The sequence below is a fragment of the Myodes glareolus genome, chromosome 16 (genome assembly GCF_982192425.1).
Source record: "Myodes glareolus chromosome 16, mMyoGla1.1, whole genome shotgun sequence".
In the NCBI taxonomy this organism is placed as follows: domain Eukaryota; kingdom Metazoa; phylum Chordata; class Mammalia; order Rodentia; family Cricetidae; genus Myodes; species Myodes glareolus.
Window position 1 is genome coordinate 673,730 of NC_142041.1, and position 576,716 is coordinate 1,250,445.

Consider the following 576,716-nt stretch of genomic DNA (forward strand, 5'->3'; position numbering starts at 1 on the left):
ATGAAGAAAGAAAATGTGACTCTGGGGGTCAGCACCAGTGTATGTGGAATACTATGTTGCAATTTTAGTTTTATGATTAATTATGATTAAGTGTTACAAACATGTTATTTTTCTTTTTAATTCCATAATTGAATTTCTTTATAACTGTTTTATACATATTCATCATTGTATTTGTCCTTTGTAACCAAAATATATTAATTTTTAAAGTTTGATGAGCTTTTTAAAATTGTAACTATTTATTTGGATGAATGCTAGTAATTTTGAAAGCTTTTTAAAAAAGGAATTTCTAAATAAAATTAGGGTTGAGAATCTGTCGTTTCAGGGTGTTGATTGAACATTGCTTTCAGTACCTGACTATATTTATAGGCAGTGTGCTTGTAACTTGGCCGTGCATTTTTCTACCAAGTCCAGACAGAATGAAAGAAAAGTAGGGAACAATCTACATGCATAAGCTTCCTAGCCTGGCATAGGATGAGAAGTAGGGCAAGGGCTAATTTTGTATATCCCTAAAATATGAAAGAAATTATTCTTAATAAGTGAGAGTGTTGAGTTTCCGAGACATGTGCCAGATGGCCTGATGGAAATTCAGCACCATTTCTTTGCTCCTATGTTTTCTCCTGGATTCCTGGTAATAACATTTCCCAGTCTGAGCCAGCAGGGTTCTGGATTAGATTCTACCCATGAGAGGCTCTTCTGCAAGATTTGGAAAGCAGGAGAGCAACAGAAGCCATTATTGCCCCTGTAGGCAGGTTCATGGGCTTCAACAGATGGGGCTATGTGAAATCCTGCCAGGAGCTTCCCAGCATCCTCTACACCAACCATTTGGAGGCTTCAGGCAATTGCAGGCCCACTGGTAGCAGAGGTCTGTGAGCATGCCCAGTTTCACTTCCTGAACATCAATAGGGACTTTCTCTGTGCTCTATTGTTCCAACCCTGTAACTGGCTTTCACTGGTTTTGTAAACTGCTAAATCATTTTATTAAATTTGTTTTGACCTCAGCTCATTAAACTATGTATTTACTACTCAGAATCAGGTTTTAACATATCACTTTCTTGAGGAATACTTTAGCTGATGTGTGATTTACACTTGTTTCCCCTTCCAAGATATTAAATATTTTTTAATGATAATGAATGGAATCATTGACATTACTTAATAATTAATTTTTTCCCACTTGACTTTTAAGGTTTTTGTATTTATTTATTGTGGGTTTTTTGTGGGTGTGCATCAGAGAATAACTTTTATGGGTCAGTTCTCTTCTTCTGCCATGTGCATCCTGGTTTGGAATCCAGTTGTCAGTCTTGGTGGCAACTACATGCTGATCTATTTTGCTGCCCCCTATCCAAATTTTTAAAGTGGACAAATCATATTCAATTGTTTGAAATTTGGATCTAATGCTAATACTGCTTCCTTAATCCTCATTTAATTTCAGAAATAAAATTGAGGTAGGATTCTTAGGCAAATAAATATAAGAAGATTACCCAGCATAGAAAGTGGAAAGCTTCTCAATAATTTGTTCTTCAAAGTAAGACACCTGCATGTCTCCCAGTCTTTCCAGCCACCCACATTTCTGTTCTATGTCATTAGACAGAGGATAGAACAACAACTCATATTTGTATAGGAGTTTAATTCATAAACACATCCTAAACAGCAAATCACTAAATTTCTACAGTTTTAAAGCTCAGGTCTTCTAGGATTCCACAATTTTCTGTGTGCCTCCTCTTGCTACACCGATGTATTGCTGCATTTACATTTTAATGTCTTATCTATCATCTCTAGATTTCAAATTCTCTGAGGACAAGAACTGTATCCTAAAGATCATTGTTTGCCTGATGATTAATCTGGGTCAAAACTCTTAGAAGACGGTTATAATAAAGATTTTTGTTATTTTGTTTTACAACTAACTGTACTTCTAATTCAAAATAAACTTTTGATACAAAAGGATCAGATGAAGTAGTGGACAAAAACAAGTAAACAACTAACTGTGAAATGTATTCACTGTGTGTTATAGTCAATGCAAGTGGAAGGGGGAATCCCTTCTTAGAAGGCTAAAATAAGCTAATGCAGTCTTTCTGTTCTTATGTGTGTAAGAGTGGATATATATGAAGATATGATTCTTTTACCTTCTTAATGTTTTTAAGCTTCATATTCCATAATTATTCAATATTACTGTCCCCCCCAAAACTGCAAGTGATATGGAAATAGTTAAACAATTCATGCTCTTTACCTGGAGGACTTCTCAAATACCTGTATTAGATTGCTTCTGTGAGAAATTCAGAGAAACAGTGCAAAGCAGCAGATGGGATGCTTTATTAAGAGCCAAGTTTTAATCAGTCTTGTGCTGGTGAAGAAGAGTTATTTATTGTAGAATACTGCTGAATGAAAAGAGCTGTATTGGTATCGAGGACACCAACATGTCATAGATGTGGCTTGTATCTCCAGCGCTTGATGGTAAGTGTGGATATCAAAACAAATGATGGAACCTAACAGCCAATGATGCTCTTGATACCCACATTGTGGTGAGGTAGAAAACCCCTTGTTGCCAAGGCAACAAGCATAAGGTCCAAGACTAGAAGGGATTGTGTGGCCTTCACCAATTACCTGTTTCTAAGTATGAAATGCATCTCATTCCAGAGTTCATTTCCCTCAGAGTTGGTTTAGAGTTATTGTTATTATTTTAAGCAATAAAAATACATTACTAAATCTGTGTAGCTATGTTTTAAGGCTAAGATAAGTTAATGAAATCTTTCTGTCCTTATTGTGGATAAGAATGGATACAAATGAAGTAACGAAGCTATGAGTCTTTTACTAAAATATTTAGTTTGTATGCAAAAGAATGAAAAATAATAAAACAAGTGTTGGGGGGAGTAGGGAATAAAATAAAGTAAAGGTGAACTTGGATTCAAGAAGGTAGTTTCTCTATGAAAAATATGCAAAATTGATGGGGAATCTTTGCCAACCAATTATCTTTAAGAGGTGGGAACAAGTTAGGGTGTGCCTTTCTAGAACCCGGAGAAAAATGGCACAAAGCCCAGGTGCTCTCTTTCTGTGTGGTTCCCTCGCAGCACAGCTGAGCTTGGACTTCTCGATCCTGTTTCATGAGTTTTCCCCTTATAATAAAAAAATATTTTTTTTTATCTTTTAGCTAGCTTCCTCACAAAGTAATTCTATATTCCTATTTTGCATGCACTAAATTTATATATACACTAACACACTAACATTATGTATTTTGGCATGTAAATCTGTAGTTTGGAAATTAAAAAAATTAAATATCATCTTAATTATGCCAGTCAAAATTTATCTTATTTAATACACTTTTTCCCCTTAAAGCATAGTGTCTTTCTTTGGTAGATGTTTCTTACTAGATAAATCACACGTTCATCAAGAATTTGCTTTGATTGCCTAAGAAAAAGAGAGAGGGAAAAAAACTTACCCTAAATTAAAAATAAGACCCATCTAGTTTAATTATAAAATGGGAATGATTACTACTGCTTACTGATTACTTAAATATTCATGAGATTGAGTTTCCAAATTTAGATGCCTGTATAGTCAAAGATAAAGGATGTGTTTATATTTTTATAGGGTGCTAGTGTTAATCCACATCCCCCTGGAGGAGCTCTTGGAAGATTCATCTACCGGTGTCTGCGCACTTAACAGCTAGTAAGCCAATCGCCCTCCTGAGGAAGATGATCTGGCTCAGCATGATTTGCTTCAGATACACAAAAAATATCTTATTAGTTTTGATGGGACACAATACTTCTATTATTGAATATATGAAGTGACATGTCTATTTAGACTTTTTAAGTATTCTAATAAAGTGTAGTGGGGCATTTCCAGGTTTTATATTATTCTTATGCCTGAACAATAGAGATAGAATGGACTCTGGAAAAAGTTTGAATATGAGTTGAAGTCTCAGGTAAATGGTAAACAAAAAAAGTCAGAGATACGAAAAGAAGTGAGATAAAATTTGGAATTTTAGAATTCAAGTTTAATGGCAGTTCTGATATTTTGAAGTCTATATTTTCTCATACTAAATGGACATCTGGATTGTCTCACAGGCAAGATGATCAACTAAGAGAAATGGCTTAGATCACAGACATCCAGTCCAAAGACTTTCTATGGGATAGTTTTGTTTTATCTCATGGAATTATTCTCCTTCCACTGGAAAAAACTCAGTGATTGCACTAAAATCTTCTTGTGGAGACTGTCAACTGCATTGCTACTCAGAAGATGGGAAGGACAAATGAGGGGGCGAGGTTTACTCAGCCTTTCACTGGGGTGGGCTACTTTGGTTCTTGTTTATTACCCATATTACGCCTTTTTCCTATGCTACATTTTTGTTGTTGTTTGTTTGTTTTTTTCCACCTGAAGAATGATATCAAAGGCATTTTCCCTTTTCCTGTGGTTCAATAAGAAATGCTGTAAGAATAGTAAATATAAATATAACTTTTGTAGAGTAGTACCTTTTGTGGGACAGCAAACGGAAATTGTAACTCAAGGAAATAAGCACAGTAAGACTCAGGTGTAACATGAAGGCCGGCTTGTTGGGGTTTCCGTCCCGCCTGGTACCCCACAACCGGCAAATCCCACAGTTGGCAAGCAACAAAGAGAATCACACAGAGTCTACATTAGGTTATAAACTGATTGGCCCATTAGGTCAGGCTACTTATTAGCTCTTATAACTTATGTTACCCCATTATCCTTATCTATACTAGCCACACGGCTCAGTACCTTTCTCAGCTGGGCAGTTTACATGCTGCCTCTTCGGTGGTCTGCACAGGAGTGGCAGAGGAAGCTTCCTGCTTCACCAGAATACTCCCAGTCTCTTTGCTCCACCCCTACTTCCTGTCTGGCTTTCCCGTCTATATTGCCTGCCTGGCCAATCAGCGTTTTATTAAAATATGATTGACAGAATATAGACAATTCTCCCGCATCACTCAGGGCTTAACCAAGTCAGCATCCAAGGACACACACCCAGTAACTTGTCTTCCAGTGGATAAAATCTGTCCAGAAGATGTTAGTTGAAAACCTACAGCATGCATCATGCAATGTTTTGTTAGGAACACAATAAAAACCAATGAATGTAGATTAAACACTTAAAATAACAAGAATCAGTGTAGGCAGTTAAAAATTTAGGATGCCAGTGGCAAGACTAAAGGAACAAAAGATATTTTTTCCTTGTATTTTTAGGTGTTCTAGTATTCAGAATGGCTCTGAAGTCTTAAGATTCCGTGACCATGTTCATATTTGCCTCTAGAACAGAGTTAATGTGACTCCTAGGAAACCACCCAGAAGCTTATGCAAAACATCCAGTTTCACTAACTAAAGCCCACTAGGTTTTCATTTATTTGTTCCCTGCAAAGGAGAAACAATATCATTAGTGCTTAAATCTGCCTCTGTAGTCGTATGCAAGCATTGTTGACCAGTACTTTTTTACTTGAAAGATGTTGAAAGGGATTCTGAAGAACATCTATGATTCTAGGTCCAGAGGATGGAGGAAAGATGCTTTCGTTTTTGAAGACCATCCATTGTAAAACTTCCCATTGCTTATAGTTACTCTGTTTTCACCAGTTATGTTTTCTTCTAATAAAAAATCCTGATGATCACTTTGTATATTATTAATTTAAAGATTTCAATATGTATTTCAGATATGTATAATACAGTTCTGGATCTCCTAAGATGTGAGCTTCAGGAATTATTAATTAGCATGTCCTAAAGGAGTGGACATGAAAGTTGGGTCCTGGAAATATGCTTCAGAAAAAAATCACATAACTATATTATGGTAAAAAATTACCTCAAGGATGTGTTTCAGTTGAAGTTTTATTTTTTGAATGGAAAGTATGAAGAATAAAAATTTGCTTGTGATAGAGAATATGAGACCTTAGAACCAGGGCTTTGAAAAAGCTTATAAATATTCCTTTCTCGTCTGTGAGGTTACTTTCTCTGTAGTGATGAGAGTTCTTAAACTATGACACATATCTATAAAATCCTTCTGATGACCAATAAAGAACTTCTGATCCTTGAGGGAAAAGAAAAGTTCCTTTGGTAGGAACAATGTTTTCTTGCTATTAATTCTTATCTTTCTTTGCACATACTACAGACTTACTCACTCCCACATTATAGACACATAGATGCTAAACACACTTTATTTCCCAGACAAAATATCATTTCCCAAGGGATTTAGAAGGAGTCATAAATTTGTAAGCATATTTTTGAATAACAGTTATAACTACGAGGAGAAAAGAATAAATTTTCATACTATTGTTCTTGTAGGTAAATTTGCATATGGGTAAAAATGACAGGCTAATGTTTATTGATCACAACCCACGCTCTTACCTTACTGGTAATTCTCAGTAATAGTGAAGACAGTAGTATTTGAAAACATTGCTAGGTAGTAGAATAACCCACTACTGGAAACAAGAAGTTTATTAAGAAATTTGGTCTGCATTTTAATGCGTTTTGAGGGTACATCAGTACAAACAAATATTCATTAACTAATATTAATGCTACTTGTCTATTAGGACAATTCTTTTGGTGAGATCTTTGTATGAAATGGAACCACATATGTTCCATTTACTCTACAGTTTGCATGAGACTTGAACCTGGGGTATCAATAAGGACAGGAGTGAGAGTGGAAAAAAAAAATTCAGGTTTTATTCCAAAGAGCAAAGACCCAGATATGCTGATCTCAGTCCTAAGTTGCAAAGTATCTGTTTTTCTTTTCTTTGTATTTAATAACTAAAGAAAGATTTACTTAAACTCTTGTAAATCTTAGGCACTCATTTTCATTAAAAATGATAATACACAATTTTGAAGATTATAAATCTTTTTTTCAAAGTTTATTAAATTATAAAAGTTTCCATTTCCGCCCCTCCTCCCAACACCCTCCCACTCCCCCCACTCCCTCTCCTCCTCTCTCTCCATCCCTAAGAGCAGTCAGGGTTTCCTGCCCTGTGGGAAGTTCAAGTTCCTCCCCCCTCCCTCCAGGTCCAGGAAGGTGAGCATCCAAACAGACTGGATCCCAAAATTCCAGTATATGCAGAGGAAACAAGTCCCAGTATCATTGTCAATGGCTTTTCAGAAAGACACCGGGCCAGCCACATTCAGAGAATCTGGCCACATTCAGAGAATCTGGTTGGATCATGTGCTCGTTCAGTCCCAGTCCAACTGGCCTTGGTGAACTCTCATTAGATCAGTCCCCTTGTATCAGTGGGTGATCGTACCCCTCGCAGTCCTGATTTCCTTTTTCATGTTCTTCCTCCTTCTGCTCCTCATTTGGACCTTGGGGGGCTCAGTCCGGTGCTCCAATGTGGGTCTCCGTCTGTATCGCCATCCATCGTCGGATGAAGGTTCCCTCTGGTCTTGCCTTCTTTGCTCACGTTCTCTTTCCTTCTGCTTCTCGTTTGGACCTAGGGAGTTAAGTCCAGTGTTCCAATGTGGGTCTCTGTCTCTATCTCCATCCATCGCCAGATGAAGGTTCTATGGTGATATGCAAAATATTCATCAGTATGGTTATGGGCCAAGGCGGTTCAGGCACCCTCTCCTCTGTCCAGAGAACAATCTGGGGATCTCTCCTTGGACCTAGGATCCCATTTATAATCAAATATTTACATACAATATTATATAAATCTTATATTTACATATAAATTGAATGAGACATATACTCTTTAGTGCGTAATAAGTGTTTAGTAAATGATCACTGTCATCATCATCACCTTTATCATCATATTTTAAAACCAAAATAGCTTTTAATATTTTGAAACTAAAAGAGAAGACTGGTCTTGTACTGCTTTATTATAGTCCTGTGGCTTTATATGGCACAGAGAATGGTTTGATCACAATAGAAAAGACAGTAGAGCCATATACCCAGGAGATTATGTGGGCAGAATCATATCATTTGTTGCTACAAAAGTCTTGCGATGTAGTTGTGTTTTTCTATTCACTGAAACTGTATTAGAGACGACTGCCTGAGGACAGGCATTTGTAGGCTACTCTGTCCTGTCAAAGAACCAAGTGGCTTCCTACCAATGGGTTGGAAGTGGTCCAAAATTTGTAGTCACAGAAATTGAAAACATAACAGTACCCTATACATTTATCATTAAATCATTCATTAAAGTGAGTAGCTGCTAATGGTTTTAATTTAATTTTGTAAAACTTAGAGGCCAAGCCTCAGTGACTCCTGAATATTTTCATGAAATTTACAAATAGCTCATTCAAATCTCTGTAACTGGAGTGTGCAGTTTCAAAGTCTGGGATTTTTCAAACTGTGAAACATAGATTTCTTTTAATTCATCTCTTTTATGAAACCCACTGTGGAATTCTTACTTCCTGAATCTTAGGAAATACTTTATGAAAATGTGAAGTACAAAGTTTAAAAATATGTACACACTCTTGGCTTATCTATTTATGCTTCTTTCAACTTTTTATACTTTTGATCAAATGGTGTGATTCATTCCCCCAACAGTAGCAACAGTGACCAATAATTTAGAAAGCAAATACATTTAGAGAGAATATTTCTAATATGTGATAAGAATTACTAATTCACTATTAACAGTTTCACATAGCATAGACTTCTTCATGAGATGAAAGCTTCAGTAAACAGTTTATTTTGAAAAAGCTTAACACTCCTGCTCTATCATTTATAAATCAGGGAGAATGATAGTTCACTAAATTTGTGATATCTCTAAGAGCTAAATGCAGGAGAAATGACAGCATGTAACAAAACTCACCATAATAGGACCAGAGGGAAATTATGGAAGAACGATATTATATTGTATTTTTGTTACTCTACTCTCTACATGGCTACTTGTAGCACCCACCAGCCTTGATTGGATGCACTTTTTCTTTTCTATTGCTATTACAATAGTTTTGTAATTGTAATTTTGTATTTAGGGATTGGCAGTACTTCCCACCTGACCTCCCAGTTATCAACGTCTTCCTTTGTCTCCATGGGGAAATATTTACCAACTTCTATTAATGTATTTAGCTATTATTGTCATAATTTACTAAGACTTACAAATAAACAAAAATAAAACAAAAATTAGCAGTGGTGAGTTGTCAAGAATAGTTGTAACATATGGGAATGGTTGCCATAGCAAATACAAGCTAAATATATTAAGTAAGTATGTTGATGAAGGATTTACAATGAGTGACTTTCTATATTAGTCTGTATATAATTCTTGCTTATTTATTTGTTTCTAAGACAGGGTTTCTGTGTAGTCCTGGCTGCCTTAGAACTCACTTGTACACCAGGCTTGCCTCAAACTCAGGAATCTGCCTGCTTCTGCCTTCTGAGTGCTGTAGTTAAAGGTGTGCACCACCTCCAACTGGCCTACATCTATACATAAATATATAAAAGTGGGCTTTACCATGAACAAAAGCACAAGATACTGCCTCTCAGTGTTGGCTGTTGTTCGGGTGTTATGCTGTTAAATCAAGATGTAAAGTGAGAAAGCAATGTATAATTTAAGGGTTGGAAGGACAGCGTAAGAAGAAACATGCCAAAGAATTATAGGGACTGATCCGGTAGCAGAAGATACAATGGAGGGGTAAGTGTATTCCTGACCACCACACAAGTTCGGTAAGGGAACACACAAACTTCCCGCCATCCTTATCTCCCTGGCTACTCCAAAGGGGTGGCTTCCTCCAGCTAAACCCTCTCTCCTCCTACCCCATCCCGGCTTTCTGCCTGGAACCCCTACCCTTCCTCTCTCCCTTTTTCGGGACTTAAAATCCTTCAACTCAGCCTGTGTGGGTGCTGCTGGGATGGGGCGGTGAGTGCAAACGGGAGGGAGTTCCTTTGTTTTAATAGCCTGCCTGCAGCAAGGTAGGACTGCAGGCAAAGTGATTCCTGGATATCAAGGGGCACTAATCCGGTAGCAGAAGACCTAGCAGAGGGAAGAGCCATTGGAGAGCATCTGAAGGAAGAGATGGGCAGGTGCCAAGGCAAGAATTCCTCCAACAATCTGAAAAACAACATGAAAACACCAGATCCCAGCGATCTTACCACAGAAGGACTTGAACACGCTTTTCTGGAAGAAGTGGAAAAAAGTGTCATTATGAAAGCAATAGAGTCTCTTAAACAGGGTATGAATAACTCACTTAAAGAAATAGAAGAGAAATATAACAAAAAGATGGAAGAAATGAGTAAAGAAATGGAAGAAAAATATAACAAAAACTTTGAAGAAATGAGTAAATTCGTAAATGAAACCCTGGGAAACCAAGAAAAAACAATCAAACAGGTAATGGAATCAGTTCAAGAATTGAAAACTGAAATGGAGGCAATGAAGAAAACACAAACTGAGGGCCAGCTGGATATGGAAAATCTAGGTAAACAAACAGAGACTTCAGGAACAAGCATAACCAATAGAATACAAGAGATAGAAGAATGAATCTCAGATTATGAAGACACCATAGAGAAAATAAACGCTCTGACCAAAGAAAACAGCAAATCCAACAAATTCTCATCACAAAACATTCAGAAAATATGGGACATAATAAAAAAATCAAATCTAAGAATAATAGGAGTAGAAGGAGAAGAATTGTAGATCAAAGTTCCAGAAAATATATTCAACAAAATTATAGAAGAAAACTTTCCCAACCTAAAGAACAATATTCCTATGAAGGTTCAAGAAGCATACAGAACACCGAATAGACTGGATCCGAAAAAAAACATCCCCTCGCCATATAATAATCAAAACACAAAGCATTCAGATTAAAGAAAGGATATTAAGAGCTGCAAAGGAAAAAGGTCAAGTAACTTATAAAGGTAAACCTATCAGACTTACACCAGACTTCTCTATGGAAACCATGAAAGCCAGAAGGTCCTGGATAGAGGTACTGCAGAAACTAAGAGACCATGGATGCAAGCCCAGACTACTATACCCAGCCAAGCTATTGTTCACTATCAACGGAGAAAATAAAATATTCCAGGATAAAAACAAATTTAAATAATACGTAGCTACTAATCTAGCCTTACAGAGAATATTAGAAGGAAAATCACAACCCAAGGAATCCAACATTCCCAACACTGCCTACAATAACTCAGACATCTAGTGACCCTTCACAAGCACAACTCAAAGAAGGAAAACACATACACTCTACTACCCAAAAAAATGACAGGAGTCAACAACCACTGGTCATTAATATTACTTAATATCAATGGACTCAATTCACCTATAAAGAGGCACAGACTTAGAGACTGGATACGAAAACAGGGTCCAACATTCTGCTGTTTACAAGAAACACACCTCAACCACAAAGACAGACACCTACTCAGAGTAAAGGGTTGGGAAAAGGTTTTCCAAGCAAATGGACCTAAGAAACAAGTGGGTGTGGCCATTCTAATATCTAACAAAATCGACTTCAAACTAAAATCAATCAGAAGAGATGGAGATGGACATTTCATACTCATAACAGGAATTCATCAAGAAGAAGTCTCAATCCTGAATATCTATGCCCCTAACATAAAGGCACCCACATATGTAAAAGAAACTCTTCTAGAACTCAAGGCAGTCATCAAACCACACACACTAATAGTAGGAGACTTCAACACTCCTCTCTCACCAATGGACAGGTCAATCAGACAGAAACCTAAGCGAGAAATAAGAGAATCATTGGAGGTAATGAATCAAATGGACTTAACAGACATCTATAGAACACTCCACCCAAATTGGAAAGAATATACCTTCTTCTCTACAGCTCATGGAACCTTCTCGAAAATTGACCACATACTCGGTAACAAAGCAAACTTCCACAGATACAAAAAAATATTAGTAACCACCTGTGTCTTGTCAGATCACCATGGATTAAAATTAGAATTCAACAACAATGCTACCCCCAGGAAGCCAACAAACTCATGGAAGTTGAACAGTCAACTATTAAATCACCCCTGGGTCAAAGAAGAAATAAAGAAAGAAATTAAAGTCTTCCTTGAATTTAATGAAAACAAAGACACAACAAACCTATGGGACACTATGAAAGCAGTGCTAAGAGGAAAGTTCATAGCACTAAGTGCCCAATTAAAGAAAACGGAAAAAGCACACAATGGAGACTTAACAGCACACTTGAAAGCTCTAGAAAAAAAAGAAGCTGATTCACCCAGGTGGAGTAGAAGACTGGAAATAATCAAACTGAGGGCTGAAATCAACAAAATAGAAACACAGAAAACAATCCAAAGAATCAATGAAACAAAAAGCTGGTTCTTGGAGAAAATCAACAAGATCGACAAACCCCTATCCAAACTACTCAAACGGCAGAGAGAGAACATGCAAATTAATAGAATCAGAAATGAAAAGGGGAACATAACTACTGACACAGAGGAAATTCAGAGAATCATTAGATCTTACTACGAAAGTTTATATGCCACAAACTTGGAAAATGTGAAAGAAATGGACATTTTTTTTAGATAAGTACCATATACCAAAGTTGAACCAAGAACAGGTGAACAATCTAAATAGACCTGTTAGTCGCGAAGAATTAGAAGCTGTTATCAAAAATCTCCCTACCAAAAAAAGCCCAGGACCAGATGGTTTCAATGCAGAATTCTACCAGAACTTCCAGGAAGAGCTAATACCTATACTTCTTAATGTACTCCACAATATAGAAACAGAAGAGTTATTGCCAAACTCCTTTTATGAAGCTACAGTTACCCTAATACCAAAACTACACAAAGACACAACCAAGAAAGAGAATTACAGGCCAATCTCACTCATGAAGATCGACGCAAAAATTCTCAACAAAATCCTGCAAACCGAATCCAAGAACACAATAGAAAAATCATCCATTATGATCAGGTGGGCTTCATTCCAGAGATGCAGGGCTGGTTCAACATATGCAAATCTATCAATGTAATCCATCATATAAATAAACTGGAAGACAAAAAACACATGATCATTTCATTGGATGCTGAAAAGCATTTGACAAAATTCAACACCCCTTTATGATAAAGGTGTTGGAGAGATTGGGGATACAAGGATCATACCTAAATATAATAAAAGCAATATACAGCAAGCTGACAGCTAACATCAAAGTGAACGGAGAGAAACTCAAAGCCATTCCACTAAAATCAGGAACACGACAAGGCTGTCACTCTCTCCATATCTCTTCAATATAGTGCTTGAAGTTCTACCAATAGCAATAAGACAACATAAGGGGATCAAGGGGATTCAAATTGGAAAGGATGTAGTTAAACTTTCGTATTTGCAGATGATATGATAGTATACATAAGTGACCCCAAAAACTCTACCAAAGAACTCCTACAGCTGATAAACACCTTTAGTAATGTGGCAGGATACAAGATCAACTCCAAAAAATCGGTTGTCCTCCTATACACAAAGAATAAAGAAGCAGAGAGGGAAATCAGAGAAACATCACCTTTTATGATAGCCACAAATAGAATAAAATATCTTGGGGTAACTCTAACCAAGGAAGTGAAAGACATATTTGACAAGAACTTTAAGTCTTTGAAGAAAGAAATTGAGGAGGACACAAGAAAATGGAAAGACCTCCCCTGTTCTTGGATTGGGAGAATCAACATAGTAAAAATGGCAATTCTACCAAAAGCAATCTATAGATTCAATGTAATCCCCATCAAAATCCCACCAAACTTCTTCACAGACCTTGAGAGAACAATAATCAAGTTTATATGGCAAAACAAAAAACCCAGGATAGCAAAAACAATCTTATACAATAAAGGAACTTCTTGAGGCATTACCATCCCTAACTTCAAACTCTATTACAGAGCGACAATATTGAAAACAGCTTGGTATTGGCATAACAACAGAGAAGTCGACCTATGGAATCGAATAGAAGACCTGAATATTAACCCACAAACCTATGAACACCTGATTTTTGACAAGGGAGCTAAAGGTATACAATGGAACAAGGAAAGCATCTTTAACAAATGGTGCTGGCATAACTGGATGTCAACCTGTAGAAGAATGAAAGTAGATCCATAACTATCACCATTCACAAAACTCAAGTCCAAATTCATTAAAGACCTCAACATTAATCTGATCACTTTGAACCTGATAGAAGAGAAAGTGGGAAGTAGTCTACAAGATATAGGCACAGGAGATCACTTCCTAAGTAGAACCCTAGTAGCACAGACAATAAAAGAATCATTCAATAAAGGGGACCTCCTGAAACTGAGAAGCTTCTGTAAAGCAAAGGACACTGTAGTAAGACAAAAAGGCTACCTTCGGACTGGGAGAAGATCTTCACCAACCCCTCAACAGACAAAGGTCTGATCTCCAAAATATACAACGAACTCAAGAAGCTAGATACTAAAACTCTAATTAACCCAATTAAAAAATGGGGTACTGAACTGAACAGAGAATTCACAAGAGATGAACTTCGAATGGCCAAAAGACACTTCAGGTCATGCTCAACCTCCTTAGCGATCAGGGAAATGCAAATCAAAACAACTTTGAGATACCATCTTACACCTGTCAGAATAGCCAAACTCAAAAACACCAATGATAGCCTATGCTGGAGAGGATGCGGAGTGAGGGGAACACTCATCCATTGTTGGTGGGAATGCAAACTTGTGCAGCCAGTGTGGAAATCAGTGTGGCAATTTCTCAGGAAACTGGGAGTCAACTTCCCTAAGGACCCAGCAATTCCACTCTTGGGAATATACCCAAGAGATGCCCTATCATACTACTAAAGCATTTGTTCAACTATGTTCATAGCTGTGCTATTTGTAATAGCCAGAACATGGAAACAACCTACGTGCCCCTCAATAGAAGAATAATTAAAGAAGGTGTGGAACATATACATATTAGAGTTTTACTCAGCGGTAAAAAAACAATGACATCTTGAATTTTGCATGCAAATGGATAGAAATAGAAAATGCTTTACTGAGTGAGGTAACCCAGACCCAAAAAGAGGAATATGGTATGTACTCACTCATAAGTGGATTCTAGCCATAGTTAAAGGTCTTTGAGCCTATAATTCGTGATCCTAGAGAAGCTAAATAAGAAGGTGAACCTGAAGAAAATCATATAATTATCCTCCTGGATATAGGGAGTAGTGAAGATTGCAAGGCAAACTTGGGTGCAGGGGGGGGAGGGGGGTGGGGGGTGGAAGTAAGGGGAGATGGTTAGTGAGAAGGGAGAGCGGGAGGATTGGGGATGGCGTGGGGAATGAGATGGGGGGGAGGAAGGATGGATATGGGAGCAGGCAAGTATATATCTCAACTAAGGGAGCCATTTTAGGGTTGGCAAGAGACTTGATTCTGGAGGGGTTCTCAGGTCCAGGGAGAGGTCCCCAGATTCTTCCCTGGGCAGCAGGGGAGAGGGTGCCTGAACTGGCCTTTGCCCATAACCATACTGATGAATATTTTGCATATCACCATAGAACCTTCATCTGGCCATGGATGGAGATAGAGACAGAGACACATATTGGAACACTGGACTTAATTCCCTAGATCCAAATGAGAAGCAGAAGGAGGGAAAACGTGAGCAAGATAGGCAGGACCAGAGGGAACCTTCATCTGACGATGGATGGCGATACAGACGGAGACCCACATTGGAGCACCGGACTGAGCCCCCCAAGGTCTAAATGAGGAGCAGAAGGAGGGAGAACATAAACAAGGAAGTCAGGACCGCGAGGGTTGCGATCACCCACTGATACAAGGGGACTGATCTAATGAGAGCTTACCAAGGCCAGCTGGACTGGGACTGAACGAGCATGTGATCAAACTGGATTCTCTGAATGTGGCTGACATGGGGGTTGACTGAGAAGCCATTGACAATGGAGCTGGGTCTTTTTTCCGTCTGCATGTACTGGCTGTTTGGGATCCTAGTCTGTTTGGATGCTCACCTCCCTAGGCCTGGAGGGAGGGGGGGAAGGAACTTGAACTTCCCACAGGGCAGGAAACCCTGACCGCTCTTTGGACTGGAGAGGGAGGAGGAGAGGGAGTGGGGGCGAGGAGAGGGAGTGGGGGGAATGGGAGGGTATGGGGAGGAGGGGAGGAAGTGGAAATTTTTATAAACAAACCAATAAAAAAAAGAAAGAAAGAAAGAAAATGCCCACTAGACTGGCCTCTGAACAAGTCTGTGGTGCATTTTGTTGAAAGACGATTGATGTGGGAGGGCCCAGTTCACTAAGAGTGGTGCCACCCCTAGACCGGTGGTCCTGGGTGCTATAGGAAGGCCAGCTCAGCAAGCCAAATAGTAAACCAGCAAGTAGCATTCCCGGAGATTTGTTTCAGTTTCTGCGTACAGGTTCCTTCCTGAAGTTCCTGCCCTAATATCCTTCAAAGGTCGACTGTTATAAGGAATTATAAGCAAAATAAACTCTTTCCTCTCAAAAAAAAAAAAAAATTGCCTCTAGTTCGATAATTTTTGAAACTTAATTTAAAACATTTATATTTATTTATGTATATCTGCTTGTCTGTGTATTTGCATCTACATATGTATATGTGGGTGTGCATGTGAGAAAGCCAGCATGTCAGAGAGCAACTTGCAGGAACTGGGTCTCTCCCTTCACCATGTAGGTTCTAGTGATTGAATTCAGGTATGAGGAACAATGGCAGGCTTACCTATGGAGTTATCTTCTTGGCCCCCCAAAACAGTGTTCTTCTATATTTCTCCATTTGTGTTTGTCTGTACGTGGATTCAATTAAAAATTATTAGTCTCGCTTTTTATATTTCCATAATTTATATGCAGCAATAATACAAAAAAGAGCAATACTCTTTTTTTATGAGCTACTGATGAAAATAGAAACAATTCTGAAGTTGAATTAGAGAGCTCATGTTTTATGATCTGTTCTTATTTGGAAACAAGTAAGTTGGCGTGTACGAACTTCTTTTCATTATTTTTGTCTCTGGCTTGATTCATTTTATGAGTTTCTGTGAAACAAACCAACAGGTCAATTTAGCACTCACTGTAAAATATTTATCTGTATTATATATTCTATCATATTATTGAATTCTTTATTCTTTTATTTTTGAAATTTTTCCATATGGTTTTAATTTTTAGCTGCATACTTATCTGGTAAAATCTATATATTTATGATTATTCATTTTTAATTATCATTTTAAACTAATGACTGTATTTGTAATTATGTATTTACATAGTGCATTTATTCTCTGTTTTCTAACAGTATCCACTGAGTTTGTATTCTAGTAGTAAAATAAACACATTTCTATACTTTCTTTTCTATACCAGTTCCATTTTGTTGCACTGCTTCCCAAGTTTTGAGTATTTTCAAACTTCAAATTAAAGTACTTGACTTATCAACTTTATTTTTTAATGTTTTAAAATATATTTATTTATTAAAAATTTCCCCCTCCTTCCATCCTTCCATTTCTCTCCCCTTCCCCCGCCCCCTCCCTCTCCAGTACTAAGAGAAGTCAGGGTGCCCTGCCCTGTGGGAAGTTCAAGGCCCTTCCCCCTCCATCCAGGTCAAGGAAGGTGTGTATTCAAACAGACCAAGTTCCTCAAAAGCTAGTACATGCAGTAGAATTAAAACCCAGTGTCATTATCATTGGCTTCTCAGTCTGCCCTCATTGTCAGACACATTCAGAGAGTCCAGTTTGATCACATGCTCGTTCAGTCCCAGTCCAGCTGGCTTTGGTGAGCTCCCATTAGATCAGTCCCACCATCTCCGTGGGTGGACGCACCTCTCACGGTCCTGACTTCTTTGCTCATGTTCTCCCTCCTTCTGCTCCTCATTTGGATCTTGGGAGCTCAGACCAGTGCTCCAATGTGGGTCTCTGTCTCTATCTCCATCCATTGCCAGAGGCAGGTTCTTTGGTGGTATGCAAGATATTCATCAGTGTGGCTATGGGATAAGGCCAGTTCAGGCACCCTCTCCTCAGCTACCCAAGGACCTAGCTGGGGACATCTCCTTGGACATCTGGGAAGCCCTCTAGAGCCAAGTCTCTTGTCAACCCTAAAATGGCTCTTTTGACAAAAATTCACTGAAGTTCCTTTGTTTAGTTCTAATGTTCAGACACTTAATTGTGACAGTGGCTATATGTGTTCTTTTCATTGCTTTATTAGTTGAATTATGCCAGCTGTATTAGAGCGTTGCTTTTCTCTGACTTTTGGAATCTCTGCTGTGTTGTGTTTCCTCTTTCTTGGGGTTCTAACTACCTTTCCCAAGACTTCATGCTTTTCTATTTTGAGTTTTTAGTGTTCGAGATTATTTATTTCATTTATCTAATTCATGGTCACACAGTCAGATTTTTCACTTTTTCCTTAGTCACCATTTTTTCTTCACATTGCTCACTTTTCCTGTTTATTCACACATTCACTTTTCTTCCTTCTTTCCTCACTCTCTCTCTCTCTCTCTCTCTCTCTCTCTCTCTCTCTCTTTCTTTCTTTTTAAAGAAAATGTCTAGTACCTGTGAAGTTCAGGAGAGGGTATGGAGTCTTTTAGAACTAGAGTTATTGATGGTTTCGAGCAACTATGTGGGTGCTGAGAATTGAACCTGGATCTTCTGCATGAGCAATAAGTTTTCTTAACTGCTAAGTCATCTCTCAGGGCACTCATTCCTTTTATTTTAGTATGTTATTAAAGGCCTTGTGTGGAGATCTTCATATTAGTCCTCATTTTGTTTTGAGAGAAGAGTTTCATCTAGACTACATGAATTCATATGAGAGGAACCAAAGTAGTCTTTTGGTTTCATATTTTCTCTCGCTTGTAGTTATCAGTCTTGAATCTTCAGATATGTGTTCCATTTGAGAGCCTATAAAGGACAGTAAATTAATAAAGGGCCATTTGGGGAGGGTTCCAAGAGAAGAAGACAGAACTCATCGATAAAAAGAGTGAACGGGAAAATAATGGAACAACACGCATTAAGTTAGGGTAGGGATGCGAAAGCAGGGTAGTGAAGTGAATATGGGAAGAATAAATAACACTAAGGCCATTTGGAAAAAGTCATAAGGAAATCTAATACTGCAGAAGCTTCATAACTCTTACCCCCACACACACACAAAGAGCTATACACAGATATACATACAAAGAGTTAAAATAAAGTTACCCTATATTGGGCTGACAATACCACTACTAGTTACAATAGACTATATATAAAGTGCTTACCTTTTAGGAGCTGTTGGTCAGTGCGTTTCCACAGACCCCCAAACATTACAGGCTATTACCTGCTATTGGTTATTCTCCCCACTGAATTTGCCCCTAAGACTCTGTTGTTAAAGATGCCGCATACTTGAGTTACAGGCCTACAGAAACACTCACAGTAGGATGTGTCTGTTAACTAAGCATTTTACTCTTTGCTTCCTTCTAGACATCTAAGATTGGCAGCTCCGGGGCTGTCGTGATTCAGCCTCTGCTCTCATCCTGTGGCACCAATTGATAGCCTCCTAAAAGTCCAGTCTGCCTCTGAGACTCCTGAGATTCCAATTTGCTCTTAGCTTGTCCTTAGTGACAAGTCATTTTGTCACTTCACAGCTGTCGTGGAGACACTTCACAACTGTCGTGTGCTCTGTGCTTATTGGTTTCTGCTTGCTTCCTACTTTGAACAAAAGGTCTGTCTTTCAGGTTTACTTCCTCTTAAGGAGTTCTCTGTCGCCTTGAGAGGGGAGAAAGCCTCTGTGCTCACTCTGAATCTTCCTTACTGGAAGGTCTTGGTACCTTTTGCGATGGTGATACCATGAGTAGTTGTGGTTATTAGTTCACCAGAATACAGATGTGTGGTGTTTTAAAATGGTGTTCTTTTATCACAGCAGGATGAAGGAGTCATCTCTTTTCTTGTAGACAGGAGTGGAACCTAGAAAAATTATGAATGATGCATGACTCTGAGTGTATGCTTTGGAATCCTGTAAAAGTATCATGATGTGCCATACCATCCCTGCACAGAGGTCAGGCTGTATATGGACAATTGGATATAAGTCTGGAAACAAGAAGTTTTCCTCCATGGTAAGTGCCTGCTTCCTGACTTCCTCCTACTTGAGTGCCTGTCCTCACTTCCATGTGTGATGGGCTGTGATTAGGAAATGTAAGGTACCCCTCTTCCCTCCACTGCTTTAGGTCCTGGTGGGTATCGCAGCAATAGAAAGCAAGCTAACACATAATGTGCCTCTATTTTCTTATCTGTATGATGACAAACAGAACATTTCCACTAGAATTGGGGTGGAATGAAGTTACCCAATACATGTACACTGTTATAACTGTGCCTGCAACACGCTGGATAGTTGATAAGTGAGCTTGTTATCTCCATCACTACCTCACCTCCAAAATTTTTCTTATTCTTATGTATGCTTGCTTTATGAAATTAAATCATAATGGGAAGTTAAGAAGGGCACAATAAGATTACAAAACTTTCAAATCTGAAATGGTGAACATTTATGAATTTTCTTACTATCTCAAATCTTTGCAACTATAGTTAGAATAAGCAGAAGGCCTGCTACCACAATATTCACCTAGCTTTATTTTGTGCTTATATCTTTGACAACTAATGAATCCTTATTATTTTCTATATGTTGTTTTTGAAAAGTAATCAGTATACTTAGAAATTTAAGGTGACAAGTGAAAGGAAAGTAATCAAAAAAGAAAACAAATTATATAAAAGTGTCTTGTTTGAGGGAGATATTTCATAACTGCAATAGAAGTTAATCTAAAGCTAATCCTTCCTAGGAACTTTACTTCCTTTAAATTAGCTCAAAGGAGTAGTGCGAGATATAATTGAGAAGTAATTAAAATCAAGTCTTAATTTAAGATTTTGAAAAAATGATGATGAATAGTAATTTGATGCAGAATATGTTGAACATTTGAAAGATGCTTAAGAAAGTCAAATGTTTTAAATTTTCCTTGAATTGATAAATATGAACGTGGAATAAATCAACAAAGGAGTTTCTAAGTACAGATTATTGGAAGATGATAGACGTAAAATGATGAAAGGAAAGACAGTGGTGTGTATCTGCTCAAGCCAATAACGAGTTTTATACACATCTCTGTGGAGGGATCATCAATGTTTACTGTTAGTTTCATAATCACATTGCCTATATAAATCATGAATTAAATCCCTGACATTTGAAAGGAATTTTGTAGATTATCCACTGCAATCCTTACAATAAATACCCCAGGAAGGTAGTAATTCAGTTCTTGATTAAATTTCTATCTGAAAAGCAGGTCAATCATATTTTGTACATTTGAAAAAAGATTATGGAAATTAACTGGGCTTAAATTTGTATCCCTAAATTACTTAAATTCTTGAGATTGATATTTTCCTTCTCTGACATAATAAGTATAGACATTTTCCATTTCCACATGTGACATTGCAGAGTAGTGGAACTGAAATTTGAGTCACTCTGTCTTGACTTGATATGTATTCTGTGTTTGCTAGTGATGTGACAGTTTATTAATATTCTGTAGTCATATCAGAATCTGTGGTATCTTTGACTAAAATCTGCTGTCCTTCATATCCAGCATTGTGGAAGCATTGCTATTTTTTATTCACAATTGTATCCCAAGTGCTAAGTGCAGTATTTGGCAAAACATTAGGGTGCTCATATGGTATCTACCTATAGCTGAAGAATAGTTGCCTATTATTAACTATGAGTCATTTGAGGTTGTCTGAGGCAGAAATTGGCTGCACATTCTGTAGCCTTAGCTTAGAGACAATTTCCAATTTCTCTGGATTCAGGTTCACAAGGAGACAACCTTATTCTTACCATTTCCCAACTTGAAATAAACTCTACCTTCTCACTTCTCTGAGATACTGAGTATGCCTCAAGCCCAGTTTACACCCCATCATTTTCTTAAGAAATCCTTGAACATATCATCCATGGAGCTCTCTAGAATTTGATAGCCGTTTTCTGGATTATGAAATCTTCCTAAACTGTTTGCCGATAATTTATATCATCAGGTATATCTGTTTTCTCCTTCCATTTTTCAAAGAAGATGTTTTTGTACACAGTGCTGCTTATGTTGCTACAGTGAAATTGAAGTCAGCATAGATTTGGAGCAGGTTAAATTACCTGTGGTACAGCATGGTTTTCTAGTATCGGCTTAATAAGGAGTATTTGAAGAATGGCCAATCTAATTTTTATTTATTTATGTGTAAAGGTATGGCAACACTGACGATATCCCACTTTATTGTTGAATTTTTTGAGTTGGGACCATCTTGGTACCTCTCTGAAGATTAATTACCTTTGGATCCAACAGTTGTCAGGGTACTATGAGGACTGGGCATGAGACATAACTAGACCCGATGATTTGATGACCTGCATGCACAGCGCTACTCTGTAAGTGAGGCACTGCATGCAAGCAGAGTGAGGTCTGTGTTAGAATTGTGACTGGGTCACTCTGTCTAGCCTGGGAGGGTGATGCAGGAGGTGCCGAGCCAGTGAACTGCAAGGAGACATCCAGTAAGGACTGAACAATGGCAGCTGAGAAACTGTTTCTTTGCTCACCAATTAGGTAGTTGTTTGGTTTTTGCAAAGGTGACTTTGGCAAGAGTTATCTGGGAAGAGGACCCTCAACTGAGAAAATGCCTCATTTATATTGACTTGTAGGCAAGTCTCTAGGAGCATTTTCCTGATTAGTGATTGATGTGGGAGGGTCCAGCCCACTGTGGGTTGTTCTATCCCTGGACAGGAAGTCCTGCTTTGAATAAGGAAAAAGGATGAGCAAGCCCTGTGGAGCAAGGCCATAAGCAACCTTTTCTATGGAAGGCCTCTATTTCAGTTCTTGCCTCCAACTTCTTGCCTTGAGTTCCTGCTTTAACTTCTCTCAACCATAGAGTATGACCTGGGAGTTGGAAGCGGAAATAAATCATTTCTCCCCCAAGTTTTTTCTGTCATGTTTTATCACAGCAATAGAAACCATAAGACAGAGACCTTTTGGTCTCATGTACCTTTCTTTTTTTGAACATCTGTTTTAGCATGAGTTCTGTAGTTACAGGGAACTATGCCACAAATCTCAATAATTGCTCATTCACCCTTCAGATTTTACCTTTCAGATTAACTCTATCTTTCTATTTTCACCAAATTCCTCCATCATCCTATTCTTCTTTTGTCTTCTCATAGATAAACAAAATTCATTAAGCTTAAATTACTGCTAGCACATGAAAACTCGTTGTCAAGGTGACATACACTTCCAACTCTATCAAGAGCTGGGGCATTTGGTAAGTGAAAAATTATTTCCTTAATAAAACATGTTGATAATATCCTGATATATCCTTGTTAAAACATTTTTAAAAACTGAATTCATAAATATTAAAATTTATACCATCTATCATCTATCATTATTATCATCTAATCTATCTGATTCTTGTATGCAATATATAGGACTATCTTCAACTCTTCTTAGGTAGCCTCTTGTGACTAAAAAGGCAGTTTATGACACTTAATATATATTCGTAGGTGATTAAAAATATCAGTTTATGTCATAGGTAAATTTTAGTAGCATATTTTCTTCCTTCTTTTAACCAGATATTTTGAGAAATTTGAATTAGGAAAATATCTTAAATATTTTAAAATAATTTATTTATTATTAGAAAACTTCACACATTTATACAATATATGTTGATCATATTCATCCTCCACTACCCCCTTTCAACTTCCCTAGGACTCCACACAAATCTCACATCCACTTTATGCCCTCTTTTGTTAAAGCTATTTTTTATAACCACCAAACCCAATTAGTGGTTGCTCATATGAACATGGATGTGTGATCATCACTGGTGTATGGACAGCCTACCAGAGGAGATGTCCTCAGAGGAAAATGCTCTTCACTTAGGGTGGTACCCTCAGCATTCCTTCCCAGTCATCCTGGAGTTTTGGTTGGTTTGATCTTATAGAAGTCTTTTGTAGATTAGCATAAGCTTCTGTGAGTGGATGTGGGCAACATTCATTTCACGCCCAGGAATTAGCATTTCACAGCTCTTCTCCCTATTCTTTCACCCACTTCTTCTGCCTAGCCTTTATCTTTAAGTGGTGGGGGTTAATGTAGGTGACCCATTCACATCTGAGCACTCAGAGTTGTTTATCCTCAGCACTTGGACTAGTTATGAGTCTCTGCACTGACCATTGTTCAGTGCCCAAAGAAGCTTCTTAGATCAAAGTTGAAAGCAGCACAAACTTATGGGTGTAGACATAAATATGTAAAATGATCAATACCCCAATCATTCAATGAAATATTAGGTTCCCTTCTCTAGCCTCATATGTACTCAGGCCTGGGTTTTTGAGCATGTTTACAGCACCAGGCATGAAATTCCTCACGTGGAGCAGGCATTGTAATGAAGCATACTGAAATATATATTCAAGAGCTATTTTTTAACCATTTTTATTATTTTAATTATATAAATGTGTGTCTATGAGAAGGTGTGAGTGTATGAGTACAGATACCCATAGGGTCCTGGAACTAAAGATGATTATGAGCGAAATGACCTGTGAGTGCTGAGAACCAAACTCAGGTCTTCTGCAATAGCAGTATGTACTCAACTGCTGGCCAATTTTTCCAGCACAACATTAAAACGTTTTAAATATACAGTTTATATTGGTAACAATTGTTCTTATAGGTCATATAGAATGATTTTGATCTTTTGTATATAACTGTATGAAACAAACATTGTTTTAAAGAATAAGTTCTGTTTAGATCTTCTTGGATCATTAAAAATCTATGAGGCTTTATAAATGTGACCTAAACTATATTTATCTGTATTTATGGCAAGCACATTTTGAACTCCTAAAGAACTGCTGCAGATAACACAAACTATCTATCTATCTATCTATCTATCTATCTATCTATCTATCTATCTATCATCTACCCATCCACCTTCATAATCTATTATCTTTTGGGTCATTTTAATCTTGACTGATTAAAATTGTGTTATTCTGGAGAATCATATTTTTCTAAATTATTTAAAACTTTTTACATGTTTTAATTACTGTATTAAAAATTAAGCTTGGGGGTGGTGAGATATCTCAGTGATGAGTGATTGCTGTTTATGAGTGAGGACTTGGGTTTGTTTCCCAGTACCTAAGTAAAAGTTGGATATGGTCCCAGAATGCCTCAAATGTCAGTGTTGGGAGGTAGAGACAGGAAGATCCAAGGGCAGCATTGGCCAGCTAGTCTATCTGAAATAGCAAGTTCTCAGGTGAAAGGCCTTTTATCAAGAGAATAAGACAAATATTGACTGAGAAGAATATGAGCTGTAGGCAAATTCTTGTGTAGGTGCACACACACATACATAAATGCACACACACATCAATGAGGTTGATAGTTATGTTTAATCAATAGCTTTGATACAAGCTGGTGGGATGGCTCAGTGGGTAAATGTGCTTGTTACCACGAGGGATGAGCTGATTTTAATCCCCAGGACACACATGTGTAATGAGATAACTCACTTGCCCAAGTTCTCCTTCTTTTCTCCACATACGTGCTATGGAGGTCCATGCACAGACACACAAAAAATGTTTTGAAACGCATTTCTAATATTCTACATGTAATAAATGAATAACTGAGCCTAGTTCTTACATTTCTAGAGAAACTTTATATAACAATACATGACACTAAAATACTTGGGAAAAGCCAGTAATAACTTCTCAAAGAATGTTTTCTTTTTTTGCCTTTTACAATTGAGGCCAGGTTTTATTACATAAGTTTGATGGGTTTTTGAAGCACAGGACTTAAGAACTTTTTTTAGGTAGGGATCAAAGGGCTCGATTGTTCTGACAACATCAAACTCTAAGAGAGGATTTACAATGCCTCAGCAGAATACTTTCCCCCAGAATGTGAACTTACATACTTTGTCGTGCAGCAAATCTCCAAGTGTCTCCTAATGCTCATTGACACACCGGTTCTCTACATTCTGAGCATATCAATCATGTTTCTGAGTAAAACCTTGTTTTGGTAATGTATCTAAAACGAAATATATGTCCTATGACAGCTTGCAGTGGCTTTGGTTTAATGGTTGCAATTTCCTTGTGGAATATATTCTCTGAATCTTTAGTATTTATGTTCTGTGTTAGCTCTTATTCTTCAAGTCTGATGCACATTTATAGACAAGAATATTTCACAATTTCCTTAGAGTTAATAGTGAGCACATTTCCAAGGTGCACATCTAAAAGATTTGATATTACAGTATATTTAAAATCTATTTCAATAGGAATCTAGGGATAAAATCTGTTTTAGTAATATTTTTCTTGGTTTCAGTCTTTAAAGTTATGAAATAAGCTGGGCACACAAATAAATAAAAAGTTTTTTTGGTACTTAACAAAGAGTGAACAGATTTGTTAAATAAACAGGGAGGGTCTATTCTGGCTTTTTATATCACTATGAAAAAGCATTTTATTTTTTCAAACAGAACAAATCCTCCGTCTTTCACTCCAATATCATCAATTTTCTTGACTCTCTTTTCACTGATTCTGTTTTTTTCCATGGTATCTTTGCAAATTCTGTGAGTCATCAAAAGCTTGCCAGGAATTATAGTCATTGTCCTCTGTCATCAATATCATTTGCCATCAAAAGAATATCTTTTAGCTTAATTACTAAGATTTGCTAGTTTCCCAAGAATAATGCCTCCACCTTTTTGTTTCCTAGTTTCTTTAAAATATTCACATTGAAGATGCAGAGGCGACTCTAGGGTTAAGAACACTGGCTATTTTTGACAAATTCAGTGCCCATCATCTGTATGGTGGTTCACAACAGGTGCTATGTGTAACTCCAGGTCCAAGAGATCCAGTGCCCTCTTTTGGTCTCCACCAAAACCATATTACACATGATGCACATACATAATGTAGGTAAAAATTTACATGCACAACAAAAAAAATAATATTAAAATATTTAAAATACCTTGGTTGTCAAACTGTTTTGGAGTCCCTACACATTGAATATTCCATCTATATGAATAGAGATTAACGGAGGGTATGGCAGTGTGAGGAAATTGCAAATTAGAGAAGGAAAATTTTCTTTTTCATTCATCTCTCATGGTAATGGGAAGAAAAGGATAAGTCAATGACTGCCATGTATTACAATGGAATGATGCTGGGAAAACAGTATGGTTAAAAGTGACCTTCGCCTGGGAAATGGGGCTAGTATGAAAGTCAACAAAGCTGCTTTAAAAAATATATCATTGTCCAGTTGTGAGTCTCTATGTTAACCACCGTCTGCTGCAAGAAGAAGCTTCTCTGATGAGGGTTGAGTCACATATTCATCTAAATGGGATGTCTTTATCAAATGTTCTTTCTTGAGGCTCAGAGATCTATGCAGAGGTGAAAAGTATAGATAGTATACAAAATGTCCAGAGACAACAAAACCCTTTCTAGGGATAGATGGCATATTTATACACTTCTGGCATGTCAGCAAGAAATTCTGATAGCCTGGGTGATTGGATAATGGTGAAGAATCAGTTTTGGCAAGATCTAGCTTATTGTCAAGACGAGTACCAATAAAAATATTTTCAAAGATTATAAAGCATTTTCTTATAAAATTCATACATTTTAACAGGTTGTTGGAACATACAGAGATATGGCATTCACTACTATAATTTACATTTACACATTTCAATGCAGATTTGCCTTGACTAAAAAACAACCAAAATACCAAAACCAAAACACCAAAACCAAAACCCACTTCAATGGCTCAAATCAGTTTCTCGTCTGTTCATTTTATCTCTCTTAAACTTGATTTGACTTAGTCAATTAAAAGACATCAGGTATGAAGAGTATTGTAGCCAATTCTTTTGCAAGATTTCTTCTTCAAAATTTTTATTCATAAAATCAATGATCTCTTGTTGCCAAATATGTCTCTTTCTTTCATTATGAAGTTGTCGCTTACTGAAACAGAACAGTGAATTATGTATTGCATCTGTTCAAGGAAACAGGGTAACATTTAAACATCTGTTTGGTATAGTCGCACATGTTTGTATCTGCACAGAAACTTCCTCTTCCTTTAATCCTGTGCCCTCACTATAATGGAGTTAATTAAAAGGTTTTTTGGTTTTTTTTGTTTTTTTTTTTCCAGTGCCAGTTCAGCACATATTTCTCCACACACGACACTGATTATGGTCTCCGAGCCAATCTAATCCAAGCATTCTCTAACCAATGGTGCAGACATTCCTGGATTTACGATAGAGATAAACCCACTAAGTTAGAAATGAATGTAATACAGCAAACAGCAATTCTTTAAAGCATTCTTTCCTTTCCTTTGTGGTCAGGTGATGGTTAGAGCTGCAGCTCGTCCAGTATTATGAAAGAGTATTATTTAGCATATTGCTAAGATTCATACTCAATGACTGTTTGCTCTTTATTTTGTTTTGCTTTTGTACCATCATAAACTAAAATAAAAACTGAGCCACTATAAATCATGGCTCATCTGAGTTTGAATTATTAAGAAAATTGAGGGAACAGATTCTTTTTTGTTTTTATTACTTTATAAATAATACTACTCAAAATTTCCACTTCCTCCCTTCCTCCCATTCCCCTCCTGCTTCCTCACTCACCCTCCCCCTCCAGTCTTAAGAGTCTTCCCTGTGGGAAGTCCAAGGTCCTCCCCCCTCTATCCAGGCTTAGGTAGGTATGCATCCATATAGACTAGGATCTCAAAAAGCCAATACATGCAGTAGAGACAAATCCCAGTGCCATTATCATTGTCTTCTTAGTCTGCTCCAATTGTCAGCCACATTCAGAGGGTCCAGTCTGATCCTATGCTCATTCAGTCCCAGTCCAACTGGCTTTGGTGAGTTCCTGTAGGTACCAAGGTCTTTTTCCCTTCTCCTTGGCTATTCGCCGGGTCATTTGACCTCCGGCTCCCTGGAGATTCTGCACTACCACTGGCTTGAGAGATAGTTTAGGAAGAACCTGGCTCTCTTTGTTATGGTGATTCTACCTGTAATCAAGGTTCTAGCAGTGGGCCCATAGCCTGCCCCTCCCAGCTGATTCTGCCTGAGGCACCACCTGGGCCTTTAATCTCCTTCTCCTGCTCCTGATGGGAGGAGGCCTTGCCCTTTTGATCCCCCTTGCCCACTGGTATAAATACCCGACTTGAGTTTAATAAAGTGGCCATTTACTCTTGGTAAGTGAGCAGGTCTCTTTTGTGTGTGTCTGTTTTAAACCCTCAGGACAATTGTCCATTCTCGTGGGCCCGAGTTCGGGAAAGCGCGCGCTTGGATTGGGTGTGGGTATCCACAGGAAGGCGGGGTCCTACAAGCTCCCATTAGATCAGGCACACTGTCTCAGTGGGTGAACCAACCCCTCGCATTCCTGACTTCCTTGCTCATATTCTCCCTCCTTCAGCTCTTCATCTGGACCTTGGGAGCTCAGTCCAATGCTCCAATGTGGGTCTCTGTCTCTATCTCCATCTGTCGCCCGACAAAGGTTCTATGGTGATATTCAAAATAGTCATCAGTCTGACTATGGGAGAAGGCCAGTTCAGGCACCCTCTCCTCCACTGCCTAGGGTCCTAACTGGGGACGTGACCGTGGACACCTGGGAACCCCTCTAGAGCCAAGCTTTTTGCCAACCACGAAATGGCTCCCTTAATTAAGATATCTTCTTCTCTGCTCTCATATCCATCCTTCCTCTATCTTAACCATCTCACTCCCTCAAGCTCTCCCCAACCCTCCTCTTCTCCTTTCTCTCTCCCCCTCACCCCTTCCTCCCACCCACCCCCGCACCCATGCTCCCAACTTTGCCTGGCGATCTTGTCTGCTTCCAGTTTCCAGGAGGATCTTTGTATGTTTTTTTTTTTTTTTGAGGGGGGTTCACCTCATTACTTGGCTTTTCTAGGATTATGAACTATAGGCTCAATGTCCTTTGCTTATGGCTAGAATCTACTAATGAGTGAGTACATACCATATTCATATTTTTGGGTCTGGGTTATCTCACTCAGGATAGTGTTTTCTATTTCCATCCATTTGCATGCAAAATTCGAGATGTCATTGTTTTTTACCACTGAGTAGTACTCTAAAGTGTAGATGTGCCACACTTTCTTTATCCATTCTCCAATTGAGGGGCATCTAGGTTGTTTCCAGGTTCTGGTTATTACAAATAATGCTGCTATGAACATAGTTAAACAAATGCTTTTGTAGTATGATTTGGCATCTCTTGGGTATATTTCCAAGGATGGTATTGCTGGATCCTGATGTAGGTTGACTCCCAATTTTCTGAGAAACTACCACACTGATTTCCAAAGTGGCTGCACAAGTTTTCATTCCCACCAGCAATGGATTTTTATTCTATGTGTATGATCATTTTTTCTACATGTATGTGTACGTATCATGTCACAATTAAACAATTAAGGAGGCCAGAACAGTTTGTGGGGTTCCTAGAATTGGAGTTACAGATGGTTATAAGACACTGTGAGGATTCAGGGAATTGAACCTATGTCCCCCAGAAGACTGGTCAGTATACTTAGCTGTTGAATCATGTCACCATCACTGTAGAAAATCCTTAAACATTAAAAAGATTATAATGGTTACAGTTCGTGTTGTGCTCAACTGGAGCATGTGGTCTCCACACTGGTTGATATCTTCCTTTAGCCCTCTCCAGTTCACTGCCTGTGGTGTAGTGCCGCACAATAGCACATTGATAGTGCATTTTACTCTGGTTCTCCCTCTTAAAGATAATTTGATTTGGGGATTCTGTCTTAAGGCATCCCTCAATCATAATTAAACTGGCCCATATTTTCTTGGGGAAAAAAACCCTCAAATTATTTTCACTCCTTTTTTTCTGGATCACACTCTAGGCACTGGTGTCTAGAAAAACACATTTTATTCCAATATCTGATGTCTTGGTCATTCTGCAAAGATGTACTTAAAGTAAGTCCTTAGCACATGTCATAAAGAGTTTTGTTTCTGCACTGATTGATACTGTGGAGGCTTTCTCTTCTATTTTTATAAAATAAGACTTTTAAACAGAAATACTATGTGACTTAAGACATAGAGTTGTTTTTATCTTGCTAAGATCATTCAATGCACACTTTATCTCTGGTCCAAATCTTTGAAGGAGTTGTGTTTCACGAAAACATTTTTCTATAGTGAGTGGTTATTAATAGCTCCCTTATATACAGTGCTATAAGCATTTGCACATTATTCTGGTGTTATGCAGAGCTTAGTAGACTCAGACCACATGAGAAACTGACTTGGATGTACTGACTAGTTTTCTTGGTCTTATTCTGACTCACACATGTAACATTAACATTCATCAACCTTGTTTCATTTTGAAAATAAAAATGATCCAATTCTAAAAGCTAGCAATGATGAAATTAAAACTGGGTTTGCATACAATAGAAAAAAGCTATGTATAGGATTTTCATATATACATTTTTCTTGACAATAAACTACAAAGAATCTTCAATTTTGGACTTAATAATTTCTAACAGTTCCTTATTATATAGATTAAAATGAGCACATTGTTAAAAGGCAATAATAACTAGACTATAAAACCATCAAATATTTCTGTCACTCAAAGTTCTGCATACTTTGAGTAGACTAATGTTAGAACCTTCTTAATCTCAAAGGTGTGAATTCCAAGCAGATAGGGGATTAATGAATACAGAATCAGAGAGAGGACATGTAGCCGCTGCAGGAGACAGATGACGGGTGCCAGACAGAACCTTAACAGTAGACCATAACCACATGGTAATGGGGTTAATTTTAGATATAGGAGCCAGCCAATAAGAAGCATGAGCTAATAGGCCTAGCAGTGTTGTAGTAGTTCAGTTTCTGTGTGATTATTTTGGGTCTAGGGGGGCTGGGAAAAAAAACAAGATTCTGACTACACTCAACTTTTCTGATGGGTGTAGAATATACTTTTATTTTTGGCAGTCATCCATTGCCTCAACCCCTTATAATCTGTTCATTCCCATTTTGTGGTGACTCTTTTAGCCATTACTGCTCTTATGAAAAAGGGCAAAGACTTCATTTTGGATTTTTATCAATGGTTTTAGATAAATGGGTAAATGTCTTTTACTATACATAATGCATTTCTACATCGATGGATACAGATAGATGCAGTCTACTGGGGACATTGGAAGAATAAAGGGAGAAGGGACTTGAGGTCACCAGGTTGGTGTTGTGAGGAGATAATACCTGTGTTGTTTTAGGTGAGTGAAAACTGTCATGCATATTGCATAATAATTTTTTCTTTACACATACCTACTTTATTTTTTCTTTTTCCTTATTTCCTTATGTTATTCAGATTTATTTCTATAACAAGTATTAGTGAGAAATAATTTGAAAGGAGAAGAAAGAAATGAAAAAACAGGAGAAAGATTTTTAAAATTGTGTTTATGTATGTGTATAAGGTGTGTGTGTGTGTGTGTGTGTGTGTGTGTGTGTGTGTGTGTGTCTTTGACTGTGTCTGTATACAGAAATGCAGGTATGGGTATGGAGGCCAGAGAACAACCTCATAATAATGTTAGTCATTATTTTATGCCCTTTTTGGGGCAGGGTTTCTTATTGTTCTTCTAATGTGTACTACAAGAAAATGGCCTGAGTACATCAAGGATACTCCAGTGTCTGCCTTTCATCTCTGTATACAGATTATTCTTTGTGCTACATGTCTTCCTTTTATATGGGTTCTTGGGGTTCAAATTCAGGTTCTCATTCTTGTGTCCAAGCACTTTCATGAAGCTCTCTCCCCAGATTAGAAGGTCTTATTTTGGTTAAGAGTTCTGGTCATTTTTTGTTGACTCCCCTATTTTGTCCCTGAGGTGAAGAAGAACAAAACAGTAAAATGGAGGTAGTGTGGCAGAAGTACTGATGTGGAAACAGAAAACTGGAAGAGTAAGGGGAAGGGACCAGAGTCAAGAAACAGCTTCCAAAGACATGCTCCATGTCTTACTTCCTCTAGCTCTGTTCTACTTTCCATAGTTCATTACATTCTATTAATCTGTTCAAAATTTGAATCCATTAATGAGTTTAACCATTGGTTATACCAGAACTTCACAATCTAATCATTTCCGGAAATGTTCACATATTTAGAGAGTTGCTACTACTCTCTCAGGCTTCTCTCAATGAAATCCAGTTGATCAGCAAGTTTAACGATCATATCTACGTACAACTCCTCTTTCAGTACAGAACAGGGCGTGAATACAGTCTTGCCTCTTTATTGACGTTTGCTTAATTTCTAATTTCCCCTCAATCTATCTTGATTCCTACGATAGCTTGTTGCCCATTTCTTCTATGGTCAGGTTAAATGACTGGTCAAAGGTAGTTATTTACTTTAATCTCCCTGGAAGAGAATTGTGTAAGTATTTTTTGGGGTCAGATATAGGAGAAGGCTGCTCAGACATGGGTTTAAGCCAACAGAAAATCTTCATAAGCTGGCTGGCCACCACAGTGGTGTGTTTGGAATTTCAGTGTAGTACAGAACCTTCCTTGGGGTGAGCTTTTAAGCACAAAAGCACATTCTGGGTCAACATACTTCAGTTAGCAAGAACAGTTAGCCAGAAACAGAACAACAGGAACCAAAAAGCAAGGTTAATACATTTAAACACTTTCCCAGAACGATGGACTTTGATGGATTAGGCCTTTGTTTTCATTTTAGCAGACAGTGCTGTCTACTCGCTGAGGTTTACAGCCTGAATGGCACTTCCATCATGGAGTCAGCTGTGCTAAGGTCTGGAGCCTATTACGGTATAAACTGGGTGCTGCCACTTAGCCAGGAATCATTTCCGGCTCAAGTACAGACACATTCAGACCATGTGCTTGGAATGTCTGTCACGACAATTAAAACATCTCAATTGGTTACTTTTTTTCTAACACATAGTAAGCGTTCTGATATTTTAGTCTCTGTCTTGAAATATAGTCCTTCAGAGCTGATGTTTCATGCTAAGTTGCTGATATCATAGTAGGTCATCAGACAGTCCCTCATCATTTACGTATTTGAATGTAAATATACACATGGAACTACAATGATGAATTCCTGTGTTCCAGGTGAGGAATGTAAATGTCTGTTTTCAAAAAAATAGTACATCTACATTTAGTATTTGACCAGTTGGTAGCTTTGTGTCTTGGTAAGTCACTATTAGTTCATCTTAGGAAGACATAAAATCACAATAAGGATCTCAACGGCAACTTAATGGAACACACATGGGTTTAAGGAAGGTTTGGGGGACTTTATTTGACAATATTCAAAGATACCTGGGAAAGTATGGTTCAGGGGAAGTGTGTGGAACCAATGCAAGTAGGTTAATATGTCTGTGCTTCCATGTGTGCATGAGTGTGATAAACATGGACTAGTGTTTCTGGAGCTGACTAAGATATCTATCTTCAAATATTTGCAAACTTGAGTCTAGATGAGGGATTGTATTATTGGCATAGCCATAAAGAAAGACAATAACAAAAAAAGAAAGAACATTTCTTACTAAGTGGTATTAATTGAGAGCTCATTAGTTTTTGTTGTTACACAATGTAAAGAAAAGCTGACAGGCTTATCATGATCACAGGATGGAATACTTAAATGTAGTTAAACAGCCATATGAATGGATGATGATGGGGGCATGTAAAGGCATAGGCCTTGATATCAAGCAACTCTTGAATACTAGTCCTTCTGTTTGCTAGCTTTATGATTTTTGCTAATTAGCAATGCTTAGCTTCATTCTCCAATTCTAAAATATGGGGATAATGTGCACTGACCAAAGAACTGTGAGCTATAGAAGAAGTAAATGTGAAATTACTCAGCACAATAAGTTTTATATTTAAGGTGTAAAATGTGGAAAGTAGCCAGTTTCACCTTTTATATACTTCTTGCCACTATGAAACACTTGAGAGTATTGTTAGAATTGTTATTTATTTATTTATTTACAATTTATGTGTATAAGGGTTTTGCCTGAATGTATGTGCATCATACACATGCCTGGTGTCTGGAGATGTCATAAAAGGATGTCGGATCATTGGAACTGGAGTTGCAGATGGCCGTGAGCCACAATGTATGTTCTGAAAAACTCAACCTGAGTCCTCTGCAAAAGCAAGTACTAACAACCACTGTTCCATTTCTCCAGCCTAAAAGTTGTTAGGCATAAGGCTATGCTCTACAGAATGGTTTTGGCTATGTAGTCACTAATTTGTGACTTTCCAAATGATACTTAAGTTCAAGCACAGAAAGTATAGGATGTTGTGGGAAGGACTATTCATTTAAAGTCAAAATCATTTAAATACTAAAGGGAATTTTCCAGTGTCTAGAAATAAATTACTTGTATGAAAAAGCACAATTTTAAATAAGAAGTATAATCCATAAAGCTTTTAATATTATCAGGGCCTGAGCTCTGAATTTTTAGGATTCTTGGCCCAAGAAGATTTTGATCAATTGAATTAGTAAAGAAATTTCCTGCTGGATTTTACACAGCACTCAGAATTTTAAAGGGAAGAGCTGAGGAGACTTGGGAGTCTTTCACCCATGACTGTCCAGTCATATTTGGCGACTTTGGCAGGAAGAGGTCATTTCTGTAGCTGATCCCTGCAAGGGACAGTTGGAACTGGTCAAGAGAAGCTCTAATTTTGATTATCTTCCAACCGAATGCCTTCACTGCCTCATATGCCAGGAGATAAATGCCCTAATGTGCTTCTGGCCACAACATCTTTCAGTTGCAAACTTAACTCTTCATGGTACACACGATTGGAAACTTAAGGCCACATGGCTGTGCCTTAGATTAAAAAAGTTTGAAAATGCAGAAGATTGGGTTTAAAACAGAAGATAACCAAGAACAAAAACAGAAACACAGATATGTGAAGAACTGTAAAAGCATTTTAGCTGTCGTATGTGATTCACTTCAGCCTCCATCCAGTCTCTTCCTCTTTGCTGTTAAGTTTTATGTGTCTGTTGGAAGCACAGGTGTATATTGCACACATAGCTGCTGGGAAAAAGTAAAAATTTCTTGCACATTATTGGAGGCATAAAGTCCTTTCAGGGATGTCTTGTATTTTTAATCAGAAGGCAAGAGGGAAATCGGATGTTTCTGTAGGCTTTGCCTCTAGTGCTCTGAGTGAGGCAAACAGGATTCGGAGCAGAGAATTTAAAGCTGTGTAAGATGCCTTTGGTTGCATTTCTTTACAAGTCAGTATGAGGAGAGTTAACCATAAATGATTTTGTGATTTTCACCCAACACTAAATATTTGAAAATTGGATCCAATTTAATATACCCTTGTTGGATATATAAGTGAGGCACTATGCTGTTCTCCACATTATTTACTGACACTGAGAGAACACATTGCAGTGCTGCAATCAAATTCCAAGCTGTGTAATTTATTATTCAGGAAAAAGATGGAAAAATGCAATTGTCGATATTAAACCCATATAATTTTGACAAAAGTTTGATGATCTTTTGAATCAAAGTATATTTATTTTTGACAAAAAATAATGGAACAGTCACAAAAGAAAACATGAAATAGATATGAATAATCTCATCAATCACCCTACTTACATATTGAATAAAAATGCACTGACAGCATGTATACAATTCTAAACTACACTTTGTACAAATTTGTAGAGATATTGGGTATGAAGATTTTGGAAATTTTTAAGCCTTGCCAAGCCATATATATATATATATGCATATATATATATTCTTATATATGCATATATATGTATATATGCTCTACCTTGTATTTAATATTCCATTACTTTTCTGTAAACATTAATGGCTTCTTAAGAGTGTCACATCAAGGTACTTGGAAACAAAAACCATCTTAGTGAAATGAGAAGCTCTCATTACTGTTTTTGATTTTCATGAAAACTATTTTTGAATTCAATAACTTTTGATTAACAGTAATTCTAATCAACTATTATCAATGTTAATGTAGAGTTGTTTCAAAGTGGATGAATTAAAACAGAAATTGAATTTCCTTTTCAATTTCCAGGAATATCTATTTGGTGTGGGAGAAATATGTGGAGTATATACTCATCATTCCTGTGATTGTGATCATGGGGTAAGGTGGCAAAGGTGGAAAGATTTCTATTTTTCCACCACTATTGCAGCAGTGGCTTTGTAATTTGTTGTGGGTGTCCTTATTTCTAGTGGGCTTTGGTGGAAGTGTCTATGTTACCAGGCCAGAACCTATTTGGAAACAACTGAGGATGGAGAAAAAGAGTCTGCACATCCACAATACAACAGTTGTAGAAATAGACTTGAAATATGTAGGTTTATATTAGACTCCATTGCATAACTTCCTGATTCTTCCTGATTTGTTGAAAGCATTTTATAGAAAGTCATGTTTCAAAACCTTGGTTCCAAATTTATATATTAATAAGACCTAAAGAAAAGTCCTTTGGGAAGTAGTGAGTTAGATGAGACATTAAGATGTGATCCTTGCTATGTGATGCTGTGCATGTGTGAGTACTATGGGTATGTATTTATGCAAGTTTACATGTGTATATGAGGTGAATATGAATATATATGTGCATATGTGTAGAGGCCTGAAGTTGATTGTATCTTGTCCATTGTTCTTGACTGAAGCATGGTCTCTCTAAAAAAGCAGATCTTAATGATTCTGGCCTGTGTGGTTAGCCAGCTTCCTGAATGGATTCTCTTTCTCTGTGTTGAATGCTGGGATTACATGTGGCCACCATACAATGTAAGCAGAAACTGTGCTTTCATTTCCTGGCCAACCAGATTCAAATAATCACACAGAAATTATATTAATTATAACACTGTTTGGCCAATGACTCAGGCATATTCCTACCCAACTCTTAAATTAATATCTTAAGTTAAATTAACATCTTAGATTAACCCATTTCTATTAATCTGTGTGTCGCCACCTGACTATGGCTTACTGGTAAGGTTCTGGTGTCTTTTTCCTTCACTAACCACATGGTATTTGCTTGACTCACCTTCTTTTCCCCTGCATTTACTTTAGTTTTCCCAGCTGGCTATATTTGCTTCTTTATTAACCAATGGTAATAAAACATACTCACAGCATATAGACGGGAATCCCACAACATTTCTTATTTTCTGTCTAAATTAAAAGGAAGATTTTAACTTTAACATAGTAAAATTACATATAACAAAACAGGTTTCAAGCAGGAATTACAGTTACAATAGTTAGTCTGTTTGTCTCTGGATAAATTTAAAAACTATTCTATTATCCATTTTATCTTTGTGAGTTTAAAGTTTTATATCTAATTTATTTTTTAACATTACTAAGGAAAACTATAACTATCTGTCTTCAACTCCATCAAAGACCACGGAATGATATAATATTACCTAAGTAAATAGGAAGAGCTTTGTAAGCAACTTCCAAAGCTCTAGAATTGGCAGAGACATCTCACTGTGTGGACAGTCACCCAAAATTCTTCTGTAACATTGGGACATCCATCTTCAGTCTACAGACTAATAGTGTCCAATAGACTTTTGCATGAAGCAGGAAATTTGAAAGATTGTTTCACCTATATTGGCAGTTTGTTAGTCACTTTCCTCTATAGCCTGCAGAATATTTGGCAGACTCTTTCATAAAGCAGGAACCCTGAAGGACCATCTTACCTTCTTTTGGCAATTTCAACTGTCATTTTTTCCTGTGGGCTCTGCATGTCCAGTTTGTACAGCGTACCATTAACAGTCTAGGCAAGAGCAGCTCCTTGTCCAAATGGCTGACTTTGTCCAACTGAAGGCAAATTCCATAGCAAGTTTCTTTAAAGCCTGTCAACCTCACTGAAGTAATTGGTGCTGTCAGAAGTAGACATGTCTCACTGTTGACAAAAGTCTAAGTTCTAAAAACATTTCAAATGCCATATTCTTAGTGTTTTTGAAGTGTTGAAGATTACCTATCTAACTTAAACATATTTCTGTGTATCTAGAAGACTAAATAATATAATTAAAAGTTTGATTATTATAGATGACTATCTAATAATCTGTATTTAATTATACATTACATTTTTGAATGAGCTGCACAAACACAATGCCTTAAGCAAGAGCAGAATTACACATACTCAAATGTAACAATATCCACTTTCAATTTGTATTAATAGACTAACATCCATACCAATGCAAAGTATTCATCTCTATATCATATCTCCCTTATTTTTAAGGAATTAACTATGATCATTAATCATTTATAACCAACCCTTTTAAAATAAATATAAACATTTATAAACAGTTGTTTTGGGAACTTGGGTGTAGTTTTCTCAAAACTGCTTCCTGCCATTTATTGGCTAAAGTATTTTTAAGGTTCACAGAGACCTTTAAGGGCTTTTGTCCCATCAAACAATATTAGCCTGGAAGGAATCCACAGCTTCTCATCTTCTGTAGAAACAAAAGCAGAATCTCTTTTCTAATGTAACATATTCTTAGACTCAAATTTTGAAGCCAAGATACCTTTAAATTATATATGTTGGCTTAGCTTAACAGCCCCCAGAATCAAATGTTTTTCAGCAGTTAACAGATTAAGAGTCAAAAAGTCCAAAGAAAACATAATGATTTACATAATCGAGACTCTCTCTATATATTCCATCTTTATGTGGCTGATGTTTTTTGCTCTATTACCTTTCAATATTTGTTTTCTCAACTTTACTCCTTTAATTCATTACTGTCTGTACTTTTTATATTACTTTTACAGTCTCTTTGAAGACTTTGTATTTTTTTAAAACTCTTTCTATAACTGCCTATACAGTTTTTTTTTGTCTTAAGCCTACATGCATTTTTAAACACACTGTGACCTGTTCAAAGGTTTATTTTTGTCTGAATCCATCTTTATTGCATATCTGTCAATGTTTTTTGATCGCTGATGTAAACTCTTAAGTAGGCATGGCTAGGACCAGGGCAACCTCTTTGGCTGTTGGTTCCATGCTGCTCAGCTTTCTAAGACGGATGAGGTCCGTTTACCACCAGCTCTGGAAATCGTGTTTCTCACCCTAATTCTTGGAAGCGGTTGCCCCGTGCCACCACCGAGTAACTTGCAGAACACGGCCCACAAACCCCATTCACGTACTTTGTAGCAGGACCTCTAGAATGAGCCAGAGCCATTTGTTCCACCAGCATGAACCAGGAAACCATCTCTTAAAGGAGTCTTGCAGATTTTGCTGCTAGTGCTGAGTCAGGCAGCCTTCTCTTAAAGGAGCCTATCTGAAAAAATGTGGCTATCAAGAAGCTCCAATTTATTTCTCTTTTTGTAGGTCTGGAAGCTCTTATAAAAAAAGTTTTCTTAGGCTTTATGTGGATAATCTTGCCAAATGTTTGGGCATCATTTGTAAGCGGAATTTCCTAGCTTACATATTCCCAAAGCTGCTTATGAAACAATCACTCTGAAACTTAATATTAATTACATATTCTTTGGCCTATTAGTTCAGGCTTCACATTAACTAACTCTTATATCTTAAATTAATCCATTTCTATTAATCTGCGTGCCTCCACAAGACTATGACTTACTGGTAATGTTCTGGCATCTTTCTCCTTCATCAGCTAAATGTGTCTGCCTGACTCTGCATTCTTTCTCCCTGCATTCAGTTTTGTTTTCTTGACTAGCTATATTCTTCCTTGCCATAGCCCAAAGCAGCCTCTTTATTAAACAATGGCAATAAACATATTCACAGCACAGAGGGAAATTCCACATCAACACAATGCAGCATTTTGCATGGTTTCTGGAGATGGAGGTTAGTCCTTAGGCTTGTGTCAGAAGCACTTTGTGCATTGAGCTGTTCCTTCAATCTCCTCTGTAATGTTTTGATATAGTAAGATGACCTAATATGTGAGGCAGATGCTGGTACCATGCTGTTAGACTTCCCAGATTCTAGAACCATGTATTAAATAATCCTTCCTTATAAGTTGTCATGATTCATGTTAGTTAATCACATTATGAGTATCCTACCTCTGTCACAATACTGATAAACTTCTGATATACAGATTTTTGAGGATCATATCTAGAAAGGAAGCAGAGCCATTGTTCATCCAGAACTCTAGGTCCAAATCACAGAACTCCTTACTCTTTCCGTGCATTCTTTCATGAGACAAATGCATTGCCAATTATAACCCTATGCAATAGGGACAGGAAATCAAGGACTGGCTTTTCTAAATAAGACAAATCTAGTGCTCAGTTCATTTTGCCAACATTTGCTGAACATGCAATATATGCAGATTCTTTGTATAAGATGCTCCTCAGATGTAGTATAGAGACATAAAACTAATCAGTAGGATTGAATGCCATAAATGCTTTAATGCGAATCTGATTAGATGAGGAAAAATGATGAAGTGGAGAGTGGTTATATGTGTTAAAATGGAAATAGTATTTGTAGGGAAGGGATTTTGAAAAGAAATCTTCATGTGATAGAAGCTTGAAGTGAAACTAAATACTTACTTTACTTTTATAGGTATCACTAGCTCAAAAATTGGTTGATCGTTCTTTTGTTCATATATTTGATAAATTTTCAGGTACTTTTTTGTCACTTAAGCTGGTTTTAAATTTAGGAACTTTCTGCCTTATCATTTTTTTAGACAGGAACTCAAGCAGGGAAGGAACTTGGAGGCAGGAAGTGAAGAAAAGATCATGGGGGAACACTCCTTACTGGCTTGTTCCCAAAGGCATGCACAATCTGATTTCTTTTAGAAGGCAGGACCACCTGCTTAGTGGTGTTACCGCCCGCAAAGAGTTAAACTTTCATTCATCAATCTTAAATCAAGAAAATGCACCACAGACTTGCCAGTCTTATAAAGGCATTTTTTCAAAGGTAGTTCACCTTCCCAGATGACTGTAGCTTTTGTCATGTTGACAAAAACTAATGAGCACAACCCTTCAGAGACACCCACTGTTTGTAGTTTGACAAGTTGGGAGTTTCCGAATTATCAGCTATCCACTGAACAAAGCTGAACCTTTTAAAAGGGTTTTACTAGACAACCCTGGCTTGAAATTTACTCTATAGATCATACTAGCATTGAAGGAATTTGTGGCAATCCTCCTGGCTCTGCTGCCTGAGAGCTGGGATTATAGGCACATGACAGTATGTCTACCTTGAAATGATTCTTGAAAAGCACTTAGATATTTTCCAGAATCTGATGGACTCAGATATTGGTAATACTTACTATTCAGGGACACAAGTAAGGCTGAAGGAAAGTTCTGACCAAAAAAGTTTACACAGAGTACGGAGAAACACAGAGAGCCTTAAAATCTGGGAACTGGGTGTTTTGAACTGTAGAAAGGATAAAAAGAATTAGTTAAAGATAAACTGGGTTTGAAAACCAAGTTTTGACTTTAATCTGTGGTGTGGGAGAATTGTCTGTATTTTGTCAATCATGTTTTAAATAAAACGCTGATTGGCCAGGCAGGAGGTGTAGGCAGAAAAACCAGACAGGAAGTGGAAATGATGCAAGGAGAGCAGGAGAATTCTGGGGAGGAGGAAGTTGATTCCTCCCACTCCTGCCCAGATCACGAAAGCAGCAGGATGTGAGCTGCCCCACTGAAAAAGATACTGAGCCACATGGCTAACATATATCAGAAAAATGGGTTAATCAAGATGAGAGAGTTAGCTAATAAGTAGCCTGACCTAACGGGCCAGTCAGCATTATAACTTACAGAGTTCTCTGTGGTTGATTTTCTCTGGGACTAAACAGCTGGGGAGCCGGGCAGGACAGAAAACACAAACAAGCCGCCTCCCCCTCATGTTACAGAATGGCGCCCACGTGGATAACTGAATCCACAGAAAGCCTGGGAATGCTTGAGAAAGACTAGAGTAAAGCATGTCGGTTTTCAGCAGTAGCAGGAAAGTAGCAGGAAAAAAGCTGCGCTGTTTTAAAATGCTGGCTTTCTGGGCAGTCCTGCCAGGGAAAACTCTTGACTTTCAAGCAGGCAGTCCGGACTATGAATACAATGTTGCGGCTTGCTTCCTGGCAAGGACCTTGAAAAGCCATAGGAGCTTTAGAGTGTTGTTGTCTCCATATTCCTTAGCAAATTAAAGACCCATGTGGTCAGAAAAAGAGAGATATACAGTAAAGAGAGATTCAAAGAGTAAGAAAACCTCTAAATGGTTTACAATGTGTCAAAAATATATGCAAGCTTGAAAAAAAAAGGTTTAAAGCCTTAAAATAAAAAAGAAAAAGAGTAGTTGGGTGTGGTGGAACACACCTTTAATCTCAGCACTGGGGAGGCAGAGACAGACGGATCTCTGGGAGTTCAAGGATAGCCTGGTCTACAGAGGGAGTTCCAGGACAAAGATATGCAGAGAACCTGTCTCAAAAAGCCAAAAGTTAAAAGTAAAAATAAAAGAAATAGAGGTTAAAATAAAGCCACGTAAAGATGGAAAATACACAGAGAATCTTGATACTGTTTGCTCTCTTTGAATTGTTTGAATGCTGAGGAAGGAGAAACAGCTGCTAAAAGGTATTTACTTATAAATGCTGCAGAATTAATCCAAGATAGGCATTTTGAAAATACCTTGGCTTCAAAATTGAAGTCAAAAGGTATGTTACTTTGGAGAAGAGATTTTGCTTTTGTTTCCACAGAAAATGAGAGGCTCTGGATTTATTCAGAGTTAAGAAAAATCGTCTTTGACCAAGGGAGACCACCTGAGCAATCTCCGGTAGGAACAGATGGCCCGGATGTCTGAGTTCTTCATCCAGAACAGGTTCAAGACCGTTGCCTGAGATGATCAAGACTCACAGGATACTTCAGTCAGGACTTGATCATAACTCTAAATTTTCTTTAGGTCCCCATAAGATTTTCAGTGCCCCCAACCAGCAGGAAGTAGCCTGAAATACTACGCCCACACTCCCAAAAACTGGACTATGGAAATTTTCCTTTGTTTGCTTGTTTATTTGTTTTAAAAAAAGAGGGGGAAATGGTGCGGGAGAATTGTCTGTATTCTGTCAATCATGTTTTAAATAAAATGCTGATTGGCCAGGCAGGAGGTGTAGGCAGAAAAACTAGACAGGAAGTGGAAATGATGCAAGGAGAGCAGGAGAATTCTGGGGAGGAGGAAGTTGATTCCTCACACTCCTGCCCAGACCATGGAAGCCGCAGGATGTGAGCTGCCCCACTGAAAAAGGTACTGAGCCACATGGCTAAAATAGATCAGAAAAATGGGTTAATCAAGATGTGAGAGTTAGCCAGTAAGAAGCCTGACCTAATGGGTCAATCAGCATTATAACTTATAGAGATCTCTTGTGTGGTGGATTTTCTCTGGGACCTGCCGGTTGTGGGGTACCAGGCGGGGACAGAAAACACAAACAAGCAGGCCCAACATGTTACAAATCTGAATGATAAATAAAGCCGGCAATAAGTTTAAACTCTGAAAAAAGTATGGTTAAACTTATCTTCTAGAATTTCATTGATATACCAAGGATCAGTTTGAATTGCAGGTAATCAGTATGGAAATTTGGACAACAAAGGAGAAGATATACAGTAAAAAAAATCCTTCAAGTATGAAGACAGGTTGGTCTTCTGAGCTCCACCCCTACCCCTGAAACAAGCCATTGCACCATTTCTTAGCTACAGAACCTTAACTGAGTCTACCAAATATTATACATTAGATTTGTCTCAGAATTGTGTACTTGGGAGTAATTTGTAGGACATAAGTACTTGTTTTGTGGAATGAGTTTCAGAATGATATTTAGGGAATAGTGTAAATGTTAATGCATTAATGTGAACGATCTTTGTTACAAATGCAGAAAAAACTTTCCATTAAGGTGAAGAATTACATAACAAACAAATTACATTGACTTCCTAAATGTCAGAAGAGTATAAAGGCCCAATAAGAATCAATACAAAGAAATTGAGAATAATCTATTTTTGATTTTGCTTTTAAAAAATTCCATTTAATGTTGCTTTTTAGTAAATTATTGCCTTTTATTATCAACCTTTGGGAAATACTGTTTTCTATTATAAAATTTCTTTTGAGTCTGAAAGAACAGATTTAATGTACCTTAGAATTATACTGTTAGTAATGTTATCAAGATATATCCCCATGGGCCTGGAGGGATGGCTAACCCTTTCAAGCACCTACATGGTGACTCATGACCATCTATAGCTCCATTTCAAGAATATCTAACATACATACACACATACACATGTTGTACACATACCTGTATACTGGCAAAATATTCATATACATAAAGTCAAATAGATAAATTTTAAAAAATCCCCAGTTATATCAAGTAATTTTCTCTAAGAATAAAAAATCGTTAGGATTTATAATAGCAAATTTCATTAGTTCCCCATTTTTAAAATCTGGGTGTCTATTCTTAAACTGTAATCACTAGGTAGGGTGATATTATTTTGTAGAAAAAGTATTTCTGGTTGCTTAATGAGTTAAGAATATTTGATATATTTAATTGATATAAAACTCTAATTCTGCGAGTGAGTGATCATTGCTTGACTGCAACAATTCTCTTAGAATTTAAGTACTGTAGTCTTTCAATACCAAAGAAGGTGCTCTTAGCTCTTCCTGATGTACATCAGACAAGCAAAACTTTATCTGCTCAGGATTCCCAAATTTACTTATAAATTTTGAGAATTCACATCTTGAACTAATGGAGTGTTTAAGTTGTTACATAATTTTAGAGTTGCAAAGGGATTAAAATTTTTCATTCTAAGACCCAGCAATATTTCCAGAGAAAAACAATCAATCTCACTCATATTCTTTACAGTCATCTAACTAGGTTATAATACATCCTGATGCTTTTCCACATCAGGTTTTCCTTTGCTTTTCCTTTACAGTCTTCTGGTAAAATATTTTCATCTTCAATTTTCATCTTTATTCCTTCTTTTCTGATGTACAAACAGGTTCCTTGTGTGTGGTTGCTGGCCCTCAGAGAGTCACAGCAGTTAAGACTCAGCTAACTACCCTGCAAGCAAGCTAACCCAGGTGTTGGTAGAGCAGGTAAGGGGACCTAACAATCTACTCTAGTAATTACACCACGAAGAGCAGGAGAATGACCTAAAATTCATCTTCAAATGCTCACAGTAATCTTGTCATATGAGACAGTGAAACACTAGCTAAGACGAGGAGTTTTCAAGTTAGCACTCTAGGTCACCTCGGTCTGTTCATTATCTGGAATCACTACATCAGACTGTTATCTTAGGATCTGTCATGTTGAGCTTTTTTGATGCCAAGATTGCTGTTTCTTGGAGGTTAATTTTGGTCTTTTGGTCCTAAGACATCAGTTAGGATTGTTGTTACTGAGATCTCAGATAGTTATTGCAGAGAAATTCTCAGAGGAAAATCAAGACAGAATTGGAAAGAAAATGGGCTCTGCTGTGTGAGTGATTGGAGTTTCTCTATCAGCCTTCAGTCCTGATGGTCCAGGTGGGATGGCACAGATTCCCAAATCTGCAGAAATAGGCTTATATCCTTAGGACTTAGTCACAAAAAATGTAGCCTTGACAGTATGATGAAAGAAATGAGTAAATAAGCAAGCCCTTGGGAGGTGGTTTCTCTTTCAGCAGCATTGCAGAATTGGTACACATATTTTATTGAAAATAACCCAATTAATAACCTAATAACTTCAGTAGATTATAGGAAATGTTATCTCTAACAGTTTTTACTATTTACTTAGCTAAAACTACTAGTATTTAATAAGAGATAAATTTTATGTAACAATTATCAACTTGCATGTCACTTTTTCTGTTGAGTTTACTAACTTCTGTTAATTTTCATGTGTTTGCTTCTTAAATGGATGATTGATTTACAAAATAATATAGAAAATTAATAATAGTTGTAGAAAAATTAGATGGTTTCTGTTTTATGAAGAACCAGAAGCAGATCTTGAACAAGAAAGGGTTAACTGAACAAGTCAAGAAGATCCATAGTGCACATTACCAAGAAAAGTTTGTCATGCCTGGCTCTGAGTTAGTTATTGAGACATGAGCTTTGAGTCCTAGGAATACTCTTCATGATAAGAATTTTCTTGTGTGCTCGAGGACTCCAGCCACAAGACACCAGTGTTATTAGATAATTCATACCTCATATGGTTTTCTCCTTTCAGGTACTAGAGTCTAGATACCTGAGGTCATTCATGCAAGTATTCACATTACTGATTTGTATAAAATCCCAGAATACCAAGACCTAGGAGAAATTCCCTGCTTAAAAACAGCAAGGACAAATTGTCATGTGTTCCGGCCAGAAGAACTCCTTACATTTGCTGGTAAAAGGGTAAGCATTTAGAATACCGTTAGAAATTATATTGGCAGTAGTAGGTTGTCTTCTAGGGTCTATGCCCTGTCTGGTCACAATTGGCTATGTTTACAGTACCAGACATGAATTCCCTCCTATTTGAGTGGGACTTCATTCCAATTAGACAACTGTTGGTCACCACTAAGATAAAGGTACCACTATTGCACTATTGAGAATACATTCCCTGACGAGTAATTGTTATGATTTGTAGCCTTTATAGTTGGATAGAAGTATTCATTGATCACCTTCCTTGGCATCTTGCATACCAGCATCTAATACTATGAGGTGGTCCTCAGTATAAAGCTTCTAGGTCAGTTTCAGCTTCATTGTCCTTAGTCATAAGTATGTGGTGTCTTCAGCAATCCTACTTTCAATTTCTAGTAAGCAACCTATAACTATCACCTGTATGATTTGGGGAGAAATCTCTTGAACTCCTCTGACCAACAGTTGAAGAATTTTTTTTTATGCTTGACACTGGGTTTTAGCTAGATAGTCTATGGCTCCTGGTGTACATTATCACATCATGTGACATAACACAATTAATAAATGTATATGTAGGCATGTATTATATATTTTAAGTAAGTTTATAAAATAATGTTTTTCTGTAGCTTTTTCAACTGTCATTAGTGTAATTGATCTCTACTTTCACTTTTTTATGTCGGTGTTGAGATTTGAACTTCAAGCACGTTACTAAGAGAGACATCATCTTTCCAGTTCAGCAACTTGTTTTTAAGGGATCTTTCCTTCCCTACTGTCAATCCACATGGTTGAATAGGGAGTTTGAGCTCAGGAATCACTTGGTTATGTTACAGAAAGAGCAATGAAAACGTGTGCAATGTAAATAAATACTGTAATGGAAACAAATCCTGGTAACTTTAGGTTCTTTGGAGAAACCTATACTTTCATTTAATGTGAAATTTTGTAGGAGCACGGGCCCTTTTTTCCAGCCACCCTGCTAGCTTACACCCAAATAATCACACAGAAACTATAATAAACAGAAACTATAAATAAACACTGCCTAGCCCATTATCTCTATTCTTTTATTGACTAACTCTCACATATTAGTTCAAGTATCTCTATTAATGTGTATCACCACTTGACTGTGGCTTACCGGCATGAGTATAACCAGCATCTGTATTGGGCAGGAGAACCATGGCATCTGCCACACTACCCTTCTTCCCAGCATTCTGTTCTATCTACTTTGCCTATCTAAGTTCTTCCCTGTCAAAGACCAAGGCAGTTTCTTTATTCAACCAATGAAAGCAACACATAGACAGAAGAACCTCCTATACCAGTGAAAATGAAAAATTATTTGCTAGAAATGATTTTGAATTTAAACATTGAATATATCATGTTCTTTTAAGTTTTTAAGGTAGATAAAATAGTTTTTTAATTTTGTCAGTTTTATCTGTTTTTTTTTTTTTCATTTATCCCTCTCCAACCCAACTTCACAGGAAAAAAATGTATGGTTAATTTTTCTGTACTCAACTTTGAGTACTTGTGGTTTTGAAGTGTGAAAAATGGAATTAGAAAGCATTGATTGGCAGCTGTTGTTATATTGTCTTCATTCTGCTAACTTTTCAATTTAGCATGTTCCCAAACAATCAGAAATCTTTTTCCTTAAATGTTTGACTTCTCCTTTATTCATCTCTCATAATTTTTTAAGAATCCTAATGTGACTCTGCATGAGCACATACAACCTCGAGCCTCTTTCTTTACCCTGTTTCCTCTTTTATTTGATATGAGGGCTTTTTCCAGATTAAATTGCTTGTTTCACTGACATTTGAACACACATGTAAAATACTTCCACATTTAATGAAAAGACCATAAGGTGTTTTTTTTTTTCAGAAAGAACTGGAGACTTTGGTTATTATAACTACATGGAGTATAGCTCCTTATTTGAGGAATGGGGGAATTAGATGAGGTAAGGATGAGAGGGACAACCCATTTCAGAGTTTTTCAGATTGCTTGTATTTGCACTCTAAGGCTATGGAGTGATTATCTACTTAATGATAGAAAGCATTGAAATAAAGTTCGACATTTTAGCACCAGAGTCACTTCTGGAGTAAGTTGGCAGCTAACTGTGAGTTTTAAAGTACTTTTTCTCTAGTCTGGTCTAGGATGTAATCCTTGATCCACAAATGTTTACCATGAGGACAAAGTGGAATGAGTTACACCAAGAGTTAGGAGTTAAGGAGAAGAAAACACATTGAGGAGTGGCCACTATAAAAGGTATTGATTATATAAGAAGAAGCTATAGCTCGGCCAGATTCATCAGTTATATTTGGTTAACTTCAGTAGTCTTAGATTATGTTGTTCTGCCTAAGCTATGGAAAAGATTTGCTGTCAATGTGAAGAGCAGTGCTGCAGATTAGCTTTTCTGTGGAAATAGGAGCAGCAGAGCCTAAGAGATGCAAACCACCTGAGAAGGTGTTTGACTATCACATTCCTTCCACAGAGGAGTTTTGTCCATATATGCTTGCCCAAATTAGTTCCCACAGAGTTTATGGGATTCAAGAAGGAGTGTTGGAAGAACAAGAAAGAGAAAAGTGACTTCATTTCTAGTAGAAATACTTCTCACTCTTCTTCCTCCTAGAATTATGTAACATATTTTCATCAAACATCTTATACTGGTAGAGAAAACTAACTTGAAATGGCAAGTTTTGTTGATATCCATAGGAGGCATGCCCCTTTCTAAACAGGCCAAGCAAGAGTGGATCGGGGAACAGAGGGAATTTGGAGGGAAAGTTATGGGAGGAGAAACTGCGGTCAGGGTGTCAAATAAGTAAAAAAAAAATATTTAATTAATAAAAATTGTAAAAATTATTTAAAATCAGAACTATGACTTTAAGACATCTTTCAAACAAGTCTTTGGAAGCTTTAAATTGGTTCTGATATTTAGATAACTGATTCAATTTGTTTTAAAATTTAGATGATAGTCTTTACATTTTGTTAATAAAAAGTGGGAAAGAAAAAAATGCAAATATTTTAAAACTTCCCAAAGCAAATAGTGATTTGGATGCCCCTCTGTATGTTGTGAATGTGTTTTATTACCATTGGTTAATAAAAAAGCTAATTTGGCCTAAGGCAGGCAGAATATAGCTAGGTGAGAGATCCAAACAGATACGGGGGAAAAAGAAGGTCGAGTCAGGGAGATGCCAGCAATTGCGAATAAGCAAGATGTGCAGTAGGTAACAAGTCAAGAGCCTTGTGGTAAATTATAGAGTAATAGAAATGGGTTAATTTAAGATATAAAAGCTAGTTTGTAATAAGCCTGAGCCATCAGCCAGTTTGTAATTAATATTAAGCCTCAGACTGGATATTCAGGATCTGGGGGGTGGGAAAGAAACCTTAAGTTACTAAATAAAATTTGCATTTTCACTTCCGTCCCAATTAGTTAAAAGATCATCCCTGAATCTCTTCTGCCTGTGTCCTAATGGAATGGGCGTCTGAAACTCAGGAATTCACCTCCTCATCACATCCACCACCTAGGGATGTGTTACCTGAATTTTAGACCAGCAAATAAATGACTCCTTGTTTCCCTCTCATGCTTTTCTGGAAAACATGTTGTCTTGATCTGATACAGCCGGTGTTATTAAAACATTATAGACTGGATTGCTTAAGTCAAAGCTTCATAAAATTTTACAGCTCATAACCCCCTTTTGCACAAGGAATTTTTAAGTGACTGGAGTATGTAAGCATGTATAATAGGTATATAAACTGCATGCTTACTGATACCTTATAAAGAAAAGGTCAATTATTCGGCATATGTTTATAATTTCATCACTTAATAAAATGAAAGCAGATTTTCATCCTAATGGTGTGGTTGTACTTATTTTTACCTACTTATATCTTGGCTGAACATTTCATACTACAGGATGTTGAACACCTTCAGCTCTTTTCAGAATTGATTGCTGTTTTGATTTTTATTATAATTGTCAATGTTGAAAATGCCACTCTACAAAAACATGTATTACAAAATGTCAGAATAATGTTTTGGGCCATTTCAGAAATTGTTAGAAATTTTGTCCTAATTCTAAGCCAAAATTTATTTAATGAGGTTTTCTAATGGCATACCAAGTCGTTAAATCAGAGCAATTTTAAAAATCAAACATAATGTTCTAGCTCCATGTCATGGAAAGCTGTACTAATTTGAAACTTACATGATAAGAATGATTGTAGGAAAATATTAAAAGCCTGTGTTTTCCATAATTAAACTGATTTTTCTGTGAGAGCATAAAACTTTGTAAGCATAGTAAAAACACTGCAATTCATAATGTATAATAGTCTCAAAGCTGAGCAAAGATGTTTTAGGCAGTGTTCACTGATGTTGCAGAGCATGTCAGAAATGCACAATGCCCAGTGGTCATGTTGTATTTTCAGAAATTAGGTTTGGTGAATTCGTGCAATACAGCACAGGTAAATACTGCTGCAAACATAGGTGTTCCTTATATGTTTGTATTAATTCAGGTAAGCAATGCTACTTGGGGTCATGACCCACAGTTTAACAAATAATGACTTAAACAACAGCAATAGTTGTGGAGGCTGAAAATGCAAGAGCAAGTCTAGCAGGATCTACTTTACTGAAGGTCTTGCTTCTTGTTTCTCAACATGTTCTGGCTTGCAGATGGGTGAAGGAGAAGAGGGTAAGCTTCCATACTGTCTGCATGAAGATTTGGGCCACATACTTATAACTCATTTAACTTTAATTGTATTCCTATCCCAAATATAGCCAACAATGACTTCAGTAGAGGAATTTGAGCATGTGCAAACTGTATACACATGAAAATTTTAAGAAGTAATCTATCTTCATGTCTTACTCTTACATAGTTTAAATCTTAATTTCTGATGCTTTTGTACAATATCCCTTTATTTTGAAATTCAGATATATATTTTACTCTTTCTCTTCACTCAACAGACCAATATTTCTCTACCTTTTTGGACATTAGACTGAAAGTGTCCTTTATGCTACAAAGAAAGTAGTATCTGTTGAGTGATGATTTTAATTAATGTTTACTGCAAAATGTCAGTAAATATACAGTGGAATAATGTGGAGGTTCCTTATAAATCATAAAGTGCTACATCAGCAGAAAACCAGGACTGCTGTGTTATTTACCAAAGGCTGATTGACAGTTTTGAGCATATAAGGTCATAGATGACTGACATCTACATGTAAATTAAATGAAAATATCAAGTACTTATGTGTTAAATATTATTTTATGGACTAAATATGCATCAAGGAAAGTGATTATCATCAAAGAATTTAAGCAGCATGGACTTCACACTGAACGTAAGGGGTTGAAATTATTTTGTTGCTCCACAGGCAATCTCAGAAAAAGACTAAACCAGTTCACATAGGTGAAAGCTTCTCGTGATAGGGCTGTACTCTGTCCTCATGTTTTCAGAACAAATACTTTTTCTGGAGAGCAAACTAACATCAAACATTTTTTTGAAAGTAATTTTATTAAATTATAAAAGTTTCCATTTATGCCCCTCTTCCCAACACCCTCCCACTCCCCCCACTCCCTCTCCTCCTCCCTCTTCGTCCCTAAGGGCAGTCAGGGTTTCCTACCCTGTGGGAAGTTCAAGTTCCTCCCCCCTCCCTGCAGGTCTAGGAAGGTGAGTATCCAAACAGATTGGATCTCCAAAATCCAGTATATGCAGAGGAAACAAGTCCCTGTGTCATTGTCAATGGCTTTTCAGAAAGACTCCGGGCCAGCCACATTCAGAGAATCCGGCCATATTCAGAGAATCTGGTTGGATCACTTCCTCGTTCAGTTGCAGTCCAATTGGCCTTGGTAAACTCTCATTAGATCCTTCCCCTTGTATCAGTGGGTGATTGCATCCCTCGCAGTCCTTATTTCCTTTTTCATTTTCTTTGTCCTTCTGCTCCTAATTTGGACCTTGGGGGGCTCAGTCCGGTGCTCCAATGTGGGTCTCCGTCTGTATTGCCATCCATCGCCAGATGAATGATCTATGGTGATAAGCAAAATATTCATCAGTATGGTTATGGGCCAAGGCCGGTTCAGGCACCCTCTCCTCTGTCCAGAGAACAATCTGGGGATCTCACCTTGGACCTGGGATCCCATATATAATCAAGTTTCCTGTAAACCCTAAAATGATTCCCTTAGTTGAAATATATTCTTCCCTGATCCCATATTCATCCTTCCTCCATCCCCCCCATCCCGGTCAACCGAGCTTTCCCCATTCCTCCCCTACTCCCTTCTCTCTAACCCTCTCCCCTCCTAACAACCCCCCCCCCCCCATGCACCCGAGGTTACCTGGGACTCTTGACTATTTCCTACCTCCTGGCGGATAGGTAAATAATCTTCATCAGGTTCATCTTCTTATTTAGCTTCTCTAGGATCACGAATAATAGGCTCAAAGACCTTTAATTATGGTTAGAATCCACTTATGAGTGAATACATACCGTGTTCCTCTTTTCGGGTCTGGCTTACTTCACTCAGTAAAGCGTTTTCTATTTCCATCCATTTGCATGTAAAATTCAAGATGTCATTGTTTTTTACCGCTGAGTAAAACTCTAATGTGTATTATGTTCCACACCTTTTTTAACCATTCTTCTATTGAGGGGCACCTAGGTTGTTTCCAGGTTCTGGCTATTACAAATGGTGCTGCTATGAACATAGTAGAACAAATGCTTTTGTAGTATGTTAGGGAATCTCTAGGGTATATTCCCAAGAGTGGAATTGCTGGGTCCTGAGGGAGGTTGACTCCCAGTTTCCTGAGAAACCGCCACACTGATTTCCACAGTGGCTGCACAAGTTTGCATTCCCACCAACAATTCTCCACATCCTCTCCAGCATAGGATATCATTGGTGTTTTTGACTTTAGCTATTCTGACAGGTGTAAGATGGTATCTCAAAGGGGTTTTGATTTGCATTTCCCTGATCGCTAAGGAGGTTGAGCATGACCTTAAGTGTCTTCTGGCCATTCGAAGTTCATCTGTTGTGAATTCTCTGTTCAGTTCAGTACCCCCATTTTTAAATTGGGTTAATTAGAGTTTTAGTGTCTAGTTTCTTAAGTTCTTTGTATATTTTGGAGATCAGACCTTTGTCTGATGAGGGGTTGGTGAAGATCTTCTCCCAGTCAGAAGGCAGCCTTTTTGTCTTACTGACAGTGTCCTTTGCTTTACAGAAGCTTCTCAGTTTCAGTAGATCCCATTTATTCATTGTTTCTCTTATTGTCTGTGCTACTGGGGTCCTACTTAGGAAGAGGCCTCCTGTGCCTATATCTTGTAGATTACTTCCCACTTTCTCTTCTTTCAGGTTCAAAGTGGATGGATTAATGTTGATGTCTTTAATCCATTTGGACCTGAGTTTTGTGCATGGTGATAGATATGGATCTACTTTCATCCTTCTACAGGTTGACATTCAGTTATGCCAGCACCATTTGTTAAAGATGCTTTCCTTCTTCCATTGTATACCTTTAGCTCCCTTGTCAAAAATTAGGTGTTCATAGGTTTGTGGGTTAATATCTGGGTCTTCTATTCGATTCCAAAGGTCGATTTCTCTGTTCTTATGCCAATACCAAGCTGTTTTCAATACTGTAGCTCTGTAATAGAGTTTGAAGTCAGGGATGGTAATGCCTCCTGAAGTTCCTTTATTGTATAAGATTGTTTTGGCTATCCTGGGTTTTGTTCTCTCAAGGTCTGTGAAGAAGTTCATCAAACATTTTATTGTTCTCCTCTTCCTGTACCTGACTTCAGTTTCTGGGAGTCAGTGAAAGCTCATTTTGAGTTTAAAAAACAGCTTTTTCACCATATCTCACTAGAGTTTTATTCTGACTCAGACGTTTGATTTTTGCAAATATGTCCCATCACATTTATATGAGGATCTCTCTTAGCTCCAACCTTTTCTTTTTTAGTCACTGTTATATCCACATTTTTGATGAAATTTTTGCAATGGTCTCAACTCTCTTGATATTGCCATGCTTCGGGGTAAATGAAAGTAATGATAATTCTTACTTCCCAGGATTGTTATGAGTATTAAATGCCCCATCAATGCTGTTGTTGATAATGGAGCCCCAGTCCACAATCATAATTAACTAAATAGAAAACACCAGTCTCAAAGCCAGTTATCTAAATGCAGAGAAATTGCAGGAGGATATTTCACAAGAGATTTGGGAAAAATTTAGTTCTCAAAATAAGAAGCTAATGAATGAAGCCTCACTATACTGATTACCCCCACCTTCCTTCTGTGTGGACATGCACTGATCAAAATATTAGAACTTTTATTATATATCAACTCACATGCACATTCAATTTTTTCACTTAGCATTTATTGTATTTTAACAAGTCTTCAACATCACATATTAGTAGTCAGATAATGTAGCTTTTGTTTATTGAAAGAGAGGGAGAAATTAAAGTTCATTAGGTGGAATTTATTTGTTATTATTGTTTGTTTGTTTGGTCGGTGGGTGAGTTTTGGTTCAGATTTTTGCTTTTTCTCTCTACCTCCTGTTTTTAAAAATGTGATTTTAGTTGGGAACCACATCCTGAACAGCTTCTTCCTTCCTCCCTTCCTTCCTTCCTTCATTTCTTCCTTCCTTCCTTCCTTCCTTCCTTCCTTCCTTCCTTCCTTCCTTCCTTCCTTTCTTTTCCTTCCTTCTTTCTTACTTTCTTTCCTCTATTTTCTTTTATTGTGGAAAACATTGATTTTTTTGTTGCTGTTTTTGAAAATAGATTTCTTTTGCCATACAATTTATTCTAGCTATAGTTTTTTCCCCTCCTCTTCTCAGTTCCTCTCCACCTTCTTTTTCTTCCACTCCAGATTCACTTCCTTTCTGTCCCTCATTTCAAAAGAACAGGATCCTGAGAGATAACAACCAAACATGACAAAATAAAATATAAGATAAAGAAAAACTTTCATATTGAAATTGGACACAGCAATCCAACAAGAGGAAAAGAATCCTAAGAGCAGACACAAGTGTCAGTTACTCACTCGTTCCCATAGTCAGGAGTCTCTTATAAATACTATATTAATAGTTACAATATATATACAAAGGACCTGGTATTGACTCATGTAAGTCCTGTGCTTGCTGCTTCAGTCTCTGTCAGCTCATATATGCCTTGTTTAGTTGCTTCAGCAAAGAATTGTGAAGACAGTCTTTAAAAAAAACCCTGCAATCCACCAAGTTAGAAAGTCTAAAAGAAATGGTAATTTTCATCTCTCCTGCAAGCTCAGTGGAACTCTGAAACACAGGCTGAAAATTCATAGACAGGGCCAAGAGGTGAGTGACCAGCCACTCGGTAGGACACCCCACACTTTAGGCCTTCCATACCAGGGCAAAACCCAGGTCTCCTCCCTACCTGCATCAGTTTCTCTAGCCAGTCAGCAGCAAGCTTCTTGCAGGTAGTCTGCTTCAATGCCCCAGCACCATCCATTGGACCCTGAAAGCTACAAGTCCCACTGTGCCCCCAAACTCCACTATCCTCCCTGCTGCAACCTCAGTGGAACTCTGAAGCACAAGCTATGACTAAACAGAGAGGACCAAGAGAGCAATTCAATAGAGCAGGCCAAGAGAGACATCAGTGGCTCCCTGGGATGCAGACAGCAAGAACAGACCAAGAAGAGTTCCCAAAGACACAGACAGCCCTTGCAAAGATTGGACCAAGAGGCAAAGACACTGTAGGCACCGAGTGAATGAAGAGATAGGTAGACACCAATTCAACAATTCATTTAACAACTTAAATAGCAACATGGTAACCCAGAACCCAGTGGTTATATAACAGGAAGACTTAATCATGCTAACCCAGAAGAAACAGAAGGAAATGATTTTAAATGTAACTTTATGAGGATGATGGGGACCTTTAAAGAGAAAATGAAAAATTCCCTTAAAGAAATGGAGGGAAAGACAAACAAAAATTGGAAAAAAATCAAAAAATCTCTCAATGAAACTCAAGGGAAAAAAAAGAAAAAAAACCAAACAGGTGAAACAAACAGTTCAAACAGTACAAGACTTGAAGACTGAAATAGAGGTAATGAGAAAACACAAACCATGGGAATTCTGGATATGGAAATCTGGGAAAATGAACAGAAACTACAGAGTCAAGCATTAAAAAAAAACAGAATACAAGAGATGGAAGAGAGAATCTCAGGTGTTGAAGATACTGTGGAGGAAATAGATTGATTGGTCAAAGAAAATGATAAGTTCAACAAATTCTTAACACAAAATATCCAGGAAATCTGGGACACCATGAAAAGTCCAAACTTTAGGGTAATCGGCATAGAAGAAGGAGAAGAAATCAAGCTCAAAGGCACAGAAAATATAATATAGTCAACAGAATCATAGAAAAAAACTTTCCCAAGCTAAAGAAATATATCCCTATGAAGGCAAAAGAAGGTTACAGAGCACCAAATAGACTGGGCCAAAAATGAATTCCCCTCACCACATAATAATCAAAACACAAAACATGCAGAATAAAGAAAGAATATTAAGAGCTACAAAGAAAAAAGGCCAAGTAACATATAAAGGCAGACCTATTAGAATTACACCAGACTTCTCAATGGAAACCATGAAAGCCAGAAAGTCCTAGACAGATATGCTGCAGACACTAACAGACTATGGATATAAGCCCAGAATACTATACCCAGCAAAGATTTTAATCACCATAGATGGAGAAAACAAGATACTCTATTACAAAACCAGATTTAAACTATACCTATCCACAAATCGAGCCCCACAAAAAGTATTAGAAGGAAAACTCCAACCCAAGAAAGCTAACTGCATCCATACAAACACAGACAACAGATAACCTCACACCAGCAACCCCCAAATCAGGGAAACACAAACACTACCACAGAAAATAACAGGAATTAACAATCACTGATCATTAATATATCAAGATTAGTGGACTTTATTCACCTATAAAAAGACAGGTTAAGAGAATGAATAAAAAGCAGGATTCATCCTTTTGCTCTATACAAGAAACATACCTCAACCTCAAAAATAGACATAAACCTCAGAATAAAAGATTGGGAAAAGAGTTTTCAGTCAAATGGACCTAAGAAACAACCAGGTGTAGCTATCTTAATATCTAAGAAAATAGACTTCAAACTAAAATCAACCAGAAGAGATGGAGAAGGATACTTTATGCCCATAACAAAAACAATCCTTCAAGATGAAGTCTCAATCCTGAACATCTATGCCCCAAATACAAGAGCACCCACATATGTAAAAGAAACATTACTAAAGTGTAATTTTACAACAAACTCCACACACTAGTAGTAGGTGATTTCAACACTCCACTCTCTACAATGGACAGGTCAACCAGACAGAAATTTAACAAAGAAATAAGAGGATTAATAGATGTCTTGATTCAAATGGACTTTGCAGATATCTATAGAACATTTTATCCAATATACCTTCTTCCCAGCACCTCATGGAACCATCTCTAAATTTGACCACATACTTGGTAACAAAGCAAACTTCAACAGATACAGAAAAAAGGAATAACCCCTGTATCTTATTGACTCACTGTGGTTTAACGTCAGAATTTAACAACACTAAATTACAGAAAGCTTACAAACACATGGAAATTCAATAGTGCTCCATTGAACCATCCTGGGTCAAGGAAGAAATAAAGAAAGTAACTAAAGACTTCCTAGAATTCAATGAAAATGAGGGTACAACATGCCCAAACCTATGGGACACTATGAAAGCAGTGCTAAGAGGAAAGTTCATACACAGCACTAAGTGCTAAGTATGTAAGCACTAAGTGCCTACATAAAGAAAGTGGAGAAATCTCACACTAGAGATTTAAGAGCACACCTGAAAGCTCTAGAACAAAAGGAAGCAGACTCACCCAGGAGGAGTAGAAGACAGGAAATAAATTGAGGACTGAAATCAGTTAAATAGGAAAAAAAACAATACAAAGAATCAATGAAACAAAGAAATGGTTCTTTCAGAAAATCAACAGAATAGACAAACATTTATCCAAACTAATCAAAAGGTAAAGAGAGAACAATTAAGAAAATCAGAAATGAAAAGGGGGCATAACAACAGTCACTGAGGAAATCAAGAGAATCATTTGGTCATTCTACAAAAACCTGTACTCCACAAAAGTTAAAAGAAATGGACAATTTTCTGGATAGGGCCCACACACTGTAATTAAATCAAGAACAGGAAAACAATTTCAATAGACCTGTAACATGCAAGGAAATAGGAGCAGTCATCAAAAGCCTCTCAACCAAAAAAACAACAACCAACAAACAAAAAATACAGGGTCAGATGGTTTTGTTGTAGAATTCTACAAGAACTTTAGAGAAGAACTAATACCTATACTCCTCAAAGTGTTCCGCATACTAGAAACAGAAGAAACATTGCCGAACTCTTTTTAAGAGGCTGCTGTTATCCTGATACCAAAACCACACAAAGATTCAACCAAGAAAGAGAATTACAGAGTGATATTGGCTCACTCAAGAACATGGATGTAAAAATGCTTAATGAAATACTAGCAAACTGAATCAAAAATGCATAAAAAAATCATCCACCATGATCAAGTCAGCTTCATTCCAGAGATGCAGGGATAGTTTGACATGTGAAAATCTATCAATGTAATCCATCATATAAATAAACTGAAAGAGAAAAAAACATATGATCATCTCACTAGATGCTGAAAAAGCATTTGGCAAAATCCAACACTGAAAAAGGACGCTAAAAAAGAAATCCCTCATGGATCAGTGGCATAAACACTAAAATGGCCATATTACCAAAAGCAATCTATAAATTTAATACACCCCCCATCTAAATTCCAACACAATTCTTTACAGACCTTGACCTTCAAAAACAACAAAAAAACTTTATAGGAAAAACAAACAAACAAATAAACAAAAAACATAATAATTAAAAACATTTATGAACAAGAAAAGAACTGCTAGAGGTATCACTATCCCTGATTTCAAATTGCAATACAGAACTATAATAATAAAATCACATGGTATTGGCATAAAAACAGTGACATTGATCAATGATCCAAACATTTATGTACCCCTGAAATTTGATATAGAAGGCAGAAAATGATACTGGAAAAAAGGACAGAATCTTCAGCAAATGGTGCTGGTTACATTGGATGATTACCTGTAGAAGATTGAACAAGATCAGTGTTTACCACACTGAACAAAATTCAAGTCCAGGAGATCAGAGACTCCAACCTTAGTCAGGTGTTGGTGGCACACACCTTTAATCCCAGCATTAGGGAAGCAGAGACAGCTCGAAGTCTGTGAGTTCAAGGCCAACCTGGTCTACTCTAAGGCTTGAGTTCTAAGACAGCCAAAGTTACACACAGATAAACCCTGTCTTGACCAACACACAGACAAAAGACTTTAATATTTTGGTTTTTTTCTTTGTTTTTGGAGACAGGGTTTCTCTGTGTAGTCCTGGTCATCTTAGAACTCTGTTTACCAGGCTGGTCTTGAACTCAGAGATCTACCTGCCTCTTCCTTCCAAGTGCTGGGATTAAGGGTTTGTGCTTCCACTACCAGGCAGATCCAAATCTTTATCCAAAAGGAGGTTTGAGATTCACTGCCACTTTTTCTGTAGAAAAAGCAGTTAAATATTGAGTTTAAGTACTATAGTTTCCAATCACCTAGGGACAATTTCAGCACTAAAGGTAATAATATGTGTATTTAGGAGGAGATTTTTTTGAATACCTACTAAACATTTGGTTTTCCCATTTTGCTATAAATAAGATGTATTGTTGTTTTTAAGTCATTAATTATTAGCAACAAAGTATTATTTTTGAGAAAATGCTGTTTTACTTTCTTTTATTCAATTGTATCATAAGCAGCTTAAATGTTTTCTTATATTAATGTTCAGTTGAAAGCAACCTTGTAAGATTTGACTTGAGAAATACTTCCATGGTCCCTTGAAGAATAAAACATACCAAAGCAACACATCATGCTGCTGGCTTCCAAATGTTCAAGTTTGTCTCAGAATGTGAAATGCATTTAATCCATCTATGAGCATTCTCACAGTCTTTAAACTCCCAAAGATGTTAAAAAGTTTATGTTTAAAGTTTCCTGTGAGATTCAAGGCAAGCTCTTAGCTGTGAGATCTCCAAATAAAAACGTAAATTCAAAATTCTAACATACAATGGTAGAATAATGTCTAACTTCATATGTAAAAGGGGCGGGGGGAGGAACTGAGCCAAAGCAATACAAGAAACAGCTAATAAATTCTGTAGCTTCACATCCCTCATTCAAGTTACAAATAATTTGGGCAGTACTGCCTCTTAAACCTTCCTAGGTGCAGCAGTCATAGTCTCTCTACTGTTGCCCAAAGCATTCTTTGATAGACGTTTTATGTTACTGAAATTTCTAATTGGGGGAAGGTCTCCACCACATCCTTATGCCCACTCTCACAACTTGACACACATTGCCTTTTTTAAGAGTTTCTCTTAGGGAATTTGATCCTAGTATACATTATCTGATCTTCTAAGCTTTCCTCTGAAATATTGCTGGAAGCCTCCATGCAATGCTTGCATTCTGTTCCTGTGAAATTGACATCATACAGGAGATACCAAGTTCTGCAGCTATTTTAAGCAGTAGTAGGAATGTTTGGATCATGACCACAGTGGGCTCTGAGTGCTGTGATTAATGCTGTTTCCCACCTTTCTTGGTTTATTCCATTGTAAAGGTACAGTTCAGTTAAGAAAGAGATAGCAATATTTTTAACGATGCAATCTATTCTATCTTGCCTAAGGGAGAAGTACACACAGTTAAAGATATGTTCCATAACTTTTGTTAACAACTGAATACAGCAGAGCAGACAATTATTTATATCAAACTTGATTCAATTAGAAAAAAAAATACCCCAAACAAATGTCAACTATTTTTTCACAAAATAGTCCAACATATTTAAGTTTAATTAATTTTTATTTAATCAAGAATTATACGTACACAGTTGTGTTGGCATTACAGTTTTGTCTCGTCATGCTTTAGGTTGTTCGTTATTTTTAAACTCTGCCTCCGTAAGAGTCTAAGAAAACAGATAGAATAATGTTCTTTGCAATAGTCCGACATAAATGGACTCCAGTCTAATTTGCAATAGAGACCTTATTCCCATTTTGTAGGTTATAAACCCAGTGTTTATTAGTCTCATTCTTGTCTAGATTCCGGTCTCCTGAGCAGAAGCATCCAGAAAACTCTGCTTACAGTATTCTAGATATTTTCTAGCCTGATTCTCCAAACCTTTGTAGGAGATAGGGAGAAGACCCCAGAATCCTGTCAATGGTAGTCAAAGCAAAGACATCATTCTTGGAACCGATTTTCTGCCTTAGGTAGGATTTTATTGTTGTCATCAGGAAACATTTTACTGTTGTGAGCTAATGTCTGACAAATCACTGAATGGCACCACATCCCATTAGAGATGATTGTGAGACACCATATTGTTGCTAGGAATTGAACTCAGGACCCCTGGAAGAAAAGACAGTGCTCTCAACCTCTGAGGCATATCTCTAGCCCAAGTAGAAAGTTTGTAATCTAGGTTCACGATTTCGTAGACTGTAATTCAGTGTGAGTTAGTTTATAAGTTAGTCCTGAAATGATGTAAAGAAACTATATAATGTGCCCTTCTAAGGTGTGTGCCTTACTGCCTTCAACAGGCCTGATCCCCTAGTTTTCACAACTTTCCAATAATGCTGTCAAATTATTAGTCCACCAATGAATTATGCCATTGTTTAGGTTATAAATCTCAAGATTCAATAACCTTCCATCATTTGGGGTACTCATTGCCAAGGAACCAAGCCTTCAGCACATGGTATTTTCATGAACATTTAATGCAAAAATCATAACACTATTTTCTGACATTTTCAGCTCATTCTGAATTTTGCTTCTATTGCAATGAGTATAATTCAAGCAGCTCACTAAAGAGGTAAATGCTTTTAGTAAAGAGAAAATGTGCAAAATGGCTTTTCTTTGATGAGCAAATTCAAAGGCTGAAGTTTATTGGTAGCTTTTTGCTTTTTAAGTTTTCATGAATAGACAGATATAGCTGAGATGTAGCAGTAAATACAGACAAATTTGACAATTTCCAGGAGACTGAAGAATGACTTTGATGCTTTTGAAAATATAGCTAAGAAGAGCAGACGTCTCAACTAGGGTCATCATCAGTCAACCGCTCAGCTTGACAGTCCTTTTTAATGTTTTGTCACGATGTTATTGAAGTATATTTTTCCTTTCAAGAACTTTTATGGTATTTTCCCAAGAGTCCCTGCTTTTAGAATTTCAAAATATGCATGGCATTCTAAATTTGGCACTCTAAATATGTTGTAGACTTGATTTCATGCCAATAAGTATAATATAATATGAAACAAGTACAACTTTGAGAATATGTATAAGGTATTTAAATGATTCATATAGTTTTAATGCATTCTGAAACAGAGTCTCTTGTCCAAGTCCATTTATCACCTCCTTACTATGTGACTCTCAAAATAATTATGTTCATCTTCATCATCAAGAAATGTTAATACCCTAGTTACATGCAACTTTATGCAGAAATTATAAAAGTGATTTCTTTTCTTTGAAGAGTTGAAAATTATAGAAATTGCCATTGTACATTTTTTGTAATGTATTTTATTGCAATAGGATACCATGATTGTATTTTTGGTGTTGGGAATTGAACCCTTTGCTATGATTAATGCTACTTCCCACATTTCTTGGTTTATTTCATTGTGAAGCTACAGCTTGGTTAAGAAAGAGGTAGTACTGTTTTTTTTACTATGCAAATTTTTCTCTCTTGTCTTAGGGAGAAGTATACTCAGTTAAAGATACATTCCACAACTTTTGTTAACAACTGAATATGACAGAGCAGATAATTATTTAAATCAACTCAACTCAATTATAAAAACGCACCCAAAACAAATGTCAACTAATTTTTCACAAAACAGTCCATTACATTTAAGTTTAATTAATTTTTATTTAATCAAGATTTATACAGACACAGTTGTAAAAAATAGATTGCTTGTAAGTAAAACTTAAAACCTATAAGGTAGTTCTTCAAGATTTTAGAGCAACAACAGATTATATACCTGCTCTATCAACTACAGCACATCCCAACCACTTGTTTCATCTTTTAAAAAAGCTTGGATGATGTGGGAATCCCCTCTGTATCCTGTAATTACTATCAACGAGTAAAGAAACTGTTTTGAACCTATAGCAAGGCAGAACTTAGGTAGGTGGGGAAAACTGGATTAAATACTGGGAGAAGAAGGCAGAGTCAGAGAGATGCCATGGAGCCACCACCAGAGATAGACGTGCTAAAACTTTGCTGGTAGGCTATGACCTTATGGTGATACACAGATTAATAGAAATGGGTTAAATTAATATGTAAGGGTTAGCAAATAAGATGGTAGAGCTAATGGTTCAAGCAGTGATTTAACTAATACTGTATCTGTGTGGTTGTTTTGGGTCTAAGCTAGCCAGGTGGCTGGGAAGAACAAGCGACCCTTCTTCCAATGCATTGGCACACCAATGTGGTAGACTAAATCCATGTAAAACCTGAGAAAGCTTAAAACGGAATTCTAGATAAAAAAAAAAATACAGAGTTTGATACACCTTCTTGCTGTTTTCTGGCAGCATGCCACAACTCCTTTAAAAGAAGTTTTCCTGACTCAGCCTTCGTGGGAAAAAAGCCACACTGTTTTGAAACGCTGGCTTTCTGGGCCATCCTGCCAGTGCAAACTCTGACTCTTTATGGCAGGAAGTCCAGCTATAGAGCATTTCAGTTGGGTTTGTGAGCAGACTGCTGCGGCTTGCTTAATGGCAACATGGACTGGCTGAGTGCCTGAAAGTGGGCACTATGGGTGACTCTCAGAGGCACAGGCAGCTGTGGGTGGGACAAGTAGAAAGTAGCGTGTTTGACCTAGTAATGCCACAGCTTAAGTTTTTAAGAAGTGCTTCTGGTCAGAAAATAGTTACAGACATACAATAAAGACAGATAAAAAATATATAATAAAGACCTATAAATGGATCACAGTGTTGGATAAATGTATGTAGGCTTGGGAGAGAGAAGAAAAAGAGTATAGAGTGTTATAAAAAGAAGAATATGCTTAAAAAAGGGTAAAGTCTTTAAAAAAAGACAGAGTACAGATAGTCACAGATTAAAAGGAGTAAAGAAAAATAAGCCTCATAAAAATGGAAAATTCACAGAGAATCTGGATTATGTATATTATTGTGTTATCTTTGAATTTTTGTCTGTGAAGGAGCTAAGTACAGAGAGACATTTCATTGTATGTGCTGCTAATAAAAACCAGCATGTATATTATAAAGATATCATGACTTCCAAAATTTGGGTCTAAAGATATCTTGTTTTGGAAATGTGTTTCTTCTCTTGCTTCCACAGATGATGAGAACTTGTGGATTGCTTCGAGACTGGTGTGATTTGATGGAACAAGATCCCCCCCCTGAAAGATTGCTGTAAACACCCCCACAAAGAAAATTACTTCATCAAACCACATTAGTCTGGAAGCAATCCACAGGTTCTCATTCTCTGTGGAAACAAAAGAAGAACCTCTATTCTAAAGCAACAAATCCTTAGACTCAAATTTTGAAGCCAAGATTCCTTTAAAAATATATATGTTTGCTTAGCTTAGCAACTACTACAATGAAATATCTATCTGTACTTAGCTCTTTCACAGTCGAAAAATTCAAAGAAAGCATAATAATATACATAATCCAGACTTTCTGTGTATATTCCATCTTTATGTGGCTTATTTTTCTTTACTCCTTTTAATTTATTACTGTCTGTACTCTGTCTCTTTAAAGACTTTGTTTTATTTTTTTAAAAAATGATTTACTTCTTTTTATAACTCTCTATACATTTTTTCCTCTCTCCCAAGTCCACGTACATTTATCCATTTATATACCATTTATAGACCCATTTAGTGGTCTATATTTGTCTGAATTTGCTTTTATTGCATATCTGTTATTATTTTCTAACCAGAAGTGCCTCCCCGTTTTTTAATGCTAAGTGGACATGTCTAGGGCCAACACGTTCCTGCTTGCTTGCACCACCCAGTCCAATGTCAGAGGTCTGTTCACTGCCTCTGAGAGCCACATACAATGCCCAGTTTTAGGCATACAGCTGGTCTATGTTGCCATTAAGCAAGTTGTAGCACTCTTCTCACAGACCCCATTTAAATGCTCCATAGGGGAACCTCCTGGAAGAGTCAGAGCCATTCACACTGGCAAACCAGGAAGCCTTGTTAAAGGAGCCGTGCAGGTGTTGCTGCTACTGCTGAGTCAGGAAGCCTTCTCTTAAAAGAATCATGCCTCTGCTCGCTTCTAGAAAACAGAGTCCACCCAAGAAAATGCTGCTACCAAAAAGCCATGTTTACCTCTGTCCTTTAGTGTCTAGAATTTCTTTTTAAGGTTTCTCATGTTTATTGTGGATATAGTTGACCATGTTGGTGCACCAATTGAGTGCACTGTGTAAATTGAAATCTCAATAGTAAAATCTCCATTACATATATTTTCTAATGCTTTTGTTTATCTTGATTAAGTGTAACTAATACCATTGATAGGAGGAGCAGGAAAACAACTAGAGATTTTGTCTAGGATGGTATGTGGTTTCTATTCTATAGAAAACAGGTGAAGAATCAGAATACATATGATTCAACCTGAGTTTCAGTCATATTTTTCCAGACAGCTGCATCTCTCTTATTGTTTATGTAATGAAGTCATTTCACTGTTTCAGCTAAGGCATTTTCCCATTACTTGCACAAGTATTATATATTTGTTTCAGAAATCATGTAATACAATAGTGATTAATGAAAAATATCTAAGGGATTATCAACTATGTGTTACATATAAACATATGTGCATACATTTTGTTCAAATTCATTGAATATAATAGGTATGAAATAGTTTGAAAGAGAAGATACCATCAAAAAGGATGGAAGGAAGGAGGGAGGGAAGAAAACAAGAAAAGTAAGAAATAACAGGAATAAAGAAAGAAAAAATTATTAACAGAAAATTGTGACCTCTAGCTTTATTATGAGCAATAAAATGCGACTGGTAGCTCTCTGGAGGAGAAGCGCACAACAGTGGATATTTACCTAAAGAACATTTTTTTTTTACTAAAATAGCATAATAATTTATAACATTACAGACTGTTCAGTAGTTGCTATAGGATACCTTGAACAGAGAGTATCCTATGTGGCACAAATTATAGTGATTTGTGGAAGTGTAGTGTGGGAAGACTAGAGCAATAAAAAAAGAAGAAGAATGTTCTTCCTTAAATCTTGGGGGAAAACAGAGCTCAGCACATATCTCTAAGCAACTTCAAAATTGTATAATGCAGCAAAGTTGCAGTCTTCAAAATATCAAATCTAAATGGCAATGGTATTGTGCTAGGAAAACAATCAGGGGGACCTGACTGGTACCTTCTTAAAAAGTTTTTTTATGGTTTTGCAGTATATGGTACAAAACCCCACAACAAGTCAGTCACCTGTATGGAGAATTGATACAGTGCTCAACTCTAAATAGGGTATCTATATCACAGTCTCTCCCCACAGTCTGAGATATCACAAGAGGGCGTAGAAAGATTGCAAGAGGCAGAAGGAGTTTATGTCTGTAGCTCACTATTTGCTGAACAAGAGCTCACAAGGAAGGAATTACACACAATAAAACTTGCACAGAGTCAAGCCAGCCATGGTCCCAGCGTGGATGGGAGATGGGCTTATCTAAAAAAATGTGTGAGGAGATATTGGCAACTGTAGTTGCTGGGGGGAAATCAGTTCCTTCAGCGATGCAGTCCTTGAGAGGTTGCCTCTGCTCCAGTAGATGGCCCCCTACCCATTCACATACAGGCAGCAAAGTAGACGTGGTTAAAATAAGAGAGCTTGTGAAGTTGGGAGTACATATTGTAAGTGGGAGAGGGAATAATTGGAGGGGATGGAATAGGAATGGGTTCATCCAAATAAATTTTATTCACCTATGAATATTTAATAAAATATTAAGAGATAATAATAAAGAAAACTCCCTTAAGGTACAACATTGGAAGTACTGCAAGAGATCTGGTGAAAATCATATTCACTCATGAAATATGTGTGAAAAGAGACAACAGCTAGGAGCTAGGAAACATGGTTTTTGACTGAGGTTCTCTTATGATTTGAATAAAAAATATTGTCTTCTAGGTGCTATTGTGTTAAACAAAGAATTAATTGTTAGTGTTTGGATCAAGACTGCTCAATTTTATCACTAGAGTAATCCTCTGATAAAGATTAGGTTGACTAATTGGAAATGGGACCTCTTAGAGGAAGCAGGGACATGCCTTTGTAGGTATATATACATGCCTTGTAGGTTGTTCAAGGACCCTCCCTCTCTGCCTCTCTCTGCTTCCTAGATATCATATAGTGAATGTAAGAGTCTGCACTTTCCAATGGATACCCACACCCGGTTCGGGCTGCGCGCTTTCCCGAACTTGAGCCCACGAGAATGGACGATTGTCCTGAGGGTTGAAAAAGAGACAGACACAAAGAGACCTTTGCTCATTTACCAGAGTAAATGGCAACTTTATTAAACTCAAGTCAGGTATTTATATCAGTGGGCTAGAAGGATCGAAAATGCAAGGCCTCCTCCCAACCAGAAGCAGGAGGAGAAGATTAAAGCTTCCCGGCGCCTCGGGCAGGGTCAGCTAGTAGAGGCAGGCTATGGGCCCACTGCTAAGACTTTGAATACAAGTGGAATCACCATAACAAAGAGAACCAGGTTCTTGCTAAGTTATCCCCTCAAGCCAGAGCTAGTGCAGAGTCTCCAGGGAGCCGGAGGTCACAAGGCCCTGCGAATTGCCAGGAGAGAAGGGAAGAAACCTTGGTAGCTACAAGTGAACAACTTTCTTGCATTTTTGCCATGATGTTACTGCCTTGTAACAACATAAAAGCACTAGCCATTCCTATCTGGATGACTCTTTCAAGGTACCGCTGCAGGTAGTTGTGAATATGACCAATTGAATCTTCAGGAACATCTTAGTCATAGTAAAGAAAATGTAAGAGGACATGAGAAATAAGATAATGAACTTTTTTTTCTCTAATGCCAAGAGATATATCTCATGGGTTTTTTTAAAATTTTACTTTTAAATTTACTTTGTGCTTTTAAATTTAAATGATTGTGAGCACCTGCAGAGCATTTTTTTTTTTAATTTAAAGGATCTTAAGAAAGAAAACAGATTGTGAATCTGAAGATTCAGTGAGAGCCAGTATCTGCAGCATGGTGGAATAACCAGGTATTGTTTTACCCTATGAACAGTTGCTTGCTTAAGTAGGGATTTCCTTCCAACTGGGGACGTTACCATTCAAAACACATCTAAGAAAAGGGTTCTCTAACATGTTTTTCTTCGCATGAATCAATGCTGAACCAACAGGCTGTGGAGTGAGCCTGGGTTTCAATAATGGAACCGTGGAAAATTTAGAATTTTATTCAATGTAATCCAGACATTATTCAATTGACAAAATAGGGACAGTATCAATTTCTGCTGAAGACTCTATAATTGATCAAATTAGACAGCAGATGATGGTTGGAAGTCACTTGTCCTAGCAAGTGGAATACAGCCCACAGATGTTTTTGGCCACTCTATTATTTCCCTGAGAACAAACATTCCTACAGAAATGCTTTAAATTAGTCTCCTCTTGCAATGTTAGAAAGGCCAGTTTTGATCAAATAAATCGAGAGAGGTTGGTTGTATGTAGAGTACAAATGGGTTTATGACTTTCATAGTAAATTTTGAACAGACTTTAGTTTAGGACCCTGGCATCTAGTGAAACATGATTTAACGTGAAATTCCTTTTAAAACCCCTACATAATTTAAACATTTAGAGTCTTTATTTTGTTTAGCACAGAGCCAACTTCAATAAGGAGCCTCCATCTGCCTGTGAGTACTTATAAAGAAAAAGAATTTAAAAGTCAGTCAGAGAAGATCCTTTAAAAGTTTTGTGATATAATGTAGTAAATGTGCTTCAGATAGTTTTATCAGAAAGCTGGCAAGGAGCTGCCGTCCTAGCAAATCTGAGCACTTTCTGAGCTTAGTAGCTTTTTGCAACACTCATTTCATTATTCTACTGAGCAGCTATTGTCATGTGGGTATGATTTTTTCCCTTTACAATCATCTGTCATTGGTAACAGTTGGGTTATTTAGAACAGTCATTTCCCATCATTAAAACACTTTGCTTTTCCCACTCTATAGTTATGTTTCTTATAAAAAGAGTTGGTGTAAAGTATTGTTTTGATGTTGTTGGTCAAGGCTGCTAAGAATCATTTAAAAATACAGATTTTAAGAGAGCAGCTGTTGAAATGGAGAGATGGCTCAGTGTTAGAGGATGCACAGAAGTCTCAGTGGCTAAGAGTACACACTGCTCTTTCTGAGGACCAAAGATTGGATCCAAGCGCTGACATTAGATGGCTCACAGCTGCTCGTAACTCTAGTTTTAGGGGAGCAAACACCCTCTTCTGGCGTATGAGAGAACATCACCTTCTCTCATACCTACACACAGACACACATACACATAACTAAAAAATAATCTTAAAAATGAAAAAGTTGCCTAGTGGTATATCTTTTGAAAATTAAATTTAGTTTTATAAAATGATGTATCTGGTTTATCTTCAAGGAGATTTTTTTTCTTTTTTTTATTAAATTATAAAAGTTTTCATTTCAGCCCCTCCTCCCAACACCCTCTCACTCCCCCCACTTCCTCTCCTCCTCCCTCTCCATCCCCTAGAGCAGTCAGGGTTTCCTGCCCTGTAGGAAGTTCAAGTTCCTCGCCCCTCCCTCCAGGTCCAGGGAAGGTGAGAGTCCAAACAGACTGGAGCGCCAAAATCCAGTATATGCAGAGGAAGCAAGTCCCAGTGTCATTGTCAATGGCTTTTCAAAAAGGCTCCGGGCCAGCCACATTCAGAGAATCTGGTTGGATCACGTCCTCGTTCAGTCCCAGTCCAACAGGCCTTGGTGAGCTCTCATTAGATAGGTCCCCTTGTATCAGTGGGTGCTCGCATCCCTCGCAGTCCTGATTACTTTTTTTATTTTCTTCATCCTTCTGTTCCTCATTTGGACCGTGGAGTGCTCAGTTCGGTGTTCCAATATGGGTCTCCATCTGTATCGCCATCCAACGTCGGATGAAGGTTTCCTCTGTCCTTGCCTTCTTTGCTCACGTTCTCTTTCCTTCTGCCTCTCATTTGGACCTAGGGAGCTAGGTCCAGTGTTCCAACGTGGTTCTCCGCCTCCATCTCCATCCATCGCCAGATGAGGGTTCTATGGTGACATGCAAAATATTCATCAGTATGGTTGTGGGCCAAGGCCGGTTCAGGCACCCTCTCCTCTGTCCAGAGAACCATCTGGGGATCTCTCCTTGGACCGGGGATCCCCTTTATAATCAAGTCTCTTGTAAACCCTAAAATGATTCCCTTAGTTGAGGTATATACTTGCCTGATCCCATATCCATCCTTCCTCCCTCCCCCCATCCCAGTCCCCCGATCTTTCCCCAATCCTCCCCTACTCCCTTCTCTCTAACCCTCTCCCTTTCCAACAACCCTCCCACCCCCCCATGCACCCGAGGTTACCTGGGACTCTTGTCTATTTCCTACCTCCTGGCGGATAGCTAAATAATCTTCATCAGGTTCATCTTCTTATTTAGCTTCTCTAGGATCACGAATAGTAGGCTCAAAGACCTTTAATTATGGTTAGAATCCACTTATGAGTGAATACATACCGTGTTCCTCTTTTTGGGTCTGGGTTACCTCACTCAGTAAAGCGTTTTCTATTTCCATCCATTTGCATGCAAAATTCAAGATGTCATTGTTTTTAACCACTGAGTAAAACTCTAATGTGTAAATGTTCCACACCTTTTTAACCATTCTTCTATTGAGGGGCACCTAGGCTGTTTCCAGGTTCTGGCTATTACAAATAGTGCTGCTATGAACATAGTAGAACAAATGCTTTTGTAGTATGTTAGGGAATCTCTAGGGTATATTCCCAAGAGTGGAATCGCTGGGTCCTGAGGGAGGTTGACTCCCAGTTTCCTGAGAAACCGCCACACTGATTTCCACAGTGGCTGCACAAGTTTGCATTCCCACCAACAATGGATGAGTGTTCCCCTCATTCCACATCCTCTCCAGCATAGTCTATCATTGGTGTTTTTGAGTTTGGCTATTCTGACAGATGTAAGATGATATCTCAAAGTTGTTTTGATTTGCATTTCCCTGATCGCTAAGGAGGTTGAGCATGACCTTAAGTGCTTTTTAGCCATTCGAAGTTCATCTGTTGTGAATTCTCTGTTCAGTTCAGTACCCCATTTTTTAATTGGGTTAATTAGAGTTTTAGTGTCTAGTTTCTTAAGTTCTTTGTATATTTTGGAGATCAGACCTTTATCTGTTGAAGGGTTTGTGAAGATCTTTTCCCAGTCAGAAGGTAGCCTTTTTGTCTTACTGACAGTGTCCTTTGCTTTACAGAAGCTTCTCAGTTTCAGTAGGTCCCATTTATTTATTGTTTCTCTTATTGTCTGTGCTCCTGGGGTTCTGCTTAGGAAGTGGTCTCCTGTGCCTATATCTTGTAGACTCCTTCCCACTTTCTCTTCTATCAGGTTCAAAGTGGTCGGATTAATGTTGATGTCTTTTATCCATTTGGACCTGAGTTTTGTGCATGGTGATAGATATGGATCTATTTTCATTCTTCTACAGGTTGACATCCAGTTATGCCAGCACCATTTGTTAAAGATGCTATCTTTCTTCCATTGTATAGCTTTAGCTCCCTTGTCAAAAATCAGGTGTTCATAAGTTTGTGGGTTAATACCCGGGTCTTCTATTCGATTCCATAGGTCGACTTCTCTATTGGTATGCCAATACCAAGCTGTTTTCAATACTGTTGCTCTGTAATAGAGTTTGAAGTCAGGGATGGTAATGCCTCTAGAGGTTCCTTTATTGTATAAGATTGTTTTGGCTATCCTGGGTTTTTTGTTTTGCCATATAAACTTGATTATTGTTCTCTCAAGGCCTGTGAAGAAGTTTGATGGGATTTTGATGGGAATTGCATTGAATCTATAGATTGCTTTTGGTAGAATTGCCATTTTTACTATGTTGATTCTCCCAATCCAAGAGCAGGGAAGGTTTTTCCATTTTCTGGTATCCTCCTCAATTTCTTTCTTCAAAGACTTAAAGTTCTTGTCAAATAGGTCTTTCACTTCCTTGGTTAGAGTAACCCCAAGATATTTTATGCTATTTGTGGCTATCATGAAAGGTGATGTTTCTCTGATTTCCCTCTCTGCTTCTTTATCCTCTGTGTATAGGAGGGCTACCGATTTTTTGGAGTTGATCTTGTATCCTGCCACATTACTAAAGTTGTTTATCAACTGTAGGAGTTCTTTGGTAGAGTTTTTGGGGTCGCTGATGTACACTATCATATCGTCTGCAAATAACGAAAGTTTAACTTCATCTTTTCCAATTCGAATCCCCTTGATCCCCTTATGTTGTCTTATTGCTATTGCTAGAACTTCAAGCACTATATTGAAGAGGAATGGTGAGAGTGGACAGCCTTGTCGTGTTCCTGATTTTAGTGGAAAGGCTTTGAGTTTCTCTCCATTCAATTTGATATTAGCTGACGGCTTGCTGTATATTGCTTTTATTATATTTAGGTATGATCCTTGTATCCCTAGTCTCTCCAACACCTTTATAATAAATGGGTGTTGAATTTTGGCATCCAATGCAATGATCATATGGTTTTTATCTTTCAGTTTATTTATATGATGGATTACATTGATAGATTTGCATATGTTGAACCAACCCTGCATCTCTGGGATGAAGCCCACTTGATCATAATGGATAATTTTTCTAATGTATTCTTGGATTCGGTTTGCCAGTATTTTATTGAGTATTTTTGCGTCAATGTTCATGAGTGATATTGGTCTGTAATTCTCTTTCCTGGTTGTGTCTTTGTGTGGTTTTGGTATCAGGGTAACTGTAGCTTCATAAAAAGAGTTTGGCAGTGATTCTTCTGTTTCTATATTGTGAAATACATTAAGGAGTATAGGTATTAGCTCTTCCTGGAAGTTCCGGTTGAATTCTGCATTGAAACCATCTGGTCCTGGGCTTTTTTTGGTAGGGAGATTTTTAATAACAGCTTCTAATTCTTCACGACTGACAGGTCTATTTAGATTGTTCATCTGTTCTTGGTTCAACTTTAATATATGGTACTTATCTAAAAAAATGTCCATTTCTTTTACATTTTCCAACTTTGTGGCATATAAATTTTCGTAGTAAGATCTAATGATTCTCTGAATTTCCTCTGTGTCTGTGGTTATGTCCCCCTTTTCATTTATGATCTTATTAATTTGCATGTTCTCTCTCTGCCGTTTGATTAATTTGGATAGGGGTTTGTCGATCTTGTTGATTTTCTCCAAGAACCAGCTTTTTGATTCTTTGGATTGTTTTCTGTGTTTCTATTTTGTTGATTTCAGCCCTCAGTTTGATTATTTCCAGTCTTCTACTCTTCCTGGGTGAATCAGCTTCTTTTTTTTCGAGAGCTTTCAGGTGTGCTGTTAAGTCTCCAATGTGTGCTTTCTCTGTTTTCTTTAATTGGGCACTTAGTGCTATGAACTTTCCTCTTAGCACTGCTTTCATAGTGTCCCATAGGTTTGAGTATGTTGTGTCTTTATTTTCATTAAATTCAAGGAAGACTTTAATTTCTTTCTTTATTTCTTCCTTGACCCAGGGGTGATTCAGTAGTTGACTGTTCAACTTCCATGAATTTGTTGGCTTCCTGGGGGTAGCACTGTTCTTGAATTCTAACTTTAATCCATGGTGGTCTGACAAGACACAGGTGGTTACTAATATTTTTTTGTATCTGTGGAAGTTTGCTTTGTTACCCAGTATGTGGTCAATTTTTGAGAAGGTTCCATGAGCTGCAGAGAAGAAGGTATATTCTTTCCTATTTGGGTGGAATGTTCTATAGATGTCTGTTAAGTCCATTTGATTCAATAACTCCAATAATTCTCTTAATTCTCTGTTAGGTTTCTGTCTGATTGACCTGTTCATTGGTGAGAGAGGAGTGTTGAAGTCTCCTACTATTAGTGTGTGTGGTTTGATGATTGCCTTGAGTTCTAGAAGTATTTCTTTTAAATAAGTAGGAGGCTTTATATTAGGGGCGTAGATATTCAGGATTGAGACTTCCTCCTGATGAATTGTTCCTGTTATGAGTATAAAATGTCTGTCTCCATCTCTTCTGATTGATTTTAGTTTGAAGTCAATTTTGTTGGAAATTAGAATGGCTATACCTGCTTGTTTCTTAGGTCCGTTTGCTTGGAAAACCTTTTCCCAACCCTTTACTCTGAGTAGATGTCTGTCTTTGTGGTTGAGGTGTCTTTCTTGTAAACAGCAGAATATTGGATCCTTTTTTCATATCCAATCTCTTAGTCTGTGCCTTTTTATAGGTGAATTGAGTCCATTAATATTAAGTGATATTAATGACCAGTGGTTGTTGACTCCGGTTATTATTATTTTTTGTTTGTTTGTTTAATAAAGTTTGTATGTGTCCCTTCTTTGAGTTAAGCTCGTGAAGGGTCGCTAGATGTCTGGGTTATTGTAGGCAGTGTTGGCAATGTTGGATTCCTTGGGTTGTGATTTTCCTTCTATTACTTTCTGTAAGGCTGGGTTTGTGGCTACAAATTGTTTAAATTTGTTCTTATCCTGGAATATTTTGTTTTCTCCATTGATAGTAAATGATAGCTTGGCTGGGGATAGTAGTCTGGGTTTGCATCCATGGTCTCTTAGTTTCTGCAGTACCTCTATCCAGAACCTTCTGGCTTTCATGGTTTCCATAGAGAAGTCCGGTGTAAGTCTGATAGGTTTACCTTTATAAGTTACTTGCCCTTTTTCCTTTGCAGCTCTTAATATTCTTTCTTTAATCTGTATGTTTTGTGTTTTGATTATTATATGGCGAGGGGATGTTTTTTTTTTGATCAAGCCTATTCGGTGTTCTGTATGCTTCTTGAACCTTCATAGGAATATCATTCTTTAGATTGGGAAAGTTTTCGTCTATAATTTTGTTGAATATATTTTCTGGTCCTTTGATCTGCAGTTCTTCTCCTTCTTCAATCCCTATTATTCTTAGATTTGGTTTTTTTTATTGTGTCCCAGATTTCTTGAATGTTTTGTGATGAGAATTTGTTGGATTTGCTGTTTTCTTTGATCAGAGCATTTATTTTCTCTATGGTATCTTCAGACTCTGAGATTCGTTCTTCCATCTCTTGTATCCTATTGGTTATGCTTGATTCTGTAGTCTCTGTTCGTTTACCTAGATTTTCCATATCCGGCCGGCCCTCGTTTTGTGTTTTCTTCATTGTCTCCATTTCAGTTTTCAATTCTTGAACTGTTTCCATTACCTGTTTGATTGTTTTTTCTTGGTTTCCCAGTATATCATTCATGGATTTACTCATTTCTTCGATGTTTTTTTTAATATTTTTCATCCATTTCTTTACTCATTTCTTCAATCTTTTTGTTATACTTCTCCTCCAGTTCTTTAAGGGAGTTATTCATATCCTGTTTAAGGGACTCTACTGCTTTCATAATGGCATTTTTTTCCGCTTCTTCTGAATTAAGAGGTTCAAGTCCTTCTATTGTAGGGTCATTGGGTTCTGGTGTTTTCATGTTGTTTTTTAGATTGTTGGAGGAGTTCTTGCCTTGGCGTCTGCCCATCTCTTCCTTCAAATGCTCTCTACTGGATCTTCTAGTACCAGGTCAGGTTCCCTTGTTGGGCAGGGAATTCACTGACAGAAGGCCTACCTTTCCTCAGGCAGTCTATTGAAACACAGGCACTCCCTACTACCGGGTTGCACTCAAAACCCAGGCCCAGCGAGCAAGGGAGTTGCTCTGGGGAGATCTTGTGGCCCCAGTGGGAAGGGGGGAAGAGAGGAAGGTGTACCTGGATAAAGGCTGGGAAGGGATCGGGAGAGCTCCGCAGGGAGGAGTCGCCTCTGCCTGGTGACCAGATTGTCGAGGGGGCTGGGGAAAGACTGAATTCCTCCTAGCGGAAGCCCTCTGGCCAGGAGAAAACTCACCCCTCCTCCAATGGAAGTCTGCTAGAAGTTCACTCTCTCTTGCTGGGCAGGAATATGATTGAGCTGAGACAGGGCTTGCCTGTCCTCAGGCAGGCTCTCAAAGCACCGGAGCTACCCCTGCAGGACTGAGCCCACAGTCCAGGCCCAGCGAGCAAGGGAGCAGCTCTGGGGAGATCTTGTGTCTCTAGAGGGGAGGGGAGGAAGCTTCAAGGAGATTTTTATAACAAAATGAGACTCCTATCTATACAAACTAGAGTTCAAAATTTATATGTATTTCCTGAGGAATATTATATTGGTTATATTTCTATTGCTGTGATAAAACACCATAACCAATGCAAGCTATAGAAGGAATGACTTATTTGGGTTTTACAGATTCAGAAAGATGAGTCAATCACAACCATGGTCTGGAGAATAGCAGTAGGCTGTTAGGTATAATATCAGATCAGTACCTGGTAGCTCACATCTTCATCTACAAAGAGGAAGCATGAAGCCAACTAGAAATGGCTGAGTCTTTTTAAATCTCAGAGTCTGTCTACATGACATACTTCATTTAACAATATTCCATGAAAGGTTACCAACTTGGGACCAGGTATTCAAATGCTTGAGACTTATGGGGGAGATATCATTCAAATACTACAAATATAGACAGAGGAAATAATTGTTGGGAGTTGTGAACAAAATAGTTCAACTGTTTCGAGGAATGGGAGGAGAAATACAACATATACCATCTTTTATTAAACCACTCCTAATCTCTTTTCAGGCCCAACCCTTTCCTGTCTTTTCACTAGAGGTCAAACAAATGAGTAAAAACACAAACAACAACAAAGACCATTTCTGTTTTGTACAATCTCATTCTAATTACCAGTATGAACCTTGGTTTCTCAACTATAAAATAAAGCTACTGTATTATACCCATCTCTTTGGGTATTGTAGATAAGTTTGTGTAAAGTTTCTAAACAAGTGCATTGCCAAAAAGGGAGCCAATACATATTGACTTTGTCCCACCACCATGACCACCACCACAACCACCACCACCACCATGACTACCAACGGTAGTACCACCACTACTATCACCACCACCATCAGCACTTTTAAATATCTATTAATTGAATAACTCAAAACATTTCATTGTGACATTTCCACACAGGGATGCATAATGCCTAGATTATATCTGTCCTCCTTCAACCTTCTCTTTTCTACTCTCCTTCTCTCCCTCTATCCTCTGTCCAGATTATTTTTTAAATTTATTTTTTTAGCATCCCAGCTGCAGTTTCTATTTCTTCCTCTCCTCCAAGTCCCTCTTCTCCATCCTCCCTCTGTTCCCATCCCTCAATCCTCTTTTCAGTTTCTGTTTAGGAAAGGGCAGGTCTCCCATGAGCATCAACAAAACATGGCGTATCTACTTGCAATAAAACTAAGCACATCCCCATGTATTAAGGCTGGGCAAGGTGACCCAGTATGAGGAGTGGGGTCCCAAATATGCACAGACTCTCAAATGTCTCTTTTTCTGTATTTCAGCTTTTGTTTATTTATTTTTAAAATTTCTACATAGGAGAGGAAATGTAGTACTTCTTTGTTTCAGGCATATGTTGCGTAAATTGAGTTACTTTACTTCAATTCATTTTCCTTTGAATAATGTGGCTTTATTCTTTTTACACTTGAGCAATAAGCCATTTTTTATATTAACCATATTTCCACTTGTATTTATATGTTCATGGTACCCTCATTGGTTCCATATTTAGTGTGAATAATGCCACAATAAACATGGACATCTAAGTATCTCCTTTGTACACTGACTTCATTTACTTTGGTTATTTACCTAGCTGCTTATTTTAGTCTCATTATGGTAGTTATATCTTATAATGTTTAATTAGTGCCTGGAATAAATGACTTTGAAAAGTATATGAGTATGTACATAAATAAGTTTTGAATTCTGAAAATCCTTTTTTTAAATTTCCATGAATGCTTAACACTCCTCCTTTTCCTTCTTCAGCACCATGATTTTCTCACAACCTTTGCCATTGCTTCATGAGCGACTCTATCAGCTCCTTAGTTTGTTCCTCTTTTACCTTCCCTTTTTTCATCTTTACTTCACTCAGTTTCAGAGGACAAGCTCTACAGATAAATGATAACACCATCAAATCTCAGACAGGCACCTTCTCTTTGTGTGTGTGTAGGCATCTCCATCTTAGGCCTGGCCTTCTAATCTGCTAAGTCTGCAATTATGAAAAGTTACATTTCAGTGAGTGAATCCATTGCTGAAAAATCCTGCTGTACTCTTATTACTGGGATGATCAAGGAAATTATAGACTGAAGAATCAATAGCTTTAGAGTGATAAAAAGGACAGTGATATTTTACTTTGCAAAATTTCTACAAATCCTTTCAAGATAATTTCTACTCCTCCCCCAAATTTATGTCTCTTTTTATAAGTGTTCATATTTTGTGTCACTTTGATCTTGTTCATACCCATAGGGATCTCTCAAGATTTTCCTCAGTATAGTATTCTTAGCATGAATTTAAAGATGAGTCACACATCCAGAGACTGTGTGTCAAACCCTTATCTCTACTCTTTTATTTAATCATTGTATCATTTGTGTGAGATACATTATCCCTATTTTATGGACAAGGTTATTAAGATAAAGTCAGATTAAATGATTTGGCCAAGGTAATTTTGCAAATAACTGTCTGAGAAATGTATAGATTTATGAGGAATACCCAGGAAATACCAACCTTGTAATTTAATGCATCTGTCTATCAAATATAAACCACATGATTAGGTTATTGTCCTTAGAATACATTTGAAAATGTATTCTTTGAATACACTAGAAGGACTAATGAGAAACATTTGGAAAAATTTGGGTTTGTGAACTGATGGTGTTTTCAAAATAAACATGAAATATCATTATGAAGATATATAGATTTGTATAAAACTAATAAATTACTTTATTTTCATTTTCTCCTTAAAATGCTTTGTTTACTTGTATTTTCATTAAGCATATTTGCTTTTCAATTATTTTTCAGGATGAGGAAATGGTTCACTGTATTTCCTGTGTAAGTCAAGGAACTGAGTTCAGATCCCCTGCACCCACACAAAAGTTGGGAGTGTCAGTGAGTTCTTCAAAGCTGGAAAATGAAGACAGAAGTCTTAAGGGCCTACTGGTCAAGCAGTCTGGACAGTCAGTGAGCTTCAGGTTCAGAGAGTGATCTTGTCTTTAAAAAGTAAAGTGGAGTCAGTCAGGGGTGTTGGACGCTTTTATTCCCAGCACTCAGGAGGCAAAGACCAGTGAATCTCGGAGTTCAAGGCAAGCCTGGTCTACAGAGAGGGTTCTAGGACAGTCAGGGCTACATAAAGAAACACTGTCTTGAAAATGAACAAATAATTCTCTCCATACCTCTTCAATATAGTGCTTGAAGTTCTAGCAATAGCAATAAGACAACATAAGGGGATCAAGGGAATTCGAATTGGAAAGGATGAAGTTAAACTTTCGTTATTTGCAGACGATATGATAGTGTACATAAGTGACCCCAAAAACTCTACCAAAGAACTCCTACAGTTGATAAACAACTTTAGTAATGTGGCAGGATACAAGATCAACTCCAAAAAATCGGTTGCCCTCCTATACACAAAGGATAAAGAAGCAGAGAGGGAAATCAGAGAAACATCACCTTTCATGATAGCCACAAATAGCATAAAGTATCTTGGGGTAACTCTAACCAAGGAAGTGAAAGACCTATTTGACAAGAACTTTAAGTCCTTGAAGAAAGAAATTGAGGAGGATACCAGAAAATGGAAAGACCTTCCCTGCTCTTGGATTGGGAGAATCAACATAGTAAAAATGGCAATTCTACCAAAAGCAATCTATAGATTCAATGCAATTCCCATCAAAATCCCATCAAACTTCTTCACAGGCCTTGAGAGAACAATAATCAAGTTTATATGGCAAAACAAAAAACCCAGGATAGCCAAAACAATCTTATACAATAAAGGAACCTCTGGAGGCATTACCATCCCTGACTTCAAACTCTATTACAGAGCAACAGTATTGAAAACAGCTTGGTATTGGCATAACAACAGAGAAGTCGACCTATGAAATCGAATAGAAGACCCAGGTATTAACCCACAAACGTATGAACACCTGATATTTGACAAGGGAGCTAAAGGTATACAATGGAACAAGGAAAGCATCTTTAACAAATGGTGCTGGCATAACTGGATGTCAACCTGTAGAAGAATGAAAATAGATCCATATCTATCACCACGCACAAAACTCAGGTCCAAATGGATTAAAGACATCAACATTAATTCGACCACTTTGAACCTGATAGACGAGAAAGTGGGAAGGAGTCTACAAGATATAGGCACAGGAGACCACTTCCTAAGCAGAACCCCAAGAGTGCAGACAATAAGAGAAACAATGAATAAATGGGACCTACTGAAACTGAGAAGCTTCTGTAAAGCAAAGGACACTGTCAGTAAGACCAAAAGGCTACCTTCCGACTGGGAGAAGATCTTCACCAACCCCTCATCAGACAAAGGTCTGATCTCCAAAATATACAAAGAACTCAAGAAACTAGACACTAAAACTCTAATTAACCCAATTAAAAAATGGGGTACTGAACTGAACAGAGAATTCACAACAGATGAACTTCGAATGGCCAAAAGGCACTTAAGGTCATGCTCAACCTCCTTAGCGATCAGGGAAATGCAAATCAAAACAACTTTGAGATACCATCTTACACCTGTCAGAATAGCCAAACTCAAAAACACCAATGATAGACTATGCTGGAGAGGATGTGGAGTGAGGGGAACACTCATCCATTGTTGGTGGGAATGCAAACTTGTGCAGCCACTGTGGAAATCAGTGTGGCGGTTTCTCAGGAAACTGGGAGTCAACCTCCCTCAGGACCCAGCAATTCCACTCTTGGGAATATACCCAAGAGATGCCCTAACATACTACAAAAGCATTTGTTCTACTATGTTCATAGCAGCACTATTTGTAATAGCCAGAACCTGGAAACAGCCTAGGTGCCCCTCAATAGAAGAATGGTTAAAAAAGGTGTGGAACATATACACATTAGAGTTTTACTCAGCGGTAAAAAACAATGACATCTTGAATTTTGCATGCAAATGGATGGAAATAGAAAACGCTTTACTGAGTGAGGTAAGCCAGACCCCAAAAGAGGAATATGGTATGTATTCACTCATAAGTGGATTCTAACCATAATTAAAGGTCTTTGAGCCTATTATTCGTGATCCTAGAGAAGCTAAATAAGAAGGTGAACCTGATGAAAATCATGTAGCTATCCTCCTGGAGATTGGAAATAGACAAGAGTGTCTAACCTCGGGTGCTTGGGGGGGGGGTGGGAGGGTTGTTGGAAGGGGAGAGGATTAGAGAGAAGGGAGTAGGGGAGGAATGGGGAAAGCTCAATGGACTGGGATGGGGGGGAGGGAAGCAGGATGGATATGGGATCAGGGAAGAATATATTTCAACTAAGGGAGTCATTTTAGGGTTTACAGGAGACTTGATTATAAATGGGATCCCAGGTCCAAGGAGAGATCTCCAGATTGTTCTCTGGACAGAGGAGAGGGTGCCTGAACCGGCTTTGGCCCATAACCATACTGATGAATATTTTGCTTATCACCATAGAATCTTCATCTGGCGATGGATGGAGATAGAGACAGAGACCCACATCGGAACACTGGACTTAACTCCCTAGGTCCAAACGAGAAGCAGAAGGAAAGAGAACGTGAGCAAAGAAGGCAAGATCAGAGAGAACCTTCATCCGACGATGGATGGCGATACAGACGGAGACCCACATTGGAGCACCGGACTGAGCCCCCCAAGTTCCAAATGAGGAGCAGAAGGAGGAAGAAAATGAAAAAGGAAATAAGGACTGCGAGGGATGCGATCACCCACTGATACAAGGGGACAGATCTAATGAGAGTTTACTAAGGCCAGTTGAACTGGGACTGAACGAGGAAGTGATCCAACCAGATTCTCTGAATGTGGCCGGATTCTCTGAATGTGGCTGGTATGGAGTCTTTCTGAAAAGCCATTGACAATGGCACTGGGACTTGTTTCCTCTGCATATACTGGATTTTGGGGATCCAGTCTGTCTGGACACTCACCTTCCTGGACCTGGAGGGAGGGGGGAGGAATTTGAACTTCCCACAGGGCAGGAAACCCTGACTGCTCTTAGGGATGGAGAGGGAGGGGGAGAGGGAGTCGGGGGAGTGGGAGGCTGTTGGGAGGAGGGGCGGAAATGGAAACTTTTATAATTTAATAAAATTACTTAAAAAAAGAAAGAAAATGAACAAACAAACAAATAAATAAATAAATAGACAAACAAGTAAATAAATAAATAAATATTTAGTAAAGGGAGACACCTGGTATTGTTCCTGACCTTTACACATTCATGTATAGGTGTAGGTATTTGCATATACATATACACCACACTCACAATACACATAGAATATTAACTAAATAAGTAAATGTTTCAAGAAAGATATAGTTAATGTAAAATTTCTATGATCTTATACGTCTTTCAATATATGTGATTTGTTATGTATGAAATAGAGATAAGGTGAAAGTTTGCTAGATAGCTCAAGCAAGAAAAGGCTCCAACCGATAAGCCTGATAATGTGGGTTTAATCCTTGGGACCCACCCGAGAGAGACAACTCAAATTCTTTATACATATTACCTAGGGTAGATGCCACAGTCATATTTCAGGACCCAAAAGATGATTCACAGAATTTAATTCACTAATACAATTGTATACCCCTCAAGTAACATCTGACCAGCTGTTTTGGAGCTGTCAAGATGCTTTCTCTTCCAGTAGTTGGTCTTATATGACAACTATCAACAATAGTTGATAAGTACCTCCTTATACCTTGATTGTGTAAGTACCTCCTACACTTCTCAACACACACCAGCATCCAAATTAGCTTCGGTCACTGTGATTAAGAGAAAGCAACTGAAATTCATGCCACAAAACCATGCAATTTGGTCACGTGTATGCAGGGGTGATTATGGGTCTTTGATAAATAGGATACTGGTTTACCCTTTGTTATAGACAGAGAGTGGATTAATCCTACTTTTTCTGTTTCTGGGCCTACAAAATGTCTTTTGTTTTGTTATGTCCAAGTGGGAAAGAAAAAAATTCTAAATTATGGAAGACAGAATAAAACTCGACTTAAAACTTAAGAGTACTTTGATTAGATTGTGTCTGCCCTGTGACTTACAGTGTCATTCTTCATTTTCCTTAGCCCTGTAGTTAGTTCACTTTTTCATTCATCCACTGACCTAGACTAGAGTTCTTCCTGATCTAGACCCCATTCTTACATCAGAACTGTGAGCAAGAAGATTCTGTGGACTTGGCCTATCAGAGAGGCCTGGAAGGTTCTGCTTTATGATGTTCAGAAGATAAGGATGGTCCTCTACCAGTCAAGCAGTCTCTGTCTGTTTCCCTCATAAGCTACCAAAATGCCTATGAACTCTCTTCCAACGGCTATTCTGGCTCACATGGTAGCCATTAACAATGTGCCTCCTCCTCCGCTTCGCAACATACCAGGCAAGTGACATGTTTATAAAAGTCCCGTATTTTGTTACTGTGTTCAGTGGTGCTTGCTTCGTTATGAGAAATCGGGATTTGAAAGTCAGTAGAAATAGAGACTTGCTTTTACAGTCTAGTAGTGGAAGAGCATAGTTGTATAGGTCTGGTTTATCTATTTGTGGCTATTTCAATAATTTAGGTCTGGAATACTGTTTGTATTTTTGTTTTTTGTTTTTTTCTAAAATGACGGTTTTGATGAGATTTTAGAAAATCAACAATGTGCCCCTTCTATATAAATATAAAAATACTTTTAAGGAAGAGAGAAAAATGGAATCCATTTGAGATTACAGGAAACTACAGGCATCTGCTTATGGAAAACCTTGTGTTCTCTACACTGAGTTCTGCTGTTCTGAGTACATTTTTCCTAGAGAATTCTCATTTTAAGTTTATAAGGTGAGAAAGGTAATTTCCATTCTTCTGGGTGAAATATATGTCTATTTTACCTTTTGGTTTATCTATGTCATAGAATTTATAAATACAGAATTAAATGTTTTGAAATTTAGGCTTTGAACAGTATTTATTGTATGTAGTCAATGTATGCTCAGGATGTTGTTCTAAGGTAGTTTGTCAGGCTATAGCTACACAACTCTTGGATCTGTTAGACACCAGTGTACTTAATAGTAACAGGCAATAATGTCTGCATTGAAATTACAAACTACCTTAGATAACGTAGGAAATACTTATGACTCAAAGCTCAATGAGGAATTACTTCTAGTATTTTCTTCTGTCTTCCTGTGAGAGTTAACTTCTAGATAAAGTTTAAGATTTCAGTGTCATCATTTCCAGAGAAAAGATATAAAAACAGAGGCTTATAACTTTTGAAGGAGTTTAATATATATATATATATGTGTGTGCATATATATGTGTGTATACATATCAATGCATGTAAAAATATTAAATATATTATACAAAATTCTTACAATTAATTATATAAATTAATAAATATATTTGTTATTTTATATATTTATTCCTAGAGTAAAAGTATTCATAGATGGATTCAATATTTCCTGTGTCTATTTAAGTGGAAGTATTATTCAAGCAATTTTGTCCCTATCAGGTTTTATTTGTGAAAAAATAAATTGCCCTAAGACAAAAAAGTTTTTTAGCAGCCCCGAAAGCATGATAGTTGTGAGTTAAAAGATCAAATTAATTTAGAATCAAATGGGATGAGATGTTGCTGCCCTCTGCAGTCTCTTCCAAGGACACTTGACTTCTGTGAAGTGATTAAAAGATGAGAAATTGGCAGTAATTTAGATCTCAGAGCTGAATGGAGCATAATGGAGAGCAGCAGACAGCGGCACTCCTGAGTTTCTCGGTAGAGGTCCTTAGTGGATGCTCTGCGCCTGGGTCTGCCCTTTAGAGATGTGTCCTGCTTGCTTAATGGCTCAGGCTTTGTGGGAACTCCAGCAAGTCTACAGCTTTCCTTGTCACCGCTGAAACAATAATCTCGTGAAACCCGAGAGTGGCAATCCTTTGTCTGTGGAGTGACTTAACCTGTTTCACATGGGAGCTGTAAAAGCACAATGTACATAAATTGAGATGCTTGGTTAAATACGTACAACACCTAGCCACTATACACACCTTTCTTTGTTTGCTTTGAATTTGGTCAGTAATATTAGACTCAGGGGTGCACATTTGCTTTCTTTTTAAATATGTTCATGTGAATAACATTTACTGAACACTTTCTACAGACAATGTGTAAATACTTTCCATGTTGTGTTGTTTCATTTATTTCTCACAAAAACCTTGTGACGTCTGTAGTAGGCAGAGCAATACCCAGGTTTGATATCCACACCCCGAATTCCAGAAACGTTGAATGTGCTAAGATGCTGACAAAGCAAGGGAGTTGTTATGTCTACAGGTAGACTTAAGGCAGTTAAATCAGCTGCTGCTGATTGGAGAGAACCTCAGACGCCACAGTGCATATTGAAATCACAAAGACTTATCAGAGAAAGGAGACGTAAAAAAGACTTGACTAGCCATTAGCTTTGAAGATGAGGGAAGACATGAGACAGGGAGGTATCTGGACAGTGTCAAGAAGCTAGAAAAGAGTCGTGAGTTCTCTCCTATGGTCTCAGGAGCACCATCATCCTGCTGATAACTTGACGCTAGCTCAATGACATCATTTCAGACTTGTGATTTCCAGAATTTCAACACAACACATCTATGTTTCAAAGCTGTTTCTGGTAATCACTTGTAAGGGAAAGGAAAAAGGAATACAAGCTCTCTCTCATAATCAAAGGTAAAGAGACTTACATATCATACAGCCTGAGTCACAGATGGGAAGGGGTGGGGTCTCCTCAGAATATCCCCCACGTAAATAAAAGAACACTACTCATAAAAACAACAGCAGCATAGCCTTTAGAGCTATCAATTTCATTTTGTCATTTTGTCTGCTAACCTTCTGAGGCAAGAGACTCCACATATCACTGCTCTGGTTGTCGTTGCTTCTGAAATTAGGATTTCCAGACAGTGTACACAGGTCAGGCTCCTGAGTCAGTTTCTGGTTTTGGACTCAGGATTCTTTACAGCTTGGTAACCCCAGGAACGTGATTGATTTTTTTTTTTCAGAAACAGAAGAGTAATTTTCACATTTTACTCTACATGAGAGTTATTTCAAAGACCTTGCAGTAAGAAGAGCTTAGAGTGGTTTTCCCACATGAGCGTAATAATGGATGTTGGGAGGACTCTCACTGACCCACTATTATAATTTGATTTCTTCAAACAACGGAAGGAAGGGAAAGAGTGTTAGTGGAATGTAGAGTCTACCTTCCCCCTTGTCCTTAGAAGTATTATCTAGTGAGCTTTGTTTCATTAATATGATGTTCCTCTACTTTCCTCACATTTTTTAGGTTTATCTCTCTGAAAAAAATTTAAAAATAGATTGTACACTTTAACTATTAGAACGTCCTGGGGGTATTATTGCGTGGCACTGAGCTTTTCCAGGTTGCAAAGCACTTAAAGTTTGAAAGACATTAGCAGGTGTGTATTACTGGTTCTCACTTCTTAGGATATAAAAGAAAAATAAAAGAGTTCAAGAATGCAGACCCTATAGGGAATTCGGAAGTACGGTAGAACTCTTAAGTGAATGGTTTTGTGTGTCCCTTTCCATCTTAGAGTTATTTTTATCGCTGAAAGGCTGGAAATAACATGCTGCCATTTCTAAGACTTGAAGGGCATTTTCTGCATTTGAGAGTTCTCTAGCAGTTAAATATGAACGGGTTTTAAAAACATGTATTTAGAAAAGTGAATGTGGCACCATTTTAATGTCTTAAACTAGTCAAACCTCTGGAGACACTGGTGGAGAGGGGAGCAAGTGCAATAGAGGAGAAAATCATAGAAGTCTATTGTAATACCTAAAGAAACATCAAAAAGATAATTGAATATGAAAGAAGCCAGAATAAGAACAGAAGTTCCAAGAAAATAGAAAAAGAAAAGACATTGAATATTTGTGTGTTTCTCTAAACTTGTAGAAACAGTAAGTATGGATAATTCCAGGAAAAAACTCAGAGAACAAGGCATTGAAAGATTTTAGAAATTATTTTTCAGAGTAAAAGTCACTTTTTGTTGTTAATACCATGGAGAAAAATTGGATGTTTCCTTGGAAAACAAAAGCAAAACAAAAAAGGAAGCAGGGCAATGTGGCACAGGCCTCTAATCTCAGCTCTGTAGAATTATAGGAAAAAGGCAAAATGATTTGTCTGGACTATACTTCAAGGCCTTGTTAAAAAATATTTTTTTAAAATTACAATTCTCACAGCTATCTCAATATATACATACCTTGGTTAGACAAATTTGAGTGGATTTTTTAATATAGAATTTTAATTATTTTTTGAGAATTTTATATTGAAATACTATATTTCTATCCTTCCTTGAACTCCTCATATCGTCTCCCTTTTTCCTAAATTTATGATCTCCTAATGATTAATATTGTTTTACACACACACACACACACACACACACACACATACACACACACACACACACACGAAGACCAAAAGCAATTAAATAACCAAAAAACCCAGTGAATCCATTTAGTGTTGTTCCTTTGTATTTGTGTTTTAGGGTTGAACACTTGGATTGGTTACCCTATCCCAGTGCTCATCCCCTGGGTTGGACACATGAGCTTATGAAGTAAACTATAAAATTTACTATCAAAAAATGAATTAAACTGTAGTTAATAGAGGAGAGTCTACCACCACTAATTTACTAAACTAGCATAACCCCTAAAGCAGCCTATAAACATGAGTTTATGTCCAGACAAGCACAGTTTTCACCTCTCACCATAGAAATTTCTGTTTGGAACAAAGACCACTGTGGAAAATCACAACCAAAATGCAGAGTTTAGAGCCCAGTTCCAACGGACTCATCTGCAAATATTTTTACACCTTAGGTTTAGGGAACAGAAAGGTTGTAAAAACTTGACAATCCAGGAGTTTGCTGTGAGATTGAGTTGATTCCCTGTACATCTTCATGTCGAGGTGGGGCCTTGTGAAATTGCTTCCTCCAGCTTGGCATGTCAATAATGTGTTGTGATTATGCAGGTCATTTTTAGGCACCCATATTGCTGAGATTTCTTCGATAAAACTTCTCTGTCATATATAGAGGATGCTCTCTTGCAGCAGACATCTCTGTCCTATCACTCTTAGAACCTTTAGGTATGCACTTTCTTGATTTTTCACCGAGTCGTGGGTTTATGGGTTGCACTGGAAATATATCATTAGGTATTGGGCACCCAGTGAGCCCTTATTTTCTGCCTTCGATCAGTTGTGGATCTGTAGCAGTCTCCACCTGCTTCTAAGACCAAGAAGATTCTATGATGAGTGAGACCTACTCTTACCTTTGGTATATAGAAGAGTGAGTGGCTTTTATAAATTAAATTCTGTGGATTCAGGTTGAGCACAGTTATGCCTGAACAGGAAGTGGTGAAGTAAATGAAAATCTTCGCAAATCAAATTTGTTTACTATGTGTCAGCCTGGTTCTCCCTGAGGAATGCTACTGTTCTGTCCTCAGTCTACTTCATAAATCAGAATTCCGTTATCAGTACTACTGTAATATCAGCCACTCATCCGGGTAGGTACAGCCTCTGACTGTCACAGAACCAGATACTTAACAGGAACCAGATAGTTATTTGGGGGAATGATGAAAGAAATTTAGTCACATTAATTTCTACTCTGAAGCTAAGGGTTCTGCTGTTCTCCAAATCGTAGGTTACAATTCATTGTCTATAATCTGGTATGTACAGCTTTCATGATGTGGCCAAAAATCTGTAATTGTGTCATATTGTTTACATTTTCAATAATATAAATAATAAAAGGATAATTTCGTTATTATTTATAAGTATAAAATGATTCTATAGTTAAAATGATGATTACCATCCCTTGAATCTATCAATACTGATCTTTGGGAACTGATGATGGTGGGTCAAGCATAAGGAGAATTCTTAGCCTTAATTAGACATTCAAATGCTCATAAGAGTGGTATATGGGTACAGGAGAATGGAGAAGCACTCCAGTACACAGACTCCTTAGACAATGGCTTCTCAAGATGATGAACTTGAACCTATAAGCGAAAATAAATGTTTTCCCCATTCCCAATGTTTGTTTTTGTTTTGTTTGTTTTTGTTTTGGTCAGTGTTTTATCACACCAAGAATTCAAATTTGGGCACAACTATTGAACTGGAGAAGTTGACAATCAGGCATCTCTTGATAGGTATTATCCAATTTTTCTAGATGTTGGTGTTTTCCCAGAAAAATCCACATGCAATGTCTTACATACATGGCTTACCAGCATTCCTGCTCATTCTGTACCCGTCTCTGCAGTGTTAAATGATTCTTTTACTGCTCAGTGGAATTTTAGATGCATACATTTAATTTTTCTCTTTTGCTTTTGCTACCTATGGCTTTTTGGTGTTGCATACAAGAAAATATTTCTCTGACCCTTGCTATTGCAGCATTTTCCCTATCTACCTACCCTAGAATTTTACAATTTCAGGATTTGTAGTTAAATCTTTAATTCATTTGAGCTGATTTTTTTTATGTCATGTGCAAAAGAACCAACATTTTCTCTTTTTTTATTCTTCATATTGATATCCAATTTTTTTTCAGTATCAGTTCTTGAAGAGATTATCTTTTCTGCATTTGTGTTTTCAGGATCATCACTGAAAATTAGCTGAAAATCTGGTTCTATTTTGTTTATAATTTTTTATAAGATTTTTCTTTTGAATGAGCTCTGATCTTTTCTGAAAAGATTGTTTTGATTGTGAAGTCCTTTGCTTTTGTTCTTTATGAGTTTTAAGACTGAATTTCTATACTGGTAAAAAATAACATTGAGATTATTGTGGGGTTTTTCTGAATCTGTAAATAATAAGGGATAGTATGGGCATTTAAAAAGTATTGATGCTTTCATTGAACATGGGCTATCTTTTTCAAGGTATGTGTAGTTTTTTTTTTTTTTAGTTTTGTTTTTTGTTTTTTTGAGACAGGGTTTCTCTGTAGTTTTGGAGACTGTCCTGGAACTAACTCTTGTAGACCAGACTGGCTTCAAACTCACAGAAATCTGCCTGCCTCTGCCTCCTGAGTGCTGGAATTGAAGGCGTGTGCCACCATAGCCCAGCTTCAAGATATGTGCTTTAAGATATTTTGTTTTCTTATACAGCATTGTTTTTACTTGTGATACTTCAACGATATAATTATAAAGAGGAGCATCTTTTTAACATGCATGTATATAATTATAAAGAGGAGCATCTTTTTAACATGCATGTATATAATTTATTCATTTTAGTTGTTGTATTATATTTAATATTTTTGATGTAATGAGAATCAGTCTGATTGTGTATACTTTATTAAACTCTTATCTATTTAAACCCAAGGCTCTGCTCACTGTTCGAATTCATTCATAGTGCTACTAGAGAAATAGTGGAAGACAGGTAGGTGAAGCGAAGGCTAAGGAACCTGTTCAGTGTTCCTTTGTTGTTGTTGTTCTGTTCCTTGGCATTGTTTCTCATTTCCTACCCAAGCAATAAGTATTCAGCAGCCAGAGTTGAATAATTCACCCACTCCTCTCTGCTTCACCAGGGTGAGTGTGGCAGCTGGTTCCTGGGTGTCAATTGATGCTTCTCCTTTGCCTTGTCCATCTGGAACACCTGTCTGACATCTCTCTGCATCTGTTTTTGTTTTTTGTTTCTTGTTTTATGTTTTTGGTGTTGTTGTTTTACATTAAAATAACTGCTGTTTTTCCTATCTCATGATCACTGGATACCGAACCATAAAATGCAAATTTGCTTCTAGGTAATTTTGTTGTTTAAAATCAGACAAACATACCATGCATAATTTAAATCACATTAGTAATTCAAAATTACTATTGACGGAATGAGTTCATTGTGATGTTTTGGTACATACTATTTTTTTTAATCTTCTTTCTTCACTTTTCTTCCCCTGTTCACCTTGGTTAGATTCTTTTTTCCATATTAGCCTTTTGCTTCCTTAGACCCTCTTTTTCTCCCCATCCTTCCCTAAAGACTATTCTTTTTCTTCGCATGTCCCTCTGTAGTTTCCTGAATTTTATACTTACACTCAACTATGCAAAATATACACATTAAAATCTGGAATCCACATTTAAGAGTATAAGGAAAAGTATTCAGTGTTTGTCTTTCTATTTTATTGGTTTATTTTGTTTATCATGAGACTTTCTAGATACATCAACTTTCCTAGAGTCGTAGTAACTTCACAGTTTTTTTATGGATGAATAAAATTCCATTGTGTATATGTAGCTTACATTATCCATTCATCTGTTGATGGACATCTCACTATTGTTAATAATGCATCAATAACATGGACATGCAGTTGCCTTTGTGGTGGGGCTTTGAGTCCTTTGAGAGAAGATTTTCAGGAGTGATTAAATCAGCAGTGTTGTGACTGAGACATAGCACCACCCTGCCAGCCTTGGGAGCTTAAAGAGCTATCCTAGACTTTTAGGAACCCCAATTCAGGCAAAGTAGAGATTTATGATTTGACAATGAAAAAAATTATCAGAATTAGATAGTATAGCTAATTAGAGTGGGAATTATATTAAAGCTATTTTAACATAGCCTTAAGCATGAAGGTTAACAGAAAGTTACTCAGAAGAGTGTATGGTACACCTAAGTGTGGTACAGGACTCTAAGGAGAGCACACAATTGCCTTGGTGTTTGTTGTATATACCATTCTGGAGGCTACATATCAAAAGTTGCTAAGAAACTGTTTTTTTTTTTCCTCTTCCTTTTTCTCGTAAGAGAAGCATGTTAGGTAGCTGCAGAGATGCACCAGCTGAAATTACAATCTGATAATGTGAAGCCAGAAGCCACTAAATTTGCACCAGGGGTTCAATACATATTCTCTCCACATGAGGTTTCTTGTGACACTATAGAAGATAACAGGTCTACAGTGGTGAAGGGGAAAGGACCCAGGCAGGTGTTAATTGTGCAGCAGGTCTTGCTCTACTGATGAAAAGGCTTCTCCTAGATTACTGGGTAGCCGCCTTCTCTCCCTTCTCATGTTCAAATGTCCTCTGCTTTTCTCTCGTGACTCACTCATAGAAGGGATGTATGATTTAGGGTTTTAAGAAATCTACATGCTGATTTTCAGCATGGCTACACCAGTTCATACATCAGGGGAGGTTACAGCTTCCTGTTTTTCCAGATAAACATGCTCACCCAGCAGTTGCTGGTGTTTGCGTTTTGTTTTCTTCCTTTTCTTCTCTATTTCTTTAGGGTTTTAAATTTTATTCTTACTTTAAAAATAGTAAAAATTTGTTCTTTGGTGCATACTTCTAAATAGACAAATGTATAACCACCACTTTATTTTATTACCACCACTGTAATCAAGATATGGAACAATCACATTACTTTCTCAAATACCCACTACCCTCTTCTGTGTCATCAAATATTCTTCCCCCATCCTCAGACTACGTCACTGACTGATTTGGCCTCTATCATTAGAGTTCCACCTGTTTCAGAAAGTCATCTATTTAGGATCTTTTGAATTTGTTTCTTTTACTCAACATAATTCATTTGGGATTCATGGACACGTAATTGAATTTGTAAATAGTTCCTTCCTTTTAATATGCTTTTAGTTGAAATACAATTTTATCAGTTTCTTCCTCCCCCTCCCTTTTAAGTGTCCCTATTGATGAGACTGCTTTTTTGCTTCTTCTATGTAGAATATTCCTTTAAATATTTTATTCACATCTAACTTGGTTGGCATGAATTTGCATAAATCAGTGCTTAAGTTGAAAGTTATTTCTCTATCAATGTTCAGATAGCTTTGCTTAATTTTTGCCTTTTAGTTAATTACTTCTAAGAATTGAAATATATCATTTCATGGGTGCTTGGTTGTTTTTTGTTTTGTTTTGTTTTGTTTTTGTCAGTTTGGCATAAGCCAGGCTCATCTGGGAAGAGATAACTTCAACTTAGAGAAATTATTTCATCAGATTGACTTATAAACAACTTTGTGAGGTATTTTCTTGATAATGGGTGGTACCACTACTGGACTGCTGAGCCTGGGTTATATAAAAAAGTAGGAAGCAGTGGTGGAGCAAGCTAGAAAGCAGCATTACTCCACAGTCTTTGCTTTAGTTTCTGTCTTTTGCTTCCTGTCATGACTTCCCTTCGTGACAGATTTTAATCAGTAAACAGAAATTCAACATATCCTCGCCAAGTTGTTTTCAGTCACGGTGTTTTATTATAGGAATAGAATCTAACTAAGACACCATGATTTCCTGGTTTTTAGTATTACAGATATAAGATTTATTGTTATTCCAATCTTTCTACCTTTGTAGGAAAATTAATATCCTCCCTATACAATGTTTAATATTGCTTTTTGTTTTGTACTTTCAACATCTTGATTACATTATCTCATTGAGAGATTCTTTTCTGACCATGTCCACTTGAAGTTTAAATAGCTCATGTTTGGATTGTCTTTGAATTTCTTTATTTATGTTTCAGGAATTATCTGCTATAATTTCATTAAGTAAATTGTATATACCTCTAGTTTTTATTTCAACATATTATTATACCCCATAAAATCATAGATTTACTTTTTTAAAAACTTATCCCCAGTGTTGTTGGAAGGTTGGGATGTATTCTTTAATCTTTCTTTCCTCTCTCTCTCTCTCTCTCTCTCTCTCTCTCTCTCTCTCTTCTCTCAAATATAAATATACACTATATATATACACATATATATTACATACACCTTATATATCATGTGTGTCTATGGTGTGTGAGAGGGTATGTATATATTTGTGTATGGTTTCTATTTTTATGTTTGTGTGTATTTATGCATGTCTATGTGTGTCTGGTATGTGTATTATGTATGTGTTTGTGTGTATATGGTGTATGTTTTTGTGATATGTGTGTGCATATATTATTTCCTTGCCCTTGGTCACTGAACCTAAATTTTTTTTTGTTTGTTCATGTCTGTTGATGATGCTTTCTTATTTGATTGTTTATAGAATTTCTTTTTCTTATTTTGCTTTCTTTCTGAACAATTACTTCTCATTTCACAATTATTTATCTATTTTCTGACTGTCTAATTCGATAACATTTTTGTGTAGGTCCTGACCTTACTTGTCTCATTTGCTTATTTGAGTTTTCTGTATGGTCACTGGTAGTTCTTTTTGAAAATATGATGGAAATGTTTGTCTGATAGTTCAACTGAATCACTGTCTTTGCCTTCTAGTAATAAATTGTGAGCTTATGGAGTTCTCATAATGGGTTATTATGTCACACTTCTGTGTATCCCTTTGCTGTGTTGTGTTGTATGTTGGCGTCTAGGTATTTTACAGCTTTTATTTTCCCTCTTTACCTCCACTCTGCATTGTTTTATTGCATGTGACTCCTTCTTATGACTTGTCTTCATTTGTTTTGATGTTCTTAGATGATACTTGTTAGGAAATTCAAATGGAGTAACAACTGTAATTATGTGACCACACCATAGCTGGAAACTTGCACTAGAAGACCCTTGTGCACTTTGTTTGAATTTTCAATAAGCCTTGGAAACAATGGCAGTAGGGTGATCTATGTAAAGTGTAGTTTATGGAGTCTCTCTTAGAGCTAATATTTCAATAGTTAAGCAGCAAAATGAAGATAGAATTTTTAAATGAGAATGAGAAAGAAAGTGTTTGAGTTAGAGATATGAGAAGTTGTATAGAAAATCTTAAAGTAGGTTTAGGTAACTGACTGTTTATAAAGAATAAAATGTAAACTTGAAACAACTACATAACAAACTGTAAATGCTAATAAATATATAGCTAGGTTTTTAAAAACCACTGTGGTTGAACTTGCAACCTGTTCCACAAAGGCAGTTGAGGTCATACTGTAACCTGGTCCAACACCCTGGTCATAGCCTCTAGTGGGAATTTACGGCTGCTGTTTTGCTAAGTGGACATAATGCGCATATCAAATCACTTCCTAAGCAATTAAGTTTATATCCACAGCTTAGTTGTACTATCAGCTTTGTTCAGAGAAACTTTTGGCCGTGAGCAGCAGTAATTGTAGGGACTCATAACTGGTCATAATTCTGAGAATAAGGGACTGCTTAGTGAAATTTTCTTCTATGCCACTGACCTCAAATTCTTTTTCCTTTTTATGCCTAAAACTCAAAGAATTGTTATTTTCATGGTATCCTAGTTTCTGTGTTCTATTCACATTCTTGAAGAAACAATTTCTTTGCTGTTTGATCTCAGTCTTTTTATATCTGAATTCTGTTGGACTTTATTCTACAGGATTTGTTTTACTCATATCCCTTGCCCTTGAGTTTTCTCATTGGGTTATTGAGATTTTTAGTTATATTTTCATTATAGCTGAGTTCTTATTAATATTTCCAACTCTTTATTCAATTCTGACTTTAAATTTCAAGTATTCTTTGTCATTTTGCTTCACCATATATTTTTATTTTCTCAGGTACGCATTGTTATTCTCTTGAAGTTCATTGGAGTGTTCATGTCTTTTTATAAAACTCCTTGAATTCTTTGAAAACAATATATATTGTTCATTCCGTGACCTCAGTTCATGTAGGTAAATTTCTCTTAATAACATTCCTACAGGACTAGTGGATTTGGTGATAATCTATCTTGGTCATTCATGTTTTTGTTTTTGCATCTCACTTGTGCAAGTGAGCTTGTTTTCAATGGTTGTATTTCTCATGTAAGAATCTGGCCTGCGTTAGTGCTGGAGCAAGGCCAGGTAAAGCTGGAGCATTAGCTGTTTAATTCCACCATTAAAAATGGCTCCTGAAACACAGACAGGTTGGAGGTAGACTAGTGGGTGAGGAGAATGAAGCAGGCAGAGGTGGAAATAGGTGACAAAGATGGTATTTATTTGACAAAGGTGACTTGTCAACAAAACTGTGCCTCTAGGTGTGGAGATGAAAGGAAGCAGAGAAAGAAATAGGAGGGGAACAAAGCTATTTTCCAGGCAAAGGAGGCTCAGAAACAAAGCTGACTTGCAGACCATTCTGGAGCTAGTTTCAACGAAGGTGGGTGGCTAACAAACATAGTTCAAGGTCCATGGTTTCAAAGCAGGCATGTCGTAATGGTTTATTTAGTTGTATCAAGTGCTATGTTTATTCAATATTATTTGAAAGAAGATTAAGTTCAGAAATTTATGAAACAATAAAAATCAGATAAAAAGATGTAAATAAGTTTCTTATTGACCATTAGCACAAGTAGTCTGAATGAACTCTTAACATATATAGACTTTTCCTAGATTTGGACCACTTATCCAAGTATATAAAAATACTAAGTCATGCTTACAATCCTTTAATTTTCTTCTGTTTAGCTTCTTCTTAATACTCCAGTCTTGTGCTAGAGTTCAACATTTTCTTATTACAATATAAAGGTAACAACAAGTTTGTTGTTAACTTTATGTTAGTATGGCTACCAAACTCATTTCTGTGCACTGGTAATTATAGAAAGGTTCTCCTTACTGTTGGTTTAATTATTAGTGTGCACAGAAGCCCTTTGAAGAGGTCTCAGCCTTCTGTATTTCAAATGACTGTACTTGGACATTTCCATGGGGTCATTGTGACATTTCTTCAACAGCTATACTGTTCTGGGAATTCTTTTTATTGAGAGTTAAAGATTTGATTAAAATTGCTCTTAAGATAAGAAACAAAATTAGTAGTTGTATTTTGTTAGAGATTTTGTTAAATGTGTATATGTTGACTTCTCTATTGGCAAAATAAAAGTATGTTCAGAATGTCAACTTCACCATGATAGCCTTTTCACTGCCTACCTGTCTGGTAGCATCATGCGGTGATTCAAAACAATAAAATTGTTTAATAATTTTTAAATATAAACTATTTTTCTGAAAATTTTTATTTGAGTGTTGGGTAAAAATCCTTTTGAATAATAAAAAATGGAGAGAAAGCAATTAAATATGTGAAGCTTGAGAAATACTGTGTGTGTCTGAGCACTTTTTATTAAGAGAACAATCCATGGATAGTTACTTTACTATATGACATAAAAATGAAAATAAATGAGCTTGAAACAAATATAACATACAACACTAGAATTTTTCCATTTTAATAATATTCACTAGGCTTATACTCAATATGACTATATACAGTTGAATTTTTAATTGCGTAGTGGGTTTCTAATGTAGGATTAATTTATAGTCATGAGCTTCAAAGTCTTTTTCACACATTCTCAGGCTAAAAGCCTTGGTTTTAACCCTGTTCTAAGGTTAAGCCCCTGTTGCTGGGCCAAAGCATTTCATAAGTGAAAAATAAGTCTAAGAAAAAAGAAATGTAAACTTTGAAGCTTTGGAAAGTAAGTTTTATCCCTGTAATAAATTTGATCAGTAGGAAAGATCAACATCTGGTCCTTCCATAGTTGTAATTTCACATTGAAAGTTTAGTCTTTTCATTTTTAAACAATCTGCTTTCAAAGACAACATCTATTACATGGATAAAACTTCATATAAGAACCCTTGTAACACACACCTTTGAGAGCAGAGTTTCAATGATGAAGACATATTTTGATGAATTAAGTTTTCTACAAGCCTGTAAGTGCTGCATAATCCTTGCTGTTTAGCTTATTGGTTTATTCTCCTGTTAGCTTTTTTTTTCAAGAAAGTATTTTTGTAAAACATAAAATAAACAAGTGGAATTTTAATTTCTTTATTCTTTGCTAGCAATTCTTAGTCTTAAAATCTTTATTCTATACTTATTTTGTGGATTGTCCTAACTGAAGGATAATAGATCCTAGTTTTCTGAGTCTGCTTTTCGTGGTCAGAATTTCTCAGATTAAAGCTCTCCCCCAAATCTCTAGGATGTTCTGTTCCTTTCCATACCATTCACTGGAGTTATCACTGAGCCTAAGAATATGAATTAATATGAGGAATATGAATTAATAGGTATTTCATACAGGTCTCTTTCTAAGCCATGTGCTTAAAAGTCTAGTTTATTAGGATCAACATTTTATGTAGATCACACCAGAAATAATAGGTTGTCAAACATTTATGTATATAAAAGCTATAAACTGATTCATTTAAAATGAATATAATTCTATATGACACTAAAACTAAATCATACAGTCTTTTTGTTAGGGTTTTTGTAGTGATGGGAGGGCCAAGGAAGGCTGTGGGTGATGGTGGGGCAGATGGGATTGTAGGAGGGGAGTACAAAACGATGCCTCTGAAGGAAGAAGGAAAAGAAAGAGCAGTCTGAAGGCACAGGCTTTAAAGGGCCTTTATAAAGGTTATGTTTTGCATTTGACTGCTGGCACTGAGTAGTTGAAGGAGGGCTGGGGGAAGCAACTGGTTCTGGGATGTGAGTGGTTCTCTGTTTACCAAATACTTCCTTGGCTGAGGTTTACCTGAGAAATGGGTGGGGAAATACCTAAATCATGTGAATAGTAGTTCCAGATTTTTTAAAGCTATGCTGTTAGGGTAATAATGAGTTTTCTGCCTGAATTCCTTTTATTTTAGTTTCATACTTAGAAAAGAGTATTGTCATGATGTTTAATTTTGAAGTCATCCAGGGTCCATACAAAACCTTATTTTACGTCTCTGGAACTCTGAATTTGAATGGATAAATTTGTACATCCCAAATTCCAATTCTGCATGAATAGAATGTAGAATTTGAATGACTCTTTAAAAGTTTGAAAGAGGGGTTGGAGAGATGGCTCAGAGGTTAAGAGCACTGAGTGCTTTTTCATAGGTCCTGAGTTCAAGTCTCAGCAATCACATGGTGGCTCACAGCTATCTGTAATGAAATCTGGTGCCCTCTTCTGGCCAGCAAGCATACAGACAGAACACTGTATACATAATAAATAAATAAATAAATCTTAAAAAAAACAAGTTTGAAAGAAAACTGTAAAAAAAAGAATATGTATAAATTGGTATTTATTATGTTATGGCATGTCATTATATATTATAATAACATTTCTAATAAAGTTGATTGCACTAGAGTAATCAGAGGGCTTGTGATGTGAATGCCCATCACCATGAAGACATGTATCACATTTCTTACTCCATCTTTCCATCTCATTTGACAGATGTCTCTTTATCATGACCCTGAAGGAGAATCACAGTTAATCTTCTTTGCTATAAGCAGAACTTTTCTTTCTTAGGGATTTCGCTGTGATTTCCTCACATTTGAAATCCTTAAGAAATTGTAAATTGACTCTACATACTGGTATTCCAAGAAATAAACATTCAGTGATGAGTACCTGCATGATCTTGGCTAGGGTCTCCACAAGACTGGCTAAAAATTGTAAGATACAAAAATGGACAGGGCAAGAGAGAAGATGAAAGGAGAAATATCAAGTACCAAGAGAACTTTCCTGTGAACTGTGTCTAAAGTAGCTTTAGTACCAGAATGCAAAGTAGCTTTGGTACCAGATTTTGGAAAGGAATTCTGAAAGTCTTTTTTTCCCTTAGAGAAATTAATAATTTATATCAATTTTACTATTTGCTGCAAGTAGAAATTGCCAGACCAGATTCTAGATTAACAAAAAAATTAAGCTCTGTTTGAAAAAAACCTTGTATCCATCTACTGACTATAAGCTTCCATGTACTTATTAAGTTCTTAAAGAATTTAATTAACATTACTTTATAAAGGGGTATAATGCTTCTTCCAAAATTTGGAAGACCAAAATCCCAGTGCTTCCTTCTGAGTTGTTAGTTAGACATGTGCAGAGACAACCCCACCAAAATTAAAAAAAAAAAATACAGGCTATTGACATTGCCAGTTGTCTCCAGAACTTAATGGTAAGACTCTATTGCTGAAAACATTAAACACTTCTATCACAGGTCATTGTAAAACACAGCTGGTACCACCCTAGAAGGGCTTGCTGGCTAGCTTTAATAGGGACAGAAATTTCATGTAAGCAGTTTGAAGAGAAACATCAATAATCTTCTCTAACTGTGTACTCTGTGAGCTATAATAACCACTGATAAAGGAAGATGTGTTCAGTACAACAGTGGTATGAAGGTCATTGGTATGACCAATGACTTTTCAATTGGAATTAAAGCCTACTTTATTGGAGGAAACTCATGCATGGCATGGTAAGCCTGGCTGTAGAACTGGTCATAGACCCTAGAGGAAAATTGATTGTTACTGTTTTGTTAAATAGACATAGTATCAAAATGTCTTCTAAATACTTATACTAAAAGATTAGAGCTGTTCACACACTTCACAAGAGCAAATTTTCTTTTTTATTTTTCTTTGTTGGTGGACAGTGCTTAATCAGAGACCCTATAACTGGTCAATATGTAACTATGGGATACTTATCCCTAAATGGCACAGTTATATCACACAAAGGCTTGGGATTCATTGCATAAGAGGTGCCAGAAAGATTGGCAGGGCCAGAGGACAAGGAACACTGGTAGAAAATAGTGTTTTATGGACATTACTGGACAACTGCACTCATGAACTCAAAGCAGCTATGGCTGCCTACATAAGGCCTGTACAAAATCAAGTCAAACAACATGGAACAGAGAGAGGTTACCCCTGTCTTGAGAGCTATAAGCAATTGATAGCTTATAGGAGAGAGAAACTCCATTTTTTTCAAGGGTGTGGCCTTTGGTAGTTGCTCATTTCTAGTAAATGGTCTGATATCCATGCTTAAATGTACACTAATTGGACTCCATGGATTATAAAGAAAATATAAGTATATTTGAAGTTCACTGGGGAATGAATGATAGATGGAGGAGATCAGGAGGAGAAAGAGGAAGATGTCAGGAGTAGATATGCCCAAAACACATCTTAAAAGAGAATTATATACTCACCTTCATCCTCATATTGAATTTTGTTTGTTTATTCAAGACTGTGAATACAATATCTTACTTCATAATCACGGAATAGTTTTTAGTATGATGAATGTTTACAATTAAGTTCTATTTACACACTTGCTTAATAAGATAACAGAAAATTACTCAAACTTTAATTGATTTCTTTTTGCAGGCCTGAAACTAAACAAGAACATTAATTATGGCCAGTTGAATGCTTTATGCCACATTAGAGGACTACAGAGCAGGTAAGGTACTCATGAATTTCCTTTTCTGTCAAATAGAAAGTGGTATCTCTGCTTTTTTATGGCTAAAATAAAATAAGAAAATGTGCTAACTCTCACAGGTACCTGATTTACTACATGGATAAATACATTTGAAACCTGTGGGGTTTATTTCTATATATTGAAAAGGTGGACTATATATATACATACATACACACACACACACACACACACACATACATATATTCCTATTTTAAGGAAACCAATTTACTATGGAATAAACATAACTCATTTTAAACTTGGTCCTTTTTAGCATTCAAAAAGCAATCATAAGGAGAAAGGTGTAAGTGGTTGAAATGAAAGCACAAATATTGAGTGAGGCAAGCACTTGAGATGGGCAGAGGGATGTCTGTTTGCAGTGCTCTGGAGAAAGCGAAGTAGAAACTAGTTCTTTTCAGAGCTTATCATTTCATTTTTGTTTTATTTTAAAACAACCTTTCTCATTTTGCATACCAATCCCAGTTCCCTCTTCCTTCCCTTTCCCTGCTCCCCTCTATCTCCCACCCTCTCCACACCCATCTACTCCTTAAAGAGGGTAGCCTTCCCCTGGGGAGTCAACAAAGCCTGGCACATTGTTTTGAGGCAGGACCAAGGCCTTCCCTCCTATATCTAGACTGAGCAAGGTATCCCTCCAAAGAGAATGGTCTTCAAAAAGTCAATTCAAGCACTAGGGATAAATCCTGGTTCCATTGCCAGTGGTCTCACAAACTGCTCCAAGCCACACAACTTTTACCATATTTAACAACCCAAGTTTAGGTCTATGTAGGTTTTCCAGCTGCTAGTTAGAGTCAGTGAGCTCCCTCTAGCTCAGGTAAACTGTTTGTGTGGTTATTTCCAGTATGTTCTTGATCCCTTTCTCATATTATTGCTCCTTCCTCTCTTCGACTGGACTCTGAGAGCTCAGCCCAGTCCAAGCTGTGGATCTCTGCATCTGCTTCCATCAGCTTCTGGATAAATTTTCTTTGATGACAATTAAGGTACTCATCAATCTGATTGTTGATGATTATTGGGGAAGGTCAGTTCAAGTACCCTCTTCACTATTGCTTAGGGTCTTAGCTGGGGTCATCCTTCTGGATTTCTGGGAATTTTCCTAGTACCAGGTTTATTTCTAGCCCCATAACAGCTCCCTCAATCAAGATATCTTTTTTCTTGCTCTCCCTCTCTGTCCTTGTGGTATGAGTGTGCATCCTCTGGGTATATGCCCAAGAATGGTATTGTTAGGTCTTGAGGTGGATTAATTTCCAATCAGAGCTTAGAATTTCTAAGAGGCAAGAAAATTGAAAACAGACCTTTAAAATATGTTTTGCTGCTGTTTTAATTATTGTTCTATTTCTCTGAAAAGACCATGACCAAGACATCTCTTATAAAAAGAAGCATTTAGTTGGGAGTTTGGTTACAGTTTTAGAGGGTTAGACCATTATAGTCATGGGGGAAGCAGACAGGCACGGCACAGAAGCAGTAGTTGGGAGCTTCACAACCTGATCTGCAGGCGGCTGGTCTCTAGAAAGAGATGATGAATGGGCTCCTAAGACCTCAAAGCCTATGCCCAGTGTCACACTTCCTCCAACAAGACCACATCTACTCCAAAATGTCTATCTCCCAATCCTTCCCAAACAGTTCCACTAACTGGGCACCAAGCAGTCAAATGATGAGCATATGGAACTATTGCTCAAACTACCACATTTCCACTCACTGGGTGCTATAGGCTTTTAGCCATACCATAATACAAAATGCTTTCAGTCTAGCTTCAAAAGTTCCCAGTCTGAATTCTAAGTCTCTTCATAGACTCAAGACAGTCTCTTAACTGTAACCCCATGTACAAACAAAAGCAAAAAGAAGATCATGTATTTCCAACCTACAGTGTCACAGAATACCCATTGCCAGTCCAAAAGAGAGAAAATACTAGAACAAAGCAAGACCATCCAGCAGGGGTTATTACACATTCTGCAGCTCCATGTCTGCTGTTAAAAGGTTTATTAGATAGCTCTTTCCTTCCAGATTTGCTGACTACAGCACACTTCTTTCTCTTTGGCTGGTTCTACAGTCTGTTAAAAACTTTCTTTGCCAAGTACCCCATGGCTCTGCATCTCCAGCATCTTGGGGTCTCCAATGCAATCCAGACTTCACCTTCACATATTCACCCAATGACCCCTTGTATTGCCCTACACAAGCCTGGACTAAGCAGTCATTCTTAACAATAAAGGTAGAGTCTGTTGGAGGAGGCTGCTTGCTTGTTTTCCAGCCACCCAGACTCCCAAAATAATCATGCAGAAACTGTATTAATTAGATCACTGCTTGGCCTATGAGCTCTAATTTCTTATTAGCTACATCTTACAACTTAATTTAACTCATTTTTATTAATCTGTGTATCGCCATGTGGCAGTGGCTTACCCGGTAAAGTTCCATCCTGCATCTGTCTCTGGCAGGGGCTACACGACTTTTCCTCTCTCTGCCTTCCTTTTCTCAGCATTAAGTCCAGTTTTCCTCACCTACCTAAGTTCTGCCCTAACAACAGGACAAGGCAGTTTCTTTATTCATTAACAAATAAAAGCAACACATAAACAGAATGTCCTCACACATCAAGAGTCCACAAACACTTTCCTATATTCTTCTTGATTCTAAATCCAAAATCACCTTGCCTAAACTGCATAGTTATTCTGCTTGCTAGTGCTGGAGAACCTGGCATCCTCCTTGAATTATATTTGCATAAGCTTTCTCCTAATGATAGTTTGCTTTGCTACTTAAGCTCTCCTTTAATTCCTTTTCCCAAGTTGGAAGCTTAGCTGGTTGGGGTCTTGCCCTGAGGGCATCACTCTCTTTATTCCATTTTGTGTAAGTCCTTGTTTTAAACCTTTTATGTCCTTGAGCTATGATTTTGGCTAGTGTTACATTTCTTGGTGCTCTTTTTCTCTTTAAACTGAGTCCTGGTTTGTTCCCTGGCTGCTTTCGCATTGTAGATCTTCATAAGAATGATCAGTGCATAATACTGTCCCAGCTAGGCTGTCTCAAAATCTCTGCCAATAACATTAATCCAAATTTCTTCAATTTAACCTCAGATAGATCTTAGGACAAGGACATAGAGCAGCCATATTCTTTGCCAAAACATCACAAGAATGTTCTGTAGGTCACTTACCAATCATTTTTTTCCTCTGAAACCTCTGGAGCCAGGCTTCTATAGTCCAAATTTCCCTCTATTCTATTATCTCCTATGCTATTCCTAGGATGAGTCAGTAAGTCCCTCTTTAAGTACTCAACTACTTTTTTATTCCAAAGCCTCAAAATCTTTCATAGTTTTCCAATAAATAGTATTGTCAGACCTATCGTAGCAATGACACCTGTACCTGTCTCAATTACTGTTCTATTGCTGTGACGAGGCATCACGACCAAGGAAACTCTTCTAAAACGAAGTATCTAATTGGCTTGGTTACCATTTTAGAGGGTTAGTCCGTGTTCATTGTGGTGGGAAGCAGACAATCGTGGCACTGGAACAATAGCTGAGAGCTTTACTTAATGAAGGGCGGGCAGAAAGAGAGAGAGACAGAAATAGAGACAGAGAGAGAAAGTGGGCTTGATTGGGCTTTTGAAACATCAAAGTCTACCCCCAGTGATATACTTTCTCTAACAAGGGCATACAAGACAACATGTAATTGTTCCCAAACAGTTAATCAACTGGGGACCAAATATTCACACATATGATTCTTATTCAAATCACCACAGCTGTAACACCTTTCCTTCAGGTGCACCTTTGAAATTATAAAACCATAACCACTGTCCTCCTACACCCCCATCTTTCTTCACTCATGTTTATGTTAACAAAATGCCTTGAGTTTACAGATTTTTTCTGTCTTCTTCTTGAACATATTCTTTGCTTTACAGAAACTTCTCAGTTTCAGGAAGTCCATTATTAATTATTTCTCTCAATGTCTGTGCCACTGGGGTTAGAAAGTGGTTTCCTATGCCAATGCATTCAAGTGTACTTCTCAATTTCTCTTCTATGAGGTTCAGTGTGGTTGGCTTTATGGTTAGGTCTTTGATCCATTTGGACTTGAGTTTTGTACATGGTGATAGATATGGATCTATTCTCATTTTTCTGCATGTTGATATTCATTACACCAGCACTATTTGTTGAATATGCTTTTGTTTTTCCATTATATATTTTTTTGTTTCTTTGTCAAAAATCAGGTGTATGGATCAATATCTGGGTGTTTGATTTGATTCATTTCACCCTCCTGTCTGTTTTTATGCCAGATTATTTCATTGCTGTAGCTCTGTAGTACAGTTTGAAGTCAGGAATTGTGATACCTCCAGAAGTTCCTTAGATGTACAGGATTGTTTTAGCTATCCTGTTTTAGCTATTTTGCTTTTCCATACAGAGTTGAGTATTGTTTTTTCAAGGTCTGTGAAGAATTTTGCTGGGCATTGATTTGAATCTGTAAATTGTATTTGATAAGATTGTCATTTTTACTATGATAATTCTACCTACCCAGAAGCATAGGATGTCTTTCCATTTTCTGGTATCTTCAATTTATTTCTTCCAAGTTTTAAAGTTCTTGTTAAACAGGTCATACACTTGCCATTCACTTGTTTGGTTTCAGTTACTCAAAGATATTTTGTTACTTTTAATGAATGGGCCATGGATTCCCTTTCTGAGAGCATGCTTGCTTCAGTTTATCAGCTTTTGCCTTATTGTACCTTCTTCTGTATTTTAATCATTTAGTGTCATAGTTTTGAATATAGAAGATACAGAGGTAGGAATATGCTACCAGTGTAATTTTTATGGCATAGAACACATAGCATCAATATCATAAGGATTGTGGATTTGCTGAGAATTATGTCATCCCTAGACATAGCACTTGATGCTTTCATTCCACTGCTTGGACACATTGTTTTCAAATGCTCAAATGATTAAAAACTGGATTCATGTATACCATCCAATTTATGTTAGAAATTCCCAATTAGGTTAAGGAGGTGTCTGTCACACCTGTAGAAGGTGGTAGACAAAAGTAAATTGGGTCTTTATATTTTGGGGAAAAATGTTTTTAATCCATTCCTAAGGTGATCAATCCAATTCACAGTTCAGATAATGTTCTAAGACATACACCATGGTCTACATGTAAATAAAGAAGAAACACTATTATATTTCTTTGAATCTCAAATTCTACATGTATGAAATGTCGATAGGAGTATTGAAACATACAGATATGTAGAAATTAAATGTTGTGCTATATGTAATTTGGTTAAAATATGGCCTGACATAATAAGAAATAATTTGCATTTTTACTTGGGTCACCATGTCTTAGAAGTTAAGAAAATGGGATTTCGAGTCAGTTAAATTTTAATTTTTATTATATATCTTTCACATCCTAGTTATATGGTGTGAGTAACTATTAAAGTAATGGTATTTTAAATCAATATATATATATATATATATCAACATCAGTAGGTTATACAAATATGCAATGAAAACTTACTACAGTATATTATATAGAACAAGTGCTTAAGAAAATTAACAAATGATCATTGAATGTGAGTTTCCAAATACACATATGGGAGATCTTTGGAAATCCTCTACAGATATGAGTGCACAGATTTAAAAACCGAGTAAATCCTTGATCAGTAAATATCCATTGTGTGAGAAAAGAAATAAAATGTACAATGTATTAAATCACATTTACATTCTACTGTTTGAATCAAGGTAAATGAAATAAGATTTTAAGTTATACATAATTTATTTTCTGTGAAATATCAATACAATGTTTTAGAAAATATAGCCCAGAGAAAAAGAAATTGTCGCAATTATTTCAATGTGTCACTGTTTGCATTGACAAGAAAACAAGAAAAAGACATTAATTGAGGGATTTTCTTATTTGTTACCATGAAGCAAATATTGACCAAGATTTTGTCAATGTTCAATCTGAAGATGGCCATTTTTACTAATTATTGAAATGAACTATCAAGATGAATGTTTAGCATTTCAGATATTGACAATATTTTAGATGGTTGTCACTTGAAAATTGAATGGGGCAGATTTTCTAGAAACAACAGCTATTATCCAACATTTTATGACAATTTGCCCTATTTTTGTAGCTCTTTTTTATTGGTATGTTTACAGTGGAAGAATCACGTAGAGGAGGGTATTTAAAGTAGAAAAGTCTACCTTATCCACAAAAGGAGTTTATGATTTATCAGTAAAAGAAAACTGAACTTCCACTTATCAAACCTATCCTACATTATTCCAGAGTGGGAAATGCTGAGATTTTTCACACAACACTTCTTTACTACAGACTTAAATAATAGTATATGATGTTTTCATTAATTATTGCAAAGATTTAGAAAACTGCAGTCCCAGGTTACAAGTATGTAGGACAATTCAGAATCATTTTGGAGTAACTTTCATTATGCTATATTAAATAACAGCTTTATCCAATTGCAGTAATAAAAAGCTTGACATAAAAACGATACAGAATTAATATATAGTATTAAAGCTCTTTTAAAACAATTATTGTGTGTTATTCTTACACTTATTTTTTCTCTTTTTCTTAAGCCGACATTCTTCCCTTAATCTGACAGCTCACAATACATTCATCAAGCAATATCCTCAAATATTCTTGCATGAAAAAACAGTACTTCCTAAAATTTTCCAGAAGGATGAAAAAAGGTAACATGTCTTCTTTTGAAAATAAAATTTATGTGTGAATGTTTGTGTGCTTTTTAGGACTGGCTTATATTCATATTGCATAGGGATGCTGAGTTTCATAATGACAATTTTATCCAAGTATATCATGTCCTGTGACATATTCACCTCCCCATACCCCATTCTCTGTGCTCTCTTCTGGTATTTATTCCCCTAGTCTCCTTTCTAATACCAGGCCACACATGCATATTATATATTTAAGTGATTTTATGTATCTATGTAAAATATAAGACCTATAAAAGAAACAAAAAAATACTTGTTTTGTTTTTATGTGTTTGCCCATCTTACTATTTTATCATAGCAGAATAACAGTAACTATTACAGTGTATAAAATATACAACACATCAGGAAAGCACACATTGATTTGTTTATGTGCCTGAACATACAATCAAATTAGTTTAACAAGCCTGGGGATTTTAGGATATATTTCTGGTATGTTTGGGAGGAAAGCCAGTCTCAGGCTTAAACTATAATCTTGATAGCTACTTTCCGTCTATGGATCTGCCTTACCTTTTTGGATTCTTTTCATTTTCATACTTCTTGTGGTAGATGCGGACAGACTGTATTCTTGTACTTAAGTTTTAGGAGAGGAATGAAGTAGTCTTTAAAAAGAACCTGAACAGAAACTCACCATACTCTCTCTAGTTGATTAAATTATACCATGGATTTTCACTGTGCTCTGATTTGCTAGTCCTAAACCACATGCATACAGCACTTAGTGGGAAATACTGCTGATACGCTAAATAGAAACCATTTTGGGATAGGTGTGAGCACAAGCAGAATCTGTGAAGAAAACTAAAGTGCTATCAACTGGAAAATTGTCGATGAATATATAAAAGTTGAAGAATTGTTTGAAGACACAAAATTCAATAGGAGGTTAGAAAACTTTTCTTTTTGAAAAAAGGTAGAGCATTGAAAGATGGTATCTTAGTTAGGCTTCTATTGTGATAAAATACTGTAACCTAAAACAACTTGGCAAGGACATGTTTTATTTGGGTTGCGGGGTATAGTTCATCATCAGGGGGAAGCTAAGGCAGCAATTCAAGACAGGAAATGAAACAGAGATAGATTATAGAGTAACACTGGTTTCTGGATTGTTTCCCATGGTTTGCTCAGCCTGCCCACTTATACAATTCAGGACTCCTTCCCCCATGTTGGCACTTCCTACAATAGGCTGTTCCCCACATCAACTGTTAATCAAGAAAATGCTCCCACAGACTTACTTATAACTTAACCAGATTCAGGAAATTCCTCAATTGAGATTTGTTTTTCCAAACTATAACCAGGTTTGTGTCAAACTGTCAAAAACCAACAAGCAGGAAAGCCTAATGAACTTTGAAACTTTATGTACAGTGAGAGAGATTGTACATAATCCTTAACTAACATAGTGCCTTAAAATAAAATAATTTGAGGATTAGAAGTGAAGTAATAGCCTAAACTCAAACCTGAAAAGATTCCCACAAAATTTTAGGCAAAAGAAGTCAAAACTATGTTACATATATTAGATACATATCAAAAAGCAGAGCAAGAAAATAAAAATATACAAGTGTCTTTTGTTAAACTAAGACACATTTCAAAGACAAGGAAAGAGAGTGAGAACACATCAATGGTCTAGCTGAAAATCTTTGCATTTTGCAAGTCCACACTTGACATGCACAATTGATATCCAAAATATGGGAGGAATTTAAATCAGTAGCAAGAAAACAAAATGAGTAAATAATGGACAAAAACTCTGAAAGCAACTTCTCAAAAGAGGATATTAAAGACATTTGATAGAATTCAGTGAATGTCTCATGGTAAAAGTAAAATCACACTTTCCCATTTTATTACTGAACATTAATCTATATTCTTGAGGTTAAACAAGCAATGTACCTCAGAAGAACAATAAATACTTTCAAATTGAGTTGAAATCCACAGTGTATTATAAAATTTGAACTCAGTTACTGCTCTTACAAATGTGTATATGCACATACATACAAATCACATAGATCAGCCATTGGAAATAATTTAATAATGTAAGTATTTAACTTCTGTTGAGAAATGTTTCCTCATGAGATTTTCTCCTTGAAAACATTGCTTAACCTGTGGTTTTATTGATCTATGTGATATGTGACCAAGACTATTATGATTTTTTTGCCCTCTTCCTCCTTGGACAGCTTTGATCTCCTTGTCCTAAAGGTGGTGATCCTAACAGCACTTGATCTTAGATCTGAAAGCCAATGGTTTCCTGCTGGTCTTGTCTGACTCCAGTTTGTGATAGTGTTACGTTGGGTCCTCTAATATAAGTTTTCAACCATGAAAATGCATCATCAATTTGCCTACAGGCTAATCTAGTGGGGGACATTTTCTCAGTTGAGATCCTCTCTTCCAAAATGACTGTACCTTGTCTAGTTGAGATAAAATTAGTCTGTTTATGTTGGCAGAGACTGCTTGTTTATTTCCCAGATTCCGAGACCCAAAATATCACACAAAAACTGTATTGATTACAATACTGTTTGACCAATAGCTTAAGCATCTGTTTAGCTAGCTCTACAACTTAAATTAACCCATTTCTATTAATCTGTGCATCACTACAAGATTGTGGTTTACCAGCAAGGTTCCAGTGGGCTCCCACAGATGTCTTTCTCCTTGGGCAGCTACATGGCTTCTCTCTGACTCCACTTTCTTTCCTTCCTTATCTACTTGGAATTCCTGCCTTGCCCTATTCTGTGCTGCAGTAGGCCCAAAGCAGCTTCCTTATTAACCAATAGTATTCACAGAATACAGAGGTGAATCCCATATCAAGCTTAGGGACAGTGGTGGATAGTAGATGAAAGCCTCCTCTGAGCCTGAGCATAGCCCTGGCTGTGGCCTAAGCAGTGACACTGGGTGTTATTAAAGCTGTAGACCAACACCAATGTCTACTATTATTGTTATAGTCATCCCTGCATAATTCATCTAACATACATAGAAGGTGACTCTGATGCAAAGTCAGAAAACTGCTTGACTGAGCTGGAAAGAGGAATGATGCCAGAGCATTTGCTGAAGACTGGAGGAACTCTGTCATGTGCAGTGTCTCTCAGAAGTAGTGAAGCTCCTTGGAGCAGTTTCTCGTTAATCAAAATAGAGGACCTGACGGAGACGTTGAAAATCATTTCTGCTTGAACTTTGAAAAACAGGTCATGGATGATGTCAAAATGCTTTGCAATTGTTGTCACTCTCTGAACTTTATTTTATTTGGGAATATATGAGAAGGAAGATTTCTAGAATATTTTAGGATGCAAGAAATCAAGTACAAAAGCAGCTGTATTTTGTTTTGCTTTCAAAGAACACTGAATTTTGACCCTGAAGTCTGGAGTTATTTGGATTTTCATTTTGCCAAAAAGTATCAACATAGCTTTAAAGATTTCTTAATGACTTTCAGTTTTTATTCAGAAAAAGAGTACAAGTTTAATAAGGTAGTTCACTGTTCTATCTTGAAAGAGCTTTTAAACCATACTAGCCCTTACTACTACAATTTTTTAGGGATGGTATTGGTGTTTTATGTAATTATACAGTCTATCCTAGTTTTATTTTTGTTGCTATGAGAAAATATTATAAAAGGCAATATAGGAAGATGAAAATGATAGCACATGCCTTAATCCCAGTGCTTGGGAGGAAGAGACAAGTAGATCTCTGTGAGTTCAAGGCCAACCAGCTTTACATAACAAGTTCCAGGACAGCCAGACTGCTAGGCTGCTTAACAGAAAGACACTGTGTCACAAAAACAAACAAAACAAGCAATGTAGTAAGGGGATTAGTTGGTTTGCAATTCCTGGTTACAATGAATCATTGCAGAGTTTAAAGGGTGGAATTTAGAGCATCAAATCCCATCAACAGCCCCAAAAGAACAAACACATGGATCCTTGCTTGTTAACTTTCAGCTGCCTGTCTTCTTTCATGTATTGCTCAGAGACACCTGCCTAAGGAATGATACTTCCCACAGTGGTCTGGGTCTTCTCACTTAAGTTATCAATAAGACAGTGGCTCACAGACATTCCCAAAGGCCACTCTGTTGCTTTTCCTGGGTGATTCTTGGCTGTGTCGAGTTGACAGTTAACACTAACCAGCATAGCATCTGTAAAGGATTTCTTTTTCCCCCTAAAAGTTTAAATAGCAACATAAAGGGAAAAAAAGATCCAAGAAGGGCCTATATACAATATCCTTACATTTAAGGAGGCTGTTCAATTTAATTACTTCCATGTTAAAATCAGAAGACAAAATTTACAGTGCCAGGGTTTTCTCTACATTGTTGTGTTGTTGCTCTACGTCAACACATTTATCTAGTCCTAGGAATCATAATGATAATTACTTTTAAAATAAGTGAGTACAATAGCCATAGTCAGTGTTTTAAATATCTTTAATACATTCAAGTGGGCATACTTGCAGTACTATACCTATATTCTGTACCAATAAGACATTGTTGTTATGAATAAATTAAAAGAAAATGCTAATGTTTATGTTAATAGGTAAGGATTCTGTTTTAAGTAATCTTATGGTAATTTTATAATATTTTTGATCACCAGTTAGAACTTTAGTATCTCTACTGACAGTTTAATTTCTTTTAAATAATGTTTCAGCGTCTTGGATATAGTTTCCTGAGAACTATATCTATAAATGTGAAGAAGCAATTCACTTATCACAGTGAACTAGACTAATAGTTTACATTTTTAAGTGTAAATGTATAAATCAATACACAGACAGTATTTATTCAGAATATGCAAATTGAAGCTCAATCCATGTCTTTGAGCTTTATTCAAATTCACATTCTTTGAACTTGGAGGGCACTTTGGTCTATAATAATAAATATTAAAATATGAGAAAAATATGAGAAATTTGAATTATAGTACAAGGTTATAATGCTTATGAATTAAATGTATAGTGAAATATGTCAAGAAATGCTAAATTTTGTGCTAGACACTATAAGCACAATTGTTTGTATTAATTCTGTTTTTCACTAATTAATTTAACTAACAGTAACCTAATATCTATTGTGTATTAGGTCCCCTGCTAGTACAGAGTAAACTAAGCATGGCCTTCAGCTGTAAGCACCGATCCCTTTACTGTGATTAATATTTATGAACAGTCATTAGTCCAGACGTTTGGGTATAAGAATAGAAATCCTGTTCAAAGGAATAAATAAAATAAAATAAAATAAAATAAAATAAAATAGGGGTTGTCTACTGGCCCATCTATGTCACTAGAGGAAGGAGGAAGCTGGCCACAGAGAAGATTAAATAAAATATCTAGATATGTGTGGACGTCAAATTTCTAATCCTTGTCTGTACAGGGGCATAACTGATATGATTTTGCACTTTTAACAGCGCTGGAACAGGAGAGAAGAAGAAAGTGATTTTTTTTCTAGCTGGAATAATTGTGGAAAAGACTCAGATGGATTTAGTGTGGGACAAATGGTAGCACGTACAGTGAGGACGGGGCTGGGAGACATGTCACATAAAGAGAGCGGAGACTATGGCCATGACTCTTTTTTCTAAGCCTGATATAAAATTAATATGTATAATAGTAACAGTGGTTTTAAAATACTTCATATTTTATCCAACAAGTTTAATGCCCACACTTTTTAAAACATTATGACAGATTATTTAACAAATGCATATTTTCAGCTTATTTCAAGAGTGAAAATAAGTTTTTTTTTTTTTCAATTTTGATAGCTTCTTTTTTTTTTTTTATAGTAAATTTTATTAAATTATAAAAGTTTCCAATTCCGCCCCCCCTCCCAACACCCTCCCACTCCCCCCACTCCCCCCCTCCTTCCCCTCCGTCCCCCAGGGCAGTCAGGGTTTCCTGCCCTGTGGGAAGCTCCAGCTCCCTCCCCCTCCCTCCAGGTCCAGGAAGGCTAGCATCCAAACAGACTGGATCCCCAAAATCCAGCATATGCAGAGGAAACAGGTCCCAGTGTCATAGTCAATGGCTTTTCAGAAAGACCCCGGGCCAGCCACAGTCAGAGAATCCGGCCAAATTCCGAGAATCTGGCTAGATCACGTCCTCGTTCAGTCCCAGTCCGGCTGGCCCTGGTAAACTCTCATCAGATCCATTCCCTTGTATCAGTGGGTGATAGCATCCCTCGCAGTACTGATTTCGTTTTTCATGTTCCTCCTCCTTCCGCTCCCCCTCCGGACCTCGGGGGGCTCAATCCGGTCCTCCAATGTGGGCCTCCGACTGCATAGCCGTCCTTCGCCAGAGGAAGGATCTATGGTGATAAGCAAAATATACATCAGTATGGTCATGGGCCACGGCCGATTCAGGCACCCTCTCCTCTGTCCAGAGAGCAATCTGGGGGATTTCTCCTTGGACCTGGGATCCCATATATAATCAAGTCTCCTGTAAACCCTAAAATGGCTCCCTTAGTTGAAATATATTGTTCCCTGATCCCATATTCATCCTACCTCCCTCCCCCCCCCATCCCCGGCCACCAAGCTTTCCCCGTTCCTCCCCTACTCCCTTCTCTCTAGTCCTCTCCCCCTCCATCGACCCTCCCACCCCCCCATGCACCCGAGGTTACCTGGGACTCATGTATATTTCCTACCTCCTGGTGGATAGCTAAATAATCTTCATCAGGTTCATCTTCTTATTTAGCTTCACTAGGATCACGAATAATAGGCTCAAAGACCTTTAATTATGGTTAGAATCCACTTATGAGTGAATACATACCGTGTTCCTCTTTTTGGGTCTGGCTTACCTCACTCAGTAAAGCGTTTTCTATTTCCATCCATTTGCATGCAAAATTCAAGATGTCATTGTTTTTTACCGCCGAGTAAAACTCTAATGTATATATGTTCCACACCTTTTTTAACCATTCTTCTATTGAGGGGCACCTAGGTTGTTTCCATGATCTGGCTATTACAAATAGTGCAGCTATGAACATAGTTGAACAAATGCTTTTGTAGTATGTTAGGGAATCTTTAGGGTATATTCCCAAGAGTGGTATTGCTGGGTCCTGAGGGAGGTTGACTCCCAGTTTCCTGAGAAACCGCCACACTGATTTCCACAGTGGCTGCACGAGTTTGCATTCCCACCAACAATGGATGAGTGTTCCCCTCACCCCACATCCTCTCCAGCATAGGCTATCGTTGGTGTTTTTGACTTTAGCTATTCTGACAGGTGTAAGATGGTATCTCAAAGTGGTTTTGATTTGCATTTCCCTGATCGCTAGGGAGGTTGAGCATGACCTTAAGTGTCTTCTGGCCATTCGAAGTTCATCTGTTGTGAATTCTCTGTTAAGTTCAGTACCCCATTTTTTAATTGGGTTAATTAGAGTTTTAGTGCCTAGTTTCTTGAGTTCTTTGTATATTTTGGAGATCAGACCTTTGTCTGATGAGGGGTTGGTGAAGATCTTCTCCCAGTCAGAAGGCAGCCTTTTTGTCCTACTGACAGTGTCCTTTGCTTTACAGAAGCTTCCCAGTTTCAGTAGATCCCATTTATTCATTGTTTCTCTTATTGTCTGTGCTGCTGGGGTCCTACTTAGGAAGAGGCCTCCTGTGCCTAAATCTTGTAGACTACTTCCCACTTTCTCTTCTATCAGGTTCAAAGTGGACGAATTAATGTTGATGTCTTTAATCCATTTGGACTTGATTTTTGTGCATGGTGATAGATATGGATCTACTTTCATTTTTTTACAGGTTGACATCCAGTTATGCCAGCACCATTTGTTAAAGATGCTTTCCTTCTTCCATTGTATACCTTTAGCTCCCTTGTCGAAAATTAGGTGTTCATAAGTTTGTGGGTTAATATCTGGGTCTTCTATTCGATTCCATAAGTCGACTTCTCTGTTCTTATGCCAATACCAAGCTGTTTTCAATACTGTAGCTCTATAATAGAGTTTGAAGTCAGGGATGGTAATGCCTCCAGAAGTTCTTTTATTGTATAAGATTGTTTTGGCTATCCTGGGTTTTTTGTTTTGCCATATAAACTTGATTATTGTTCTCTCAAGGTCTGTGAAGAAGTTTGATGGGATTTTGATGGGGATTGCATTGAATCTATAGATTGCTTTTGGTAGAATTGCCATTTTTACTATGTTGATTCTCCCAATCCAAGAGCAGGGGAGGTCTTTCCATTTTCTGGTATCCTCCTCAATTTCTTTCTTCAAAGACTTAAAGTTTTTGTCAAATAGGTCTTTCACTTCCTTGGTTAGAGTAACCCCAAGATATTTTATGCTATTTGTGGCTATCATGAAGGGTGATGCTTCTCTGATTTCCCTCTCTGCTTCTTTATCCTTTGTGTATAGGAGGGCCACTGATTTTTTGGAGTTGATCTTGTATCCTGCCACGTTACTAAAGGTGTTTATCAGCTGTAGGAGTTCTTTGGTAGAGTTTTTGGGGTCGCTTATGTACACTATCATATCGTCAGCAAATAGCGAAAGTTTAACTTCATCCTTTCCAATTCGAATCCCCGTGATCCCCTTATGTTGTCTTATTGCTATTGCTAGAACTTCAAGCACTATATTGAAGAGGTATGGAGAGAGTGGACAGCCTTGTCGCGTTCCTGATTTTAGTGGAAAGGCTTTGAGTTTCTCTCCATTCAGTTTGATGTTAGCTGTCGGCTTGCTGTATATTGCTTTTATTATATTTAGGTATGATCCTTGTATCCCCAGTCTCTCCAACACCTTTATCATAAATGGGTGTTGAATTTTGTCAAATGCTTTTTCAGCATCTAGTGAGATGATCATATGGTTTTTTTCTTTCAGTTTATTTATATGATGGATTACATTGATAGATTTGCGTATGTTGAACCAGCCCTGCATCTCTGGAATGAAGCCGACTTGATCATAATGGATAATTTTTCTAATGTGCTCTTGGATTCGGTTTGCCAGTATTTTATTGAGAATTTTCGCGTCGATGTTCATGAGTGAGATTGGCCTGTAATTCTCTTTCTTGGTTGTGTCTTTGTGTGGTTTTGGTATTAGGGTAACTGTAGCTTCATAAAAGGAGTTAGGCAGTGACTCTTCTGTTTCTATATTGTGGAATACATTAAGGAGTATAGGTATTAGCTCTTCCTGAAAGTTCTGGTAGAATTCTGCATTGAAACCATCTGGTCCTGGGCTTTTTTTGGTAGGAAGATTTTTGATAACAGCTTCTAGTTCTTCACGACTAACAGGTCTATTTAGATTGTTCACCTGGTCTTGGTTCAACTTTGGTATATGGTACTTATCTAAAAAAATGTCCATTTCTTTTACATTTTCCAACTTTGTGGCATATAAACTTTCGTAGTAAGATCTAATGATTCTCTGAATTTCCTCTGTGTCTGTGGTTATGTCCCCCTTTTCATTTCTGATCCTATTAATTTGCAAGTTCTCTCTCTGCCGTTTGATTAGTTTGGATAGGGGTTTGTCAATCTTGTTAATTTTCTCCAAGAACCAGCTTTTTGATTCATTGATTCTTTGGATTGTTTTCTCTGTTTCTATTTTGTTGATTTCAGCCCTCAGTTTGATTATTTCCAGTCTTCTACTCCTCCTGGGTAAATCAGCTTCTTTTTTTTCTAGAGCTTTCAAGTGTGTTGTTAAGTCTCCAATGTGTGTTTTCTCTGTTTTCTTTAGGTGGGCACTTAGTGCTATGAACTTTCCTCTTAGCACTGCTTTCATAGTGTCCCATAGGTTTGAATACGTTGTGTCTTTGTTTTCTTTATATTCAAGGAAGACTTTAATTTCTTTCTTTATTTCTTCCTTGACCCAGGGGTGATTTAGTAGTTGACTGTTCAACTTCCATGAGTTTGTTGGCTTCCTGGGGGTACCATTGTTGTTGAATTCTAATTTTAATCCATGGTGATCTGACAAGACACAGGTGGTCACTAATATTTTTTTGTATCTGTGGAAGTTTGCTTTGTTACCAAGTATGTGGTCAATTTTCGAGAAGGTTCCATGAGCTGCAGAGAAGAAGGTATACTCTTTCCTATTTGGGTGGAGTGTTCTATAGATGTCTGTTAAGTCCATTTGATTCAGTACCTCCAGTAAATCTCTTATTTCTCTGTTAGGTTTCTGTCTGTTTGACCTGTCCATTGGTGAGAGAGGAGTGTTGAAGTCTCCTACTATTAGTGTGTGTGGTTTGATGACTGCCTTGAGTTCTAGAAGAGTTTCTTTTACATATGTGGGTGCCTTTATATTAGGGGCATAGATATTCAAGATTGAGACTTCTTCCTGATGAATTGTTCCTGTTATGAGTATGAAATGTCCATCTCCATCTCTTCTGATTGATTTTAGTTTGAAGTCGATTTTGTTAGATATTAGAATGGCCACACCCGCTTGTTTCTTAGGTCCATTTGCTTGGAAAACCTTTTCCCAACCCTTTACTCTGAGTAGGTGTCTGTCTTTGTGGTTGAGGTGTGTTTCTTGTAGACAGCAGAATGTTGGATCCTGTTTTCGTATCCAATCTCTAAGTCTGTGCCTCTTTATAGGTGAGTTGAGACCATTGATATTAAGTGATATTAATGACCAGTGATCGATGACTCCGGTCATTTTTTTGGGTAGTAGCGTGTATGTGTTTTCCTTCTTTGAGTTGTGCTTGTGAAGGGTCGCTAGATGTCTGAGTTAATGTAGGCAGTGTTGGGAATGTTGGATTCCTTGGGTTGTGATTTTCCTTCTAGTATTCTCTGTAAGGCTGGATTAGTAGCTACGTATTGTTTAAATTTGTTTTTATCCTGGAATATTTTGTGTTCTCCGTTGATAGTGAACAATAGCTTGGCTGGGTAAAGTAGTCTGGGTTTGCATCCATTGTCTCTTAGTTTCTGCAGTACCTCTATCCAGGACCTTCTGGCTTTCATGGTTTCCATCGAGAAGTCTGGTGTAAGTCTGATAGGTTTACCTTTATAAGTTACTTGACCTTTTTCCTTTGCAGCTCTCAATATCCTTTCTTTAGTCTGAATGCTTTGTGTTTTGATTATTATATGACGAGGGGATGTTTTTTTCTGATCCAGTCTATTCGGTGTTCTGTATGCTTCTTGAACCTTCATAGGAATATCGTTCTTTAGGATGGGAAAGTTTTCTTCTATAATTTTGTTGAGTATATTTTCTGGACCTTTGAAATGCAATTCTTCTCCTTCTTCTACTCCTATTATTCTTAGATTTGGTTTTTTTATTGTGTCCCACAGTTCCTGAATGTTTTGTGATGAGAATTTGTTGGATTTGCTGTTTTCTTTGGACAGAGTGTTTAATTTCTCTATGGTGTCCTCAGAGTCTGAGATTCTTTCTTCTATCTCTTGTATTCTATTGGTTAAGCTTGTTTCTGAAGTCTCTGTTCGTTTACCCAGATTTTCCATAGCCAGCCGGCCCTCGGTTTGTGATTTCTTCATTGACTCCATTTCAGTTTTCAAATCTTGAACTGTTTCTATTACCTGTTTGATTGTTTTTTCTTGGTTTCCCAGAATTTCATTTACGGATTTACTCATTTCTTCAAACTTTTTGGTATATTTCTCTTCCAATTCTTTACTCATTTCCTCAATTTTTTTGTTATACTTATCTTCCATTTCTTTACGGCAGATTTTCACCTCCTGTTTAAGTTCCTCTATTATTTTCATAAAGAAGCGCTTAGAGTCGATTTCTTCTATTTCTTCTGGAGTAGGGTGTTCAATTCTTCTAGTTTCGAGCTCCCTGGATTCTGGCGATGTCATGTTGCCTTTCAGGTTGTTGGAGGAATTCTTGCATTGGCGCCTGCCCATCTCTCCCACTCTGGATGAAACTCCTCAGCACTTTCTGGATAGAACTCCTCAGCACTCTCTGGGTAGGACTTCACAGCACTCTCTGGATAGAGCACCTCAGCCCTCTCTGGGAAGAACTCCTCAGCAGGGCAACAGGGCTAGCTGGTCTTCCCAGGACCCAGGAGACAAAGGGCCCGCAGCAGTGGGGGGAGGGGAGGGGTCCCTTGGAACACCGAAGACCCTGCTGCAGAAGCTGAGGGGGGAAGGGCTGTGCTCCCTTCCCGGAGAGGCAGGCAGGCTGCCCAGGCTAGCACCCACTCACCTCTCTGGGAAGAACGGCTCAGCAGGGCAACAGGGCTAGCTGGTCTTCCCAGGACTCAGGAGACAAAGGGCCCGCAGCAGTGGGGGGAGGGGAGGGGTCTGAAAATAAGTTTTAAAGAAATGATAGCCATTGAGGAGAACAGTAATGATATACAGAATTGTGGAACCACCATTACTGATAAATTTATTTAAAATGTAACTTATTTTAAAAGTAGAAATTAAGGTATATTTACAATCATGAATATTTATAATTTTATTTGATTTATATAAAATGTTATTGCAGTTTTACTATTTTAGTGCCAGAAAAATTGTTAAGCATAAAACAAAAACTAAACGGTTATTTTAACTAAAAATTCAAATGAAGTTTAAGAATTTATTTGTAGTGGATTTAGATTCTTCTTGTCAATAAGGGTAACTATTTCCATTGTACTGCAGACTAAAATTAATGTGGTTAAGTTGAGGGGGAACCATTAATACTGCTGAATGATTAGCTGTAACATTTCTTTCTGTGCCTTCATAACTACGAAGTTAAGAAATGCAGAATTTAGATTATTTTGAAGGAAATATTAAATTAAATGTCAGATATATTCTATTTTACAAAACATCTTAATCAAAAAATTCAATAATTGGGTAATTTCTAAAAATAAGTATTCCTTAAATTGCCTATTAAAAACATTATTTTCTTTAATGTAACCATTAGAAAGAAAGAAATATATAATAATTTTTAAATTTATGATTTGAATGAGCAATGAACAAGTGTATAACAGCAGTAATGAAAATAGATAATAGTTGAAAATATGTATTACAGGGAAAATGAAATTATAACTATATAAAGTGCCATTAATTCCCAGAACAAGACATTTAAGATACATTATTGCTAAAAAAAAATTCTACTCAGTACTAGAATTTAGGTAATAATAAAAAAATGCATTAGATTGACCACCTAGTCCTCCAACTTAAAGTATTATTTATTGATATAAGCTATAATATTTCAAAGATTTTAATTATTTCAAACATCAATTTATCTTATATCTTTAAAAAATGGTCTTCAAGATCCCTTTAGGTTTGTCTAAGCTGTTACTATTGTCTTGATGTTAGAGGTACTACAAGGAGAAAGATATTAGAGGAAGATGGTATGTCTCTGGTGGTATGACCTTGCTTCTATACTCCTAGTATCATAGCTTCCTAAAAGAAAACACAGACCATCTTCCTTTGAGAAGGAGGAAGATACTTTAAATGGATTCTCATAGGCAATGGTAATACAGACAGAGGAAGGAGCTAAGCTCTGGGATCAGGGCATACAAATAGCTGAATGGCTATTGAGGAAATCACAACTTTTAGGATGATGATAATCAGCTTAGAAGACACAGTGGAATCACCTGGAAGGTGATTTTTTAAAATCCTCATCATTGATCTTTGCCCTCTCTATAAATTTAGGTCTTTGTTTTGAAACCAGTGTTTTAATACACTGAAAACTATTCTACAGTTGCTCCTGAGACTATTTCAATAGAATAAGGCTTAAACTCCATTAAGTACAACATTTACTGTGAAGTGAGAACAATATTACAGATTGTGTGGAGGGAGATGCTGAGAGATAGCCTGAAGGGATGGTGTCTGCTTTTCTTGGCCTGCAGCTAGCAGAGGATCCACTATGAACAATAGTGAGAAAGGAATGAGACACTGATGTGGCAACTTTAGGCTACAGGACCTGGATACAATCAGGGGAAAGGAGTCTCCTGAAATGAAGTAGCAGAAAGATGTGCAATCTTCCTAGTTCAGGGGACAAAGCAGACCTTCCAGCCACATTGCAATAGGAATGTCATTAGCTGAGAGTTTGAAGGTGAGGAGCCCTCCTCTACCTGACCTCTGCACAACAGCCTCAGATAGTTATCTGTCAATTGGCAAATTCATGGGGCACAATGTGCTTTGTTATTGCATTTTAACAATTGGAAATTTAATTAGGAGTCTGAAAAAAGAAATTTCATAGATCTCTAAGAGCGAAAAATAATCTTCAAACCTCAGCAGAGTTGACCCTGACTGTATTACAAAACAAATCAATATAAACAAAAACATGCAGGTATGATTCATGTGTACTGTGATCTAAAAAGACACATTGTGAAAAATAGGAGTTTAAACTTTCTGCATGTTTGAAAAGCATTGGCTAGAGAGGTGGCTCAGGAGTTAAGACCACTTGCTTATTTTGCAGAGTACCTGGTTTCAATTCCTAGCACCCACACTGAGCAGTTCATAATTGCCTATAGTATTATCTTCTGTCCTCTGTGGATAGCTGCAGCATGTGATGTACACACAGACAAGCAGTCACACACATGAACATATACATATAATAATAAGTTAAAACAAAGAAAAACCACTCTGCAAATAAAGTTCAATAGCTATGATAGTGTTAATTATCAATTTGACTGTCTAGAATCACTTAGCAAATGGGAGTCTGGATATACCTTATTAATTGATTGGGAAGATACATTGCAACTGTTATCTGGACCATTCTCTAGTTGGGGGTTCTATTAATTCTAAGATAAAGAAAAACTAGTTCCATGATTTTGAGTCAAATTTAAAGCAAGCTTTAATACCGACCAGGATAGACTCTGATTAGGTCCTCCCTGGAATTCCAGGGAGTAGCTTCAATTCAGTTTTACAGGGGTTTGAAAAGACAAAACCTACAGTTCTTCACATTTCCTGGAGGAGGAGGCTGCTCATTTGTTTCCCAGCCACCCGGACCTGAAATAATCACAAAGAAACTGTGTCAATTACAATACTGCTTGGCCTATTAGCTTAGGCATATTTCTGGCTAACTCTTATATCTTAAAATAACCCATTTCTATTAATCTGTGTATCGCCACATGACTGTGGCTTACTGGGTAAAGTTCTGGCATCTTTGTCATTTGGGGGCTATATGGTGTCTCTCTGACTCCATCTTCTTTTCTCTTCTATCTCTGCTTGGAACTCCCACCATGCTATATTATGCCCTGTCATAGGCCCAAGAAGATTCTTTATTCATTAACCAATAAAAGCAATACATATACAGAAGGACTTCCCACACCATTTCTCCTTTTCTGTCTAAATAAAAAGGAAAGTTTTAATTTTAACATAGTAAAATTACATACAACAAAACAGTTATCAAGCAAAAATTATACTTACAATACTTAGTCCATTCACATTTGGCAAATTAAGGAAAATACTCTGATCTATCTTTTTGAGTCTAAAGCTTTACATCTAATTTGTCTTTTAAAATTTTAATTATCTTTCTTCAATTCCATCAAAGACTCCAGAAAGATATAATATTACCTAAGTAAACAGGAAGTGCATTGCAAGCAACTTCCAAAACTCTAGATTTGACAGAGACATTTTGCTGCCTGGACAGTCACCCAAAGTTCTCTGTACTATTGGGGCACCCATCTTCAGCCTACAGGCTCATAGTATTTGGCAAACTTCCATAAAGCAGAAAATTTCAAAGACAGTTCTGCCTAAATTGGCAGTTTTTCAGTCACTTTCTTCTGTGTCCTATAGAATGTATGGCAGACTCTTTTATGAAGCAGGAACCCTGAAGTTCTGTCTCTCCTCCTTTAGACAAGTTCAGCCATCATTTTTTTGTGGGTCCTGCATGTCCAGTTCATACAGCATACCAAATATATCTCTTTCTCTCTCCTTATTTCTAGTCACCACACCCATTTCAGAATTCAGGGGACAACATAATAAGCTTTGATTTTAAAAAAATTAACAAAATTTTGCAGCAACCAATACTAAATTGAACAATTCCAATATCAACCTAATTGTCTTGCCAATATTGGATAATCAACAATATGAATAATATCACCTGTGCTTTTTGATATGTTCCCCATCTCTTGCCCAACTACTTGTTTTCCTGAAACCTGAGTATTTCTTGAGGTAAGATTTACCTAAGGTTCCTGTACACTCTTTGATCTAATGCAATGCCATCTTTCTGTCAGCTCCCTTGACATGCTATTCCTACAATTATCAGTCCATACTCAGAACTTGTCAACACTGTCAAGTTCCTATGTAGGGACTCTGGCTGGGTAGCATTTAGCACAGTTACTGCTCAGTATGCATTATTCAAATGAATAGATAAATTATAAGGTATTGCTGTGTGATCTATTATCAGGTAGTGCGATTTTTATTTTTAGAACATGATAGCATAATTACTGTGGCCCTAGTTTTTTAAATACAAAAGGGATATTCCATTTAATAAACTTCAGAACTTCAGAAAAAAATAGTTTCTCTGATCACAAACCGGTAGTATCAATTATGCTAATATATATGTATATATACAATATACATATATATATGACTTTCAACTATCCCATGATTTAAACATTTATTAATGATTCTGAAGAGAGATGAAAGGTATCATGAAATAACAGTCCTTGGAAGTAACTTTAGCATATAGGTAATTTTAACAAAATGGAGGTGATGGGATGCATTAAAAAAAAACTAAGCTTGTAAAGCAATTATACAAACATTTAAATCTTCCAGTCTATCAGGAATTATTTGCTTCAGGCTTCCCTTGCTTCATTTCCAAATATTTGTCTTTATTTTCTAACATTCTTGACAAGTCACACATTTAGAAAAAAATGTATAATACGTCAAGGCTATAAGTTCACTAAGCAAAATGATTGTATTCAAATGCTTTTAGGAAACATACATAGTATATATTAATATATTATGCCCAATAAATTAACATAATATATAAGTACAGGTAATGTATTTCAGATAAGTCATTCGCCATTTTAATTCACATGAAAGCTACACGTTTACTGATATTACACCACGTAGAATTCTGAGTCTCAATTCAAATAACTGTGTTATTCTAGCCATTTAATGCCTTTAGTTCAAGCCTCAGTGACTATTCTATGTTTTGACATAGTTGGACAGCTTGGAAGTGATGGATAACATGGCTGACTAAACATTCAGAATTGTAAGGCCAGGAGACATGTTCCCAAAAGATCTCTCTGAAGGCTGCAATTGTCATTTGAGGGAACTGTAGAAGTGATCTGGGTTGCTAAAAGCAAAGCAAATTGCCAAGAAGCCCTTTGTTCTTTCCCAAAATTATATAATTAAAATATAGCACAGAGTAAGAAAATTATTTCACAAAATAGCGCTACTTATGGGTAAGTTGTAAACCTGGAAACTGTTGTGGAATATTACTTTAACTAGGCAAAGATGTGTTGTTTATGCTGCATTTGTTTAACAAAGTAAAGATGTGTTGTTTTGCCTCTCACCTAAGGCACCTGGTTGGTCTAATAAAAAGATGAATGGCAAATAGCTAAGCTATAGAGAAATATTTGGGTCTAACAGCAGAGAGAACAAGTAGGAGGGGGAATCTACATTTGAGAAGAGAGAGTGGAGAGAAAACAAGGGGAAAAAAAAGGGAAATTACCAGGACTAGTCAGTCTGGTAGCCACCAGTCCGCCAGACATGGAAGTAGGACATACAGACTGAAAGATCTGCCTGCCTCTGCCTCCCAAGTGCTGGGATTAAAAGTGTGCGCCACCTCATAGGGCTTCTTAGGTAGAGTTTTTCCAGGGAGAAGATTTTCGCAAAAGGAATTGGTCCTCTTAAGTTTGGACAAGCTTAGATTGACTAGATTTTGTTCTCAGGGATGGTTGGCTTTCTGATCAGGAACTGGTTGGGTTTCCTACTCAGGGATTGGTTGATTTCATGTTCAATTGGTTAGGGACAGAGTTGACTCTGGTTTCAGGGCCAAAGTGTGTTTCTTCACTTCACCTTTTTAGCCTTTTCCTTTTAGTTTCAGAGCCAGGGTGTGTTTCTTTCATTGACTTTGGTTTCAGACACAAAGTGTTTTTCTTTAACTCTGCACTCAGGGCCAGGGTATGTTTCTTTGGATCTGGTTTCAGGGCTAAAATGTTTCTTTGGATGAAGCAAAAGGATGAATCCTGTTTTCACATTCACCATGTTCATCTGTATATTTTTATTAGAGAATTGAGACCACTGATAATTGAGAATTTTTAATGAGCAGTGATGGTTGATTCCTGTTTAGTTTTGTGTGTGTTGCTTTGTTTTTGTTGTTGTGTGGTGGTAGTTATGGTAGCATTGGTGGTTGAAGTAGTGGTGGTTGTGGTGGTATGTGTGTTTATGTGTGTGTTTGTGTGTAGGTTGTTTTTTCCTTTAAAGTGTCTTTTATAATCTATAACACTGGATTTGCAGTAGATATTTGCTTAATTTGATTTTATCATGGACTGTTTTAATTTTTCCATCTATTGTGATTGAAAATTTTGCTTGATATTGTAGTCAGGGATGTCTTCTATGGTCTCTGAGAGTCTTTAACACATTTGTTTAGACCCTTAGGTCTTTAGAGTCTTCATTGAGATTTCAGATGTAATTCTTATAAGTCTGCCTTTATCTGCTTCTTGGTCTTTTCCCCTTGCATCCTTTAATTTTTTTTTTTTTGCTTTGTACATTTAGCGTTTTGATTACAAGAGGACTTTTCTTCATTCAATCCATTTAATATTCTGTATGCTTTTTGTACTGTGATATGAATTTCCTTCTTTAGGTTAGGGAAAATTTCTTCTATAATTTGACTGAAATATTTATTTTATCTATTGTGTCTTCAATGCCTGCAGATTTTTCTTCCATCACTTGAATTCTTTTACTAAAGCTTGCCTCTGAGGTTCTTGTATTTTTCATTTCTAGATTTCTCTCAGTTTGGGTTGTCTTTATTTGTTCTGTTTTTCCTTAAAGGTCTTGCACCATTTTATTTATTTCCTTGCACTTTTTATTTGTGTTTTCATTGATTTCTTTAAGGGTTTACTTAGTCCCTCTTTCAGCTTCACTGAAATATTCATAAAACTATTTGAATGTTTTTTTTCTCTTGTGGTTCAGCTATGTTGCAATAATTATGGCCTGCATGTGCTCAGGTTACTGGGATATAGTAAACATTTTGTCCTGTCTGCTATTGTGTTGTTTTTATACTGGCATCTAGGAATCTCTGGCTTGAAAGATTGTAATTTTAGGTGATAGAGTTAGCTTACACGCTTTCCTGGCCAGAGCGACCTCTAGGTCCCCAGGAAGTGTCTGCTGGAGTTGGGGTCTCAACAAGTCAATGAGTAGGGGAAGAGATATTAAGAGAGGGAGATCTGTGAAATCCACTGGAGATGGGGGCAAGGGAGGAAAGCGACTGGATTTGTTCTACTGAAGGACCTGTAATGAGAAACAAATCTGGAAACAAAACCCCAATTTGCAAATATTTTGCAAAAATGCAAAAATAAAGGAAAACAAACTTTTTGAGTAGATAATGTACATTGAAATCTCCTACAGTAGCAAAATGTTTAAACTATAGCCATTAATCTCATGAAAACACTGTTGAAAAGTTAATTTAGGCGTCGCCTACCGGCTTCAGCCAGACGATCATGGCAGCTCGGACCGGTCAGAGGGCTCTGGCCAGGGTGGCGTCGGGGTGCCGTCCGAAGTCGACCACCGTGGCGGAAGCCCCGGCGCGGGGACCTGCGCGCAATGTCAGACACTTGGCTTCCTGTGGTATACTGATGAACAGAACGCTTCCACCGCATGCCTCAGCTCGGCCTAAAGAGATCCACGCAAGAACATTCTTCAAGATGACTGTGCCACTAGTAAATAAACGGAAAGAGTATTCAGAGAGAAGGATTATCGGATACTCAATGCAAGAAATGTATGATGTGGTAGCAGGAATGGAAGATTATAAGCATTTCGTCCCTTGGTGTAAAAAATCAGACATACTATCTAGGAGAGCTGGGTATTGTAAAACTCAATTAGAAATTGGGTTTCCACCTGTTTTGGAGCGATACACATCAGTCGTAACCTTGGTCAAACCACACTTAGTAAAGGCATCTTGTACCGATGGGAAACTTTTCAATCATTTGGAGACGATTTGGCGTTTTAGCCCAGGTCTTCCTGGCTATCCGAGAACTTGTACCTTGGATTTTTCAATTTCTTTTGAATTCCGCTCACTTCTGCATTCCCAGCTTGCTACATTGTTCTTTGATGAAGTTGTGAAACAAATGGTAGCCGCTTTTGAAAGAAGAGCGTGTAAATTGTACGGTTCAGAAACAAGTATACCTCGGGAGCTGATGCTTCATGAAATCCACCATACCTAAAATGAAATACGAACCGGCACCACCTCCTTTGACTCGTTTGTTCAGTTTAGGAAGTCCCTTTACTGTCTGTTCCGAAGTCAGAAAGCATCTGTTAAACCTGCCTGGATCTTAAGCCTGTTCCACTGAAAATTTGTACATTGAATACGGACCCACCTGTACATAGAATTATTTCTTCAATCAAGTGCAACTCAAAGTAATGTGTACATTTGCAGGTTCTGCCTTTGTATTAATGGTGCCATCACTGTTGCTAGGATACCACATCCCTCACTTGAGGGCAGTGAAACAACCCCTTACATGAAAGGTTAGCTGAGGTAGAATGTGTTACATTAACCACATCATGTTTAAGTTATTAGGTTCAGAGGATTTGTAACTTATTGTTTTGGGGCCGGCTATACGGCTTAGGATATTTGAGTGATCATATATTTAATGTTAAAGCTTTGATTTAAAGAACCGCTAATGAAGTCTTAGCGCTTTGGGTAGTTTAAGTTGTTCTGCGAATAGCAGTGGATAATTCAGTGTTGTTGGGAAGCTGCTTCCCAGAGACATGGAGTCGCTTTTCGTTTTGTTTTTTATGTTTTTGGTGAGTGGTCCAGAGCGCCAAGCTACTTCCCAGACATTCGAAACCTCCCCTTGGTGCTCGCCTGCACTTTGAGAATGCTGATGGCCCGTCAGCATCTGGTCTGCCACGGTAGGCAGCAGTCGCCAGTCCCCCAGCACTGCACACACCCCGTTTTCTATTTATTGTGCGTGTTCACTTGCAATGATATTCTAAACTGATATTTTTTTTTTTTTACTTTTTTTTAGTAAATTTTATTAAATTATAAAAGTTTCCATTTCCACCCCCCCTCCCAACACCCTCCCACTCCCCCTACTCCCCCTCCTCCTCCCTCTTCGTCCCCCAGGGCGGTCAGGGTTTCCTGCCCTGTGGGAAGTTCCAGTTCCTTCCCCCTCCCTCCAGGTCCAGGAAGGTGAGTGTCCAAACAGACTGGATCCCCAAAATCCATTATATGTAGAGGAAACAGGTCCCAGTGTCATAGTCAATGGCTTTTCAGAAAGACTTCGGGTCAGCCACAGTCAGAGAATCCGGCCAAATTCGGAGAGTCTGGTTAGATCACATCCTCTTTCAGTCCCAGTCCAACTGGCCTTGGTAAACTCTCATCAGATCCGTTCCCTTGTATCAGTGGGTGATGGCATCCCTCGCAGTACTGACTTCGTTTTTCATGTTCTTCCTCCTTCTGCTCCTCATTTGGACCTCGGGGGGCTCAGTCCCGTGCTGCAATGTGGGTTTCCGACTGTATCGCCATCCTTCGTCAGATGCAGGATCTATGGTGATAAGCAAAATATACATCAGTATGGACATGGGCCACGGCCGATTCAGGCACCCACTCTGTACAGAGAGCAATCTGGGGGATCTCTCCTTGGACCTGGGATCCCATATATACTCAAGTCTCCTGTAAACCCTAAAATGGGTCCCTTAGTTGAAATATAATCTTCCCTGATCCCTTATTCATCCTTCCTCCCTCCCCCCCCATCCCAGGCCACCAAGCTTTCCCCTTTCTTCCCCTACTCCCTTCTCTCTAACCTTCTCCCCTTCCATCGACCCTCCCTCCCCCCCATGCACCCGAGGTTACCTGGGACTCTTGTCTATTTCCTACCTCCTGGTGGATAGCTAAATAATCTTCATCAGGTTCATCTTCTTATTTAGCTTCTCTAGGATCACGAATAATAGGCTCAAAGACCTTTAATTATGGTTAGAATCCACTTATGAGTGAATACATACCGTGTTCCTCTTTTTGGGACTGGCTTACCTCACTCAGTAAAGCGTTTTCTATTTCCATCCATTTGCATGCAAAATTCAAGATGTCATTGTTTTTTACCGCTGAGTAAAACTCTAATGTGTATATGTTCCACACCTTTTTTAACCATTCTTCTATTGAGGGGCACCTAGGCTGTTTCCAGGTTCTGGCTATTACAAATAGTGCTGCTATGAACATAGTAGAACAAATGCTTTTGTAGTATGATCGGGAATCTTTAGGGTATATTCCCAAGAGTGGAATTGCTGGGTCCTGAGGGAGGTTGACTCCCAGTTTCCTGAGAAACCGCCACACTGATTTCCACAGTGGCTGCACGAGTTTGCATTCCCACCAACAATGGATGAGTGTTCCCCTCACCCCACATCCTCTCCAGCATAGGATATCATTGGTGTTTTTGACTTTAGCTATTCTGACAGGTGTAAGATGGTATCTCAAAGTTGTTTTGATTTGCATTTCCCTGATCGCTAAGGAGGTTGAGCATGACCTTAAGTGTCTTCTGGCCATTCGAAGTTCATCTGTTGTGAATTCTCTGTTAAGTTCAGTACCCCATTTTTTAATTGGGTTAATTAGAGTTTTAGTGCCTAGTTTCTTGAGTTCTTTGTATATTTTGGAGATCAGACCTTTGTCTGATGAGGGGTTGGTGAAGATCTTCTCCCAGTCAGAAGGCAGCCTTTTGGGAAATCAGAGAAGCATCACCTTTCATGATAGCCACAAATAGCATAAAATATCTTGGGGTTACTCTAACCAAGGAAGTGAAAGACCTATTTGACAAAAACTTTAAGTCTTTGAAGAAAGAAATTGAGGAGGATACCAGAAAATGGAAAGACCTCCCCTGCTCTTGGATTGGGAGAATCAACATAGTAAAAATGGCAATTCTACCAAAAGCAATCTATAGATTCAATGCAATCCCCATCAAAATCCCATCAAACTTCTTCACAGACCTTGAGAGAACAATAATCAAGTTTATATGGCAAAACAAAAAACCCAGGATAGCCAAAACAATCTTATATAATAAAAGAACTTCTGGAGGCATTACCATCCCTGACTTCAAACTCTATTATAGAGCTACAGTATTGAAAACAGCTTGGTATTGGCATAAGAACAGAGAAGTCGACCTATGGAATCGAATAGAAGACCCAGATATTAACCCACAAACTTATGAACACCTAATTTTCGACAAGGGAGCTAAAGGTATACAATGGAAGAAGGACAGCATCTTTAACAAATTTTGCTGGCATAACTGGATGTCAACCTGTAAAAAAATGAAAGTAGATCCATATCTATCACCATGCACAAAAATCAAGTCCAAATGGATTAAAGACATCAACATTAATCCGTCCACTTTGAACCTGATAGAAGAGAAAGTGGGAAGTAGTCTACAAGATTTAGGCACAGGAGGCCTCTTCCTAAGCAGGACCCCAGCAGCACAGACAATAAGAGAAACAATGAATAAATGGGATCTACTGAAACTGGGAAGCTTCTGTAAACTGATATTTTTTTAAGCAAATCAATGTAAGTACTGAAGCCATGGCTTAATAAAGTTAATTTGTTTATTTTTGTAAAAAAAAAAAAAAGAAAGAAAGAAAAGTTAATTTAAAAAAGTCAAGCCGTAAAAGCCACCAGAATAAGAAATTTAAGATGTGCAAAAAATTTTATTTTCATAGAATTTATATAATTTTTAATAAATCTTACTGGAAACAAGGGCAATTAATGCAAACAAAATGTAGGCTGTAGTTATGTCTGGAGACAAGTTCTTTGCACAAATAAAGTAGCTGTGCTTCACTGTACATACTGGTAATGCTCCACTTCTAAAATCTGCCTCAGGCTCTTGTAATTAGTTTTTTTCTGGTCTTCTTTTCTTCTGTTGTATTATAAATATTCTTTTTAAAATATATTTTTATTTTATAATTAGAAACAATGTCCAAAATGTACAAGGTTAACAATAGAGGATAAAATAGATTCCTTCTATAAGTAATTCTATTTGATAACAATCCCATAAGTAATTTCATGCATTTCTGTCACAGAATGAAAATTAACATATAAATAATTGGATACAGAGTTACCAAAAAAGCACAAATGGTCAACTGAAGCTATTTATAATTTTGACCACTGAAGAGCCAAAATTATTTTTGAACAGAATTTCACCATTTTTAGAATTTTTAAAGGTTTTTCTTTTCCTCTAGAAAAAGTTCTAGTATGATCTCCTTGGGTTAGTTTGTCTCCTTTGCATCTGATACATCTCTGCTTACATGTCTTTGTTTCTCTGTGCTTATCTCTTCCTTTGTTGTGTATCTATCTCTATGTCTCTTTCTTTAAAGAAATGATAAACTTCCTGAAATTTCCTTAATTTATAAATGAGAGAGAATTGTTGGTCCTAATGTTTTGCAGTAATGAATATATTAATGTATAGCATAGGAAACAACACACTTAGCAAGGCAGTAAATGTTAGATGCTAATGTGTTAATTTACTTTTATTGTTCTACATACCTTCAACTTAACTTTTAATTTCTTTCCAAGCATGTCAATGACCTGATCTATCATCAGGACTTAATTTGTGGTTGTTTAGATTATTTTATTGCCAATTTTCTTTTTAAAGATAGATATTGTGGTTTACTTTTCTGTTCCTTAAATTTTCAAAGACTTAACAGAATATCTTGAGAAAATGAACTAAAAACAAATTATAATTTATTTATACATTTATTGGAAGACTGAAAAGCACAAGCTTATGAATGTGGTTGTGATAATTATGGTAAAGACATTTGTAGTTTGTAATTGGGAAACAACTAAAAACTCTCCTAGTGGCAAAACTACTGATATATAAATCTGTTGTATGGAAAGGGAAATATGGTTGTTAATTCATAAAACTTCCTTGAATTATATAATATTTAAAATGCTACATGTTATAACATATAATAAAATTGTACATGATGAAAATATTTTATATATGCTAATTTAGGCTTAGGGTACAATGGAGTACAAATATAACTACAGTAGTGTCTGAAAAAAAGCGCTAAGAAGGAATTCTATTCAAATGTTTGATTTATTATCATGTCATTTATTTCTAGTGTTGACAGTCAGTAGAACTCCATGTAAAATTTTTATTTATTGTGAAATATTATTAATATTGTTTCCTCATTCAGAAAATGTAATGAAAAGACAGAGGGAAAAAAACTCCAACTTGACAACTCACACAACATATCTGTGTATGTCAGACAAGCACGTGGTGGCCCTGGTCTTCCTGACAAAGAAAGAGCTACATTGAAGTTTATGCAGTTCTTAGCTATCTTAAAGAAACTGTAAGTATCTTAATGGTACTGTTTATGTCCTTGAGGTCTATTGTGACTAGCTTTTTTTTTTTTTTAGTTAGTTGATTGCAAATGCATGTGCATTATTCATGACTTAATATGACAGGGGAGTTCAAAAGAAGTGGATAGTCTGGAGACTGTCGTGAGATGCCAACAACCTTCATGAACTGAGTCTTCATGACATGCAATGGATATACAGCTAAGCTTGTGGATCCTCATTTTAATTTTGCATTGCAAGAAAAAAAATGTGCTGTGAACTGATGTTAAGTAAAAAAATTATGTTTGTGATTTGATTAGATTTAATTTCTGAATGACTTTCCTCAGAATTTAAACTGTCTTTTCCATCACAGAACTTTTAAACACACTTAACTTTTATTACATTTTTTTTTTCCTTTGAGCACGTTGTCTTGCATTTGGAACACAACTGCTAAGTGGTTAAAAGAAGAGAAATGGAAAGAAGAGGAAAACACACACAGGAAAGCAAATGAGATTATAATCACATCACTTACCAGTTTTTTTCTTTCTCTGAATCTTCCCATGTGCCTCTCCTAGCCCTCTCTCAAATTCATTGCCTCCTTCTTATTAATTATTGTTACATACATATATTTCTATGCATATGTATGGAATTTCTAAATAGTTCTCATGGCAGTTCTTTGAGACAGCTGTGATGAGTCATTAGAAAAATATGTGTGCTGAAATCTGTCTTACCTCTTCCAGAGAATGCACATTTTTTCTTTGCCTGCCAGATACTAGGAGCTTTGTTTTGCTGTTGCTCTTGTGTATTAAATTATTATAAACTCAGTGGTTTAAATAATGTGTCTTTTAGTATTTTTTTTGCGTGTGTTTCGTTTTCATGTTGATATCTTTAGGCATAGTATTTGAATTTCTTAACATTATCAAAGTTTTAACCAAGGCTTGCCATGAACTGTTTATTTCTAAAGCAAGAAGCTCTCCTCCATGGTAATGTTGTTGATGGCAGGATTTTAAATTTCTTACAATTGAAGAGCTGATTCCTTCTCTTTCTTGCTAGCTCTCAGCAGGGACAACAGTCTTTGACATCTGCCCCTACCCCTGTATCTCCACCCCTCACCCCTGTATTCTCATTATGTGGTTTTCTCTTATTCTGTCACCTAACATGAATGCTTACCTTTTCAAATCCAGAAAGGAAGAGTTTGTGTTTCTTTCTTAAATTTTAAATTAATTAATTAATTATTGTTGTTGTGGAGGGCTACTTGCCATGTAAAGAACAGAGGACATCTTTGTAGAGTTGATTCACTGCATCGACCTTTACATGGGTTGTACTTGTACATGGAACTCTGCTTGTCAGACTTGCACAACAGCTGCATTTACCTGCTGAGCCATCTCATGGGCCTGAGTCTGTGGTTCTTTTATTCTGCATAAAAAGGAAAAATTGTATGGCCTTATCTCATAATTGTTGCTATATTCTAACAGTTAAGCATAAGCCTCTGATCGTAAATCTAAACTCAAGAGAAGTGGGTATATAGTTCATTTAATGGTGTTGGCTACATTTAGGAACACTGACATTTTAAGAGGGCATGGAAGTATACAAGAGATGACAATTAATAACCTAATAAAGCAAGGCTTACGGGGACACAGATTCTAAAAATTGATTGCTTCTGTCTGTAAGTTTTCTCAAATGCCACTATATTCCTTCCCTAAAAACAGCCATGAGTATTTAAGCTGTCCGTTTATCTTGTATATATGTTGTCTGTGAGTTTATCTTCTACACACACACACACACTCACACACTCACACACACACACACACACACACACACACACATGTACGTATATATACTGGGCACATATATAGCCATAGCCATGGATGATCAGGAAGATGATTTCTGCTCAATTTTTATGAATAGAAATAATACTTGGATTTTTTCATAGTTCGGATTAGCAGGAAAATTGTAATATTCTCAGTTATAAAGACTTTTTTTACACACATTTAGCTGATTTGCTTAGACTTCAAAATAGACTCAAAATAGACTAGTCGCCCCTGCAAAATATGCACAATGGCAAGTTCCCAGATGCCTGTTTGTTGGGTCAAAGTCAGGCTGATAACATTAATAATTAACTCCCTGCAACAACTGACATTTTCCACGTACTCCTGGCCTCGGTTTGTGATGCAGGACTCAAGGTCTAGCCAACTAGCAGGAAGCAGCTTGCTGTTTGCTTATGTATCTATTTCTTAGAAAAACCTTAAAGGGACAGTACATTCTGATGAGGACTTTTATTGAGTTTATGCATAATTTGCAAAGGGAAACTCTTCAAAAGAAAATACATTTCAAAAGAAGTAAAGTATTAAATTAAAACAAATACAATTAGAATCTGTGAACAATTGTGTTCTAAATAACTTTAGAAATTGTGGAAAAATATATTTTCATCCATTTGTGAGTGAATTCTGCATAAGCTTTTGAGCTTTTATTTAGTAATTTTCTGGTATTAGAATTTCAAGAAAATACTATGTTTTACGTTTGTGGCTCTTATATTCTTAAATATAAGTGATAATGTGTACTGTACACCATGGCACTCTGTGATGAGGCTTAGAAGAAAGTTTATGCAGTCCCAGGAGATAGAGCTTGGTGGAAACATTTGGTGATAATCCCTGTGATGGGTGACAGGATGAGATATTTTATGATATAAGAAGGCAGTAGTTAACTTAATGTTTCAGATAAATGTACTCTGTGCAAAGGAAACAGGTGTGAGAGAATGGGTCTACAGCCTAGTCTGTAACACAATGACCTACAAGAAGATTGCTTTTCTGAGAAGAGCTCAAGTAAGGAGGTCTGGAGAGAGACTCAGGAACCCGACTGTCAAGAAGTAGGTCACAGGCAGCGATGAGATTTTGATGTTGGTGGGATGTCAACTGTTCATGGATTCTTGTCAATGTGGTTTCTGTGAGGAGATTCGAGGGGGCTGTCCAGATGTTCTAGACAGGAAATGACAGAAACCTCTTTTTTTATGGAGAATGCAGGGAAATTATCTCATTCTGTCCAATGCTTATCTACTATGGCATTGACTGTAACATTGCCCGCTTTCAAAATGCAATTATGAAATGCTTTGTAGAAAACAACTTATTTACGATCTGCCGACTCTTTAAAAAAGTGACTTATGTGGGTTTGGGGATGATGTGAAGAATGGGAAATGCAAAGAATAAAAAATGATTGTGGAAGCAGCCTGAGGCCCTTAGAGAAAATTCGGCCCCGTTGCTTGCTTTCTTGACTACTTTCTCCAATTAAAGATGCTTCCTTCGAGGAAATGAAGCATCTGAAGATCATTACATTTCGGCAGAGCAGTGAAGCAGAGCCACTTCTCAAGAAGTACTCAGAGGACTCAGTCCCTGAAAGAAATTAGTGTATTTGCCTTTTAGAATCAGGCTGTGAAAAAGTCCAAATGCAGCCTGCTTCTCCCACTGTCCTCCAGTGAAGTGGCTGATAAGATGAGAAACTGCAGTCTGGGCCGACACTCCAGGCTGTGTGCCAATCAGAGGGAAGTGCTATGCAGCTCTCAGTTTTGTGTAAATGCCTCATTTGGAGTAAATTTGCTTGGAAACAGGAGAAAATAGGATCTTCCTTTGAAGCTATGTTAGTAAAGAATGGTGTAAATACAGATACTTATATTTATGACAGGATCCATGATCATAGATACTACAGGAATGTGATTTAAGGAAGACAGTTCCTTTTGATGAGGCAACAAAGAACAAAAATGTTAACGCTTTGACATCATATAGATATTATGAAGATATGCTGAAGAACAGCACTGGTCCCTGGCCTGTTTGTGGCAGGAGGAACCATAGTTCCACTTGGGATGTATTCAGTTTAGTCAACTTGACCTGTGATCAGAAGAATCCAGTCATGCGCCAGACTACACTGAGCATGACTGTGCAAACTTTGGGAAAGTTCTACCTCTTAATATTCAGTTTACTAATCTATAAAATCCATATTCCTGCTATTATTATTGTTAGACCCAGAGGAGCCAAAGCTGACTTGTACATAATTTTCATCAATGACTTATAAAGGGTTTGCTACCATCTCAAGTTAATTCTTCTCTCAAGACAGAATATATAAATTTCTGTTATGATAGATGGACAAATGTAAGCTCTTAGTTATTTTTCATGTATTTATATAGTTTACAAAGTCAACCATGGTATTTTCATACTGTAGTTCAAAATGTTGCATATTATACTTCTTCACACATGAATGAGTAATTAAAAACTCATCTTTGTAACAATCTTCAGTAGTTTAGAAATAAACAGGTCTTCTATTATAACATTTCTAATAACACACTTTAACTCTATTAATAATTTATTTTAGAATATATTTTAAAGAACAGCTTAATTTTTTGTTTCAGTTACTCATTTTTTTACGTTTCAAGGTAGAGTTTTTTTTTTTGGAGAGATGTTTTAATAGTATTAATACAAAATAAAGAACACATTAGATACTATGACATCAGATTTTATGGTCTCACTGAAAGATTTTAATATGTATTTTATTATAGATTTAATAACACACCGAGACACAAAATCATGTGTGTAGATTATTTGTAACAATTACCTGTAAGTTATCACAAACATAATTTCTTAAAAACATGGCTGACAAAATATTTTAATTGCCTTCTTTTTGTATTTACTTATTATTACAAATATTTTAAGCTATCTTATGAGCCAGCCCTACCTTTTCAAATTGTTTTAGTTTACATACAAACAGCTGAATTTAAAAATATGAGCATGCTGTTGTACTATATTTTTTGTATATTTTTATATTCAAAATGAATTTAAAAAGACTTAGAAAATCATATTAAATCTACAAAATCATTTGCCATGTGGTTCTTTCTAGTAGACTATGGGTGTATATGGTCATTTTGAGGTCAGTCTCTAGAATTATCTGCAGAGAGGTGTCAAACTATTTAATTGCCTTTGTTAACTTACAGAACAACCCTTATTTGTCATTCTATCCTCTATCTACTAAATATCTATTCTTTGAGGACTATGTACTCAAGGGTTACTTGCCCTAAAAATCTTAGTTTGCATAAAAGATGAGACTACAATTTGTAGTTCCTAATGTGTTTCCAGTATGTATTTACAATTCATAACTTGGCTATTGTGAATAGTGCTGCCACAAATATGGATGTTCTAGTGCTTCTGTGGAATGTTATCTTAGAGTCTTTTAATTACATATGATAAAGGTAAAGCAAGGATTTTTTGAGAAAACCCCATACTGATTTGCCTGTTGTCTGTTTTGGTGTACTTTGCCAGCAGTGTATAAGGTCTCATTTTCCCTCATGTTCTTACCAGCATTTGCTGTTGCTAGTGAATGAGAGACATTATGACAAGTGTGGAACTTAGTCCGTTTCTCCGACGACTCTGGATGTTGAACATTTTTTCATATGTTTATTGGCTATTTGCCTTTTATTCCAGGGATGTAAGGATAGTTCAGCATACAAAAATTCATAGTCATGATGAATCACATTAACTAGAATCAAGGACAGAAACTACATGTCCCAATCCATAGATCCAGGAAAAACTGTGATAAAGTAAAATGCCTTTTCGCGAAGAAAGTTGTGAAGAAACTAGGAGTAGGAAAAACATACTTCCACACAGAGAAGATATCCATGGTAAACCTATAGGCAGTTTTAGAACATATTGGAGAATAACTAAAAACGTTTTAAATAAGTCTGAAATAAGACAAGGTTGTCTACTCTTTCTTCTCCGTAGTACTATATACAATCTTAGATAGAGCTATAAGAGCAAGAAATAAAGGGATACAAATGAAAAAGGATAAACTCAAATGATTCCTATTTGCAGATGATATGATATATATGAAACACTCTATACACCCCACTTAAAAACTTTTAGAACCAATAAACACCTTCAACAAAGGGGGTGGGCAGGCTGAAAAGTCAAATCTATAGGACATATACTAGAAAAGAAATGAGGAAAACAATTCTGTTCACAATAATTTCTAAAATTACTTTGGATTATGCCTCACCAAGGAAATGCAGAACTCCTACAGTATGAGTTCTAAGCTTTAGAATATGAATTGAAAAAGACAGTGGGAAACAAAAACGCCCCTTCCAAGTCAGCTGAGTGTCAGAAATAATATAATGAAGATGCAAAAAGTGATCTAAAGATTTAATGCAGTACTCGTCAAAATCCCAATGTCATATAAATGTGGAAACATATGAAGGAGAGGACAGGTAATACAGAGGATAGGGAGAAAATAAGTCAAAAACAATAATCAGAGTGTACCCTGTGTATGCATGCAGTTTTCAAGGAATAAACATAAGATTTTTTAACTGTGTGTACTTTTTATTTAATGTTTATTTTTTGTTTTTACCTCTGTTGGGTTGTATATGCAGAAAATGTCTTAAAAACAAAGAGCACAGTCTATAAACAAGAAGTCCCAAAGCTATAAAAATATTTTTTCCTCTTTTTTAATTTTTTCCATTCAAAAATTTACACTTCCTCTCTTTCTATTCCCCAACCGCTCCCCCACCCCCCTCCTCCCTTCCCCTCCCTCCTTAAAAGAGGGCAGGGAACCCTGTCCTGTGAGAAGTCCAAGGCCCTCCCCACTACATTCATGCCTAGGCAGTTTTGCATCCAAATAGACTAGGGTCCCCAAAAGCCAGTACATGCAGTAGAATCAAAACCCAGTGCCTTTATCAATGGCTTCCAGTCAGCTCCCATTGTCAGCCACATTCAGAGAGTTCGGTTTGATAGCACGCTCATTCAGTCCCAGTCCAGCTGGATTTGGTGAGCTCCCATTAGAACAGGCACACAAACATCTTTTAGAAAAAAGTAAAGAATGTTCAAGTTATGTAGCACCATAACCGATTTTAGTTATACTGTTTCAGAGCCATAGTAATGAAAAAAAGCATGCCACTTGCACAAAAACAGACACATCAATCAATAGAGTGGAATCAAGAATGCAAATATAAATACATGCAATCACAGTCAACTCAATGCTGAAAACATGCCACAAATGCACATTGCAGAAATGATGGCTTCTTCACCAAACTGTGTTAAAAAAAAAAAAAAACTAGAAAGAAACCTGCAGAGAAAAGCTAGACCCCCATCATGATTTGAATGCCTCTTATAGGCTTATTGGTCTCCAGTTGATCAAATTATTGGGAAGTAATGAATGCATGGTCTTGTTGAAGGAGGTGTCACACTAGGCATGGACTTTGAGGTTTCAAGACTCCTGTTTATTTACCAGTGTCTCACTCTTTGGCTTCTGGTTGTGTCTCAAGATGTGACCCCTCAATTATTGCTCCAACTCCATGCCGGTTTCCATGCTCCCACCACGATGGATATGAACTCTAACCATCTGAAAATTTAAGCTCCATATAAACTCCTTTTATAAATTGTCTTCATCATGGTGATTATAATAGCAATAGAAACTTATTAAGACAATCTTTGCCATTTGGCCTGTATAAAAAGCAGTTCTAAATGGATCAATTATCTCAGCCTAAGACCTGAAAGTGCATAGGCATGAAATAAAACACAGATAAAGACTTTGATATATTGTCATAGGAAGGATTTTCTGAAAAGAAAGGCAATAATTTTGGGAATAAAATGTATATTTAACAAATGAGGTTGAATAAAAGTTCTTCCCAGGAAAGAAAACAATCAAGTGAAGAAACAGGCTGCAGAATGAAAACCAAGTCACTATCAAAACTTTAGCAGAGAATTAATATTCAGAACACATGAAGAACTGAAAATCCCTGAAAACAAAATACTCAGTCAACACAAAGTTTAATTAAATAAACATAATTTTCAAAAGATGAAGTACAAATGGCAGTAAACTTATATATAAAATGATTGGTGCTTGGCTCTTCTTCAGCAGAGAAGTTATGCTGAGTGCAGATTCCTAACAGGAAGTAATTTTCTTTCACATTTTTTATGGCTTTCTATCAACTCTAAAGTCAGATACTTGATTTGGATTTTTGAAAATAATAACTTTTGTTAGATACTTTTATAATTTTATGCTTGTTTTGCTTTCTAAAAAAATATATACTCTGGATTTTAAATTCTTGAAGTCTAGAATTGATGTCTTTATTCAGTTTTGGTGAATGTTGTTTTACCACTAGCCTGTCACATTTTTCTTGTGGTAAATTCCTCTTCTTTGAGAATTTGGTTTGCTTCATACTAGAGCCTCTGTCTTATTTTTCTTCATTATTTGCCACATCATTTGGTCTCATTACACTTGATATGTGTCCTCTTGTTCCCTATTTCTTGTTGACTAATTTTCCTTTTCGCTAGGTCTTATCTGAAATGTTAATCTCATTCACTGGATTCCTCAATTATGCATCTTCATTTTCAAAAATGCACTAATAACAAATTATTTATTTAACCTGTTTAACCTATTAACAAATAATTTATTGGCCTCAAATGTTCATAAATATGCTTTATTCCTTTAGACCTTCCACTCATAATTATTGATTTATGATACAATTTATTACATTTTAACTGTGTTATACATTTTGATGAACATTCTGTTTTATTGAATTTTATAATAACTTCATATGGATTTAAGAATAATTTTAGTTTATGTTGTGTTTTGTCACTTGGTGGGATAATTTCTTTTTTAAATGTGTTAAAAAAATGAAGAGCAACTTTCATATTCAGGAACATGATAGGGATTTATATTTATTTTAAACATCTTTAGTAGACCTTAGTCAATTTTCATATAGGTTTTATAATTTTTAATTTTTGATACAGAGTTTCTCTGTTCAGGCCTGATTATCATGGAACTTGCTCTGTAGATCAGGCCAACCTGGAACTCAGAGATCTACCTTCTTCTGCCTCCCAAATGCTGGGATTAACCGCATTTACCACCACTGCTGGGTGGCTTTTCATTTTTAAAAGAACACAATTCTCCTTTATAACTGTGAATATTATGATGAATTAGCTACCTTTCTTGTTTCTGTGATAAAATACTTCACAAAGCAACTTAAGGGAGAAATGGTTTATTTCAAGTTATAGTTCAAAGGTAAATTACATAGTTTCAAGAAAGGTATGGCATCGAAATCTTGAGAGAACTCCTTCTGTTACATCCACAGTCAGGAGGCAAAAGTGGAAGGTACATGTGCTCATTTTGCTTCCTCATTGTTATTTAGGATTGGATAACAGCCTCGTGAGTTAGATCACCCACATTTGGGTGGCTCTTCCTACTCCAGTTAGCCTAATCAAGATAATCCTTCACAGATACGTTCAAATAATTTTCTTCAAGTGATTCTAGAGTCTGTTCAGTTTGAAATCAATATAAGCCTTTAGCTAAGAATAAGATTATTTTATTATATTCTTTAAGTATCTTTAATATATGTAAGATATATTTAACTTGGTTTCTGTGTATTTGTAAAAGCTGCCTTGATGAGCACACATTATCATAATATATTTACATATATCTTCTTGTAATCATTTATAATAATGATAATGAAGTCTGGGAATAATGGTAATTTTGTCATATATATTATATATCTTCATTACTTATGACTATTTATTCATTGGAATGTTGAAGAAATTAAGCAGTTGTAGTGATAAAATGGTTTTCATGTTTTTTTTTTTTAACAGTTTGCTTCTCACAATTCTCCATACCTTGTAATGTTGGCTCTTTGTAGAACTGTGATAGAAATATTATATCTTGCCTCAGTTTTATCATCTAAAAGTATGTTAAATATATCTGAGTGTTTTATAAGACTTCAAGAACATTCACAGGAAGTACCTAAATGCATAGAACTATATACACAGTAACACACACACACACACACACACACACACACACACAGCTCTTGACTTTTTCTATCCTGAGTTATACCCCAACAGGATGGCTTATGTTAGCCGTCTCAGCTATTCTTCCTTGCTACTTACTGTCAATTGAATTCATATAATGGAAACAGTAGAGGTTAACAAGGGATGGGGGGTCCTAAGGTCCGAGTCATTCACCTGGCTGTTTCTTTTCACTCAGGCACAGTTGGGTGTAAACTTTTATAAAATGCCCATATTGGGTGCTTTTGTGTGGCTAGGACCAAAAAGCAACAGGAGAACAAGCATTCACAGCATGAGCCTATTGAAGACATTTCAGATTCAAACCACAGTCTCTCACTTTCTCCCCCTAGTGCTTTCCCTGAATATCAGTGGCCCTTATCCCTTATCTTTCCCCTTATCCCTTCAGGCCTATACTGGTCATATCTTACTGTTGTCTACTGTCCCTGGTTCCAGCTGCTGGTCTTTTATCCCCTTTCCTCACTATCTTTCCTCAGTCCTGTGTAGTTGTCTGTATAGTCTCTTTTTAAACAATCCTTTCTCAGGGTGTTATTCTTTTGACTGATATGTACTTCTATATTATTCTGACACATTCTCAGCACCCCAGAGTGCTGTACTGATCCACACTGTCTGGTTTCTAGTAGAAGGCAGATGTGAGCCTCCTATTATAAGTGCTGGGAACAGAAGTTTCAGTCGCTAGAAAAGGAGCAAGAGTTTTTAACCACTGAGTCATCCGGGTTTTGTTTGTTTATTGTTAATGAAAGTTCTCTTGTTGTTTTGTATAATCATTACACAAATTTACATCCTCAGTACACAGAGATTTCTTTATCTCTGCATGCTTGTCTACACTTATAATTTTTCATCTCTGACAATAGCTATTGTAACAGGAATTTTTCATTTGATTTGAATTTAAAGCTCCTTATTCATTAGTTATGCTTAGCATTTTAAATAAACTCATAGACTGCTTCTAAGCCTGTGTTAGTATTAGTCCATAATCTGTTATCCAAAGGATGCTCAATCATGCCACAAAGACATGTGCTCAACTGTGTTCATAGCAGCATTGTTTGTCATAGCCAGAACCTGTTACTACAGAAAAATACTACAATCAGAATGGCAGTCACCAAGAAAACAAATAGCAAATGAAAGGATGTAGACAAAAAAAAAAGCCCCATACACTACTGGTGGAGATACATACATGTCTATCCACTATGAAAACCAATACGGAATTTCCTCAAAATGCAATAAATAGATAGATAGATAGATAGATAAATAAATAAATACCATCTGGTGGTCATCTTTATTTATGTGAAACATTGGAATTTGTAAAAGTTGTAAAGTTATCAGTCTAAGAATGCAGGATGCCATACAATAAAACAAATAAATTACTTTCTCCTGTAGTGAGTAACGTGGGGGATGTGTCTCGTGCCTTGTCTCTCTGGGCTCTACTATCCCTGCAGGGATGTGTACTGCCTCCTCCTGCCTTTTACCTCCCAACCCAGAGCAAGAAAAAAATTCAGTCAAGCTTGTGCAAAACGTTGCTGTCACCCAGAAACTCGACAGAGAGTGAAAGGTGTCCATGCTCTGTTTATTTTCCATATTTCCCCACTTTCCTCATGAGGATCTGGCTCACTGCCCAAGATTCATGTCTTAATGTGGTTTTATTTCTTTCTTTTAAATGTAATTTGAGACAGCATAAACATTCACCAACTGATGCTCAGTCAATTAAAATTAATAAATAGCAGAGTTCACTTTCAACACAAAATTTACTTTAATAGCTTTGTAAATTATGCTATGAAGAGTCTAAGGAGACTACTTACAGTTTTGGTTACGGTCGACTGTGTTATGGAATAAATTATTTGTATATTGGTGTTAAGAGATTTGTAAACTCTCAGAATGTACACCAGCAATAAACATTGACATTTATTGAGCTTTTCATTTATTGCTTTAACATTCATAATAATCTATCTAGTCCTCTTTCAACAGATGAGGAAACTATGTTTATTAGCACTGACACTTAGATTGATTGAGTCTTCACATCAATGCTGTGTGACAACAAGGGCTCTGTGCCTCAGTCACCAGTGTATGCCACAGAGTCTGCAGACTCATTGCACATGTGCCTGGACCTTTCCTCAGGCTTGTGCACAGGGTCATGCACAGGGTCCTCCAGAATGTATGTATGAATGTATTTTCATTACAACAATTGATTAGGACATGGGGCATGATCTGGAAGCTTTACATAAAATTAAGAACATCAATATTCTAATAGAAAAGTAGAATACGAACTGGGTATGGTACAGATGAGCAACTAGAGAGTACACTAGTGTGTACACACTAGTACACTAGTGTGTGTGTGTCTTGTGTACTCATACCTGAGAGTTTCTGAAGGATGTGGCAATGACTTACTTATATGCCTTAGAATCCACTGCAGCACCCATGCCTCTGTACTCCAGGGGATCTCTGGGTTCTGGTGGGCATTCAGTTTCCGCCTGATTTCTGTCTCTGCTTCATCAGACTACCTTGTGGTACCACTTTACTCTTATTCAGAGTCTGCCTTTTTTTCTTAAAAAATGTATTCTTTATTGAGTTACAATTTATATAAAATAAACTCTTTCCTTTAAACTGTCCAGGTTGATGAATCTTGGCAATCATATTCAATCTTGTTACCATGACTACAGTGAAAAATTCTAAACATGCATTTTTATGCCTTTCCACCGCTCCTCTTCCCCCATTGATCTGCTTGTGGTCTTTAAACATGCACCTTCACTAGAATTTCATGCTAACAGAATCCTATAATGCAGAGGTATTTATTCACCTTGCTGCATTGATCAACATCATGTTCTTCTTCATTATAGAATACTAGTCTGTAGTAAAGACTTACCACTTGTAGGCTGGGTCACTCCAACTAAAGAAACAATTGCACTTACCTCTGGCTAAAAGTAGAGTTAGTTGGGATTATTTACAGAAGTATGATAGGGGATTATTTTTAGGAGTATGAATATTTCAAATGGGTCTATATCACACACACACACACACACACACACACACACACACACACACACACACAGAAACCACACTTCCTAAACGATAACTTAGAAAAGCTGGGCATGAATGCATGACTTGCTGGAGGCTGAGAAGTGCAGGCCCATTTCCCACCTTATCTGACTGTCAGAGAATTTGGGGAATAACAATGCTTAATCACCTCTTTGTGAAGTTAAGATAGGTAGGCACTATCCTGACAGGTGGTCGGGATATGGAAATGTACCTCTGTTCCTTCCATGGTAGCAATGAGGTCTCCTGGGGAAGGGCTGTTTTGCTTACATGATTCAGTGTACCTGAGTGTAGTGATTTGGGTCATCTCGCTACCTAGGCAACAGAACGCTGATGATGGGAAGTCTCAGAGGGACTGTGTGAGTTACTCTTGCTGTATCATGTTAATAAAGTCTTTGCTACCTTCTCCCCCAGTTTACATTGGGTATAAAAGCTGTGGAAAAATAAACACAAGGGGTTTTCAGGGTCTGAGTAATCCCTGAAACTCCCTCCGGATACTATCTTTGGTTTCTGTCTTCAATTCCCACGCCCTACACTGGTGAGAGGTGAGTTTGTTGAGGCCAGTCCTCCGCAGGTCACTCTACTAGTTGGGAGTCTCTTGCAGGCAGCTCAGCTGGGTGGAGTATTTCCTCACAGCTGCAATCCTTTGTATAACCCTGGGGGAGGCATGTGAATTCTGCAAATTTGAGTGGTTTTCTCAGACTTGGGTATTTGGTTACTTCCAGATTCTTAACAAGCCTCTCTCCAGGAATGAATGCTTGACTTTGAGGACCTAGCTCCAATCTGCTTCTAGTAATGTGACTGTGCACTTTCTTTAGACATCTGCTTCTATTTATCTGGGTTGAACCTGAAGAAACCAGATTGTTGAGCCACTTAAGAGCCCCTGACTGTTTTCTGACAGCTTGTGTGCTGCATTACTGTCAGCAAAGGACAGTTCAGGAGCTTGAGCAGCACCCACGATTGACAGTCAGAAGTTCTAGCCTTTCTAGGGGGTGGGTATGGCATTTAAAAGTTATATTGTTGTGGATTTAACTTTCATATAGTTAGTAGTTATCAACGTTGAATGTGCCTTTAAGAGCTTACTGCCATTTGTAAGTGTTAATTTAAAATGGAGGATATTTTGTCCCTATGCTCTTTAATAAATTCGTTATATATTCAGGGAAAAAGCAATCAGCCAGATGTACTTTCTGCACATGTTTTCCCTAGGTTTGTCACTTGATGTTTATTTTCTTAGTTATTCCTTTAAAATTACCAAAGCTTCAAATATGTCAGACTAAAGTTTCCAAGTTTTGTCCTAGGATTAGGGAGTCATCACTTTTTGTGCCAGTCTGAGATTGGTTTTCTAACTGTGGGCTTTGAGGTTAAGAGATATACGAGCACGTGATCCAGCCAGATTCTCTGAATGTAGCCGGATTCTCTGAACGTGGTTGGCCCGGAGTCTTTCTGAAAAGCCATTGACAATGAAACTGAGACTTGTTTCCTCTGCATATACTGGATTTTTGGGATCCAGTCTGTTTGGATACTCACCTTCCTGGACCTGGAAGGAGGGGGGAGGAACTTGAACTTCCCACAGGGCATGAAGCCCTGACTGCTCTTAGGGATGGAGAGGGAGGAGGAGAGGGAGTGGAGGGAGTGGGAGGGTGTTGGGAGGAGGGGCGGAAATGGAAACTTTTATAATTTAATAAACTTTGAAAAAAAAAGATATATACGGACTAGGTAGCATCTGTTGTTGTAAAGACTGTTTTTCTGCTAAATTACACCTGTAAGTTTATTAAAAGTTCATTAAATAAAAGCATAGTTTCTTTCTAATCCTTTTTATGTTTTTTGATTTATATTATATATTCTTAATGCCAGCAAGGCATGTCTTGATCACAGTAGTTTTATTAAAATTTGAAACCAAAGCTTACTAATTCTCACATTTCCCGCTTTTTTTTTTTTTTGGTCTATCTTTTTTTTTTTCTTCAAAATTCTCTTGTCTATTCAAAACTATTCCCAAGGCATGGTTCTATATGTATAAGGAATATGATCACTATGATTATAAAACAGTTCTTATTGAATCTATAAATAGTAACTGCAATTAAAAATAGTTATCATGATCAAAACATTCAAAGTCAATTACAAGAATAAAACTCATTATTTAATAATATGGTAACAAATTAGCAATAAATAGGTTAAAACTTAAAATTTAACATTTTATTTCTAATAGCATCAGTGAAATAATAAATGCAAAATTATTTAAGGTATATGAAGTTCTCAGTGAAAACTATAAAAATCTGATGAAAAAATTAAATAAGATCAAAATAAATGGATGAAGACACTCTGTTGAATTAAAGTGCTAAACCCACGCTGAAATCTACTTGCTAATTCTAAATGATGTTAAGAATTTTAAATTTTGCTTGTTTTGTAATCATTTATTTTTTTCTGCTACTTTTAATAGGTGAGTCTTATCATGTGAGTGAGAATTTTCTTGTTCAACTTTTTTGTTTTGTTTTTCAAGGCAGGATTTTTCTGTGAAGTTCTGGCTGACCTCTAATTTGCTTTGTAGCTCAGTCTGTCCTCAATCTTGGAGATCCTCCTGTCTCTGCCTCCCAAGTGCAGCAATTTAAAGCATGGGGCACAATGCCTAGTCTTCCTGATTTTTGACAGTTTTTGTAGAATATTTTCAATGTTGGGTTAAATTTGCTAATGAAGACTCTTGTAGATAAGTTTTATTCATAATTTCTGATTACAGTTTCAAAAAGTAACTCAAAATCCCCATTGTTTCTTTGTTATGTTTATTATTTTGTGATTTATAAGGCAAAATTCCTTAAAATCTAAATTGTCAAATTCACAGACAAAACATTGTTTTATCTTTTTTTATTTCAGTATCTGTACGATCTGAAATTGTACCACATCTTCCTTTTCTGAATTATTAATCTGATTTCATTTTCTTGAGTAGGCTAGTTGTGGATCTGTTAGTTTCAGAACCAGAACTGCCCTATGTGATGATATGATTAGTAGGTCAGTGGAGGCTGCTGTGTTGAAAAACACCTATTTCTATTTCTGTGGAAAGAGCAGTTCCATGAAGCAGTTTAGCAATAAAGTGAATGTGCTAACACAGGTTAGGTTCTGGTAAATGTAGTGAGTGAAATAAACGGGGTATTTGATAGAGAAGGATGCTCTGATTGGAGGACAAAGGTTGTGACCTATGCACAGAAACCAGCAAAAGATCTACAAGAGACTGTAAAATAAAAAGTCACCTAAAATCTGAGAGTATCAATTAGCCCATCCCTGATTGATTGACAGAGGGAACAGTTGCCAGAGACAACAATTTGTATGAAACTGTGAGACTCGGATGCTTCTAGAGGAGTCAAGTAACATACGGGGCAGGATGGAATGTAGACCAAAACAAGACTGAAGAACAAGGCAGAGTGAAGTAATAGTGATTTGTGAACCATTGTAGGACACACAGTTCTTAACTTAAATGGTGGTGAGATGAGCCAGCAAATATTTATGAGATGGTATATTGAGTTCTATGCTTGAGGCACAAACCATAGTTTTAAACATTGCGATATTAAATATGTTTACTAAAACGATTATATTATTTTGCATTATAGTGCAAAATTACATAAGAAGCCACCCAGTGAGGTTGTGCTCCACAAATGCTACCTAAGGAGACAGAGAGTAGCCTGCCTTCATTGGTAACACTTGCTTAATTCCTGACATGGACCAAGACTATCAGTCTGTAATCCTGTGAAAATTGCAGTGCGAGAACTTATTTTGTTAATAAATAAATACAATCTTAAGAGGTGTCACTCTACCAGTAATAATAAGGATGCATGTGGGATATGGTAATGCTGAAACAACATGCAGTGGAGGTATTATACAGTAGGGAGTCTGTGGGTGGCTTGTGTATGATACAGAGGAAATAGGATGACCAAACTTGTAAGATGAAGGCCTAAGAAACAAACACACTAAAGTATTTGCACTTACCGAAAGTACAGTTTTAGATTATTTAACTAGCCTGCAAAAATGTTTAGATGTCAAAGGACATTTGTCTGAACAATGAATTGAGGTGAACAAAAGCAAAAGTAAGTTCCTCGTTGAAAACCCTCCACAGCTTCTTACTTTTTACCAAATAAACCCAAACTTTAGCGCTATTGAGGAACTATATAATCTCCACCCAGGAACCCAGGCTGAATTTATTTGTTCTCATTTCTCTGGGAATACAGCTCTCCTCCAAGATTGATTTCCATCTGGAAATTTGACTTCTTCTATCTGAAGAATCAGCTACTCCCCACATTTTTTTTTTTTTTAAATACAGGAAGCATTTCTAGATGTTTCCTAAGGCTTTTTTTCTCTTTTGACTGTGACACATAGTTTGGGTAACTTTTTTGCCAGTTCTTGTTTGTGATTCTGTTGTATTTGTGCTGTTTTTGTCTTGCCAGGATTATAAACTTCAGAGGGGTAATTATAGCTTCCTGCAAAATGCTTGATTATGCAGAGAATGCTCTATAGTTGAGTAAACACATTGATTAATTGATACAAATGTCAGTAACATTGAAATTTCTACCTGCATACAAGCTAATGTAATAACAAGTTCATAAATCTGGTGAATGTTTTTGTTAGAATTTCTAAAACACTCTTCACATTATTTAATATGCATGCATAAAATTCTCTACCTTAAAGCATTATTATAGTATTTTGAATATTTTAAACCTTTATATGTCTGTGTTAAATTTCTAAAACTAACATGTTTCCTGTCTTGGGGTAGAAATTAGTGTTCTAGGAATCAGTTATGAAACTGTTCTAGGACAGTACACTAAGGAAATCATGAATGTCACAAAGTAGATACAACCAAACTCAGTGAGTTTAGAGTATAAACAACTATGCATTCTTGGCTTTGGGCAGATTAACAAAGTGCAATAGAGTAAGTTTTATAAGCAATACAGACTTATTTTTCCACTAGTTGAGGCAGGAAGGTTGAAGATGAAGGCATTGGATTTCAGGTGAGAGCTGTTTTTTTCTGGTCTTCAGCCAACATCCCATGGCAGAGGGGACAGAACAGCTGCTGAGGGCCTCTTTTAACGAGGTCCTAGTTACCTTCTGCAACCTCATCTTCTAATACTATCACATTTGGGACTTATTTCCAACATATAAAATTTGAAGAAATTAACATTCAAATCACAATAAAATTCTAGCAGAAAATCCTAAAATTGTAAGTTTCTTGATATCTTTAATACGGAGTGTATGATGAGCATTCGTTTTTTTCTATGAGGGATATAAAAATGACACAATTAAGCGAGGCAGCTTGCTTTAATCACCCAAGAGAATTTCTCTCAGAAAACGATATCTAAAAGCAAATTCAAATAATCCCAGTAGGAAAAGTGGAGTTTCTTGGGTGTTGCTAGTTCTGCCCTCCCTGCTGTGCCCCAGGAGGAAGTTGTCTTTTCTTGTTATAGCTCAAGTCTGATTGGGCCATCATCACATTGTCAGTACAGCTGACATTTCATGAGTATTTCATGGTTTCAGGCCTTATGCCAATGAGAGTGCCTTTGTCTGTGAAACAAGAATAAAGAAGAATCACCTCTGAGACTGTTTCACTGCAGTGATTGGAACAGTCACTGACCCCAGGGCCCTCCATGAGCCCAGAGTGGTGGGCATTGAGTATGGTAATAGATGCAGGAAAAGGTATCTAATATGATCTGTATTCAGTGGTATTAATAACCCTAAACAGAAGTGAGGGTTAGCAGCTTTATTCTGACTTACTTGACATCATGACACACAGTGTTCCTTCAGATTAGAGCTGGCTGCCCTCCTAGTGCATTAAATAAATGTTCTTGATGGTAAGGCAATTCTGGCCTCTAAATATGGCTCCTTCACTACAGGAACTCTGGTCATTAATGGCAGTGGAGAATCAAATTCAGGTAACAGATCCATTTACCTGGCTAAGTACATTCCTCAATTTAGGTGCTGAGATGTTGTGGGTACAGAAGTGCTTGTACTCACAGAGAAGCACTAAAAGAACCAGGAATGTGAACCATGCAGAGGCAGTTCCTGAATGGAGGAGATAAAACCAAATACCTACATTCCATCCAGAAAGCTGAGAGTAGAGGCTCTTAACAACCTGACAACCTTTCTGCCATCTGAAGAAGCAGATCTCAACTTAATTCCCCAGAATGATTATTCCAGAGTCTTTCCTTGCTAGATTATTACCCATACTTAAGGGAAATATCACAAGTATTTAATGGCCTGCTGACCTCTATGCTATTGGTCAGAGATCACCCTAGATTTTAGGCCTTTTAGCTATGGAACCCACCTTCATTGTCACACATACTTTGTAAATCATCTGACTCCTTAAGTGTCATTGTACACCTGTAACTGGACTTATTGGACTGATTGCTGCCTGCAAACCTTTCCCCAAATTGTACTGTGTTTTAAATATATTGACAACAAACCACCTGGTGTTAGAATCCCCAAAGTTTGACTCAGGTTGATGAAGTAAATGTGCACTGGATTTTCATTATTTGTCATGGGTTTTGCTTCCCTGTATGACACCTGCAGGGACCCCTCACTGAGGATGATTCTTGGGTATTCCCAGGATTTCTTTTCACATGCGTATATTGCAACAGCTATGTACATATATCCCACAGACTACTGCAAAGATGCCGCTGACAGTGGTTTTTCTGTGGATTTGCTACTGATTCTGACCATTGCATTTAGAACTGGAATTGGTTTGGAAAGATTCTAGATACAACATCTCCAGCAGGTTTTATTCTATGCACATCTCTATGTAGACATCTTATCTAGCTGGTATTGTTGGATTCTTTAACATCACACTCATAGACAAATGCACAAATTGCTCATGCCTGAGTAGAGGTTTTCTGTACCACACACATAATTCCCTTTAAGTACATCCCAAGATTATTGGTCTTACCAATATTGGATTGCAAATGAGCTTTTATGTTGAAGATCATTTTATACAGTGAAATTGCCAACGAGTACAAACATGTACTAGACCATGGCAAGAATACCTAGTTATAGTATACGGAAAGGGAAGGCAGAACTTTGGTGTCTCAAAATTAGCTTACATTCCACTCATTGGGTTACGCAAATTGATTGCCATTCTTCACATGTGCACTCATCAAATGAGACACCTGATGTTGACTTGACAGTACAAATACACTTTAGTTAGCTGGGGGAATTAATGTAGAATCTGCAAGTAATGAGTCTGAATGATGTATAAAGATACCAGACTTGGCTTTTTTTTCAGAACATTCTAAACTCTGAATGTGTGAGAAATGTTCATTTCTGGAACAACTTGTTGTAGGAATAGATAAAGCAAAATGAGATTACTGTCTTTCCCAGGTTTTATTTCCTTGCACCACTTTTCCCAGAAAACTAGATTTATATTTAAGAATGAATCTCGTCCTTTGCTGGGTTTGCAAAGCTTCCTGTACCTTATCTCTGTGCAAATTTCTTATTTATTCAATCTATTTTAAGATGGAAAAGAAGCTTCCATCCCAGCCTTGTTCTTATGCCTTCAGTCTCCATCGAATGTAGTCACCTGAAGACACAAACTACCTGTGTTAATAATGAAATACCCAGGTCATTGAAACAATCAGCTCTCTAAACCTTTTTTTGAAGTAGTATCACTGTAAGAATACTTGGCAGAGAAATGAGAAGACATGGCTATTCTAGGTTTCTGGATGCTCATTTTTCTGTTCTCTCTCATCCAGTAGCTAAAGTTCCTTCTGTTCCTGGCTCTCAGGAAAAGAGGGAATAGGAGAGAATAAAGATTTTTGTGACTTGTATTTTGTTCCCTCGTGTATAGCTGTCTAGGGTACCAGTCTTCTGCAGCTCAGAGCTTTGACAGGAATCCACGGAGTTAAGGAGTCAACAAGGCTAAACTTTTCCATCAGAGGGGGTTAGGAAAAAAGGCACTCACAAACTCTCTTGGTGGTTTTCTTCTTTATTCTTATTCTTCTTTATTCTCTCCCCTATCTCTCGTTATTTTATAGCTTTTATACCCCAATAGACTCTTCCAGGCAGCACAAGAGTCAAAACAGTTGCATTACATTTTTCAAGTGAATGATTATAGGTAAAAACATGTTTTTCATCTCCTTATGTGATTAAACATTTTATGTATTATAGGTAAAAAACAAATTATCCCAAGAACCCACATACGTTCATACCCATGCAATTTGTTATAGATTAACCATGTGGCAAGCAAGGAGTTTTTGTCAGGTCTTTTACCAGCAGGCTGCATTTACAGTTACAAAGAAAGGGCCAATTACTTTATTACTTATCATGAAAGGTAATATTATGAGTAATCTTAAAGGGTCACAAACCTAAACTTTTATATATGAAAAAAAAATCAGTTAGCTCTACTTTAAATCTTTAGGGTACATATCCATTCATTAATAGTTTTTTATATCAGGAGACTGAAGACATAAATGGTATAAGGAATTAAACATCATCTTTGGTCATCAACCAAACCTAGCAAGAAGAGTACATCAGCCAATAATAATTGGGCTGCTTTGTTCTTGTTCCCTGACCTTAAAGAGTTCCACATTCAACTATGTGCCTTTCTTAAATTTTAGATTGCCCTCTTGGGTTATTTAACGAAAATATCTTAGTTTAACTTTATTATTTTCAAAGTTTTGTTTCAACTGTGATGTGCTCTTAGACCTGTGAACATATCTCCAAACATTATGTTTAAAAGAATTTAAACTAACTGGGCTATTGGGACTCAATTATTAGTCTTTAACTTGAGCTACAGTCCATACAGTTCCTTAGGTGAGATCCACAGACCCTGGGTATGAAACACATCTTTGCATTTATTTTTATTCATCAAAACACTGTAAAAACTGTCATTATCATTATCATTACCAAATTAAGCAGTACAGTTTAAGGAGGGGTTGTTGTAAGGAAGTCGCTTGTTTGTTCCCAGCTGCCTGGCAGCTTAGACATGCAATAATCACACAGAAACTATATTATTTAAGTCACTGCTTGGCCCATTAGCTCTAACTTATTATTGGCTAACTTTTACATATTAATTTAACCCATTTCTATTAATTTGTGTATTGCCATGTGGTTGTGGCCTACCAGCTGAAGTTCTGGCATCTGTCTCGGGTGGGGCTACATGGTTTTTCCCTGTCTGTCTCCTTTCTCCCAGCATTCAGTTTAGTTTTCCATGCATTGCTAAGTTCTTCCCTGCTATAGGCCCAAAGCAGTCCTTTATTAGCCAGTAGTATTCAGAGCATACAGAACGCCCAGTAGAACAGGATGTTTTCAAGAGATAAACACACTGAACTACAGGCAGTGGAAATCTCCCCATGTCCACTCATACCATGTTAGATACCAGAGAAAGAGAGCCACAGCAAACATGTAAAGACACAGAAGAAGTAAAAGACATTCCCGGGTCTGTAGTTCCATGACCTTGCCTAAATGAGATCAGCCCATCAGAGGGTTCCCTTCTGGTGTGCAACACCTGGAACTTCAATTGCAACTCGCTGCTCCTCTGGCCTGGCCCACGGCACTCACTGGGGTAGTTTCTGCGGTGACATTCCTACTCTACTCATTTCCAGCTGGAGCTTTGTAAATTTTTAGGATGTTTCATTACTGAGAACTTTCATTCACTGTTATGATTATGAGAATAGTACTTCTCTCAGCTGTCGGTCATGACTTCTAAAACTTTAATCTCATCTCTTGGCTCCTGAATGATTTTCTCTGTAAGGTCCACTCAGTCTCAGGAGGGGACATTAGGTATCTTTATGTATGTGTTAGTTTAACTACTGATGGAAGGTAGACCAGATTGCATGATTTCTTTTTCTCTGTAGATAATACCATCATTATTTATGCTTCATTATAAGTTTAAATATGTTTCTTTTGAGACAGGATCTCATTCTTTAGCCTTTAGGTCTCCACCATCGTTTTCTGCCTATTAGTGCAGGGATTAGAGGCATGCATCACTAAATATAATTACTTTAAATATAAATATTCATTATTGACATTCTCAGCAAAGATTTTTGTCCCCACTAATTCTGGTTTTTTGGAAATTATTATCTTATGAAATCATATAAGTTAGTTTTCAAATCACAAAACACAAATATCTGGGTGTTACCAAATGTAACTGAAAATCCAACATCGAAGTCTCATCGCCCACTCTCCAAACAAGCTAGTCCACAGGGCACAAGGGACACCTAGTAGTTTTTTCTGGCAGTAGTGAAATACCATATGCCACATGAAGGGGTGAGAAGAAACCTGAGACTAAGGCCATACCAGTTTTAATTTGAACAATATGATATATTATCTTCTCTGGTATTTAAGCAGGGGGCTGTTCTTTGTAATTCATACCATCCTCAAGATTAAGTCTTTTGAAATTCAAAACATGATTCCTGAGCTTTAATATTTTTAAATGAAATTGAGTTCTTTTTCTAATGGGTGGTGATAAAATAAAATAATCGGATACATTTGGACAAAAATTACAAAATTTGCCTCGAACAAGCTAAGCCAGGGCAGATGTTGAAATAAACTAGTTATGAATTACGGCATGTTCCAGCAAGATACTTGTGGAAATATTTTAAAGGATTACAACGTTTATGAAAAGAAAAAGATGTTCTAGGTCACTAACATTATGCTTCATGATAATAAGTAGGGTTTGAAATAATGACTTGATGTTTTTCTGAGCTAGCATACAGCAGAAATTCTGTGTGATAATATTTATATGGTTACTACTCACAGAACAGTTAGTTACATATGTTTCATCCTTTTTGATGTTTTCATTTATACTTGTCTGCTTATTCAGAAACCTATATGCAGCTCTTCCAACCTGGATATTGAGTATCAACCACAATGTCAAAGAAAATGTGTGCTGGACATATTATATAGGCATGGAACATTCTTTCTGAGACTGTTGTATGGAGAAATAAACTGAACTTAGCTCCACTGAAACAAAATGTAGTCAGGTTTATGATGATGAGCCAGTGGGAAGGTACAGAAGGTCTTTAGGTTGCTGTATGTTTAGGCCATTTCTGTGTGTTTATCAGTGTTGGGAAATCAGCTGTTGATCTTAATGATCTGATGAGCACAGTTCAAAGGGTTTGTCTCATGTGTGTGTATGAGAAGGTCATCACTGTAAAGCTGGATACTGGGAGAGGATTTATAAAAGAACTTATGATGGCTTCTTTTCTAGGGGAAAATTAAAGATTGTATTAAATTCAGAAAAGAGAAAGTCTACTTAGTTTAGCCAAGACGACAGGAATCTTGTCAACAGATGTCACAGGCAACATCTTAGAGTTAAGATTCTGGCTTTAGACAAATCTGGCAAAGTTTTATATGGGTCTTTTTCTTTTAACTCTATTTGGACAATTTCACATATATATGCATGTATACTGGCCACTCTTACCCCACTCCCCTCCGACCTTCCGTTCACCCTTATCTTTCTTTCCTTCTCCTAGCAAATCTTTCTCACATTTTTTTTACCTATTTGTTAACCTGTGAGGTTAACCAGGGCCTTCTGTGTTACTATGGGTTTGGAACTATCTGTTAGAACTTGTTGGATTCAGCAGTGCTGATTTCTCAGAACCTATCAATAGCCAATAGTTCAGATGCAAAGCTAGGGCCCTGTGAATCTTTCCTCCTTCCTTGCTCACTGTTGATAGGGCTGTTTTTGTGCAGCATTAATGTAGGTGAGAACAGTTGTTAGGAGTTAATGATTGCAAGGCTTGTACTGCGTCTAGAGAATAGCATTTCAATGCCCTTTTCCCTACTGCTTGACTCTGACATATCTTCTACCCCTTCTTCCTCAATGATTTGCTCAGGTCTAGATCCATTGTCACTTACTCTTTTAATCCAGATAAGCTATAAATCTTTGTGTTGCTTTGTGGTCCTGATGTAGGAAACGGTGTACTTTTGACTTGCATTTCTCAGATGTAGGATGTTGATTTTTTTTCTTTTCATCTATTGGCCACATGTACTTCATCTTTTGAAAAGAAATGTTCATTGCTTTTGCCCAGCTATGAACTGGGTTATTCATTTTAAGGTTTAACAGTTTTGTATTCTTTGCCTATTCCAAATATTAATCTCCCTTTCGAAATATAGTTGACTAAGATTTTCTCTCATTCTTTAGGCTCCCAATTCTATTTATTGTTTCTCTTGCTGTAAAGAAACTTCTTGTATTTTTGGAATTCTTTTAATTATTTCCTAAGCTCTTTGAGTTCTTCATAGAATGTCTTGGCTCTGTGTACATCTTTAAGTGTCTTAAAGGATTTGTTCGTGTAGTTTTTGAGTTTCACATATGACATTAAGATCTTTGATCTTTCTTGTATTGATTTTTGTACACAGTAAGAAATATAGATCTTTCTGAATAAATTGGAAGCTTGGGGACCATGGGAGAGGATAGGAGGGGAGGGGAGAAAAAGAGAGGAAAGTGGATAAAAATATATAGCTCAATAAAAGTAATTAAAAATGTACTAAAATCATAAAAATAAAAATAATAAAGGAAAAAGTAAATAACTTCAAAAAAGAAATATAGATCTATTTTCATTTCTACATTCAAATCTATTCTATACTTCTACATGTGGAAATTCAGTTTCTCAGGATTAATTTAATTTTTGATGAGTTTTTTATGTATGTGATATGTATGTGTATATGTACAATGTTTATATTTGTGTAGGTATACTTGTGTGTATGTGTGTGTAGGCCAAAGATTGATACTGAATTCTTTCTTGATTCCTCTTCTTATTTACTGAGACAGGATCTCTCATCTGAACCCAGAACTTGCCCATATGACTTGAGTAGCTAGACAGCTTGCTCTGGGGATCATCTGTCTACACTTTCAGACTCCTAAAATTACAGACAGGCTACCCTGGAACTTCAGGCAGGATGCCAATCCCACCTAGCATTTGCCTGGGTTCTAGGAATGCAAGGTCTGGTCCTCATTCTTTGAACTTGCAGTGCAAGTACTTTCTTCACTGAGCAATCATTCCAGTCACTTCCCAGAATATTTGTTGAAAAAAAATTGTTCGATATTCTGTGTATGTTTTGCACACCTTTCCCAAAAATTAGTGTCTGTGGGGATTTCTTTTTGGATGCTGCATTCTTTTCTATTCTTCTGTGTCTACTTTTTGTCTTAGTACTATGCTAATTTTCTTCTACTGTTCTATACTATAACTAGTCAGCAGGTATTGCTGTATCTCCAACACTGATATTTTACTTAAAATTGCTTTGGGTAGTTTTGGTGTTTCCTATGTTTGTAAAGAGTGTCATTGGGATTTTAATGACTTTTTAAAAAGTTCTTTATTTTTTTGTAGTATAGCTATTTTAGGAACATTAATTATGCCAATCCACGAGCATAGGAAGTCTTCACTTCTAATATTTTCTTTCCTCAGAAATCTGAAGTTTTCACTAAAGAAATTGTTCAGTTATTTAAGTTAGAGCAAAGTAGAATAATAACCTTACTATGAACTTGATCCCAAGAAAAACAAAAAATAATTTCTTCAAAACCCAACAGACTCTTGTTCTTTTTAATATTTTTAACTAGCAAATGCTTTTGCACTATCTTATTTAACATTCCATTGATTTATAAATTGTACTGCTTGCTTATACTTTGTGAGTTTTCAGTGTAGTGTTTTTTTTTTCTTTAGAAAAGTCTTGCTTTCCTAAATGGTATACTGATATTTTTATCCAGCTGTTACATTTGTTTCTCTTCTGTCTTGATTCTAATCTTCTCTTAGCAAATCAAATCTAGCCTTTTGCTGTACTTTAGTGTATTTAAAATACTTTATTACTAAAAATATATAATTTGGATGGTGGGCTGGTTAGGTGTTGCCAACTTGACACAAACTACAATCATCTGGGAGGAGGGAACCTCAATTGATGAATAGCCTCCATCAGATTCAACTGTCATGTCTGTTGGACACTTGTCTTGATTAATGCTTGATGTGGGAGGGCATGGTCGCTGTGGGCAGTACAACCTTTGGGCAAAAGGTCCTGAGTATATAAATAGTCAGCCGAGTAAGCCACAGAGAGCAAGCCAGTAAGCAACACTCCTCTGTGGTTTTGCTTCAATTATATTTTCTGCCATGGATTTCCTAGATAATGGACTGTAACCTGTAGGCTGAAATAAATAATTTTTGGCTCCAAGTGTTTTGTTTTGTTTTTTATTTTTGTCAGTGTTTTATCACAGAAAACAAAAAGCAAACTACAACAAATAGCATCTTTTATTTTTAAGATAATGTTTAAATATTCCTCTTGAATGATTGTGATCAATTAGAACAAAAGATCATTACTATTTAGGCAAAATGTTAACTTGTTTAGTAATCTTGATCATTTGTAGGACATTGATCCTCTAATCATTAGATGTCTGTGAAAACATGGCTGTGTACAGATTTTTTCCAAATGGAATACTTCTGGCAAGGAACATTTAATTGTTTTCATTCAGAATTGAAAATATGGCTGACATTTTATATAAGCTTGTGGAATTTGTTTTGTGTGGATGATATCTATGAGATGTGCGAAGCTCTTTGACCTGCTGTAAATCTCTAGTGCACACCATTAATGTCCTTGCTGTGATAATGACAAATCAGGGCTGATGCAATGGTACAGGTAGGAACTAAATGAACTCGTGAGTTCTCCAGTTACCAGCACTGAACCATTTTAGACTTGGAGGTGAGCAGCAGGGTCTGTCATTTTTCCTACAGTTCACACGGAAATCACTTTCTTTAATTATAACCTTTTCATATTTTTGTCTTCAAAATTCTTAATTAGAATTTATTCAGGAAATGTCAGTTTTCAGACATGCTGGAACTTTTTAAAAGGTAAATTGAAGTCTCAGAGCTGACACATCAAATGTATCCCTGCCTGGAAATGCCTGCTGAGAGAAATGTTTCACTTCAGTTAAATGTCTGGGAAGAAAAACAGAAAGCATCAGGGAGTAAGCTGGATGCATGAAAGTCAGTCCCACAGGAGGCAAAATTGAGTAAATGTTAGTCAATAGTAACTGTTAGGAGAGAATGGGCTTGTGTCAAATAATCCCACAAGTTTATTTGAGAAACCGTGTTTCTTTTTTTAACCAAACAACCTTATTCATCTTCCTTAGAAGCAAAATGTCCATTCATATTACCCAAAGTGGTTTGGTTAGATGCAAAATCCAGCTTTTTGTTCTTGTTGTTTAGCGTTTGAATCAATCTGGATTTGTATTTAAGCCTAGTGTTCTTTGTCTCTTAATCGTGGCAAATATGTTGCTGTATAATACAGTCATGGATCAGATTGTTTTTTCCACTTGAATTACCTGTTTGTGTAATTTCTTCTTTTTTTTTTGAACATCATGAGGCTAGATATACATTCCTTCATTTTCCCTGGAGACTGCAAAATAGATCCTTAATTTACTGGGCTCTATGAAAAATTTATTCACTGCACTACCGGAGAATTTGTTTATAGAACAACTCATGCCATTAAAATCCCCCTACTTTTAAAGGTTTTGTGGGGGCCTGGTATCATACAGCCCAGTCTGGCCTCAAGCTCCTTACATATCTGAGGGTGACCTTGACTTACAATCCACCTGTCTTTCTCCCAAGTGCTGGAATTAGAGCACACACTACCACAGCTAGTTTTAAATACTAGTGGGGACTGAATTGAGGGCTTCTTGTAGTTATGCAAACACTCCACCAATTAAGCTTCATTCTTAGACCACCTCTTTTGTCTTTTTTGTGCTTTAATTCTACATACATTTACAAATGGACAACATTGTTACTATTATCTTAAGCGGTTCACTGTTCATTCACCTTCACCTGTAATTTACTTTTTCTGGTACTTTTCATATCTTCCTATATTTCTGTGTTGTAATATACGATCAATTGTCTTCAGAAAGAACACTCTGTTAGTCCTTGGTAACATATGTCTTCTGATAAAGAGTTTTCATATGTTTTATTTTAATATTAGTTTTTGCTTTTTAGAGAGTTCTAAGCTGCAAACACTTTAAGGACTTGATGCTGTCCTTCCCCTGTTATTTAAATTGAGAGGGTCTGAACCAGCTGTCCCCACCTCTCTCTTTCCTCCTTGTTCTCCTCTTATATAACAATTATTTGAACTACAATACACATGTGACTGTACTATCTCAGGTAGTGCTAGCTACTGCAATCACTTGTCTTTCCTTCAGTTTTCAAAATAAAATTACCTCTTTTTTTTTTTGAAAGGAGTAGTTTCTCCTTTTTATCTCTGAATGATGTTGTTTTCTCTGGATGATGTTATTTTTCCCCTTAATTTTAACTTTTGGGTTTTTTCTCTAATATTTAGTTTCGTGTTATTTCATGCTGATCAAATGCAATGAAATTGTAGTTTTTTGCTCTTTATTGATTTTAGTAAAAATAGCCCATTTGTTTCTGATACTAATTTCCTTTCTTTTTGAAACTATAATATAATCACACTTGTCCCTTTGTTTCTCTGCCTCCAAATTTTCCCATTTACCTTTCCCTGCTCTCCTTCAAATTCACATCTTATTTTTTTTCACTAATTGATATTATTGATTTCTTTTTTTCCCTGTTCATACTGTAAAGTTTCCCTCTGATATTGGTCTACCTTCTAACTCTCAAACAATCTTTGTGTCTAATTTGTTTACAAATCCACTAACTTTCGCTTTTTCTGTTACAATATTTTCATTACTGGAAGTCGCTTCATTTTCCCTGCTTCCATTTCTGCAATAAGATGCATTACGTTGTCACTGAAAGACCACCCTGAGGGTCTTAACCACATGGAGACCCTCGCCCAAGAACCACTGGATGCAAAAGCAAGAGGCAATTTTTTTTTATTCACATAGGGCCTATGGGTGCTGCAGTCACCTGGAGAATTGAGCACCCCGGGCTAGGTTTTGGGGCAGATTATATAGGGAAGGGGCAGGCAGAAGCGAGCATACAGAAGCAAATGCATGGTTACAGGGGTCTCATTGGTCAATTTTAATGAAGCCATGAGGTCATGTCTAAGACAGGTGTCAGCGTTCCGCTGGGTGCCTGACAGTTTGGGAACTCTCCATTCCTCCCCCTTAATCTTGTTCTTGCGAGTGGCATAGCTCTTGGTGTCAAACCACAGGCATCCTGTTATGCAGACTTGACAATAACATCTGTGCCTTTGTTATGAGCCCCAAGACCTTGTTATGAGCCCCCAGTTTTTGGTTCAAGCCTTGCTTATAATGGCGTTACAGCAGCTAAACAGCCAGGCGGGGGTCTTTCAATCACAAGTTGTCTCGAATACTTAGAATACATTCTGTAGGAATTCATGTCAGAACCCTCCATTGTTTGGAATTCTCATAAGTCTATTTCTAGTATCTTTTTTCCCCTTCTTGTCTCCAATTTTTGTTCACCCCATTTGTTCTCTTGATAGCCCTAGTTATGTTTCTCCCTCCTGTGAAGATATGATTCCTTTGTAATACAGAACACAGAACTGATCTCCTTGCTGTGGTCATTTTTTAACTCACGACTGTGGGGAAATTAAATTCATTTTATCACTATTTCTTTTTTTTTTTTATTGGTGAAAAAGTGTATATTTAGAATTAGCCGGCTGGGCTCAGTTTAGATGATTCCAATTTTGTTGGCAACATCCAGAGCATCATAATCGGGAGCCAACCGAACATATGCCTTCTTCTCTCCGTCAGGCCTTATGAGGGTGTTGACTTTGGCCACATCAATGTCGTAGAGTTTCTTCACAGCCTGTTTGATCTGGTGCTTGTTGGCCTTGACGTCCACAATGAACACCAGTGTGTTGTTGTCTTCTTTCTTCTTCATGGCTGACTCGGTGGTCAGGGGTAATTTGATGATGGCATAGTGGTCAAGCTTGTTCCTCCTGGCGCGCTCTTCCGGGGGTATTTAGGCTGCCTTCGTAGCCGCAGAGTCTTGGGCCGCCGAGAAGTGGGCGATGTGCGGATCTTCTTCTTTTTGTGGCTGTGGAGCCTTTCAGCACTGCCTTCCTGGCTTTCAAGGCCTTCGCTTTAACTTCGGCTTTCGGAGGGGCAGGAGCTTCCTTCTTCTCTTTAGGCGCCATCTTTTTTGTCTCTATTTCTAAAATACAGTTTTAAAGGTTATCTGTCAAGATTTTTCGAAGTTTACTATAGGCTTTTCTCTTCTGGGAGAGTCCCTGATTTCAATATTTAATCCTCCAACACTGAGCTAGAAGAAAGGTTTGCTCAGATTTTAGGACTCTTTTGCTTTCTAATTTCGTGACTTCTAGCTCTGTGGAGCATCAAATGCCTGGAGGGGTGAGGAAGCTAATTAATTGGTTGTGCCTCTTTCAGGGCCATCTCCAGCAGTTTGCTCCTTGCCTGCATGGAGTGTCACTGATAGATTTACATTCTGTTCCATTCTGTTCCATTATTATGTTTCAAATTGCTTAAAATTTACTTTCTCCTTTTTTATTCTTGGTGGGCAGTTGGAGTTTTTCTGAAATACAAAGTTAAATTATGAAGCAAAATGTGCTTCTTAAAATTTCATATAAGTCTGGGCGGTGGTGGCGCACGCCTTTAATCCCAGACTCGGGAGGCAGAGACAGGTGAATCTTGGTGAGTTCGAGGTCAGCCTGGTCTACAGACTGAGTTCCAGGACAGGCTCCAAAGCTACAGAGAAACCCTGTCTCGAAAAACTAACATACATACATACATACATACATACATGCATACATACATACATACATACATAAATAAATAAATAAATAAATAAATAAATAAAATTTCATGCAATATTTCCCATGTAAAGAAAAAAAAAACCAAAACCTTGCTCTCCTGAGTGTATTCTCATTAAGAGGAAACTGTTGCCTGACTTAAGTGGAGACAATTGGGTTTAGGGACATTGGTCATTTTGTTAGTTCTTGTTGTTGATTTGGTGGTGTGCATAGATTATGAAGCACTTTGTAAACGCTGGTCTGGTGAGGTTCTTGTCGTTTGGGAAGCCTTGCAGGGAACCCTACTTCCTCGTGCATTCCAACTGTGCTGTACAAAAGTGAGGTAGGAACACTGACAAAGGGAATGCAAGTTCAGTCACATTTCCTACACTTTGGTTTCCATTTGAATTACAACTTTTAAAAAGTTTTAAAGAATACTTTACAATGAGAAGTTAATTTCTAGCATTCTTAGAGTTCCGTTTTTCTATCAAGGACTATAGTTTAAGTTCAATGACTTACACCAGTGAGTCTCAAAGACTGTCTGGCCCCTTCGGCAGTGCTTGGAAACATGTGTGATCTTCCCCCAGGCAAAGTCCTCAGAAGGTTTTGTAAGTCAGCGGCAGATGCTGAGTGGCACCCCGCAGTGCACAGGGTACCTGACTAAAATGGAGCAGTGGTTATGTATACCAGAACAGTGTCAGGATCCAGAATATCTAAATTAAGCATGAAGTTAATTTGAACAAAAACAACAAAAAAAATGAATTCTAACATTAATTGATACTTAAATTAGCAAGTGTTATGAATTTTAAATATTTACCAGGCACAATTCATAATTATTCAAAGAAGAATAAACATAGGTAAAAGTGAAAAAATTAACATTACACATTCTCATTTTAAATAAATGGATATCAGTATTTTTATAAAACATAATTATAAAAAATGTCAATAAAAAGGGAAAAACACCCCCTCAGGGCTTAGAGAGCTTTGCAAAAGAAGAACCAGAAAGAGAGTATGAACTAGAGATGGTAAAGACACCACAGAATTGATGCACATATGAATTCACAGAGGTGGTGGTAGTGGACACACGGCCTGCGCAGGTGAGAGCCAGCCTGGGTCTCAGTGTTGAGAGGAGGAAATGGGCAGATCACCCATTCCCAATCAAAGATCCATCTACCATTGAAGCTGCCTTGCAATGAAAAAATTAATTTTTTTCCATGGAGTCTCACTGGGTATAGAAACCACCTGTAAGGGTAGGCCTCGTGCCCAGCAGTAGATAGCCAACATACAATGGACTCAATCGTGATTTTGCAAACTATTTTGGTCTCATATTGCTTTGTTTTGACATTTTTTTATTTTAGTAGTATTTTGCTTTTATTTGCTGATTTCTGATTTTGTATTTCTGTAGTTTTTGTTTGATAGAGTGTGTGTGAGTCATTGTGTGTATGTTTCTTGCAGTTTTCTTTCTTTTTTAAATTCTGGTTTCTTTTATTTACCTGCTTGTTTTTTAATCAAGTGCCTTAGACCACTCGGCCACACTACCTCAATCCTGCCTGTCTTCTAAAGAGAGGAAGAAGGCATAGAGTTAATGGGTGTGAGGAACAATCTGGGAGGAGATGGGAGAAAACGGTGTGATCAGAATATAGTGTATGAATTTTCAATAAAAAATTACCCATCATAGCTGAGCTTTTCCATTAAAACTAGCTGACCAGTTAGTTAAACTTTCCCCCATGCAGCAGTTAGATAACATTTTAAAAAGAGAAGACAAAATAGCTTTTGTGAATGAAGTTCTATAATTTGATAAATATTGTTGAATATTTCTGACTTCCTAGAATTTACAGAATGAAGTAATTTCATGAATAATCCTGACAACCCATCAGGATTACAAAAGTTACTAGTATTTTTCAGACTGAGAGAGTTGGATGCTGACTCCAAATGCTATTTCATACATTAAAATCTTGCGCATATCATAAGGGAAAAAAAGGGTTGTGCATGTCAGTCATATGCCTTGTTTTGACTTACAGACTGATTGATTGAAATGTTCAGTTGTAATCTGGGAGATACGTTGTTGAAAATGTGAACTGTAAACGTTATTATATTTTCTTGCTGGTGAGCAGAGGTGCAATGGATGCAGGTGAGAACTGATGAGGCAAATGCACTGAGAAAAGTTAATCATCTCAGGTGACCCTGGGGAGGAGTCCACTGTGAGAAAGAGGAAGTACTAGAAGTTGTGTGGTTTGCTTGCTTGATGGATGCTTCAGGTGACCTTCGTTCCACCTTGTTTCTCTTGGTGTTCTATTCACTCTTCCTGGGACATATCTGCTGTTCTTGTTTGAACGTGAAATGTTCCTTATAAGCTCTTAGCTTGAACTCTTGTTCTCAGCTGGTGACCCCACTTAGGGAAGTTGCTGAGAAACAAGTGTGCAAATATAGGAGTCTGTACGGGAACATTTCACACTCAATCCATGAATGTAACACCAAGTTAATTTTTTTCCTTAAAGTTTATCAATTCCCATTCCTTTCATGTGTATATGTGTGTACTGGCAGGTTATGTGTATGCAGTGCTTATGGAGGCTAGAAAGGAGGGACACATCTCTTGGAACCAGACTTACAGGTGGCCGTGAGCCACCCAGTGTAGATACAAAGAACTGAACCTGACCTTCTGCAAAGCAGGAGGTGTTCTTCACTGCTGAGCCATCTCACCAGTCCTCTACATTAATTTGTGATAAATATCAGGTGGTAATACTTGCTGAAAATACTTAAATGCTTTATGAGAAAGATAATTTAAAATTTGCCGAAAACTTGATCTTGCTTGCTTAAGTCACAAAATTTGCTTCTGAATTTAAAAATACAAAGATAAGAAAGCCAGCAGTTTGGGAGGAACATAATATTTCTAACTCAGACATTTTCCATTATTTTTTTGGGGAGGAGGGAGGCAGGTTTCTTTGTGTAGCTCTGGCTGTCCTGGAACTTGCTCTGTAGACCAAATTGGCCGTGAACTCAGATATCTGCCTGCCTCTACTTACTAGTTAAAGGGGGAATTAAAGGAGTTTAATGAGATTTAAGGTATTAAATCTCTACTGGGATTAAAGGCATGTGCCACCACACAGACAAATATTAATGACGTACCAATTCAAGTACCAAAGTGTGAGGGAAGAAAGGAAAGGCATTGATTCACACAGCTTTTGCAGGGAGGTCTATGCAGAGCCACTCTGTAAACAAGGTCAGGCACCTGAGCTTAGACTCACTCTACAAATGACTTAGGTGGAGAAGGGGAGTCCTCATGAGAAAGGAAGTTCTCCATTTTGCATCAATCTCAAAGAGTTCTATGGACGTGGTGAACTGCAACCCTAAATGCAGGGTTACCCAACACTTTCTATTCTTCTTTTCCTCATAATGTCACTCTGTTAAAACAGCAAAATTTGAGCAAAGAACTGTATTTCAGATCTTTCAAAAAAGAATATGTCAGCAAACAAAACCTATTCTAAATTCTGCCCCATCTCCAGAACATGGCTTTACATTTTAAAAGGAAATATAGGACCGAAGAGACTATTCTGTGATTTCAGAGGTTTAACTGGTTTTGACCTAGAAACAATATCAGAAATCTCAATATAACACTAGAGTATTAAATACCAACCCAATATACATAGATCTGGAATAAACATACATACATACATACAGGATACAGTTGTCAGGATACTAAATTGTTCCTAGAGTCAGATGGATAAATAAAATATCTTCATACTTAAAGCATGTAATATTCTGATAGTCATAAAAATTCTGTGTTTGACATAATAAAGCAGAGATAACATATGCTTAGCCCCACCAAGTAAATACTTTTCTTTCATTATCTTGAGATGTACATGTTTAGAGAATTTCAAATATGTAATATTAAGATTTGTTTCCAAGCTGTAAATTAGGTCTCATGAACTTGAACAATAGCTCTTCTCCCTCTGTCCAGTCAGCCTTTGGCAAGCACTATTCGGATCTATGCTGTGATAAATTTGATATTTATTTTTAGGTTTCATAAGTGAGCAAAATCATGCAGTATTTATCTTTCTGTGTCTGCCATATGTCACTTAGAGTATGTCCTCCAGGCTTCATGTTGTAATAAATGCTGGAATTTCAATTTTTAAGACTGAATATTTCATTTGTATTTATAGGTCTTTTCTTATCCGTTCATCTGTGGAGTATATATTTCTGTCAGATAAGGTGATTTCATATCCTTTGGGCGGTGGTTTGGCTGGAACAAATGGTGATTCTATTTCTAATTTTTTGAGCAATTTCCATACTGTTCCCGTCATGGCTATGTTAATTTTAATTTTCTACCTCTCAAACTCTTTCAAACCTCTCTTTTCTCTACATTTTCACCAAAACTTCTTACCTTTTGCCTTCTTTAAAAGGAACCATTCTAATTGGTGAGTTGGTATCTTATTGTAATTTGATTGACTTTAAAAAATTCTTTTTCACACATACTGATTTAAAACATTAACAAATTCCGTGATTTTTGTGATGGTCTGAATAATAACAATGGCCTCCATAGGATCCCAGTTGGTGGAACTGTTTGGGAAAGACTGGGAGGTGTGGCCTTACTGAAAAGGTGTGTCATTGGGGCAGGCTTTGAGGTATCAGAAACCTCATATCTTTCCCAGTGAACCCTCTCTCTGCCTCCTATATGCAGATCAAGATGTAAGATCTCAGCTGTTTTGTTACCAAACTTCTGCTTTGCCACCATGGATTCTAACCTTCTGCAGCCATAAATTGTTAATTAATTTTTTTATAAGTTACGTGATATTTTATCATAATCTTGTAAAAGTAACTAGTTCGGAAAGCTGGCTAATACTGTGACAGAACTGACCACACTTGTCTTTGGAGGAATGTGGAAGACCTTGGGACTTTAGGAAAGAGGTTAAACGCTGTAAACGGAACTTAATGAGCTATCCCAGTAGGAACTTGGGATCAAATATTACTGAGAGCTCTGTAGACTGTGGAGGTATGGCTTATGAGGTTTCAGAGGGGCACAATATTAGCAGCTGGGCTCAAAATTATTTTTGTGATGTTTTGGCAAAGAATGTGATTGCCATCTTCCATTGTTTTAAGAATTTCCCTAAGGTTAAATTGAAAAATAATGGACTAGATTCTTTGATGGAGATTTTAAGATAGCCTAATATTGACTGTATTGTATGGTTATTGGTAATAATTCTTATGCAAGTCAATAATGAAAAAGAGCAAGTGGGATAATATATTTTTAGAATGTGAAGAGACAAAAAGCACCAGGAAACAGTACTGGAGTCAAGTGTTGTCTTAAAAATTTAAGAGATTAAGGAAAGACTTTAACCAAGTATAGGGGGGGAAATCTCAGGGTAAGACTCACTCAGATAAGCTTCCAAACTTGTGAAAAGAAAAGACTAATTAATTTTCTGCTTGTAAAAAGTAACAACAAATGAAGCGGACTTCAAATGTGATTCAAGGAAACCTGAGGCTGGCTCCTTCCCAAGTAGGCAGCTAACCATGTTGTCCACATGGTTTTGGCTATAGTGTCAAGAAGTGAGCTAAGATTCCTCAACAATGGAGCTGTTGAGGCAAGGTATGCAGCAGTGCAGTTCCCTGAGAGGAGAGGCTATTGGGTGAAGCTATGAAAGTGAAACATGTTTTGTGTTAGAAACAGAAAGACATTAGAGGTGCCAGAGCCATGAGTAATCTGCCACTAGGAACTGCCGAAGCCGGGTGGAACCAGTCTAAGAGAGAAAAGTGTGTTACAGGAAGCAAAGATGGGACGGTGGAGCCATCTAACACCTTGAAATCAGACCTGAAGCTATAGGACTTGTAGTTTACCTTGCTTAGTTTCAGTCTTGCTTTGGTCCAGTATTTTTCTATTGTGCCCTGATTTCCCCTTTTAGGAATAGTAATGTACACTCTGTGCCTGTGCCACTATATACTGGAAGTGTATAATCTGTTTTTGTTTTTGTTGTTGTTGTTGTTTTATAGGGCTACACTTAACAGTTTGCCTTGAGTCTTAAGGAGACTTTGAACATTAGACTTTTAAACTGTGTTGGGAGATGTAAGACAATGAGGACTTTTGAAATTGGGCTAAATATATTTGTGTTTATGATATGATCATAAGCTTATGGGGGCCAGGGAGGAGAACATGGTGCTTTGAGAATGTCTTTCCCTTAGACTCAGGTTTAAATACTTGATCCCCGTTTGGTAGAACTGTTTGGAAAAGATTAGTTCTGGCTTTGTTGGGAGAGGTGTGTCATTGGTGACGCTTGGAAATTTCAAAAGACTGACTTACACCATTCCCAGTGTGCCCTTTCTCTGCCTCCTGCGTGGGGACTGAGAAGTCACGCTTTTCATGCCTTTGCTCTACCATCATGGACTCAGACCCCCTAAAACAGAAATCCCAATTAAATTAATTCTTTTATAAGTTGCCTTGGTGATGATTTTTATCACAGCAATAGAAAAGTAACTAAGACAATCTTAAATAGAAAGAGTGTATGCTTTTGTGTGTGTGTGTGTGGGGGGGTATGCTTGTTTGTCCTGAAAATTTCTTCTTGGTTATGTGGACTGAGATCTATTTACCTAGTATCGTTTTCTACTTCATTTTGGAATATAGATTCTAATTAAATATATTAATTTATTAAATTAAATAAATCAGTTCTAGACTGATTTATACAGCATAGAAGACAGTGCAGAGTTACTCAGGGAAGCAGATTAGTCAGCAAAATGACAAGTAGGTAATCATACTGATGATACTCTTCATCACTTAATTGAGAACAGTTTTCTAATCATATTAATAATGTAAACACAGAAATAAAATCAAGTGAAATTATTAAAATTTTTGTGTAGGCACAAATTTTTATAGGTTATAATACATAAGTGTGTCTGAAAATGGGGAGGCAAAGCAGTGCAAAAATTAAAACCATGATGCGCTCTGAAAGGAAGGTGATAAAACCCAATCGGTTTTCTTTAAAACAACAACAGACTTTTCATATTATTTTAAAATTTGATGGCATTTGAGTGCCAGAGAAAAGATAAAGAAGAATAAAAGGAAATCAAAACAAAGTCAGTTAAAGTTTTTGGAAGTTGGTGTCCTGTGTGAGGAAGACCAGGGAAAGCATGAGAATAATTGTGAAATGTTTTATTAGAAATCTTTAATATTACTCAGAAAAGAGAGGGTCATTAAAAGAAAAATTTCTTGTTAAAAATATTTAATATTACTTTATATCTTAATTTAATCATTTCTTGGCATAATTATATTGTAAAGGTTAAAATATATGGTATTTATATTTTTACATTTATTTGTCTATCCAACATATCTCTCTATCTATCTATCTATCTATCTATCTATCTATCTATCTATCTATCTATCTATCATCTATCAATCTATCATCTTTTTATATTTGTCTATCTGTCTGTCTGTCGTTCTGTCTGTCTGTCTGTCTATGTGTAGGATCTGTAGATGTGAGCAAGCCATAGCATACTTGTGGAGGTAAGAAAACAACTTATGGGAAGTCAATTCTCTCCCTGACCATGTACGTCCCTAGGATCACATTCATGGAGTAAGACTTCGTATTGGTCACTGAGTCATCTGACCAGTCCCAAAGTTCTACTTTTAATGTGTACTTTTATTTTGAGAAATTAACATCTTAAACACAGGAATTCTGGATCCTTTACAGAGTGAAATGACTATAATCTGCCAACGAAGAACTCTTCTATTCTGGGTTCTGATTTTTAATGTCTTATGACAGGCATATACGCATGTGCTCAGCATTTTATTCAGAAATTGGAACCATAAACACAAGCAACTGAAAATAAAAGTGAGGTGAATTTTGATATTCCTTTCCAATGCACCCTGGACATCATTTTTTAGCTTGCACACATCTTCTGGAGTCTGAGTATTACTATTACACAGCAAAGTCAGTCCAGGTAGTCAATACAAATGTTCTTAAAAATTGTAAAAGAAATGCCTAATGGCACTATTTTTTTTAAAGCTGCCTACTAAATATTTTATGGCTGCTGCACTTAATACTAGTAACCATGGAAACTCACAAAGCTTTGTGATTGAATGGGGTTTAAAATATCCATGTTTAAGCAAAAGCACTCTGGCAGCTGTAAGAGCATTTACGTTGGTTCAAGTGTTGATTTGATTTTACTGATTGGAGAATGTGACACAGAGACATCAAAACTGAAGACTCTTTAGTACTGGCAAGATGGCTCAGCAGCAAATGTGCTGGCTGTGCAAGTCTAGATACCTGTGCTCTCTTCCTGGAACCAGAATAAACAAAATTAAAAACATAACCCCCACAGAAAAACGTATTTAAGTAGCTTTGAAATTATTATTTTTTCCATGCATACTTGTGCTAGTGTGTGTGTGTGTGTGTGTGTGTGTGTGTGTGTGTGTGTTGAGGGGGGGATGAGGGTGTGCTTACCCATGTATATGCACGCTGAGGCCTGATATGGAGTATCTTTTTCTATTGCTTTCTGTCTTATATTTTTCTTTTGAGCCTTTCACTGAACATCAAAATAACCATTTCAGCTATATGGAATGGCTAGGGAGTCCTTGAAGCCCACCTGGCTCTAAGTACTCATTGTTCTGGGGTTACAGGCATGTGTTGCCATGCTTGATTTTTATGTGGTTATACATGCTTGCCCAGCAAACATTTTGTTCATTGAGTCACTTTCCTAGTTGGTTCTAAAGTTCTTTTAAAAAACCACACACACACACAGAACTTTATAGATTTATAAGTCTTGGTTGATTTAATGAAGGCTTGGGAAAAATATAAAATTCCAGATATCTCAAAAAGTACATGTAAATCACATGTTCCTTTTGATTTTATACAATATATCATTTCCTTTTCCTCTTCTTAAACTAGCAAATGGTTTATGTCTTTTATTTTGATTCTTTTCTCAAATTAATCATGGATACAGCTTTTTGTTAGTACTTCTTATAGAAATGCATGTGCTTGACATGATACCTGAAGTGATAGGTCTATTTTTTATGTATCACAGGATTTTATTTAGCAGTATGTTATTTATAATTTAAACTTGAATTCATATGATCTAACTATAAAGTTTCATAATTTTTAATGCTTGCAGATAGTTAAAATTTAATGTTTTCTTAAATTTTACAATTAAATTTTCATTTTTATTACAATTTTATGAAGTCATAGTGTTCATGGTCTAAAATTATAGGATGGAGTTTGAAACAGGAAGAGAAGTCCCTTGGTGCTCCCTAGACTCTTCTGCTCTTTATATCTTCATGTCTAAGTGAAAACCTCGGGTTTGTCTGTAGCAGTTTTGATGAACTGTGACTTAACATATGATTCAAATCATGGTGGCTTATGGAAATTAGAACCTATTTCTCTCTCCTGGAAATGGATGACGAGTACCTCAGATAAGCAGGTCATTAACAGCTAATGATCATGCACACTTGAAGTTTACAGAAAGGAAAATGGAATGGAGGGAAGTGCCCTGACTATGTCTACTCAGGAAACTAGCACAAGTCACATTCGAGCTTAGTCAGGTGGTCACACCTAGGAGTAAGGGAAATAGGGCAGTATGTCTGTAACAACATAGTTCACCATGGCTGTAGAAACAGTGGGTGAGAAATTACACAGGAAGGTCTAATAGTCTGGCAATTTTTATACTTAGCTTTGCTAGGGCAGATATTCTCTGTTGCTCTATTTTAAAAATTTAGACTAAAAATATCTATACCCCCTAAGTCTTGTGTTTTGCTTCCTCTCCCCTTTTAGGCTTCTTCTTTATTGCTTGAGTTAATATGCATTCAATAGTTTCTTCTAATTTTTACAGAGAAAATACTGGTTACAGCTATTTTAGTCAGTTTACATTTCTCTTTTTATAAGAGTTTTGTTTTTGCTAGAGATAAAACTATCCTTGACTTTTTTGTTCACTTATTTCCCCATATAGAAATAATTTATCTCAAAACTCTTCATACAAAGAGTTAAAGTGTTTCAGGAATATCAAGCATGTCCAAATATGTGTCTCTATTTCTCCTAAGTCCCCACTAAAATCAGTCTTTGTCTCAAGCTTTAGACTTTCCTCTGTGCTCTTTGCTCTTCAGGCTTGCTTAGCAACCATCTCCTGGGTATGCCTGTCTCTTTCCTGTGAAGGGTCCCTCAATTTTTCTTGGGAAGATCATCAAACTCTGGCAAATGCCTTCTACTCCTTCCTACCAGTTAATCATGGGGGAAGAAGGAAGTTTTCAACAGCTTTTTCCTTTCATCAAAACCAGAAGGAGGTGAGCAGTGGTTGAACATAGTGTAGACTCTGGGAAAGCTAGAAGAAGGTGAGCCATGGTCAGACAGTGTAGGCCCTGGGGAAGGTTGGGTCTCCACATTTCTTGCCTTCATCTCATATAAAAATCTATTGAAATTCAGATTTCTCTTGTAGTGAGAAATTCCTTTTCAAATGCCAAGTACATGCTTGTGAAACTTACCGTCAGATGTTCTGGGGCTGCTCACATGAGCAAGGTCTCTGTTTCTCCTAATCCCCTGGAAGAGGTTCTTTGTTTCACATTTTAGTTGCTGCTGGCTCAAGGGAACTGTGGCCAAACAGATGAGAAGTAGAACTCACTGAGATAATAGGTGTCTAAATGGGATTGCTAAATGTACTTCACTAGGCCTAATCAATCATTTCATGTGGGAAACTCATTTAGATTTGACTGACTAGAACTACACTGACAGCAGTTTACCCAATAATACTACAAATAGTTTTATTTTTGAGGGGCAGTACAGCGGTCACAAGTGACTAATATTTTTGTATGTATTTCCTTTCTTAATCATAAAGGCTTCACTCTCTGGATTTCCGTCCCCATAGGCCTTTTAGAAGGACCCTTGCTCTCACACTGACCTTATCCTTAATATTTTTAATGGAGTTTCTTTTACAACTTGAAATAACTACTTAGTGTGAGTTTATCATGCCTAAAGATGTTATACTGGTTTTATTTTTAGGTTTGTATAGAATGAAGTGGTGTCATTTCAAGTGGCTGTGTTTTGTATGTTCTAAGCAAGGGTAACTCAAATGGAGCATGTGAAAATACTCTATGAAAATATGATTTTATTGTAAAATATTCAGGTAAAATTTCCTGAAATAGTTAAAACCAAACAAAACAACAACAAACTTCTGAGAGAGGACTACACAACCCTGCTAATGACTTCACTATGGGTACCTCTGTAATTATCTTACACAGCAGAGTGACCTGTCAGCACAGCAGGATTTGACACCAAGAATGCAGTGATCAATGTTATTTAGAATCTGCTTTTAGCTGAGCACTGATTGCTATGTACGGAAGCCACTTGTCCACTGGTGAGCATTCTCATTAATGACAGGAAGACTGTGATAGCAGTAGAAAGAAATGCAGGAAGAAGGTTGCTAAGCAGCAAGCCAACTCCCAGCAAGTGGCAGCATCTTTTCAAAAATTTTAAGGCAACCACAGATGCCTGCAAGGACAGTTAGAGTCAATTTCGATTCTGTCACTTCTATTTTTGTTAGTTATTCAAGATAATATTTCAGTTACAAGTTTGAAATACTATGTATGTTGTAATCATTTGCGATGTAAATTTAATACAATCATTGGGGCTTAGTTTAAAGTGTAATGCATCTTCACAATTCAAAGTGAAGAAGATGGGTAATAATAGTGAATGTGGGAATGGTGGCATTAATGCAAGCTAGTCATTTGTAGCTTCTGACAAAACACTCGTATCTGCAACAGTGACAATGGAAGCCCAAGAACTGCAGAGAAGGCTAGATGCACATAAAATATACTGTGTGTCCAAAGGACTGACAAATCATTGCTCACTCTGGTGAAGATAAGTGTTCCACTATATAATAAACCTTCTAAACAAATATGCTACTTAACCAAAGAGCAAAATGCACAGGAGTTCCATGACAAGGGACAATTTGTTCCTATTCAGTGTAGTAACCGTGTTTTCGGAAGGAGGCGTGTTGACTCAATCCCATCTGAGGCTTGTGAAAATGTAATAACCTTATCCTAGGGAGACCGAAGGACAGCCAGTTGCACCAGTTCCATGTATGGAAAAGTTCTGAATTCTCCATTGCTCTGCAGTGCCATCTTTGCTTTCCATAAATGTTTGATAACCACGCGCCTGGTTCTAAGACTTAGTCTCTTATTCCATTTTCACATTATGATGCTGAGATTGTAAAATTATAATCACCTGACTGTAGATTTTGATATTCAGTAAGATCCCTAAACCTTCAACATTAACTTCTAAAGTTAGAGCTCTTCCTGACCCTCAGTCTCCATATACTTTAGCATCAGAGGGTTTTCAGAAAGAAAGATTTGAAATTTTGATCCAGGTTTTATTAATTATATGCCAAATTTAGGAAAACGACTATTTTCAGTACTGAATCTACTGATCTGTGTATAAAACTTGCACCTACATTTATTTAAATACTTTAAACTTCTCTCCATAGAGTGAGCAGTTTTCTAAAAGGATGATTTTCACATCTTTATTGGAATTCTAGGATTTTAATCCACCAATGTTACTACAGATGGTATCATTATATATAGTATTTTTACTTATAATTGCTGCATTACAGAAATGGAATAAATGTCTTCTAGAAAAGTCATATCTAATATTTGATAAGCTCAGTCAGTAACTCAAGTAATGTTGAATTATCTAGGTTTTTGCTAGACATATTTTTTATCTATTATGTTGAAAGTTTTATTCTTTCCAACTCTTATACCCCTTCCTCCTAGCATTACTAATATGTGGGAATTTAATGTTGGTAAAATGATGCTCTCCCAAAGAGAACAGAGATAAGTAGCTTCCTGACTATACATTTTATTTCCTATCATCTACAAATTAAAAAAAATTAATGTAAAATTTTAATTATAACTTTCTTAGATAGCTAGACCCTCTAAAATACATTTGTAAGGATAAATCTTTGGGTTAGATGTCAGAGTATTTTTTAGTTCTGGAATTTCATACATACATTAGTGTATATTAAGGAAACCATTCTTCTACCAGTTGCATTTCAACTCATGTACAGTGGGACTGAGCGTTACTGTTCCTGGGCTGGTGTCTGCACATATGCTTCACTTTTTCTATGTGATGTGCACTTGAGTTGAGCCCAACTATAATAAATAAAATACTAGGCATACCTGAACATGCTGCTTACAGGCATCTCAAGTCGCTAAACTGTGATAATTTGATTTCACGCTAGTGAACATGCTTTTATATAAAATGGTGTGAGTCTAACTGGGTGTCAGCATGTAGATAAATGAAAATAGATCCATATCTGTTCTCATGCACAAAACTCAAGTCGAAGTGAATAATAAAACCAGATATACTGAACCTGGATAGAAAAGGAAATGGGGAATAGTCATGAATACATTGGCACGGGAGACAACTTCTTGAATAGGATATCAGTCTTGCAGACACTAATCAACAATTAATAAATAGGACCTCATGAAACTGAAAAGCTTCCATAAGGCAAATGACAAAATGGAAGCCTACAGAATAGGAAAACATCTTCACCAACCCCACATCTGTCAGGGGGCTGATTTCTAAATATATAAAGAACTCAAGAAATTAGATGTCAATAAACCAAATAATCCAATTAAAAATGAGGGTATAGATCTAAACAGAATTCTCAATAGAAGAATCTCAAATGGTCAAGACACACTTAAAGAAATGTTCATCATCTTTATCCATCAGGGAGATACAAATTAAAACAACTCTAAGATTCTATCTTATACCTGTAAGAAAGCCTAAGATCAAAATCACAAGTGAAGGCATTGTCAGTAAAGATGAACACTTCTTCTTTTCTGGTAGGAGTGCAAACTTGTATAGCCACCTTGGAAATCAATATGGCATTTTCTCAGAAAATTTGGAATCAATCTACCTCAAGATCCAGCTACACTACTGCTAGGTATATACCCAAAGAGAGTGCAGTATACCTTAAGGACACTTGCTCAAGTACGTTCACAGCAGATTTATTCATAATAGCCAGAAACTGGAAACAAATTAGATGTCCATCAATCAAATAATAGATAAAGAAAATATGGTAGATTTACATAGTGGAGTATTAATCAGTTGTTAAAAACAATAACATCATGAAATTTCCTGAAAATGGGTAGAACTAGGAGAGATCACTACGAGTTAGGTAACTCAAACCCAGAAAACAAGCACATATAGGTGGGTATTAGCTGTAAAATAAAGCTCAATCATGCTACAATCCACAGACCCAAAAAGCCAAGTAACAAGAAAGGCTGAAGGGGAGTGTAGGGAAGCACACGTGAATCTCGCTGTGAAGAGGAAACAGAATAGTTATCACAGGTGGATGATTGGGAAGTCTGGAAGGAGAGGTGGCCATGGAAACAGGATGGATCAGGTTGGGGGAGGATGTAGGAAGAGATTACTAGGAAAGACAACTGGAATCGTGGCACTTTCCGAGCTAGAAAACTATTGTAATGGAAACTCCCAAGAATCTATGACCCCAGCTAAGACGCCAAGATCTTTTTTCCAATGGGAAATACAGAGCTTGAATCAGCCATCTCCTGTAACCAGGCAATATGTTCGATAGAAGTATTGGTACATCAGTCCAGCTACAAAGCATCTGACCTACAATATGTCCTGTTTACAAGATATGCTGGGACAAAAGTTGTGCAAAAATTATTGAAGTGAACAACCAATGACTGGTACATTTTGAGATCTATAATATGAGAGGGAGCTTGTTGTCCAGGATTTCTGTCCTGCCTGGTTCCCACAGTCATTAAGTCCCAAAGAAATCACACAGAGGCCTACATTAACTATAAACCGATTGGCTCATTAGCTCAGGTTTTTTTTAATTATCTCTCATAACTTGTATTAGCCCATTATTCTTGTTTATGTTAGCCATGTGGCTTTGTACCTTTTTCAGTGAGGCAGTTTCATCTTGCTTGCTCTGTGGTCAGGTCAGGACTGCACACTAGGACTCCCTTCTATCCAGAATACTCCTGTTCTCATTGATCTCCCTCTACTTCCTGTCTGGTTGTCCTGCCTATACTTCCTGCCTGGCTACTGGCCAATCAGCATTTATTTAAAATATGATTGACAGACTACAGACCATTCTCCCACACCAATTCTCTTCATTGTGTTGGGCCTGCTAGTCAGGTTCCAAGTACCCAAACTAGGACTTTTACAATGGCAGTAGCCCTAACCTAAAGGCAGAGTATCTCTAATTACATGGCTATAAGATATAATATCTATATACTTACCCAAATATGTGTATATCTCTAACAATTGTGATATATCTCCTACTAGGGGTAGAAGGTTTTATCTTCTTGCTTTGTGTTCAGTGGTCATGAGTTCTCATAGCTTCCTTCCTCCTGGAAGTTATAGGGCTTCTTGCCTTTCCTCGAGTGGACTAATGTTTATCTCATGGTAGAGATTAGCCAGCAGGATCCAGGCATGACTTCCTGCATTTTTCCCAGTTGTTTTTCCTTCCTTTTCTAGGTGTACCAGTGAGAAAGAACTTTGTCATTCTGTCCACCATTTAGTTTCTCTCTTAAGATCTTAATAAGATCAGAGGGGAAGAGTTCAGAATGACTGTGAGTGAGTGATTTTTCAGTAGATTTTCTTCTGCTACCTTTAGCCTATACTCCTGTTTCTTTGAGACAGAAGGTACCAGACTTTTCTCAGATGCCTCTGTAACCTTAACGTTCTAATATATAAAAGCAATGTTATACTTTTGAAGACTGTTCAGCTCTTTCTGGTTGTTAGATGGTAGGTGATATTCTTTCCAACTTCTTACTTGTTTAGTAGAATGAAAATAAGTTGTCAGTAGAAAAAGAGAAAGTATGAGCAAAAAGAACTGAGCTCAAAGAATAAATTTTAATGAAATAAAATGGAGATAATACTGAAGTGAAGTTATGGGTAGTTGGCTGATGATCTTCTGAAATATGATCTGTTGAAAATTGTAAATATTCCAAACCTGTTTGCTGTTAAAAACCACAGCATTGTGCATTTACAAATAATGCTTTAATGAAATGTGAAGGAATTTGTTAAATTATGAGGTATTTACTAAAACAGCAAATTACTGTATTAATATTAGTTCAGAAAACAAATTGCTATAATTCTCCTGATATTTGTTTTGTAAATGATTTCAAAGGAAATGTAAATCACATCCTATACAAAGACATTAATTATCACCTGATTTGAATGTTCTAATTGCATTGAACAAAAATTATTTTTAAATTACCTTAAATAGAAAAATAAATGAAGCAAAATAAAAACAGTGAAAGTTTCACAGTGTTTATACCTTCAGGGACTATCTCCTGGTTGAATCATTGTTGCCAAGGGGGGGGATACAAGATGCTTCCTTAATTTGAATTAAATTTTGGAATCTGTCCTGCAAGTGTCAGTGAGTTTAGACTTTCTTAGATTAAAATTAATCTGCAAATAACTTTTAGAGATATTTTGGAAGCAGAGAAATGGATTAGTGAAGCAATTCTCAAAATTCATTCTACACAGTTCTGAATACTCAGTAAATATAAAGTACCAAACTAGACACACCAGAGATTTAAACTGCATGAATATTCTGTTTCTACTTCCAAAGATAGAGTAAAACTTGGCAATATATGACAAAATAGAAGAAAGAACGGTTTTTTTGTTGTTGTTGCTTGTTTTGTTTCATATGTGTTGTAAAACTCTTGAAGGTTCTTTAGAAAACACAAATTATGAGTTGTTATTCGCACATGTAAAAGGTGGTTCAAGATTTAGGATGTTGTCTGAGATCCACACCCTTTGTGCCTTTCTTTAAGCTTCCCTGTTATTTGTTCTATTGTTGAAACTATATTATTTTCTCGTACACTATATCCTGATTCCCCTCCTTCCCTCCTCCCAGTTTCTTCCCACCTCCCTTCCCTTCAGGGTGCCCTCTTTTTCTGTCTCTCATTAAAAGGGAACAGGTTTCTATGAGACAACAACCAAATATGACAAAAGAAAATATAAAATATCAAAGTTGAACAATCCAACTGGATAAAGGGGGCCCAAGAGTAGGCAATAGTCAGAAAATCACTCACTCTCAAGCTCAAGATTCCCATAAAAATACTAAGTTAATAGCTATAGTATATATTAAGAGGACCTGGTGCAGGCACATCTTTGCCTTATACTTGCTGCTTTAGTCTCTGTGTGCTCATATGCTCCTTGCTTAGGGATTCAGAAGGGTGTGTTCTCCTGGGGTTCTACATTTCCTTCGAATCTTACAATCTTTCTACCTGTGGGATTCTCTTACCTTTGAGAAAAGGGATTTATGGAGAACTTGCATTTAGAGACTCTGTTTAATGTCTGGCTATGGGAGTCTATAGCTCTTCCTGTCTGCTGCTAGGAGAAGCCTCTGTGTAGATAACAAGGTAAGGCACTGATCCATGAGTAAAACAGAAAAGCATTAGGAATTATTTTATTTATTTACTAATTTACCATTTGTTTGTTTTGATTTTTACTTTTGAACAGTTGTTTCAATTTTACCCTAGAACTCAGAACTGTCTAATCTCTGGTTCTTGATCATATAAGCAGTGTCATGTATGGGTTCATTCTCATGGATTAGGACATAATTCAAATCAGACATTGCTTGGTTATTTTTGTAAGTTCTGTGCCACCATCACCCTAACATATTTTTCAGGCAAGACAGATTGTAGGTCAAAGGCTTTGTGCTTGGGTTGGTGTTTCCTTTTTCTCTTTCAGTAGCTTACAGGGTACCTTCGTTCACATACCAAAGAGACAAGAATGTAGGGATGAAGGCTCCATGTTGTCACTAGCTCAACTTCCATGTTTAATGAGTTGTGTAGATGTTGTCCTGGGCAAAGGAACCCCATGGTCAGTTTGAGGAGAGTAATCTTTTGTCTTAGCATCAGCCTGTAATGTTTAGAGATTTCTAAAGAACAACCTTGGCCAACAACTCAATTGAAGACAACACAAAATCACCACTAGAAGGCTTTCCAGAGTGCAAAAAATGGCTAGCTAAGATTCTGTGTAACCCATTCTACAAGTTTTGGTTAAGAAAACTTTTATAGGTTCCAAGATGTTTCCACAGCACTAAAACCCCAAAATATCTCCCCAATTCTCTCCAACTCTCTCCCTCCATTCCACCTACCCTCACACATGCCCACCAGTCTCCAGTCCAACCATAAAATCTAATTTCCTCTACCTGCGAGATCCATATGTCATTCCCAGTATTCTCCTCCTCTTTACCTAACCACTCTGAAACTATAGATTATAACTTGGTTATTTATTTAACAGTTAATATCCACATATAAGTGATTACATAGCACAGCTGTATTTCTATGTCTGGGTTTTTTTCACTCAGTATGATCTTTACAAGTTCTATCCATTTATATGCAAATTTCATAATTTTTAACAGCTGTGTAAATATATCACATTTTTAAAATCTTTTCTTCTGTTGACAAACATCAAGTTTCTAGCTACTATAAATAAGGCTGTTATGAACATGGTTGAACAAGTATCCTTGTGGTAGAACAGAACATCCATTGGGTATATGCCCCAAAATAGTACAGCTGGATCTTAAGGTAGATTTATTCCCAGTTTCTTGAAGAACCACCACACTGATTTCCATAGTGGCAGTTCAAGTTTCCACTGTTACCAGCAATTGATGAGTATTCCCCTTGTTCCACATCCTTTTCAGCATGAACTGTCCCTTATGCTATTGATCTTAACCATTCTGACAAGTGTAAGATGGAATTTCAAAGTAGTTTCAATTTGTATTTCCATGATGCTAAAAATGTGCATTTATTTACAAATCTCTCAAACATTTGAGTTTCTTCTAAGAATTATTTGTTTAGATCTGTACCTATTTTTTAAATTATATTATCTGTCTTTGCTATCTAGTTACTTGAGTTCTTTATATATTTTGGATATTTGTTTTCAATCAGATATGGGGTTACTAAAAATCTTTTCCTATTCTGCAGCCTGACATTTTTGTCTGATTGATGGTGTCTTTTGCTTTACAAAAGCTTTTCATTTTCATGAGGTCCAATTTATTAATTCTTGATCTTAGTGACTCCATGATAGGTGGTTTTTTTTTTAGGAAAGTCATCTCCTATGCCAATGCGTTCAAGGCTATTTCCCTCTTTCTTTTATGTCAGGTTCAGTGTATCTCATTTTATGTTGAGATATTTGATCTATTTGGTCATGAGTTTGTTTGGGGAGATTGGTATGGATCTATTTCTACTCTTCTGTACGCAGAAACTCGGTTTGATCAACACCATTTGTTGAAGATGCCTTTTTTCAGTATGTTTTTCTCGCTTCTTTATTAGAGATCAAATATCCATATATGTTTGAGTTTGTGCCTGAATCTTCAGTTTGATTCCATTGATCAATGTTTTTGACAGAAGTTTCTGTCTTCCCTGGTCCCACAGCTGTTTTTTTCCAAGGAAACACACATAGGCCTATATTAACTATAAATTGGTTGGCATATTAGCTCAGGCTTCTTATTAACTAACCCTTATATCTTAAATTAACCCATAATTCTTGTCTGTGTTAACCACATGGTTTGGTACCTTTTATCAGTGAGGCATTCTCATCTTGCTTACTCTGCATCTGGGTGACAACTGCAGACTGAGCCTTTCCTCTTCCCAGAAATCTCCTACTCTGATTGCCCCAACTATACTTTCTTCCTGGTTACTGGCTAATCAGCACTTTATTAAACCAATACAAGTGACAAACCTTTACAGGATACAAGACCATTGTCCCACAGAACAATGTTTCTGTTTTTATGCCAGTATCATGTGCTTTTTATTACTTTAACTCTGTAGTACATCTTGAAATTGGGTATGGTGATACTTCCAGCATTTTTTTTTAAATTCATGATTGTTTTAGTTATCCTGAGTTTTTTGTTTTTTCATATGAAGATGAGAATTGTCTTTTCAAGGCCTGTAAAGGATTGTTTGTTTTTTGGTTGGGATTACACTGAGTATGTAGATTGCTCTTGGTAGGATGGCTTTTTTATTATGTTAATGTCCCACCAGTACATGATTAGTGAGCTCTCTCTGTCTTCTGATTTTTTATTTCTTTCTTCAAGGACTTGAAGTTTTCAGTCATAAAAGTTTTCACTTGTTTGGATAGTTATTCCATGACATTTTATATTATTTGAGGCTATTATGAAAGGTATTGTTTCCCTGAATTTCTTCTCAGTCCCTTTGTCCTTTGCATATAGGAACACTACAGATTATTTTCAGTTAATCTTATTCCAAGTCTTTTGCTGAAAAGGTATATCAGCTGTAGGAGATTCCTGGTGGATTTTTTTCTGAGACTTAGTGTACTATCATACCATCGGGAAATAATTATACTTTAATCTCTTCCTTTCCAATTTGTGTCCCCTTGATCTTTTTTGGCTCTCTCATTACTCTAGCTAAGACTTTAAGTATTATGTTGAATAGATATTGAGAGCATGTACAACTTTGCCTTGTTCCTTATTTCCATGGAGTTGAATGGTGTTTCTCTCCATTCAAATTGATGCTGGCTATAGACTTGCTGTATATTGCCTTTATTATGTCCCTTGTATCCCTAGTACCTCCAGGACTTTTATCATGAAGGAGTATTGGAAATTTTCAAAGACCTTTTCTGTGTCTAATGATATAATATTGTGTTCTTTTTCTTCCAGCTTGTTTATATGGTAGGTTACATTTACTGGTTTTCATTTATTTAACCATCACTGCATCTCTTGGATGAAGTCTACTTGATCATTTTGGATAATCATTTGATGTGTTCCTAAATTTAGTTTTCAAGAATTTTATTGAGTATTTTAGCATCTATGTTAATAAGAGAATTGGTCTATAAATCTCTTTTTTTGTTGAGGCTTTATGTGGTTTGGGCATCAGTATATCTGTAGTCTCTTAAAATTTATTAGGCAATGTTCCCTCTGTTTCTATGGTGTGGAATAACTTGAGGAGTATTGGTGTTAGCTCTTCTGTGAAAGTCTGAAAGAATTCTGAAGTAAAACCATCTGGCCCTGTACTTTTTTTGGTTGGGAGATGCTTAATTACTGCTTCTATTTCACTAGGGATTATAGGTTTATTTAAATGGTTTATCTGATCTTGATTTAACTTTAATAAGTGATATCTATTAAGAAGATTATCCATTTATATTAGTTTTTTTCCAATTTGATTTTTAAAGTATGTACCTTTTATTCTCTTATTTTCTATCTGTTGTTATATTCCCCTTTTCATTTATAATTTTATTTTCACATGCTATATATTTTAGTTAAGTTGGACAGGGATTTATTATCTTATTAATTTCTTTAAGAACCAACTCTTTGTCTCATTGATAAGTTGTATTGTTCTCTTTGCTTATACTTCATAGTCTCAGCCGTTAGTTCCTTTCTTGCCATCTGCTCTTCTTGGACATGCTTCTTTCTTTGTGCTCTAGAGATTTCAGGTGTTCTATTAAGTTGCTAGTATGAGATCTCTGCTTTGTTCTTTTGTAGCTACTTTGTGCTATGGATGTTCCTCTTATCAGCATGTTCATTGTGTCCTATAAATTCAGGTATGCTGAGTATTCGTTTTCATTGGATTCTACTCCTTAATACTTCTTTTTTTTCCTGTCTTGACTCATGTTTCATTCAGTAGACAACTGTTCAGTTTCTATGAATTTATAAACTTTTTGTTGTTGTTGATATCTAGTTTTAAAACATGGTGTTCTGTTAAGATGCAGAGTGTTATTTTAATTTTTGTTGAACTCTTGAGACTTGCTTTGTGTCCAACTATGTGGTTAATGTTGGATAAAGTTCCATGAGGTGCAGAGATTAAATTATATTTTTGTGTGTCATTGGGTGTATTCTGTAAATATCTATTACATCCATTTGGTTTCTAACATCTGTTAACTTCAGTCTTTCTTGGATTAGATTTTGTTGAAAATATTTTCTGGACTTTTGAGCTGGGATTCTTCTCCTTCCTTTATTACTATTATGCATAGATTTAATCTTTACATAGTGTCCCATATTTCCTGGATGTTTTGTGTCAAGAATCTTTTAGATTTAACATTTATTAGACTAAATGCATCCCTTTCTTCTATTGTATATTTAATGCCTGTTATTCTTTCTTCCATTTTGTTTTGTATTTTATTGGTGACGCTTACTGTTCATCTTCATACATTTTTCTTTTCCAAATTTTCTTGGTGTGTGTTTGCTTTATTGCTTTTGGTTTCTTCACTGATTTACATTTTATTTAAGATTTTTTTATATACATACTAGGCCTGGTTTCCCACTTCCTACCCTTCTCCCAGCCCTCCTTCCCCATCCCACCCCTCCATCCTTTCCTCAGAGGAGGCATACTAAGTTGAGGCAGGACCAAGCCCCTCCTGACTGTATCAAGCTTGAACAAGATATCCCACCATAGACAACAGGTCCAAAAAGCCAGTTCATGCACCCAGGATAATTGCTGTATCCACCTCCAGCCTCTTCCTCCCTACCCCAACAAGTCAAGCCACATAACTATCACCCACATCCAGAAGGCTTTGTTTGGTCTCATGCAGGATCCCCAGCTGTCAGTCCAGAGTCTGTGAGCTCCCACTAGCTCAGGTCAAGTGTCTCTGTGATTTTCCCAGTGCTTCTGTTTTTATTTTCAGGTCTTGGAGCATTTTTATTTTCTTCTTTCAGCAGATTGCATTTTCCAGTGTTTTTTAAAAAAGAGATTTATTAATTTTCTCCAATTGTTTGTGTTTTCCTGGATTTTTATAAAGGACCTATTCATTTTCTCTTTAAGGACATCTATTATCTTCATGTAGTTGGTTTTCAGATCCTTTTTTTGTGCTTTAGCTATGTTAGAATATTCAGAGCCTGATCTGGTAGCACAGTTAGGCTCTAGTGGAAGATGTTATCATGGCTGTTATTATGTTCTTTCCCTGGCATCTAGACATCTGCATTTGAGGATCACCATAGGTCTAGGTGCTGATTTCTGGCTTTGTCTTTATGGGTGAGTGTTTTGTTCCTTGGTTTCTGTTTCTTCTGTGGACTTTGGGAGAGTGTGATGGTTGTGTGTTGCCTATTTTACTGACATGTTCTGCTGATGTGTTAACAGGGAATACCTGTTGCAGTTGGATACTGGGTATTAGAAGAAGGTGTGATCACTAGGAAAGGCAGTTTGAAGCTCATATTCTGTTTCTGTGCTTGGGACAAGACTGAGGGGTTGGAACTGGGGGAAACAGAGAAAGCAGAGAATGTCTGCAAGTGGCCTACTTTTATGCGGCAGGTGTGTTGACCAGGGGTTGTCTGCTTGAGTTGTGGGCTGGACTGGGCTGGGATATGGTGATGACTGTGGACAAGGAGGTTAGGAGAGGAAGTTCTGTGGTATCCACAAGAGATATGGGCAGGGATGAAGGTAGGCTACAGGCACTGATCTGTTGCAGTGCTAGTGATGAGACTAAGGGATTCGTCTGGGGAACTAAGATAGTGCAGGTCTGTAGGTAGCTTGCCTTCTGTTTTTTTTTTTTTTTGAAGGTTCTATTGGTTTTCTTGGAAGGTTCTCAGAATTTTACTAACTCAGAGCTCTGAATTATTTTCAAGGTCATTGAGTTCAATTTTCACATTTTACTGTTTAGGTAAATGATCAGAGATGGAAAGGAAGTTGACCAAGGCACAATGCAGTCAACAGATGGGGAAATCTGGAAGAGCACACAGTTTCTGTGACTTTGAGTCTATATTTTTCCCATTATTCTATGTTTATTCTTTAAAAAGGAAATAATTTTGACAATGTTATGTGCACGTGAGGTTGTTTATCCACATAGACATTTGTCCACATAAACTGGATGCAATAAACTCTCTGGTAATGTTCCATAGTTATTTTCAAAGGCATAGATTGTGGGTATATACATCTGTTTGTGAATGTAACTGTCAAAGTGTATGCTAGAGTTTTTCTTTATCCTCAAAGACATTTTGCAAATGCTTCATCTTTGACACTGCCACCTACCCACACTTATGAATATTAAGTAATGTTAGAGGTTAATGCACTACTAATGGTAGATTGTTGACTCTCAATTGACCCCTTTTGGCTTAAAATGGCCAATAAAATGTTCTTCTCTAGTAAAATTAGATAGTCTTTTTATGTTTTGCCTGAGGAGTGATAGAATTTAATACATATTCACATGGCATAACTTTTTCAGGATACTGTGAAGAATCTGTGATTTTTGTAAATTATTTCAGAAACATTTGATGACTTTACTACATTTTGTATGCTTTCACTCACAGTCATTTCTCAGAATAAAGTTTGTTTATAAAACCTTATTCAAAACAATTTAACACTTAATTGAATAATTTTGAAATCCCATTTGAGGTATTTTGTTATATTAGTAGCAATATAAACAATAGAGGTGAAGATAGTTAGGGAGGTTATAAATTGAGCACTGGCTTCATTCCTGTTCTGTCAGCAAAATCATTTTTCAACTTGAATTCTCTTTATATTAAAGATAAAGGAGTATTTTATGTTTAAGAAATTCATTTATAAACTAAGTCTTCTTGAAAACAAATTGAAATGCTTAAATGAATATAACAAAAACTCAAATATTATTAACTTCCTTGAAATTTTGCTATAAGTAGTATGAATAAAAGGCAATTTTTATTTTTGTTGTCAATATTGTAAATGAAATATGGTACGGTCACAATTAAATATAGTGTCTCTTATCATCTCTGAGGGGGAATGTGCATAGCATACTTCATCACTGTACAAAAATTTGAGTGCGGACTGAGCCCCCAAGGTCCAAATGAGGAGCAGAAGGAGGAAGAACATGAACAAGGAAGTCAGGACCGCGAGGGGAGCGCTCACCCACTGATACAAGGGGACTGATCTAATGAGAGCACACCAAGGCCAGCTGGACTGGGACTGAACGAGCATGTGATCAAACCGGATTCTCTGAATGTGGCTGACATGGGGGCTGACTGAGAGGCCATTGATAATGGCACTGGGTCTTGTTTCATCTGCACGTACTGGCTTTTTGGGATCCTAGTCTGTTTGGATGCTCACCTTCCTAGACCTGGAGGGAAGGGGGAGGAACTTGAACTTCCCACAGGGCAGGAAACCCTGACTGCTCTTAGGACTGGAGAGGAAGGAAGAGAGGGAGTGGGGGGAGTGGGAGGGTATTGGAAGAAGGGGAGGAAATGGAAATTTTTATAAATAAATAAATAAGTAAATTTAAAGAAAAAAAGAAAAAAATTGAGTGCTAAAGCCTTCTGTGTAACATAGCATAGAATTATATAAACTGTGCTAACTCTTCCACATTCTTTTTGTCTGTTTGTTTGTTTGTTTTGAGACAAGGTTTCTCTTTGTAGCTTTAGAGACTGTCCTGGAATTTTCTCTGCAGACCAGGATGGCCTCGAACTCACAGAGATCCGCCTGCCTCTGCCTCCCAAATGCTGGGATTAAAAGTATGCGCCACCACCACTCGACTCTCTCCCACATTCTTTAAACTATCTGTAAATTAGTCAAAATACCTGAGATGTAATAGTTATTAGTTTTTCTACTGCATTAGTTAGAGAATTATGACAAGGAAAATGCTTGTATATGTTCAATATAGACATCATTTAAGGTGTTTTTATCTTGATGATCTTGAGAATTGCATTGTAAATTTCTGCATATACTTAAAGAATATTATTCTGCAACTGTGTAGAAGATCAAGTCAAATATGTGAATGACAGGGCCTGAAAAGGGAATCATGAAAATATGTGGGAAAATTATTATTGAGCATTCTAAACACTATATAATTAACTCATTTCTAACTGTAGAGATAGTATTAAGAACTTAAACATAATTACCATGATAGGTCTTGATTGGACAGAAAACAGTGATGAGCTAAATGAAAGCTTGGATTTGTCAGAGATTGATGGAGACATTTGAGAAGAATAGACTGTTAGAAACTTTATAGAAAATTGGAAGAATGAAAGTTGACATAAATTGTTGTTTTCTTGATTAAAGATACCTCTTTCTATACAGATAAAACTCATATATTAATAGGAGTGGAATTACATTATGAAGGGTTGGAAAATTGGGAAGAGGTAGGAAAATGACTCCAGGAATATATAATAAGAACTTAGGTTGGATAGGTTTCTTTATTTCTCCTCTTGTCTTATCTTATATTTTGTATAAGTACAATTACATAGAAGAATAGATTATAACATTTTCATTTTTAATCACATAGTTCTATTTCATTTTCAAAAGTGTGATATTTCCTTTTATTCAGCTGCTAGTTGATTAGTGTACAGTAGTGAGTCAGGGGATGAACATTTCACAATCAATAAGTAAATGGAACTTCTGTTTCTTCATGTCCCTCAGACTAAGATTTAAAAATGGGCAGAACAGCTAATGTTTTAGTGATACTTGTCATCCTTTAATATAAATATCTCATATGACTGACTCACGCAAAAAAATAAAACAACCTAATAACTTAAGTTATCAGAACATGATGGCTGACTGATGATTGTGCGGCATTCAATATCCTGTGAGAAACAAGGATATTCATATTCAAGAAAAGATATTCATCCTCTGGTGACATCATTTATTGAGATCTTATTGATTTTGTAGTCGATAAGCTTTTTAATGGAATAAATTTATATGTGAATGCAGTGGATATAACTTATAGGATTTTATGTTGACAATCTCTGGAGTTAATTTTCTTTAATGTAATTAATTAATTATTACTTTTATGTAAGAGGATCTCATGTAGCCTGTCCTGACCTGGCACTTATATATAACTGCAGATAAAATAATTGCAGATGACTTTGGACTTCCTGGTCCTTCTAATTCTGTCACACAAGTGCTGGAATTTCAGGGATGGACAAGAGCACCCAGAAGGCAAAATGAATTTTAATAGAAACTATCCCCAAGGTGGGATTTATCTGTATATCATGAAAAGGAATTCATGTAGTTTATTGACTGGTTAGACTTAAATTATTATTTTTTCCATAAATTGTCTTCCAAATCAGATATTTAAATAGATTAAGTTTGGAAGATGCTAAAAAAAGTTAAATAGAAAATTATGATTGCCATAGTTAATTTATTTCTTTAAAAAAATTAAAATTTTGCCAGTACCAGTTTCCATGGAATTTTGGGAAACATGTCTGGCTTGTACATGTCTTCGTTAATATTATATATTTTAAGTCAGTGATACCTCTTCTATATTACTTAAGAGGCCACCGTGTGTTTGTGTTGTGTATGTGTGTATGGTATATTTGTATGTCCTTGTCTTTGTATGCCATGTGTGAGTGCACAAGGATACAGAAGAAGGCATGAGATCCCTTGAAGATGGATTTATAGATAGTTGTAACCTGCTTGATGTGCATTCTGGGAACTGTACTCTTGTCATCTGGAAAAGCAGCAATGTTTTGAAACACTGAGCCATCTCTCTAGCTCCAATTTCCTTTCTTTCTAAAATCCTACAGAGCTTTCTTAAAAAGGACAAACAAAAAAGAAAAACAAACAGAAAAATCAGTTTCAGCACCTTCATAGAACACAATCACTGTGCACATTATATGAGCACAGGTAAAGGGAAATCTATTCAAGGCAGAGAAATGGAGGCATCTGATATAAAAAGGATATTTGTCAAACTCTCTGAACTCTTGCTCTCTATTGGACCTGTCTTTGTTTTTGTCTTAGGGAATGAGATTTTTCTACTTGCTTTTAGTTCAATTTGTCTCCTTCAATTCAGGTTTAATAGTTCAGCAAAGGAATGTTTAGAATTTTGTAGATCTTAAATGTCAGCTGAGATGGAAGCTAAAGGGCATCCCCCGTTCAGAAGGTACGGGTTGACTAAGCGTAAATGTTCACGAACTCTTCCCTTGCTTATTTTCAGTAACATCGTGACCCCAGAGCCTTCATCACTTATAACTGAGGCAGACAGTGTTTATACCAAGTCTCTTTAGATTAATGAGGTTGTGTTCTCTATTAAAGTACGTGTGTGTATGTGTGTAAGTATACATGTAAGTATGGGATGGACAAGAGTGAAGAAAAAAGGGCTTTTGTGTTAAATCATTTATAGTTCAGGAACTCTTTTCTTGCTTGCTTTCTTCTGATTATGTTAAGTATAACTCTTTGGTATAGCAATCACAGATAAATAGTTATATTCCTTTCACTTGGCTGAAGATATAGAATTAAGATATGTAGGATCAAAAACATAACAGAACAAAATAAGCAGGACAGTGATTTAGCCATTCTGATTATATTTCTAACCCCACCTGCCTTCTGTCAGAAGGAACAGCCTTATTTGCTGATTCTTCCAAGCAGAGTACATCCTGTTGGTCTCAAATCTTTAGTGCTTAGGAGCTCAATAACACACCCATGTGTAGTGTTCCTTCTTTCTAGTTAATGGTTTGCTTGTATTTTCTGTGCTGGGATTACTCCTTGTACCTGCCTGGCAAACACTAGTGTTTTCAGGACTTGTTCTCTGAAGTTGGTCTATTCTTATGCCATTCAGCTATTTTTGTCCTCTGAGGGCATACAGGGGCATCTGCATGGTATCGTCTCATGGATTTCTATCTTCAACTGCTAACTTCTTTTGCAAGCTTCAGATCCATCTATCAAATCTGAAATTAGATTACTCACAGATTCATATATTCAACACCTGCAAAACCCTATTCATAGATTTTTCAAAACCTCTCTGGATTCAAGGCTGATTCATTTTCAGCTGACAAACTTGAAATCTACAATCATCCCTCTTTGGTCTGTTCCTTTAACAAGTACCTATGCAGTTAACAACTGAATCTTTAGCTTTTGTCCCCTGAATATCTGGAACAAGAAATAAAGTTTCTTAACCTATTGAATAACACCATCTCATTCTCTTTCTGGCTTTAGGAATTGTGCATTCTCATTTTTCTTTGTGGACCCTTGGAAACTCCTTTGTCAAATTTAGAAATAGCTAATTAAAAAAGTAATTGTACATTTTATTTATTTGTGTATATTTGTACACAAACACTATTAAGAGTGATCCAGTTCATGCAGAATTTACTGCTTCCTGATTTAATAATTAAAAATATAGTTAGTATTCTGTCTGGTGAAACAGGGCTTGTCTTACTGAATAAATATAACTATTGAAGAGAGGAACTATTCAATTCTGGCCATACTCAGGTCTAGAAACTTTCTTTTCCTATATTACATCCTTCAAGGTCTCACAGTTCTTTTCTCCTCTGCTCCAAATAATTTCCTCCCACATTTGCAAGAAATCTTCATTTTCTTAGTTCTTTGCTTGTATCTTGCTAGTTCACTGGAACTCACAAAGGATGATATTACTTCCCTGTTGCATGCTTCCAAAGATCAAGCTATTCATTTAGCTAATCGATGGTCCTTTCTTGTCACAGAACTGCACCACCTGCGGTCATATGGCCTACAGAACAGGATCTGCCCTAGAAGGCACTTGACTTACAAGTCAGCTCGGACAGATGTTCTGCATTTCTGAGGGGTTTGCTTGAGCCCCCTTAATTCCTCTTCACCTTTAATTACAGGTGAGGTAATCTACTGCAGAAAGGGGTGACCTTCGGAAAGGTGTTAGATAGTGGGAAGCTCAAGGTGACCAACGTCTTATGATTTTTCATGAGTAGGTGCTTGGAAGTCAAGTTCAATTTCTTCTTCTTTATTCCTCATGTAGCTTTGGGACATGTAGGAGGGCCTCATAGAAAGGGCTCAAGTTTGCCTAAGATATATGGTAAAACATTCTCAGTGTAGGAGGGAATATCTGGATGTATTTCTTTAATCATAATACAAAGGAGACTGAGGCAGGAGGATTTTAAGCCAAAATCAGGTTGAAAAATTTAGTATGATCTTTCCTCATGTGAAACTGATAAAGAGCAACAAAAAACCCTAAATAGACAAACAAAAGACAAAAATCCTTAAAATAATAACAAAAATGAAGCTTTTTGCAGGCTGTAGAGAACATATAAAGGCAGTTTCTTTCTTTTGTTTGATTTTTTTTTTCTCTTTAACGTTTTACTTTCTACTGAGATCAACTTTGATATGCTGGCAAAAAACGGGAGTGGGGTCAGTGTTGCATTTTACAAATTTATTCATTTTATAGCTGAATGCTAATTTCTTAAAGGTTTTTGAATCGCTGTCTTGCCTTCTGGGATTCTAGATGACCCTGAGATCCTCTGACTACTAACCATGTGCTCCAGAGGATCCTGTGTGCAGAGAATGAGGGGTTTAGCCCAGAAGCCAGGTTAGAAGGGCCCTCTGGATATCCAGACTTCTGCTAATGCAGCAGGAGTGATTCCTCCGTTCAGAGAAGATGTGCATAACCCACCCAAAGAGCGAAATCCCAGGAGCATTCCCATCTTACCTTGACTGTGAATTCTTCAGCTGAGAGCAAGGTTAATTATGTTTCCTGCTGTGTTATGTTCTCACTAAGTGCACAATGTAGCTCAAAATAATTCAGAGGCCTAGAATGGAAATGAGTTACTTCTTTAGGAACTAGGAAATTGTTTAGTGCTTTCTTAAGGTGATAAACTTGGCAGCCTTTACTGAACATACTAAAGTAACTCCTGAGAAACCTACCCTCTTATTTTTTCACTCTCACTTCATTAGTTGTCTTTCTACTTGCTAACAAAATAATTGATAAATAGTAATTGCTCATTATAGGGCTGAAAAGAAGGCCCAGTAATTAAGACAACTTACTGCTCTTACCAAGGACCAAGGTTCAGTTCCTAGCATATACATCAAAACCATCTCTAAGTCCAGTTCCAGAGTGTCCAATGCCTTCTTCTGGCTTCCAACAGGACTAGACATGTACAGAATGCACAAACATGCATATAAGTACACACTCATACTCAAAAATAAAATAGATATTTAAAATATATCATAATTATAGGATTGTGTGTGTATCCTCTGCTGAAATGTTTGTTAGCAGCTGACTGTTACTTCTTCCTCATCTCTGTATAAGGACTGCACTCAGCTGTTATCATGCGAGAAAAGAAAGATAACAGAGCATGGTTTTGAAATGTTCTTGTCTCCTCCTTGATTAAACTTACCCATTAAGAATTTTAAGTGAGACTGTTGGACATTTGTCTTCTCTTATCTTGGAGTCTTCTCATACTCCAGGGCAGTTTATGCAATTTTAGAAATGATTTTTCTCTAGGGAAGACAAACTTTTGCAGATTTATTTGCCTGCCTCCCTTCCTCCCTGTCTTTTTTCTTTTTATAAAACTTTCCTGTCTTTCAGATGAGAATATAATGTGAAGAACACAATGTGCCTTCCATCAAGTTCTACAAATTAACTGTTGAGTTTTAGTAAGAAGAATCAGGAGGAAGAAAAATTCACAGACCTTTCAGAGCTGCCAGGGCAGCAGTTACTTTGTCTTTGCTCTCTGCTTTGAGTTTCTTTCCTCTTGTTGTTTGTAGGGTCTTGTTAGTTTGTTTTTTGTTGTTGCTCTTTGTTCTTTTAAAACTATTCTTCCTTTGTTTTTATCCTGAAAATGTGTACATAATGACACTAGCAGATTGAAAGGAAATTTGAAGAAAGACTCATATAAGTACAACAAAGCAAGACCTAGCCTGGAGTGGTTGAGAATTTGTAAACTCAGTAGTCAGGAGGCTGATGCAGGAAGTTTACCAGGAGTTGAAGACCATCCAGGATTAAACATAAGGTTGATGTTAGTCTTGGCTGTCTACATAGTAAAATCTCTTAAAAAAACATTACAAACAAAAACAGTGGTGAAGTGGAAGTCAATATAAAACAAGGACCGTGAGTCCTACAGGACATTACTCTCTAATCACACCGTGTTTTCTTGTTTCCTGTTTCTTTGTGTTGAAGAGTCTCTGAGTTAATTGTTTTCTTTCAGTGAGAAGACGACTTTGAAGTATTTTTGTCTGTAAAGAAAAACACAAGCTTTTCTGTGTATGATGACGGAAGATACAAAATAATCCCACACTTGTTCAGAATTGTGTATAATAAAGGGTTATTTATTTAGCGGAGATTTACAGCTCACTGTCCTAGATTACAATCTTCTGCACGAATTGGGAAGAGGAAGAGTCTAGCAGCCAGAAGTGAGAGCAGAAGCAAGATAGCGAGCACAGGCTTTTCAGCCACATTTATAGTAAAGAGACCACACTCAAGTGTACTGGTTTCTTAAAGGTTCTTGGCTGAAGAAGCGGAAGCAGCACCCACAGCATGTGTATCTCAGTGTTCCTTGTGAATCAGCGATAGTACAAGATACTGTACTTTTAAAAAAAATTCTATGCTTTTAGAGTTTAGAGATGTTACTATTTGTTTCAAAACTACATTTGAGTTTCTCTGCAATTTACAAAAGCAGAAAGGCTCTTTGTTAGGAAATACATAGGAGGCCACATACCCTACAAGAGATCAAATATGATTAATGTCCAGGGATGCCTGGGACCAAAAACTGTTTCCTTTTACATGATGATGGAGGAGGGTTATCTGTCTATTGTGTTATTTTCATTGGTCAATAAAGAGACTGCCTTGGCCCCTTGATAGGACAGAAAATTAGGTAGGCGGAGTAAACAGAACAGAATGCTGGGAAGAGGGCTATGAGGCAGACGCCATGGAGTCAGCCACCAGGTCAGACATGCTGAATCTTTCCTGGTAAGTCACACCTCATGGTGCTATACAGATTATTAGAAATGGGTTAATCAAGATGTGAGAGTTAGCCAGTAACTAACTCTCTAGAGATAATGGGCCAGGCAGTGCTTAAATGAATACAATTTGTGTGTTGTTATTTCTGGGACTAAGCTAGCCGTGCGGGAGCCAGGTGAGGTGAAAAGCAGGCCTGCCCGCAGCCCCTCACTACAACATGAAACACTTCAGTGTGCACGGAGATAAAGTAAAACATATATCTTTCCTTGACAAGCACAAGCCTGGTATTTATAAGCTATTATTAGATATAATTATTGTCCTCACAGTGGGTCAGAGAGCCATCTTCTGCATTGATGCATGTCTTGTAGTCAAGAACAATATTCAGCTCTGATTTTTAATTTTCTTGGCTCATGTCTAGTTTTTCTCTTATTGGTTTCTCATATTGAACAGTGCAATGAATAACACCTGAGTACACTTTGATCAATGTCCTTGGCTTGTAGACTGGATCAAACTCCTTATCTTGCTTTCCCAGGTAAACTTTTAAGTTTTCTTTAAGGATCAGATTTGCACCCTGATTGTGGTGGTCTGAATGAAAATGGTCCCCATACATTCATAGAGAGTGGCATTGTTGAAGCTACAGTCCTGTTGGAGTAGGTGTGGCCTTGTTGGAGTGAGCCAGGCCAAGTGGCTGTCTCTTGCTGCTGCCTGTGGATTCATATGTAGACCTCTCAGCTACCTCTCCAGCACCATGTCTATCTATATGCTGCAATACTTCTCACCATAACAATAATGGACTAAACCTTGAAACTGTAAGCCAGCTCTAACTAAATATTTTCCTTTATAAGAGTTGCCACAGTCATGATGTCTTTTCACAGCAATAAAATGCTAATTAAGAAACTTATTCTTACAAATTCTCATAGGAAAGGATAATATAATGTGGAAAGTGGTGAGTTACATTTGTAGCAAGAATATCAGTGCTATTGGATGAAAAGGGTTTGCAGAAAGGTTAAGAGATTATTTTTCTGAAAATAAAAAAAAAAACAATCCCGAATGCCTGCTGAGAAGTCAAGACTGCTTGAATGACTGAGTAGAGAAGAAGTGGCAAGAAAGCGTTTCAAACTAGTCACAGGGTCAGCATCACATGGGATTCTAGGTCACTATAAAGATCAATGTTTCTCCAGGTTCTGGCTATTACAAATGCTGCCACGAACAAATGTTTTTGTGGTATGATTGGTCCTTGACCGAAGAATGGATAAGAAAAATGTGATACATATACACAATTGAGTACTAAACAGCAGAAAAAATAACATCTTAAAATTTTCAGGCTAATGGATGGATCTAGAAAACATCATATTGAGTGAGGTAACCCAGAGCCAGAAATACAAGCATCATATGCAATCACTCATAAGTGACTCTTAGACATAAAGCAAAGAAAAACTAGCCTATGATTCACAATCCCCGAGAACCTAGACAACAAAGAGGACCCAAAGAGATAGATACATGGATCTAATCTACGTGGGAAGTAGAAAAGACAAGATATCCTGAATAAATTGGGAGCATGGGAACCTTGGGAAAGGGTTGAAGAAGGGAGGGGAGAGAAACAGAGGGGAGCAGAGATAAATGTATAGCTCAATCAATAAAATCAATTAAAAATTTTTGAAAATCAATGTTTTTACCATAATAGGTAAAACAGTAAGCCTTTGGATAATATTTGACAGAGATCACAAGTTACCTATTTACATTATAAATGAATAACTTAGCTTTAAATTGGAAACTTAGTGGTATGTCAATATTGGAAGGTAAAATATTGATTGGGAAGCCAATAAAACTATCAACACAAGTGATGACTAGGAAAGACCTGAGTAGAACATTTCAGGGTAGAACATTCAATATTTCATGACATATTGGTTGTGAGAGTTACAAGCTACACAATTAAAGGAAAAACATTTAAATTTTGGTTATCTGAGCAGCTGGACATTTACGCTTATTAATAATAAAACAAAATAAAGCAGCTTAAACACATCTGAATAACACAATCAAGAGGCTGAGTTCATGCGACCACATTTGAGATGTTTAACAGATTTTCAAGGTGGGATGCTAAACAAACATTTGGAATCATGGAAAATAACTATAAATTTGGGAAATTTTGAAACAGCTGGACTAGATATAATTACCACCATAAACCGTTTTTGTTTTTCTAAACGTGTAAGTAGAGAAACAAGAAATTGCAAACCCTCATTTGTGGTACATGCCTAATGTTAAGAGATTTAGAAGACAAGGAGGTCCTGGGAAAAAGCCTATAAAGAAACAGCTAAAATCAGGTAAGAGAAACTGGGATCAAATGTATTCTTGGAAGTCAAGTGAAGCACAAAAAAGAAAATGACTTTTGAAAGCCCTAAAGAGTAACCAAAAATAGAGAGAAAATGAAGGAAAATTGAGCATTGAAAAGTGGATCATAGTAGACAAAATGTGCATAAGCATTGTGTTCATGATCCCATAAGTTACGTGTAGTTGAAAACCCAAGGTTTAAAGATTTATACTGTCCTAAGACACAGTTCAGAGTCCGAGGAGAAACCTGAAAATTTAAGTGTGAGTACATAGAGAAAGTTAGCTTCAAAGTCCATAAACTAGCTTTATCAAATTACTATTTCATAAAATATACATACACAGAGAATTTCATTGCTAGTAAAGTCAGTAGCTAAAACCAAAGAAACAAGTAGAGATTTCAGTTTCCAAACACTGTAGGAAAGATATCAGAGCTATAATCTATCTGACCCCAAATTAAAAGGGTTAATGCCTTTAAAATAAAATTTACTACATCTGTAGTACTGATAGTGCATCAGATACAAGAGCATGAGCATTCTGCAGGAGCATGAAATATTATGAGGCGTAAATTATCACAAAAATAGTTACTCAAGAAAATATTAGTCAGTAGAAACCCTGAGTTGATGCAGACGGTGAAAAAAATAGTAGGTAAGGCCTTTTAAGTGTGAATTTTAACAAGAGCAAGACTTAAAAAAATCTGTGAAATTTTATCCAGAAAGAAAAAGAAAATTAAAAGCAAGTATTATACATAAAGAGATATAAATATTAGAGTGTCTATATTTTATTCAAGAAGGTACAATTACAAATAGATGTGTATCTATAAGATAATTTAAAACATATGAAGAAAACTCACTCATGATAATTTAAAATATATGAAGAAAACTCACTGAACTGAACAAATAAATGAAAAATATAATCATAGTTGTAGAATTTGTACATTTCAGAAAGCTACTGAAGGACCTGACAAAGTCCCCCTCACAACATTGATTATATAAATGCCTTTACCTACCCATCTTCATCTTCCTCATAGTCACATAACCTGACAACTGCAGGATCAACTGTTTTTAAGTGTAAGATGAATTTTCTATCAGGTGTTTTCTTTTGGACCACAAACCAGCCCCAAATAATGACATAGAGAATTAATATTAGTTATAAATGCTTGGGCTTAGGTTATGCTCATTTCTGCTTAGCTTTTTCTCCTTTAATTTAAATTTGCTGGTTTCTCTTCATCTATGTTTTGCCTTGTTTCCTTTACCTTTCTTTTTGTATGTCTTATCTGTGTCTCCTGGCTGGCGACTGACCGGCTGGCCCCACCTCTTCTTTCTCTGTCTAGCTATTGCCCATTCAGCTCTTTATTAGCTCAGTCAGGTGTCTGAGGCAGGCAAGGTGGAACAAATGAAACACATCTTTACATTATTTAAAAAATGCAGCACAAACAAATGTAACTAGCTTTTAATATCTTAAACTAACCCATTTCTATTCATCTATGTATCACCTTGAAACTGTGACCTACCAGTAAGGATTCAGCTGCATCTTTTTCCTTTGGCAATTGCATGGCGTCTCCTTGACTCTGCCTACTCTCTCTCTCTCTCTCTCTCTCTCTCTCTCTCTCTCTCTCTCTCTCTCTCCCAGTCTGAATATATTCTGCCCTGCCATAGGCCAAAGCAGCTTTACTTATTAACCAAAAAGAGCAACACATGTATAGAAGGAAATCTAACATATTAAAATCATAATTAATATTCCATTTATGCAAAGAACTCTCTTTTCTTCTCATTATCATGGTAATGTTGAATGCTGGTAGTTCCTCATAACTAAATACCAAGAGTTTTCTTAGTATAATGAAACTTTTGTTTTTAATTGAAAATAATTTCTTTTCCATACAATAGATTCTGCTTATTTGTTCCTGGCTGCTCAGCCCTGAAATAACCACACAGAAACTGTATTAATTAAATCACTGGCTATTAGCTCTAGCTTCCTATTGGCTAACTCTTACATCTTAATTTAACCCATTTCAATTATTTTATAACCACATGGCTCATGACCTACTTGCAAGGTTCCATCTGGCAACTCACATTTTTCCCCTCTGGTGGCTACATGGCATCTCCTTGACTCTGCCTTCTTTCTTCCAGCGTTCAGTTTAGTTTTCCCCACCTAGTTCTGTTCTGTCCTGCTATAGGCGCAAAACAGTTCTTTATTAATCAATGATAACCACAGCATACAGAGAGGAATCCCACATCAAGGGCGGAGAGAGGAAATGGCCTTCCAGAGTCCTGGTCAGCTGTGACCACTGGAGGTCACAGGTAAAATTTATTCTAGGTATTAACAGATGACACAAATATGTGTGGTGGGGCTTGGGAAGCACGGGTCACTGCAAGGTTTAGTGTTCCCACGTAATGGAAGGATAGAGGGAGGAGAAACCAGGAAGCCAGCTATAGAACTGAGGATAAATAAGACTGAAAAGATTGTAGTGGGGGACAGGAAGGAGATAGAAATAACTTATCTGCGTCTACATCCAGTGTGACTATTGAGGATCTCAGGTAAAAAGTAATATAGTGACATCTTAATCAAACTTTGTCATAAAAATTACATATGGACTCGGCCGCGGAAGACATCAGTAACTCGCCAACATGACAAACACAAAGGGAAAGAGGAGGGGCACTCGCTATATGTTCTCCAGGCCCTTTAGGAAACACAGAGTTGTTCCTTTGGCCACGTACATGCGAATTTACAAGAAGGGTGATAGTGTAGACATCAAGGGAATAGGCACTGATCAGAAAGAATGCCCCATAAATGCTACCATGGCAAAACCGGAAGAGTCTACAATGTCACTCAGCATGCTGTGGGCATCATTGTAAACAAGCAAGTTAAGGGCAAGATTCTTGCCAAGAGAATTAACGTGCAGATTGAACACATCAAGCACTCAAAGAGCAGATACAGCTTCCTAAAGCGGGTGAAGGAGAACGACCAGAAGAAAATGACAAAGAGAAGGGCACCTGGGTTCAGCTGAAGTGCCAGCCGGCTCCATCCAGAGAAGCACACTTTGTGAGGACTAACAGAAAGGAGCCTGAACTGCTGGAGTCCATTCCCTACAAATTCATGGCCTGATGTACAAAAAGAAATAAAAGACCTGGGCTGTAAAGGGTTTTTCTTCAATTGAAGTGTGGTCTTCTTCCTGAAAGAAAATGCTGTTCACTGTGTCTTTCCTATTCAGATTTTACTAAATTTTTCCTGCTAATTGAAAAAAATTATATATTGAGTATTCCTTCATAAAAATCCTAATGCAATAATTTCAAATAAGACATTAGTTATAACGACTTGTGTGGTGTAAAAATAGAGAGCCTTAATATAAAATTTGATACATGACTGTTTACAGTTGTTCAAGCAATTAGTAGTTCTCTAACAGAAGTATATAATAGCATTGCTTACAAAAGATTTAAAGTTATACAAAAAGAAAATTTCCCAGTCTGGAATGCTACAAATTATAGATGGCATGACATGCTGCTCTTTGCACAAAAACTTCACAGGTGATTCTGATGCATTCAATTAGAGCCAGTTCTAAGGGATGTACCCTCCAAAGTTCTCAATAAAGAAATTAGTGGAGGTTAAGAAGGCACGTAGGATAAAAGGGCTAAGAATTTTCATTATATAGTAAGAATATCACAAATCAAAGGGTGGAATTTTTTTCTTTTACTAATTATAAATGTAGAATTTTGGTACTTTTTCATATATAATATCACATCATTAATATATCAACCTCTCTTTAACTGGAATCTATTCCTTTATTTCTGATAATAATTTTCCTTGTCACGTATTGGGATGTTTTATATTTGTTATAATACAAATTTTTGTGTCTCACTTCCTTGAGCTTGTACTATAGTCAGAAAACTCTTACTGCCTCTGCTAGATCAAATGCTTGTTTACACACAACAGCAAAGTACTTGATTACAGTTCCATCCATACATACACATATATACAGTTTTTACATATATATAGTCCCACATATATATGTCTATATATTATCTAATTTTCCATTGTCCTTTTCTCTTTCTACAAATTGTTTGTAACTGACTGAAGAAGTTAATATGATCTTTGTGTTTTCATGTATATGAGTGTTTTTCCCTGAGTGTATTTCTGCGCATCATTATATGTCTAATATCTGCAGAGGCTAGAAGAAGGTATTAGTTGTCTTGGAACGGGACTTACAGATGGTTGTAAGCTGCCACATGGTGCTATGAACTAAACCTGGGTCCTCTGGAAAAGCAGAAAGTGCTCTTATTCTTTGAGACATTTTTCTAGCCATTTGCTTTAACATTAATATTACTATCTGTGCACCAGAGATTAATGTCTATTGCTTCTGTGAGATGATTTTTCTGCCTAGTACGACTAATACATAGACACATACTTGTTAATTAATCTTTGATACAGTAAAATTTTTGACATAGTCAACCCACAAACTGGTGAAAAAATAAAAAGCAAGCAAAAAATATCAAGGTTTGATTTACACAGGTTTCTGAGAAAAACTAGATCATTATTTGACAGTGAAATGAACAACAATATTATTTCCTAACAATTTATTTATAAATGCCTCTTTTCCAAGCCTTTTTGTCCCCAATATTGCAATTGTGCCTCCGCCAGACCTGTGATCAAACATCCAAAAAGTTTGTTCCAATCTTAAAAAAGTTTGCATAATCTTACCTTGGGTTAATGTTTCTCTATGTTGATGTCATGTGATGCCCAGATGAATTCTTCAAAGCTCTGCTCACTGCGGCATTTTCCCTGACCAATGTCATCTGAGTCATCACCAGTGGGTCTAGCGTAAAGTTACATTATGTTCAAGAAGGGAATAGCTCTCAATCACAGATGCACACACATGCTCTATAATTATTGTGCTCTTCTCTGTGGGTATCTCAGTGGGGCTTGCTGCAGATTTCTCTCTTAAACTTTGTGATGTGGGATGTCTGTCTGTATATGTGATACTTTATTGGATGATGAATAAAACTGTTTTGGCCAATGGCTTAGCAAAGTGAAGCCAGGCAGGAAATTCGGACAGATAGTGGGTGGAGTCAGGGAGATGCCATGTAGCTGCCAATGGATACAGACACTTATCAGTAAGCCACAGCCTAATGCCAATACACAGATTAATAGAAATAGGTTAATTTAAGATGTAAGAGTTAGTTCATAAGAATCCTGAGCTAATAGGCCAAGTAGTGTTATAATTAATATAGATTCTGTGTGATTATTCAGGTCTGGGTGGCTGGGAACGAATGAGCAATTTTCTACTACAACTTTGTCTGTTATTGATGTCTGTACGCTGACCTGCTGGCATGTGTCCTAAGCATATGAGCTCTTTTCTTGCTCCAGATCCTATGAAAAGTGATTTGAATCCCCTAATGAGTCAGACTAACAATATTTCTTAAAAACTCTGCAAATGCCTACCCAATGCTGTGCCTGTTTCTTTGTGAAGGGCAACACACAGTTGAAAATACTTGCTGTTTACAGTGGAGAGCTTGTCTCCATAGGCCCCACATCAAGGACTTGCTGGAACTGTATTGGTTTGGCAGGTTATCAGCTGTCCTGTGGAGCATGAAATGGCCAGTGTGTCCAGAGTACTTGTCACTTTCTGCTTACCCAGTGAAGTTTTACTCTGTCAGCAATTTTAGAATGCAACTTATGTTCTTTCCAGTACACAGATGATTCAGGTCATTTGGACTGTTAGGGCAGAATGTTGAAATTATTCCCAGGGGAAGTAAAAGCAAAACCGAATTGTGTATATTTTCTATCGTGTGCAAACATGAACTGTTTATGACCTTTTTCTAATGGATATGTAAAAGACGAAGAGGATGTACTTTATAGATCAATGGCATAACATATATACTATAAGTGTTGTTTTTAGTTAAAGGTCTAAAGCTACTACATCATCTGCTTCAGGATGGCCATGTGGTAGCATTTCCAGGGAGTACTCTCATCTGCCATGAGCTCCCTGTGTATATGAACTTGTACCTAAGTGTGTTTGTGTGGGGGGTACAGACTGGTTAAGCAAATAATACATTTAAATACAATGGAAACCATAATCTTGGTAGCTCAGAGGGTAAAAATCTCTGTGCGGTTAGCCCTCACACGCTATACTTTTTTTTTTTAACTTATTAACATGCTGTTTATCATTGACTTCTAGGCCTTTCTCATAAAAATAATCCTTTAGAAGTACATTTTTTTACAGATGCTAAGCATATTTTTTCCAATTGTATATTCATGGGCTAGAGAAATGATAAAGAAATTAGTACATGTACAAACTGGAAAGCTGAAAAGCCTTGGAAATATGTCAAATCCAAGGCAAAATCTGTGGCCTGGTTCTGTTTATGGTGTCACCTAATAGTGTGACATCATTACCATCTTAGAATCTAACTCCAAGCTGTGCCCAACAGCTTACAATGTACATAGGTTACCCCTCCACCAAAGTACTTGGATGCATGACCTATGGTGAATTACGTCTTTTCTTCCACTATGTATAACTTGAGGTTGAAACGTGCTTATTATGTTTGATAGAAAATGACTAGTGATTTTTCTAGTTCAGCCATCTTGCCAGCCTGGGAATCACATACATGTACAGCTGATGAATAGTCAGAGTTCTCATTCCTCAAGCAGATCTGACTTTTCTTTGTGATGCAGACTTAGCCCAAGAACTGATTCAGGCTGGAGAATTGGGAAGGAAGGGCTTGCCAATAGAGAACTGATACATCCAGTTCTTGATATCTTTTGGTTTCACAGTAAGCAGCACTTTTATGAACCATTTATGATCATTTCTCAAGAGCCCAGTGCTCCATGGCCATGCCAATAGACTCCTGAAGTCAGGATCCATCTCACCATTACAATTTTCTGCTATAAGGGACTTTTCTGCATGTTTAAGTAGTTATTTTCACATTGCTTCTGGCTAATAAGAGCTGCCATATGTCTTCTGATACTTTAGGAAGCCACCTTGCCTATTGCTATCAAAGATTACTATTCCAAACCTGTATCCTTTGCTTACAAAGCTCTGATACTGTAGTTTATAAGGATATTCATATCTGCTTTCACTCATGGAGACATTAATTATGGCTTTCCCTGTATAGAACAGAGTATGGTGGAGATTCTTTCAGACTTTTAAATTTTTCCACAAAGATAAAATGTGAGTCCAAAAACTCTGGTATTAAAGAATGAAATTGAAAAGAAGAGGAAGCAATTAAAAGGCTTTAATTAATTCCCCAGTGGATGGTGAAGAGTGCAGAAACTGAAAATTTACAAACCATTTAAAACATGCAGTTGCTAACAAAACTGCACAGATGGATCATGGATGTGTTGTTAAACATCAGACAGAGAGCACTGTTGAATCAGCAATGTGTTGGTTACTATCATGTGACCCATATCCAAGGAAAGTTGGATATTGATTAGCTACTGAGCTGGGCTAATGCTGCCAGCAAAGTCAGCCGCTGCCTGTCTTCTGATCTGCTGATCCTTCCTCCAGGTTCACAATTTTGATTTTCACTCCAGATATCTGTCAGATTTCATTGATTTTGGCACTCTGATACCAAATTATTTAGCCCATGAAATTATTTCAAACTGTGTTGCTGAGAAGTCATCTGAGCAGATGGATCTAAACCTGTGCAATATCTTTTAACCTGTGAAGAGCTGAGTTCAGTGCTGATGGTGTGATGCTCCGATGTGCTGGGAAAATAAGGTTCATTTTACCAATTGGTGCAGTTTGACCAAATCTGGCTGTGGAATGACATATATTGCTTGAACGATAGATACTATAGAGGTGGCTCCTCTAGGTCAAGTTTGAGAAACACAGATGTGATCAGTTCTGACCAGCTAGCTGCAAAGGTGACTGGAGACTTTGAGAGTTTGGGCCAATAAAGGATGGTCACACCTTTGGGGAAATGGGGTGCTGGGAGTGACCCTGCATGGACACCCCTTGGGGGAGGGTGCCAGAATGCACAGAGTCAAAGACAGACTCCGAAAGTCAGGTGAAAGTAAAACTTGACTCTTTTATTGAGGGTATGAGCAGGCCTCTTATACCATCTACCTCCCAAGGCCTCACTGGCTCAGGCTGCTACTTTGCTGCATTGTCCTTTCCTCATTGGCTTCTCCTGTTACGTGTCTCTGCGTCAGCAGTCTCTGGGTCTAGTGGCAGGCCCTAGAATAGTTCAGGGAGAAAGTTCTTGCAGCACAGGCTCAAGCGGGCTGGTTTGGGCAAGGAAATTGTGGCTTGGGTAAACTGGTCAACAATTTGAATATGACCAGGCAGTTACGGGTTAAAGATTGCCAGCAAAGTGGTGGCACACTCAGCTACTCAGACTTGGCCTTCTGTGCTCTTCCCAGGATCTTGCAACCATCTTTTTCGGTGAGAGAAACACAGCCTTGGAGAGGCTGGGAGTTTACTGGCAGCTCTGTTATTGGTCAAAAGGCTGCTGGCATACTCTTCCGGTTTGAGAATCATAAAAGCAAAACATTGAAAGAAAGAGATAATTCTTTCAAGAAAATTCCCCTCTGATGCTTATAGCCATCACTCTCTACTGGTGTATTCTTAACCGATTCTTCTCTCTGTCTGGTAATATTGACAACTTCTTTCCTTGTAAAGGCAGCTTAATGGTCAGAGTGACATTTAATCCATCTTCAGACTCACCGGTATGCATGCATGCAGAGAAGAATTATAGGGGACTAGACTTTGAATGATTAAATCTTTGACACTGGTAAGCATGAATGCTAAAACCTGTGGGAATGTAAATGAGATAAAGACGCAAAAGATTCTCCCTTTCCCCCTCTCTTTTATTCCTGCAAGTAGACAGGAGAAGGGGAGAAGAGGTGAAGAAAGAGGAGGAAGTGAGGAAGGATGGAGGATTGGGTGAGGGTGGCAATGGATGGTGGGATGAGAGATGGCCGTGTGCTGTCTCAGTTAGATTTTCCTATTGCTGTGAAAAGACAACATGGCCATAACAACTCTTCTTTTTCTGAAATTTTTAAAAAATTATTTATGTATGTAGGTGCTTTTCCCTGTATGCATGTCTTTGCATCCCTTGTGTGCAATGCCTACAGAGGCGTAAGAAGGTGATGGAAAGCCTAGCACTGGAGTTACAGATGATTGAGTCACCCTGTGGGTGCTGGAAACCAAACCTGGCTTCTCTGGAAGAACACCCAGCTCTCTGAGCCATCTCACCAACTGCCAGCAATTTTTTAAATTAAACTTTTCTTTTCTTTTACATACCAACCACAGTTTCCCTTCCCTCCTGTCTTTTTGATCTCTCCTTCCCACTTCCTGTCTATCCCCCCATTCATTCCTCCTCCTTCTCCATTCAGAAAGGGGCAGGCCTCGTATAGGAGTCAACAAATCATGGCATATCAGGTTGAGGCAGTATCAAACTCTCCTCCCCTCCCCATATCAAGACTGGACAAGGCATCCCTGCATGGGGGATAGGTTCCAAAAAGTCAACTCATGCAACATGGATCGGTCCTGACCTCACTGCTAGGGGTCCCACAAACAGACCCAGACCAAGCTGCACAATTATCACCCAAATGAAGAAGACCTAGATCAGTCCCATGCAGGCTCCCCAGCTGTCAGACCAGAGTTTGTGAGCTCTCACCAGTTCAGGGCAGCTGTCTCTGTAGGTTCTCCCATCATGATCTTGACCTCTCCCGCTTGCTCAGAAAATCCCTCCTTCCTCTCTTCAACCGGAGCTCTGGAGCTTGGGCCAGTAGATGGCTGTAGATCTCTGCATCTCTGCATCTGTTTCCATCAGTTACTGGATGAAGATTCTCTGATACAATTAGGGTAGTCACCAGTCTGGTTACAGGAGATAGTCAGTTCAGGCACTCTCTTCACTATTGTAAGGAGTCTCAGCTGGTTTTTGTTGTTGTTGTTGTTGTTTTGGTTTTTTGTTTCCACAGCAACTCTTTTGTAAAGAAAACATTTAATTGAGGGGGGTTGCTTACAGTTTCAGATGTTGAGTCAGTTATTATCATGGCACGGAACAGGCGGCGAGCAGACAGAGGTGTTGCTGGAGTGAGACTGCTACATCTTTCAGGCAACAGTAAATCACTGTGCAGTATCCTGAGTGTAAGAAACCTCAAAGCCTGCCTCCATAGTGACACACTTCCTCTAACAAGACCACACCCACTACAACAAAGCCACACCTCCTAATAGTGCCAATTCCTATGAGATTATGTGGGTCAAATACATCCAAACTATCCCAGGTGCTTTATATACTGCCTTTGATGGTCTGGTAAAGACCCATTGAGTTTGAGATAATAGCTCTATCTTCCCATTATCTGAGTCTTTGAATCTATCTTCCATCATCTGCCTGTCCATTTCAGAGTTTCTTTGATATTTAATATGGGACACTGCAGCTTTGAGATTCTTGTGGAGGAAAGTATTGTGATATATATATATATATATATATATCAATAACACCTCAGTAGTTCATATATATAAGAACTGTTGCCTGGATATGACATTCAACATTATGAACAGGTCTCATATTTTTTTTTACCATCTGTTCCTATTTAGTTTTGATTCCTTGGTCTTGTTTCTGAACACCAAGAATTTATACTTGACGAGGCTTCCAGTCAAGACTGCAATCAATTAAATCTTATGGTGCCTTCACTGAAAAAAAAATTCACCAAAAACAAAACAAAAATAACCCTCATTTCCCTTACAATGGTCCAGCAGTATAGTCACTATAGAGATAGTCAGTCAAAGATAGCAGATAGAAGGAGAGGTTGATTATACTGAAAATGGTAGTGTAATCCTACAGTATGTCTTGTTGGAGAGACCCAAGCAAAATGCAGTGTGTGTGCGCGCTCTGAATTATGTCTATATCATGTCTATTAGTGGGCTATTTCCACCTGCCCAGAAGATTCGTCGTAATCTAGAAGTACAAAGTAGCATCTCTCCTGAAGCATTCACATCTTAAATGTTCATGTACCTGCTCTTCCTAGGATGCCAGTTTTGTTATGGAGCAACACGCAGAAATAATTCATTTTTCCTCATATGCTAAACATACAGTGAGCCCTAGGCGTCATCATCAGCTCGATCTGATCTTTAACTATAGTAGATGATAAGTAAGCCCACTATATCCCAAACTTTGATTAATTGATCAGAGCCATCCTTCCTCTTGGCACATGGGTCACCCTCAGAAATAATTACTTACTTGCATAATGTTTCATTCACTATATCTTCTCTTCTGTCCCATCAAAGATGGCATCAAAGATTACATAAGATAGTATTCGGCAACTTAGATTGTAGTCCACATGTCACAGATAAAAAGTCTCAGTAAGTTTTTTTATGTATATACCTCATTATTGCTGCAATAAAATGGAATCTTTTTTGTCAGCTGGCAATGAAAATTTAATTTTAGAATCTTATCATTAGAAAAATCTCAAAAAACCTCACTTGAGGGCCTTATATTAGCATTTTAAGGAATGGAGCTTTGAAAGGAGGGATTCCTGTGGGACACTGTTTTTAGGAAGTTTGTAAAGCAGCTATAGAAAAAGGTCCAGGTAGGCATGATGGTTCAGATAAGCAAATATAGTTAGCCTGGGCCCTTGGGGAGTTCTGAAGCATAAATTATACTGTGAAGATTCTCCTTTTCTAGCTGGTCGTCAGTCAGTCATCACTCCTGGTCTAGTCCTAGCTGGTGGATAGGCACAGGGATAAGCAGACATCTCTGAGGTTGAAATAGAGCAGATATACGGTCATGAACAGTAGCCATGTCAGCAGGTGCTGCGAGCTGAAAATGGGGATCTAGTAGCAGAATCTGTTTCATCTGCCTTATAATATTGAATATATAATATAATACCCTTCCCTATAATATTGAAAAAATAGTGTAAGTTTGTACACTGGCATTTCAAGTTTTGGAGAACTGATTTCATTTGGGCAAGATAATTAATCTTTGTGAATCTGTTTCTTCTCTAGGGAAACATAAAGATGAGAAGTCACCTGAAGGGATAAAGTGAGGATAAATGTGTTAAAGAGCTAGTAGAGTCTTGCTTCCCATGCATTTGAAATCTATGTTACGTTAACAAAGGAGGCAGAAATGGACTGTATTACCAGGAAAAAGATTAGGTTTATCTAACACAGATGTTGGTATCTATTTCTTTTCACAAAGAGACAATGTGTCACTTGTATAAAATAATGCAATATTGCTATACAGGGACAAACTTGAATTATATTTAAGACAAAGAGTTGGGTGTTACAGGACAAAACCAGTCTGATTAATGTTGAGAAAAAGTGAGTATTGTTAGAATTTCCATTAACACACCACCAGTGCTTTTTGAAAAACTTATTGATTGTTGGGAGCCACCTGGAGGCACAGGTGGTCCTGCAGTTTGGAGGTAGCCACGTGGGGCTGAGCAACCCTGCCTGCACCCTTGCCTGCACATGCTCAGACCAGCAGAATGGCATTAACCAATCAGGACAGCGTTCAAGCCGCTCCACCGTTTAAAAGCAGATGCCTCGGGACCCTACTTGCTCTCTCTAAGCTTTCTCTTGTCCCTGCTCTATCTTCCCTTCCCCCAATTTTCCTCAAGGGAATGCTCCAAATAAAGATGTGACCAGAGAAGGAATTCTCGTTTTTGGTGGGGTTCATTCCTGCTGGACGGGATGGCGCCCCGCAACTGGTGCTCGAAACCCCGGACGCTGAGGGACCCTGACAACTACGCCGGGGGACCCTGAGAAAGCCCGGGAGAAAAAGCCGAAATCAGACACCAGGACACAGAGAGCCTTGAATTTCAGAACTCTGAGAACATGGAGCGGTGAGTGACGTCGGTTGAAATCCCCAGAAAGGGGAGGAAAAGAAATGTAAAAAGGAATTTCAAAGGATAGGCCTAAAATAGAAAAGAAAATACAAAAAAAAAAAAAAAAAAAAAAAATCAAAGTTAAGGTATCTGAAAGAAGGTACAAAAAGCAACGGGGAAGAAAAATCCCTTAAGTTCAGTGCAGGTGGAGCTGAGAAAAAGCGAGGTTTACGGTTGGGAGATCCGCGGCTTCCTCCGTGCATACTCGCTGTTAGAGACTGGAGGCAACAGTCTCGTAGGGAGGCGAGCTTGATCACTGCCTTCCCTGTTCTTAAAGAGCCACAGAGCTTTTGGAGGTGATTTTCGCCTAATTTTGATAAGAGAGCTCAGTCTCTGGCTCTCACGTACAAAAAACTTTAATTTTTGACTGAGAAAGACAAGCTGCTTGATCGTGCTGAGAGTGCTGGCGGCAGCCGGCCCGCCTTTGAGCGGTAATGCCTGATTAGAAACACGGAAGTGGGCCAGGCACGGTGGTGCACACCTGTGATCCCAGCTACTCAGGAGGGAGACGCAACCAGTTGCTGGCGGGGAGTTTGCTGGAGGCCTGCAAATAGCCAGGTCGCGGGCGGGCTAAAGTCCGTGTGACATCAGAGGCCTTCTGGCGGGGCTATGGTTTTTGGAGGACTTTTTCAGCACCTGAGCGGACTCGCCTGACTGAGGCGGAAGCTGCATGGTGAGCAGCGGCGCCATAGAAGGCAGAGAGGAGCTGAATCGGCTCTGCGGAAAAACTGTGTTTCCATAGCAACATGGGCGAGCGGGAAGGTGAGTTCCCAGAGAACGGGGCTCTGCGCGCGGGCGGACGGGGCAGGAGAAGCCCCTCCACGGGTGGGCGGATGCCCCCCCTCGCCGGAGCTTGAAAAAGACTCACAGCCGGCGGTGCGAGTTCATTGCCTGAGGTGAAACGGCGAGCCCGCACATGGCCCGGGGCGGAGCCATGCCCTTGGGCCATGCGGAGCGCGCCATAATGGGCTTCAGAGGCGGAGCTGTGGCAGCCGCCGCCTCCGCTGCTGCCGCCCTCAGTCAAGGTCGCCAAGAATTTAGTCAGATAAAAACATTTGTCGCCAAAAATTCAGTCAGATAAAAACATTTATCCCCCAAACAACGTCCCTTCGTCAGCAGGAAGTAGCCAGATCGATGCTACGCCCATTCTCCCTTAAAGAACTGGTCGTGATTATCATAATAAAGGCATGTTTACCTGGTTACCGTATCCTAGGTAACAAAGAAAGGCGGACCTTTTGCCTGAGGCACCTGGTGAGATAAACAATGTTACCTAGAGGTTTTTCCATCTGAATAGGGGAGCTGGAGAGATGGCTCAGCGGTTAAGGGCATTGCCTGCTCTTCCAAAGGTTATGAGTTCAATTCCCAGTGACAACTGCTTTGGTTTTTAAACAATAGAGGGGGACTACACTACCAGTGACAGCTTCCCCCAGAGAAAGGATTTCTCTTGCATTCTATACACTTAATTTTTAATTCAAAATTTTGCTGGTACAGGCAAACAAGATTTGCTCTTTGAAACGGAGACATGCAAGTCTCAACCAGCCTACTTCCAATACTGATTGTGCTGAATTTTTACACTGAGAGTTTTTAATACTCTTAAATGTTTAATTTGGGAGGAGAGTTTTGTTTATGTTTTTCTAGGAATGCTGACATACATCTGGATGCCAGCAAGACTGACGAGAGAAGTAAAGAAGAAAGATGACCCAGTGGATGCTGAGTGTCCTGCTGTGGAAGATTCATGCGGAGACAGCAGAGATGACCTTCTGGGCGGTGCCAAGAGCAGCTGTTTCACACCATCGACTTGAGCAACACCCTGTGCAACCTCTTATCTCTTACTCTACTTTGCCTTTTCCTTCCTTAGGAATGGGTGGGAGCAGAGATATCCTTGGCATGCTGCGTCTAGGTGGGGACCAGATTGGAAAATAGTTTTGCCTTATTGCTCTTAAAGACAATAATTAGGGGGAGATGTTGGGAGCCACCTGGAGGCACAGGTGGTCCTGCAGTTTGGAGGTAGCCACGTGGGGCTGAGCAACCCTGCCTGCACCCTTGCCTGCACATGCTCAGACCAGCAGAATGGCATTAACCAATCAGGACAGCGTTCAAGCCGCTCCACCGTTTAAAAGCAGATGCCTCGGGACCCTACTTGCTCTCTCTAAGCTTTCTCTTGTCCCTGCTCTATCTTCCCTTCCCCCAATTTTCCTCAAGGGAATGCTCCAAATAAAGATGTGACCAGAGAAGGAATTCTCGTTTTTGGTGGGGTTCATTCCTGCTGGACGGGATGGCGCCCCGCAATTGATAAAGTGTGCATGAGACAAGATGAATCTCCCTGAAATAAACACTTCTACCAAGTCCAGGATTTAGATTGGCTTAGGATTTACTGTACATAAGTGATTGATTAGATAAATAATACAAAGATGTGGAGTTTATTGTTCTCATCTGACTAATCTTGTTTATTTCAACTTTATACAATTTTCCAGGGATGGTGGTTTTTATCTGCCAACTTTTATTCACGCAGTAGGACTTTAACAAGTGCTCCCTGTACTTGGAGTCTTTATGCAATTCTAAGAATATTTGTTTGTATATAGCAAATGGCTCTCCTTTAGCCAACAGTATTAGGTGACCTGTATGACAGTGACTTATGTTCCCATTCACTGCACATACAATTCCTGCGTCTGATCATGTTTCCTTAAGATGTTGCTCTCCAGGAAACTGTATTCCCTTTGTGTTAGTCAAATATAAAAATAACTATAGAACCAATACTTAAAATAATTTTATAACTCAAGATGATGTCACAGAATTTCCCATGGGAATTACTTTAGCAGTGTGGGTGGCTGCAATGGTTGCTAATGTTGACATTAATTTTGAGGTTTAAATGAATATTCAAATCAAGATAACAATCTCTTTAATTCAGTTCCATTATTATTGAGAAAAGACAGTGCACACATACCTGTTTATTTAAAACTTAAAAATCATCATGATACTTGAAAATATTCAAGGAGAACTTGGATGACTTTGATGCAATGTTACCTTCACTTCTGCTATTGCTGCTCAGAATAATTAAAGCTGGGATACTTTTACATGTACAGAAATCAGTCCCAGTAGACAGTGTGGCTCATAGCATAGATCTGAATGACTGATGGAACTTAATTCCAATCTGCTTCCAAGGTTTATGATTTGGAACAAATTTCAAAATCCATCCTCAGTTTCTTTCCTGTATAAACAGGGCCTTCAGTGGAGCTGGCTAAGTGTATATGTGTTCATCATGAAAATCACTAAATCAACCCCCAACATAGGATGGTACTATGGGCACTTTGGGTGCCCATTTCAGCTCACCAAATATTAGAAACAAAATAATAGGCACAGGAATTAGGAATTGGCTGATGAGATACCACAGGCAATTTCATATTATTTCTGTCTCTCAGCTTTTTCATTAGAACTCTAGTCTTGAAAATAAGAAACCAAGTGACTCATTTCTTTTCTCAAATCGTATTTAGAGCTGAATGAAACTTGCGGAATATTTTATTAAGGATTTTTGTTTCTGAACACATGAGAGACAATCTCTTTCTGTTTCTGTCTGTCTGTATCTCTCCCTCCCTCCCTCTCTCCTGTAGTAGGAAATGGGTCCCTTGTTTGACCCGGCTGCCCCGCTAGTTTACACCGGAAATAATCACACAGAAATTGTATTCATTGAAACACTGCCTGGCCCATCTCTAGCCTCTTATTGGCTAACTCTTACATATTAGTTGAACCCATTTCCATTAATGTGTATTGCCACTTGACTGTGGCTTACCGGCATGAGTCTAACCAACTTTCATCTTGGGCTGGAGAATCATGGCGTCTGCCTGACTCTGTTCTTTCTAGCATTCTGTTCTGTCTTCCCCACCTACCTGAGTTCTGCCCAATCAACTAGGCCAAGGCAGTTTCTTTAATAACCAATGAAAGAAACACAGATACAGAAAGGCCTCCTACACCTCCCTCCCTCCCTCCCTCCCTCTTCCCCCTCTTTATCTCTCTCTCTCTTTCTCTCTCTCTCTCTATCTGATTGCCTGTGCTCTATCAGGTTCAGGGACCAAGATTGCACCAGATCCATGAGCGAACTGAAAAGTGTTCTTTGTCTAAGTTTTCTGAAAAGTTTTTGGGTCACTTGTGTTATTTCCTTTCCTTTCATGTTGTATAACACTACTGTTTGGACATGCACTTTCGCTATGATAAGGTTTTGATATATAAAATTTGGTTTATATAACAGAGCTATTCAGGTTTTCTATTTTAATCTTCTCTCAGTTCTGATAGATGTATTTTCAAAGAATTTGTTTACTCTTTAAATTTTTTGTTTAAAATATTCTTCATTTTTTATCTTTTAATGACTAAGTTTCTGCCATTTTGAATAACAATGATTTGGATTATCACAACTTTTTTTTTTAAAAAAAGTATATGAGACACAGTAAGCATGTAACAAGATACCCATATTTAAAGGATATAGTATAGGATGTGTGCAAAGTAATGATCCTGTCACCATATTTAAGTCAGTAAATGTCCCATCACTCCTCAGTTTCATTATTCCTATTGTTATTCTTCCCATCCTGACCACTCTCAGGACATCCTATTCCCTAGTCTCATCTCAGTTCTGTCTCTGTGGGCTATTAGCATTTCCAAGAATTAGTGTCAAAGGAATCATGCACATACTGTCCCTTTTTCTCTAAAATCTTTCATTTTGTGACATTATTTTCACTTGTATCTGTGTTGCATGTATAAATTATGAATTCCTTTGTATTTCAAAACACATTCTATTGTATCAGTGTGACACAATTTGTATATCCATCACATTGTAGATAGGCCTTCAGATGGCTTACAGTTTTTAGTACACATAAAACTGCTCTGAACCACACTCTTATATTTATGTACATTTGCACTCATTTCTCTAGGGAGCAAATACGTAGGCATGGAATATCTCTCATATGGAAAGCACATAGTTAAGTATGAAGAGTCTGGAAAAGTGCTTTTTTACAGTGAACACATTGCTAAGCATTTCCAAAGAAAGTGACTAAGAGTTTGAATTTTCCACATGCTTAGCATTTTTATTTATTTATTTTTAATTTTTTTTTCTGTACTTTAAAAATATAACCTATCGAGTTTAATTTGGGTTGTTTGTGTGTGAGTTGGTGTGAAGTTATTTGCTCTTCCTCTGGCGATGAATGGAGATTGAGACAGAGACCCACATTGGAACACTGGACTTAACTCTCTAGGTCCAAACGAGAAGCAGAAGGAAAGAGAACGTGAGCAAAGAAGGCAAGACCAGAGGGAACCTTCACCCGTTGATGGATGGAGATTGAGACAGAGACCCACATTGGAGCACTGGACTGAGCCCCCAAGGTCTAAATGAGGAGCAGAAGGAAGGAGAACATGAACAAGAAAGGCAGGACCGTGAGGAGTGCGTTCACCCACTGATACAAGGGGACTGATCTAATGAGAATTCACCAAGGCCAGTTGGACTGGGACTGAATGAGCACGTGATCCAACCAGATTCTCTGAATGAGGCCGGATTCTCTGAATGTGGCTGGCCCGAAGTCTTTCTGAAAAGCCATTGACAATGACACTGGGATTTGTTTCCTCTGCATATACTGGATTTTTGGGATCCAGTCTGTTTGGATGCTCACCTGCCTGGACCTGGAGGGAGGGGGGAGGAACTTGAACTTCCCACAGGTTAGGAAACCCTGACTGCTCTTAGGGATGGAGAGAGAGGAGGAGAGGGAGTGGGAGGAGTGGGAGGGTGTTGGGAGGAGGGGCGGAAATGGAAACTTTTATAAATTAATAAACTTTTATAAATTTAAAAAAAAAAATAAAAAAAAGAAGTAAACGTACAGACTTCTCGGACTGTGAACTGCTTAGCGTTTTTAAATATAGTTTTTCTAGTAGGTCCTCAATGTGGCTTCATTCTGCATTTCCTAGTAGCAAGAGATCTGTGCCTTTTTAAGTAGATTTATTTTCACCTTTGTATTTTATAGGAAAGCATCCTGTCAAATCTTACACTTCTTTTCAAAACACTGGAGATTTGTATATTACTGTTGGCATACATATTTAATACTGAGAATTAAAAATAAATTCTGGATAAAACTCTTTGATCAAACATATAATTTGGAAATAGTTTCTCACACTCTGACCCTTTTCTTCATTTCCTAAATACTAGCCACTTGTGAAGAGTGGAGGTTTTGAATGTTAGTAAGTTTAATATGTCAAATTTTATCAAAGTACTCTTCATCTAACCAACAGATACACAGAATTTCTCCATGTATTTTCTTTTTTTTTCCTCAAAGTTTATTAAAATACAAAAGTCTCCATTTCCGCCCCTCCTCCCACCCCCCTCCCACTCCCCCCACTCCTGCCCCTCCTCCCTCTCCATCCCCAAGAGCAGTCAGGGTCTCCTGCCCTGTGGGTAGTTTAGGCTCCTCCCCCCTCCCTCCAGGTCCAGGAAGGTGAGCATCCAAACAGACTGGATCCCAAAAATCCAGTATATGCAGAGGAAACAAGTCCCAGTGTCATTGTCAATGGCTTTTCAGAAAGACTTCGGGCCAGACACATTCAGAGAATCCGGCCTCATTCAGAGAATCTGGTTGGATCACGTGCTTGCTCAATTCCAATCAACTGGCCTTGGTGAACTCTCATTAGATCAGTCCCCTTGTATCATTGGGTGATCGCACCCCTCGCGGTCCTGATTTCCTTTTTCATGTTCTTCCTCCTCCTGCTCCTCATTTGGACCTTGGGGGACTCCGTCCGGTGCTCCAATGTGGGTCTCTGTCTGTATCGCCACCCATCGTCGGATGAAGGTTCCCTCTGATCTTGCCTTCCTTGCTCACGTTCTCTCTCCTTCTGCTTCTCGTTTGGACCTAGGGAGTTAAGTCCAGTGTTCCAATGTGGGTCTCTGTCTCTATCTCCATCCATCGCCAGATGAAGGATCTCTCTGGATAGAACTTCTCAGCACTCCATGTATTTTCATAGAACTTTTAATATTGAACTTCATTATTACATTTGTAACACATTGTCAGCTAATTTTTCCGCAGTGTGTGTTTTTGAACTGACCCTGTATTTTTGTTTAAATCATATCAGATTGCACCTATTCTTTGACTACATTTCATGAATACAGTCTTCGATTTTTAGAACTTTTAAACATTTGTTTATTTATTTGCTTGCATGTCTATTTACTTACTTAATGTGTACTGAGCCTGACTCATTTAATCAAGATCAGAAGCACAAAATGTTTCCTGTTGCCAGCTTCTACTGGTCGATCTCGCAAAAATGTGTCACATGCTCATATAATAAGTGTTTATAATAAACCGTGCTAGAATAAGTATATCTTATTTCTTTTAACTTATCTTGCTATTCCACCACAACCTCCATTATTATATTAGGTATAAGTGACAAAATTAGGTATTTTTTCCTTTTTCCTGCTATTACATAGAAAGCATTTGTTGTTTCTTACACAGACATTAGATATGTGAGCTCAATGGTTCTTATGGATAAACTTACTCTATGAAGTTAAAGTAGAATTTTCACCTTTACTTAACTTGGGAGTTCTGATAGATAAGTGATGGATAATGTATTTTGTTAATTTATTTCTGTATCTACTAAGAATATTCTATGCTCTGTTTATTAGATTCTTAAAAATATATATAGATATAAATATATTTTATTTTTTTAAGAGAAAATAAACTCAGTTTTCATTTTACATACTAATCCAGTTCCCACTTCCTCCCATCCTCCCATTCACTCCACCTTCTCCCCACCCATCTCCCCATTCACTCCTCAGGGAGGGTAAGGCACATTGCTTTGGGAAAGGTGCAAGGTCCTCTGTACTCTATCTAGGCTGAAAAAGGTATTTATCCAAAGAGAATGGGTTCCCCAAAAGCCAGTACAATCAGTAGGGAAAAATCCTGGTGTTACTGTCAGTGGCCCCACAGTCTGCCCCAGCCATGCAACTGTCAACAATACTCAGAGGGTTCAGTTCCTTCCCTAGTTCCTTCCCTATCTGACTAGAGATGGTGAGCTCCCATTACCTCAGATAAACTGTTTCAGTAGGTGTCCCCATCATGGTGTTGACCTCTTTGCTCATATTCTCACTTCTCCCATTCTTCAACTGGACACTGGGACTGCACTTTCCCCATCCACTGCAGGCTTCTCTCACACCTGTCACCACAGTCAAATCTCTAGTTCTGCCTCTCTCTATCATATATTCACCACTCTTTTCTTCCGTTCTTCTCTCTTCCCCACCTCTCCATTGCATACTCACTCACCGTAGTGGCTTTGGAAAATGCAATGTCACACTGTATATATATACCCCCAACTGTTTTACTTGCAAATATTCATTGCAATGAGTCATCCATCTGATTCAAGGTTTCTGGTTTCTGAAATGCCATCAATAGTGGACTATTGTGATAGGAGATATTGTCTCCGACATCCTGCTGTTGGCCAGAGTCAGGGTGATCCTGTGGCTAGGAAGGGTGACTGGGGTCATGTTCCATACCAACTCCTGGCTGCTGCACAGGCGTCAGTGTCTGCTGCCCCAAGAACAGCTGGGCTTGACCTTTGTGCTTTTAGCTTGCGCTGTGCTCTCAATCTCTCTTTAGGGCAAGGATCATTGGTTTCAGCTGCAGTAGTTTCATGCTGGGACTGGCCAGTGGCCTAGTACTGGCTCTGGTCAATAATGATATCTGGTTTCGCAGGACCAACTCCTCTACTCATTCTGCAGCTCGTAGATGGAGTAGACATTAGAGTAGACCTACTCAAAGCAGTGCATCTGACTTGGATGGCTGCTGAGTCAGTCATCCTAGGCCATCTCACCTCAGATAGCTAACAACTGCCTGTAACTCCAGCTCTAGGGGATTTGACATCCTCTACTGGCTGGCAATAGCTCAGTTCTTGTCACTCAAACAATGGGGCTTGAGTTCAATTCCAAACATCAGTTTACAAAACACAAGGCATGGTAGTGTATTCGTGTAATACTAGAGATGTAAACACAGAAGGGATAGAATCCCTGGAGCTCTCTGAGCAGTCAGTAGACCCTAGGTCCCAGTAAGAAACTCTTTCTCTAAAAACAAGATACATAGTTTTGTACATTGAACTCTGGCCTTCATACATGAATATGCAGTGCACATGTGCTCCACACAGGTACACTTGCACACATAAAAACATACATATACATGAGCATATGCACACAAGGAAACCAAAAGATCTAGTGTATATTTACCCAAATGTAACATCATTATATTTCTCTTCTTTAATTCCTGTCAAATAACTATAAAACAAAGAATTTGGGATAACTATATAGCTTTAAATAAAGAGAGACAATGTGGTTTAGGCAATCCGTGCACACTAAACAAGGATACTTTTCATAGTATTTATTTGAACCATGATATATCATGAGATATCACAATAAGAATATTAATTTTTACTTATAAGAAAGACATTTCATTGTAAATTTTTATACTCAACTTAAAAATTATAGTAAGCTATCAAAATTTATGCTAGAAGTATCACAATCAAGTATGTAGCTATTTCGATTAAGGTATGATAGCTTGTAGAATCAGAAACTTTAATAAGGAAAAATAAAGGACCGGATGAAATGCCATTTAATTCTGGGCTCATCATGATTTGTGACGGTGCATGTGGTCATCACTGCAATCACTTGATGTCTGTGACTCATTCCCAGTTCTCATCTCCCTGCTGTTCAGTAATATAAAATCACAGAAGCTTTAAACACAGGGCCAGGCTGGTGCTTCATGCCTTTAGTTATAACACTCAAAAAAAAGGCAGAGCCTTGTGAACCTCTATGAATTCTGGTCCAGCTTTGTCTATGTATGGATTCTAGGCCAGCCAGGCTGCATAGCAGACCCTATCTCAAAAATCAAATGAAAAAACAGCCTAAAACAAAATTCACTGTGGAGAATTTCTAAATTTTTTTCTTTAACCAATGTTTAGATTAGTTTAATAATAAAAGGACATGATTTTTAAGTCTTTCTTCCCAAACAACAATCAATATATTCTGTCATCATTTTTATTTGATATTATTTTCACATGTCTGTAGGGTTTTATAGACCATATAATGTGTTTGTTATTGAACATTTTGTCATCACTAAGCTGAATGGAAATATTCTGGCTTTTTAAACAAGCCACTTCCATTTTAATATGAAATATAATTAACTCATTACAAAGTTCTACTGTGACTTCTACCAATACTCTACATGCATCTCTAGTGACAAAATAATCACTACACTAGTTTCAAACTCTTTTTCTCCAGCTCTCAGATGGAGGTTTCATGGGTGTACCGCCACACCTACCTCCTGGTGTTTAAGTTAATGGATGTGTGAATGATTTTTTGTATTGTTTCTGTTTTCTGAAGAAGCGCTGACTGTGTAAGCATCTGTGACCATACTTTTCAGTCTAGGAATTATATAATAAAATTTTATCCAACAATTGTGCAGATCTGTTTTATAAATATCACAACATTAGGGTCAGTTTATTGTCTGTGCCACTCAGGACAGATGGCTTTCCATTTTTAAAATTCTTTAACTTCAGAAACATCAAAGTCCTGGTGAGTATGACACATTACAGTGGTTTATATTTTACTGGTCTCTGCATACTATTTTCAAATAATAACTCCAAAGGCTGAAATAGAAAGAACTCATAATATTAGTTAAATGAAGGGCAACAGATGTATCATTAGCATAATGTATTAAATGTAGGACAAGATCAATTAGGAAAGGTCCTATGAATGCTCATAAAATTTTTGATCTGATCTTATGTCCAACTGCATTTTTATATTCCATCAAAGGGAAACAATCTCTTTCAAAACTTTGCTATAGTCAAGACCTACATTAAACCTTTCATGTGTTTTTAATATGTCAGGTGGACAAACAAAGTTTATAAGGCAATTTTTTCTTTAAAAATTTCTTAAAAATTGGGTAGATTTATCCAGTGGTGAAGATCATAAAAAGAGTTATAAGCTATTAGCATAATTTCTTGTATAAAATAGGCTGGAAAATTCACATTTTGTTCTTCTATCACTAGCTTGTCTCCTAAATGTGCCATTTGCCATGAGATTTTATTACTAATTTTATTTTTTAAATATTTGGTTAACATGAAATATTTCATTGTGATACTTTCATGGACACACACACGCACACACACACATACACACACACACGTGCGCACGCACACACACACACAGAGGTTTTTATCCTCCCACTATCATCTCCCCCTTTTCTCCAGCCTGCATTCTTTCCCTCTTACTGGTCTACTCCCTCCCCTGGTTGCCTCTCTACTTTCATGATACACAAACTCCATTATCTTGTCTTGTTCCTCCTTCCTGTTTCCTTTGACCTCTAACCTATTGATCAACTAAATGGTGCAGTTCAATTCTTCAACAAAAGAGGAAAGAGAAAAGCTACCAAATGATGAACTAAGGGCATTGGTTACCTTATGAAAGGCAGTCACATGGAAAGTGTTGAATCTGTTACAAAAACAAACAAACAAACAAAAATAGAAACCAAACAAGCAAGCAAACAAACAAACAAACAAAAAACAAAAAGTAATATGGAGTGAAAATGCGTACAGTTCTGTAAGATTGGGATGATCTCTCTGTAAATGTGTTTTGGCAGCAAGAAGATGCTGTGACTGAGGATTTTTTGGGTTTGGTGACTGTCCATGAGGACCACAATAACCTTGAAGGGAAGGACTAGTAACAGCTTAGTCTGAGCTTTAAATTCAATCATGCGGAGTGGAATCTCATGAAGACAAAATTGTTTTAATGATCATTAGTCTTAAATCATTGCTAGATTAAGTGAAATGTACTAATTATTCCTATAAATTTATGAAAAAATTAAAAATAATATTAAGTTGCTATTAAGTCAGAGTAGGGCATTTATTCATAAAATGTCTATTTTACCTTTCTTCATTCACAAGTACATTGTGAACTACATTCACAAGTACACATTTATTGGTTTCTGATACTTTTGCTTCTTTTCTAATTTTTTTTTTGTTTTTTATGTACCAACCAAAATTTCTTCTCCATTCTCTCCTCCTACTTTCTCCCCTCTCACCCCCCATATATCTACTCCTCCCCTGTTTCTCCTCAGTTTCTGGCAGGCCTCCCATGACTACCAGTCTGTCATGGTTTATCGGGTTGCTGTGAGACTAGGCAGATACTTTTACTTTTATCTGTCAATTACTTTGAAGAAATTGAGCAGAAAAAATAAGGATGGTTCTGTACTAGACTGAAATATGGGGTTCTGTGAGCTCTCTTCACCACTCTAGTTCACTATTTTTCTTGTGATTCTTGTTTATAAGATGTTATCTGTTCATATATTCATTCATTCATTCAACAATTTATTTTTTTAAAAAAATCCTATTATCAGTGGGTATAGTTCCAGTACTGAGACTAGTCAGCAAAGACTAGCCTCATGTGTCTTCTGTTCTTGGATCTATGCTGTGTTAGGTGCTCTGTACACATCCAGCACTCACAAGCTGAACAGACTTTATCACTGTGGTGCCCTCATTTTGGATTTAACAGTTATTTGTTCTTTGTACCTGGAGCATCCACACGCCATAAGAATAGGTATTCATCTCAGTTGTGTGGCGTTTTAATTTGCAGATGTAGCTACTAGTTAAGTCATAACCCTAAACCTTCTCCTTTCTTCGTAACATGCCTTGGTCTTTTAGAAGCTTCAATTTCTGAATTGACATCTCTTTGGTTTTGGGTCTATGCTAACTAATCCAGCATATATGTATGTACATATATATATATATGCTACCAATATTATGAGAAATTCAAGCCTTCAGATTGTCTGATGAGCACATCTTATATGAATACATTTAATTCTATAAAAATCATTATGATGAATTTCTCCCAGTATTTTCCAGTAAATACACAACATTTCCATTTATATTATTAGTTAAAACAATTTATTTTTACTAATGATTACTTGAAACATCATCTTAAGGTAAAATTTTGGTTAAACTTTCTAAGTCACAGAATTGGTCTTCTTGACTATCAAGGAATCTTGGGAGGAATAAATATTATACTCCAGATAAATTTATGGCAGACAGCAGTTTTACTACACTTCAAAAGTTCCTAAAATAAATTATGTCTTAAAGGGATTTATAGGAGATAAAACAAAATCATAAAATACAATAAAGACATATATCTTGGAAGGAAGTGAATACTTTAAAAATATGACAGAAAAATAAATCCATGGGAGTCCAGGAATGTAGGGAAGCTGAACATGAGATGGTGCATTAAGCTTGGAAACTTCCTGGTTGAAAAAAAGTTTCCATAATTCAGAAAAGGCAAAAGTAAATTCCCTTGGAAGAAAAATAATCTTTAATGTAGGCCCGCTCTTTTGTTTGTTTGTTTGTTTTGATTTTTTTTCTTGTTTAGTTGAGACAGGGTTTTGCTGTAGCTTTGTAGCTTGTTCTGGAACTAGCTCTTGTTGACCAGGCTGGCCTTGAATGCAAAGAGATCCATCTGCCTCTGCCTCCTGAGTGCTGGGATTAAAGGTGTGTGCCACCACACCCAGCCCAATCTTTTACACTAAATTTAAGAATACAATTTTACTTTAAATATAAAGTCATTAGCATACAAAGGAACATGTCAATATGTTTTTGATGCGGGAAAATAGATTATTTTCCTAATGTCTTCAGACCCTGGAAGAATAGATTGATAGAGAATAGAGATAAACTGACTAAAACATTTAAAGGTGCAAGAACATAATGATAATTGTATAAGTATAGGGAATAATCAATAACAATTTGAAAGATGTTAAAAATATCCAAGTACAAATGCTAAAAATATAATTGGAAAGATAAAACACTTAAGAGTGGTTTATAAGGCTTGAGGTAGAGAAGTGGAAGACAGAATTTCAGTAGTCTACCAGAATGTGTGATATGAAAATACACGGAGACATAAAGCATGGTGGAGAAAATGGATGTAGAAGCGGACTTGGTGCCAGCTGTGCTTTGGGGAATGAGAAAATTGAGATAGTATCAGGGATGTCTTTTGAATGCTTTGAATTGCATTAGTTCATTATTTCCTGATGTTCAAGGAGTTTCTTGTCTAGACTGGCAAGAAAAATAAAAATGAAATATGGAAGCTAAATGCTAATAATTGGTTGACTACAGAACCAGAGCTCAAAATTTTTAGAAATGGCATTTACCAACATAGCAGGTGACAATTTTTCAAAAATAATGAGACAAAAATATATGACATATTTTTTCTCAGTATTCATAATGCTGCAACCCTTTAATACAGTTCCTCACATGTGGTGACCCCAAACATAAATTTTTTTTTTGCTGCTTCGTAAGTGTAAGTTTGCTACTGTTATAAATCATACCATAAATATCTGATATGCAGGACATCTGATATGCCATCTAGAAAGGGGTTGCCACTCACAGGTTGAGAATAGCTGTACCATAGAGATTTATTTACTAATTTAATGTATACTGTGAGAATCTGCTTGTATGTTTTCCACATGAATTCCCACTGCCTGCAGAGGCCAGAAGAAGGTGTCAAACTCCCTGCAACTAGAGTTACATTCATGAGCCGTCATGTAGACTTAGGGAAACAAATCCTGGTGATTTTCAATATCATAAAATGCTTTTAAAGGCTGATCATCTTTGCAGCCCAACAACACAAGCTATAAAGACATCAAAAGAGCTTCATACTCAGGTGCTGTGTCATCAATTTATAGAGCAGCAAAGACAGAATAGAAATTACAAAAGCAGCCAGAGAGAAAACAGACATAATTACAAGGGAATGACAAATAGATTGAAAGCAGATTTCTTAACAAAAAGGTTGAAAACAAAATGCAGTACATTTAAAATCTTTCACATCTTGAAAAACATTAATGTCAGTTTTAGAATTTGTAGTCATCATAAATACTTTTCTTGAATGAGGGCCAAATGAAAGCATTTTCAGATACATAGCGCTTAATACATGTTTTCCAAGGAAATTTCCAAAGTATAGGAAAATATAAAATACCCCACACTCACAGTTTGAGGTATAATAAAAAACTCTAGGCAAACAATCTTGGTAAAATAGTCAAATAAAAGTTAATGACCATTAATAGTAATAAAATAATAATGTCTGTTTAATTAATAAAATAATGATGATGACAGCAACTTAAATAATTCAAAAGAAAAGATAAATGAATGGGAGACAATAATAAACAAGAAGAGGATTGATTAGGCTTGAAATATTTGAAAACCTTTGTTTAGGAGAATGTTCAGTACAAAATCCTTCCTTAGTTTTTCCAAAATATTTGCTTTAGAGTACATTAAAATAGCAAAATCTATGAATTCTCAATTGAATATGAAAATTGTCGTAGTATTTTTCTATTACCTATATATCTAGATATTTTTATAGTTCTTAATACCATGTAAGTCTTATATAAATAAGGTTTGGTCCTGAAATGTTTAGGAAATTTTGACAAAGAATGAAAGAAGCTCTTCTGTATATGTCAAGAAATTGTGAACTAAAAAAGAAATCATGCCTTCTGGGTAAAGTATTTCACTAGAAGCTGAATTTCTGTGCCCTGGTGAAGGAGAACCAGAATAAAAAGAGAAGCTAGGCTGAACACAACTTCATCTTTGTTCTCCAATAACAGGGAGTAGGAGATGGAGCAAACTCACCCAGCAGTAATGGTCAGAGGAGAATGCCAGCACACTCTCCTCAGGACAAGCATCATAAGATGCAAAGCAAGTTACAGGGTTCAGTAAGACAGTAAATTCAGTAAGGTGAATCAACATGAAACTCTTTGCAGCTCTACATGACTAAGGTACTTGCTGGGCACCATACTAAAGGGAATTGTTTGAAAGGAAACTATACTGGATGTATGAGAGAAGGGAAAATTATTAAGATATGGAGCCCAGTTTTAATCTGCTAGAAACTGAAGGCAAGACACAGCAGCTGTCATGAACAGAAAAGTCAGGCATTGATAAGCCAAAAAGTGCAGATGGTAGGAGCTCAACTTACCCAGTACAGTTAATAGTGGAGTTACTCTGATTTTTTTTCAATCTTATTGAGTTTTATTGAGCTTCACATTTTTCTCTGCTCCTCTCCCTGCCTCTCCCTTCCCCTTCAACCTTCTCCCAAGGTTCCCATGTTCCCAATTTACTCAGGAGATCTTGTCTTTTTCTATTTCCCATGTAGATTAGATCCATGTATGCCTCTCTTAGGGTTCTTATTGTTGTCTAGGTTCATTGGGATTGTGATTTGTAGGCTGGTTTTCTTTGCTTTATGTTTAAAAATCATATATGAGTGAGTACATGTTATAATTGTCTTTCTGAGTCTGGATTACTTTACTCAAAGTGATGTTTTCTATCTCCATCTGTTTGCTTGAAAATCCAAGATGTCGTTACTGTTTTCTGCTGTGTGGCATTCCATAGTGTAAATGTACCACATTTTCTTTTCTGATTTGAGTTGTCAGGAAACACATCTCATCAAATATTTTGATAGTCTAGAACTAGAGATAAATGGGTAGATCAACCTTTGTAACCATCTATTTGATAGTCACTGCTGTAGAACCTGAACGCTGAATTTCCAGTAGTCTCCTTGATACCTACAATGCCATCCTTCTCTTATAGATATTAAAATTTAGAAGGTTTAGAAAGTATAAAAAGTGATCATTACCCACACATATTTGTCTAATGTCACTGTTTCCCTCACTCTCCATGTATTTGGGAACAATCTGAAGTTACATTACCTCCCCTAGAGTAGTGGACTTCAAATTGTGATAAAGGCAATGGAGTATTGAGGGTAGGGTGAGAAAATCCACTTAGATCACTAGACTTTAAAATTAAGTTGGGACAGGTGGGGTGCAATGTTTGCAAAGGAGGGAGGGCACTAAAGCGAAGATGGCTCTGGTAGGTACAGTGTACCTACCTATTAAAAGCTTAGCACCACATAACATAGGAAAGATATGGGCAAAATGCTTATTTTGAATCCCCAGAAAAGTTACCTCAATATTTCACCAGATTCTACAAAATGACTGTCAAAATTCCAGTTATATTCTTCACAAACTTGAAGAAAAGAAGCATGGAATTTTCATGAATGCATAAAGACCCAGAATAAACTAAACAACTTTCAGTAGAAAGTACAATGAAGAAGGCATCACAGTATCTGACCTCAAACTCTATTATAAATTCATAATAAGGAGAAGAGGGTGGTAATGGCCCAAAACACACAGAAAAACCAACAGAATAAAATGGATAACATAAATAAACCATACAATGATAGCCACCTAATTTCCTGGGAGATTTATTTTAGTTCCTGTTTGATTGCTGTGAAGAGACACTATGACTAAGACAATTTTTATAAAGAAATCATTTTTATCTTGTTTTCTTTTTTAAGACAGGGTTTCTCTGTAACTTTGGATCCTGTCCTGGAACTAGCTCTTGTAGACCAGGCTCACATCGAACTCAAAGAGATTAGCCTGCCTCTGCCTCCAAGTGCTGGGATTAAATGCATGTGCCACCAATGCCCAGCTAAAGAAAATCATTTAATTGGGCACTTTTAAAAAACAGTTTCAGAGGGTTAGTACATGATCATTAATGTGGAGAACAGACCAGCATGGTGCTAGAGCAGTATGTGAGAGATTTATATCCTGATCCTCAGGCAGCTCTCAGAAAGAGAAACCCTGGACCTGGCATAGGTTTTTAAAATTTCAAAGCCTACCTCCAGAGATATACTTCCTTTAACAAGAAAACAGCTACTCCAATAAGGCTACACCTCCTAGTCTTTCCCTACATTTCCATTCCCTGATGACTAAACATTCAAATACATAAGCTTGCGATGAGCCTGTCTCAATGAATCACAGATGTCAAAATTAAGCATCACAGAAAATGCCTAATCAGCAAATAGTGCAAACAAAAGTGATGTCCAGATGTGAATGAAAGAAACTATATCTTTTCTCTTTCATGTCATAAAAACAAATCCAAATGGATCAAATGCCACAGTAAAGGATCCAAAACTTTGAAACTGCTAAGGAACTGCAGAGGTAAGGCATGAAGATATAGACATAGCATATGGAATCCTACTACTAAGGAAGTTTCGTAAAATACATATTTAAATGGAGTTTAAATGTAGTTACCTTGTAATAGGGAAGACAATGCCTCAAAGAGATGACATATATTTTCAAATATAGCCCTCAATACAGGAAGTCCGATACATATTTTTTGAGTCATTGGCCAAAGGAGTCTCATAGTCTTCCCAGAACATTATAGGCTATTGTTAATTCTATTGATTACCCTTCACAACCTCACAGGAAGACCTATTTCTTTTTACTGACTTGCTTGCATGATATATCCTCAGAAGCAATAGTAGCATAGGTGTTAAAGGAGAAGCCAAACAGTTTTTAATTGACTTAGGTGTACTTCATGAAAAGGAACCTATAACTGACATTGCTAATGTGGCCAAGAATCTGAGAATAGATAGGATATGGGTTTTACAGGGAATTACTCTACCTAATTATAATCATAATAAAACAACTCATGCTACAATTTTGTTATACCCGTACATCAGTGTATCATTCAACTTTCATCAGAGACATTCATTATCAGTAGAGGGTAATTAACCTAGAAATTCACCACTGGATGATGTACTGAGAATAAGACATTGCAGCACTGATCCATAAGTAATATGTCTTTACCACAACCACCCCTCAAAGTTCAAAGATCTACATAGAAGATGAAGAATAAAGATCAGAGTAGCCAGAGGTGGTGGATTATTTCATGGAAGCATCACTTCAGACACAACAGTGATGATGCTCAGATAAACTCAAAGAGACCATGGCTGCATCCTTAATCGATGCATGACCTCAAGTCATGCAAAATCTTAGTATGGAAAAAGAGAAGTGATGACAAAGTCCTAGGCAAGGACTATTTACAACTGACAGTTCAAAAATCAGTTCAATGAAGTCTCACTACATATATCAAACACATTCCAAGACAAGTCCATGCTCAGTAGTAGTTCACTACCACAAACTGGATTCTATGTGTGTGTGTGTGCTTTGGTTGCTGTTTTATTTTGTTTTAAAAAAGAGAACTTTAACTTGGATTGGGTAGGTGGGGTAGTGAGGAGGAATTGGGGAAGGGGAAAGAACATTATCAAAATATATGAGCAATTATGAAATGTTATTAATCATAATAACATTTGATTATGGTATAATCATAATCTAGGATTTTATAACTTATTTTAGTAGTACAAGACCTAATCCTAAGAATTAGCAAATGGGATCAAAGAAATAAGTTTCTTCATAACAAAGAAAACAGTCATCATAATAACAGGATAAACTAAATAATGTCATAAATCTTTACCAACCATATACATCAGAGAGAGCATTGATAACTAAACTATATATAATGAATTGCAAAAATTACACATTAATGCCCACATATTCTTATCAATTAATAGACTAACGAAATGAATAGGCAGTTCTAAAAGAACTTTAAATTTCTAATAAATATTAAGAATTAATTTACCACTTTAGCCACCCTAAAAATTAAGCTTTGAAATACATTTCATCACAGCAGAAAATATGGTAAAAGAGAAACCTTTGTATTCTGCTAATGGGACAGTAAAGTGGTTTAGCATGTATGTCCAAAGGACTTTATGTCAACATTCTTAATAGCTAAGAGATAGAATCAGCCTATCTATCAATGGATATTGATATAAAGAAAATGTGATTCATATAAAGAATAGAATTGGATTTAGTTTTAATGAGAAATGAAATTAGGACATTTGCAGGAAAAGAGAACTAGAGATGATGTTAAATAAAATAGGCCACATTCAGACAGACAAAGACAATGTATTTTATCTCCTATCCATACTTTATATTTCATCTGAGAAAGGATCATGAAGATAGAAACTATACAATAGAGGGGAGAGATATCTTGAATGATGGAAAAATAAAACAGCAAGTGAGGTAAATGGTGTATGAAAGCTAAAAGGATGACCGTTGTGGGAGAGGAACCAATAAGAAGGGTGCAGGTGGGCGGGAGGAAATCAATGGGTAAATTGAAAGGAATAAAAACCAAGAAGAATGATCTTTCTGAGTGAATATATCTTAACTAACCCATTACTTTTTATGCTGTGCATGTATTTTGACCCACCATTGTTTGAATCTGCACATGCAGAACAGACGCAAATAGAGGACTAACTGTTCTTGTGAACCTTTAAATTGAAGAATAAAAGGGCATTATACATTCAAAAATATTGCACAACATGTTATATACATACTGAAAGATTCTTGGGACTTCCAGGTTGATTGCTCTTTCTTTCTTATTTTTACTACTCTGGTTTAGTCGGGACCAGAGTTTCATATCCATGCTCCAATTCATCAATTTTAAAAAATGGCATGGTTATGTGCTTAATGTGTTAGAAATCTACCTGATCATATTCTGTTCTCTGCTTTTGTTATCTCAGCCACCTTTTCATTTATATAATTTCTATTTTCAATTTATTATGCTGAGTTAAATATTTAGTGAACAAAACTATTTAGTTTTTAGGGTTTTTTTTTTACTTTTTTTTTTTTTTTAGGAAGGTATAGTGCTGTAACTAAATAGCTCAGAATTTCCTTTAGATCCTGTGCAGTTAAAACTAAAAGGTCCCAATGCTCACTGTCAATTTTATATTATACTTTTGAAATTTTTCCCAAGTATTACGAAAATAATGTTGCTGCTGCCTATTCTCCTAAAACTCTAATGTATTTACTAATAACAAATTATTACAGGCAATTATTTTTAAATAGCAATTGAATAATCCATATTATAATTGTTTTCTTATTTGCATATTTATTTTTAACTTTACTTCTCTAGATTTATAATGATCTGAAATTTACATCAAAAAGCCAAGGAATTGGAAACTTCAAATTCATATTTCTAATGTCATTAGTCTCAAATTTTGTAGTTGTTTTCAGCTTCGCTTGTGTTCTTCAGTCATTCCCTGAGGTCTGTAGATTTAAATATCTTAGTGCTGACCTCAAGCCGTATTGTTCTGTTCTGTACAGCAGCTTAGGTTTTGTGCTGTGCTGAGCAGTACCATATCTCTCCTTATTTCAGCCAAGTCTGAGAGCAACCCATGCTTCCTCTTCATCCTTCCTCTTTCATCATTCACTCTCACTGTGTACATTTGCAGCAATTCAGCATTTGTGTGTAGAGAATTTCCACTATATTTTACTTTGATGGTTACAGTGTGAAGTGCTGTCATTTGTCACCTGATCACTAGAAGTAGCCTCTTACTAATATCTATGCTTCTATTCATACTTTTTTATTAATCTTTTTTTCTTTTATAAAGATTGGCTATAGATATTTAAAAATAAAACCAAACATTCATAATACAAATCATGTTATTTTCTGTTTCAAATAGCCCAGTGATTTTTTATGACCTAAAAAGGAAAACAGCAATTCTTTGTTTTGTTGTGAGGTCCTCCTGGAGTGACTTAACAGAATATTTTATTGTATTCCCCATTCACAGCTTAAACATCTATAATCATAACTCTAAAGGTCCTGTTTCCATTTTCTCCATTACATATTTAAGCATAGTGGTAGTTATATTTAATATTAAGTCCACTGATTTCAGAAATAAGAGAAATTATTCTGTACTAGAGCAAAGATGAGTCTGCCTCCAGAGTTCTGTTGCCAAGAATCCTTTATGTAGTATGAGATATTTTTTTTGGAGGAAGTCTTGCATGATTTTGTGTTATTGCCTGAATGAGTGTTTACATCTCAAACTGACAGATGATAGATAGACAGACAGACAGTTAGATAGATAGATAGATAAATAGATAGATAGATAGATAGATAGATAGATAGATAGATAGATAGATAGATAGATAGATAGTCATGCTAAGAATCATATTTGTTATTGTAGACACAGATGAAAGATATACTAGGGTATACTCTGAATCCTTTACACAGTGCCCCTGTTCTCTCTGGCTGTGCCAGTCTTTATTTTCAGGAGTCTTGACTGTCCTTATATATAATTTATTTTAAGGGGGGGTATAGGACTTTGATTTAAGGGAAATCAGTCTATGTTTTGGCAAAGAAAACATGGCATATTATTGAATAATAACATTGTTTCTTTTCCTTCACAAATTGAGCTAAAGAAACCTGAGGTAGGAGTGGAGGAGTGGCTCAGCGGTTAAGAGCATTGACTGCTCTTCTAGAGGTCCTGAGTTCAATTCCCAGCACCCACATGGTGGCTCATGACCATCTACAATGGAATATGATGCCCTCTTCTGGCCTGCAGGTGTACTGCAGAGTACTCAGACATAAAATTAAAGTTTTTTAAAGAAAGAAACCTGGAGTAAATTGAGTAATAATGAGTAGGTGTAGAGATGCAGTGAACTCTTGGAGTAAGAGCATAAGTGGCCGCTGGTAAAGCTCTAATGACACATGCACAGAATTGAGTCAACAACCCCTAGAGCTGGAAGACTGCTATGCAGAATGAAAACCCAAGAGTATTTATTTACATGGGCCATAGTAATAAAAGTATGGAAACATTTAATTTTAAAGGTCTGTGCAATAAAGACTATCTACATGGATTCTGTTAGTTTTTAGAGCTCTTTGGATTCCAAGTTTTGTTCCAGTTTCATTTTCTGTGATGCTAAATAATTTTTGATTAAAATTCTTTGTCTCTTTTTGTTTGAGTTACTAGTCTTTTTCTCTCAAACAAGAGAATGGAATCTGAACAGCTTAACCAAAACCCACAATTTCTTTCAACATTATATCAAACAAAAAGGGCATTGAACAAAATTAAACCAGCAGGAAGAACTTTATACAACTGAAGTGAGAATCAAGGCTCTTGCAGTAGGGGGAGACTGAAGTCTGCTTCACTAGACTAAAACTGGTCAGTTCTGGAGTGAGGTAGTGGGGAGAAGCCACAGGACTTTAAAGGCCATGGACAATGTGGTAGACAGAACACTGCTGTCGGAGCTTGTGGAAATTAACCTTCCTTTCACAGAAAGACAGGATATGCCCTTTGAATGATTACATTTTAGAGAGAGCACCTTCCTCCTCTTCCCCAGAAAGCCATTGTTGCAGTGTAAACCAGCAAAGCGCCTCAGACAAAATTTTTATCTCTGGGGCAGAGAAGAAATGTTCAGTTTCTATTGTTCTGAAGTAAGTGCTCTAAGAAGAGGGCATCAAGGGTTCATAGTCTGGAAGAATGGTGGGTAGTGTTGAGTCAAACCGAGGCAGCATTAGAGTTAAGGGGATTTTATCATTTATCTTGGTAATAACGGCACTGATAACCAGTTCTTTGAAAATAGGGAGCAAGAAGGCACCAGGTACCCTGATGCATAAGTTTTCTTGTTTCCAAACTGCTATCAGCAATATATCAGAGTTTCTGGTTCAATGAATATAACCAACAGCTTTTTTGGGGGATCAAATCAGATAGTCTGTACAAATATAAATATTTGTTTAATAATTATGTTTTTCATTTATTCTGCAAATATTAACTTCATATCTCCAATATACCAGATACTGGTATAAGCAGTAGGGATTTATCCATCAGTAAGCAAAATATTCAAAATGTTCTGTAGGCCTAGAGAGAAGGCTCAGCCATTTAAGACACTTATTGCTCTTTTAGGGGACTGAGTTCTGTTCCCAACATCCACATCAGGTAGATCACTACTGCCTGTAACAACAGCTCCAAAAAATGTCAATAACCCTCTTCTGGATTCTTTACACATCTGGCATTCAAACCGAGAGAGAGAGAGAGAGAGAGAGAGAGAGAGAGAGAGAGAGAGAGAGAGAGAAAGAGAGAGGAGGAGGAGGAGGAGGAGGAGGAGGAGGAGGAGGACGAGGACAAGGATGAGGAAAGAGGAGAGGAGGAGGAGGACGAGGACAAGGACGAGGAAAGAGGAGAGGAGGAGGAGGAGGACGAGGACAAGGATGAGGAAAGAGGAGAGGAGGAGGAGGACGAGGACAAGGATGAGGAAAGAGGAGAGGAGGAGGAGGACGAGGACAAGGATGAGGAAAGAGGAGAGGAGGAGGAGGAGGAGGAAAGAGGAGAGGAGGAGGAGGACGATGAGGACGAGGAGGAGGAGGAGGGAGCTAAAGTTTATAAAAAATAAATCAATCTAAATTTAAGTTGCTTAATGTGACTATTGACCTCATCATGATTATTTTGAACAAAGGAAATCTCTAAGTTATTCACAATGAGCCTGTGAACCTGTGAGAGACTCTGGAGTTGCCCATGGTATTGGTGGATGGAGATGAGTGTATTTACAGAAGAAAGGAATATTCAAGATGAGCCAAGGATCGGAGAATAGAAACATTTTGACTAGCACAGTCAGCTGAGCTTGACTTCCTTTCTGAATTTGTGTGGTACCATGCTTCTAGATCCTGAGAGAAATCTCAGCCTGATAACTTCCCCATGACAATGAACTGCTGCTTGCCACCTACATGTGCCTCTAGAAACATAAACCTCACATATATCTACCCGTTTTATTGTGACATTTTATATTATTTAAATTTATATTGTGTTATAAAGTTTCTATCACAAGAACCCACCAGCTCAAAATAGGAAAACAATAAAATCAGGTCTCATTGTTTGTGGTTTCTGGAACTCTGTTCTATTAATTTCAACTCCTTTAAGAATTTAACCTAAGAATGTCACTGTTCTCAAATAATTTCCAGGAACTAAAGACAAGATGCAAAGGAAGTAATTATATCACTATGATTCCCTTCACATTTGTTAAAGAGGTACGTCTTGCTACTTACACAATATGATCAGTTTTGAAAAATTGGTATGTGGCTGTATACTCATATATTTTTTACTTGACTGGTGAGCTATTTACTCTTTGGCTTGTTGATGGCTCCCCTAATTGGATAGAAAAGGTGTAGTTACTCACCACACTATAAAATATTGAAAGGTGACAGAAGGAAAGCACTTTACTGGACTCGTGGGGGAAGAAAATTGCTTATCTGTAATTGTTCTGCTCTCTGAAGAAATATATCAGACTGCCATTTCCACGTGAACTTTCTAGACATAGTGTGACCCACTATTTTAATGTCAACAGAAACAAGCCCTTGTAGAGTGTCTCTCCTTTTCGTATGCTCTAGTTAACCCAAGGGACCTTTCAGCTGTAATTTGCAGAGAAAAACTGCCGGCTGACATTCGAGAGGTATAGACTGATTTCTGAGCCATGCTGTAGCATGCAGAATGATAAATTGTGGGCAAAAGCAATAGAGATGTGAAAAGAGAAGTAAATCACCTAGTACGGTGCTGAACATTCACTCGTCATCCTTAAGTGTAAACAGCTTTCGGCATCATTGTCTGCAAAAAGTTAACTGGAAAAAACAAGCAACCAAAGATCATCTTCTAACTCAGAATTCTGTCAGTTCAGTTCAAACTGAGCTTAATTCTCTACGTCTTTCACAGTCTTGAATAAGCGCAAATCTGGAGCACAAATCAGATCTGAGATACAGAGGGGGCTCTTGGATTCCTCAAGTGAGTTTATGAACTCTGCTGAGAGGAGAGTACATAGTGGTGGCATAAGATGGGGTGATATTTCAGAACATCAGGCAACTTTATCTTCAACATACTCAGGGGACTTTCTTTGGGTTTATCTTTGCTTTACTACTTTCACTACATCCTTGAATGTTAAAATAGTAAGTACTATGGGCAAAGTGCTTGCCCTTCTGCCACAGGATGGTCGAGCAAAGACTGTCTCTCATTGTATGAACTTCCTCTTCACTCAATTGACTGTAAAACTCAGCAAAAGTTTTTTAGTTTTATGAATTCCCATTTGTCAATTTTTTGGCTTTAATTCTTAAGCAAATGCAGTCCTGTTCAGAAAGTACTTTCCTACACATACATCGTATAGGATATTGTCTATACTTTCTTCAAACAGTTTCAATATTTTAGGTTTCTCAGGTAGGTCTTTGATTCATTTTGAGTTAGTTTATGCTTAAGGTAATAGATACAGGTCTAATTTCAATATTCTGCATGCGCACATCCAAGTTTTCTAGCACAATTTGTTGAAGATTCTGCCTTTTCTGGAGTATGTTTTAAGAATCTTTGTTAAATATTGGATCATCATAATTAGACATACTCATATTTGGGTTTTAAGTTTGCTATATCGGTCTATATATTTGTTTTTATACCAATACTGTTTTATTACTGTGGCCCTGAAAGACAGCTTGAGAGCTAGAATGGTAATCCCTCCAGTGATGTTCTTTTTGTTTAAGATTGTTTTTGGCAGTCTGGGATCTTTTGTCCTTCAATTTATATTTTAAGATTTATTTTTTTAAAATATGTATTTTGTGAAGAATGAGATAGATTATACTGAATATGTAAATTAATATGTTAATTCACAATATTAATTCTACCAGTCTCTGGGGATGAGATATTTTCCACTTTTGAGTTTTCTTCAGAGTTAAAATTTTTATTATAGAGGTCCTTCACCTTTGCTAGATTTAATTCTAGTTATCTTGCTCTCTTTGAAGGTATTGTTAATGGAATTATCTATGTGATCATTTTCTCTGTTTGTTGTAAGTGCTTAAAAAAACTATGGATTCTCTGTAAACATTCTGTTCTGAAGAATGAGGCCTCTTGAATGTTTGTTTCCTATTGTTTGTAGAAGACTGGGACATTTATTTAAATGTGTGTTTTAGGGTAGCGTAGCTAGATATCCACGTATCAGAGATACTGACCTTGAAACCAAATTTATTAGAAACAAAATTAACATCAATCAAAACTTGTAAGGCACAGAGCTAAGGATTTTGTAATCCCCATGTCCAGGGGGAGTTATTGGGAAATGGATAATAGGATAAATGTAGGGGAAGTTTGTATGAGCAGAAGAGCATTATTTTAGAAAATAGTCATCTCCCAAAATTAATTTTATAATACAGCTATATTAGCAATTGTTTGTGTGTCATTTCATTTCTGAGATTTAAAGTTGATTAACAATGCCATTTCTTTTATGATCAGTTTTTCTTCTCATTGAGTTGGGTGACTGATTAATTTATGCACCAGAGTATATATGTCTCTCTGTTTCATTATTATGAAAATAGTAGAAAATAATGATCAGTTATAAATCATTTATTTTATTTACTGGTAAATAAATTGGTGTCACTGAAACTGCAGAATCAAGGCAAAAGTAATAGGGATATGTGACTATCTTGGCATAATATCACCACAACAAGATGACTTCCTTATTATGTGGAACCACTGCTGACCATATAGAGATACATATTTAGTATTCTTTGCATTCAGCAGAATATGATAACATGAATTTTGGCTGATTTATATATTTTTAATACTCTTATTTTTGCCCTTCCTATTCTCTTTTGAAATTCTTATACATAGGCAGTTTTGCCTCAAGGTTTGAATGGACTCCCAGAACCCCTCTTTCTGCCAAACGAACCCAGGCAGGTCAGGAGAGGGGTCTCAAAAATCTTGAGGGTTTGCTTGTAGTATGGGAGTTTGAATAATTTATTTTCCTTCTTAGTACATTTGCCTATTTTTTGTTTGATTGTACAAAGCATTCTATTTGATCTTTTGAAGTACAAACAAGCATTTTGGTGTAGGTAAATAGCTGTGAGTTTTCCACTTGATTTATCTATGTCACAATAGAGACACATACTAAAAGGAGATCATATATTCCTATTGGAAGTTTGGATTCAGGTAGACCAATGCTCAAAGAAGTATGAGCAAGTTACTGTACTTATGGTTACTTTTTGTACCCAGAATGGGGTTGATGATGCTTATTTAGCAGATTTGCATTAAGATGGAATGATTTGTGAAAATTTGCTTCAGATAATACTGATCTTCAGAAGACTCTAAGTAAATGAGTCTGTTTGAAATCTTACTAGTTTAGATATTGGAGTTGGGTTTTCTTTTTTTTTTTTTTTAAAGGACCTATGACAAAAGCCAGACTCTGTACTTTATTGGAGAGATTGGCAATGAGAGAACAGTCATGCTGTGCCCCACGTCTCCACCCCGTAAATGACCAAACTACATTTCTGGAAAAGCAGACAGTGTTCAGCATTTGCCTTGTGAATCTGGATGATCAAATAAAATCAATTGTTATTCTGTTCATTCATCCTTGACTGATGAGGAAATTCAAAAGAGAGTCAGAGAGAAAGTGATGTGCTTATTAATGACTGGTGATTCAAGAAAAAGTTCAAGTGAATATTACATTCTAGCAAGAATTTTATAGTCAATTACTTGAAAGTCTGGGGGATAGAAAGGGGATCCCTAGAGGGAGAAAAAAAATGTCATTTTGAGAGACAACCACATTTTTTAGTTTTTATGACATTTATTTACTGTGGTGTGTGTGTGTGTGTGTGTGTGAAAGAATGACATACAGGAGATGATTCTCTCCTTTTACCTTTGATTCCTGGGGATTTAAGTTATTTCCTCAAGGCTGGCCTTCTTACAGTAACTTCAGGCTACTGAAGCTGTGGACTCTACCCTCTGTTTCCCTGGTAACAATGAAAATGTAAACATCAGTCATTCCTTGGAATTAAATTAACATATGAAAGGGTAAAGGTATTTCTAGTTCTAGGTGGAAACCCAGTTTTGCCAGCTGCCTAAGAAGAGATGGGACAGTGTTTATCCTTAAATGAAATAATGTAATTTTCCTTCCAAATGCCCCTTCTCCATGTAGATGTTGACTTTCACTTTCAGGGACTACTATGGCACTGGCCTGCCTACTTTCCCGAGTTATCTGTCTTTTCTAATTGCCTGAGTTTGGGACTGATGTAGGGGCAGATTGGCTAATAAACTGGACTTGGAGAAAAGGGCTGGCATTTGCTGGAGTGATTACATCTAAATTTATATATTTAGCTACATCATCAATGAAATTGTTAAGTTGCAAACCCTGGGATAAAGAGTGTGGGTTGCCTATTTAGTATTTCAAAGATGGGCCTTGCCTCCTGGTTCTCCCAGCATCCCTCAGTCCCTACTTGTTGTAGGTAATGGCTTGAGTACCCAGTCTTCTACCCTGAACTCTCCATCTCTGGGGCTGATCTGCCCTTCCCTCATAGGCTATTCTCCACACAATCCTCTCTCATGAGAAGCATGGCTTTCAAGAATAGGAGAAGAGGAAAAGCAGAGAAGTAAATAAGGATGTTGTAGGGTATGACTGGAGAGGAGAGGAGTGGGAGATAGAGTCCTTGAAGGAATAGATGAGGAGGAGTGAAGGAGGGTGGTAGGAGTTAGGAAGAGAGGATTTGAGTTGAGAGAGATGAAGGGGATTGTACATGGAGGAAGGTAGGTAAATAAGAATCAAGAATATCAGTTCTAGGATGTTAAGGGGCATAAAACGGATTGGTTGAGTAAAGGATCAAAATTGAAGAAGGTGGGATCAGGGCAGGTGGGTCAGTAGGTTGGGATGTTCTAGAGGATTCTTTGCACAGAGGCTTTGGGAGAAGTAAAACCTAGTATATTGTGCAGGTTTGACAGAGAGAGAGCAGTGTCCTGAAGGCAGAGAAGACATGGATATAGGGCACTTCAGACAGCAGCTTGCATTTTCCTCCAGTGAAATTATTAAACTAATAAGGATTTGAAAATCAAAAATACAGAATTCAGGACAGGTGTGGCCACAGTGTAATTGATATTAAGCCCTCTCTGAACAGAGAGTCACAAGAGAGTAGCCAGCCTGAGGTTGGCAATACAGAGTATTGGGGTTTGATTTTCGGTCTAACAAAAGGTTATGCTTGGGAATAATCTGTAGATAGGCTTTTTTTTCTAACACATATTTATTCTTTCACCATAAGAGAACTAAAGGTTTCATTCCTGATTAAATCTCAAAATCGTGGCTCCTGAGTATACATCCTTCTCTCTCTTGAGATCCAGCCTGGTAATTTCTGGTCCACTAACATAAAAGTACTTTTTTTGTTACACATGCACAGTGGTTGGACCAGGGAAAGACAACCTATCATTAATAGCTTTTTCCTAAAAAATAATGAAAAGGAATCACATTGGAGGTACTAGGTATTAGGTCACAAAACAATGCTGTTTCTATTAGTTGATTTATCGAAACCGTTGTCCTAATAGTTTTACACAGTTTTAAATTTAGATATTAGATTTTTTTTTTGTCAGTGGAGAGGGCGTTGTGGGGAAATCAATACCTTTTGGCTTCACTATCTGGAAAGTTTTCTCTCATCTCTTATCACAATGAACAAATCTAACTACGATTGGAGAAAGTGTTCTGTTTGAAGGTGTTTGCTATACAATATGCTATGGTTTGAAAGCTCAATGACTTACAAATATATTAGGTCATAACACTGGATATTTAGCATTATAAATCCTAAAAAATGTATAAGAGTTTGTAAAACCTCCAGCGTCATCTACCTGCTGGTAACCAAAGCCAAGGCTGTACAGCAGACACAGCTTTTGAGGCTGTTTATTTGTCTGCTCACCTTCACTGTACTCAGCTTTCCCTGAAGCTCTTCTGGATCAATAACTTAGATAGGAAGGCAGAACTTTTCATTAGGCCTTTGCTATAAGGTTAGACACCTTTATTTAACCAAGAAGACTTAATGGACCTTTTATAGCCAAGTATTTTTCATTTTCAACTCTTTCTTGCTAAGTGGATAAGGGAAGCACTTGTGTTTCTGTAATTCTTCTTCACATTTCTGTCTTTTTTCTCTTACCTTTCACTTAGGCTTGAAAATTGGTGCACTTCACTGTGTTAATAACACATTGCTTCAAACTAGCAATACTAAGCACACTAAATACAATAGTATTCAGTGAAGTAAATTTTCTAATGAGGTGGCCCATAATTCTATATTATTATAGGTGAATAATAAATTTTTACACACAGACATATCTTCCTTATGACATCTTTCAATTTATTTTAGACATATTTATTTTATGTATTGAAGGATATAACCTGACACATGTTATTTGTCAGAGGACAAATTGCAAGAGTTGATTTTATTTTCCTACTATGTGGGTACTAGAGCTAGAACTCAGTTTCTCAGGCTTTACATCAAGAACCCTTTATTTCCTGAGCCATCTCAGTGACTCCAATGATATATAGCTTATACTTTTGATATTATATTATTAGATTTCTGATACTAATTATTTGTTATTGCATATTTGGTAAACATTTTAAAATGATATATATTGAATAGGAAGCTCCCTTTTAATTTATTTTTTAAACAATCTTCTCTCATTTTATGTACCTCTCCCAGTTCCCACTCCCTTCCCTCCTCCCATCCCCTCTACCCCACCTTCCATTCACTCCTCACAGAAGGTAAGGCTTTCCATGGGGAGTCAACAAAGTCTGACACATCTCTTTGAGGACCTCCCCCCATTACGAGAATGAGCAAAGTATGACTCCAAAAAGAATGGGCTCCAAAAAAGTCAGTTCAAACATTTGGGATAAATCCTGATCCAGCTGCCAGTGGCCCCTTAGACTGCCCAAGACACACAACTGTCACCCACATTTAGCTTTAGCGAGCTTAGTTTGTTCTTATGCAGGTTCCCCTCTTATCAGTCTGGAGGCGGTGAGCTCCCACTTGCTCAGGTCAGTTGTTTCTGTGGGTATTCCCATCATGGTCTTGACCCTGTTACTCATGTTATTGCTTTCTCTCTTTGACAAATATATGGAAGCTCAGCCCAGTTCTTAGCTGTGGATCTCTGAATCTGCTTCCATCAGTTGCTGCTGGATGAAGGTTCTATGATGACAATTAAGGTACTCATCAATCTGATTATAGGGAAGACCAGTTCAGAAAACCTCTCCACTATTGTTTAGGGTCTTAGCAGGGCTCATCCTTGTAGATTCCAGGAAATATCCTTGGTGCCAGATTTCATGCTAGTCCAATAATGACTCCCATAATTAGGATATCTATGTTATTTCCCTATCTTGACCATCCCGTTCCCTCATGTCCTCCTCCCCACCTTATTCCTTCCCCTTCTGCCCTCCCTCATCTCCTCCAAACTCCCAATTTTCCCAGAAGATCTTGTCTAGTTCTCCTTTCCAGAGAGTTTCAAGTATGTCTCTCTTAGGCTTATCTTTGTTAACTAGCTTCTCTGGGGTTATGAACTATAGGGTGGTTATTCTTTGCTTTACATCTAATATCCACTTATGAGTGAGTATATACCATGTTTGTCTTTCTTGGTCTGGGTACCTCACTTAGAATGACTTTTTCTAGCTCAATCCATTTACTTGCAAATTTCAAGATATCATTGTTTTATACCACTGAGTAGTATTCCATTGTATAAATGTACCACATTTTCTTTACCCATTTGTCAGTTTAGGAGCATCTAGGTTGTTTCCAGATTCTGGTTATTATGAAAAATGCTACTATGAACACGGTTGAGTAAATTTCCTTGTGGGATGAGTATGCATACTTTGGATATATGCCCAAGAGATCTATTAATGGGTCTTGTGGTAGATTAATTCCAAATTTTCTGAAAAACTGCTACACTGATTTAAAAAGTGAGTGTACAAGTTAGTACTCCCATGAAAAATGGAGGAGAGTTGTTCCACACCCTCTACAGCATAAGCATTTATTAGTGCCTTTGGTCTTAGTCATTCTGATAGCTATAAGATGATATATCAGAGTCTTTTTGATTTGCATTTCCCTGATAGTTAAAGGTATTGAACAATTCCTTAAGTATCTTTTAGTCATTTGAGATTCTTATGCTAAGAATTCTCTGTTTAGATCTTTACCCCATTTTAAAATTGGATTATTAGTATTTTGGTGTCTAGTTTCTTGAGTTCTTTGTATATTTTGGAGATCAACCCTCTGTTAGATGTTGCATTGGTGAAGATATTTTCACATTCTCTATGCTGCTGTTTTGTCTTGTTAACTGTGTCCTTTGCCTTATAGAAACTTCTCAGTCCAGGAGGTTTCATTTATAAATTGTTGATCATATTGTCTGTGCTACTGGTGTTTTATTTTGGAAATGATCTCCTGTTCCCATATGTTGAAGGCTACAAGCCACTGTCTCTTCTATGAGGTTCAGTGTGTCCCGCTTTATGTTGAGGTCTTTGATCCATTTGGACTTAAGTTTTGTGCATGGGGATAGATATGGATCTATATGCATTCTTCTATGTGTTTACTTCCAGTTATGTCAGGACCACCTGTTGAATACCCTTTTTTCCCTCACTGTATAATTTTAGTTTCTTTTTTTTTTTTTGGTCAAAAATCAGGTGTTCATGTGTTTGTGATTTAATACTAACTAGGGTCTTAGATTTGATTTCATTGTTCCCCTTGATGTTGGATTCCATACTATATTGAAAGATCTGGATAAATCCAGATCCCCTAGCAGGAAAATAGAGCCAAAAATCTAGCAGGAAGAGAAGAATCAGAAATCTAGGATTAGCCAGTTTCAGGGTTTCAGGACCTAGCTGAAGATAAAGGTAGATTGTAATCTTGAGAGTAATCTTGAGAAACAGGGAGATTCCCCCTAGTAATTATCACCCCCTAGTAATTATCATTGATATTTTTAGTATAGGAACTAGCTGATTATGTCCTTGAGAATGATCTTGAGAGGCAAGGAGTTGCCCCCTTGTAATCATCACTGGAAATTTCGGAATTTTCTGTGACACCCTTCCTGCCCCCCTTTCGGGTTACTGGGCTGTGTGGTTTCTTCCTATAAAAACTACTACTCCTGGTCACTCAAGGTCGAACTCTTCCCCTGCATGGGTTATGCATCTCCGCCCCAGTGCACTGGTCCCCGTCTTCCCATCGATTAAACCTCATGTGATTGCAGCAAGGACGGTCTCTTGTGAATTACTGGGGGGGTGGGGAGTTGCATCTTTCCGAGGCTTGAGTAAAATTCTCCCCAATATTGGGGGTCTTTCATTATTTCTGTGAATATGTTTAATTACCATTGGTTAATAAAGAAACTGCTTTTGCCTATGGGAAATCCAAGCAGAGATAGAGGAGGAAAGAAGATGGAGTCAGAGAGATGCCATGTAGCTGCCAAAGGAGATGTAAGAGCTACCTAGGACTATGCCTAAGTCATTGGTCAAACAGTGTTGCAATTAATATAGTTTTGTGTGATTATTTGGGTCTGGGGGGCAGAAAATGAAAGAACAGTCTCTATTTATATCCACCAGTTTGCTTTCATGCCAAGACTAAGCTGTTTTCATTGATATAGCTCTATAATAGAACTTAAAGTCAGGGATGGTGATGCCTCTGGAAGTTCCTCTGTTATACAGGATTGTTTGGACTATCCTTGTTGTTTTTTTTTCCATATGAAGTTCAATATTGTTCTTTTGCTGTCTATAAGGCAATGTGTTGGGATTTTGAATGGAATTGCAACTAATGTGTAGATAGCTTTTGTTAAGATTGTCATTTTTTATTATGTTGATCTAAACTTTCCAAGAGCATGGGAGATCTTTTCATTTTCTATTTTTTTTGTGTGTGTGTGTGTAAAAGCAAAGAGCCTTTATTTTAATTAAGTTTGCAAACTCGTTCTCTTCTCATGTCCAATGTATTGAAATATCTGTAGAGTCCGGAGCTCAATTAGATTTGGGTTTTTATAGTAGTAAAGGTGGGGGTGAGGGATCCCTGAGATTCAGGACCCCTGATTGATTGGCATTTGTCTAGTGGTGCCCTAGTGAGGTGCGCTGGCAGAGGATCCTCTTTACAGTGGTTGGAATGTCAGGCACTTCCTTTGAATGGTCTGCTCTTTGGTGGAGGTCAGGTAATCTCAGCTTGTGGTGTTTTCCTGCTACCAGGTATTGCTTCAAGGTAAACTATTGAGATTAGGGTGTCTTATTTAAGTTCCTTGATGGCCAGAGTCCCAGGTGACAAAGGTTGAAAGTAAAGAACTTCCTTTGGGAGATCTGCCCAGACATCTTCTTCAGTTTCTTTCTTCAAAGGATTAAAGTTCTTGTCATACTGGTCTTTTTCTTCTTTGGTTAGTGTTACGTGAAGATATTTTATGTTATTTGTGGCTATTATAAAAGGTGACTTTTCTCTGATTTTTTTCTCAGCTTGATTATCTTCTATATAAAGAAGGGCTACTGATTTTTTTTTGAGTTGTATCCTGTCACATTACTAAAGATGTTTATCAACTGTAGGAGTTCCCTGGTGGTATTTTTGGGGTCACTTATATATATATTACAATATCATCTACAAATAGCAAAAGTTTGACTTCTTTCTTTCTAATTTGTATCCCCTTGATCTCCTTTTGTTGTCTTCTTGCTTTATCTATAACTTTGAGTACTATACTGAATAGATATGGAAAGAGTGGACAGCCTTGTATTGTTCCTGATTTTAGTGGAATCACTGTGAGTTTCTCTTCACTTAATTTGATGTTGGCTGTTGGCTTGCTGTATATTGTTTTTATTATGTTTAGATGTGTTCCTGGTATCCCTGATCTCTGCAAGACCTTTATCATGAATGGGTGCTGGATTTTGTAAAATACTTTTTCAGCATGTAATGAGATAAACATATCATTTTTTTCTTTCAGTTTATTTATATGGTGGAATACATTGACAGATTTTAATATATTGAACCATCCCTACATCTTTGGAATGAAGCTAATTTGATCATGATTGGATTTTGTTTGCCAATATTTTATTGACTATTTTTGTATCGATGTTCATGAGGGAGATTGTTCTGTAATTCTCTCTCTTAGATGAGTCGTTGTGTAGTTTAGATATCAGGGTAACTATAGCCTAGTAAAAAGAGTCTGGCGATGTTTCTTCTGTTTCTATTGTGTGGAACAATTTGAGGAGTATTAGTATTAGCTCTTCTTTAAGTTCTGGTAGAATTCTGCACTAAAACCATCTGACTCTGGGGTTTTTTTTTGATTGGGAGACTTGATGACTTCTTTTTTATTAGCGGTAATAAGTCTATTTAAATTGTTTATTTGGTCTTTATTTAATTTTGGCATGTGGTACCTATCCAGAAAATTGTTGATTTCTTTTACATTTCCCAATTTTGTGGGGTACAAGTTTTTGAAATATATTCTAAGGATTCTTTGGATATCCTCAGTGTCTATTTTTATGTACCTGTTTTCATTTCTGATTTTCTTTTTTCTTTTTTTTTTGGATATTCTCTGTGCCTTTTGGTTAATTTGGGTAAGGGTTTGTCTATTTTATTGATTTTCTTAAAGAACTAGCTCTTTGTCTCATTGATTCTTTATATTGTTTTCTTTGTTTATATTTTATTGATTTCAGCCCTGAGTTTGATTATTTTCTCTTGTCTACTCATCCTGAGTAATTTTGCTTCATTTTGTTCTAGAGTTTTCAAGTGTGCTTTTAAGTAGCTCATGTGAGATATCTCCATTTCCTTTATATAGTCACTTGTGCTATGAACTTATCTCAGGCACCACTTTCACAGTGTGACATAGACTTGGGCATGCCGTGTATTCATTTTATTGAACTAATTTTATTGAATTCTAGGAAGACTTTTATTTTTTTCTTTATTTCTTCTTTGACCCAGAAGTGATTCAGTTGAGCACTATCCAATTTCCAAGAGTCTGTAGACTTTCTACAATTAGTGTTGTTGAATTATAACCTTAAGTGTTGGTAATTTGATTAGATACATGCGTTACTCCATTTTTTTTGTATCTGTTGAGGTTTGCTTTGTTACCAAGTATGTGGTCAATTTTACAGAAGGTTTCATTAGATGCTGAGAATGTGTATTCTTTTGTGTTTGAGTAAAATGTTCTATAGCAGTCTTTTAAATCCATTTGAGTCATGACATTTGTTAGTTCTCTTTTTTCTCTATTAAGTTTCAGTCTACCAGACCTATCCATTGGTGAGAGTGGGGTACTGTAGTCTCCTACTATTAATGTGTGGTGTTTGGTGTGTTATTTAAGTTTCAGTAATTTTTCTTATATATATATATATGTGGGTGCACTTCTCTTTGGGGCATAGATATTCAGAATTAAGGCTTCATCTTGATGGATTTTTTTCTGTGATGAATATGAGGATCTTTTTCCATCTCTTTAGATTGATTTTTTTGGAGTCTTTTTTTATTTTTAGATATTATGATACCTATACCTGCTTGTTTATTAAGTCTATTTAATTGGAAAATATTTTACTAACTTTTTACTCTGAGGTAATATCTTTTTTGAGGTTGAGATGTATTTCTTGTATGCAGCAGAAGGATGAATTCTGTTTTCATATCCATTCTGTTAATCTTTGTCTTTTTATAGGCCAATTGAGACCACTGATATCAAGAAACATTAGTGACCTGTGATTGTCAATTCCTTTTATTTTTCAGTTTTACTCTTTGTGTAGTTTCCCTTCTTTGAGGTTTCCTGGTATGATGTGTGAGGTTATTTGCATTTTCCTGGGTTCAGCTAACTTCCTTGGGTTGGAGTTTTTCTTTCTAGTACTTTCTGTAAGACTGGATTTGTGGATAGGTATTGTTTAAATCTAGTTTTGTCATGGAATATCCTGTTTTCTCCATCTATAGTGATTAAAACATTGCTGGGTATAGTAGTCTGGACTTGAATTAATGGTCTTTTAGTGTTTGTAGCACATCTATCCAGGACCAGCTATCTTATGATGCCATTGAGAAGTTGGGTGTAATTCTGATAGGTATCCCTTTATACATTTCTTGGCTTTTTTTGTATTTGCAGTTCTAAATATTGTTTCTTTATTCTGCATGTTTGGTGTTTTAATCATTATAGGGCTAGGAGACATTTTCTTTTTTCTTTTTGGGTCCAGTCTACTTGGTGTCTTGTAAGCTTCTTGAATCTTCATAGGCATGTCCCTATGATTTTGTTGAGTAAATTTTCTGCTTTTGATCTGGAGTTCTCATTTTTCTATCCCTATTTTTTTTAGGTTTTGTCTTCTCATGGTGTTGTAAAAGGAGCAGTGGTCTGTGTTCCCACCCAGATCCCGGCTAGCTTACACCTGAAATAATTACATGGAAACTGTATTCTTTTAAACACTGCCTGGCCCATTATCTGTAGCCTCTTATTGGCTAACTCTCACATCTTGATTAATCCATTTCTAATAATCTGTGTAGCACCATGAGGTGGTGGCTTACCGGGAAGGATCTTAACCTGTGTCCATTTTGGAAAGGAGAGCTATAGGGCCTGCCTCACTGCCTTCTTCCTCCCAGAATTCTGTTCTGTCTTCCCTGCCTACCTATATTCTGACCTGTCAGGCCAAGCAGTTTTCTTTATTAATTAATCAATGAGAGTAACACATAGACCGATGACCCTTCTCCATCATGGTGTCCCAGATTTCCTGGATACTTTGTGTTAAGGATTTATTGGATTTAACATTTTTTTGACTGATGATCTATTTCCTCTACCATATCTTCAACTCCTGAGATTCTCTCTTCTATGTCTTGTATTCTGTTGGCTATGTTTGCATTGTAGTTCCTGTTAGTTTACCCAGATTTTCCATTTCCAGAATTCACTCAGTTTGTGTTGTCTTTCTTGTCTCTACTTAAATTTTCAAATCCAGAACTGTTGTAACTCTTTGCTTCACCTGTTTGATTTTTTCCTTTGTTTTCTTGACTTTAATTGAGAGATTTACTGATTTCTTCCAGTTTTTTTATTTGTCTTTTCTTCCATCTCTTTAAGGGAATTTTTCATTTCCTCTTTAAGGGTCTCTATCATCTTCATAAAATTAAATTCAATGATGTTTTCTTCTGTTTCTTCTGGGTTAAAATGTTCAGCTCTTCTTTTTATAGGTTTTGGTGTTACCAATTTGATCTGTAGGTTGTTCAATATATTCTTGCATTAGTGTCTACCCTTTTCCTCCTTCAAAGGATGTAGGTAGGGCTTGTGCTTCAGGAGGTCTTCTTCCTCCAATTGGTACAGGTCAGGCCTGTGGCTTAGGTGGTCACTCTTCCTTCTGGTGCAAATTGTACTGTGCCTCTGGTAGTTGCTGGTGCATCTCTGGGGGGCTCCTCTTTATGTGCAGTCAGAGCCAAGGCTCTGATAGTTGTAGGGACAGGGCGGATGGTTGCCAGTGTTGGAAGTCTGCTCCAGGGTCTCTGGGGTTTGGTGGTTGTGGCTGGTGCATGGGCTGTGCCTCTGGAACAAAAGCCTAGAGAGCAGGTCCGTCCAACCAAGAATATAGTCACTCATCTCTCCAGAGGTAGTCATGACCAAGACTCTGGTAGTCAGAGATATGGTGGGGATGGTTATGGGTGTAGGGAGCCTGCTCCCAGGTCTCTATGGCTTTGCTGGGTAGGGGTGAAACATAGATATGCCTCAGAGGGCTAGGGTTTAGAGAGCTGGGCCATCAAGCCAAAAACCCAGACACTCACCTGTCCAGTGGCAGTAGGATCAAGGCTCCAGTTGTCAAAGATGCAGTGCGGGGGGGATATTTGTGAGTGTGGGGAGGCTGCTCCCAGGTTTCTGGAGCTTCAAAAGGTGAGGGTGGGGCATGGGATATGCCTCAGGAAGCTTGTGTCTAGAGATCTGGGCCTTCCAGCCAGGATCCCAGAAACTCCACCCTTCAAGTAGGAGCCACTTTTCTAAAGACAGTTTTCTCAAGACTGGCTATGAGCTACTGTTTTTTAATGTAGTGTATAAAAGTTTAAACAGAAAGACATTATCATTATCCAAGAATTACAGAAAGATGTAAGTCGAAACACAATGCATTAATTACTTTTTTTATTGGGGTGATACAATATCATGATCAAGTTTGCATATAAAAGATTATTGGGTTTATTACTTCAGAGGATTAGAGCTGATGATGGCTAAGTGAAGGCATTTTGGCAGAAACATCTGAACTCTCACATTTCACATCTTAAGTTAGAGGTAGATTGTGCACACTTGGGTATGCCAGGAAGCTTTTGAAACCCCAAGCCCTGTCCCAGTGACTTATATTCTGGCCACACCTTCTAATCCTTCCTCAAACATCCACTAACTAGGGACCAAATATTCAAATGTTTGAGCCTTTGGGACTACTTTCCTCCAAACTACTATAGCACACGAGGTCTATAGTGGAATTGTTACTGACAGACCCATTTATGTGGTATGGGCACCATAAACTACTTTTCTGGAACTAAACTAGTTTTTTTGTATTGGTCTTAAAATATTACTTGAAAATTTTGAATATTCTTCGGTTGAATGTACTACAATCATATTATCCCTTTTAGAACTCAGTGTAATGTGAACTCTTACCTTAATTATAGTGTTGCATTTACTCACTAGTGAATTTGACTACTAATAAATATTTTAATGACTAAATAAGGCCTGTGTTTGCACATGGCTGTAAACTTAGTGCTTAGAATGCTGAGGTAGGATGATCATGACTTTCAGGTTACCCTGAGCTACACAGGATTCTGTCTTTAAATAAACACATAAGTACCATGAGAGTAATTACCAAATTACCATATATGAGAGTAATGTTTTATTTGATATTACATATATGTCTTTTCATTTAAATTATAAATCAAAACAAGTTAAATTGAAGTTTCATTTTTACCCAACTTTAGTAATATATAAGTACTGTTAAGAATCACATATAAAAAGTAGGAATTAAAAAAGTCTTCTTTAGTTAAACCTAAAAAGTCTTTCTATATTTATAGTAAATGATAAAGTATCATGGCATATTTTAATATGAGAAAGAGAGTGAATGTTGAAAGTTGAGTAATAAAGCCAAATGTATTTGCTTATAGTTCTTTTGAAACAATTCTAAATAAAAAATAATTGGAAATTTAAAGTCCCCAATGTATTAGTTCTTTTTTTATTTCTCTCTTTTTTTCCTGTAAATTTATAATCTCTCTTTTATTCTTTTCTAAGGCCAGTTCACAGAACAATCCAAGAACACAACATTGTGTGGAGGATGCTGAAGAAAATTCCAGTATTATCCTCTCAGCTCAGTGATGAACACCTGAAAATCTTGAGTAGGAATGTCATTTCTGAAACCTGGACCAAAGGCAGCACAGGTATGCTGAATTATCTTGGGTCGAGAAATACCAGGCTAACTACATTTATATTTTTCTTTGTTATAAGAGGCAAACTCATGAAACAGGAATGAGAAGTCCAAGCTCAGCTGTGTAGTTCAGGAACCATAGAGAGAGAGCAAATACTGGGCTGCCCAGCATTTTGTTTTTCTCCAGGTACCCAAAAGGTCAAGCCCTAACCTGTTCCCACCCCTTAAAGTTCATTGGTCGACAAAGATTTCCCATCACATCCCCTTTTTGTCTAAACAAGAGAGTTCCAAACCCAATACAAAACTATATGCAATAGGAAGAGATATCAAGTATAAAATTAGGATTACAACCAACATAAGCAATACTAAGCAAGGCACACATGCTAAATGTTTAATAAACATTTTATTTTAAAGAAGCTAAGTTTAGCATTGAAAATAGCTTGGCTAAATAATAAGAGAAAGGTAACTAAGACTATTTAATCTTCAACCCATCGAAGGCCTAAGAAAAGAGATAATATTACTTGAGTAGACAGGAAGTACAATCAAACAGCTTCCAAGATGAGGAGTATATGACAGAGACAACTGGCTACCTGAGCAATCATCCAAAGTCTCATTTGCAATGTTGAAGCTACGGACTTTGGCTAAGGCTTAGCGTAACTGACAGACCATTTTCAGAGGCATGAAAATTTTAGAATCATTTTACTCTGTCTTGGCAAGGTTACTCTGCTTGGCAGTTACCCTGTTTGGCAGTTTTTCTCCTTGTATTTTGCTTATCCAGTCTGGACACCATGTACTTTTTCAGTAGTCAAGGAATGGACAGTTCATTGCCCAAAGACCAGTAGTGCCAAAAAGAAAACAAACTCCAAGTGGAATGTCTTTGGTGCTCAGCATTCTCTCGGGAATAGATTAGTGCTGTCAGGAGCAGTCCTGTCTCACCTCAATAGAACCCTAAGTTATTTAAATGCCATGTTCTACAGATCCTTGAAGTGGTTGAAGATTACCTATCTAGGCAGAATACAATCTCTATGTATCTAAAGGACCTAATTAATCTGACTATATGTATAACAAACATGAATAACTACTGATCTATAATACTTAATACCTGTATAACTTAAAGACTAAAACTTTATATCACAATATCAAAATAATCTGTAAATAACTTTGCAGTAAATGAGGAAAATGACCTCAAAGTGTAAACAGTGTATAAGTATCTTAATCAGACGTAGGAATATATAATGCAATATGACAATATATCCTAAAAATTGTATCAATATACAAAATGTCTTAAACAGAGGTAGAAATTTGCATGCATACAATCTGAGAAAATAACTTTGCTTAGGTGTACAAATATTATAAATAGAAATAACAAATGTAATTTGAAGTTGTATCAATATACAAAAAACTATACCAATGTAAGTTCTCCATAACTAATAGCTCACAAGTATTCACTCTATTAGCCAGTATTATTATTATTACTATGAATCAGTTCACACAAAATTATCTATTATCCCATTCAATTTTTCCTCTTTTTTTACCTCAGCCCTCTACCTTATACAAGTAACAATTAACTGCTAAACAGTGTCCCCAACCTTGAGGACAAACTTTGTGGGGAGAAAGAAAATCGTCTTTTAGAATTACTTTTAGCTGTCATGGGGGAGATTTTTTTAAAGTGGCATTTTGTAAAAGTAAAGCGATGATTAAGTTTTAAAATTATGGTCTAGTATGGTTGCAAATGATTTCTGAGTAGTTGATAGGGTTGTTTTTTTTTAAAGTTTTTATTTGGAGTTTTGACCAAAATGTTGTGAGAACAGGTACTATTTTAGTAGCTGGTACTGAAAAACCGATCTTATAGCAGTAGACCTATTAGAATCGTGATATCATTTTAACCAGGTAGTGTTGTTGGTGTGGGACCCCATCTTCTTCCAGAAAACTTTAAAGATTACTGCAGGAAAAGGATCTCTAGGAATCTCTACTGTTTATTGTGCAAAACTTAGACATTATTTATATAGACATATATTTAATGAAAAATATAATATAGACAAAATAGGCATGGAAAAAGTAAAACTTTTTCTAGAGCCCCCCCTTTTTTTTGTCCCATACCGGATGACTCCTGATATGAGATAAAAACTGTGAATTTTTTTTAACAGCATGCTCAGGTTTAGAAAAGGACAGAGCCATTGTCTAATTCCAAAGCCAGCTCTCTCTTATATATTTATAAATATATATATTTGATAACCTGTCCTTATAAGCCATACACACACACACACACACACACACACACACACACACACACACACACACATATATATACACACACACATATATACAGTGAACCTTATTGGATAGTCATTTTTTTTTCACTTTAGGCATTCAAACATCCAGGGCCTTTGAATTTTTGAAGATGTGTATTTTTCTGTAAAGAAAAAAACAGAACCCTGACACAACTGTAAATGGTTTCCTTACCACCTGTATGGTTGTCATCTTGTGGGTGAACTGTCATTTCTCTTTTTTAAAGAGGTTTTTCTTTTTTAAAGCAAATCTTTATTAATTTTGATGGTATCCATAGTTTTGCTTCTCCTGTGGAAATAAGACCAAAACTTCTTCCCCATTGTAGTACTTCCTGATTTGGCCGCTGACTGAAGCTGCAGGGGACCTGAGCCCCATGATTTCACGCCAACTGTTAAATTATCTTGGGTCAAGAAATACCAGGCTAACTACAAGATAGACCAATTATATTTTACTTTACTATAAGGGGCAAACTCAAGAGACAAAAACAAAAAGTTCAAGCTTAGCTATGTAGGAAGAAAACCACACAGAGGGAATGAACCCTGGGCTTTCCAGCGTTTTTCTTCAGATACCCAAAAGGTCACATACCAACTTGGCCCCACCCCTTAAATTTCATTGGCTTGTAGAGATTACCCGTTACCGGTACTTGACCAATGGTGCATCTAACAGAATGGAATACATACACCTATGTCAAGGTGGCCATTGTTAAAAGCTCATAATTTCACTTGGTAAACTAAAATACACTGTTTGGATAAATCTACTTTGAAGTAGTGCTATTTAAGTAAGATCTCACGCTTTAGTAAGATTTATAGCCTATGCTTCTGGATTATAAGGTCTAGGAGAGGGCCTAAATTATATTTACAATATTATATTGGTGACAACAAAGAGCAATAAAAATTCAGCAGCAACCTAGTGCTGTCTTTCAGAGTTGAGTACTCAGTGGTCAAAGTGCTTGCTTTCCTGGTCCAGATAATGCCCTAGGTATTGGGAAAGGACTTAATAGACAGAATGTTTATTTTTAGTCTGTTTACAACAGATGTGGGAGCTACTTATGTAGAAATTCATGTGTCTAAATCTCTGATGGGAAGGTATGCATGACACATTCTTTGTGTAATGAAAATTCCTTTTTTTTTCTTATTAAAACAAAACAGTAGGTATTCCCGTTTGCAGGTGAGGATCCTTAAAGCATAAACATATCATGCAGAGGAATAATGCTTGTAAATAAATTTTCAACACACTTCAGTCCAATTCTGAACTTGCCCTCTGTGTTCACCACTGCTTATGAAAAGTAGTTGTTCAGGCATCAGGCATTTAAAACTTCATTGAAATCTTGGACTCATGGCTTTTGAAAAGATTTACATATTTTGAGAGCTTTGCCCCAATGCTTCTCTATCATAATCAGTTCCATTAATTAGAGCCAAACGACAGAAAATAAATCAAAGAGTTTTGCCACGATTAAAATGATTTTAAACAGGCTAAAAAAATCAAATGTTCGGTATTGCTTTGCTATTAGCTTGAGGATAGTAATTAAAAACTACTTTGTTTTATAAGTGCTGAAATTGTATTTCTAATGGCAAAAAGTATTGGAACACCCAAATGCCCTTCAATAAAAGATTGACTATTATCAGTTCAATGAAATTGTAGGCATTGACTTAACAGAACGTACACAAGTGTTTGTGTATATATGCACCTATATGTGTATGCAAAAGGTATTACATAGCAGTATAGCCAGAGAAACACGAATATCTATAAAAGTATAAATATATGAATATGCATGTATATATATTTAAAAATATAAGTGGATCCAGAATGATATTTTAATTTTGTTTATCTAGGGTAGTTGACATTTTTTCTTTGTTTTTAACTTATATTGATGTTTTGCCTTTGTGTATGTTTGTGTGAAGATGTTAGAAACCGTGGACCTAGAGTTACAGACAGTTATGAGCTGCCATATGCGTGCTGGAATTGAACCCGGGTCCTCTGTAAGAACTGCCAGAGCTTTTAACTGCTGAGCCATCTCTCCAGCCCCTGAATATTTTAAATATACATACACTTAAAATTTTGTATTGCCTTAGTGGAGAGGAAAAGAATTTGAAAAAACTATGCTTTAGTTTGGGAATGACTTGAATTTTTCACAATAATCTACTGTGATTGAAGTTGTTCTAACCTTGGATTAATTAATGGTGTTGGGAGGTGTTAGAACCTTTGGAAGGTGAGTTCTTCTGGATGATTCTTTTAGATAGCTTATAAATAGATATGTGTCATTCACTGAGTTACATATATAATCTTTACATTTATTTTATTTTTTAGTTCATTTTACATAACAACCACAGTTCCTCCTTCCTTCTCTACTCCCGCCCCCTTCCCCATCCACTCCTCAGAGAGAGTAAGACTTCCTATGGGTCATCAACAAAGCCTCACAGGTCAAGCTGAGGCAGGACCAAGTCCCCTGCCTCCTACATCAAGACTGAGCAAGGTTTCCTGCCATAGGGAATGGGCTCCAAAAAGCCAGTTCATGAACCAGGTATAAATACTGGTCCCACTTCCAGGAACCTCACAAACAGACCAAGCAACACAACTCACCCACGTTCAGGGTGCAGGCTCCCAGCTCTCACTGCAGAGTCCATGAGCTCCCAGGAAATTGGGAGAGCTGTCTCTGTGGGTTTACCATTATGATCTTTTTTATTGTTTTTATTAAGCTATACATTTTTCTCCACTCTACTTCCTTCTTCTTTTCTCTCCTTATATCCTCTCTCATCACCCCTATGCTTCAATTCACCAAATTTACTCAAGATATCTTGTCTTTTTCTCTTTTCCATACATGTGGATCCGTGAATGTCTCTCAAGGTCCTTTTTGTTGTCTAGGTTCTCTGGGGTTGTGGACTCTAGTATGGTTTTCTTTGCTTTATGTACTAAAAGTCATTTCTGAGTGAGCACATATTATGTTTGTCTTTCTGGGTCTGGGTTATCTCATTTAATATGATGTTTTCTAAATCCATCCATTTGCCTGCAAATTTCAAGATGTCGTTACTTTTTACCACTGTGTAGTACTACATTGTGTAAAGGTACCACAATTTTTGTACTCATTCTTCAGTTGAGGAGCATCTAGGTTGCTTTCAGGTTCTGGCTATTATGAATAATACTGCTATGAAAATAGTTGAGGACATATATATGTGGTATGATTGAGCATTCTTTGGGTATACATCCAAGTATATTGCTGGATTCTGATGTAAATTCTTTCCTAATTTTCTGAGAAATTTCCACACTGATTTCCAAACTGGCTGTACAAATTTTAATTCCCACTAGCAGTGGAGGAGTGTTCCCCTTACCCCAAATCCTCTCCAGCATAAGTTGTTACCAGTGTTTGTGATCTTGGCCGTTGTGACTGGTGTAAAATGTAATCTCAGTGTTGTTTTGATTTGCATTCTTCTGATAACTAAGGATGTTGAGCATTTCCTTAAGTATCTTTCAGCCATTTGAGATTTGTCTATTGGGAGGTCTCTGTTTAGGTCTGTACCCCATTTTTTATTGGATTTTTTAATGTCAAGTTTCTTGAGAACTTTGTATATTTTGAGATCAGTCCTGTTCTGATTTGATATTAGCAAAGATCTTTCCACAGTCTTTAGGCCACTGATTTCCTTGTTATTAATGTCATTTTCTTTCCAGAAGTTTCTCAGTTTTAGGAGATCCCATTTATTAATTGGTGCTCTCAGTGAACAATACTCAACTTTATATGGAAAAACAAAATAAAACAAACAAAAAACCTCAAGATAGCCAAAGCAATTCTGTGCAATAAAGGAAATTCTGAAGGAATCACAATCCCTGACTTCAAATTCTACTATAGAACTACAGTAATGTAAGCAACCTGTTATTGGCATAAGAAAAGACAGGTAGACTAATGGAATTTAATTGAAGACCTGGATATCAATCCATACACCTACAAACACCTGATTTTTGACAAAAAGCTGAAAGTATAAAATGGGAAAAAAAGAAAGCATATTCAACAAATGGTGCTAGCATAACTGTCTATCAACATGTAGAAAAATGCAGATGGGTTTATATCTATTGCCATACACAAAACTCAAGTCCAAATGGATCACAGACTTCAACACAAAACCAACCACACTGAACCTCATAGAAGAGAAAGTAAGAAGTACACTTGAATGCATTGGAACAGGAGACCACTTTCTAAATATAACCCCAGTAGCCCAGACACTGAGAACAACAATTAGTAAATGGGACCCCCATCATGATCTTGACCTTCCTTCCTCACATAGTTCCTTCTCCATCTCTTTGACTGGATTCCAGATTCTATGCCCAGTGTTTAGTTGTGGATTTCTTCATCTGCTTCCATCAGTTACTGGATGAAGGTTTTATGAAAATTAGGATATTCACCAATCTGATTACAGGAGAATGCCAGGTCAGGCACCCTCTCCACTATTGCTAGAATTCTCAGCTGGGATCATCCTTCCTGATGCCTGAGAATTTCCCTACCACCAGGTTTCTCCCTAACCCCATAATGACTCCCTTTATCAAAATATCTCATTTCTCTTCCTCTTTGTCCCTTCCCAAACTCAACCATTCTATTCCCTCATGTTCTCATTCCCCATCCTCTCCCCTCTTTCTTGTAGATTATAATATTAGTAGCAAGCCCTGTTATTCTTCCACTCTTTTCTTTTGCTGGATATTTGATTGATGCCAACTGTGACTCATGCGACAGTATATCCCCCAAATATGACTTTACCAGCAGTCACACTAATGGGGTATGTGATATGATTTGTTCCTTTCATGGTCTAAATGTACCCTTTCCATTATAAAACCAAATAGCTCATGCTTTTATTGTAATAAAGAAAGCTAATATAAGAGAAACAAAAGCAAATGATTTTCTATTTCTTCTACATGTATAGATGAGCTAATTGTCCCACAATAAATTGAGTCACGTGAACTATAATTAGAGATTTATATTTTTCAAGTAAGTTCTACATTCAAATTGAGAACAAACTTTTTATTCTGAAGGTGTATACTTTCCCTCAGTTGTTAATAAAATATCAAGTTTTACTTGCTTATATGACATACAGAAATTCAACTTGCATCTTGCGGTTCTTTAAAAATTCATAAACCCGTGTTTTTCTTCACCTAACTGTTTCCAGATCCTTTGGAGTTTTCAAGACATGTAGTTCTAACAACTCAGATCCTTCCCTATCAAAGTGTCAGCTCATTAGATATACAACCTTTGTAGTTCTCTTTGTTCATTCAACTTAAGAGAAAAGCCAATCTAGGTGTCTGCTCTCTCCATTGGCTTTATTCATGTGTATGCCTCTCCGTCTGCTGTGATTTTAAAGTGTTTTCCCCATGAAGTCCCTTGTCCCCAGGCTGCTGACTTTCAATCTGCCACAGAGGCTCATTTCTCTGGTGCAATTCTACACAGCTGTTTGTGCCTTCTGGTCTTTTTATACAGCCATTAGATGTTTTGAGCTGCATTACTTAAGCAGGTTTCCTAAATTTGCCATTAACTGTATAGCCTCTTATATATTCAGCTCCTGCAAACAAACTGTTAACAAGGAAATAATATTATGACTTATGTAAATGAAGTATATGTTTCTAAGTAATCATTGAATTAAACACAATATCTCTTATTATTATTTACTATAAAACTATTCTATTTAAAGATCACGTATGTTAACTGTATCAGAATTACTGAAAAGGGACAGAGGAGATGGCAGTCAGTACAAATCATGCATCAGGTATTTATCTTCAGTCTGGTTTTATACTAGAGACAGATTACATGATGCTACAGTGTGATGCTCCACAAAAGTAGTGGAAAACAGCTGCCAGTCAGCCTGGGAAATTTTGCAGTGTTCTGTGTTGTAAGGCTATCATGAACATGGACTAGGTGTATTTTTTACTTGACTTTTTAAAATTTATGTAACCTTATAATAAGTTGAGAAATATTTGTAATAAAATACTTTAATGAATGTATTAAATGAAAAGAGCATTCATAAAAGCAATGAATAATCTGAAACTAAAGTTGAGTAAATAGAAACTCATCCAATAGTCATACTTTAAAGGATTAATATTATAATAATTAAATTAATATAGAGATCTAATACAATAACTGGTTAAAACACCAATTATACAAATTGATATTTTTTTAAAATTCATATGAAAATTTAGAGAATTCAGATAAATAATGAAAGAATGCACACATATATCTATTTCAGAAGTTACCACAAATATCTTTAGCATCAAACAATATACTATCAGTATGTAGAAACATATGTCGATCAATATAACATTAAGTCCACAAATAATAGCTTAAGGGTATGGTTTATTTTTAGATTTTATTTTTAAGATAGTCTAGTGATCTAAACAAAAATCTTCAAGGAACATGGCTTGGTTAAGTGTATCCATATAATGAATTATATATATATAATATATATATATATATGCGCTAGACAAAAATTGATTAAAGATTAAGTGGAGGAAGAAAAACTGTTAAACTCTTAAATTGCAGATTAATTTTCAGTAACCAGGGTTATAAATGACAAAAAAATTGGGTAAATTTACACTTTGTAGAAGTTAAAATACTTTGATTATCAATAAAAACAGGAAGACTAAAAGCGATGGTCCAAAGCATCATTTGAATCTCCATGGTGTAGTGTGGCCTCCACGTAGACCCCATTGCTTCTGCTTGCTCAGCTGCCGAAGCTCCCAGAATTGCCAACATTGTGGAAGACTGGTTTTGGGACATCTACCCCTTTGCCACTTGGTGGAACAGTTTCTGAAAAGTTTGATTCTGATTTTGAGTCTCTACTGTGGGAATTTGTCTGGCCAGATGCTCTTGACCTAATAGAACCTCCTCAAGATGTGTAGACAAATAGGCAAACAGAGCCACCATGTTGTATCCAGACTTATCTTAAACAAACCTATGGCCAGTACAAAGATTGCACGCTGCTTGAGTGTGATCCAAATGGACATTGCTTCTTCACTGCACAATTCTATAAGCTCTTGTGTGAAGAAGGACGCTTAAAAGAATTACCACACTAGCTCAGAATTGAGAATAATAGAGATTTATTTTGGGATAGACTCACAAATAAGAATCCTCTGCTGGAATGGAGAACAGCAGCCGAATTCTGCAACCGGGATAGGGAATGGACACACACTTTACATTGGCATTTATAGTATACGAGGAAACTCCCAAGTGGGTGGTAACTTAAAGGCTATTGGCTGTAGGTTTTTGCTACAGCAGTTGTGTAATTTAGGTAGTATTGTTTCTCCGTGTAAAGGCCTATACATAGTTCTGCAGAATGTGTACTTTGTTTTTATCCTAAGGAATAAAATTTACACAATGACAAAAGGAAGCAGCAGAAAAATGTAAGTTTTTCTTACATTAAGTTCTTAAAGAACCTTGCATATGTGTACAAGCACATATAATACGCCCCTCTTCACCATGGAGATTGAATGAAATATTTTACTGAGAAATCAATAATCCTCACATATAGTCATATTCACAATAAATAAATATTTTTGAACAATGAATGCCCTCACTCTTATAAAGGATTCTAATAAAAAGGACTTGTATTTCAAATCTGTTATATATAACTGCCAAAAATGAATAAAAATAATTAATTTCTTAATCTAATATTTATATATATGCAACCATTTTAATTGTAAATAATTGAAAATATTCCTCAGACTAAATATGTAGTGTCCCAATAATCTATCACCAGTTGAAAATATAAGTCAGAAATGCTTCTCATTCAGGTAGCTTCCACAATAGCACAGCCCTCACTGTAGAGACTTGATGGTGGTCTTCAGGATTCCAGGACATCCTGTAAGCTTGCTGCAGAAGCAGCAGACAGCACCATATGACACCTAGCCCAGAAAACACTGGTTTTAAACATGAAGTTCTATTCAAACTTTTGCAGTAAGTTAAAAAGGAAAATTCAGTCACAGATTGTGTGTACTGCTATGAAATAGATGGATTCTTAATTTTTCACTTAATCTTTTCCTTATGTAACAGGCTTGCACAGGACAGATCCGATTTAAATATGGCAATCTCTGCAATTGGTCCTAGCCTAAGTTTTCTTAGCATTGTTCTTATCCAGTCCAGACACCTCAAGAAGGGGGCGATTTAATTAGGAAATCCTTCCCTGAAGACTGATTCCTCAACATCTTTGAAAAGTACATTCATTCTTTATTCTGTGACTCCAGCCACTTTGTCTTCCCAAAGCTTCTCCCTCTGTGTTATTTTTCTCCGTGAAAGCTTTCATTTCATCCAGCTGGTGATTCAACTCCCATAGACATTGTTCTGAGTGCCACGTGCCAGAGCCTGCCTCTTACTCATATGGACTATTGCTTTGAATCATCCCTTCCCCACAAGTTTATACTAATGTAGGTCTTTTTCTATGAGCTGTTTCAGACGTGAGATCTTAAAAACAAAAACTGCAAGCTACTTACTTTCCCTCTTAAGGTGACTGAGCTCTTCTCTACAGATTTACTTATTCTTTCTAAGCCCCTTTTCTTTTTCCATTCTTATTGGTTAGTTCAGTCCTCCATTCACTTCTTTACATATGGATTACTTCCATCAGCTCCCCACTGGCCTCACTTCCTGCTTGTTTCCAGAAAATTAGTCTGACTCATCACTGTGCCACACATTTTCTCTCTTAATGAAATATCATCATAGGAAATGCTGTAAGCTATTAATATTTTAAAATACAAATAAGGGAAAAGAGGATTTTTCTTAATCCCATTAAACTCATCTACCCATTGTCCTCATTTTGGGTTATTTTCTTCTTCTAGTTGGATTCCTTTTTTTGTGTGAAATTCTGTCATTTTAGTTCCTGCTTTGGATTTATCATCTTTATAAGCACTACTTTTTAATAACTACAGATAGAGTTAGATATGTTTAATTTAGGAGTTCAATATTCCTACTATGAATATTATTGTCTAAAATAAAATCTGGTCTGAACTAATTTTTGCTTATTTGTTTTCATTTTAAAAGGAGCAAATGGAGATAAACCTGTAGTTGTGATATATTGAAAAAAAGATAATTATTTAAAAAACTAAATTATTGCTCAGCCTTCAAATTATTCTTTATAAACATTATACTTGTGCACACCCTATTGTGATTATATTCTTTCTCCTTCCTCCCCCCCTCAAATTCCCCCAGCACTTTCCCCAACGATTTGTTCCTATGTGGAACTTCATTTGTTCTTCATTTTCTTTCATCCTTCCACAGAAAATTGCTATTCTCTCCTCTAGCCTCCATTCACTCATATTATCTTTTCAGCTACAGGTCAGGTCTCATTACATCCTTCGTCATCCACACTGAGATTTTGACTGGCTTGGTTTTGTGCAGGTAAACCAGAGTTGACATGAAGTTGCGAATACAATGGCCAGGTCCTGTCAGATGGCAGCATTTCCTCATCCTCTGTTGCTTACATTCTTCTAGCGTCCTCTTTGAGATGCTCCTCTTTAAGATGCTCCTTAAACAGGGCCATTAAGCAAAAGTTTGTGAAGAATTTTGTTGGGATTTTGATGGGCATTGCACTGAATCTGTAGATTATTTTTGGTGGGATTGCCATTTTTACTATGTTAATTCTACCAACCCAGGAGCATGAGAGATCTTTCAATTTTCTGGTGTCTTCAAATTTTTTCTTTAAAGACTGAAAGTTCTTGTCATACAGGTATCAGGGACCATCCTGGACATAAATCATTTCTCATACCAGAGTGGAGGTGTGGAAATGAAAACACAACTCACATGCCTATATCAGAAGAGAGTTTCAGGGATCCTTCATGAAATCTTGAATTCATATCCTGAAAATCACCCTTGTTTATTCTACAAATAGCTTTTATATCAAAACGTAAACTGAGGGGGAGATTCGTTAGTATTCTGTTTCCTAGTTAGCAGGAAAAATGACTTAGGTCATGTCTTTTCTATCTATGTCTATTTCTTCATGCCTATGCCCATGCCGATTTTGTTACATAGACTAAAAAACATCTCTTCCCTAGGTGACCTCCTAAATTACCATAGAAGGAGCAGAATGACATTAGCTTATCCTGACTACTTTAGGTTGGTGTTAGGTTATTATACCTCACTGCTAAAAGGCTAGGTGACCGTTTTCTGTGTGACAGGTCCAAATTGTGCCTTGTAGGTCACTCAGAATTCTATGACTACTAGACTATATAGGAATATGGGCTTACATAATTCAGCCCCTACATACAGGTCTTTCACTTGTTTAGTTAGAGTTACTCCAAGATATTTATGTTATTTGTGGTATTTTGAGGGTAATATTTCTCTGATTTCTTTCTCAGCTCAATTATCATCTGTTATAAAGAAGGGCTACTATTTTTTTTTTTTAGTTTATCTTGTATCCTGCTACATTACTGAAGATGTTAATGAGTTCTAGAAGTTCAGTGGTAGAATTTTGGGGATCAGCTATGTAAACTATCATATCATCAGCAAATAGTGAGAGTTTGACTTCTTTTTTTCCAATTTGTATCCCCTTGATCTATTTTGTTTTCTTATTACTCTAGATAGAACCTCTAGTATTATACTGAGTAGAAATGGAGAGATTAGACTACCTTGTCTTGTTCCTCAATTTCACTGGGAAATCATTTTGAGTTTTTCTCCACCTAGTTTAATGTCAGCTGTTGGCTTGCTGTTTATTGGCTTTGTGATTTTTACATATATTTTTTGCATCCCTGCTTTCTCCAGGACTTTTATCAAGAAGGGATGTTGTATTTTGTCAAAAGTTTTTTTTTAGCATCTACTTAGATGATTATGTGCTTTTTTTGAGTTTGTTTATATATTGGATCACATTGACAGATTTTCATATGTTGAACCATCCCTTCATCCCTGGGATGAAGTCTCTCATTGGGCACCACACTAAATAATCACATAGACTCTGTTTTAACTGCAATATTGTTTGGCCAATAGCTTAAGCATATTTTTGTCTAACCCTTATATTTTAAATTAACTCATTTCTTTTAATCTGTGTATTGCCACATGGCTGTGGCTTACCAGCAAGTTTCCAATAGGCTCTGGAGAAGGCGTCTGTCTCATGGTTGGCAGCTACATGGTTTCTAACTGACTCTGCCTACTCTCTCCTCTTCTATTTGCTTGGAATATCTTCCTTGCCCAATTCTGCTAAGCCATTCACAGAAACAGCTTTATTCATTAACCAATAAAAGCAAAACATAGACAAAAGGACTTTCCCACACCATTCATGGTGAATGATTTTTCTTATGTATTCTTGGATTCAGTTTGTCAATATTGTTTTTAGTTTTTCTGCATCAGTGTTCATGAGAGAGATTGGTCTGTAATTGTCTTTCTTAGTAATGCCTTTGTATGGTTTGGGTATGAGGGTAATTGTAGCCTTGTAAAGAGTTTGACATTGTTCTTCTGCTTCTATTGTGTGGAGTATTAATTTTAGTTCTTTGAAAATCTTGTAGGATTCTGCCCTAAAACACTCTGGCCTGGATTTTTTTTTTTTTGGTTGGGAGACTTTTTATGGCTGTTTCTATTTCTTTTCTTTTCTTTTTTTTTTTTTTTTAGCAGTTATTGGTATATTTAAAATTTGCTTACCTAGTCTTGATTTAATTTTGGTAAGTGATATTTATCTAAAAAATTGTTCATTTCCTTTAAGTTTTCCAACTTTGTGGAGTACAGATTTTGAAAGTATGACCTGATGTTTCTCTGGATTTTCTCCATGCCTGTTGTCTGTTTCCCTTTTCATTTATGATTTTATTAATTTGGATGTTCTCTTTCTGCTTTTTGGTTAGTTTGGATAAAGATTTGTCTAGTTTGTTGATTTTCAAGAAGAACCAACTTTTGGTCTCATTGATTCTTTGTATTACTGTTGGTTAATAAAGAAGCTGGTGTTTTGGTCAATGGCTTAGAAAAGCAAAGTCAGGTGGAAAATCCAAACAGTGATGCATAAAAATTGTAGGCAGTGTTATGGAGATGCCATGTAGCTGTTAAAGGAGACAGATGCCAGAACCTTTCCTGGTAAGCCACAGACTGCTGGTGATACACAGATCAATAAAAAATGTGTTAATTCAAGATATGAGAGCAAGTTAGGAATACGCTAGAGCCATTGGCCTGAGTGTTGTAATTAATAAAGTTTCTATGTGAGTATTCCTTTCTGAGCAGTTGGGAAACAAACAATGGTCTCTACTTACAAACAGTGCACCTAATATGGCTTCTACAATGACATAAATGCAGAGAACTTGGGAAGGAATTCTAGACCCCAAAGAACAGTGTTAAGCACAGCATTTTGGTAGCCACCATTTTTTTAATATAGACTGTTTTCCTGGTGGTGACAGTGGCGCAGCTCCTTTAAGAGCTTTCCTGACTCAACATGAGCAGTAAAAATTTGCATGACTTTAAGATCTGGATTCCTTGTTCATGCTGGAAGAATAAACTCTGGGTTCTTGGGAAGGTCTTGAACAAATGGGGTCTTTGAGCAGTGTGTTACAAGTTGCTTAATGGTGACATAGACCCACTGTGTCCTTGGAGCTGCGGTAATAAGCATGTCTAGCAGAGTTGGTGCTGAATATGCCTCTACCATGTTGTACTGGGAAAGGCCAAAAGGCAATGATGAAAAACACCACTGAATGAGCCACAGATAAATATACATAGGCTTGGGAGAGAGAGGAAAAAGAATAAAGACAGTTATAAAAAGAAGTAAATAGTTTTAAAGAATAAAACAAAGTCTTTAAAAAGACAGTAAAAGGAATATAAAAGAGAACAGACAGTCAAAGATTAAAGGTATAAAGAAAAAATAAGCCAAACACAAATAGAATATATGCAGTCTGGATTACATATATTATTTATTTTAATTTTTTGATTGCAGAGAGACAATTGATTCTGGGAAATGCTAAGTGAAAACAACATGTATATTTTAAAGGTATCTTGACTTCAAAATTTTAGTCTTAGGATATGCTACTTTGGAAAGGAAGTTCTGCTTTTGTTCCCATAGAAGATGAGAACCTGTAGATTCCTTCCAAGCTAATGTGGTTTGATGGAATAAGACCCCAAAAGTTCTCTGTGAACCCTAAAAATACTTTGTCTAACAAAAAGCAAGAAGCAGTTTGGGGAAAACGATGCCAAAATCCCGTAACGATTATTTATAAATGTTTGTTTTCATTTAAAAGGGATGGGGGTATAAATCGTTAATGGTCGTGGTAAATCCTCTTTTCTTAAAAAAAATAAGGGAGATATTATATAGAGATGAATACTTTGTCTTGATTTGGATCTTTCTCTATTTATTGGCCAGTACATCTTGGCCTATACATATTTAAGGTTGATTTTGTTACAGGGTTTATATGTATTTTGCTCTTGTTTAAGGTATTATGTTTGTGAAACTCATTTAAAATTGTAATCTATAATTAGGAAATACAGATTAATAGATAGTCATTTATAATAGTCAAATTTGTAGTCACGTTAGTTAAGTTTTCTAGATATGTAATGTTATATTTCAGTTAGATATATAATCTTCAACACTCTAAAGACTTGCAAAACACAACATTTAAAATGTTCTAAGAACGTGGACCTTTTCCAATAGTGAAATATGTCTGCTTCTGGCAGCACCAATTACTTCAGAAAGGTTGATGGGCACTGAAGAAAAAAATTATTGAATTTGCCTTCAATGTGACAAGACTAGCCATTTGGGCAAGAAACTACTCTAGCCTGGATTGCTTGATGGTATGCTGTATGACGTGGACATGCGGGGCCCACAGAAAAATTACTGCTGAATTTGCCTAAAGAGCATGAGACAATCCTTCAGGGATCCTGCTTCCAGAAGAAACTGCCAGACATTCTGCAGGATACAGAAGAAAGTTACTGACAAACTGCCAAGATAGACAAAACAGTATTTCAAATTTCCTGCTGAATGAAAAAGTCTGCCAGATACTATGGGCCTGTAGGCTGAAGATGAATGCCCCAACATTACAGAAGAACTTTGGGTGACTATACAGGCAGCAAGATGTCTCTGTCAGATCTACAACTTTGGAAGTTGCTTACAATGCACTTATTATTTTCTTAGGTAATATTATATCCTTCTGGTGGTCTTTGAAGTGTTGAAAACAGATAGTTCTAGTTTTCCCTAGTTATGATAAAAAATAAATTACATCTTTAGACTCACAAAGACTGGATAGATGATTGAGTATTTTCCTTAATTTGCCAAATGAAAATGAACTAAATATTGTAACTATAACTCTTGCTTGATAACATTTTTGTATTTGTTATTTTATTACGTTCAAGTTAAAAACTTCCCTTTTATTTAGACAGAAAATGGGAGATGGTGTACGATTCTCCTCTGTAAGCTGTGAATGTGTTTTATTAGCACTAATTAGTAAAGAAACTTTTTCAGCCAATGGATTGGCAGAGCAAATCCAGGTGGGAAATTTAAACAGAGAGATATAGAGATAGTAGGCAGAATCAAGGAGATGCCATGCATCTGCCGAGAGAACGATGCCAGAATCGTTCCTGGTATGCCACAGCCTCATAGCAATACACAGATTAATAAAAAATGGGTTAATTCAAGCTAGAAATATGAATACACTAGAGTACTGACCAAATGATGTTGTAATTAATATAGTTTCCGTGTAATTATTTGGGTCTAAGCAGTCAGGTATTAAACAAGCGGTTTCCATTTACAATTTTCTGCCTTCTAATGCTCCAACGTGAGTTTTATTCTTTTTGTTCTAGAGTTTTAATGTTTTCTGTTAGCTCACTTATATGGGATTTTTCCAGATTATGTAGTCATTGAGTGCTACAAACTTTCCTCTTATCACTGCTTTCATTGTGTCCCATAAATCTGGGTATGTTGTGTGGTCATTTTCATTGAATTTTAGAAAGTCTTTAATTTCTTCCTTGACCACTGGTGCTCAGGTGAGCATTATTTAATTTCCATGCATTTGTGGGCTTTCTGAAATTAGTATTGCTGTTGAATTCTAATTATAAAATATACTGATCTGATAAGATACATGGGGTTACTCCAATTTTTTTGTATCTGCTGAGGTTTGGTTTGTTACCCAGTAGACTCAGACATTCATCTCTCTAGGTGTGGTCTGGATTTTATCTTTGTACACAAAACAATGAATATTCTGGTTTCTTTTCATACCATTTATATCTTTTGCCTTTTATCAAAATCCACTTAAGTCTTCATTCATTCAACAAATACCTAATTTATTGACAAAACCCCAAATAATCCAGATGTATGCTTAGAACTGGAAATGCTAGAGCAGAGCCATGGTCCCATCTTTGAAAAGTGTGGTATATTTAGCTAGCATCTGAGTGTGAAGTAGTTCATGACACTAATATTGTGTACAAAGTTGCTTAAGGTATACATTAGTTATTCTGAATAAATCTGGCCAGGAGGAAGAAAGGATTTCCTGAGCAGTAGATGACACTTAAATTCAGTTTGTAACTCAAAGGAATATTATCCAGTTGACAATATGACCTTATTCATTCACAACTCTTTGGAACTCTTAGCTGGAATGTTGTTCTTCAACATTCTGAAATGGTTGATCTTAAAGACCTGTGTACCAGAGAAAGAGAGTTAGTAATTGACAAACATTTGCTTTAATCAACCTTTGTGTTTGACTTTTAACCTCTGAAAAGGTCAATAATAAGATGATTAATTAAAATTCCCTCTAGTTTTAAAATGCTCTTTGTTCTTCTTTCATAAGTGGTTAAGAATTGTTTCTTCTAAAAATATGAAATTATATAATGGCACTTTTTTAAATCTCAAAAAAGTATTTCTTTGGATTTTGTTTGTAATATAAATAAGCGTTTCAATTACTTTTTATAAAAATTAGTTCAGGGGGTAGATTTTTATGAAGTCTTAATTTCCTAGGGTCTAGCATTCTATATTTTATGCCTAAAAACAGCAATTTATATAATATTTTCTGACTTTTCTAAGATTCTTGAATCCATTTTACTTAAAATTTACAAGAATTCTTTTTACATATTTTGAAAATGTAAATAGGAAGTTGATTTTTCAAAAGCTTGCATTATCAACAATTATATTCTTTCACAGCTCATAAAAATAGCAACAGTTTTTATTTGTCTGTATTTTAATTGTTTCTTGAATCCTTAACTGCCTATATTGTCTTCTTCAAGCATTTTTATGGTGTCTAAATAATTTGTCTGCACATTTGAGACACTAATATAAAATACTTCTTAAATTCTCAACTGATAAATTTTTGTTAACTCTGTTTCTGCTTTAATCAAGTTACATTAATTTAAAGAAACATTTTACGTTTTAATTCTATAATTCTTTTTCAAAGGAAGATTTAATTTTTTAAAATTGATTTATTATGTATACAACATTCCTTCCATGTATGCCTGCACGACAGAAGAGGGCACTAGATCTCATTGTAGATGGTTGTGAGCCACCATGTGGTTGCTGGGAATTGAACTCAGGACCTCTGGAAGAGCAGTCAGTGCTCTTAACCTCTGAGCCATCTCTCCAGCCCCTTAATTCCAGAATTTGGATATATATAGTAAACATTCTTTCTTACTGAGAATTTTTATGGCTCTATAAAATCAGCATGTGCACATTAATTTATAAGTATGATCTAGATATATTGTACACATATGCCATATATTCCTATGTCTGTGTTTGTGTGGTTAAAAATTTTTGTGTGTATATGTGTGTGTGGTATGTGCTTCAGATATAGCAATATATTCATTAACTTACAGGAGCCTGAAAACCAAGAATGTTTTCTTGAGAAGATCAGTGAAGTTTCTCTCATTCCCAAGGTGACTGCATATTATTTGCAGGATGCTGCTTATGGTGGGAGTTCCTAGTGTGACATCTGTTTCCTAATTATCAAGTGTACTCTCACTGTTGATATTCTATGATTTGTAAGGAAGATTACTGTGAAATAGCTTTTATCACAATGATGTGCATTGTTAAGGTAGAAATCCACACATAATTGTAAGGAGCCACCTGCAGAAATCGCCATTACGAGATGGCGCAGGTGGTCCTACAGCTTGGAGGTATACAAGTCCATATTTGGCATAGCCACGTGGGGTTGAGCGCCCTTGCCTGCACATGCGCAACTGAGGCTTGGTTCCCTAGTCTATCCCGAACCCACGGGCTCCAGCAGAATGGTATTCACCAATCAGGACCCGAGTCCCTCCACCCTTTAAAAGCAGCTGCCTCTGGGCCTTTCGCTCTCTCTCACTTCCTCTCTCTTGTCCTCTCCTGCTCTCCCTTTCTCGCCCTCTCTCACCTTTTCCCTCCCACCTTCTCCTGCTCCTTCCCTCTCTCGTCCCCCATTCCCCCTTCAACCGAGGGCTCCAATAAAGGCGTGATTTGGGAAGGATTCTCGATTTTGTGGTTGTTTCTGCTTGCTGGTCAAGCAGCAGCGCCCTGCACATAATCACAAGATTTTTTTTTTTATCAAAGTAGGCTTATATGAATACGCTCTTGCAAACAAGAGAGCACTGTATTTGAGTGTTAGATTTATGAGAATTATCTATATCATCTCCTTTTATAAAATACCATTCTTTAAAGTTATTGAAATTTGATGTCTTTTATATGGGTTATGTTCCCAAAGACAATGTTACTATGGATGTATGTTGGTAACATATGACCAATCATTCTGAGAGTCAAGAAAAATATCAGCAATATCAATACAGATTACGGGTTTAGCTTCTGAAATGGTGAATTAACGGACTTTGTTCAAACAAAGTGAGGACTTATTTATCTTATATCATAACAAGACACCAATAAAACAGTAAATTTTAGGATCATCTTATTGTCCTATCTTTCATGTCAGTTTCAAGAAATGTGTCTTGGTTCCAATGTCATATTCCAGTTCTTAGCAGCACAAAGAATGGATGTGAAGACTTGGAAAGAAATTTTCCTACTATTTTACTAATTAGATGGTATTGTATGAACATGCATGTTAAGAGAATGTGAAAAGTGATATTTTTAACATTGCCTGTATGGCATCTAAGAAAATTACAGCTTTCTTAGTCAATAAAAAGAAGACAATTTACAATGAGAAAGCAAGTATCAGCCTTGTATCAGAATTCACACTGAACATACCTTTCTCTGCTTTTAATGTGACCTAAGTAATGCCTGTTTAATTTGGCCCAAACCCAAACACAGGTGTCTCTGTCTTCTGATTCACTTTGCTGCTATCTTCACCCTATTCACTCAGTCATGGACCTAATTAATAGAATTATATATCTTTTCTTCTTTCAAAACACAGATTACTTACTACTCAGAATTCAATACATTTTAATTTTAGACATCAATGTCTACTTATAAAAATCATTAAAATTACTCTCCCATGTCATTGGAAGTGTTAATACTCAAGTTAGGGGAAAAAAGGTGCAGAGAATATAAGCAATTGATGACTTTGGGAGTAGCATAAAGACATACAATTGCCTCTCATTATCAGTTAGCTAAGTTTCTGTTGACTGAAAGTGAGTGAGCAATTTATAGGATATTTCATAACACTTCAATTATGTTATTCAGTCATAAAGTTATGTAAACAGTTTTAAAATGGGGAAATGTACCATCCACTTTCAATATCCTAAAGATAAGATGCTTTTCAAAACCCTGTAGTGATTTTTTTAATTGTGTTGGAGTGCTAACAGTGAAATACTCTTGCCAGGACTACAGGTGGAAAATGGCGCTACAGGAATCAGATAGGACGATAAGCTGTGGAGACTTAATGTGGAATAGAGCAAGTACTGTAAAATCAGTTAGCCTTTGCAAACCATTTACTCGGCTTGTCCACTATCTGTTCAGAGCAAATATTAATGGAATTCTTAGTAGGTATGTCTCACTATATAAAATAGGCAAATGAAAAAATTTGAGGGAGAGGGTAAAGGTTAAAGGTATTTTTAATCCTATTTTTCTTATAGAAGTTTAGTCTATTAGCAAGATAACATGTTATCTTGCTCTCTTTTTTATTAAAATATAGTATTTGTATTAATATATAAAACTAAATGAAATGCTTTAAAACAGGAGGGTTTAATGGTATAATATATGCTAATAAAAATTAAAATATTATATACTAAAAAATAGAATAAATCAAACATTCATTTGTTATTTTTGTTATTTGACTGTAAATTCCTAGTGTTGGACTGAGGTTATCATGATACGTAGGCTGTAAAGAATTTACATGAGGTACAGCAGGTATAATCTACTTGTCAGTCAGATCATTATCTATTTGGTTTCAATTTATTTCAGTGATTGGTGACGATGGACTTTACATCATACTGACGGGCCTTGCTCGGCCTCAGTTAAAGGTATTAAGAAATCTGACTGACGATGAAGACTCCGTTATCTCTTCAATATCCAGAGAAAGCTTTGCTTTTGATGCACAGCTGAAAGACTCCACAGTGGCTGAGATATTCCTGCCTTCGCAGGAGTTAGTGGTAAGAAGTTTTCGTTTTTGTAAAGACAGAGTTAAAAACTATAACAAAATTTTTATATCTTAGATTTCTAGATTCCAAAATCTTCAGGCACTTAAGTCTGCCCAAATAAGATATCCTTAAAATATAAATGACACTGATACTATTGAACTTAACATTTGATCAAGGATATTAATGAAGTAATCCTTCAGAAGCATATTGCACATTTACAATGGCTGCACGTGGCAATATATACACAGATAAGACATTAGCAAGGCTGATTCAGTGGAAGAGGAATTGTGCTAGCTTTGGATGAAGAAGCAAGAGCAGATGACATGAAGGGGGATAGACGAAAATGTGTTTTTATTATGCTTTTCTTCAAGCATTTTTTTTTGAAGCAGGGTTTCTCGTACCTTTGGACCCCTTCCTCAAACTCACTCTGTAGACCCGCTGAGCCTCAAACTCACAGAAATCCATCTGCCTCTGCCTTCTAAGAGCTAGTATTAAAGGCGTGCACTACTACCACCCAGACATTATGTTTTTCTTAAAAGCAATACTTAAGGAATCAAGAAATTGATCTCATTATAATAATTAAGACATTATATTTTTTCTTATAGACAATCTGACTATCAACATGATGCAAGTTCAATCACTTTTGAATTTGTGTAGACTCCTTATGGGGGTTAGATTAGTGCTTCTTCTTTCTTTTTTTATTAAATACTTTTTAATTTTTATAAATGATCTCTTTTTCCCTTTTCCCGTTCCTTCCTCCAATTCTTCCATATCTGAATCCTCCCTGCTCCCTCTCAATTTATGGCCTCCCTTTCTTTAATTTTCTTTGTTATTGTTACATGTATATAGATGTATAAAAAATGAGTCGGGAAGATTGACCCTAAAATGTAGAGCCACCCCAATATGGCCTTTGTCTCTCTCTCTGTCTCCTAGCAGTGGACTGGATGTGATCACATGCCTTGCACTCTTGCCTTGGCAAATGACTGTATCTTCAGATATTAAACCTACATAAATTCCTTTCTTACACTGCTTCTGTCAGATATGTGTCACAGTGAAAAGAAAAGGCAAACGTCTCTTTCCTCAGAGATTTAAAGTTTTCCTTTCAGAGTTTTTTTTCTTTGCCTCCTTTGGTGTTTGTTTCTAAATATGTTTTTGAGACTGATATGAATAGAAATATAAGCATGGTATCTTTCTGTTTGTTGCTGGTGTAAGAAATGATTCTGATTTTTCGAAGTCAATTTTGTACCCTGCTAATTTGCTGAACTCATTGATAATTCCTACAAGTTTTCTGGTAGAGTTTTTCAGTGCTCTTGTTATAAGAAAATATCATCTACAAGCAGGGATATTTTGACATCTTTGCTGATTTGCATCTCTTTAATTTCCTTCTCTTGCCTTATTGCTTCGGATAATGCTTTGAGCACTAAATTACAAAGAGATGGGGGTGGTGAACAGCCTTGTCACAATCCTGGTTTTAATGGGTGAGGCACAAATAATAAAAACCCAGAGACAGATATAGGAGTTAAAGCTGTAGATCAGAGAATCAGAACAGTAGTAAATCACTAGAGAGACCTTTTACCTCGATCAATGATCAGACTGAAGGGGCAATCCGCAGACTGCCTAGAATGCACAGTGTCTTCATCAAACCTCAGACCCTACCCTCCAGTGAGTTCCTGTCTCTTCCCCTTTATATTCCTTTCCTGGCCCAGCTATGTAGCTCATGTCTCCATCTCCCTAGTGCTGGGATTAAAGGTGTGAGCCACCAGTACCTGGGTATATTCCTAGATTGATATTTTTTATTTCATTGACCATTTTTATTGTTTTTATTGAGCTATATGTCGTTGTCCACTCTCTTCCCTTCTTCCCCTCCCCTTCTTTCCTCTCCTATGACCTCCATACTCCCAATTGACCCAGAAATCTTGCTTTTTTCTATTTCCCATGTAGATTAGATCCATATATGTATCTCTTTGGGTCCTCTTTGTTGTCTAGGCTCTTGGGGATTGTGAATTGTAGGATGATTTTTCTTTGCTTTATGTCTAAAAGCCATTTATGAGTGAGTACTTATATATTTGTCTTTCTTGGTTTGTGTTACCTCACTCAGTATGATGTTTTCTAGATCCTTCTATTTGCTTGCAAATTTCAAGATGTCATTACTTTGTTTTTGGCCATATAGTACTCCATTGTGTAATTATACCAAATCTTCTTTATCCATTCTTTGGTCAAGGGGCTTTTAAGTTGTTTCCAGGTTCTGGCTACGACAAATCAATGTTGCTATGAACAGAGTTGAACACATATCTTTGTGATATGATTATCTTTTGAGTATGTACCCAGAAGTGATATTGCTGGGTTTTGAGGTAGGTTGTGATAGGGGAGTTCAGTCAATCACATCCTGTCCATGGGGCGTGTTGCCCTAAGGCAAAAATTTACCTACAAACCTGGCAGGTGCACTTCCCCTAGCTCTCTCTCGCCTGGCTCCTGCGTCTGGACGAATCGTTGGGATTCTGGTGTAAGTCTTCCTTCTGTTTATTAAAGCTGTATATTTTGTATTAAGCTAGTCTGGCGGATCATTAATTACCAAATGCACCGCGCCCCTTCAAGGTTGCTTCCTAAGTTTCTGAGAAATTGCCATACTGATTTTCAAAGAGGCTGTAAAAGTTTGCACTTTCACCAGCAATGGAGGAATGTTCCTATTACCCCACGTCTTTTCCAGCACAAGGCGTCATCAGTGTTTTCAATATTGGACATTGTGACAGGTATAAGATGAAATCTCACAGTTGTTTTGATTTGCATTTCTTTGATGGATAAAGATGTTGAACATTTCCTTAAGTGTCTTTCAGACATTTTAGATTCATCTGTTTAGAGTTCTCTGTTTAGAGATATACCCAAATTTTTTTAAATTGGATTATGTGTTCTTTTGATGACCAATTTCTTGAGTTCTTTGTATATTTTGGAGACCAGTCCTTTGTCCAATGTGGGGCTGGTGAAGATCTTTTCCCATTCTGTAGGCATCCATTTTGTCATGTTGACCGTGTCCTTTGATTTACAGAAGCTTCTCAGTTTCAGGAGGTCCCATTTATTAATTGTTGCTCTCAGTGTCTGTGCTGCTGGGGTTATATTTAAAAAGTGGCCTCCTGTGCCAAAGAATTTAAGTATACTTTTCATTTTCTCTTTTATGAGATTCAGTGTGATTGGCTTTATGTTGAAGCCTTTGATTCATTTGGATTTGAATTTTGTAGCCTTGAACTCACAAAGATCTATCTGTGTCTCTCTCCTAAAACCTGGGATTTAAGGTGTATGCCACCACTCTCTAGCCTCTAGTGGCTTAGCTTTTCACTGTGACATTCAGGCAAGCTTTATTTATTAAAATACAAATAAAATATCACTATAAATGGGTTTGCTTTTTCTCTTTAGTTTATGTTGACTGTGGCAGTAGTAATTTCTCCACTAAGATCCATGGTCTTTCTAGTCCTGGACAGTTAGCTATGTTTCCAGTATCAGGAAGAATTTTCTTGCTGTTGAGTAGGCTTTAAGTCCAATTAGATAGCTGATGGTATTGCCAATGCTTCTATTGTACCATTAGAGATATTTTTATCATGGTGGTAATTGATGTGAAAAATCCAAACTCAAAAAAATTTCATGTCTTTAACAAGTTACAATCTAGTTGAATATTATGATGGTTAATCCCAATTGTCAATATAATGAGACCTAAAAGCACCTGGCCAACAGTCCTGTTAATGTGCCTTTGAGATAATCATTGCTAGATTGAGATAGGAAGGTTCTATTAGGTGGTACTATTCCTTAGGATGTGAGCTTATCTTGTAAAAACAGTAGACAATTAAATGATCACGTGTTGTAATGGGACCTCTTGGTTGTTCTGGCCACTCAGCCCCAAAATAATTACACAGAAACTATATTATTTTAAACACTATTTTACCCATTAATCTAGCTTCTTATTGACTAACTCTTACATCTTAATTTAACTCATTTCTAGAAATCTGTGTACATGTGTACATGGCTGTGGCTTACCAGGTAAATTTCTGGTATCTGTCTCCAGCAGAGCTACATGGCTTCGCTCTGACTCTACCCTTCTTTCTTCCAGCATTCAATTGAGTTTTCCTCACTTAGCTCTGTTCTACCCTATCAGGTCTAAGACAGTTTTCTTTATTCATTAGTAATTTATGTATCAACAAAGCATCTCTCCACCTTTTTTAACTTTACCTTATACCTCAGGCCTTGGAAGATGTCATTCAAAGGCTCTTGATTTGCCTAGTGGTTCAAAACTGGATTCAGTCCTTAAGACATCCATCAGGAGACAGAAATGTTGGACAGTTTAATCCTGGCCTCCAAGAATGTCAGTGTCCAGCTCCTAAAACTTTCTTCCCATAGTCTCTTAACTTTCCAAGTCCAGAACATTTTCTGCATTTTCTTTATAGACATAGAGAAGGTACCTGTGATCTGCCCTTCTTAAGAGATTTCCCATCTGATTTTTCATGTCTCCTAGGGTTTTACTATATTAGCTTCCACGGTGTCTTTCCTCTGACTAGGGTCTTCAATGATACAAAAAATTTCGGCAAGCAAATGCTTTATAATTACTATAGCACCAAACATACAGTAAAAGGTTGAAAAACAGAATAAAGGAAAGAATTAGTGAACAGAAATAGGTATGTAAGGGCCAAAATGTGATTTTTTTTAAAAAGTGTTACTATCATTGAAGTAATAATATCAAACATCCCAATAAAGATAGTAATGCAAGATTAAATAGGAATATTCTTGACAGTTACAGCTATATGAAAATAGAGTCAGAATGGGACTTTAATAGATAAAGTAGTTAACATCTATGCTTCAAGTTTGGAGTCACCTGCAAAATTATGCTACAAAACATGAGACTGAGGAAGTCACAGATATCTGAGTGAGTAAAGTCTTTGGATTTCAGATGGTATGGTTTAGATGATTATATATTCAAGAAGAAACATCCATAGACTGTAGAGATGGGGTTGACATTCCAGTAGCTTATCAGAGCTGCAAATGGTTTAGGAGTTTGTCAAATAAAGGTGACAACATGGCACCAGCATTTTCAGAAGAAGAAGCTGTCTAAAGTGTGGAACAGATCTGAGTCTGAGTTTATGGAAGGGACCCCACTGACTCAGCATGGAGAGTGAGGGTAGTGGAGGTTGTGTTTCAGGGAACTCTGCACTTTCAAAAGCTTTGCTCACTATGTAGCACAGTAAATGATTTATTTCATAATCAGCAGTAATTTATGCTATTTTGTTATAATAAGAATTGTATTGAGTAAAAGAGGAATATGGATTTTATTTGGACCACTTCTTTCTCCATATTACAGTATCAATCTCCATTCCTCTCCCCTTTTTTGCCCATGGCAAAACAATTGAGCAATGTTTTCCTTGCTGTAAACACAGGTAAAGTGGCATCACTGATGACTTCACCGCAACAGCCAGAAGCAGTCAGATGACTTGAGGGTTTTCTTTTTATAGATTTTTTTTTGTTCTTGGACATATAAACCAGGTTATTTTCTACATAACATCAAGCAATTTGAGTTGCAGCAGATTCCACAAGGTCACTGACTTGGTGTTTTAGACTGTTTCCTAGCATTGACTAATTATAATTAGACCATATTCACACTGGTTCTTCCCCTCTTCCTAGACCACTGTAACCCCACAATGGTAAAGAGGTAGATGGAATAAATTTTATTTACCTTTTGAGTTTATTAACTTCTCGCAGAAGTCAAAATAAAATGTATTTTCTCTCTGGTCATACTTCACTGGCCAGTGTAAAGAGCATTTTCTGCTGTATTGGCAAAGAAAGGATTTTTTCTACCTGACATTGAGTCCAGTCAGCATGGCATGTGTGTCTGCAGTGCCAAGCATAGGTTTGGATAATGGGTAAACAAGAAGTTATGGTACTCTGCATGAGATGTATTCAAGTAAATAGTTTAATGTTTCTACCCAAAGTTGCAGAGGGACTAATTGAATATAATTCTAAGGTAGTTATTTTCAACAAATCTGCATCTTATGTGTGCAGATGTCTGTGGATACCAGTAGAGGGCATTCTATAATTTTTGAGCCATCAAATGTGGGTCCAAGAAAGGACATCTATTCCCCTGCAATAGCAGTGAGCCCTCTTAGCTACTGAGCCATCTCACAAGACTCTAGAATATATCCTTAAAAATCTTCTGCTGAATGCATGCTAAAGAGGAAGGAATGGGCATTGAATGATCTGAGATCAAATTCTAGCCCTCTTGTTTGTGGACTTTGGGATTCTGGGGGAACATAAGACTCTTCACTGTTGTTAGGTTTTTCCTTCACCTTATGAACTTGCAAAGAATAATGGAGACAACTTGTGAATATCCAAGAAACCAAATGACCATCTGTGGTCAGAGAAATGGGAAAAATAAAACTGAGAAAAGGCCACTGAAGATAAGACGTAGAAGGCATAGGAAATAAATTCTCTGCATGATAAAAATGTACTGAATAGTTAAAATTTTTATGTAACTTAATGACTGACTAAAATTATCCCTGAGTACAAAAGTAATACTGAGTATTAAATGGTGATTAGAGAATAATAAAGTAAAAAGAAGAAAAAATAAAACAAAGAAAAGCAAAAAAAAAAAAACAACAATAAATGAAACTCTTTGAACACCTAATTATTCTAATTTGTTCCTGTAATCAGCCATCTAGATTTGAACACCTTTGAACCGTTTGCCTCAAGTTTCAAGAGAAGCTGGGATTAGAGAGTATAATACCATGTCTATTTTTAGAAATGCTTTATATATATATATATATATATACACACACACACACACACACACATCTTTGATTATTTTTTTCTTTTTTTTTTTTTTACTGAGGGCAAGTTGTATATGCCAATGTGACTAGACAAAGGAAGTTGGTAGCTGGCAAAGCATTATTTCTGGGTGTGGTATGCCTCTAGGTTGTTCCAGGAAGAGATTAAATATTTGAACCAGTAGACTGAGAGATAAGAATCACCCTTTTCAATGTGAGTGGGCAACGTTTTGTCTATTGAAAAATGGAACAGAACACAAGAGTGGAGAATGGTGAATTGGCTATTTATTAAGTTGAAACATGCAGATTTTGATGCCCTCGGTAATTTATTATATTATATATTTATATATAGTATCTATGTGTTGCACATAGACTTCACATATTTTTATGTTCATGCTTTGTGTAACTATTTTATTAATAACTGTTGTAGAATAGTATTTTAAGGTGTGTTTTTTTGTGTATTCTGGATCATTTATTTAATGATGCAAAGATGTGTTTGATTAAATAAAATTCACCTGCAGTCAAGAGGTTGAATCAGTAAGTAGCTGATAGGAAGCTGTAGGGAGAAGCCAGGTGGAAGTGTGTTTTTAAGGAGGGAGGAGGAGAAGCAGCTTGCTATTCAGCCTCTCTGAGGAGCAGAATTTTACCACAACCTTTGAATCTCTTTAGAGTTTTTTAGAGGGACAGAGATTTAGGTAATTCTGTTTGTAGTTTTGAAAGAGTTGGTACCTGAGGGAGCAGAATTCTCGCAGGCCCTGGCTCTTGCATTTAGGTTTAAAAGCTTCTGGTGGAGTTGCAGTTGCTGATAGGACAGTCATGTCTTAAAGGGAGCAACAATTTAAAGAAAAGGACAAGTATTGAGAACTTTTTTTTTCCCCCTTTGAGAAAAATTTTGGTCTTTGCTTATTTTTTTCACCTCTAAATTCTCACTGATACAACTTGACTGGGGTCTCTGATCAAAAGTAGACATATAAATATTTAACATTGTTCTGCCTATTATAGTAGTATATTAGAAAAATTTAAATACTTGAAAGTCTTTATCTTTTCTGAATAAGTGATTATCTTCTGGACTATTCCATATGTTAAGCTTTATAGACATTTACACATCTGGATGAATCTGACAAGAATAACAGTAGATTCTGCCTTGGAGGATAAGGCTATGGTGGGCCTGCCTGAGAGTTCATGTGTGATCTTCAAATTCCCGCTGTGGCATGAGGGACCAACTGAAGTTACTATAGAATATAGGGGGTGGGCTGTAGGATTTGTTCTTAGAGAGAGTGAGAAGGAGACTTCCCCAGGTCCTAGTGGAACTCTCTTCATACTTCTGTATGGTATCTCTTGACTAAATAATTTTTATATATGCACACTATCAAATATTCTCAAACATCTTTCTGTTTCTTTCTTCTGAGTTAAATATCAGAAAGAATTTTAAGCATGTTAGAAAGTCTATATTATTCATTTACATTTAAATTTGTAGCAATCAGCAATGCTTTTTGCATTTACCATCATAGTATGCATATTCATACTATGCATAGTATTCAAATTCCGTGCATTATTTCTTCTTTGGTAGTGTTTTTTTTTGACTGAAATTCATCTTATAATTATTTGTTCAGTTTAATATACAGAACCAGCATCTTGTTTGTTTTTCTCTAGCTCTGCATTGCCATTTTATGTAAATATAAATTCCAGGTTGGAAGTTGTTCTACCTGAGCTCTTCGAAGATGGCTATATTTACAGAACAAAGCAGAGATATTATAAAAATGAAAAATGTAAAACCAATTCAATGAAATAATTATAAATGAAAGAGGCACTGAAAGTCTTACAATTTCACAATTAATATTAATGGATTCAATGTTTAGACTAGTTGATCAAGAAAGAAAGCTTCCATAATATTTTAGAAATCATTGAGAACCTGTGTCATAATGGGTTGCTAAGTAATTTGGACTAAGTGGCTTATAACAATGAGAAATGCTGAGGAACATAAGGGATAAAATGTCTGCTTGAAATTCTTGGTAACAGCTTTGGAAGGGGGCAGCTGGAAGAGCAGAATAATTAGGGTTCATCTCTCAACTCAGAACCTGAGTGCTGAGCACCCACACATCTCATTCTTTATGTGTTCCTTTATTTGAAAGGCTTAATTTTGCAATCACTGTCAATCACAGATTATGTTTGCCACATTCTTTTTGGGTTTTTCTGAAGTTTTGTCTTGTATGTCCATCTGACAGTCTGCTCAACACCCCTATTTCTATTCCTTCCACATTTATACATTTTAAGTACTAATTAAATGTTGTATATGAATTCAATTTGATCTGCTTTATTCTATAAATAATGTATCCTTTCAGTAAATTTAATTTACAGTTTTAATTTATTTTCCTTCCAAAACATTTCTTGTTTTTTTTTTATTTCATGTTTTGATTTTTTGTCTAAATAAAATCACTATTCAATGTGAATAGGTTCTTTGGTGTTTAAAAACATTCATTGTAGATTTTTCTTCATTTGTGTTCAGTCATGTATATGACTTGCAGTCTTATTAATTAGTCATCCTAAGGCTATTTGCTTCTGTGGGATTTACTTTCCTCCAAAGCTTACACATGAATTTAAACATTTTTATCTTCCTGGGTTGTCACTAGAATTTGCATTAACTAGCCTGCTGTGGGTCTTTTACTATGTGAAAATGGGAACCCACACACATGCAAGTTGCAGAACTAGATTGCTCATTTTCTGAAAATTCTGTCAAGTCTCATAGCTGAAATGCAACTTTCTGTTTTTCTCATGGATTAGTGTATGTAGTTTTTTTCTTGTCTGCATTTTACATTCGTAGTGTTCATCAGAGTTCCTAGGCTTTAGGATCAATTCCAGTTTCTCACCTTGCATGATAATGAATCTTATGTTCTATCCTACATTTGAACAATCTCCAGAGCTCAGTCGTTTATGACCTCATCCCAGTTAAATAGCAATGTGGATCACTTTGTCCTCAACAGTGATTCTCTTATTTAAATACCCTCTTTCTTTAGGGATTACTGCGCCAAACTCAACGATTTATTTCTTCAAAAAGAAAAAGAATAAGTCTTTCTTTGTATTTTAAATGCCGTAGTGACTATCCCCCACCAAACAGTATCTTGAATAGACATATTGATTTGTTGTTTTAAGGAAGTTCCAATTTCAAGAAAATATGCCAATTGTTACTCATATTCTCTAGAGTTTTCCTAGGCAGGCATAGCATGGATACTCCATGTGACTATGAATTGTCTCTATTTACCATGGTGATCTATATATTCTACTGATAACATTCTGTTTAATGTTTTTCTGTCACATATTAAATTAGATAACCTTACATAAATACACACATATAAATGATTTATCCATGACATTGCATTCATTTTATTTGCCACTATAAGGATACAAGACTATTAATATTGACTATTTGTAGCCTTCTTTCATCAAATAATTATTTAATTCTGACTATATACCAAGTGCTTTTCTGGTACTTAAGGGGAATGGCTGAATAAATAAAGCAGGATCCTTTCTTATGTTATTTTCCTGATATTGACAAAGAAAAAAAAATTGTGTGGCGAGAAAGGCATGTCTGGAGATGCATGAACCATCTCTACAGAGATGAGTGATCCCTTCTCTCACAGCACTGGAACTACGCAGGCAGCCTTTTGGCAAGCTCGCCTAGATGGGTCGTACAGTTCTCACCAGTGTCACTGTGCATAGGAGTCAATGAGCACTGCTCAAGTCTGTCTGCTATTGATGCTTTCCACAGCTGAAAAAGTGGAGTACCTTTGGCTCGCTGGAAGTTACATCTGAGACGGAAATGGATGAAGCTCTACATTCAGTTGTGACCGAAGAGGACTGTGAAATCCTTAAAATTCCTGCAAAGGAGTATGAGAAGCTAAAATTGGTACGATGCGCACATCTATGTTACTTTTGAAATTGGACTTAATTATAGAGAGCATAAATTGAATTTATTTGACAAACAACACCTTTGTTCAGGTACCTGGCATGAAAGCCAGGTTCTCTGTTAATGTGTATGATGAAAACTCTTTAGCTTTTTATGAATTTCAAAATTATCCATTCACTCAGTTAGCAAATAGGTAGTTTGTATATCGACACCATGCTATTTGCGGGGGGGGGGTGACACAAAATGATCAGACAAGTCACATCACTTTTACTTACAAGAGCTCAACAGTCTGCAATGTCTTTTTCTTCAGAACCGTACTAGTCACTTTCTGTCAACTTGACAACTAGACATTCCATGGAAGAGGAGGTTTTAGTTAAGGAATCACCTGTATCTGACGGAGTTATAGGCATATCTGTGGGGCATTTTCTTGATGGCTAATTGATGTGGAGGGCCACATTATGGGTGCTCCCATCCCTGGACAGGTGGACCTGTGTAATATAAGAGGGGTAGCTGAAAAACTGGGAAAGTAAGCCAGTAGGCAGCATTTTCCCATGGTCTTTGGTTCTGTTCCTGCTTCCTGCCTTGAGCTTCTGTCCTGGCTTCTCTAGATGATGGGCTGTAACTTGTAAGCTGAAATAAATACTCTTTTCCTCAGACTGTTTTGGGTTATTTTGTTTACTAAAACAGCAGAAAAGCCATCTAGGACAGAATGTTTGACATGCTATTTCAGAGTCATTTAAACTTGCATGAAAAGGCATTTAAACTTAATTCTGAGCATTCAGATGTGATGTTCAGGACAATTTGTTTATGTAAATTCATTTTTTTCTTCCTTCATTTAAAGGGTAGAAAAACTTATTTAAATGTTGAGTTTGGAAGGTCCCCGTGTCTTCCTAACAGGTTCTAATAGAGGTCCAGACCCTTCATGGTACTTGTAAGTCCAGTTCTCATGCTAGGAGGAGGTAAAGATGCCTCTTTCTTCTTGTTTAAAATCTAAAAGAATAAGAAATTTCTTTTGATGTGGTGACTTCAAATACAGGTGACTTTCTCAGAATTCAACATTTTCCCAAATGCTAGTTATCAATACGTGTGAATTTCAGAGTGTTTTGCTTAAGGACATTTCCTTGATTTCATGCTTTCCCTCATCAGAATCAATTATATACACACACACATATGTCTATGTATACATGCACACACACATATCTCTATGTACACATGCACACACATACCTCTATGTGCACACACACATACATACACACATCTTTTGAGTCATCTATAACAGCTTTAAAATAGTTTAACATTTATAGATGACATGTATAGCATTATGAAAAAAGTGAGAATATTGGTAAATAAATCTGAAAATTAAAATTTCAGTATAGTTATTGACCATAGCTATATACTATTCAATTTATCTTACATTGAGTAATAGTCATATATTTGTTACTTTTCTTTTTCTAATACTTCTCTATTTGCTAGTTTTTGTTCATTCTTAAATTGTTTCATTTTGAAATCTGATGATGGCATTCTTTTTCAGGAAAAAGTAAAACGTGATAATGTGCAAAAGCTGAAATTAATTCGCAAATGTCCTTTTTATGAAAACTGGCCTACTTTATCCATATACGATCTAGTTTCACTTAGTAAATGGAAAATTTTTCCTCCAGGTCATGGTAAGTTTAATTAAATTTTAGACAAGTTTCTTTATGTAAAATTATATTATCGGAATTTGGAATTCTTTATAGTTTCAATATTTTAAGTTTCTCTTATTTAACAAATTATTACCTATGATTGGATATTTAATTTAATTCCTTTTTAGTTAAAAAATGAACATGTTTCACTTCAAGAGCAGCTTCAGTACAGTTCTGCATTGCACATCTGTCCTCCCCTGCATCTCTCCACACTTCTACTACTGCACATTGAGACTCACAGTAGGGGCCAAACTGTCACTGATGAAGGCAGGAGGTTGCCATAGTCAGGGTTTCCTCACTCTCTTGTTTGGGTAAGTTCTTAATCACAAGTTTTCAATGGACATCTGTGTTACAGTCATCAGTGAAAGAGTAACACATTTATAAGTCATCAATCACCTAAGGAAGTCTTTGAAAAAATATTTCTGAATCAGATTTTACAACTTTTGGAATATTTTATATGCTTATAGAGGTTCCTTTGGGATGGTTAGGAACACTAAATGTGAAATTCATGTAAACTCCACATTTATCTTCTGCACAGCGGCTGTAATTTGCACTTTATATTTTGTGTACCTCCATTCTGATTGTGATGTGTTACAGGAGGTCAGATGCATAACTTTCTACATGTGGCATTATGCTGGGATTTAAAAGTCTATAATTTTGAAGATTTTGTATTTGCAATACCTAAAGTAGCTGGAGTCTCAGTAAGGGAAGCAGCAAGGAAAAACCTGTGTTTTGAATAGCCAGTCTGAGGTGTAAGCAAGCATGAACTTTCTAGGGTGGGTTCATAAGAGATCATAGACAGCACTGGATTTTCTTATGTCCTGTGAGAGCCAAGTAGACAAGGGAGAGCAGTGGAGGAAGACATGTGAAAGTGATGGTGGAATTTTCTGTTTATAGTAAGGAGCTCTATTATCTTACCACAGACAGACATGAACATCAGAATGAACAGAGAAACCTTACATTTCTCTCCTCTCAAACAGCTTTCAAGAAATATCGCTTCCCAAAGCCCACAGAGCTGCCATGGCAGGGAGATTAATTTCAAATTTGGCTGAGATTAAATCTCCCACAAATTTGATTATGTTTATAAATCTTAGAATATGACTAGGTTATCCTTGGGAATAATCACTAGCTAATGGGGAAACGGATTTCAGTTCAGTATGGTACAGAATGTACTGCTTGGTAGTGTACTGCAGGAAAAAGTCAGTATCGCGAGAGACAAGTATACAAAGCACAGAAATATTCGAATAAACCCAGATTTGGTGAATTAAATTTCAGAGTTTGTATTTACAATATCATTTCCTAAAACATAGTACTTAAAGTGTGCTGCACATTTATTAAACATGCCTTGCTAATGAAAATGATGATTATTAATATTGATATTATCAAAAACAATATCATTAGCATTAATGAAATTGAATATTAATATTAATGACATTGATACTATAAGTTATTGATATTAAAATAATTATATTAATAATATCGAAGGGCTACCAAATACTAAACACCAGACCACCACTAAGGGGAGAGATTAATAATTTTGAATTGTCATGCATAACTAACAATGTAGGAAAACAAAAGCTTTTATTCACATATACATGTGGAAACCAGCTAGCAAACTAACATATAAAAGTGTGAGTCTAGCCTTTCTAAATTCAGTATATTTATTGCAGAGAAATACTTAATAAATATGGCTATTTTGTGTCTTTCATAGATTTCCTACTTTATATCACATATGTCAAATATTGACCATAAGCTTATTCTCAATGGCTAGTACACATAAAAGTAATATTTCAGTCTATAATTCTAGTAACAACTTATGTAATACAAAAGATAGAAAGAAACCACACTTAAGCTATTTAAAATGATATGAGCAAAATATTCTGGAATGTGGGAGGGGCTATGATTCTATGACTTTAATACATTTAGTTACTACTAATAAGGTTTTCAAACTAAAATATGGATATAAAATACTTAAGTTTCATACTAAAGGACTAAAATGTACTAGGCAAACACTTTCAAAGACTTGGGTGTCTTGAAAAGTAACAACATTTGTTAAACAATCTACTGTATTAGACACTTTGTTACTGAAAAAGTAAAAATAATGTTTCCATTCATTACTAAGTGTATATAAGTTAGTGCATGAGTTTACATAGGTTTAGAGGAGATTTATCTCCCTTAGATAAGAATGACAAATCTTTCTGTAAATCCCTTTCAGTACAAATATACTATGGTTCTTATAAATAAACTGATCTGGGTTAGGTATATATTCCATCAAAGTAATCCCATCTTTTTACAGTAATGAACAATGTATCAAATAAAACATCTGGTGTGATACTTCTCGACTTACAATTCATATTGGATTACTATCATTAAACAAAACTGTGGCTGAAATTGCACTTACTTTTTCTGAGTTTAAAATTAGAAGTGAATGATTTCCAAAACATGCAAAGTGTGTTTTGATCTTATTTTAAGAATGTTTATTAGATAAAGTTTCAGAGAGATTTAGCTAATTTTTCAAAAGCTTAAAAGACTTTAGGAGTTATCATTGGCAGTTTCCGACTCTAAGTTCTTTTTTAGCTCCCCGTGTCTTCCTACATGCTGGGTTAACACATGAAGTGCCTGATGACTGTGCTCTCTAAGGTTGCTTGCAATTTTGTCTTGTGATATTCTTTTTTAAAATGTGACTCATAACTAACTTATCTTACTAGCTAAACTGTTCCAAAATATATCATACCCACATATAAAGATAATAAATTAACTTGACAAACAGTGGTTATTATCTTGCTTCTATTGGCACATAATCTTCCTTTTCATTCTCCAGAAAACCTTCACATACACATAACACGGGAAACGGGAAAAAAAAACCCTGTAACTATCAAATTAGTTCTAAAAGACAAAAGGTGAAACTAGTAATGGGAGTAAAACTAAGTAATACCTAGTCACCCAAAGCCACAAGTGTTTCAATCATCAGATACAAATTTTGCAGCTCTTCTGAAAAAACAAGTGCACCTTTAGCCTCTCAAACACAGGAAACTTCTGGCATTAGTGTCTTATGCATCAGTAAGTCCTACAGGTGGCTCCATCCTCATACCTCAAGGAACTCTCAGATCGGGGCCTTTGATTGTTTAGAGTTTTTGAGAATTTTATTCATATGTACAATTATGTTGATCATATCCATCACCACCACCCTTACTGCCTTTCCTTAGCCCTCTTCTGCCTTCTGTGACCATACCTTCCTTCTAACTTCACTCTTCTTTTCATGTTTCTTAGCCCATTGAGTCAATTATTTCTGCCCTTATGTGCAGTTATGCAGTCCTTTTAGAGCACAGACAACCTGCCAGGGCGTCCCCTCAAGGAAACTGATCCTGTCTCTTTCAACAGCTATTCATTACCTAAAGCACCTCTGCATGGGCCTCCTCAGCCTCTCCCCATTCCATGCTGAAATGCGGACTGTATTGATCTCTGGCAGGTCTTGTGCAGGAAATCACAGACTCTTTGAGCAGCTGGAATGGTCTGTCATGTACAGATGCTGTTTTGCAGTGGTCATTCCCTGCCTCTGGTTTTCACATACCTTTTTCTTTCCTTTCAATGGTGTTCCCTAGATGTCAAGGGCATGAGTTCTGGTCACTTATTCTCTACACATTTCCAGTTATGATTCTCCGTAATAACCTCTAACTGCTGGAAAAAAGAAGTGTCTTTGATTAGGAGTGAGATCTGCACTATCCTATGGGTATAAGGTTGTGTATTTACAGCAGTAATTCTCAATGTCCTAATGCTGTTACTCCTTAGTACAGTTACTAATGTGGATCTCAATCATAAAATTATTTCATTGCTTCTTTATAATTATAATCTTTCTACTGTTATGAATCATAATGTAAATATCTGATATGCATGATATCTGATATGGGACACCTGTGAAAAGGTCTTTTGACCGCCCTGCTTGAGAACCACTTGTTTAAACAGTAGTTGGGCAATATATTCACTTGGTATAATGGTAAGCTTTCCTTTAAATTATATATAAAATCACCCAGAGTTTTTCCTTATTTTATTTTATTTTTAGAAAGAGAACAAACTATCTTTTTTCATTATACATGCCAATCCAAGTTCCCACTCCCTCCCACCTCCCATTCCCTCCACCTACCCTCCCCCCGCATCTACTCCTCAGAGAGGGTAAGGTTTATTGCTTTGGGGAAGGTCTAAGGCTCTCCCTAATATGTCTAGGCTGAACAAGTTATCCATCCAAAGATAATGGGTTCCCAAAAAGCCAGTACAAGTAGTAGGGACAAATCCTGGTGCCACTGCCAGTGGCCCCTCAGTCTGCCCCAGGAATGCCACTGTCAACCCCATTCAGAGGGACTAGTTTGAACCTATGATGTTTTCTACTCTGTCTGTCTGGAGTTAGTGAGCTCCCATTAGCTCATGCAAACTGTTTCAGTGGGTGTATGCATCATGGTCTTGACCTCTTTTCTCATATTATCACTTCTCACACTCTTCAACTGGACTTAGGTTTCTTGTACCAGACATGAGGTCCTTCTTGTTGAATAGGCCTTAAGTCTTATTAAACAGCTGTTGTTTATTCCCTCGGAAATTAATTCCCCTACTACATCCTTAGGCAGATCTGTTTGTTTGTTTTGAGACAGGGTTTCTGTGTGTAATACCCTTGACTTTTCATGGAACTCTGTAGACCAGACTGACCTTGAACTCACAGAAATCTGTACCTGCCTCTGCCTCCAGAGTGCTGGGATTAAAGTTGTGTGCCTTCACTGCCCAACTTCTTGGGCATATCTTGACAAGTCAGCTGTATAGTTTACAGAATTTGTAGTTGTCTCAAACTCTTGATAGGACTCTTGGTCTAAAGAGCACCTTCAGAGACTATAAAAATTCTAGCTTTCATGGAAGAGATTTCCACTTTAGTATTAACTTTATTTTTCCAGGTCCTATAACTGAAGTGTGTGATATCTTTGGTAATAATCTCTTACCCTGAGTTTCTAGAAAGCAGCCAAATATTTGGTACTGCTTAGGGAGTGTCTCTTGGACTTTCTTAATAAACACATTGAAGTGGAATATCCTAGGTCTGGTCCTGGGATTTTTAATCTTTTTTCTTCCATTCTTTCTTTACTGGTGAGTTTGGATTAAGGTATTTCTAATGTAACATTTTATTCATTTTAATGACTTTGAGCTGTATTTTTATCTTTTTAATGGTTGTCCAAAAGTTTAAAATGTATATATTAAATTTAGTCTAACATACTTTTTTTCCTAATTCTAGGTACATCTAAAATGTTATTCTACACCTTTTAAAAACTTTCTTTGTATATTATTATCATCATTTATATTGCACATACATTTAATAAACAAAATGATAATTTCATTATTGTTATTGTTTTTATAATTTCTAAAGAAATATAAAGGTCCTGGGATGGTGGCATACACCTTTAATCCCATCACTCTTTAGTTAGAGGTAGGAAGATATTAAAAAATATCCAAGAGAAGTAAAATGCATTTTTACAGTGCTTTTTGCATTATGTGACTTTGAAAATAATTTTCTAGTTCTCTAAAGCATCTCTGTGCTTCTGAGTTGACCTGTGGTGTCTCTTTTAAAATCAGTTTTTTATCATCTGTTTCCTATGTGACTACTGCATATTTCATTATGTTTTCATTTGTTGGAGAAACAATATTTGTGTGTATTATTTTATTCATTAACTCCATGAATTAGATAAAGGAAGACAAATATTAATATGTCCTGTTGAGATTTTCTCTCTGGTCAATTTCAAAATTTTCTCTTCTGTTTTATTCTAGTATTTTGTTGCTTTAAGTTCTTTGTACTCTTTTTTCTTTTTATCTTTTCTTTCAATACTATCAAATATGAAAATATTTCTTGTAGTCATCTGCTTCGAAATAACACATTTCCCTTTTATTTGTAAAATTTCAAATTTTCTAATGTAATTTAAAATGTTACTTGATTCAAGTTTCAGTGTAACTCACTCTCACTCTTCTCAGGTCAACCCTTGGCTTGGATGCCTCAGTCAAACTTGGTGTTCATTTTCAGTGTTGTGTCATTGTCTAGCTGACCCTTTTCACGTGTTATTTCCCACTTCCAGAAGATTCCAAACATTCATTAAGCCACATTCACTCATTTTTAAGTTTTTTTTTTAAGTTTTTAAGAAAAATTTAAGGTATACTACTGCCTCTTTCTTCACATACATCAATATTCTTTTCATATCTTAGGAGTTTGTAATCTTTTTAGAAATAATTAAAAGCACTTGTTTTAAAATGTTCATGGAATACCATCTCTTTATTGCATATCCATTTTCTTACTTTAAAATGTAAAAACCACTTTTACCTTGAAACCTATTTGACATAGGTATTTGGTCAAATTTGACCCATGAGTTGAAATTTTCCAAACCCTGCTTTACTTCAGAAGCCATCACACAATTTTAAACTTGGCAGCTTTCAATTTTCCCACTAGGCTTCATATTTTTCTGGAATTGACTCCTTCTCTTTTTTAGTAGATAAAAGTGTACCTAAGATTTGTAGGGTTTTCAAAAATTGTTGATGAATGACAGTGATGATGGCAGGGTTTTTATTTTGCTGATCAACTCTTAAGACCCCAAATATATTTTTGTTTCCAAATTCCTTTATGCAAACATATTGTTGTTTTACTTGTATTTCTTTATTTATGTATTTATTTATTTAACATTTCCACCCCCTCCCCACCTCCCATTTCCCTCCCAATCCCCCCACTTCCCCTCCCACTCCAGTCCTAAGAGCAGTCAGGGTTCCCTGCCTCCTCCATCCAAGTCTAGGAAGGTGAGCATCCAAACAAACCAGGCTCCCACAAAGCCAGTCCATGTAGTAGAATCAAAACCCAGTGGCATTGTCCTTGGCTTCTCAGTCAGCCCTCACTGACAGCCACATTCAGAGAGTCTGGTTTGATGGCATGCTCCATCAGTCCCAGTGGCTGGAGAGATGGCTCAGAGGTTAAGGGCACTGGCCGCTCTTCCAGAGGTCCTGAGTTCAATTCCCAGCAACCGTGTGGTGGCTCACAACCATCTGTAATGAAATCTGGTTCCCCGTTCTGGAAAGTGTATATATAATAAATTAATTAATTTTTTAAAAAAAGACAGTCCTCTAGTTTGCGGTGGATAAACCATTGTGCTTACTTTACTTTTTTTAATGACAAATTTCAAGGAATTAGTAGCGATCTCTGTCATCGTAATGCATTGCCTATTAAGAATTCTGAAAATCAATGATGTTTAAACACAATAAAGGTGAATGAAACCCAATTTAGGTTTGAGATGATTTTAAGTAACATGAGGACTTGCAGGGTGCTAATGATATTAGGTATATGGCATCTGAAAGTCCATTCTCAACATGAAATCACCAATAGTACAGGAATTTTTCGAATTTATCAAATATTCAACTTCATTTTCATTCACTTTGTTTAAATTTCACAATATAACTTTTTGCTTTATGGTGATGATACATCAAATGATCACTGATCAATATAATTCACCACAATAGCCCCACATATTAGTTTTCTTCTCCTAGGCATACTCCTGTTATTAGCACCGTGAGAACCACATGAGTATGATGGACAATTGGTGCAGATTGCACTGTTGCGTGACCTCCTAACTCCAGCTTGCTTGCCAAGGCAGGAGAAATTTTTAGCTCTACCTGTGGAATCTTCCATGAAGAAATGGTTCTTTAGCAACATGTGGAGGGACTGGGGAACAGATTTTTTAAATTTTTCTTTTCAAACCCAGTGAGGAACACGCAGGTCCGAGGCTCAGCTTTTATACCACAAATAAAAAGACTAAGCAACACCTATGACATTTTCTCTACTCACTACTTAGGGACCTTTTATACTCTTGGTTTTGTTTACTTACTGTCTTCTGTTGAAATCGAGTTTTGTGACGTTCCTAGAGCTTCCTAATACTGTGCAATGAGCACATCTCACTTACACGAAGGTAGTCCACTGTCTCTGCCTAAAAATTGAAAGCCGTGAGAGGGTTAATCATATTATCATAAACATTCCCCACAAGGATTTGTCAGAATATGATCATTTGATTTTAGTTAATTAATATTTTTATTGAACATCTGCTGTGTCTGAAACGCTGCGCTGGTTTCCACTATAGCAATAAAATGTATCTTAAAATCAAATATTTGAGTGACTACAAAGTATTCATCACTACAGAGTTTACATTTTGATTTCAGAGATTTAGTAATTGAAAAAGATATGGAGTATAATTTAAAACTGATGAGGTGTATTACAAATAACACCCATTAAAATCATGTTTAATAGCTCAGATTATATTCTCTACTGTGGCGAATATTAGTTGATTGCCTTCCAAAAGACAGTAAAAACAAAATGAAAGTGGAGATTTACTTCTTCGGTTATGTTTGGAAAGTAAATGAGAATCATCTGAGCCAGAAAGTAATGTGGCATAGTTGGCAGGTCTTATCTGGGAACTGATATAGCTGATAGAACAACTATACTTAAGGGCTAGGTAAGACTCGATGAGAGAGCACCTATATGATTGCCCAAGTCCCTGAGTTCATTCTCCGCTATTACTGCCAAAGTAGAGAGACTCAGCAAAAAGAACCCAAGCCAGGAACTTGCTCCTGTCCAATGAAATTCAATGAAAAGAAGAGAGTCTTTATCATTATAAATGTCCAATTCATATGAATGGGACTTCTAATATACACTTAACTAAAATGAAAAGTATTTTGATAACTGAAGAGACACAAAGTAAAAAAAAATTAGAGAAAAAATTGTGTTGTTCAATATCAGTGATATTTGAATGGACTGAGGCATCCAAACGTCAAATGTTTAGCAATAATTTCATGTAGTGCACAGGTACAGAAGGCAATGATGAATAAGGATAGAAAAATTAATGTGACAAGCATTTTAATTACTCAGGTTTGAGGTTTAGAATATGACTTTTCACATGTTTCTAATTCATCTTAACAGCATTGGCTGGCAGTCTTCATATGCAGAGACTTTAAAAATGTTGTTATTGTTATTATTATTATTGAGACAAGATCATGCTTTAAAGTCCTGGCTGGCTTTCAGATTATTTATAGCTTAGGCTTTCTTCAAGTCTAAAATCCCCTGCCTTAGCTTCTTGAACACTGAGATCACAGGCATGCCCTTGTATGTAAGTTTTGGTTTTAAATTTCAACCATACTACTTTCTTGCTGGACAGATGTACTGGTCTCTGGATGCCCACCAACATACACCAACCAGCTGCTAGGACAGACTTTGGAAGCACAGGGTTAAATGAACTTGTATGTGCTCTTACCTGCCACCAGACGAGGTCTGACAATGCTTTCAGTAGTATTACCTAGAAATATTTAGCCACATACCACCCAGATCTGTGTGACTTCAGTTCAAGTCATTATTTAAATGAACCTGGAAAGTCACTAAGTCCAAGGATGAAAAGGAGTTTCCTGAATGGTTTATACACAGCATTTGAAATTTTCATATTCATTATGAATCTTGTATGTGTTTTAAACTCTGAAACTAAAAAGAAAAAAATAGAAAACTGTGATTCTATTTCTTTTTTCTTCCTTTGACCACTATAATGTTAGCTGGTTTTGATGCTAACATCTGCAAAGGCCCTTACAAATGCTGAAAGGAATCTTTTATATTTATTTTCAGCTTCTCTTATGCTTTGTATCAGTATTTATTTGGAATTACGACAATATTGATCACTAAAGGATAAGATTCAGAATCTGAAAATCTTTATTACTTTATTATATAAATATTCTTTTTCGTTATCAGTTAGGAACAGTAGTGTTTTCCATTGCCCATTCTGCGGTACAATAGTATTGTTCGCCAAGAATCTTTCTTTCCCTGCTGTTCTGTCCCCCTTTCCCCTACTCACAAAAGAAGAAATACAAATGACTGAGAATCATTTTTTAAAAAATGTTCAAATCCTTAGCTGTCAGAAAATGCAAATTACAACTACTTTGAGAGTTTGTCTTAATGACTAAGATCCAAAGAACAAATGACCAGAAATGCTGGTAAAGACAGGAGGAAAGAGGAGAGGGGAACACTCAGTCACTGTTTTTTTTTTTTTTTTTTTGGCTAAAAACTTTAATCAAACTACCATAATATATTTTTTTTCCAATTTCACCACTTTTAACAATGCTTGTATTTTATTAGCAGTGAATATGTGTGTCTATATGCATACATTTTCTCTTATTTTAAAACAAGTGCTTAGCAATATTTAAAAGGAATACAAAGAAAAAGAATAAAGGTTTTATCATTTTGGTTTTTTTGTTTTTTGTTTTATGAAATTACAAACTGGTCATCACTACTGAAATCAGTGTGGAGTGTTTCAAAAATCTAAAAATATATCTTTCTTATTTTATACTTACTGCCTTTGGTCATATACACAAAGGTTCTTATGTCCCATTATAGAGATACTTGCTCACCTATGTTCATTGATGATCTATTCACAATAGCCAGGAAATGGAAACAGATCTTCATCAACATGAGCAGGAAAAGAAAATGTGACATATTTAGATAGTATTCAGCACAATGAAGTGTTCCTGAGATATAAAGAAAACTGAAACTATATAACATGTAGATAAATTTATGGAGCAGAAAATAATCATTCTGAATGAAATAACCTAAGTCCAGAAATACCAACATTTTCTGCGTGTATCAGTTCAATTTAAACAGCACCATATATTAAAGATCCTAACTTTTCTTCAATATATATTTTGTCAAAAATCAGGTTGTTGTAGGAGTGTGGATCCTCAATTATTTTCCACTATTTTTATGTCAGTACCATGCTGTTTTTGTTGTCACAGCTCTATAGTATATCTTGAAGTTTTAGATGGCAATACTTGCAACGATTTTGTTATTGTTAATAGTTGTTTGGGTCATCACAAATTGTTTCCATATTAAATTTAAGATTGCTTTCGTTTTTTTCAATTTTGTGAAGAATTTTACTGGAATTTTTATGATGAATTTTTAGATTGCTTTCAGCAGTATGACATTTTTCAAAATTTTAATTCTACCAATTAGTGGGTATGGTAGGTCTCTTCATCTTCTGGTGTCTTCAATTTTTTAAAACTTTTTTCCTCAGTTCTTAAATTTTTCAATGTACAAGTATTTTACTTCATTATATTTATTTAAGATTTTTTAATGACAATTTTGAATGTTATTATTTTCTTGATTTCCTTCTTGGTGTGTTTGTCATTTCAATATAGGTAAGCTACTAAATTCTGTGCAATTTTTTCTGATATGTCATTGTGTATATTTATCAAGTATAGAATTTTTCTGGTGGAGACTTTAAGGTCTTTTATAGTATATATTACCTGCAAACAAAGACCCATTTCTTTTTGTATCCCCTTTATATCTGTCACTTGTCTTATTGTTTAATTCTGATTTAGTGGAAACACTTTGAGCTTTTTTCTGATTAGGATGACAGTGACTCTACGTTTCCTACATATTGCCTTAGTCACGTAGGGAAAAGTCTCCAGGACCTTTTCATGAATAAATGTTGACTTTTGTCAAGAATATTTACTGCATCTAATAGACTGATCATGTTGTTTCTGTCTTTGAGTTAGTTTATGTGAAAGGTTACTTTATTGACTAACTGTGTTGAGCTATCCCCGCATCTCTGAGATGATGTCACCTTGATCATGGTAGATAATCTTTCTGATGTATTCATAAATTCCACTTTAAAGTAATTTGTTGCAAATGTTTATGTTTCTGTTTATCATTTTCATTAGTATATAATTTTCTTTATTTGAGGGGCCTTTGCTCCTTATATTCTTTTTACTATTGTGATAGGCACAGAAACAGCTTCATATATATGCTATATAAACATACACATATATAAATATATACTATATAAACACACATATATATATAACATTTATATATGTGTGTATATGTTGTATATATATTTTATAAATACGAATTTTTACCTTATTTGCCAAAAGACCAATTCTTACTTTACAAGGCAAAGTATGTTCTTAAAAGAGCTTATCCTGAGTTTTTTGTGGATCATATGTGCCATGACACATTGTTTGATAAGAAAAATACACAGAAATATTGGCTAGAGATATAATCGGAGGAGGGAAGCAGGCAGAGAACAGACTGATAAGGTCTAAAGACAAATTCTGTCACATCTACAGATGTTAGCAGAGAAAACTGATTGATGACTCCCCAGCTTCAAACTGCCTGCAGATAAGGACTTATTGTTATCTTAACTTTAGGTTTTTGGGTTCTGGAACTCAGGATTGTAGGCTTTTGTTTTTGATGTGTTTGTTTTGTTTTACTGTTACAGGAACTATAGAATAACAATAAAATAATATATAATGAAGCTGTGGAATTTTGTTCTGAGTTTATTTTTCAGTATGACAAAAGATACATTCAGAATGCTGGATACAATCCAGATAGGATTTGTAAAAGCTGCATGGTTTCATTTCTCACTCTGGATTTATTCCTTTCACTCTAGTGATTATAAGAGAGGTGAACAGCATGTTAACCAGTTACATAAGATTAAAAGAAACTGCTGTTGATCTTAAACATGTAGCGCTAGATAGTAATTAAATTGGATAAATATTTATTTTATTATTTCTTGTCCCTTGGATACAAGTAGCACATACATTTAGTGACTTCTAATAATGGAATGCTCATGTGGTCAGAGTCCTTAAGTGACACCAGACTATTCCTTGCATCTTAACAGGTGACTACTGAAGCTTTTCTTAGGACAAACCACTTACCTTTACCTTTAAGCACCTATTCCCACAAATAATCTTTATTAACCTTTTTTTTCCATGGAAGACTATATTTTCTACTAGTGCAATTAACTATTAACATTGTATATCTTGATATTTAAATGTAAACTTAAATTTCTCTGCATTTAAAAAATGAAATTGTCAAATGTAATTGTGCACTCCTGAAATCTCTGTATCTGAGCTCTAGAGGCAAGAATATCAGAAACAAAAGGTCAGTCAGTGATAGTTACGTTGAGAGTTCTAGTCGGTCTGCATTAAAGGAGAACATGTTTAAAAAATTAAATTAAATTCCACAGTTTGTTTCCTCATTTTCAATTACCAAAATATGCAAAATAAATGCAATATTATTCTAAACAACAAGACATTTGCATCTCTAGAAATAATTATACCATTAAATTTAAGGCAACAACTATAAAATTTCAAGCAGAACCTCTTTGAGTACTTACCCTTAGTCTATCATTTTATTCTATTGCCAACCTATTAGTAAGTAGATAGTCTACAAAGGCATCATAGATTCTAGGTTTTACAAGTCTTACTAGGCATCAATGCATTGTGAGAGGCAGAAGTCAACTACACAGAAGGAAGGGATAAGTTTATGACTTGCTGTTGATTCATATAACTTGGGATTTCAGTCAATCATCCTCAAATGCCCGGATTCAATGGTCACCTGGATTATATTTCCTCTTCCTCTCTTCAAGCCTCCCTAGGTCATGGCAGATGCAGCTCTTTGGTCATTAGAGCCAGCTAACACAGTGTAAACCCTGGTTGTTCCAGGAAAATTATGGTATGTCTGTCTGTCTGGACTTGAGTCAAAACCTGCTCTTAACAATTCATTCTGGCAGGGACAGATTTTTCACTCTTCAATGATAAAACCCTTCTTGAAACTCTAGACTGCCAGAAAGGGAAAGTGTATTTTTTTTTTAAAGGATGCAGACAACAAAATGTACATGCCTTGTGCATGAGTGGTTCTGACTTGAAAAAAGGTCTTCTTTAGGGTGTTCACACAGCATAATTCAGAAATGAACAGGATTGCCTCTCATTTAGGTTAAATATGGTCTTCTGTGTGACTGCTCCCTGTTGGGCCCAACTCATCTATCTTTTTGTCCATCTCTAATCTGCCATTTGCATGTGACTAACATTTGAACTACAACTACAAGCTGTGTGTTAGGAGGTTTCACCTTTAACAAATGTTCTAAACTTTGCAGAGGAGCAGAGTTTATGGAGCTTATATAATTGTTTTTATATAGTAGCAGGAAACATAATTCCTCTGAGTACTTCTGGATGGATTCTGCTCAAGATTACTTTTACAAGAAACATTCTCTCTCTCTCTCTCTCTCTCTCTCTCTCTCTCTCTCTCTCTCTCTCGTTTTGTAGGCCACCATAGATTTATGAAAGCAGTAGTATATCTTTGTCCCTGCCTCTTTCCCTGTCTTCAATCTATGCCTCTATCTACAATCATTAGTATTGCTTTTAGTGATATCTGGGAGCTACCATATTTCAAATGCAAGTTACTCTCTTCTTATTTTCTTTGTTCTCAAAGCATTGCATGAGTGCATTAAGATCAAAATCTCTAAGATAAAATTGTCTTTTTAATAAAATGGTGCTTTGCTTCATGGCTGCAGTATTTTTTATGAATGGTCTCAGAGTAGTATGCACAGTTCCTCTATGCATCACCTCTATGCTCTAATGGTCAGATGACATGATGAGCCACAGGGTAAGCTCCTTTGCTGCGAATACAGCCACTTCTGGACCAGTGGCATCGCTGTACGTTTAGGATTCAAACATGTTTTCTCAGAGCATTCAGGCTAAATGTCTGTTATAAAATAGAATTTAAAATGTTCTGAAATGTAATAGATGCTTGCTTTATTCACCAAAAGAGGAAATAAAAATTCTCCAGTGACAATCCATTTTTCTTTTTCTTGTATCTTCCTTGTTCTTGTTCATTTTTGTGCACTTTTGCATGCATTAAGTCTTACTCGTGCAATTAATTTACCCACTTCCTCTTGTGTCAGTTTTCAAAGTTAAAAGATAGTGTTGTTTTGGGTATTTTCAGTGGATATAAACAGCATTTGAGAAGATTTAGAAATTTCAAATAAAATTGCATAAAATACTTTGTGAAACATGACATTTTTTTCGATAAATAGAGGACAGGTAAAAGACCCAATTTTCCCTTTTATTGTCTTTAGATTCTCAGTCTTACAGTATTTTAAAAATGTTTGGTGCTGCTGTGTTTGTATTTCTTAAAAAGAATAGATATCACATGCCTTGGATCAAATAAAATAGTTATGGGATTTAAATATCTCAAGTGGCTTTCTTTTAGTTTTAAAATTTAATTTCATTGTTTAATGCATAGCCATGTTTCCAAAAAGTTCCCTTCTATGATGTTTATTTTAACACTAAGTCGTTCTTTACAAAAAATCCTTGGCAAACTTCTGCATTAAAATAGCATTTACTCAGCTTCTATTTTAGAAAGGGCATAGTGATACAGAATTTGCCACTTTGGGCACAGACTGCCTTAATATTAATCTTAGATTTGTTTGACAAATATTATTGTAGAATATATTGCTAAAGTTTGTCTAGAGAATATTTACAATAAAAATAAAATATTAATCAAATTTGTGTTTCCATCACAGAATGCATGACTGGTGTTGAAACACTAACGATAATTATTCAAACACTATACAGAATGATTCTGATTGCATGCTAAATGGTTACAAGAAGTGCTTTGGTCTTTCATTTACTCATGTATTTCTAAAATATTTAAAATACAGTTCTAAAGAAAAGAAATCAGATACACACAAACTAACAAATTTTTTTCAGTTATGAAGGGACCATGATTTATTGCCACTTAGTAACTTCCCTGGTTGGTCATTCAGCATCCTGAGCGATGTATGTCTTTGAAGATATCAGGATTATTTTGTTGATTCTTCTGAGGAAGATCCAACATACATGTCTTTATTTCTTGTCAGTAAACTTTTAAAGTAACTTATTAAAATTATTAGTTTCCAATAAATTAGGAAAAACAAGCTTACATGGTGACATGAACTTGATATTTCTAATGTTTAGCCATCTTTTTTTCTAGAATACACCTTAAATTTGTTTCATCATTTTTTTTGACATGGCATTTTTTTATTGATTTTTATTGAACTCTATATTTTTCTGTGCTCCCCTCCCCTCCTCTTCCTTCCCCTTCCATCCTCTTCCAAGGTCTCCATGCTTCCAATTTACTCAGGAGATCTTGTCTTTTTCTACTACCCATGTAGATTAGATCTATGTATGTCTTGTATTTAACTACATGAAATATCGTTTGTGAAAATGTCAAAATGGAATCCATTGTTTTGTATACTAATTACCATGAATTAAGAAGCAATACATAAGCATCAATCTGGTAAATCATTTTCTATATTAGCAATGAGTTATTGATTATAAAAAGATAGCTTTACCAAATGAAGAATAAAAGATCAAAGGTACAAAGCTAAAGTAGACTGGACACAAATATGAGACAAAAATAAAGAAACATTCAGAAAAGTTACTAAGTGATACATTTAGAGGAAAAGAAAGAAAAGACAACTCCCAAAGACAAAACAAATGAAAGAGTTCAAATATTAAAATTACATTTTAATACATAATTAATAAAATGTCAATACATTCATAATACAATGTTGTCAAAGTAAGAAAATAATCTTTGTAGTTAAGAAAGATGAAGCAATTAGTATAACATGTTTCAAGGTTAATTTGACAAAAAGTGAAGCAGAGTAAAATCTATTTACAGATTAAATTTTTCTAAAGCATGATACTATTATATTCAGACTTTGTATAGAATTTTAAGGTAATAATTTTGTTTCATTATATTTTACAATATTTATCATCTTAAACATCCATTATAAAGGGAATGTGCTAATTATGGAACATTATAGAGTGAGAGATGAGAGTCAACAAAAACAATGAGGTAAATCATCTTTGTACATGTGAAAAGACGTTTTATTCATTCCAAAAGTAAAATCATGCAAGAATGTGAAAGACATAAATTTACTTTCTTTTCTTTATTTATTATTTTATTTTATTTATATTTTAAAAGAAAACAAATTATATTTTTTCATTATACAAACCCAATCCAAGTTCCCACTCACTCCCCTCCTCCCATTCCTTTAACCTACCCCTGCACCCCCACCGCCCATCCACCCCTCAGAGAGGGTAAGGCACATTTGTTTGGGGAAGGTCCAAGGCCCTCCCTATTTTACCTAGGCTGAGCAAGGTATCCGTCCAAAGATAATAGGTTCCCAAAAAGCCAGTACAGTCACTAGGGATAAATTCAGGTGCCACTGCTAGTGGCTCCTCAGTCAGCCAGCCATGCAGCTGTCAATCACATTCAGACGGACTAGTTTGGATCTATGCTTGTTCCTTCCCAGTCTGGCTGGTGTTGGTTATCTCCCATTAGCTCAGGTAAACTGTTTTAGTGGGTGTCCCATCATGGTTTTGACCTCTTTGCTCATATTCTCATTCCTCTCAGTCTTCAACTGGACTTTGGGAGCTCAGTTCAGTTCTCTGATGTCTCTGCCTCTGTTTCCATCAGTTGCTGGATGCAGGTTCTATGGTGATATTTAAGATATTCATCAGTCTGACAACAGGGTAAGAACTGCTCGGACATCCTCTCCTCTACTACTTAGGGTCTTAACTGGGGTCATCCTTGTGGATTCCTGGGAATTTCCTAGAGCCAGGTTTCATGCTAATGCCATAATGGCTCCCTCAATCAAGATACCACTTTGCTTGCTTTCATTTCTGTCCTTCCTCCATCTTGACTATCCCATTCCCTTAAGTTCTCCACACTCCCCCACTTCTCCCGTCCTCTTCCTCTTCTACCCTCTCTTCTCTCCCCACCCCATGCTCCCAATTTTGTCAGGTGATATTGTCTATTTTGACTTTCCAGGTGGATCTATATGTTTTTGTTAGGGTTCACCTTGTTACTTAACTTCCCTAGAATCCTGAACTATAGGGTCAATATCCTATGTTTATAGCTATTATCCACTTATGAGTGAGTTCATACCATATTCATCTTTGTGGATCTGGGTTGCCTCACTCAGGATGGTGCTTTTTAGTTACATGTATTTGAATGCAAAATTCAAGATATTATTTTTAAACCGCTGAGTAGTACTCTAATGTGCAAATGTGTCATACTATTTTTATCCATTCTGTTGAATAACATCTAGGTTGTTTCCATGTTCTGACTATTACAAATAATGCTGCTATGAATATATTTGAACATATGTCTTTGTAATATGATTGAGCATCTTAAGTTTATATGCCCCAAAGTGGTATTGCTCTGCTATAGATCCAAAGCAGTTCTTTTATTTATCAATGGTAATCACAGCATACAGAGGGAAATCCCACATCATGCTTCTTCTAGGTTTAGTGGATCAAGTCTTCAGGTTGTGTGACCACTGGGTTCCGGTGTTACCATGTTGCTTTTTTTTTTTTTTTGATGAATTCTTGCGTTGTTGTGTACTACTCAGCTTCTCCTTCAATTGATGATAGCAGTGTCTTTGCGTCTTGGTCCAGTCCTTGCAGTGGTTATCTGAGTCTTTGGGAATTGGTCTTGGTCTGCTCTGTACTCTCAGTATCTGTGTCTCTGGGAGCCACTGAGGTCCCTCTTAGTTATCTTTCTTGTTCTGCTCTCCCGGTTTGCTCTCTTGGTCCATTCTGTACAGCCACAGCTTGTGCTTTACAGTTGATCTCTTCCTCCCTTCTCTTGATCCTCTCACTTGGCCCTATCAGCAGGAAACTCTCCTGCTCACTGAGGCAGGTGGCTGAGGGGCCCATGGTTTTACCCCACTATCGAGGGCCTGGAGAATGGGGTGTCCTGCTGGTTGCTGCTCCCTCATCTCTTGAAACTCTCTGTATTATACTAAGCAGTGTTTCAGAGTTCCACTGAGGTTGCAGAAGGGTAGGCGAGTTTGGGGGCTGGATGGGACTAGTAGTTTTCAGGGTCCGGTGGATGGGGATGGGTATTGGGGCATCCTACCTGCAGGTAAGATGAATTTTCAAAATTAGAAATAAATACTCAAGATTGACTGTTATAATCAACTAATATTCTCAATCTTATGAGAACATATACATCTTCTAACTGTCCTTATCCAATGCACTTTTATATAATTAAATAATTAAATATAGCATTTTGTATTCCTTATGGCTTGTAGTATTTGAGGTACATGTTTATAGTTTTGAATTATACTGACTTGCTTATGGTCCTTTTTATCCTTCAGTGATTTTTAAATTAAGATTCTAGACACAGTTGAAATATTTAGAGAGCCTGAGGTTCAAAATTCACAGAAGTAATAACAAATTCATGTATAGTATTTACTCTGTGGCATATATAGCTAAGTATTATTATACATTTACTAAAGAAAGCATCAATCACAGGGGAAATTAAATTTCATATTACAAAGCAATTCTGAAAGTTAAAATGAAAAAGAAAAACAAACATAAATTCTATAAAGATCAGATCCTCAAAAGCCAGAGTAACAAGAGCAGCAAAGTACAGTGTATTAAAACTGAAATCCAGTTCCTAAAAATACCATAACTACACAAAAAAGAAAGATGAGGAGCTTTGAAGAAAGAAACCATTGAAGAAAGGACTTTGAAGAAATCTTTGGATTTGAAAAACACACTCATTCTGCCTCACCTCCCCCACTTGCTCATCTAAGGTCAAACTAAGAACTTGCAGAGAATTCCAAGCAGTACAAAAGCCACACTTTAGAAAAATAATGTAATTTGTTTAAGAACACTCAGGAATAAGTTGAACAGGTTTTATAATAGGTCAGTATACCCTGAAACCCTTTGCTTGGAACTGCTAATATATTCAGAAGGTTGCTTGTTCCAACTGAAGGTATAGAGAGGGTCTGGAGAGTCAACAGTTAACTTTGTGTGGAACTCACTATTTAAATCTCTGGCAGTTTTAAATCTGATGCATTAGACATATTTTTCTAACATTTGCTATTATTATTACTTTAACCTCTCTGCGAGTGCACATGCATGTGTGCACACAGTTTAGCGCAGGTGCCTGAGGTGACCAGAACCATTGGGTTTCCCTGGAGCTGGATATCAGCCTGATAAGGGTATTGGGAGCCAAACTCAGACCTCTGGGAGAAGCAATACACTGTCTTAATTGCTGAGTCATCTCTCCAGCACCTAGAAATAGTTTTAACACCGAATTCAGCATTTTCTGCAGATGGGTGCTTCTCAAGATTCCCCTTCATCTCTATTAGATAATAGAGTCTGGTTTGTTTGGATGCTCACTTTTATAGACCTGGATGGAGGAGGGGAGGATCTTGGACTTCCCGCGGTGCAGGAACCCTGAGTGCTTTTAAGACTAGAGAGCAGGGGGAGGGAAAAGGGAGGCGGGGAGGAGGTGGAAACTTTTAATAAATAAATAAATAAGTATAAAAAAATAAAAAGAATTGTACCAAGAAAAAAAGATAATAATAGTACATGATTGTACTCCTGATAAAGCATTGTCAGGGATTACTTTTAGAGGGGTACATATTTATGAACATCAGGCACACTTTTAAAATTTCACTTTACATAATGTAGTATCTATAAAGTGACATCTATTTAGAAAATGACCATAAAGAGCTATTGAGTCAAGTAGGATAGTTTTTCTTGTCAGAATATACAAAATGATTTTTATGTAGCATAATTATAATTAATTGGATCTCCCTTCCTTTATCTCTCATTTTCAGTGTTGGTGGAAAGTGGAAATGTCATTTCATTTGTGGGTTTTATTAATTCTGGATATTGTAACATTTATAGAAATGTTGTGGGACTCGTGAGTCTACGATTAAACAAAATGGTAAGTTTCAACTTATTTGTTGATTTAATAATTAATTACTCTAGTGAATAAAGGATGTTGGGTAGCATTTCTCATGCATATTGAACATTGTCCTGTTTTATTTAAGAAAATAACAGTTGAATTATTTGGGGAATTTTTATTTGGTTTTTTTTTTGTGCAGTAGCTGTAAGATTCAGGAATGAAATATATGGAGCAAGATATGTTGAGTTATAAATTGTGAAATGACCAATAACCACAATACAAGGTCCTTCATCTTCATTGTCAGGGAAATGGATTTTAAAACCATAGCAAGGTAACCACAACAGAACAGATGGGGTAAGATGAACTTCACCACACTATTCACCTTTCCCTCTAAATATTTACCTATCTACCTAAAGACTCACATTAATCCTCATAGTTCCTGAACTAGAAGCAATCTAAATGTCCGTTAATGACTCAGTGGAGGCATTGTACTGTATTTAGATAGTGGTCTACCACACAGAGTGAAACAGAACCCACGATAAGTGTATGTTGTATTAATTTCGACACAAGTAGTGTGAGGATGCCAAACTCCAAAGAGTACCATGTATTCATTTTACTGCCCTTAACTAGACACAGATCATATACCAGAAAAAGAATGAGCAATTATATCTCTGATAGTATTTAAAATGATTAAATTAAATATGTAAACTGGGTTATGCTATTACTCCTTAGTCATAGTAAAGATTTACCATTTGCAGAAATGGCAAATAGTCAAGCTCTTATAACTTTGACTTCAACACACTTATAAGACTTTCTCCCGGCGAGGAGGTGGTGGTGCACACCTTTAATCCCAGCACTCAGGAGGCAGAGGCAGGTGGATCTCTGTGAGTTCAAGACCAGTCTGGTCTAGAAGAGCTAGTTCCAGGACAGGATCCCAAGCTACAGAGAAACACTGTCTCAAAAACAACCAAAATAGAAAAAGAAAAAGAAAAAGAAAAAGGCTCTTGTCAACCCTAAAATGGCTCCCTTAATGTAGATAGCTTCTTCCCTGCTCCTTTATCCACTCTTCCTCCATCTCCACCCTCCCACTCTCCCAAGCTCTCTCCAGTTTTTCCCTTCTCCCTTTTCTCTCCCCCTCTCCCCTTCCCCCAACCCTACCCCCAACCTTACCCTCATCACAATGCTCCCAACTTTTGCCCTGTGATCTTGTTTGCTTCCAATTTCCAGGAGGATCTATACATGTTTTCCTTTGGGTTCACCTTGTTATTTGGCTTCTCGAGGCTTGCGAACTATAGGCTCAATGTCCTTTATTTATGGCTAGAATCTACTAATGAGAGAGTACATACTATATTCATCTTTTGGGGTCTGGGTTATCTCACTCAGGATAGTATTTTCTATTTCCATCCATTTGCATGCAAAATTCAAAATGTCATTATTTTTTACCACTGAGTAGTACTCTAATATATATATAATGTATATATATTCCACGCTTTCTTTATCCATTCTTCCATTGAGGGGCATCCAGGTCGATTCCAGGATCTGGCAATTATAAATAATGCTGCTATGAACATAGTTGAACAAATGCTTTTGTAGTATGATTGGGCATATCTTGGGTATATTCCCAAGAGTGGTATTGCTGGATCTTGAGGTAGATTGATTCCCAATTTCCTGAGAAACTGCCACACTGATTTCCAAAGTGGTTGCACAAGTTTACATTCCCACCAGCAATGAACGAGTATTCCCATTTCTCCACATCCTCTCCAGCACAGGTTATCATTGGTGTTTTTGATTTTAGCTATTCTGACAGGTGTAAGATGGTATCTCAGAGTTTTTTTGATTTGCATTTCCCTGATTGCTAAGGAGGCTGAGACAGTGTGCCTGTTCTAATGGGAGCTCACCAAATCCAGCTGGACTGGGACTGAATGAGCATGCGATCAAACCGGACTCTCTGAATGTGGCTGAAAATGGTGGCTGACTGAGAAGCCATTGATAAAGGCACTGGGACTTGTTTCTACTGCATGTACTGGCTTTTTGGGACCCTAGTCCATTTGGATGCAAAGCTTCCTAGACCTGGATATAGAAAGGGAGGGCCTTGGACTTCCCACAGGGCAGGGTTCCCTGGTGCCTACCACTGACTTCCTCTTTTAGTTTTGAATTTATTCACAAGCAATTGAAATAGATTTTGTGTAATGTCTTGCAAGCTTGCATGTACGAGAACTAACAACTACTAAGCAAATGTCACACCATTTAAGTCTTGATTTTTTTTTTAAAAAGTAAAGATTCATCTAAAAAAAAAGAAGGGAGGGGGAAAGAGGAGGGTGATTGGGGAAGTGGGAGGGGAATGGGAGAAGGGGAGAAAGTGTAAATTTTTTAATGGAAAAATAAATTAAAACAATGGGAAAAAAAGAAAAAAGAAAAAAAGACTTTATCTTTGTCCAAGTGCCTGTCAAACACCTGTCCTGGGGAAAATTGTTTTCCATTGCCTACTGTAACCTGATCATCATTAGCTTTTCCAGAAGAGATGTCATCATTCTTTTCAGAATCACCTGGATTGAAACTGTAGTAAAGTCTTCTCCACAGGACCTCTGATGTGAAATAAATTACTAGATCATTGAATTAAAATTACTATTGTTACTAAGAAAACATATAATAGTTGGGATATGATTATGGCTCATGGAAACAATAATTATAATGTGTACAAGTACTTGAGATCAATCCCCAGTAACACACTTATGAGCAAACATGTACATATAATAAAAGAAAAAAGACAAGAGATAGTTCCTATTTCAGTTAATCGGTCACTTACCAGCCATTACAGTGCTTCAACCTCATCTTCTCAGTACTCCCTTCACTGTGTCTCCAAACTGAGGTTAAGGTTTATCACAGTTGGTAGTTCACAAAATATGGTTAAATTTCACTCTGATCACAAAGTAGTATTCTAGGGTCTTTGGAAACTTCAACCATTTCAACATTTCTCGGACATCTTACTGTATTCAAAAATGAAATGCAGGGTAGTGAGATGGCTCAGTTGATAAAGGGGTTTGCCTTTCAGCCTGACAAACTTTGATCTTTGGCCCACATAAAGGAGAGAACTAAAACCTGTAAGTTATCTTCGGGCCTTTACATGCATGTCATCATCATCATCATCATCTCACGCATACCATGAATAAATAAATAAACATTAAAATAACATAATAGATGCATAATTAAATGTGCTATCATGCACATACTGGTTTTCTTGACTGTATCATGGCTTTAATATAAAATGAATAAAACAATTAATAAAATAAAACATAAATGTTTTCTCTGATTTCCATAAACTTGATTGCTAATATCTTTTAGCTAGATGATTTAAAGAACTAAGTTCTTGACAATATTGGTTGCATGAATAATTTTATTAAAATTCTATTGTCTGTCTTTTGCAGAAAAAAGTTAAAAAACTTGTTTATATGGGTAAACTTAAGGAGAAGCAATCCTTTGGAGAGATCAGCATTCTTCTTCAAGATCCTTTCACATGTACAATTATTACTGGAGGAGAAGTTGAGATGACGATTATTGAAGATAAGGATATTCTTGGTAAATGCATAAATGTCATTTAACTGTTGTGTAACCTAAAATATGGAGCTTTGGAAAGCAGGTTTTTAACTGACAAGATATACAAGTGAGTGTGGATATATGTAACAGAGGTAAGAGATACACAAGATAGGAGATAGACAGACAGAAAAATGCCCCTTATATTATTCTGATTCAGATTCATTACTTTAAGGTTATATTATTCATGTGTAAAGAAATAAGTTGAAATTAGTGATCTTGATAATTCACAAAGAAATGGTAAATGTAGCAGTCCTGATTTTACAAGAATGTTTTATTCTCATATTTAAGGTGTTTCTTTTATGATTTTGAATAAAATCAAATATAAACAATACTTAATGTTCAAAAGATCAAACACACACATGTACATGCATATACAAAATATATAAACATACACACATGCATAGATACATGCACATAGATGCACAACCGCTTATAAAAACACATGCATATACATGCATGCACATACAAGCACCTATATTTGAAATACTTAAGTCTTTTATGACACTTTAGTGTTCTAGCATTAAAAGAATAATGATGTCATCACAAATTAAGTCATAGAATTGAATATAAGCAGAAATGAATAGTGGTTAAGCCATGAAAGTCATTCTTCATACGTAAAAACTAGAGAATGTCACATATTAGTTACATAATAAAATAGTAAGCATTTCTAGACATTAACATAGGTGAATAATTTTCTTAAACAAACTCAATGACACAGAATACTTGGATCTCAAATTTTGAGTGTTTATAATTCTCCTAGAGAATATGCAGACTGTACTTGCTATAATCTTATTAAAAATGAAAATCTAATCTAATTTCAGGCATCTGTTTTTAAAAGGCATGGCTTTGAAATAGTATTCGTTAATTTTTTTCCCATCCTTGCCAATCAAATACAATTCGCTGGAAGTTAAAGATCACTTAATATCATATACTAACTACCAACTAAAATAATAATTCTTTCACTTTATATATGACATGCTTTTCCATTCACTAACAGCATTGTTGGTACACATGAATACATAGGGTTCCTTTATGTAAATAAAGATTTAATATATTGCTATCATTCAGAGTTCACCAGAAAAACAGAACCAACTAAATATTTATGTATGTAAAGAAGATTCACTGGGAAGGGGCTCAGGTGGAACCAGCTATTCGTTGTTGTTTACTCCAAAGACTGAGGCCTGAGAATAGGAAAACTGTTGGCAAAAGTGGTTTTGTTCCCAGTTTTTGAGACCAAACGTCAGAAAATGTGTGTGTGTGTGTGTGTGTGTGTGTGTGTGTGTGTGTGTGTGTGTACATGTTGTAGGGAGATTTAATAAGTTCTGGGGTAAGAATGTCTCAGAATATGTTTGCTTTATACGTGAAAATAATGTGTTCCTGATAACAATGGAGATTGAAATTAGAGATGCAGCAGAGAGAATTCACCCTTCATATGTCTTTGTAGCTCTACTCATATATTGGATAATTGAATTTTAGCTGTTAATACTCCTGACTATGAGTCTTCATTTCTCAGTCTTTTCAGTCAGATACTAATCACTTTTAGAGACATCCTTATACACATACCTAGAAAGACTTTTTCTCATATATCTGAGAATTCTTTAGCTCAGTCAAATTCATACCTAAAATTAATCATCAAACACAGGAATGTTTTTCTTTCAAGCTTGTATTAGAATTTCCTTTGCCACCTGGCAGCTCCATACATATTTAAATAAATGGTATAGTATAAAGATCAAATTGTTGGTGTGCATGCTATTCATCTTCTATATTCTATAGTTCATTTATTTTACGAATGATTTCACAAGGCTACTGTCATGCTATTTTCTTGATGCATTAGTCCCTAGGGAGAATTATGATAAAAACTATATTTTTCCAAAATTCATAAGGAAACATTAAGTTATTCCAGAATATATTTATATTTCTACACTCTAAGCATTCTATGTTTTATTCTAAGAGGGTTAGGAGTACACTTAAAAATGTAAAATACTATTAGCAAAATAATGCATGACTAGTTTTTATAAAAGGAACATCTTTACAAAAATGAACTTTATCTTTCACTTTGTGTGTATATAAGTTTGTGCATGGGATATGGTGTTGGGGATGGAAACTAGGGCTTTGTACATAGGATTCAAGTACTGAGACACTATTCGCCCAAAATTTGTTTCTTTAAAATTGTCATTTGAAATACAATTCATTGTTGAACAGTTTAATACACATACATAATACACTGTAATTACTCACACCCCATAAGTTCACATCCTCTTCTAATGCATGACAGAATCCCATTCATGATATTATACTCTTTGCCACACTTGTGTCTTTTATTTTATGCACCATTATTTTTAACCACTATCATCTGCATGGCTGTGCATTTGGAACTGTCAGTTGGAGGCTGGTGAGCTCATGAATAGGTGAGTCCTTGTTCTCCGACATTTACCAATTACGTAAATTTTTTATCACACTTTTCCCCATAATTCACCTCTTTAATTCTTTTTATCCTGTCTCCCAAAATGTTCTCTGAGTGTTGGAGTGAGAAGTAGTATAAATATTTTATTAAGGGGTGTGTATACAGCCATCAGTTACTCTTTTTTGTTGTTGTTGCATTGTTTAAATTTATAATAAACTCAAATAAGCATATTTCACACAGTCAAAAACTGTGGTATAAATAAAAGCAAATTTCTGTCCAAGTACTATAGTTCATGTTATAAGAACAAAGATGGTAGAGAATAATACAGGTAGTATTCAGAAGAAGAAAATAATGAATGACTGAAAGCTCACCATCCTAAATAATTTCCATAAGAATATAGGATCAAGAAAAATATACTTCATCAGATGATAAGTATCAAATATTATTAAACATTCATGCATTTATTTTTAGAATTTGATCAACTATCATATCTTTCTTTCCTCTATTTTTCTTGTATTGAAAATAGATTATTTTCATGTAGTATATTCTGATTATTGTTTCCCATCCCAAAACTTTTCCAAGATCCTTTCCCCTTCCATTTTAATATGAGTACACACCCTTTTTCTCTCCTATGAGAACAGGAATTTAAAGATTATTAAAATAAAATAAAACAAGCAAAATCACCAAAATAGAACACAACAAACAAACAAACAGAAGAGCCTAAAAACACATATATACATATGTAGCAGAGACACAAACATTCATACATACAGGAAGCCCTTAAAAACATAAAACTGGAAGCCAAAAATATGCCCTGGCCTAACATTATCAGACAAAGAACTTCTGAACATGGCACTGAAATAATTTTGTGTTGGCCATGGAGAATGCCTTTAAAAGAGTTTGATATCCCTGTTGAGATTCTGTTAGAGAGAACTAGTTTTTCATTTTCAGGTGGTTATCTGTTTGGAGAGAGCTGTGTTAGGGATTCTGGTTTGTGTCCACTTCTCCTCTCAGCCTGGGTAGTCCACTATGCCCAGACCAGTGCAGGCCCTGTATTTCCTGCCACTATCTGCATGAGTTCATGTGTGTTCATTCTACTGTTTTTATAAGGCCTTGTTTCCTTCTTGTTTCTTACCAGGTATCTTTTTTGCTAACATGACCAGAGAAAACTAATCTAAGGATATAAGAATTTGGTAGAGACTGAACGATATAAGAAAACAACCTGTTGCCATGTATTTTATGTAGCGGTTGATTACAGAAACGGTAAATCTATAAATGCAGATGTAGCAGATACTTGGTTTAAACAGGAGAAATAACCTTTTGTATTTTATACATGACTAGATGATCTTGCTAACTTTCTCCTTAGACAAATAACAAAATGTCACTCACCAGTCATCTCATTTTGTCATGGTTATGAAGAAAGACCTCATGTGAAGTTTATAGTCTGTGTAAATTTTTAGTAAGAGAATTATGTGACCTGTTCATGTGTGAAAGATGACTGGTGTATGATCAACTTCCTTAACCTTTTCTCGGTGATTTTCTTCTATCATAGTTATCAAAGACTAGGACTGTTACTTACCCTCCAGTCCTGTAACTCCAGAGCCCAAACTATCAGGGTAGTGCTTCAATAACAAGTTAACTGACAACTCTCAAAGAACATCCTGTTAACCCTTGGTCTCCTTGTAGATATTTTACCTATATGTGTTTTAGCTAGACTTTTACTAAACTGTACTTAATAATGGTCTCTGTTGTTTATATACACTTAATGAGGAATCAATTTTATTTCCTCTGAAACATTACTACATTCAAGGGGCAAACAACCCCTTAGCAAAATGAATAAAGAACTGGCAAATTGGGACCACTCTGTGGCTTCCCACCTGTTATTGTGTAACTTATTCTTCCTTTTGTGGTCAAAAAAGCTAAAATTCATATTCCTATTATTTTGTAGTTAACTATATAATTATCTCTCCTGCTGTACTTTATTTTGTCAGGTAAAAGCAAATTACTGCGCCCTGTCTTTTCAGGTGACAAACAGGCTATTTTTGGTAGATTAACTTTATGGATGACACATTTTCTCAGTCATTATCTAGGGTTGCTTTAGTTCCAGAATATTTTGAAGATACGGTTTGTTAAATTTACAGTTCTTGGCTGACATTTTCTGCTTAGGCATTTCCAGCATTCTCTCTCTCTCTCTCTCTCTCTCTCTATCTCTCTCTCTCTCTCTGTGTGTGTGTGTGTGTGTGTGTCTGTCTTCTGTCTACTGTAGCCTTGGATATACAAGATTATTTATTAACTTTTCTACATAATGAGTCACTTTCTTCTTGCTGTTTCCAAAACTTGGCTTTTGCATCCTCGAGTATAGATACCTGTGGATATCTTCATTTTATATCACTTGAAATTCAGTAAAATTTCTGATTGTGTAGACACATATTTTCCATACTCCTTTAGAAAGTTTTAGTTATTATCTCTTATTATCACTGGAGAATTTGGATATTCTTTACAATGTTGTTTGTATATTTACTTATTTCCAAGTACTTTTATAAAGTCTGAGATCATCTGTACTGTTAATCACCAATATCAAGTTCTTAAACACCATAATAAAAAACCACATAACATTTTATAAACATAGATAATGATGAAAACAGTTAATTCAGTAAAAAAATCTTTGTGACACTAAAATTTTGTCAACAAATAAATGGTTTCTTTATTCTTTATTGTTCTTTTATGGTTTGTTCAATTCTATGATTTTCTTCCCTCTCAGACATTACCTTTTAGTAACCCCTTAACTTCCACGTAGTAAAGTTTTTAATGTCTTTCTTTTCTTCTTTAAGTTTATTTTTATTTATTTGTTTTGTTTGTTTGTTCATTGTCGCGACCGCCTCGACCAACAAGGAAGACGCAACTCTTGACTCTTCTTTCAGCAGTTTATTCAGGAACCTTGAACAATCTTCTGACCCCAGGGAAAGCCAACCCACAACTTAAATAGCCTCTGAGTAGCCAACCCCAGCATGCCACATGGGAGACGGGGATAGGTCCAGATACGCGGAAGCAAGCCAGATCCTTAGCCTTAGCCATATATGGAGTTGTTTACGACCGAGAGGACTCACCATCGGGAAGGTGGAAACCAGTGCCATCTTTAAGGCGTGGCACTATGCAGCTCCCTACAGTTCTCCCTTTTCGTTTTAGATGCAACAGGCAAGAGTAGAGGCCTGATCTCTGAATATAGAGAGACATTGGGAACTTGGACTGATCTTCATTCAGGCATCACCCACCTGAAGAGTATCAGACCAGTCCGATACCCTTTTCCAGAGGTGGGATCTAGGGTATCAACTCACGTGCAATTAGGCATGCTCTTCTATGGGCCCAAAGCGGCTGACCCTGAGTGCAGTGCTTAGCCTTGCATCCTGAGCTTAACAATTTAGCTTTTCATATTCACCAACCATGCATGGGGCAACTGTCCTGCTTCAATGGCCATAAAGTCTTGAATAATCATGGCTGCATTGCATTGTTGAGAAAACCTGATTTTGCATATACACCACACGCAAACCAGGGAGACCAACACCAAGAGGCCTGCTAATGTTCCCATGCCCACCCACTCCTTTAGATGATTCATGGCAACAGTAATTCATGATGACAATCCTGTGGCTAGTCCTGCATCCACTCGGGTAGAGTTCACCGTAACAATGGCCACCCTCAGCTGTTTCATGATGGTATCAAATTCTCCAGTCCAATTACCTAAAAGATAACTAGACAATTGCTTAGACAAGTTTGCAGCATGGATAAATTTCTCATATTGTATGCTAGTCACACAGAGCCCAGCATATTTTCATTGAGAGCCAAGTTGAGCAATTTGCCATAGGGTATCGATCTGCTCCTGCACAAGGTCAATCCTCTGATTGACCACCATCAAACCTCCTTTCAGTTGCTGAGAGGTTATTTAGGGTCTGAGCAGGCTGCACGGTATGGCTCATGGCTATAGCCGCAGTGGTAGCTCCAACAGCTGCCAATGAAATAACAGTAACAATGGCAGCGGTGATCCCAAAGTCTCTGAACAAGGTCATGGCATGGGGAGCATCAACAGACACAGACACCCAGCAAAGTATGTGAATAACCAATGCATATCTGAACTCACTAGCATTCCAGCATTGGGCATAAAAGCAAGTGACAATCATGATGCTCCTCATGTTGAACTCTTCTAGTCAAACGCTCTGGCACCCACATCGGATCTTGTTGGTCCTGTGGGAAAACACAAACAGAGCCTTGCGCCCATGTCAGCACAGGATCGGGCCTGTGCCAGAGCCCTGTCAGGATATCCTTCCACTTGACCATCCCTTTATCAGGGCCATGGGGGTCCTGATATCTATCAGCTGCAGAACGACCCTGAGCGTCCAAATTTAAAAAAAAAAAATATAGTAAATAAAGCAAGGGAAAGTCTCTCTTTTGGGGTGTGGCCGTGGCCTATTCCCCCTTTCTGTTTTTGTAGGCATTCTTTTAAAGTGCGATGAGCACGCTTTACAATACCTTGTCCTTGAGGATTGTATGGCAATCCATGAATAAGCTGCACCTCCATTTGTCGACAAAAGGAGGCAAACATTTGACCTGCATAAGCTGGTCCATTGTCAGTCTTTAATTGTTGAGGTTTGCCCCAGGCAGCCCAAGCTTTCAGGCAATGGGCAATGACATTGTCTGCCTTTTCTTCAGTCAGAGGCGTGGCGTGTATTACTCCTGAACAGGTGTCCACAGAAACATGTACATACTTTATATTTCCAAACTCAGATATATGTGTCACATCCATTTGCTAGATTTTTAGAGGGAGTAGACCCTGCAGATTTACTCCAATACTGGGTGGATGTTGATGAGTCACACATTGAAAGCAATCTAAAATCACTTGTTGAGCATCTGCTCGAGAGAGATGAAATTTCTGTTGTAATGCTTTAGCATTAACATGAAAAGTCTTGTGAAAATTCCTTGCCTTCTCCAAGGTAGAACTCATGAATATACATTCCATCCTAGTTCACTGATCAACTATATCATTTCCTTCACTCAAGGGTCCTGGCAGACCTTTATGGGCTCTAACATGCTGGATGTAAAAACAGTTTCTTCTCTGCCAAATTAAATATTGCAATTGCTGAAACAAAAGGCAAACTGGACTGGAGCTTTTAATAGTTTCAGCTACTTCTAAAATTTTAAGGGCATTAACAACATAAGCAGAATCTAATATTAAATTGAAAGCAAAAGGACAGACCTTAAAAACTTCGACTACAATCTTTAACTCCACAATCTGAGGGGAACCAGGTTGGAACTGATGCAGCACAGGTTCTTGTTTATCTATCATATACATTATGTCTTAGATCCATCTGTGAATACATTTGGGGCCATAGAAATAGGCTGTCATGATATTATTTTAGGAAATATTACAGGATGTTCCTTAAAAAATCCCAATAATGGATGCTTGGGATAATGATTATCTATGTTGCCATAAAAACCACACTGCAAAATAGCCCAACCATCTATCGTAGCATACAAGATCTTAACTTGATGGCTGGAATAGGGCACTACAATGGTAGATGGAGCAACCCCAAAATATTGTAAACACTGTTGGATTTCAGTCAGGGCTTTTTTTTGCCACTGCAATAGGGTAATATTCAATAGACTTAGCTGGAGATATTTTGGGATAAATCCAAAATAGTGGCCTATTTTGCCACAATAGTCCTGTGGGCTGGTAATATGTGGGAAGAATGCACATGACAATATCCTGACCTTCTCGAAACCTCTGCAAGAAGGCATCTTATAATCTTTCTTATACCTTTTGTAAAGCCTTTCTTGCCTCATCAGTCAATTGCCTCGGAGAATCTAAAGCAGAATCTCCATTTAAAACATTATATAAGGGTTTTAACTCATAATTTGGTAACTTTAAATAACATCTAATCCAATTTGTATCTCCTAGCAACTTTTGAAAATCATTCAGGGTCTTTAAATTATCTTTTCTCAATTCTACCTCTTGTGGAATAATTTGCTTCTCATTAATATTTACTCCTAAATAATTTACAATTCTATCTTTTTGTACCTTTTTAGGGGCTATAAACAATCCCTTCTTTTCAAGTAACTTGACTAAGTCCACATAGGCTTGTTCCAATATCTGTTTTCCTCTTGTAGCCAACAATATGTCACCCATATAATGGATGCATCTTAAGGTAGGAAATTTCTTTCTTAATGGTGCAATAGCTTCTCCAACATAAAGTTGACACATAGTAGGGATATTGGCTATGCCTTGTGGCAAAATTATCCATTCATATCTTTGGTCTGGCTCCTCATGATTACAAGATGGGACAGTAAAGGGAAACCTCTCACTATCCTTCGTACACAAAGGAATAGAAAAAAAATAATCTTTTATTTCAATTACAGTTACAGGCCAAGAGACTGGCAAGGAAGATAACAATGGCAAGCCATGCTGCACTGGGCCCATGATTTGCATCTGACTATTAATAGCCCGTAAATCATGTAACAGGTGCCATTTTCCAGATTTCTTCTTAATCACATAAATGGGGGTATTCCATGGAGACACTGATGGTTTAATATGCCCCAAGGACAGTCGTTCAACCACTAGCTCTTTTGCAGCAGTCAATTTTTCAAAGGAAAGTGGTCACTGAGGAACCCACACTGGCTCCTCTGTCTTCCAAGTTATGGGAATATCTTCCTCAGTGGCCCCTAGGAAAAACCCAGTCCTTGTTTAGGATTCCTTTATTGTACACTGATGGGGTCTCTTCTTCCTTGTAAAAACTTTCCTAAGCCATAATTTGGATGGTGACCCATATCTTTCATCATCTTTTGCGATACAAAGGAATATTCATTGCTCAACTTAAAGCCCATATCTTTCAAAAGATCTCTTCCCCCACAAAGAAATCGGAAGTTCTAACACATAGGGCTGCCTATTTCCAGAATGCCCTTCCTCATCTCTCCATTGCAACTGTCTTGCACTTATATCTGGAGCCTCAGCAAAACCCAAACCTTGTAAAGTTTGAGAGGAGGCTTGTATCGGCCAACCTGTCGGCCAGTCTTTCTTGGTGATAATGCTTCTGTCTACACCTGTATCCAGCAAGCCCAGAATTCTTTTGCCATCTACATTAAGCTCTAAAACTGGTCTCTGATCCATGTCCAAGGACAGAAATGCTAAGTCTGTCCCTGTGAATCCAAAACCTCATTCCCCTCTTTCTTTAGGTTGTGCTGCAAAGTTCCCATGCAGACTAGGTAAAAGTAACAGTTGGACAATCCTATCTCCAGGGGATATGGCTGAGATTCCTCTCAGAGACTCGACCATGATCTTTACCACTCCAGTATAATCTGGATCAATCACCCCTGGGTGGACCCTCAGGCCTCTCAAAGTTGTAGAAGATCTTCCTACAAGTAACCCAACTGTACCTGGATCAAGGGGTCCCTTAAAGTCTGACTCTACCAGTTGGTCCCCCATTTGGGGAGTTAATATGAGTCTGGTGGTGGAGCGGAGGTCCAATCCTGCTGAGCCCACAGTGGCTCTCCGTGGTCCTTGGGATGTGAGGGGTCAGCTATCTCTCCTGGTTCCACTCTCTGTCCTGACTCTCGACTGCCCCACATATTTGCGGGCCCTGAGGGTGGGGCTCCCGCTGCTCATTTTTTGGACGAGCACTTTCATAGCTCTGAGTTGAATGCTGACCCTTTATGTCTTTTACTGAGCAATATTCATTTGCCTAGTGTTTCCCCTTCTTACACTTAGGACACAGCCCAGGCTGCACAAGGCGTTGTCCCCTTCCTGTTTCAGCTGTGTTTTCTCTTTCGGGGCACTGCCGTTTCAAGTGCCCCATCTTACCACACTTGAAGCAAGCATCTGAACTTCATCTTTTATTCTGAGTCAGCTGTACTACAGCCACTGCCAGACCAGCATTAGTCAATGCCCCCCCCAGTTCTCTGCAGACCTTCATCCAAGCCTCCATTTCTTTACTCTTGTAAGGTGTTATAGCAGCCCAACACTCTTTTGTGCACTGCTTATAAACAAATTGTTTAATCAAAGGCATGGCTGCATCTGGGTCCCCAAAGGTTCTGCCCACGGCTTCAACCATACGAGCGACAAAATCTGAAAATGGCTCCATGAGGCCCTGCAAGATCTTAGTGAGGTTGCCACTCACTTCCGCTTTATTAGGCAAGGCCTTCCAAGCTTTTATACCAATCTTATTAATCTGTTCAAAAACTTGTACTGGGTTTCCTTTCTGCTGATTGGCAAAATGGCCCTGTACGAGCAGCATATCTCTGTCCCACGCTGGATTTCCAGCTGCCTGATTAGCCGTGGCCTGCTCATTGGCAAACTCAATCAAAAAGGCTTTCCAATCTAAGTACTGTCCAGGGCTCAGGCATGCCCGAGCAAGCCCACTCCAGTTGCCAGGTGTCATACAGTATCTATTCAAGGCTTCCACCTGTGCCACAGTAAAAGAGGCTGTAATCCCATAAGTTCTCACAGATTCAGCCAAGAACTTAATCACCTTAAAATCCAGGGGCTCTTCATACCTATTTCCTTGTGGATCTTGAAACACTGGGTAAACCAAGCATAATTCTGTCCTTACTGTACTCCAGACTCCTGGGCAAAAAGAGCACCCCAAGCTGCCATTCCCTCCTTCTGCATAAAGAGCGGGTGCCGATGGCATTGCTTGGCATGAGGAAGGCTCGCAGCACTCCTCCCTCTTAGGGTCCCCCTTCTCTCTCCCTTTTTCTCTCTTTCTTATTCTTGTTCTCTCATCTGTTCTATGAGCGCCTGTGGCTCTTCTTCTGAATCTGTAGACTCTGAATTTTCTATGTCTGAAAGATCTGGGTACACTTTATTCTTATTTTTACTTCCCTTCTCACTGTCGTCTTGTTCTGACCTCTCCTCCTGTAACATTTCTAAAGCGGCCTGTCCATTCTCTACTGCCTCACAACATTGTTGGTCCTCAAGACAGCCCCTTACATGTTTCCAGATGGGTCTCACGCCACCTTTAAGAATCCCCTGTTCAAAAGCAAAACTTAGATCTTTTCCTAGTTTCTCCCATGACGGGATCGTCAGACTCCCGGAGACTGCGAACCATGGTGCAATGGCATCACGCTCCTCTAAAAATCTTTCCAAAGTACTCCTTTTAATCTTTAAGAGCCAAAAAAATTGGGTGCGACTGAGAAGCGCCCATAGCCAAGCTAGTAATGTTTTCTTTTAAACTTTAACTTTCGGGTCACTGCTCTGCGAACTCTCCCAGCTCTCTCTCTATCTACAGAGGAGAGCAGACTACCCACTTTTGTCGTGGATTCCCACCTTACCTGGGAACTTACCAGTGCACTGCCCTGACTGCAGAAAGTTCTGAGTCCTCGACGAGAGGGTCTCTGTATGGGCCACCACTTGTCGTGACTGCCTCGACCAGCAAGGAAGACGCAACACTTAACTCTTCTTTCAGCAGTTTATTCAGGAACCTTGAACAATCTTCTGACCCCAGGGAAAGACAGCCCACAGCTTAAATAGCCTCTGGGTAGCCAACCCCAGCATGCCACATGGGAGATGCAGATAGGTCCAGATACGCGGAAGCAAGCCATATCCTTACCCTTAGCCATATATGGAGTTGTTTACGACCGAGAGGACTCACCATCGGGGAGGTGGAAGGCGGAAACCAGCGCCATCTTTAAGGCATGGTACCACGCAGCTCTCTACAGTTCATTTGCATCAGGGTCTCTCTATGTGGTCCTGGCAGTACTGAAGATCATTCTGTAGATGGGCAGACTGGCCTCGAACTCAAAGAGAGCATCCATCAGAGTGATGAGATCAAACACATGCCTCACCATGCCTAATTACATTCTTTTACATATTTTGAATTAGATAAATAGACACTTTTAATATTTTGAATTAAATGAATAGTAGATCATTACATTCTTAATATTTTGAATTAGACTGATAGTAGATTTTGCTATATGCTGCAACTGTATAAAATAATTGATTAGCCATCTTCTCATGAGTGACTTATCAGAGCCAGGAACTCTGATAAAGATTAAACCAAAGCAAACTTTTTGGAATTATTGCTTTGTGAATAAAATGGCTGTCTTTTGCTTTAAATTTTTGCTGTAGCTAACTCCTTTTCTGTTAAATATTTGGGAATAAATTCCCACAGTTCAGAACTGTTTCTTTTAGGCTTTTGTATGACATGTGAAAACAATTTCCCTCTGCCTGGCCTTTGTTCCTTTCTCCTAGGTAAATGCAGAGATCTGCCTTCCTGCAATTGTCCTTATCAGCAGGCATTTGGTCAGTGTTTAGTGTTCAGGCAAGAACACTCCACTTAAGATATTCAAAGATGCCGGGCAGTGGTGGCACACACCTTTAATACCAGCACTCCAGAGGCTGAGGCAGATGGATCTCTGTGAGTTTGAGGCCATTCTGTTCTAGGACAGGCTTCAAAGAAAGACAGAGAAACCCTGTCGTGAAAAACAAACCAAAAGATATTAAAAAAAGAAAAAGAAGAAAAGAAGAATATATTCACAGATATTTAAGGACATAAAATTATTACTTGCCCAAGCTTCTGCTCTGGTTTTACCCCATGATCAGAATGACTGATAACAATATACCCTGGAACTGTTAACTTAGAGGCCAAGGTCTTCCCTTTGTCTCCACTGTTTAGAGCTATAGGGTGTACTCTATACCTCTCTGCCTGTAGAAATCACATCATTTGGTGTATTGCTATCTGATCAAGAGCCATGCCTTCTTTGTGACTGTTTGCATAGGTTGCCTGGTTACCTGGTATCCTTTATGCATGCTGGGGATAAGAAACAATGTAGTTATTTAAAATAAAATTCATTCCCTATTCATAATTTTACTGAAGATAAACTTTTTAGCTCTTTACTAACCACCTAAAATATGGCGTAGTTTACTAACTTTTTCCTCTAAAATTTCCTGATAATTTAATTCCTTTCTTAACTAATTTTTTCCATTAAAGTGTTCACCAGATGTGTGTTAGACACTCCTACCTTTGAGATGCCAGCTATGAATATGAATCTCTCTCTCTCTCTCTCTCTCTCTCTCTCTCTCTCTCTCTCTTCCTCCCTCCCTCCCCTCCTCTCTCTCTCTCTCTCTGTGTGTGTGTGTGTGTTTGTTTGTTTGCAAATGTGTTTGTGGAAATTCTAATCTGATTTTTATGATGCAATAGAATTCCAGCCCTCGAACCTGCAAAGGCTGGGGAATAGCTGGTTTTAAGGGTGTGTATGACTGGGAACTGTTGTAATAGGTAGAACAAGGGAGAACAAGGAGAAAAATGGGGAATGGAGATTAAGATTGAAAGAAGAATAAAGAAACATGAATAGATGGAACCTGTTGTAAGTAGATGATATGTGATGTTCTTCTGTATGTGTTGCTTTTATTGACTAATTAATAAAGCTGTTTTGGCCAATGGCTTAGCCGAACAAAGCCAGGTGGAAAATACAAACAGAGATATATAGAGTAGACAGAGTCAAGGAGATGCCATGTAGCTGCCAAAGGAGACAGATGCTGAACTCTGACCAGTAGGCCACAGTCTTGTGGTGATAGACAGATGAATAGAAATAGATTAATTTCTGATGTAAGAGTTAGTTAATAAGTCTGAGCTAATAGGCCAAGCCCTGTTGTAACTGTTATAGTTTCTGTGTGATTATTTAGGTCTGGGCTGGTGGAAAACAAAAGAGCAGTCTGTATCTACAAACTGCACCAACATGGGGCAAGAATTTTCATATAAAGCTAACTTCAATTTAAAAAAAGAGGTTCTAGACCCACAAAAATGATAGCCAATTGCAAATTCTTGGTAGCTGCATTTTTTTCAGACAGGACCTGTTTGTTAGAGGAAGCAGAGGCATGGCTCCTTTAAGAGAAGGCTTCCTGACTCAGCATTAGCAGCAAAACTGCATGGATTCTTTTTTTTTACTTATTTATTTATCTATTAAAAATTTGCACCTCTTCCCCACTCCCTTTTCCTTCCCCCTCCCCACCTCACCCTCCCTCTCAAGTCCCAAGAGCAGTCAGGGTTCCCTGCCCCGTGGAAAGTCCAAGGTCCTCCTCCCTCCATCCAGGTCTATATAGGTGAGCATCCAGCATGGATTCTTTAAGAGATGGTGTTCTGATTCATGCTGACAGCACTAATTCTGGCTCTTTTGGGAGTCCTGAACTTAAATGGGTTTTGTGAGCAGCATGCTACTAGTTGCTTAATGCTGAGTCCTTGGAGATGGGGCTTTGAGCATGGCTCACAGAGGTGGTGAACATACCTTTGCCATGTTGGAATGGGCAGAGCCAAAAGGCAGGGCTGCAGAGTTAGTCCTAGTCTTTCCTGCGTATAATTAAAAGAAAAAGGTGCCCCCGTTCAGAAAATGATTACAGATACACAATAAAGACATATTCAGACAAAACAAAAAACAAAACAAAACAAAACAAAAACTCTCAATGGGTCACAGTGTTGTTACAAATTGTGTGTAAGCTAAGGAGGAAGAGGAAAAAGGGTATAGAGAAGAGTATTGACAGTCATAGATTAAAAGAGTAAAGAAATAAAATAAATATTACAAAGTAATAGAGTAAAAAAGCCACATAAAGATTAAAAATACAAAGAGACTGGATTATGTATATTATTGTGTTTTCTTTGAATATTTTACTGTAAATGAGCTAACTACAGAGAGATTTCATTGTACAAGCTGCTAAGCTGAACCAACATATATATTTTAAAGGTCTTGACTTCAAAATTTGAGTCTAAGGATATTTTATTTTGGAAAAGAGGTTCTACTTTTGTTTCCACATAAAATGAGAACTTGTGAATTCCTTCCAGGCTAATGTGGTTTGATGGAACAAGATTCCACAAAAGGTCTCTGTGAATTCTAGAAATACTTTGCTCAACAAACATCAGGAAGCAGTTTGGAGAAAACTATGCCCAAATTCCCAAAATTATTATTTATGAATGTTTATTTTCATTTAAAGGACGTTGATTATAAGTGATTAATGGCCACAGTCAATTTCTAAAAAAATTAATAATAAAGGTTATATGATTGGTATAGATCTTGGTCTACTGATACATATTTAAGGTTGATTTTATTATACTGTGTATATGTATTTCTGCTCTTGTTTAAGGTATTATTTGTTTATGAAGCTCATTTAAAAATGTAATGTAAAATGAAAAATTATGGATTAATAGATAGTCATCAATAATAGTCAAACTTGTCGCCATGTTAGTGAGTATTCCTCCAGGGTAGAATGCTTATCTCTCACAAAACTCTTATTTTTCTTTCCCCTAAGCAAATTTTCTTTCCCCAGTTTTCTGAAATCTACATGTGCTCTGATTTAAACATGAAAATGCAAAGACTTGATGCAAACATCACCTTATAGTAAGAACATGAGGTATTTATCTCTCTGGTTCTGGGTTTTTCATTCAGTATAATGTTTCCCAACTCCATCTAAGAATTCTCTGCTACATGGCTTATATGGCAAACACTGGCTAGTTGCTGAGAAATATTGCTTTAATTTTCCTATTCACGTGGAAAAGTTAAATCCCCCCGCCCTTCTCAGTTATGCTGTAGCAATGTAACTGGCACCAAGAAATAGTTTAAAAGAAACTTATTGTTGATTTGGCCATGAATCATATGATCTTCCATGATCTCACTCAGTGTCTGGAAATGAAGTTCTCTAAAAGAGAATTACAAGACAGTAAGACATTGGGAACCTGAAGCCTGGATTTTTTTTTTTTTTTGGATGGAACTGTCCAGTAGAATAGCTCATCCAGGAACATCTGTATTGAACTTAGAGTAAGTGACTTATAAACATTGATTAAATCAAGCATCCAGGGTTTTGGTTTGTTTGTTATAGCAACTCAAAAGTGCAACCCTGAGTCATTCAGTTGAGAAAAGTGCAAGATTTTTTGAGGCAATCTTTATAAGGTAATAATTTCCAGACTAAAACCTAAAATGAATATGTTTGACATTATTTTTAACATTCTGAAAAATCCATTTAAAAGAACTAATTGATATCTGTCATGTAAAATATTATTAAACAAAAATATGTGTATAAGGAAGATGTATACTTCTATATGTCTCTTGATGAGCAGGTTGGGTAATATTGTAAAAAGAACCTCATATATAAAAAGAATTCCACCTTAGTAATACAACATTAAAAATAACTTACAATATAGTTGCATATTTCTGTGAACAAAGAAAACTTGTTCTATAGCAGCCTATGTATATTGTGTTTGTAAACAGAGGACCAGAATTTAGTATGTTTAAATATGAAAGCAAAAATACAACTATGTTACTATTTAAAATTAATAGACTTAAACATATTTAAAATCAACAGATTATTTTATAATTTCCCTTTCAATAGTAAATACAAATTATTCCAAAATATTTTTAGATAATGCTAAATTTAACTTATTTATAAAATTCATACTGGATATTTTTTCTAACTTCATATTATTTGAGACACGTAAGCTTTTATTTTTATTATGTCACAGATAATTTTTTTCTAAGGATATAATATTATAGGCACTGAATGAAAGCTCTTAAGTTAAAATATTATTTTTGAAGCCATACTAGATTTTCAAAGGAAACAGTGAGATATGCTATAAAATAGCACCCAAAACTTTATTTAATGACGTTGTCATTAAGATCTGGGGAGATCGATAAGTGGTTAAGAGCACTGGCTGCTCATCCAGATGACATGGGTTCAATTCCAAGCACACACATGGCAGTTCACAAATGTCTACAACTTCAGTTCCAGGGATCCAATATGTTCATACAGACAACATACAGGAAAAAAATACCACTACACATGTAATAAAAATAAAATAGAAAGATTTCTTTAAAAATATGTTGTTATTAATACTTAGTCACACAAAATTTTTTGTGTTTCTTTATACTACAAATTAAATTTGCATTTGGATTTTCAAGTTTTTACTCCCATTCAGACACTACATTCTCATTTTAATACTATTTGACCTATTTTTGTATGAATCTGTAGAATCTATATAAGCTGGCCTCTGAATGAACAGGCAAATCATTGCTGAAAGCTGATTATTTCAGGGAGAAAGAAAGGATAAACACAAGTATCAATCAGATATGCAATTGGAGAGTAGGAGGAAATGATTTGTGCAATATAGTGTTAAGCAATAAGATTACAATTTGGATTTAAAAAAAGGTGCTATGTTTTATCCCAAAGTTCTGAAAATGATAATTACATAAGAAGAATAAATGTAGAATTTTCTAGGTTACTAACTCTGACTTAATCATGATCAATATTTAATTAGAAGTAGATTAATAATGCTTTATAAGCAGAAGAAAATTTCTCTTTGCCAGGATATAAAATCTAAGCAGAATAAATGTTTCTATGCTTTCATATTGCAAACTAGGATCAACTAAAGAGACTTCCAAACCCATGTACCTTTCACCTATTAAGCTAGAGAGTAAATTTTGATCCCCATTTCTCTGATTCTATATGAATGGCAAAAGAAAAGAGTTCTATGAGTTCACATTATGATAATACACAGTCTGAGAACTGCTTTGTGAAGTTTAAAGAGTTTCTACAAGACATGTTCTGTTCTCTCTACTCTGCAATATGTGTTAAAGAGAATAATGAGAAGGGGCAAAGAATTTATTCATTGCTGATGAAAATATAAATTTGTATAGCCACTATGTAACTCAAGATAAAAATTCCTCCACAATTAATAATAGAAAAGACATGTGATATAGAAGTTCAATTCTTGGGTATTTTCTAAAGGAATTGAGATCCAGATCTCAAAGCGATAGTTATGTTTACTAAGGCACTATTTGTTGTGGGTGTGATATGGAACAAAACCTAAATATCCGTCAACTAATGAATCAGCAAATAAATACTGTCACCCACATACAAGAGGGTGATGTGCTGTGACCTTATAAAGGAGATTTTCTCCAGCTTTGTGGATTTGTACTTTAGCCTCTCTGACAGGAAGATTGCCATTGTTGGTTATCCAGCACGTATCAAGTCCTGCAGGTTTACCAGAGTGACTAAACAGTTCACCTTGCACTCAGTTCCAGGAAACATGAGGAGAGATGCAGTTACGCTTAGTTTTAGCAGTGAGAGGACAGAATTTCTTAACAAAAGATACCTTTCTAATTTAAAAAGAAACTATGAAGACAAAAAAGAAGAAAAGTCCCTGAAAGTCTTGACTAAGAATTCAATCCTTAGAGCATCCATCCATTATCCCAACCCTGAAATATGAACTACCCTGCTATTCTCTTTCAGTCTTTAAAGAATACTATTGACTACTTTTCTAGCATAAATTTTCCAGGGAAAAACACTGGATAGAAGGAAAGGGCCCTGTATTATTAACAAAAAGATGATGATATTTCTCCTCTTGGGGATAAAAGGCATGTAATAAGTGGTAATATGATTTACCATAGGGACATTATGCTAAAAGAAATAAACCAGGAAATTAAGGGCAAAGAAAACCATGACTTCATGCACATGCAGTATCAAAAGGAGCAAAATTCATAGATTCAAAGACTGCAATATTAATAACTAAAGACTAAATGTGGAATGGAAACATAAATTCATAAATCTATTGGCATCAGCTTCAGGTAATCAAGATAGATACTCTTTTAAGATTTATACTAGATTATACATATGATTAATAATACCAAATTTTTAAAAGAATAAATACATTTTTTTCTTAATACAAATAAGTAAGCTATTTCTTTTGTGCAATGTTCAGAGAGCATATTTCATCTGATTAGATATTTTTTAAATATACTACAATAATATAGAACTCATTAGAATTAAGCATTAAAATTTAGCTAAGTGAAGTGAAATAAAATTCCTAACAAGATAAAACACTTCTAAGTGCCAAATAATTGGAATCCTAACCCTTACCATAATAGACATTTAAATGCAGTAATGGCAATGGACTGTTCACTAAAAGGAAGAAGCACATGACAAATATGCCTACAGGAAGATCTAACATGTAATCTACTGGGTCCATGCCTGTCTTCCACATTTTTCACTTTCCATACATTGTGGGGTGATTTTTGCATTCTATTTTCTACAGAGATGCTCAGTTTACTTACCACAGCATTAGACAAGAAATTTCTGCGAGTGAGAGGAATAAACAAATTCTCTAGAAAGGTTTGTACATGTCTTCAATTTGCTTACTTTCATTGTTTGTTGCTTCATCTGTCATCTTGGTCCAATTCCCTAATAAGGCAAGTTCTCCTAAAGATCAATTATTGTTTTTGTAAGGGTGATGTATGAGGCTGGCAAGGAACCATTGCATATTTCATCTTTGGAAATCTTGATACATGACAATACCACAAAATATAATTTATATCCCCAGATTACACATAGTTTACAAAAACATATAGATCTTTCAGATTAACAATCCAGGTATGATAAAATATATTGTTTGAAAATCTACTGCCTTCAGAATTCAAACAAATTTTCTTTCTTTTATTCCACTACTGAAATACCACATATATGTAATTATGGTCATGGTTTCATTCCTAAGATAATCACAAATTTATAATAAACTATTCTAATCAGTTTTTACTAAGCCTAGAGTTATCAATGTAGTAGCATTATTGTTTGATTTATATCTGTAGGCAAACTCTTTCTGTAAACATTTCTATACTAATTCTGAAGGGCTTTCATATCTATGTATTTCTGGAGTCATTTACACATTTCTGTACAGATTTTGAGGGCATTTGAAAATTATGCATTCTTTGCATGTCTGGAGCCACACAACATCACCATTCTGCACTAACAAGTACTGAACTCCAGCTTTCTGAGAAAATAGGCCTGGAAAGAAAAGAAAAGTTTCACACAAACTTGTTTATAAACAGTCTTCTTGATTTATAATAAAAATTGCAATTCATGTTCCATGTGAGACTATTTGATTGTTGCAGAGTTGACCTGCATTGAAATATACATTCTAGTGATGCCTTTCAACCTTGCAAAATGCTCTTCAACCTGCCTTCATTCTGTTGCATACATTTCCATAAAGTAACACATTGCTTTATGTAATCCACTTTGTAAAATAATCTAATCCATTCTTTTATTTTACATTGTAAGTATATATTTCATAACTCCAGGTTTTAGGAAGCTGATGTCAGTGTTATAATTCTTTTGTAGAAGTTTAAATTTGCCATGCCATCCTTGCTTAGTGTATTAGCCAACAAATGCATTTTGCCTAAGGCTTCTTTATGCCTTTTAAAAGTTTCTCTGTGACTTATTGGGCTTTAACTCTATTGTTAGACTTCTTTTGAAAACTAAGAGAGTCAGTAAAATAAAAAAAAAACATAAAAGTATTGCTGCTATAACTTTTGGATCCAACTATTATGTAAAGAAAAAGATTAAATATTTTTTCTATCATGAGAGACTTTTTTATTTAGTTTCTTTAGTGAAACTAGTAGACTTGTATAAGAAATGCAGTTCATATTTTCTGTGAACACATTTGATTGGTGTATAGTTGACCTGCATTGAAATATACATTGAAATACATTCTAATATAACAAATCTGGTTGTTCTGGAACTCACTAAGAATACCATGCTGACCTAAAACTCACAGAGACCTATCTGCCACTGCCTTCCAAATGCTTGCCTTAAAGGCTTGTATCATCATTTTTCACAGATTTTTCACAATCATTTAAATGAATGAAATGAAATTTATGCCCTGGCAATGCTGAAGCATGCATGAGCAGCCCACATATGGCAGTTCTGTTTAACTTGTCCATATTGGGTTTCATGGTCTAAGCTGATGAGGACAACCGACCAAGTCTCTTCTTTAATAGGTCACCTCTTTAAGATATATATATATATATATTTAATCTATATATAATATATCTATATATAATATATAAATTATATATAAATATATAATATATAATAAATATATAATATATAATATATATATAATATAAATATATATTTAATATCTCTCTCTCTCTCTCTCTCTCTCTATATATATATATATATATATAATATCACAGATAGTTGTGAGCCACCATGTGGTTGCTGAGAATTGAAATCAGGACCTTTGGAAGAACAGGCAATGCTCTTAACCATTGAGCCACTGGGGAAGAGACCTGGTCAGTTGTCCTCATTAACTTAGACTGTGAAACCTGATACAGACAAGTTCAATAGAACTGTCATATACGGGCTGACCAGGCATTTTTTGCATTACCAGCACATAAATTTCACTTAAAAAATTCATCATCATGCCTGGTTGATACTACCATTCTTTAATGCTTAATTTAATTGAAACAAGGATTTTTTATTCACAGTGATTATTTATAGCTATTATCTTATTTTTAATTATGTAGTCATTTGACGAGGGACAATTATTATACAATGATTAAAGTGGGTAGAGTGGCTCATCCCTGTAAGACTAATACGCAGGAGACTGAGTTAGGAATGTGGGAAGTTTAAGGCCATTCTTGGCTATGTAGGTGATTCCAAGAGAGTCTGGGCAATATTCTCAGACCCTATGTGAAAGGAGGAAACAGACAATGGTTATAGTTCTTAGTTTTGATCTGTTTCTTTTATACATAGATGTTGGGAAGCTTGGTTTTTTAAGAAACGTGAATTTAAAAAAAATTGTCTGACTTGAGCAATGTACCATTAGGTAGCACAGAAGTATGTGATGGTATTATTTTAGGATACATTAACATCTTTCCTGAATCTACTTCTCTGCTCCCCAATGTCTCCATGTGCTTCACTAGTAAATTAGATGCTTATTTGAGAATATACATCTAGAGAAGAAGGTAGTTTGATTTTTGTTTTCAAGGTCTTGATTTTATAATATACTGTAAGGAACTCACATGTATTCACTTTATCATAGATAATGCTCGAATTTATTGTAAACTGTGTGATTTTAGGATAATTTTTCCTGGCATAGTAAGATGCCCCTGAAATTCCACCCTGGTGGAAAAGAAGATTGCAAGTTTAAGTTGTGAGGAAATGGTTCAATATTATAACATAGTGAGTTCAGCCTGTATAGAATGGGCCATCACTGATTCACATAAAACATTCTCCATATACATTATTCTAAGTAGAAAAATATAACTAGAAATATGTGATTGAATGTGTTAGAAGGGAAACAACATTTGGAACTACAAAACATACGACCATTTTACACATGAGGAATGTGTGCTTATGGCACTAGTAATACCACTTCCCGGAGCATAGTTTCTACTGCAACATCTGAGTTGGATTATATCCCCTCTAGATTCTGTCTGAGACCCGAAAGCTGCTAATAAATTACCCATACATTTAGATCCTTTGCTCCTAAGTCACCCAGATATAGTTTCTCTGGTCTCTAATTTGTACACCATTGAGAAATTGAGTAACAAATCAAATTACTTGAATTGGTACTTTGCGACATATAGCATTAAAATTCTGAAAGATTCTATCATCCTTGAGTAGTAAACCCAGGAACATTCAGTAGAGTGTCTAGTTATATTATAGGACAGTAAAAATCGAAGGGAAGTGTAGTGGGAGGGTGCTTGTTGGTTCGCAACCACCTGGCTATCTTAGACCCAAAATAATCACACAGAAACTATTAATTAAATCATTGCTTAGCCCATTAGCTCTAGCTTTTATTGGCTAACTCTTACATATTAATTTAACCCACTTCTGTTAATCTATATATCGCCATGTGTCAGGGGCTTACTGGCAAAGTTTTGACATGTCTGATTCTGGCGGCTCCATGACTTCTCCCTGACACTGCCTCCTTTCTCCCAGTATTCAATTCTGTCTTCCTTGCCTACCCTGCTATAGATCCAAAACAGTTTTTTTATTCATTAATGGTAATCACAACATACAGAGGGAAATCCCACATCAGGGGAGTCTTTAGGACTTGATACAGAAAAATAACAGGGCATTAAACTACATTGGTTATTTTTGTAGCCAATGTTAAGAATTTTCAAGAAAGAGATATGTTTAAGTTTCTCAGTTGTTATCAATAAATTAAATAGAATTTGTGTAATAGTTGCTTTTTTCTCACATTCATTGCTGCCACAAATGAAAGATTGGTAATTTGGTTCTCCATATTATGAAAAATATACTATACTCTGAAGTTAATGTCTGATATTGGTAGGTAGAATGGTGTGGTGATTATTGGAATATTAGATTAGGAAACAGATAAATATCTACCTTTAAAATAAACATAGTTAAAAGAGTAGGTTTGCTTTGGCTGTATATATTGCTTTACAAAAATTAACTAGACTATATTACCAGTCCTTGGAATTCTAACATAATTAATTTATCTTAGAAAGTTGTTTTGAGTTCTATGTATTTCAAAACAATGTCCTTAGATGATGTCTTATTGATCAATACTTTTCCTTAAAGAAGCTTCCATAATGTAGCTTAGACGACTGAGCCATATATCAGGTTTGGTTTTTCTTAGTTTCTAGTCATTAATGTGTTAACTAGAGAATAGTTAACACACAAAAATACTTGTAGTGGAATCGAGGTATTTTCACACTCAAATATTCATAAATACAATATTTGACTTAGATTTTAGCCAACTAAGTATACAAAAGCAAATACATTAGCAGTCTATTGAGGCTATCACCACTTTGAAATCAGTATAGTACCCTAGCAAAGGACCTAGAATATTCATTTCTAAGACAACAGTTGAATTTCTCCATTTATTACAAATTGGAAAATATTCCTGAAAGTTTGATTCCTCCAAAATGGATAAACATGTAGTACCCATCTGGGATAAGTACTAAGAAACAAGAACCATGGTTCATCTCTGATGCCAGATGCTTGGGAAATCTTGTGGTGCAAGCAGAAAAATTTCTTTCTCAGTGTGTCTTTGAGGCTGATACATGCTATGAACTCATGAAGACATATTAATTGACTTTTTTGAACTTTTATACTTTTGTCTTTTCAGACGTGATATCTTGATAGCTTTTATCTATTCTATAACAAAACAATGTATATTACAGTCGCTGGTTGTAAGTGTCTAAGGGGACTGCATTTGCACATGGCACAAATGCCAAAATAGTACTCAGTTGTGTTCTGGGTTACATCTCATAACACCTCATGTTCTATGCGGCAAAACATTAATAATTTTTATTAAAACATGGATTTTTTTCAGTCTATACAAATGAGCATTAATATTGAGCTCCTAATACCAGCTTTCATTTACATATCATAGAATATCCACATCACTTGATAAAGTTACACTGAAATAAATCTTTAAAGGGTTGAATGACCCTTCTTTCATTGTGAATAATTGGCTTAGGAAGTATGTGACCAAGTTCTAATTACTTTTTTATATCCTGGGAAGTTTTCCTTTGTACTCATACAAAAGAGCAGTAGTAAACTAGCAAACTTTGAAAACCTCATTTTCTCTGGAATAATTTGATTCAATAGCCTCCTTCTATTTAAAGAAGTTCGGGCTGTGGTTTTTTTTTTTTTAATGCATCAGAATGTACAAAGGAAGTTGTGAAACGTAGTGTGATCAAAGGAACAGAGGAAAAAAATATTCTCTTTGACAGTGCGAATATCAAGTTGGTACATTGTTTTCTATATTATAGTCTATGATGCATGAAACTGAAAAGTGTGTGAGTCTCAAATTGCAGATGATTTTATATGTCCTGTGATGAAGTTTATATTTGCCCAACTAAAATCCCTTGTCCTTAGAGTATTCTAGGAAAGCAAATGGAAAGATGTCATTCAGATATCTGCCAATAACAAAGAATGACAATGATAAAGGAAGACAGGATAAACTCTCAATCCAGTGTTTCTTAATAGACAAATTACTTGAAATAAATAATGAAAAATCTACTTGTTACTACACATACATACAGGTAATATAAAGGAATGTATATATGATACAATTGCTTTGTCCACCAAAAGAGTGTATTTTCTTAGATATTTTGTGAAGTTCACACCAAGAGAAATTCAAATCAACTGAGTTGAAGCTTTTATATCTTCTTAAATGGCTTTTTAGATATCTCATGGAGATATTAAATATATCATAGTAAGTTTAATATAGAAAGTCATGACAGTCTTTATAAGTACAAAATATAGAAATGGCTTAATTAAAAATACTACTCTGCCACTGACTTCGGTGTCCCTTTCAGAAATGCTGTTTTAAGACCCTTCATTCAACAACCCCATCTAGATACTAACAGCTTCATCTACTGTAAAATGTTTCCTCAAAATTTTCAAGGTACATCATGAACATTTTTCTGAAATAAATGTCACTTATTGAAGATAGAAGGAAAGGGGGGTATGGTGAGTGAAGTAAAGATCTGCCTACATCCATCCATTGCTTAGGAAATTAGCCTAATACGAAGTAATCTATGTTGGGTTCAACTCACTACTCTATCCCTTAACAGTCTTCCAGTTATCATTGTGATATAGTTTTTGAACCCAATACACTTGAGGTTTTTTTTTCAGATGTACTGAATGTTGTTATCTATCTTTAGAGTGTCTTTTCCCACGTTTAATACAAAAGTTCATATTATATATTTTTACTCTTGCTCAACGTAGGCACTCACTAAGGGACATCTGAAACATATATTAAGTGAATGCATTGCCAATAAGTTATGGTCAATTACTGTGAAATAGCATTGTTGATAAGAAAACCATTATCATTATTGATTTTACCCTACTAAGATCTTTATATGACATATTTGCTAAGTAAATCATCTGAATGACTTGACCACGGTTTCAGATATTTTATTATATACTTCCCACAAATTATTTGACTTTTAACTTATTTGTATCCCTGAAGTCATTTCCCTATATGGAGAAATTCTCAGCAGTGGTTATGATAACAGATTTGATCTCTGAAATTCATGACACTATTTCACAGCAAATGACCATGGTTTAAAGGCCATACTTTTATTTAGTTTTGACTTCAAATGTCCAACTGATAACCCTAAAGACACTAGATTACTTCCAGTATCCTGGAGCAGATCCTGCAGAGATATGTCTAACAAAAGTCCAGCACTGGAGAAAGTGTAAGATCAAGAGAGAAAATGAAATTACACCAGAAAGGAAAATCCAATGGAAGATTCTATGCAAGGAATAAGAGAACAACACAAGATACAAAGCAGTGGTATAAAAAAAGATGAGTTCAAACACTGAAACAGCCATTTTATAGTTCACATAATATTGAAGTTATGATATATTTTTGGTCTGGCTACAAGGTTTGAAATTGATCGACCAATCCTTTTTATCACTGTTATTTTACCTCCTCTGGTACTTTAAAATTTAACGTTATTACTGATATAGAAGTGCCAAGATTCTGCTCTCCTTTTTATTAAAACTTTATTAAAACTTTTATTGTTAAATCCAAACCCACATATAGAACTTTCACTCCAGTACTTAACAGAATAAGGAGTGGTAAATTATTTGCAGTAATTAGTTATTTTATACTGCTGATTTTTGAAAATGATTATTGAGACTCTTTGAAACAGTCCCAAATTTGTCACACATTTTATTTGTAAAAGAAGTTCTGTAGAATTCACAGGATGGATACTTATGTTTCAGCCTGTGGTTGCTGGTTTATGTGGTTAGATAAAGGCTGGAAACCTTATCTTCTATTTCGAGTATACAAGTAAAATACCAAATACCTTACAGCCACTTTAACATTGGAATGCTGTGTTTCTAGTCGGCCAGTTATCATAATCTTTCATTACCTACACAGGTGCTTTGAAAGAAAATCCTGAATTTAAGATGACATCTCTGCCCTATGTCTGTGTATAGTTTTCTCTCAGGTTCTACCTAATTACCTTTGGCAATTGCTTTGGCACTGAAAAATAAAGAGAAAAATAAATAATTTTTATATAGAAAGTAAACAAATGATTCTCTTTCAAGTTATACTTGTATCTAAAATATTCAATCCTTGTTAGAAAAAGGAGAGCCAATAATTATTTTAAAAAATTAATTCGGGGAACTGAGAGATGCCTCCATGATTACAAGCACATTTTGCATCTATAAAGGACCTGAGACCATTCATGCTGTTCATCTTACAAACTCCTGTAACACCTTCTCTATGAGATCTAATGTCCTTTTCTAGCTTCTAGAGGCATTTCTATCCCCATGTGCAATTTTTCACACATAGCTGTACACATATATTTACAATAACAATAAATAAATGAAAAAAATAAATTCAAATTGGGAGCTGATTAGAATGTCAATCCAATCTCAAACACCCAAAAGTGATTTGCTTTTTCTTAAAGGTAGAAAATATCTATAAGTTTCATATATTATGGATGCTAGATTACCAATTATATGATGACAGATTTATTTAAAATTATTTCTATTTATTATTTAGAAATAGTTTATGAAAGGTTCTTGGAAAGTAGTATCATTATTGTTATTTATAGACGTATGATTAAGTAGTATTTGAGTGATCCTTAATGCACTATTTACTAAAGGAATCTCTAGAAGAAAATAGGATTTAGCCATCTTCTTTGAATTTCAATAGCACAACTTAGATATTTGCTTATCAATCATCCTTTAATGGTTTTCTATTGTCTGAAATTATGATAAAACTTTTATAAATCTTTGATTTTTATGAAGTATTTATATCAACAAATGTCTACAATTGGGATAATTAAAAATGATTCATGGGAAGAACAAAGTAAGAGAGGTGTCATAAGCACACATGAATGCAGCATTTCCATCCACTGAAGGCCATGTTTGGCATTTATCTAACTTTGTATGCGTCTGGCAAGGTTTTGCATTGTCTTTTCAAAGTCAGAGTTAGATTAAAATATTTTAAATGTATTTTTATTTTATTCACATATATATATGTGTGTGTGTGTGTATTTAAAATTTCATTTCACATTAAAACCACAGACATCATACTGTTGCCAAAAATTGCTTACAAGTAAGAAAGAAAATAAAATAGCTTTTTAGAAATTTGTTAGTAGTATCTCATAGATACTACTATGTAGTTAGATATTAGTACATAATAAATTTTTGTCAGCATAAGAGTTGTTGAAATGGCAGACGCATATATTGGAAATTTCAGTCTTTTATTCTGGCATAAGATACTCCTTTTAGAAGTATTGAGCATCATTATTGCACTTGTGTTGTATCATGTATATTTTATAAATTCCCTTTTAGCTATGCAGACTGAATTTTTCCCTCTCATAATCCCAGCAGCGATGAATGCGGGTCCTAATGACATTCAAGTACTATTTTTCTTGTAATAGTTAGATGAAGTAGTTAGAGATTTAAAGAGCCTTCCTTCTTAAGAATACGTAATATTTTATTTAAAATGAGATGTGATTTTAGTGTATGAGAGAAAATTTTGACACATTTTTCCTTATTGTTTTTTTTTTTTTTTGTACATTTTATTAAATTATAAAAGTTTCCATTTCCGCCCCCCCTCCCAACACCCTCCCACTCCCCCTACTCCCCCTCCTCCTCCCTCTTCGTCCCCCAGGGCAGTCAGGGTCCTTATTGTTTTAAACAAGTGGTTTTTCTGAGATGTTCATTCATTGTAAACACATACACTCTTTCTGCTGATTAGAAGTAAATTCTTGATATTACATCTGTGATAATGAAATGCTCAGGAAAAATTTGAGTAAAACAATAAAAATCTTTCTACTTTACATTGAGTTTCTCTGTTTTTTTTTTTATAAAAATGCATTTAAGAATTTAATGTGTCAGTACCCCTCATCAACATTGGCGTCCAGGAACCTGGTATCATGAGAAGTATAGCTTGCAAAAGTAGTCACTCATACAGGTCTCTTTCAAGATGTGTGTTTTCAAGAACAGCTTCTCTTTTGGCTATATATGGCATCATTTTGCCAATTAGGGCTAGGCAAATGATGTCACCTTAGTGCAGCACAAATAGAGAGTTGCTCTGCTATTTAGGCTGCAGACTGCACTGCCATGAACATAAGCTGTTGGAGAGACCAGGGACACAATGTAGGGACTGGCCAAAACAAGAGCTAACTCCTCCTCAGAGGACAAAACTATCAAGTGATCAGAGTTTGATTTCACTCAGTTAGTTGTTTAGTGCAACCAATCAACCTTCTTACCTTCCTTTCTTTCCTCTTTCTCCCTCCCTTTCTTCCTTCCTTCCTTCCTTCCTTCCTTCCTTCCTTCCTTCCTTCCTTCCTTCCTTCCTTCCTTCCTTCCTTTATCCCCTCCCTCTTCATCCACTTTCTTTTTGGGAACTTTTCAGTATATTGTTCAAATTGACCTGAGACCTGCTATGTAGACCAGACTGAACTTTTTTTTTAAAAAAATATTTAATTATTTATTATATATACAATATTCTGTCTGTGTGTGTATGCCTGCAGGCCAGAAGAGGGCACCAGACTCCATTACAAATGGTTGTTAGCCACCATATGGTTGCTGGGAATTGAACTCAGGATCTTTGGAAAAGCAGGCAATGCTCTTAACCTCTGAGCCATCTCTCCAGCCTCAGGCTGAACTTATACTAACAGTTTTCTTGACTCTATCCCACTCTCAGATGACAAACAACTGCTACCAAGATGACTAACACATGGTGTTATAGGTTACAGATAGTTTATAAGTATACATAGACCTGATATTCTTCCCTTCTCTCAGAGACTGTGGGCTATAGAAGTCCCTCAGTGTAGGTAAAAAGACAGATTTATTGACTCTTCAGTGCCCATAGTGGGAGTTAAGCAATGTGAGCTACATCTGGGTCTCAGAATTGTAATTCAGTGACTCCAGGTGGAAGTCTAAAACTCTGAAATTTCTACAATATACCAAGAACTGATGGTACTGGTGTCAGAGCACATTGAGAGCATTGATAGCTACCCTGTCATTGGATCTTTTGTAGCCATCTCATTTCTCCAGATTGCCTTAAATTGTAGTCTTTTAGGATCTTAAAATTGCATATCATAGTAAAATTTCAGGTGTACCAAATGAAAGAAAACTATCCGAACAAAAATATCTACTTTTAACATTATCAATGCATTATGCTTTTTTACATTATCCTTTGTCTTCTGTGCCCACAAAGCCATGTCCGTGACTAATATTGCAATTTCTGAAACCTATCCTTGTAAAGTTTCCCTCCTGTATTTTTCTAAATTCACAACAAGGTAGCATATGTTTGGTGCGGGAGAACTGTCTGTATTCTGTCAATCATGTTTTAAATAAATGCTGATTGGCCAGGCAGGAAGTGTAGGTGGGAAAACCAGATAGAAAGTGAAAATGATGCAATGAGAACAGGAGAATTCTGGGAAGGAGAAAGTTGATTCCTCCCCACTCCTGCCCAGATTCCAAAGAGGCAAGATGCGACCTACCAGCTGAAAAAGGTACTGAGCCCCAGTCCAACTGGCCTTGGTAAACTCTCATTAGATCCGTCCCCTTGTATCAGTGGATGATAACATCCCTCGCAGTCCTGATTTCCTTTTTCATGTTCTTCTTCCTTCTGCTCCTCATTTGGACCTTGGGGGGCTCAGTCCGGTGCTCCAATGTGGGTCTCCGTCTGTATCGCCATCCATCGTCGGATGAAGGTTCCCTCTGATCTTGCCTTCCTTGCTCACGTTCTCTTTCCTTCTGCTCCTCATTTGGACCTTGAGGGGCTCAGTCCGGTGCTCCAATGTGGGTCTCCGTCACGTGATCTAACCAGATTCTCGGAATTTGGCCGGATTCTCTGAATGTGGCTGACCCGAAGTCTTTCTGAAAAGCCATTGACTATGACACTGGGACTTGTTTCCTCTGCATATACTGGATTTTGGGGATCCAGTCTGTTTGGATACTCACCTTCCTGGACCTGGAGGGAGGAGGGAGGAACTTGAACTTCCCACAGGGCAGGAAACCCTGACTGCCCTAAGGGACGAAGAGGGAGGAGGAGAGGGAGTGGGGGGAGTGGGAGGGTGTTGGGAAGAGGGGCGGAAATGGAAACTTTTATAATTTAATAAAATTACTTTCAAAAAAAAAAGGTACTGAGCCAGGTGGATAAAATAGATCAGAATAATGAGTTAATATAAGCTACAAGAGTGGGCAGAAAGCCTGAGCAAATGGGCCAATCAGTTTTATAACTTATAGAGATCTCTGTGTGATTTTATTTGGGGCTAAACAGCTGTGGGGTATTGGGCGGGACAGAAACCCCAACAAGCTGGACCCCATCATGTTACATAGGTTGACCTATATGATTTCTGTCCAAATATCAGCAAGTGTGAATATAATCTCCTTTATGGAGAACTGGGCTATGTTTTTCATAAACTTCCTGCTAAGAAGGCTGTAAAACTTAGATCAAATGGTTCAAATGAGTGGATCTGATATTCTGTTCTTTAAGTAACTGGGAGGTAAATGAATTCCAAAAATAAAACCTCTCTCTCTCTCTCTCTCTCTCTCTCTCTCTCTCTCTCTCTCACACACACACACACACACACACACACAGAGAGAGAGAGAGAGAGAGAGAGAGAGAGAGAGAGAGAGAAACATGTATTCACAAACAACACATGCTTCTGAAAGGCTTCCATTCAAAATTACTAAAATATTCTAAGTATTTTACACAGTGAACATGTGACACCTGACTCTGAGAACATCAGAGGGATTTTATTTCTACAAGAAAACAAAGAGAACATAGGCCAAACCTTCTCATCAGCACCCAGGATCTGCAAAAGAACTGACTTATTTGTTGAAGACAGTGGGCAAAATCATGAAATTAAATGTGCATAATCTATGTAAGGTACCTTTAAAAGGATATTTATTTTGATACCTGAATCAAGTCTGACTGTTTTTTAATAAATTCATAGGATAGTTTTGCAAGAATAATGGATGTTTTAATTTCTAGGGGAAGTTTTTGAACCTCTCATAATAAAACCCATAATTTGTATAGTAAATACATGTTAAAAAGAAATGGGGTGATGACATTTGTAAATATGAAACTAGTACAGTATAATAAAAATAAAAATATTGTTAAATGATAAAATGGGGAAAATAAAAGGATAATCCCACAAAAACAAAGAGGAAGTAAATAGAAAGAAGAGCAGGAGAGATGACTCAGTGCTTAAAGGCATTTGTTATGAAAACCTGAAATCCTTGGTACCCATGTGAAGTGTAAGAGAACAAACTCCACCCAATTGTCTCTGATTTCCAGATATATTCCTCAATATACATGTGCTCTCCTTCAAATCATACACACACTCAATAATAATAAATTTTAAAAGATAAAATATATAGAGATTTCTAGAGGCAGAAAAGCCATAAAATATTAAAAGTACAAAACAGTGTAAAATATTTATCTTATGAGCAGTAAAAACAACTAGCTACACAAAACTAAAGAAAAAGAAGAAAGGCTTTACTAGACAAAAATTAGATTATTTTGTTCACTTTTTAATCTATGCTCTAATGATTTAACCTAAATATATATTAATTATTTGATTTTTATATTTGTTATTTATAAAATTGATTATTTGAGAATAATATTAATTATTTGAAAATTTTATACAATGTAGTTTGATTATATTCAACTATTCACTCCTATTCCTTTCTCAATTCTCCAAGTTTAATTACCACCTTTCTACCCAATTCACTTAAAAAAAAACAATTCATCAACCTCAATTCTTCCCGCTTTTATACTCCTGGATTAGAGGTGGTCCACTGGAATATGGTGACTCTAACAGGGTCAACCCTTAGGAAAACAGAATCTTCTCCCTCCATTAACTATCAATTGCTTATAAAACCTCAGTTTTGGATGGGAGCTCATGAGATATTCTGTAACAGAGTCCCGTGAGACTGAAACATTCCATCATTTGAGGAAGCTTCTTAAGCAGAAAGGCGATCACTCCAAACAGCTTCAGGAAGTTCATGAAACTGACAAGATTTACTAGATCTCTCTTTCCAAGAGTAAACAAGCAAACACAAACAAACAAGCAAACAAACAAGCAAAACCTGAGACCAGACCAGACTAATTACGTGGAAGAAGCAGAAACCAGTTGATCTGCTCAGAAGAGGCTAAGATCAACTTAGTCACTTGGAAGGGACTTTCTCCAACTTGTTTAGCTGCAAGCAGGCCATTCCGTATGCTCCAAGTTCCCGGGTTTTGTGAACTGTGAACCGTGTGAGTGTGAGTTTTGGTATTGTAGCTCTCTTTGAGTCATTTCTGCCTCTGTAAGAAATTTCTCATGCATATCATACAAGTATCCCCAATAAAACCATTGGTTCCCCAAGTTGGACGTTGGAGGTATCTCTACTTTTGTCTATCATGGTGTCCCTGTCAGGGGCAAATATACAAGTGTGTTTTGTCTCCCCAGCAAATGTTTTGTCATACATCACAAATCTCTTCATCTTCCATGATGGAATGTTCACTGACTTGATCATATGCAGTTCTTGTACAGTTACCTATGGGTTGTGTGAGTTTATCAGCACAATGGTCCTATCTTAACCATTGGACACCATTTTGCTTAGTTTCACCAGAGCCTTTGGCCGTTATAATATTTCTTCTCACTCTTCTATAATTGTTCCTGATCTTTGAGAAGGGGCTATGATATAGACGTTCCATTTATAGTGAAGTTCTCCATTGAATATCTTTGCACTTTGATTCTGGGTTTTATATTAACTACTGTCCACAACAAAAACTTTTCTGATGGAGGTCTACAAGCTTTACTTGTAGGGAAAGGCTATCTAAAAGCATCAATGCTTGAAAAACCATGTGAAAACTTACTATTTTATAATATATACATGTGGGATTCCTCTTGTTGAGAGGAATCCCATGCCTAATTGCTGACAGAAGTTTCTCTTCCACCCAGTCCTGCCTGGCTCAATCCCAAAGAAACACACAGAGGCCTACATTAATTATAAACTGATTGGCCTATTAGCCCAGGTTAATATGTGTGTTTGCCTGTTTGTGTAGCTAAAGAAGGTAATTTGATCCCCTGGAGCTGAATTTGCAGGCATTTGTGGGTGCGTGGAACTGAACTGTGATCCACTAGAAGAGTAGTTAGTGCTGTTAACTGTTGAACTATGGCTTTAAAAAAGTATAAGTCTGCAGCACAGTGTGATATCATTTCATTCTACAGGGGGAAAATTTTGAAAGTAGGAATTATAGTAAGTAGCCAGCACATGAAGTGTATAGAAACTCTTAAACACAATTGGTAATAATGTAAAATGAGGAAGTGTTTGAAGATAAGTGTGGGGATCTTCAAAAAGAAAACCACGAGTTTCCTCACAATTCAGCAATTTCATTCCTATGTGTGTTCAACAGATTGAAGTAACATCTACACAAACACTTGGTCTGTTGAAAGCCACATTACACATATAGCTCCAAATGGAAAACAGCTAAAAGTCAATAAACTGATGAATAAATAAAGGAGATACAATATAACCTAAATTTTAATTTCCTCAGCCATGAAAATTAATGAAGTACCGATTTATTCTATAAACTTAGTGGAAAAATTTGGAAATTGTGCCAAAATATAGACACATCTATGAGTTTGAGGCCAGCCTGGTCTACAGAGGACAGCCAGGGCTACACAGAGAAATCTTGACTAGAAAAGCCAAAATAAAAATCAAGAGTCATATGTAAGATTGAACAAAATGTTGTAATCCTACCATACTCCCTGTTTTTAATTCATGAGTTTTACAAAATATTTAAGAAAAACATAAATGAATTCTGCATAAGTCATTATATAGAATAGATGCTAACAATATCCTGTGCTATAAACTATACCTTTTGTTCCTCTTCACTCCTACTTGACAATGACATCATGAGAAATTGGACAGTCTGAAAACCAGTCACATAAGCAAGAATGTAGCAGCACACCAGCATGCTGTATCTAGCATAAAGTGTGTGTGTGTGTGTGTGTGTGTGTGTGTGCATGCGTGCATGAGTTGTGTTATATATTCTGTGGTTTATTAATTTCATCCCAGAAATGGAAGATTATCTTAATAACAAAAATTTATACATTTCGCCGCAGTTTTAGAATAAAAGTGAACCATCATGTATCTCTTCCCAGAAAGTTGTTACTTTCCTTGTAGACTGGACTTAGATATAGGCCATTTCTTTCACAGTCAGTGAGCTTTAGATCTCCACATACACACGCTCATGAAAATCTGTCAACTCTTGAGGGCATTCTTCTTTCGGAAAATCGGCTAACAGCAGGACCCTTTGAATTACATCCTGCAGATCAATCTGACATTACTTTTCCAGCTGTTTTTCCTCAGAACTTTCTGAAACTACAAAGGAGAGGAAACAATAATTCTTTCATGACTACCATAATTACTGAAATGGAATCACCTGGCATTTCTGCACCCATCTCTGCCTGTTAAATGTTAGAAAGGAGTGAAAATCGCACATGCCAGGTTCAAGTGAAGCAAAGAAATATGTTCTTTGCGCTCTGACTTCTGTCTTTGCCATGAGTCCTGCTAGATTAAATGGAATCTGAATATTTGGAATATTTTAATATTATGAAATCTGGTCATTCTACAAATGGAATTCTTACCTTAATTTGGAGACAATTTCCTGATATAATTTATTTCATTTTCTAAGTTATTAAATGCAACATTATGATATAGATATTGGAAAGTTGGCATATAAGAAACAATGAGTATAATATTGATAACCTTTCCAATGAGAGATGATATTTCTGTTTAGACATTAAACTACAAAGCCAAGACAAACTTAGCATAACTCTAGTTGTCTTATGCTAACAATAGCAGAAACAAAATCTTATCTTGCTGAAGTATCTATTTTAACTAATCCATTTCTTCCAGTTTGACATTCCTTGACTAAAGTACTGATAATATTAATTGCTTAGTTTTCCTGATCGGCCATGTTTTCATTTGTCAGACTGTGGCAAGATTAAGTGTAGTTCATGATACAATGATTGATTAAGTTTAGAAATCTTGTGATACCACACAAAATTACAAAAATCCTGTAGGATGACATTTAGGGATTTAACACTCAGGATCAAATCTGAATTATCTCCACTTATTTTTTATTTCCAGAAACTTTACTTCTTCACCTTAAAGGCACCATAGAGTTTATTCAGAGATCTACTTGGTCTAGGTCTATCCCTTTATTCTAATATAAATAATTTATTGATATGGACAAACCCAACATTATTTCTAATAAAGGGGCTACTGATAAATTCCTGAATTACAATGCTGCATAAGCTCATACTTGGGACTGTCATATTAAATGGTACAGAAGAGGAGAGGAAAAATGAGGGTCAGCAGGGGATGATAGGGAAGAAATATTGGCAGACTTACAGGGATTAGAGTTTCCAGTGCAGAGAGCTAGTAATCTTAGCTGTTGGTGTTTTTCATATTCAGTTTCCACTAGGCTGTGTTGTTGAATACTTTATTTCACCTTTCTTCAATGGCTCCTGATTGCTCTTTTTCTGGCATGAACATTACAACTTTCCCTATACCTATTTGGCTCAAGTGTGAATGAATACTTGACTCTCAGCAGGTGGCAATGATTTGAAGGTTGCAGAAATTTAGTTTTCAGAGCTTCATTAAAGGATGTGAGTCACTTGGGTCAGTGCCTAGAGACTTTATAGCCCAACCCCACTTCTTGCTCACTTTCTGCTTCCTGAACAGGAATATAATGTGACCAACCAGCCTCTTGCTCCTGCAAACATGTCTCCAAACTTGGTACAATGTCTTATTACAATGATTGAGTGGCACCTTAAACTGTAAGCCAGAAAAAATTGTTACTTCCATGTTTTGGTTACAGAAACAAGAAAGGGGGCTTCATGGCAGTGGAATACTTGTGCTTGCATTGTTTTAAAAATTTTGTAGAGCAAAAGTTAGTTTTGAACATGTTTCATCATGAAATTTTATGAATATTGATTTTGAAGATAGATTTGTTGATACATGGTATGCACTAAAGTTTTACCTTGATTTTTTTATATTTAACCTTAATATCAGTGAATTCATTACATATTGAATATTGAAGCAAAATACACAATGAAGTTTAAGTCTAGAGAGAAAAATGATAAAAAAACAACTTTTCCAACAATTAAGTGGTTTGTGAATTAGTTACAGGACCTTTATTTTATCACATATTCATATTTACATATTATTTAAAATATTTTTGTCCAAGATGAAAGAGTTAATTAGATGATTAGTCTATTAATGGTGGAATTTACGAATTCAAGGATGCCTCTGATAACTTTGGTTTCTTTTTGTTTATTGATTGAGACATAATCAGAATATTTTGCACCCTTATGTTTACATTAAAATATCTTAATTAGCATACAAATAATAGGTTTCTTTTTATATTTTCATAACACATAGTAATAGTTTGTAATGATACATTCCCTTCCTTCTATGCTTACTTAAACATCATTCCGACTGCTTTCACTCAGCCAGTAATAGTAACTTTTGCTTTCATGTCACATACGTTTTGTTAAGCTTGCCAAACTTAAGCTCTTTTCTTCCCCTTGTAGTTTCATGACCTGTATAGGACACACACACACATATGCCCTTTCTTTACTTAGATTCTTGGGTTTATCTCTTTGCATATCTGAGTTATTGACTGTATGTGGTCTTGTTCGTTCTATTCCTTACTGTTGGTTGACAATATGCAATATTTATAAACCTTGTTCTCAATCCCTTATATCCTTCCTTATGTTTGAAAAAAATTTATGATTCTGTCTACTCTGTTTTTTTTAATTAATTGAATTTATGGCTTTTAGAACTTCTATATGTTCTTTCAAGTATCAATATTTTTATTTCTAAGTTGCTGAGTAAATTTTATCTATATTATTTCTTTCATTCTTAGTGATGATTTTTCCCTTCATGGTTCTGACTTTCTTCCCTAGGTCCAAAATTAAATTCAAATACTTATTTCTAACTCTTTTAAAATACATTGGTCATATTTTACCAGTAATAATTTATAATCTTCTGACATTTGATCTATGAGAGTTTGAGTTCAATAGTCGAGGATTTATGATCTTTTTGTTTATATTTTCTAAGTTTTGATGTCTGTGTAGAGGTTTTTGTATCTACTGGTTTGGTGATCTCTTCTGATTCTGGTTGGAGATCTTCTCATTGAATAGACAACTGTTTACTCAGTCCTCAGTGCCACACAGAGTGGAGAAGTTTACTATAACAACAACAGTAGAAAACTCATACAAGATATGGAAATGTATTTAAATTTAATTAGAAGTCAATGTATTAATAATGGTCATAAGAAGGCAAATGGTAAAAAACACTAAACATCATGTGATGGAGTTAAAAATTCTGTAGAAAATGGACATGATATTACATCTCTAATTCCTACAGAGGCAGGCAATATCAGTGAGCTGGAGGCCAGCCTGTTCTACATTGTGAGTCTCAAGCTAGCCAGGGTTATGTAGTGAGACTCAGTCTCAAAATAAAGACAAAAGCTCTTTAAGGCAAATATGGAATTAATATATCAACGAGGCAAAGGAACGGTGCAGGGTAAAAGCGAGAACATGGTTTCATAAAGTAAAACAGAAAGACTAGAAGGAAGTGTCTAAGTTTAAAACAAAAGAATAAAGATTTACCAAACTTCGGGGTTAATTTGGTTGTTATCTCTGAACCTGGTAAACAATAGCAGGTGGTCTTAATGTTTTCAATACCTTCCTGAACTAAGGCTTGATATTCTGTCAGTGTCTTGCCTTCCTGCAATTTGCAGCCACCACCCTAGCTTTGTCCTATCTCTGGGCAATAGTGATCCCATAAAAACAGGTTGCCCAGCCTTGATGTGCTGGTTTGTGACTGGTTTTATTGTATCTTACTTTTTATTCCAGGCTGTCCAGCAACTCACTATCTGGTTCAGCCTGCCTTGAACTCATAGACAATCTTCTTGTCTTGGTCTCCATGAGTCATCATGCTATCAATGTTAGCCTCCATACTCAGCTTGGGTTTACTAATCAGGGTGTGGCCCACCTTTCTCTACACATTTTGGTCATTCTTTTACTTGCTTTGTGGATTTCTGAAGCCTTACTCTCTTCTGTCTTCAGAGAAGACCTCCTCTGTCTTTAAAAACATCGATTATCAGCTTCAATACAGTTCACAGAGGCAGTTTTCAGTCCTGTGACGGACTCAGAATACATTTTTTTGATACCTTCCACATGTGTTATGTTAAGTCTGAACCATAAAGGGTAGTTGGCCATCCTGGAGTGCTTTTATGTTCTATAATCTAGACATTCCCAAATGCTTACATGCATACTTTCCTTTAACTTCCATGTACAACACATTCTACTCTGTGTGTAGTATAATTATAAATAACTTCTTTTTGCTCTCCCACAGTCAAGCATTTGAAAGAAAAATTACATGTACCCCTTTGGTTCACCTGCTCTTATCTTAGAAGCATGGAATGCTTAAAACGATAGGATTTTAATGCTCTGTCATGGAAGTAGCTCTTCTAAGAATAGGCCAGAAATAATGTTAACTTTTGATTATAAATATGTGTACTATGACATTAGACTGAATAATTATGCTCCAATTCTGTGGGATGATGTGGTTTTCTGTGACTGTTATTTGGGATGAATCAATAAATCAATTTTATTATTAAAATACAATTTTGTCTTTTATTTTCACACACTAGTGAAGAATGAATTAGTTGACTTTTTATTGTTTTTAAAATTATTTCTAATAATGTTATTATTATATATCTAATTTTTCTATAGCATTGGACTCAGTGACCAAGGAACTGATGATTCAGACAGCAAAACCAACTTTTGGCCATCTGACGGAAGTAAGACAAGTGTTCATACTACAGTAAATATCATTAGTTGCAGGAACTACATGTTGATAATTATTTATGGTGTCCCAATGCCTTGTACCTTTCACACTGAAGTGATTATGATGTGGCATATTCTTTAGGAAATGCATGATTGGAAACTTTAAATGCAAAAATGCAAGTATCAGATATTATTCCTCTGTTGGTAGGAGTCATTTCTGTGGTAGGCTGACAGAGAGCTGGATTGGTTTCTTTATCCAATCAAGGAAAATTGAGTTGAATCTCAAAGGAAATGTGGTAGTCTAATTCAATTCAGTTACTCAACAGAATACAATTTAGACCCCTTCCTTGAGCAGTCATTTTGTACCTTTAGCTAGTAGTGCAGAATTGGTCCCTTTCCTCTCATAGTTTTGTTACAATGAAATCATATGCGGAAAACTGACTACAATTTCAATATTTTCCAAAATTTCTAGTTTCAACATTGTAGACTCATGGAATCACAATAAGCTCAGTTGCCCTTTGTCCTCAGTAACAGTTCTCTCTCCCAGAAAATCCTTTTAGCAGGTTAGGCAAATGACCCCGCAGTCATCAAATCAGCACCACCATGGCAGCTCTTCCCCAGGTCATTCATCCTTATGACCTTGTGACTTTAGCAGAGCATAGAACACTTTATAGAAGTGATTCTTCCTCATTCAGTCTCTCCAACAATGATCATCAAAGTCATGGTCTTCTACACATTAATCCACTCAGCCCAACAGAAGTTCTGTATCTTTTTTCTCAAAAGGACAGAACAAAATGTATTGCCCAACTTAATTTGATCTTCATACATTGCTTGGAATGACCTCTATATTGTCACTTTTTAATTGGAGACAAGACCATTTTATAGCATATTTTGGAAGGAATTGGTTAGCTTCATTTTTTTCCCAATGAATGTTTCAAATTTTCCTATAATCTTCACATTGTAGAAACTTTGAAATAGTCTTCTCTGTACATATCCATTTTCACATCACAGACTTTTGTGCAATTAATATGCATATGCTAATATTACTCATGTGTGCAAATAAAGATTCTTTTACTTCACTTCATTCTTGGTGGGAAGACTAAATTCTAGAAAGGAATTTAGTAACTGTGCTAGTTAGCAGTGAGAGAGAGAGAGAGAGAGAGAGAGAGAGAGAGAATATTGGTACCCTGTATATGGTTTTCTATTATGGTGTACTAGTTTAATTTATACTGCGAAGTTTAGAAGCCCCCTTCCTCTGCATTCTGATTGGCAATGCCGATTATCTTAAGTGATTGAACTTGTATAGTCTCACCATTTTGATTTTCATTTTCCTGATAATTAGCATTGTTGAGCACTTTTTCTTAAACTTGTTTGCCTTTTGTATAACTTCTTTAATTGAAGTCTATTTTAGATAATTTTTAGCTTATTTAGTTGCATCACGGTTTTGGTTGCTGAGTACTTTTTAGATTGTAACCATGTCTGAATATGAATTCCTTGGTAAATATTAATTCACTTGTATTTTCTCTTACTGAATAGATTGTCTTTTTACTCGATGGATTGTCTCCTGGGAGGATAATTCCAGTTTTTTATTTTCTTTGTTTTCTATCCTTTTTTCTTTCTTTGAGGACTTATATCCCAAATCATTGCTCATTCAATAACTGATACTGTTCCCCCAATGTTTTCTCATAATCATTTCAGGTTTTACTTTTAGATTTTTCATCTGTTTTGAGTCGATGATTTAAAAGAAGTAAGAGATAGTAATCATTAATCTGCTTACAAATATATAGTTTAGCCTGCCAGCACTAGTTATAAGTGGTTTATACTTTCTTCAATGCACACACACAGACACACACACACACACACACACACACACACACACACACAAGACACACACACACTAACTTTGTTGAGGAGCTATTGGCTGCTGACATAAGGACTGATTTCTTCCTGCCTGCCTTTCTGCACGTCAAGGTGGCTTTGCTTACTTGGGGTCCTTTGAGTTTTCAGACGAATTTAGGTTGTAACTTATGTATTTATTAAAAATTCCCTGCATATTTTGATGAGTACAGTATTAAATCGGTGAAATAATTTGATACTCTAGATATTTTAACAGTGTTAAATCTTACAGTTCCCAAACACTAAGTATTTCCTTTTGTCATTTTTTCTCCAAAGATTTTATACTTGGACTCTAATTTTCATTGTTTACATGAGTAAATTTATTTCAATGTATATTGTTTTTATGTATATTGTTATTATTATTAGTGTGTGTGTATATTACACATGTAGAACTTGTTATGTAGCTGATACTCAAGCCATTAGGCTCTTGCTGTGCTTTTTCTTCATCAATTATTTCCATTGGATCTATTCATGGGCACTTAATAAACATTTATTTATTGATTTTTAAAAATTTGTGTGAATAAGATTTTTTATTGATTCCTTTCTTAGCAAATCCAGTTTGGTATACAAAAACAAGATGATTTTTATATTCCTACATTTTGTTTACTTCTTTAGCCATTTTAAATATGCTCTTGACATAAATCTTTCAGATGTTCCATATATGCCCATGTATAGAAATGAGATTTTTTTCCAGCTGGCCTTGGTGAGCTCCCATTAGATCAGTTCCACTGTCTCCTTGGGTGGGCTCACCCCTTGTGGTTCTGACTTCCTTGCTCATGTTCTCCCTCCTTTTGCTCTTCATCTGGGCCATGGGAGCTCAGTCCAGTGCTCCAAGAAATTTTAAATAAATAAATTAATTAATTAGCTAATTAATTAATAGAAATGAGATTTTTTTTGGCAATCTGAAACAGAACAAGAGGAACACAAAGAATAAGGGAAAATGTTTAGAAAACATTATGAGCTGGTTTCTATAACACTGAAAATATATTTTGTTTTCAGCATAGAATGCTATAATCATTAAAATGTACCAGAAAAAAAAGTGATATTTTTTGAAGTATTAAAAATTCAATTGGGGAACTTTTACACTTATGAAAGTTATATGCTTATTACTGAACAAAAATCAAGCCTGTAATATAACACAATAATTACACAAAAATAAGCTTTTAAAGAGAAATATAAAAAATTCAGTATAAAAATTTGAGAATCATGAAAGTGTTGGGGGAATTCAGGAAATTCTCCTTTTCAGTTGGCCTTTTCAATTTTCATGTTCTTCTGTTAAGAAATAGGATATTTCAGGAAGTTATCTGGAAAGCTGTATAAAAAAAACCAGGATTCTTTGCCTATTAATGGTAAAGTCCTGTCTGGAGAAGCCTGTACTGCCTTCACTGTCTTCCTGTCTTCCCCACTACTAAATCTGTAGTTCATGTCTGACATCCACTTTATTACTGTTTGACAGTTACAGATCACAGCAGCCAGGGAAAGGAGAGCAAAAGTCAAGGTTTGGTCTGAAACTGTGATCTTGGCTGCCCTCACTTTCCCAGCTGTTGACTTTCAAAGACAGAAAGAGCAATGGTTAACACAGAGGAAGCTAGCAGGTGAACCGGCTCAGTCATCTCCCAATGAATGTGATAGATACAGCTTCTGCAGTTTCTAGTTGACGTTTGATTGGTTAGTCATTCTTTAGGTATTAAACTACTAAAAAGAATATAAATTCCAATTTTTATTACTGAAAACAAATAACCAATCCTTCACATAGAGTAACTAGCACAGTAATCTAATTTATACTGACTTTCCTATTATCCTTTCCCATGTGCAAATTAGGATATTTGACATGGATATCACACACACAATTTCTAAAATTTCCTAAAATTTTGTTCAAAATCTCTGCAAATATAGAAACATTTTTTTCTTTTTTTTCAATTTATTTTTTTTGAAAGTAATTTTATTAAATTATAAAAGTTTCCATTTCCGCCCCTCCTCCCAATACCCTCCCACTCCCCCCACTCCCTCTCCTCCTCCCTCTCCATCTCTAAGAGCAGTCAGGGTTTCCTGCCCTGTGGGAAGTTCAAGTTCCTCCCCCCTCCTTCCAGGTCCAGGGAGGTGAGTGTCCAGACGGACTGGATCCCAAAAATCCAGTATATGCAGAGGAAACAGGTCCCAGTGTCATTGTCAATGGCTTTTCAGAAAGACTCCGGGCCAGCCACATTCAGAGAATCCGGCCACATTCAGAGAATCTGGTTGGATCGCGTCCTCGTTCAGTCCCAGTCCAAACATTTTTTTTCTGAACCCATTCTTACATTATCAAAAAGGTGGTTTTGTCCAAAAATAAAATTTAAAGTAGCTTTTAGAATCCTTGGTTAAATATCGATGGTCTCTCCAAGTAGAGCCTCTAGTTTCTCAGAAAACATTTTATACAAATGTGAAGACAGTTTTGTATTATTGCTATTTTTAATAAGTTCACTAAACAGTACTAAGAAGTAATAACTAGAAAAAAATGACATTTGTTCTCAGTAAATATCATCAATTGAGAGTTATAAGTATTTCTGTTTAGACATCTATTCACATATTCACACCTGAAACTTCTTAAAATATTCTTAAAAGTAAACTTTCAAATGGTATATATGATACACAACAAATAAGGAAGAATAAAGACAGTAGTGACTTTCTCTTACCGGTGTGTGCTTCAGAGCACGTGAGAGCATATGAAGCAAGGTGAAGATATGACGGTTACTGTTTCAGGCCCTTTGCAGTCCCTGCTAGCTAAGTCATGACATATGACAGCTGTGTCCATTCAAACCACATTGCCGTGAGCCTGGTTGAATTGTGTTTGGTGTGATAGCAAATCTTAAAATATCAGAGCTCATTTGACTTCCCTTTATAAAGGACATAGGTATGGATTTCGTTACTGAAATCCTTTGGATTAGGACCCTTGGAGTGTTATTTCCGATGATAATAATAAGAATAGGTCTTTTGAAAAGTGTGTGTGTGTAATTTGGAAGATACTAAGACCCTTTAAATATGTCATTGGTCCTTCTTTGGGATGCCAACGGTACAGCTTTTAGGTAAAGTTTCTTGTGGTTCTCAATATCTGACATGTTTCTGTGTGTTCATCTCACTAACACCATCTCCTTATCTTATTCTCATTTTCTTTCTTTTCTTAATATTTCCTCAGTCTCTCTTTTAGTTGAGAGTACTATGTATAGTTTCTAAATAAAAACTTGCATCTTTTAACAGGTTAAAAAAAGTTAACTCAAGAATTATCACATGTAAATTGTTTACATAATTTTAACTTTAATCAAAATAATCAAATAATTATGATTTTTGTGGTGGCTTTGATTATGTATTATTTTATTCATTATTCCAATAGGAACTAAATCAATAAGAAAAATATTCAAGGTTATTATTACCTGATAATAATGATTTGGGGAAGAAAATTTGTTTAATTTAATGACTAACGAGTTAATAATTTTTTCCACCTGGTGGAAAAAATTCTGGACTTTTACCCTCATGCTTTTACAAAAGTTCCAGATTCAGGAATTTTAAAATATTCATTTTCACAGAGTCATTTCAGGTATCAAAATTAAGTAGCCCCTTCTAGTCAAAGGACTGTTTGTGTTCTCCATAGAGGGCTTTTTTTTTTTTTTTTCAAATAAGCAAACAGTTGCTCAGGAAGGAAACCTTGGATATTTTCATTCTTGTAGCCTTGAACATAGTGGAGATTGCACGGGAACCACAGCCTTTCACACCATTCACGCTAACAGATATGATAACAAGGGTCTTTTTCACTGACCCCGTCAGAGAATTGGAAGACCCATCCATAGACTCTTCACGTCATCAGTCTAACCAACCTTTGATTTCTCTAAGCCACTGAAACAGAGATATAATGCATTCTAACCCAAAACATAGTCATAAGAAATGGTTGGTCCAAAAGTTAGGTCTTGTAAAAAAAAAAACAAAAACATAAGGTAAATATACCTGAGGGTTACAATCTTTTTGGTTACTCACATAGTAAGGTTTTGAGATTGCTTCCTAATCAAACATCAAGGAAAAATACTCAATGAAGGAATTCGGATATAACTTATAAACATCCGTATGACACAACCTTTTTATTCTCTAGAGCTATATTGACAGACATAGTTCCAAACACAGTCTTCTTGCACTTGTCTATTGCACTGTTAAATTTTATTTCTGTTCTTGACCTGACAGCTCTTTGTATGACTCGGGATAAAACAAGGGACATCTGTTCAGAAGAGCTTTTCCTAATTGATATGTTAATTAAAAATGACTTCTGGCCCCCCCAAAATTATTTATTTTTCATAGTACATCTGCCCTGTGGCATTTCACAATGGATGTTGTCATATAAATATTAAATATAGAACAACAAGGCAAAATATTCATTATTGCATCTGGACTTAAAGTAGGATGCTATGTATGACTAAGCACCTTTTTTTTACCTTATTCCGTCCAGAACATTCTGGGATTTCCTCCAGGATGAAGATAAGCTCAGTGGGATTCATGCTTCTATTACATCTGGCCAATCTCAGAGGAGCCTAGTCAGTGTACCCAGATATGTAAAGGTTTTAGATTTCATAAAGTTTAACAGCCTGCTTATATTTATAGCCAAGATACTGACTTATTACCCAACTCTCTACCATTTAATGCAAAATTCTGTACACTTTTTTTTACTTGTGTTAACATAAACAGCAGTATAACTAGGACAAACTTAAGCCAAGTTAAAATTGCTTAGCTTCCCTGGAGAATTCAGGCTACAGGAGATCCCTGTTCTTCCATTAGAATCCTGGCTTTAAAGAGAGATGTATTAATTCATTGCTCTCTGCTCTTGATGAAGATGTAATGTGACTAGATACTTCAATGTTCTGCCACTTTAAAATCTCTGAAATGTGGTTTGTATATACAGTGAGACTTATTTGGAGAAAGTTATTTTTTTCTTTGCTAGTGGTTATCAGTTAGAGATAACTTTTCCATTAGGGATGGACGCTCATATCTACTTCCCCTCCCAGCACTGGAACTCCGTCTGGCTTAGACCTGTTCAGGCTATGTGCATTCTGCCAGTCTGGTGACTTCATATCTATGTCAGTCTTATTGTGTCTAGAAGGTTTTGTTTCCTTTGTGTCTCCCATGTGGGAGGAGGGGAAATAACAATCGTAATATCTTTTATGAAAAAATCTATTTTCAAAACAAATTTCCTAAAATGATGAGCTAATATGGAATTATGGGCCAAATGAGTTCATGGGCCAAATGACTTCTTCCCTTTAGTTGTGTTTGTCTTCCTTTTTTCCTATTATTTATTTTTAGGATTTAGAATAGTCTAAGCATAAAAGCATTTTATTTGTGTTTTTTTATTTACAGATTTACTGGAGAGAAGTTTGTATGTATTGTTTTTTAATGATTTTCCCTCCCCTCTCATACCTTTAACTTCTCACATGTCTCCTAATCTTTCTCAAATTCATGGTTTCTTTTACTTTAATTATTATACAAACATATATACATAATAAAAACATACATAAAACTGGACAAATAAACCCCCCAAAGAATTTATTTAAAAAGTACAGATAATTTTTAAAATTGTAGTCCGTTGCTTGTTTTGTCTTTTCTGGATTTAATGGTTGTTGTTGATGTTGTTGTTACCATTGCTGTTACAGTTCTAAGGATTGATCCAGGGAGTTTTGAATGCTAGGCAATGGTTTTAACTAAGTTAAATTCCTAGCCCTTAATTGTTAATTTCTGTAGAAATAATATGAAAAATGAAAAACTGGGAATTTGAAAATTTTGTTTATCATTACTCCTCTTGTCTTGGAAGAAAGTGATTTTGGCACAGTGTAGGAATTACAATGTGGGAGGATAGCATTATCTAATACGTGAATGAAATCCTACTCTGACCAAACCAGACACTGCTTAGTGGAGACCCTGGGTATGCAGCCAGTACACAGGCCAGAGCATCTAGGATTTCCAGTGCTACATATGTTTAGTGTGTCACCTTGGACATCTGCTCATATTGAACATCTGTTTTTTGTTTTCACTGGACTGCCAAAAAGAGAATGGGGTCATTAGTTATTCTACAATGTGAAGTTATGCAGAACACAATCCATGTATGAGAAATAATGTCAGGAAAGTCATATCCACTGTAATTAATTCAGAGTTTGCTTCATGCTGAGAGTCATTACAGGCATCATTTCAGAAGAGGCTGCCAAACCATCACATCCTCAAATAAAAACCAAGTATTTAAATATTTCTGCACAGCATTTTTACTCAAAAATCTCTGGACTTTGTTATTTTCTGAAGAGCAAAGTAAAACATGTAGGGAATAAAATAAGGTATTTAGGTGTTTATTAATTAATGTCTAAATTATATTTAGTGTTTATGTCCATTCATACATACTAAAATGAGTCATATATGTGACTTACCTTCTATTAATAGATTAAATTTGTATTAACAACCACAGTAATTAGCCAGTTATATTGGACAACTGAAATCATACTGTTCTCAAGACCATTTTCTAGAGGATTAATATGCTGCTATACATTTTATACATTTATGTTCTTCTTATATATTATAATATATGGAGTCAAATTCTCTATCATTTGAATAATGTTAATTGTCCATTGACCAGAAGGTGTGTCACAGATTGTGGCTTAAATAGTTGAACAAACTGGAACATGTTTTTCTCTTAGGAAATCTGTTTTTATGCTCATGTGTTCAAACACTTCTAGAATATAACAGAGGTACAATTGTTATAAAGCACAAAATTCCGGCACTCATTTGATAACTAAAAGCTCTGTTGTAGATTATGAACAATATAGCCATTTTAAATATTATATGAATAATGCTAACATTAAATCATCATATATAGAGACATCTTCCCTTATTGTGCTTGAAAATTTAGTTTTAGTGGCATTATGAGCCAAGAGAAAAGCTAACAGAAAAAATAGGATTATTTTTTATATACTTTATATAAAAGTATATACTTTTATATACTTTATATATATAAATATATATATATATTATATATATTTATATATATAATACTATAAAAAATAGCATTAGTATTACATAACAAGACTGAAATCATGTTGATTAAATTTCTACTTTAGTGAATAGCAGGTTTTATTTCTACTTGCCTTACAATTTATTAGGTGGTCATGCTTTTAAATGTCCAACTTGCTTAAAGAGACTTCAGGGTTTGTTTTACAGATTTATTGTTTGTGACTAAGCACCACACTGTTACTTTTCCTTTGGATTTTGATCAGTTGTGGTTTTCTGTAACTGGCTCTGTCTATTGTTAAGATGTTTATTCAATGAGGTGAGACCTATTCTTACCTGTGGGTACCAGATAGATATTTAGAATATAGTTAGGAATTATACAGTTTCGGTAAAGTGGTAGTTGTAGGATCTAGTCTAGGATCCATGACCTCACTAGACTTAGGTAGCTGGATAGGTTTCCAGTGTCAGGCATGATTTTCCTCTTGTTGAGAGGGATAAGTCTAATTAAAGACTATTGCACCATGGGGAATATTGCACCCTGCTGTTTGTTGTTCATAGGCATCATGTCTTTGTAGGACTATTGGTTACTATTTATAACACAATACCTGTATCTGTGTCTCACACATCTTAGCTTAAGCTAGGGATTGTAGCAGAAGAGTGGTCAGAAAGATTGTAAAAGTCAGAGGAAGTTTGTTGTGAGTTTGCAACTGATAGAAATGTTAAAGAAGTTATAGCCCTGAAGTCTTATTAATATTGCTGCCTAAACAAGGTTTGGACAAGAATGAAACCAAAAGACATACTACCATGGATTGGGGGAAGACTATGAGGCTTCAACCCTAGACAAAGAACTACAGGCAACTAACTAATGCAAATAGCAGAGAAATAGTATTCCCCAGGGAAGATCTCACCAGTTGGCTTTTCAACACCAATCCTTTTTTGTGTGTTCTTTGCGTCTTATTTTCTGCTGTTCATGATTATGTATAGCCAAGGTTTTCTTTAACTGTAAGTATATTGGTTGTACAAAGTATATATTAAACAATCTCCAGTCCTGATCATATTACATTGGCTAAGAAAATTGCATTTATAATTTTAAGGATGTATATGAGTGCTGTATTGCTCATATTTTCCCCATACTCCACAAAATAACCTTCTAGAATGCATCTACAAATAAGACTAATTAGAGTCATTGGGTCACAGATAAAAACAACACATCTACACCCCCACCCCCAACACACTAACAAAAATATACACATAAAAACAAATACACACACATACATAAATGTGGATATACCTATATATATATATATACATACATACACAAACATATACTCACATATACCCATATACACACAAGCACACACACAGACACACACACACACATACACATACAAACAAAGAATATTGATAATATTAGAAAATTAGTAGTTGTGAAGAAGAAAAGCATAAAGAAGTGTGGGAGGGTTAAAATAAGACCCTGGGAGTTGAATATGACCACAGTACATTGTACACATGTTTGAAAGTGTCAAATATATAAAACAGGTTACCAGTACAGGTCTCCTCATTTTACACAAATGTAATAAAATCATTTTCACAATTATTTGTGGTAAGTTGCAATAAATTAAAATTCTAGAGAGTGTCTGTCTTTTAAGGTCTAATTCTATTCTTTGTGATGGAATAATCAAGAAGCTGGCTGACTTGCTTTTATTTTATGCCTGTTAAGCTGCTCTGAGGTTTTTCTAGCTGTTTCTGTGTTTCAAAGTTTTCATTAATTGTAAATTTATTAAACAGGCATACAATGTATACTAGTCAAAACTATTACTCATTACTTGGATATTATGTTTTCTTCTAGGAGGATGTAAAAAATGAATATATCCAAAAGGTACAAGAAAGAGAATGGAAATATTTCAAGGTAAGATACTATATGTACCAGCAGAATGTGTAGCATAATAATCCTTGATTCCTTCCTGAATACAGTGTAATTTCAGAAACTGTAAGTACCAGGTATGTCAAAGAAGAGAAACCCACTATAATGAGTGTATTCAGAAATATTTCTAAAGACGCTATATTTACTTCTTTATGCTTAAGGTAAAATAACTCTAATTAACAGAGCCAAATAGGCCTTCCATATCTCCCATGTGCTAACTGATTTCAATGTCTTTTCTCTCTCCTCTCTTTTAAGTGTTTTAGCTGACTGTGCATTTTATAGAAGACAATGAGGGCCAGAGAGATTAAGGAGCCAGATATAATAGTAGGACATTCAGTTGTAAATTCATATTGTTCTCTTCCTTAATTTATGGGTTACAATAATGTAGGCATAATAAGAATAAATAATATTTGTAGAAGGAAACTGCTTGTTCAATCCAGCTGCCCAGAACCGAAATAATCACACAAAAACTGTATTATTTAAACCACTGCTTGGCCCATTAGCTCTAGCTTCTTATTGGCTAACTCTTACATGTTAATTTAACCCATTTCTATTAATCTGTGTATCCCCACATGGCTGTGGCTTACTGGCTAAAATTACATCTGGCTTCGGTGGGGCTACATGGCTTCTCTCTGACTTCTCCTCCTTTGCCCCAGCATTCTGTTTAGTTTCCCCCACCTAGCTGTGTTCCCCTATAGCTCTGCTATAGGCCCAAAGCAGTTCCTTTATTAACCAATGTTATTCACAGCATACTGAGGGGAACCTCCCACATCAATTTTCCATATAAACATCACATGAAAACTAGTGATGTTTACTTTGCTATAGGATCAACCTGAATTTTGAATCACTTGAAAAACTGTCAGAATCTCTATCAATTGTTACCATTATCCTCAGTGCTAACTTCTCCATCACTTACCCTGTAATCTCTGCGATCCACAGAGTTAAAAACCTTTGAATGTCTTATTTGTATATATCATTAATTGTGTGTGTGGGGGGCAGGGCTGTGTGTTAGAACCATACTCTCACTGGTTTCTTTGAAGACAGGGGATTAAAAATGATCCCATCCTCAGTTCTGTGTCTGGAACTCCTAGATAAGCAGCAGAATGCCTCTTTCAGACCTGTATTTAGTTTACTCCTTTATGTTTCAGATGTGTAGCCATTGGCCCAGTGCTTAAAAAATTGTCAGAAAAAAAATTTCCAAAATGTTGTCCCTACTGTGAGAAAACTGTGACATGAAGGACAAGTGCCCATGTGAAAATCCCACTGACCAGGCCAGAACTCTGCCTCTAAGGCTCCAATTCTGCATCATTTGAAGATAATTCTCATCAACTGATGTGCTCTCTGTTTTTCAAAGATATACTACTACTTTATTAAAATACAAAGGCTTAGGCTACTGTTACGAAATATATATCCTTTTCTGCTCTAGTTGTTTTTAAAATAAGATTTGTTCACCTTTTACTCCTATGTATAGGAGTCAAATAAATAGACAAAATATTTTACTGCTTCTCCATTTTACTAAAAAGCCCAAATCTCATTAATATAATTCCACACAATTTTGTGATCAGTTCATTCCTTTCAAGCTCCCCTGCTCTACCTTATTTATCTATAAAACTTGGTGTTTCAACACTAAGGAAGGCTCATTTTCTCACTTAGGAGACGTTTTCCTGAACTGTTTTGTAAACTGTGTGACTATATTCTTAGGCTTTCTAGTCTCGTAGCCTTAAGCACTATGACTACTCTAAAGATAGTTTTACCTGTTTGATTCACAAAACAGGAGCAAAATATTTAGTTGGAAAGACTATGAAGATATATAAATGTACATAATAGCAAGTGATGTTTAAGAGAACATTCACCTACCTTAAAAAGATAATTATTTAAAGCACCTTTTCCATTTTTCTTGGCACATAATGACCATCACAGCAAATTCAAGTTACTGGTGTTGTCTCGCGTGGAAGGGTGCACACTGTCTGCTGTCTTGGCACTATGGACTCCAGCATCACTGTGCTTTCCATATCTTATACCATTATTAACTTAAGTTGCCTACATGAGAGAGTAAATTGTAGGATCATAGAAAGTCATCCAAACAGGACTGGGGAAGGGCCAGGCTTGCTGAGGAGAAACAAAGTGATCACTTAACATTATTGAAAGTCGAGTCTTAATACATCTTAGTATCATTATCAAGGGCCAAGCAAGCATTCTTTGCCCTTCCTTTTAGTACTCCTAGGTAGTCTCTCTGATTCTCTTCAGGTAAATTTCAAAGGAGTAATCTTTGATTTTAATGGTTCTTGACTATTTTATTTACACAGATAATACTTATCAGTCAGATACGGTACTGACTGTCCCAACCATCTGCGTCTATTCAAACTCCTTTGCTTTTCTAATCAATTCTGAACTTCACAAACACCCAGAATCATGTGGTTCCTTTTACTTATCACAATGTTGCTGGTATTGAGCATCTCTTTGGGTCCCCACCCCCAAATACAGCTGGAGACTTAACCCATGGTCTCACATAGGCTACATATGTTCTCTCTGCTGAATTATTTCTCCATCTCTTATCCTCAAAGTTCAATTGTGACTCTGTCTTTGATTTTCCATTGACTTATCAATTGATTACAGATCTTAATATGTCTTTGAAACATGTTCCCTGATATCCTATATTTCCTGTTGACAATCCTGTCTTAAGGAATATGGGGAGTGTATAAGCATTTGTATAATTTATGAGTTAGTGGTGGATTACTATTCACTTTTCGTTTGTTTGTTTGTTTTGTTTTTCGAGATAGAGTTTTCTGTGTAACTTTGGTTGTTCTGAGCCTCACTATGTAGACCAAGCTGGCCTCAAACTAACAGAGTCCCGTTTGCCTCTGCCTCCCAAGTGCCGGAGTTAAAGGTGTGTGCCATCACTGCCCGGCTTCACTAACATTTTATAGACATATGGGTCTTTTTCTTCTTGTAAGTATTGAAGAGTTTCTGCATCACAAAAGCCTCTCCACTGATGCAGCAATTTAAACCAGACCAAATCAAACTGAATTAGGAAAAGTCCAGGTTTAATAGATAGAAATGCTCCGGGATGACTTTTCGGAATTCCAGACTCTTCGTATATGAATGCAGGGGCTGGAATGAAGTTTCTAGTAGAACAATATACCTGCACGTGCTAGTGAATATTAACTATGTGAAATAGAATAGCATTGGCCACAGGGAAACCTGATGTGAACTTGAGTAAAAGAATTAGAAAAGGGACTTGGAAGCATAGTTTCTAATGCTTTCATAAAATTTTAGCTTCATAACCCTAAAATACAAAATCATTTTTGGTAATGTTTTCCATAAAAAGAATTTTTAAAAATCTGATCATTTATAATGAATAATAAAAGTAACAGGAATCAAAGTAAAGCTGTGCAAAAGAATATGTATATAGTATAAAAAACCATAAAAAAGAGTGATTTTTTTCAAATAATGTTATATAATCTTTTTATATCTGTTTTAAATCATGTTATACATTTTAGTATGAATAGGCAATATATCACAGAAGAAAAGAATATATCATGATCTCAGCTTTGTTCTAAAGCTATGAGCATAAATTAAGTGATCTCATGGATTAGAAAAGGAGTCTGGTGATCATAATGGCAGATTAATTATTGTATATTAAGTGATTAATGGTGTCTGCTTTAGCTTGCAAGTTTATTTTAATTGATCTTTGCACTTAATAAGGATCTCAAATTAATCTAAGAATATTGGTAGTCTTATTACATTCAAGGAAAGATAGGCTAACCACAATGTATCCCATATCTCCAATTTGTGCTAAAAAGGCATATCTCAATACCTTAAAGCACACCACAGGAAGCAAATCAAGGCAAAAATTTCTCACTTATTGCTATCGTAAGTTGCTGCTTTTCTGTGAGTCCTGAGGCCAAAACACAGAAAATGTAATTCTACAGAAAATTTAAAATAAATGTTAATTAAATATTAAATATTTATTAAATAAATGTTAGATACTGAAATCCCTTAATTCACATGTGTTTTGGTTACTGTTATATGTATGCTAGGATTCATATTAGTTCTTTGGCTCTGATATCATTCCTCTACTGTTTCCCTACAGGGATTAGGAAAATGAAATTAAGTATCTTTTAGCTGTCTTTTCTTAAGGCAATATTTCACTAGCTTCTTCTGTTTCCCCATAAATCCTATTCTCCTTCCCTTTAATTATGTTGTTGCTCTCTTCTGGAGTCTTAGTAATTAACAGGAGATGACTAAATTAAATTTTAGTTGTTATGACTAAGTTTGTATGTCTCACAGTATTGTATTAATTGACCCCAAACCTCAGGCTGTCTCCTTAAGTGAAATAGAATATCTTATTAAGAAGGCAATATGGAATTCAGACAGATTGACAGGTGAAGGATTAGAATGGATAAAATGAGATTAACAGTAATTTCATTTTGACACTATATTCATTTTAACTGGCAGGTACCCACATACCACCACATGTTCTATACATGATATATTTTCAAGCATGTTTCCTGTTAGTTCTGAGTTCAGGAAAATCAAAGAGACAACAAAATGTTGCATCTGAATTCTCTGTCTGAATTCCCAAGTGACAATAAAAGTTTGGATGATATGGGACTGATTTTCATCCTATAGGTGAGCCTTCTGGAGTTATTGTAAATTCCATTTATAACGCTCACATTGTTAGAGGAGTTTTATGAATCATGACTATAAATAGGAATTTTTTCTAGAGAATGCTGTCTTTAGTGATCAGACTGGCCTCAGACTTTGTTTTGAAGACAATACCTTTACTAGAGTAAATATGTTTAATAATCCCAAAAATGAACTAAAACATTTCCCATTATAACAACTCTTGATTTAATAATAGTTACTTATTCTCTCCCTGAAAGTATTGTAAAATAAAATGTAAATTATTAATCCATTAAATTCTAATACCTTTCACCTGCAGGGAAGTTTTTCTTTGCATTTTTTCTTTTAAACTGTCTCTTAAGATTTATTTTTTTAAAAAGAAAACAATCTTTCTTTCATTAAGCATACCAATACCAATACAAGTTTCCAGTCACTCTCCTCCTCCCATTCCCTTCACTTCCCCTCCCAATCCACTCCACAGAGAGTGTAAGGCACATTGCTTTGGGGAGGGTCCAAGGCCCTCCCTACTATATCTAAGTTGAGCAAGGTATCCACCCAAAGAGAATAGGCTCCCAAAAAGCCTGTACAAGAGGTAGGGATAAATCCTGGTGCTACTGCCAGTGGCCCCTCAGACTGCCCCAGCCATTCAGAGGGAATAGTTTGGTTCTCTGCTTGTTCCTTCCCTGTCCAGCTGGAGTTGTTTTAGTGGAGGTACGCATCATGGTCTTGGTCTCGTTGCTCATATTCTTACTCCTCCCACTCTTCAAATCAACTTTGAAAGCTCAGTCCAGTGCTCCGATGCAGGTCTCTGCCTCTGTTTTCATCAGTTTCTAGATGAAGGTTCTGTGGTGATATTTAAGATATGCGTTAGTCTGACAGCCGGTTAGTCGGGCTTTGGTTTTATGAGAGCAAGTCCTTTATAGTATGGACATTCTTCAAACTTTCTGGTTAGCTGTGAATGGTCTTGAGTTCTTTATTCTCCTGCCTCCACCTCCGAGGACTGAGATTATGGGTATGCAGCACTGCTCCTGACTTTCAATGTTCTGTGAGAACACTGTTCCCAGATTTAGAATAATTGTTATTTGTTTGGTTCCTATAGAGTGTAGAAATTTTGTTCCTAAAGACAATCAATTTTCAGGTATTTTTTTCAATACAAAATACAAAAATAATCCATAAACAGGCCTTAATAAGAGTAAATTTTATGCTGAAAGTAGACTCTGATAATACAAATTGCTTATCATTTCTTGACGGAAAAATAAACTTGTCACAATAACTTACTGTTTTTATGTTTATAATTGTTATTATTATAGCAATATTTTGAGGCTTGCCAAGTATTCAGAGTTACAGATCTGAAGCTCCCTAATGAGACATGAAAAATTATACAAGTTATGTTTATATTGTGTAGATTCATTTCTGTTGCTGTGATAAAATACTCTGACAAAACCAAATACAAGAAAACGATTGACTTAACTCACAATTGTAAGTTACAGTCCATCACGGAAGAGATTTCAAGGTGTTAGGAGACTGAATAAATGGGACACACAGTATCTACAGTCAGCAGAGAGCAATAGGTGTATAAATGCTTGCCAGCACTCAGCTGGCTCTCTCCATAGGGTCCAGGGCCCTGCAAATGGAACAATGCTGCCTACACTCAGGATATTTCTTTCATCTCAATTAAAATAACCAAGGCAACTCTCACAAAAGGCTTGTAAATCAACCTGATTAGGAAATTCCTGAACAAGCATAGGATCAAACTGGACCATTTGAATGTGGATAACGCGAGAAGCCAATGAAAATGGCCCTGGGATTTGTCTCTGCTCCATGAACTGGCTTTTTGGGATCCTATTCTATTTGATTGCATACCTTCCTAAGGGGGGAGGGCCTTGGATTTCCCACAGGGCAGGGTACCCTCTCTTAGGACTGGAGGGAAAAAGGGAGGGAGCAGAGGGGAGGGAGAAAAGTGAGAGAAGAGGAGGAAGTGGAAATTTTGATTGGTATTATTTATAAAGTAATAAAAAATGAAAATTAAAAAAAGAAAAAAAATTATCTGACTTTTTCCTTGGTAAGTCTTGAGAACTCCAATAAGGCAGCATGGAGACAGTAGTCTAATATGTTTGGTGGGAGGTTTCAAAATAGTTGTGATTACTACAAGCTAATTGTGGAATGAGAAGTTGGAAAAATGTAATTTATGGTGAGGAAAGGAACATGACTGCATATAAAGTGTCAGACAAGGCCAACATGTAAAACAAGCAATACTAATTCCTGAAAAGATCTGTGCAATGATAAAGAAGTCTCACACAATTCACTTGGACTATAGAAAAAAGTTTTGAAGGTCATCATTTGGGAAAAACACAATTTAATTAAAGGGAGAGAGCCTGAATCCAGAAGGCTTCTAAAGAGGTTCCTTTCTGTAACATGATGGGGGCTGGCTTGTTCAGATTTCTGTCCTGCCCGGCCCCCCAGCTGTTTAGTCCCAGAGAAAAATCATACACAGATCTCTGTAAGTTATAATGCTGATTGGCCCGTTAGGTCAGGCTTCTTACTGGCTAACTCTCACATCTTGATTAACCCATTTTTCTGATCTATTTTAGCCATGTGGCTCAGTACCTTTTTCAGTGTGGCAGCTCACATCCTGCTGCTTCGGTGATCTGGGCAGGAGTGGGAGGAATCAACTTCCTCCTCCCCAGAATTCTCCTGCTCTCCTTGCATCATTTCTATTTCCTGTCTGGTTTTCCCGCCTACACTTCCTGCCTGGCCAATCAGTGTTTATTTAAAACATGATTGACAGAATACAGACAATTTTCCTGCACCACCTTTCAAAACCAACAACCTAGAGAATGTTTTTTCCAGGTTTGTACACCAAGACACACAGAGCCTATTACAGTTGTTCTAGAAGTTTAGATAGTTTTCAAGTTGACTGCAGAATTTGATAGTGTTACACTGTGCAGACTTTTAGAGATACAAAATCAAAGACTTATGGGCTCATTTGGGCATGCACCGAAGTTCCAGACAGCCTCTAAAAAGCCAAGCAACTTAGTATACAGTGAATTTCCCTGCAAGGAATGTCTGAGAAACATTGATAAAGTTGCAATGGTGAAATCTAAGTTGCAATGGAGAACCAAGGTTATTGGAAGTTTCATGATCTTGAAATGTTGGTAGGCTAGGGAAAGCTGAAGTCACAGAAATCGCTGTTAGCTCAAGAAAGACTATGTGTTCTTCCATCAGCACAAAGAGGTGACACAGTCCAAATCCAGTAGAACCAGAAAGATGCCACCTTCCTCCAAGATGGTGGTGATGGAGCTATAGTATTCGGGGGGTTATCTGTTGCATTTTAGCCTCATCTTCCTTTGCTATTACCTAGTCTTTCTGTGTAGAGTGAACATGTTTCTTTTGTCACATTATATTTTAGACATGTTTAACTTACATTTTTATTTTACAGCATCTATGATTAAAAGATTCCCTTAAGACTCAGAACCAGTCCAAATTGTTCATTGGTGAATAATTTAGTAAATACAGAGGAGAAATATCCAGTTATCTACAGTAGGGGGTAAAACATTCAGGGATAAGAGTCAAGACAACAGGACACAGCAGTTCCAATTAGTCATAGGATTATTTTCATTGAAATCTTATGAGTTTTGAGATAAAATTCCAGGAAACTAAGCCCCAGTTGTACATTTAAACCCTATGTATTGGAGAGACAGTATCTCAGGAGTTGGTGTTTTTCTGTTTATTTTATATTTAGGAATCAAAGGCTGGCATGTAATTATACAGTGAGTGCAATGTGGAGAATGTCAAGCCGGCCTACAAGTGGAATCTCTTTACAGACACACCTTGCAGTTTAGAGATCAAGAGGAACACCAAAGAGAAAGAGTGATCAAGAACTTTAGCATCTGAAACTCAAAATTCCAGAATAGGCACATAGGTTCACAATACAGCAGCGATTGTTTATGTACTTATCTAGCACAGATGCTTTCTGATCTTATCCTCATTATGTGTGGAGAACTCCAGCTTGACAATAAAAGTCTCAAGGTTGCTTTGATGGTTCAATGGGTTGTGCATTTGTGAAACTTGCTGGAGTATGTTGGGCTATTTTTAAATTTTAAGTATGTTTTAATAATCATGTTTATCTATACTACATGCATGTGTGGAATGTGTATGGAAGATCCATATATATTCATGAAAAAATATATTTCTGACATATTAGGAGAGGCATTCTTACAACTGTTTAAAAAATTGTTCTTGTATCTGTCGTGAGCTTTTCATTAAGTATTTTGTATCCATTTATGCTTTTGCTTCTTATACTTCAATGACAGAAAATATAAACATTTTGGATTTTGTTAATAAAGTCATCCATCATCTGGTGATCACATTCTTTTCCATCTTTGATTTCATGAACCTAGTGCTATTTATAGAATCAAAGTGTAGTTACTATGTATTTTTCCTGACAATGAAATTAGCCCTCATCACTGGACTGATTTGCTGATGATGGGCAAAGGGAAATGTAAGTGCAGATTCTAGAGTGAGTTAATCCCTTCTGAGAATAAAGTGTTTGGAGCGCCAGGTTCTGTCATCAGAAACTTACAGGCAATTAACACTGCGATTCACTTCTAACAGAGTGGAAGGATGCGGACAAATTTCATCTTTTGTGTTTACCTTTAGCTTTCTCCTCACTGCACACTGCCGTGCTTCATAGGAATGGCATGATTAGTATAACTGGGTTTTTAGTAGCAAAACTTGTTTTCTACAAAGAAGGAACTCCATCAGGAAGCTCCTATGCAGTTTGTCCATTTTCAGCCTAAGCAGTAAATCCATGAAGTTCTGTATCTAATGTGAACCAAAAACGAAATTGTGTTATAGTCAAGTTTCTAGTGTAGCTGCTGTTCCCTTTCATCTTCTCTGTCCCCATCCAGCACAAACACCCCCACTTTAATTTACAGTCCACTGAACTCATTAATATCAATTATTTTTTCAGTTTTCATGCTCTTTTATTTTTGCCAAATACTGTCATATTTTCTAGCTCAGGCATAATGCTAAAAGAAAAAATGAACTTGAGGTGCATGCTTCAGCACAGATGTCCTCAGAAGACACTGATCTTAGAGACACAGCCATAGATAAAAGGGTGTAAGCAGATGATTCTCCTATGAGTCCTCAGCTTCACTGAGAAGGTTCAATGGAGATACCCTGGGACTGAAGGGAGAGCAGTTTGGGGGTTTATTGACTAGTGTATAGAGAGTTTCAGCTTGTGATGATGAAAATATTTCATAAGTGGGTGGTGATGATAATAATGCCACAATATAAGGGGAGTTAAGAAGTGAACTATGCTTTTTGAGAGTTAAGGTTATACTTTTATTTATATATTGTAATAAGTAAAGGAAGAATGGGAGTATTAGACAAGTTAGGATACTTTAGGCTGTGTTCCAGTTTCCCAATTTTTAGACTTTTTTCTTATTTTCTGTTTACCATAATTAAAATTTCATGGTATAAATGAAATAATGCTAGCATTCTATATTCAAACCTAATGTAGCACCAACAACTAATCAGCAAATTTGACTTTTGGTTATCCTTAATCCTTAATCTTTTCTTACTTGTTTTTTTTTTATATTTCATATATAGATAAAATGTATATTGGTCATATCCCTCTCTAAAACTCCTATTTTCCCCAATATCTCACTTCAAACTTTGTGTTCTTTTTTTTTTTTTGATGCCTGTTTGTGCACATTCATTAGGTCATCTGTCTGCAGGGGCAAGGCTAACCTACCAATGATCACCATGCCCTAAAGTGATTCTCTCTCCTTTAGTATCTATCCATTGCCATATGTTGACAACTAGAAGTAGGACATCAGAAAGCCCTCTGCTTAAGTTGGAAGTTTTAATTCTTTTGATCTTTTGTAGGTACTAACGGTTGCTATGAGTATATGTATAATAGCTATGTCACACCCAGAGTTCAGTCGATCTTAGTATCCCATCCTATCTTACATTCTTCCCACTCACTCTTCCATTATGCCTCCTGATACAGATGTCCCATGTGACACTCACAGTCACATACTTTCACCATTATGAAGGATTATGAGTCTTTACATTAAGGTCTACTCTTTAGAGTAGGAAGTAAGGAAGAGCTTCTCTGAGCATGGCTAAGAACGCCTCACATTTGTGAACAGGAATATAAACATTCAGAAGAGAGTTTGACAACATAATTATTTATCAAAAATCACATCAATAAGTTCTTTCCTAGGGCCTATGGCCTCCCTAGGTATAGATTTGGAATTTTTTTTAGTGCTAGTAGGTTTATGCTACATCTACCATCAGTAGTGCCTGCCTCTACTTTGTACAGGATTAATTTTCACTAGGTGATGAGAGCAATGGCATTTGTGAAGTAGCTGAGATTGATATCTTTGGATGGCCAGTTTGAGCATATTTAGAACCATTTAGGACATAATATTCTGATGGTATCTTTAGAGGTATTTCCAGAGAGGATTAACTATATAGGGAGGATTAATCCTAAATGTTGGTGGCACCATCCCATGGAATGCAATTCTGGGCTAAATACAATAAAGGAGAAATGATGCTCAAAGGAGCCTCACCATTCATATCTCCATTTCAGTGAATATGGCATGACAATTTGCCTAAAGCTTGACTGCATTGCTTTCTTGCCATGATGAACTGAGCCTTTTCTTAAATTGGGAACCAAAGTTCTTTCTTTTTTCTCAAAGTTGTTTTCTGTCACATGTTCTGTCACAGTGGTGGGTAGTATTAAACATAGACCTAGGAACTTAATTGCCTTTGGAGTCATATTGATATGTGGTGCTGAAGTAATAGAACTTCTCCCAAAGCAATATCCCTGTTCTGCCAACTTCTTTCTTTATATTGGATCTTTTATTATAAATCACCAATAATCATTTGTCTAAGAAAGAATTGTGACTAAATATACAGAAATATAATTCAGTTTGATATTACTTCTAAAAAGGTCTGATATTTCTATTGGTATCTGCTTCTGAATCAATGCCAATGTTTTTTTTATAAATTTCCACTGATATATTTATTTGACATTCTATGATTCTATTGGACAACATACTTCCTCCTGTATAGCGTCTTGTTTTACCATGAAATGATCAGCTTTGAGCTCTTCATTTAAACATGACTTCATATTTTATGGTCTCAGAAAAAAAGAGTGTATTCTTTAAAAATCTAAGCTTCACTTCCATGTCTTTCAAGGACTCAGCTCTTCACAGAAATTGTGAGCCTTAATTGATGTTTCAGACTGCTAGGTACTTGTTCTAAGTCTTCTATATGTTCCAGCTCCACTGGGATATCTCAGATTGTCACAGTACCATAGATCTCCTTATCATCATCCATATATGTGATGTTTAATACTTTGGGTTTTAAAAATAGTATGAAAGTCCCCTGACATATTTGAATTGGTAATTTTGAGATACTACAGAAACTCTGCTAATCAGTTTTAATTAAAGCATGAAATTATATCAGGTTTTGTGGGAACAGAGTTGATAATTTAATAATATGTAGTAGTTTGAATCACTAAAATGGCTAATAGCTTCCTGGTAAGAGGAAGACAAAGAATATTAATATTTCAAATAAAGTGTTGTGATATGAGGATTAAATTACCATACTGAACACAAAAGTTTTAGCTTACTCAACTAATGAGAAAAAATTGAACAAAATTGTGCTATAACAGAATGAACCATTTAGTTTTTTTGAGATCAGATATAGTATCAACATAATTATATTATCTCTTAAATTAAATTAATGCTAACTTGAGCAATATTGATTTCATAATTGTTGTATAGACATTTGTTTTAATAGTTGGAAACTATTTTTTTTCAAGAATTAAAGGCTAATTATTATAATTATTTAAGTCTAACTGTAATGCAATTATTACGGTTATAGGAGTCAGAAATTTTTAATAAAAAATACCTTAGTATTCTCACTTGAACATCAAAAATTTTCCATATTTCTCTGTTGTTGTAAGAGTTAAATGGAACATTTATGAACCTATTCTTTTTGCTTACATTTAAACTTATTTCCCATTGTTTTGAATTATTTGATTCTTAAAAGCTAACACAAAGTAAAATTAGACCAAAAATGAAATACATTTTTTAAATATGAATAGTATTTTCCAGATGAAGCTGTTTCTTCAATTGAACAAATAATGCCTAGTCTCTGCTATACTTCACCACAAAAGTGCAAATCTCAGCCAATTGCCCAGAGAGATGGCTGCCTCTTGCTCTTACTATAGACCTTTCATCAAAGCCAGGCAGTGTGGGCATTTTCCCAGCCTCGGAATGTGAATTGCCTGAACTCACATTCATATGTCTCAACTTAGTTCACTGACCAAGCACAGTTCAGAGACTATGGACTGCTTATCAGTAGGCATCAAGTAGAGAGTCCATGAGGAAGGCATAGGGTATTTAACCATTACGTTATGTCTGAACCTAAAGTTTAGGGAACACTGATTTAGAGGGGAGTATTTAAGCATTACATTAGTTCTGTTCCTAACACTCAGGGAACATTGATGAAGAGGGGATATAAGGATTGTTTGTGTGAGCTATAGAATCAAGGAGTGTGCTGTGAGATTATGCCTCTTAGTAATATCAGAAGCTATACCCATCAGGTCTCACCAGAGTGGGCTGCCAAAACAAAAACTGAACAATAAGAACAACAATAGACATGCTAAAGCAGACAAGGTGAAGACTACAAGGTCTCAACCCTTCACAAGTAACTACAGGCATTTAGGAATACTGAGTGTGGGAGAAATAATTTTTCATACAGAAGAACATAGTAATTGGTTATCCAACGGAAAATGGCCATCCCTGAAAACACACATACAAGTAACAATATACAGACTAAAAATCTTACATTTAAGATCACACACACACACACACACACACACACACACACACACACACACACATATGCTTTTAATAACAATTAATAGAAAATGAGGCCATGAATTTGAAAGAAATCAAAATGGTGTAAATAGAAGGATTTGTGGGGAGGAAAGAAAAAGGAAAATGATGTAATTATATTAACCTCAAAGATTAAAGGAACAAAAGTTAATGCCAGTTGATTCTAGAAACTGTCAAAGTTAATGGTCTTGAGAAGTTACAGGGCTTATAAGATGATCCACAGGTAATGGTGTTTGTCACCAAGTCTAATGATCTGTCTTAAGTGTATTGAATCATTATGATAGAAGGAAAGAACTGGCTACCAAAGACTGTCTTTGAAACACACAGACACATACACATGCACATGAGTGCATATCAGCACACACTTCTATACACATATATACATATGCAATAAATGCCATTTCTAGGCATAACAAAAATTATAAAAATAAGGCAAATAATTATTTCTTATCTGCTTCCTACCAATGACAGGAAGACAAAAATCACACTTTGTAAATTCAAAATCATTCTTTATTTTTTCTGTATTTTTTTAAATATTAAAAGCAGTTTTTGTGATAAATTGGTTTTAGACATGAATATTAAAATAATTTTATTTCACAAAATTGCATGCAATTAATCGTTCTATGTATTTTAGTCATATAAAATTCCTTCAAAAGACCTAAAATTTTCATGTTTTTTATATGTAATTTATGCTATTAAATTTACAACTTCAATGTTAGAGGATAAGATTCATTATTCTTAACAATATTCTTTTCTTTTCATAGAAGAAGACAATTAAAAGAATATTGAATTGTAATGGAGTTCTACCTGGCTTTGGAAAATGGGATCACTACTGGTCAAGTATTCCCAGGAATCTCAAGGACACTCTTGTTAGTTATTAAAGATACTGGCTTATAAGAGCTGATACATCCATCCTTTTCCCCTTTTTGTTTTATTTATTTTAAACTTTTCACTTTGGTTTTAAGCATACATACATAAGTTAAAACTATCATCTGTCAATTTTACCCCCTACAACTGATAATCTTTCTGGTTATTTGGTTGTATGTTATATCTAAATCTGTTTTCTTGTGGTGACTAAATTGTTTTTGTATTTTCATAGGTTTTTCTGTGTGAGATACAATACTAAAAAGGAATATAAATGTTACCTTTGACTGTCATGATTTTAAAGGGTTCCATAATTTAAATAAAATAATTTCCTACATGTAAATCCTAAGTAGAGATATTTTAATAAAACACTATGTTTTATTCCATTATACCATATAAAAAGTAAAAAAAATTGCCTAGGTAACACTGCAGTTTCTATTAAAGTCTTAGAATTACCCACAAAGCACAAAATATTTGCTTTGTGCGTATGTAATGAAAATTTCTACCTAATATAGTTGCATGAAATATTTTTATTGAGTCATACAATTCTATAATATCCTAGAGAGAGTGTATTTGTACAACTCTTCAACTTCTTACTTGCAATTTATACATATATATGTATAGACATACATATATACAATATACTATATGTATATATGAATACTTTGATATATATAGCCATGTTGTATATAATGTAAGTAGTATTATATATATGTATGTGTATATATACACACACATACACACTATCTCTATTTATACTATGTATGAAGTGTTCTTCTAAATTCTTTAATATCTACTATAGAAAAACAGAATTACTTTCCATTGCATTGGTTGAACATTTTATATTTAAAATTATTCTTCTAGTGCCATGGTATATGATTGACAGTAATTGTTAATTCAAATAATATGTGAAAACTTTCTAATAAAAGTAGAAATGATTGTAGTGAAAGATGAATATGTAAGTACAGATATAAGAATTCATTGTATCCTCATCTGTACTTAGACACAGGAAATTACCTTACTATCAGCTCAGTTTGAATAGGTTTTAAAAGTTGATTTTTCTTTATTGAAGCTCAGACTTTTACAGAACCATTTTTATTATGACAATGTCTTCAGTTATTAAATATTTTCAAATTCTTTCCATGCTTTCAAGTCAAGCTTTTTTTACTTTGTGTGTTTTTAGCTATTTTGTGGGGGGGCAGGAATTTTGTATCAAGTTTATGTTGACTTTGACCTCACTTTGTAGCACAGGTTAGCTTTGAACTAAAATTTTTAGCATCCCAAATGGTGAGATTACAAGCTTGTGCCAATCTGTCTGTCTTCCAAACCATCTCCTAACAAATGAATGTCTTATAAGTGTATGAGAAGGAATAGCAGTCATTAGTGACTAAGATTAATGCGACATTTACAATTGTTATGCAATTTAATAGTAATTTTACAAATTTTACAAGTTTTAACTTTAAAATAGTAAAATTTTACATTTTACAATGTAATTTTACTATTATAAAGTTAAAACCTTCTTTTCTAATTAGACAGAAAATGGGAGATGATATGGGATATGTTGCTTTTATTTGTTGATGAATACAGCTGTCTTGGCCAATGGCTTAGGGGAGTAAAGCCAGGCAGGCAGTCCAAACAGAGATATAGACAGGGAATAGTCAAAATCAAAGAAGTGTATGTAGCCGACAAAAGAGAAAGATGCCAGAATATTACCTGTAAGCAACATCCTTGTGACGATACATAGATTAATAGAAATATGTTAATTTAACATGTAAGAATTAGCTAGGAATATGTTTGAACCATTGGCTAAACAGTGATATAATTAATACAGTTTCTGTGTGATTATTCAGATCTGTGAGGCTGGGGAAAAAAGTGCAGGGTCTTTCTACAACCTTCAACAAAATATGTATGAGTTTTCCTAAAACTGCCAATATTAAATTCATCATTAACTGATTATTTCTCTGTGAAATAATAATTTGACCACATTACATTTTTAATGTACAAAATTATAATTAAGTTATTTTCATCTTGGAAAATATTAATAGGCTTTAAACACACAGAATTTTTATAGACAATCTGTAGCAGGAAATGACAATTAAAAACTTGGAGAACAAATTAACACAAACAGATTTAAGTTAGAAAATATTAAAATGATGCCTTGTATCACAAATACTTAAAATAAATACTTCAGATTAGCAGATAGGATACTAATAGATAGTTAAGGCATATTCTGTCAAAAATCTGGACCTACGACACTGTATATTAGAACTACCATAAATTACATAATAAAGCAGACCAAAAATAATAATAAAATTTAGAGATAAACAAGTAATAGTCTTTAATAAGACTTCTTAACATTTTCAAGTTCCAAGAACATTTTCTTACTGATAATGATACACTTTATTTTGTTGCACAATAATTTCATCATTTTTTTTGTTTTAATGATTTTTATTGAGCTCTACATTTTTATTTGCTCCTCTCCTTGCCTCTCCCCTCCCACCTCAGCCCTCTGCCAAGGTCAACAAGTTCTCAATTTACTCTGGAGCTCTTTTTTTTTTAACTTTCTATGTAGATTAGATCTATATAAGTGTCTCTTAGTATCCTCATTGTTGTCTAAGTTCTCTGGGGTTGTGGTTTTTAGGCTGATTTTCTTTGTTTTATGTTTAAAAACCACTCATGAGTGAGTACACGTAATAATTGACTCTCTGTGTCTGAGTTACCTCTCTCAAAATAATGTTTTCTAGCTCCATCCATTTTCCTGAAAAATTCAAAATGTTGGGTTTTTTTCTGCTGTGTAGTACTCCATTGTGTAAATGTACCACATCTTCCTTATCCAATCTTCAGTCGAGGGGCATTTAGGTTGTTTCGAGGTTCTGGCGATGACAAACAAAGCTGCTATGAACACAGTTGAGCACATGCTTTTGTGGCATGATTGAGAATCCTTTGGATATATAACCAAAAGTGGTATTACTGGGTCTTGAGGAAGGTTGTTTCTTAATTTTCTGAGTAATTGCCACACTGACATCCAAAGGGGCTCTACCAGCTTGCATTTCTACCAGCAATGTAGAAGTGTTCCATTTTACTCCACAAACTATTCAGCATAAGTTGTCATCAGTGTTTTTGATATTGGCCATTCTTACAGGTGTAAGATGGAATCTCAGAGTTGTTTTGATTTGCATTTTTCTGATGACTGAGGATGTTGAACATTTCCTTAAGTGTCTTTCAGCCATTTTAGATTCCTCTGTTGAGAGTTCTCTGTTTAGGTCTGTACTCCATTTTTTAATTGGATTATTTGTTTTTTATTTTTTTTTTTTTTGATGGCAAATTTATTTTGGAGATCACACCTCTGTCTGATATAGGGTTAGTGAATATCTTTTCCTATTCTGTAGGCTGCCATTTTGTCTTGTTGACCGTGTTCTTTGCTTTACAGAAATATTTCAGCTTTATTTTTTCTCTCAGTGTCTGTGCTGCTGGGGTTATATTTAGGAAGTGGTCTCCTGTGCCAATGCATTCAAGTGTACTTCCCACTCTCTCTTCTATAAGGTTCAGTGTGGCTGGCTTTATGTTGAGGTCTTTGATCCATTTGGACTTGAGTTGTGTGCATGGTGATAAATATGTATCTATTTTCATTCTTCTACATGTTGATATCCAGTTATGCCAGTACTATTTGTTAAATAAGCTTTCTTTTTTCCATTTGATTTTTTTTTGCTTCTTTGTCAAAAATCAGGTGTTCGAATGTGTGTGGATTAATATCCGGGTCTTAAATTCAGTTCCATTGGTCCTTCTGTCTGTTCTTATGCCAATACTAGGCTATTTACAGTACTGTAGCTCTGTAGTAGAGTTTAAAGCCAGAGATTGTGATGCCTCCAGAAATTCTTTTATTGTACAGGATTGTTTTGGCTATCCTGGGTTATTTGCTTTTCCATATGAAGTTGAGTACCATTCTTTTGAAGTCTGTGAAAAATTTTGCTGGGATTTTGATGGGCATTGCATTGAATCTATAGATTGTTTTTGGTAAAATCTGTATGACAAGAACTTTAAATCTTTGAAGAAAGAAATTGAAGAAGACACCAGAAAGGGGAAAGATCTCCCATGCTCTTAGGTAGGCAGAATTAACATAGTAAAAATGACAATTTTCCCATATGAATTCTTAAATTGTCAAGAAGTCAAGATTTCTGCTAACATTCTCTCTTAAATAGATAGATTTTATGTGTGTTGATATTTTAATATGCTTAAATGTTATCTATAGCAGGGTATTTTAATAAAGCTAAGATAAAATTATTAAAGTAAAATCTATGTGCTTATAATGAGAAAACATTGAGAAAATCAGCTGCCAAATAATATTTTGTGTGGTTTTATTTTCATGTATAGTGTAACTTATGTCTTTGTATATTGAATTATAGAAAAGTACAACTGTAAATATAGACTGTTATAAAAGGGGAGATATGGACAGAGTTAAACTTTTATTTCAGGTTATGTCACTTTTCTAGTGAGCATCAAAGAAAATAAATGATTCAGATACTTTTTGCTTGATCAAACTTGACCTAGAAGATGGAGATGAGAAGTTGAATTCGTAGTCTTTGATACATTCAATTTGTCTTGACAGCTCTGTGTATGGGTTGCAGGATAAAGAGGATTCAGGGACTATTGCAGTTGGAGATTCTCATACCTTTAGTTTACATATGAGAACACAAAGCATCACTAACACAGACCTTCTGAGTCATTTTAGGGACCAGCCTATGGTCATGTCTTTCACGTACCAGTAAGGGTTTGCTATGAACTTACGTTTCCTGAATTTTCTACAACATAATACAACCACATTAAATTAATCTTTGTTTCCCTAAATCTCTCTAAGAAAAATAAGCCAAAACCCTTTCCTTTTCAAATAACGTTGGTGTGTAAACCTTGCAACTGACTTCTCATTTTCATTTAGTTTCCAAAAGAATCAGGCGAGGGCTCTGAGGAGATGTTATCCAACAATTCCATTATCTAATCTCAGAGAGCAGATAATCTTTAGGGCATTTTTTCCTTATAACACCTGTCATTCACCTTCTGTTTTTTAGCTTGCCCCTCTCTAAATCAAGAGAAATTGGTAGTTAATCTGGTCCAAAGATGTCAGTATTTCATCTGAAGTTTTACGTGCTGGCCTTCCATAATCTTAGTAACAGAATATTCTTTTTCAGTAAACAAACAATTTATTGAAAAAGGATTGATTTTTAAAACTTATATAACTGGTCTTTAATAGTTAGCAGACAAGGAAGTAACAGTTTGGAGCAATCACTTTGAGTAACTGGAAACACATGCTGCAAATGGACATGATTTGCTTTCTGGTGCTCTCAAAACAAATCTGCTTTGCTTGGGACATCTGAGCCAACAGAACAAATGCTTTTCTTGGTCAAATGCCTTATGCAATATTTTAAGCTTCTCCTATTATGGCCCACCCATGATACTACACAATGACATTCCTTTGTTTAAAGGTAATCCTATCATTCTATATTGGGTTAAGCCTTGAAATAACCTCTAACAGCTCTAAAGGATTGGAAGCCATTGAGATTTAGGGTCTTCAATTTGGGAAACTGAGGGATCTCTTTGTGAGGGTGGATGAAGAGGAAGAATACTGAAAGAAATTATTGGAAAGGGCTGGACACTTATGGGTCAGGCAGCAAAGTGATGCAAGGGAAACTCCCACTCTACAAGGATTATTTTAGCTAAGACTCCTGGCAGTAGTTGAACCATAGCCTTAACTGACCATCACCTGTGAACAGATAGGTGACTACCCCAATTGTCAAACTGACAATCACCTGTGAACAGATAGGTGACTACCCCAATTGTCATTGCAAAATCTTCAACCAGTAGCTGATAGAAACAGATACGGAGACCCATAGGCAAACATTAGGCTGAGCTTGGGGAATCCTGCAGAAAAGGGGAAGGAAGGGTTGTAGGAGCCAGAGGGATCAAGGATATGACAAGAAAAACCACAGAAATAACTGACTTGGGCTCATAGAAACTTGCAGAGTCTGAACCAACAACTAGGGAGCCTGCGTGGGACCAATCTAGGCCCTGAACATGTATGTGACAGTTGTGTAGCTTAGTCTTCTTGTGAGAACCCCAGCAGTAAAAGTTGGGGGGGATGTCCCTAATACTTGGGAACCTATTTCTCAAACTGGGTTGGTTTGCCCATTCTTTTTTTTTTGGAGTTCTCTTTTATTATTATTATTTATTAAAAATTTCCACCTCTTTCCTGCCTTCCTTTTCCCTCCCCCCTTCCCACCTCCCCTGGTTTGCCCATTCTTAATACAACGAGGGGTGCTTAGTCTTACTGAAACTTGTTATGCCATGTTTTGTGGATACCCATGGGAGACTGCTCCCTTTCTAAATAGAAATAGAAGAGGAGTGGATTGGTGGAAGAGGGCAGAGAGGTGGAGAGAGGAGAAAGAGGAGAGGAGAGGAAATGAGGGGAGAGGAGAGAAGAGGAAGAGAAGAGAGGAGAGGAGGGAGGGGAAAATGAGGTCGGGATGTAAAATAATAATGCTATGCATATCTTGAATTTGAGCTTATTCTCTCAAACTTACTCTTTATAACTTATGAACTAAGCAAACACTTTTATAACCACATATAGAGGAACATTTCACATATCACACATATGCCTTCTGACCCTGACCCTCTCTCCCAGGCTTTCCATATGTTGTAAAACGATACGAGTTGGACCTTTGCAGGTCAAGAGGTCATGCGGTGGGTGAAAGCCAGGCAGTGGACAAATGCGCCATGCAGGCAGAGCTTAAGTGAGGAGTTTATTGACAGAAGGGTAAAGGGAAAGGAAGAGGGAAAGAAAAATATAGAGAGGAAAAGAAAGAAGAGGCAAGGGCCAGCCTGCTTCTTCGTAAGAGAAGACATAAAAGATCAGAAGTGGGAAGAGCTTGTCTCTTAAAGGGACCTTTGGATCTGCGTAGTGATGGAGTAGCTAGCCATAGGACCTTCCACTGGCTAGGGTACTGTCTGGTTCATCCTGCCATCTGACAGTGACCAGCAAGATGCCTGAACCTTAACATTATTGATATTTTCTTCTTATAAAAGATGGGGATTAAGGGGATATCAGGTGGAATAGGGATGGGGTTCTGGGTTCTCAAGACTGGTTCTTGCTGATTTGTGGGCATTTGAGTCTTAGGGGACCTGAAAAAGCTGGAATATTGGCCACATCCTGATGTATCGGGTTGTTTCACTGCTGTCCAAGTGCTGTGGAACTGTCTGGTGTTTGTAAACCTGGGAAGGTGCTGAAAGAGCAGAGGACAAAGTCAAGTTCAGAAACACTGTTTTTCCTTAGGGCCTGGCAGTTGAGGGGGAGGGTGTCAGGACCAGGGAAAGCCAGAGAGGCTTAGGATTTTTTTTTCAATTTTTTAATTAATTTATTTATTAAAAATTTCCACCTTCTCCCCGCCTACCTTTTCCCTCCCCCTCCCCCTTCCTCTCTAGTCCTAAGAGCAGTCAGGGTTCCCTGCCTCGTGGGAAGTCCAAGGTCCTCCCACCTCCATCCAGGTATATAAAGGTGTGCATCAAAACAGACCAGGCTCCCACAAAGTCAGTCCATGCAGTAGAATCAAAACCCAGTGCCATTGTCCTTGGAGCACTGAACTGAGCTCTCAAGGTCCAAATGAGGAACAGAAGGAGGGAAAACATGAGCAAGGAAGTCAGGACCGTGAGGGGTGCGTCCACCCACTGAGACGGTGGGACTGATCTAATGGGAACTCACCAAGGCCAGCTGGACTGGGAGTGATGGAGCATGTGATCAAAATGGACACTCTGAATGTGGCTGTCAATGAGGGCTGACTGAGAAGCCGAGGCTTAGGATTTTTAAGGCTTGGTAATTGAGGCAGGTTTGCATCTGACCAGTTTGAGGTAAATCCTCCAAGTTGACTCCGTAGAACTTATAAGAATTCTTTGAGTTTGTGAAGACATAAGTTTTAGACACACTAACATTTCCATTATTTATAATTTATGCTGAAATTTGAATTGTAGAAACTGCAGTATACTCATGTCAGAAGAGATTTTGGTAGAAGACATTCATACTCTTTCCTCCATCTGGAAAACGGTGACAGGCATTTTTAGCACAATAAAAAGTATCTTTGAGGTCTACAATTAGGAAATCACCACGGGGAATTTAAAATTTTAAGCTTGTAGCTATGATGATTGTGGTAGTACTCTGTCAGGGTTAGAGTAATAGCTTATTAGAACTTTATTGACTAATGCTGAGACTGTGGACAGGAGCATGAGAGAGATCTGGTAACTTGCATTTGTACACCTTAGGACACTTTCTGCCCTGAAACATTCTTAGGTCCCCAGATCTTAAGCTTTCTTATCTTCACATGAGTGGCCCTTAAGGTACTTGTTTCTTTCCCGTCATTATGATATCACCTTAACATTTAGTAGAAAACTGCTTTGTGAGCCTTATCAAGGGTTGGTAAATTGTGTCTAGACTTAGTATTGGCTCTAGAAGAGTGAGGCCTGTGACCTGAATTTTACACACAGCTGAGAAGGCAAAGGTACTAGTCATCACACTGCACCAGATATCTTGATAAAGATAAATTTTACTTGAGTTATTGATTAAAAAATGACAGAGACTTTCCAGATTGACTACCTAGACATCCACCCTGGGGTCCTCCATAGTCGCTGAGGACAGGGGCTTCACGGCTTATGGTTGGAAGCATGGGGCCTGACAAGTTTCAGAATGCTGTGGATTAGGAGTTGGTTGGAAGACCAACCTATCTTGCCCTGGATAATGAAGCATTTGGTTCCAGTGTCTCACTGCCCTCATCTGAAGAGGTTCTTAACAGCTGTTGAGGTGAAGGGCGGTTTTTGTTCAGTGACTAGTGCTACCACTGGGGAGCAAGCTACAGGAAGTTCTTCTTCTCCCAACCATCTTCTTCGGAAGAAATGGGGATTGCGGCAGGAGCTAACATGTCTATCGGTTACAAAACACCTTTATAATTAGAGATTTAAATACTGTATTTTTCAGCTCTCTGAGCATTTGAGGGCTGTCAAAATTGGGTTTGTGTGAGTTATGACTACAGTATATGACCTGCTGAGAGGTTGTGGAGCAATGTTTTACCCAGATCCCTCCAGCTTGGCTGTAACTGGTGTTAACATAACAGGTCAGATTTATACTTGTAGAGGACAAAGAAAGAAAAAAAATATTTACAATAGAAGCTTATCAGTAAAAACTGAACATAGTTAAGAACAGCTTACAGGAAATCTCTCGGTTAGCTTTTGTTAATCTGAAATAGATCTTAATAGTGCTAAATTTTATCACTATGAAGGATGTATTTTAAAGCAGGGTTGAATCACATAGACAGTATATTGTAACAGATATAACCATATATTTAAAAGTACATACTAATTTAAAATATTTGAGTCTTGGCTTCTTCTTTGTCTATAAGGAGATACAATAAACAAAATTTATTAGAACTATTTAAAATATTTTTAAATAATAATTATATGAACATATATGTACAGTTGAATTTCAGTTGACATGAATACATACAGAATTGAAGCTGTTTACATTTACACATAAAATTAAATCAAAACTCATACACACATATATTAAACAGGAGTTGAGTAAAAGAAGAAATGGAAACTCAGTGTGTGGTGAGTGAGATGAAACTTGTCTTTCCATTTCTGATTTTCACGTTGCAGACCCAGCTTCCAGCACTAAATGAAAGGCACAGATTTGTTACAGGTAGAAGAAAGCAGATCTCTTACACGTTGGTAGGTTGGGGTCCCTGCAAGCCAGTAGGGCAAGTGAGAGAGCTAGTAGGCAGCAGTCACATGGTCATCTTAAGCAAAGATGGTGATTAGGTCATATGACCTACCCATGTGTTGCAAGGTACCATATAAACTTTAAACCATGGGCTTTTAGTAAGACATACATAGAGGGCATAGACATTAGAATCATGCATGTTCACACATACATCCCAAGCATTTGCTGCCAGCCCACGGCCAGGTGGGAAAGAAGGACTTGCCTGCTCGGTCTGAGGTAGAAAAGGAGGGAACGGAGACAGAGTAGCAGCACAATTAGGTAGGAAAGAGGGACCTACCACCCAGAGCTGAATGGTGTGGTAGCAGCCGAGACAGGACAAGCCGAAGAGCAAGGCATTTTGAACAAGAGCGAAACAGAACTTTTAGAAGAGGGGTGGAGGTATATGCTCCCAGGTGTCCCACCCCATGATAGACTAAGCCGTAGTTGGAGGGGACAGGTGGGAAAGAGTGTTTTAGCGTGACTAGATCTCATGTCAGAAACAAGAGGCAGACAGAAAAGGAAACGGAGGACAAACAAAGTGCTTGGGGTGCTAGTGTACACATTTCAACTATTGGATCACTGACTGAAATGTCCCATGGAGTGATGGGATATCGAAGTGGCTGTTTGAATTGTTATCTATTGGGGTAGGCATAGTCTTTACGAGTGAGGTAGAGATAAGGTCTAGAAGTTGAGCTGGAGCATCCCAGAGATTCAACGTGAACCACACCTCAAGCTGGACTCGGGGCTTCACCCGTGAGATCCAGGGGCCATAGCAAGTGGTTGGGCACAAGCTGCAGCCCAGTGCCATAGGATGGGTACAGGGGTTCAAATGGCTATTAGCCGGAGAGACACATGGTTCCCCAGTACTGGGACTTTTGTCTGTAGCCAGAAGGCGAAAAACCCTTCTTGAGAATCATAGAAAACATGGTGAGAAGAGGGGAAGGGCCCTTCCCTTACTGTTGGATGTAGAATTCCAATAATCTTTAGTTGGAAAAGCAACCTGATTGAAAGTTACAGGGGTTTGGCGATTCTCAAGATAGTCAAGTTTCACAATATCAAATGTTGTAAAACAGCACGAGGTAGGGGCCAAAGGGCCACACATTGCATGATAGCCAGGGGCCTCACGGCCCATAGTGTACAAGCACGCCATGTGGGCAGAGCTGAAGTGAGGAATTCATTGAGAGAAGGGCAAAGGGGAGGGAAGAGGGAAAGAGGTTCTCTCTCTCTCTCTCTCTCTCTCTCTCTGTCTCTCTCTCTCCTCTCTCTCTAAAAAGTGAAAACGTGCTTCGAATGATTCTGATGTGCATTCGAGGCTGAAAAACTCAAATGTAATAATGACTTTTAAAGAAATCCCAATTTTCTAAAGATTAATTGAAAACTTACTTTAAAAGTTATGCCATAGTGTTACAAGGTCACAAAACTGAACTTCTGGCTGTTGATAAAGTGTTCTCTCGTCACCACTGAAGTTGCTCAGAAAGGGGGACTATCTATTATTGAAGATATCCTATTTATAACTCCTGTGCTGATTCATTGAAATGGAAACTGAAGCTTCGAGGCTTTTATACTTTAGATAAGACGACTTTAATGACAAATGATAGTCTTGCAGTTTTCAGATATTTTAAATGCAGATTGCATTTTGCATGCTCACAGTCCATCAGTTTTTCCCAAGCTATAGAGAGGTTAAAAATATATTACCAGCTTCAGGCATCCTGATAAATTTTAAAACTGGAATTTATTAACTATGAAATGTTTGTTCTCAAAATATATTTTATTTCACATTGGACTTGAGCGTGAAGTCCCCTACCTGTAATTTTTCAGAAATATGTTTCTTCCTTCTTCTATCTATTTCTTCTGCATCCCATGAAATATATAAGCAATGATTCAATTATTTTCAAATACTGTGTGTTTTAGGAGAAAATAGGCTATTAAAAACAGATTTTCAATGCATTAATATAAGTCCTTGTAGATCTTTAATCTATTTAAGATATGAACTGTCACACTGAATTGAGTTTATCCCCGAATCTTCATTTTTTTCCCTCAGGAACAGATATAGGAAATCTTTTATGTAAATGTAAATACTAACAATCAAGTCTCTTGCAAACCCTAAAATGGCTCCCTTAGTTGAGATATATACTTCCCTGCTCCCATATCCATCCTTTCTCCCTCCCCCCATCCCATTCCCCCAAGCCATCCCCAATCCTCCCACTTTCCCTTCTCTCTATAACCATCTCCCCTTACTTCCACCCCCAGCCCCCGTGCACCCAAGTTTGCCTGGCAATCTTGTCTACTTCCAATATCCAGGAGGATAACCATATGATTTTCTTCAGGTTCACCTTCTTATTTAGCTTTTCTAGGATCATGAATTATAGGCTCAAGAATCCACTTATGAGTGAGTACATACCATATTCCTCTTTTTGGGTCTGGGTTACCTCACTCAGTAAAGCATTTTCTATTTCCATCCATTTGCATGCAAATTCAAGATGTCATTGTTTTTTATCGCTGAGTAAAACTCTAATGTGTATATGTTCCACACCTTTTTAAACCATTCTTCTGTTGAGGGGCACCTAGGTTGTTTCCAGGTTCTGGCTATTACAAATAGTGCTGCTATGAACATAGTTGAACAAATGCTTTTGTAGTATGACAGGGCATCTCTTGGGTATATTCCCAAAAGTGGAATTGCTGGGTCCTGAGGGAGGTTGACTCCCAGTTTCCTGAGAAACCGCCACACTGATTTCCACAGTGGCTGCACAAGTTTGCATTCCCACCAACAATGGATGAGTGTTCCCCTCACTCCACATCCTCTCCAGCATAGGTTATCTTTGGTGTTTTTGAGTTTGGCTATTCTGACAGGTGTAAGATGGTATCTCAAAGTTGTTTTGGTTTGCATTTCCCTGATCGCTAAGGAGGTAGAGGTCCCCAGATTTTTCCCTGGGCAGCAGAGAAGAGGGTGCCTGAACTGGCCTTGGCCCATAACCATACTGATGAATATTTTGCATATCACCATAGAACCTTCATCTGGCGAGGGATGGAGATAGAGACAGAGGCACATATTGGAACACTGGACTTAACTGCCTAAGTCCAAATGAGAAGCAGAAGGAGGGAGAACGTGAGCAAGACAGGCAGGACCAGAGGGAACCTTCATCTGACAATAGATGGAGATAGAGACGGAGACCCACATTGGAGCACTGGACTGAGCCCCCAAGGTCCAAATGAGGAGCAGAAGGAGGGAGACCATGAAAAAGGAAATCAGGACCGCGAGGGATGCGTTCACCCTCTGATACAAGGTGACTGATCTAATGAGAGGTCACCAAGGCCAGCTGGACTGGGACTGAATGAGCATGTGATCAAACCGGAGTCTCTGAATGTGGCTGGCATGGGGGCTGACTGAGAAATCATTCACAATGGCACTGGGTCTTGTTTTGTCTGCATGTACTGGCTTTTTGGGATCATAGTCTGGTTGGATGCTCACCTTCCTAGACCTGGAGGGAGAGGGGAGGAACTTGAACTTCCCACAGGGCAGGAAACCCTGACTGCTCTTAGGACTGGAGAGGGAGGAGGAGAGGGAGTGGGGGGGGAGGAGTAGTAGTGGGGGGGGATGGGATGGCATGGAGAGGAGGGGAGGAAGTGGAAATTTTTATAAACAAATAAAAAAAAAAGAACTGAGTAGAGCAGGAAAGTAGAGGAAGAGGCTACTCATTCTGTTTTACCTGAGCTTTACCCTTAGCCTGAGATACTCTCTTCTGGCATTCCCAGTACTTAGGGATTTACACACAGACTGTGACAGAGAGCTTTGCTTTTCCAGGTGTTAGGCCTTTAAACTAAACTATGACCTATCTTGGGTCTTTTGCCTGTGAACTGAAACTCTGCTTGACCTCCAACATTACATGAACCAATTCTTCATAATAAATACACGCGGAATTGAAAGAGTTGGAGAAGGAAATTTCAAAGTCTTTGTAACCTTTCTTATTGCCATGAAAAATATCCGGGTAATACCAACTTAAATAAGTATTTATTTTATCCCCTGGTTTGAAAGCACAGTACATTAAGAAGGAAAGATATGGTTATTGCTGTATTTCAATCTATGTCATCTGCAAACAGGAATCCTTGATAGGAACCAGAATCTGTTGTAATCTTTTCAAGTCCTGTGCTAAGTGACCAACTCCCATCAACTAAGCCCTATGTCCTAAAATTTACAAAATCTCCCTAAAGTGCACTAGTACCTAGACATAATATTCCTGAAGTTGTTGCGAAGGGGAGAGGCAGTACTGAACCAAGTAATTTATGAATAATTTTTAAATAATAAACTAAGATGTTTAATTTCCCTAATCTTTGGTTTCTATGATGTAAAAAGAATAACATCACCAAGTTCATAAATTTATTGTGGGGAAAAAAGATAATGCACATAAAAAACTTAAATTAAGTTCCCAATAAATGTTATTTCTTAATATTTTAAATTTATTCACATAGTCATTATTCAATAGATACAGAGGAGTACTCTGGCAATGTGCCAAATACTGCCTGGCATGTCTTCCCAGAAAATATATTTAAATAAAAAATTGTATTCAAGGAGTTTATTGGGGGAGGATTAGGACAGTTTAATTAATTGTCATACTTTGTGAATAGAAAGATCAGATCAGAGCAGAGGGGTCAAGTCATGTTACCACCTCCCATAATTATGTAACGGGATAAAATAATTGACCTTCAAGGCCTTAGTGAATTATTACTATTTGAGGGTAACTTCATCTTTAATTTTATTCCCTTGGCACAAGGATGCAAAGTGACCAACCATAGAGATAAGTTTAGTAGAATTCTTGATGAATTCTGTTGAACATGCTCTTTTTTCTATGGACCAACAACTCTTAATCCAGGTACTCAGAGTTACAATAAAGTCTGTACAGTGTCCCAACTGAATCGTTGAGAATTACTAAACAGAGACATTTCTTAGGGTAACCTATGGTTGCAAGGTTCATGTATTCTACCCACACACAATATTACCAATTTAGCATTTATTTCTCCCTAAATGTTGCTGTTCCATCAACACATGATGTCATCTTCAAGTGGAAGAAAGGCTATAAATCCATTTGTTTGTTCTATTTACCTATCAGCCAGGTGTTTTCTGAGCAGTGGAGTTTATAACGGCAATAGAGGAACTCTTGGTAATGTGCTCCTTATAACATCTGTTTCTATAAGGGGGAGGTTAGTATGTCCTGATCGCATGTCATTAGTTCACAGATTCCATATTCTTTGGCTCTTGATCAGGCTGACTGTATGGGAAGGAAAGGTAAAATGTCTTAAAATTTGGTCATTCTCCAGATGGAGTTTGCCTCTTCCAGTGATAAAGATGCCCATTACAATGAACCCATGAGATAAGTAATCAATGTCTTCCAGACACAGGGAAAAAATAGTAACTCACTGTATACATCTTTGAGTCATTGTTAGATTTTTCAGTTATAAAAAAACAATGGTACAGGTGAATTTACTAGCTGATCCTTTAACCATCTGTAATAATGTGTAATTTTGCGACACAGCTACTTCATTAATGTAATCATTTGATACCCTGTGCTTGTTCATGTCCATTAACATGTCAATGTTTCTACTTAACTGATCAAAGCATCTCCATATTCCCCTTGGTGTTTGTTAAGATGAAGCTCACTCAGCTCTCCTACTTTATGGCCAGAACGTGTGTTCATGTACATATTCATATTCTGAAATTTTTGACTGTAGTAGTCTAATATTTTATCTTTTAGCAATCAATCCACTAGTCATTTTGCATAAAGTTATATATTCGTACTTCAAGCCAGTTTTCCTTGATACCATATGTTTAGTTCAGTTAAATGATGGGATGTACTTCCTGAATCTCTCTGCCCACTGAGATTTTCCTTAACAACTATCTTTGGACTGCAGTGGAGAGACTGTAGGAAATTAAGGCCCACCAGGCGAAAAAGGAGCCAACCTGGGATCTACCCGGAGCAGTAACAGTCCTGTCTGTGCCTAGTCAATAAAGAGCAACCAAGAGGCGTTTCCTGACTGCCTAGCAACAGGCGCTGTCAGAGGTCCTGATCATGCTTAGCCAATGAGAGATGAGCATGAAATGTCAACAGACAATAGATCAGAACACCTGGGTGCTGGGAGGGTATATAAGTTTTCCTTGCAGTTAAATAAATGAGTCTGCTGTAAACCTTGACGTTGCACCTTTTCACCCGCCCCCCCTCCCCAAGAAGACGTTAGGACCCAGCAACAGAGAGATTGTCTTCTATTGATGTCTATAGCTATATCAAATTGAATCTTTTGATACAACAAAATTTTTAATTTCTATTGTCAGGAAATTTCCTTGTCGTCATAAGAATAAACTGAGGGAATTGTACTGGTGTAATGATGGTATATAAAACAAAATGTCTTCCGTATAGTGTGTTTGTAATCTTGACTCTGTTCATGCCTACTATTAACATGAAGCCTACATCACCATATTTACTGTCAAACCCTTGTGCATATGTGTGTGTGTGTCGGAAGGGTCATTCTCTCTTTTTATAAATCAGGCTGGTGTCAAACATGAGATCATACCACTTTACCTTCTGAGTTCCATGATTAAAGAAAGCATGCCCCAATATACTGTAATTTCATCTTGAATGATTTCTACTGAGTTTGGCAGATCTTGTAACTTGGTGATTTGCCAAGGGAGACTTATATCTAAAAATATATAAACATACTAAAACCCATTTCATGGTGCTTTTCTTATATAAATACAAGCTGTTTCATTGTTTTAGTATACAAGTAAATTTCACTTTAGATTTGTGAAGATTGTCTTAGAAATTTCCTTTTCTGTAATAGTTATAAAATTAAAGCAAATTTTATTTTATTTTTATTTATTTTTATCTACCAACCACAATTCCCCCTCCCTTCCCTCTATCTCCTCCATATTTTCTCCAACCCACCCCCATTCATTCCTCAGAAAGGGTAAGTGCTCCCATGGAAGTTAACAAATCCTGAAACATTCAGTTGAGGCAGAAGCAACTTCCCCACTCCCACTTCTTGCATCAAGGCTGAGCAAGGCATCCCACTATATGGAATGATCTACAAAAAACTAGTTCATGCACTAGAGATATATCTTGATCCTACTGATAGATATTCTACAAAAAGACTAGCCTACAAAACTATCACCCACATGCAGAAGGCCTGGCTTAGTCCCATCAAGGATCCATAGCTGTCACTCTAGGGTTAATGGGCTCCCATTAGCTCAGGTAAGCTGTCTCTGAGGTTTTCTTCATCATGATCTTGATCCCTCTTGTTCATATAGCCCCTCCTCCTTTTTTTTTTTTTTGACTGAACTCCCATAGTTCTTTTTGGTACTTGGATGTGGATCTCTGAATCTAGTTCGATCAGTTTCTGGAGGAAAGTTCTATGAAGACTGGATAAACATTTCACAATTTGTTGATACCATATAGGTTTAATGGTGGTGTAGTTTTTGTATGAGTTTCGAAGTTGTGTTAAATACTCATATCTGACATGAATCAAAATCAATTGCTGACTCTGCTCAGCATTTGACACATTCATGCAGACCATTTAGTATGCCACACATAATATCACTCATATTTAATCATGTAAATTTAGTTTAAATAATCAATGTCTATTTATAGGGGCTGTGTGTCTCTGCTACTGTCACATTGATGCCAATTTTTATTGAGTTTAGCATTCACCTCCCAAAATGAACTGTTTCAAAAAATTTTTCACATGAGCTTCAAGAGGGCTTTCTTGCTCATTTCATCTTTGTTCACTGAAAAAATAGATTACAAAGAATATGTTTTTTCAGTTCTGTGTTTTAGTATTTTTAATCAACATCAAATAACTTCCTTATTCATGGTAAGAATTTAAGGATAGGATTGAATTAAGCATAGATTTTAGTAGACTTTCACAAGGCTTGGCAAGACATTCTGTTCACAAAGACACAGGAAAAAACAGAAAATTGAAAAGTTCTTCAAATATTTTTTTTCTGTAAAATATTCAGTACTTGAATAGAAACTGGATTACTTAACTTTTGCCAAATTAGTTAAAATACCTACTGGCTTGTATGCTCTATGTAAAACAGGAAGTTTTAAAATGAAAGAATTTAACTTCAGTAGGTTAAAATTCTTTTAATTTAAAATAATTTTATATAACTTATTTTTAGCTTTCTCTATAGGTAATGAACTTTAATAGAACATCTTGGGGTCAAGCCAGAGTAAACTTAATTCTAGATATATAATTCTAATTTTACCTGAAAGTATAACTCTGCCTTTAAAAAATTCTGTCAACAGTATAATTGATAGAGGAAAAGGACTTTCTAGCGGTTTCAAAATGTATCAGATCATCATGAGGGTGGAAATACATATGACAAAAGCATTAAACAACATCATTTTGCAAAAACAAATTTTATTCATGTATTCTAATAATTACATGTTTTTGCATGACTTAAATATTCAGGTATTGCATGTTGATATTTTATGATTAATTTTAGTAATTTTTAACAGAAGACACCTTAAAGCACTCTTCAAAGAGATACAGATCCCAACTGGACATTTCTCCTCACCAAATGAAGCTTCAAGTACCAAAAATGGGGTTGAATCTAATCAAGTTCTTAGAAAAACAGCTCCTATGGGAAACCACAATCAGTCCAGCATATTGCCAAAGCTATTGGTTGTTCCTAAAAAAAACTCAGAGTAAGGTCCTACTGTTGAAGACAACATCCACAAAGCTCATTGAACATGGAGAAATTGAGTTGATGTCTACCTAGATACTTTACCTCTTAGACTAGTGTTTATGGCACTGTAATGTACACTTCAAGCTACTGAAGGACAAAAGTAAACACCAAGCAGAAATAAACCCTTGTATCTACATGATGGCCTACCTGCAAGACATACTGTTGCTAGTGGCACAAAGTCTTTGAGTTTGTGAGGACAAATTACACTCAAACTACCACATTCCACTCCTTGACCCCTATAAGCTTATAAGAATATCACAATGCAAAATGTATTTAGTCCATCTTCAAAAGTTCCCATAGTCTATCACAATCTCAACCATATTTTAAAGTCCACAGGTTCAGAACTTTGGACTGAGATTCATGCAATCTCTTAACTGTAATCACCTGTAAAAATCAAAATCACAAAACAGATCACATACTTTCAACATCTAATGGCACAAGATACACAGTATCATTCCAAAACATAGATAAGGGAGCAGAGCAATGAAGTACTGGGCCAAAAGAAGACCAAAAACCTGGTGGGTAAATCCCCAACCCTGTATTTTATGTTTGATGTCAAAATGTTCTTCAGATCTCTAATTCCACTCAACTTTGTTGACTGCAACACACTTCATTCTCCTGGGCTGATTCCATTCCCCATTAGCAACTATCCCATACCTCTAGCAACTCTAGCATCTTGGATTCTCCAAAGCAATCCATGCTCCAACTTCACAACTTCATAAAATGCCCTTTCTATTAGACCTTCATTTAGGAAAACCCTTGACACATGCTTGGCTTCCTTCAGTAACTTTATTACTTAACTCTTTTCTTCTATCCTTAACTCAAATACAAAACCATTTGGCTGAAGCTGCCAAGTTCTGATGCTTGCTGAGGCTGGAACACGCCCCCCCCCCACCTTGATCAATTTATATCTTCACCAGTTTTCCGTATTTCACTGCCTAATCTTGGCAATCCTAAAACTTGCTCTGTAGACCAGGCTGGCCTCAAACTCAGAGATCTTCCAACTTATGCCTCCTCAGTGCTGGAATTAAAGGTTTGCCCCACCACACCTGTCTCTAAGATATTCCTTAACTCTTTCACACAAGTTGGAGGTTTTGTTGGGTAGGATTTTGCCCTGAGGTCACCACTCCCTATATTCAATTTCTTAACCTACTTATTGCCTTGACCATAGAATTTAGTTCTCTTCCGCTTCCTTTTCCTCTTTTTCCCCTCAAACTTTATATTTTTTGTAATTTCCTAAATGGTGCCATGTTCCATGAGACTGTGGGGGATCATTACATTCAAACTGCCACAACTACTTAAAGAATTATTTTTATATTATTTATCAGGTTTTTGGGAATTTTATGTAATACTCACCTCTTCTTCCGACTCATTCCAGATCCACCTACCCTCCCTCCCTCAGTGCCACCAAACATTGTGTTCCCCCCACCCCCTTTTTATCTGTATTTTCTTTACATTCCTGAAGAAGTGACACTTCCAGTGGAGCATAGTTGACTTACCAAGGCCCTACTCTCTCACAGAAAACTGCCTTGATGTTTTCTGATCTCACCACCACCTCAGTAACACCATTGATCTCCAGTGTTGATTAAGATGATCTGGCTGGCTAGGCAGGTGTCCTCTTCGTTGCTCAACTCTCCATGTGTGTTTCTCTGGAAGCTGAATACTTAGTCAAAGAGTATGACCTTTCCCAAATAGAGGAGGACCTCTCTTCAGGCAAGAGTATATGGATAGCTGTCATCTCCTTCTGGAAACTCCAAAAAAAATTCTTAAGTCTTAAAAATTACAAATAATTGTCATTATAGGAGTTTTGTGTGGACATATGTATTAGTTCCTTTTGGTGTATAACAAGAAGCACAGTTGTTTCAGGACATAGAGTAATATACTAAACTATATACCACACTGAAAATGGATGAGAGTTATACTTGATGCACAAACTTACCAACATTAGTTGTCATCAATGCTCTGGGTTTTGGTCATCCTAGTAATGCAGTGCAATAACATTATAAATTTTAATTTTTTATGTTTCTCAATGATATGAAAAGGATATCTTTCTATAGATTTTATGCAATCTGTGTATCTTCTTTGGTGAAGTATTCATATTAATCAGGGCTTATGCCTATTGATAAGTTTTTAAAACTCTTTTTTTGAATTTTAAATGTCAGTATTTTATCATATATTTCTTTTCTAACAGTGTATTCTAATCTGTAACAAACTTTTCTGCATTTCTGATGGTGTCTTTCATGAGACTTTCTAATTTATGAAAGTTCAAATTATTAACTCTTTTTATCATGAGCTATAAATTTGCCATCTATTTTAAAATGATTACTCTAATCCATTTCACTCAATTTTTCTCCTGTTACATGATACTACTTTACATTTTACTGTCTAATATTTTTTATTTAATTTTTATTAAGAAAATTGGGTTTGTTTCTACATTTCTCTTTTGTTTTAGCATTCTCTACATTCATGTTCGGTTGCTCTGGAAGCATTGTTGAAGACTCTTCTTCATTGTTCTGCTTTTACTCCTTTTTAAGTCATAACTTGACTGCACTTATTCAACTCTATTTCAGAAATATCTCTATGTCTACATTGAGGTATATGTATATTTTTGCATCAGTGAAATCATGCATGCTTTTATAGTAGTAATCAAGTAATATAAATTTGTCCAAGTTCGTATAGGACGATTCAATTTTGTCCAAGTGTGCAGTCTTTTATATCCATTCAAAATCCCAGAACTTGTATTGTAATTATTACCAAACTGATTATCGATAATATATGGACAGGCAAAGACCAAGGGACAAGTATCTTAATACTCAATGAGAAAGGAAAATATTGGTAGACTGGTTCTTTTTGTCTTCAAACTTACATTCAGTATTTAGCTCAGTATTGCTTGAAGTATTTTACCCACTACTATTCAGCCTTAAAACCATTCTCAAAAGAATTACTAAGTGTGGCATGCTCCGCTACACATCAAATCCACCTAGTTATCCAAAGAGTTGTGTGATTGCTCCATGTTATTTGTTTTGCTGAGGACTAGAAATTGTTTCTGATATTATACAGTCTTTTTTTGGGATTTTTAAAACTACATTAGCTTAAGATCATTTCAGTGTTATTTATAAGTGCATTATAAAATCCATTAAAGATTCTCAAAATAAAATAGCATAGTAAAAGAGGGATTGTATTGTCTGAAACATCATGTGTATATCAACATGAGATATTGATCTTAAAATTATTAATGCTGGTGGGTAAAAGATCAGTATCAGAATTTATAGCAATAAAAATCCATGATATAATGACATGAGATCTTTCATGTAATCAACAGAAATAGTTATATCTATTAATGAGAATAAGGAAAAGGTGATAAAATGTAAACCAGGAGAAATGTAATGACATCACATCTCCATTACATTCAATTCTTTAACACACACCTTCTTAAAGAGAATTAAAGCATTCTTTATTCTGTGTTACTCTATAGATCATGATTGTAGGAGATTTATAAAAAGAGAGGGACACTATCTATCTAATCTATCTATCTATCATCTATATATATGAATGCTTTATCAGAAACGGCATTTTTCAGGAAAGGCCCAGTTGCCAAGTGAGTACAACTGAATATATTTATCAAGCCTAGAATTCTTCTTGAGCAGTAATGTTCCTTGAATTTTCACTTGTGAGGTTAGATAATAATTTAAGAGCAGAATGTGCTGGAAGAGCCAAAATATGCTTATAGCTAACAGAAACTTATAATTGTGCCAAAAGATATTGGTAATTTTATACCATGAATTATAAAACTATGATATAATTTAAAATAAATAGTGCATTAGGGGAAAGGTAATGACTATTAATGTATCTTACTGACACATACAAGAAACAATTTTATTAAAGATGTCTTGTGTTTAAAAACAAGACCATCCGTTATCACTAATCAGCAAATATAAGTTACAGAAAAATGTGTTTGTCTATGTAGGTATTTCCAGTTATGAACATGGAATATGCATTTTCAACAATAATTTGATTGTATCAAATACATGCCAAATGACCTTGAGAAATTATGAATTAATTTGTTAAAGCTTGACTATGTATAAGGGTAGATGACTAGCCTTACTATATTAGGAGACTTTAGGTGACTCAGAAAGTATTTCCAGAGAGGTTTAACTGAAGAGATTAGCCCAGGAGATTAGCATACTGGGTAAGTGTTGCCATCCCTTGGGCAGGGGGTCAATGACTGAATGAAAATGAGAAAGTTGACAGAGGTCCATAGATTTTTGCTCTCGGCTTCATGGCTGAGGACACAATATATACAGTTACCTCATATCCTGCTTCCTGGCCTTCTCCATGATAGATCTGTTCTTCTCAAACTATGAGACCAAACCAATCCTTATTTTCCTTAATTATTGTTAAATATTTTGTCCCTTCTTTGGGAAATATACTAGTAACCAAGAAGTCTGTGATTTCCTAAGTATTGATGTTTCAATGTTGGTAGCATTTCTTTCTTTTATCTTTATTTGGTTTTATTGAGCTATACATTTTTTTCTCAATTCCCCTCTTTTCCTCCCCCTACCCTTCTACCATTCCCCATGATCCTCATACTCCCAGTTTATTCAGGAGATGTTGTCTTTTTCTCCTTCATATGTAGATCCATGTATGTCTCTTTCTTAGGGTCCTCTTAGTTGTCTAAATTGTCTGAGGGTTGTGGACTGTAGGTTAGCTCTTTATACTTTTTTATGTTATTTATAAGTAAGCCATTTATGAGTAAGTACATTTTATATATATATATATACTATTATTTATAATATATGATATTACTAATATTTATATATTTCTCTTTCTGGTCTGGGTTACCTCACTTAATATGTTTTTTTCTAGATCTATCCATTTACATGCAAATTTAAAGATAATTGTTTTTTGCCACTGTGTAGTATTCCATTGTGTAATTTTACCACATTTTCTTTATCAATTCTTTGGTTGAATGGCATCAAGGTTTTCCAGGTTTTGACTTTTACAAAAAATACTGCTATTAACATAGTTGAGCACAATTCCTCGTAGTATGATTGAACATCCTTTGGATAAATATCCAACAGTGGAATTGCTGGATCTTGAGGACAATTGTTTCCTAATTTTTTGAGAAATCACCATACTGATTTCCAGAGTAACTGTAAAAGTTAGCATTTCCACCAGCAATGGAGGACCATTGCTTTTAAAATACATCCTCTCCAGTATGAGCTGTCCTCAGTGTTTTTTATCTTGTCCATTGTCATAGGTGAAAGATGGAATCTCAGAGTTGTTTTGATTTGCTTAATAAAGATATTAAGCATTGCCTAAGTACCTTCCAGCCATTTGAGATTTATCTGTTAAGAGTTCTCTGTTTAGGTCTGGATTATTTGTTCTACTGTTTTCAAGTTTCTTGAGTTCCTTTTACATACTGGAGATCAGCCTTCTGTCAAATATGGGATCAGTGATGATCTTTTCTCATTCTAATGGTTGCCATTTTGTCTTCTTGATCATGTCGTATGCTTTACAGAATTTTCGCAGTTTCAGGAATTTCTTTATATGGAAGAACAAAAAAATTAGAGATAGACAAAATATTTCTGTACAATAAAGAAACTTCTGGAGGCTTCACAATCCCTGACTTTGAATTCTACTATAGAGCTACAGTAATGTAAACAGCCTGGCATTGCAATAAAAACAAGACAAGAGGATCAATGAAATCAAATCAAAGACCTGGATGTCAATCCACATACTCCTGATTTTTGACACAGAAGCTAAAAATATAAAATGGAAAAAAAGAAAGCATATTCAATAAATGGTTCTGGCTCAAGAGGATATCAACATGCAGAAAAATACAAATAGATCCATATCTATCACCATGAACAAAACTCAAATCCAAATGGATCAAAGACCTCAACATAAAACAAACCACACTGAACATCATAGAAGAGAAAGTAGGAAGTACACTTGAACATAATAGCACAGGAGACTACTTCCTAAATATAACCCCAGTAGCAGACAATGAGAGCAATAATTAATAAATGTTGGTAGCATTTCTAGGATCTTTGTCTCCTGTGTTCCATATGTAGTTTAGGTGGAATCAGATACGTTATAAGGAAACATGATCATCCTGAAAGGCAGCCAACTATGGAAAAGCTGTGAAAAGCAACATTTCTTGTACTTTTACATTAAAATTAAATATTGGGAATTTAGAAATTTGCATATATTTAGATTTATAATTCATTTTACAAATATGATTTTTAACATTGTATCTTCTTGTGGTAAAAAAATTATAAAATATTATCTGTATTAACAGTTAAATTCTAAGTTATACTTCTACTAGCATTGGCTGCACTTTTATATAAAATGGAGATGTTTTTATAGTATAAGGCTTATTGTACTTTTTTGGCATATGACATATGGCATAATTCATTCGCACATTAACATACTTGTGTGAGTTGAGTAATTACAAATAATTTACAACATACTAAAATACTTTCAAGATCCTAACAAAACCACATTTTCAGCTTTTGTTATGTTGAGTCTGTTATCATTAATGTAATATGCATTGAAATCTGAGTTTAGCATTAAACCTACCTGAAGCATTACAAGTTATTTTTGTTATTTTTAAAGAAGTGAACCATTTATTTTTAAATTTAAACTGTTTAATTTTTAAACAAGTTACTAAATAAGATGAAATATAGTTATATTCATAAATAGTTCTAATAATGCTAATGCTTTGCACTCTTTGGCATTTAACTAATAAAAACTCTGATTATGCTTGTGACATAGTGTCCCTTACATCATTAATAGAAACAGAGCGACACTATGTGAGCTACATGGGGAATGTGTGAAAATAATAAATAATATCAAACCAAGTTTGAAATATAGATAGAACTTAAAAATCAATGTTCCTTTGAAAGGTGTCAACAATTCAGTAGTAAAAATGCAGTTACCAGCTTTTACTCTAAGTCAGAAAAATAACTGTATGGCAAATCTTGTAAATATGTTTTTAAAAGGTAATATGAAAATGAAATCTCTTCTGAAAGAAGTTACAGTGAATCGTCAAAGTGAAGGGATCTCCCAGAGAGCAAAGTATCTATTTACTACTTCAACATTCAAAGATGAATGTTTAACTTTTAAAAGACCACAAAGCAAGTAAAGTTATTGCACTTGGGCAGAGAAGATGGTGCAGGTAAAGGCATCTCTACAATGTCTGACAACCTGAGTGTGATCCCCAGAGTCTTCATAGTAGAGGAGAAGACAAAAATCCCACAAGATGAACTTTAACCTCCACATGCATACTATAGTGTGATTTTCTTGTATGAATTATTAATTATATAAGATTTCATGCTTAATGCTTTTATTGTCAATCATTTAAAATATTTTCTAATATCATTTCTCTGACCATTGTTATATTAAATGTATATTCAGTAATTTCCCAGTAAATTTAGCTGCCATTATTTGTAATTCAGTTAAATAGCTTTTGCTTTTATACTCCAGACAACTCACAGTTGCATCCTTGTGCAGGAATCGTCCTGATCTATAGGGAGCTTCCTGCTCAATTAACATCTCTTCCCTAAAGGTGGCCTGCATTCACTTATTTCATCTCTTCCTATTGGTATATGATTTATTTTTTTTCCTTTTTGCAAATGACTGCAGATATATATCTTTCAAGTTAAAACATGAAATGCTACACAATATAATTTTATGTCCATTCTGATTTTAGTGCTATTGATCTGAGGAAATTTAGTTCTATTATTTCCCCTGTGTTGTTTAACTTTTCTATGAAAATGCTCATTTTTATTTTATGAGTATACTTATGCATTTATAGCATATATCCATTTTGCATCCCAACATTTAATCCTGGGTGACTTTTTAGCTGAATGACTTTAGAATAGTTTTCAAATGTGCACTTTGATTAAAACTTAAAAATATGTTTAATTTAATTGTTTTCTTTTTTAGATGTTTATGTATTATTATTCTCCATTTACCAGATTTTTTAACAACAAATACAGGAGAATTTCAAGGGCTGACTGATTCTTCAGTATGGTGAGCATCTATTTGCTCCTGTACTAGCTGTTCTAAAGCCTGTAGTTTGTCTTCTGTTAACAGCCATTGCTTAACCCAAATGGGTTTCTCAGTTAACCATTTTAAAGGTAGGGCTGTTGGCACCTCTAAAGGTTTGCTTTGTGTTCTTGTACAACCTGAGTGGGTGGTGACCTTTTTGTATAGTATCTTATAGTGTCCTTCCAGAATTATGAGTTTCTGGGACTGCAGGAATGTTAATCTAGGTATTCCATTGCCGTAGCATGTCATGATCCCATAAATTCACTGCAATATTAGCCACATATGGCCTCAGCTTTCCTCTATGCCCTTCTGGTCCTATGCATTCAACCCATCTCGTGTTTTGTTTTACTTGAGATAGGGTTCCAATTACTGGTAATTGAAAATCTGCCTCTTTATGAGGCCAATTTGGATGCCAACATTCTGGAGTAATGATACTCACATCTCCACCAAAGTATCAAGGAACAAACAAACAAAGAAATTAAAGACTTCCTAAAATTCAACAAAAATGGCCTCATAAGATACCCAAAATTATGGGACACAATGAAAGCAATTTTAAGAGGGAAGTTCATAGTACTAAATGCCTACATAATGAAGTTGCAAAAATTTAACACAAGGGATTTAGCAGAACAACTCAAACCTCTAGAACAAAGAGAAGCAATCTATCCATTGAAATTTTACTGATTTTTCTCATCTTTAGATGATAGACCTAATCTACATGGGAAGTAGAAAAAGATAAGATCTTCTGAGTAAACTGGGAGCATGGGAACCTTGGGAGAGGGTTGAAGGGGAGGGGAGAGGGGAAAAGAGTAGAGAAAAATGTAGAGCTCAATAAAAATCATTAAAAAAAGAAAAAACGGTACAACTCAATACTTTGTTTTCTTGGGCCTTTTTAAAATTCCTAATTCCTGTTGATAGTTTATAGCTTACTCACTATTTTTAAAAACAATAAATATTCAGACTTGGTAGAGTAGGTCTACGTTCCCAGCTATTTGAAATTGGAAATGGAAGGACTATAAATTCAAAGTCTGCCTGGACTACAAACTAAATTCAAGGCCTTCCTGAAGAACCAAGACACAGGAAAAAAGAGGGGGCTGAGCATTGAATATATACATTCAATATATTTGAATGGTAAATCACATTGTTTAATATGTTCTATGTACTCAGGTTTCAGTTTACAGTATTGAAATAAAACAACAAAGGTCCTAGGCATATAGCTCAGTTAATAGAGTCGTTTGTCTAGGCAAGGAGCCCGGAATTCCATATTCAGAATTTTATAAAACAAGTATAGAGACATAAACCTATAGTTCTAGTACTTGAGAGCTGAGGGCAGAAAGATCAGGAGTTCAAGGTCCTCTTCAGTCACATAGACAGGCCTACAACCCATAAAATTCTATCTCAAAACAAAGTCAAGAGAAAAAAAACCAGAAATCCTATTAAAATAAATTATGTAGTCCTCACCATGTGAGTACAGCACAGTCCCTAATAGTCTGTTCATATATATATGTATTGTTTTGATTGTAAAACCCTGTTTTATTTGCTTCTTTGTTCTCTTAGTTGTCATTGCCAGTATCCAAAGTGAAATTTAGGAAGTACTTTGACCCTCAGAAGAGGCCCCTAAGAAGCAGTAATTTCTCCATCTCTCTTTCTATCAGCTTATATATACAACAGAGTAGATACTGCAGATTAAGTGAGAACTATTCCACATTGCATGGTCCTCATCTTCAATGCATGGGATTTGGGAACATCTTTTGAACAAAGTTATTTTGCCCAACCTGTTACATTTGAGAGAAAGTTTGTTTTGAATTCTTGACCCAACTCATCTAATTTATAAGGTGATACAAACAAATATTCACATTTTTCCAGGCTAACAAATACATGTGGAAAGATATGGTTTTCATCTCCTCCTCTGGTACACAACTCAGAACTCACTTGGTACATCTATTGTCAGTAAACTCAAGACATTATAAATAAAAGAGAATTTTCCTTTATAATATAATTTATTGACCTAGGTTTCTGTCTTACCAGGTCCCACATCTGTTTCATCCCAAATAAATACACAGAAGTCTACATTAATCATAAACCAAGTGGCCTAGTAGCCCAGGCTTCTTATTAATTCTTATAACTTATATTAGCCCATAATTCTTGTGTGTGTTAGCCGCATGGCTTGGTACCTTTTTTAGTGAGGCAGTCACATCTTGCTTGCTCTGTGTGTGGCTTCCTCTGTGTCTAAGTGATGAATGCAGACTGACTCTTTCTCTTCCCAGAATTCTCCTCTTCTGGTTACCATTCCTATACTTTCTGCCTGACTACTGGTCAATCAGTAGTTTATTAAAAATACAATTGACAGAGTACAGACCATTGTCCCACAGCAGTAACTGACCTAAGTGGTGCAGTTGGTGAGTAGTAAACATTATAGATCTGTGCTAGTAATAAGCATTGACCTTTGGGGAAAGCATTAAATAAGTATTTAAGTATTGTTATGAGTCATAACTATCTTACAGCTTTCAAATAACTTGACAGTGGAACAATCATGGACTTTATAAATAAGAAAATCATCCCTTCAAGTTTTTCACTCTCCTAACATAGTGTTGAATGTTTTTAAATTTTACTTTTTAAAGTTTTAAATAAAATTAACTTTTACATAGCAATTCAAACACATAGTAAAAGTCAGTAGTAACACTATAGATTTTCTACACATTATTCCTGCATGCCATAGATGACATGTTTTATGTTATTAAAGATTTCCATTAAATCATGCCACATTTCTTTCTTGCATATTATTCAGTTTGCACAATGCCATGGAACATATTATATTTAGAATTGTGCAGAAAGTATGACTTCACACAGCTGAACTCCAGATCTTGTGTGTAGAATTTATTTCAAATGACACCATCCAAAAATTCTTCTGTAACATTTTCTGTTATTGCTCTAACCTATAACAGGCTTGACTCTGGATGATAGAGACAGCCTGCTTTGCACACTCTGATAGCATTCATTGCTATCAATTGTTCCATACTAAATCCCACATGTTCCCTCATCAGGCTATATTTTTTGGTGGATAAATATGAAAGTTTAAATTAAAATATGTAAATGAAAGAAGTCATCTGTTATGAAGAAACACCCTGAAGGGAATCTCAATGTTTATATCATAGACCATTTGCTTTGTATTAAAACAAAAATTTCAACTGAACAACACATTTTCATTGTATTTGGATGCAATATTAATGTAAATTTTGATCCCGCTTAACATTCTGTTTCTAAGATAATAGTAAATAAATTGCATTTTATTTTAATGTATCATTTTTGGCCTTGTATAATGCTACTTAACACATATACTAAGTAAGACAGATCTAGAGGTTTGTTATTATTTTTTATAAATGAACAATTGTTTTATTATGGAATCACATTGTCATTTTTCTTTTTCTGTTCTAGATTCTAATGCTAAAACATTTAATAAAGAAAGATTCTTTTCATATTATCAAGGGCCTTATCTTGAGACAAATTGTTTTCATTTATTTTCACATGCACGCACTTTAGCATAAAATCACAATGAATGTTGATTTTTAGGTCTTAATTAAGAACCATCTCTCTTATAATTACCTGGCAGAGGAGATACCATGATCACGAAGGTGGTTTTTCCAGGGCGAGGCTTATCCATTGCACTCCCGATGTGTTGACCCCTGTTATTTCCCCATGTGATTTTTCCCAAATGCAGGAAACTCGACTGCATAATTTGTGGTAGTGGGGGACTGCTTTCATGCTCTCCCCCTTCTGAAAAGAACCATTTCTTTTTTCATATGTTTTATTGATTATTTGGGAGTTTCACATAATGTACCCTATTCACACTAACTTCCTAGCCTTCAAAGTTTCACCCTCGACCCTTATGACCGCCCTCTACCCAAAAGAAGAAAAAAAAAAAAGAAAGAAAAGAAAAAAATGACAGGTCCAGTTTGTATCCCCCATTTACTTAGTAGAGTACGGCCAAACTCCCAGAAGTCAGCACCTTAAGAAAACTGAGTCCTTCCCCAGCGTTATCTCCAGGAGCCATCAACTGTGAAGACCTACACTTCAGCAACCCTATCACACTTTTAAGTATACTCTTCCCTGGATTCCTGTTAAAACTGTTTCTTCTTTAGGGGTTGGAGAGTGAGGGGTTTCAACTGGGGGTTAGAGGTTGTCACAGAAGCCTTTTACGTTTCTCATTCTTAACTGTGTGAATTCAGTACCACTGGGGGAAAACAAAAGCTTTCTTGGTCTTTGTTTTGGGCAACATGGACCACTTACATCCACATGGGCTCTGGTGACGGCATGGACCACAGTTCTCGGCACGGTCTCAGGTGACACTACAGATCATTGACATCAATACGGCTCTCAGCCACAACATGCACCACTGACACCGTCCTGGCTTCGGGAACAGCAGAGGCGATGAACATGTCCTCTCTTGGTAGCATGGTCAACAGACACCAACATGGATACAGGCAAGAGCATAGTCGATCGACAAAATTCTTTCTTATGCTGCTTAAAAGAAACTACTCATATTAGAAAATCTACAATAAGAGAAGCAATGAATAAATGGGACCTACTGAAACTGAGAAGCTTCTGTAAAGCAAAGGACACTGTCAGTAAGACAAAAAGGCTACCTTCTGACTGGGAGAAGATCTTCACAAACCCCTCATCAGACAAAGGTCTGATCTCCAAAATATACAAAGAATTCAAGAAACTAGACACTAAAACTCTAATTAAACCAATTAAAAAATGGGGTACTGAACTGAACAGAGAATTCACAACAGATGAACTCCGAATGGCCAAAAGGCACTTAAGGTCATGCTCAACCTCCTTAGTGATCAGGGAAATGCAAATCAAAACAACTTTGAGATATCATCTTACACCTGTCAGAATAGCCAAACTCAAACACCAATGATAGCCTATGCTGGAGAGGATGTGGAATGAGGGGAACACTCATCCATTGTTGGTGGGAATGCAAACTTGTGCAGCCACTGTGGAAATCAGTGTGGAGATTTCTCAGGAAACTGGGAATCAACCTCCCTCAGGACCCAACAATTCCATTCTTGGGAATATACCCTAGAGACTCCCTAGCATACTACAAAAGCATTTGTTCAACTATGTTCATAGCAGCACTATTTGTAATAGCCAGAACTTGGAAACAACCTAGGTGCCCCTCAATAGAAGAATGGTTAATAAAGGTGTGGAACATATACACATTAGAGTTCTACTCAGCGGTAAAAAACAATGACATCTTGAATTTTGCATGCAAATGGATGGAAATAGAAAACGCTTTACTGAGTGAGGTAAGCCAAACCCAAAAAGTGGAATATGGTATGTATTCACTTATATGTGGATTCTAACCATAATTAAAGGTCTTTGAGCCTATTATTTGTGATCCTAGAGAAGCTAAATAAGAAGGTGAACCTGTTGACAATCATGTAGCTATCTGCCTGGAGATTGGAAATAGACAAGAGTCCCAGGTTACCTCGGGTGCATGGGGGGGTGGGAGGGTTTTTGGAAGGGGAGAGGGTTAGAGAGAAGGGAATAGGGGAGGAATGGGGAAAGCTAGGTGGACTGGGATGGGGGGAGGGAGGAAGGATGGATATGGGATCAGGGAAGAATATATTTCAACTAAGGGAGTCATTTTAGGGTTTACAGGAGACTTGATTATAAATGGGATCCCAGGTCCAAGGAGAGATCCCCAGACTGTTCTCTAGACAGAGGAGAGGGTGCCTGAACCGGCCTTGGCCTATAACCATACTGATGAAAATTTTGCTTATCACCATAGATTCTTCATCTGACGATGGATGGCGATACAGACGGAGACCCACATTGGAGAACCGGACTGAGCCCCCCATGGTCCAAATGAGGGGCAGAAGGAGCAAGAACATGAAAAAAACTCAGGACCGCGAGGGGTGCGATCACCCACTGATACAAGGGGACTGATCTAATGAGAGTTCACCAAGGCCAGTTGGACTGGGACTGAACGAGAATGTGATCCAACCAGATTTTCTGAATGTGGCCGGATTCTCTGAATGTGGCTGGCCAGGAGCCGTTCTGAAAAGCCACTGACAATGACACTGGGACTTGTTTCCTCTGCATATACTGGATTTTTGGGATCCAGTCTGTTCGGATACTCACCTTCAGGGACCTGGAAGGAGGGGGGAGGAACTTGAACTTCCCACAGGGCTGGAAGCCCTGACTGCTCTTAGGGATGGAGAGGGAGGAGGAGGGGGAGGGGAGAGTGGGAGGGTGTTGGGAGGAGGGGCGGAAATGGAAACTTTCATAATTTAATAAACTTTGAAAAAAATAAATTTCATCCCATACAAATAATAAAAATGAAAAAAAAAATTTAAAAGATGTTACCTGTCTTTTAAAGCCTATTAGCAATTTTAAACGATTTCAGTAAAACTAGTCTCCTTTGTATAGATATAAAAAGAATAATTTTTAATACTTTTAGTAACAATTTTGAATAAATTGAAAAAAGTATTTTATTTTATTGAATTTTAAAATAAATGATCTAATATATATTATTAATGAATAGCAATTTAAAATTGATTCTTTGGGCCCACTGATAGACAGGAAGTTAGGTTGTTTTGTTCAACACTTTTTAGATGTGCATGTTTACCCTTTTTTTTTCTTCCCAATATAGCTTACTATGAGCAAATCAATATGCATTACTGCCTTACTTTACTGGTTTTGAAGCAGACATTATAGAATATAAAATGACTCCAGGCTCAGTGCCAATCAGTGGAAATAGTGTGGTGCAACACAAAAACAGAGAATTGCTCTTAGAAAGTTTGCATAATGGTTCAGAGACTTCAAAGAAATTTCTGTAAATAGAAATTTTGGGATTGTTTATGAGCATTTCCCTTATTCTTTACTACTCAATTTCTCACTGTAATGTAGCCCCATGAGACTATCAGTCCTTTTCTCCACCACTAATACTTCTACCCAGAGATTGCCAAACCATTTTTTCCAAGGTATAACTCATAATAAAATAGATCTTTCTGACTGAAAATGCTTTGTATTGTTTTATCAGAAAAAATCTTAATTGCTTCAAGTTTTTACAAGATAGTTTTAAGAATTCAATTAGGTTTTTTAAATTTATTTATGTATGTGTTTATTTTATTTTATGGACATGTACAAGTGCCTGTACTTATGTCTGTATACCACATTCAGACATGTCTTTGTCCCTGGTGGCTAGAAGATGGCACTGGAGACCCTAAATCTGGAGTTATAGGCATTTGAAAGTGATGTTATATAGGTGATAGGAATCAAACTCAAACATAAAACATCAGCAAGTGCTGCTAACTGCTGAGCCATCTTACCACCCTCTATACTTCTCAGTTATTTGACAAGATTTTTTCCTCTTTTTCTAAGAGCTTTTGAGTTGCTGTGGTGGCTTGAATAAAAGTAGCCCCCATAGAACCATAGGGAGTGGTACTATTAGCAGATGTGGTCTTGGTGAAGTGGGAGTGACCTTGTTGGAGGAAGTATATCAGTTGGTGTGGGCTTTAGGGTCACAGATACTCCAGGCATGGTCAGTGTGACTCTCTTTTCCTTCTGCCTGTGGATTAAGATATAGACCTCTCAGCTACCACCCCAGAGCCATATCTGTTTGCATGTCACCACACTTCTTGCCATTACGATAATGGACAAGACCTCTGAGCTGAAAGCAAGTTCCAATTAAAGATTCTCCTTTAAAAGTCTTGCCATGGTCATGGTGCCTCTAAACACAGCAACAGAAATCCTAAGACATACTTTTTTCCAATTTCTTTGTAACTCAATCTGAGAACCAAAATTTTATATTTATGCAACTGTTCATCAATTAACTTTCTAGGAATAAATTGGAAGCTTATATGTAGGCTCTCGCAGGGGTGTGCAATTACCATATACCCTCAACAAAAGGCCAACCATCCTCTATTGAGAGTGTACAAGTTTGAGAAGTACATACATTGAGATGTAAAGAAGAAATGAGAAACCAATATAGTCAGCAAAATCAGCAGAATCAACGCTAGCAATCAATACAGTGATATCTTTTACATTTTTACATCCATGAATATACATAAACAGTTTAAATAAAATTATATGGTCTTACAAATATATATATATATATGTATGTATCTGAATACTATAAGTGAAATTGCCCAGTTTGGGCTGACAAAGTTGCTTTAAGAGCCATAGATCATCTTACAAAAATCCAAACGTGAGGCCTGAAAAGCCCTTTTTTTCCCCAAAGTTTATTAAATTATAAAAGTTTCCATTTCTGCCTCACCTCCCAACACCCTCCCACTCCCCCCAATCCCTCTCCTCCTCCCTCTCCATCCCTAAGAACAGTCAGGGTTTCATGCCCTGTAGGAAGTTCAACTTTCTCCCCCCTCCCTCCAGGTCCAGGAAGGTGAGTATCCAATCAGACGGGATCCCCAAAAATCCAGTATATGCAGAGGAAACAAGTCCCAGTGTCATTGTCAATGGCTTTTCAGAAAGACTCCGAGCCAGTCACATTCAGAGAATCTGGTTGGATCTCGTGCTCGTTCAGTCCCAGTCCAACTGACCTTGGTGAACTCTCATTAGATCAGTCCCCTTGTATCAGTGGGTGATCACATCCCTCGCAGTCCTGATTTCCTTTTTTATGTTCTTCCTCCTTCAGCTCCTCATTTGGACCTTGGGGGGCTCAGTCCGGTGCTCCAATGTGGGTCGCTGTCTCTATCTCCATCCATCACCAGATGAAGGTTCTATGGTGATAAGCAAAATATTCATCAGTATGGTTATAGGCCAAGGCCAGTTCAGGCACCCTCTCCTCTGTCCAGAGAACAATCTGGGGATCTCTCCTTGGACCTGGGATCCCATTTATAATCAAGTCTCCTGTAAACCCTAAAATGACTCCCTTAGTTGAGATACATTCTTCCCTGATCCCATATCCATCCTTCCTCCCTCCCCCCATCCCAGTCCCCTGAGCTTTCCCCATTCCTCCCCTGCTCCCTTCTCTCTAACCCTCTCCCCTTCCAACAACCACCCACCCCCCCCCCCATGCACCCGAAGTTACCTGGGGCTCTTGTCTATTTCCAATCTCCAGGAGGATAACTACATGATTTTCTTCAGGTTCACCTTTTTATTTAGCTTCTTTAGGATATGAATAATAGGCTCAAAGACCTTTAATTATGGCTAGAATCCACTTATGAGTGAATACATACCATATTCCACTTTTTGGGTCTGGCTTACCTCACTCAGTAATGCATTTTCCATGTCCATCCATTTGCATGCAAAATTCAAGATGTCATTGTTTTTTACTGATGAGTAAAACTCTAATGTGTATATGTTCCACACTTTCTTTAACCATTCTTCTATTGAGGGGCACCTAGGTTGTTTCCAGGCTCTGGCTATTACAAGTAGTGCTGCTATGAACATTGCTGAACAAATGCTTTTGTGGTATGATAGGGCATCTCTTGGGTATATGCCCAAGAGTGGAATTGCTGGGTCTTGAGGGAGGTTGACTCCCAGTTTCCTGAGAAATCTCCACACTGATTTCCACAGTGGCTACACAAGTTTGCATTCCCACCAACAATGGATGAGTGTTCCCCTCATTCCACATCCTCTCCAGCATAGGCTATCATTGGTGTTTTTGACTTTAGCTACTGTGACCGGTGTAAAATGGTATCTCATAGTTGTTTTGATATGCATTTCCCTGATCGCTAAGGATGTTGAGCATGACCTTAAGTGTCTTTTGGCCATTCGAAGTTCTTCTGTTGAGAATTCTCTGTTCAGATCAGCACCCCATTTTTTAATTGGGTTAATTAGAGCTTTAGTGTCTAGTGTCTTGAGTTCTTTGTATATTTGGAGATCAGGCCTTTATCTGATGAGGGGTTGGTGAAGATTTCCCAGTCAGAAGGTAGCCTTTTTGTCTTACTGACAGTGTCCTTTGCTTTACAGAAGCTTCTCAGTTTCAGGAGGTACCATTTATTCATTGATTCTCTTATTGTCTGTGCTACTGGGGTTCTACCTAGGAAGTGGTCTCCTGTGCCTATGTCTTGAAGACTACTTCCCACTTTGTCTTCTATCAGGTTCAAAGTGTACAGATTAATGTTGAGGTCTTTAATCCATTTGGACTTGATTTTTGTGCATGGTGACAGATATGTATTTACTTTCATTCTTCTACAGGTTGACATCCAGTTATGCCAGCACCATTTGTTAAAGATGCTTTGCTTCTTCCATTGCATACTTTTACCCCGCTTGTCAAAAATCAAGTGTTCATAGGTTTGTGGGTTAATATCTGGGTCTTCTATTCGATTTCATAGGTCGACTTCTCTGTTCCTATGCCAGTACCAAGCTGTTTTCAATACTGTAGCTGTGTAATAGAGTTTGAAGTCAGGGATGGTTATACCTCCAGAAGTTCCTTTCTTATATAAGATTGTTTTGGCTATCCTGGGTTTTTTTCCCATATAAAATTAATTATTATTCTCTCAAGATCTGTGAAGAAGTATGATGGGATTTTGATGGGGATTGTATTGAATCTATAGATTGCTCTTGGTAGAATTGCCATTTTTACTATGTTGATTCTCCCAATCCAAGAGCAAGGGAGGTATTTCCATTTTCTGGTATCCTCCTCAATTTCTTTCTTCAAAGACTTAAAGTTCTTGTTAAATAGGTCTTTCACTTCCTTGGTTAGAGTTATCCCAAGATATTTTATGCTATTTGTGGCTATCGTGAAAGGTGAAGTTTCTCTGATTTCCCTCTCTGCTTCTTTATCCTTTGTGTATAGGAGGGCAACTGATTTTTTGGAGTTGATCTTGTATCCTGCCGCATTACTAAAGGTGTTTATCAGCTGTAGGGGTTCTTTGGTAGAGTTTTTGCGGTCGTTCATGTATACTATCATATCGTCTGCAAATAACGAGAGTTTAACTTCTTCCTTTTCAATTCGAATCCCCTTGATCCCCTTATGTTGTCGTATTGCTATTGCTAGAACTTCTAGCACTATATTGAAGAGGTATGAGGAGAGTGGACAGCCTTGTCTTGTTCCTGATTTCAGTGGAATGGCTTTGAGTTTATCTCCATTCAGTTTGATGTTAGCTGTCAGCTTACTGTAAATAGCTTTTATTATGTTTAGGTATGATCCTTGTATCCCCAAAATCTTCAACACCTTTGTCATAAAGGGATGTTGGATTTTGTCAAATGCTTTTTCGGCATCTAATGAGATGATCATATGGTTTTTTTCTTTTAGTTTATTTATATGATGGATTACATTGATAGATTTGCGTATGTTAAACCAGCCCTGCATCTCTGGAATGAAGCCTACTTGATCATAATGGATAATTTTTCTAATGTGTTCTTGGAATCGGTTTGCCAGGATTTTGTTGAGAATTTTTGCGTCAATGTTCATGCGTGAGATTGGCCTGTAATTCTCTTTCTTGGTTGTGTCTTTATGTGGTTTTGGTATCAGGGTAACTGTAGCTTCATAAAAAGAGTTTGGCAATGACTCTTCTGTTTCTATATTGTAAAATACCTTAAGGAGTATATGTATCAGCTCTTCTTGGAAGTTCTGGTAGAATCCTGCATTGAAAACATTTGGCCCTGGACTTTTTTTGGTAGGGAGGTTTTTGATAATAGCTTCTAATTCTTCGCGACTAACAGGTCTATTTAAATTGTTCACCTGGTCTTGATTTAACTTTGCTAAATGGTATTTATCTAAAAACCAATCCATTTCTTGTACATTTTCCAACTTTGGGGCATATAAACTTTCATAGTAAGATCTAATGATTCTCTGAATTGCCTCTGTGTCTGTTGTTATGTCCCCCTTTTCATTTCTGATCTTATTAATTTGAGTGTTCTCTTTCTGCCGTTTGATTAGTTTGGCTAGGGGTTTGTCAATCTTGTTGATTTTCTCCAAGAACCAACTTTTTGTTTCTTTGATTTTTTGGATTGTTTTTTGTATTTCTATTTTGTTGATTTCAGCCCTCAGTTTGATTATTTCCAGTCTTCTACTCCTTCTGGGAGAGTCTGCTTCTTTTTTTTCCAGAGCTTTCAGGTGTGCTGTTAAGTCTCCAATATATGCTTTTTCCGTTTTCTTTAATTGGGCACTTAGTGCTATGAACTTTCCTCTTAGCACTGCTTTCATTGTGTCCCATAGGTTTTAGTATGTTGTGTCTTTATTTTCATTAAATTCAAGGAAGACTTTAATTTCTTTCTTTATTTCTTCCTTGACCCAGGGATGATTCAGTAGTTGACTGTTCAGCTTCCACTTGTTTGTAGGCTTTCTGGTGTTCGAATTGTTATTGAATTCTAAATTTATTCCATGGTAATCCGACAAGACACAGGTGGTTACTAATAATTTTTTGTATCTGTGGAAGTTTGCTTTGTTACCAAGTATGTGGTCAATTTTCGAGAAGGTTCCATGAGCTGCAGAGAAGAAGGTATATTCTTTCCTATTTGGGTGGAATGTTCTATAGATATCTGTTAAGTCCATTTGATTCATTACCTCTAGTAATTCTCTTATTTCTCTGTTGAGTTTCTGTTTGATTGACCTGTCCATTGGTGAGAGACGTGTGTTGAAGTCTCCTGCTATTAGTGTGTGTGGTTTGATGACTGCCTTGAGTTCTAAAAGTTTTTCTTTTACTTAAGTGGGTGCTTTTATATTAGGGGCATAGATATTCAGGATTGAGACTTCCTCCTGATGAATTGTTCCTGTTATGAGCATGAAATGTCCATCTCCATCTCTTCTGATTGATTTTAGTTTGAAGACAATTTTGTTAGATATTAGAATGGCCACACCCACTTGTTTCTTAGGTCCGTTTGCTTGGAAAACCTTTTCCCAACCCTTTACTCTGAGTAGATGTCTATCTTTGTGGTTGAGGTGTGTTTCTTGTAAACAGCAGAATGTTGGATCCTGTTTTTGTATCCAATCTCTTAGTCTGTGCCTCTTTATAGGTGAGTTCAGTCCATTAATATTAAGTAATATTAATGACCAGTGGTTGGGTTGTTGTTTCCGGTTATTATTTTGTGTGTGTGTGTGTGTGTGTGTGTGTGTAGTAGTAGTAGTGTTTGTGTGTTTCTCTTCTTTGAGTTGTGATTGTGAACTGTTGCTAGATGTCTGGGTTATTGTAGGCAGTGTTTGCAATGTTGGATTCCTTGGGTTGCGATTTTCCTTCTATTACTTCCTGTAAGGCTGGATTTGTTGCTACAAATTGTTTAAATTTATTTTTATCCTGGAATATTTTATTTTCTTTGTTGATAATGAACGATAGCTTGGCTGGGTTTAGTAGTCTGGGTTTGCATCCATGGTCTCTTAGTTTCTATAGTACCTCTATCCAGGATCTTCTGGCTTTCATGGTTTCCATAGAGAAGTCCGGTGTAAGCCTGATAGGTTTACCTTTATAAGTAACTTGACCTTTTTACTTTGCAGCTCTTAATATTCTTTCTTTAATCTGTATGTTTTGTGTTTTGATTATTATATGGCGAGGGGATGTGTATATATATATATATACATATATATATATATATATGTATGTATCTGAATACTATAAATGAAATTGCCCAGTTTGGGCTGACAAAGTTCCCTGTAAGAGCCATAGATCATCTTACAAAAATCCAAACATGAGGGGCCTGAGAAGCCCTTTTTTGGTTGCTGGTCAGAGTTATGTAAGAGACTACACTAAAATCACAATCCATTACTATTGTCCTTGGTTTTCTCCAAATGGGAAAGGTAAGTCCTTAGTGCTTAGATACCATAACTTCAGATTGAGAACCCATAGGAACCTGAGCTGAAACTGACCTGAAGGCTAGATTTTACCATATCATAAGGACCTATAAAATCTTCAAGAGGAAGGAAGCAACTAACAGTACTAACCAGCTATAATCTCTATAAACGAGAACAAATACCAGCAAGGTACAGTAACTCTATGCTGTACTAAGGAACATAGACCTTGACAATAACCCACAGCTCTATAATTGGACTTAAGCTTTGCTTAACAAGAAAGAAAACTTGCCTGGTATTGGACAGCGAGACAATAACTGAAGGAGAGTACAGTCTTGGAGAAAAGTCTAAGCCCACCACTTTATTAAACCAGAATATTCCCTAACAACACTCCAAATATTTGCCTTTATACCCATAGATAATTGTAGTCCTTCTCACTCATCAAGGCAACTTCTCCTTGTAAGGAGACCCTTACAAAAACCACTGCCAATCAAAACATTAGTTGCAGAGCACAGTTTCAAAGTATGTGTTTATAAGACAGTCCTGCAGATAAGGCTTGGAGAGCACTGCAGATGATGGGCTGAAAAGATCAGAAAAGGAGAGACACAATCAGTTGAATCTTCCTTGTTCTTTAGTTTAGGATTCTCAATTCCGAATATTCTTAGAAACCTGCCATTTATCACATGGTACATGAAATGAGATTATTATAGGTAACAATGATATTGAACATTGTTCATTTAAAAAAATTACCCCTGTTTTTCTTATGTTCTGTCAATTTCAAGCACGGATTTCTGGTCTGGTCATTCCTGTTATGCTTATTTGCAACTCTCTGGACTCAAATCACATTCTCATAATCTTTCTCAGGTGTGCCACCTCTAGTAATTCAAGTTATCCTTATATACCCACCATCCTTTGCATGTGTAGTATGTCGTGATATTTTTGTTCATCTCTTTGTATCCATCCTAATAAAATAAATGAAGACTATATTAAGCTATAGGTAAAGAAAGTGAGATGAATGTGTATAGCAAGAGTGCTTAGTGATACACTAAACTGAGTGGCATACAAAGGAAAAAATAGACATTCTTTGTATACAAACTAAAAGAATAAAACCAAAATGGACATTTAAATTTACAAGAGAAGAGGGTCCTGACAATGCTGTGTTCACTGAACTCTACATAGACTAAAGCACTAAAGCAAGCTAGGAAGTCTGAAACAATCAAAGTAAGAAAAATCAGAGATAAAGTGATTTCCTATCAATGAGGAAAATGACAGTTTGAATTGCAAACAAAACTGTAACTCTGAAAGAAGCAGTCCTCGAGTAATTCATTAAAAACTTTACAGGATTGCTACTATATAAGTGACACACTAGAGAAAGTGGAAAACTGACAGACATGTAGAGTTGGTTGTGACTGCTTATATATAGACACTGGGAGCAATCAATTATGACTCAAAGAATATTAAGGCAAACCAAAGTTTGTGGTCTTATTGTGATGAGATCATACTAGTTTGAAGCTTTTTCAGTCACTATATTTCTCATATATTAAAGAAGTAGAGGTAGAAGGCTGGGGCATAGCCTTAGCTTTCTTTACACGCGTGAGGACCTGTGTTAGATTCTCAGGACCAAAGAAAAACAAACAGGCTTGGAGAGGGGATGAACTTGTAATGCCAGCACTGGAAATGAAGAAACTGGTGGATTCCTAGCAGTCAACATAAGCTATCTTGTGAGTACCAGACAGCTGAAAGATCGTCCAAAAATATCTGGGAATTTTATGTGATCTCCACATGCACAATGTGACCTATGCATGTGCACCTGTGCATAAGCATACACACACATACAAAGTAATAAAGGTAAGAATAGTGAAGGTTACATATTTTTCAGTTGGATTATCTTACAAAATATTCCAAATGTTTTAAACCTCTTTCAATAATAATGAAACTTATATTCATCCTTTTAAAAATAAATTAGATGCTAGTGACGATATTCATTAGACAAAAGGAAAATAAAACAATAATTAATTGGAAGGTGGATGCTATTAAAATTTATGGCAAGCTTTGTGTAACAATGAGCATAAAATTTTATGATATTAAGTGTGTGCATCTCTATTTTATTATAAGTTCATAAGTAAGCAATAATACTTTGATCACAGTGACTGGATATAGAAATTTGCCTCATATATTAAAAATCACAAGGTATTTAGAATCAGCATATTAAGTATGCTATCTATATTTGTAGAATAAATTATTTCATGGCTGGTAAAAAGTGTTTTCTTATGTTCAAGCCTTTTATTCCAATTTGCTAGAAAGGACACATAATTATTTGTAAAGGATCTTTAGAAATACTTACAAAGGTAAGCCTTCATTATTGCTTACCTTAATGCAATACACACCCCTCCCTTTGATGTTACATTAAAGGCAGTTACTTAAGAATGTTTTTAACTAGAATATGAGGACTAAATTTAACACAGTGAATTCTAGCCTCTTTGTATCACTTGATTATTAATGAATACATAATTGAAGAACCCATTTGCTATCAACTTTGTGAAACAGCAAATAAATTTTTACTTAAGAATTCAAACAGTGTGGTAACATCTTTAAAACAAATTCCTTTCCAATAATGACTGAAATAGGGACTTTTAAATAAATTGATGTATTAAATTTCTTTGATGACAGAGAAAATATTGTACAAAAGAACTTACATTATATTAGAATCTTATTCTTTGCAAACTCTCCAGTAGTTCTGTTTAAACAGATGTGCCACAGATGTGGAACATCTGGTAGGCCAATGAAATTTTGCCATGGCTGTATTCTGGCCAGAGTTGTGCACTTACTGACATCTAATTGTTAAGTAAGGACCCTTCCCTGGAAGAAGTTAATGCATTACTTCAAATGATGTATTACTGTTTGTTTTTCCCTTACTTCTAATAAGTACATTCACATGTGCTCACTAGAAATAGCTTGGTACCCTTGGTTACTTTCTATTTGTTTTGGAAATGGTCATACAATTCTTATTGGCCTGTATGTAATCAACTACTCAAGTGTAAGCTGAGTCCCATCGTCTTCTTTCTTTTACCAAGAGATCTGCAAGTCCATTCAAGTCACAAGAATTTAATCTCAATTGTTCTTGCAAAAAATTACTAATTTACTAAGTTTTAAGGCTTTCTTTTTCTTTGCATAGCTATCAAATGTCTCAGAAATTAATGAAATTTCTTTTTATTTTGTGACAAAAATAGGTCAGTCTTCATCTGGCTCTTTTCTTTCAGAGGGATAAACATGTAAGACAAAGTTACATCACCTATGTGTTATAAATTTACGCATTTGTGACAGTGTTTCGGGCATTCAGGTAATACAAAAATTGGAATTTTAAAGATTATAGTTTCAAAATATTAAATTTAATTTTAGTGTATATTTCATGCCCTTCTCTGTAAAAATCTACAATTTTTGTATGTTCTATGTCTCCATTTTTATGAGCCAGGAGATATTTGTGAGAGTTAAGGAAAGAGTTTATAAAGCTAAAAGTCACCTGGATCAGAGCAAATTAATAAGATCTGCAGCACTTTACAAAGTGTTCAGAAATCCTGAGGGAAAAGTAGATTGTACAGTTGCATTTACTACTGGGAATTCAGGTGATATGTGGCCACAGTAAGAGACTTCTCAATACTGAGTGGGCAGAAGTTACAAGACTCCAGGGCTTGACTTGCACCATGGGATTCTGTAAAACCCATCTAATATTTACCAAGATGTGTACTGTAATGAAAACATCCTAGAATCATTACACTACACAGACAGCCTCAGCTGGGAATAGAAAAGAAAGACAAAGAAGTGTAATGGAAGTAAAGTCCTTATCCTGCAGGATTATCTCTCTCCTTCAGGCTTGTCAACTATTTGTTTATTTTTCTGTCTATGCTCACATTTCTGTTGAAGTAGGTTTGCTTTCAATACATCGTGAAATACTCTGATCATCTGGTTTTTGTTTACTTGCTTATTTGTTCTTTTTAAAACGGGCCTTTCCTCCCCCAAAGACTGTATTTTTCTTTGAATTTAAACTCAGCCCAAACATCTACATTTTAATCGGGTCATACTAATCTGAAATATTAACTCTGGGCCAGGAAGTCATGAGCACTCCTTCTCCTGCTTGTGAATAAGTAAACATGGGCTGTTAGTTTATACTGTATCACCACAGATCAAAAGCACTGTGAAGGAAGGTTCTGAGCTCCAAATATTTTCCATTGCACACATTTGCTGAAAACAGACCTTCCCCACACTGAACTGAAGATTGTTTCAATGTTGCACTATAGAGGTCTAGAAACTCTCAAAGCAGTTTGAATGATAATCAGTCAACAGTGGCTTCTATCTCCTTCACCACAGAGGCCAAGGCTTCTTCCAGGTTTCCAACCAGGATATTTGCAATGGCCTCCTCTTTTAGCAGCTGTTAAATGCTGTAATGGCTGCAATGACATATGCTGATCTTTCCTCAGATGTCTTAGCACAGTGGTAGATCCCCTCCTACTAACAGACAATGAAAGAGAAAGTCTGACATAACATCTATAAGAACTTTTTAATCTCTGGTGTGGTATAGAATTTTATGATTCCAGATGGTAAATCCACAACTTACCAATATGTTTTCACCTCTGTACAAGCACCAGATTTAATTAACTATCTCTTTCTTTTTAATTATGCCTTTGTTTTAGTTTTGGATTTGAGACTCTGTCTTTCTCTCTCTTTTTCTTCCTCTATCCCTCCCAACAAATATTCTTCATTTGTGAATGTTAATTCTGAAACTTCAAATATGTGTATTTCATTTTGATTACTCACAGAGGTCAGGAAATTACTAAGATGCATTAGAAAAGGGGAGTTTAAAGGCAGAGAGATAAAGCACAGTAATATAAAGGGCTAAAAGGAATAGAATTTATGAATAAAGTTTATGTTTTAAATTATTCTTACTTCATTGCATAGCAAGATCTAATTCAAAATTTTTATTTCTTATTATATCTTTATATAAATTTACTTTTAGTAGTTTGAAGGTAACTTTACATATAATATTAATGATTTATTGAAAATAAGATGCTAGTACATTTCTTGTAGTTTAAAATTAAAAATAAATAATATTTGATTGAATATAAATTTGATTGGTTTCACCTAATCTGCTGCATGCAAAATATTCCTTATTTTCATTCTTTACTGACTTTGTCGACTTCTTTCATGTTTGGAGATCTCACTACTAGATAAATTAAATAAATATTGCTAATATGTTGACTTCTCCTTCAAACCTACGTCTTATTTATATATAAGTATCATAATTATAGTATATATAAGTATTTAAATTTTATTTAGTTTTTATTTTATGTTCCTATTTAGTCTCTGTAAGACTACATATCTTAAAGAAAGAAACACATTTGGTACTACTAAGTTGTTCTACGATAAAATTTTATTAAAGATACATACATCTATCTACACATTCTATTTAAGCTGGTATGGACTCCACAGTAAACACTGAAGACTATCTTCAGCTATTTACTTTGGCTTGAGTACTATATCAAAAGCAATCTCGAAGTGTCTAGTGTATTTCAGAGATCAAAGGATTTTCCCGCATTCTAGGAACCTCGAGTTCTGTTCTAACGCCACAGGAAAATAAAGCAAGTTTCCAGTTTACTAAACATTTTAATTTTAACCAACCCTCCTGTGCTAATAAAAGCCCAAAATCACATATGTGTAATGGATGGATGATACACTTCACTGGAGAGACACGGTAGTGTTACAAAATATGGTATTGGTGTAAAGCAAAATTCAATTGGTTTCTTAGAATTCACAGCTCGAATGCCTAGTGTGTATGTGTACACGGTCATTAAATCTTCTAAAATATTTGTTAAATACTTTGCCTGATATTTTACAAATTGCATTATTTCTCTAAAAAAGACAACTCAGACTGAATCTAAAAATGCAAATCCATAATGTAGTGCAAATAAAGCAAAGGCCGTCTCACATTTCTACTGTCTTATTTTATTCTGCTGTGAACTGTTCATTCTTGAGCAGTTCCAGATATTGCTTCCCATAAATCATATAACTGGCAGTCTAAAACATAAATAAAAATAGTGTAAAACAGAATATAAGTACAGAAGCATTAGAAAGGAAAAGAAATCCAGAAATATGCATGAAATTTGTCCACGAATGAGAAGAGCTAACAATGATCAACAAAACAAAAGCCTTGTGTGTGTTAATTATATAAGAAAATAACTGACAAACAAGGCTATAATAAGTACTTATTAATTAAGTACATTAGCAGTAAGGTAAATTACCTGAATTTGTCCATTGCTCATATCATTTTTGTCATGTTTCCCTAGTGTAACTTCTGAAGTGACATTGTTGAGAATCTCTTGTAGGTTTTTCTACTTCTTCAGTAATCTGCTTTCCTTAGTATGTTTGCATGAGTGATGGAGGAGGGTTAACTGTCTATGTGTTACTTTCATTGATTAATAAAGAAAACTGCCTGGACTGATAGGTCAGAAGATAGGTAGGCGGGGAAGACAGAACTGAATTCTGGGAGGAAGAAGGCAGAAGCCAGAGAGCCACCGCCATGAAGCTGTCAGGTCAGACATGCTGAATCTTTCCCGGTAAGCCAGGAGCTCGTGGTGAAACACAGATTATTAGAAATGGGTTGAATCAATATGAGAGTTAGCAAATAAGATGCTACAGATAATGGGCCAGGCTGTGTTTAAAAGAATACAGTTTCCATGTAATTATTTCGGGGAAGGCTAGCTGGGAGGCGGGCAGCAGGAAGCAGCCCGCTGCTTCCTTCTACACATGAGCAATAACAATTGCAGATCATATTGTGAATATATGATTTTATTTGTTAAAGCATTTTGGTAACATTTGAAATTGAAACTGAAAATGGGATGATTTTCAGTTCCATCTGTGGAATGGTTTTGCCTAATTCAGTAACAAGCTTTCTAACTCTAAACTAGTGGTTACTCTTTCAGTTAACATTTCTTTTAGACTAGTGACATTTGTCACAAAGCAGGGATGGAATGAAAATCTGTGAAGGTCATCCTGATAAAACTTTGCACTACAATATGCCTATTTTGTGTTCACTAAGAATGCTGTTCTTAGTTCACTAAGAATATTGCTCTCTACCACAGAACAATACCCTCCTTAAATACATTCACAACTCCAACCCTCACACCTTCATATAGTCGTCATGGCATATATCACTTTAGAATAGAAATTGATTCCAGATGGATTTTCTCTGTAATGTGTTTCTTTTTTTCAGGACTCTATTATGTGTTTCTTACTCATTAATTTTAGGATTTAATGTTCTGTGGTTAAATAAGGAAAAGAACTTGTTACCACAGTCTCTCACCACTTTCTTTGGAGAGCTATATCTGCAAAAGTCACCATGATATCTCTTCTTTTAAGCTAGTTAATATAAACTTGAATTTATTTAATTCATACAAAAGCCTCTCAAAGGTCTTTAGAGGTGTGACTCAGTTCTTCTGCCTTTTTAGCAGCCATAAGTGCTGTCCTTTAAGCTCCCTTGCACTAACTCTGAAAAACACCATCTCCCATCATTGAATATATGAGCAAACAGTTTTGTTCTTTGAGATGGAATCCATCTACCGAATCTGTTAAGACTGATTTTAAGGTTGGCTGCTTTTATATTCATTTTCCGTTTATGTTGACCATGATACTGAGCAGCTAGAACACCTTCAAACATAACCTCATTCTCAACATTCAAATCAAAGGTCAGTATTTGGCAGAACGAGATAATAGCCATTCTGTAACCATTTCATTAGCTGTGTGCTACAGTCGAATGTCATTGATAAGAAAGACAAAATTCTTCTTCTGGTCTCATGGATATATTTCCACTTTAAAAATATATCTAGTCCGGAGCCAGAATTGATAGTCTCTGTTTTGTTTCCAGTACCAAAATGCAAAACCAAATTATAAAATAATTTGAACTTCCTGATGACATGTAGTATTAATTCCAATTGCCCATGTAACATTTGAGTACAACCTCTGCCTGTTAAATATTCATTAATATAAAGTATGAAAGTCACACATACTATGAAAGTAGGAGACCTTAGTTTTATATTGAGTGATATCTACGTACTCAACACTGGTATAGAAAGTTATGAAACACATCTTATGACACGTAGGGTGATTTCAAACCCATTTTATTATGAAATGCTTTACATGATTTCCATTTCATCTATGCCCTTTCTTTAACCCAGTGCATCTGATAAGGAAGTCGTGAATGAAGATATGCAGAAAGTGAAAGAGTAAAAGTGGGAAGACCCTAACACTGCAAGAATGGCCGTTTTAATGGCGCAAGTAACTTTTAAATATAGTTTTTTTGCATTCAGTCTGTTTTGATTTGTGATATTATATACATGAATCCAGTTATTTCCCTTTAACTAAAGCAATTATAGTGCTTTGTTGGTCACTCTATCAATTTTTAACATTAATCACAATTAAAACATGTTATAGATAAAAGAATAACTCAAATAAGCTGTAGTAACACTATTACGCCTGATGCTTAGAAAATAGAAAGAATTTTGGGTTTCAGTTACCTCAAAAGTTTCTTCTTAATTTTTAATTTTTCAGTACAGACTTTGCATTTAACATGCTGGATTTTTTTTATTCCTGTCATGATTTCATACTTTTATATTTTTGTCACCTGTGCTTTAAAATTCAAAATGAATATATGAAAATAAGACTACTTGTAGTGAACTTATAATTTAAATGTATCTCTTTTTATTTCCCATTATTTCCTCAGTCCAAGAGGACATGAATTTACATATAAGTAATTACTTTTGCTTCTAACACTACTGGGCCTTGTGCTAACTTTCCTACATTAAAGCAGAACAATCATCACAGCCAATCCTGAAAATGACTGATCCAGATCCAGGAATTACCAGGAAAACTCAGGAGTGTGTGGATCACTGCTTTATCTTTCAAAGGACTGCTTTGTTACCATACATTCTTAGTAAAGTTACTGCTATTTTTAAACTCTAAAGGAACGATTAGATTATTAAGGTAAATATTTAGCAAAAAGGATGATAATATAAGAAAGGAGTTAAAAAGGTATCCTGATAATTTATGACTTCTTAGATGGTATTTTCATAAAGTGCACAATTACCACACCTTGTATGGCTTAGAACCTTGGAAATGTGACTGGGGCAGAGACGGAATAAAGAAAGGAGGATACACAGGCTCAAGATACAGAAAATCTGGTGTCAAGTGCTTTCTCTCTGCCTGCTCTGATAGATGTAGATCAACTACTCCAATGACCAAAAACCTCTGCATGTTCCTTATGTACAGCACTGGGGAGGGGGAATAGCAAACCTTGGTAAACTGCCTCTATAGTAGTTTCAGATTTAAAAACATTGGGAGTTGGAAGCTACAGTCAGTCGATTTTTCAGACACTGATCAATTGATGGTAATCACTCTACTTCCACAAACTACCAGCATTTACACTCTCAACAGCAGAAAGCTTAGCTATCCTTTGGAACCTCACCTGGGAAGACAGGTTTTGCCAGCTTCCTATGGACCTGAGGGAATGGTTTTGACTCATGACAACAACGCACATTCACTCAACACTTCATCCTCTCTTTACATCCCTACTCAGGGTTTTCTTGGAATCTTACATACAATAAAATATGATCATTACAACCTCCCTCATTACAATGAGCTCAAGATGAATTTGTTTGTGATTTCTATTAACTATTGTTAACATGCTTCCAAAAGATACTTTCTTTCAATATCAGCAAACTTTGGTGATTAATATAAAGTCAATTTAAAGGATCAAAGTGTTCACAAAGTAGGTGTTTACTCCTTATGATGTGTTCAATAGCCCAGCATTCATATACATGTCAATTATGTACAAAACTTTTAAATAAGAGGTTCTGAACGTAGAACCACTCCTTATATCATAAAGTGATAAAAAAATAATCAATTGTTTCAAATATTTTGACTATATATTTGTGTGGATGGTTTCCTATGATGAAGAGAATTCAATTATTTAGCTGATGTTCTAAAAGTTTTAATTGTGGAGGCTGATCTGAGGGCGAAAATTCGTTTTCTTTTGTGTAACAAAATTAAAGATTTGTTTAAAGCAGGTTAGGATTCTAATGTACAGGCAAGTTTTAGGATGTTTCTTTAGTTAGAAGAAGGAGAAAATTGACAAAATCTCATTCACCTGCTTCACATAAAATTTTTGTGGGCAGAGTAAGAAAATACAAACATTTGTGTGAATTTTTTTTTTTAGTGGTGATCAGTGTATAGTTATTGTGAATGATCTGATTCACAGAAAGCTAATTTTGTGTTTAATATAATAAACAAGAAAGTTGAAATTAATCACTTCTTTGAATAAAATCTCTACTTTAGAAAAGATTATATTTTGGTGTTATCCTCAAACATACGATAATCCATTTTGGCTCACACAGTTTCAGCATATTCAAATAGTGTACCCCAGTATGCTGGAGTAATATTGTTATGCTATTTATTGTTGTGCTGTGCTGAAATTTGAAAGAGACAGCTGATAGAGACATAATTAAAATCTTTCCTGTCAAGGAAACTTATGAATTATTAAAATTCAGATCCCATTATTCATTCTTAAATTGTTCTTTTTAGCTTCTTGTTGCCACATGTGTGGGCCCTATTAAAATCTTAAGCAATTGCCCTTCATAGGCCAAAGTGGCACCTAACGGGCCTATATGGAAGGCTGAGATAAGGGCTGTGGCTCAGCTTAAAGACTGTTGAACCGAGACATTAAGAGCAGGAGAGGAAGCAAGCATTATCGTGAGTCTCTTTCAGCAGCTAAAGGAGACTTGTTCAGTTCAGTTTACCTTCATTTCTAGGTGCTTTGTTTGTTTTCTGAAGTTCACCTTCATTTATCATCAAGTATTGGCATGTGTTTCTGTTCATGTATATACACATTTGCATATGTGTGTGTTTAATATTGCTTTAAAAGTTTTGTTTTCATACTAATGTGTACATACATACATATGGAGAAGATATTCATGTATTTTATGAAAAACTGCTTAACTCCTTGATAATTGCATTAAGATAGGTTAAGCAAAAATAATTCTTATTAAAGATGACTTACCCGTCGGTTATCTTAGAGGATAATTTCTTTCATGTGCTTTTTTTTTCTGAGGCAATTTATTTCCAGAGGAAAGATTTGTTTAGTTAATGCTTCAGTTTACAAACATTTCTACCTCCCAATCAGCTTAACTTTAACCTTTGTGCTGTTTACACGGAAGTGCTTAGACAAACAACTATCACTATCACCATTGCCTATTTCTTAGATATCAATACTGTCCATTGACAGGCTGGAGTTAAGGTTGGGCAGTTTGACTTAAACACACAAAAGAAGGTTGTATGAAATTAAAATTTTATTCAAAATCACTATTGTATTGAAGAAATTGTGATTCATCGGTAACAGTTTTGAGTCTCTTCATGCATGGATGGAGATAGAAGAATTCATTTGTGACAGTTTTGTATCTTTTCCTGTGTGGATGGCAACAGAAAGACTGATCGTTAATGCACAGTTAAAACAGATGGAAGCGAATCCATGGCCCCTACAGTTGGATACACTAACATAGGAAAGAAAATACATGATTATTTACAATAATGGGAAATCTTTATATACTTATCTGAGAATATAGAGTTGTAAAGATGTACTGTGACAGTAAATGTGTAAAAATGTGAATATAAATACGTTACTTCATTTTAAAGCCAAAGTCTTCAATTTGGATGCTCATCAACATCACTATGCCAGAATATTACTAATTGTAGGGGTGTGTTACTGCATTTCAAATGACATATACCATTTATTTTGTTTATTTAATACCCAAAATGTTTCTTCAATCAACAGAGAGTGAATCAAAACAAAACTAAGCCAGAAAGCTTGTTTATATTTAAAGGGTGATATGATACAAAGATAAATACTTCACATCAGTATGGATCTTGATCTACTCATATAAATTTTAGTTCAATCTTATGTATAGTTTTGCTCTAGGTTAAGGTACTGTGATCATGCAGCTTATTTAAAAATGTAATGTATAATTAAGAAATATAGGTTAGTAGATAGTCATCTATAATAGTCTAGCATGTAGTCATTTTAGTTAGGTTTTCTGGGTATATAGAGATATATTTCAATTAGATAGTCATCAAATCTTTCCGAGACCTTCAGAATATGACATGTAAAATATTTTAAGAATTTAGGAGTTTTAATGACATTGAGACACATCTGCTCCAGGCAGTACCAATTACTTTAAGATGATGATGGGTATCAAAGAGGCTCCTTATGGAGTTAGTCATTTGGCAAGAAACTGTTCTTGCCTGGACTTCTTGATGGTATGCTATATGACCTGTATATACAGAATTCACAGAAATATGACTGATGAACTTGCCTAAAGATATGATCTTCTTCATATCTTTATGAAAAGATGTGAAAGAGTCTTCATGAAAGAGTCTTCCAGACATTTTGCAGAACACAGAAGAAAGTGACTAGTAGACTGCCAATATAGGCATACCTGTCTTTGAAATTTCCTGCTTCATGGAAAAATCTGCCAGATACTATGGGTTGTAGGTTGAAGATTGATACCCCAAAGATGCAGAAGAACTTTGGGCGAATGTCCGGGCAGCAAGATGTCTCTGCCAATTCTAGAGTTCTGAAAGTTGCTTTCAATGCACTTCCTGTTTACTTAGGTAATATTATATCCTCCTGGAGTTTTTGATGGAATTGAAGTATATATTGCTATAGCTACAGTTGTCCTTAGTTAGTATAAAAGATAAAGTAGATATTAATATTGTAACTGTAATTCTTGCTTGATACCTGTTTTGTTATATGTAATTTTACTACGTTAAAGTTTAAACCTTCCTTTTTATTTAGACAGAAAATGGCAGATGATGTAGGAAGTCCTTCCGTATAAGTGTTGGTTCTATTAGTTAAGAAATAAAGAATTTACCTTGGCCTGTGATAGAGTAGAGTAGAGCTAGGCAAGAAAAACTAAACTGAATGCTGGGAGAAAGAAGGCAGAGTCAAGAAGACACCATGTAGCCCTGTCAGAGACAGATGCTGGACAAAACCTTGCTGGTAAGCCACAGCCACATGGTGATACACAGATTAATAGAAATTGATTAAATTAAGGTGTAATAGCTAACCAAAAGAAGCTGGAGCTAATAGGCCATGCAGTGATCTAATTAATATAGTTTTTCTGTGATTCTTTTGTGAGTCCGGGCAGCCAGGAAACAAACAAACAGCATCCTGCTACACAGCTTCTGAGACCTGAATAATCACACAAAAATTATATTAATTACAACATTGTTTGGCCAATGACTCAAGCATATTCTTAGCTAACTCTTACATCTTAAATTGACCCATTTATATTTTATATTTATATTTTATATGCTACCATGAGATTTGTGGTTTATGTTTCCTCACATCTTGCTTCTTGGGTGGCTGCATGGCATGTGCCTGACTCTGTCTTCTTAGGCCAAAGAGCTTCTTTATTAACTAATGGTAATAAAGCCTATTCATAGCATAATGAGGGGAATTCCACATAGGATGAAAATTAGGGTAATAATCAATCTGATTACATGAAAAGGCCAGTTCAGTGACCCTCTCCACTTAGGATTCTTAGCTGAAGTCATTCTTGTGGATTCCTGGGAATTTTACTAGTATCAGGTTTCTCCCTAACTCCATAAATTTTCCCTCTATCAAGATATCTCTTTCATTTATCTCCATCTCTATTCCTCCCTGAATTTTACCCACAGCCCCAGAGAAGTTAGGTAACAAGGAGGACCCCAGGATGGATGCATGGATTGCTCTGGGAAGGGGGAATAGAAGAGATATCCTGAGCAAACTGGTGATGGGAGGAGGGGTAGTGGAGTGGAGGGGATGTGGGATGAGAATAAGTATTTGTAATGTGCCTTATATAGTTGATGATATTTATTGTTTAATTTGTTGTTGGTAGATAGACACAGTTCTTTCATAATCTAAGTATAAAACATAGTAGTCATTTTTTTATAAAAGCAAATACAATGTTTAAAAAACATGAGCACAGCCACACCAATAGATCTTCACATAAGATATCAATGTAGAATTCTCACAACAGAGGGAGTAGGGCATTTCTAAATCAAGGGCCTTATCATGTTCAAAAACTTTTAGAGACACTTATCTCTCACCACAAGATAGACTTCATGCTGAGTTGAAATTGTTCTTTAAGTAAATTAAGAAAGAAACCGGGGCTGTGAAAAGTTTAGGTATCTTCTCAAGTTTGGGGGACTACAGGATGGAAACTCTAGCTCTTCACTCTTCAAAGAAAAACGTTTATCACTATTCCACTGTAGATCTTATTATCATTATTAATATTATTATTATTATTATATTTTCATTTAGAATACATATATTTATCAAAGGAAAAGGAAAGTAAACAAATCTCACTAAATAATTTGAAATAATTCATGAAAAGTCACTGAAATTAAAACCAAGTTTCTTGGTCGGCCATTCTTCTTGATCAAGTGGGGCTACAGTTGGAAATATTGCTATATTTAATGTTCTAGATAACTGAGCTGAGAGACATTCACTCTTTTCTGAAATGCCATCCATAAAAAAGATTAAGAAAAATCTCTCCTGAAAGAAAAGGCAGAAAAACTACTGTGACTAATGGAATATTTGGTACAATTCCCAAAACATTGTGCATTAAATGTGTAGTTGGGTAATAAGAGTCTTCTACTACACTGAGGGCAAAACTTAAAAACAATTTAAACCTTTTAAAATTTCTATCATTTATGACTCAATGGCTTTTTCTTTATGTTTTTGACATTAGTATATTTACACAAACACTACAAATACAGAATTTAAATAAAATGTCATCTAATTGCACCAGAACTCTTTTTGAAGCTTGAAGATCACATGTTTTCCTTTATTTTCAGTCTTTTCTTTAAGGATAAGACTTATCCTGATAGTAGTTCTTCCACGACAAAATGACGACTACTTGTATCATGAAATGAGAGGGGAATGATGAAATTTATTATTGTACAAAAATTAATAAGATGACTATCTGATGTTAGAGAAATTTTTGTATTGAGGAAAAACTAAAATGCCAGTATTTATCATTGTTCATTTCATAATATAAAAAATGAACTATAAAGGAAGTCACAAATAATTTGACTATTTCAAGTATATAGATTTGATATTCAATTATTGGTCCAATTATGGGTAAGATATGAAACAGGAATTGATCAATGTTTCAAAGAGAGGGATTAAAATGAGGAAAGCATATCACTCCAGCCAGATACTTTGAAGTAATGGGAGGTACAGTAATGCAATGGGTTATCCTTAGAAAGAAATTTCAGATTGTTTCTCTTGAAGCTTTAGGAATTTCAAGACATTCCTGGACAATAACTCTCTACTGCTAACATATCCCCACCTATACCATATGCTCTAAGCACAAGATTAGAACAACATAAGGAACAACATAAGCAATCAGTGTAGATTCTGTTTACAGAGGAACCCCAGGAAGCATTTCCTACAGGTATGAGGAAAGAAAACTAATAGTATGCTGCCGTTGGGGGTTTATTTACACATGTGGAACTAACTAAAATCAAATCAACAGAAGTTTTTCTTACACAAATAATTTCCTCAACTGGTATGTGTATAGTTGACTCATGGTTTTTTGGGGACATCTTTCTCTAGATCAATCAGAATAAATGATAGCTCATGAAACCAGAAATCCCATGTTAACACACGTGTTTTGTATTAAGAATTGGAGCAACTGGAGACTTTTCAAAACTTAATATTCATTTCCAATGTTTTGTCAAATTTGAAAGATAAATTCCAAAACTCGGAGTTTTTCATCAATTGCAACAAAACAAGTGAATATTATCAAACTATTCTTTAAAAGTTTTGTCTGGAGAAAGAAGAGAAAGAAAAATGATATTTTCTTGCAAGTTTCCTCTTATTATCAGAAGAGCTGGTCAAGAAACAACAACAAAAATGACTGATAATCCATTAAGTACAGTAAATGCTCATCATATCTACTGAATGAATTAATTAACTGATTGAATTTTATAACCCACCAATAGAAATAAGATTTATCACTGCATTGAACTTAATTGGGAACTATACCATAGATTACTTTTTACACACTAATTTTTGTACTATGTAAACTCATTTTTGTTCATATCAATTATAATTAGAATACAAAGGAATGAATTCCTACATTTCATACAAACTATTTTTATTGGTCTTCTTCCAACATTCATCTGCACATACCTTTATGCCCTTAAAAATTAAACCACAGTTCTCCCTTCAAGAGGAATAGAAGACTATATTCTGGACACAAAGACCACTTCCTTGACAATTGAAAATACCAAGTTCCAAGTTGGTAACAGCTTCATAAGAGTTTTCGTAATTGTTTGGGAAAACACTCTTTAAAAAGTCACCTTTCAAATTGGTGAGAATATCAGTGGAATTACAACACAGTACTGGAATCATTGCTGTAGGTTTTGGATGCTATTTGATGATCTTCATTTTTGGTTTAGTGGAGCTAGTAGTCTTTCAATACATTCCAAAATAATTGATCTGATAGTAATATTAAGTCAATATTAAGAGGGTTAATGATTGCTCAAGTAAACTTTACTCCAGATTCATAAAATTCCAGTATTTCAAAAGGCAGAAATTATAATCAATCAATCAACTTTGTAGAATTTTAGTGTATATGTGACTTTCTGTCTGGAAAGCCAGTGAAATACCATTTTTATTTCACATCATAACAGAGCTTTCATTATTGTTTCTTTACTGTTTATTTTTGCTATCTCAACTTGGCTACATGTAAACATATTCTTTGGTATCATGTGTATCTGAGGATCTACATGCTCATTAATTTTAGATGTACATGTCTTTTTTCTAGCATTTAAGATATTTTCCATCTCTACCTTTGACCTAGAATGCCCTTAAATTTGTTCTCTTGAATATCTCATAGATTTCCTGGAAATTTTGGTTATATATGTTCATTATTCATTTATATATGTCTAGATGTTCTATTGTCTTTGTATCGCCCCTCTTCCATAACATTTATTTTCTGCTTCATCCTATCTGTTGTAAATACATTTTGCTTTGGTTATTCTTTTTTAAATTTCCAGTACTTCTTTTTCTCAATGTCTCAAGAGTTGACATATTTTACTGCGTTTTTGAATCTTGTCCAAGTTACCAAAACATTTATATATGTTAGCAATTTTCCTTTCTTTGAAATTGAAAATATTCTCCTTTCATGCAATGCAACCCATCCTCAATTTCCCCTCCCTCCACTACTCCTAGTGTCAGCTAGGCCCCTCTTTCCCAGAACTACCCTCGAACCATTTATTCTTCAGAAAATGACAACATTTTTCTACATTGATTTTCTTAATTTGGTCATTTGAATCTTCATTTGAGACATTTTATTCTAACATTAAGACTCTGAAATCATTTTCTGACATTTCGGCTAGACTTATAGTGGAGCAGTCATAGTGTGTTGATTTGTAATTTATTTCTTTACTGCTTTCTGGTTATGTTGAGGGGAGACAACAACTTTTATTATATTTCATTATTTTCATTATTTTATTGTATTTCATTATTTTCCCACTGGTTTGGTTCATTTGTTTTATTTTACCTGACTCCTCCAAGTGAGGTATCTTTTCCACAGTTATTTAAGGGATAAGGGGCTAAAGTTCATAATAATTTAACAGCAGCCATAGTGTTGACTTTCAGCAGAAGGCATTTATGCAGTTCACTCATATCTCTGCAGAAGTTCAGAAAAAGAGGCTGTATGGATTTGGCAGGGAAAACATAGTTTAGAATTTTTAATCCATACCTAAGTAGAAAAAGAGGAAGGAAAGCTAAAGAAAAAGAGGAAGATGTAAAGTGAGGATGAAAAGGGAAATGCATAGAGTTATGAAAATAAGGAGAGTTTGCTATAGCTATTAAAAATATTTATAGGGTACAAAATAAAAGGCCCTTTATAAATGTCTTACCCAGAGAGATTCAGGTTAAAACACAGTAACATGATAACTAAATTGCAAAATTGTAGATAACAAAAAAATTGAAAGAGTGAAATAAATAAGGTATTGAGTCTTATTAATTCTCCTTGAGATGGTATAACTTTTATGACCTTTGGGATTGTCTTTTGTATCCATTATTATGTTAGGAGGAGTGTGCTGGTGTCCATAATTCAAACACATTAAATAGTGTGTATTTTTCCTGGTAAAATGCTGTGTTGGTTTCTCAGCACACTAACAGTGATGTTATATGGTACACCGAGGAAATGGTACTAGGGAAGGTTCATTTATTTTGTTGCAAATACATCCTGGTCTTAATTTAAGGTTTCCAACCGTACTTTCGTTCCTCTTCTTAGCTTCTTCCATGCTACAGCCCATCGTCGCTACTTCTGGTTATTCTTCTGTGATATACGCCTATTGTTTCCAGGTCAACCTGAAAAGGTACTATACTTGCAGCTACAATTGTTGCTGACTGAAGGGAATAGCTTGCTGGGGATGGGTATCTACTGTGTTGGACTCCTTCTGCTCTTGTCCCTCCACTGTGAAAGAAAAGAACCATCGATGTGGTTCTTTTCAAAAGATGAAGGTAATTGATTTTAGTACATGCATTCTATTGTTCGTCTCCTGGCAATCTATCATGGAGGAAGAGTCTCATGAATGGGTGAATTCCTGGTGACAGAATTAAGGGCAATTTCTTTTTATCAGGAACTTTGAACTATGAATTCAATGTAGTGTAAAGATTTTTCAAGACAGATGAGGGTCCTGCAACATTTTCAAAGTTGTCTAAATAAAATCTCAATATAAAATACTGTTAATGGTTAGAAAAGTAATAAAGAAGAGAAGAGAAAGATGGGCTTTCTAGGTATTAACACAATTGTCTAAGATAAGAGAATTACTCCTATCATTCTTTGTGTTTTGTAAAACATGAAAACAAATTGTATATTGAATATTATACAAATCTTAATGACCCATATGATATATGCATGACAAAAGCCCTGACTTGGATATAAGCATGGTGTATCAGATATCTATATGGTGATAAAGACTCTCAAATTCTGACTCAAAGGATGCTCCAGTAACATTTTTTCCTTTTCCTTTTGCTTGCTGATCATTATGGTTAGACAATTTACATGATTTTCTAAATTTAAAATTTGTTTATATATATTATATTCATATGTGTAAATATATTATATTACATTTATATATATATTAAAATTTATATCTGTGAAGAGGTTAATAATAAGCTCCTATTGGCTCTAAAATTATGCATACATCTCCTGAGCCATATTAAAATCTATAGTTTTATTATACAGAGTTATAATATTTTCAAGCATCATCTAACATTTATAACAATAAAGAATATTGAGAAAAGAAAATAAATGTCCTCTTCTACAAACAAGGCTTGTGCTGCATTCTTCATCTGGTGAGCATTAGACGAATCATTTTTTCTGTTAGTGAACTAATATTTGAAAAATAATTGTCATCAATAGCACAGTTTATCCTAATATTTAAATATTATGCCATTAAATAGGTTTTGCAGTTGCTTATATCCTTTACTGTCAAATTAAAGGCAAAATCTCTGATTTTACCAAATGTTTTGTAGTAGCCAATATTAGCACACCCCCGCAAAGCTCTGTTCCTCCCTAGCAGATTTCCGCAGTCATATCTGCAGACAATGACTACAGCAATTGTGCCTGTAAAAATGTTCCATAAAAATGAATGATAGGGTGTAACCTCTTTTCTGAAGACATGATTCCTTTATGTCCTTGCTCATATCATCTTGTTCTCACCTGTTTCTAATTTTGCTCAAGAAGTTTTACATTGCAGCAATAATCCAAAGCTAAATTTTTATCTTGCTTTCTTTGATGAATGTTTGGGCTGATATGTATTAAACTGCCAAAACTGCTTGAATATTTTTTTCAAGTGTTTCTGGTTGTCAAATTATGTTTCCATTCTCATTGCCCCAGATGTAGGGACTGGAGGATCCCAAGTGGTCAGAGTTTAGTTTTATGAGAATCTACCATATCTATTTCTAAAGCCATACTGAAACCTCTCTTTAACTTTAGGACCCATCTCACATGCGAAACTTCAGCTATTCTTTGATGCAGACTATCTTTCCAAGAAAAAGTACCGACTGTTAGTTATAAAACATACACGTTCCTTAAAATCATTTCCGGTCTCATGGGACAACCTCTTGTCTATACAACTGAACACTAACCTTGTCCATACCATTTACTAAGAAGCACCAAAAAAACATTGATGCTTCAGTGACTGATATTGCTGTAAGAAAAATAAAGTTATTTTCTTTTATTAAATAGACATTTATTTATTTATATCTTATGTATAAGAGTAATTTTCTGAATGTATGTATGTGCACTGTACATAAATGGTGCCCGCAAAGGCAGAGAAGGAAATATATCCTCTGAATCAGGTGCTTCCAGATGATAGCTGTGAGCCACCATGTGGGTACGGCAAAATGAACCTAGACATTACCCAAAGCAGCAAATGCTTTAATCTTAGAGCCATCTTTCCAGTACCAAATGTTCTTTTCTATAACCAAGAGTATTCAGACTCTCACAAGCCATGAGCTAATGCCAAGCTTTTCTTATCTTTCAAGTGGGATAACACGGCAAAGTTTTCAAAGATTTTGACAAGGCATAGCCATTTTCATTCCTTACATTAATGAGGCTGAATTGTAGATCTCCACAGCTAGTTAGCATCCTATAGTTCATCAAATGGATGATTAGGGTTTGGTGATTGAGACTTTTTTTGTTTTTACTTACATAATTAGTAACAATTCCAAGTCATTCACGATTTCCTATGCATTTGATTTCTAGACATATTCATCTAACATAGCCATAACCCTGTATCCTTTGACCTACTTGTCTGCATTTATCCCCTTTTCTTGTATCTGAAAACTGTAATTCTTCTCTTTGCTTCTATTTTTATTTTCTCTTTGGTTTGTGGTATCTGCTTAAGAACATGTCACACTCTATAATTTTAGCCTGGTATGGGACACTTCAAATTTCAAGAAGAACTTGAAAGGGATAGTAAAATCTATCATAAAACACAAACTTTCAAAGTGCAGTCCATTTTTATTTTGCAGGATTTTTTTCTTGTAATCATGTGTTGTGTGGTTGCATGACACTAACATTAATTTTCTCTTGCTTATTTCAATTATTGGAGAGCAAAAATCCTCCATGATGTCTCATTCCTCAAAGTATGACTTATGCCACTATTTTGAATACTTACCATAAATTATAGTAAGGGTTAAAATATGTCTCTTTTGTAGGCAATATCCAAGAGATTATATAAACTAGTGCCTACAGAACTTATGGTTTAAGATGAGTGCTAGTTAGCATTATATAATATTGCATTTTAAATTATAGTGTCTAAACTTGCTTTTATCAAATATACAAAATTATAAAGCTTATTAAAAGTATAAGAGAAAATTCTGATCTTATTTTAATGAAGACTCTTTAAAAACATTAGTAACAAAAATATTTTTATTAGAAAATGTTTTTATAAAATATCCAGTTTATGTTTTCCCCTCTCACAACTTCTACCAGACACTCTTACTTTCCCAACAAGCTATTCCACTTCCTTTGTTTTTTTCTTTTTAAAAATGAATGAGCAATAAAATCCCAAGTAATACAAACAAAAGAACAGGCATGATTCTCTCTTTCTCTCTCTTTTCCTTCCTCCTCTCTCCCTCTTTACTCCTCCCCCCCCACACAAAGTAAAAACACAAAAAGTAGAAACCAAATTACACAAGCAAAAGACCAATAAGAATACACACACAAGTGTGTGTGTGTTCCTAGCCTCTTTTCTTTTCTCAATACAAAATTACACAAGTAAATGAGCAATAAGAATGTGTGTGTGTATGTCTGTGTGTGTGAGAGAGAGAGTGTGTGTGTTTGTGCATACTCTAACAAAGCATTTTGAACCAAAAAGCCTACAAATACACTCTTGAGTTCCTTTTGTGTTGGTCATCTACTACTGCTGGGCATGGGAACTAAACTGGAGTGTGATTAATATAAACAGTGAGACTTGATTGAAGAAGACTATTTTTTTTTTTTTTTTGCATGTGGAAGTCAGTTGGAGAGAGATACTTGTTTAGGTGTAGAGGATCATATCTACTTCCCCTATCAAGACTAAAATCCCACCTGGCTTAGTGGATCCAACACATAGTAAAAACCCAATGGTAACACAGATGGCCTTAGTTAAACTAAATATGTCAGCAAAACAAGCTAGTGCATGTAGGAAGTTCCTAGGGACAGAGGGAGATTAAAAAAAAATGAACGGTGATATATTATTCAAAAGGCATTAGGTACATAAATGAGATTGTCAAAGAACTAACTTAATTAATAGAAAAATATGAAAATAATGGTTTTAGGCAATTTTTTATGCCCTTGTCTGATAATCTATTAGTAAGGTAGTTAGAAATATTCTCAATCTTACTGGTCCCATTGGACCAGTCTTTCTCTACTCATTTGTTTCTAAAGCTGCTTCTGAAATAACATCTCTGAAGCTTATTACCTATTATAATTGTTTGACCATTGTCTTAGGCTTCTTACTGACTAGTTCTAGCCATTAAATTAACCCACCTCTGTGAAGTTGTGTATTGCCACAAGACTGTGGTTTACTGGTGTGGCATGTTACTTCTTCTGTGATTTATTGTGTCTCATTGACTCTGCCTACTGTTTCTCTTCTCTCTCTCTCTCTCTCTCTCTCTCTCTCTATATATATATATATATATATATATATGTGTGTGTGTGTGTGTGTGTGTGTGTGTGTGTGTGTGTGTGTTCAGAGTTCCTGCCTGACTTTACTCTGCTAAGTTACTGACCACAACAGCTTCATTCATTAAACAATAAAAGCAACACATATACAGGACATCCACATCATAGTAGTTTACCAAGAAAGCTACTAATTTTTCTTTTAAAATTGAAAAAAAATTAATGGAAACGTATAAGCCAACTATACATGCTCACCCTCTTTTCTTTTCTTAAACTAGGAAGCAGAGTCTTGAACCAGAGGCTCCTTAAGACATTAATCATACTGAAAATCAAAATGTCTAAGTTTTCATGTGGACCATTGTTTCTGATAACTAAGCCTGGTATTCAGAGACTAACGGAATTAGAGATGAAATGGTGGGGTAAATTCTTTCCCAATTTCTCTTGAATTCAAGCTTTTTTGAGATGCTAAAATTCATTGAACAAAATCCTAAGCATTTATTGCATTTTCTGTAGCAAAGTCTAAAATTACCTTTTCAGTTATAAAATTTAAATCATCTGTTTAAAACAAAATCCATGTTTAGATGTTCCTGTCTGGGTCAATAAAAGGGGTTTACTTTCTAGAGAATCCAATCCTATTCATTCTAGTCAATGATCTGCCCCTGTGTACATGTAATAGGTTGCTCCTTGTGAACCCTTGGCAATCAAGTAAGCCAAAGAAAACAAACAAATAAAATGAAAAATAGAACTGAAAAGATTTTATTTGCTCCTATGTCATCAAGAGTGGAGATGCTGAGTAGATAGGGCACATCAATAATTTAGGTATTGAATAAGGAACAAAATCATTTCTAAGTGTTCTTAAGCAACTGTGAGTGACTGGTATCAGCTGCTGTTCAGTTTGCAACAGCCTACACTGGTGTGTTGTCTCATGTAAGATGTGTGTTAGTATGATCAGGTACATATGCAGAAAGCAATATAGCGATGAGCCAACAGCAGTGCTAGCAGATGTAAGTGCCCTCCTCGGGCTGGAGTTGTGTTGGGAAGAGGAGAAGGTAGGCATCAGAGCACTGTGTGAGTACAATACTGCACTAAAAGCTGGTAGAAAAGCTTCTGATATTACTTTCTTATAGCTTTCTATGACTTGGGCTTATATGGATGTCAGGTGTTGAAGTAATGTTCAGGTCACATATTAAGTGACAATTGAGGCTCCATATTTGGTTCCTCTCAGACAGCTTAAACAAATGCCAAGCAGATGAGACTAATTTGGGATCATGAATAATTAACATTGATTGGCAATTCTAAAAAGTAATATTCAAGGGTTTTTGCTTGCCTGCATAGTTATTCACACCCAGGATACATTGTTTATGGTTGATTCATATCACAGTATAAGAGAAAAGATACTTTATTTATTTTGTGTTATTTTGGGTAAGAATGTTTATTCATTTATCTACTTTCTGTCATATAAATCAGTACCCCCCACATAAGAAATATACAGACACACTCACACACATACAGACAGGCACACATACACACACATGTATGCATAACCAAGTGAGTGTTCTCTCTTTCTCACATACACACAGAAATAAACACAAACAGTTTTATACTATCTAGAGTTGGAAGGTCTTTTCAGTGAAGATTTCTATTGCTGGCCATGTTGGTGCTGTTCTAGGGATGCTGAAGCAGAAATACTTCTTCTGAGTTTCTGTGACTACCTTTCTTTCTTTCCTCAGATGCTCCCATGCTTCTTTCATCTCCAAAACCAACTTTATGTCCTCCGTCTGAACTAGTCATCTGCTGTTTTCTTACTCCCCTTTGAGGATGAGGATCAGATGGTGCCCATCAGGTTAAAACAGGGACTTCACTCATCTTGAGGTTAAGACTAGAAACCTGAGTTTTGCCTGCAATTTTTGTTTGTTTGTTTGTTTGGTGTTTTTCTTTTACCACCTTGTAAGGCAGCATACATCCAGGTTCTTGGGAATAGACTGTGGATGTATTTGGAAAACTCATTCTTCCTACCAGTCCCCATGTCTGTCTACTATTTTAGTTTCTATGAGAATAACTGAAAGTCTAAATGACACCAAATTAATACAACAAAGGTTTCTTTCTTTTTAATCATACAAGTGACCTAATGTAGTGACTATATCTTATATTTTAGATGCTATAACTAAAAATATCAATAAGTGTAAATCTCTTAGAATGAAAAAAAAATGACTTGGTTTTCATTTAAAAGCAATTGCAGATTTCTGCAAGAGGGTTAGTGTGTACATGTGGTAAGTCAGTTAGGCCATGGTTTCAGAAATCATTAATTTCATCTGTGAAGATTGTGTCTTATTATTTACAACTCAGCATGTGTCAACTTTTATGATAGAAAAAATTCATATTTAGAAGTTTATTTTGTAAAAAGTCATGAGAATTCTCAGTTATGTAAATGTCAAGAGACTGAAACACCACTAATGATTTTTAAAATCACTTTATTGTGAACTTGCAAACAAAAGCACACAAGGCTAGACTAATGTTGCCATTCAAACAGGCAGTTTCCTATGCTCAATGTCTATGCATATCAATGAATCTCCCTACAGTTACAAAAGCCATTCTTTTCCTGGTGCCTCATTATTTTTCTAGTTTTAACACTGTTGTAGATACATGTAGAAAAAATGTAACTGATAGTTAAGGAAATAATCAACTACTAAAAGATAAAACAGTAAGAAATGAACATTTAAAACTATAGAAAAAGGTGAAGGATGCCATATTTGCACACACACATTAATGTAACTTTCTTAAACTATAAGTAGATTCAGGATGCATTAAGAAAATATAAGATTGATGATAATTATTTATTTACTTATTTAGCTATTCATTTATTTTGCAATTCTAGGTTTCAAACTAGACCCTCACATATGAAAGACAAGTACTCTAAAACTGACATATATCCTAGTTCTTAATTATAAATTAAATTAATTACGTGATATGCTTCTCAAAGTGTGAGTTAAGACTGGAGAAATAACTTAATGGATAAAATACTGGCCACATAACTTAAGTATCAAAATTCAGATTTCTCGTATTCAAGGAAATGCCAAGGTGGCCTCCCAATCTGCCATTGTTAGGAAAAGAGAACTACTAGGTCCCCAGAGTAAATGGTTAGCTAAAAGAACCATTTTAGCAAACTCTGGTTTCAAATTTGAGAGACTGTCTCAAAGAATAAGTTGGGTAATGATTGAAGAAGTCATACAACATCATGCTCAGGCTACATACATATGCATATAGCAATAAGCATATGCATGCAGCCATATACATGTTATCATATATACATATATATTATAAATAATATAAATATCACGTATGCAATAAATGAGTGAATGAAAGAATGTGACGAATGACAGTCACACTCTAAGCTATGCGTAGCTTATCTATGTTTTTCCTTTCATTAGATAACTCTAGTTTCTGTCAAATTGACAAAAATTCACCAGGACATCTGAGAAGAGAGAAACTAACTGAGAGCATGCATTCCTCAAATTTGCTCACAGTCAAGTTAGTGGGTATTCTCTTTAAAAAAAAAATGATGTGGGAGGGCCTGGCACTGTGAGTGGTGCCATTCTAGCAGAAGTGTTTTGTTATTCTTGTCTAAAAATGTAAACTGAGCAAGCAAGCTCCAGGAAGCAAGTCAGTAAGCAATGTTCTACTATGGCTTCTGCTCCAGTTCTTGATTTGAGTTCCTGTCCTGACTTCTTTTATGATGCACTTACTATGAGCTGCAAAGTGAAAAAAACAAAAGCAAAAACTGTTTGTCCCCAAGTTGATCATGGCCATGGTGTTAATTACAGCAATTATGAAGAATTAGTACTAGGGAACCGTTTTTGCTTTGATCTGATTGTGACTGTGTCCCGATTCTTCTTTTTTAAAATAAGAAGTATGTTTTTGATTTTAAAAGAATCCATAGTTGACAGACTAGAGTTTTCGGGAAGTTAGATATTTTAGAGAGACTGAACTTTAAAGTGTTTGAATTTTTAAAGACTGTGGCAGTTTTATAATATACCATGTCTTTATTGTGATATTAATATGAGCTCTTAGGGATATACAATGAAGGATAGTCTAGTTTAATAGGAATGTACTCACGGTGCCAAGCTGACAGGAAACTGATTGCATGGTTACATTATTTTTTCCGCTTTACCATCTACTGCTACAAGGTTACCTATCAAGTGTCACATCCCTGAAAAACCTAACTCCCCTGCCCCTAGAAGCAATAAATTTTTCAAAGCTCCTCTATGAGGATTGTGACTTCATAAGTGACTCCTTCATTCGTACTGAGGTTAACTGGCTTAATCTTGTGCAGTTCTTGTGTATTCAGTAATGAATTCTTTGTATTCCTGTGTACAAGGCCCATGCATATCCAGCAAACACAGTGTCACTGCGATATACACTACTACTGCCCATTATGATATTTCTGTCTTATCTTCCACGATTTACATGAAAATGGAAACCATGCAGAGATGTAAAGTGATGTCTTAGTCTTACTTAGAGCTAAGTACTCCACACTGTCCTATTCTCTACACATTTGTACTAACTGTTATCTACTGCAAAAGGAAGTTTCTCTGATAAAAGTTGAGACATACACTAGTGAAGTTATGAAAATAACTTATAGACTAGTTAATTCTATGTCCTTTTAGCTTAATAATGTGAGTGGGGTTTACTACAGTGTCACACAGGGAAGCAAACCACAAGAAGAGATAAGATTGACAACCTGGTGCGGATTGCCTTCATCAACCTGGATCAGACTTCATTGAGTCTGGAGCTCCATTGTCAGCATATTTAAAACATTGTACAAGTTGGAAAAAGGCTTCAGGCAACCATCTGCCCAATAATTTCAGTTCTGTGTGCACAATAAAGGTGTGAATACAAAGAAACTCTTTTACAAAGTACCTGTGACCATAAGGGTGGCTTTTATAGCTAAAAATTCCAGATTCTAGTGTTGTTTCTGACTGATAATACAGAGGATAGCAGGTTATAACAACAACAACAAAAAAACATAAAGCATTTGTGACATCTCCACTAAGGATGGGTATTGGAGGGAATAGTCTGGAATAACCATTCTGGGAAATGAGGGTGAGATCAGTCCAAAAGATGGCAAAAAGCTCACCAGATCATTAACAACCTACACTCTCAACTTTCTGGATAGAATGCAGGTATTTGATTTGTATCTCTTCTTCATTTTATTTTATTTTTGTCACTATTTTATAGGAAAAGATAATGATGCAGGTCCATTGTTCTCCCTTAACTGAGAGGAGATAGAACATTTCTTTTTTATTTTTGTTTTTTTTAAATTTATTTATTTATTAAAAATTCCACCTCCCTTTTCCCTCCCCCTCCTTCCTTCCCTCTCCAGTCCTAAGAGTAGTCAGGGTTCCCTGCCCCGTGGGAAGTCCAAGGTCCTCCCCGCTTCATCCAGGTCTATGAAGATGAGCATCTAAACAAACCAGACTCTCACAAAGCCAGTCCATGCAGTAGAATCAAAACCCAGTGCCATTATCCTTGGCTTCTCAGTCAGCCTTCATTGACAGCCACATTCAGAGAGTCCGGTCTGATCACATGCTTCATCAGTCCCAGGCCTTGATGAGCTCCCATTAGATCAGTCCCAACATCTTAGTGGGTGAACGCACCCCTCGCGGTCCTGACTTCTTGCTCATGTTCTCCCTCCTTCTGCTCCTCATTTGGACCTTGGGAGCTCAGACCAGTGCTCCAATGTGGGTCTCTGTCTCGATCTCCATCCATCGTCGGATGAAGGTTCTATGGTGTGGTTCACATTCCTGGATCTTTCAGTGTTTCTCTGTGAGTACAAGCACATTTGTGCTCACAATAATAATAGTCTTAGGTTCTCCCTAAAGACATATTATGTAGCTAATCACAAGGGTTTGGGCCACTAAATGGTACCAGGTGTGAGTTCTGTCTTGTGGAATGGACATTATGTTCATTATGTTCATGAAGTAATTGTTTATTTCTATAACATTCTTAGCACTGTTACACCATTGATCATATCTTGCCAGGACATACATTATTTTTACTTGGAAAGTTCAATGGTAGGTAAAATAGCTGATTACCTCTACTATGGCATATATATTCTAAGAGAAAAAAAGGAATTTTTTATAGTAAATGAGATTAACACTTGCACAGTTCTCCCCTGCACACAAAACAGTTCTTTTTAATATTCAAAGGAATTATTTACAGCTTACCTGAAAATACTTTATTTGATTTTCAGCATCCCCGTTGAGTTCTATGGTGTTATTTGCAGTGCCTATCAGTCCAAGCTCTGTGAAAGACTGTGCAAAATTGCAGTTTATCCTTCATGTTGATAAAAATCTTTATTAAACTATCTGAGATCTGAATAGCAAGCACTAGTAATTTTTGAACAGCTTACAGCCAGTTTTGAGGCAAAATATTTACCTATTATACCACAAAATAAATCTTATTAAGTAAGTGTGTATGTCAGTGAGATAAAGTTATTGTTCTGTAGAGACTCCATTATTCTTTCTTCTTACTTATATGACATTTACTTACAAAATAAGTTTCCAAATGTCTTTTGGGTGACATTCCAAGTAAAGCTCTTTAAAAATAGGCCATTTATAGGGTATAAAAACAGAGATTAGTAGAAAGCTCACCAAAACAAGCAAATGTAACTTTTCTCAGTTTTAGCAATATATTTTTTGGAGTAATGTCAATTACTTTAAGTAGTTTTGGCTTTGTGGACAATCCATGTTTGATTTTTGTTGTTTGCTGCTTTGTTCTTGTCATAATAATCCAAGAAACCTGTAGCTCTAGCATGTTTTTATTACAATAAAACTTGATTCACATAGATATATATTTGCTTAAAATGGCTTGTAGTCCATAATTATTAAGCTTCTTTTGCTAATTCACTCTTGAAATACCAAATTCTCCTTATTATTGGTCATATGAAATTTAAGGAAACTGTGTAATATTAACAGGATTGACATAAAATTTTGTGGAAATTACCATAACAATTTAGGAATGGGAGGAAAAGAAAGGAAAGATACCAAGATTCTACTCTTTGGAATATGCCCAAGAGATGCCAAATCATACTACAAAAACATTTGTTCAACTATGTTCATAGCAGCACTATTTGTAATAGCCAGAACCTGGAAACAACCTAGGCACCTCTCAACGGAAGAGTGGATAAAGAAGGTGAGGCACATATACACTTTAGAGTTTTACTCAGCGGTAAAAAACAATGACATCTTGATTTTTGCATGCAAATGGATGGAAATAGAAAACACTTTACTGAGTTAGATAACCCAGACCCAAAAAGATAAATATGGTATATACTCACTCATAAGTGGATTCTACCCATAAATAAAGGACATTGAGCCTATAATTCGTGATCCTAGAAAAGCTAAACAAGAAGGTGAACCCAAAGAAAAACATATAGTTATCCTCCTGGATACTGGAAGTAGACAAGATGGCCAGGCAAAAGTTGGGAGCACGGGGGTGAGGGTGGGGTAGGAGTAAGGGAAGACGGAGAGAGAAGGGAGAATGGGAGTATTGGGGAGAGTTTGGGGGAATGGGATGGTTGAGATGGAGGAAGGATGGATATGGGAGCAGGAAAGTAAATATCTTAATTAAGGGAGCCATTTTAGGGTTGGCAAGAGACTTGACTCTAGAGGGTTCTCAGGTGTCCAAGGAGATGTCCCCAGCTAGGTCCTTGGGCAGCAGAGGAAAAAGAGACTGAACTGGCCTTATCCCATAACTACACTGATGAATGATGAATACCTTGCATATCACCATAGAACCTTCATCTGACGATGGATGAAGATAGAGACAGAGACCCACATTGGAGCACTCGACTGAGATACCAAGGTCCAAATGAAGAGCAGAAGGAGGGAGAACATGAGCAAGGAAATCAGGACTGTGAGGGGTGAGTCCACCCACTGAGACGGTGGGACTGATCTAATGGGAGCTCATCAAGGCCAGCGGGACTAGAACTGAATGAGCATGTGATCAAACCGGACTCTCTGAATGTGGCTGTCAATGAAGGCGGACTGAGAAGCCAATGATATTGACACCGGGTTTTGATTCTACTGCATGTACTGGCTTTTTGGAAGCCTAGTCTGTTTGGATACATACCTTCCTAGACCCGGATGGAGTGGGAAGGTCCTTGGGCTTCCCTCAGGGCAGGGCACCCTGACTTCTCTTAGGACTCCTGTGGGGGTGGGGTGGGAGGGAAATGGGAGGATGGGAGGAGGTAGAAATTTTTAATAAATAAATAAAAATTTAAAGAAATAAATGAAAAGAAAATATTCAACTTTATACAATTTTTTTTTTTAGAAAGGAATCAACAGTGACCAATTTTAACCCATTATAATCAACCCCCTTTAAATTAAAACAAATATTTACAGACAATCATTTTGTAAATTTGGGCATAGTTTTCTCTAAACTGCTTCCTGCTGTTTGTTGGTAAACTATTTTTAGGGTTTGTGGAGACTTTTCAGGGTTTTGTGTTCTGTCAAACCACATTAGCCTGGAAGGAATCTACAGGTTCTCATCTTCTGTGGAAACAAAAGCAGAACCTCTTTTCCAAAGTAACCTATCCTTAGACTCAAATTTTGAAGTCAAGATATCTTTAAAATATATCTGTTGGTTTAGCTTAGCATCCCTCAGAATCAAATGTCTGTCTGCAGTCAAACATTTCAAAGAAAATATAATAATATGCCTAATCAAGAGTGCGTATTTTCTGTCTTTATGTGGATTTTTATAACTTGACTACTTTTAATATTTAATTATCTTTACTCCTTTAATTTATGACTTTCTATTTTCTTTCTTCTCTATCATAAGCCCATGTACATTTTTCAACACTGTGACCCCTTCAGAGGATTTATTTTTTGTCTGAATGCATCTTATTGTTCTGACCAAGAACATCTTTTATTTTTAATACTAAGTGGGCTTGACTTGAACTAACTCTGTGACCATGCGAGTGTTGTCTCTGCCCCATCAAACATGGTGGAGATGTGCTACCACTTCTGCTAGCCATGCCTACCACCACAGTCCCAGGTACACATTAAATTTATGCTGCCATTAAGCAACTAGTAGCACACTGCTCACAACCCCATTTAAGTGCTGGACCTCCCAAAAGATAGAGTCCTTCATGCTACCAGTATGAACCAGGAAGCAATCTCTTAAAGAAGCTAAGCGGATTTTGTTGTGCTGAGTCAGGAAGCTTCTATTAAAGGAGCTATGCCTCTGCTCACCGCCAACAAACAGAGGCTATCTTCACGAAAGCAGCTACAAGAATCTGCACTTGACACCTGTTTTTGTGGGTCTAGAAACCCTCCTGTTTTCTTTAAGATTTTTTAGGTCATATGTGGATTCATGATCCCAATGGTGGGCATCATTATGTAATCAGAGATTGCTAGTTTGTTTCCCGGCTGCCCAGACCCAAACAATCACACAGAAACTACATTAATTACAACACTGCTTCTCCAATAGCTTAGGTGTATTCCTAGCTAGCTCTAACATCTAAAATAAACCCATTATTATTGATCTGTGTATCACCGTGAGGTTGTGGCCTGCCAGTAAGGTTCCTGTGTCTTTCTCCTAAATGGCATCTCTTTAACTCTGCCTATTATCTCTCTCTCTATATATATATCTGTTTGGTTTTCCTGCCTGACTTTACTCTGCTAAGCCATTGTCTGAAACAGCTTTATATTTATATAAAAGCAACACATATACAGAACAATATCTTACATTTTCCCCCTGATCTTTATGTGGATTCTTGGAGTTTTGAACTCAGGAACTCATGGCCATGACAAAGATCTATTACTGATCAAATAATGTTCCCAGCACCAAATTATTTTTTGATGAATATCCATTCTAATAAAATAATTTCTATTGGGATAATCAGAGATGCCTTTAATAGTTTATGAGGTAACTATAAAGCTATTTGCTGAATAAAAAACTGGGAAAGGAGAGATTAAATAGTCTAATAATGAGCAAAATTACAAAGGGTAAAATATATATAGGAAGAGAAGATAGCTATGTAGATGCAGTTGTGTGGAAAACCAAGTTAGAGGTATATTTTACCAAAGTACATACTCTATCATCTGCTTAAATGGAATTAATTACAACTTGAGTTTCCTTAGCAATATCCTGCTAAAATGTGATAATAAACTAATTCACAAACAGGCTGTGCTAAGTAACTGATTCTACAAAACTATTAGCTGGATCAGCCCGTTTCTGATTCTGTAAGGGAAAGAATATTTTCTGAGTCCTCTTTTTGCAATTAGTCTTTTGGGCCTGTCAAATAAGCTGTTGCTGGGTATGTAAGCGAGGAATGCACGAGCAGAGGACAGGAACAATGAAAAATGTAGCACCTATTGTTAGTGTTTAGAGATTAGAGTACAGCCATAGAATGTCTAGTTCACAACAAACAACAAAAACAAAAATCAAGCATGATGGTCTACAAAGCAAAAACTACTTAAAACAATTGACATCTTAAAAACTGAGAAAATGTATTTATTTTTGTTTTACACAGTCATTCACTAATCTCTGTGTTCTTACCTAATAAATGACTTATTTTTGAAGAGCTTTAGACTTAGATGCTCACTAAAAAGACACTTTTGTGAGTAAATGTCATATAACGAAGAAGAAAGACTAACAGATTCTCTAAATTGTAATCACTTTTTCTGAGTAAATGCTACATGCAACTTAACTCTGCTGAAAATTTGGTTTCCTCATCTGTCCAAGGGACATATTAGTGTACAGAATATTTCCTGTAATCCTTGGGAATATTTATTATAGACTCATATGTAGAGAGCATTTATAGCTGCTATGGTCATATTTCAAGTACATTTCCATATTGACTGTCCAATTCTCAATCTTGCTACAAACAATGGCTACTTTAGTTAGAGTCATCTTTCCCTTTCGGAATCAAAACACTTTAGAATTTTATGATTTATCAAATAATAGAAAGTTGTGGTCCAAAATTTAGGAAATACTATAGAACATTTGTACAGATACTGATACTTAATGAAACCATTGGAATTTCTACAGTCAATATTAAAATGAATTTGCATGAAAGAAAAATATAGATTGAAAATCACATAATTGTGGCATTAATACTATAACTTACGTGCCTATGCTCTAAAACTCTATAATGAAATACAGATGACAAGCTTTCCTAACGCATACACAAAAGTAAAAATGAATTATCAAGGAGCCATGGCTCTTTCTATACCCACGGGGCCAGAATGGCCACCAGATGGCACTCAGATTTCAAACGACAATTCAAATTCGACTATCTACCACTCATGTTTATTTTCACTTTAACTTTCTAATAATGCATAATTTCTTTCCTTTTCATTTTATTTCTCTCAGTACTCGGAGGTTCAAAAGACCGAATTGGATTTTCCCTTTACAGTACACTTAATAATTGTCACCAACTCAATCATAGGTTTAATATACATGCATGTTGGATACACTGTGATAAAAACAGACATTTTTTTTATCATTCTATAGCTAAATGATTATACAAACAACCTTCGAGCTAAAACAAAGGTATCTCCCATAATATCAATCTTTCTATACCAAAGTCATGGTAAATATCAACTAAAGATACATTTTTTTCTCAAAGTTTATTAAAATACAAAAGTCTCCATTTCCCACCCTCATCCCAACCCCCTCCCACTCCCCCCACTCCTTCCCCTCCTCCCTCTCCATCCCCAAGAGCAGTCAGGGTCTCCCACCCTATGAGTAGTTCAAGCTCCTACTCCCTCCCTCTAGGTCCAGGAAGGTGAACATCCAAACAGACTGGATCCCAGAAATCCAGTATATGCAGAAAAAACAAGTCCCAGTGTCATCGTCAATGGCTTTTCAGAAAGACTCCAGGCCAGCCACATTCAGAGAATCTGGCCTCATTCAGAGAATCTGGCTGGATCACATGCTCGCTCAATCCCAGTCAACTGACCTTGGTGAACTCTCATTAGATAGGTCCCCTTGTATCAGTGGGTGATCGGACCCCTTGCGGTCCTGATTTCCTTTTTCATGTTCTTCCTCCGTCTGATCCTCATTTGGACCTTGGGGGACTCTGTCCGGTGCTCCAATGTGGGTCTCCATCTGTATCGCCATCCATCGTCGGATGAAGGTTCCCTCTGATCTTGCCTTCCTTGCTCACGTTCTCTTTCCTTCTGCTTCTCGTTTGGACCTAGAGAGTTAAGTCCAGTGTTCCAATGTGGGTCTCCGTGTCCATCTCCATCCACCGCCAGATGAAGGATCTATGGTGATAAGCAAATTATTCATCAGTATGGTTATGGGCCAAGGCCAGTTCAGGCACCCTCTCCTCTGTCCAGAGAACAATCTAGGGATCTCTCCTTGGACCTGGGATCCCATTTATAATCAAGTCTCTAGTAAACCCTAAACTGACTCCCTTAGTTAAGATATATTCTTCCCTGATCTATCCTTCCTCCCTTCCCCCATCCCAGTCCCCTGAGCATTCCCCATTCCTCCCATTCTCCCTTCTCTCTAACCCTCTCCCCTTCCAACAACCCTCCTACCACCCCATGCACCCGAGGTTACCTGGGACTCTTGTCTATTTCCAATCACCAGGAGGAAAACTACCTGAATTTTCTTCAGGTTCACCCTCCTGTCCAGCTTCTCTAGGATCACTAATAATAGGCTCAAAGACCTTTAATTATGGCTAGACTCCATTTATGAGTGAATACATACCATAATCCTCTTTTTGGGTCTGGCTTACCTGACTCAGTAAAGCGTTTTCTTTTTTTATTATTATTATTTTTAATTTTTTTAAATTTTTTATTTTTTTTATTTAATTTTTACTAGGAACCCCTCCAGAATCAAGTCTCTTGAAAACCCTAAAATGGCTCCCTTAGCTGAGATATAAACCTCCCTGCTCCCTCAACCATCCTTCCTCCCTTCCCCCCCCTCCCATTCCCCCAAGCCTTTCCCAATCCTCCCCCTCTCCCCTCTCCCTGACCATCTTCCCTTACTTCCACCCCCCACCCCCCATGCACCCGAGTTTGCCAGGGAATCTTGCCTAGTTCCACTATCCAGGAGGATAACTATATGATTTTCTTCAGGTTCACATTCTTATTTAGCTTCTCTAGGTTCACAAATTACAGACTCAAAGACCTTTAACTAGAATAGTGGATAGCTAGAATCCACTTATGAGTGAGTACATACCATATTCCTCTTTTTGGGTCTGGCTTACCTCACTCAGTAAAGCGTTTTCTATTTCCATCCATATGCATGCAAAATTAAAGATGTCATTGTTTTTTACCGCTGAGTAAACCTCTAATGTATATATGTTCCACACTTTCTTTAACCATTCTTCTATGAGGGGCACCTAGGTTGTTTCCAGGTTCTGGCTATTACAAATAGTGCTGCTATGAACATAGTTGAACAAATGCTTTTGTGGTATGATAGGGCATCTCTTGCGTATATGCCCAAGAGTGGAATTGCTGGGTCCTGAGGGAGGTTGACTCCCAGTTTCCTGAGAAATCGCCACACTGATTTCCACAGTGGCTGCACAAGTTTGCATTCCCACCAACAATGGATGAGTGTTCCCCTCACCCCACATCCTCTCCAGCATAGGCTATCATTAGAGTTTTTGACTTTAGCTATTCTGACAGGTGTAAGATGGTATCTCAAAGTGGTTTTGATTTGCATTTCCCTGATCTCTAAGGAGGTTGAGCATGACCTTAAGTGTCTTCTGACCATTCGAAGTTCATCTGTTGTGAATTCTCTGTTCAGTTCAGTATCCCATTTTTTAATTGGGTTAATTAGAGTTTTAGTGTTTGGTTTCTTAAGTTCATTGTATATTTTGGAGATCAGACCTTTGTCTGATGAGGGGTTGGTGAAGATCTTCTCCCAGTCAGAAGGCAGCCTTTTTGTCTTACTGACAGTGTCCTTTGCTATACAGAAGCTTCTCAGTTTCAGTAGGTTCCATTTATTCATTGTTTCTCTTATTGTCTGTGCTACTGGGGTCCTTCTTAGGAAGTGGCCTCCTGTGCCTATATCTTGTAGACTTCTTCCCACATTCTCTTCTATCAGGTTCAAAGTGGTCGGATTAATGTTGATGTCTTTAATCCATTTGGACTTGAGTTTTGTGCATGGTGATAGATATGGATCTACATTCATTCTTCTACAGGTTGACATCCAGTTATGCCAGCACCATTTGTTGAAGATGCTTTCCTTCTTCCATTGTATACCTTTAGCTCCCTTGTCGAAAATTAGGTGTTCATAGGTTTGTGAGTTAATATCCGGGTCTTCTATTCGATTCCATAGGTCGACTTCTCTGTTGTTATGCCAATACCAAGCTGTTTTCAATACTGTAGCTCTATAATAGAGTTTGAAGTCAGGGATGGTAATGCCTCCAGAAGTTCCTTTATTGTATAAGATTGTTTTGGCTATCCTGGGTTTTTTGTTTTGCCATATAAACTTGATTATTGTTCTCTCAAGGTCTGTGAAGAAGTTTGATGGGATTTTGATGGGGATTGCATTGAATCTATAGGTTGCTTTTGGTAGAATTGCCATTTTTACTATGTTGATTCTCCCAATCCAAGAGCAGGGGAGGTCTTTATATTTTCTGGTATCCTCCTCAATTTCTTTCTTCAAAGACTTAAAGTTCTTGTCAAATAGGTCTTTAACTTCCTTGGTTAGAATAACCCCAAGATATTTTATGCTATTTGTGGTATCGTGAAAGGTGATGTTTCTCTGATTTCTCTCTCTGCTTCTTTATCCTTTGTGTATAGGAGGGCAACTGATTTTCTGGAGTTGATCTTGTATCCTGCCACATTACTAAAGGTTTTTATCAGCTGTAGGATTTCTTTGGTAGAGTTTTTGTGGTCGCTTATGTACACTATCATATCATCAGCAAATAACGAAAGTTTAATTTCATCCTTTCCAATTCGAATCCCCTTGATCATCTTATGTTCTCTTATTGCTATTGCTAGAACTTCAAGCACTATATTGAAGAGGTATGGAGAGAGTGGAAAGCCTTGTCGTGTTCCTGATTTTAGTGGAAAGGCTTTGAGTTTCTCTCCATTCAATTTGATGTTAGCTGTCTGCTTGCTGTATATTGCTTTTATTATATTTAGGTATGATCCTTGTATCCCCAGTCTCTCCAACACCTTTATCATAAATGGGTGTTGAATTTTGTCAAATGCTTTTTCAGCATCCAATGAGATGATCATATGGTTTTTATCTTTCAGTTTATTTATATGATGGATTACATTGATAGATTTGCATATGTTGAACCAGCCCTGCATCTCTGGGATGACGCCCACTTGATCATAATGGATAATTTTTCTAATGTTTTCTTGGATTTGGTTTGCCAGTACTTTATTGAGAATTTTCGCGTCGATGCTCATGAGTGAGATTGGCCTGTAATTCTCTTTCTTGGTTGTGTCTTTGTGTGGTTTTGGTATCAGGGTAACTGTAGCTTCATAAAAGGAGTTTGGCAATGATTCTTCTGTTTCTATATTGTGGAATACATTAAGGAGTATAGGTATTAGCTCTTCCTGGAAGTTTTGGTAGAATTCTGCATTGAAACCATCTGGTCCTGGGCTTTTTTTGGTAGGGAGATTTTTGATAACAGCTTCTAATTCTTCACAACTAACAGGTCTATTTAGATTGTTCACCTGTTCTTGGTTCAACTTTGGTATATGGTACTTATCTAAAAAAAATGTCCATTTCTTTTACATTTTCCAACTTTGTGGCATATAAGCTTTCGTAGTAAGATCTGATGATTCTCTGAATTTCCTCTGTGTCCGTGGTTATGTCCCCCTTTTCATTTCTGATCTTTTTAATTTGCATGTTCTCTCTCTGCCGTTTGATTAGTTTGGATAGGGGTTTGTCGATCTTGTTGATTTTCTCCAAGAACCAGCTTTTTGTTTCACTGATTCTTTGGATTGTTTTCTGTGTTTCTATTTTGTTGATTTCAGCCCTCAGTTTGATTATTTCCAGTCTTCTACTCCTCCTGGGTGAATCAGCTTCTTTTTTTTTCTAGTGCTTTCAAGTGTGCTGTTAAGTCTCCAATGTGTGCTTTCTCCATTTTCTTTAATTGGGCACTTAGTGCTATGAACTTTCCTCTTAGCACTGCTTTCATAGTGTCCCATAGATTTGAGTATGTTGTGTCTTTATTTTCATTAAATTCAAGGAAGACTTTAATTTCTTTCTTTATTTCTTCCTTGACTCAGGGGTGATTTAATAGTTGACAGTTCAACTTCCATGAGTTTGTTGGCTTCCTTGGTGTAGCATTGTTGTTGAATTCTAACTTTAATCCATGGTGATCTGACAAGACACAAGTGGTTACTAATATTTTTTTGTATCTTGGAAGTTTGCTTTGTTACCAAGTATGTGGTCAATTTTTGAGAAGGTTCCATGGGCAGCAGAGAAGAAGGTATATTCTTTCCTATTTGGGTGGAATGTTCTATAGATATCTGTTAAGTCCATTTGATTCAATACCACCAATAATTCTCTTATTTCTCTGTTGGATTTCTGTCTGATTGATCTGTCCATTGGTGAGAGAGGTGTGTTGAAGTCTCCTACTATTAGTGTGTGTGGTTTGATGACTGCCTTGAGTTCTAGAAGTGTTTCTTTTACATAAGTGGGTACCTTTATATTATGGGCATAGATATTCAGGATTGAGACTCCCTCTGATGAATTGTTCCTGTTATGAGTATGAAATGTCCATCTCTATCTCTTCTAATAGATTTTAGTTTGAAGTCAGTTTTGTTAGATATTAGAATGGCCACACCTGCTTGTTTCTTAGGTCTGTTTGCTTGGAAAACCTTTTCCCAACCCTTTACTCTGAGTAGATGTCTGTCTTTGTGGTTGAGGTGTGTTTCTTGTAAACAGCAAAATGTTGGATCCTGTTTTCGTATCCAATCTCTATATCTGTGCCTTTTTATAGGTGAATGAGTCCATTGATATTAAGTGATATTAATGACCAGTGGTTGTTGACTCCGGTCATTTTGGGGGGGAGGGTAGTGGAGTGTATGTTTTTCCCTTCTTTGAGTTTTGCTTGTGAAGGATCGCTCGATGCCTGAGTTATTGTAGGCAGTGTTAGGAATGTTGGATTCCTTGGATTGTGATTTGCCTTCTAATATTTTCTGTAAGGCTGGATTTGTAGCGACGTATTGTTTAAATTTGTTTTTATCCTGGAATATTTTGTTTTCTCCATTGATAGTGAACGATAGCTTGACTGGGTAAAGTAGTCTGGGCTTCCATCCATGATCTCTTAGTTTCTGCAGTACCTCTATGTAGGACCTTCTGGCTTTCATGGTTTCCATAGAGAGGTCTGATGTAAGTCTGATAGGTTTACCTTTATAAGTTACTTGATCTTTTTCCTTTGCAGCTCTTAATATTCTCTCTTTAATCTGAATGCTTTGTGTTTGATTATTATATGGCGAGGGGATTTTTTTTTGATCCAGCCTATTCGGTGTTCTGTATGCTTCTTGAACCTTCATAGGGATATCGTTCTTTAGGTTGGGAAAATTTTCTTCTATAATTTTGCCAATATATTTTCTGGACCTTTGATCTGCAATTCTTCTCCTTCTTCTACCCCTATTATTCTTAGATTTGGTCTTTTTATTGTTTCCCACATTTCTTGAATGTTTTGTGATGAGAATTTGTTGGATTTGCTGTTTTTTTTTGATCAGAGCATTTAATTTCTCTATGGTGTCCTCAGAGTCTGAGATTCTTTCTTCTATCTCTTGTATTCTGTTGGTTATGCTTGTTTATGAAGTCTCTGTTCGTTTACCTAGATTTTCCATATCCAGCCAGCCCTCAGCTTGTGATTTCTTCATTGACTCCATTTCAGTTTTCAAATCTTGAACTGTTTCCATTACCTGTTTGTAGAAGGCCGCAACCATACTCTCCACCATAGATGGTGCTGCACCGCCAGGTGAGCTAGAAAGCTCACACGTGTTGGTAACTTTCCACTACTCCCAAGGTATCACCTGGGACTGGGAGCAGTTGACCAATCCAAGAATGACACGTCCGAAGCAGGACTGTTTCATATATAAGGGATGACTTCCTTCATATCTGGGTCTCCGCCATGTGGCTTATGCTCTAGCTCCCAAGAGGATTAAAGCCTTTCTACAGAAGAATCCTGTGTCCCGCATGGTTCTTACAGGCGAGGCCGAGCGTGGGACATCTGGTGCCGAAATCCGGGCACCAAAAAAAAAAACAAAAGATGTTGTCTTTTGTGTACTGGATAGGAAAAAGATATTTAAATTTAGAAACTACTAAGGATATGATGTTTTGGAAAAGAGGTTCTGTTTTCGTCTCCACAAAAAATGAGAGCCTAAAGGTGTACTTGGGATTTATGTGGTTTAAATCACCAAGACCTCCTGAAATGTTGTAGTGTATACCCCTAAAATGCAGCGGCCCAATTCAGCAGGAAGCAGCCAAAGAGACTAAAGATGCCCAAATTCCCTAAAAGATTAAATGAGGTCCTTTCAATGATTGCAGAGCAGCAAGCCTGCTTCTCTGAATTCCGCTTTGCTCCGTACACTGGTTTGGGCACAGAATGGGTGCAGCTGGGGCTGGAGGGCAGCTGGAGCGGAGCTTTGCTCTGTGGCTATGGTGGGGGGCACGTTGCGCTGGCTCAGTTGGTGCCTGGCCTGGAGGGTATCACAGCAGTACCAAAAATGAGAGTGGTGCCACAAGCAGCCAGGCCAAAAGGCTTACAATGTACCTAAAACTGTGCTGGTCTCTGAGGCTAAAATGGCTCTGGTTCCATTTGGCTATGCTAAAGTTTGCTGACTTCAGGCAGGGCTGGTCGTAATTATCATAATAAAAGTGCGTCAACCTGGTTACCGGTATCCTAGGTAACAAAGGCGGACCTAATGCCTGAGACAACAGGTGGGATAAACAATGCTAGACCTAGAGGTTTTTTTCATCTAAATAGAGGGGCTGAAAAAATGGCTCAGAGGTTAAGAGCACTGCCTGCTCTTCCAGAGATTGCAAGTTTGATTCCCAATGGCCATGTCATTTTAGGACTCCAGGCTGGGAACAAAAAAACGGATTTCTCATATTTTTGGAGCAATAATCTCGTCTGTGCCAGATTTAAAACGGTTTAATTCTAAGGCCTGCTGTAATGGCACAGACAAACAAGATTTACTCTTTAAAACAGAGACCTATAGGTCTCTAAGTTCAAGATGGAGCTGTCTGACCTGATTGCTGTGGAGCTGGCGGGTTCCTGAGAGATGGTCCAAGTCCTGCCCTTGGTCTGTCAGTTATTGCTGTGCTGTTGTTACTGTACATTACAGTGTTGTTATTGCTGTGCCATTGCTGTGCTGCTGGATTTCCCCTTGTTTTGTCAGTTATTGCTTGCTATCAGTTTCCCTTATCCTGTCAGTTATTTCTGCTAAACACTATGGGTATCTTCAAGACAGGTTACAAAATGCCATGGTTATTCAAATTAAAAATTGGATACTACAAACTTCTTGATACAGCTGGAGAGTTGTGCCCCTGCGATCCCAGATTAATAAACAATTGTCTAGTTATCTTCTAGGTAATTGGACTGGAGAACTTACCAGTTCTTGTTAAAATTGAAAAAAGGGGGAATAATAAAGGAACTGCCTCCGATGCTCTGTTCATTATACATTTTTTAAATGACAACACGGCCTATACCATGGAAAACAGAGACCCTCAATCAGTTATCTACCACAGTGGCTACAGCCCTGGATCAGCAGGTTGCCATAGATACATCTATTAGCGGTAAAATAATGGTTCTTAATCAAATAATTGACCTAGTACAAGAACAGGTGGATATCTTATGGCAACTTACCCAATTGGACTGTGAATGCAAAACTCCAGCCTTATGTGTGACCAGTGTACCATATGAGAACTTTATAAAAGTGGCTAACTTGTCCCGAAAATTGTCTTTGTATCTTGCAGGAGAATTTTGATGATTTGCTGTCCTCCTTGAGACGGTCCATCGTGACAATCAACTCCACGCGAGTGGACATAAGCTTGGCCAAAGAATTCCAGTCCTGGATTGTGTCCTTCATCCCCTACTTCAAAGAATGGGTGGGGATGGAAATGTTTTGGAACGGTCCTGCTATGGAATAATGTTTCTCCTCTGGATGGTCTGCTGACTCAAATCCCAAAGTCTTAGGGACAAAGTGGTTATGGCACCAGCGCTGGCTGCCCTGAAACAGGGAGCCTCTTCTGATATATGGTTATCTATGTTAAAACAGTAAGGTTTAAGCCAACCAGCTCCTGCACCCCTAGGACTGTGGTCCATGGCACAGGGTGGAATGCTTGGCTTAGCTAGCCCTAAAGGTTGTCGAGCTGAAAAGCATCACACAGAGAATGACCCTCTCTGAGAGATAAGTCGCATGCGTAAGGGTTTCCTGCCGTATATTCCCCTTTCCTAGAAAAATGGCAGAGGGCAGGCCGGATAAGTTCCAGGTGTCATGAGCCTAGGGACAGATTCCATGTAAGCCCATTTTAATGTTTTCATTTTGGGGAGTGCGACCTCTATCTTTACCTTCTGAGGGAGTTGCCTTTCTACAAAGAAGTAAAATTAGGGGGAGATGTAGAAGGCCGCAACCACACTCTCCACCATAGATGGCGCTGCACCGCCAGGTGAGCTAGAAAGCTCACACGTGTTGGTAACTTTCCACTACTCCCAAGGTATCACCTGGGACTGGGAGCAGTTGACCAATCCAAGAATGACACGTCCGAAGCAGGACTGTTTCATATATAAGGGATGACTTCCTTCATATCTGGGTCTCCGCCATGTGGCTTATGCTCTAGCTCCCAAGAGGATTAAAGCCTTTCTACAGAAGAATCCTGTGTCCCGCATGGTTCTTACAGGCGAGGCCAAGCACGGGACACCTGTTTGTTTGTTTTTTCTTGGTTTCCCAGAATTTCATTTACGGATTTACTCATTTCTTCAAACCTTTTGGTATATTTCTCTTTTATTTCTTTACTCATTTCCTCAAAATTTTTGTTATGCTTATCTTCCATTTCTTTATGACAGATTTTCACCTGCTGTTTAAGTTCCTCTATTATTTTCATAAAGCTCCGCTTAGAGTCGATTTCTTCTATTTCTTCTGGAGTAGGATGTTCAATTCTTCTAATTTCATGATCCCTGGATTCTGGAAATGGCATGTTGCCTTTCAGGTTGTTGGAGGAATTCTTGCATTGGCGCCTGCCCATCTCCTCCTCTCTGGATGAGACTCCTCAGCACTCTCTGGATAGAACTCCTCAGCACTCTCTGGATAGAACTGCTCAGCACTGCAGCAGGGCTAGCTGGTGTTTACAGGACACCTAAAGATACATTTTAGACTGTACTCAGGCTTTTCCTCCACATAAATAGGTTTTTTTATACCAGTGGGAGTTTTGAAATAAATATTTACTATGTTTTCCTAAATTATTGTTATCCCTTTAAAATGTTCTTATTCCTAATGTGAAATATGAGAGAAATATGAAGCAGCGAATAAAAAAGAAATGGGGAGTCATGAAGCAAATGCACAGGGCCTAAAATTTTAAGATGAGAAGGTTTTAGTAAAAGAATATCCTAACAACCAGGCACTGGTGATGAACACCGCTAATCCCAGTACTTGGGAGAAAAAGGCAGGTGGGTCTTTGTGAGTTTTGGGCCAGCCTGGTCTACAAGAGCTAGTTCAAAGACAGGCTGCAAAACTACAGAGAGCCCTATGTCTAAAGCAAAAAACAAACAAAAAGAATCTCCAAACAGGAGAAAATACTAAAGCAGTAGTGAAAATTTTAAGTATGGACTTTAAAATGTTAGTGCAATGCTACTAAATACTGCTTTCCAAATGATGTTATTGATCTCTAGGTGAATACCTATGGTTATATTTTGTCCATTCCATCCTCAAATGCTAAGTAAAGACTTGCAGTTTACCAATAACTATTCTACATGTTGGTGAAAAAAGTAAACACCAGTGTTAACATAAAGGAACCATGCTATACCGACACTAGCCAAGGAAAGAAATAAAATGATTCCTGAGAGTAACAGGATTTATGAGGAAACGGGACAAAGTGACAAAGTAAAAGCTGTTGAAAACTTTGTATTTGGCTAAGTTCTTAATGCTCAGGAAAAAAAGGAAGCGGAACAAATTTTATGAGTAACTACCCCCACTAGGGAAATAACTTACTCAATATATCTTAGTGAAGTAATAAGAAGGTATGGTTGTTTGTAGATTATCTGAGTACCCATAAATCAATGTTTATTTCTTGCAGAGCCAAATAGGTTAAATAGGCAAAATAATGTATTCAATTTTCTTGAACTTCCTTGATCTGCATTTCACTTTTATATTTACTAACATTTACTAATTATGCGCAGTAGGCTTTAGTACTATGCTTCTTGGCCTAAATACTATGTACTTTGATCACATTCTCCATTGTTAAAAATAATACTCTGTCTTGTACACCTCAGACTGCAGCTAGTCTCTTTATTGCTCCATTTTACTTCTTTCAATGCTTTCCTCTATCTTTTTTATTTAATATAGTGACTTATATTAAGTTTCTTATAGAGGGATAAGAGTCAATTGTTTACAGGAATGTATGTTACCAGTGAATACACAACTAGGAAAAAAATGCCTCTCCATATTCATTATCTGGGTTTAAATCTTCAGGAAGGGGTAAGGTCTGGTAAGCACCTCATGTTCCCATGTCAGGCTGCTGGTAAATCCACTATCATGCATATCTTATTAAGTAATTAGAAATGCTTTGTGTTTAAGAATGTAATGGTCATGTCATTTAGGTGTTACAGTTTCATATGCCTTCTGCACTTCCTATAGCACTTTTATTTTATTAAATTATAAAAGTTTCCATTTCCGCCCCTCCTCCCAACACCCTCCCACTCCCCACACTCCCTCTCCTCCTCCCTCTCCATCCCTAAGAGCAGTCAGGGTTTCCTGCCCTGTGGGAAGATCAAGTTCCTCCCCCCTCCCTCCAGGTCCAGTGAAGGTGAGAATCCAAACAGACTGGATCGCCAAAATCCAGTATATGCAGAGGAAGCAAGTCCCAGTGTCATTATCAATGGCTTTTCAGAAGGGCTCCGGGCCAGCCACATTCAGAGAATCTGGTTGGATCACGTCCTCGTTCAGTCCCAGTCCAACTGGCCTTGGTGAACTCTCATTATATCAGTCCCCTTGTATCATTGGGTGCTCGCATCCCTCACAGTCCTGATTTCTTTTTTCATTTTCTTCATCCTTCTGCTCCTCATTTGGACCGTGGAGGGCTCAGTCCGGTGCTCCAATATGGGTCTCCTTCTGTATCGCCATCCAACTTTGGATGAAGGTTCCCTCTGATCTTGCCTTCTTTGCTCACGTTCTCTTTCCTTCTGCCTCTCTTTGGACGTAGGAAGCTAGGTCCAGTGTTCCAATGTGGGTCTCCGCCTCCTTCTCCATCCATCGCCAGATGAGGGTTCTATGGTGACATGCAAAATATTAATCAGTATGGTTGTGGGCCAAGGCCGGTTCAGGCACCCTCTCCTCTGTCCAGAGAACAATCTGGGGATCTCTCCTTGGACCTGGGATCCCCTTTATAATCAAGTCTCTTGTAAACCCTAAAATGACTCCCTTAGTTGAGGTATATACTTCCCTGATCCCATATCCATCCTTCCTCCCTCCCCCCCCATCCCAGTCCCCCATCTTTCCCCATTCCTCCCCTACTCCCTTCTCTCTAACCCTCTCCCCTTCCAACAGCCCCCCCACCCCCTCATGCACCCGAGGTTACCTGGCACTCTTGTCTATTTCCAATCTCCAGGAGGATAGCTACATGATTTTCATCAGGTTCACCTTCTTATTTAGCTTCTCTAGGACCACGAACAATAGGCTCAAAGACCTTTAATTATGGTTAGAATCCACTTATGAGTGAATACATACCATATTCCTCTTTTTGGGTCTGGCTTACCTCACTCAGTAAAGCGTTTTCTATTTCCATCCATTTGCATGCAAAATTCAAGATGTCATTGTTTTTTACCGCTGAGTAAAACTCTAATGTGTACATGTTCCACACCTTTTTTAACCATTCTTCTATTGAGGGGCACCTAGGTTGTTTCCAGGTTCTGGCTATTACAAATAGTGCTGCTATGAACATAGTTGAACAAATGCTTTTGTATTATGATAGGGCATCTCTTGGGTATATGCCCAAGAGTGGAATTGCTGGGTCCTGAGGGAGGTTGACTTCCAGTTTCCTGAGAAACCACCACACTGATTTCCACAGTGGCTGCACAAGTTTGCATTCACACCAACAATGGATGAGTGTTCCCCTCACCCCACATCCTCTCCAGCATAGGCTATCTTTGGTGTTTTTGACTTTAGCTATTCTGACAGGTGTAAGATGATATCTCAAAGTGGTTTTGATTTGCATTTCCCTGATTGCTAAGGAGGTTGAGCATGACCTTAAGTGCTTTTTAGCCATTCGAAGTTCATCTGTTGTGAATTCTCTGTTCAGTTCAGTACCCCATTTTTTAATTGGGTTAATTAGAGTTTTAGTGTTTGGTTTCTTGAGTTCATTGTATATTTTGGAGATCAGACCTTTGTCTGTTGAGGGGTTTGTGAAGATCTTTTCCCAGTCAGAAGGTAGCCTTTTTGTCTTACTGACAGTGTCCTTTGCTTTACAGAAGCTTCTCAGTTTCAGTAGGTCCCATTTATTTATTGTTTCTCTTATTGTCTGAGCTCCTGGGGTTCTGCTTAGGAAGTGGTCTCCTGTGCCTATATCTTGTAGACAACTTCCCACTTTCTCTTCTATCAGGTTCAAAGTGGTCGGATTAATGTTGATGTCTTTAATCCATTTGGACTTGAGTTTTGTGCATGGTGATAGATATGGATCTATTTTCATTCTTCTACAGGTTGACATCCAGTTATGCCAGCACCATTTGTTAAAGGTGCTATCCTTCTTCCATTGTATACCTTTAGCTCCCTTGTCAAAAATCAGGTGTTCGCAAGTTTGTGGTTTAATACCCGGGTCTTCTATTCGATTCTATAGGTCGGCTTCTCTGTTCTTATGCCAATACCAAGCTGTTTTCAATACTGTTGCTCTGTAATAGAGTTTGAAGTCAGGGATGGTAATGCCTCCTGAAGTTCCTTTATTGTATTAGATTGTTTTGTCTATCCTGGGTTTTTTGTTTTTCCATATAAACTTGATTATTGTTCTCTCAAGGTCTGTGAAGAAGTTTGATGGGATTGTGATGGGGATTGCATTGAATCTATAGGTTGCTTTTGGTAGAATTGCCATTTTTACTATGTTGATTCTCCCAATCCAAGAGCAGGGAAGGTCTTTCCATTTTCTGGTATCCTCCTCAATTTCTTTCTTCAAAGACTTAAAGTTCTTGTCAAATAGGTCTTTCACTTCCTTGGTTAGAGTTACCCCAAGATATTTTATGCTATTTGTGGCTATCATGAAATGTGATGTTTCTCTGATTTCCCTCTCTGCTACTTTATCTTTTGTGTATTGGAGGGCTACCGATTTTTTGGAGTTAATCTTGTATCCTGCCACATTACTAAAGGTGTTTATCAACTGTAGGAGTTTGTTGGTAGAGTTTTTGTGGTCGCTTATGTACACTATCATATTGTCTGCAAATAACGAAAGTTTAATTTCATCCTTTCCAATTCGAATCCCCTTGATCGTCTTATGTTGTCTTATTGCTATTGCTAGAACTTCAAGCACTATATTGAAGAGGTATGGAGAGAGTGGACAGCCTTGTCGTGTTCCTGATTTTAGTGGAAAGGCTTTGAGTTTCTCTCTATTAAATTTGATGTTAGCTGTTAGCTTGCTGTATATTGCTTTTATTATATTTAGGTATGATCCTTGTATCCCCAGTCTCTCCAACACCTTTATCATAAATGGGTGTTGAATTTTGTCAAATGCTTTTTCAGCATCCAATGAAATGATCATATGGTTTTTTTCTTTCAGTTTATTTATATGATGGATTACATTGATAGATTTGCGTATGTTGAACCAGCCCTGCATCTCTGGGATGAAGCCAACTTGATCATAATGGATAATTTTTCTAATGTATTCTTGGATTCGGTTTGCTAGTATTTTATTGAGTATTTTTGCGTCAATGTTCATGAGTGAGATTGGTCTGTAATTCTCTTTCCTGGTTGTGTCTTTGTGTGGTTTTGGTATCAGGGTAACTGTAGCTTCATAACAAGAGTTTGACAATGATTCTTCTGTTTCTATATTGTGAAATACATTAAGGAGTATAGGTATTAGCTCTTCCTGGAAGTTTTGGTAGAATTCTACATTGAAACCATCTGGTCCTGGGCTTTTTTTGGTAGGAAGATTTTTAATAACAGCTTCTAATTCTTCATGACTGACAGGTCTATTTAGGTTGTTCACCTGTTCTTGGTTCAACTTTGGTATATGGTACTTATCTAAAAAAGTGTCCATTTCTTTTACATTTTCCAACTTTGTGGCATATAAACTTTTGTAGTAAGATCTAATGATTCTCTGAATTTCCTCTGTGTCTGTGGTTATGTCCCCCTTTTAATTTCTGATTTTATTAATTTGCATGGTCTCTCTCTGCCGTTTGATTAATTTGGATAGGGGCTTGTCGATCTTGTTGATTTTCTCCAAGAACCAGCTTTTTGATTCATTGATTCTTTGGATTGTTTTCTATGCTTCTATTTTGTTGATTTCAGCCCTCAGTTTGATTATTTCCAGTCTTCTTCTCCACCTGGGTGAATCAGCTTCTTTTTTTCCTAGAGCTTTCAAGTGTGCTGTTAAGTCTCCAATGTGTGCTTTCTCCGTTTTCTTTAATTGGGCACTTAGTGCTATGAACTTTCCTCTTAGCACTGCTTTCATAGTGTCCCATAGATTTAAGTATGTTGTGTCTTTATTTTCATTAAATTCAAGGAAGACTTTAATTTCTTTCTTTATTTCTTCCTTGACCCAAGGGTGATTTAATAGTTGACAGTTCAACTTCCATGAGTTTGTTGGCTTCCTTGGTGTAGCATTGTTGTTGAATTCTAACTTTAATCCATGGTGATCTGACAAGACACAAGTGGTTACTAATATTTTTTTGTATCTTGGAAGTTTGCTTTGTTACCAAGTATGTGGTCAATTTTCAATAAGGTTCCATGAGCAGCAGAGAAGAAGGTATATTCTTTCCTATTTGGATAGAATGTTCTATAGATATCTGTTAAGTCCGTTTGATTCAATACCTCCAATAATTCTTTTATTTTTCTGCTAGGTTTATGTCTGATTGACCTGTCCATTGGTGAGAGAGGAGTGTTGAAGTCTCCTACTATTAGTGTCTGTGGATTGATGACTGCCTTGAGTTCTAGAAGTGTTTCTTTTACATAAGTAGGAGGCTTTATATTAGGGGCATAGATATTCAGGATTGAGACTTCCTCCTGAAGAATTGTTCCTGTTATGAGTATAAAATGGCCTTCTCCATCTCTTCTGATTGATTTTAGTTTGAAGTCAATTTTGTTGGAAAGTAGAATGGCCACACCTGCTTGTTTCTTAGGTCCGTTTGCTTGAAAAACCTTTTCCCAACCCTTTACTCTGAGTAGATGTCTCTCTTTGTGGTTGAGGTCTGTTTCTTGTAAACAGCAGAATGTGGGATCCTGTTTTCTTATCCAGTCTCTTAGTCTGTGCCTTTTTATAGGTGAATTGAGTCCATTAATATTAAGTGATATTAATGACCAGTGGTTGTTGACTCCGGTTATTATTATTTTTGTTTGTTTGTTTAATAGAGTTTGTATGTGTCCCTTCTTTGAGTTAAGCTCGTGAAGGGTCACTAGATGTCTGAGTTATTGTAAGCAGTGCTGTCAATGTTGGATTCCTTGGGTTGCAATTTTCCTTCTATTACTTTCTGTATGGTTGGGTTTGTGGCTACGAATTGTTTAAATTTGTTCTTATCCTGGAATATTTTGTTTTCTCCATTGATAGTGAACGATAGCTTGGCGGGGTATAGTAGTCTGGGTTTGCAACCATGGTCTCTTAGTTTCTGCAGTACCTCTATCCAGGACCTTCTGGCTTTCATGGTTTCCTTAGAGAAGTCCGGTGTAAGTCTGATAGGTTTACCTTTATAAGTTACTTGCCCTTTTTCCTTTGCAGCTCTTAATATTCTTTCTTTAATCTGTATGTTTTGTGTTTTGATTATTATATGGCGAGGGAATGTTTTTTTTTTTTGATCAAGCCTATTCGGTGTTCTGTATGCTTCTTGAACCTTCATAGGAATATCATTCTTTAGGTTGGGAAAGTTTTCTTCTATAATTTTGTTGAATATATTTTCTGGTCCTTTGATCTGTTCTTCTCCTTCTTCAATCCCTATTATTCTTAGATTTGGTTTTTTTTTATTGTTTCCCAGATTTCTTGAATGTTTTGTGATGAGAATTTGTTGGATTTGCTGTTTTCTTTGATCAGAGCATTTATTTTCTCTATGGTATCTTCAGACTCTGAGATTCGTTCTTCCATCTCTTGTATCCTATTGGTTATGCTTGATTCTGTAGTCTCTGTTCATTTACCTAGTTTTTCCATATCCAGCCAGCCCTCGTTTTGTGTTTTCTTCATTGCCTCCATTTCAGTTTTCAATTCTTGAACTGTTTCCATTACCTGTTTGATTGTTTTTTTCTTGGTTTCCCAGTGTATCATTCATGGATTTACTCATATCTTCGATCTTTTGTTATATTTCTCATCCATTTCTTTACTCATTTCTTCAATCTTTTTGTTATACTTCTCATCCAGTTCTTTAAGGGAGTTATTCATATTCTGTTTAAGGGACTCTATTGCTTTCATAATGGCATTTTTTTCCAGCTTCTTCTGAATTAAGAGGTTCAAGTCCTTCTATTGTAGGGTCATTGGGATCTGGTGTTTTCATGTTGTTTTTTAGATTGTTCGAGGAGTTCTTGCCTTGGCGTCTGCCCATCTCTTCCTTCAAATGCTCTCTATTGGATCTTCTGGTACCAGGTCAGGTTCCCTTGTTGGGCAGGGACTTCACTGACAGAAGGCCTACCTTTCCTCAGGCAGTCTATTGAAACACAGGCACTCTCTCCTGCCGGGTTGCACTCACAGCCCAGGCCCAGCGAGCATGGGAGTTGCTCTGGGAGACCTTGTGGCCCCAGAGGGAAGGGGGGAAGAGAGGAAGGTGTGCCTGGATAAAGGCTGGGACGGGAGAGCTCCGCAGGGAGGAGCCACCACTGCAGGGTGACCAGAAAGTCAAGGGGGGGCAGGGAAAGTCTGAATTCCTCCTAGCCGAAGCCCTCGGGCCAGGAGCAAACTCACCCCTCCTCCAATGGATGTCTGCTAGAAGTTCACTCTCTCTTGCTGGCCAGGAATGTGATTGAGCTGAGACAGGGCTTGCCTGTCGTCAGGCAGGCTCTCAAAGCACAGGAACTGTCCCTGCCGGACTGAGCCCACAGCCGAGGCCCAGCATGCAAGGGAGCAGCTCTGGGGAGATCTTGTGGCTCCAGAGGGGAGGGGGGGAAGAGAGGAAGGTGTACCTGGATAAAGGCTGGGACAGGATTCTGGAGAGCTCTGCAGGGAGGAACCGCCTCTGTCAGGTGACCAGAAAGTTGAGGGGGGCGGGGAAAGTCTGAATTCCTCCTAACCGAAGCCCTCGGGCCAGGAGAAAACTTACCCCTCCTCCAATGGATGTCTGCTAGAAGTTCACTGTCTCTTGCTGGCCAGGAATGTGGCTGAGCTGAGACAGAGCTTGCCTGTTGTTAGGCAGGCTCTCAAAGCACAGGAATTGCCCCTGCCGGACTGAGCCCACAGCCCAGGCCCAGCATGCAAGGGAGCAGCTCTGGGAAGATCTTGTGGCCCCAGAGGGGAGGGGGGAAGAGAGCCTATAGCACTTTTAAATATTAGATATCTAACATGCTATGTCACATATACCATCGATAAGTACAGTGTTTAAAATTAAGCTACAAAGAAATGTAACAATTTTCATGAATTATCCATGAATACTGCAACTATAGCTCTGGCTTCACTTTCCATTCTCAGTGCATAACATTGGTTGGAAGTCTTATGTATACTTTATGAATGTGTATATTGCCAAATAAAAACACAAGATATTTTAGTTCTCTTAATAAAGTTTGACTTTTGTGTTTAATACCCTTAAAGTTTAAATCATGATTTATGATTCATTAAGTTATAAAAATTCATATATATAATGTATGTATCAAAAATTGACGAAAAATTAGACCATGAATTTGAAAGGGTGCAGGAAGCAGGTATGTGGGAGGCCTTGGAGGGAGTAAAGAGAAAGCAGAGAAAAAGTAACCTTTTATATTTTGACCACCAGCTCCCAAATAATGACATGAAGGCTAGTTATTAATTAGGAAAATTTAACCTTACCATAGGTATGTTGACAAATAGCACTTAAAACTGAAATTAACCCATTTATGTTAATTTATGTTCTGCCACATGGTTCGTTTCTGCTCCTCCATACTGTACATCCAAGTTATTTCATGCCTCACTGGCAAATCTCCACTCTTTGATTCCTTCCTAGATTTCCCTCCTCTGCCTGGACGTCCTGACAATCCTCTTTGGCCCATCTATTGGCCACTCAGCTCTTTATTAAACCAATCAGAAGGCACCTTGGCAGAGACACATCATCACAGTATACAAAAAGTTTAACCCACAAAACTCCTTTTTACTCTAAATAAAATTAAAGGTTTCAATGCTAACACAGAAAAACTGTATACAATAAGAACAAATATCAAATAAGAATTATATACCCAATTGTTTTACTTTATCTACGATTTGCCTCAGGCTTATTGTTTTTATTTCTTCCTCTCTTCTCCCTTCCTTCCTTTCCCTTTCTTCCCTTCCTTCCATCTTTCCTTCCTTTCTCCCTTCCTCCCTTCCTTCCTCCCTTCCTCCCTTCCTTCCTTTCTTCCTCTCTTCCTCTCTTCCTCTCTTCCTCTCTTTCTTTCTTTCTTTCTTTCTTTCTTTCTTTCTTTCTTTCTTTCTTCTTTCTTTCTTCTTTTTGCATATCTTACATCCCTGCTGTCTCTATGTCTGCTGGTGGCTGCCTGGCTTATGGCCCAAGGTGTGCCCCTCCTTTCCTGCCTAGTTCTCTTTGTTCCTTCTTTATCTAGATTTTCTTTCTACTTATTCTATCTGCTTGCTTGGCGTACCCATCACTCTCCTGACTAGATATGGGCCATTCAACTTTTTATTAGATAAATCAGGTGCCTTAGGCAGACAAGGTGAATCAAATGCAACACATCATTACACAATTCAGCACACATCCTTACTTCATTAAACAAAAGGAGCATAAACAAATGGAACACACCTTTACATGGTTAAAGTTATATTCTACAGGATAAACAAATGTAATATATCATTGCCTTGTTAAAGTAATAACCATAACACACAATATCCAGTCCTTTTGTATTTGACTAATTTGGGGAAAGTTCTCTTTTATCTATTTAATCTTGGTGAGTACAATGTTTATACCTAAACCATTTTCTATCATAAATTTTATTACCTAAAAATATCTTTTTAGACCTTAAAATATTTTCTTAGATAAACCACTTAAGCTTTTATGTATCTCTACCTTTATAAACTTTATATCTCTTATGTGTGTTTCTTTTCTGAATTTTGTAGCAAAAAAAACCTGTGAAACCATAACTGTCTAGTCTTCAACCCCATCGGAGATATGAGAAGGATAAAATATTACCTGAGTAAACAGGAAGTGGAGAGCAAGCAAGTTTCAAAACTATAGAAAGACAGAGACTAATGACTGTCTAGAGAGTCACCTAAGGTTTCTTTGCAACATTGAAGCATCCATCGCTGGCATACAGGCCCAGGATATGTGACAGACTTTTCTGTGAAACAGGAATTTTGAAGGGCTGGCCTACCTTGTCTTAACAAAATTTGGCAGTTGACTTTGTTTGAGTCCTGCATGTCTAATTTAGACACCATGCTGTCAGAAGGATAGGCAAGGACAGTTTCTTGCCCAGTGGATAGCTCTGGCACATTTAAATCAAACTCCATATAGAGGTTATTCAATGCCTATCATCTTTTCTGAAGTAGATGGGGCTGCCAGGAGAACACACATCTCATTGTAATAAAAAAACATTATTATCAAAACCTTTAAATGGCATATTCTATAGATCTATGTTGTATTTGAAGATTATGTATCCAAAATCCATCCTTTTTAATCTTGAAAACATACCTACAATTTTGATTTCTTTAGGTGACTAAATACTAATCTGCATTTCATTGCTGTTCTCAGCAGCTTGTAATACAGTAGCTTTTAAACACTAGAACTTTACATTACATTTTTACAGTATATTGTAATAAAAATAACATTTTGTATAATATACAAAAATCCATACTGAGGTAAAATATTTGAAACTAGCAGTTGCTTTCAAGTTTAAAAGCAGATTTAATCATCTACCTTTTTATCCTATCATTCCCGTATCTCTTCTTTTTTTCTGTATAAAAAGAGATCCCCTAATCTAACCTCCTTTGCCTACTTTTCTGCCTGACCATATCCAATAACAACTTCAAACCAACCCTGTTGAATGATGACAAACATATAAGACCGTTGAATGACCAAAAAACACCCACCTCACCTCTCACAAATGGGGGTGTTGTGTTCTACAAATTGCTTCTTTGGGAATATGGTGTCTTTAGGGGACCAAGAGAAAATTGAGATAAAGTTTGTCCTGAGAAAATTATTTCATCATTTTTTGTTCTGTGATGGAAAAGTGCTGGGCTTAATTGAAGTTCTGACTGATGCAGTCTGTGAGCTGAGATCATCTTAGTTAACCACTTTGGAATTTTCCTGGATGCAGGTTTTTGAGAAAATGGTAACAGGGGCATTCTGTGAGGCTGGATCACCTGAGCTACCTGTATTATCTTCATTGGTGTCTGGTCTGAAAAGCTACAAATTTTTAAAGGTAACATACATATGGTATTTTTGTTCTGAAAAACCAAGCAACTTTTAGTGGTAACATATATATCCGCATTAACACAAGTACGGAATGTGTGGTGTGCACAAGTTATCTAAAGATGATTCTCTTCTCTATGTTTGAGCAGGTAAAAAACATCTACCAACTTTATAAGTCCATTCGGACTATATTGTTGGAGGAGGGCACCGAAAATATTGGATAAATTCATAATTTTCCTTACCACTTAGGAACCAAATAGATTGCTAAATACTTATATGTACATTCAGAAAATTTTGTTGACTTGAATCATAACAAAATTGCCTTTGTGATAAAAATATCAAAGACATAATTTAAAAATGATCAGTAAGTATCAAAGACATAATAGAGATAAGAATCATTTTCTATTATAATCCCACCTCATAGATTGAATGGAAACTCACACAGGCAAGCTTTTCTAAGCGATGTCTAGGCATAAATATTTCTTGGTAGTGGTCACTCTTCATGATCTGAAGATGCTTCTTTGATAAATAACATCATAATAACTTTTTAAACCACTTTCATTGTTTTGCTTGTTTCTTTAAATTTTTCAGTTGCTTGGATTATGGAGACAAAAAATATGATCCTATTTTTTTTATTAAACACCAAATTATGGGAGGAAATTAACCCATTATCAAGGACTAAAATAGAGAAAGTAGAGAATAAATAGTAATCTACTCTAGTCATCCCATCTTGAAAGAATGTGGAAAATCTAACACTTTTTTCTTTTTCTTTTTGCTGCAGATCTGGCAGGCATGTAATTCACCTAATCAAGGAAATTTCCAAAGCAGTCAATACAAAGAATATGTTCTTTTCTAATAGTATTTTGCACAGCAGGCACAAAGAATACTGTGTGGAGTCATTAAGTTTAAATTAAAATTACACCTCAGAGCGAAATTCTGCACTAATGGACATTACACTCCTTTAGGGTGGTTTAGCTTCCTTTCTGCATTGCATTAAGCATCCACTTGGCACCATTTGGAAATCTACTGAGGGAGAAAAAAATCACTACATCACCATTTTTTTCTACTTTGTTCCGGATAGCCTTAAAATATGAGCACTTGGGGAAGGTATACCATGGGACACTACTTTATCCTAATTCTGAAACTCTGGAAGGTAGAGGACGTGCTCAATATCTAGATGCCAGTTTTTTTTTTCCTTTAAAGGAAAATTATCCCTTACATTGCTTATTAGGACTTTTATTCTACACTTATGATAATGGTACATATTTGGTAAAAATTTTTTACCCATGATGCCTAATTGCACTGAAGGCAACAGTGCTTTAAAAAGTTACAGAAATTTTTGTAAGTGTTGTCACTAACATTTCTAAATAAAATTTTAAAATTTTTTCTCTCTATGTGTTTCAATCTGGATTTCTCCATGCACAATTCACTTTAAACCATATTTTACAAATCAGAATATGAAAGTGAGAACACATGCAAATGTGCCTGCATAATCTCTGTGTAAATAATATGACTAACAAAATTACAAACATTATGGTGTACTCAAATCTTATAGTTATTTGAACATTTCTTAGTTGTGTCTTTTTCCTATGCATGGGCAAGTACAACATGAGGAATTCAGCCAATATATGCAACTTAATCTTTTTGTTGTTGTGAAACGACTAATGTGTAGATTAATTTTCTTTTTTTATATTTCTTGTTTCCTTAGACTAAATTATTCTAAACAAAGAATAATTTTAGATTGAATAATAGTAGCAGGCTACTTGTTCATTTCTCAGCCACCCTGAATTCCAAAATAACTATACAGAAACTGTATTAATTAAACTCTGCTAGGCCTAATAGCTCTAACTTCTTATTGGCTACCTATTACTTCTCAATTTAATCCATTTCCATTATTTTATATTTTACCATGAGGCTCATGACCTATCAGCAAGGTTTCAATGTGTCTGTCTCCAGTAGCAGCTCCATTGAACTAAGTTATTTAAAATAAACATTTTGATTATTTTATTTATTTCTTAAAGTATAAATCATTATTCCAACCATTTCAAACTGTACTTTTTCAATAGAGGTGAAATTATAATTATCTCTAAAATTTTCTGATTTTTGCTCTCAATACCTAAATATTATAAATTTGGTTATATATTGAATAAAATTATATTATTTATATTATTAATCTTCATGATTGCAGATATGATATGTCCAGTTGCTTCAAGTTCCTGCTGTCTTGACCTCTCCACTCTGATGGACTGTATCGCAACAGTATGAGACAGAGTATGTTATTTCTGCCTCAGATTGCTTTTATCAGACTATTTTAACACAGTACTATAAAAACTCCTGCCAAAGTTTTTAAAGTTTACACTAATAATTTAAAGGATTTAAAATCCATGAAAACAAAGTCATAATAAAAAATTAAATCAATTTAAAGAAATCCCAGTGTAGATGTAATCATTGTTAAATTGTGTCAGGCTCTTAAAAAGTTAACAATCACGTTTCTCAAATTTTTCCATTAAGTAGAAAATGAATGAATGCCATAAAGTTTTTTTCTAAGAAGTGTAACCCTGAAATAAAAAATGACAAAAACACAACATTATAGGTCAATATCCCTGAAAAAAATAGATTTTAAAAACCTCAAGAAAATACTTTTAAACCAAATTTAATAACACATCAAAAAGATTACTCACAGACTTTTGAGATGGTTGCGTGGGTAAAAGGACTTGCTGCCACGCATTGTGAGCTGAACTTTATCCCTGAAGACCATATGGTGAAATGAAAGAATAATGCAAGTTGACCTCTGATTACCAAACATGCAGTGTAGCGTGTGCCTGTGTGCAGTGTGTATGTACATATACAAATGAATAAAGAAACAAATAAATACTGTAAGTAATAAAGATTATAAAGCTGGTTTTATAATCAAATTAAATACTGTAATAAAAGTCATAATTGTGGTATTATTAAGGGGCAGAGATAGATCAGCATATACATATTAGCAAGTATAACTCATTGCATAAATGAATTAAGACTCAAAAATCACAAGAAAATATCCATTTGGAAGGAATTTTTAAAACAATTCAACATCACTTTATATAAAAGGTTTGAATAACAAAAAACAAAAGGAACATATCTCAGCATAATATTAGCTGCATGTTAAATCTGTAGCCCACATGATACAAAATGGAGGAAATTTAAAACTAACAGCTGTTACCAGAAAATTATGAACACTTTCTTTACACATATTCAATACAGTGCTTGAAACCTTACCTAGAACAGTAAGATAAGGAAGGATATAAAAAAATAAATAAATGCAAATAGTAAAGATTGAAGTAAAAGTATACTTAATTGCAGATAGGTTCAAAAAATTACATTGAGTGAATGCTTTCCATAACGTGGAAAATTAATTCACAAAGTTGGCAACCTTACTATATTCAAATGACAAACACGCTGAATAAGAAGTCATTCACAATGTCAAAAACAAACAAACAAAAAGAGCAACAACAACAACCAAAGAAAACCCCATAACTTGGAAGAAGCCTAACCATGAAAGAGAAAGACCACTACACTACATTGAAAATTAAAAAAAAAAATAAACTGGGAGCACACTTGCTTCTCAAGAACACAGAAAGCAAGATTTGGGTTCCAATCCCAGGTATGACCTTGGATGGTGGCTAAAATGCCTGAGGCAAATGACAATGAAAGCAAAATACGGAAAGATTTCTTATGGTTATGGACTGAGAAAATGATGTTCAAAAATTGCCATTATAATAAAAGCAATCTATAGGATTAATACAATTCCCATCAAAGTTCTAGTGATGTTCTTTATGGAAATAGGGAAAATTCTTTAAAATTTATATGTATGTACAAAAAATTAAAAAGTTAAGGAACCTATAAAATAGAATGGTGAAGGTATAACCATGCTGATTTCAAGTTATATATACTAAGGATTCATAGTACAAAAAGAGTTCAGAACTATCCACTATAGCTAAGTTATGAAACCAATTTAGATGTTCACAATGGAACAATAAATGAGGAAAATGTGGTAGTTCATATGTACAATTATACTTTTGCCACCATTGATAATCAAATTTAGTGTCAAAAAGACTAACTTTATACCTTTTCTCATTTGTATTCTCTAGATTTTATGCATATAAATATTTAATTGATATCTTCTAACACTAAGTTCAAATGTCAGATGTGATATTTGAGGGTAGAAAATTCATATATTATCTACTAAATTTCCCTTAATAATTATGCAGTAATAATTCAAGAATATTTCATGAAAAGTAAAATATGATAAGTCATAACAGCAGATGATTCCTGATGTGATAAACACTGTATTGGATGACTTAATTTAAATAGTAAAGATTTAACTTACTGTTGTCAGGTTGGCAATAAACGTAATCATTTGACACTGAACTTAATTTTAAAACTGATAGAATCAGTTCTGTCATGACTAGCTGTGCATAGGAATGTTGTTCCGTGTCTGTGAAGTCTTGCTCTATCTGGAGAGCTTAGAGTCAGCCTTTCCACAGGAGCCACACTTACCAAGAAAAATACCTATATTAAAAACTCAATCAAGAAGGTGAGTATCCAAACAGACTGGATCCCAAAAATCCAGTATATGCAGAGGAAACAAGTCCCAGTGTCATTGTCAATGGCTTTTCAGAAAGGCTCCGGGCCAGCCACATTCAGAGAATCCAGCCACATTCAGAAAATCTGGTTGGATCACGTGCTCGTTCAGTTCCAGTCCAACTGGCCTTGGTGAACTTCTCATTAGATCAGTCCCCTTGTATCAGTGGGTGATATATTTAATAAACTTTGAAAAAAAAACTCAATCAATAAACATTCACTTGGAATGCAGTAACAGCCTTCTGAGGCTATATCATGATCTGTAAGTTAGTAATTTAGTATCTTCTCTTATATAGTGATCTACCTTATTTTGTCCCAGTAATACTTACAAAGCAGGTCTTGTTATAGAATTTTAAAGATAAATAATTACCCTAATTTAAATAGCTTAATTTTTATCCTATGACTGTCTTGGAAAAATTTGTACTACTTTTCGGAATTTTTATATACTAAATATCCAAATGTATATATCAGTTATGTAAGCAATAAGCAAAAATCTGTAAAAATATCTTACTGTATTTATCATAATACATATAGCCTTTGATTTCTGTGTGGACATTTCCTTTTACACAGACCCTCATATTAACCTTAGTGTTCGGACTCTTGTATTTTGGGTTGTGAGCTTAGCCTTTAACAACTGAGCCATCTCTCCAGTCCGCAGCAATCAGACTCTTTAGGATATCACAGGAACAAAATTTAACTTCAATGGTCATAAAATTGATAATACCTAAATGAGTGAATGAAGGAAGTAATGAATGCTTCCCAAATATTATGCAATATTAGCTTAAATTAGCTAAATGTACAATCTATGTAGTATTATTGGGAATAGTTTTCTATCTATTTTGTGTCTAAATTCTTCAAGTTTCCTGTTTTCTCCTTTACGCACAAACATGTACAAACAAAAAAGCAAATACACAGTAAAGAAAGTGGAAAAAGTAGAAAGGTTGATTTCTATATATATCTCTAATGTATTTTAATTTTTTAGATATTTTGGACATAGACTTTTAAATAATGTCTAATTAGGAATAAAAGCCCAAATCTAGCAGATATAATAATATAATTGTATAATAATAAATAATGTAATAATATAATAAGCATAAATGTATTGGTGCATTTTCCCCTATTCATAGCATTTTTGGAGGGGTTTAATGAGGAGGTAATAATGAGTTTCTAGCATAGACAGACGAGTCCTATAATTGCTTTGAAGTGGGCATTGCTAAGCTGACCTTCTTGCAATTGAGAAAAACCACCTTATGGAGGATAAAAATGACCACAGTGATAATGCTTTGTAGACTATGATAAATTAAGATTTGTTTCACTTGTGACTTACAGGTCAATTGTTAATTATTAATAATGCCCTTCAAACAGCCTTTGTGTGTGACTCAGGACATACTAGTGAATCCAGCAAAAGCAGGCTTTCACATTGAATGGTTCCCTACCAACATTTCTATCCACTGATGTCCTGCACTGATGGAGCTGTATCTGTTGCTGAACTCTCAGTAAATGCTGATCAGGGCACAAAATTATAAAAGGTATGTTTCAAAGCTTTTCAGGGATTCTTTTGGGCAGACAGCCATCACTCAGTCAATTAAATTGAACCATGTCTGGTAAATAACACCTATGAGAAGCTAAAATTGACAGCCTAAAAGCTCGCATAATCCTATTTATCTTGGGGAAAATAGAGCTTATGTCCCCATGAAACATAACCCTTTACACCCTATCAGAAACTGAAAGTAAAGGAACTGTATCATAATTTCCCAGATTTAAAGAATACCATTGTGAGAGGTCATCCCAAACTGGACAGGTGGTCCTGGTGTTATAAGGAAGCAGAATCATTGAGTTATTAAGAAGAAGGCAGGAAGCAGCATTTATCTTTGGCTTCTCTTCAGTTTCTGTTCCCAGCTTCCTGTTCCAAGTTCCTGTCCTGACTTCCCAAGTGATGGAAGAAAAGCTGTAAAGTGAAATAAGTCCTTTCCTAGCAAAGCTGCTTTTGGTCACGATGTTTTATCACAGCAAAAGAGATCCTTAAATGTTACTTAATATATTCTCTATATTTCACCAAATAATTTAAATAAAACAGCACTGACTTATAGATAGATAGATAGATAGATAGATAGATAGATAGATAGTAGATAAATGATAGATGTACTAAGACTTTATAGGATTGTTGAATTTATTTCATATAATTATCTTTATACTATCATGAAATGATGGTATAACATACAGAATATCAGAAAAATAAGCAATTTTATAGTTACAAAATATTGAACTTGCTTACATTCATAAGTAATGAGAAAATAAGCAAAAAATTAAATAAAAATATTCTACCTCAAAAATACTTATGAGGCATTTCAGTGAATAAGGACATTTGTGCCCAACACCGAACCAGAACTGATCCCGGAGACATGTGTGGTTAAAAGTGAGAACAGAATTATAAACTTGTCCTTTGACCTCCACATTTATGGTGTGGTATACATACCCACACCTACACAAAATAAATAAATGTCAATATATATATATAAAACATTCATGCATGAGAGTTATGAACTTTGGTGTTTTTTTTAGTTCATATAAAAGCATTACAACCTGAAAGTCTTCATTTGACTACAAAATGACTGTGTCTAAAGCAATTCTAATATAATGTTTCATGATACTCTTGCCTTCAAAATAATGTCTCCTACCTCACAATCAATATCCCAGTTAATTTAGAGAGCAAGGCAATGATTATATTCTTTTTGGAAATAATGCACATGAAAGGATATTGATAGCTTGTGAGTCCAGCTCATAAAACTACATCCCCGGGTTCAGGTCAGATGCTACAGCTTAGAAAAAGGGAACCTAGAAATTTCTAGTCTGCAGGGTTCTGGAATGAACTCACACATGAGCTGTTCGAGTCATGCTCGGCATTCTTCTGTTGACTCTAATTCAACCTAATTTTCCTACGACTCAGTTCTCTGTTCAATTCTCTCTGCTTCTCTCTTCCTCTAGCCTAAATACATTTTTTTTAAACAGGAGGCTGAAGCAATAACAAAAAAAATCACAGGAGTTACATCTCATTGGTCAAAAGCACATTTCTTTGAGTGGGCGATATGGGCTGAGGCCTTTACCAGGGCAACACAACATTTCAAGTTTTATGGAGTAAGATTGGTACCAGAGGGTTGGGTCATGATGTCCAGTGAAGTAAGCATCGAGGCATAGGTCTCTATCAGCCAGACTTGGCAGGAGGAGAATTAATATGAATATTTTAGGTTGTTTTGTGTAAATAACCTTGGTTACACATCCTTTGACTCTGACCTTGTACATAACTACAAAGTTTTTAACATAAGATCCATTTACAAAACCTTTAGTCTAGTTTGAACATGCTCTAAGGTATAAATGAACTAATTGTGTGCAGTTTGCCTTAGACTGAGAAGAAATGGTTATTTTCTTGTATTAGTCTGAGTAAAAGGAACAAAGCAAACTTTAAGTGTTTATAGCCTTGTAGAACAGTAGATCTTGTGATGAAACATAGCCCAGTATATTTTTCATATGTCAAAATTATACGGATTAATGAGAAGTCATATTCCTGAACATCCACAGATATTGTGTGCCCAGTAGAGAGAATATTTTCACAAGATAAACAATGAAAGCAGTGGGAAAACACCCAAAGCTATGGTTAGAGAAGAAATGAAGTATCTCATGAGAGAAATTATAGACAGAGATAAACAATTGTCTAGCCAGTGACCCCATAGCCATATCATACCAAGTGGTACTTCCCATCAGAGAATCACTTATCTGGCAGGTCGGCCTGTTGAACACTCGATGTCACCTCTTGTATCCTACCATGGTCCCTGACAAAAGGACATAACCAGTTGATTTTACCACTGTGTAGTTGTAAGTTTTCAGTAGTAGGGCATAGTTGGTGGACATATCTTTATTAGACTTGTGCCTTTAAAGGAGAATTTGTAACATGGTTCTTTCATTTTTTGTTCCACCATGAGATTAGATAGTTTTATTTTTTTCTGACAGGCTGTAAATCTATAAATCCTAGTGACTCTGAAATCTCTGAAAACACATGCAAAAGAAAACCTTCTTCTTTTAAGTTAGTAGTATTAGGTGTTTCATCTTAGTGATGCAAATCTAACTCAAATATAAGACAAGAAGACATATGCTTGAAGAAAGTCATTGTACTAAACAAATAATTTAATAAACTAATAAAAATAAATTTGATAAAAAATAAAAATATGAATATGTCACACAGAAACAGTTCTTTGTTTCAAAATGTGATGTGTGATTGCTAAAAATATTAATTTGAATTTGTCCCTGATTACTAACCCGTGATACCTTTTCCAACCACATCTAACTTGTTTGTATACATGATAATTAATTGTGGTTGTCAACTTGATTGAATTAAGATAAACAGAGGGTATTAATAAGTTATATCTTAGAGTGTGCCTGTAAGGGCGTTTTCCAGGGATGATAAATTAAGGCCAAAAGAAGATTTGTCTTGAATTAGTGTGGCACCATACCCATCAGTTGGGGTTCTGAACTAAATAAAAGCAGACAAAGAAGAAAGCCAATTAGGCTAACCCTGTACTTTCTTTATATTCACTGTCTCTGAGAGATGAAGAGCCTCACATTTACGCCATCGTGGAGCTGCCTCAGATCATGCCTTCTTGCCACGGTGGACTGCTTATCCTCTAACTCGGAATCAAAGTGAAGCCTTCCTCCTGTAAGCTGCTTTTGTCAGCCATTTGGTTACAGCTGTAAGAAAAGAACCAATGCATGTGTGGAGCCATGGTGTTCAATGTGAGTGGTGTGTATCTTTCTTTGCGCTAAACTAAAATTTATGCCAAGTGTACTACCTACAAGCAAAACAGATTTTTATTAACTATTACTTACTAGGAAGTAAAGGAAGTAATCCCTTTTCTTTCTTTTCAAAAATCAGCCATACACTGTACTAGTTATGAACCTAAATAAGTTAATTCTTGGTATGCTTACATGCATTTTTATATCCTAATTATATGATGAAGACAATAGGAAATGAAAATCTCAGTTTGGGAAAAATAATTATGTACAAAAAATCATATGGTAATTTCTGTGTTGTCTTAAAGGGAAGTGGGTAAATAGTGTTGAATGCAGTTCAAAATTACCTGTGACAAAATGACGTTTAAATAATCTACCAGTGTAAATTGATGTCTCCCTTTGATAAGGTCCCAAAAACTTTTCTTGTTAGGATTACACTTTAAAGTCTGTAGCCAAATTACTAGCAAAGGGAAATTATAGTCCTTCACCCTTCTGGCAAACTGATATTAAAATATAATTTTAAAATCTCTGTTAAGTTGCACTGAATTTCCATTCTCAACTATGACTCTATCCAGCACAGCAGACAACACAGAAAAATTCACAAAAGAATCAGCCACCAATTTTTAATCATAAAAACTTTGCAATAAGAATAAATTACCTTGACTACAGTAATCATAAATAGTGCATCATGGGATATATTGTTCAAATACACTGATTTTTTTAGTTGAACTTGGGGAAAATGAAAAAAGTCAGCCTTGTTATTGGTTAGAGAACAATGTTGTCAGGGAGGAAACACGAACTGAAAGGTCTGCTAAAATTAGACATGTGCAGTCATTTAAGAGGCACCAAAGGTCCCCACCTGTTCTCATCCTGAGTGAGATTGCTTTGTATTTCATTGATCTTAATTTTCACTAAAAGATATTGATTGCATTTAAAATTGCATTTAGGATGTTATGCTTTGGGAAGAAAAATTAAGGTTTTCTTTTCATTATGAGAAGCAAGATTATCTATAGTTTAACAAAACATACTGATTTCAACTGTGTATTTATCAGTTCTAAAGGAAACTGTAGTAAAATACCTTCAATCACAGATAATCACAGCATAAATAAAAAAATTCCTTTAACAACCAATTTTAACTACAAGCCACCTTAACTATTCTGAAATTATACTTAAAAGTAACAAAATAGTTGAATTATTTTAGACAAATTAATGAATGAAATGTTGAAGTCTAACTGGTACTCAAGCCATAATACCAGCAGCAGTCGTTCATTGCCCTCTCATTCACACCAGGAGGGATGCAGCTGAGACGATGTCTGTGAATTTCTAACTAACAGACTCTAGTTACCATTCCTTTCCCTACCACCCATTCCTTCTACCTGACAATCAGAAAATCTGTCTGCAGATTGTGCCATAAAACATCTCCTAACCTCATCAAGTTATAAGAAGAGTTCCCACTGTACCACTTGGGCCTTGATTTCCTCTATTCAGTGGCATACCTCTCCCTGTTTCCATACTCTTTGTCTCCGGCACTAGGGTCTAAACTCTCCTCAATGACCTCATGATGTTGTCCATCTGTCCATCTGTCTGCCTCTCTAGTAAATTTATTATCTCCCATCTCTTCTAATTGCTCTACTAATGAACTCCTTAACCTCAGTAATTCATCTGTGTTTCATTGAACCCACATATGAATCTTTTCTCTCACTCATTAGGGAAGAACACACAGACACACACAAACAAACCCATACACACACACACAAATCTCCTTTATTAAATTGTGTTTGTGTATACACTTTATAGAATTCCTATGGCATATGTAAGCAAATATTTATTTGTTCCTATTGATAATAACTGATATGTAATTTTGTGGAGAGGGTCAAAGCATTAGTTACACTTACAGTTCCAAATTTCAAAAAGAAGTAAAAGCTATCACATATGTAACTGTTAAGGCATATTTTCCGCATGTGAGCAATGAAGAGAGTACAAAAACACCAGCTGGTACCAAGTCAATGATCCTGTGATGTGCTGCTTCACACTGACTTGTGATGGAATAAGACAATTATACTTTCTTCTTGTTGTTTCCAGAATACATATAAGCTGCAACCTTCAAAATTTCAATACAGACTAAAAGTTTCTGAAATAAAATGTAATCCTTGACCTCGTCTTATATATAAATATTACTGATGTGAAAAGTATAAAAAATTCATGCAAAATAAATAAAAAGATTGTATGCCTCTTGCTGGATTATATGCTAGAGTTTTTTAATTTCTAAAAAGTCCATATCTTTATTCATTTCTGTGATAAAATAGCTAATGAAAGAAACTTAGATAAAAGACAGTTTGCTTTTCTCTACAGTAAAAAAATGGAGACCATTACAGCAGGGAAAATATGAGAAAAAGAATGGTAGGAACATGAGAAATATCTGCTTGCTTGTGTCCACATTAAGGATAAAGAAAGGTACTCAGTTCATTTTATTCTTTTTTATTTAATCTGTCTTTCACTCTGGTACAGAGGGAAGTACCATACATTCTGGAAATATCTTCTCTCCTCAGTTAAACCTCTCTGGAGTTCCCTCAAAACACCCACAAATGTATTTCCATGGAGATTCCAAATTCAGTCAAAGAAACAGTAAATAATTAAGCAACACAACAATTGTTGTCAACCTGACATCCAAACACATCACTTTTAAACTGGATCAAGGTATGTTTCCAAATAGTTGTGAGCCAATCAAGCTCCGCCTTTGTTCCTCAGTGGCTTCCAGACATCTCAGAACCCAAAATGCATTTACAACATCCACATAATTTCCAAATCTTAACAGTTCTAAAATAGTCTAAAATCCCTAAGTAGAAAGCTAACACACAGGCAATCTCCTAACTGTGTCCCTCTTAAAAATTACAAAAGAATTACACATTTCTAATATATAATGCCACAGAGTAAAGAATCCCATTTCAAACTGATATAGGGGACCTACCAAACAAATATTGGACGAAAATGCCAGACTGAAACAGAACATGCCAAACAGCAAATCCTGCCGCTCAGTATCTAGTATCAGTGTGCATGATGGCATCATGTATGCTCTAATGAGCTGGAAGTGAGCCTCCTTTCCACACTGTACTTTCAGTTTTGCTTGGGAGATATCTCACAGTCCTTGCGTGAGACTAAGAGTTAAACTTATTCTTTGGTAGGTAGACAGATGCATAGAGGTAAGATGATATTTTGCTTGTGCTCTAACAATTAAAGCTTGTTAGAACAAGGCAGGCAGTCTCGTGCACACCTTTAATCCCAGCACTAGGGAGGCAGAGACAGGAAGTGATATGACTGGGCAGAAAGAGGAATATAGGGCAGGAGGAGATAGAAGCTCAACCCTTTCCCTTCAGGCTGAAGAACTGGCAAGTTAAGAAGCGCTGTGGCTTGCTCCTTTGTCTCTCTGATCTTTCAGCATTTAACCCTATATCTGACTCCAGGTTTTTATTAAGACCAATTAGAATTTGTGCTACATAGAGGAACCATGAGTAGGTAATAAAAGTAGTGAAATGTTAGGAGGGGCTATTTCTTTCTTACCCTCCACCCCCAGAGACAAAAGTCTTCCAGCTTAAAAGAAAGGCTTTGTAGGCACTTTCGTCCTGTCAGCTGGTCCTTGCTGATGGACTGGCTCAACAAGTTCAAAGGCATATAGGGATATGTTGCACAACACGTGTGAGCCAATCAATAACCCTATCTCTCTTCAAACTGACCAAATCGGAGAGAAAGACTAAAGAATCTCTAAAATTCTCTGGAGAAGAAACTGGACTTTTTCAGGTCCCTGAATCCTTTCTGTGTTTTGCAGACAGTCTTCTACTCTATGTGTCTGCTGCTTGTGTGTGTTTCCTCATTTCTAATAAACACCTTACTTCAACTGCTGATTCTGTCTGTTGCTGTCTGCAGTGTATGAGATTTCTCTGAAGCTACCTCTGGTGCTCCATTTTTCCTCCCTTTTAATTCTTTAACTTGCAGAGAAAGTGAGCCTTATCAAAACACCTAGACTGTACTTATACTGCCCTATACTGGCTTCTCTATAACCTGGAGTATCTTAGGTTTCACCATCACAGCTTCATACAATGGCTTGTAAGCGTGTACTTACAGGGAGTCTGACCTTGCAACTCATCCTCTGATTAAGTAGGTTTCTGTATCCATGTTAGGATCCTCTGAGATGCTATAATTCTTTTACTTTCTGTGTCTGTAAAGCTAGAGCAGAGATATTGCTCTGGCAACTTCTGCTGCAGTCTCAAGATAAAGCTTCCACCCCCCCTTGAGATGAGGATGAAGCCTCCGTTTATCTTGGAAACATTTCTAGGCACTTCTTTGAATCAGGGAACCCCTCAATGGACAATTTTTGGTTTAAATTCTCTTCTTTCAAATGAAAGGCACAATACAAGGCAAAGCCTTTGATGAATAGAGACTTACTCTCCTCTTGCCTATCTATCATGCAGGCTCAGGGTCTGAGATTTCTCTGTAATGTTTATCAATTAAGTTTGTTTTCTATGCATTCACCCTTTCTCTAATTTCAGACATATTTACACTCCTTTTCTCTTTTTATATCTTTCTGTACTCTGTCACTGTAGACCTCATTGGTGCAGTGAAGATTAACTACGACACTGTCAGAATAGAATGCTATCTTGAAGTATCTTTATCCATACTACTCTATCCGTTGCCTTTCTAATTAGACCCTACTCAAGCTTCCAGTACACAGGCAGAATGCTGTGCAATAAGGTTTGTGTACACTGTAAATATTTGTCACTGGTATTGAGTTAATAAAACAGTAGTCAGGCAGGAAGCAAATGTGGGGCAACCAGACTAGGGGAATTCTGGGAAGAGGAAAGGAAGAGAGGCAGTCACCAGACATATACAGAGGAATCAAGATGAGCATGCCATGCTGAGAAAAGGTACCAAGCCACATGGCTAAACATAGATAAGAATTATGGGTTAAGTTGTAAAGCCAGTGAGTAATAAGCCTGAAAAATAGGCCAGCCAATTTATAATTAATATAAACCTCTTTGTGCTTATTTAGGACTGAATGGCTGTGGGACAGGGAAGGACAGAAACTTTCATCTATAGCAGAAATCAGTTAGAAATTTCTCCAAAAATCTCACATGATGTGGTGTGGTCGTATTGTCTGTATTCTGTAAATCATGTTCTAAATAAATGCTGATTGGCCAGGCAAGAAGTATATACAGATCAACCAAACAGGAAGTAGAAGTGGGGCGATGAGAACAGGAGAATTATAGGAAGGAGGAAGCCTATTCCATGTGGCTAACATAGATAAGGATAATGAACTGATATATGTCATAAGAGTTAATAAGAAACCTGAGCTAATGGATCAATCAGTTTATAACATAGTGTAGACTGTCTGTGTGATTTTTCTCTGGGACTAAAGGGCTGGGGGACCAGGCAGGACAAAACCTCAATGAACAGGCTCTCATACTACAGAATGGCACCAGAACTCATGTTGCAATGATGTATTATAGCCAGATTTCCAAACATCCTCCTTATCTTCTGAATTCTCATTGACCAGAACTTCAATGTGCATTTCTCTCACAATTCTGGTCATCCTCACTCCCACCAGAAATAGGCCATAAAATTCTGTTTACAGTACATTAGTGCTTTTGTATCCCACAGCTATAAACTCTCCCACATTCCATCCACAATACACTTCCAAAATCCTTTGAAAAACATGTTTCAGAAAACAGAACAATGACCACACTTTGAAGTATCAATTTTTTTATGTTGGTTAATTTTCTTAATGTGTGACAAAAGCAGTTTATATGCATAAGATTTTATTTTTACTCAATTATGAAAACAATCATAGAGAGGAATGTTTTGTGGCAACAGTGGTTCTAGCCACGAGTAGGATTATGAGACAACTGCTCACACTGTGTTGACAACCAGGAAGCAGAAAACAATGATGCCAGTTCTCAGATTACTTCTCCCTTTCTTATTAATCTTGGAGTCACAGTCCAAAGGATGATGCCACTTACATTCAGAGTGTGTCTTCCCTCTTTCCTTAAAGTTGTTTGGAAATGCACTTAAAGAAACAATTTAGAATTACTTACATGAATCTAAGCCTAATTCAGATGACCCTGAAGATTATTTTAACATTCTTCTTGAAAATGAACTTTTCAGTCATTATTTTTCTGGAGTTGTTTTGGCTTTGGTGTAGTAGGTGTAAGTCTTTTTAAAACACTTGTGTTTCATCATCTTTAATGGGGGTGACCTAAAATAAATTAAACAGACCCACTTCTCTAGAAGCAAAACTGTTCCTTTAATCAGAACAACTGAAGAACCGCAATATCTCCATGCAAGTAGGGACTATGTACATGTGCCATAGGGTGGTTGGATATCTAATAGGCCAGTAAAAGGAAACTTTGTGGAGGAAGATTCTATCTGCAGATCAGTTCTCCTGCAGTCACAAAGTCCTAGATACCAGCAGGGGTTGGTATGCTGACCTTCCTCTCAGAATCTCCCTGGATCCCAACAGCCCACAGGTTTTATCACTCAACTCACATTCTTATCTGGAGCTTCTCAGTCAACCTAAGGCTTTAAGTCATTAAACCTTCTCCAGGCAATAGCAATTAACTATTATTTAAATTCTGCCTATGGTCCCTTTTAATGTATGGCAATCTGATTTTGTTTTCTAGGCTTGATCTTCCATTGTTACCATAAACTCACATTTGTCTTTAGCCATACTTTCTGTTCTATGTATGACTGAAAATTGTAAGTGGAATATATTTATTTAGTTCCCAGCCTCCCAGACTCAAATAATAACATAGAAACTATATTAATTACAACAATGTTTGGCCAATAGCTTAGGCATAATTTTAGATAACTCTTACATCTTAAATTCACCCATAACTCTTGTCTGTGTTAGTACATGGCTTGGTACCTTTATCAGTGAGGCATTCTCATCTTGCACCCTCTGCATCTGGGTGACGACAGCAAGCTGAGTCTGTCCTCTTCCCAGAATTTTCCTATTCTGGTCACCCCACTTATACTTCCTGCCTGGCTACTGGCCAATCAGCATTTTATTAAACCAATATAAGTGACAAATCTTTACAGGGTACAAGACCATTGTCCCACAGTAGAAAATGAAACCAAATATCAATATTATTTAAAGAGCCAATAATTACTACAAATTGCATAATCTTCAGCACGACTGAAGAAAAAATGAAAAGAATGATTTTACTGGAGAGAAATAATTATTTCATCAGATATTCATGTTTCCTGTGTTGAATCAGAGTTTCCCATGAATAAAATTCAGATTCCTTCTAGTGTTTCAATGTTATTTTCCATAGTTTATAGTACACAAACTTTAATATTTCCTTCAAATATAGCTTTCTCTAGGGGAGAGCTGGCAGTGTCATCCCTTAAGAATAATTATCCTCAACCAACCTGGTCATTGGTTTGGTGCAGGAGAATTATCTGTATTCTGTCAATCATGTATTTTAATAAAACGCTGATTGGCCAGGCAGGAAGTATAGGTGGGTCAACCAGACAGGAAGTAGAGGTGGGGCAATGAGAACAGGAATATTCTGGGAAGCAGGAAGCTCCCTCTGCCATTCCTGCCCAGACCACAGAGAAGCAACATGTGAGCTGACAGCTGAAAAAGGTATTAAGCCATATGGCTAACGTAGATAAGGATAATGGGGTAATATGTGTTATAAGAGCTAATAAGTAGCCAGAGCTTAGGGCCAATCAGATTATAACCTAATGTAGACTCTGTGTAATTTTCTTTGGGACTTGCCAGTTGTGGGGTACCGGGCGGAACAGAAACCCCAACAAGCCAGCCAGCCCCTCATGCTACATTGGTTGTCACTTCTATTCCAAAAGGCAAGAACTAAAGGGGGGTTTGTGTTTTTCTTGGCAGCACAATGAAAATGCATCTGACAAGGAAAACAAAAGTTTTAAATGGAAACTACAGATGTGTAAACCATTTGGAGAAGTAACTTGTTTTAAGTTAAGGGAGATTTATGAAAGTCTTTTGAACTAGCCTGGACCAATTCTGAAAGTTTATAGCACATTTAGCTTTTACCATGTAGTTGTATATTGCTCTGAGTGGTTTTCAACTTTTGTTTTCCTTGAGCAAATTTAACCCCTGAAAGTGCCAGGAAACTGTTCCTGAAGATGAAATTTTACTCCAATGGCAAGCAGAAACATAAAATAACTCTTTTTTATTGTGTATTGCACTTTTTATACCACCCCCATTTTAAGTGTAGAGAAAATTGTTTTTAAAAATAAAAAAGGAAAAAAGACAAACAAATGTAGTAATAGACTTTTGTTCACCTGGAATTGTGAGGAAAATCCACTGTTATATTAGGAATGGCGTGAAAAGATTTGTAGTTAGTCACGCCTGCTCTCTGAAGTTTTTCTAGTGATCCGTTATCCCCTGTATAAAATCCCAATATGAGTGTTGATTTGGCTGTTGGGTAAAGTGGAACACTTGACACCTAGCAACTGGTTGAACTACATTCATATAGCTTTCACTTGTAGTAATTTTGAGAGGTGTGATACAGTTGTGCATTGCAGTAATCACACTGTGTTGTAACAATCAGTAGAGAATGGGCAAACTTGCACTATTCTATAACAATGAGTATTATGTTAAGATCATTAGCATCAGCTGATGACATCGGGAAGTAAAGGACATCTCTGCTTTATCTTTGTTTAAAATATGGATTTAGATTTTGAGTGATTTTTAGATAACAGATTATCCTTTACTCTCAACTTTCTTTTCATTGACCAGCCCAGATATATTGAGTTAATACAAGTTTATAAATTACATTTAAAGCAATTAATATTAAATAATATACTTGTAAAATTTCATTGTTAAGGTAAGGATTTCTTATTAGTTTCTAGTTTGTATCTGTTACTGGTAGAAAACTCCAAAAGGAAATTCTCATGAATTCAACATACAAAGAGTAGTAAGTCTCCTAGTTAAAAATTAGGGATATTCCATTGCTTCATTTTGGGTAAGTTTTTGAAGTCCACATGCTTTTCTAGATGCAAATATGTATGGAAATATATTTGGAGCTTCGCATATTTTAAAATATTTATTTAACATTCATGTTAAGATATAATTTTTGAGAAAGATTGCTAATGAAACCCTCTGGAAGACAAAATATAATCTGTTACGCTATTTTTGCTTGGAATGAGGATGAAACATAAAATTCAATAAAAGGGGTTCTGTCTTTTAGACTTTTCGGTTATTTATTACCCAGTGTTTTCCATGGCAGCCTCAGTGCTTAGCGTCTACTTTAGAGTATAAGGAAGCATTTTTAACTTTCCTTGGGGAAGCGGAAAGGGCTTTTGGAGATTTAAGCTGACAGTTTGGTAAAGGCCATGAGGGATGAGGTGCACTTGCTGCTCTCTGCGTGATTTGTTAAGTTTTCTTTCACCCGCAGCTCTGTTTCTCTACTTCTCAAGAAAAAAAAAGGCTTTGATGCTTTTTTCTTAATGTTCACTTGCTGTTTTTTTGACAGTTGAGTAAAGTATTAATTTTTTTTTACCTTTAAATGAAACTAGAAGATGCATGATTACTAGCTATTTAAAAGAAGTATTTTAAAGTTCATAAACTAGAGATTTTTTATAGTCAATCTTAAGAAGCAATGATACTAATAAACACACCATTAGTAGTAAATACAAGTAAAATGTCTTAGATAATAGGCTAGTCATGAGTATACTGTTTTGATTTCCTCAACAAAAACATGACAATTTCCCTGAAAAAAAGTCATAGTAAGTACTTCTCACACATTAACTCACCTAGTATACAAAGATTATCAAGGCAATATTTCCAGTGTTACAGATAGCTTTAATTGATGTTATACAAGACATCTATAGCATTGTCTTAATCATTTAACATTTCTTATACTTTAAGAAATGTAGCCAGATGGTCATGACGCATGCCTTTAATTCCAACATGCATTAGGAAAAGGCAAGTAGATGTCTGTGTGTTCAAGGTCAGCCTGAACTATAGAGCAATTTCTAGGATTTCAGTGCTATGCAGAGAAGCCTAATCATTAAAAACAAACGAACAAAGTATAACAAAAATAAAAAGCAAAAAGAAAGAGGAATTATATCTGGTAAAGAACCAACAATTATAATGAAAACTCAGAAGTTAAATACAAAATTTAAGAATATCATCTTTAAGTATCAGTGAGAGCCCTATATATGCTATTAAAAGTACAAGTAAATTTCTTACAGTGAAGAAGAAAAATCAGCACAAAAATTAATCATTACTTCTCACTTGGAAAAAATTGCAAAAGTCTCCATTGGGAAGGTAAGTATTTAGAGAAACCTTGATACCTAGAGTCTCGTCTCATCTCTCTCTCTCTCTCTCTCTCTCTCTCTCTCTCTCTCTCATACATCCATACATACACACACACACATATGTATATATATATATATATATATATATTCTATCAGAGTTTTAAAAAATAATTGATAAAAATTTTTCTCAATTATTTTACTAAGTAGAAACAGAATGGAAAAGGTCAAGAAAATAAATGATAGCTCACACTGTTGAGAAGGAGGAATAAGAAGGACACTCATCCATTGTTGGTGGGAATGCAAATTTGTACAGTCATTATGAAAACCAGCATGGTGGTTCCTTTGGAATCATTTTCCTCATGATTGAGCTATATCATCTTTGGGCACACACCCAAAGCAAGCTTAATCTTACTGCAGAGACACTTCCTCAGCCACATTCATTGCTGTTCTATTCTTAATAGCCCAGAAATTGGAAGCAACTTAGATGTCCCTCCACAGATGAATGAATAAAAAACATGTGGTACATTTGAACAATTGAATATCACTCAACTGTTAAAAAATGAAATCATTAAATTTTAAGCATATTGGTAGAGCTCAAAGATATCATACTAAGTGAGGTAACCAAGATCAAAATGGAAAAATATGGTATGTGTTCACTTACATGAATGTGTTTGTTATTAAGTTTTTGATAAGTAGGCAGCAACTCATATAACTACAGAGATTGTGTATTTTGTACGGACTGAGGGAAGTATTGGATCTTCCTTGGACAGAGAAATTGGATAGATAGGTATAGGTAGATGTAACTTTCACTTGGGGAGGCTGCAGTCGGGTGATCAATTTGGGAGGGGAAGAAAAAAGGGGGGCAAAAGAGGGTATGGGGGATGGACAGCTAAAACTGAGAGCCTTTTGAAGCATTGGATGGAGATCTAATACAGCAAAAACTTCCTAAAATATATATACATATAAAAATGATATAAATGGGATTTTCAAATAGCAGCAGATGCTGAACCTTAGCTGTACATTTCTCATCTCTAAAAGAAGACATCTCTTCTGTAAATGGGCTAAATCTAATCAAGTTTCTGGCCAAAGGATCTCCACAGGAGTCCATCAACTAAGGCTTTGTAATATCTGTTTGTTGCCCTCCTCAAATTGATGGTAAAGCCCCATTGCTGCACCCAGTGCCTCCCTAGAGCATTTGACCCTTACGGACAGTGTTCAGAGCACTAGAAGTTATTCTGCACAAGCAACTAAATAAGAAAGGTAAGTGCCTTCCCAGCTTCAAACTCTTCAATTTATAGCGGTGACCCACATGCAGAATGGGCTAATGTAATAGTGGCACAAAGTCTGTGAAACTGACCCAACCAGTATTAGTTGAATATAGGATCCACTTTCTGAAATGTAACTCATCCTAAACAGGTTTGTCAGGAACCTAAGATCAGATAAGCTTGAGACCTAGAGAAAAACCAAGTTCTACAATTCTACAAAAGGAAAAGAGCAACAAAATGATTCCTAACGACATTTTGTTATACTCATAGATCAGTGTCTTATTCAGCCATTATCAGAGAAGTTTTCTCTTACAATAAATGGGAAAAATACAAACTCACAGGTCGACTATGTACTTAGAGTAAGATGCCATGGAATATAAGGTTCTAAATGGTATGTCTCCATGAAGTCCCTCTTCTAACTGCTCAAGGAACCCTGTGGATGATGAGGAAGGAATATTTTAAGAGACCAAGGTGCTGGAGGATACCAAAGAAACAAGACTTTCTAATTAAACACAGCAAGACTGATGCACGTATGAACTCACGGGGACTGTAGCACATGTATGAAACTGTTGAGGTCTCAATGCTGAGAGTAGAGGGGATGCAACCCTAGAGAATCCAGAAGTTATCTCTAATTGATAACCACCAACAGATGAGGAAATACTTTTCTCCAGCAGAAGGAATCTCACGGGGTATACAAACCATGGTTAAGGTTGTAGATGGTCAACACAGAACAAACTCAACCTCATTTATGGAGTTTTTTTTAATTTCGTAATATTTGTCTCAAAAATTTTTCTTTTCTTTTTTTCTTACCCTACCTTTATTCATATATATTATAGTTTGTAAATTTGTGTTTTAATGGTATTCCTGTGATTGTGAATGTATATGTTTCTGCATCTAAATATGATTTTTATCTTTTGGCTAGTTCTTTGCCTTTCTGTTCATTTGCTTGTTTTATCATATTCAGAATAATTTGTGTTCATTTTTCTAATTTAGAATTATGTTTTTATTTTCTATCTGTTTTACATGCCTGTTGTTTGTTTTCTAAGGAGCGATACCAAGGAAAGATGTAGATTTGAATGGGTGGGTAGGTGGGAATAATCTGGAAAGAATGAAAGGAGGATGAACCTTAAGCAGAATATATTGCATTAAAAATGTCTATTTTAGATTAAAAATAAAAAAGACCATGTCTGAGATGAAATGAGGCACATTAACAAATTAAGCAGTAAATGCTAGAGATGGGATATATTCTGGTAAACATAGAAGTGTCAAATAATGAGGTCAGGAAATTCAATATTTTTGCATGTGTGATTTACAGCTGAATCTAATTATTGATGATCAGTAGTCATTCTTTCTCTGATTAATCTCATTTTATCATTAATTTATGTATCTTGGTTTATCTGGACTATAATGCTGCCATCATTATAAATGAATTGAGGATTTGCATTATCTGCCATGGTCTGATAATAAAAGTTTGTAAAAAATTCAAATAAATGCCTCTTTTAGAATAAGTTCTTTTTTATTTGAAGCTTTCTTAGAACTCATTTATAAGCTGAGCCCTTCCTTTTCTTTGCTGTTAGATTTACTATACCAATGGATGTCCTGTCATAACATAGGATGGTTTAATTCTTCATTTCATTGCAACATGTTTTGTTAGAATGGGTTTTGCTGAAAATTTAAAAGTTCTATTCATTTTCAAAATTCATGGCAAGTATTTTAAGGAATATTCTGTCATAGTTTTATAGTATTTGGTATCATTTGGTTTTCCTTTCCAGTAACTATTTTCATTTCTTTTTGCTACAATATTTAAAATTATTTTTATTGATTATTTTGGAATTTCACATCATGTACCCAAACTCACCCACCTCCCAGTCCTCTCAGGTTTGTTTGCCCACCCTTATGACCTTTCCCAAAAAAGAAGGCGAAAAAGAGATAGAGAGAAGAGAGAGAGAGAGGAAGACACACACACACACACACACACACACACACACACACATACACACACACACACTCAGAGAGAGAGAGAGAGAGAGAGAGAGAGAGAGAGAGAGAGAGAGAGAGAGAGAGAGAAAAGAAACAAGTACAAATTGTTTTCCCCATATACTCACTAAAGCATGGTCAAACTCCCAGTCGCCAGCCCTTAAGGAAAACAGTTCTTCCTCAACTTCACCCACACAAGAAGCCAACAATTTTGAAGATGGATGGTTCAACAACCTTATCACAGTTTTTAGGAGTTCCCTTTGTTGATTTTCTCTGTCTAGGCTGTTAGTTTTTATTTTATAGAGCTTGTGGTGGATATAGAGATTGTCAGAGAACCCTTTTACAGCCCTTTTTTTTAAACCAATTAGGAGTCTTCAGTCATTGATACTGTTGCTAAAGTAACTGCCTTTATCTTCTACTGCAGGTGGGGACCCTACTGATAAATGTAGCCTGTCTTATCATCAAAGGCCATGTGGATTTCCATGGTGTGTGATGCCACCTGAAGCCATGTTGATGTCTGCAGGCCATCCTGCCACCGAAAGTCATAAAGGGGTCCATGATCCTGCTTTAGCCAGGGTTTATGTTGATGTCCATGTCCCATATTACCAGCGAAAGTCAGGCAGATGTTTGTGTTTAGTGAATCAGCCTGGTACCAGATTGATGTACATGGGCCATGTTGCCATGGAGGTCATATTAATGTCTTTGGGCTGCACTGCTGCTGAGGACTGTGACAGTGTCTTTGGCCTGTTGTGTGGCAAAGGTAAGTGTTGTTGATATCCATAATCTATACTGCCAGCAGAGACAACGTTGAGCTTCCTGACATGTGCTGACTGAAGACCACGTAGATGTCTGTGGTGCATGCTGTCACCACTATCTTTTTTTATATTTTCATTTATCATTAATCAATATCAGGCCTATATTGACCATCTTTTCAAAAGATAAACAATTGTCTTGTTAGTTGCATTCTAGTAAGTCTGGTAATAATTTCTGTAAAATTATTTCATGCTTTTATATGATCAATTTTATTAAATTATTTAATATTATTTAATCATTAATTATTAATATAGTTTTTCTGAAAGTTTACTTTGTCATTTTTCCAGTATACATTTTGTTGGTACTTCACTTTGTGAACAGATGACTTACAATAAAGGAAGCAATGCAGAACAATGGAGAAAAAAAACCTAAGAGCAATAGAATTATGAATTAGTATAGTTATTATGAATTATCAAGTTATGCCAAGTCAAACATGAACTTCCAGTTGATTAAACAATCGCATAAAATACCTAAATTAAAATGAATCCCCCCAAATACAGCTTCTATAACAGAAACCCATTAATTCATATTCTAACCTAATAAATTATAACAAACATGTTAGACAGTCATGTGGCCACATTTGAGAATTATGTTTATTTTACAAACAATCATACACAAAAATAATACGCACTGATAGTTAAATAATAATGATAGTTAAAGCTACCTAGATAAGTCTATCAAGTTAGACCCTGTCATTTTTCTTTAGTGTGCCACACAATGGCCATATGAATGGTAGGACCAACAGATAGAAAAAATGTGGATCTTTAATTACCTAACCGGTAGGAGATTGGTAAAAACTGTACTACAGCTAGCCAAAGATTTTTATGATGTTTTCCATTGAATATATTTAGTCACGTAGATTTTTGAGTCATTTATAACTGCAGAATAATTTAGTTTATCCTTTTATGATTGTTACAATTTTTCTACAGATGAGACCTTCCATAATAAAAGGTCAGGAAAAATGAAAATTGGAAAAAAACAGAATATATAATGAAATCATTTAAGTCAACAAGAAAATAAAATCAGTGACCAAATACTAAAAACATGTAGTTCAAAGCAAAGTACCATGAAATATAAATAAGAATTGTGAAACTCTCACTAGAATAGTTTTAAAGAAAAAAATTTAAAATATGAAACATCCACAAAAAAGCAGAAAATATTTAGGGTTGGTAAGGAGGAGGAAGTGCCCAAAGTTTGATGAGCTATTGGGAGCTTGAGTCACTACATCCATTCTAAAACACTTGCAGAATTTAACAACATGAGCGGCATGCATAAGTTTCATTGATTGAGAAGTAACCTCCTTGAGAAAAACAACAACAAAACAAACTTGCGTTTAGTTTGAAGGTAATGAGGACTGTAATCAGGAAAATAGCTGTTTAAGAGGTGTTTCGTTTGTTGACCATGTCCTTTATTTTACAGAAGCTTTTCAGTTTCAGGGGGTCCCATTTATTAATTGGTTTTCTTAGTGTCTGTGCTACTGGGTTTTATTTAAAAGTGGTTACCTGTGTCAATGCATTCGAGTGTACTTTGCATATTTTCTTCTATAAGGTTCAGTGTGGTTGGCTTTATGGTGAGGTTTTTGACCCATTTGGACTTGAGTTTTGTGCATGGTGGTAGACATGGATCTATTTTCATTTTTCTACATGTTGAAATCCAGTTATGACAGCACCATTTGTTAAATATGCTTTCTTTTATCTATCTTATATGTTTTGTTTCTTTGTCAAAAATCAGATGATCATATGTTTGTGGATCAATATCTGCATCTTTGATTTTGTTCCATTGGTACTCCTGTCTATTTTTATGCCAATAACAGGCTGTTTTCACATGGATCTAATCTACATGAGAAGTAGTAAAAGACAAGATCTCCTGAATAAATTGGGAGCATGGGACTCATGGGAGAGGGTTGAAGGTGTGGAAGAGGAAGGGAGAGGAGCAGAGAAAAATGTAGAGTTCAATAAAATCAATTTAAAAAAATAAAAAAGAGGTGTTTATCATGTTCTTCAAAGTTTTAAACAACAATAGTTGGACTTAAAGCTTTTAGGTTCAAATTAGTTAAGAACTAATTAGTGAGTTAAGAATTATGGTTGGAGAATGGAGTACTGTATATGGGTCAGGAAAGAGTAAGAATATTTCAAATATTAACCTGCTAGGAGTGGGTGTCAGCATGGCTTCTGAGATACAGACACCTTATCTGGTTAATAAGAACCTCCAGCTCTATTTTATAGGCTCCAATCTGCAAATGATTTGGGATTTTGACCACCTTTTCTAGACATCTTTGGCTAAAAAATTTACTCCTAAGTTTGTACTCTTGCTGTAGACTGAAGCTCCTGTCCCTCACTCTCCAAATAACCAACACAGAGGCTTATTAGTAATAATAAATGCTTGGCCAATAGCTCAAGCTCTTGCACTCAAATTAACCCATATTTCTCATCTATGCTTTGCCATGGATCTTAGTACCTTTTCTGTGTCCAGCATGCCTAACTTGCTTCTTTGCATTTCCTTGTGACTCTCTACTACACCCTTCTTCACTCCAGCATTCTTAGTTTGATAACCCTGCCTACACTTCCTATCTGACAACTAATCAATCACTGTTTTATTAAACCAATTCAAGTGACAAATCTTTGTAGAATACAAGGGGATTATTTTACAATTTCTTGCAGTTCCATTATTATTTGTCATTTGTTTGTCTTGAAAAATGTCAACCAAGATCAGTTCAAGCAAGACTGTCAATGTATACTGTGAGTGAAACAAAGTATAATGTACTGTTATAGAATATTAAATAGGTCAATGTTGATTAAAAATAAAATATGACATGAAAAGAAAAAAATCCTTTTGATATATATGTAGTAACAACATCTTTGGAAACTTAAAAAAATTAAAATTAAAAAGAAAGAAAACAAATACCTAGGTGCATTTAGGATTTTTGGGAGGGGTAGGATGATAGTAACTTATAACAATGATATCAAAAAAACTCCAGGGGACAGGGAACCCTGACTGCTCTTAGGACTAGAGAGGAAGAGGGAGGTGGGGAGGGGGAGGGAAAAGGGAGGCAGGGAGGAGGTGGAAATTTTTAATAAATAAATAAATTAATTAAAAAACCTCATTAGCACAAACTCAAGAAAAACTAATTTAAAATATATTTAACTCACATTATTTTCTTATAGTATCTGAAATAAAGGAAAATAACAAAATATTTCAATACTTATGAGTTACATTTTAATAAATGTAGCCTGCTCTTGCATGACTTGGTCTTACGAACTGCTCCTTGGTGAAAGAAGTTTACTATTAATGTACGTTAAAAGCCGGTAACCTAACCCTAGTGAGGCACTCATTGGAAATAACCTAAGTTGCCTGTGATATCAAGAGGTATAGTATACAATTGTGTGGATACAGTTGTTCAGATAGTCATGGGTGTGTTGTTACAACAGTCAGAGATGTAGTTCAAATTTATGAAGTCTTAGGTTTCCTTATTGAACTTGATGATTTTTTGTTTTATACTTAATCACATAATAAAACTCATAGGGCAAAGTCATACATACTGTGCAACCTCTTATTGCTTTACATTGCTTGTCTTTTATAAAACTACCAGGATGGACTGAGGATTGTAACAGCAGCCAATGAACAAACTTTCATTTTGAAGCAGGTTGTTCAGAAAAGAAAACACAACAGTTTCTTTTCAACGTTGGGTCAAAAAAAGGTCAATTTTGGGCAATTGTTGTTGATTATAGGTTAACATTCACAGGAAGCAGACAGTGGTTATTTTAGGATCAAGATGACAGCTTAAAGAAATGATAATTTCACTAAATTTAGAAGTGTAATTAAATGGTTTTTGTGCATGGAATGATAACTGTAGGGAGACTGCTCACTAAAGGTTTGATGAGACTAGAAGGGACTTGAAGGCTTCCTGACTCCAGTTTTATTTAGAAATACAAAATTCAACACACCCATCAGGAAAGCATTTGAATCTATATAAAAAATGAAGTTGGACAGGCATCATAAACTTGTTTTTAACTGTTGTGTTATCGAAATACCATTGCCTTTTCTATGACTTTAGAAAGAATTCTTTAGAATTCTGAGGAGAATATACTTTATGCTTCTATCCCACACACCTTGTACTGTAATGTCCATGACATCATTGGAACAGTTCCAAGAATATGACATATGCCTTAATAGCTCTTCTTTGATTACACTATCCACAAATTCAACAGTCAAACAAATGTGTAATTCTATGCTATTCATCATTACAAATTTAAGTATAATCTATCATTATTACTTGCATTTATCTCATTTGCTGCAGGATAATTATTTTCAAGCATGTGAGTTTGAGAATATTTTCTTTATTCTTATCAGAAATTTAGGAAAAGATATTCATATACATTATGAGATATATAAGCATATGTAATTGTATTACATCACTGTCATTGACTTAAATAAAATATCTAATTTTGCTCAAAACTTTAGATATTATTCATGTTTATTTATTTCTTTAAGACATGCTCTCTTTTTATCATCCTGATTCTGCCTATAAATTGAGTAATCTATGATCACTCCACAGTTATTATTTATATTGTAGCCAGTTTTTAAAATTTTTTTTGGTCTTTTTTTTTCTTTCTCTGTAACTTGGAATGATTTCCTATTCTTAAGCAATGATGTAAACTCATTTGCTACCTGTAAAACAGATTTTAATTCAGTACTGCATTTTATATGTAGCTTCATTTTTATTGATAGTCATTTTTCTTAGAATTGTCATATATTGAATGAATAATTCTTTGGAGTTCTTCTTAAACCTGACAGTTTTCACTTTTAACAACGTACTTTTTGAAAGGTCATATTTCAAGTATATGATGAGGTATGGAGTCATCAGATTAAACAGAAATACCAAAGCACTTCTGTTCTGTAAGTCTGTTACCCCTGTGTCTTTAATAACAATCAGTGTTACACAGCCTGTGATCACTTGCTAACTACTACTAATAGTTGTATTTCCCAGATCTTATTTACATTATACCACCCTTCATGATGTATCAAAATATAAACAACAAGATCACATTCTGGATTTGAAACTGCATACTGAGACCAACTAAAAAACAGCACTGTAGAAGTGAATCAATTTCAAAAGTGAAGAACCAATCCAATACAAATACTCATATGTCTCAATTTGGGCCAGTGCAATAATAAATTGTCTTCTTTATAATTCAATTCTGTGTTTTCAATTATGCTTACCACTACAATCTCTGTTCGCTTCTGTTGATTTTATCCTGTATTTCAATTTTTTATATGGCAACTTTTTTCCATTTTATTTTATTGAAGACACAAAAACACACAGTTAAAGTATCATTGTCTTTTAGTAGAAGGATTTTCTACATGTATAATTTCTTCAACATCCTAAAGTTAGTAATTGATTCTTTATTGTGTTTGTCACCTAAATTATTTTTCTCTACTTTCTTCATCCTTGAACATTACATGGGAAAAATATGACAGATGGATGATTTCTGAAAGCTTACATGGAAAGTTACTCATCCTCAAAGCTTCGTAAAGGTTGTGATTCGATGTTAAAGCATGAATGGTGCTTTCTTTATGAAAACATCTTATGAAATTATCTTAAATAATTAAAAAAAGAACAGCTGAGTTGCAGGCAGTCCAGAGTAAAATAAAGTCATATGAAATAAAATAAAGTTTTCTTATAAATACCATATGTGTGGACTGTTTTGACAGTAGATTGCTGTAGAGACAGTTTGAGAGTAATAAGAAAAACAGCCTGTCTTGTCTTGAGCAATCTGTAATGTCTATTTTCAGAATCAGACATTTCTTTTAAATATTTGTCCTTACTAATAAAGTATAGTTCATGTTACTCTTAGTTTGTTGGTTTTATGTGTATAAATGTTTGCCCTACATGTGCAATACATATGTATGTTGTCCAATGAGTTCAGAATAAAGTGTTGAAACTCTCTGAAAAGGAGTTACAGATAGTTGTGAGATATTGTGTGGGCACTGGGAATTGTATTCACATCCTCTGCAAGAGCAGTAAATACTTTTAACTGCGGAGCCATCTCTTTAGTACCTCAAGTCATATTTTAAAATGGTCACTTGACTTAAATAAAAAAGAGATGTGGTCAAGTTTTGTTGTTATTGTTGAATTTAAAACAAATGACTCTTCTTTTATTGATCTGCCAAGCTTAGCGTTTACGCTCTTGTTTATGCCTAATCCATTGACTAGTGGAATGTAAGACCTTAAAGTCTTTACTCTTTTATTGACACGTAAGTCACTGAAGCTCAGTATGTAGACTCTGAAGGTAAATTCTAATTCATGATCTGGTTTTTTAACAGCTTTAATATCTACACTGACCATGTTTAAACATGGTCTTTAGACATTTAGCAAAAAAAAAAAAAAATTGTCTCCGAAGTTCTTTGTTGACCTTTTTATTTTTTGAAGTTTTTGAGATTTCAAGATGCCCACTTATCAAACTTTCCTTTCAAAATAAATATATAACAATTAAGAAGATGTTTCCATCATATTGTAAATGCTTTATTGATCAGTTTCCACATTCACCCCAAAATTCTCCAGGGAAGCTGATGAGAGAGCTATGACTCTACTGGAGTATGCAGATGAGATCTGCAGTCTGAACGTCTTCAGTTTCTCAAACTAACAGTTCTCATATGCTTTGTAAATTAAATGATAAAGCCATGAAGGGGAACATACTGTTAGTAGATAGGGAGTTAAAATATTTAGTTTCAAATGCATATTCATTTTAGAGTTGAGTGTTGATAGAGTGACATTACAAGCAAATAGTCAATTATACAGTCTGCTTACTTCTTGGAGTAAATACAAGTTTTAAAAGTGACTGTTAACCACATTCAGAAGGACTAATGTGGACCTATGCTTGTTCCTTCCCTGTCCAGCTGGAGTTGATGAGCTTCCATTAGCTCTGGTAAACTGTTCCAATGGGTGTTCCCATCATGGACTTGACCTCTTTACTTATATTCTCACTGCTCCCACTCTTCACCTGGACTTTGGGAGCTCAGCCCAATGCTCTGATGCAGGTCTCTGCCTCTGTTTCCATCAGTTGCTGGGTGAAGGTTCTATGGTAATATTTAAGATATTCATCATTTTGATTACAGAACAAAGCCAGTTCAGGAACCTCTCCACTGTTGCTTAAGGTCTGATCTGGGGTCATCCTTGTGGATTCCTTGAAATTTCAGTCGCATGGCTGGGGCAGACTGAGAGGCCACTGGCAGTGGCACCAGGATTTATCCCTACTGCTTGTACTGGCTTTTTGGGATCCTAGTCTTCTTGGATAAATACCTTGCTCAGCCTAGATGTAATAGGGAGGACCTTGGACTTTCCCCAAAGCAATGTGCCTTACTCTCTGTGGAGTGAATGAGGAGTGGGATGGGGAGGGGAAAAGTGGAAGGGATGGGAGGAAGGGAAGAAGTGGGAACTTGGATTGATATGTATAATGAAAAAAAGAAAAAAAAGATAGTTTGTTTTCCTCAAAAAAAAAAAAAAGTGCAAAACTGACCTGCTAATGGTAGTGCATGCCTTCAATCCCAGCACTCGTGAGTCAGAGGCAGGTGGATTTCTGATGCTAGCCTGAACTGCAGAGCAAGTTCTTGGACACACTCCAAAGTTATATAGAGAAAAACTGTCTCAAAAAACAAAAACAAAAACAAAACAAAACAAAAAACCAAAAAAGTGAGAAACCAAAGAATTAATTTAGAATTTTCTTTAGAATTTATTTAGTATATTTGAGGGTAACTGTTATGAATTGCCTGCAGGTCCCGAGCAGCTTGCGACTGGGTCCGGTGCCTGGTCCCCCATCCCCGGGCAGGGTCCAGCCATGCTCCAGGGGGCTGGTCCCGGTGCACCCAGCAGTGTGAGCAGGTGGCGGGTAGGAGGCACAGACACATGGTACAGAATAGAATTGTATATTTATTAGTTGAATTACGGAATGGGAAGGAAAGAGGGGAGAAGGGGGGAAGACAGGAGAGAGAGAGAGAGGAGAATAAATAGAACAGAGAGAGAGAAGAGGGTGCGCAGAAAAGGGGCAGCAGGGAGTGGGCGTGGCTTGTCTCACAATCATAACAGTAACAATAGTTCTCCTCATAGGTTTTCATTTCAGGATCCCTTTGCAATCTTCAGAATTAAGGAAGATATCAAAAAGCTTTCCTTTATTGTATTATAAATATTTATTGCTGCTGAATTATAACTCAAAGAACATAATTTGAAAAATTATTGAATTTTAGTGCAATGGTGCTATAGTAAAAGTTATAAAAATAGCACTTTCCTATTAAAATTAGTAAAACAAAAAATTGGTAAGAAAAATATCAAATCTCTCTGATGTCTTTTGAAAGGACATAGATATCGATGGATGTTACAGTTTGCATGGGCCAATATAGGTTGTATTAAGCTAACCAAATTAAGCCGCATAGTGTGCTTCAGTTGAAGGCACATGGATGTTAAGATGATAACAAGGGTCTTGGGGGAGGGCTTCTGATAGGACGGAAGATTGAATATAGTGAGCAGTAGGGATTAAAATTTTAAATCTTCATAAAAGCAACAAATCCCATTGTTCTAATGGATAACAGGAGGATTATAACAGCAGTATATTTTACATTCAAAAGACCTGGAAAAAAATTTTGGTTTTGCAAGAAAAATGATAAATATTGGATGTGATCAGTATAGTAATTTCCCTAGTTTTACCTCTGTATAATGTTTACAAATTTTAAAATCTCATAATATACTCCACAAGCATGAAAACCAATTGTCAATTGCATATATAATAAAGTACATTATAAGAAAGTAGTTTAAGATTCTTGTCAAAGGGAACCACACTGATCACTACTTTTCCATTTGCTTATTTACCTGCCTGGATTTGATAATTGAGATGACCTTGAAATCGTGTGTGCTTGGCAAATGGATACCATTATCTTCCAATGCTGTTTATCTTTCATGAGAATGTTATTCCCTTGTCATTAAGTTGACATTCATCCATTTAGAACAGTGAGAATTTAGATTTCACTAAATGTAAATGCATGAAATCTTAAAACAAAGGGCATGATATGAGGGAAGAATGTGCTAATTTCAAGGATTTGCTTTCCAGGAGGAAAGTTCATCATGTTCTTTTAGAGTGGCTTGGACCTGCCATTCTGTGAAATTTGTTTTTCGTAAAATGAAAACAATGTCTATCAACTGATTTTAGGCAATAAAATAATGAAAACACTAAGTATTGTGGTAATGGTAGCTATTCTATTCACACATGATACTTTTCATTTCTCTCATTAAAGATGAATATTGAGATTGATGATTTTATCATGATGGTGATCAGGTTAGAGCTAGGTGAAAATACATTCTCTTGTCTACACCTCTAATTGTTTTACTACTCAAAGTAACTAATTTCATCACTTTTTAATTTTTGAAAATTTCTTACATGTATATGGTGAATTTTAGTCCCTCATACTTTCTTTTACCTAATTCCTAACGCTTCTACTGAAACCCTTTTCACAAAAGCTCCCTTCCTGTTTCATGTCTTTGTGTATATAACAAAATATGGTTATTGAGTTTGAATGGATCTGCTTGAATGATCATGAGTATGAGCTAATATTACCATGAGCCATATATCAGTGTTTACAACACTGTAGAGCAGTGACATCCCTTTATCCTTCTACCACTATTGACCAACGGTTGTTCAAGGAAGACTAAGGCTTCAAGAATCCTTCCCTCTTTCACGATGAACTAGGAAAGGAATCCACTCTTGGGTCCTGTACAGATAACCACAGCTGCAATGATTTTGAACGTGCATTGTTTATGTCAAATCCAAAAGAGTCCTCCACACCTCTGACTTTGAAAATCTTTTGGCCCCTTTTTAACAATATCCATTGAGCCTTGAGTGTGCATATTAACATAGATGTCTTATTTAAGGTCCAGTTGTTCACAGTCACATTTTCTCTCCACTTTAAACTATTATGAATCTCAACAGCTGTCCAGTGTAAAAATCTTATTTGATATGAGCTTAGAGCTACAGTAATGTATGTTTATAAAGATCAATATTTACAAAGCAGTTTTATATTACTTTCATATAGCAAAATAATTGCTAGATTCACCAGTAAGGATTATAAACCTCAATCACAAGTTCTTGGTCAGGTTTACAGTATTTGATATAAATTCCTTCTTGTGGAGTGGCCTTATGTTCAAACAGAAAGTGACTGGTTAACCTCATAACATTCACGTCACTATTGCACCAATGGGCCTCTCTTTCAAGTTTGTCATCACTGTAGTTCTTAGGGTTCATACATGGGTAGAACTATTAGAAACTCTCTCTTTGAGAGACTGGCCAGCATCTTCTAGCATTGTGAAAGCTAAATAGCAGGGAAGAACCATCCAAGTAAGAATGGGGCTGAACTTATCGTGTCTTTTGACCAAGTATGAGCTATTACATCGCATCATCAAGTTCTGGTGGGAAAACAAGAGAACTTTCCCTAAACCTGAATATTTGGGGAGTTTCTACATACCTTGTCATAGAATTATTGTTTGATAGCCTATGGAATTTTTTTCTGGGAGAAGCATTGTCACCCTGTGTACAATCTACATCCAAATTCTTTCTAAATTTTATTTTGAAGGCTTATAAAATAGTAAGTTTTTATTGGACTTAAACAACTTGAATCATTATCTTTTTCGCACCCCTCTTCTGACCTATTCTCCCATCACTCTTTCACTTACCCTTCATTCATTATTCCTAATTTCTCAAATCCTCCACTTAATATTTATACCCCTCATGACCTTCTTAAAATTAATCACTATTATAGAATATATTTTCTACTTAGATTTTCTTGGTGATTTTTCACTCCTGTTACTTTTCCCAAAGACATTTTTTGAGTTGTTCAATCACTACCATGTTATCAATTTTCTATCTAAAAAAGTAAGTAATCAATAGCAAGTAAAGTGAAGAAAACCTATAAAGGTCACTTAAACCAATACTGTAACTTGTTCTTGCTTATGGATGTTTGTAAAAGGAGACTGCTTTGTTTGCTGAAGCGCCATTTGATGTCAGCAGAAAGTGTGAACAAGGATTCTAATTTGCATTTTACTTAAAACATTTAAAGTGGAAACAGAAATCATTTTTGTATGTTCAATGAATAATTTATTCTATTTTCAGCTATAAATGCATAAAAATACATCTTGGAACATTATGGCAAAAATATTTATATACTAATGAATTCTGAGTTTGGAATCATTAAGATAAATTACAGTCTCCTTGATGGTAATATAAAAATTTCAAATCTTTATTTTTATTTTCTAATTTGGAAATGGCTAAATATTATCACTCATATAAACTGTAGGTGATTTTTTTCCCAAAATTTGAAAAAAAAATAACATGAAAGAGAATTGGTTACACTGTCAAAAATATAATGTGAATGTCATCTTTACAAAATAAATCTTAAATCAGGGCAAAACATAAGAAGAACTTTTGACAACTTTCATGTTGCTTCTGAAGCCAGCGCCAGATGAGGTCCTCTCTTTCCTGTCACGCTGTGATACATTTGCACAGCATTTGAGATATGGAATGTGTTTGTAGGATTTTCCATGAAACAAGTATAAGAATCTGAATCACTTTAGAGAAGTTTAGTAAGATTCTGAAACTGCACAAAGTTTAAGTTCAGTTTGCCACTTACAGTTCTTGCCTGGCTACAACAGATTTTTCTATTCACCCATCCAGCCAATAAATTTAGGAAAATAACATGAATTTACTCTGAGTAAAGACTGTGATAAATTTTATTTTAAATCTGTCATTGAGCAAATGTAATCATAACTACTAAAATATAAATGAAAATTTATTTTAAGTGTCTGTCTTGAAAAAAAATCGAATGCTACAATTTAGTATATGTGGGCTGATACATTAGCAAGATCTTACAAAATCCATTGCCCTAGGAAAACGCTAGACCAATCATGAAATGATAATTAATCCCAGATCAATTTAGATGCCAAAGCTTTCTGCTATCACTACTAAGTTAAAAATGTGCAGGAAGTAGAGAGCTAGTCTATAGGCAAATTTAGGCAGTTTACCACCACTGATAATACGCTTCTCTGCACAGACACTTCAGAGATCAGCCAGATGTCCCTCCTGCAGAGTCATTTCCTGACAACAATGACCTCCCTGGAGTGGACTTGGTGATACTGGCACTTTAATAGAATTCTTCCCATTATGAATAAATTGTTATTAAATGATTATTTAAATTAATCACTAAGGCATCAGTGATTTGATACAAGGAAATATTTCTTTATCTACTTTATTATTTTTGTCCTGAGATTCATTCATATATATTTGCTGAAGAGACCATAATTTTCATTTTCATGATGATAACAGAGCAATCTACTAAACATAATGAGTGAATGAATTTTATGGTACATTAAGCAAAACATTATACAATCTCCTATATATTCAAAAGTTCTGATTTCTGGTGCATTGTTCTTCAGTATATCCATGAAAAAGAATTACTGATTGAATTAATATTGTTGAAATGTGAGTTTGCACTCCTCTTTTTTCAGATTGTTGTATACCGTCTCTCCACTCTCTTCACCGTGTTCCATAAACCTCTTGTGAAATAAAACTTAGCAATAGATATTGTTTTTCTGCTTAGCTTTGGTATACTTGCTACATGTTTAAATTTTAAATGTACGTAGCAAATCTGAGGCGTACTATGCCATGACTTGCTGCACATATCCTTGTACAATGATCAAATCCAGTGGTTATTACCAGCAGATAATAAACTGCAACTACTAAGAATGTTTCCAAAACAACTGTTTTAAAAGTTTATCTTCCTCAAATTCACTTATCATAATGCTAACTATATTTTGCCTGTTTCATTTTTATGAATATTTTCATTTGCTTGTCATACACATTAATTTTTTCCCTTTCTTTGCACTTGCCTTGGTTATGCTGTACTGATTAACTGTATCTTTTCTTTAGTAACCACAAAAGTAGCTAATAGACTATCTCTCCATTGTAAAAACAAACAAAAAATAACTTTTACTAGTTGGAGTTTAAATTAAAAATGGTGTGCAATTTTATATGAAAAGAATGACTATATACTAAGGAATACACATTTCCCATGGCCTTAAAATGGTAAACCTTTTGCTGTTACTTGTACAGCGTTTACAATAGTAGCATACATAGAACTGTAAAGTGTTTTTAATTTTCCTTTATATGAGAGCTAACTAGTAGGTGATTACTAAAAACATTTATTCAAGAGAAAAATACTTATTTCATATACTAATAGAGTGGGGCGTGGGTCAGCATCTTCTTACACTCCTTACAGAATAGCAGAAGTAAAGCAATACCACTCTGTCACAGAAGAGATATGGTAAGTTTAGGGGGCATTTTACAACAGGCAGTGAACAAGTCATGCTTTTGTCCAGAAGAGACTAATAGTATCTTTCAGGGGTGTGCGCACACCAGCTCTTTACTCTAGATAACACTTTACCAACACTCCTGAAAAAAGCAAGGCTCATCAAGAACCCTGCTCATGATGTGAGAAGAATTAGCTTGGTGTGGAATCCCATGTCGGTCAGCCATGTTCACTTCTCACTTTATACCATGCCTTTCCTAGCTCTTTTCCTTCTCAGATTTTGTGATGCCTTGGTGTTCATATTTCTTTTTTGAGAGCATGCAAGTTACTAGAATATAGGACTCTATGTAGGCTCTACCTTGACATCTCCATTTTTAATGATTTGTGTAGGTTTTGCCTTCAACAATGAGGTCTTTATGTCAGTTTGCAGGGTACAACTATAGTCTGGACAATGCCTGGGATTAAGGGGGACTCCCATAGAGCCCCTTTAGTCAGTCAGCATTATTTGGTTTTACCCTTGGTCGGTGAGTGTCGAATATGAATTTCATCTCATGGAGTGAGTGCCACCTTCATGAACAGATTTTCCATGTTAAAATTTCCTTCACCATGAACTTCAGATCAGCTAACAGACATTAGAATTTTACTTTATATAATTATAACTATATATTATTAGAGATAGAACTTCTTGATGTTAACCACTCTGCTTTTTATGCTTATTAATGTTTTTATGTTACAGAAAGAGACTCCAGGAAGCTATCTGATAGTAATAAGAACTCTTTTATTTTTCATGAAAAATGCAAGAAATAAAGCAATATTCTACAATTTTAATAGTTTTTCAAGAAAGATAAATCCTGTTTAAATCATAATCATGGTGACCAGATGGGATTACAGTCATCAGCTGTAATGCATTATACAATATTTTGTTCAAGCTGCATTAATGATTTTCTTAATAAGAGAGCATTCAAGTGCTACTGGAAGTGAGAACTCATTGGTATCTTTCCCATAGTAATACTGTCTCGGTCATAAGTTTCTTTCTCCAGGTAATACTATGATTGTTTTATCTATCCATCTCTGAAACTGTTCTAAAAACCAGATTCTAAAAATTGTAACTTATCTTTTCCTTCAGTCCTCTCTTATTAAACCCATCAATTTTTTTCAGAAGGGTCGGGTAAAAGGGGACAATTTTGTGTAAAATGTACAAAGAAATACTTCTATCTCTTTAGCTCATGTATATTACTGCGAGACTTGACATACAGCCCATCTAACCAAAGAGTCATTATCACTTTCTGGGACCATGTCCCTTCAAAAAGACAATTCAGGATGTTGAAGCAGAATTAATTGGAGTTCCTTAGACCCTACTTCCTCTACCTCCACTGTACTAACTAGGCTGACCTTCAGCTGCTGCCAGGAGACTAAAAGAAATATTATGCACAGGAATGCTCAGGAAAGAATCTCAATAAAATGTTTGACAGTGTAAAGATTTAAACCCAGGACATTAAACTGCTAAGCACATGCTTTACTACTGGAATCTTCCCACTGGGGCTCAAATATCTAATTTTAAAACATATCTATGTCATTTTTATCGTTAGTGACACATGCTAATTGTGGACTAGTGGAGAAGATTCATTTCTGAGCAAAATCTGATTCATTTAAAAAATCATAGTAAAGTTTGTGAACAAGGAAATACAAAGAAAAAACAAAGGAAATTAGAGTTTAAAATACCTTAAAAGTAAACATTATAGAGCTACAGAGAGTGGACAAAACCATATGCTCTTTCATGAGAAAAGAGGTTTTAATACTATCTGATCGTACTGTCAGATGTTAGAAATACTAAAACATTACTTCAGTGGTGATTTACTCTCAACAACATTGAGACTTTGCCAAATATCTGATATGTTAGTTTGGAAGAAAAGGCAAAGATCATTACCTAGGAAGTATGTGTTATTTTGTTTCATGGTGAGACAAAGTAGTTGACATTTGTCAGGAGATATAAGAATGAGCTATTATCGTATCTTTGGCAACAAAACCAAGTCCCGCACTGTTTTCAGGATAGATACAAATTGTGTTTTCAAGTCTGTGATGATGATAAAATAGAGAAACATGGGGACACACTTAAGGGTAAAGGGTCATTCTTCAATTTTGTATTATTAGAGCTCATAGAATAAACCATTCTTGTTGGATTAAAATAAATATCACAAATATTCTGATTAGTACATATTGTTTGTGTTCATTCTGCACACACCATAAAAAATGTCTGTAATTTGCTAGTGTTCAATTTCTAGATGGCATACCAAAAAAAGTGGAAACAGTTCGAAGGTCATTAAAATGTAATCGATTTAATCAAGAACAACTGTTAGAACAGTTGAGTTCTATCCATGGAGTGGAACCACCATGCTCAATTTTGTTTCTTCATGGTTCACTTTGCTAATAGAGGGAGTTTAATGAAGTAAAAAGAACACACACTTCAGAGCTTAAAGTTCAAGTCAAATAGGCACAAATTAGAAGCTCTGCATTCTCAAGAATTTTATGCAACTTGTTAATTATCTTAGTTAAGGAATTGCATCAGTACCTATTTAACTGAAGTAGTTATGTGCACTGCAGTGATATAGATAGCATATTAGCACAAAGACTTTAGAAAGATATTAATATCTACTCAATCATGTTGAAGACACTCTAAAAATATCCGTCATCTGTTTCATACCTCTTCAGTGATTGTAGGAGCCTTTGTACTTTCATAATACTTTAACATATATGAAGAAGTTATAGACTGAGGTATAGCTCTAAGAACAGTAACCAAAGCAATAAAGCAATCAAAATAGAAAGTTCTATAGAGGAAATAATTCCACTTTCCTTGAGTTATACTTGGGTTTGTGTTTTATTCTCCTAAACAATGATAATGCTTTAAATACACTACACTTTTGCATATCTTATTAATTAACATTTCATGGTTTGATACCAACATAAATCTGAGCATAATGTTGAGACAAGATTTTTCCTGAAAATAGTCTCAACTTTCAAATTAGTGAGTAAAGAAAAAAGTAAACTATATGTTTATTATAGTTCTATCCTGATTTAATGTCTTTTAGCTTTACAAGAATGAATTTAACTATTATGAGTTAACTAAATAACTCTTCATGACTAATACAAAATTTTATAATATTTTTGGGAAAAGTCTGTTTGTTTTCTGCTTCTATAATACACAGTAATTCTTGGTATGAGCACCAAAGAAGAAATAAAATGACCTCTCCTGTCTAGATCTTGATTAAAATATCTATTTGCATATATATGCATTTATATACAAATAGATGTATGGAAATATTTGTATATTATATATAATTAATGTATATGAAAATATTTCAGAATTATATGTACTTCTTTGAAATGGACTGTCATGAAAGATTAAAAATTAATTAATGGGTATACAGAAACATAATGAAATTGAGAATTGATTGACTAAACATGTAGAAAGCAAAGTTACATTTCATATTTGACTTAGATACAATTTAAGCATGTTTATTTTGATAGTATTTTCATACAATGCTTGGTTAGATTTTTGAATAATGTTCTTGCCTACATGGCCCAACAGGATGATTCAGTTTAACTCGAGGGATACAAGACACTTTTATTTTCCCTTAAATTGACTTGCCTTTCTTTATGTAAATCTGAGTACCAGAATATTGCTCCTGAATTATCTTTACCACTAACTCTTGGCTAGCCATGAGGATAATTTTAGCAGAGGTTTGAAATTAGGCAATAGAATAAAATGGAATGATAATCTTGTCTAGACCCTAATTTATACTCTTCTTCAAAGTTAAGGTTAGCCTTTTCCTTGGCTCTAAGACCAAAGAGGCACTGAAGTTTGAGACCTATGATTAAGTCAGCCAAAACATGTAGCTAAATCAAGCATTATCTGTCCTTGCATATTTGTTTTCTCTCCATCTTTTAACCAGTTCTGCCTTTGTGTTTCCATGGCTTATGCGTCTTGACTACTGCAGAAACATAAAAACACATGAGAGAGAGAGAGAGAGAAGAGAGAGAGAGAGAGATTGATATAGATATAGGTAGATATAGATATTATACTAACTCTGCCTAATCTTGATCTGCCCTGTTTATCTGTTCCACCTAATACTCACTAAAAGAATTCATTCAATGAAATATTGTATTGGAACTTTTTCTAAAAGAAATTTTTCCATGCAACTATTAAGTTCTCAAAGAAAAGATAGTCAGAAGGCATTTTGGGTATAATGTGTGGCTATCAGTTGAAGGAAGGAGAAGGAAATAGGCCAGAGCAGAAAATGGGGTTGAGTTGTAATGAAAGCCTGAAAGGGCTCTGGCCAATACACCAAGAAACTGTGGCACAAACGCTGTTATAGCCCTAAATGATCAGATCCATGTGTCCATGACTTGCTCTGTCAGCTCATGGGTCTCCCAGGGGAGCTGTGAACTTAGGGACAGCTGCTCCCAAACAGACAGTCGGAGACAGTGTCGACAGGACTCCCCACAGCTGAGCAGAAAGTTGTCTTTGAAGAGCAGTCTAGATGAAATCTTTCTGCGTCATCTGACTCATATGGTCAAGTAATTTATACCAAAGTCTTGTGTGCTAATGATGTAATTCAGTGATTACTTAAATATAGTCCTTCAAATAAGTGAACTATCCTCAGGAAAACTTTTGTATTCAAATTCTTTCTTTCTTTCTTTCTTTCTTTCTTTCTTTCTTTCTTTCTTTCTTTCTTTCTTTCTTTCTCTCTCTCTCTCTCTCGCTCGCTCTTTCTTCCTTTCTTTCTCTCTCACTCTTTCTTTCTTTTTTCTTCTTTTCTCTTTCTTTCCTTCATTTCTTTCATACTTACTTCCTTCTTTTCTTTTTTTTTCCTTTTGTGAGAGTTTTTAGACATGGTTTCTATATAGCCGCGATTGTCCCAGAACTCACTTTGTAGTTCCAGGTTATTCTGGAACTTCCAGAGATTCACCTGCCTCTGCCTCGCCAGTGCTGATATTAAAGACATGAGTTGCCACCACTTAGCCTCTCCTCAAGTTCTGCAATTGTATGAAACATAGTGTGTTGCACAATGAAAGAATTTCCTTTGTTGTAGGATTTATACTTATTCACATTAACACTACTATATAATGACATATCAAGAATAAGCACATAAGGTATTTTCCAAATTCATACAGTCATCTTAAATAAAAATATATTCAATATATTTTATAGCATGAGTTTTTTTCAGAACACTAATTACTCATAAGACACAATTTAGGAAATCTACTTGCACAGTTCAGTTAATAAAATGTGCATGTTTAGAAGTCTTCTAAAGACAGAAATCATAATGCAAAAATTTGATGCCGATTCCATTAAAGTACATGTCACAAAGAAAAGTGATTCTATGATTATTGTAGACAAGGTCTCCTTGGAGCCATTGAAAGAACATTGCCTGCTGTGTGAAGAGAAATGAACGAGGGTGAACTAGGATTCTTGTTCATAGAAAGCAAAGGACCAGTAAGTAGTACATCAGATAAACCTGGGCAGCATCTACTGTGCATTAGTCTTTTCCTTCAAGGAGTCAGTTCTCAGACTCAAAAGCCCAAAGTCATCACCATTAACATGGGCAAGGAGGTACTGAAATTACCAATCACATTCATCATATTTGAAAGGACTGATAAACTAATACTTCTAAGGCTAGATGATCTTTAAGATGGTGATAAAAACTACTCACTTTCGTCAATAGATTTATTAAAAAATAAGAATTCTAAATGAAAATTATCATATTTTTGTTTTATAAACACTTGGTGAACATTTAAACACTTTTTTTTCTACCAAATAATTCTGCTAAAACAACTTGATTCTATTTTTAATTGCAAATTTTGGGGACTAATTAATGTAATAATAAAAATATTCTTAAAATTTAAAGTAACACAAGATATGCTAGACAATTTATGAGCATCTGATGGGTTATGTAACAAAATGTTAGCTGACATTGATGTTGTTTTGTTTAGTCTTCCTTGAGTAGATAGCTTCCTAGGAACCTTGGTGAAGTTCTCTTAGAGGAAACACTGTTTGCAGGCCACCAAAGGGTATTTTGATCACATTTTAAAGAATTTTATCCTAGCTTGCTTGGTATTTCTATCAGAGCCTTAAATGAAACCACAGAAAGCAAGATTTTGAATCCTCAAGTAACTCAAAATTGAAGGATCGATGTGTTCACTGACATTCAAACTCCACATTTAAAAATATTAAGGGACTTAGAGCAAAACTTCAGGTTGAGATCAATATAACATCACATGGTATAACATATATTGTTGTGAAAATCTGTGACACAGCATTGTTGTGCAGGGCCTAAAATTCATGAAGCTCATAAGATAAATTTTTAAAATGTTAGGAAATTTCCAACAATATTTTCCAATACTTTCCAACAATATTTTCCAATACTGTGTGGGAGACACTATTTAAAAATTTAATTTCAGTTTACTCTGAAATTTTTCTATTCGAAGATTAAATGCAGTCATTTTTTACATTACCCTGAAAAGCACATGAATGTGGTACATTCTGTCTCGACCATGATGTTTGAATAATGGGTTGACATAATACACAGCTTTGAAACTCAGGAACCAGAATATAATTGTGCTGCATGAAAAAAAAAAACAAGTTTTAAGGAACTATTGACTTTAGCTTGATGAAAGCGAGACTCAAAGGTTAATGTTGGTATTTCATATAGTCTTATAAGTAGAATAGAATAATCTTGTAAGATGATGTTTCAGAGTAAAAGATGACAGTTGTTTGTTTATTTGTTTGTGTATCAGTCTCCATGGGCTACCAGAGCAAATTACACAAATTGGATAACATAAAAAAGCAGAAATATTTTCTTTTTCAGTTTTGGAAGTTGAAATTCCAAAAGCAAAACATCAAGAAAGCTTTTTTTTTTCTGATGTCTTAAGTGAATGATGATCCCTGGCTTGTCCAAGACTTTTCTAACTACTGCACTTCTTGACATTTCATAGACTTCCACAATGTCTCTCAAATATCTACTTCTACAAGCATAAACTTTCTTTCTGCATTTTCATAGGACACTCTTAGGAGGAGAGAGATTATTTAAGGCCAATTATTATCCCTTGACTTCATTTAAATGCTCATACCTGGCAAAATTATATTCCCAAATAAAATACCTTCTGGGATTTCAGGTAGATATGAGTGTGAGAGGTATACTGTTCAATTCAGGACACTTAGATTTGTTTATATGTTTTTCAGTAATGAAAACTATTCAGTTCACTTATTAATACCTTTAAAATAAACTCTTACCATCTACAGTGAAAAGATTTCTTTATGAGATGGTGAGCTCAGGTACTGGGCTTTTTAAACAGAATCTGTAACACCAAGTCACCAAATTTGAGACATGAAGTCCTTTCTGATTTTGGAATTAGGTAAGATGTAGAACTAAACTACACACTCTCAAGTCCTTCTAACTCTCTGTGAATTTGATGAAAGAAAATACACTTTCCAAATGTTCACCTGCCATCCTACAAAACATAAAGAGAAAGAATTTAGATATACGTATAAACTAAAGTAAGAAGTAAAACTTGGTTCTTTGCATTTTGACAGGAAAATTGACAAGACACAATGAGCAATTATTGGTGATACTGTGACAGACAGACCCTAGCCTAAACCCCTATAATCTTATTTTCATGGTATTCATGTTTAAAAAATCTACACCCCTTGAATGTGAATGTGGTGGTTTGAATAAGAATGATGATAGGATGACAGATTTGAATGCTTGGTCAAAAGAATGGCACTATTTGAAAGGATTGGGAAGTCTGGCCTTTTGGGGAAAGTGTATCCATGGGCTTTGATGTTTCACCCAATCTGTCAGGGTGATCAGTATGTAGCTGTCAGCTACTCCTCCCGCAACATCTCTGCCACTATGTTTCCTGCCACAAAATAATGAACTAAACTTTTGAAACTGTAAGCAAACCATAAATTAAATGCTTTCTTTTTTAAAGAGTGCCTTGGTTATGATGTCTCTTTAGAGCAATACAACACAAATAAGTACAGTAGATGAAACACAACTTGCCTCTAGTAAGTAGAATACACCAAAGATAAAGGAATTTTACAGGTGTAATTAATGTCCCATTTTAGTTGATTCTGAATTAGAACGGGGTTAGTTTCACTTTGTTGGATAAATGTCAAAACAGAAATTAACCCTTCAGTGGTGTGAGAGATGGAGTTTCCCTCAAGACTGATGAAATAAGTATTTTTTTTTTAGAAACCCATGTGGGAGAGAACACCTAGACCCTAGACTTCACTACCTGAGGGCAACCTCCAGAAGAAACTCAAAATCATTTTCCTGCCTATAGAAGAGGAAGTTGAGATGAATGTGAAGATGGTGCCAGGAAATTAGTTTTATGTCCATGAGTCAAGACATATCGTTTGTGGTAACTTGCTATAGAACCCGCATGATGCCACTACAGAAATACACCTGCTAACCACACAGTCTTGGAGAGGACTCTTTCTGGTTAAGTCAGTCTCCAGGAGAACATATCATTTAGTTGGCACCTTGGTCAGCACCTCTGAGACACTGAGCAAAGGACGAAACTTTTACATTTGAACCTGACTTCTGCCTGGTAGAACTGTGAGAAAAATCATTGTTTGATGTCTGGAGTTTCACGGTAATTTCCTATGTAACAAGTAGAAATTAATATTCATGTGAGCTGTAATATTTCTCATAAGTCTGTGACAATTTTTCTTTGACTCTGGAAGAAGTGAAAAACTAACCTTCCTAATTACTTTTCTATATGAAAAAACATATCTAAGCAACTAATTCAAGATCTGTTATACAAATAATAAATACAGAAAAGGAATGTTTGTGGCTTTTGGTCAGATGCATGAATATTTCTATTAAGATTAGAAAACTAAAGTGATGATTGCTCATGAGTTATCTTGGAAGGCCTAGCCACAGAGTCTTCATGAAGAACTATTTTTTTAATTAACTCTTTTAAAATTCATTTTATATTCCAACTACAGTTCTCCCTCCTACCCTTCCTAGCTCCTTCCCTCATCCACTCCTCAGAAAGGGTCCCATGGGGAGTCAACAAATCCGAGTACATTAAGTTGAGACAGGATCAAGCTTCTCCTCCCTGCATCAAGGTTGAGCAAGGTATCCACCATAGGGAATGGACTCCAAAAAGCCAGTTCATGCACCAGTGATAGATCCTGGCCCACTGCCAGGGTCCCCTAAATAGAGTAAGCTATAAAATTGTCTCCCACACGCAGAGGACCTAGTTCAGTTCCAAGCAGTCTCCACAGCTGTCGGTCACATGAGTTTTGTTCAGTTGTCTCTGTAGATTTCCCTGTCATGATCTTGACCTCCCTTGCTCATATACCCCCTCCTCCCCCTCTTCGACTGGTTTATTGGAGCTAGGCCTGGTGCTTGGTTATGGGTCTCTGCATCTGGTTTTCTGCATATGCGTGACAGTGGTGGAGCTTGGTCTTCTTGTTGTAGTTAGTCCTAACGGTGGGAACAGGGGTTGACAGTTTTGCTGGCTTTTGGAATGCTATTCCTCACACTGCGTTTCCCTGCCCAGCCTTAATATTCGCCTAGATTTAGTCTTACTGAAACTTGATATGCCTTGTTTTGTAGATATCCATGGAAGGTCAGACTTTTCTAATTAGAAACATAGCAGGAGTGGATTTGGCGAGGGCAGAGGTGAGGTGGGGGCTGAGGGACTGGAAGGAGAGAAGGGAGAGGGAAACTGTGGTCAGGATGTAAAACAAATATTTTAAAAATGTAAAAAGGAAATACAAAATATGAAGTTTAAATACACCCATTTGAAACTCATTGATTGGGAAGAGGATGATCCCACATATTGTAAGAAACTTCTTTTGCTCACAGGTACATCCCTAGCATCTATGAAAGCCACTAAGTAATAGATACTTTTTCAAAAAGTAAATAAAGGTTTAAGGCTTTATTTTCACAGTAACCTGACAGTTCTTTAATAAGTATGTTAAAAGCAAGAAGTGTGGTTTTTGGTGCTAGAAAAGTTAAATATCAGAATATCTGAACATTCACTAACAGACATTTAAGCAATTAACAGATAGTCATCACTATTAAGGTAATTTCAAGCAATTGTTGTGGTCTGTTATTTAAAAATGCTCGTTCTGTCATTGACTATGGCAATATAACAGGCATTTATGACATTGAAACAAGAAGCACTAGGAAGTAATTAACCTTTGTAGAGAACCTTTGAGAGGAAAGAAACAGCCATCTTTACTTGTAAGACTTAAAAAGTTTGGGAGGGAGGTACTGAATACACCCAAAGGGGTATACAGAGAACGGAGTACAGATTTTGACTTCTACTTTTCTGAGTTGTTATGACATTTTCAGTTTTTGGGGGAGCCTCATTTCTGCCAGCTTTGGCATATGATGGGAGGAATAAAAGTGCCTGCATCGAAAGGGAATGGTCTTCTTAAAATTAGATGACTTACGATAAGCCACCTTATCATAAGAAACAAGGTCCTAATCGTAGAGTGTTCTGGAAATTATGATATACTACATCAATGCTATATTAAGCTGCATTTTCTTGATAAAACTATATACACTTATTTTCAATTTTTTTCATTTTAGGATTGTAATATATCCTAAATCATTTCCCCTTTTGTTTCCTTTCCCAAAACACTTTCATATACTCATCTTTGCTCTTTATCAAATTCATAGCATCCTTTAAATTAATTTTTTACACATGAACACATATACAGACATATATGCATATACATATATTCCTAAGTACACATATTCAATCTGTACAGTTTGTATACTGTTAATCAATTGCATGCTTTCATGATTTTTAGGCAGAATAACAAATTATGGAAAACTGAATAATCCCTATAATCATCTCTGAATACTTGGCTCTCTTGGTCTGGGAAAAGTCTAGACTTCATGAATGTATGGAAAAAATAAATATCTTCTAAATTCAATGTGCTATTAATTTTAATATGTTAGCCACAATTGCTGTCTAAATTTGTCTAAATAACTTGTTTGGTTAGGGCAATAATGATGACATCATGAAATATCTTAAGGCAAACAGTATGATGTTTTCAGTCAGAGGTAAAATCTTAGCAACTCTACTGACCTATATGCTCTTTTGAGTTTTTTTCTTTTCTGTGCCACTGTGAACATTAAGAGATAAGCAAGCCTTTGTATGAGTCACATAATGTGATCATCTGAAACCGTTTTTTATTCCAAATGCTTGACATTCTATAAAACTCACACTGGTAATTTATAAAGTGTCTTTTTATTTATTCAAAAGCCCGAGCATCTTAGACTTCCTATTACAATGAAGAGACACAACGACCATGACAACTCTTATAAAGGAAAACATTTAGTTAGGGCTGGCTTAAAGTTCAGAGGTTTAGTTCATTTCTGTCATGGTAGGAAGCATAGAGGCATGCAGGCAGATACAGTGCTGGAATAGGAGCTGATCATTGCACTTTCATATTGGCAGGCAGCAGGAAGTGACTATCACACTAGACTTGGCTTGAGCATCTGAGACCTCAAGGCCCACCCACTTGTGAAACCCTTCCTTCAAAAAAGCCACTACCACACCAAGTATATTTCATTTATGAATAACTCATTCAACATTCTTGTCATTTGGAGACAGTTCTACACAGATAAATATGTCATGTTCCAGTAAAATGTGAGCCTCATTTGTAACAGTACAAGAGGTGTCACAGTGTTTGCAGGGCAACTAAGAGGGGGATTCTGTCCCAGACACTAAATCTCATTAGGGATGTGTTCTAGTACCCTAGATGTAAGTTGAGAACTACCCCAGGCTCCTTCCACGGTCTTTATTCAAGTGCTTGAAATCAACAGATATTTATGTGGTTTTTGATAATAGTTCAGATGATTGTATTTCCCAGAAGGGCTTATAAATCTAAGGCTTTACTCCTATAAAAATTTACAAGTAATTTTGAAAATTTGACAAGCCATTGTACATCACAGGGTTCCAGAGGTTCTAGTCTGCTGTTCCCAGATCCCTTACTCTTGTACCAGAATGCACCCCCATGTCAGATTCTTAGTCTCCACATGATATATGAAGAAATATATCTTACTGGAAAGGTGCTATTTTGACAGGAAACATCTTCATTTACCCTTACATAATTACATGTCTTTTTGACATTTCTTAGGGATCCGTGCCTTATAGATTCAGTTTCCAGGTTTCTTTACCACAAAGACTCAGAGAGATGGGACACATCCTGCTAAAAGCATTCCAAAGATAAGAACTCTCCAGTGAAGGCCATAATTGTGTGCCAGTAGGACACTATTACCATGTTTACAAGGAATCTTGGCAAGGTTGGCCTCTTTATTTTGTGGGGTTGGCTGCTCCCCACTTAGGGGAAAATACAGACTTCTGACCAGGATATGAACCATGTGCATTCCAGATGTTCATGATGCTCCCTGTCTTCTTATACATGCTTTCTAAAGGTTTTAATCAGTAGCTTGTAAGACACATTTTCAGGAAGAGTGCCCCAGGAAAGTTCAAGTGGAAATTCTATAAGGAAACTCCCTCTTTTTGGCTTTGTTTTCTATTGTGAGCCAGTTTATATCTTTCTTGTGAGGTGATCTGCATAGTGCCTTTTAACCAACATGGCCAAAAATTTCTTAAATCTCTATTTCCAATTAGAGTAGAAATGAGTTTACAAAACTTATATATGTTTATTATGGATCCACAGTACCTAAATCGAGGAAATATACAACAAAATGAAAGTGGTTCTGATTACAGAAATAAAAATTAAAACAGAATATATATTCTGCAATAAATTTTCCCTGTTGCTCCTCGTCAGTCAGAGCATAGAAAGATGAGAGCCTTTGAGAAGTTGCTGTTATAAAAAATGCCCTATGAGACATTAAAATCATAATATTAATATGTTCAAAATGATTTGGAAGCTTACAAGGTTCTACAAAGAGTTTGTGGAAAAAGCCAAAATTCAACTTTAAATTTATAAAAACAAACTTTTAGAAAATATACTTTTAAAAAGACAAAATATATATCAATAAAACTAGGGTGGAGTCTGAGGATATTGGCATTTAGGGTGCGTGCTTGCATAGCTGCCTCCTACCTCTAGCACTATAGCAAAAGCCAGGAGTGGTCGAGAACTGATGTGGGATTCCCCTTCCATATGCTGTGAATATCATTGGTTAATAAAGGAACTGCTTTGGGTCTATAGCAGAGCTATAGGGGAACCGAGCTAGGTGGGAAAATAAGCTGGATGTTGGGAGGAAGAAGGCGGGGTCAGAGAGAAGCCATGGAGCTACCACCCGAGACAGAGACAGAAACGCTGAAACTGTGCTAGTAGGTCACGACCTCGGGGTGATGCACAGATTAATGGAAATGGGTTAAATTAAGATGTAAGAGTGAGCCAATAAGAAACTAGAGCTAACTGGCCAAACAGTGATTTAAGTAATACAGTTTCTGTGTGACTATTTTAGGCCTGAGCAACTAGGAATAAAACAAGTGGCCGCCCCCAACAGAGAACACTTGTAATTCCAACACCAAGCAGGTGAAAACAGGAGAATCGGCAATCCAAGGCCATCTTTACTGCTTATCAAGTTGAAGGTAGCATGGGTTACATGAGATCTGGTCTCATTTTCCATTATAAAGAAAGTTCAATGCAGCCTGGGTATATGAGAGCTTGTCTCAAAACATACACGCAAGCAAGCAAACAAAAAGCAAGGGATTGAAGAAATTAAAAGGATTTTGAAATAGTGTGTTTACATTTAATTTTCAGTTTCTACATTATTTTCTAGAAATACCTTGATTTTGAGGAAAAATTTTGGCCGTGTTTAAGTGTAATCTGAATATATGTAAACTTGAGATGTCTGTTTTTAGGCCACCTATTGTTGACAATGGACCGTTATAATAAATTATGGAGAAAATAAAATAAAAAGATTTATTTATATACATGTCAAAATATTAAAAATTATTTTAAAAAGAGTTCCAAGACAAATATTTAATGTAATATATTCTATTTTATTTAAACTGAAATTATATCTGTAACAGATTATATTTGTCAAAAATACCTCTGAGTTTAAAGTTAGCTGTAAAGAGATATTTACTCAGTTAGAAATAAATATTTTTGAGAAAGATAAAGTGATATTCCACAATTTTACATATTTTTATTATAAACAGGATGAAAACTATTGAAAATTTCCAATCATATCCAGTTATAAAATTAGAATTAGGGAAAACTACATCTATATATTGATTAACTGATATGACTATTTATGAATACTAATTGGTTTATTTCACTACATTTATAAGGTGCAAGGAATCAGGAAAAGTGCTTTTATGACAATAATGCACATTAATATGCAATATTTCCAGATTATAAGTTTATAAAATTCCATTTAATGTTATAATTTCATAAAACAAATAAAAAATTTGATATAGAACCCCTAAATTAATATCCATGCCATAATTATTTTAATGCTCAAACCACTCACTAAAATAAATCCTTGGGATGAACACACATACACACACATGCACACACATACATATATGTACCTTTATACCCACATATGCATAGTATGTATCTATGTGTGCATTCATATGTATATCCTGTAATTTCAGTAGGATGTCTATGAAAATATATATTTCACTGTCACAATATTAGAAATCACACATTCTCATGCTTTTTCTTGTTATCTGTTATAGTGGAAATACTAATTGAATAATAAGAGTGAGTACAGACTTTTCCAATAGGGGGTCAACAACAAAGTGTACAGCCTCCTCCACTTCCTCCTCCTCTTGCTCTCCTCCTCCTCACACCTTCATCCTCTTCCTACTCCTCCTCATTTTCCTTCTTGTTATCTTCTTCGTCCTTCTTGTTGTCCTTCCACAACTTTTCCTGTTATATACATATACTTATACAGTATTTAGGTTTTGGCATATTTTTGTTATAGGAACTTATAGCACAAAGTATTTCTAAGAAAAATTAAATATCCCACAATTGTCAGTTGTCTATGAAGTTTACAGATGCAGCTAACTGTATGCTAGAGTTACCGTATGAGTCCTCCTGAGAACATTCCTGGGAATAATGTGAGTTGTTTCTTTTGGCAAGCTAGTAAAAACCAAGTAATGTTTTCTGTCTCATGTCCTCACAGACAGTTCTACTCTCTGGAAGTACAAGTTGCCTGTAGTTTCATTACTTCCCACGTGGAATGGGCTTTCTTCATTTCCATTTCTCTTTTTAAATATAATGCCCCCAAACTTTATAAAATATTAATTACTATTTATTATTAATTTTCAATCTTATTTAACAGCTAAATCAAAACAAATAAAATGGGAATGATGTTCTAAAGTAGAAATGTGAGAGAGACTACTACTTCTACACTTAAATGTTGTAGTCTCTACCATATCTGAAATAGATAGAAAGATCTTTGATTTGACATAGGGAGTGAGAACCACAAGTAAAAGAGTACATTTTTATTTATAAGTGATTATTAAATTTGCATTTTAGTAAAAGGCAACAGTTCAAAGAAAATGACAGTAAGAATATGAGTGGCTGATATCCCCGAGAAAAGATTGCCTCCATCATTCTAGAGCGAATTGCAGTAGCTTAAGAGAAAAGTGATTTTCAAACCTTTTTCTTGCTACAATTCCTTTATACTTTAAAGCATTTTTCTCCCCATAGCATTTTTCTTTTACCTTGGAGACTGTCTTTGATGCATTGGCGATATCGTGCAGGATCTCAAAAAAAGATAATTATTTATGACTGTTGTAAACTGTGGGATCAAGCTATTTAGAAAAGTAATTCGAACAGAAATAAAGAAATAGAAAAGCAAGTAGACATTGTTTTTTTCTTTGTTAGATATGCATTTTCTGTTCTCCATGAATCCTTTATTTTTAATATTTTTTCTGTTCTGTCATGTGTAATTAAGTCACATTGATTTCAAAATGGAACTACTCATGCATTTCAAGTAAGAAAGATAGAGAGTGGTGGTCTTCACAACTTTGTTAAACTCTCTTATTCTGCTATTTATTTTATTTAACTTTATTTCTATGCTTATATTTTGAAGTATTAATCAGAGTGTGTCTTGTAGTGTCAGTGTCAATGAAGTGTGGACTGCAGAAAGAACTCTACCCTGCCCACAGTAGTCTGAGGACTCCTCAGAGTATTCTACCCAGGTGTAGATTTAAATTTGGAAAAGAATTTTTGGACATTAAAATATTATTGAAAGCTGTAACATCTTGAATTTTGCATGCAAATGGATGGAAATAGAAAACGCTTTACTGAGTGAGGTAAGCCAGACCCAAAAAGAGGAACACGGTATGTATTCACTCATAAGTGGATTCTAACCATAATTAAAGGTCTTTGAGCCTATTATTCGTGATCCTAGAGAAGCTAAATAAGAAGATGAACCTGATGAAGATTATTTAGCTATCCACCAGGAGGTAGGAAATAGACAAGAGTCCCAGGTAACCTCGGGTGCATGGGGGGGTGGGAGGGTCGATGGAGGGGGAGAGGGCTAGAGAGAAGGGAGTAGGGGAGGAACGGGGAAAGCTTGGTGGCCGGGGATGGGGGGGGGGAGGGAGGTAGGATGAATATGGGATCAGGGAACAATATATTTCAACTAAGGGAGCCATTTTAGGGTTTACAGGAGACTTGATTATATATGGGATCCCAGGTCCAAGGAGAAATCCCCCAGATTGCTCTCTGGACAGAGGAGAGGGTGCCTGAATCGGCCGTGGCCCATGACCATACTGATGTATATTTTGCTTATCACCATAGATCCTTCGGCTGGCGAAGGACGGCTATGCAGTCGGAGGCCCACATTGGAGCAACGGATTGAGCCCCCCGAGGTCCGGAGGGGGAGCGGAAGGAGGAGGAACATGAAAGACGAAATCAGTACTGCGAGGGATGCTATCACCCACTGATACAAGGGAACGGATCTGATGAGAATTTACCAGGGCCAGTCGGACTGGGACTGAACGAGGATGTGATCTAGCCAGATTCTCGGAATTTGGCCGGATTCTCTGACTGTGGCTGGCCCGGGGTCTTTCTGAAAAGCCATTGACTGTGACACTGGGACCTGTTTCCTCTGCATATGCTGGATTTTGGGGATCCAGTCTGTTTGGACGCTCACCTTCCTGGACCTGGAGGGAGGGGGAGGGAGCTGGAGCTTCCCACAGGGCAGGAAACCCTGACTACCCTAAGGGACGAAGAGGGAGGAGGAGAGGGAGTGGGGGGAGTGGGAGGGTGTTGGGAAGTGGGGCAGAAATGGAAACTTTTATAATTTAATAAAATTTACTTTAAAAAAAAATCTAACAGAAAAAAAGCTGTAACTTATTAAGAAGAGATTTTAACATGATATTAACCATGGGAGTTAACAGAAAGAGAGACAACAGGAACAGGGAGAGTCACATTGAGGTGTTTCAGTAGTAGTCATTATAGAGTTTTAGTGGCTTTTAAGTTATATCTTTTCAGGGTAGCTGAGAATCACTTCATCCTCTTTTTGGTAAACATAATTATAGGGATACTATAGGCAAAGTCATGGGACACAAAGATCAGACAATAGTGTTAAGGAACTTTTAACTGTAAATGGATTTCCTGAGATATCTAGGAATGTTAGCTTTACAACTGGGAAAGAAGAAATGCCATGTATGCTCAGAACTTAAGCATAAGTCATGCTGCTTCATGTTCTTGTCTGAAGCCTCTCAATGAAAGAAAAACTATCCCGGTGCCTACAAATTTCACAGCACATTATAGTGACTGTTCTGGAAATCTTGATGCTCGACTTGCCTCAGAGTTGAGGGGCTTATTTCCCATGTCTCATTAACTTTCCTCATCTGAACTCAACAAGAGTCTTACCCTCTTGCAAGATGTAAAAGGCACTTAGTGCTTATTACTTCATGGGACACATGATCTGGAATGGATTATTCTGTGGTAACCACGGAGAGCTTCAAAAGATTGTCCCTCAGTAAAATGCAGGAATTGTACAAGAAGAATTGAAAACCTTTTATTTTCACTGTAAGAACTTCAAGAAATAATATTTCACATTCTTCTGAGAAAAAAAATCTGGATGGAAGAAGGGGATTTAAATGAAGTCTTAATAGTCTTTGAAAAGTAAATACCTGCTCATATCTCATAATTGATTGAGATCAATATAAAAACCCTACAGAGCAGTGGCTCTCAAACTGTGTGTCTCAACTCTTTTGGGGGTCAAACAATCCTTTCATGGGGCCATGTATCAAATATCCTACATATAATATATTCACATTATTATTTGTAATAATAGTCAAAAATTACATTTATGAAGTAGTAACAAAAATAATTTTATGGCTAGAGTCACCACTATATTAGGAACTGTATTTATTAAAGGGTTGCAACATTAGGAAGGTTGAGAGTCACTATTATAGAATATCTGAGGCGTTTGCTGCAGACATACAAATAGAAATAGAAATGCAGCTCTGCCCTACAGTCTTCTTGTAACAGGTGGCTGGATAATAGCATCTAGTTTCTTCATGGTTAGTGTTCATCAGACCAACAGAAACCTCTCTGAACTGCCTGCAGACAAAGCAGCAATGCCAATCAATTCATCTAGGTTCTGCATTGTTAACCATGGCAGGAGAGTCACACAGAGGCCATGTTTATCAGATTAGAAAATAAACATAAGGAAAGAATGACTTTATTGGTTCCATTGATTGCTTAGGTTTCACCTGATTAGCACTTATCAATGGAAAGATGGTTCTATACTATTCAGTAGTTCCTCCATGACTGAGCTTACGCATTAAGTATTGTACCAGCTCTCCCTGATTTAGCTAACAAAATTTAAAAAATGTCATTCAAAGGGCAATGGCAGCAAAGGTAGCAATAACTATTAATGTCAAAACAACCATCAAATAACATAAAAGGTAAAATCAGATGAAAATTTTATTTACATATATACATTGCCCTCAACTTTCTAAATTTATTTTCATTTTTTATTGAGCTATGTATTTTTTTCCATTTCCCACCTTTCCTACTGAAAGACCCCCAATATTGGAAGACTCTCACTCAAGCCTCGGGATAACGCACCCCCCCCCCCCACCCAGTAACTCACCAGAGACCGTCCTTGCTGCAATCACACGAGGTATAACGACAAGATGACAAGAGGGGAACCAGTACACTGGGCCCGAGACTCATAACCCACGCAGGGGAAGAGTTCGACCCCGAGTGACCGGGAGAAGTAGTTTTTATAGGAAGAAACCACAAAGCCCAGTAATCCGAAAGGGGGGGCAGGGAGGGTGTCACAGAAAATTCCAAAAATTCCAGTGATGATTACAAGGGGGCAACTCTCTGCCTCTCAAGATCTTTCTCAAGGTCATAATCAGCTAGTTCCTATTCTAAAAATACCAATGATAATTACTAGGAGGTGATAATTACTAGGGGGAATCTCCCTGTTTCTCAAGATTATTCTCAAGATTACAATCTACCTTTATCTTCAGCTAGTTCCTGAAACCCTGAAACTGGCTAATCTTAGATTTCTGATTCTTCTCTTCCTGCAAGATTTTTGGCTCTATTTTCCTGCTAGGGGGATCTGGATTTATCCTGGTCTTTCACTACCCTATTGCATTCTACCCTCTCCAAAAATCCCCTTGCTCCCAATTTACTCGGGAGGTCTTGTTTTTAATTTTTACTTTCCATGTAGATTAGATCAATGTATGTTGTTCTTAGGGTCATCATTGTTGCCTAGGTTCTCTGGGACTGTGAATTGTAGGCTATTTTTTCTTTGCTTTATAATTAATGCTACCTATGACTGAGTACATATTGTATTTGTCTTTCTGGGTCTGGGTTAACTCACTCAGTATGATGTTTTCTAGATACACCCATTTGCCTGCAAATTTCACGATGTCATTATGTTATCCCACTGTGTAGTACTCCATTGTGTAAATGTATCATTTATCCATTCCTTGGTCAAGAAGCATTTAGGCTGTACATATAAGGGTGCCCTTGTATTTTGGGCATAGATTCTCAGTACTGTGATTTCTTCTTGATGGATATTTCTTGTAGCAAATATAAAATATTAGTCTCTTGATTGATTTTATTTTTTTCCTCAAAGTTTATTAAAATACAAAAGTCTCCATTTCCGCCCCTCCTCCCAACTCCCTCCCACTTCCCCCACTCTCTCCCCTCCTCCCTCTCCATCCCCAAGAGCAAAAGCAATAAGACAACATAAGACGATCAAGGGGATTCGAATTGGAAAGGATGAAATTAAACTTTCGTTATTTGCTGACGATATGATAGTGTACATAAGCGACCCCAAAAACTCTACCAAAGAACTCCTACAGCTGATAAACACCTTTAGTAATGTGGCAGGATACAAGATCAACTCCAAAAAATCAGTGGCCCTCCTATACACAAAGGATAAAGAAGCATAGAGAGAAATCAGAGAAAGATCACCTTTCACAATAGCCACAAATAGCATAAAATATCTTGGGGTTACTCTAATCAAGGAAGTGAAAGACCTATTTGACAAGAACTTTAAGTCTTTGAACAAAGAAATTGAGGAGGATCCCATAAAATGGAAAGACCTTCCCTGCTCTTGGATTGGGAGAATCAACATAGTAAAAATGCAATTCTACCAAAAGCAATCTATAGATTCAATGCAATCCCCATCAAAATCCCATCAAACTTCTTCACAGACCTTGAGAGAACAATAATCAAGTTTATATGGCAAAACAAAAAACTCAGGATAGCCAAAACAATCTTATACAATAAAGGAACTTCTGGAGGCATTACCATCCCTGACTTCAAACTCTATTACAGAGCTGCTTTATTGAAAACAGCTTGGTATTGGCTTAAGAACAGAGAAGTCGACCTATGGAATCTAATAGAAGACCCGGATATTAACCCGCAAACCTATAAACACCTAATTTTCGACAAGGGAGCTAAAGGTATACAATGGAAGAAGGAAAGCATCTTCAACAAATGGTGCTGGCATAAATGGATGTCAACCTGTAGAAGAATGAAAGTAGATCCATATCTATCACCATGCACAAAACTCAAGTCCAAATGAATTAAAGACATGGACATTAATCTGTCCACTTTGAACCTGATAGAAGAGAAAGTGAGAAGTAGTCTACAAGATATAGGCACAGGAGGCCACTTCCTAAGTAGGACCCCAGTAGCACAGACAATAAAAGAAACAATGAATAAATGGGACCTACTGAAACTGAGAAGTTTCTGTAAAGCAAAGGACACTGTCAGTAAGACAAAAAGGCTGCCGTCTGACTGGGAGAATATCTTCACCAACCCCTCTTCAGACAAAGGTCTGATCTCCAAAATATACAAAGAACTCAAGAAACTAGACACTAAAATTCTAATTAACCCAATTAAAAAATGGGGGTACTGAACTGAACAGAGAATTCACAACAGACGAACTTCGAATGGCCAGAAGACACTTAAGGTCATGCTCAACCTCCTTAGCGATCAGGGAAATGCAAATCAAAACCACTTTGAGATACCATCTTACACCTGTCAGAATAGCTAAAGTCAAAAACACTAATGATAGCCTATGCTGGAGAGGATGTGGAGTGAGGGGAACACTCATCCATTGTTGGTGGGAATGCAAACTTGTGCAACCACTGTGGAAATCAGTGTGGCGGTTTCTCAGGAAACTGGAAGTCAACCTCCCTCAGGACCCAGCAATTCCACTCTTGGGAATATATCCAAGAGATGCCCTATCATACTACAAAAGTATTTGTTCAACTATGTTCAAAGCTGCACTATTTGTAATAGCCAGAACCTGGAAACAACCTAGGTGCCCCTCAATAGAAGAATGGTTAAAGACGGTGTGGAACATATATACATTAGAGTTTTACTCAGCGGTAAAAAACAATGACATCTTGAATTTCGCATGCAAACGGATGGAAATAGAAAATGCTTTACTGAGTGAGGTAAACCAGACCCAAAAAGAGGAATATGGTATGTACTCACTCATAAGTGGATTCTAGCCATAGTTAAAGGTCTTTGAGTCTATAATTTGTGATCCTAGAGAAGCTAAATAAGAAGGTGAACCTGAAGAAAATCATATAGTTATCCTCCTGGATAGTGGAACTAGGCAAGATTGCCAGGCAAACTCGGGTGCGTGGGGGGTAGGAGGGTGGAAGTAAGGGAAGATGGTCAGGGAGAGGGGAGAGGGGGAGGGTTGGGGAAGGCTTGGGCGAATGGGAAGGGGGGAGGGAGAAAGGATGGTTGAGGGAGCAGGGCGGTTTATATCTCAGCTAAGGGAGTCATTTTAGGGTTTGCAAGAGACTTGATTCTGGAGGGGTTTCCAGTAAAAATTAAATAAAAAAATAAAAAATATAAAAATAAAAATTAAAAAAAAATAAAAAAAAGAAAAGAAAACACTTTACTGAGTCAGGTAAGTCAGACCCAAAAAGAGAAATATGGTATGTATTCACTCATAAATGGATTCTAGCCATAATTAAAGATCTTTGAGCCTATTATTCGTGATCCTAGAGAAGCTGGATAGGAGGGTGAACCTGAAGAAAATTCAGGTAGTTTTCCTACTGGAGATTGGAAATAGACAAGAGTCCCAGGTTACCTCGGGTGCATGGGGGAGTAGGAGGGTTGTTGGAAGGGGAGAGGGTTAGAGAGAAGGGAGCAGGGGAGGAATGGGTGATGCTCGGGGGACTGGGAGGGGGGAGGGAGGAAGGATAGATCTTGATTGATTTTAATTTGAAGTCTATTTTGTTAGATATTAGAATAGCTAAATGGACCTAAACCATTTGATTGGAAAATTTTTTCCTAGTCCTTTACTATTTGCCTCCAACTTCTTCATACATATAGTTTAATAGATAAGTTTAGTGTATATGTGTTTAAACATGGAATTTGTGTAATTGCACATATGTGTTTTTTAGATAGCAGAGTCCCATTGTTCAAAGACCCATAAGTATGCCTTTACTTGGAAAGGGGTGTTCCAAAACTAGAAAAAGCACTCTGATTTTTACTCTCTCCTCTCTCTCTCTCTCTCTCTCTCTCTCTCTCTCTCTCTCTCTCTCTCTCTCTCTCTCTCTCCAAAGCCAATAAGCCACATTTTTATTTTGTTTTTCCTTTGTAAAATTTAACATAATTTCTTTATTGATCTTTGGGAATTTCACATCATGCATCCTAATTCTACTTACCTCCCAGTCCCCACATCCTCTACTCACTCCTTCATTGCCCATCTCTAAGAAAATTTTTAAAATGTGAAACCAAATCAAAACAAGCAAACAAGCAAGCAAATGAAAACAAAATCAATTTCTCACATCATATATTCTGATTAAGGTTTCCTCTCCCTCTGATCCCCCCAGTTCCAGCCCTCTTCTCTTCCCATCCTGATCCAACTTCTTTCTGTCTCTCATTAGAAAAGTAACAGGCTTGTAAGGGATAATATAAAATTATGATGTAATATATCATAAGATAAAACAAAAACTAACATAGCAGAAGGGGACAAAACATACCTATAGATCATTTAAACTCAGCGAGACTCTGTCATCTATAATACAAAGGGTCCTCAATATTGATTTCAAGGTGTTGGAACCCTAACCTCCCACACATCTCCTCTCCAGAACTGTGAGGAGATAGTACTCTGTTATGAAAAAATAATCCAGTCTGTTTATAGCAGAGTCTAAAAAAACTTCATCCTTGAAAGAGATATCAACTCTGGGGAAGAAATAGAAAAAAAAACCAAATTCCCCTAAACATATTTTTTTTTGCAAGGAACTAGATGGAAAATGGAAAGGGACTGAAAGACAAAGTAATCTATCTTAGAAATATAGCACCTGAGTATAATTATCTACCCAATGATGATTAATAGAAAAAAAATCACACTCATGAAGAATGTACATGTAAAGACATCAGTATATAAAATATCTGAGTAAGTTCACCAATGGCAAACAAAATGTAGTATATAAAAATAACAAATGACAAACTCTGAGATGCCCCACACTTTAAAATTCTGATGAAACCAAATCCATCTGTACCGGGACTGAATGAGCATGCAATCAAACAGAACTCTCTGAATGTGGCTGACAATGGGGACTGAGAGAGAAGTCATTGATAAAGGCACTGGGACTTGTTTCTACTGCATGTACTGGCTTTTTGGGACCCTAATCTATTTGGATGCAAAGCTTCCTAGGCCTGGATATAGGGGGGAGGTCCTTGGACTTCCCACAGGGCAGGGTTCCCTGCCCTCTCTTAAGAAGGAGGGTGAGTGAGGAGGGTGAGTGGGGGAGCAGGAGGGGAATAGAAGGAGGGGAGGAAGTGTAAATTTTTCAATGGAAAAAAATTTTGATGAAAAAGGAGAAAAATAAGGAGCAACTGGGAAACCTACAGATGAACGAAATCCTTTCAAGTATAGAATGCTGATCATGTCAAAGTTATAATCATGACTGGTAAAGAAGGGAAGTAATTGACAATTTATTTTGGAAGATATGGTCACTGGTAAGAAATTTTAGTAGAAAGGAGAGGTAAAGACATCTTAGTTACTTTAAATTATAGAGGTGAATAATTATAATATAAAAAATGTATTCAGGAAAAATTTCAAGGTATATGATTTCAAGAAAGAAGAGCAATAGAACAGTAAATTCAATGAAGTATACGACAAGAACTGCAAGGTTAAGAGAAGGCTATATTATTTAAATTTGATGGAAGGATAGTGCTCCAGAGTAACCTGATTGATAATTCCATACCAGGAAAACCTGAGGAAGCAAGACAGCAGAGCTGTTCATTTCTTATACAGAGTGAGTTCTGAAAGAGACGTGAAGTCAAACATTGTAAACCCAAGGCTTGGATAAAAATGCTAGATGTCGCTGACTGAAATTCCAAGTTGATTAACAGGTTTCTTTTTCATCAAATGTGGCATAAGTCTTAACCCATGTGTGACTTTATTTTTTTTTTTTTTTACTCAAGCAGTCTTTAATGAAAACTGTATGAGACACCCCTACTCCTGCATCTTCTCTATTGTTTCTTCCTTGTATTTGCCCTTCTCCTTTCCTACTTGTCGAGACTTGGCTTTCCTTTCCAGGATCTTCTTAAGGTCTTTGTCCAGCTTTAGCCTGGTGATCACCACCTTGCTGGGGTGGATGACCACCTTTTCTCGCTGCACCCGTTCAATGTAGATGACGTATTTCTTCCTGTACACTTGGACTACTTTGCCAGTCTGCTGGCCTTTGTAGTGTCATGTGTGACTTTAAAATTGAGGAGCTGTAAGAGAAAGAGGAAACTTAAGAGTGTGCCTACCACTTGAAATATTGTACATAATCTCTAAACTCATGCTAGATTATGGCAGCTTCAGAAAGGTGAGGTGAACAATCTTGGGACCTCTCCTTGGACATGGGAACCCCTCTAGAATCAAGTCTCTTGCAAACCCTAAAATGGCTCCCTTAGTTGAGATACATACTTCCCTGCTCCCGTATCCATCCTTCCTCCCTCCCCACCGTCTCATTCCCCCAAGTCATCCCCCATCCTACCCTTCTCCCTTCTCTCTAACCATCTCCCCTTACTCCCCCCCACCCCCGTGCAACCAAGCTTGCCTGGCAATCTTGTCTACTTCCAATATCCAGGAGGATAACTATATGATTTTCTTCAGGTTCACCTTCTTATTTAGCTTCTCTAGGATCACAAATTATAGGCTCAAAGACCTTTAACTATGGCTAGAATCTACTTATGAGTGAGTACATACCATACTGGCTTTTTGGGATCCTAGTCTGTTTGGATGCTCACCTTCCTAGACCTGGAGGGAGGGGGGAGGAACTTGAACTTCCCACAGGGCAGGAAACCCTGACTGCTCTTAGGACTGGAGAGGGAGGAGGAGAGGGAGTGTGGGGAGTGGGAGGGTATTGGGAGGAGGGGAGGAAGTGGAAATTTTTATAAATTAATAAAAAAAAATAAAATAAAAAATAAAAATAAAGAAAGGTGAGGTGAATTTAAAGTCCACTTTCCTAAGAAAAAAGTAACTGATGAAAGTATCTGAAATTCTCAAAAACCAGAAATGCTACAAAACTGGAGTGAAATGTAAAAATTGAACCATTGGCTACAAAAAGCAGAATTCTTGGAAACTTAGGCAAATGTTCCTTGGAAGACAGATAATTAGTGTGTGTATAGGCAAGAGAAGACAATATTAAATTTCTTTTTTTCTATTTTTTCAGCTGTTTTTCTTTTTTTATTGATTTGTATTGAGCTCTGCATTGTGGGGTCAAGGGAACACTCCTGAATTGCTGGTGGGAATGCAAGCTGGTACAGCCCCTTTGGATACCAGTGTGGCGATTTCTCAGAAAATTAGGAAACAACCTTCTCAAGACACAATAATATCACTTTGGGGTATATATTCAAAGAACGCTCAATCATGCCACAAGGACATATGCTCTCTCTCTCTCTCTCTCTCTCTCTCTCTCTCTCTCTATATATATATATATATATATATATATATATATATATGGAGGTTTCTATTGTGTTAGGTTTCCATAGTACTCCTCAAAAGCCCCTTAATTTTAGATCTCTCCATATATTTCTTCCCACTATGAGATTTCTCCTTCTAGTCCCACCTGATTCTCCCACTCCAGACCCCCATCTATAAATATCTGTTCTCTTTCCCTTCTGTAATGAGTACTATCTGTCCCTTCTAGTTCCTTACTCTACATCTACCCTCTGTTGGTCTATGAATTCTAGCTTGGTTACCATTGACTTAACAGCTAATATATAAGTATTAGTGACTACATACCATAGTTTCTCTTTCAACTTAGAAATGTTCCATTGTGAAATGTGCCACACTTTAAAAAATCCATTCATATATTGAGGGGCATCTAGGTTGTTTCCAATTTCTGAATTTTATGAATAAAGCAGCATTGAACAAGTTTTCCTGTGGTAGGATCAAGTGTTCTTTGGGTTTATGCCCAAAAGCAAAATAGATTTATCTTGAGATAGGCCAATTCCCCTCTTTCTGAGAAACCATCACACTGATTTCCATACTGGCTGAACAAGTTTACACTCCCACTAACAATGTATGGTTGCTCCTTTTATCGCCTTACTTATCTTACATGAAATGAGACAATCAACATTAAGAAAGGATTTAAAACAGAAATTGTTGAATTTAAAACACATCACAACCTAATCAATCTGAACCAAACTGAAAACATTTCAAAGGTAAGCCCAAGAGAGGCTCTAATGTACTGTCTTGAAAGAACACTTGTACTATGGCATGAAGGACTCTTTTGTAATCTTCATGATTGCTTGCAGATTGCATTTCCTTATGCACAGGTTCATTATCCAGAGTAGATAGAGAGTTTCCATAGCTGCCTTCTAGAGATTATCATCATTCATTATACTTACTTTCATTCATTATACCTTACAGATTTAATTACCATGCCTAAGGATGTTAGATGAAATGGTTATTTTAAAATGATCATAAATGAAATTTCCCTTAATATTAAAAATCAAGAAATGACTTTCTCATATTTAGAAATACCTCGAGTAGGATGACAGTATCACAAAAGGAATTTCAATGCAAAAAACACCATACTTTAAAACTTAAACTTTAAAATTTCATTAAATGACAAAGCACACAGTTAATTATATTACTGTCTTTGTCTTCATAAACCTAATAATTTTTAATTTTGTGATTTAAAATGTAAAAATTTTGTTCAGATGACCTGCTTTTTCTAGAACAAGATGTATGATTGCACACATGCTCTTTTATAGCTTCTGAAGACTTAGAGGTTAGAATTACTCGATTATGATGAAGAAAAAAATACATATCCTATATGTGTGTGTGTGTGTGTGTGTATGTGTGTGTATGTGTGTGTGTGTGTGTGTGTGTGATGAGCACTTTCCACACTGTGGTTGGCTTTCTCTTTGTATAAAATTTTTGCTTGTTCTTTCTCTTTTCTTTCTTGTAATTACATGTTCCAATGATTTATGATGGTAATAGTAAGTCACAGATTCCAAGGCAATGAAATTATTATGTTGGAGACTTCTACTTGTCTGCAATGTCTTCTGGCAAAAGAAAAGTGATTTTTTTGGGGGGTAGAAGGAGGAATCTTTTCAATATCATTCGCAAAGCAATTTCTGGACCTAATATTTTGGAATCAATTACCAATTAATGCTACGATGATTTTTATTATATTGAAAGGAATGAAGGCAGTCCCTTTTTTTCCTGATATATGTACTTTTGAAATAACTTTGCTACAGTAGAGAAAATCAAATAGAAGATGTCACATGAAATGCGGTAGATTCACCTGTGGGATGAGAACAAATGTCCTCATCTCTGTCCTTACCATTAGAGCTTCAGTTATATTTAAGATTTTGTTGTTTATCAGTTAATGAATAGACTTCAACTTAACAGAATCAGGTATAAAGTATAAACACCTGGTTAAGGAAGAACTGGCCATCGATAAAGAGGATGTTTAGCATGAGAAGTTGATAATGCGGTTTTCAGTTACTGCTCTGCACTGGAATTGTGAAAATTGTTTGGAAAATAAAAATTCTCAGACCACCTATCTACAATTTACTTTCAGTTTGTTGACCGTGACACACAAACATGGACAGTTTCTTTGTGCTGTTAAAGTACAATCATGACTAAGATAAAGTATTAATGTGTAATGAGAAGAAAAATGGTCAGGCCTCTTTATCAGCAACCTGAGATCTGTAGTCATTCAGACTTCCTTTACTTATGACTTCAATGAAACTCACTCATAAAAGCTAAATCTCATAAAAATTAGTTTCCCAATTTTTCCCTGAGGTTTCTAACAACTACAATGATCTCATTACTTTAGGAAAGATTAGTCAAACACTTTCAGGTGTTTTAGAGCCAACAGAATTTTATGTGGCTAAATGCTTATCAGTATATTTGCAACTTCAAATATGTATTTCTCAGGGTACCCTAAAGTAATATGGAGAGTCATTAGAGGGACTTAAAGGCTATCATCCAACTGAATCATCAATAACTGGCTATGCATGGAAAGTCTAAGAATCCAGAAGTTGCTCAGTCCATGTTGCTTGATGTCTTACCTGGTCTTCAGTAGGCCCTGCAATCCCAGAAGTAGACGTTAATGCCAGTAAAGAAATAAAGTTGCTAGCAAGACAAAGAGCAAAGGGGCCCTTCTTCAATATCCATATATAGGCTTCCAGCAGAAGATATGATCCTTATTGAAGTTGTGTCTTCCTGCTTCAATAGTGTCAGGTTTATTGCTAGTCCCATAATGGCTCTCTCAATCAAGATATCTCTTTCCTTGCTCTCTGTCTCTGTCTTTCCTCATTCTTGACTATCCCGTTCCCTCAAGTTCTCCTTCACCCTTCTCTTCTCAACTTCCACCTTCCCTTATCTCCCCACCCCTGTGCTCCCAATTTTCTCAGATCTTCTCTATTTCCCCTTCCCTGGGGAAATATATACAGATTCCCAGGGGGATCTATATATGTTTCTCTTAGGGTTCTCCTTATTACATAGCTTCTCTGGGTTTGTGGACTGTAGGCTCTTTACTCTTTGCTTTATAGCTGGTATCTACTTATGAGTGAGTAGATACCATGTTCATCTTTCTGGGTTTGGGTTACATCACTCAATACGTTTTGTTGTTGTTGTTGTTGTTGTTGTTAAATCCATTCAGTTCTTATATAATTAGATTGTTTAACACACAAGCAAATACTATCTAAAATGAACAATAACTGGCAATAGAAAACTTGCTCCATTCTCAAGGATTTGAACCACGCAAATTACTTTCTAAGAAAAACTTTAAAAATTAATTGACTAAAATGATTGATCACTGCCTTCACAGAATGATGTCTATTAGCTAAGCTTTTCCTGAAAATATAAGAAAAGAGTGGATTTTCACACATGCATTGGTAGTTATCACAGTACTTCAGTTGGAGACCTCAAAAACTAAGGGATAACACAAAGAAAATATAATTCCATTGCCTCTTATTTACCTCATACTAAATGTCTTTCCCTTGCCCCATTATGAAAACATGAAGTGAAATTTATCCAATATCTGAAAACAAAATGGCAGTTACAAAATAATAACTATTGTATGTTTGTATTAATTGGAAAATTCAGTTATATCAACTGTTAGTCTTTCTAAATGTCAGTTTTACTGTTGAAATGAAGACACTATTGATCTATCAAAAGTACGTAAGCTGGATGTAAATGGCAAGACATTCAATATTATCATTCACTTGGAGTATACTTTCAATCCATAATTTTAAGTAGATCTCCTGTGGCGATCTTTGATTTCTTCTTTAGAGACTGGTAACATTTATCAATGAATGATTCTTAGCTTGAAAGCAAATATGTAGAGTAGAGTTCTTCCTTTTTTGGGCAGATGCTCCTTTTCACAGAGTTTGCCCAGGGCTCTTAGTTTTTCTTGGAATATCTGAAGCCTTACACATTAACCACTATAATTGGAAATCATTGGAACATGACAGACACTAAAACAATTGAAGAAATTGCATCCCTTTAAAACAACTGCTTTCCAAACCACACAGATATGTGAGCTACATCCATCAAATGTGTAACAGTCACTTTACCAACACCAAGATATTTGGTTCCAAACTACCTTCTTTAACCTTTACTCCTATAACATTAGTCTGTAGTGCCAATCGTGTCTCTTAAATTAAAATATATCCAATTACAAAATGTATATTTCATTGTTAGAAGATTTCAGATTTGAAGAAGACATGGTGTAATAAATGTACTATAGAGCAATGTAGGTAGTTGAAAGTATAATTTAGTAAGTATAAATTCTTTTAATAAATCTATATGAAAATGATAAAATTATTCTCAAGTGGGAAGTGACATAACAAAAAATTAGAAGTTAAACAACCTGAGTTAAGATTTATTTTTTTAAAATATTAGGATATATGTGAGAAAGAAGACAATAAACATTTGAGAAATTGTTTATCCTGCATAGAGAAAATCAAGAGATGGAATTTACTTTTATTTTTAACTTTGATGAGAATTACAAGGGCAGATTTGAAAAGATAAATGCTCTCATTAGCTTCAAGTAAATCAGGAAGCCCATGCTTGCCAAGTGCAGAAGGCTTGTAAACATGCTGATTTTCGATGAGGTATAAAGAAAAATTTACAGCATTCAAATTAGAAATGTAGAAAAAAAGGACATTCAATGACAATTCAATTAAAAATGAATAGTATAATTTTTTCTTATGTAAAATGATGACGTGTATACTTTATATTAAGTACATGTATATATTAAAACAAAAGCTGTATTCCTGAAGAGAAGCAAGACTGCAATATTTTGCTATTAAGACTGCACATGTAAATGATTTATTTATTGTTAATATAAATACATGTTGGAAACAATAAAGCAATATGGTAGTTCCTGTTGTATCACAAATTGTGTAAAAAAACTAATACATGAAAATGATTATGTAGATGCTTGTTTACTTTCAACACTTAGGTGCAAAATAAATATCAAGTGAAAGATAGTACAGAATAATTCCATCAACATCACTTTAAGGCATGAAATGCGTAAATAATGCTACATTGGATCAAGATCTTATTTAAATAATTCTAACAATCAGATGATATATTGGAATGAACTACTTAATGAAGAAACTATTTAACGGTAGTGAGATGGAAAAACAAAGCGAGGCCTAAAAGGTCCTTAAACTTAAAACGGCCACAGAAGAAGGAACACCACCTCTGTTCCTGATGGAAGAACTTGATACTACAGGACACTTGAGAGGCCAGAGAGTAGTTGATTCAGCCATTGCCAAAACCTGGGTTGGGCAGAAAGGTACGGGAAGAATGCACATTTGCCTTGTGTTCTCTTCCTGCCTCGGACTTCTTGCCTTTCATTGAAGAGAAGCTTTTTCAGGCTTTGAATCCTAGAGTACAGAGGATGTCAGAAAAACGTGAGCAGGAGCAGGTAGAGATAGTCCCTGCGTGTGTGCATGCGTGCCTTCATTCGTCCGGACGAGTTTTGTGGACAACAGTGGGGATTAATAACCTCACTGCAGTCAGAAACCATTTTGTGCATTCATATATGTGCACGTGAGTTTACAGAAATTCTTAAACCAACTTGAGAAAAATATAAGGAACCGTGACACAGCAGTTCTTCAACTGCGGCAAAATACAAAATGCCGTCACAAGCTTTGTTGTAGTGCTATCACAAGTCAGTTGTCTTCATTCAAGGCTGTTTTCTAATTTTATCTGTGGAAGGAATCAAAGAACCTTTCCAGCAAAGTCATCCAAGGCTTATCTCTCTCTTCTTCATCAGATGGCTTCAACACTAATTTACTATTAATATTGATTTTTTTTTTGAGAGAAGGTTTCTCTGTGTAACAGTTCTGGATGTCCTGGAACTGGCTTTATAGACCAGACTGGCCTTGAACTCACTGAGATCACACTGCCTCTCCTCCCAAGAACTGGGATTAAAGGCATGTGCCCCCACTGACTGGCTTACTATTAACATTGAAATCAACAGTAATCATTTTTGAGCTTTAACAGAAAAAAAAGATGCTAAATTTCCACTTTTATGAAAAATAATTACATTCCTTGGCAGAGGTGCTCTTCTCTCACATAAAGATGCACATATTTATTTATTTGTATATACATTATAAATATATGCATAGTTGCATTATAAATTGTATAAAATCATAAATACATGCATATAAATATACATAGCAATTTATACATAATAGTTACATGTGCATGTTTATAATGTATAAATAATAATATATATAAAATTGTGGTCATGGGCTGTTTTGTATCATGGGATTTGCAATTCACTCACACTCCCTCTTCTTTATTCTGAATTTCATAGTCTAGTATTCAGTAAACTATCATGTAATACCTGTTTAAAAATAACAGTTTCTGACCTCCATATCCTTTAAGAAGAAAATATTTTGGAGCTTGTTATATCCTCTGGTTGTGGACTGTCCAAACTGTGTACTGGGAGCCAACTCATGTAGTGTTTTGAATAGGAAAGGACACCATTGGCTCATGTATTTGAATGTTTGGTTATTAGGAAATGGCATTATTTGACAGGAATTCTGAGGTGTGGCCTATTTGATTAGGTGTGACCTTGTTGGAGGAATTAATGTCACTGTATTTGAGAAATTCTCTGTATTTGAGAAATTCTATCATCCTCATGGCTAATAATGAGTTGAGACATAACACTTAGAAGAAGATGTGGATAGAGTAGACCCAACATATTTCTGAATAGTATTGATACTCTTTTCACTTCACAACTTTGTTAAGCACAGTATCTTAAGCAATGATTCACAAATCGCAGTCCTTATCCAATTTGGACATTGTTGTAGATTTGCTTAATATGGAAATTTCAGTGTGCTAATTTCTCTAAGCCTTGTTTTTCACTTCTCTCTTGTGTGGATGGTGTAGATACTGAACTCCCATTTTTGTAAATGGGTAAAGGGTCAAAAAGAGCTAAACTTATATCTACCTCCAGTGAACAACTTAAGCTTTTAACTTAATAGATTTCTTGGCCCATGTTGGACTTTGCTTCCTATTCTCCCCATGGCTTGCCTAACTTTAACTTCTATGGAAGTCATGAGGAAGTTTCTTAATATGGACTACATGTTCTATTGTTCTAATCCCACAGCATATAGCAGGCTTTTTTCCCCATGGCAGGTTTTACGATGTAAACTAGGATTGCCATGAATGTGTAATCATTCTGCCTCTATCAGCAACTGATGATAGTCATGCAAGAACATTCTCAGCATGGATATGCTAACTTTTAGGAACGCTTTCATTGACTATGACCTAGGTGAATATTTATCTACTGATTTTTATCTCTATGATAAGGTGACACATAATTCATGTACATCAGAGTAGTGATGAAATAATTAATCTCTGACAATCAACTAACACATGGCAACAGTGTTGGCAGAGCATCTGGATGTAATGCATGCAGCAGCATTTATGAATTTAGATTCTATCATCTGTTGCTACTTTAAGGACTGAATATTATTTTCTCTTCAAATTGTTCCAGATTTCATTCTATGATACCTTTCATGTGGCATAACCAATAGAGAACAAGGTATTGAAAAGCATTTCAAATGTAATATTCCTTAACTGGTGATAAAAAAGTGGTTGTATCTTATTTTATAGCAAAACCCACTTACGCTCTATAATCATATATTTTATTCTGATTTATTCCTTGAAGTGTAGAAACTTAAGTGATTAACTCACCTTTGCTTCTTCGAAATTTTGCTCTCTTGTACTTGGAAATTTTGGCCTGATACTCAATTAAATGCAATGTCTTCCTAGCACCTGTTTTACTTTAAAACACATTGTTTTGGACTATTTAGGCCTGGACGTCAAACTTCTGCTTTATTTTGGGTCCAGAGTTTACTTACTGGAGCCTTAGTTCTCCACTTTTTAACAGTGCAGCCTGTTTGTAAACACATATATAAAATCTGTCTAGAATGTGAAAAGATATTAGACTAGATTTTTGTTAGTTTTTTTTTGTTTGATGGTGTTATTTTTTATTTGATATTATAAATGTTATGGACTGATTTAAATTTCCCATGATTTAAATTACCATTATGTGAACATTTATCAGATACACTTTCATTATATTTGATTAGCATTATTGAGTACCTTGGGAATTATCAGCAACCTATAATATAAAAATGACTTGGTTTTATAGCATAGTTTGAAGTTTGTGTACTATATCAAAGGTTCAAAAATGAGTAATTTTTCCCAAATAAGCCTACTTTAGCAATCTGAGGCTAATTTTTAGGTAAATTACTGGCTGTTTATTAAGTTGACACATGCAAAAAAGAAAAATACCGGTGCTATTTCAGAAGATTAAATAACAAATTCTATATTTAGGGATTCAGTGAAATCTTTCTGATATATAAACAGCAAATACTTAAATTGAGAAAAAATACTCAATAACTCAGAAATTTCTATAAAGAAAAATGGTTAACATTATTTTACATTTGGAAAGGGTCAAGTAAGGTTCATAGAGTTGTAACCGCATTTTTAAACTTTCTCTTATGAAGAAGAAATATCTATATGATAAAAGAGCAGAGAAGAATTAAATTAACTTATGCCCAGTCTGTCTGGATATATTTAATTAACCCAATCACTAGTTTTTCTCTGAGTTCTACTTTGAACTCTATTTTATATTAACTAATTTTACTTTTATGAAATCAAAGAAACATATAGATTAAAATTGTGAGCAAATTGTGATGAGCTTACCTATAGTTAGGGTTATGGAGACAAAGCATTAAGACATTTTTATTGTAAGCAAATTTAACTTGGAATTACAAAATTTACAAATAGCATTATGTATAGATATTTGAGATCAGTGTGAAAGGAGACAGTTTTTTTAAGGAAGGAAAACAATATAGTCAACATACCATGACTGTATGTTTGTTGACAGTCAAAAATGGATTTACATTAAAAAATAATATACTTTCATACTTCATTATATGTGAAGAAATATGTTGACCGAGGTTTCTGTCCCACCCAGTCCCACAGTCATTTAGGCCCAAAGAATCACACAGAAGTCTGCATTAATTATAAACTGGTTGGTCTATTAGCTCAGGCTACTTATGAACTAATTTCTAGATTTTAACCCATAGTTCTTGTCTGTGTTATCCACATGGCTCAGTACCTTTCATCCATGGGGCATTCTTGTCTTGCTTGCTCTGTGTCTGGGTGACGACTGCAAACTGAATTTTTCCTCTTCCTGAGAGTCTCCTGTTCTCCTTTTTCCACCTTCCTTCCTTCCTGGCCTATCACTGTTTATTTAAAATATAAGTGAGAAGGGTACAGACCATTCTCCCACAACACAGATGTTTCTTTAACCATCATTTCCTAAAGAGTGTAGAGACAAATATTTGCATAACATTTATATTCTATTGGCTATCACAAAGAATTTAAAGGTTATTTATAGTAAACAAAAGGATGTCTGTGCATCATAAGAGAATACCGTGCCATTTATACACTTAACAACTTGCAGATTTTTGCATTCACTTTAGCTCTTAGGGAATATTGATGGATTACTATGAGATGGTAAGGAAATTATTCTGGACAGAGGAGAAATTGATCATCTAAAACCATCATTGCAATGGTGAGCACAATATGACTGAATCAAAAAGTGGAACTTTCTCATAAAAACGAAATACATTCAACTCATTCCTTTTTGCAAAATAGAAGGCAGTGTGCACCATGACAGCTATTTACCTGATTTAGCAATAGTTACATTTCTTACAATTTCTTCATTTCTTCAGTAAAATATCATAAGATTATTGACAAATATAAAGAAGAAAAGAAATATTTTGAAGTTTAACTTTCAATGAAAAGATGTAAAACAAGTGCCTTGAGATTGGGGAATGAATGAGATACAGAATCATAGTATATTGCCAAGTACATGAAAGGCTCTTTTGGGGACAGTAAGGATGTTTGTTTTTGAACTAGTCACATCCTACTGTTCTAGTATCGTTACATATCAGCTGAAAATTTAATATATCCAAGGTGTTATTTTGTTTTGTAGTCGATAGAGAAAAATAAAGTAAGGGGTTTAAAGTAGTCTTCGAAAAGAGAATTTTAAGAATGAGCCATTGAGGCCCATTAAGGATATTTGAAAAGCAACGAAAAAGAATGAACCACAAACAGCCAATTAGATAAAGATCTTGAGATTTCTTGATGTCTGAGGTGAAAGAATTGCAAATGTAGATACTGATGACATGACAAAACCTTGAAACAGAAATCAAGAATATATTCCATATGTTTCGGCAGCAAGTTTGAGGTTGCGTGCAAGAAAAAGGACAGATCATTGTTGGTAAGAAATCAATGAATCATAAGCTAAATGGATAGTGTTGTTGAATATAGAAAAATTGCTGGAAAGAAGCTGTGTTTCGCAAAAGCTTGTTGACATAGAAGAACTTCAGTGATATAAAGAGGCCAGAGTGATGCAGGTCCAAAGCCTTATTGCAATATATCTTAGGCAGTGCTTAGCTTCTTACATAGCTGTTCTCTGCTCCACTGTGTGGCAGGTCAAGCAAGCCAATACACAGATTAAAAAACGTTGCATGTATTAACTTAACAAAAGATGTACCTCGATCATCCAAGGGGCTAAGAATATATTCACATAAATTCTGAGACCTCTAATTTCTCTGAAATTTCTCTGCCTAGCTCTAATTTACCTTGCTGGTGGTTTCACCTATGTACTTTTTATTTAAAGTCTTGATTTATGATTTCCTTTATTCAGTTACTATAAAAACTTCATGAACTTGCTTCTATGTTGGAACATAGAATTTGGGGTCACATAAATCTGTAATTCTAGGCCATGGCCACTCAGAACAATCTATTCTTAATCTCTTTTCATGAGAGCAGTGTTTTTGCATTAGCAAATAAATCAAATATATAGATACAGAAAACATCAAAGATGGAGAAAAGAGTATGATATAATGAGCAAGGTGCTAGAAGTAGTCATGGATAACAAAATAAATGTAGACTGAGTAGACAATTAAGAAAAATACATTACATCACTAAACTTTTATCCAATAAATCTGTATTTTGTGTATTCCACAAACTAGATATGATGCTGGCTTCAAAAAGAAACATGAGAGAGCCTTGAGTTCTGTTTTAAAGTAGTTGCAGAAACTTTTTAAAGCAGGTGTTCATAGGTATATGGATTCATATCAGGGTCTTTGATTTGATTCCATTGGTTCACATGTCTGTTTTTATTCCAATACCAAGTTGTTTCATTTACTAGAGTTCTATAAAATAACTTGATGAGAATTGTTTTGGCTATTTTAGGTTTTTTGATTTTATATAAGTTGAGTATTGTTCTTTCAAGGTCTGTAAAGAATTGTGATAGGATTTTGATGGGGATTGCATACAATGGAAAAGAAAGAAAACATCTTTGAGAAATGGTGCTGGCATAACTAGATGTTAACGTGTATAAGAATGAAAATAGACCCATATCTATCCCCATGCACAAAACTTAAATCTAAATGAATCAAAGACCTCAACATAAATCCAGTCACATTTAATCTCATTGAAGGGAAAGTGGGAAGTAGACTTTAATGCATTGATAGAGGAGACTACTTCTTAAATATAACACCAACAGCATAGACATTGAGAACAACAATTAATAAATGGAACCTCTTGAAACTGAGAAGTATCTGGATGGCAAATGACATAGTCACTAAGACAAAATGGCAGCCTACAGAATGGAAAAAGATTTTCAATGACCCCATGTCAAACAAAAAAACGATATTCAAAATATATAAAGAACTCAAGAAACTAGACACAAAATTACTAAATAATTCAATAAAACTGCAATATAGATCTAAACAGAGAATTCCCAACATAAGAATTACAAATGATCAAAAGACACTTAAGGGATTTCTCAATGTATTTAGACATCAGGGAAATACAAATCAAAATGACTCTGAGAAACCATCGTACACCATTCAAAATGGCTAAGATCAAAAAGAGTAATTAAAGCATATACTGAAGATGGGACAAAGTAAGGAGAACACTTCACTATAGTTCATGACCCAGAGAAGCTAGGTAACATGTAGAACTCTAAAAGAGATATACATGGATCCTCTTGGGAAGGGGAAAGAGACAGGACCTCCTAAGAAAATTAGGGAGGAAAGGAAAGTCGGAGGGGAAGGGGAGAAGGAGAGGGATGAGGAGAACATAAGAGAATGGGATGGTCAAGAAGGGAAAAGGACAGAGAGAAATAAAAGGGAAACAGATATCTTGTTTAAGGGAGTCATGAAAGGGCTAAGGAGAAAATGGCACTAGGGAATTTCTCAGGATTCCACAAGGATGACCCTAGCTAAGACTCTAAGCAGCAGTAGACAGGATACCTAAAATGGCCTTCTTCTATAATCAGATTGATAGACTATCTTAATTGTCATCATAGAACCTTTGTCCAGCAACTAATGGAAGCAGATACAGAGATCTACAGTGAAGCACTGGCCTGAGCTTTCAGAGACCAGTCCAAGAGAGGGATGAATGTAGTGGCATTTCAATTGCCTTTTAATAAATAAAGATTGAGGATCTGAAAGTAAAATAGTCTCACTGGTCAGCCTTATCAACCAGGATATGGAAATACATTCTGATCCTAGTAACCACAATGACATGCACCTTTAATCCCAGTAGTTACACTAGGTGCCGGAGAATTAGATGGTGCATGCCTTTAATCAGTGGTATATACCTTCAATCACAGCCCTAGAGAGGATTATAAAATGGAAGGAAACAGCTCTGAAAACACAGTCTCATTTTGAGATTCCTGGAGGCAGGATCACCATTTCAGACTGAGGTCCAGGTAAGACTCAGTGGCTGGCTGTTTTGCTCTTCAGATCTTCAGGTTGAACCCCAATTTCTGTCTCTGAGTTTTTATTTACTGTGCTTCATTTGGCACTCAACTTTTTGGGGCACAAATCTATAAAAGGGTCATTTGCTTCTGACTTTCTAGTCACCAGGCAGGCCAGAGTTGGGACTGAAATTCCAACTCTATGAATTTGAACCAAAACCTAGCTACCTGGGTTTGGGAGAAAAATTAGGACTCCCAGCTCCCGTTCACCCTGACTTAGCTTCCTTGTAAAGATGGAAGATTCCTCAGAGAATACTGTATATTATTGTGTTCTCTTTGTGTTTGACTGCTGAGGAAGGAGCAACAGCTGCTAAGAGACATTTGAATACAATTGAAAAAATGCTAGATGGTCGTGCATGCCTTAAATCCCAGCACTTGGGAGGCAGAAGCTGGAAGATCTCTGTGAGTTCAAGTACAGTCTGGTCTACAGAGCAAGTTTCAGTACAAGTACCAAAACTACTGAGACTTTCTGTATTGAACCCCCCCCCCCGAAAAAAAAGGAGAGAGAGAGAGAGAGAGAGAGAGAGAGAGAGAGAGAGAGAGAGAGAGAGAAAACAAATTCAGAAGGCTTCCAAAGGCTGGTTGAGTCTTTAAAGTGGTGAGCATCTACTTCTTCCCTTACCAGCTGTTCTAAAGCCTGCAGTTTCTCTTTTGTTAAAGGTGCTTATTTTACTCATCTAGGTTTCTCAGTTAAACATTTTAAAGGTAGGGCCATTGGTACCTCTAAAGATTTGCTAGTTGTGGCAATCTTACCAAAAGCAATCTACAGATTCAGTGCAATACCCATCAAAATCCCAGCAAAATTCTTTTAAGGCCTCGAAAGAATGGTACTCAACTTCATTTGAAAAAAAACAAAAAAACAAAAAAAAATATGATAGCCAAAACAATCCTGTTCAATAAAAGAACTTCTGGAGGCATCAAAATCCCTGACTTCAAACTCTACTACAGAGCTACAGTACTGAAAACAGCCTGGTATTGGCGTAAGAACAGACAGGAGGACCCATGGAACCGAATAGAAGACCCAGATATTAATCCATACATCTTTGAACACCCGATCTATGATACAGAAGCAATAAATATCAAATGGAAAAAAAGCATAATTAACCAGTGGTGTTGACATAACTGTAACCAGTGGTGCTGGCATAACTGTATATCAACATGTAGAAGAATGAAAATAGACCCATATGTATCACCTTGCACGAATCTCAAGTCCAAATGGATCAAAGACCTCAACATAAAGATAGTCACACTGAACCTTATAGAAGAGAAGGTGGAAAGTACACTTGAACACACTGGCACAAAGAACCACTTCTTAAATATAACCCTAGCAGCACAGACACTGAGGGAAACAATTAACAAATGGGAACTCCTGAAACTGAAAAGCTTCTGTAAAGCTGGTGATACACACAGAACTAACTAGACCTAACTGACTCTGGAATGATAGTGGGGAAACCTGTATAAAACCAAACTAGGTCCAATGAATGAAAGGGATACCTATGAGTCTTAGGCAGTCTGTAGGGCCACTGGTAGTGGAACCAAGATTTATCCCTAGTGCTTGAACTGGCATCTTGGAGCACATTCTTTTTTGGGGATACCTTGCTCAACCTAGATATAGAGAGCAGGGCCTTGGTCTTGCCTCAAAGTGAGGTGACAGACTTTGTTGAGTCCCCATGGAAAGCCTTATCCTTTCTGAGAGGTGAATGGCAGGTGGGGTGCAGGAAAGGATGGGATTGGAGGAGAGGAGGGTGTGGGAATGAGGATGGCTATGTAAAATGAGAAAAAATTGTATTAAAAAATCTTAATAAAAAAGAATGGCAAAAAAGAAAGGTTACACAGTAGGTTCTGTTCTGAACATCCTATGTGTATATGTTTCAGACCTGTTGTGCCCTAACCCATATCTTTATTTCCTGTTTCTATTTACCCACTGAGAAAAATGCAATCCATGTAATATTGAAATGTTAGTCACACATATGCAACTTTAAAAATAATATTCCCAACATTAGCATCTTGTAGAAAAGCACAAAGCTCTATGCTTTTATACTGAAATGGAACAATTAAATGAGCTATTAAATAGAATGTAGGTAGTAGAATCCAAGCTTCTCACTTCTCAGAGGCACCACTGAAGAAGCATGCTTAGAAGAAATCCCACAGTAGTTCAGAATTTAATATAATAGAGGGTTATTTATTTAGGGGTAGACTTACAGATCACAATCCTGTTCTGGAATGGGGAACAACTACTGAATCCTGCAGCCAGAAAAGAGGCCAGATGTGCACTTTACGTCAGCACAAATAGTATAACACCATTGGAAGGAAGAGTTAACTATTTCTGTTTACTTGGTCAGGGACAGACTTGGCAATGTCTGCTCTGGGACTGGAACCGTGACCTCAAAGAAGTTAAGAAAACTGAGGAGACTGGCATTATCAGTCCCCCTGCTGCTGTGTGCTCAGTCTCTGATGCCCTTGAAATTTCCTGTGCTTCCCTTGTACAGCAGTGCTTGACTAGCTTCCTGTTGACTTCTTCCCACAGTGATCAGTTTTTGTTGACTTTGTCCCATTTCTCTTTTTAAAACCTTTATATAAGATGCTGTATTTCTTAATAAACTTGCTTGGTGTAAGTCATTAACGTGTGCAATACCTTTTGATACAAATTTTCCAATCTTCTTTATCTTCTAATGCTAGGTCTTTCCCATTAGGACCCTGTCATTGATTAGCTGTCTGCTGAGTCCAGGTCAATAATTATACATTTGAAAACAGAGAATAAAACAAGCAGATAAATCAATCTCTCTCTCTCTCTCTCTCTCTCTCTCTCTCTCTCTCTCTCTCTCTCTCTTTCTCTCTCTCTCTCGTAATTCCCATGCTAAGTTGAATTAACTCTTAAACAGAGAACAATAATATGTGCTGTTTGCAGTCGCAGAGATAGAAGACACATTCTATTCTTTTGATCAGGAGAAGGCCATTTTGTCATAATGTTTCTCCAAATGCCCAGATAACACCACCTGTATTGTATGGCAATTTAAGTCTAAGCCACAGCATACGTAAACTTTATCTTTCTAGTGTTACCAGGGTATGACCCAAATCTTCACAGGCAGCTAATGCTACTGTAACGATACTGTATATATTATACATTTTATTAATGGATTGTATAAACTAAATAAAACTATGGATAAATACAAATCATTCACTGTTATTTCATATATATATATATATATATATATATATATATATATATAAAATTTGGATTTCAGTTCCAAATTTTTACTTTGAATCTGAACAGATTCCTACAAAATAAATTTCTATGCAGTTTCTTGTTTCTCTTTTATTTTCATATTTGGTAACTAATTAATGACAACCATGGATAATAAGGAGAAGAATATGAATAATGACGTTTTGTATATATTTAGATGAGATGATTCATATAAGGTTAGGGGTATTTCTTTCTTAAATATGGAGTCTCTCTGGTGAAAGCTTTAGTATATCAAATTTTCTTTATGGCAAGGCTTCCTACTGTCTTGTCAACTATTTAAACATTTAGAGAACACTCTACATATTTCCCACTTGTGCCAATATTCATCAAGTTGAATTTGGTAAATTAGATGACATAATAAACTGCCTTCTAAACATGTGGGCTAAGAATGAAGGATTTAATAATATGTATCTGCTAAGCGGTCAATCAAGCATGAAGGGGGCAAACACCCAGAGAATATCTGCAAGTGTGTTTTTAAAGATAGGGGGACGTGTGTTAATTATGTTTTCCCAGGAAAAACTTATTATAAAGATGTCTCACAGGTAGATACAAGTTAGGTACTTTTATAAGCTATTTTTAGTCTATCTATGCTTCAAAACACCTATAAGAAACATGATTAAGCAACAATAGAGATTTTCAGTTTTTCTTAAATTCAATGGTAGCACTCCTGATTGGCTTTTGTTTGCCTTAATCAAGTTAGGGTGAGAAAGTCTTCATACCGATTCTAAAGTATAAAGTAATTTAAAGTCGGGAAATTCATGTAGTGGTCACCTGAAGGATGAAGTCATGTCATTTTTCTCAAGTATATTGCTCATGACATCTACCTCTAGCAAGATAATGAATTTTACTGTGGGTATCACAGCATGAAGTGAAGTGATTGACTTACCAGAACATTGCATAGATGGGAAGGGGAAAATTTTGAAAATCCCTTGGAAACTGAAAATGGTTTTTATCTTATAATCTCTTTTATGTTCCATCTAAGTAAGCACAGTTCAAAAACACTTAGCACTTAAACATTGGCAGGACTTCATATAATTTGGAAATTACACATTAGCAAATTTAATAACATAAAATAAGCTAATTATGGATTTTAAAATAAAGGTTAATGTATTAGGTTTATGGTAACCCCTACCATACATTATGTATTTCCTTGTCTAATAAAACACTATATTTCTTTACAGAAGATACAAAAACTTCAGTTAAAGGTACCAAATACATTGCTATATGTCCATCAAAAGAAGGTGAAAATTTCCTATAAATCATGAACCATATTTTATTTCTTTATTCTACTGTTAATGGTTAGCTGAATTAGTTCTGTAATTTAATTATTGTGAGATGTGTTGTAAATGTCCTGGAAGAAATAATTATATCCTAAGATGATATCTGTGTCCCTCAATCTATCAAACTAATGAAACAATGATCCCATGAAACTAGAATTATTCCCAGGAATCTCAGTCTTGGAAAGGAGGAAGTGAGGGGAAGCCTGGCCAGTCAGAAAGAGAATTTGCTTCCCAGAAAACAAATTTTGCAGTTGCTGAAAATTATTATACCACCCTGTAGGACGAGACTAAAGAAATATTTGACCAATGATGGACAGTAACTACACCATTAGTAATACTGCATGTGCAATGTACAATCCTAGACCACTATGTAAACTTCAATCTCATGTCAGGACCCAGAACATGTACTTGAGCTTTGTCTTTCTTCCCATGAGCCTCCACCAAATGAATCTCATTTTCATTTTCTTTTTATAAATTTTAATTTGTTGTTTTTAAATATCTTCTTCAGGTTTGTTCTCATAATTTCTAGGGGTACAGACTATGGCCCTATATTTGTAACAGAATTGTAGTGAACACCAGTTCACATATGTTGACTTAAAGTCATTTCTTGAATGAACACCTAGGTATGGTAATTGGGATTCATATAGTAGATGTAATTTGGTTTCTTTTGAGAAATCTCCATGTTGATTTCCAAAGCAGCTGAACTAGTTTATATTTCAGCCAGAAGCACACAATGTTTACTTTGTCTCCATCCCCAGAATTTACTATTATTTGTTTACTTAGTTCCATTCTAATTGGGATACAATTAAAATCTCAGTGAAGATTTAATTTTAATTTCTGTGATGTTAGTACTATCATGTTTATGATAGCCATCAAGAAGGATCAACACATGTTATTAATAGCAAAGTGTATATATCTGGAGATAATTTCAGTAAATGAATTAAGACAGTCTCAAGAAGACAAATATTACAGATTTTGTCTTATTTTTGGGCTCCGGATTTTATATAGCTGCATAAAATCATTTAAATATAACTAACACAAAAGTAGAAATGAAACTATCTGGAGAGAAAAGGAAAGGGAACGGGAATTAATGAGAGGGAAGGCAGGAAATGGGACAAACGGAGAAAGAGGGTTATGTTTAAAACATAGTACATAATTGTATAGAAATGGTTTTGTGGAATTAGTTTCTTGAGTTAAAAAATATCCATAAACTATTAGATAAAATACTTATAACATCAAGATAAAGTATGCGACAGAATATTTTCCTCATCCATAATAACACAATATGTATAAGTGTAATCTTTAAATGAAAAAGAATGAGCAGGAGAGATGGCTCAGGGGTTAAGAGCACTTGCTGTTCTTGTGGAGGACACAGGTTTGGTTCCCAGTATTGGTTTTGCCTGAAACTGTAGCACAAGGCTGGAATGTGATGAACATGTATACATACAGGCATTCACATAGACACACAAAATAAAAATAAATGTAAGTGCATATTAATTTTGTCTATTAACTTGTTTTTGTTTTGTTTTGTTATTCTCCTTTCCATTGTATAATAGAATCAGTGGTGGTTTATATAAGAAGCCCTCATAGGCTTATATATTAGAAATCTTGGTCTCTAGTTGGTGGAACCATTTGGGAAGAATTAGGAAGCATGACCTTGTTGCAACAGGTATATCACTGAAGGAGAGTTTGAGATTTTAAAAACTCCCACTGTTCTAAGTGAGTTCTTTCTGCGTTGTGTCTTTTGTTTCTACATGTAGGTTCACAGCTTCTGCTCCAGTGTCATTCCTGCCTGCCTACTGTCATGCTCCCCACCATGGTGGTTTATGGACTCTAAAACTCTGAAATCATAAGCCCCTCAGTTAAATGCTTTCTATTATAACTTTCCATTTTCGTATACTTTGTCCTGTCATTAGAAAACAAAGACAGAATATAAGCCATTAATTTTTATAATAAGTGAGAAGCCCAAAATGTGTTCATTGCAGATTTAGAAATAAAATAAGCGTTCATACTAATTTACGTATTATTCAAAAATTGAATAAAGTAAGAAAAAAGATAAATGAAATATTGAAATGGCTTTATTCCTTAAAATAGAACCTTTTACCTTAATGGACACATAGACTCACTATAAGTATGAGATAACTCCAATTTTAATAATTCAATAAAATTTGTTTGTGATTCAATTATTTTTAAGAGGTTCAATATATTTTATTTTGCTATTGTAATGGAAACTTGTAATCGGAAACAATGTGGAAATAGCCCAAAGATCATTGTCCATCTAAACCACATGTTTTCTAGAAAAGGACAAATCTTTACATATGATGATAATGGGTAAACAAAGTGTAGAATGTTAGATGTTTCCTTCATCAGAAAACATTCAGCCTTATAGTAACCATTTAGTGGTAGTCACAATGCCTTTTGATTAAACTAAATGGAACATCAAACTCTTAAATGGAGCTGTGGATACTTTCTAATATGTAAATGTATGCCTTATGTAGTAATCTAGGCAAGACAAATGGCCTAGATTTAGACCTTAGGGCTAGCAATTTTACCACCATTGTTTTAGAACATTAAGAAATTGCAAATTAAAATCATAAATCATACAGTAAATCTTAAAGCTAATATATGATTTGATCTCTAAATGCTTTCTTAGAATTAGAGCCAAGTAATACTAACTCAATGGAGTTGTATTAAAATACACAGAGAAATTTTTCTCAACAACAAAGAACTTTTCTCTATACACAGAATCCATATCCAACGTTCCATAAGGACAAAAATAACTCTCCACACTGACTGAAGATCAGTGGCCTACTATCAAAGGTTAGGACTACAGAAGTTCCTAAAATATGTAGCCGAAACCAGGTCTGATCAATTTCACCCATTTCATGGCTTCAGTTAACACTGGTAATGTTATTATTGTTGGTCTCATTGTGCAGAATTTGACTTTCCTTGCTACTGTTATCAATTTGAAAATCTATTATAAGACAAAATATAATATTAATGATAATCTCTTTATTTTGCTTAAGTAAATAATAAACCTGTACCCATAAAGGATTACAAGTGAATATAAGAAGGTATATACATCAAAATATAAGTGAGATATAGATGTTTTAATCTATTGTCTTCCCCCTCCTTTTTTTCTTATTTACCCCTCCTTTTCCCCTCCCTCATTCCTTCTTTCTGTTGTCCTTCACTGTTTGCAAATCTGAATAATTTACCTTGATTTAGATTCATAATCCTTAAATCCTCTTGAAATATCTTTACACATAATCATACCCTAACATCCAGATTTAGTAAAATTTAATTTTTCCCATGCAAATAATTTCTATAATATAAAATATAAAACATACTATTTAATTCACTACTAGATTGCTTAATATCAAACAGATTCAATGCTACACCCCATGACTACTTTGTTTTCTGTATAGTTATATTCATTTTTCATCATTTGTCTAATGTCTGCCTTCCCCATTATATTGAACTCAATAGCTGATATCAACAACCAATTAATATTGATCAATTGCAGGCAAGCATTTTATTTTTTTGAGCTTTTTTTATTTAAAAATTTCCACTTCCTCCCCTCCTCCCATTTCCCTCCCTCTCCCCCAAGTACCTACCACCCCTCTTGCCAGTCAAAGAGCAGTCAGGGTTCCCTGCCCTGTGGGAAGTCCAAGGTCCTCCCTTCCCCATCCAGGTCTAGGAAGGTGCACAACCAAACAGACTAGGATCCCACAAAGCCAGTCCATGCAGTTGAATCAAAACCCAGTGCCATTGTCCTCGGCTTCTCAGTCAGCTCTCATTGTCAGCCACATTCAGAGAGTCGGGTTTGATCACATGCTCCATCAGTCCCACTCCAGCTGGCCTTGGTGAGCTCCCATTAGATCAGTCCTACCGTTTCAGTGGGTGGATGCACCCCTCGTGGTCCTGACTTCCTTGCTCATGTTCTCCCTCCTTCTGCTCCTCATTTGGACCTTGGGAGCTCAGTCCAGTGCTCCAGTGTGGGTCTCTGCCTCTATCTCCATTCATCACTGGATGAAGGTTCATACTCATCTTTTTGGGTCTGGGTTACCTCACTCAGGATAGTCTTTTCTATTTCCATTTATTTGAATGCAAAATTCAACATATTTCACTAGAGAAATGATGCAGGATTACTAAACATGTGACAACTCATTCATTGTTATTAAACATGATCACCTGTATAATTCACAAATAAACTGCTAAGTGATTATCATCAAATCCTTAAGAGAGTTAATATTTTAAAATATACGTTAGTAGTAGTAGTAGTAGTAGCATTTGGTAGCAATCACTAATAAGAACAAATTTCCTGTTGATTTGAATTAGATGATAACCTGGATATTAATCATACAAGAAATTAATAGCAAGAACTCTAAATAAAAGCTATTGGCATATGCAAAACTCAGGGATTTTACATACAGACAGACATGCATACACATACGTGTGTATGCATGTCTGTATGTGTATTTTTCAAAACAGTTTCTCTGAATAGCTTTGGTGCCTGTCCTGAAACTAGCTCTTTTCGACTAGACTCACCTTAAACTTAAAGAGATCCACCTGCCTCTGCCTCCCAAGTTCTGGGAATAAAGACCTGCACCACCACCACCTGGCTATTTCTCTTAAGATAGTAAACAGTGCTGGGTGTGGTACCACACGTGTTTAATCCCAGGGCTGGGGGGCACAGGCAGACTGATCTTTATGAGTTCTAGGCCAGCCTAGTTGTAGGACAGAGTTAGTTCCAGGACAACCAGAAACCCTTGTCTCTAAAAAACAAAGAGAATAAACAGTGTCATAATAAACCAAAAAGTGATGTTTTGAATGAATAATTCAAAAGCTGAGGAGCCCATATAAGTTCAAAAATTAGTAAACAAAATTAGTGTCATTGCTAAAATAAATTTACTCTCTGGGCCACAGTGAGTAAATACTAATGTATCTATGATAAATGATTAGAAACAAGAAATAAAAACCATCTGGAAAACATGAAAACACCATTTGTCTAAAGGCTGATGCTGTGTTGTCTGAGTGAAAGATAATAGTTGCAACACTTCAGTATTACTAAGTACAAGTCTTTATGTTTTAAAACTTTAAAAATGTTTAAATTATGTGCTATTAGTGTTTTCCTGTCTCTGTGTCCATGACTGTATATGTATGGTGTGTGTGTGTGTGTGTGTGTGTGTGTGTGTGTGTGTGGTTTGTGTGTTTGTAAGGTAATTGCCGGTGTTTCAGAAACATTGAACTTTGCTTGGTTATAGCCCATGAAGCAGTTCCTAACCAGAAAAGAGCTTTTTTTTTCTATTAAAAATTTCCACTTCCTCCCTCCTCCCATTTCCCTCCCCTCCCCCAACTGCCCACCCCCCCTCCTCTTGCCAGTCCAAAGAGCAGTCAGGGTTCCCTGCCCTGTGGAAAGTCCAAGGTCCTCCCCCCTCAGTCCAGGTCCAGGAAGGTGCGCAACGAAACACACTAGGCTCCCAAAAAGCCAGAACATGCAGTAGGATCAAAACCCAGTGCCATTGTCCTTGGCTTCTTAGTCAGCCCTCATTGCCTGCCACATTCTGAGAGTCCGGTTTGATCCCAAACTCTTTCAGTCCCACTCCAGATCGCCTTGGTGAGCTCCCATTAGATCAGCCCCACTGTCTCAGTGGGTGGGCGCACCCCTTGTGGTCCTGACTTTCTTGCTCATGTTCTCTCTCTTTCTGCTCCTCATTTGGGCCTTGGGAGTTCAGTGCAGTGCTCCAATGTGGGTCTCTGTCTCTATTTCTATGCATCACCAGATGAAGCTTCTATGGTGATATGCAAGATATTAATCAGTGTGGCTATAGGGTAGGGCCACTTCAGGCTCCTTCTCAGCTGCCCAAGGAACTAGCTGGGGACATCTCCATGGACACCTGGGATCCCCTCTAGAGTCAAGTCTCTTGTCATCACTAAAATGGCTTCCTTAATAAAGATATCTTCTTCCCTGCTCCCATATCCACCCTTCCTCCATCCCAACTATCCCATTCCCCCAGGGTCTCCCCATAGTCCCCGCCTCACTTTTCTCTCCCCATGTCCCTGTCCCCTTACCCCCACCCCACCCCCACCCCCAAGATTCCAATTTTTGTCTGGCAATTTAGTCTACTTTCAATATTCACGAAGATAACTATATGTTTTTCTTTGGGTTTACCTTTTTATTTAGCTTTTCTAGGACCATGAATTATAGGCTCACTGACCTTTATTTATGACTAGAATCCACTTATGAGTGAGTACATACCATATTCATCTTTTTGGGTCTGGGTTATCTCACTCAGGATAGTGTTTTCTATTTCCAACCATTTGCATGCAAAATTCAAGATGTCATTGTTTTTTTACCGCTGAGTAGTATTCTAATGTGTATATATGCCACACTTTCTTTATCCATTCTTCCATTGAAGGGCATCTAGGTTGTTTCCCGGTTCTGGCTATTACAAATAATGCTGCTATGAACATAGTTGAACCAATGCTTTTTTTGTAGTATGATTGGGCATCTCTTGGATATATTTCCAAGAGTGGTATTGCTGGGTCCTGGGGTAGGTTGTGATAGGGGGGTTCAGCCAATCACATTCTGTTTTGGGGGCGTGCCGCCCTCAGGCTAAAGCCTGCTTATAAACCTAGCAAGCATGCTCTGCTAGCTCTCTTTTTCGCCTGGCTCCTGCGTCCGGACGGATCGTTTGGATTCTGGTGTAAGATGTTGTAAGTCTTACTTCTGTTCATTAAGGCTGTATATTTTGTATCAAGGTAGTCTGGGGACTTTTCGTTATCAATTGCCCTGAGTCTACATTTTGGCGCCCAACATGGGGCCTTTTTCCCACCTTGTGGCACGGGCCTAGCAGCCTGAGCGCACACAGCACCTGGCGGCCTTTACAGTAAAGCCTGCACTGGATCCCAGTTCCATTCAATAGAATTGGGCCAGGGACTTTCCGGCTTCTGCAAAAGCCGTGGAACTCGGGCAAGCGGCAGCTCTACCCCCACTTGGGCAGTGTATTTCCTGCAGCCCCGGCTGAGTTTGGCTTGTGCTGCTAGCCTGAAAGTAACCTCTGGATTTGAGTTTATATACATTTCAGAATCTTTCCGGGTTGGTGCCATTGCCACGTGGATTCAGGTGTGCCCCCTCCACTTACTGGCAGGCAAGGGTCATTACAGGTAAGATTTTTCTTTTCAGTTGAAAACAAATAAATAAATACAATTTTTTTTGATTGAACATGTCAGAAAATATTACTATCCAAAAATTCAATGGCCTTTTTAATTGTTCCATGGAGGATATCCTCCATGAGGTTTCTGATATTCCTCTTACTTGGTTATTTCTGGGACTTGTCGCTTTTCTGGTGTTTGGATATTTTATAAGGATGATTCAGTCATTACAGATTGAATCTACTATGCTGAGGGCAGAGATTAAAACCTTAAGGACAATTCAGACTGACACCAACCTCCTCAAAAAAGAGTTTGGAGTTTTCAAGGAAGAGAATAGATCAGAGTTTGGAGCTCTCAAGAAGGGGACAACCAAAATGACTCGTAACCTCCAGTCCATGACTGTAAGTGCTGAAACATTAGCTGAGAGGATTAAAACCATTGAATGTGAAAATTGGACTTTATCTAAAGGGTATGATAGATTAATTGACAGGATTTCCATACAAGAAGGCACAGTACATGCCATGAGGATTATGTCCAAGGAGGATATGGTATCTCTAACAGACAAACTCCACACCTTAGAATTATCAATGAAGGCGATAGTGTCCAGGGAGGAAATGGTGTCTCCGACGGACAAGCTCCTTGCCTTATAATCGTTAATGAAGGCTTTGGAGCATAGTACTGGACAGGAGATTCAGGATTTACAGAAGGCAATGGTGAGCAGATTTAATAAGATTGAGGAAATCATAGACTCTGATGAACAGGAGCAAAAGGTAGAAAGGCAACATTTACCTCCGAAAACTCTGAGTCTACACAGAGTTATACTTGCCTTTCCAGTAATAACATCAGAAAAGATAACTGTCTCCAAAAACCCTAAGGTCATTAAAGAACATACATGGGAGCCTATACGTATGAATGATCTAAAAGAATTTAAACAAGCAATTGTGAATTATGGACTACATTCATCCTTTGTTAGAGAGATGTTAAAATCCTGGGCTCTCAGCAGCAGGGCCATCCCTCAAGATTGGAACCAGCTCATGTCAGCTGTCCTTGAGAATGGACCTTTATGGCATTTCAAATGCCTATTCAAACAAGAGGCCAGACTTTTACAACAAGAATCAGCGAAAGGAATTGAGATTTCTCTAGATCAAATTCTAGGTGAAGGACTTTACTCTGATCCTCAGGAACAAGCTCTTTATGATGAAAACATTTTATCCATATGTGCGACAGAAGCTCTAAGGGCCTGGGATAGGGTTCAAGACTCAGGTCAGAGAGTAGAATCATATGTCAGGGTAAAACAGGGTCAGAGAGAACCCTTTAGTGACTTTTTACAAAGACTAACTAAGGCTGTACAAATAAGGATACCTGGTCCAGAAGCAAGAAATATAGTAATTAAGTCTTTGGCTTATGAGAATGCCAACATAGAATGCAAAAGGATCCTGGGGCCTTTAAAGATCAGATCAGCACCTTTAGATGAATGAGTATTACATACAATGAATGTTGATACATTTGATTATGGCATTGAAACGTGTGTGCAAGAAGCAATTTCCAAAGGTAAAAGGAGACATCAGATTACAAAATGCTTTCATTGTGGCAACATGGGACACATGAAAAGGGACTACAGACAATGGAATTCCAGGAATAATGCCTCTTCTAGGAATAACAGGAATAGGAGGACTCAGCCTTCGGGTTAATGTAGGAGATGTGGAAAGGGCAGGCATTGGACGAATGAGTGTAGGTCAACAAGAGATAAACAGGGCAACCCGTTGCCATTGGGAAACTCAATAGGGGGCCTCTTGAACGCCCCCATGGCAAATGTGGTCCAGTCAGTTCCTATCACTGCAGAGAACATGCCTCTTCAGGGAAGGCCTTTAGCTGAGGAAAAGTTACAGGCTTTAGAACAGCTGATACAAGAGCAATTAGATGCTGGATATATAGAAGAATCTACCAGCCCTTGGAATTCTCCTGTATTTGTTGTTATGAAAAAATCTGGTAGATGGAGAATGGTGACAGATCTTAGAGCTATCAACAAGGTTATTCAACCAATGGGTCCTCTGCAATCTGGAATTCCTCTGCCCTTCCTGTTACCAAAGAGATGGCCTTTTATAGTTATTGATCTGAAAGATTGTTTCTTCACTATACCTTTACAAGACAAAGATAGAGAAAAGTTTGCCTTCACAGTGCCTACTTAAAATAGCTCTCAGTCTGCAAGGAGGTACCAGCGGACTGTCCTCCCACAGGGAAGGTTAAACTCTCCCACCCTGTGCCAATATTTTGTAAGCCAACCATTAAAAATTACATGCAAATGATTTCCTAAGTCCATAATATTCTGCTATATAGATGACATCCTGATCTCTGATCAAAACAAAGATACCTTAGAAAGGCTGTTTGAAGAAGTAAAAATAGTGTTACCTAAATGGGGAGTTTCTCTCCGTTTGATTTGATGTTAACTGTCAGCTTGCTCTAAATAGCTTTCATTATATTTAGCTATGAACCTTGTATCCCTAATCTCTCCAACACCTTTATTATAAAGGGGTGTTGAATTTTGTGAAATGCTTTTTCAGCATCTAATGAAAGGATCATATGGTTTTTTTCTTTCAGTTTATTTATATGATGGATTACATTGATAGATTTGCATATGTTGAACCATCCCTGCATCTCTGGGATGAAGCCTACTTGATCATAATGGATAATTTTTCTAATGCGTTCTTGGATTCGGTTTGCCAGTATTTTGTTGAGAATTTTTATGTCGAAGTTCATGAGTGAGACTGGCCTGTAATTCGCTTTCTTGGTTGAGTCTTTGTGTGGTTTTGGTATCAGGCTAACTGTAGCTTCATAAAAAAAAATTGGCAATGACTCTTCTGTTTCTATATTGTAAAATACATTAAGAGAGTATTAGCTCTTTTTGGAAGTTCTGGTAGAATTCTTCATTGAAACCATCTGTTCCTGGGCTTTTTTTGGTAGGGAGGTTTTTGATAACAGCTTCTAATTCTTCGCAACTAACTGGTCTATTTAGATTGTTCACCTGGTCTTGGTTCAACTTTGGTATATGGTACTTATCTAGAAAAATGTCCATTTCTTTTACATTTTCCAACTTTGTGGCATATAAATTTTCGTAGTAAGATCTAATGATTCTCTGAATTTCCTCTGTGTCTGTGGTTATGTCCCCCTTTTCATTTCTGATCTTATTAATTTGCATATTCTCTCTCTGCCGTTTGATTAGTTTGGATAGGGGTTTTTCAATCTTGTTGATTTTCTCCAAGAACCAGCTTTTTGTTTCATTGATTCTTTGGACTGTTTTCTTTGTTTCTAGTTTGTTGATTTCAACCCTCAGTTTGATTATTTCCAGTCTTCTACGCCTCATGGGTGAGTCTGCTTCTTTTTTTTTTTTTTTTTAGAACTTTCAGGTATGCTGTTAAGTCTCCAATATTTGCTTTCTCCGTTTTCTTTAATTGGGCACTTAGTGCTATGAACTTTCCTCTTAGCATTGCTTTCATAGTGTCCCATAGGTTTGAGTATGTTATGTCTTTATTTTCATTAAATTCAAGGAAGACTTTAATTTCTTTCTTTATTTCTTCCTTGACCCAGGGGTGATTCAGTAGTCGACTGAGTTTGTAGCTTCCATGAGTTTGTAGACTTTCTGGGGGTAGCATTGTTGTTGAATTCTAACTTTAATCTATGGGGATCCGACAAGACATAGGCGGTTACTAATATTTTGTTGTATCTGTGGAAGTTTGCTTTGTTACCAAGTATGTGGTCAATTTTAGAGCTGCAGAGAAGAAGGTATATTCTTTCCTATTTGGGTGAAATATTTTATAGATGTCTGTTAAGTTCATTTGATTCATTATGTCCATTAATTCTCTTATTTCTCTGTTAAGTTTCTGTCTGATTGACCTGTCCATTGCTGAGAGAGGTGTGTTGAAGTCTCCTACTATTAGTGTGTGTGGTTTGATGACTGCCTTGAGTTCTAGAAGTGTTTTTTTTTTTTTTTACATAAGTGGGTGCCTTTATATTAGGGGCATAGATATTCAGGATTGAGACTTCCTCCTGATGAATTGTTCCTGTTAAGAGTATGAAATGTCCATCTCCATCTCTTCTGATTGATTTTAGTTTGAAGTCAATTTTTTTAGAAATTAGAATGTCCACACCAGCTTGTTTCTTAGGTCCATTTGCTTGAAAAACCTTTTCCCAACCTTTTACTCTGAGTAGATGTCTGTCTTTGTGGTTGAGGTGTCTTTCTTGTAAACAGCAGAATGTTGGATCCTGTTTTCATATCCAATCTCTTAGTCTGTGCCTTTTTATAGGTGAATTGAGTCCATTGATATTAAGTGATATTCATGACCAGTGGTTGTTGACTCCGGTTATTTTTCTTTATTTTTTATTTTTTGAGTAGAAGAGTTTGTTTGTTTCCCTTCTTTGAGATGTGCTTGTGAAGGGTCGCTGGATGTCTGAGTTATTGTAGGCAGTGTTGGCAATGTTGGATTCCTTGGGTTGTGATTATTCTTCTGTTACTTTCTGTAAGGCTGGATTTGTGGCTGCGTATTGTTTAAATTTGTTTTTATCCTGGAATATTTTGTTTTTTCCATTGATAGTGAATGATAGCTTGGCTGGGTATATTAGTCTGGGCTTGCATCCATAGTCTCTTAGTGTCTGCAATACCTCTATCCAGGACCTTCTGTCTTTCATGGTTTCCATAGAGAAGTCTGGTGTAAGTCTAATAGGTTTACCTTTATGAGTTACTTGACCTTTTTCCTTTGCAGCTCTTAATATTCTTTCTTTAATCTGTATGTTTTGTGTTTTGATTATTATATGATGTGGGGATGTTTTCTTTTGATCCAGTCTATTTGGTGTTCTGTATGCTTCTTGAACCTCCATAGGAATATTGTTCTTTAAGTTCGGGAAGTTTTTTTCAATAATTTTGTTGAAAATATTTTCTCGGCCTTTGATCTGCAATTCTTCTACCCCTGTTATTCTTAGGTTTGGTCTTTTTATTGTGTCCCAGATTTTCTGAATGTTTTGTGATGAGAATTTGTTGTATTTGCTGTTTTCTTTGATCAGAGCGTTTATTTTCTCCATGGTGTCTTCAGAATCTGAGATTCATTCTTCTATCTCTTGTATTCTATTAGTTATGCTTGTTTCTTTAGTCTTTGTTCTTTTACCTAGATATTTCATATCCAGCCGGCCCTTGGTTTGTGTTTTCTTCATTGCCTCCATTTCAGTTTTCTATTCTTGAACTGTTTCTATTACCTGTTAGATTGTTTATTCTTGGTTTCCCAGGGTATCAATTACAGATTTACTCATTTCTTCAAACTTTTTGTTATACTTCTCATCCATTTCTTCAAGGGAGTTATTCATATCCTGTTTAAGGGACTCTATCACTTTCATAATGTTACTTTTTTCTACTTCTTCTGGATTAGGATATTCAAGTACTTCTATTGTAAGATCGCTGTGTTCTGGTGTTTTCATGTTGTTTTTCAGATTCTTCCTTGGAGCCTGCCCATCTCTTCCTTCAAATGCTCTCCAATGGATCTTCTGGTACAGGGTCAGGTTCCCTTGTTGGCCAGGAACCTCGCTGACAAAAGGCCTACCTTGCTGCTGGCAGGCTATTGAAACAAAGGATCTCCCGCTTGCCTGGTTGTACTCACCATCCTGTCCCAGTGCCCAAACATGCTGAGCTGGGGGATTTTATGGCCCCAGAGGAAGGGAGGAAGAAGGGAAGGGGTTCCTGGGTGAAAGCTGGGATGGGATCAGTGCCTCTTTCTGGCCATGGATCTCGCTGACACAAAGTGGTAAGCATTTTGAATTATTACTCTCCTGCTTAATCATTCAAAGTAAACTCAGAGAGTCTGTATCTCTACATTTGGAACATAGTACAAGTTCAGTAAATTTTGTTGAATGGCCATCATTTCTTTTCCCAGAATGTCTGTCTGTAATATTGTATCATGGGGGATTAATAAAACATACTTCTAAGTGTATTTCATAGGGTTTTTCCTGAGAATGGAATATGGAACAGTAATTAAGATGGAGAACATGATCTGAATATAGGTAATACCATTTAGTGGTCTAGGCCTTTTTATAAAACAAAAGTTGAAGCATGAGGAGGTCAGGCCATCTTGGGCCTCTCTAGGCTTCTTGGGCAGGAGTATCTATTGTTGTTGACTCCACCTTCTGTAACCTGCAAACAGGAGCTCATACCAATGATTCTGCAGTGAGTTTTCATAATGAGAGAATAATGAGAGAGCATGTGTATTCTCATATATATATATAGATAGATAGATAATTTAAATTTAAATTATTTATATATTTATATATATATATAAATTACATATATAAAATCTTTTGGGTTTTAAAATTGAAACTTGTCTGAAGGTCAGTACAAAGCCATCACACTAGTCAGCCACACAGGCCAGGAAGTGGTTGCACACAACTTTAACTAGCAGCCACACTAGTTAACAATAGAGGCTGGGAGTGGTGGTGCATGCCTTTAATTCTAGCACTAAAGAGGAATATAAGGTTGGGTGAGACAGGAACTCACTCTCTTTCAGTCTGAAGATTTCACAGAGGTAAGAGCTCTCCAGCAGCTTGGCTGCTTTTGCTTTTCTAATCTTCAGGTTATCTGGGTTTTTATTATTTGTGCTACATATACATACATATACATATGCTTGTATATACACACAAACACAAAAAATATGCATTGAGACCAAATGTAGGTCTCATGTCTGGTAATTGAGATTTTAGAGAAGCAATAGCTATTAGGGAAGCTACAGGTGTTATTACGAATGAGATCAGAAATGAGACACAAGAAGAATTTTTTTTCCTGCGTGTTTCAGTAAAGCAGAAAAACTCCCAAACTGTGTTGTTGGGGTATGCCTTGCTAATAGTGGCAGGAACTCTGTAATTCATGGCTGAAAAGCGATGTGCAAAACTCTCTGGGTCTCTGCCCTTGGGTGCCTGTCCATTTTCATCTTCCTGTTCTCACAATTCCACCCTCTCGCAAAAGAGTAACCAAATCAGCAATTAGGAAATTGGGTCAATACCCTGTCTGGCTTCCTAGAGCTGAATATGGGTACTGAAATGGTAGTATGGATACCCCTCCAGTGAGTTTTTCTGAATCACCCCCAAAAATGCATTAGTGGTTATGTTTGTATGAACAACAGATGTAGAAATATGTTTCATAGGTTATCCAATTATAAGTGATCAGCATTAAATAATTGTACATTTTTATCAACAATAAATGAACTCAGCACTTTGCATTCACGTATACATATGTGTTTACATGCAACAAAACTAAAGAATAAGAGGCAATGAATTTGAGAAAGACTAGTAGGCAGCACGGATGTTGTTGGAAGAGGGAGGTAGAGCTGATATTACTACAGTACACATACAGAAAATTTTCAAAATGATTAATCTTAAAAAGAGAAAGGAATTGTTAAGAGCAGTTTTAATATCAAGGATTGTATTTCTATTGTTTTACCTGTTCTGCCAACTAATCCCCCAATGTCCTTTAAGAGTAATCTCAATGACTTCTATCTGAACAATTTTTCACAAAGAATGCATTCTGCTTTCATTTGCAGTGTGGATGTAATCAAAGGATAGAGGTTGGGCTGAATGGTTCTAGGTTTGTTCTGCACTGGTTCTTGTTTAAATGGATTTCCAAAGAGCAGCTCTGTATACTTTGGTCTCAGTGCCCATCTTCCCAGCAGAGAAAAGAGGCTGTAGCAAGTCATAAAGTACAGTCATCACTAATTTTGACACATCTTGTAACATGAATCATCTTAACCTTTTTCTGAAATGTAGATCAATGTTCAACAATGCCATGATCACACTGACCTCAGTGCAAGTATCTATAGCCATAGTGTGTGACCATAGCTGATGGAAAGCATAGTAATTCTCCTTTCCCAGTGACTGTCTGAAAGGATCAAGTAACATAACATGGAAGTTAACACCCTGTGGAGAAATTTAAGACAGACTCAAACAAGAAATGAAAAGGAGCCTCAAGACTCACTAGCTCTTTCCAAAACATAAAACAGGATTTTCATCCTCCCAACCTGGTTTTAGGCCACATGATATACTAACTGCAAAGATATTCAAATACACACACATACACACACACACACACGTGTGTGTGTGTGTGTGTGTGTGTGTGTGTGTGTGTATGTTTGAAAAGATCTTGTACCCCATTTTCTGAATGGAAATTGAGAGAGATAAAAAACAAAGAATGTACATCAAAGGTTGTAGAAAATATTTATAAATAATTTATGCAACTTGCTTAAAATTGTATTAGTTTCTCTTCTCACACTGAATTCTCCAGATCCTCATTGTTTTCTGTATTCTTGATAAATTTGGATATTTTAAAGAGACTGTCATGACAAATGATAGAGAACCACTTCACAGTCACTCTTGTCAACACTAAAATTTTTTTGTCTATTCTTATTAAAATTTGAAAGCATTTCTGAAATCATTTGAATCCAGATGCACAGTAGTGCTTTGTCAAGTGTTCTACTTCATAAGTCACCAGATTGGCAAAGGAGAAGCCTAAACGGAGCAGTGTCTAACTGGCTCAGAAATGCAGAAACACATGCAGTTTGAGGATCTATTCACAGGTACTGTTTTGGTTAAGCCATCATTTCACATTCTTATATTTCTAGGTAGTTTACCACACCAGGAGCTGTTACTTACTACCATTTCTAAATATTGGGAAACTGAACTTATATTCCCCAAATCAACATCTTATATCTCTGCTGGGAGCTTTGAGGATAACCTGAGCACCAACGTCTTCCTGTCCATGACCTGCATTGCTATTAATGCAGAGAACTAAACAGAACAAAATGACATATAGCAAAAAGCTTAGGAATTAAGTATTAATATCTTCAGTGGAACAATTATGTGAGGACTAACTATCAATTAATTTAAGAGAAAATGCTACTGAACTCTATCAACCTTTATTTATCAATGTTGAATTAAATAATGTTATTATTGCCTTTGATCAACTAAAGACTGCAAGGTTATAATCTCAATTTCTTTTCAATTGATTGTTTACCAATTACCAAAATACTTGAGCAAATACTATAAACTCCGGGCTATCTTTGTTCCTGAGAATATAGTGATAATCAAATGAATCTACTTATTTCTCTAATGGAAGATATAGTCCAGATGCATTATCAACTATAATCTCTTACACAAACCAGGAGTAAGAATTTAATTTCATGACTATAATTAACACTGGACTGTGAATTAAGACTTTTTAAAGATTAATAAATCACATTTAAAATGTTACAAAAAGAGTTTGGAAACTAATTGGTATACAATACAAGCCAACAGTTTTATGTTTTATAGTCAATTATTAATGCAATGGATGGTTTTTGCCTTATCTTATTATGTTTTAATATTTCATGTTTCTTTGTTATCTGGTCGTAACCTGTCTCTTCTAATGAGAGACAGAAAGGGAGTGGATCTACAGGGGAAGTGAGGTGGGGAGCAACTTGGAGAAGAAAAAGTAGGGAAATCATAATCAAGATAAATTGTTTGAGAAAAGAATCTGTGAAAATCAATAAAAGGAAAAGATAAAGAAAGAGCCTTCTGCAATGTAACTTAAGAATAAATTTTAAAAGGGAAAACACAAATTCACTTATGGTCTGCTAAGTATTCATCCCATAATGCATTGACTCAGCCCAATTGCTTTTAAGAAATTAAAATTAATAGAGAGATATTTGGGGAGCTAGTTTACTTACTCTTAAATTTTGATGTCATTAAAAAAACCATTTTGACCTATTAAGCTAAACCACTATTCTAATCTCTAAATTCTGAACACACTTTTGTCTGGTAGTAAATTTACTGGAAATAAAATAATGCATTTATCTGTAACAGCATATACACCTATTAAAACGGTTGTTTTGTCTTATGTTGACTCAGACCAATTAATTGAACATTTACTCTAACTTCATATATTTTTCATCATTTACTAATGTCTAAGCAACTCTTATTTACAGACTGAGTTGGGGCTCTCTAGCTCTCAGATTCCTAATGGTCAATATGACTACTGACTGAGGGATATGAACATTTATTCACCTTTTTTAAGCTATTGTAGCCCTGCAAACCCAAACTTCCTTCTTGTTCAGTTTATGTGCCATGTGTTCTGTTATTCATGGCCAGTTGCTTGCCTTTATCAAAGTCTTGCAAATATATTTAATTTTTTTGTTTTGTTGTTTTCTCTGCATTGCTGTTTGCTCTTTGGAGTACCTGTACTATAATTTTATTTATTTAAAAGATCTTATTGGCTTCAGATTTTGCTCCTTCATGATGTTGCTGTCATTCTAAATTATTATTAATTGACTTACCAGTTGTTTCATCTTGTTTTTAATTTTCTATTGTCTGTAATATTCTATTTGTAATGACCTATAATTTCTTAATTCTGTTATAGTATATGTCTATTAAAATTTGTCTGATATCATATAAGAATGAAGGGGCAAGAAAAGGATAGGTAGAAAATAAAAAAAAGATTTCTTGCAGCAATCATTACAAAATTTTTAAATTTCCCTTCTTATTCTGTGTGAACTAGAGTGGCCACAGGTAGAGAGGAAGGAAGATATAGGGATGGATAGATAGCTAGAGGATAGAGATACATAGGTAGATGACAGATTAATAAGAATATTATACATAAAATCTTGTGACCAGCTCTAAACAATCAGAATTCTGAAGACAGAAAATGTACTTTCACCAGCACATGTATGGTTATGCTGTTTCTAATTCTAATTTTTATACTGATATCTGTTCTTAATATATAAGATTTGTATGGACTTTGAGCCTATAGTTCCTGATCATGGAGAAGCTAAATAAGAAGGTAAACCCAAAGGAAAATATATATTTATCTTCCTGGATATTGGAAGTAGACAAGATTGCTGGGCAAAAGTTGGGAGCATGGGGGTGGGAGGGGTTCGAGGTAAGGAGAGATGGGGAGAGAGAAGGGAGAAGGGAAGATTGGGGAGAGCTTGGGGGAATGGGATGGTTGAGATGGAGGAAGCATCAATATGGGAGCAGGGAAGAAGATATCTTAACTAAGGGAGCCATTTTAGGGTTGGCAAGAGACTTGGCTGTAGAGGAGCTCCCAGGTATCCAAGAGGATTTCCCCAGCTAGGTCCTTGGGCAGCAGAGAAGAGGGTACCTGAACTAGCCTTATCCCATAGCCATACTGATGAATATCTTGCATATCACCATAGAACTTTCATCTGGCGATGGAAGGAGATAGAGACAGAGACCCACAATGGAGCACTGGATGAGCTCCCAAGGCCCAGATGAAGAGCAGAAGGAGGGAGAACATGAGCAAAGAAGTCAGGACCGCGAAGGGTACATCCACTCACAGAGATGGTGGGACTGATCTAATGGGAGCTCACCAAGGCCAGCTGGACTGGTGGCCAACTGAAGGAGCATGTGATCAGACCGGACTGTGAATGTGGCTGACAATGAGGGCAGATTGAGAAGCCAATGAAAATGACTTCGGGTTTTGATTCTACTGCACGTACTGGCTTTGTGGGAGTCTAGTCTGTTTGGATGCTCATCTTCCTAGACCAGGATGGACGGGGGAGGACCTTGGACTTCCAACAGAGTAGGGCACCCTGACTTCTCTTAGGACTGGAGAGGGAGGGAAAGGGGGAGTGAGGGGAGTGGCAGGGAAATGCGGGGATCGGAGGAGGCAGAAACTTTTAATAAATAAAAAATAATAATAAAATAAAAAATAATAAAAAATAATTTCCATTTCTATGCTTGTAGTAATACTTCTCAAACTTCCTACATGCTGTACTCAACTTTGCATCTTTCTTTTTATTAACCCATTAATCCAGATATCGATGCTCATGTACACATGAGTGGGCATCTACTGGACCATGCAAATCCTGTAGGTGGCCATATCCTCAAAATAGAATGATTCTCCTCCCCTCAAAACTGTCATCTGCCCACAGCTGCTGAGTAACTTAGTCTGAGATCCTCTTCCCATCTAGGACAGACATTTGACTGACTTCACATTGGAAAGGAGGTCTTTGGCTACACAGAGCTTCTGTGGTAGTCACTATTCTTTGGGTACTGGCATCTGAATGCAGATCTTTGCACTTAAGCAGGAATTACTTTACCCACTGAGGTATCTCCTCCTGTTCCTGAGGGGGTTTTTTAATATTCTTCTTGATTGAAAGTGAAGAACTGGATATTCTCAACTGCTGAGTCCTAAGAAAGTCAGACATACTCCATTTCTCTAATTTCTCAAAAACAAAAATAAACTTACTATTTTGAGTTGAGTAAATAGTGACACTCCGCACTGGCAATTTTTTAGATAACAAATGAAATTATATGAATTTTTGATTTCTTGTGATCTACAATTGTCTTACCATTTTTTGTTACTTATTTTTTTATATACTTCTCTAAATTTATTGTAAAACTATGATCTTAATTCATGGCTATGTCTAGACATTTTCTCTTAACTATAATTCTTAGAATTTATAGTGAATCTACACAAAGTTTTCTACATTATTTTTAGAATCATTTATTTAGATTTCATTCCTATTTTATTATAATTCAGATACAATTTATCCAACAGCTTTTTTAAAAGTAGTAGCTAATATACCTAATTAATAAATTATATATCTGTGTGTGTGTGTGTGTGTATGCACATATATTCACACATTTCCTTTGACAAAAATTCTCCCCATAGAAAGATTTTTCTGATATCTCTCTTCTATGTCTTCTTGAAGGGGTGAATGGTGGTTGAATGTATATGTGCTTATGTGTGTGGTTGTGTTTGTTTGTATGTGTGGGTGCGTGTAGTAGCCAATAAACTTCAGGTGTTGCTTCTCAGGTGCTTGGCATGTTTGTTGGAGGAGCTAAAAGCAATTCAATGTATCTATCCATCTGCACTTCTTTAGACCTAGGATTATGAGTGCCCCCACCCTTTCCAGCAATTTTCTTTTAAATATGGGTTTGGAGGGTCTAACTGATATCCTACTGCTTGTTTTCTATATTCTTGCCTCTTCCCCAACACAGCTGTATTCTCAACCTTCTAGTAAGACATTTCTTCAGACTCTTGTTAGTTCCTAAACTCCTTAGTTCTATTAATTTTTGTTTCTTTTTGTGTTTTATACTCCTGTTATCATTCTATAGCTGATACTGTCAAAAGAACCAATTGTTATTCTCCTATAAATTTTTTCCAGTGTATTTTCTCCTCATGAGATTCTGTAGTTGTTATATTGTTATGCATAAACTGTTATCTCCTAAATTTGCTTTTACTCTAAAACTTTCTGTAAAAATATCTTCTTCTATAACTCTGTATTAAACTATTCCTTAAGTGTCTTAAAGTTAGACCTTAAGTTAATTTTAATTGGCTTGATTTATATCCTAGTTTCAAAATGTATCTTCCTTATTTCTCTTTCTTTGTCTCTTTTTCATTCTCCCTTCTATCCTCTCTTAACACACACACACACACACACACACACACACACACACACACACACACACACACACACTACAATACAAAAAAACTAATTCCCCTCTCCCTCATGTCCTGATGTTTGTTGCTTCTGCAGTATAGTCTATAACCATAACCATTGACATTCCTAACCTTCAGTGTTTCTTGAGATATCATCTTTATATACCTACCATCAGCTCTTAAATGAGGCCAACAAGCACAGAAATTGTTCTGAAGTGTTCTCTAATATAATGTGATAAATATACTTCTTCATAACTAGAAGAGTTGAATCACAAAAACAGTAAGAATGACAACTTAATCCTCCTTTATAGTTTTACTTTACTATATCCAAGAGTAGTTCTTAACAGTACTGCTTTTTTACTTACTTTTCCTTCCTAAGTAAGCATCTATGTATGTAGCTAGGACTTTTAGCAAATGTATATCAGGACAAATGATACCCAAACTTTTAAAAATTATTTATTTATTTATCTATTTATATTTTATTAGATTAAAAAAATACCAATCCAAATCCATACTCCCTCCTCTCCTTTCATTCCCTCTACATACCATCCCACACCACCCGACCCTAATCCGAAGAAAAGGTAAGGCACTTTGTATTGTGGAAAGTCTAAGACCCTCTCTACTACATCTAAGCTGAGCAAGGTATCCATCCAAAGAGAATATGATCCCAAACAGCCAGTACACACAGTAGAGATAAATCCCAGTGGCACTGCCAGTGGTTTCTCAGCCTGCCCCAGCCATGCAACTGTCAACTACAATCAGAGGATCTAGTTTGGTCCTATGCTTGTTCCTTCCCAGTCCAGATGGTGTTGGTGAGCTCCCATTAGCTCAGGTAAACTGTTTCAGTGGATGAACCCTTCATGGTCTTGACTTTTTTGTTCATATTCTCATTTCTTCTACTCTTACTGGACCTTCAGAGCTCAGTCCAGTGCTCCAATGTGGGTCTCTGCCTCTGTTTCCATCTGTTGTTGGAGGACAGTTCTATGGTAATATTTAAGATAATCATCAGTCTGACTACAGGGCAAGGCCAGTTTAGACACCCTATTGTCTATTGCTTGTGGTCATAGCTGGGCTCATGCTTGTGGATTCCTGGGAATTTTTCTAGAGTGAGGTTTCTTGCTAATCCCATAATGGCTCCCTCAACCAAAATATCTCTTTTCTTGCTCTCATATCTTTCCTTCCTCCATCTTGACTATCCCATTCCCTCAAGTTCTCCTCAACCTTCCCCTTTTTCGCTCCTCTCCCCCTTCTTCCCTTCCTTCTGCCCTCACCCTCATGCTTCCAATTTTGCCAGGCAATCTTATCTGTTTCTAATTTTCAGGTGGGTCTATATATGTTTTTCTTTGGGTCCACCTTATTACTTCGCTTCTCTAGGATCATGAACTACAGATTCAATGTCCTTTGTTTATAGCTAGTATCTTCTTATGAGTGAGAACATACCATATTCATTTTGGGGGTCTGGGTTACCTCACTTAGGATAATGTTTTCTAATTCCATCCAATTGCATACAAAATTCAAAATGTCATTGTTTTTTACCGCTGAGTAGTACTCTAATTCGTAAATGTCCCACACTTTCTCTATCCATTCTTCAGTTGGGGGGCATCTAGG

The 576,716-nt window shown here is 36.4% G+C and overlaps 1 protein-coding gene and 4 pseudogenes across 1 annotated transcript; all 5 read left to right on the forward strand.

Annotated features, from left to right (window-relative positions):
- The first annotated feature begins 84,458 nt into the window (after window positions 1-84,458).
- Window positions 84,459-377,661, forward strand: Cnbd1 (cyclic nucleotide binding domain containing 1). The gene is made up of 13 exons (XM_048420690.3): window positions 84,459-84,630; window positions 102,118-102,190; window positions 108,771-108,884; window positions 133,989-134,144; window positions 253,992-254,137; window positions 275,637-275,824; window positions 286,376-286,513; window positions 288,045-288,177; window positions 308,694-308,803; window positions 312,190-312,340; window positions 352,335-352,402; window positions 363,136-363,195; window positions 377,522-377,661. Exons 1-13 carry the CDS (start codon window positions 84,543-84,545, stop codon window positions 377,636-377,638), a joined length of 1,542 nt encoding a protein of 513 aa, XP_048276647.3. The 5' UTR covers window positions 84,459-84,542; the 3' UTR covers window positions 377,639-377,661.
- Window positions 128,298-129,056, forward strand: LOC148119515 (coenzyme Q-binding protein COQ10 homolog B, mitochondrial pseudogene; annotated as a pseudogene).
- LOC125391341 (large ribosomal subunit protein eL21 pseudogene) lies at window positions 203,107-203,604 on the forward strand (annotated as a pseudogene).
- Window positions 214,018-214,207, forward strand: LOC148119516 (Nuclear RNase P; annotated as a pseudogene).
- A 30,134-nt stretch (window positions 377,662-407,795) lies between the features above and the next one.
- LOC125391447 (U1 spliceosomal RNA) lies at window positions 407,796-407,973 on the forward strand (annotated as a pseudogene).
- Window positions 407,974-576,716: the final 168,743 nt, after the last annotated feature.

What these genes read in the sequence shown, in the direction of transcription:
- Cnbd1 (XM_048420690.3), top strand. Translation starts at nt 84,543, where the DNA reads ATGCCTATGAACTCTCTTCCAACGGCTATTCTGGCTCACATGGTAGCC. An exon ending in TTCCAGAAGGATGAAAAAAG is followed by an intron (nt 108,885 to 133,988) that starts GTAACATGTCTT and finishes TTCCTCATTCAG; the next exon opens with AAAATGTAATGAAAAGACAG. An exon ending in AGTATGAGAAGCTAAAATTG is followed by an intron (nt 286,514 to 288,044) that starts GTACGATGCGCA and finishes ATTCTTTTTCAG; the next exon opens with GAAAAAGTAAAACGTGATAA.